At 38.5% G+C, this 537,383-nt stretch overlaps 9 protein-coding genes, 2 non-coding genes and 2 pseudogenes across 21 annotated transcripts; 7 read left to right on the forward strand and 6 right to left on the reverse strand.

Annotated features, from left to right (window-relative positions):
• Positions 1–17,195: 17,195 nt before the first annotated feature.
• TRNAE-CUC (transfer RNA glutamic acid (anticodon CUC)) lies at positions 17,196–17,268 on the reverse strand. Its single transcript has one exon. It is a non-coding gene; the product is annotated as a tRNA-Glu (tRNA).
• A 30,840-nt stretch (positions 17,269–48,108) lies between these two features.
• Positions 48,109–115,047, forward strand: SMIM14 (small integral membrane protein 14). The gene is made up of 5 exons (XM_059067110.2): positions 48,109–48,694; positions 75,792–75,901; positions 99,063–99,111; positions 109,459–109,601; positions 111,881–115,047. The coding sequence occupies exons 2-5, from the start codon at positions 75,827–75,829 to the stop codon at positions 111,911–111,913; spliced, it is 300 nt and encodes a 99-aa protein (XP_058923093.1). The 5' UTR covers positions 48,109–48,694; positions 75,792–75,826; the 3' UTR covers positions 111,914–115,047.
• Positions 115,048–129,194: 14,147 nt separating this feature from the next.
• UGDH (UDP-glucose 6-dehydrogenase) lies at positions 129,195–160,336 on the forward strand. Of its 2 annotated transcripts, XM_067036273.1 has the most exons (13): positions 129,284–130,027; positions 130,402–130,635; positions 137,035–137,203; positions 146,810–146,911; positions 149,678–149,878; positions 149,990–150,187; positions 150,654–150,801; positions 153,453–153,547; positions 155,024–155,154; positions 155,656–155,789; positions 156,209–156,300; positions 156,415–156,525; positions 159,003–160,336. In XM_067036273.1, exons 2-13 carry the CDS (start codon positions 130,577–130,579, stop codon positions 159,111–159,113), a joined length of 1,551 nt encoding a protein of 516 aa, XP_066892374.1. In that variant the 5' UTR covers positions 129,284–130,027; positions 130,402–130,576; the 3' UTR covers positions 159,114–160,336. The 2 variants fall into 2 exon arrangements, with proteins under 2 accessions (XP_058923062.1, XP_066892374.1); XM_059067079.2 differs by lacking the exon at positions 130,402–130,635 and having other exon boundaries at positions 129,195–130,027.
• A 7,638-nt stretch (positions 160,337–167,974) lies between these two features.
• LIAS (lipoic acid synthetase) lies at positions 167,975–182,476 on the reverse strand. 2 transcript variants are annotated; one of them, XM_059067089.2, is made up of 11 exons: positions 182,297–182,476; positions 181,009–181,181; positions 179,947–180,040; positions 178,932–179,012; positions 177,603–177,759; positions 177,459–177,516; positions 175,136–175,264; positions 172,922–173,067; positions 172,195–172,265; positions 171,358–171,469; positions 167,975–168,609 (listed from the first exon to the last, which is right to left on the reverse strand). In XM_059067089.2, exons 1-11 carry the CDS (start codon positions 182,339–182,341, stop codon positions 168,557–168,559), a joined length of 1,119 nt encoding a protein of 372 aa, XP_058923072.1. In that variant the 5' UTR covers positions 182,342–182,476; the 3' UTR covers positions 167,975–168,556. The 2 variants fall into 2 exon arrangements, with proteins under 2 accessions (XP_058923072.1, XP_058923073.1); XM_059067090.2 differs by lacking the exons at positions 177,459–177,516; positions 177,603–177,759; positions 179,947–180,040 and having other exon boundaries at positions 182,297–182,451.
• RPL9 (ribosomal protein L9) lies at positions 182,361–187,001 on the forward strand. Its single transcript, XM_059067103.2, has 8 exons — positions 182,361–182,588; positions 183,039–183,085; positions 183,175–183,290; positions 183,876–183,971; positions 184,946–185,078; positions 185,936–186,016; positions 186,539–186,650; positions 186,924–187,001. The coding sequence occupies exons 2-7, from the start codon at positions 183,040–183,042 to the stop codon at positions 186,640–186,642; spliced, it is 576 nt and encodes a 191-aa protein (XP_058923086.1). The 5' UTR covers positions 182,361–182,588; position 183,039; the 3' UTR covers positions 186,643–186,650; positions 186,924–187,001.
• Positions 187,002–189,046: 2,045 nt separating this feature from the next.
• Positions 189,047–227,928, reverse strand: KLB (klotho beta). Its single transcript, XM_059067044.2, is given in 5 exon segments — positions 189,047–192,196; positions 195,528–196,671; positions 202,992–203,260; positions 206,322–206,832; positions 227,104–227,928. Coding segments are annotated over 5 exon segments (3,132 nt in total). The 3' UTR covers positions 189,047–191,813.
• Positions 215,563–215,702, forward strand: LOC131759025 (U4 spliceosomal RNA). Its single transcript, XR_009336360.1, has one exon. It is a non-coding gene; the product is annotated as a U4 spliceosomal RNA (small nuclear RNA).
• A 1,821-nt stretch (positions 227,929–229,749) lies between the features above and the next one.
• On the reverse strand, positions 229,750–230,125 carry LOC131758178 (small ribosomal subunit protein eS24 pseudogene; annotated as a pseudogene).
• Positions 230,126–235,851: 5,726 nt separating this feature from the next.
• LOC131758689 (bifunctional methylenetetrahydrofolate dehydrogenase/cyclohydrolase, mitochondrial-like) lies at positions 235,852–237,767 on the forward strand (annotated as a pseudogene).
• A 14,517-nt stretch (positions 237,768–252,284) lies between these two features.
• Positions 252,285–337,428, forward strand: RFC1 (replication factor C subunit 1). 2 transcript variants are annotated; one of them, XM_059067040.2, is made up of 25 exons: positions 252,285–252,557; positions 276,327–276,455; positions 280,850–280,925; positions 284,248–284,370; positions 304,213–304,454; positions 305,296–305,373; positions 308,447–308,524; positions 309,687–309,774; positions 310,652–310,926; positions 311,650–311,757; positions 312,827–313,006; positions 314,166–314,270; positions 316,362–316,761; positions 318,350–318,462; positions 319,960–320,074; positions 321,353–321,444; positions 321,660–321,797; positions 327,633–327,728; positions 327,851–327,949; positions 329,151–329,305; positions 329,432–329,549; positions 331,787–331,932; positions 333,257–333,470; positions 334,832–335,023; positions 336,036–337,428. In XM_059067040.2, exons 1-25 carry the CDS (start codon positions 252,555–252,557, stop codon positions 336,111–336,113), a joined length of 3,441 nt encoding a protein of 1,146 aa, XP_058923023.1. In that variant the 5' UTR covers positions 252,285–252,554; the 3' UTR covers positions 336,114–337,428. The 2 variants fall into 2 exon arrangements, with proteins under 2 accessions (XP_058923023.1, XP_066892373.1); XM_067036272.1 differs by having other exon boundaries at positions 252,307–252,557; positions 318,353–318,462.
• Positions 337,429–338,768: 1,340 nt separating this feature from the next.
• On the reverse strand, positions 338,769–425,112 carry WDR19 (WD repeat domain 19). Of its 7 annotated transcripts, none has more exons than XM_059067034.2 (37): positions 425,017–425,112; positions 422,698–422,789; positions 422,342–422,407; positions 419,290–419,415; positions 414,620–414,735; positions 411,037–411,152; positions 407,462–407,542; positions 406,181–406,293; positions 405,732–405,905; positions 397,212–397,282; positions 396,575–396,747; positions 396,377–396,491; positions 395,405–395,511; positions 394,136–394,258; positions 385,289–385,438; positions 381,114–381,261; positions 380,780–380,984; positions 378,052–378,211; positions 377,748–377,858; positions 373,831–373,940; positions 370,422–370,479; positions 368,108–368,248; positions 367,945–368,027; positions 367,385–367,468; positions 365,974–366,120; positions 365,517–365,641; positions 364,413–364,525; positions 362,575–362,643; positions 357,989–358,066; positions 356,335–356,431; positions 355,532–355,656; positions 352,761–352,842; positions 350,870–351,020; positions 349,089–349,212; positions 348,260–348,336; positions 347,813–347,937; positions 338,769–339,083 (listed from the first exon to the last, which is right to left on the reverse strand). In XM_059067034.2, exons 1-36 carry the CDS (start codon positions 425,020–425,022, stop codon positions 347,826–347,828), a joined length of 4,029 nt encoding a protein of 1,342 aa, XP_058923017.1. In that variant the 5' UTR covers positions 425,023–425,112; the 3' UTR covers positions 338,769–339,083; positions 347,813–347,825. The 7 variants fall into 7 exon arrangements, with proteins under 7 accessions (XP_058923017.1, XP_066892367.1, XP_066892370.1 ...); XM_067036266.1 differs by having other exon boundaries at positions 424,925–425,060; XM_067036269.1 differs by lacking the exon at positions 414,620–414,735 and adding an exon at positions 424,347–424,612 and having other exon boundaries at positions 425,017–425,058.
• Positions 425,113–432,726: 7,614 nt separating this feature from the next.
• On the forward strand, positions 432,727–433,221 carry LOC131758701 (developmental pluripotency-associated protein 3-like). The gene has a single exon (XM_059067108.1). The coding sequence runs from the start codon at positions 432,727–432,729 to the stop codon at positions 433,219–433,221; it is 495 nt and encodes a 164-aa protein (XP_058923091.1).
• A 15,382-nt stretch (positions 433,222–448,603) lies between these two features.
• On the reverse strand, positions 448,604–526,322 carry KLHL5 (kelch like family member 5). 2 transcript variants are annotated; one of them, XM_059067069.2, is made up of 11 exons: positions 525,969–526,322; positions 496,957–497,139; positions 494,020–494,156; positions 493,291–493,487; positions 483,366–483,578; positions 474,389–474,575; positions 467,046–467,270; positions 463,134–463,296; positions 456,887–457,099; positions 455,291–455,462; positions 448,604–449,725 (listed from the first exon to the last, which is right to left on the reverse strand). In XM_059067069.2, the coding sequence occupies exons 2-11, from the start codon at positions 497,097–497,099 to the stop codon at positions 449,669–449,671; spliced, it is 1,707 nt and encodes a 568-aa protein (XP_058923052.1). In that variant the 5' UTR covers positions 497,100–497,139; positions 525,969–526,322; the 3' UTR covers positions 448,604–449,668. The 2 variants fall into 2 exon arrangements, with proteins under 2 accessions (XP_058923052.1, XP_066892376.1); XM_067036275.1 differs by lacking the exon at positions 525,969–526,322 and adding an exon at positions 510,292–511,119.
• Positions 526,323–537,383: the final 11,061 nt, after the last annotated feature.

Genomic DNA, 537,383 nt, shown 5'->3' on the forward strand with positions numbered 1-537,383 from the left:
GCAGAGCACAGGCTTTAGGCGTGCGGGTTTCAGTAGTTGTGGCATGTGGGCTCAGTAGTTGTGGCTTGCGGGCCCTAGAGCACAGGCTCAGTAGTTGTGGTGCAAGGGCTTAGTTGCTCCATGGCATGTGGAATCTTCCTGTGCCAGGGATCAAACCTATGTCCCCTGCATTGGCAAGCAGATTCCTAACCACTGTGCCACCAGGAAAGCCCTACTCTTACCCATTTTTAAGTGTACTGTCCAGTGGCATTAAATACATTCACATTGTGTAACCATCACCACCATACATCTCTGGAACTTTTTCATCATCCCAAATTGAAACTATACATCCATTAAAAAATAACTCTCCATTCCTCCCTTCGTTCAGTCCCCAGTAACCGTTATCCTACTTTCTGTATCTATGAACTTGACTATTCTAGGTATCTCATGTAAGTAGAATCAAATAATATTTGTCCTTTTGTGTCTGTCTTATTTCACTTAACAATGTTTCCAGAGTTCATCCACTCTGTAGCATGTATAAGGCTTTCCTTCCTTTTTAAGACTGAAAAATTTAAGATTCCATTGTACATATATGCCACATTTTGTTTATTCGTTCATCATCCATCAAAGGACAACTGGGTTTTTTTCATCTTTTAGCTACTGTGAATAATGCTGCTATGAACATGGGTGTGCCAATTCTCTCTTTGAGACCCTGCTTCAGATCTTTTGAATATATACCAGGAAGTAAAATTGGTGGATCGTTTGGTAATTCTATTTAATTTTTTCAGGAACTACCATACCATTATCTACAGTGGCTGTGCCATTTTACATTCCCACCAGCAGTTCACAGGGGTTCAGGTTTTTCTACATCTTTGTCAATACTCATTACTTTCTGTTTTTTTGGTAATAGCAATCCTAATGGGTGTGAGGTGGTATCACATTGTGGTTTTTTAAAAAATAAATGTATTTATTTATGGCTGTATTGGGTCTTTGTTGCTGTGCGCGGGCTTTCTCTAGTTGCCACGAGCGGGGGCTGCTCTTAGTTGCAGTGTGCGGGCTTCTCATTGCAGTGGCTTCTCTTGTTGTGGAGCACAGGCTCTAGGCGTGCGAGCTCAGTAGTTGTGGCTTGTGGGCTCTAGAGCGCAGGCTCAGTAGCTGTGACACCTGGGCTTAGTTGCTCCCCGGCATGTGGGATCTTCCCAGACCAGGACTCGAACCTGTGCCCCCTGCACTGGCAGGCAGATTCCTAACCACTGAGCCACCAGGGAAGCCCCCACATTGTGGTTTTGATATGCATTTCCCTAGTGATTTGTGATGTTAAGCATCTTTTCATGTGCTTATTGACATTTGTATATCTTCTTTGGATAAGTATCTATGTATGTCCATTGCTTAGTTTTGAATCAGGTTGTTTGTTTTGTTGTTCTTGAGTTGTTGGAGGTTTTTAAACATATATATGTATTCTGGATATTAATCCCTTATTCAGATATATGATTTGCAAATATTTTCTCCTATGTTGTGGGTCAACTTTTCACTAACTTGATAGTGTCCTTTGATGTAAAAAGTTTTACATTTTGATGAAGTCCAATTTTTTTTTTTGTCACCCATGCTTTTGGTGTCATATCTAAAAAATCATTGTCAAATGCATTGTCATAAGATTTTCCCCTATGTTTTCTTCCAAGGCTTTTATAGTATTAGCTGGTTTATAGTTTTAGTTGTTTCACTCTCTTTGATCCATTTTGAGTTAATTTTTGCATATGGTGTAAGGTAAGGGTCCCACTACATTCTTTTGCATGTGGATATCCAGTTTTCCCAGTATCATTTGTTGAAGAGACTGTCATTTCCCTGTTGAAGGGTCTTGGAGTTGTCAAAAATCATCTCAAGCTTTTAACCACAGAAGGTTATTCTTATCTTTCTTCCCAGGCAAAGCCATATATTTGAAGAAATGCCACTATAATTATCAGTATTTATGGATGCTCAAGTAACTATGACACAAGGGGTACATGGAGAAATAAGATACGGACCCTGGTCCTGAAACTATCAATTTGTTGGGGAAGTTAGAATATCTCATTAAAAGACAACTACAAATACAGGATAGCACATGCTAATTTTAAAATAAATGGCACAGAAATTACATGTCTTGAGAGTTCAGAGGTTGTGGTTTTAGGAATGGATTTTAAATATGAAGTTACCAGTATGTACACAAATGTTCATAGCAGCATTTTTCATATCAACCAATAAAAGTAGAAGCAATGCAAATGTCCATCAGCTGATGGATAAAGAATATGTGGATATATATATACACACAATGAAATAGTATTCAGCAATTAAAAGGAAGAAAGTACTGACACATGGTGTAACATGGATGAACCTTAATAACATTACACTAAGTGGAAGAAACCAGTCACAATGGAACACATATTGTTTTATTCCATTTTTATGAAATGTCAAGAATAGGGAAATCCATACAAACAAAGTAAATTACTGGTTACCTAGGTCTGGAGGGTAGTGGAGGAACAGAAGGGAGGAATGGAAAGTGACTGCTAATGGGCATGGCATTTGTTTTGGGGGTTATGAGAATATTCTGAAACTGATTATGATGGTGATTGTAGGTTGAATAGTGTGGTATGCAAATTGTATCCCAATAAAGATGTTATTTTAAAAATAAACACAAATAAAAAACCTCATCAACCCCGTCTCTCTAGGAAAAAATAAGAATTTTATCATATGAGATCATATACATCTCAATAAATCAGTTAATAAAAAACAAAAGATAGCAATCAGTAATCCAGAAAGAACTATAGTCTGGGCCAGATGACCTGTTTCTCTTAAGTTTATATAATCCAGATGACCTGTTTCTCTTAGGTTTATATAATCCTATCAGAAACAATGCAAAAGAGTGTGAATTTTTAATATCTCAGGCAATGAGTAATTATTGAAAGTTTTTGATTAAGGTAATGATATACTAAAACTGTGTTTTAGGAAGATTGATACTGGCAGCTCTCAGTAGACTGGACTGGAATGGAGAGGAATGGAAGAGGGAAGCCTGCTTGGGTAGCTGTTAAAATATTCTAGAATGGTAGTTTCCAAATTCTGTCCAACAGTGTCCGTATGACCTAGAAACTTGTTAAAAATGCAAATTCTTGGTTCCCACCTCTGAGCTAGAATCAGAAACTCTAGATTAGGGTCCAGCAATCTGTATTTTAATAAATCTTCCTGGTGATTCTGATGCAGGAAAATACTGAGAATATTTCTGCTCTAGGAGAAAAGTAATGAGTATCTGAAAGAAAGTGGTAATAATGTGAATGAAGAAAAGCTTATGATGTGTAGGTAATATATTTCCAGCCAGCTATTTGAAAATAAAGGCGAAGGAAGGAAGCAAAGAAAATTCACAGATTTCCTTTGGTATCATTAACAGAAATAAGGAGGAGAAGAAGAGGTGCAGGTATAGGAAGAAGACAAGGAGTTCAAATGTTTACATTCTGAGCTGATTTATGAAGCGGACACTGTCAATTGCCTATCCAAATTTGTTTCCCCTCACCTGCCCCATCCTCCTTCTTAGCCAAGTCCCTTTTTCTTCAAGTGTTCATCCTCCATGCAGCCATGTGCTCAAGGGAGTCTAGGTCCCTTCTAAGACCTAAAAAGCGATCCTTGATTGACCTAATAGTCATGGTCGTCTTAATTAGATTAGGCATGAGCATGTGCCATAATTCTAGCCAGTGAGCAATGAAGGGAAATCTGTGAGGGGGGGTCTGAGATAGGAGAAGGAGTTTTCTTCAAAAGGACTTAAAGCAGTGTCATTCCTTTCCCCTGCCTCTGGGTTATAACACTGACGTGGAACTCATGACTGTGAGGGTACTATTTAACAGTGATCTGGAAGCTCTAAACAGTTCAAAATTCCGAGGAATAAAAGGAACACTTTGAGTGCTTAGTTAGCATTAGGCGTGCTTCAGGTACTTTACACATGTGACTATGTTATTAAAACATAAATTAACTTTTGTGTTTGTTTTTTTTTTTTTGCGGTACGCGGGCCTCTCACTGTTGTGGCCTCTCTCGTTGTGGAGCACAGGCTCCGGATGCGCAGGCTCAGCGGCCATCGCTCACGGGCCCAGCCGCTCCGCGGGATGTGGGATCTTCCCGGGCCGGGGCACGAACCCTCATCCCCTGCATTGCCAGGCGGACTCTCAACCACTGGGCCACCAGGGAAGCCAGTAAATTAACTTTTAATCTTAGAATAACCTCATTTTGCAGATGAGGAAACTGAAACATGGCAATTAAGTAACTTGCCCAACACAAAGTTGAATACTAGGAAGTGAAAAAGACAGGATTCCCATAGGTCTTTGACTCCAGAGCCTACACCCTTAACTTCAATGCTCAAATTACAGTGATCAGAAAACAAGGGACAAGATTATAATTATTTGTAGATGCTCTGACTGTTTACAAAAGAAAGAAAAAAAATATCAACGGAAAACTTTTTAGAAATATTGAATTCAATACATGTAAAAAATTAATTAGTGTAAATCTCAACTAAATAGAACTGGGAGATCAGAATAGGGAACTCTCATGCCCTGCAGTGATAACAGAACCCAACAGGAAGGAGAAAGACTCCTTTTTTTTCCTGGCAATGACTCAGCCAGTGAAAAGCTGTGGACTCTCTGTTTACTACAACCCTCCCTAATCCTTTTGTACCCTATAAAAGTGTTCTCCTTCCCTTACCATGAGGGGGACTGCATATGGTTGCAAACCCCAAATTTCAATCCTCTGCTGATCCCAAATAAACCCATATTTGCTGAAGAGATATCTGGCAGAGTACTTGTTTTAGGTCAACATTTTGGTGGCCCATATAGGGACCAGAGAAGACCCCAGAAGACTCTAGGACTGGTGAGCAAACAGGTGCAGTTCCTACAAATTGAGCCCATTGTCACACACTGCTTTTCTCACGGACCCTGAAGCTTGGAGGTACATCTTTCTCCTGGATCCAAGCTCACACCCTTTTTGCATTTTGAAGGTCTCCAGGTTTTTAAGGTTTTTTTCTTCCACGTTAAGTCCTGGTTCTGTATTCGACTGCTTGTTTGGCACTTCGTTCTGATTTTTATTTTTATTTTTATTTTATTTTATTTTATTTTTTTGTGGTACGCAGGCCTCTCACTGTTGTGGCCTCTCCCATTGCGGAGCGCAGGCTCCGGACGCACAGGCTCAGCGGCCATGGCTCACAGGCCCAGCCGCTCTGCGGCATGTAGGATCTTCCCGGACCGGGGCACGAACCCGTGTCCCCTGCATCGGCAGGCGGATTCTCAACCACTGCGCCACCAGGGAAGCCCCGTTCTGATTTTTAGATCAGACTGTTTGAATCAAAGGTGGCTGACAATGCCTTCAGCCCATTCCTTTGGAAACGGGCTGCTTCATGGAAACTGTGCCAGGTTTTTCAGCTGGAAACTGGCTTTAAAAAGCCTTTGGTCTGGCTCCTCCAGGACCAAGCTGTTTCCTTAGAATTGACTGTGATTAACTTGCAAACAGTTTGAATTGGGCTGTTTGAACTGTAAGGTGTTTGAGCTGTTTTTGTTTTGTTTTGTTTTGTTTTAGTGGTACGCGGGCCTCTCACTGTTGTGGTCTCTCCCGTTCTGGAGCACAGGCTCCAGACGCGCAGGCTCAGCAGCCATGGCTCACAGGCCCAGCCGCTCTGCGGCATGTGGGATCCTCCCAGACCAGGGCATGAACCCGTGTCCCCTGCATCAGCAGGCGGACTCTCAACCACTGCGCCACCAGGGAAGCCCCTGAGCTGTTTTTAAATTATTCTTTAGGGACTTCCCTGGTGGCGCAGTGGATAAGACTCCACAGTCCCAATGCAGGGGGCCCAGGTTCAATCCCTGTTCAGGGAACTAGATCCCGCATGCACTCTGCAACTAAGGAGCTGGTGAGCTGCAACTAAAGAGCCCACCTGGCACAACCAAATAAATAATTTTAAACAATTTTTTAATAAATTAAAAAATAAATAAAATTATTCTTTAGAGAAAAACCTCTGAGAATTGAAATCCAAGTTACCTAAATATTTTGAGGGTGCTCCCTCCACAGGGTTCCAGCTGATTTTTTTTTAAAATAGTGATCTTGGGGTCTTCTTATTTATTTGTTTTAATTTTATTTATTTTTGGCTGTGTTGGGTCTTCATTTCTGTGCAAGGGCTTTCTCTAGTTGTGGCAAGCGGGGGCCACTCTTTATCGCGGCATGCAGGCCTCTCACTATCGCAGCCTCTCTTGTTGTGGAGCACAGGCTCCAGATGCACAGGCTCAGTAGTTGTGGCTCATAGGCCTAGTTGCTCCACGGCATGTGGGATCCTCCCAGACCAGGGCTCGAACCCGTGTCCCCTGCATTAGCAGGCAGATTCTCAACCACTGCACCACCAGGGAAGCCCCCAGCTGATTTTATGTTTAAGAACAATGGTCCTTGCCATGCTCATTTCTAACTAAATGGACTGACCTGACCAAAGGCAATTTAGAATATCAATGGCCATTATGGGGAGCTCTTGAAATCCTCAAACTTAACTTCCTTAAAACCAAATTTAATTAAAATAGCTCAAAATTTTCCAGAATTGAGTGGAATGGTTATTTCATCTGGTATTTTGAGGCTTCCCAACATTATCAGGAGTCTAAATTTGCCTCTGTAAAATAAAATTTTAAGATGAAATGAGGCAAACAAAGACAAAATGACTCCCAAAGCTTCAGGCTCTTCTTCCTTGGCTTCTTTATTTTAGGCTCTGCCTCCAGTGCCATCTTGTCTCTCTCCTTCTGCTCCACCTCTGGTGCCATCTTCCCACTTCCTTTCTATGCCACCTATACCTCCTCTATACCCTCAAATTTCCCCACACAAATTCTGTCACCAAACTTCCTCTTTTCTCTGAAACTCTTCCAACTCCCTTTTCCTCTGAACTTGTCAGAACCTATCCTTTAAAATTAAGCCTTCTGAGGATCCAAATGCCAAATCCTTCATTTCTTGTATTCCCTAGACTAAAACTGAACTGCAAGCCATAGTCAAATATTTTACCAAAGTAACTGAAGATCCTCACAGATTTGCTGAGGATTTAATATAGTCATTCAAACTTATTGACCTGGTTTTTCTGACTTATATCAGCTAGTTCATATGCTTATTGGTGAGGGACAGGCCCAGCAATTAGATGAAAACTGCTAATTGGGAAAACCCTGAAAGTTCTTTAGAATTACAACCAGGAGACCAGTCTGCTAACTTATTATATAATCAGGTTTGGGCAATTGCTAGGCAACTTCACCAGGCAGTTCCTAGAACTTTTCCAAAGCCCATTGATTGGAACAAAATTCAGGCTTGCACACAAAAGTCTGATGAATCTGTTCATGTCTATTACAATTGATTTCAGATTATTTTTAAAAATCTGGTCTTCCATCAGATGTTGATTCCACCTGGGTAGCTTTTTTTTTTTTTTTTTTTTTTTTTTGCGGTACGCGGGCCTCTCACTGTCGTGGCCTCTCCCGATGAGGAGCACAGGCTCCGGACGCGCAGGCTCAGCGGCCACGGCTCACGGGCCCAGCCGCTCCGCGGCATGTGGGATCTTCCCGGACCTGGGCACGAATCCGTGTCCCCTACGTCGGCAGGCGGACTCTCAACCACTGCGCCACCAGGGAAGCCCAACACCTGGGTAGCTTTTAATTCTATGTTTATTAATTGGCCAAACCAGGACCTTTCCCCCTAGTAAAAAGGACCAGGATGGAATGGGAAACTATATCCACTCCATATTTAGTTAATCTGTCAAATCAGCTCTCTCACACTCTAGATGAGTCACCTGAAAGGAAGACCACCAAAAATCTTAATCTTCAACTGCAGCAGATTAATGCTTCTAAATGAAACCAAAACCCTCCTAGTTTCTGCTATTATTGCAAAGAGCCAGGACATTGGAAAAGAGAGTGTTACAAATGGTAAGCACTTTAAGTGGCTTCAGTCCTCTAACCAGCCTTTCCAGCATCCTCCCAATTCTCAATGACAAGGTTCTGAGGAACTACAAGGGCTCTTCCCAATTCTCCCTTTTAATTAGCTTGGAGAACCATTTCTCCAGATTGGGGATTAATCTCTTTCAGTTCTATCTGACACTGGAGCCACACTCTTGATGCTTGACCCCACTGCTGTAAAACAGCCCCTGCCTCAGAGTACTAAAACAGTTCAAATAGTGGGGATCACTAATGAACCTCAAGAGGTACCTGTCTCTGAACCTGTTCCCATTTGTTTAGGCCCTTTGAGAGAGACATACCCTTTTCTCCTAATTTCTCCACCCTTACCCATTTATTAGGCTTGAGACTTCTTAGAGAAATATAGTGCCAGAATTTCTCTCTCCCAAAAGTGTGAAATAATTCTAGAATTTGACAGTAGTTATCAAAATAACCCACCAGGTAAATTAAATGATCCTTTGACATTTTTACATTTTTAATTTGTTCTATCTCTGACAGTACTAGAACAGATTCTGGAAGCACCTTCCTAATGGACAAAATTTCCAACTGATGTTGGCAGGATTCATAGCTCACCTCCCATCACGATTCAAATAGATCCCTCAAAACCTCTTCACAGAATTAATTAATACTCTGTGTGTAAAGGAGCCCTTCAAGGCATACAGCCCATAATAGAAGATTTTAAGGCTCACAGCCACTGTAACAACTCCCAGTTTACCAGTGAGAAAACCTAAGGGCTGAGGGTACAGGTTTGTCCAGGACCTCCAAGCAATAAACAACGCAGTTATCAACACCCTGTTTTTCACAACCTTGATACTTTACTAACTTCCATTCCCACGGGATGTAAATTCTCTGCTGTAATTGATTTATGCAGTGCATTCTTTAGTATTTCAGTTGATGAAGCTAGCCAATATCTTTTTGCCTTTGCTTGGGAAGAAAAACAATTCACTTGGACAGTGATGACTCAGGGTTTTACTGAGAATACTTATCTCTTGAAAATCATGAAGGCTGATTTGGATGACATAAAGTTCCCTAGAGGCCCTACTTCATTGCAGTATGTGAATAATTTGCTCTCCTTCTCAAGCCTCCTCACAGGAAGGCAGCATTCATTTACTAAAGTTTTTAGCCTTAAAAAAAACAAAAAAAATTTTTAGCTTTAAAGGGACATAAGATAGCCAAAGAAAAATTATAGTTTGCCCAAACCCAGGTTTGATACTGAGGGCATCAGAAATCAAAACAAGGGCTCCACTTAGATCCAGATAGATTTCATGGTGTTCTAAGTGTCCCCAAACCCAAAACTAAATGCCAACCACAAGGTTTTCTTGAGCTATTTGGTTATTGCTGAAATTGGATTCCAAACTTTTCTCTTAGGGCAAAACCTCTATTTTACTAAACAATAACAACCTCGACCCAATTTTATGGGAAGAATGGGACCACAGGCCTTAAAGGAGAGTTTGATGAACCCACCTGCCCTGGGCATCCCAATGATCAGATTCCCCTTTTCCTTTTTGTATATGAAAAGTAGGGACTTCCCTGGTGGCACAGTGGTTAAGAATCCGCCTCCCAGTGCAGGGGACACAGGTTTGAGCTCTGGTCCGGGAAGATCCCACATGCCTGGGAGCAACTAAGCCCACGAGCCATAACTACTGAGCCTTCATGCTGCAACTACTGAAGCCTGCGGTCCTAGAGCCCATGCTCCACAACAAGAGAAGCCACTGTAATGAAAAGCCCACGCACTGCAATGAATAGTAGCCCTGCTCGCCACAACTAGAGAAAGCCTGTGTGCAGCAACAAAGACCCAACCCAGCCAAAAATAAATAAATAAATAAATAAAATATTAAATTACTTTTTAAAAAAAGAAAGAAAAATAAAGTAATGCCCTTGGGGTACTCACCCAAAAATACAGGGACCACCATCAACCCGTAGAGTATTATAGCCAGCCATAGGGAACACATGTATACCTCCCGCATTGCCTTAGAACAATTACAGCCACCGCCCTTTTGATTAAGACCAAGAAAATCATTGTGGGATCCCTTTTAATCATTTTTATACCTTATGAAATAGAAATTCTCCTGAATTCTTAGCACACTCAACATTTCTCATCAACCACATTACCTCCTATGAGGTCCTTTTGTTAACTGCTCCTCACAAAGCTCTTTTACAATGTAGTGACCTTAACCCTGCTACTGTTTTCCCCTTTGTCACTGATGAAGTCCTTCACAGCTGCTTAATGCTGATGGATCACCTCCTGACTCCTCATAATGATCTACAAGAAACTCTTGTAGGTAATTCTGACTTTTTATAGTTCACTGATGGTTCTTATTTAAAAGGTCAAATGATGGCAAATGTTGTGCTGGGTATACCACTGCAACTCCTTTGATGTTGCTGAGGCAGCATTTTTACCTAAGGCTACTTCAGCCCAACATGCTGAATTATATGCTCTTACATGCGCTTGTATTTTAGCCAAGCATAAAACTGCCTGTATGCATACTTATAGTAGATATGTTTTCAGAGTAACTCATGATTTTGGAATGCTGTGGAAGCAATGTGGCTTCCTTCCTTACAAAAATAAAAATGCCCCCTAAGTTCAGGAATTATTAGATGCAATACTTTTACTTGCCCCTTTAGCTATTAATTACTAACATTTCAGGGAATTCTAAACTTGACTCTTTGGAAGCTAAGGGAAATCACCTTGCTGATATTTCCACAAGGAATGCTGCCCTTAAAGGGACCAACAGCAGCCAAACCTCTGTCACTGTCCATAGGGATATTACCCCAAATGATAACCTCAAAAAACTGGCTAGAAAAGGCCAGCAATTGGCCTCAGAAAAAGAAAAACAAGATTGGAAATTCAACAATTGTTGGTTAGATAAAAAAGAAAAAGCTCTGGTTTGGACTAAATAACAACCCAGTCCTATCAGAGACTCTAAAATTTCCACTCCTCACCACTGGACATGAATTAAACCATTGGTCTACTGACAAAATGACAGCCTTCTTGAATCACCATTGATGGGAAAACATTAACAGGGCCACAAAAAGTGCCTGACTCACTTGTCCCATTTATCTGAAGTACAACCCAGTGAAGTCTGTTTGTACTGCTCCCAGACATTTTAAACTACCCAATGGACCATTCAAGTTCTGGCAAATGGATTTCATACAACTTCCTCCTTTTCATGGGTATAAATATATTTGTAGTGATGGTCTATATGTTTTCACACTGAACTGAAGCCACCATTACAGTATCATACAGAATAGTTTCACTGGCCTAAAATATCCTCTGTGAATGAAGTGACGAATAAATGAATGGCTGTCATAAGCCCATGTGGTCATTGGCTCTGAAACAAAATTACCTCAGTTTGAATCTCATCTCCCCACTTACTAGCTGTGTGATCTTGGACAAAATGACTTAACCTTTCTGTATTTCAGCTCCCTCATCTGAAATGGCTATAATTGTTACCTTATAGGATTGTTATGAAGATTTAAAATCTAGCACAGACTTCTCCTTCCTGGGAGAAATGGAGCAGATGTACTTTTCCCTATTTCTTCCACTAAATGCAACTAAATCCCTGGATATTCTATATAAAACAAAATATAAGGATACTCTAAGAAGTATAGAGGGAAAGCAGACCAGCTATAGATGTCAGGACCCAAGGAAGAATATAGTGGTGAGTTCCTTGGGTTTTCTTTTCACCAAATATATTCCAGTCTGGATACTGGAGAAGCCAGCAGCCTGGAAACACCAATGGTTGCAGACAGAAAAAAAAGCCCCAAGAGAAACCTGCTCTCTCCAGCCAAAGGACCAGGAAAGGGGTAGTCTAGCAAGACAGAAAACCTTTAAACAGTAACTGCTTTACTTTAGGCAAACATCACAGAAAAGAACTGAGGCTCCACCCACACAATCTCCCATAAAGGCCCAGTGGGGAGCCAAGACTTCCACTCTTTCCAGGCTGTAATGAGTCATCCCAAACCCCGTGCCAGGGTAAACAGAGGAAGCCAAATGGAGAGCCATGACTTTCCTCTCTGCTTGGTGGTAAAGAGCACCAGATCCTCCCCACCCCAGCTGCCAGTGGAGACCATATGGGGAGCCTGGACTTTCATCGGCACCCAAGGCACCCATCCGCCTCCTTGCCCAGTGATGTCAGAGTAAGCCTAGTAGAGAGCCAGGACTTTCACCATCTCTCAGTGGTAACAATGCCATATGCACCTCCACGGAGTTGGCAGAGGCCACAGAGGGAGCCAGAACTCCCACCCCCACTCAGCAGTAATGAAATGCCCCTTCCTCCACCGAGGGTATCACAGAGGGGAGCCAAAACTTCTTCTCACACCTGGCAGTGATGAGGTAGCAACCCCCTTTACCCACCAGAGCAGTGTCAGAGGAGGCTTGCTAAAACACAAGCTCTAAATAAGATCTAGAGTCTTATTAGAACATCCCAAATGCCCAGGTTTCAGTAAAAAAAATCACTCATCATACCAAAACCCAAGAAAATCTCAAAGCGAATGAGAAAAAGACGATTAACAAATGCCAACACCAAAGTGACACAGATGTTAGAATTACTTAACAAGGATTTTAAAGTGGCCATCAATTGCAATTATAAGCATACTTGAAACAAATGAAAAAATAGAAAGTTTCAGCAAAGAAATAGAAAGTCTTAGAAAAGAAATAGGTTATAAAGGAGACCCAAACGGAAATTTAGAACTAAAATATACAATAACCCAAATAAAAATCTTGATGGATGGGCTCAACAGAAGAATGGAAATTAGAAAGAAATTACCTAGCCTGAACAACAGAGAGAATGGATTTTTTAAAAAATTAACAGATAGGGCTTCCCTGGTGGTGCAGGGGTTGAGAGTCCGCCTGCCAATGCAGGGGACACGGGTTCGTGCCCCGGTCCGTGGGCCTGTGACCCATGGCCACTGAACCTGTGTGTCTGGAGCCTGTGCTCCACAACAGGAGAGGCCACAACAGTGAGAGGCCTGCGTACCACACACACAAAAAAAAGATGAAACCTGGGGATATATGTATACATATAGCTGATTCACCTTGTTATACAGCAGAAACTAACACAACACTGTAAAGCAGTTATACTCCAATAAAGATGTAAAAATGAAAAACAACAACAACAAAAATTAACAGAATCTTGAGGACCTGTGAGACTATAACAAAAAATCTAATATTCATACCATCAGAGTCCTGAAGGAGAGGAGGAAGAGAATAGGGCTTAAAAAGCATTTGAAGAAATAATGGCTGAAAATCTTTCAAATCTGGCAAAAAAACATAAACATGCAGTTTATGACTATATGACTGAACTCCAAACAGGATACTTAAAGAAATTATGTCAAGGTACATCATAATCAATCTTCTGAAAACTGAAGACAAAGAAAAATCTTGAAAGCAGTCAGAAATGAAACATTACCTACAGAGGAGAACAATTGGAATAATAGCAAATTTCTCATCAGAAACCACAGAGGCCAAAAAGAAGTCACACAAAACTTTTGAAGTGCTGAAAGAGAAGAACTGTCAACCCAGAATTCTGTATCCAGAGACAATATCCTTCAGAAATGAAGGATCAATTAAGACAACCTCAGATGAAGGAAAACCAATAGAATATGACACCAAATTCACCAAATTAGACCTACCCTAAGACAATGGTCAAGGGAAGTTCTCTTCTAAACAGAAAAAAAAATGATAAAAGAAAAAATCTTGGAACATCAAGAAGGAAAAAAGGGCTTCCCTGGTGGAGCAGTTGTTAAGAATCCACCTGCCAATGCAGGGGACACGGGTTTGAGCCCTGGTCCAGGAAGATCCCTCAAGCCACGGAGCAACTAAGCCCATGCGCCACAACTACTGAGCCTGCACTCTAGAGCCCACGAGCCACAACTACTGAGTCCATGCGCCACAACTACTGAAGCCCTCGCACTGTAGAGCCGGTGCTCTGCAACAGGAGAAGCCACCGCAATGAGAAGCCTCCACGCTGCAACAAAGAGTAGCCCCCGCTCACCGCAACTAGAGAAAGCCCATGCACAGCAACGAAGACCCAATGCAGCCAAAAATAAATAAATAAAGTAAATAAATTTATTTTTAAAAAAGAAGGAAAAAAGAACACTGAAAGAGCAAAAATATAGGTAAATACAGTAGACTTTCCTTGTCTTGGGTTTTCAAAGTTATGTTGGGCAGTTGAAGCAAAAATTATAACACTGTCTAATGTCATTCTCAATGTATGTAGAAGAAATCATTAAGGCAATTATATCATAAACGGAGGAGAATAAAGGTACATAAAGGGAGGTAAGGTAAAATGTCAACACCAATAAATTTTCTCCATATGTGAGAAGATGACATATAACTATACACACACATTGTACTGATGTCAAATTCCTGGTTTTGTTGTTGTTCAATAATTATATGAGGTAACCATTGGGAAAAACTGGGTGAAGCATATGTGGGACTTCTCTGTAATGCAACTTCCTGTGAATCTACAATTATTTCAGAATTAAAAGCTATTAAAAAGTTAACATACAGGGACTTCCCTGGTAGTCCAGAGGTCAAGACTCCGCACTCCCAGTGCAGGGGGCCCGGGTTTCATCCCTGGTCGGGGAACTAGATCCTGCATGCAATGGAAAGAATATCTTTTAAAAGATATTTGTATAGTGAACAGCCTTGGAAGAAAGAGATAGTGTCTTCCTCTGGGGCAGAGGGCAGATTTGTTTCCTCTGCAGTATAATCAGACAGTAATATGATACTGTCACTCTCCAAGGCAAAGGTTGGGCAGATTTGCTTGCAGCCCCTTATAAAAGATTGGGAGGGTTTTTTGTTTTTTGTTTTCTGTTTTGGCAGGGGCAGGGGGGGGTACAAAATGAGCTGTATGAACAAGAAGCTTATGCAGCCTGCTATGCTGTGAGTAATAAAATCCTCTATCTGTAACCTGGGAGTCTCATGTCTTCTGCTAGATCCATGAACTGTGGCAAACTTTTAAGTGGGCAAAATCTGAGACTCTATAGTTCATAACACTATGCACAGAGGTGAATTCTGGGAAATGTAGTTCCAGCTTAGCTAAATTGACAACACAAATCCAATGCAGAAGGCCAGAAGGAGAGAGGAGGAGGAGGAGGAGAGACAGAAATGTGGCAAAAAGTTAGCACATGGTGCATCCAGAGGAAAGCTATGTCAGTATAAATGGTACTAGTCTTTCAACTGAAATGTACAAAATGGAAAAATCACTCAGACTGCTATGTGAGACAGTAGAGTGGGAAGAGTTGAAGCAGGGGTATTAGTTAGGAAGTCTCAAACAGCTATCCAAATCACAAACCAGAAATCTAGTACCAATACTTCGGTTAGGACCTAGACTAATAATCTCCTAAATGGTGATCCTGCCTTGAATCAAGCTCTCTACAAGTCATCCTTCATCTTGCTGCCAGGATAATTTTCAGAGATCTTTCTCTGACCAGTCATTTCCCCACTCAAAACCCTCTCATCCAGGGCAAGGTTCAAATTCGTGTACATGGCATATATGGCATCACAATCTGTACCTCACACTTCATTTATACACTGCACTAGAACATTGGTCATATTTGTTTCTACACACATCATGTTCTTTACATGGCGTGTCTGCTGTCTGGAACATCCTTTCCACCTTGACTTCTTGCTGCATGTGTATTCACTCTTTCATATCTGTGACTGCAACATTCACTGGTGTTCCGTGACACTTTCCTGAACCTCGCAATGAGAATATCCTCTTTTGCACTATTTCACTCCCTTACACATGCTTCACTTGTTTCACACATCACACACTGTTGTATTTTTCATTGACAAGGCTATATTCCCATCTAGGCTTTGAGTGCCTTAAAGACAGAGACTGACTCATTGTTATAATCCGATGCAAAGGACAGGCAATATGTGTGGCAGCTGTTCTAGAAAAGTTCATTGATGTGAACTGAAAATCCTGCCACATTAAGAGAATTTAGGAAAAGCAGAGAAGACATAAAATGCTGAACCTAAACTTTGCAGTGGCTGAATCCTAAGATGCCCACCCAAAGAGTCAGCTCTGAGTCACCTCTTTTGAGTTTCAAAATCACATAAATGAAGCAACTGAACGTAGAATCTAACCACTTACTTTGAAGAGGGTTTCTTGCTAGCTATTTGGGGAAATACAAAATTATGTAAATATATTTTTAAAATAGAAAACCTGTGGATATTCAAATCAACTATTAAATTGCAAGGCTAGCTTACCTCTCCAGAGAGAATAAATAACTTGCAAGGGGGGAAAATGGTCTAAACAAGATTTCTATTATTAATATACAATAGTATTTCTTATTTTTCTTATTTTCCTGCATTATCATTTTGTACTTTCTGAGAGATGGAACTCAATTTCTATTTCTACCATTTAAACGGGCTTCCATTTAAATCTAAAAAAGCCGAATGCAGAGGAACAGAGAGAAGAGTGGTGGTTACCAGGGACTGGGGGATATGGGAAATGGGGAGGTAGTGGTCAAAGGGTACAGACTTCCAGTTATAAGATTAACAGGTTCTGGGGATCTAATATAAAGCACGGTGATTATAGCTAATAATACCATATTATGTACTTGAAAGTTGCTAAGAGAGTTGATCTTAAGTGTTCTCACCAGAAAAAAGAAATGGCAATTATGGCACAGGATGGAGGTGGTAGCTAACACTATGGTGATTATCATTTTGCAATATATAAATGTATCAAATCATCAGGCTTGTACACCTTAAACTTATACAGTGTTCTATGTCAATTATATCTCAATAAAGCTGGGGAAAAAAGGCCTCAATTTTAACAATAAAGTTGTTGAATTACTGTCTGATACTCTATGTTTTAGAGGAAATGTTGTAAATAGAATACTTTGTAGTTATTATTTCATAAAAGAACAGCTATAAAAATGCTTTGGAATAGGTAAAATATTTTTAAAAGCAAGGTTTTGTACTAAGCTGCCTATGATGTATTTTAATAAATTAATCCCAAAATACTAACTTGTAATAATAGTGTTTAACAGCACTAATACATAAAGGCAGTGTTAGGAAAACTGACGTTCTGAGCAAGAAGAACAAGGAACAGAAGTTGTAATGATAACAGACGACAGAAGAAAAAGCAGAATTTATCAACTCCTACTTTGCTTTCATTTTCCATCACTGAGAACTATCCTCAAATTGGAAAGGGTAGGACCTACATGGGAAAGAGGGAATTTTTTTTTTTTTTTTTTTTTTTTTTTGGTGGCACCATGCAACTTGTGGGATCTTAGTTCCCCAACCAGGGATTGAACCTGGGCCCTCTACAGTGAGAATGCAGAATCCTAACCACTGGACCACCAGGGAATTCCCCTCATTTTCTAAAAAAAAAGAAACTGTAAGCCTGTGAGCACATTTTTCCTTGGCAAAATTCTGGAACGGATAATTAAGCAAATGGTTTTTGAATCTTTAGAAAAGCGGTAAAAACAAGGCCCAGCTTGAATTCACTAAGAAATAGGTGGGGGCTTCCCTGGTGGCGCAGTGGTTGGGAGTCCGCCTGCCGATGCAGGGGACGCGGGTTCGTGCCCCGGTCCGGGAGGATCCCCCGTGCCGCGGAGCGGCTGGGCCCGTGGGCCATGGCCGCTGGGCCTGCGCGTCCGGGGCCTGTGCTCCGCAACGGGAGAGGCCACAACGGTGGGGCCCGCATACCACAAAAAAAAAAAAAAAAGAAATAGGTGGATGTTGCTGATAGGTTTCCTACTCTCCCTCGTCTGACCCCTGCATAGTCGTACAAGGGAAGAAAGTGGGCCTTGGAGTGGAATGAGGCTGAATTTCCAAACACAGCTCCACCACTTACCAAAAGTGAGGCTTGGACACAACTTCTCTGAGCCTGTCATGTAACCCAAATGTAATGGAGCTTCTTTGGGCTAACTCTGCTCTCATCCAGGGCCTTCTTGGAGACAATCTCACACACATGGTCTTACCACAAAACAACAACAATCCAAACTTTGAAAGCATTGATAAATAATGGAGATTATATTATATATCAAAAGCTTCATAAAAATCCCCTTATCTAACCTGACCCTTTCCCTAAAGTTCTTCCCCTAGGGAATCTACATCATCTCCTTCACTTTTAACTCCCTCAAAAGAACAGCAAAGATACTCCACAGCTTCTCCACTTATACTTCTGCTTTCCCACCAGTCAGTAAAGCAACAATACTTAGAAAAATATGTGGTTAGCCAAAACCAAACTACATCCATGTATGCGCTAGGGAGCCTGAATTATTCTGCCGTAGCAAAAATTAAAATAATAATGCCTACTTCACAGAGTTTTTGAGAGGACTATATTTAAAATAATATATGAAAAAGGCTTAGACTGGTCACTCAGTAAGTATTCATCACTATTGTTTTTCATCACTACTCTCACTACTGTGGTAGATCAAGAAAATGGTGTGAACCTTGAATTTTGAGGCATTTGACAAATCTTCACAAATAAGGAGGGCTGGATGATAGCACAGTTTGTTGGAAGTTCAAATGATTTCTACAAGGGTGAAATAGAAGTGTCCAGCAGTTTGTCAAAGCCCTCCATAGCCCCATCCTGTTAAACATCTTCATGAATCACTTAATATGAATGAGTATACTGGAAGCTCATTATCAAGTTTGCAGATAGTACAAAATGGGGGGTGTTTAATAGGTGATAAGCTAAATGACAGAATGAAGAATCCAGAAGATCTATAAAGGCTGATCCAAAAGGTAATTTAATACGGGTTAATGTAAAACTGAGTTGTGTGTTTAAAAAAATACCCTGCTGCTTAAAAACAGAATGGTGAGGCTTGGATTTACTTGTATATCAAGTGGGAAAAAAAAGAAACCAGGAAAGTCTTCTTGACTACAAGATCAAAATGAGCATTCAGTATTGTATGAAAGTTAAACAGCAACTACAGCCCTACAAATAGAATGCAAAGAGAGGTGTCTGGTTTTGAGTTACATTCCCACTTCCTGTAGCATAGGGTAATGGTGTCATAGCCTCAAGATTCCAGCTTCTAGTCTTGGCTCCGAGCAGTCATTACCTGTGTGACTTTGGCAAGTTGGTGAACCTTTCTGGGAGCTCCTTATTCTTGAAATTCAAGAGAAGTAAGGAGGAAAGTTTGGACTAAATTATTTCTTCTTTTTTTAAAAAAATTTATTTATTTATGGCTGTGTTGGGTCTTCGTTGCTGTGTGCGGGCTTCTTATTGTGGTGGCTTCTCGTTGCAGAGCACGGGCTCTAGGCATGTGGGCTTCAGTAGTTGTGGCACACAGGCTCCGTAGTCGTGGCTTATGGGCTCTAGAGCGCAGGCTCAGTAGTTGTGGTGCACGGGCTTTGTTGCTCTGTAGCATGTGGGATCTTCCCGGACCAGGGCTTGAACCCGTGTTCCCTGCATTGGGAGGTGGATTCTTAACCACTGTTCCACCAGGGAAGCCCCCTGGACTAAATTATTTCTGAAGGAGCTCTGGCCATGAAGTTCAATTTCAATTATTTAATTCAAGTAGTTTAAGTAATTTAAACTAATTTACCTTAGGAGATTAACTAACTGCCACTTTAGATTTGAGGGATATATTAGTGGTTATAAGTGATATAAACCCAACTCAAATTATTTTAGGTGAAATGGAAGTATATAGGCTCTCCGAATGTGAAGAATGGTTCATGAAATCATGAGAATAACAGAGAAGCTGGACTTCAGGAACACTGATGTCCACACAAAGAGAATTTGGTTCTGAGGGAAGTAAGGTTTGAAACTGGTTAGCTGATGTAGATGGGAAAGTCAGCCTGGAGTGATAATTTAGGGAAAAAGGGAGAGGCAACAGGAACTAAGCTTTGGTGAATGTCTACTATGCGTCAGGTTCTGTGCTAATCTATTTCAAGTATGCGATCTTCTTTAATCCTTACTTTTATAGAAACTGAAATTCAGAGTGGTTTAAGAAACTTGCCTGAAGTTAAGTAGTAGAACCAAAGAAATGGCAATGGCCAATGCAGTTTTTAGTGGTGTGGCCTAAAGATGCTTGACTAATAATGTGCTTGTAGATGTTGCTTAATAATGCTAGCATAGGGAATTCCCTGACAGTCCAGTGGTCGGGACTCCAAGCTCTCCCTGCCGAGGGCCTGGGTTCCATCCCTGGTTGGGGAACTAAGATCCCACAAGCTGTGTGGCAAGGCCAAAAATAAATAAATAAATTAATTAATTTAAAAAATAATGGTAGCACATTTATAGTGCTTACTGTGTAACAATAACTATTCTAAGTGCTTTATGTACGTTAACTTTTAAAAAAATATTTATTTATTTATTTGGCTGCGCCTGGTCTTAGTTGCAGCACTCGGGATCTTCATTGCACTATGTGATATTCTTCACTATGACCAGAAGGGGAAGTCAAATACAGCAACATTTCAAAAATGATTTTCTCTTTCTCTTAGTTATGGAATAACAAGCTTCTTATTTTTTATTTTTTTACTTTTCAGTTTTTTTCAGTTTACTTCAATGAAAAAGTTTTCCCTGTATTCAGGAAAAACCTACAGCTTTAAATATATTTATATTTCTTTTTTACACTTAAAATTGTCTTGCTTCTACCCTGGGGTGGACACACTCTACTTTGAAGGTCAACATTGCATTCTGGGATTAAGTTGAAAAGGTCATTAACTAGGAGAACAGTAGAAAACAAACACTGCACCAAGGAATTGGGACATAATGCTTCTCTCTTAACATCATGCATGCATTCTAGATAGGAATAAGGGTAAAGGTGAAAAGCAAAAGGAAGTGTGAATGCCAAATGAGTTTATCCCTATTCTATTGTTAAGAAAGAATAGGTTAATTGACATTGGGTAGACAATTTGAAATCTTTGCCTAGCTATTGAGACCTAAGAAATTATCTAGTTCATACTCTTTTGCAAATGAGAAAACTGAGTTCTGGAAAAGTTAGTTTGCCTCCAGTCATATAGCTTATTAATTATAACAAGTTGGAGTAGAAAGAGCATGGGCTTCTAGAGTCATATTCTGGTTCCACCACTCCCTAATTGTGCACATTTTGGGTCAAGGTATTTAACTTCTCAGAGTCTCAGTTTCTTCATTTTCAAAACGATAGTAATCTTACCTATTGCAATTGATTGTTGTGAGAATTAAATGTATAAGTACATAGCTAATCCCAAATAGACAGTTGGTGTTCAATAAATTTTATCTTCAAATTCCTTCTAGTTATTTGCAAAGCAAGGTCACCATCTATAACTCGTAGAGATTGTACAGTATACTGCTTTGAATAAAGGAATTTGTAAGACTCAAATATTGAAATGATACACTTGTTATAAAACTGGTTCTGGAAACATTTTAAAGAGTATGCAGGACAAAGAATTAAACATATTTTTTAAAAGTTTTAAATTATTCTTATTTTTAAAATATTTATTTATTTATTTAGGCTGCTCTGGGTCTTCATTGCAGCATGTGGGATCTTCGTGGCAACCTGCGGGATCCCTCAGCGGCAGCATGCGGACTTCTTAGTTGTGGCATGTGAACTCCTAGTTGCGTCATGCATGTGGGATGCAGTTCCCCCACCAGGGATCGAACCTGGGCCCCCCTCATTGGGAGCGTGGAGTCCCACCCACTGGACCACCAGGGAAGTCCCCATATTTTAATTTATATATATTGATAATACCTATGATGGTTAATTTTATGTATCTATTTGACTGGGCCACGGGGTGCCCAGATATTAGGTCAAACATTATTCTAGTTGGGTATGTGAGGGTGTTTCTGGAAGAGATTAACGTACAAATCAGTAGACTAAATAAAGCAGATTTCCCCCTAATTTAGAGAGTGGGCCTTATTTAATCAGTTGAAGGCCTGAATAGAGAAAAAAGAGTGACCTTCCCTCAAGTAAGTGAGAATTTTTCCTGCCTACACAGTCAAACTGAAACATCAACTCTTCCTGGGTCTCTAGCCTGCCAGCCTTTGGACTGGAACTGAAACATTGACTCTCCTGGTTCTCAGGCCTTTGCACGTGGACTGGAAGTACACCAGCTCTCCTGGACTTCCAGTTTAACTACTCACCCACCCTCCTGATCTTGGGACTTGTCAGCTCCCATGATTACATGAGCCAATGCCTTGTAATAAGTCTCTTTATAATTATAAATAATTATACACACACACATCCTAACGGTTCTGTTTCTCAGCAGAACACTTAATACCATACCAGAGGTATACACGTGCACATACCTATTCCTCATGTTTTCATAATAGTCAACAAGTAAGTATGCATTTCAAGGAATGCTTATGCAAATCCACAAGAAGTTGGGAAATACTGGGCAACAGTTAACGTCTCACATCTGATAAACCTCTTAAGAATATATCCGCCTCTCTGAGAGCGCTGCTTTTCTCCAGAAGAACATGGCTAGTTCCAGGAGAAGTAGAGGTGACTTAGGAGCAGCAGAACCAAAGAATACATGTCAATCAACTCACTCCTAAGAGGGTTACCTTGAGGGATAGAAAGTTTGAGCAACTCTTTTGTCACCTTTCCTATTCGTGGTGCCCTCAAGCAGCCAGCTTTTGCAGTGCTGTATCTATGGCATTCTTTTTAGTGGACTTGGCAATATCATGAATCATATTTTCATGATCTGTCTCGTCACTGGTTGGTGACTGGTGGCAGATGGATGGGGAATCCATTAAATAGAATACATTTTTCTAATCCTTTCATATGTTTGGTGTAAGTGCTATCATCAATTCAACATTAAATAAATGTTTTATGATTCTGGCTTTTAAATCGCTAAAATAGGGAAAATAATGCCATCTATATATTTTTAAGTATGGTAGGAAAATTATAAAAAGTAAAAGCATTATAAAGTATTATAAGTTAATACTTTTACTTTTCAGATATGTTGAAATGGTGCAAACACAAAATATTGCAGACACTAGAAGGCACTATTTCTCTACTTAGGCAGAAAATGTTCTACCACAAATTTCTTGTGTCCTAAACTCCTCCTCTTGCCCATTTCCTCTTCAAGAACAAAAAGTGCAGTATGAGAAACTTTAAAATATACATTTCTACAATGTACTAAGCAGTGTAAAGAAAAGGGAAAAGGAGGACTAGTGATACAAAGGACACAAAGAAAAATTGTAAATCCAATAAAAAGAAGACAGAAACAAAAAAGCTGCAAAAGACGATAAAGGGGAAGACGGATAATGAGAAGAGAATGAGGTCAAAGCAAGTTTCTTTTATACAATATAATATATGGGAACTGTTTTCCATGTCATAACCCTTTGTCATGTTATATTTAAAACCCCTAATTTATAATTAATCAGTGGCTCTCTAGGTCTGTGCTGTTTTCCCTTTCCAATCTTCTCACCCATCCTATTTCTCTCAACTGCACCTTGCAGAGAGGATACTGGGAATGCATCGGAATCTATAATGAAGACAAGAGTGACTGAGGGGTTTGGAATTAACCGTGGAAGTGCAAGTGCTGTTTTGATAGTACTGGCTCGTAGGAAGGAAAGTAGACAAATGTCCTACTTATCCCTCCCTAAAAAAATTGTGTCTGAACAATTGGTTGAGACTTACAAAAAAATTGAGGGGATTGTGAATAATGGAAAACTAAACAGTCCTGGACTATTTGTTTAGAGGCTTTTTAAAAAATTTCACTTTGGGGACTTAAGGTTTCACAATAGCTTGAGGTTCATTTGTTGGTGGTGGTGGTGGTGGTTTTATTTTTCTCTCTTCCTCTGAAAGGATGCCTTCTTCACCTTTTAATTGTTTTTTAAAAGATATTTATTTTGGCTGCACTGGGTCTTCGTTGCGGCATGCGAGATCCTTAGTTGTTGCATGCAGACTTCTTAGTTGCAGCATGCATGCGGGATCTAGTTCCCCAACCCGGCTCCCTGCATTGGGATTGCAGTTTTAGCCACTGGACCACCAGGGAAATCCCCACCTTTTAATTCTTGACAATTAAAGGAATCCAGGAGGAGGCAGCACAGAGCTGCCTGGCTGCTGAGGATCTGACCTAGTTTTAAAGAGTGATCTTGAGGTTGGCTTCTACTAATCTATCTTTAAAATCAACTTAGAAAAGTAAACAGGAACTGAAAGTCACATTTGTCAAATCAAATATTGTACATTTAAGGGCGAAGGTGATCATGTTTGATTGAGACTCAGGAAATTTTACTAACTGTGCTTTGAGAACAAGGAAATTGAAGTGCCTCATTTAAGACATTTAGATTGGAGGTTAAAACACCTGGCCAAACAATTTCTCAGCAATAAATACTCTATTAAACTATGAGCTCTCAGAGAATCATGTCTTACATCTTATACACCTCAACTTGTCTTTGTACCCACAAAGCCTAGTATATATCAGGCACTCAATAAATGGTAGTTGAATGAATGAACATGAAAACATTCTCCTGGAGTTAGGCATTCAGGCTATCAACTATTTTGTTTTGCTTTGTTTTCCTCTGATCTTTTTTGTCCTTGCTTTCATTGAATCATGCTCTTATATTGGAAAGTAATTAATTAACAATCTCTTTCTCACCTCTTATCAGGAAGAGTGTCTGAGTCCAAAGAACATAATTGAGACTGGTGCCAATCTCTGAGTTAGAGGGAGAGAGGAGACTTTAATAGCCAGTAAGTAAATTTGTGGTGCCCTCAAGTTCCTTGGAGGAGTAGGAAAAAAAATTGGGAAGTTATTAACTCAACTGGGGGTCTTGATGACAGAGGACACATTCTTTCTTCAGTATGAATTTAGACTTTGATGCCTTCAAGAAAAATCATTAATGCAAGTCCTTGGGAGATAGTCTCACTTCATATATGACCAAGGGACTGGCAGTGTTAATGCCCACCTAGTTGAAGTTCAGAAAGTTCTTGTCCAGCAAGAGAAAATTAGTATTGATGTGCAATGTAGTCAGCCTTCTTGTAGTGATTTGTGCTGCCTTTCTTCTGCTCTTGTAGTCCCTCTTTGAGACCATAGGGCTAGACTAGGGAATATTAAGGGAGAAGGGTCTAGGGGATGAATCTCTTCCTATGGAATGAACAAGAGCAGTTTTTTTCCCCCCCAGGAATAGGGTGGGGTTTGTAGGACTGAGTGTCTTAAAGAGGGGGTACTTTGGGTAGGGGAAGGGGCAGAGCCTGGAATTTCCTGTTAGGAATGGAGGGGAGGGCCCAAAGAGGATTCCCTCCTAATGAAATCTTTGGGTGCTTTCCCTTTTGGAATGCAAGGGAAAGTTGAAGTTAGTTGATATGTTAACTCTTGCCTCTTCTATAGTATGATTTTCTATATAAATAATTAATTACTATTCCAGCAGAGTCTGTTGTATTTATATGTGGAGGCTGAAAGGACAGGGTAGTGAGGAGGAATGGGCTCTTCTACCACATTCTATTTAAGCACTCCAGTAGAGACAGGGTATAAGCCCAGCAGGTGGACTGTGGCTGTTGACTGGAGACCTCAAATCTTTGCCAAGTGGACCTCTTCTCATGATATGAGTGATCCAAGAAAGACCAACACAGAAGTGAGCCTTCATGACCTAACCTTGAAGTGGCATACCATCACTTCTGCCGTGGTCACATAGACCAACCCTGATGCATTGTGGGAAAGCACTACAGAAGGGAGTAAATACCAAGAGACAAGGATCATTGGGGACTAGCCTGGAATTTGGCTACCACAGATGAAATTCCTAAAGTTATTTGATCATAACAACTTTTTTGAAAATAATAATTTCCTGGGGCTATTGTTCTATGGAACACATTTTAGGAAATGTTTTTATAGGTAATGGGAATCCATTAGAGTTTCTACAAGATTGTGACATGAATCTATGTATGTTTTGGAAGATTGCTGGCAGAAACATGCTGAGTGAATCTAAGGAAGAGGAAAGAGTAGAGAGATTCCAGTTAGGAGGTTTTGCAGTGTTGTAGATGAGAGGTGATGGAAGTGGGGAATGGGAATTGGGGAGGAAAAGAGGAACCAAGGTGAGATACATTGTGGAGGCAGAAATAACAGAACAATGTGATTGCGAAAGAGGGAGGCATCCAAAATGACTTGGATTTCTGGCTTAAGTGATTAGGACCATGGTAAGTCCATTAACTAACATTGGAAATACAGAATGAGGATCAGGTTTGGGAGAAGCTTTGATGAACTCAGTTCTAGATATTTTGAAAATTTGTGTAAGTAAGCCTATTTACAGTAAGGAGCCTATTTACATGAATACATCAATTAACACATTTTGAGCCACAAACAACAAAAACCCCTATTCAAAATGGCTGAAATGATAAAGACAGTATTTGGCTCACAAATTGGAAATCCAGAGGTGGGATTGGCTTTAGGGTTGACCTGAAGTGTCTCCAGTTCCATTTCCCAGTGATTCTCTGGGCTCTGCTCTCTTCCCTATGGTAGCTTCTTCCTTAGGCTGTTTTTTAAGAAAACCACAACTATTCTGGCCTCACACCTGCACATGACTATACTGGAGAAAAAAGGGCCATCTCTCCCCCTGAATTGGTCTTTCCTCATTTGTCAAAGCCAAGATTGAATCTCATGCCCAGCATTAATCAGTCCCTAAGGCCAGAAGAATGCTTTGTGCTCATGTAAACCAATTACTGGCAAGGTGGTTGGATAGGATTCTTAGACCACAGAATCATTCTTAGGCCAATGAAACCTGCCTCTGGAACTAGGGTGTAATGGATATAGAAGAGATAAAGTCCACTGGAATGAGTCCAGTAGGCAATTGGAAATGTGATTCCAGAGCACAAAGAGTTGCAGATTTGGGAATCATTTGCACTGATGTTAATTTGAAGACTTGGCAGAATTTGAGATCATGTAGGGTGACATTGTATGGTAAGAAGAACAAGAGATCGTTGAGGAACAGTTACATTAAAGGGTCAATGCTTAGTGATGGCAGACAGCAAAAAAAAGTGAGGCGTGGCCAGAGAGGCAGGTATTTGTGGAACCAGGGTAGTAACAGCGTCTCTGTAGCCATGAGAGAGGCAAAAGAGTTTATTTTTCATTTGTTTTTTCTTACCTCTCCAACTCAGTAGTTCTTCATAGGCAAATGCCATGTCATTTATTTCCTTTCCTCTCTCACAATGTCCTTCAAAGGCTTATATATATGGCGAATGCTCAGTAATTATCTGTTGATTGATTTTTTTTTATGGTGGGAACTTTGGCTAAGAAAGCACATTTTATGAATGTATAGGGAAAAGTGTAACCAAAAGCAAGAACATTTGAAGAACTCTGGATCTTAAACTCAAACATTGGTGTCATATTTTTTAAAGTTTTTTTGAAACTAAAAGTTATTTTTGTGCTAGTAAAACCACTAGGAAGCATCTCCTGAGTATACTGTTGTCTTCAGAAACATTGTTTGAAACATTTAATAAAAATATGACAAAATTGTTTAAAATGTAAAAGTTTGCATTTGGAAAAAAGTCTACCTTATGTAATGTGAATTTAGTGGTTCTTTTGTTGCTTTTCTCCTCTCAGAATATGAGTTGAAATGTATACATTTTGCATATAAGTAAGATAAGGGCAAAGAAGCACCTCTTTATCAGACAGTTCAGCCTCTGTTTTAAAAACTTTTATTTTGCATTATCTAATTTTATCATGCAATGCCTTCTCAAAATTTGTGTAGGCAGGGATTGTTTTGCTTTATTGAAGGGAATGGGCACCTGATAAAATCCCCAGCACACTAGGAAGCATCAGGAATCACACTGGGAATTAATGAAACTTTTGATTTATTGACTGATTGATTCTAGCATCTATGCCATGCACAGTTTACAATTAACACTGGATGATGATGATGAAGAAACTATTTTATAAAAGTAGAAATTTAATTGGTGCTGTGACATAAATTATGCACAACTTATATAAAAAAAAGATGTAGGATAAATTCTTTATGATGAATTCTGCATTTGAAGTAATCACTTTTGGGTAACTAAAGTCTAGTAAGCTGCTTTATTTTCAGAAATTCTTTCTCCATTGTTGCCCCTAGCCACTCAGCACAGGTCATGAAACAATGGCCTGAAACAATGTAGAGACAGAGTTTTAGAGAACAGAGATTAAAAGCTCTGGCTCTGAAGTCAGAAAGTTGGAGTGGAAGTTTTAAATTCCAGTTTTAAATTTCTCAGTTTCCTCATCTGTAAAAAGGTAATAATGTTATCTATTGCATTATTGTGAGAATTACACATAGCATGAAAGCCGGACATCAAAAATGCTCAGCTATTGCTGGCTGGTGACTGTTAGGTTTTATTTATGACTGTCCCTGATGATCTATCTACTCTGTTTGCAAGTAATTCATGGACATAGTCATCCATAATTTAATGGCAGTTGCTGCTTATGTGATTTCCAGTGTTTGGGTGGAGAACTATTTATCAAAGCCAAGAACTCTGTGTTCTGTTTCTGTGTCATATTTATTCAGTCATTAAGTAACCACAGTGTCTTGTCTTTGGCCCTATATTACTCAGTATCTATGATTTAATTGTTGAAAATGATATCTGGACCCAAATTATGTTTGTAAGTCAGGTCAGTCTTCCAGTAGAGAAAGCAGGCCTCCACCCATATAGATCGTCTGCTCAGAAAACTGCATCCTAGATTTTGTTCCTGGTTCAAATACAAATACCTTGGTTTTTATAGTTTTAGAGTAAAACTTCTTTGTTCTTATACTGTACTTTCAAACTATTGCCAATATAATCACTTTTTCATTCTTGTCATTTGGATCTAACTGATCTTGTGCTGTCTCAAAACTTTTGCCCTAGCCCTAGATAACTTACATTCAAGAACTGAAAGTTCTGTGGGAGGTATCTGTTTCCAACTTCTTCCCATTTCAATTCATGTTGGATGCTACAAAGTATTTCATCAGACATACCAATTTATTCATGAATACCTCTCCTTAAACTTCCCCGGAGTCTCATTTAATTAAATTTATTTATTTATTTATCTTTGGTGACACCATGCAGCTTGTGGGATCTTAGTTCCCTGACCAGGGATTGAACCCAGGCCCTCAGCAGTGAAAGCGCAGAGTCCTAACCAATGGACTGCCAGGGAATTCCAATCAGAGTCTCATTTTAGACATAAACCATGGTGCCCTTAGCTCGGAGTTAGGGGAGACTGTAGGATTATATGTTTTAAATATCATAAAATCATTTGTTGGAATCTGACCATACTCTTGGCTAACCACACTGTGATATCATAGCAGTTGAAAGTTTAGCCAAGTATTTTAATTTCAAATAAACTTCTATGTGTTGAAGATGGTTCTGACTGGAATTGGAGCAGCCAGTGTTGACTCTCCTCTTACGTAGTGGCGGGTCTAGAGTTGAAATAGCCTGCCTATTATTTTTTTTCTCCTAATTAGGTAATATTATATCCTTTTGTCATCCTTTCTTATCCTTTAAACAGAGCCCCTGATAATAACCTAACCTGTATGGGCTTATTGTCTTAGAATACTTTATTTAATGTGTAATATCTATACATGCACTAACAGTAGAAGTTAAATAGAGTTTTATTACTAAAGAAGATTCAAAGGACTCAAAATGACAATGTTTGTAAATTTACACTTTAAGGACTTCCCTGGTTGGTCCAGTGGTTAAGATTCCATGCTCCCAATGCAGGGAGCCCAGGTTTGATCCCTGGTCAGGGAACTAGATCCACATGCCACAACAAAGATCCTGCATGCCTCAATGAAGACCCAGCACACCCAAATAAATAAATATATTTTTAAAAAATTTACAGTTTATTACAGGAAAAGGATATATCAATGGCATTAAAGTAAGGATTGCATCCCTGCAAATGCTGACTCACTGTAAGGAGCCCAGAGAGGCCAGGTCGGGCTGCTTTGTTCACCCTCTGTAAGAGTTGAGGTCAGATGCAGCGGTTGGGAACCACTGATGTGAACACAGAATACCATGAAAGCAGAAAGCCCCAAATGGAGTCTTAGGTGGAATTTTTTGTATTTTCTGGTCACATAGACAAATTCCTGCCAAATAACCAGTCTCAACAGCAGAGCTGAGACCAGGTATAAAACACTGATCTCACTGATATTAATAATCAATGTTGACAAAGTGGTACAAACCGCAACTACCCTGAAACTCCTCTGACCCATGGTTACAAAACAACACTGTTAATGAATATGTTTCATGCCTTGACCAGGGTCAGTGCCACGCAGGAACTTTAGCAAAACAGTTCAGGCTGATTCCTGACCTGTTGGAATTAACTGTCACAGTAAGGTTCACCACCCTAATTTGTGGTCAAGAGCTTTCTACGACAAAACAATTATCCTTAGTTTGACAGAAGTTAACTTGCCTTGCAATCAGAATGCACACACAGATTCTAAACATTTGCAATAATCAGTGAGGAGTTGGTACAGATTTAAACAGAAACGAAACCATTCAATAAGAACAGCATAACTTTTTTCACACTTTTATAATGATTTTTTAATTCTTTTGCCTCCCTGATCTATAGCTATCTGAACTTTAAGGTATACATCTGCTGAATGATTAAGAACCATGATCAATCTACCATTAATTAAGTTAACATCTTCCTTAGGCTGATTCTTCTCCATAAGAATAATGTCCTATGAAACAAAAATCAAAAGACATAGCCACATTAGTATTTTTCTATGTAGTCATAGTTAGAGATCTCCTTTTTTCATTCATTTTGAGAATGTAGACTACTTCTGGATGTTTGTTTTTCATTCAGCTCACTTCTTGGCTCTTCAAAAGGGAAAAGGTTTTTTCAGGGTCTTTCTCCCCAACAGGCATTGAAGTCCAAGCTAAGACAGAATATTATTCTTTTGTTTTAAGCCTCATCAGAATTGCTGGATTTTCCCTTTTGTAAAACACATTTATTGGCTCCTTTCCTCTCAGCAATAATTTCACCTCTCTTTCATTAATCATTAATTTAAATCCAAACCTTTCCTCCCTGAAATAGATCCCTGTGGTTCAACCACTGGGCTAGTCCATTTGATTTGTAGCAAGATGAGACATGGCTGGATTTCCCTTTCAGTCCATACCTAATTGTAGGGGGTCAGATTAGGTAAGTAGAGAAAATGGAGCTATCCTGCCCACCAGCAACAAAACATTGGTACAGTTAGCCCCAATGTGGCAAAGTGGGGGAAGGGATAATCTATCCTACCAATCTCTTTGGAATTCTTGCATTAGGTTCAAATTAATAGGAACAGTATCTTGTTTTACATTATCAGCCTCTGGAGCCTTAATTACACACCTAGTCTAGAGACTATGAATTTGGCATTTGTTATGGACTGAATTTTGTGTAACCCCCCAAATGAATATGTTAAACCCTACTCCCAATGTGATGGTTTTAGGAGGTGAGGTCTTGGGGAGGTAATTAGGATTAAATGAGGTTGTAAGGGCAGAGTTCTCATGAAGGGAGTTAGTGCCCTTATAAGAGTCATGAGGGAGCTTGCTGCTCTCTGCTTTCTGCCTTGTAAGGATATAAGCAGGTGCAGTTTGCAACCTGGAGGAGGGTCCTCACCAGAATCTGACCATGCCAGCACCGTGATCTCCAACTGCCAGCCTCCAGAACTGTTGTTCATAAAGCATCCAGCCTATGGCACTTTGTTATAGCAGTGCAAACAGACTAAGACAGCACTGAAAAAGAAAATTATGGAGGACTTGTATTTAAATTCCTGCATCATTTCTCATTCTTTTTTCCCTACTTCCACTGTAAAAGCATAACAATTTTTCAAATGGAGACATGACGTTAGTCAACTTTGTGTTAAGTTGCAAAATACAAACTATAGGTTTGTAGACCAATCCTTCAATCTATCATCACCCCTACATCTTTTTAAGCAGCTGTGCTTAGTTCAATTGTCTATTAATCTACCACTTTGAGGGTGATAAAGAATATGATAAGTCCAGTCCATTGAACGTGATGTTTCTTTGCCCATTTTAGTACCATGTGGGCAGAGAAGTGAGTGTCTTGATCCGAGGAAATGTGACTAGGAGGGCCAAACTGGTACAAGATTTTTGTTCTAACATTTTTTTTTTTTTGGCTGCACCACGTGGCATGTGGAACTTCTCTGACCAGAGGTTGAACCCATGCCACCTGCAGTAGAATTGCAGAATCTTAACCACTGGACCACCAGGGAAGCCCTATTCTAATTTTTTGATTATATTAAAAACATTGGCTTCAGTCACTGGGTATGCAAAGCCAAACCCAGAATATGAATCAGGTTCTGTTAATATCCATCTAAGTTCCCCTAGGGCAATAGATAAAGGGTCAATATTACCTACTTGCCAGCTATGAACTGGACATTCTCCCTTGGGAATACTTCCCAGGGCTAATTGCAAACACTGCTTTTCTGATGGCAAACAGAATAATTATTATTAATGGTTTAAGCTTCAGTAAGGGCCACTGGTATATTTGTCATTTGGTCCATTGATGCATGGTTTGAATTCCCCCATGTCAACTCATTTCATGGACCCAGGTTGCCACTTCAAGTGGTCAAGCTAAGTCATCAACTTGTTGATTCCCTGCCTAAGGCTTCTTTGCTGAGCATTCACATGTCCCACTTTGGTTTGCTCTTAGAATTTGCATAAAGATTTCCAGGGGCTTCCCTGGTGGCGCAGTGGTTGAGAGTCCACCTGCCGATGCAGGGGACACAGGTTTGTGCCCCGGTCCGGGAAGATCCCACAGGCCGCGGAGCAGCTGGGCCTGTGAGCCATGGCCGCTGAGCCTGCGCATCCGGGGCCTGTGCTCCGCAATGGGAGAGACCACAACAGTGAGAGGCCCACGTACTGCCAAAAAAAAAAAAAAGATTTCCAAAGAGTAGTACCCCTTTTATCATCCAGTTATCTATGGCCCACTTGCCAGACCAAATTGCATATCCATTGGTCAAGAGTCAGTATACACTCAAAAAGTAGGACATTTACTTGTATCTAATTCTATCACTGACAGGAATACATCCTATAACTTAGCTCCCTGGACCAAGTTGTTCTTATCTTCCCTCATGAGAATTTTACTATCTGCTGGACACCAAATCACAGCTTTCCTTACTGAACCATGACCTTCAATTCTGGAACATCTATCTGCAAACCAGGCAAATTGCCTAATATCCTTGAAAAATTGGTGGAAGTGAGGGACCCAATTCCACAACAGCAGCAGGCAAAGCCAGTCTTAGGTTACTCTAAAGGCTCCCATTTTGCATGTTCAACTAGTGTTGGCCAAAAGGTCGATGGATGTATCATTCCTTTTAAAATTTTACCTAATAGAGGAGAAATTTCCATTCAAACATACCTATATCAATTATACATTCAGGTAGAGGTAATACTTTCACATAAATTTGAAAAAATCTATGTTCTAAATTTCTTTTTCTTTTTGGCCATACCACACGGCATGTGGGATCTTAGTTCCCTAACCAGGGATCGAACCCGTGCCCCCTGCATTGGGAGTGCAGAGTCTTAACCACTGGACCACTAGGGAAGTCCCATACATTCTAAATTTTAAACATATTTTAATTTTCATTCCTTTTACAGTAGCATGCCATATCCCTTAAATTAATTCTATCACCCTAAGGGGTTGATTAGCAAGCCTAACCAGTATTGTACATTGTGCACATATATTCAATGGATCTAAAAGTTTATTCTTTACTCCCAAGCCATTTTATATAATCTTGGTGTTCAACTGATATATCAAATTATCATCTTGAGCTGAATACTGTAAGAAACAAGAGCTCATAAATCAGTGGCTGGATAAAATACCCTATAGACAAACATTTTAAAATAGGGGTGGAGGTTGCATACGCCACTTGACTCCATTAATTATACCTTTGGATTTCTTTCTTTTTTCTTTTTTTTTTTTTTTTTTGTGGTACGCGGGCCTCTCACTGTTGTGGCCTCTCCCGTTGCGGAGCACAGGTCCCAGACGCGCAGCCTCAGCAGCCATGGCTCACGGGCCCAGCCGCTCCGCGGCATGCGGGATCTCCCCGGACCAGAGAACAAACCCGCGTCCCCTGCATCGGCAGGCGGACTCTCAACCACTGCGCCACCAGGGAAGCCCTGGATTTCTTATTGATAGAAAGGATTCTCAAAGATAGCGAGTATGTAAAGCTGTAATAGGATTTGATCAGAGAAATAGTACCACTGGGAATAATATAGTATGTTTTATAGAGATTTGACCTTACACAATTGTGGAAACTGGTTAGATAGTTTATGTATGGCTTTTGCTTCTATGTCTGGTGCCGGACCTGATGCTAGCATGGCAGGAAGTCAAGAAGGAAAGATGGACATGAAGTGGGGAAGAACAAAGACAAGGTGGAACCTGCCTTGTTCCCTTACCACCTCTAAGCTTCTAACCTTAGTGATTCAGATGACCTGCAATAGAAGCTAGTATCCTTCATTATGAAGCTAAATGTACAGTAAACCCAGGAGGAGAGTTGGAGAAACTGAAGAAGGAGATCCAGCAGGAAATGGATTGCTGTGGATCCAGCGGATGCCTCACATCTCCAAAGTGAGTCAAAAAATCAGTGACAACCTGTGTGAGCTACAACAGTACCTGATACGCTGCACTGACCCTCTGAGTGTAAAAAGATGACGACAATGGTGAGTTGTATGGTATGCGAATTATGTCTCAAAAAAGCTGTTTTTTGGTTTTGTTTTGTTTTTTTATATAGCTGCTGTTTTACTGCTGCCTTCTTAAATCTCACACAAAACGTCTTCTATCGTCCAGGCTAACCTGTAAGTATGTAGGGGAGGGAATTTCTGGGAATCATAGCTCAGCTTAAATAAGTTACCACTAGGGCTTGGCTTCCCTGGTGGCGCAGTGGTTGAGAATCCGCCTGCAGAGGCAGGGGACACGGGTTCGTGCCCCGGTCCGGGAAGATCCCACGTGCCGCGGAGCGGCTGGGCCCGTGAGCCATGGCCGCTGAGCCTGCGCGTCCGCAGCCTGTGCTCCGCAACGGGAGAGGCCACAACAGTGAGAGGCCCGCGTACCAAAAAAAAAAAAAAGTTACTACTCTATAAACCTGCCGCAAATGTTTTCTGTTCGGTTATATAAATTTTTAAATTTAATTAATTAATTTATTTTGCTGCGCTGGGTCTTTGTTGCTGCATGCGGGCTTTCTCTATTTGCAGCGAGTGGGGGCTACTCTTACTTGCGGTGCGCGGGCTTCTCATTGTGGTGGTTTCTCTTGTTGCAGAGCACCGGCTCTAGGCGCGCAGGCTTCAGTAGTTGCAGCTCGCGGGCTCAGTGGTTATGGCTCACAGGCTCTAGAGAGCAGGCTAAGTAGTTGTGGCACACGGGTTTAGTTAGTCCATGGCATGTGCGATATTCCCGGACCAGGGTTTGAACCTGTGTCCCCTGCATTGGCAGATGGATTCTTAACCACTGTGCCAAAGTCCCAGATTATATAAATTGTGTTTAAAAATGTAAACTTTGAAGTTAGATGGAGAATCCATGCTCTAATTCTAATAAAGTCATCATTGGATATCAGTAAAAGGTTCTCTATCAATATCTTTGCACTTTAAAAATGGTGTGCTTGGACTTCCCTGGTGGCACAGTGGTTGAGAGTCCACCTGCCGATGCAGGGGACACGGGTTCGTTCCCCGGTCCGGGAAGATCCCACATGCCGTGGAGCGGCTGGGCCCGTGAGCCATGGCCACTGAGCCTGCATGTCCGGAGCCTGTGCTCCACAACGGGAGAGACCATAACAGTTGGGAAAGCGTTAACTAGTACTAAAAGTTACGTTTGTAAATAGTTACACTTTTTTTGTCCCTAAGAATAATACAAGCTATCTATTATTGTACCAGGAATCATTATTTTTCAAAAAGCAAATACACGGCTTCCCTGGTGGCGCAGTGGTTGAGAGTCTGCCTGCCAATGTAGGGGACATGGGTTCGTGTCCCAGTCCAGGAATATCCCACATGCCGCGGAGCAGCTGGGCCGGTGAGCCATGGCCGCTGAGCCTGCGCGTCTGGAACCTGTGCTCCAGAACGGGAGAGGCCACAACAGTGAGAGGCCCGCGTACCGGAAGAAAAAAAGCAAATACAGTTTACATCTTGGAGATCTTTAAGAAGCCAAAGCAAACTAAAACTATTAAAATTATTAAAAAGATGGGGAGAAATAGTCTTTTCAACAAATGGTACTAGGACAGCTGGGTCTCCACATGCAAAGGAATTAACTAGGATCCCTAACTCACATCATATAAAAATTAATTCAAATGGATCATAAACCTAAGTATAAGAGCTAAAGCTATAAAACTCAGAAAAAAAATATAGGGGCAGGGACTTCCCTGGTGGTGCAGTCGTTAAGACTCCGTACTCCCAATGCAGGGGGCACAGGTTTGATCCCTGGTTAGGGAACTAGATCCCACATGCGTGCCACAACTAAGAGTTTGCATGCCACAACTAAGGACCCCACATGCCGCAATTAAGGAGCCCACCCGTTGCAACTAAGTAGCCCACCCATTGCAACTAAGACCCATGGCAACCAAATAAATAAATAAATAAAATATTTTTAAAAATATAGTGGCGGGCTTCCCTGGTGGTGCAGTGGTTGAGAGTCCGCCTGCCGATGCAGGGGATACAGGTTCGTGCCCCAGTCCAGGAAGATCCCACATGCCGTGGAGCGGCTGGGCCCTTGAGCCACGGCCGCTCCGCAACGGGAGAGGCCACAACAGTGAGAGGCCTGCGTACCACAAAAAAATATATATATATATAGTGGCAAATCATCATGACCTCAGATTAGGCAATAGTTTATTAGATATGACACCAAAAGCAAAAAAAAAAAAAAAGGATAAACTGGATTTCATCAAAATTAAAAACCTTTGTGCTCCAAAGGGCACTATCAAGAAAGTAAAAACACAACCCCACTGAAGAGAAAATATTTGCAAATCATATACTTGATAAGGGATATTTTATCCAGAATATATAAAGAACTCTTACAACTCAACAATAAAAAGACAATTTGATTAAGAAGTGGGTGAAAGATATGAATATTTCTCCAAATAAGATATGCAAATGGCCACTAAGCACATGCAAAGATGTCCCACATAATTAGTCATTAGGGAAATGCAAATCAAAACCACATTGAGATACCTCTTCATATGCAATAAGGGGGTTAAAATTTTTTTAAAACAAGTGTCAGTGAGAATGCAGAGAAATTGGAACTCTCATACATTACCGATGGGATGTAAAATGGTATAGCCACTTTGGAAAACAGTTTGATTGCTACTTAGAATGTTGAATTTAGAGTTACCATATGCCCCAGAAATTCTCCTGCTACATCAGAATAGGCAAATCCACAGAAATAGAAAGCACATTAGTGGTTGCCAGTGGATGGAAGGAGGAGGTAAATGGGAAGTGATTCTTAATGATTATGGGGGTTCTTTTTGGAGTGATGAAAATGTTTTTTTGTTGTTTGTTTGTTTTTGCGGTACACGGGCCTCTCACTGTTGTGGCCTCTCCTGTTGCGGAGCACAGGCTCCGGACGCGCAGGCTCCGGACGCGCAGGCTCAGCGGCCATGGCTCACCGGCCCAGCTGCTCCGCGGCATGTGGGATATTCCTGGACTGGGACACGAACCCATGTCCCCTACATTGGCAGGCGGACTCTCAACCACTGCGCCACCAGGGAAGCCCCAAAGTAACATTTTTAAGCATCAAGGAAGTTCTTTATGCAGAGAATTCTTTTGAATTAAAAAATTTACATACAAAATCGTGTGTATGTGTGAGTGTGTGGGTACATTTCTAGGAGATTTTATACACTCATAAGTTCTTGTAGCTACCACCACAGACAGTCTAGAAAACAGTTGAGCACCTGAATGAATTCCCTCCTGCTGCCCCTTTGTATTTACATCATTTTCCACACCGTCTTGCTCTACCACTGACCTGTGTGCATTATATCTGTTCCTGTATTTTAGCTTTTTTCAGAATGTCATATAAAATGGAAACATACAGCATGTAATCTTTTGATATTGGGTTCTTTCGCTTAGCATAATGCATTTGAGATTCATCCATGTTGTTGTATGTACCAGTAATCCATTTCTGTTTATTGTTGAGTAGTATTCCATTGTGTGGATGAACTACAGTTTATCCATTTATCTATTGAAGAACAAGTGGATAGTTTCCAGTTTGGGACACTTATGTATAATAATGCTTATATAGAGAATCACCTTACAAATTAAAAACTCTTTACAGTGTAAATAATCGTTATTTTCTCTAATACGTTTGTAAAATTTAGCCTTTAGTGTATCAAAGTTCCTTCAAGAGGGGCACCTTTTTTTTTTTTTTTTTTCTTTTGGCTGCGTTGGGTCTTCGTTGCTGCCCACGGGCTTTCTCTATGGTAGCGAGCGAGGGCTACTCTTGTTGCGGGGCACGGGCTTTAGGTGCGCAGGCTTCAGTAGTTGAGGTGAATGGGCTCAGTAGTTGTGGTGCACCAACTTAGTAGCTCCCCGGCATGTGGGATCTTCCTGAACCCATGTCCCCTGCATTGGCAGGCGGATTCTTAACCACTGCGCCACCAGGGAAGCCCTGGAATCTGTATATCTTTTATATCTTGACCTGGGTGGCAGTTACATGAGTATTTACATATGTAAAAATTCAAGTTGTATACTTAAGATTTTTAACGTGGATTCCAAGTTGTCCCAGCACCAGCACAGAACTCCACACAATTATTTGCTCATAGAAGGTACTCAATTTAATTGAACTGAACCAAGACTGCAACAGCAAGATCTGTCCTTCTATAAGCACTCAATAGGTGTTTGTTATCATTGCTGACTGTGATGACTATTTGTGGACTGTGAACCTTCTTCCTGGTCCAAGAAACATTTGCCTGGAAGTCAGTTACATAATGATTAACTAAAGCTACAGTTATTCCAAGTTAGTACTTTCTCTTTTTCTCCTTGAGATTTTTAACTCAAAATGGAAGATTTGGGCAGGAAATGGAACATGTTTTCTTTTTACAATGGGTCATGTTCATGATTTTGGTTTTATCAAAATATTGGTTGTAGATAACTGTGCTATGATGTCTCTCATTTCCTATCCACCCTTTCTCTGCTTTAAATTAGCTTGTCTGTGCCTCTTCCTCCAAGAGTTTGCTCACACGTGATATTACCTTTTCAGCCCCCAGCCCCCAGGAGTAAACTAAGCTAGGCCAATTGGCTTTTCTCTACCCAAAATTTGTAATTGGGATTTAGAAACCCCAGAAGTCTCTTTGGCTGCTTGAAATGGGTAATAGAAGGCTGGTATGGGTATGCATTGCATATGCATTTGTGCATATATGTGGTAATTGACCACTGTCTAGACCATTGCTATACCACGCAGTACCACTTGACTCTTGGGAATCTTTTCACCATTCCGAACAGTAGAAATAAAGAGTGCCCCACCACTCTGACACCTCCCTCTCTCAGCTTTCCCTACTCTCTGTTGCTTTTTCTATTCCCTAGCAGCACCAGGACAATGGTTTGGCAATTTTTAGTCCAGAGGCTATCACCAATCTCAACTCATTGAAGCTGATAATGGTTCAGAGGGTTCAAGCACCCCTACTTTATTAGTGATTTTTTTGGTGACTCCCTCCCCAGTCTTAGACAAGGGGAAAAAATCTCTATCCTCTTTCACAATATAAGAAGAGAGAATAACCTCACTTAGAACACTGCATTCCCTGCCAAAAGGCAACCTTCACTTGTTCTGTCTTCCCCTTATATGAGGAAGGGGATAGTGGTGTGGGTAGTGATGATTTTCTTAACTGGTACCTCTCGCTGGGCCCAGTGGGGAAGGGATAGACTCCAAAAGCTGATGGTTCTTCAAACATAGAATAGGTAGCATTGTGTATTCTTAGCTTTGGGCTCAAAAACAGGATCTAATTTCACTTAAAATGAAAAAAATCCCTGACATAGACAATGATATGAGTTGGACTCCTTTCCAATGCTGTTTCATATAATTAGCAGCATAAGTGAATCATTTCTGGTAGTGACTTGCAAATATGTGCATAAGACAAATTTTACAAGTTTCAGTACTAGCTGTTTTTTTTAATAGTCTAGTTCATTACTGTTTACAAAGCATTTTCACATATATTGTGCTATTTAATTAAGTGTCTGGGCTGTCACTGATCCACAACCCTATCCAGAGATTACATTGGAACCTTCCAGAGCACCCCTGATATCCTAGTTTACTTTCCAATTACCTTTCCTCCTCAAGGTGCATAGCCTCCTTTCCAGATCCAAAAGAATTCTAGTCAGATCTGATCATAGATTAAAGCCTGTCTCAGGAAAGAACATCTTTTCATCAGTTTTATTCTTCCATTAATTTGGCATTTGGACTCCATTTCAGGATTTTTGTACTGTCTGCATATCTACCTTTATTTATCTTTGTTACAATATAAGAAAAATCACAAGGCCCTGTAGAATTCCTGGACTTCTTGACCTCTCCATGATTCTATTTCCTCTTTTTTTAAAAATGTTTATTTATTTATTTGGCTGCACTGGGTCTTAGTTGCGGCACGCGGGATCCTCCATTGCGGCATGTGGGATCTAGTCCCCTGATCAGGGATTGAACCTGGGCCCCCTGTGTTGGGAGCATGGAGCCTTAACCACTAGACCACCAGGAAAGCCCTATTTCCTGCTCTTTTTATCTCTTACACCTTTGCTAGTATGCCATTTGGATTGTGGCTGAAGCTAAAAGTCTGTGGATTTAATCACATAAAGAGATAATATAATGGTTAGGAAGAGGCATTTAAAATCCTCCTGTAATACTTGGGGGTCCTTCAAGATTTACAATCCTAAATATCACATTAGGAGAAAAAATATCCTGATAGCAGAAGGTGATATCCTTTTAAACTTTAGGGAAAAAGACTGAAATACCTTTGTGACAGATTAGATGGAGATTGGGGAATAAAAATAGACATAACTTAATGAATTCCAGAACTCAATTATCTTTGTGTGTGTGTGTGGGGTGTGGGTAGGTGTGTGTTTAACATGCTTCAGAGGATGAAATAAGTAATATTTCTAAAAAGAAGAAATGTTGAAGCGCAGTTGGCAACAATACTGAAGCTATCACATCTGCTTCTCCACACTTATTATTAAACATTATCCCCAGGGTCAGAGCACAAATAGTTTGCCTTTTATTTATTTCATCCTAAATGTCTTTCTTTCTTCCCATAAAATTTCTGAAGTCTTCCTTATTTTCCTTCAGTAGGCCCCCTTCTCCAATTTTTTATTACACAAAATCTTGAAAAATCATTCTATTACTTTCTTAAAAATTGGTACATAGGATATTGTCAATATATCAATTACTACATAGCAAAAAGTGAATATATAAAATCTTGTTTGCCTTTGAAGTTTTAAATTATGAAAATACAACTCATGTTCTCTATCTTCAGGAAATAGTAAGATAGCAATGAAATGTCAAACTTTTCAAAATATAGGAGTAATTTGATTTATTCCTATGACTATAAAAGTGAACATACTTTTTCAAGATCTATTTCTACTGAATTTAAGTTGTATAACTACCTTCAACAGTGAAGGTCTTATACCGAACAATAAAACAGCTCTACTGTGAATTTGAACTGCCTCATTAACTTTATTGGAGTAGCATTTTTAATCAAAATTAATTCCAAATAAATTAAGAGTTTAAATATAATAAATAATTGAGAAGTTAGAAGACATTTGAACTAAATATTTATTAAATGTTTGGATCTGAATGTTCTTTGTTGGACTCAGGATTTTCATATTCATAAATGTGCCCCTAGTGCCCAACACACAGTAGGTATTCAACAAATACCTACTGAAATGAAGATAACCTTCTAGCTCAGAAGTAAAAACCAAACAAACAAACAAGAATCTCAAAGGAAAATAGGAAACAATTGACTAAATTTTTCAAATTTAATCTTAGTACATTAAAATTATAATGAATAAAATGAAAAAGAAGATAGTGAACTGTAAGAGTATTTGAAGCAAATCTGAGAGATGAAAAGTAGAAATCTTTATTTAAAAAATTCTATTTATAATAGCATCAGAAAGAATAAAATATTTAGGAATAAACTTAACCAAGGAGGTGAAAAACGAATACACTGAAAACTAGAAAACATTGCTGCGGGCTTCCCTGGTGGCGCAGTGATGGAGAATCTGCCTGCCGATGCAGGGGACACGGGTTCATGCCCTGGTCCGGGAAGATCCCATATGCCACAGAGCGGCTAGGGCCATGAGCCATGGCCGCTGACCCTGGGCATCTGGAGCCTGTGCTCCACAACAGTGAGAGGCCCGTGTACCGCAAAAAAAAAAAAAAAAAAAAAAAATTGCTGAAAGAAATTAAATACACAAATAAATGGAAAGACATTCTGTGTTCACAGATTGGAAGATTTTATATTACTAAGATATTGATACTATAGATCAATGCAATCCCTATCAAAATCCCAATGACACTTTTTTTGCAGAAATAGAAAAATTTATCCTAGAATTCAGATGGAATCACAAGAGACCCTGAATAGCCAAACCAATCTTAAAAATAAAAAGAACAAAGTTGAAAATCTCACATTTCCTGACTTCAAAACTTACTGTAGAGCCATGGTAATCAAAATAATGTGGTACTGGCATAAAGATGGATATATATAAACACAAATGTAATAGAATAGAGAACCTAGGAGAAAAACACTCACATACATAATAAAATGATTTTTGACAAGGGTACTAAGATCACTCAATGGGGAAAGAATAGTCTTTTTTAACAAATGCTGGGAAAAATGAATATCCAAATGCAAAAGAATGAAGTTGGACCCTTACCTTACACCATATATAAAAATTAGCTGAAAATTGATTAAAGACCTAATGTAATAGCTAAAACTATAAAAATCTTAGAAGAAAACAGGGGAAAAGCTTCATGGCTTTGGATTTGGCAATAATTTCTTGGAGATTATACCAAAAACACAGGCAACAAAAGAAAAAATAAATTAAATTGGACTTCATCAAAATAAAGGATAAATAGAACTTCATCAAAATTAAAAACTTTTGTGGACATTATCAACAGAGTGAAAAGGCAGCTCACAGAATAAGAGAAAATATTTGCAAATCATGTATCTGATAAGGGATTAATATCCAGAATACATAAAGAACTCATACAACTTAACAACAACAAAAAACCCCAACCAATTAAAAAATGGGCAAAAGGGACTTCCCTGGTGGCACAGTGGTTAATCCTCCTGCCAATGCAAGGGACATGAGTTCAATCCCTGGTCCAGGAAGATGCCATATGCTGTGGAACAACTAAGCCCGTGTGCCACAACTACTGAGCCCACACACCACAACTACTGAGCCCACCCACCGCAACTACTGAGCCTGTGTGCTGCAACTACTGAGCCCGCATGCCTAGAGCCCATGCTCTACAACAAGAGAAGCCACTGCAATGAGAAGCCGGCACACCACAATGAAGAGTAGACCCTGCTCGCCACAACTAGAAAAAGCCTGCACACAGCAACAAAGACCCAGTGCAGCCAAAAAAAAAAGAAAGAAAGAAAAAATGGGCAAAGGACTTGAATAGATCGTTCTCTGAAGAAGGTATACAAATTGACAATTAGCATGTGAAAACATACTATCAGGAAATACAAATCAAAACCACAATGAAATACCAACTCACACCCATTAGGATGGCTAATATTAAAAAACAAAAACAAAGTAACAAGTGTTGGTGAGGATGTGGAGAAATTGGAACCCTCATGCACTGCTGGTGGGAATGTTAAATGGTGCAGGCACTGTGAAACAGTATGATTATTCCTCAGAAAATTAAATACAGAATAACCATATGATCCAATAATTTCCCTCTGGTTATATACCCAAAAGAATTGAAATCAGGGGCTTGAACAGATATTTGTACAGCCATGTTCATAATCGTGTTATACACAGTAGCCGAAAGGTGGAAGCAAGCCAAGTTTTAATCAACGGATGAATGAATAAACAAAATATGGTGTGTGCGTGTGTGTGTGTATATATATATATGTAACGTGGATGACCTTAAATTATGCTAAGTGAAATAAGTCAGTCATAAAAGGATAAATATTGTACAAGTCCCCTTATATGAAGTACCATAAGTAGATTTACGGAGACAGTAAATAGAATGGTGGTTTCCAGGGACTAGGAGGAAGGGAGACTGGGGAGTTACAGTATAATAGGCACAGAGTTTTAATTGGTAAAGATGAAAATGTTCTGGAGATAGATGTTGGTGACAACAAATGAATGTATTTAAAGCCACAGAACTGTACACTTAAAAATGGTTAAGATGGTAAATTTTATGTTATATATATTTAACAAGTTAATGGACTGACTTGTGTCCACCCAAGTTAATATGTTGAAGCCCTAACCCCCATTGTGACTATTTGGAGATAGGGACTTTAAGGGTGTAAGTAAAGTTAAATGAGGTCATAAGGGTAAGCCCTAATCCAGTAGGAATAGTGTCCTTATAAGAGAAAGAGAAACCAGCAGTGCCTTTGCACGGAAGAAAGGCCATGTGAGGACAAAGTGAGATGGTGGTCATCTGCAAGCCAGGAAGAGAGGTCTCACCAAAAATTAACCCTGCCTTGATCTTGGGGATTTCCTGCCTCCAGAACTTCAAGAAAATAAATATCTGCTTTTTTAAAAAAATAAATTTACTTATTTTTGGCTGTGTTGGGTCTTTGTTGCTGCGTGCAGGCTTTCTCTAGTTGCGGCAAGCTGGGGCTACTCCGTTGTGTTGTGCGGGCTTCTCATCGCGGTGGCTCCTCTTGTTGCGGAGCACGGGATCTAGTCGCATGTACTTCAGTAGTTATGGCACGTGGGCTCAGTAGTTATGGCTCGTGGGTTCTAGAGCTCAGGCTCAGTAGCTGTGGCGCATGGGCTTGGTTGCTCTGCAGCATGTGGGATCTTCTCAGACCAGGGCTTGAACCTGTGTCTCCTGCATTGGCAGGCAGATTCTTAACCACTGCACCACCAGGGAAGCCCCTAAATATCTATTGTTTAAGACATCCAGTCTGTGCTATTCTGTTATGGCAGCCTGAGCAGACTAATACAACCGCAATTTTTTTAAGTTAAAAAAATTATTGGGCTTCCCTGGTGGCGCAGTGGTTGGGAGTCCGCCTGCCGATACAGGGGACACGGGTTCGTGCCCCGGTCCGGGAGGATCCCACATGCCACGGAGCGGCTGGTCCCGTGAGCCATGGCTGCTGAGCCTGCACATCCGGAGCCTGTGCTCCGCAACGGGAGAGGCCGCAACAGTGAGAGGCCCGCGTACCGCAAAAAAAAAAAAAAAATTATTAATGATATTTTGAATTGTAAAAATAATGCATTGATATGAAAAAATTCAAATCATACAAAGGGTAAAAAATCATAAGGAAGCCTCTCACCCCATCCCCAGAGTAACCAATGCCAATAGTTATAAGAATATCTTCCAGAATGCTTTTATGAGTATATAAAACATATATTTATATTATAAACATTTTCTTCTTCTAAAGCAAGAATCAAAGTAGGATCTGGTTCAGAAAGGGAAGATACCTTCAAGTTTGTTAATGCCTAAAACATAGTTTAACATATTCATCCATTCCATCCATTGTATATTTAGATTATTTCTAGATTTATTTTCCTCCGTTATAAAATGTGATTAACTTCCTTATAATCACTTAAAATTATTTCTATTCTCGAGTTTTTTAGATCCTAACATACAATGCAACATTTAGCCTTTCCATTACCATTGTTTACGTAGGTTATTTCCCTATTTTTCTCCCATCATATAAATGTAATTCATATCTCTACAGTGTTACTCTTTTAAATTATTTCATTAAGTTTCTAGTAATGAAAATTGGTCAACAGATGTGGTATTTTTATGGAACTTGGTATATATTGCCAAACTGATTACCTGCCAACTTACATTTCTACAGCAGTGCTAACAGTACCAATATTAGATACTCCTCTTTAAAAATATCTCCCTCTCTGCTAAAAAAGAAAAAAAACACAACTCCCTAAAGTAGTAGTTAAAAAAGGAAATCTTAATTTGCATTTTTGATTACTACTGAGATTGAAGATTTTCAAATATCTATTAGTCATTAGTATCTCCTTTCTGTGTGTAAACCATCAACTCATACTCTTTACTCATACATGTATTAGAGGCATTAATATCTTCTTATTGATTTGTATGAGTCCTTCATACATTACTCTAAATATTTCCCAGTTGGTTTCTGTCTTTTAATTTTATGTGTCCATTCAACAAATATTCACTATCTACTATGTTCCAGGTACTATGGTGGGAATTCTACATTATTTTCTAAATTACTTTATATAGAGAATTACACACATACTTTTTCATTCTTCCATTGTTTAAAGTTTTGAAAGGTTGAACTTAGATCAGGGCAAAAACCCACATATGATCCTGTATCACTGTCTGCGTGTCAGAGCTGGGCCTTTCTATCTCTCATGAGATTGCAAGCAGATGTTGGGCAAGGAGTCATCGAATGCTTGATTGGGGTTGCAGGATGAGCCCATTTAAGGTAGTTCACTCACATGAGGATAAAGTGGTGAAGCTGTTGGTGGAGGCTTTTGTTCCTCTCCACGTGGGCTTCTTCATACACAGGTCTGCTTGAGTGGAGTTTCATGGAGCCCAGCTTCCTCCAGAGCAAGCAATCCAAGAGAATAGGGTGGAAAGCTGCAATCAGTGCCTTTATGACCTAGCCTCAGAAGTCACACACCTTCAGCTGTATTCTACAGGTCAGAGTAGCCTTCATTCAAAGGGCTGGAGGAGTATATATTTCCAGAGTGGAGAATCACTGGGGGTTATCTTGGAAGCTGGCTACCAAAGATCCTAACACCTTGATTTTCCTGTAATTTACTTTATAAAGCAAATACTGATAATTTTGCAATATTGTGTACCAGTCCAATTTTGCAGCATACAGTTCTTTTAAACACAGCTGTGTTTTCAAACACATATGTGCGCATGGGTGCACCCAAATATTTGAGACTTTGTTACACAATTAAGGTTCCACAGATTAAAGACCCTCTGTTACAAGGTCAGCCTATGAACTTCATTAGGGCACTAGATTCCACTTCAAATTCTGAATTTGAGTAAACAGAGTTCAAGAGTGCAAAGTAACAGCCAAGTAGCTGGACTTCTATCTACTTGTAATCTGTTAATTAACTAGGAAACACTTTTGAGTCTTACCAGAAATTTTCATTTTCTAGAAAATTTTACCTGCTTTAATTAAAAAGCTCTTCTCTTTGTTTACCTACCTTTATCTAGAACAGGATTTTCTAAGTCCATGTGGCATTTTATGAATATTTTATTTTAAAAGCACAGCAATTATTCCTACGTAGGTTATTCTAAAAGAACTCAGAGCACAAGGAGACTTGGCAAAATAAGCAGCCAGACATCCCCAAAAGATTGTCCTCAGGTCTTGCCTCCAGCTTAGTCCCAGGTCCCCTCCTGGATGCCTGTTAGCTCATATGCTCTAGAGCTGTTTTGTCTCATATGGTGGTCACCAGCCACACCCAGCACTTGCAATATTCAAAGTCTAAACTGAGCCTTGCCCAAAGTGTAAAATACACACCCGATTTTGAAGATTTAGTATGAGGTAAACATTAGTATCTCATTAATAATTTTTATATTGATTATATGTTGAAACTAATATTTTGGATAATTAGGTTAAAGTGTACTATTAAAATTTTTTTAAAAAGCTCTTGCAGATGATACTGATTTGCTGAAGGTGATTCAGCTAGTTGAGGTGATTAACCAAATACTGAGGTAGAAGTCCAGGTTCAGGTTAGGTGAAAAGGTCAACTCCGAGTAAGGAAGACAGTTTCTTACAACTATCCTTCACCTCTCTTGCAGGACAGGCAAGTAGGCACCTTCGTGAAATCTTTGTTTGGAACTCACACTTTCATTTCACCACTAGTCCCCCTTTAAAGTCTGTCAATTCATGGACCCAAGAAAACAACAGAGTAGAAATCTCTTGGGTCCCAGTTGTTTAGCGGGGAAACTGAGAAGGTTAGAATGGAGAGTAGGAAGCACCAACTTAGTTTACAAAGAAATGAGGTTCTTACACCACAAGTATTATCCTTATTTCAATCCCTAAGGTCAAAGCAACAAAGGTTTGAGCTGACTGCCTCCCAGTTCCCCACTATCTCTCGATCAGCCTTTAATACTCCTCTTGAACTGATTTTTAGTCATCTTTCTGGATGCACTGTTAGGGAGGGTACAGGGGAATAACTGCCAAGTCTGACGTACTGTTGTACATATAAGACTAAATCCCGATCCTCAATTTTCACCTGGGCCTGAGTGATCGAAAACAATCTCTACATGTCTCAGAAGACATCAACTTGCGCCCACGTCTACCGCTGCCCCCGCTATTCTAAAGACTCCGGCCGAGGAAAGTCATCAGCTCAGGCAAAGAGAGACACACTGCAGAGGACACACAGGCCACTTCAACAGGCGCCGTGCCCTTCCCTCTCCATATCGGAGCGGTTGTCTCCACCCCTCCCAACCGGAACTACAACCCCCGCGCTGCACGCCCGCACGAACCGCGTGACGCTCACGCCCGCCCCGCCTACCCGGACCTACTGGGCAGGCGCAGGGCGCGCGCAAGCTCGGCAAGCCGCCTGCTGAGGGTCTCGGGCCGTTGCAATCTGTTGCGCCGCCGCCCGCGGAAGCCGGCAGATCCGGGTCTTGTGGCTGAGAGTGACGTGGTCAGTCGAATCAAAACAGAGGAGGGGAGGAAGCAGCGGTCAGGAGCGGCGGCGGCGGCAGCGACGACTGGAGCAGCTGCAGCGTTCCGGAAGCTTCAGGCGGTCTTTCTGCCGAGGCTTGGTCCCGGCCCCCATCTTCCCCGCCCTATCGGTTGTTGTCTGGGCGGGTGAGTGTCTGCCCCTTCTCCCACCGCCGTTTGCCGGCCCACCTTCCCCTCACCCCGGTTTTTCCTGGTGGCTCCTCAGGCTCTGGCGGACTGCGGCGGCTGTGGCAGAGCGGGGCTGCTTCTCGGGCTCGGTGAGTCCCCGGCTGGGCTGGCGACTCTGCACCTGGAGAAGCCCGCTGCTGCCGAGCCCGCGTCCCCCGGCGAAGAGCGAGGCGGAGAGCCTGAAATTTGGCTTTCTCTGCAGGAAACCAGAGTCGGGACTTGGCAGGGGAAGTGGATGGTAGCCAGGGATGGTTTCATTTTTAGGGCAAGCAGTAAACTCGGGTGGAGGCGTATAATGGAGTAAAAAGAAGAGAGAGTCGTAGCTGGAAGGAAAACCCCACAAACCTTGAAATTCACACTATATCATTTACCTCTGTTCCTCAGCCTTTGCCGGATTTGATGAAGTCAGTAGGATACGTCCTTTGTTGTGATTAATGAGACTAGAAAGCTGCCGTCCAGAAAGCTGGAGCTTTTAGCCCTTACTGTGCTGTGAATTTGAAGGATTCCATTTTTTTTGTTTGAGTAAGTGGAACCAGAGCCGACAGTAAAGAGGTAGCACCCTTTATTGGAACAGATAAAGTGCGATAAACTGGTTACCAGAGTACCTGAAGTCTCATGTTGCCATTTAAAGCCAGTTTTCCAAAGTGGCTGTTTCTGTGTGTTTTTTTAGCCAAGATGATGTTTGTTAGCCGTAGAGAATCAGTAGGATGTTTTCAGTTGTCCTAGTTTGCAAAATCGAAGATGTGGCCTTACGAGAATGTCTTGGCTTTTTATAAAGTCGGATGAGCTCCCTGCACGTAATACCTGTGTTTAAAGAGATCTTCCAGTTTTTGTGTTACTGTCAGAAACCATTGGCAGCTGTATGTAGAATAACTTGGATGGCGTAAGACCTTTCAGACGTAGTCTCGAGACCCTTAGGAGGCGTTCTCGTTGCCCAGTCTATGGACCTTGCAGAAGGCTTGTGTTCCCTTCCACTTTAGATGACCGGCCACGCAGATTGCTCTAGTGTAGCCTGCTTCGAGCCCTGCCGCTCTCCGCACTTTTCCACCGCAAGAACGAGACCGGAAGAGCAGACCTCCCTTTTGTCCTAACTTAGTTTTAAAAAATAGAATGTTTTACCCCAGAGAACTCATTAATTGAGGTGTTTCTTTAGCAAACGGCAGGAAAGAAAAACAGAGCTATGTGCGAAATTGATTGTCACTTATCAAATCCAGGTCTTAGGAATTTAGACTACTCCCTTGAAGGGTATGTCCTTGTGTGGCATAACATGGACCTTTCCTAACAAATTTCTTCTTCCGTGTGTGCAACTGGGATCTTTTTTTCTTAACACCACAGTTGGAATTCAGCTGATTTACACACAAACGAAATTATGTTTTCTTGAAGTTCTTTTTTTTTTTTTTTACCTTTTATGCTAACGTATAACTGAATATTTTTGTTTATATGAAATAATTAGTGATAATTGGAGACAATGTTGATTAAAGCAGATAAGCAAAAAAAAAAGAAGAAAATAAGTCATCAATATTCTTGCCATCCAGAGATCACCAGAATGTCAGCAGTGGTTTTATATCCTTCCAAACTTTTTTGCATTTATGTATTTTATACAAAAGTGGTATCATACTGCATATGCTTTTCTGTAACCTGCTTTTCCACATAGTAGTACTTCATTTTTGAGTAACAGAGTTTAAATTTTTGCAGATAGGGACTTGTAGACCTTAACTTTTAGGGAATATTCACTGTATGTTTGCCACACCATAATGATTAAAATCGTGGTTCTAAAAGATTTCCTTTCAAATCTCTTATGATGCTATTGTAAGATTTATGGAATTAATATGCACTGTGTGACAAGGCTCTGCTTGTTTAACTCTTGAGAGAGCAGGCACAGAATAGCCTGAGATGACAATATGGAAGTTTAAAAAGTTTTTGTTCATTTAGTGATCTGATTCAGGTAAAGGTTTAGTTCTATTCCATAGCTGCTATATACTCCAAATACTGACCTGCTGTCCAGGCTTCTGGGAGTAAGATCCTAAAAGATTTTTCTTTACTTTACACACTTAATATTCTTTATTAACATTGAGTCTTGGATGTGTGCCCATTTAGTCCAGTGCTTTATCAGTGGTGCCAAAAGAGAAGAAAGTTTCCTCTTCACCTCAACATCAAAGGATAAGTACATACTACAAAGTATCCTAAACATGCTAATAATGTATTGGGGTCTGTTAGTCATAAACTTAGCTAAATTTGCCTTAAGTTACAGTGTTCAATATATATTCTAGATTTGTCCACTTCTTCCCATCCCTGCTGCTACCACCTTTGCCAGCTAACCATCTCTCACCTGGCTTACTGCAGCAACCTCCTGGTCTCCCTGCTTCCACTTTGGCTGTCCCCTTGCCACAGCCTAAGGGATCCTTTAAAATGTAAATCAGATTGTGTCACGCCTTTGTTGAAAAGCCTCTCATCACATTCGGAATGAAATCCAAACTCTTTACCAAGGTTTGCCAGGCAGTACATGTTTTGGCACTGCCTTCCTCTCTTATCTTGTATCCGAATGCCTAGATTAGTTCCCAGGAGCCTGGTCATGTCAGTTTCTTCCTGTGTCCAGGGGCAGTAGCATTGTCCCAGGAACTTGCCAGGCTTGTTCTTGCCTCAGGGCATTTGCACTTGCTGTACCCTGTGGCTTCCATCTTTTCCCAGATCTTCCCATGGCTGATGGAGATCTTTTCCCAGATCTTCCCATGGCTGATTCCATCGTGTCATTCAGGTCTCAGTTCAGCTGTTGTCCCTTCACGTAAATTGCCCCCACAATTATCTCACCGTTCTCTCTTATTTTCTTTATTCCATTGCTGTCTGGAATTTCCTTATTTTTTGTATTCTATCTCCTCTACTAGAAGTTAAACTCTGGGAAGATGGGGACCTTGTCTGTCCTTTTCACTGCAAAGTAAGTGCTCAATGCATGTTGGTTGAATGAATAAACATGAACACATCTGTATCACTCTTGAACGTACTATTTTAAACCAGTTCTTTCTATGGAAAAACCCTAATTTTCAGCTTCTTTTTGTAAGATTGTACCTTGATTCTCCAACTTCAATAGTTCTTGATGTTTGGGCCAGAGAACAGTCACATTCTACTTTAGACCTATAGAATTAATCCCTGGGAGGAATTGGTCCCAGGTATCTGAATTTTCAACAAGCCCTTTAGGTGATTTGAATGCGTGTCAAAGTTTGAGAATGTGTTAATATTTTATTGGCTTTTCTCTGGGAGATTTCTTCTTGCTTTATAGTAGTAATGATAGCTGTCATTTTGGGGAACACGCTGTGTCAGGTACTATGCTAAAAACTCTTAGCATGTTTTTCATTTAACTGTAGAGCATTCAGATGTAGGCATTCCAGCTCCCACTTTACAGATGAAAGAACTGAGACATAGTAAGTAGCAGAAAGTTGGATTTGATCCCATGTCTGTTTTCTTAATCATTGTACCCTACTGCCTCTGAACTACAGTGTTTAGAACTGTACACAGTACTTTGGTTTTGATAGGCCATGTTTTTGTTAAGGCCAAAGTAATGTTTTCTGTCCCGTTTCCAGTCGTGTCCTTAATGAAGTCCATTGTTCTGTTGGTCTTTTTGCCTGAGGTTGCATAGCTGTTAGATGACCTCAAGAAACATTCTGCAAAGGTCTTCTTGCTTTGTTGTATTGAATTTTCAGAGCCTACCAGGTTTAAAGTAAATTTGGAGTATTTTCTCCTTCCTATGCATTACCTTGCATTCCACACACCAGAAATCCATCTATCACTTTTTACCTGCTGGTATAGTCATTTGAATTCTTCCTACATTTTAAAAATTGATTTGGGTGTTTTAATATTTGGACAGCCATTGGATCATCATAAACTGAATAGATTTCTCACTGCAAGACCTCTTTCCAAATGAGTAAAAAAAAAAAATTTGAATTGATTGATACATTAATTTGGAGCTGTTAATCCAGAGAAATACCAGTTGTCTTTACTCTCTTCCTAGTCTTGAAGCCTAACTATGTTTATCTGTCGAAGCTCAGGTCATACATGACCTTTAGCAGAGCTCTATCCTAATCCACCTCAGGATTCTGTAAAGAGCCCTTTGTGGCTCCCATCACTTCACCTTCCATATTATCAGTAAATTGTCTGTGGCTCTCTGGCCTATTCGATTGGGAGGCCCATGAGGTCAGGGAGAACCAATTAAGCAATCTGTAGGCTTGCTAATGGAATAAATAAATGAAGAAAAATCACAACTTTACCTGTATCTGTAAAAAGCAGTACAATGCTAAAAGGAAGTACAGTATTTGTAATAATCTTTCCCCATATAATGTAATAAGACTTAGAACAAAAACTTCAGTAAGACACTAAATTGTCTAAATTGATAATTAATAGTGATATATTAGTATACGAGTTGTAAAGACTTTGAAGAAAATTAGACTCCCGACTGTTACATTGTGGCTTATATTAGGATTTTTTTTTTAATTAATTAATTTATTTATTTTTGGCTGTGTTGGGTCTTCGTTTCTGAGTGAGGGCTTTCTCTAGTTGCGGCGAGTGGGGGCCACTCTTCATCGCGGTGCGCGGGCCTCTCACTGTTACAGCCTCTGTTGTTGCGGAGCACAGGCTCCAGATGCGCAGGCTCAGTAGTTGTGACTCATGGGCCTAGTTGCTCCATGGCATGTGGGATCTTCCCAGACTAGGGCTCGAACCCGTGTCCCCTGCATTGGCAAGCAGATTCTCAACCACTGCGCCACCAGGGAAGCCCTAGGATTTTTTTAAGATTGTAAAACTCCTTAGACAAATACTACTACAGACTTGTGAGTAAAGGTATTCTTTTGGTGTGTGTTTATGTGCATATTCATATTTTGGCCTATACAAAAAGTGCTAATCATCTGAAATGGTTGGGCATATGTCAGTAGATCCTAACATAGGTAAAGAAAAGCTTGGGCACTTCAAAGGCATTTTAAAAGAGGGCTGAAAATTATTTGAGTCTGAAATTTAAAAAAAATTACCTGTCTGAATATCAATAACAATGGCATTTACAATTCATGGAGTATATATGCCAGCCTCTTTACTTTCTTTACATACTTCATGTTTAGCTTACACATCGGCCTTCCAAGTCAGATATTGTTACCCCTAATTTACACTGGAGGAAGCAGGCTCTGGTTAGGTAAGTTGCTCAAGGAAAAGCCACTGGAACTGTTGGGATTCAAACCCAATTTTCTTTGACCCAAAATTCATATACTTTATATTACAACAGTGTTGACCAGTCTTTTTGTCTTACAGAATCATGGAAGTTATAACAAGTAAACCTACTTGTTCTGGCTGTCAAAATATGCTATTAGAACTGTGATCATGAGTAGTTTTGTTCTATTTAAACCTAAATTGGATATGCATTTCTAGTAGTCCCTCTTTTTTTTTTTTTCTAAACATAAAACATGCTTGTTACTGAAAAGCTGCAAAGGATAGTAATATATAGTCAGCAACAAAGGCTATAATCCTGTCATTCAGAAGTCATCTCTGTACATGTATTTCCTTCCAGTCTTTTAAAATTCATCTTTGGTACAAATGAGATGTAATACATAAGCTTGTATTCTTTTTCAGGGGTTGTGGAGGGGGTTAACATAGGGAGCTCTTTACTGTGGCCTTAGAAAATTTCTAAACTTGATTTTAACTGGCTGCATTTTATAAGATGTTTTGAATAAACTGGTTTACTCGAAGTTTTCATTTTATGTTGGACATGAATGTAGTTTCCAGTTTTCACCATTATAAATAATGTTGTGGTGAACCATGGCTTTAAATAGTCAACCAACCAGTCTGATTATTTAAAAAGTCATAATTATGACATTTAAATGATTTGAAATGTGATTCAATCATAGTTCAGCAAGTATATATAGCATACGTATACGTGCAGTCCGGTAAAATTTACATGAGAGTTTTTAATAGAGGTTGCCTCTGAGGAGAAGAGAGTACCTTTTACTTTTGCTTTTTTTCCCCAACTTTCTGTATTTGAATTTTAAAATGTGATTGCTTTCAAAATTAAAAAAAATGTTTAACTCCTTGGAAAAGTGTATATTTTTCTATACTAAAACCAGTTTTTAGGTGTGTAGTAGGGCTTATATTTTGTTTATAACATTTTAAACTTCATTGGTTTTGTTTTGAAGAAAGTTACCTTCTTGTTGCTTATTTTCATATTGAATTTTCATTTCCTTTTAAATTTAGGTTAAGAACAGATGTGAGTCTCAGTTTTGTAAAAATACAGAATAAAGCTGGGTTTTGCTTGACTGCACTCTGACAAGTATTTCAGGTGCAGCATTTTCAAATTTTAACAGCTAATAAAGATGCTTCAAATCAAGTTATGGATATAGTAAGCATCTTCTTCGTAAACGAATACTTAGAGGACAGTGTTCTGGTTGCTATCTTGTTTTAGCTTATACTTTTAAAAAACAGTAATTTTTTTCAAATAGTATGTATTTTGTTGCTTTGTACTCTGGGCAAAGGTAATGTAGAAGAAACTGACTTGCTTGAAATTTAGAAGACTTTTTTTCCTGTGGTGCTTACTCAAGTTTCATTTTTTTTTTTAGTAACATTGCTTTCTTTATCACAGAGGTTCTAAGCAGTTTTCCTGTCATCATGAATGGCAGTGACGTGCATCTACGTGCAGATATGTCATCTAGGCTATAGCATGGGTGAGAGAAGCTGTGAGTTACCTGAGTTGGGAGAGCAGTAGCCATAACTCCTCTCTGCTTCCAAAAATCATATAGGCAAGGAAGTGAATGGGAGTGATACTGAGAAAAAGTCTTGATTCTGCTGTAGCTTATTTGAATGGTGTAAATCATTCACAGATTTGTAACATCACTTGTGATATACCTCAGAATTTCAGAACATACTAGTATTTTGTAATACAGCTATTGAAAGCTGGTTTTTTAACATTTGTAAGTAATTTATATCCACTATGACTTGGGGTCACAGAATATGGAATTTTTATATCATCTGTTGAATTTTTCTGTTTCTAACTTATAAAACACAGCCATTTTTCCTGAGTTTAAAAATTTTTATTCAGAATATGATTAAGTAGGGGCTTCCGGGGTGGCGCAGTGGTTGAGAGTCGGCCTGCCGATGCAGGGGACACGGGTTCTTTCCCTGGTCCAGGAAGATCTCATATGGTGCAGAGCGGCTGGGCCCGTGAGCCATGGCCGCTGAGCCTCAATGTCCCGAGCCTGTGCTCTGCAACAGGAGAGGCCCGCATACCACCAAAAAAAAAAAAAAAAAAAAAAAATGACTAAGTAGTACTCGAGTAGAAATTTCAGAAAATACTTTTAGAAGATGAAACTTTGGGTTAAAATATTGAATATAAACAAAAATGATTCAGTTGGAAAGTTTTCCTTTGTTTGACCATTTATAATAAATTTTACCCCTGGATCTTGAGAGAATCTATGAGATTGTTTAAGAGCAAATAACAGCTAGGGAAGGACAGGAAATTTGTAGGTGAGGGACCAAGGTTCAGAACAGAAGACTTCTTTCTTCCCTTTCACTTTATGCAGAAGAGTGATAGCTGAGCCCCAGGAGAATACAAACACCCCAAAGCAGTATACAGAGAACTTGGGCTGAAGGTTGAAGGTACATTTCAAATCTAAGGGCTTAAGAGTTATTGGCTCAGAGCATTTTACAGTTTATAAAGCACTCTTACAAATTCTCACTTGATGAACAACGCTTTAAAATAATAGTTTCAATTATCACTCTTGTTTTATAGATAATCTGAAGTCACAGGCTAATTTATCCATTTCTCTGTAGTGCCGTAACTTAAGTCATTTATCTGAGATATATTCTTTCTGCTATCCCATGCTGTTTTTAGCAAGTGTTGCCTAAGGTGATTCCTAGAATACAATCAAATACAGGTAAGGGAAAAAAGGGTCGCAGAGGAAAGTAAAGGTAATGTCTAAGATGTAAGAAAATAGGGTCACATTAATGGGGAATTTCCAGAAAAGTGGTGGCAGCCCTGGGGTGGACCTTTAACAGAGTCCTGTTCTGCAGAGACATCAAGGAATTGAGGTGAGTAAATTCTAAATAATCTTGAAGAGTTCAGCTTTTAATAAAAATGGGATAGAAATTAAGTTAGTGAAGTAGTTCTCCTTTTGATCTTTCTCCAGAGAGATTATCACAGAAGTCATTTGTCTGTGACATTTATTTTGGCCATTAATTATGTACTGGTGTGTGATTACATCATTATATGAATGAATTATAATTAATAATTAACTTGACTGCAAGCTCTTGGAGGTGGGGCATGCCTTTTATTTCTTCTGTATCCTCCTCTGAACTCTTCTGCTAGTTACCTAGTCCCCTGGGGACTTGTTAGATACATCCTTTTCAGGAAAGGAGAAATGAGAGAAGACATGGGTTTGAAGCCCACCTCTACTGTGTGACTTTGGGTAAGTCACTGACACCCTCTGGGCCTCAGTTCTTTCCTCTTTAAATGAGTGGATGAGAACTGGTGCATCCCCAGAGTTTTAAGTAACACTTGTAAAGTTTTGGTTTGTTGAATATAAATAAAGACTTAGCATCCTCTAATCTGTACCTTATCTATACAGTGATATCTTGTACAGGCCTCCTGGTCATACTGACCTTGTTTCTTCTATAAATTCCCATTCCCATTCTATGAAAAATGAACATTTTGTTGTCATTCTTTCTAGCCTGCTCCAGTCTCTTCCTTTGGAATAGTATGCCCCCTGAAAGATGTATCTATAAGTTTTTTGTTATCCTGTAAAAATGTTTTATGGTATGTTTTTCAGAGGTGGTTTTTATTGTAGTTTTCTCTTGTAAATAGCTAATTCTAGATGGGCCTGTTGACTTGAAAAAAATGTACAACATAAGAGCTGTGAGTTTAGTTTATTCAGTGTCTTACTGAGGACTATAGCATGGGAGACAGCCTCTCAGGTAGCTCTGAGGAACCGTTTCAACAAGGTAAGGGAGAAGCTAGTGGGTGTGTGTGTGTGTTTATATATATATATATATATATATATATATATATGCAGTCAAGTGAAAGGTTACTGCTAGTCGCAAGGATCAGATATCTCAATTTTAGTGCTTTTCTGTGCATGGGAAGATGCAAGAATCTGGGTTCATTGGAATTCTTCCTTAGATATGCATTTTTGACTATCTAGGGGCCCATAAATCCAAAACACAGAATGCTCATCCTAAATTCTTTCAGTGTGTACTTATAGGTCAGCAGTGGTTGTGGCTAATGATTTGATCCTTATAGAACTGGAATGATAGGCAACATTTGTTTACAAACAATATATGGTCACCCTATTGGATCAATTTAAGAGCATTATAAGGAATTTGTAAGTGTAATTGCTTGGCTATTAATGTGAATTTTAAAAATTTGTTATGATAGGGACTTCCCTGGTGGCACAGTGGTTAAGAATCCACCTGCCAATGCAGGGGACACGGGTTCGAGCCCTGGTCCAGGAAGATCCCACATGCCATGGAGCAACTAAGCCATGTGCCACAACTGCTGAGCCTGCACTGTAGAGCCCACGAGCCACAACTACTGAGCCCACGCGCCACAAGTACTGAAGCCTGCGTGCCTAGAGCCTGTGCTCCACAGCAAGAGAATCCACCGCAGTGAGAAGCACGTGCACTGCAACGAAGAGTAGCCCCTGTTTGCTGCAGCTAGAGAAAGCCTGCGTGCAGCAACAAAGACCCAAAGCAGCTTAAAAAAATAAATAAATAAATAAAAATTTGTCATGATAGAATTCAAGAAGTCTTAACTCCTAAGCATAGAGAATTATGGTATTTAAGGTACATAATGGTGTTTATTTCAACATTTAAATTTTTTAAATGACTTTAACTTCCCAGGCATAGCTTTAGCGGTTTTTAACAAATAAGCAGTTGACTGATTTGAATTTGAGTCTGCATCCTTTCCTTGCCCTCTCCCCATCAGAGAATCAGAGATGCAAATGTAGTTTAAGAGAAAAGTATGTCACTAATAAGTATTAGGAAGTTAGTTGATGGTTATCTCATTTCTATACTGCTCTAAAGTTGTGTTTATAAGAGTGAAACAAGTATAACTAGCATGATTGGTCATATGTGACAGATGTGGAATGAGTCTTGGTCAGGAATTTACATTGTGGCTTTCTGTCCAAGATCTGGCTCATACTGGATGGATGTGTGATCATGGTCAAATTGCTAGCTTATCGAAACCTATTGTTAAGATATGAAAGTAGTTAGATAGCTACAGGCTATGGCTATGTTTGATTGAGGTCCATTTCTGTTAAAAAGAATAAAGCAAATGAATATGTTACAAAGAAGTATTGGATATGAGTGAATTTGAACACCTTATTGCATTGAGATGTTGAGTCATTTGATAAAAGTAATCCCAACAACTAATTACAGCATGTTAGTACATAGTACAGTAATGATAGTTTACTGAAATTGATAGGCAAATATTTTGTTCTCCCTGTTTAATATGAAAGGTAGCCAGAGTTTTGGGATAGCTCTGCTCATTTGGTTAAGTTTTCTAATTGGCTACTGGGTAAAAACTTGGGATCAGAAAGCTATTTATAGAAAAAATATATTTTTTAGAGGTGAGTAATTACCCCTTTGATATAATTGGGAATAAGGTTAAAAATAGACAGCAAACTCAAGTATAGTCTCCCTGAATGTCTGGGGGGCAGTTCCAGCAATTTCTGGCACATATATTTCACTTTCTTGGTTTTATAACTTTGGAGCTTTAATCAATAGCACTGACGCTTTTTAGATAAACATGCATAGAATGCTTCTTCAGAGTTCCCCATTTCACTGACTAGCATCTCTATTTTCTGTCTTATAAAAACAAATTGTATGCATTCTAAATTATTACTCTGTATTTTGCCCTTGCTCTGGGTTTTTAATTTTTATTATTTTTTAAGATTTTTGTTTTTGATGTGGACTATTTTTAAAGTCTTTATTAAATTTTGTTACAATATTGCTTCTGTTTCATGCTTTGGTTTTTTTCCCCTGAGGCATGTGGGATTGTAGCTCCCCGACCAGTGATCGAACCCACACCACCCCCTGCACTGGAAGGCGAAGTCCTAACCACTGCATCACCAGGGAAGTCCCTGTTTTTAATTTTTAAATGGGAAGAGTTTTGATACTGTTCTTGATCACTGTAAAGATTTGGCTATTTTGAAGAGTGATTTTATCATAAATCACCTTTTTAAAATTACGGTAGAAAGATAGTTTTCATCCTCTGACCTTGAGTTAGGTTTGGTTATCCCTACTTTCTCAAGAAGAGCCCTATGTTTGCGTGGGGAGGAAGAAGAGTTTTTGTGGGGAGGAAGAAGAGTTTTTGTTTTGTTTGTCTATAAAAATGTATTTCTAAAAAACTTAGGTATGTTTGAAATTTTTGGTACTAAAAGGTAGAATAGTATGCATCCGTATGTACCCATCAACTGGCTTCAACAATTATTCAGCTTATGGCTGTTTTATTTCATCCATACCACCCCCTTTGGACGATGATTTTCAACTGGATTCCAGGCATAAAATCTCTTTTAACTGGAAATACATAGTGAGATCTCTCAGAGATAATGACTCTTTTCAGATGTGTCAGTTGACTTTGTAGTTATGTTAAAAAAAATTAGTAATTCCTAAATGACATTTAATCCAGTCAGTGTTCAAAGTTCCTGGTTGTTTCATAATTGTCCTTTTGCTAGGTTAGTTTGAATCAGCATTCAGACAAGGTCTCTACGTGGCATTTGATTGTTATAATCTCTTAAATTTCTTCAACTGTAAGCGTATCCCTGCCATCTCTTAAAAGTTTTGTCTAGGGCTTCCCTGGTGGTGCAGTGGTTGGGAGTCCGCCTGCCGATGCAGGGGACGCAGGTTCGTGCCCCGGTCCGGGAAGATCCCACGTGCCGCGGAGCGGGTGGGCCCGTGAGCCGTGGCCGCTGGGCCTGCGCGTCCGGAGCCTGTGCTTCGCAACGGGAGAGGCCACAACAGTGAGAGGCCCGCATATCACAAAAAAAAAAAAAAAAAAAAAAAAAGAAGTTTTGTCTATTTACTTTTTACCACTATTTATTGAAAAATCTGAGTTAGTTTTCCTTAGTTTTGCTGCATCCAGCATTTTTCCTGATTTACAAGAGTTAATATATAATCATTATATGATATTGAAAGATAAAATATACAAAATGAAAACTAAAATCCTGTCACCCAGAGATACCTCAATGATAGTTTTGGTATGTTTTCTTTCAACTTTTTTGAGTGTGGTTTTTTTTGTGCTTTTTAAATATGCGCATGTGCTTTGCTTATTTTTATATCCTATTTAATATACTTTTGTGTTGTGTTTATTTCCCCATGTCATTATGGAGGAAAATGAAACATTTGGCTGCATAATACTTCACAGTATGTGTCATAATTTAAATATTTCCTTTTAGCCAGAAATTTAGATTGTCCCAATTTTTCACTATGATAAAGCTATGATAACCATGTTAGTACATAAATCTTTGTATTTCAGATTTTTAAAAATTTTTAAATTTTTGGTCGTGCCACACAGCATGCGGGATCTTAGTTCCCTGACCAGGGATCCATCCCGCACCCGCTGCAGTGGAAGTGTGAGTCTTAACCACTGGACTGCCAGGGAAGTCCCTTAGACTTTTTTTAAATGATAGAACCTTAGAAGTGGAACTATTCACAGGACATGAACATTTTTTGACTTCTGGATTCGTATTGCCATAAAAGTTATAGCTTGTAATCTCAAATGCAGTCTCCACTTTAAGAATCTGTTTGTATATGCTCCATGTTATTAAGATGTCTTTGCTTGTCGTATTAATAGAATGTGGTTTTTTAAAAATTCTTTGGCTCTTTTAATTATATTTGAGAATTTTTTTATGCACACATTTTTATGTTGTAAGTTTGTTGATATTTTTCATTGTGTGTATCTTTAGGAAATTCTTCCACTAGAGGTCATAAATATTCACCTAAATTGTCTTCTGGAATCACTGATGGGTGTTTTTTCCTTCTTAATTGCTAGCAGATTTTCATAGGGACCATTTATTAAAATGTTGATCCCGTCCTCATTTATTTGTAATTCAAGTTTTGATATATAAATATATATATGGTTGGTATGTTCAGAAAATTCGAGAAAAAAGAATTGATTTCCTATTTACTGGGTTGTAATATTATCTCTTATCTCTCTCCTCCCTCCACCTTCTTTTTTCTGCCTTCCAGCTAAGTATGTATCCAGCTGTCTTTGATTCTGAATGTGCCTTGGGAAAAAACCTGAAAGAAAACTAGTCTCATCTTCATCTGTTTTATTTTCCTTGTTTTATGTGTATTTTTTAAATGAATTTTAATATGAATTCCCATTTGCTTTTATTTAAAACTCAATTTACCAAACATTACCAAAACATTATACCAACATTAGTAGTTTGTGATATATACTCTGTTGTTTCAGTATTTTGATTCTCTTAATTGTTAAAGCTTCCACCAGAGAATGAGTAGAGGAAGGGAAAGGTAAAACATTGAAAACTGATTTTACAAAGAATGATTACCCAGATTTAGGGCAAAGGTTGACTTTAGAGGTATCCATTGTATGGTCTGTTTATATACTTGGTCATTTCTCACTGATAATGGGATTTGGTTTATTTTGTAACACATTCACTTACAGAGTTTAGAATACCTTTTTTTATATATTAATTCTAACCAAGAAATTCAGTGATTATGGAAGGTCAAATAGAGGGTTAAAATAATTTAGCATGTTCAGTTCAAGAGAAAAATTGAAATGTACTTATTTGTCCCTAGAGCTAATGCTTCTGGTATGGGAAGAACAAGACGCTTACTCTAAGGTTATTCTTTTTAAAAGTTAATATTTTTTGAGTAATTCAGAAGACACAAAGCAGTATATAGTGAAAAGTTTCTTTACTACTTCTGTCCCCTAAATGCTTAGGCCCTCTTTGAGAGGCAACCAGTTATATAATTATTTTTTAATACTAAATTCTTATGGTTTTAAACCATTTGCAAGCATCCATAGAAGAAAATTTATCTGTGAATTACTAATGCAAGGAAGTTCGGCATCAATCTTTAGTATTTATTTTGGATAGAATCTTTTGTTTACATGTATATGTAAATGTTTACATATGCGTACAAATTTATGTGCCCATATGTAAATATGTGATTTGATTTAAAAAGTAAAATATAGAAAAGTAGGAAAAGAAGAAGAAAAAACATCTGATAACCTTAACAGAATCAAGTATAATCAATTTAATGTAGAATACTTCTTCCCTAGGTTTAAGTTCTAGACACACAGTAATTTTACATACTTTTTTCCCATAACTACAAGAATTTCACATTGAGCCTACTGGGTTTCTGACTCATTTCTTATGAGGGATATGAATTTCTTAGTTATATTGCTCTTGGAAGCTGGAGCAGGGAACTAACCCTTATTGAAGACAAGAGGATATGAGAGGTTGGCAAGAGTAGGGAGGTTAAATAAGGGTACATATTTTTATAATTCAACCTTGAGAAAAATAAAGGAAAAATCAAGCTGCAGTATTTCTGGGTTCTTAGAACTGATTGCTCTTCTTGTTTTGATTTTTTTTTTTTTTTTTTTTTTTTTTTTTTTTTTTTTTTTTTTTAGGGAGGATTGGATCTGAGATGTGTAGAGGATAAGCTGACATTTTATTGTTTTGAATGCTTGTGTGGAAAAACAAAAATGCCTAATACACAGCACTCTGCCTCTAATCAAAATTAATTTATAAACTTTTTGGTAGAATTTCTTTGAGGGCGATCCCCTAAAGTTTCTGGAAAACAACGAATGTTTGTGGAATTAATAGTACCTTACCCAGGACTTGGCGGTTCAGTGGTTAAGTCTCCACGCTTCCACTGCAGAGGGCGCAGGTTCGATCCCTGGTTGGCGAACTACGATCCTGCATCCTATGCGGCATGGCTAAAACAAAAAACAAAAAAACAAAAATAGTACATTACCCAGTATTACTAACTTAAGTAAAATGTCAGTGCTGATCTTTTTTTTTTTTTTGCGTGCTGTGCTGCACGTGGGATCTTAGTTCCCCAAACTGGTGCCCCCTGCATTGGAAGTGCAAACTCTTAACCACTGGACCACCAGGGAATTCCTAATCTATTTCTTTTTATCATTTATAAGGACTTTCCTAGGATCACCTGGAAGTAGTGGTAGTCTGTTTTGTCTCCTCTGCTTTGTAGGCTTTTCTTGGTTTTTTTTGTTGTTGTTGTTTTGTTTTTTTAATGTCCTTGACAGTTTTGAGGTGTATTGGTTAGATATTTTGTAGAATTCCCCTCAGTTTGGGTTTGGTTTTTCTCATGATGAGATTTGGTATTATGGTTTGGGGGAAGAATACCACAGAGGTGAAATGCCCTTCTCATCACATCATGTCAAAGGGTATGTGATATCAACATGACATATTAACATGATGTTTGCCTTGATCTTTTGGTTAAGATAGAGTTTGCTAGGTTTCTCTACTATAAAGTTACCTTCTCCTTCTGAATTCTATTCTTTAGAAGTGAGTTACTAAGTCTAGTCCACGTTCAAGGGTGAGTGAGGGTTAAGCTTCACCTCCTAGAGGGTGATAAATCTACTAATATTAATTGGAATTCTATAAGGAAGATTTGTCCCTTTCGCTCCTGCTTTCCCCTCCCTCTGTGGGAGTATTTTGAAGCAAACCACAGATAACACACATCATTAATAACGTATTTATAGTTCTTGATACATATTGCCAAATCCCTGAAGGGTTGTAGATGTTAACTGTAGGACTAGCAATGTATGACTGAATTTTCATGGTACTTTTTTGGTGTTTTTCTTTTAGGTGAAAGGTTACATTTTTTTTTAGAAGTGAATTTTTTAAAAAATTTATTCATTTTTGTCTGCTCTGGGTCTTCACTGAGGCGCACAGGCTCTTTGTTGTGGTGAGCAGACTTCTCTAGTTGTGGCACACGGGCTCTGGAGTACATGGGCATAGTAGTTGTGGCTCGTGGGCTTAGTTGCGGTATGGTGTCTTAGTTCCCTGACCAGGGATCGAACCTGGGCCCCTTGCATGGGGAGCATGGAATCTTAACCACTGGACTGGACCACCAGGGGAGCCCCAAAAGTTTACATTTTAATTTGCATTTATTTGATTTACTTAGGGTGACCTTTTAAAATGTTTGTTAATTAGCTGTAGCACCTCTTTTTTTTTTTTCCCCCTCTCACTGCCGGGGCCTCTCCCACCGCAGAGCACAGGCTCCGGATGCACAAGCTCAAGCTCAGCGGCCATGGCTCACAGGCCCAGCCGCTTCGCGGCATGTGGGATCTTCCCGGACTGGGGCACGAACCCATGTCCCCTGCATCGGCAGGCAGACTCTCAACCACTGTGCCACCAGGGAAGCCCCTGTAGCACCTCTTTTGGGAATTATCTTTTCCGTTGGTCTTTACCTATTTTAAATATTTTTTAGAGACTTTCTTGGCTATTTTAACACTTTTGTCTCTTAGACTTAATTATTTACTTACCATTTTCCTTACTGGCCCTTCTTTTTTTTTTTTTTTTTTTTTTTTTTGCGGTACGCGGGCCTCTCACTGTTGTGGCCTCTCCCATTGCAGAGCACAGGCTCCGGACGTGAAGGCTTAGTGGCCATGGCTCACAGGCCCAGCTGCTTCGCGGCATGTGGGATCTTCCCGGACCGGGGCATGAACCCGTGTCCCCTGCATCGGCAGGCGGACTCTCAACCACTGCACCACTAGGGAAGCCCGGCCCTTCATTTTTAATCATCTTCAGGGTTTTGTCTTTTATTCAGATCTCATGACCACATCATTCATGGTCCTGTTGTATTCTTTTAAAATTTTTGTTTTGTTTATGTTTTTTGTGTAGTACGCGGACCTCTCACTGTTGTGGCCTCTCCCGTTGTGGAGCACAGGCTCCGGATGCACAGGCCCAGCGGCCATGGCTCACGAGCCCAGCCGCTCCGCGGCATGTGGGATCTTCCCGGACCGGGGCACGAACCCGTGTCCCCTGCATCGGCAGGCGGATTCTCAACCACTGCGCCACCAGGGAAGCCCTCTTTTAAAATTTTTATATCTTTCTGTTATATTTACCTACGTATATAATAAGGAAATTTGCTAGCTATTGGTAAAGCAAGAAGTAAACAAGTAAGGCTCTTTTAGGTAAAAGTCATGTAATGGTAGTTCCATTCCAAATTAATGTGAGAACTATTGTGGGTTAATCTAGCATAATCTAGCAATAATCTAGGATTATTAGCTTTAAAAATTCATGACCGAGTCTCCCAAGCATTTTATGTTAAAAGTACTTTTAAAATATTTACTATTTTGCAGTGTGTTACAAAAAAACCATTTCAGGGCTTCCCTGGTGGCGCAGTGGTTGAGAATCCGCCTGCCGATGCAGGGGACACGGGTTCGTGTCCCGGTCCAAGAAGATCCCACATGCCGCCGAGCGGCTGGGCCCGTGAGCCATGGCCGCTGAGCCTGTGCGTCCGGAGCCTGTGCCCGGCAATGGGAGAGGCCACAACAGTGAGAGGCCCACCTAGCACCAAAAAAAAAAAAAAAAAAAAAAAAAAAAAACCATTTCAACCCATTAGAAAATTACTTTTATAATTTTGAAACCTATGTTGACATTATATTTTGGGAATTTTTGTTACCCCTAGGTATTCGTAAAATACTTTCTTTTAAGAAAGAATAATTTATTTTAAAAAAGAAACTTAGGAGATAACAGCTTCTTACAAAGATGTATCCCAAACCAAATATTTACTTCTGTAAGAAGAACCAAGATGAACTTGCACACACACATACAAATGTATTAATGCTTTCCCTCCTAAATCTTTAATGCCTGGAAGACTTCTTTTTTTAACTTCATGTTAGTGCTTAACACCTATGGCAACAACAAATAGCTCTAAAATAAAAGCTGAAGTAAAATTGTCAAAAGAAAAGTCCAGGGTTTATGTTTATCCTTCAGTTCTAGCTTGTCCTTGGGAGAAGTTAGTAAGTTAAAGCATTAAAGAAAATGAAAATACTCTCCAGTTAATATTTCACATTGTCATTGGGTATTATTTCCAGTTGCTCTCTTGTGATTTTAGATCTATTTTTCTGTGATTTGCAGCTCTGTTAACTTTTTAGCTAATAGTCTGATAGATATTTAAATAGAAAAATTTGTCAAAATAGACCCTTATAAATCTGGCTTTGGAGCCATCTAGAAGAAAGGGAAACAAATAATGTATAACAAGTTCTCAATCTTACTATGACATAATGGACTAATAATAATATAAAGAGCTCCTAAAATCAACTAGACAAAAAAAGAGTTTGAAAAAGAAGACATATAGATGCCAATAAACTTGAAAAGATGTACAGCCTCATTAGATAGAAAATAAAAGCAATGAGACATATTTTGGGGGTCTGACGTTCTGGCAAAAATTTTTTTTAACGTTATAGCCATACATTATTGTACTATTAGTGATAGTAATGTATGTAATTACTATGCTATGCAATTAGTGATATGTACTATGTGCTATTGATAGAATTAAAATTGGTAAAGGCCTTTTGTGAATGCCCTTGGACCTAGAGATTTCATTTTTTTGTACTTAGTCCTACAAAAATATGGGCACAAAGATGTTTGTTGCAACATTATGTTAACAAAAATGTTGGAAAGGCCCTAAGTTATCTCTACTAAAGGAATGCTAAAATTGTATGTTTGTGTTTTGGACTGTTATGTAACCATTAAAAGGAATGAAGTAGAGCTTTATATATTGGAAGGTCTCCAAGACTTTTTATGTTATAAAAAAGCAAGTTGCAGAACATGTATAGTAAGATCTCATAAAACCTACCAAAATGATGGGTATAAATACATATAAAAAGACCTGAAAGTATTCACACCTGGCTGTTAACTATGGTACCTCTTGGGAAAGGGAGTAGAATTGGGGAGAGAGGAATGGGAAGGTTGGCATTCGTCATTTTACTCTCTGTGCTTCTAGGGGTACCACTGATACTCAATATAACTGGTAATGTTGCTGTTTTACAAATATTTGCTACTAAGAATATTTGGCCTAATCAAGAACCACTTTTGAGAAGTTTATTTCCCAAGGAATCAATCCTGTATGTAATAAGCATGCAGTTCCATGGCATAATCCTAGAAAACACAGTAGTAGAACTACAGTATCTACTTTTCCACTTTTTCCAAAGTTATAAACAGGCAGTTAAGTTTGACTCCCCAAAGATGAAATAAGGTAGGTTAAACCTACCCAGCATGAGCTGGAGAGTTTAAGGTTCTACCGGCAGATAATAAATTGGTTAACAGCACTGGAAAATTCCTTCAGCACATACAGAAACAGGATGACTCAACTGACTTATTACAGCTGAACTCTACCAGGAAAGTTTTGTTAGTTGTAGTTGAAGGAAGAAATAACCTGGATCTGAGGGATATGAGGAATTAATTGCATTTGCCCTCCCAAGATACAGAATGGATTATTTTACTGCTTTCCTGTGCTAAGAGTTGTTTAGGAGTGGATGGTTTGAGAGCTTTAGATGTATTTTGTCCTTTATGCTGCATACTGTAAACTCTTGCTTAATCTACTCCCAGAGTCAGATTGCTATGACAAATATTCATTATACTGGGAAAATACTGATAAGTTAAATACTTATTATGGTAAATCTTAAAATAGAAAAAAGTAGAAATGTATAAAAGCTCTCCAGTACCTGTCACTCAACTTCAATAATTATCAATTCATGGCCAGTTTTATTTCTTCTATGCCCATATTTACTTCCCTCTCTCCTCTCCAGGATTATTTTGAACTTTTTCAGTGCACTATTCTTATTTTTATGACTTAGGCCTTTTGTGACCAATTGGAGTAAAGCTGGTTGTCTTCAAGTGTCAGACCCACGTCTTTGACATTATTTAGCATTGTTCTCACATTAGGGATATATATCGAGGAGGTGAGTAACTCCTCTGAAACATGAAAAGCAAAAGCATTGTTTTAAGTTACTTTCTATCAAAAGCCTCTTCTAGGGTTTCCCTGGTGGTGCAGTGGTTGAGAGTCCGCCTGCCAATGCAGGGGACGCGGGTTCGGGCCCCGGTCCGGGAAGATCCCACGTGCCGCGGAGCGGCTGGGCTCGTGAGCCATGGCCGCTGGGCCTGTGCGTCTGGAGCCTGTGCTCCGCGGCGGGAGAGGCCACAGCAGTGAGAGGCCCGCGTACCACACACACACACACACACACACGCACGCGCACACAAAATAAAGCCTCTTCTAGGCTGATTTACGAGAATTCTGACTCAGTAACCCAGTTTTGTCTTACTCAGGATAGAGCAGTTTCTTAATGTCTCTGGACACCAAGGGATTTAAATGTGGGGTGGGATTGGGTGAGTTTTTTGCTCTAGTGCTTAGCTGGTGATGTGCATTGACACTTGCTCTGAGGTCCTAGCCAAAAGAGGACTTTCCGTTCTGTTTTTTTAAAAAGTAATTTTAAAGTAGAAACTATTAACTGAAAACTGTATAGTACGTAAAATAGCTCAAGTTTACATGCAGAAAGTTCCACAGAAGCATACCACTATTGAGCAATGTCCTGTTTATAAATGCGTTTTCTCATTTTACTGGAGACTAATTAAGACCAACAGATACTTTAAATTCTAGCTGATATACATGTTCCTGGCATATATAGATAAAGAGAAAATAAACATTGTTCAAAATTCAAAAATATTTATTCATTGCTATGGCTTAAGCAATGAGGGAGGTGTTTAGAGACAGAGTGATGACTAAAATAGGTTCCTGCCTCCAAGCTGTGTTTTTTTTTTTGGGGGGGGTGGTTGTGGTGGAATCTAATTTTGTAAGTCAAATGGATTAAAAAGAGACTAAAACAGCTGTTTTACAATTTTTATGGGTGATAAAAAGAAGTCTCCTTTTATAAAAGTCGGTTTGTTAGTACTTTGCATTTCTGTGTTCAGGGGCTGTAGAACTGGATAGACATTGGGCATTTTAGTACTTGAATTTTATTTTTAAAAAACTTAGGACTGTATCTTTTAATTTCAACCAACATCTTATTGGCTTGGCAAGGCATTGAGAGGGAGGAAGGACCAGTATTTGTAAGTGGACACCTGCATATGTCCACACCCAGCACAGTCTGAGCCTTTGTTTCCTTATGGACAGTTTGAAAAAACAATTGAGAAAGACTTTCAGGGGTGAACTTAATCTACATATAAGAGTAGATTATATATTTTTTCAGGGTTTTCTGTGTTGGATATGTACAGTCAGTTGTCTAACATGAAGGCTAATCAATTTTTAAAAAGTGTGGACACAGAGTGGCCTCAGACAAAACTGTGAAGTAGTCAGAGTTTGTGTTTGGTATTTCCTACCTTCTGGAGAGTAAAACTCTTCAGCTTAGGTTGCCTGCAACTCCGCTTCCTTCCCCTTCCAATCCCACCTGCCCTTAACTCAAGCAAAAAGATATTAAATGGGAAGTAGGATTTCCCTGACTGTTCTGCAACTAGATTTCACCTCAGTGTATCTTGGATGTTTCCCCAAATCATCACATAGAAATTTGACTCATTCTTTTCAACAGCTGTATAGGATTTCAGGTACTCATACTATTATTTATTTAATTAGAGCTACATAAATAACACTTAGAATTACCATTTTTGGCTCTTATAAAAAGTGTTTCAGTGACCATTCTTATACAAAAATTTTGCATGCTTATTTGGATATGGATATCTAAGTTATCTACATAAATTTTCCAATTTTCTGATAAAAGTGATGTTTAGATTTGTACTTCTTCCATTTTGTATTTGCTTATTGGCTCTGTTTTCCTGTGAACATGCTCTTTGCTCCTTATTTTGTTAGATTGCAGTTTTCATATTGATTTTTCAGTTATCTGTAAATTAAGGAAATTAACCCTGATATGTGTTGAAGTTTTTTTTTTTTTTTTTAAGTTCTTTGTTGTTTTATTTTACAGTATATTTTTGGCTTATAGAAACTGGATATCATTTTTGGCTGTCAAAATTATTGATCCTTTATAGGTTCTTGGATTTATGTTCTTCTACATGTATCCCAGTGGCCTTCTTGTAGTTATACATTTGTGACTTTTTAAATTAAATTTTTTCCATATTTTAAAAGTTTCAATATATAAGTACATAGTCATTATAAGCAGTGTTTAAAAATTGACAAAATGAATGACTGTCCCCCAAATTATATTCCCTCCCCCAGAGCTAACCACTCATTAATTTTTTTTTTTGGCGGTACACGGGCCTCTCGCTGTTGTGGCCTCTCCCTTCGCGGAGCACAGGCTCCGGACGTGCAGGCCCAGCGGCCATGGCTGACAGGCCCAGCCGCTTCGCGGCATGTGGGATCTTCCCGGAGCGGGGCACGAACCCGTATCCCCTGTATCAGCAGGCGGACTCGCAACCACTGCACCACCAGGGAAGGCCCCACTCATTAAGTTTGATGTATTTTCTTCCAGTCCTTTTGTATGCATCATACTTTAATTTAAAAAAATAGACAACTATTCCACCATTTCTGAATAGTTCATGGTTTAAGATGGCACCTTCATCATATTCTAAATTCTAAATAGTCCATGGTTTAAAATAGCACCATTTTAGAAACATAGCTGAAGATTTTAGCTCTGATTTTTACTAAGAAATTTCAGACAGTAAACTAGGACATTTTTCAGAGTGACAATATGTATAAAATCAAACCTTTGGATATGTAATCTCTCACAGAAAACTATATTTCAGATTATTACACCTGTGCCATATGTACAACATAGTAGTGCTTTGAAGTTCCTGTTTTCTGGAATAAATGACTTTAATTTTCTTGTCCATAAATAACAAATAAGTAATTCTTGCTTAAAAGATTCAAATAACAAAGGAACATATAATGATTCCATTTATATGAATTGTTTGTAATAGGCAAATTCATGGAGACAGAAAGCAGGATAGTGGTTTACTAGGGCTGGGAGGAAGAGAGGGAAGTGAGGAGTGATTGCTAATTGGGTATAGGTCTTGTTTTGGAGTGATGAAATGTTCTAAAATTGTGGTGATGGTTGCACAGTTCTGTGAATATACTAAATATTGAATAGTACACTTTCAGTGTCTGAACTGTATAGTATGTGATTTATCTCAAAGAAGTTGTTATAAAAAATAAATCTAAGTAAGACATATGTATATAGATATAACAATAGTAAATATTTGAAGATTAACTTTTATAAATATTCTAAAAATAAATAACCAAAAACAGCACCTTTACACATTCTACATTCTGGTAAAATCATGGGGTCAGTTTGTCAGCATTCTTTTCTGATCCATTGCTCTAGTTGACTATTTCTGTGTGTGGCCTCATTTTAAAAAATCACTCATACATCTAGAATTTGTTTTGGTATAAGGAATGAGGGTAAGGAGTCAGCTTTCCCCAATACCATTTATGGAATAACTTGTCTCCCCCCCCCCCCCGCCCCAGGGATTTGATATGCTCTCCTCAGCCTATAAATTTCTATAATGGATGTCATCGTCACTGACCTATTGAAGGAGCATTTTGACTAGGCTCCCTATGTTGACTTTAGCTTCTTTACTGTCAGTTTTCCATAGTGCAACCAGGGTGATCTTTTAAAAACACACAGGCGTTAAACCTTATGGACTTCACATTGATCTTTGGATGAGGCCCTAATCTTGAACATCCCTGGAAAGCTCTGTGTGGCCTGGCCTATTGACCTCTCTGGTGTCATTTCAGACCACTCTTCTTGTTGTCTGGATTGCTATCTGAATTCCAGCACGTTGCGGCTTTCTTTCAGTTCCTTCATCAGGTTATACTCTTACTCACTACAGGGTCTTGCACTGCTCTTTACTTTGTGTCTAGAATGCCTCCAGCCCTAGATCGCCATACCTTCCACTTCCACCTCACCCTGTTGTATTCCAGTGCATCCTTCCACTTTCATCTCAGCATTAACTTATTTAGTAAAATCTTCCTAACTCCCTAGATAAATTTAGAACCTGTATATACTCTATAGGCACCTTTTATCTTTTTTTTTTAAGTAACAGCTTTATTGAGATATTCACATACCACACAGTGCACCGTTTAAAGTGTACAGTGGTTTTTAGTACATTCATGGAGTTGTGTGACCATCAACCATAATCAATTTTAGAACATTTTCTTCACTCGAGAAGAAAGCCTGTACCAATTAGCAGTCACTCCGCATTTCTCCTCAAGCCCCTCAGTCCTGGACAACCACAAAGTTTTTTTTTTAAGTGTGATAAAACATACATAAATTTCACCATTTTAACCATTTTTTAAAGTCTGTAATTTAGTGGCTTTACATTCACAGCATTGTACAACTATCTCCACTGTTTCTAAAACTTTATCACACCAAACTCTTAAGTTATTACTTGTTAAGCAATAACTCCCCATTCTGCTCTCCTCCAGGTCCTGGCAACCACAGTTCTACTTTGTCTATATGAATTTGCCTGTTCTAGATATTTCATATAAGTGGGATTATATGAGTCCTTTTGTGTCTGCTTATTTCACTTAGCATAATGTTTTTAAGGCTCATCTGTGTATCAGAACTTCATTAATTTTTATGACTGAATAATATTCCATTGTATGTATATACTGCATTTTGTTTATCCATTCATCAGTTAATGGACGTGAGTTTCTACTTTTTGGCTATTGTGAATAATGCTGTTATGAACACTTAGCATACAAGTATCTGTTTGAATCCCTGTTTTCAAATCTTTGGAGATAAATACCTAGAAGTGGAATTGTTGGGTCATTGATCATTCTTATGCTTAACTTCAGGACCCATCAAACTGTTTTCCTGAAAGGCCATTTAGGAGGTTTCTAATTTCTCCACATTATTTATTTCATTTTTTAAAATTAAAGTCACCCTAATAGGTGTCAAGTGGTATCTCATTGTGTTTTGTTTTGTTTTAAATTATTTATTTATGGCTGTGTTGGGTCTTCGTTGGCTGCGCCCGGGCTTTCTCTAGTTGTGGCTAGTGGGGGCTACTGCTGTTCGTTGCAGTGCACGGGCTTCTCATTGCAGTGGCTTCTCTTGTTGCAGAGCACGGGCTCTACGTGTGCGGGCTTCAGTAGTTGTGGTGCATGAGCTCAGCAGTTGGAGCTCATGGGCTCTAAAGTGCAGGCTCAGTAGTTGTGGCACACAGGCTTAGTTGCTCTGTGGCATGTGGGATCTTCCTGGAACAGGGCTTGAACCCGTGTCCCCTGCATTGGCAGGCGGATTCTTAACCACTGCACCACCAGGGAAGCCCTGCATTGTGTCTTCGTTGCTGTGCGTGGTCATTCTCTAGTTTTGGCGAGCAGGGGCTACTACTCTTCAATGCGGTGCGTGAGCTTCTTATTGCAGTGGCTTCTTGTTGTGGATCACGGGCTCTAGGTGCACGGGCTTCAGTAGTTGTGTTTTATGGGCTCAGTAGTTGTGGCTTGCAGGCTCTAGAGCACAAGCTCAGTAGTTGTAGCCCACGGGCTTACTTGCTCCGTGGCATGTGGGATCTTCCTGGACCAGGGCTTGAACCCGTGTCCCCTGCATTGGCAGGCAGATTCTCAACCACTGCACCACCAGGGAAGCCCCCTTTGTCCATTTTTAAATTGAGTTGCTTTTGTTATTGAGTTAGAGGGGTTCTTTTTGTAGTCTGGACATTAAGTCATTGTCAGATATATGATTTGCAAATATTTTCTCTCATTCTTTGTGTTATTTTTTTCCAGTCTTTTGGTCCATTTATCTTTTATAACATTTACAAGTTTGCATTTATAATTTTTAAAATATTTAGATTAATATCTGTCTCCACTATTAGAATGTGAGCACCCTTAGGGTAAGGACTGTATCAGTTTTTGCTCACTTTTATATTGTTAATGCCTAGCACAGGTGCTAAATATTTTTTGAATGAATGAAGGTCTTTTAAGTTAATTTACGAGTTCCATTGATTGCCTATTCCATCTTAAATATCTATAGTACTCCATCTTGTTACTCTTATTTTTCAAAATCTTCCCAGCTATTTCCTGGCTTTTATCATGTTCATTCATGTTAATTTATGCCCCTCCTGCCCCCCACATTGGTATCATTTTAGATAACTCATTTTTTTCTTTCAGAGGGCTTTCTTGGTAGGATAAAGGCTGCAAAATTGCCATAGTCAGCTTAGGCTGTTATAGTAAAATAGCACAGACTGAGTGGCCTAAACCAGCTGTCCCCAACCTTTTTGCACCAGGGACCAATTTCACAGAAGATAAGTTTTCCACGGCAGGTGGGGAGGGATGGTTCAGGCGGTAATGTGAGCCATGGGGAGCGGCAGATGAAGCTTAGCTCACTCACCGGCCACTCACCTCCTGCCATGCGGCCTTGTTCCTAACAGGGTGTGGACCAATAGCCGTCTGCAGCCTGGGGGTTGCAGACCTCTGGCTTAAACAACAAACATTTATTTCTCACAGTTCTGGATTCTGGGAGGCCTGTGATCAAGGTGTTAGCAGATTCGGTGTCTGGTGAGGAATCTCTTCCTACTTTGTAGATGGATGCCTTCTTGCTGTATCTTCACATGTTGAAGAGAGAGATATATAAGTCTCTTCTTTAAGGGCACTAATCACATTTATAAGGGCTGCACTCTCATGACCTCATTACCTCCCAAAGGCCCTACCTCCAAATACCATCCCCTTGGAGATTAAGGCTTCAACATATGAATTTTAGCGGGGACACATTCAGTCCATAGCAGTACTGGGGCTAACAAAGTTAAAGGATTTGGTAATTAAGCAGAGTAGGGCTCTAGTATCATCTAGTATCATCTAGTAGCATCATCATCATCTAGTATCATCACCCCTTCACAGATGGGGCCAGTATAGAGTATCTGAAGACATTTGCATTTACAGGAAACCAGTCTGATGGTAAAGTGGTAGCCAATCATTTGTATAGATTCATAATTCATATAAGGTTAGTAATAAATTCATAGATTTAAGTCATTAATAAATATGAACTATACTTAAAGAAAACTATTATGAATCTATACATACATGAATTTTTCATAGTTCAAGAGAAAGAGTAACTCTGAAGAGTAGTCTTATGATATTTTTTCCTTCCTCCTAGATTTAAACAGTCAAGTTAAATCAAGCTGGGTAATCATGGCAGAAGGTGGATTCGATCCCTGTGAATGTGTTTGCTCTCATGAACATGCGATGAGAAGGCTGATCAATCTGGTGAGATGAACAGGACAGTCCTATTCAGAACTGAACTGTACTGCTCTGTCTTGTTTTGGGGAGCATGTTGTTTATTGGAAGATTTTCATCTGATGGGCACTAAAAATTATTTCATAATTGAAATTCCACAGTGGTTTAAGTCATAATGGTTAAAATGCTTGCCAGCAGTTCTTTTATTAGAGATAAAAACAGATTGCTGTCTTTATTTATGGTAGATTTTTGTTGGCGAAATTCACCATCATGGGTGGGAAACACACATTTGTGTTGACGCTTTTCTGTTTTTTTTTTTTGGCCACACCATGTGGCACGTGGGATCTTAGTTCCCTGACCAGGGATCGAACCAATGCTCCCTGCATTGAAGCACGAAGTCTTAACCACTGGACGGCCAGGGAAATCCTCTGTTCTGTATTAATGCATATAATTTTTGGCTATACGGAGCTTGTTTACCTGATAAACTGCTGTGAAGTCACACTTCCTCTTACAATATAGTTCAAATCCTACTCCAACAAATGGCATGACAATAAAAATCTCTATATAGTTTATTTCCAGATCCAAATCAGTTATTTGACAGAGGCAGATTTCGGAACAACAGGCTTTGAGTGTAGTGAGATTTCAATTGTAGGTTTTTATAGACTTTTTTTTTTTTTTTTTTTTTTTTCGGTACGCGGGCCTCGCACTGTTGTGGCCTCTCCCGTTGTGGAGCACAGGCTCCGGACGCGCAGGCTCAGCAGCCATGGCTCACGGGCCTAGCCGCTCTGCGGCATGTGGGATCTTCCTTGACTGGGGCATGAACCCGTGTCCCCTGCATCAGCAGGCGGACTCTCAACCACTGCGCCACCAGGGAAGCCCTTTATAGACTTTTAAAGCTTAAATACAGGGCTGTTTATGTACTATACTTTATACTTTTTATATACAAAGGAAAAATTTGACCATTATTAACAATGAAGTACAATTGACCCTTGAACAGCATAGGTTTGCACTCTGAGGGTCCACTTACATGCGGATTTTTTTCAATAGTAAATACTGCAGTACTACACCATCTGCAGTTGGTTGAATCCAAGGATGTAGAACTGCATATTTGGAGAAATTGCGTATACTGAGGGCTGACTATAAGTTACATGCAGATTTTCAACTGTATAGCGGGTTAGTGTCCCTAAACCCTTCGTTGTTCAAGGGTCAACTGTATATTATTATTATGTTATACATTATACAACATTTTACTGTTTTAAAATATTCTTGTACCGGTGTATATTATTATAGGCCAGTTAATAAAGGCAGGTTCAAACATTTGCTGGAATACTTGAATAAGCAAGTTTTCTGCTCACTCATTGTCTATGTACAGTGATCAGAAGTGCATTGATTGTGAATGATGTTCCTTTGAGAATTAGCATATACTAGGACTTATGATCCTTAAAAATGCCTTAGAGGGATAAAAATAAACTAAGAACTTATAAATTAAATCAGACTCTTGTGAGTATAGAAATAAAATGGCAATGTCATCTCTGATAATTGATGTAAAAATAGATTAATCTGAGAAGAGTTTAAAAAATATTTTCTGTTTATTTATGAAGTTTGAGCTGATAGTTTTTAATGTCTTAATTCAATCAAACATTAGGCAGATTTTTTTCAAATTACTCTGATATTAGGAACAAAAAATAGACTTGTAATTTAATTGTGGTAAAATTTCCCAGGAGATTAGTTTTAATAAGGACTACTACCTATTTTTATTTCTTAGTATTTTTTATTTTTAACATGCTTTATTCTATTAGCTCTGCTGCTTTTTAAGAGATGACTAAAACTAAGCCCTACTTTTTTAGGATTCCCTGTACACTTTACTTTAGTAGATTGTCAAGGAAGCCATGGTTAGCTTTTTTTTTCTTTTTTTAATGGGCACATTAATTCATGCTTGATGGGACGTTACTTATAGCATTCTTGGTTTGAAATACTTTGTAATTATGTGAAAATAGATTTTAGATTTTTACAGATCTTTTAAAAGCCCACATTTTTTAGTGTATGATGGATATTTTCACACAATATAAATTACTGATGGATGATTCCCTTATGTATAACACGCTGAGAGCAGTATTGAAGATTCCAGAGGGAGGAGAAACTCATTTGATTCATTAAGGAAACTTGCTGGCAAGGTTTGATAGATGTTTGTTTGAATTGAATTGTGCTTTTAAATTTTTATTTCATGTGTATTTCTTCTTTTATTTAAATTCAGAATCAAGCAGCATTTTTGGATCATATCTATATTGTTGATATTTAAGTGCTTTCTAAACATTCTTCCTAAGAAGTATTGTTAGAAATATGGTCTCTAAATTCAGAAATTCAAAGATTTATGAATAATACTATTTATTGTAGCATTATTTATAGTAATAAAAAGTTATAAGCAACCTTAATGTTGACTAGTAGGACAGTGGTTATATCATGGAAATTCATACGGTAAAATCTTGTTTAAAATAGTTGTCTTTGAAAAATATTTAAAAACAAGGGAGATGTGTGTGTTATATGAAATGAAAAAAAATGTACAAATGGCGTTTAGTAGATCTTTTGTGTACACATACATATACACCCACACACCCATTCATTTCACCTACATGTGTGCATAGGAAGAAAGACTAGAAGAGAATGCACCGAAATGTTAAAAGTGGTTATCTATGGATTCTGGAATATGGGCTGAGACTTCTCTTTTATACTTTCTTGTATTTTCTGTGATAATAAATCTTATAATCAAAAAAAGGTTATCTAACAAAAACTATCAATATTTTCATTTAAACGTCATTGTATTCTTTTGTAGTATATCACTACTAGACTTTTCTACCTCTCATGCATCCATTATCTTCTACTCATACCTTATAGTACCTTTTTTTCCCCAGTTTCTGTTATCTTATTACCCTGTGGAACTCTAACTCTACAGCCTATATTTAATTTAATTTAATTTATTTATTTATATAAATTTATTTTATTTTATTTATTTATTTTTGGCTGCTTTGGGTCTTCGTTGCTGCGTGTGGTCTTTCTTTAGTTGATTTGAGCGGGGGCTACTCTTCGTTGCGGTGCGTGGGCTTCTCATTGCAGTGGCTTCTCTAGTTGTGGAGCATGGGCTCTAGGTGCACGGGCTTCAGTAGTTGTAGCACGCAGGCTCAGTAGTTGTGGCTCACAGGCTCTAGAGCACAGGCTCAGTAGTTGTGGCACACAGGCTTAGTTGCTCTGCGGCATGTGGGATCTTCCTGGACCAGGGGTCGAACCCGTGTCCCCTGCATTGGCAGGCGGATTCTTAACCACTGCACCACCAGGGAAGCCCCAACCTATCTTTTAAAAGCAATTTATCTGTGGGTATAATTTTTCTATATTAGTTATAACTACCAGAATTTAGATGTCTGCATGCTTAGTAAGCTCATAGATATAATAGTACTGTGTTATAGTATGATAACAGTGCAGAGATTTATTCTCATTTTTTTAAAAATGGACATCTAATTCATCTTTGTAATAGCGTACCATCTCATTAATTTCAAGTTCTAATTTGGAATTTTTATTATTTTTGACCTTATGTAATAAAATTGGATTTTCTTGTGTATGATGGATATTTTCACATAATATAAATTATTGATGGATGATCCCCTTATGTATAACATGCTGATAGCATTATTGAAGATTCCAGAGAGAAGAGAAACTCATTGGGGGAAACTTGAGAATTTTAATGATTTTTTTATGGTTAGCTCATTAGTTGTATGTTGGGTTGCAGTTTTTGTTTTGCCTATTCTGTGGAAATAGATGGGCTTTGCCAAGGGATATATCAGCTTAGAAGCAGTTAAGATTTTACCGTTAGTTCCTTTCCATTTTAGTAAAGTTCTATTCATTCACAATTTAAAACTAATTTATTTTCCTAATTTAGTAATGATTTCAGTTAAGGTTCTTCACTGTAAGTAATAGAAGTTTTAGATGATTTAAGCAGAAAAGGACATATTAAAAAGTATTATGTGGCTCACATTGGATAACCTGGCATGGAAAATGAATAGGATCAAAGGGAATGTAAATGCCAAAACGAGCCCATGCTCCAAAATAACCCAGCCAAAAAGCTGCTGCTCCTGAATTCCAGACTTTTGTGTATCCAACTGTTGATGCAACATCTCCATTTGGACAAATAGTAGGTATTTTATACTTGATGTGTGCATAACTGAACTTTTCTTGTCCCCAACCTTATACTTCTGTCTTCTCTATTATTTTTTTTTTTCTTTTGGCCACGCCATGAGACTTAGTTCCCCGACGAGGGATTGAACTGGGCCACGGCAGTGAAAGCACCGATTCCTAATCACTGGACCGCCAGGGAATTCCCTGTCTTCTCTATTCACCCCATTATTCTGGTTGCTCAGGCAACAGCTTTTGTGTCATCTTTTACTCTGTTCTTTCAACCGCATGGCTAATGCAGAACCAAATCCCTTTGGCTCACCCTTAAAAATATATATCCAGAATCCAGCCATTTCTCACAACTCCAGTGAAACACTCTGGTCTAACCTACCATCATCTCTTGCGTAGATTATTGAAATTAGCCTCCTTGTTGGTCTCCTTGCTTCTGCCCTCTTGCCATCTCCATTTTCTTCAACTTTAGTCTCACTACAGGAGTTGAAATGATCTATTTCTGGTAAGTCAGGTAATGTTCCTCCTTTCCTCAAAATTCTGCAGTAGGTTCCCCATGACACTCATGGTGAAAAAAAAAACAATTTATGTGGCCCTATGTGATCTGTCCCCCTTCACTCCACTGGTTCCCGTTTGCTCACTTTGTTCTACTGTTTCTGGCTGCTTTGCCATTCCTGAAAATACAGGTCACATACAAAGGATCAAGTGTCTAAATGACGTTTAGACTTTTCAACAGCAAAACTGGAATGCATTAGCACAGTGACTTTAAGTTCTGAAGGGAAATTTTTACCAATCCATCATTCTATATCCAACCAGACTATCAAATAGGAGGAGAGTCTTCAAAAATTTTACCTTATATACCTTTTCTTAGCTGGTTACTAGAGGATGAACTGTTTTTCACCAAGATATAGGCATAAACCAAGAAAGAAGAGATTTCGAGTGTAGAAAGCAGGAGATCCAGCATATGAGAGAGGCAAAAGTAATTTCCAGGGTGATGGTGAATGGAGATCCCAGGATAATGGTGAAGGGACATTCCAGGGTTATAGCTACCCACATGCTTTCTTGATAAGGGAAGCTGTTTGTATACCCTAACTGCTCACCCAGCCTAGTCCTTCATTAATAAATATGAACAGCAAAACAAGCAAAGAGTTGAAGAAAATAAAAGGACTACAATGTGGTCACAGGTACAGCTACATTAGAAGACAAGATGAAATAGTTAGATCCTTCTAATATGAAAAGTCATTATGAATGCTATAAATGCAGACCCATACAAGTATGTTATGCTGGCCTTAAGTACCACCAGCAGCATGATTTTTTTGAAATGGTAAAGTTTCAAAGTCACCAAATTCTTCGTAGAATCATACACAAAACTAAGTATAGTCTTCCCTTGATTTAAATGTGAAAGTCCAGTTAAGTTCCTCGATAATTCTGTGTCAAGTATAACCATCCAAAAAATACTTTGTGTTTTTCTTTGAAATGGACTTAGATTATATTATAGGCTCAAGTTTTTCACTTAGTGAATGTGTGGCAGGACCTTTGAAAGTTAGGGGGGATGCAAGCCAGTCAGAACAACCAAAGAACTGCCTTTCAGATATCCGGATGCCCTAGTACTGACACATTTGAGAACCTTTGAATAGCGGGGAGAATTAGGGTTTATTTTAAAAAAAAAAAAAAAGGAAAAAGGAAACCCAAATAAGCTGAAGGCAGGCAGGAAGAAAGAAGAGAAGCATAGTTAATAGCATAAAGTAAAATGTTATGTGTGATTTTTTTTTTTTTTTTTTTTGCGGTATGCAGGCCTCTCACTGTTGTGGCCTCTCCCGTTGCGGAGCACAGGCTCCGGACGCACAGGCTCAGCAGCCATGGCTCACGGGCCCAGCCGCTCCGCGGCATGTGGGATCTTCCCGGACCGGGGCACGAACCCGTATCCCCTGCATTGGCAGGCAGACTCTCAACCACTGCACCACCAGGGAAGCCCTGGGTTGGAGTTTTTAAATGCTGTTATTTATCAAGGGAGACAGACACTGAAAACATAATCTCATAGATAAGTGCTAAAAGTAGCGGGGGTGTAGGAGAAGCTGTCCCCAAAGAATGTGATACTCTTAATCTCAGACAAAATTAATTCAAAGCCAAAACATTGAACACAGGAATAATACTGACAAAAGAGAGAATCCATCACGTCTGGGACAAGCTATTTATGTCCCAAACAACAGAGAATGCAAAAACAATTAGAAATAAAAGAAGAAACATATTTTAGAAGTATCTGAGAAATGTTAGTGAAAGCCACAGAGATGCCTTTGCAGGTTAAGGTTAGAGTATGTGTAGGTCAGGATAATGTTTGTAAATGCATAGAAGAGGTTCCAAGGAATATATCTCAGATTCATAACAATGGTTATATTGGGGAGAGTTTGAAGGGAATGTAGGCACTATTTTAAACCCACAGGAATCCTCTGATGTCGATCCTCCTTTTACAAATGAGGACACTGAGGTTTTCCCAGGTATTGGAGCCTACCAGAGAGTGGCAGAGGCACATTTGAGCTTGGCATTAGCTCCAGGCCCTGTGCTGTTTCTTCGGTACCATGATCTGCTCTGCTTCCTGTCGGTTTCCTTCAGGTACCTTAAAAAAAAAAGCACTTGGGCTTCCCTGCTGGCGCAGTGGTTGAGAGTCCGCCTGCCAATGCAGGGGATACGGGTTCGTGCCCCGGTCCGGGAAGATCCCACATGCCGTGGAGCGGCTAGGCCCGTGAACCATGGCCACTGAGCCTGCACGTCCGGAGCCTGTGCTCCGCAACAGGAGAGGCCACAACAGTGAGAGGCCCGCATACTGAAAAAAAAAAAAAAAAAAAGCACTATATATGCAGTCAAGGAGGCATAGGAGAAAACTGTCGGAGAGAGACTCTTCGCTGCATTTTTAACTTTGAAAACTATGAGCGTACATTACCTATTCAAATATTAACTTAAAAATAAAACTTTGTAAGCATCTTCAGAGGTATGATAAGCAGGACAGTTCTATAGAAAAACTAGTAATCACAGACTTTTTCCACTGAAGAATAAAATTTTTGAATGCACTGTTATGTGATTTGCAAAGAAAATATATTCTACCATTTTTAGCTTTTTAATAATTTTAATAAGACTGTATTCTCATCTTACCTTTGTTGATTTCTAAATTGGTACAATGTTTTCTCATGTTAAAAATATATATATAAAATAGAAAAGACTTGTATGTCTTCTAAGGTTAAATGGACATAAACAGCAATTGAAACTCTTTACTATTGCCTCACCAGTTCTATGTACGTTTTGATTATTTAACTCCTAAGCTGTACTAGTACAAAGAATATAAATCTGATTTTCATGCATTTTATTGTATTGGGTTGACCAAAAAGTGCCTTTGGTTTTTAAGTAAAAATAAGAGACACGTTTTTCATTTTCACCAAGAACTTTATTGAACAATGTATTCACCCTTTTGTTCCACTACCTTCTGTCATTTTTCAGCCAACTTCATACTTACATCTTCCCAAAACTTTTTTTAAAAATAAATTTATTTATTTATTTTTGGCTGTGTTGGGTCTTCATTGCTGTGGGCAGGCTTTCTCTAGTTGCAGCGAGTGGGGGTTACTCTTCATTGCAGTGCACAGGCTTCTCATTGCGGTGGCTTCTCCTGTTGCAGAGCACGGGCTCTAGGCGTGTGGGCTTCAGTCGTTGTGGAGCGTGGGCTCAGTAGTTGGGCCCACAGGCTTAGTTGCTCTGTGGCATGTGGAATCTTCCTGGACCAGGGCTTGAACCCACGTCTCCTGCATTGGCAGGCGGATTCTTAACTATTGCACCACCAGGGAAGTCCATCCCCCAAAACTTGTTATCTTTTTGAGCAAAGAACTGTTCCAGGTGCCTTTTACGGTCTTCCAGGGAGTGGAAATTTTTTTCTATTATGAGAATTTTGTAAAGACTGAAATAAATGGAAATTCGAAGGTTCAATGTGTGGTGAATACGGCAGATGAATCAGAAGTTCCCAGCCAAGCTGTAACAATTTTTGCCTGGTCATCAAAGAAACATGTGGCCTTGTGTTATTCTGATAGAATATTATGTATTTTCTGTTGACTAATTCTGGATGCTTTTCGTCAAGTGCTGCTTTCAGTTGGTCTAATTTGGAGCAGTAGTTGTTGGAATTAAGTGTTTGGTTTTCTGGAAGGAGCTTATAATAGAGGACTCCCTTGCAATCCCACCATATACACAATCCAACCTTCTTTGGATGATAACTGGCCTTTGGTGTGGTTGGTTGGTGGTTCATTTCACTTGCCCCACCATCTCTTCCATTCCACATTATTGTATATTATCCACTTTTCCTCACCCGTCACAATTTGTTTTAAAAACAGAACGTTTTCATTACGTTTCAAATGCAGAAATATGTTCAGGAAGGTTTTTTTCTGCTTGACTTACGTGGAACCCAAACATCAAAGCGATTAACATAACCAAGCTGGTGCAGATGATTTTCAATGCTTGATTTAGATATTTTGAGTATGTTGGCTGTCTCCCACGTGATATAACGTTGATTGTTCTCAATTATTGTTTCGATTTGATCACTATCAACTTCAACTGGTCTACCCGACCGTGGAGCAGCGTCCAGTGAGAAATCTCCAGCACAAAACTTCACAAACCACTTTTGACATGTTTGATCAGTCACAGCACCTTCTCCATACACTGCACAAAATCTTTTTTTGCATTTCAGTCGTTTTTACCTTTCTTGAAATAATAAAGCATAATATGCCGAAAATGTTGCTTTTTTTCTTCCATCTTCTATATTAAAATGGCTACACAGAAGTTTACCAGTTTTGATAAGTCTTTTTTTAAATGCACGCTGATATGAGAGCTGTCAGATACAATCTAAAAAAATTGTTTCGAATGAAGTTAAAGACAACTAAGTGCTACTAGAGCCATCTTAACAGAAAAGAATGAACGAACTTTTTGGCCAAGCCACTATATCTGCAATATGGACTATTAAAGCAAATGACTGTATCACTGTATTCTTATAGGAGTGTTTTAAATGATACATTATAAACAGTATTTCACTTCAAGGTTGGTAAGACTGCAGTACAAAGAATGCCCATTTTGGGGTGCTCATGACAGGTAAAGCTTTTACTTATTCTATTGGCATGTTTCCTTCCTATGATTTAATTACATCCTTGGGTTACACAGGTATTAGACTGTTTTTAATGCAGTTGTATTTTGCCAGGTAAGTGTTTTGCCAGGATTTGTTTGCCAGGATCTGTTTGTCTCAGGAATGTTCAGAAACATTAAAAAATGGAGGTATAATCTGACATTACAGGCATTTTTCTGTCCTAATCTAATACTATAATTAGAACTTTAATGTTTTACTCATTAAATACTGGCTAAGAAGACTTAAAGAGGTGGATAAGAATATACAGTGAGTCCCTTTCAATTAAAATCAGGTATCTTTATCATGTTACATACAGTTCTGTGTTTCATTACTTGTTAACATGGGAATATGCCTATTGATAAATATGGGTTTTTATTGATGTAGTAGTAGAATACTACTAGATATGTAGAAAGATGCCAACACAAAATCATAGCCTAATTATAAATCATTCTTTTAAGTTGTAGGTTTTTTGCTGTGTGTCTCCTCTGAGGTTAGTTTTGTTTTTAAGGAGGTATTTCCTTATAACTGATATATCTAATTGTTTGGGTTTTTTAAAAATCACTTATATTTCCTTACAACCATAAAGATGGCCTGGCGAGAGACTTTTTCAGTTCCCCATTTGCAGAATTATTCTGTTTTTATCCTCTTCTGCTCTCTTGCCACCTCCTTCTCCTGTTCGCCTTGACTGGTTGTCTCTTGGTATACAGTTTCTTCTATTAATGATAGGCGTTCCAGAAGGAGAACAGATGGATTTAGAAATGTGAATTTAGGTTATGCTTTGTGTTTTTCCTCCTTTCTGTTGTAACCTAAGGTTTGGAATGCAGAATGCAGATAATCCCCCTTTTGTTTGTTTGTTGAGCTCTGTATTTCAGCTCTAATCTAAACCGTGTAACTGAAACTTCTGCATCTCTAATTTACTTACATTTGTTTCCGTATTAAAGTACTGTAAGCATGTGATCTGGGAGATCATTGGTCAGATTCCCCTTACAAGCCTGAAGGCCTTGTAAATTGTGACTAATGTCCACTGTACTTAAATAAGTCACGTTAAGTAAGACCTATTATTGGCCTTTTCCTGGCAGATGTATGCCTGAAAAGTTTCTTGAGAAACTTCTCTACCCAGCAAATATATCTACTACTAGTATCTTTTGCTATTAATTTATATTTTTGTAAAGTGTTTATTAATATGAATAATATACTAATGTTTTTTCACAAAATCAATACATTAAAAGTAAGACCAAACTTCTCACTCACTCCTCTATATCTGGCATGTTCCTACTTCCCTAGATGAATTTGGTATGCACCTTCCTGGATCTTTCCCACAAATAAACATTTAGATACTATGGTATATATATTTTATCCCCAATTTAATATTATTTAGCAAGTCCAAGGAACAAAGGAGAGGGACATTATTTTATAGAGAAAAAGGAGTAAGTTGGGAAGGGTTGTTTTGAACAAAAGCCCATTGGAGAAAAGTGAGAGCTCAGGGTGATGATGGCTTCTCATTGGCTGAGTTGCTGGGGTAGTCAGTTTCTTGTAGGAGACGCAGTGTACATCTTTTCTTGTTGGGGCCTGTGATTGATGATCTTCTGTTGCGGTCTGTAATTGACAATTATTCTTGTAATTGACGTCAGGTTGTGCTGTGTGAGGGGACCCCCTTCTGGCCTCCTTCACAGAAGTGAGGTTATGTTTTATTTAAAAGATAAAATAGCTAGTGCATGTCCTCATGGCACAAAATTCAAGCAGTACTGAGTGCAGAAATGGAAAAGTAAAAATCTCCCTATGTTCCCCAGCCTCTCATTGCCACTTTACTGATTTTAAGCTATTTACAGTTTCTCTTATATTCCCATTATTATGGCTGTATAACAAATTACCCTAAAACTCAGTGGCATAAGAAAAACCTTTTAATTAAGTTAACAAACTGTGTGTGTAGAGTTCATACAGAGCACAGTGGAGACGGCTTGTCTGCTGCATAATGTCTGGGTTCTTAGCTGGAGGACTGAGAGGCTGGGAGTGGGAATGGCATCTGGAGGCTTGCTCACTCACTGTCTGGCAGTTGATGCTGGCTGGTGGCTGAAACCCTACCTAGTACTGTCAGCCAGAACACCTACATACGGCCTTTTCATGTGGCTGCTTGGCTTCCTCACAGCACAGTGGCTTGGTTCCAAGGGCAAGAAGCATCCATCCCAAGAGAGGATGGGGGAGGGAAAGAACCATGCAGCCTGGATACTTTTTATAGCCTAGCCTAAGAAGTCACATACAACACTTCTATTATACTTCTGGTTGTAGCAGTCCTGAGCCTGCTCAGCTTCAAGAGGAGGGGGAATAGACTTCACCTCTTTTTTAAATTGAGGTACAACTGACAAATAACATTAGTTTCAGGTGTGCGACTTGTATATATTGGGAAATGATGGTCACAGTAAGTCTAGTTAACACTTGTTACCATACACGGTTACAATTTTTTTTTTCTTGTGATGAGAACTATTAAGATCTACTCTCAGCAACTTTCAAATATGCAATATGTTATTACTAACTATAGTCACTATGCTGTACATTACATCCCCATAACTTAAATTATTTTGTAACTGGAAGTTTGTACGTTTTGACCCCCTTCACCTATTTCACTCACCTCCCAACACCCCCACCTCTGGCAACCACCAATCTGTTCTCTATATCTTTGAGCCTGATCTTTTGTTGTTTTAAATTCCTCATATAAGTGAGACCTTATGGTATTTGTCTTTCTCTGACTTATTTCACTTAACATAATTCCCTCAAGGTCCATCCATGTTGTCGCAAAAGGCAAGATTTTGTTCCTTTTTAAGGCTGAATAACAATTCCCTTATACTGATATATATATATGATGGATATATGTGAGGTGATACCTCATTGTGGATTTCATTTGCATTTCCCTGATGATTAGTGATATTGAGCATCTCTTCATGTACCTGTTGGCCATCTTTATGTCATTTTTTGGGAAAATGTATATTGAGATCCTCTGCCTATTTTTTACGGTTTTTTGTTTTTTGGTTTTTTTGGGGGTTACGCGGGCCTCTCACTGCTGTGGCCTCTCCCGCCGCAGAGCACAGGCCCCGGACGCACAGGCCCAGCGGCCATGGCTCACAGGCCCAGCTGCTCTGCGGCATGTGGGATCTTCCCAGACCGGGGCACGAACCCGTGTCCCCTGCATCAGCAGGCGGACTCCCAACCACTGTGCCACCAGGGAAGCCCCCTCTGCCTATTTTTTAATCAGATTGTTTATTTGCCTATTGAATTATATGAGTTCTTTATATATTTTGGATATTGAACCCCTTATCTGATATATGATGTGCAAATATCTCCTCCCATTCAATAAGTTGTCTTTTTATTTTGATGATGGTTTCCTTTGCTATGCAACAGCTTTTTAGTTTGATGTAGTCTCACTTATTTGTTTTAGCATTTGTTTCCTTGGCTTTTGGAGTCAGATCCAAAAACTTATCACCAAGACTGATGTCAGGGCGCTTACCACCTATGTTTTCTTCTGGGATTTTTATGGTTTCAGGTGTTACATTCCGGTCTTTAATATATTTTGAGGTAATTTTAAACCATTTTTGAGTTAGGAGACTCCACCTCTTGATGGGGAGTGGTAAGATTCTGGAAGAGCGTGTGTGGTTAGAAATACTGCTATGACCGTTTTTAGAAAATAAGTCTGCTATATATCTCTTTCTAGAAATTTGTTTTCACATAGAAGGGATCATAGTATATTTACGTTTCGGCAACTTGTTTTTTTTTTCACTTCATATATCTTTTCATATAAGCAAATTTCTTAGTTCGGGTTTCTATAACAATACTGTAGACTGGGTGGCTTATAAAACAACAGAAATTCATTTCTCACAGTTCTGGAGGCTGGATGTCCAAGATCAGGGTGCTAGCATGGTTGGGTTCTGGTGAGAGCCCGTCATCCAGGTTGCAGATCTTGTATCCTAATATAGTGAAGAGAGAGCAAGAAAGCATTCTGGGGTCTCTTTTATGAGAACACTAATCCCACTCATGTGGGCTCCACCCTCGTAACCTAATCACCTCTGAAAGGCCCCACCTCCTAATACCATCACATTGGGGATTAGGATTTCAAAATATGAATTTTGAGGAGACTCAAACATTCAGTCCATAACAGCAAATCAGAGTCAGCCTCATTTTCAAGTATCATGGTATTGGAATTTTCTTTCCTTTTAATGATACTTGTAATATGTGAATATCTAAATTACGGACACTTGAAATAGTGTAGAAACACAGAGCAAAATGTCAGAGTTCCCCTTCCTCTTACCCCCCACTCACGTATCCCATTTCATGACATTTATTGCTCTCTTGGCCAGAGGTTGCATTGAGCTCATGGACAGTCATGTATTTATATCTGTATCTTTGTATATAATCAAAATAGACTGTACCAGAAAGGTATAGCATATAAGTTATGTTGTTGTCTTGTCAGTGGCCATAAATTACATGATGACTTTTGGTTCAATAAATTAATTAAACTCAAATTTAGAAGGTATTTTTTAGGATTTGGGAAAGTATATGCATTTCATTTGGGCAACCTATTAGTGTTAGACATTCAAAAATTATTTTCAGAATACTCAGACTTGCCTTTAGCCTGATTATTTGAAGTCTTCAGGCTTAAATGTACGTGCATTATTGTGGTCCTTCCAAGTTATTGAATATTTTTGTTAATATTGTAGGAAAATATGTAGAGTTGCTACTTAGTCATTAAGAACTAAATGTGATCAAACAACCCAATCGAAAAATGGGCAAAAGACCTAAATAGACACTTCTCCAAAGAACACACACAGATGGTCAAAAGGCACATGAAAAGATGCTCAGCATTGCTAATTATTAGAGAAATGCAAATCAAAACTACAATGAGGTACCACCTCACACGGGTCAGAATGGCCATCTTAAAAAGCCTTCAAGGAATTCCCTGGTGGTTCAGTGTTTGATACTCCGAGCTTTCACCAAGGGCCTGGGTTCGATCCCAGGTTGGGGAACTAAGATCCCACAAGCCATGTGGCATGGCCAAATAAATAAATAAATAAGAAGAAAAAAAACCTTCAAATAACAAATGCTGGGCGAGGGGGTGGAGAAAAGGGAACCCTCCTACGCTGTTGGTGGGAATGTAAATTGGTGCAGCCACTATGGAAAACACACAGTAGGGAGGTTCCTCAAACAACTAAAAATAGAGTTGCCATATGATCCTACAACCCCACTCCTGGGCATATATCCAGGCAAAACTATAATTGGAAAAGATACATGCACCCCAGTGTTCATTGCAGCACTGTTTACAATAGCCAAGACATGGAAACAACCTAAATGTCCATCGACAGATGAATGGATGAAGAAGATGTGGTACATATATACAATGGAATACTATCCAACCATGAAAAGGATGAAATATTGCCATTTGCAGCAACGTGAATGGATCTAGAGATTATCATACTAAGTGAAGTAAGTCAGAAAGAGAAAGATACCATATGATGCCACTTATATGTGGAATCTAAAATATGACACAAATGAATTTACCTACAAAACAGAAACAGGCTCTCAGGCATAGAGGACAGACGTGTGGTTGCCAAGGGGGAGGAAGGGATAGGGGGAGAAAGGATCAGGAATTTGGGATTAGCAGATGCAGACTATTGTGTATTGAATGGATAAACAACAAGGTCCTACTGTATAGCACAGGGAACTATCTATATTCAATATCCTGTGATAAATGATAATGGAAAAGAATGTGAAAAAGAATGTATATATATGGATAACTGAATCACTTTGCTGTACAGTAGAAATTAACACAACATTGTAAATCAGCTATACTTCAGTAACATAAATTTTTAAAAAAAGAACTAAATGTGATCAGATATAGTTAGGTTTTAGCTGTCTCCCAGTTGAAACACTGGGCTTCCTCAGTGGTATGATTATGCAGGAATAATTGAATTGAATGTACTTTGTATTTTGTCATTTCTTTAAAATTCCCCTCCTGTAATTTGGCAATGTATATCAAAACTTGAAGTGTACATACCTTCATTATAGCAACTCTGCTCCATATTCTAAAGAGATTAATCAAGTGTGTAAGAATGTATTTATACGAACATTCACCACAACATTGTTTTTCATATACAAATTTGGAAATGATGCAATTAAATGGAATGCTGTGCGGTATTAAAAGTTAGGGGGAGCTGGGTTTTGGCAGTCTAAGGTTATTTCAAGCTAACCTGTTACTGTGAGCTGTGTGAGGTCTGGTCCGAGAACATTGACCAACTGTTTAACCCCTGATTTGAAAGTACTTTTTTGTTGTTGGTTTTGGAATTTCACTTTTTGAAAAAATAGTAGTGATAAATATGAGTAGGCTTATTTGTACAAACAGGCAGCCCTTTCCTGCATATTGCTGTAATCCGAAAGCATTCTGTGGGCCATGACCTGAGTTTTTATATACATGTTATATTTAATTTTATATAATATTTAATTATGTCATTTAATCCTCACAATGACACTAAGGTTGATAACAGATTGTATTTATCTCTTCTATAGTTTGAAACTCTGCCTAAGAAAGTTACAGACACAGAATTTGAAACCAGATACCTCTGACTTTAAAGCTTCTCTTTTGAACCACTGTTCTGTACCACACTGTTTACCAGTCCACAGGTAGACCTGGTGCATGGGAAAGAAGAGCACCTCCAATATGCATGAGGTTCTTGAGCAGACATAGAAAAACAGCAGATAAGTTCTTGTTTAGGTACTGTCTTAGTTTGCTCGGGCTGCTCTGGAAAAATACCACAGACTGGGCAGCTTAGACAACAAATAATTATTTCTCACTGTTCTGGAGGCACTGGTAAGTCCAAGATCAAGATGTTGCCAGATTTGCCAGGGTGATTTGGCTCTTTTTTTGGTTTTCAGACAGCCACCTTGCTGTACCCTCACATGGCACAGAGAGAATGACGGCTCTGGTCTCACCCTCTTCCTATATGGGCACTAATTCCATCATGGTGGCTCCACTCTCATGACCTCATCTAAACCTAATCACCTCCCAAAGGCCCCCACCCCCAAATTCCATCACTTTTGGAATTAGGGCTTCAACATATGAATTTGGAGTGGTGGGGGAAACACAAACATCCATAGCAGGTACCTTTTGATAACTCCAAAGAGAGACTTTCTTTTTTTTGTAATTTTCTTCAAAGAATTTCTCCAAGGTAAGATTCCTCATAGAAGTTCCATTTATCTGCTTTTTGTCATTAGAGTCTTCTTTTTGATCTACGTTTTTTTCCATCAGCCTCTGACAGCCAAGGTTCTATATGAGGCTTCCTGGATATCCTAAGAGACTATTTTAGGTTCTACATTTTCCCTAGCAGGAAATCTCTGTGCCGAGACTCTTGTATTCTTTAAATCTCTGTTTTCTGCCTTTTTCCCCGAGGAAGAAAAACATTTCTTCTAATCATACTATGTTGTCTCTTCAATTTCGAAGCTAACTCATCTAAGGAACTTTACATGGCCATCCTGGTTAGGTGGGGAAGATCCCAGATCTTCCCTGGGATCCTGGGATCAGTGTTAGCATGAAGGTTTACCTAGGCAGCAACAATTGGCTGTAGATAGTCCACATGTGGTTCCCACCACTCCACTGTAATACAGAAAATACTTGAAGTTTATGGCTCCATCCTGTAGATACTGCCATGCCTGTTTCCTTCATTTATTATCCTTGGTTTTCTTTTTTTTTTTAATTGAAGTATATATAGTTAATTTACAGTGTAGTGTTAATTTCTGCTGTATAGCAGTGATTCAGTTCTCTCTCTCTCTCTCTCTCTCTCTCTCTCTCTCTCTATATATATATATATATATATATATATATATATATATATGTTCTTTTTCATATTCTTTTCCATTATGGTTGATTACAGGATTTTGAATGTAGTTTTGAAAACAGTAGGACCTTGTTTATTGGTTTTCTTTTAGTTATGTTTGCTTTCATAAATGGTTTCCTTTTGGAGTAGCCAAAATCAGTATCAGTAGTCCCACTGTATTCAAATAAGTCAAGAGAAAACTGAGATGCACTGTAAGTTAGGTCTCTCTGTTTAAAGAGTTCCATCAAAAGACTCTCGTTTTACTAAATGTGTTTTTTTAATTCTTTAAAGACTATAATTTACCCATCATAAGTGTTTGAATCTGACATACTGAATATATATTCCAATACGCTGGTTTGGGGAAAACACTAAGTCCTGGACTAGAAATGTGGTCATGATACTTTGGCACCTCATTATTCAGAGCCTGCAGCATCATCTGCTTGTGAACATGTAGAGTGTAGCCAGGAACCCATAGGAGATCAGCCAGAAGAGCAGGATCCAGCTCCAGCTCTTGGTGGAATGTCCCAAAGATTCACTGCAGCTTGGGCTAGAGATGGAGTGCTTCAGTCAGCCAGGCTCCCAGTGAATAATTTCTCATTCTTGGTCTTGTGTGTGTGTGCGTATGCGTGTGTGTGTATGCATGTGTGAAGGCACTTTTTAACAGTTTTCTTAAAGCTGAAGGGGCTTCTGCCTGCATGGCATGAGTTATAATTTGACCTACTCAAAGTTGTAATTTGATCTCCCACTCTGTGGTTCCCCTTACCTAGAAAAAAATCATTTATGAACCAACACAGCTACCACATAAAGCTGACATCATTTCTATATTTACCAATTGTATGTGAGTGAATTAGTTTTCTAGAAACTTGTATAGCAGGACAAATTGTACATTACCGTTTTTTATCATAGTCCCAAAGGGAAGCCTACTCCTTCTGGTGACACCTAAAGGAAAAGAGATCTCTTTTAGTGCTGAAAGAAAACATTGGCTGTGTTAAACTTAGAGGCTATTAGGTAATTACATCTATGGTCATTTTCACTTTACTCTGAATTTGCTTCAGTTCAGTTTTATATCAGTTGTATATCAACTCACTGGAATATTCTCTAACCATTCAAAATTGTGGTTGGTTACACAGTGTTTCATGCTAATGATATGTTAACTAAAATTATGATACAAAATTTTGTATGTTGTAAGGTAGAATGGAATTGAGATTAAAAATTTAGACTCTGGAGTTAGTACTGGATATGTTAGCCAACCTCTCCCAAACACGTTTCTTCATCCATAAAGTAGGAATTATAGCACCTGCCTCCTGCCATTGAATGTGAGGATTAAATAAATTAAAGTTCCTAGTATAGTCCCTACCACATAAAAGTTCCCAGTAAATATTTGTTATTATAATGATTGTAATTATATGAAAGTTTGTATATTTTAATGCTAGAAAACATAATAATGATAATTGTACTAAGTCAGTGAATTAATCCACATTAATTTCTTAAGTATTCTGTAATTTTATTTTTATTGTAATATAAATAAATTATTTAAATTATAATTTAAAGTAATGTAATTTATAAACTTATCATTAAAATATATTTGTATTTAGTTGTATTTCTAATATGATAATAAGAAGGTACCCCTATTCCACATTGATAAAACATATAGGTATCTGTTATATGTCTTAGAATTGGAGGCAGTCAGACTAATGCCATTAACAGAAAACTGTGTTGATTTGTGCATATCTAGACAGCATTAGGTTCTGAAGTTGACTAAATACAGCAGCTAAGTAATACTGCTTACATGCCCCCGCCACAGTGGCCTTGTGGTTCCTCAACACCAGTTCGCAGGCACCTTTTCATCTAGGGGCCTTTCCTAGTTGTTTACTCTGTCTGGAATTCCTGAATGCTCATCTCCTTGATCTTTTACTGCTATTATTGTGTAGATAGTCCCTTAAGTGTTACTACCTCTGTCTGCCTAATTTAAAGTGGCTACTGGACTGCCACTGCATGCCATCCTACTTTCATTCTCTGTGTGGCTCTCTGACATTTTTATAATATACTTGTTAATTGTCTGATTTCCCCCACAAGACAATGATCCATAAGACTGGAAACTTGGTCCTTTTCACACCATATCCTCAGTACCTGGAACTGTACTTGGCATGTAGTAGGCATTCAGTAAGCATTTTAAATGAATAAGTAAATAAATGATTGTTGCATTATAACTAGACATAATTAATGAGCATCTCACATTTCTAAATGAACATTTTTATATAGCTACACAAAAATACTTGTTTTTCCTCGTATTTCATGGGTATTTCCTAGGTGTTTTTAGCTGGTTGTCATTATCGGTAGTGTTGAGTAATTTAAGGGCCAGATAGTAAATATTTTAGGCTTGGAGTCTCTATGGCAACTACTAAACTCAGCTGTTGTAGTGAGAGCAGCCATAGACAATATGTAAACAAATGGGTGTGGCTACGTTTCAGTAAAACTATTTATAAAAATAGGCCTCCAGCCTACAGGTTTTAGTTTGGTGACCCTGGCTATAGACTACAAACCCACTGCAAGGGTGTGGGGTGAAACCCAGACCTGCCAGCGTCACAGGGAGGTCAAAAACGAACACAGTGAGCATCCTATCTGGTAGACCCACATTGAGAAAGGAGGATGAGACTGATGGAAGCATGAAGAAGAAGACTAGAGCTGGTGGTGTGGCCCTCCATGGAAGTAGATTTGTGAGGAAATGGATATATAAAGACTTGGGGGCTTTTCACATGGAAATCATGTCATTTGTAGATTTCATTGAGCTACAGACAGCCAGCAAGTCAGACCTGAAGACAAGGGCATCAGTTCAAGTAGAGCTATAGCCAAAAGCCAGGGCTGGGACTTGAGTTACATAATGTACAATGAACTGATAATTCATTGGTCATTTCGATCACAGCTGTAGATTTTGGGATATGCTATGTGATTGCTAAATACTAAACCCAAGAAAGTTATTTTTACTCCATATTTGATGTCTTAAGTAATTAGATAGTACTTGTTCAATCCAAAGACCTAAAAAATCTTTTTGTTTTACATTCGCTGCAATGCTACTTAGAGGTGGAGGAGTAATGGGAAAAGATACATATGCTTATAAAAATGTAAGGACATCTCTGGAGAGATTCACAAAAAAACCTGAGTGCTGTGGAGGCTGAAGGACAGAAGAGAGCAAGAGATTTACCTTGCATAGAGTATCCTTTTGTACTTTTGAATTTTGAACTGTGTATACGTATTACTTACTGGGAAAAAAATTAATAAAACTTAAAGTATATGTAAAGTAGGAGGTTCATTAGGTCTGATTTGTGACCCAAGGGTCTAGTAATCTTTTTTTCAATTTCTTTAGAATGTGTAATTTTTTACAATATTATTAGCTATAGTCACCATGCTGTACATTACATTCTTATAACTTATTCATTTTTTAACTGGAAATTTGTACCTTTAGACCCCCCCTTCACCCATTTTGCCCACCCTCCTCCCCCCTGCCTCAGGCTACCACCAATCTCTTCTCTATATCCATGAGATCTTTGTTTTTAGATTCTACATATAAGTGGATCGTACAGTATTTATCTTTTTCTGTCTGACTTATTTCACTTAGCATAATGTCCTTGGGGTCCATCCATTGTTGTTGCAAATGGCAAGATTTCATTCTTTTTTTTTTTTTTTTTTTGCGGTATGCGGGCCTTTCACTGTTGTGGCCTCTCCCGCTGCGGAGCACAGGCTCCGGACGTGCAGGCTCAGTGGCCATGGCTCACGGGCCCAGCCCCTCCGCGGCATGTGGGATCTTCCTGGACCAGGGCACGAACCCGTGTCCCCTGCATCGTTAGGCGGACTCTCAACCACTGCGCCACCAGGGAAGCCCGATTTCATTCTTTTTTATGGCTGAATAATACTCCTCTGTGTGTGTGTGTGTGTGTGTGTGTGTGTGTGTGTGTGTGTCTCTGTGTATCCACTCATCCATCAGTGGACACTTAGGTTATTTCCATGTCTTGGCTATTGGAAATAATGCTACAGAAAACATGGGGCTGCATTTATCTTTTCAAATTAAGTGTTTTTGTTTTCTTTGGGTAAATACCCAGAAGTGGAATTGCTGGATCATATGATAACGCTGTTTTTAATCTTTTGAGGAACCTCCACACTGTTTTCCATAGTGGCTGTGACCAATTTATATTCCCACCGACAGTGCACAAAGGTTCCCTTTTTCCCACATCCTTACCAACACTTGTTATTTATAGTCTTTTTGATAATAGCTGTAGAATACATAAATTTTTAAAGAGGTTTTGGATTGATCCTTTTCATATTTAGGAAGGTTTAAGGTACCCAGCATATTTTTACATTAATTAAGATCTGTTTTCGCATTCTAATTCAAGTAGAACTACTTTGGGGACTTCCCTGGTAGCCCAGTGGCCAAGATTCCACGCTTCCAATGCAGGGGGCCCGGGTTCGATCCCTGGTCAGGGAACTAGATCCCACGTGCCACAGCTAAGAGTTTTCATGCTGCAACTAAAGACCCCGCATGCCACAACTAAGACCTGGCACAGCCAGATAAATAAATAAATATTTAAAAAACAAAAACAAATAGAATACTTTTAGTGGTATACACCAAAGCAAGCCTGATCATCTTAGAGAACAACTTACAAGATGATTTGTTCTGTTAATTCCAATAATTGTTTTAGATGAGGTCCTAATTTGTTTGGCACAGTAATAATAATAGCTAACGTTTCTTCTTTCTTGGGTTGTTACGACATTTCATATGCACTGTGTATTTTAATTCTCACTTGTACTCAGATATAGGTAATATCATCCCCATTTTACCAGATGAGGAAACTAAAGCTTAGAGATGTTAAAGAATTCACCCAAGGTCTTGAAACTCTAGAAAGTTGCGGAGCCTGACTTTAAATCAAGATCTGCCTTTTTGCAGAGCCCATGCTTAACCAGCTAAGCACGACTGCTCTGTAGTTGCTTCCCCAAACAATTGCAGGTTATGCATTAACTGCTTTAATGGAGAGGGGGTGTCATTTATAAAATAATGAGGCTGAATTGAAAAGTTGCATGTTCATTCAGTTTACTGTGTATCATCTCTTTTAAGATTTATGAGATTATCATTTCTAAACATCCTAAAAGCCCTCAGCATAGGGTGAACATTCATAAAAGGATGATATATGTTTATTGATAGATGGGTTTTTACTTTTCACTTATCTTTTTAAAATTCATAATCATATGGTTCCAAAATTAAATTGTATACAAAGATAGACATTGAAAACTTCAGATCCCGTCTCATCAGAGCCTACTCCATTCCTTCATCCCACCCCCACCCAACTCCTGTGGTATCATTTTTATTCGTTTCTTCCTTGTCTAACCACTATTTATGCAGATGTAAGCAAAAAGGAAAAAAAAAATTCCTTCCTTTCAAAGGTGCATTTTCTACAAAGGGAACCTATTTTTTCTATTAGAAGCAGAGGCTTCTAATTTTCAGGGAGAAAAAAAACCTTATTAACGAAGTTTACTCTTTTTCTAGTAGCTCTTCTCTACAGTTAAGTGTTTTTCCTTTGGGAAGTCTAATAACATATGGCAGCAGGAGTTTTCTGTCACAGGTGACTTTTTTTTTTCCTGAATTTTAAATTTTATTTTATTTATTTATTTTTTATACAGCAGGTTCTCATTAGTTATCTATTTTATACATATTAGTGTATATATGTCAATCCCAATCTCCTAATTCATCACACCACCACCACCCATCCACAGGTGACTTTTAAAAATTCCTAATTTAAATAGGTGAATTGCACTAGATCACAGTATATTTGAATATTATGTTGAGGAGAAAATAATCCCCCCAAACTGAACAGCCCCTCAATATATTCTTTGTTTTTATCTAATTTTGAAGGTATGATATATACTGTAGTAGCATTCATTAAAAAGCAAAACATGATCTTTCTAATAAATAGTATCCATTTTTGGTTAAGTCCAGTGGCTAACTTTCCTTTCTTCTTATTCATTGTAGTTGAGGCAGTCCCAGTCCTACTGCACAGACACAGAATGTCTTCAGGAATGTAAGTAATGATGGGGCAGAAGGAGGCTTGGCATTGGGGGCAGAATTAGAGACCAGAATAAGACTGAATTTTTTGCCAGAAATTATTCTTACAGTTTGCCCTTTAAGGAACTGGTTCTTAGTAATGTATTTCCTACTTAAATATTTAATTTTTTAACTTAAAAAATTGTGTTTATTGGTCCTGCCACAAAAACAAAACCTGTTCATTGAATAAAATTATAAAATCACAGAGAAGAAAAAAAAGAAAAGGAAAAACTTTCAGAATAATAAAAGATGACCACTGTTAACAACTTGGTGTAAACCCTTCCAAGACCCTTTTTTGGGCAAATACACGTGGAACAGGGCACTTCTGGCTCGTTGAACTGAACACCGAGGCTGCTAGCACAAACCCCTCACTCTTTCCCTGCCATCCATTTGCATCCATTGGCAACTTTGAGAATTTGTGAGTGAAGGAAGGGGAGGCCATTTTTTCCCAAGGTTTTGGAAGCTTTGGGGGACATTGGAGTCCTTCCTTTGGCTCTGACATTAGCATTCTCAAGATGGTAAGGGCAGTAGGGAGATTTTCTCCATGGCTTTATGGGCAGTGGTGATGGTAAAGTGAGAATCAGTGCAGGAAGATGGATTCCGCATGGTGAATGTAGCTGGCAGACTTATAATATGAGGCATCTTTTTTTCAGGACAGAAATAACTTGAGGGATACTTTGAGGGGAAATAATAGCCGAACCAGTCTTATACCATAATAATTTGACTGTAAGAATGGAAGTATGACGTTTATAGGATGATGAAGCCTGGCACAATTCGATTTCATATATACTTACAAATATGGGATCACTTTGTATGTGTTGTTTTTCACTGCTGTATTATGAGTATATCAGCATGTATTTACCTTAAAAATATTTACTGACTAAATAATAATTCATTATGGGGATGCACCAGTGTTCAAATAATTCCCTTTTGTTGGAATCTTAGGTTGCTAATATATTTTTGCTGTTATAAATAATGCTTGAACAAACATCCTTTTGTATATTTTAAGGCTTTTGACATATTGCCAAATTGCATTTATTAATAGGTAGGTTGCTTATATTTCACATCTCTGAAGCTGAGCACCACTTTATTATGTATGTGAAACTAAAACAAAACACAGTAAGGTATCATTATAAAGGAACTTGTTAGTACCTTATTAATTACTGGTATTACTGTGTGAACTGGGTATCCCATCAAATTCTATAAATGTAACAACTTAGAGAAATAGGAGCTAGTACAGTGCCTGGCCCAAGGTAGAAACTTTGTCAGAATGTAGTCCTTTGGTGCAGCAGGGTAATAATTATATGCCTCTGGGCAAGAAAGTAATGGGGAGACTTGCGTTAGGCTTTGGGGATGATGGGTGGTGTTTCCCCAACTCCAAATTTCTTTATGTTGTCTCTTCAGTAGCGTTCATTAATCTGCAGTGTGCCCTCTGATAGGCATCATAAATTTTTGCCTCAGCAGTGAAGCTAAAACGTGTTCTTCTAGTTGAAAATAATCTTATTGAACTCCTTATGGGAAAACAAGTGTTGATTATATTTGGGGTATTTGTGACCCTTGAGCCAGTCCCACCTGTAAATCAAGTATTCTGTGGGTGAAATTTCACTTCTTTAATCCAAGTATAAAGGCACAACTCTAGAGCTTGAGTATTAATTCAGTTATCTTGGCCAGTCGTTCCACCCCACCCCAGTTCTTTTAGCATTTGGTGGAAATCCTTTCTAACAACCATGTCTTTAAATGGTTTAAGCAGTTGTTTCCTCTGAGCGATATAATTACTTTTCTGTGTATTCTAAATTTTCGCAAATGAGCTTATGCTGTTTTCATAAAATATATATTAATCGGGGGTCCCCGCAACCCTTTCTTCTGTTTCAATAATTTGTGAGAATGGCTTACAGAAGGCAGGAAAACAGTTTAATTACTATTACCAGTTTATTACAAAAGATGCAACTCGGGAACAGCCAAATGGAAGAGATGCCTAGAACAAGGTATGAGGAGAAGGGGTACAGAGCTTCTGTCTTCTCTGGGTGCACCACCCTCCCAGCTCCTCCATGTGTTCACCAACCGGGAAGCTCTGTGAACCCCGTTGTTTAGGGGTTTTTTGGAGGTTCCATTCCATAGGCATGAATGAGTAAATCATTGGCCATTGGTGAATAATTTGGAAGATGGAAGTTCCAATCCTCTAATCACTTGGTCAGACTCCCAGTGAGTCCCCATCCTGAAGCTTTCTGGGGGCCCACTAAGAGTCACCTCATTAACATCAACTCAGGTATGGTTGAAAGGGGTTTATTATGAATAAGAAAAGACATTCCTCTCACCCTTATCACTCAGGAAATTCCAAGGATTTTAGCAGCTTTCTGACAGGAACCAGAATGAAGACCAAATATGTATTTCTTATTATATCATAATATCACAGTATCCATTGTGCCTGCCATGATGTGCTACATGTATTTGAGATGATTTAATAGAATATGAAGCTCATTACTTCATGTGGTAGCAGAATCTAGTTGCAATCTGTGAGTATATCTAGTTGCTGCATGATTCTTTATATTGAGCTACATTCCACTTCATCGTGATATTTACCCACAGGTTTTGTTTGTTTGTTTGTTTTTTCCGGTACGCGGGCCTCCCACTGCTCCCGTTGCGGAGCACAGGCTCCAGACGCATGGGCCCAGCAGCCATGGCTCACAGGCCCAGCCGCTCCGTGGCATGTGGGATCCTCCTGGACGGGGGCATGAACCCGTGTCCCCTGCATCAGCAGGTGGACACTCAACCACTGCGCCACCAGGGAAGCCCTACCCACAGTTTTGTTCTCTAGAGCTGCATAGAATGAGTCTGCCCACTCTTCTGAAAGACTGTCTTTCAGATAAAGAGTTGTAGAAACCAGCTCTATTGCTAATTTAATTTTGGAGTAAATCAAAAGATGGGTAGATGTTCTGAGGATATTGTAATTAGCGCATACAACTCCAAAGTCACAGGGTTAAAGCCTGCTGGTGCACTGTCCACTTTCACTGCTGTTCTGTTTCTGCTTTTCCCACTGGAAACCTATATATGTTTATAGAAATAATCCCTCAGGATCTGCCAGCTCTTAGAGCCTCCCTCTCTTTCATCTTCCTGGTGTCCAGCTAAGTTAATAGCTTCATTGTGAATGTTCTATTTGACATCTTATTTGTAATACTTTTTCTTGTAACCAATGACTTACTAACCCTTGAGCAAAATGGAACCCTGTATTTTGGTGTACAAAGTCCTTTTACATTTTTATGATTTGACATTTTTCTAGACCACAGAGTAAAAAGTATTTACCCTCTTAAGGCAATTAATTCCTAGGCAGTGAGGGGAACAGACTTTATATCCCGCATGTGATTGTGCTTCTTAATATCTAGATTACTTGGCACTACATTAATATTTAGATTTTTTTTTTTTTTTTTTTTTGCGGTACACGGGCCTCTCACTGTTGTGGCCTCTCCCATTGCAGAGCACAGGCTCCGGATGTGCAGGCTCAGCGGCCATGGCTCACGGGCCCAGCCGCTCCGCAGCATGTGGGATCTTCCCGGACCAGGGCACGAACCCATGTCCCCTGCATCAGCAGGCGGACTCTCAACCACTGCACCACCAGGGAAGCCCAATATTTAGAATATTTAGTGCCAAACAGTTGTCCCAATAAAAACCATAGTGGCCAGCTCACTCAAAGGCCCTTTCAGCTCTCTGTGTTGACTTTAAAATAGCTACTCCTGGTATTTGTTTGTATTAGCCGCATGCTGTGTTGGGGAGTTTTGAGTAGCATGCCTGTTCTGAGACTTCACGAAGAAGTAGATCTTGTCATAAGGGACTGTGAATAATCACAGAAAGCCTGTAGTGACCCCATTCATCCCTATTCCTGGATATTTCAAAAAGTCTAAGTCACTTCAGATACCCAGTGTCTCCAATCCCAAGACATTTTAGGTTTACTGTTTTTGCTTCATGAAATTCAATGTTTTTATATGTAGTTCAAAAATCAAGAAATTAATTAGTGTATAGTGAAAAGGTGTCTTCCTACTCATATTCTCCCATCTAACCACGTCCTGTCTCTAGGTATTATTGCCCTTCTATGTCACTTTCCAGAATTTCTTTATGCATGTACAGGCAAAATATTTATTATTTGCCCCCCTTTCTTAGTACACACTGTTTTTCACCTGCTTTTTTTCTCTGTCAAAAAATAGCATATCAGGCTTCCCTGGTGGTGCAGTGGTTGAGAGTCCGCCTGCCGATGCAGGGGACACGGGTTCGTGCCCCGGTCCGAGAAGATCCCACATGCCGCGGAGCGGCTGGGCCTGTGAGCCGTGGCCGCTGAGCCTGCACGTCCGGAGCCTGTGCTCCGCAACGGGAGAGGCCACAACAGTGAGAGCCCCGTGTACCACAAAAAAAAAAAAAAAAAAAAAAAGCACATCTCATGGAGACTTCCCTCAACATTGTTTTGTAGTTTCATAGTATTCCATTTTACAGATATACCATAATTTTTTTTTTTTTTGAGAATTACGTTTTATTTGATAGACTTGCTGAGGACTTAATAAGCCTGGAAGACAGCCTCTCAGATGACTCTGAGGGACTGCTCTGAAGAGGTAAGGGAGGAGCCAGGATATATAGGAGTTTTTGCAAGAAACCAGGTAGTAGGAACATCAAAAGATTATTGTTAATTAAAGTAAAACAGGGACTTCCCTGGTGGTCCAGTGGTGAAGACTCCAGGCTTCCACTGCAGGGGTTGTGGGTTCGATCCATGGTTGGGGAACCAAGATCCCGCATGCTGTGTGGCACAGCAAAAAAGAAAGAAAAAAAAAAGAAAAACAGACATCTCAAGTTAATGAAGTCAGTGCTTTTCTTTGTATGGGAAGATGCAAGAGCCTGAGTTCATTTAAATCATTCCTTGAATATGCGCCTTATCAATGAAAAAAAATGTTGCCTGCCAATTCAGTAAACAAAGTATGTTGCAGCCATCAAGCCATCACGTTACAGCTTCCTGAGGGTGAGCCCTGAGGGAACTCAGCATAGAAATAGGATGCCTGCCATCAGACACTGCAGCCACCAGCAGTCCCCCATAGTGCACCCTGAGGAGACATGAGGAAACACAGGAGAGAGATATACCATAATTTCTTAATCAGACACTCTTGGCAGACGTTTAGGTCTGTTTCCAGTTTTTTGTTAACAACCTTGCACAGTATGTCCGTGTGAAAGTACATTCTAGAGCCAATCTTAAGTTTGTGCTACTACTGTAAACAGAAAAACATTGACTGTGATCAAGAGGTTTGACTATAATTGGTTCAGCTATTGTCCGTTATTCTGAGATGGGCCTTAAGTTATTAGAGAATAAGAGAAATGCTCTTATCAAACCTGGGAGATCAGGTCAAACCTGGGAAGTCAGGTCAAACCTGCATCCATTTGGCCTTTTAAGTGGAGAATTCTGCATACTACCACCCTGCAGAAATTTTAGAGGCACCCTTACTTTTTCTTCCTCCTCCTACTGTAACCAGTCCAGGCAGTAGACAAGTGTTGTGCTTCTTTCATCCTGTTACCGTTTGTGTCTGACCCTTTTTCATTCTCACTTCACCATCTTATCCAGCCTAGCTATTCACACAAGGAATTTTCTGCACTCTGTCTTTTCTGTGCTCTAGTTGATCCTAATACTGATTTTAACTAGAGCACAGATTGATAATGGTTGATGTTTATTGAATACCTACTGTGTACCAGGCACTGTGCTGCTTTCCATGTACTGACCATTTCTCTCTTCTGTCTTTCTAACTACCCTGTGAGGTGATTGTAATATTTCCATGTCACAGGTAAGGAAATCGAGGCACAAAGATTATATATCTAAGAGGTGGAGGAGTCAAACAGCTATGAGATGGTCTCAGTTCTTAAAAAGTTAATGACCTAATTAGGAGAAGTAGGAAACCATTCCTTCAAACTAGAAGTGCTACACTAGTCTAGAGAAGAAAGGAAAGAGTGGGCAGAGAAAACGGAGATTTTTTTACAGACGAGAGAGGGGTGTAGTTAAATGGGATAAGTTGTAATATCATGCCAGATGGGGAAAAATAATCAGTCCCCAGAAAGACTGAGTGCAAAGTTGGCAAGTGCTGTTAGCCAAACTAGCATTGAACTGTTGCATCAGATTCATTTGGAAAGCTCTAAAAATATTGTTGATTCCTGACTCCACCCCTGAGCTGCTCCTGAATTAGATGATGTGAGGCAGGGCCTTGGAAACTCTGGCATTGGTATCATCACGGGCTATTCTGATGGGCAGGCAGGCCAGGGAACCACTGGCTAAAGAAGGAAGAAAGAATGGGGTTGACTAGAGCAGGGGATGCTTTTTCTGAGAAATGGTAAGAGGTAATATTGATGAGTAGGGCCACATCTGATGAGGAAAGGCCAGGCTGAAGAGTTCAGAGTTAAAGCAGTAGCAGTGGAAAGTGAGTCACTGGGTTAGCCAGCAGAGATGTGTTAAGAGCAGTGTTTTTTAAGCAGACTTTTTTTGGCAGCAGTATGCAGGAAGGAAAGGCTGAAATAGGAACCAAGCTAGGAGACAGTTATGGGGAACTAGGAGTCGTATTATCACTATGAGAGTCTTAAAATGGAGTGGGCATTTTGTCAGGGTTGCTTTGTCTAGAAATAGGCATTAGTAAATTTGTGATCTGCGGTTTAACTCTCTGAAGCTTCACCATCTTTTACCTGTGAAGAGTATCAAAAAGTAAGGGACCCATTTTCCAAATTGAATAACGTAAGAATTGGTGTTGGGCTTACACTTCTGGTCTGTACAATTAATCTAACATTTTACTTCTGAGAGGGCACTATAAGAAGTGATCATGGGCTTCCCTGGTGGCGCAGTGGTTGAGAATCCGCCTGCCGATGCAGGGGTCACGGGTTCGTGCCCTGGTCCGGGAAGATCCCACATGCCGCGGAGCAACTAAGCCCGTGAGCCATGGCCGCTGAGCCTGCGCGTCCGGAGCCTGTGCTCCGCAACGGGAGAGGCCACAGCAGTGAGAGGCCCACATACAGCAAAAAAAAAAAAAAAAAAAAAAAAAAAAAAAAAAAAAAAAGAAGTGATCATGTATAGAAGGCACAGTTATCTTTCTCTGACTACCTTTAAATAATCTAGTTTTACCTAACAGCTTGTTATAAGTTTATTTATCAAAATTATATTAAAATCTGTATTTTCCAATTTTTATTTTTTTAATTTAATTTTATTTTTTGGCTGCGTTGGGTCTTCGTTGCTCTCATGGGCTTTCTCTAGTTGCGGTGCATGGGCTTCTCATTGCAGTGGCTTCTCTTGTTGCGGAGCACGGGCTCTAGGTGCATGGGCTCAGTAGTTGTGGCACGCGAGCCCTAGAGCATGTGGGCTTCAGTAGTTGTGGCACTCGGACTCAGTAGTTGTGGTGCATGGGCTTAGTTGCTCCGTGGCATGTGGGATCTTCCCGGACCGGGGCTCGAACCTTTGTCCCCTGCATTGGCAGGCAGATTCTTAACCACTGTGCCACCAGGGAAGTCCCTGTATTTTCCAACTTTACTATCCATAGGAGTAATAATTTTCAGGGATCTGTCTTCTAATGGGATATTGTCAGAGATTATGACATAGCAAAGAGGTTAAGAGCACAGTCTATGGAATGAGACCACTGTATTTAAATCCCAGCTTTGCCACATGCCAACTGTATGACATTGGGATTTAACCCCCACATTTCCTCAGTTTCCTCATTTATAAAATGAAGATATGATAGTACCGACCATAAAATAAGATTGTTTAGGAACTCCCTGGTGGTCCAGTGGTTAGGACTCGGCGCTTTCACTGCGGTGTCTGGGGTTCAATCCCTGGTTGGGGAACTAAGATCCCGCAAGCCTCCAGGTGTGGCCAAAAAAAAAAAAAAAAATTGTTAAAAGGGATTAAGAGAGAATGCCTGGTTCAAAGTAACCACTCAACTTTTAGCTCTTATTTAGTAATAAAAATAATAGTATTTGATTTTTTAAAAATACCATTCTTGGAGCAGCTTAAAGGATAGAATTAGAGGAGGCAAGAGTAGGTATGGGGAGATCAGTTAAGAGACCGAACAAGAAGTGATGGTAGCTTGAGCAAGTGTGGGCACGGAGCTAAAAGTGGACAGACTTGAGTGATATTTAGGAAGTAAATATTTACTTCCTAAATATCACTCGACAGAAACTTCATGATGGGTTAAATAGAGGGTCATTGAGGGAATAAAAGGTGTTTTCATAGGTTTCTGGCCTAGGCAGTTGGATGGCTAGAAATCCAATTTGGTAGGGCATGGAGGATGGGGCAGGGGAGATGCTCGTGATTTTAGTTTGGGATATTGAGCATGTTAAGTGCGAGGTGGGATTCAGGTACATTTTTAAGAAGCATTGGCTCTACAGTACACCACAGTTTAGGAACTACTGATATGAAGATTAAAAAGAAATAGAGAACTACTGATGTAGATAGATAATTGGATACTGGGTTTGAAGTTCAGGGAAGTTGGGGCTGAATATAAATTTAGGTGTGGTCTGCATACAGAAGGTAAGTGAAGCCACAGGTGAGGATGATAGTATGCAGAGAAAGAAGAGAAGGGAACCTAAGACTGACCATGAGGAATTCCAAAATGTAAAAGCCAGGAAGAGGAAAATGAGCATGTAAAGGAGTGGCTAAGTGTTAGAAAGAAAATCTGGCAGTGGTAATGACACAGAATACAAAGGAAGAAAGTGTTTTAAGGAGAGCATGGTCATGGAAAATGAGGACTGAAATTACCCATTAGGCTTAGCAGCCTGCAAGTGTCATAGGTGACCTTTCAAAGAGTTGTTTGAATGTTGATGGAGGTAGATGCCAACCTAAGGAGTGAATGGGAGGTAGTGAAGTGTAGATGTAAATATAGACCACTCTCAAGAGGTTAGCTTTGATAGCTGGACAGAGAAAGAGGTTGAGGGAGGGATATATATATTTTTTAAATATGGGAGAAACTTTATCATGTTTAAGGATGGCTGCAGTGGAGAAGAGGGTGTTGAATAATTCACAAGAGAGAGGATAATGTATAAATTTCTGCAAGAGTGATGGGATCCAAAACTTAAGTGGAGAAATTGGTTTTTAGTTATGAAGGGAGGCACATATAATAGGAGGGAACAAGGAAAGGAATGAATATGGATATGAAGGGGGGAAATACTGATTCATTGTGTGATAAGCATTGCAAATTGATGACCCCTGAGTACTGTGTTACTTGTTCCTGGAGAAGTGATTGGATGGAACGGAGACTAGGTTCCTCTCCAGTCTGCTCTTGGGATAGCTCAGCTCTTTGCTTGACTTTGTCCCCTTTGGCCTCAGCAGTTCCACCTCGGCCCTGGGCCCGTGGACCTCAATGTAATGCATAATGCATCTGCTTAGTTTCAGAATCTTGTCTGGATTTCTTATACTTTTTCCTGAGGTAGTGAGACCAAAACCAAACATTTATACATAGTCTTGACAGGCTATTTAAATCTAATCTTCTAGAATTTTCACTTTTGATACTTTGAGTTCTGTAATATACATTTCATTAGAAATTTGTTAAGTTCTTACCATGAACTAGGCACTATGCTAGGTACTTGTTATTCTGAAATAAATATTTAAGATGTGGCTGCTTTAATGAGCTGGAAAGACTGATACCTACACAGAAACCTGACTTTTTTCTCTTGATAAAGGCATAGACTATAATATCTAGATCTGAATCCAAATTCTTTTTGCAAAAAAGAATGCCAAATTAATATCTATTTGTTTGAGAATGTCATAAAGGGATATTAATTCATATATTATACAGCATGGATGTCCCTTTTTCCTTAAGCTGTTATTTTTTCATGCTACTTCTGTAATTAAAATGCATAATCTCCTTACCCCTAGAGTGTCTTAACTGTGTATCATGTGGTCTTAACCTGAGCTCTGTAGATCTCAGTATATCTATGGATTGGTGGCTTTGTGGGTCCATGAATCTTCTGCAGTTATACGCAAAATTATTGAATGTGTATACATGGATTCTTACAGTGGAAAGAGAGTCCTTTTTTATCAAATTCTCAAAGGATTCTATTGCCCTAAAATATTAAGAACTACTATACTATTAAAAATATTTAATAGGCTCTGGCTTATGAGTATTTTACACCATTTACCATTTAGATTTCCTCACAGGAGGAAAGGGAAATTGAAGCTGTAATATTCAATAATTCTTAAAATTACTAATGCATTTTTTATATAATTTTTGAAGTTGCTATTTAAACATTAGGATTTGTTTTTACATTTATCTAACAATATTATAATTTTTCTACAGTTTTTGTTGCAAATACATTTTCTGTTTGTCTTTAGTACCAGGACCCCCTAGTGATAATGGCATCAGTATTACCATGATCTTGATGGCCTGGATGGTTATTGCAGTGATATTGTTTCTACTGAGACCTCCTAATCTAAGAGGATCCAACCTAACTGGAAAACCAACCAGTCCTCATAATGTAAGTGTTGTGGATTAGAAATGTTTTGGGGTGGGGGGATGGGTGTGACCTGGGAAAGGGGAGGCATTTGTTTTGATGGAAATATCTGAGTTAGCAAAAGGAAGATTTAGCTCACGGAGTAAGTTCTTCCTATGTAGTCCTAGTAAATCTTGAAACCTCAAATGGCTTAGTCTTCGTGGAGTTACATTTAGAGAGAAGTACAGACCAGTAGCCCCCAAATCATTTTAAGGTGAATTCCAATCTTTACTCGTGAGAAACATAAAAAATGATCCAGTTCGTAATAATCCACAGCAGTATTTCTCAAATCTCAGTCTTCCACTACCCAGTTCTATCCACTTCACAGTTGATCCCTTACCTCGTATGCTTCCAGCTCCCCAAATTCTCTTACTAGCTACAGTTCAAATGTTTCTACACACACACATTCTTCATATTCTCCCCTTCTGTCCTCACTATCAAATACAACAGAGACACTGAGCCTATCTGGCTAAACCTGTTTTCCCATCGTATTTCTCTCAACTTCATTCTTCCAGTTCTGCATCACAGTAGGTCAACTGAGCTGGCAAAAGTAGAGGTAGGAATCATTCATGTTGATAAATCTTGACAGTCATGAGTACAGCCATTTTTAGAACCTAACTGAAATTATGATAAAGTGACCCAACAGGGAGTTTTTGATAGAGCCTCCATTAAAGGATTCCTTTAATCATTTTCAGAACCAGTGTTTATATTTTTTTCTTTCCCATTTGATTTGGATATTACCTCTAAAAGTATTTCCATGATGGATTTACTTGTTGAACACCAAATTATCCCACTAATTCCCTTCTCCAACCTAAAATAATTGCTTCTTTTCCCCAGTCATTCGTTGTTACTATTAAAAAGAAGTTTGGTTAGACCAATTGCTTATACAGGAGAAAGCAAATGTGCAGTGTTAACTGGTCAGTGCTTTGGGTTTTTTTAGGATTAAAACATTTATACATGTAGCATGCTGACTTTAGTTAAGAAAGAAGGCATCATTAACACTATATAAAATGCCTTAAATTTATTTTAGGGTTTTCTTGGAGAGGAGGGTATCCATAAAACAGCTTGTATATTGTCTTGATAACGTGCTTTCTCCTAAGCCTTTTTTCTTACTTTCTGTGCACAGTTTTATTACTTTGATATCAAAGAGCAACATCCTCAATGTTTGGAACTAAAGAAACCCAACTCAATTAGAAGCCATTCAAAAGTGACAGTCCCCTGAACCTTAGTTCATTGTAGACCAGCAGTTCTAAAAATAATAGTCCCACAGCTCTAGGAATAAGCAGGAAAACATATTGACTAATTCCAAGTAGAAAAATTCATTATCCTCAACTAGGGCCTCATATAGCATGTCAGAGTAAATAAATGGAATCTTCCTGAAGAGTCCTAAAAGGTCTGCTCTTTCCTTTACAGTTCAGAAGCTTTCTATTACAAGTAACAAAAATCTGTTCAGCCTGGTTGAAGTAATTGGCTTTATTGGTTTACACATTAAAAAAATCCGGAGGTAGGATCAATGTTTAGAAAGTTTAACAGCGTCATCAAAAACCTGGGTTCTTTCCTCAGACCATTAGCTTTATTCCAAGGTGGGCTCCCTTTCTGGTCCCTATAGGGCATCTGCCAGTTGCAACTGGTGCCATATACTTCCTCATTGACTAACACTCTGTAGTGAGAAATGTAAGTCTTTAGCTTCACTTTGATTGTACTGTACTCAGTCACCTTACCAAGAGGAATGAGACTACCTTGATCGGTTTAAGTATCACCTCTGGAGCTGTCAGGGAGAGCACTTTTACCTAAGTCAATATCACTGTTACAAAATTTTCCTTTCTTCCATTCTACAAGGAAGAAAGAGACAAACATCGGTGAATCACAGTGTTAATCTAGTGCTCCCGGGGCTTCCCTGGTGGCGCAGTGGTTGAGAGTCCGCCTGCCGATGCAGGAGACCCGGGTTCGTGCCCCGGTCCGGGAAGATCCCACATGCCGCGGAGCGGCTGGGCCCGTGAGCCATGGCCGCTGAGCCTGCGCGTCCGGAGCCTGTGCTCCACAGCGGAAGAGACCGCAGTAGTGAGAGGCCCGCGTACCTGAAAAAAAAAAAAAAAAAATCTAGTGCTCCCTAGTGCAAAAACATACAAGAGATCCAAATAAGTATATGATTTGGGATGGGAAGGTGAGGGGCATTGCTGCTCAGTTCTTACTGTATGTGTTAGACTGGTTGCACTGGGAGATTTAAGAAGTCAATTTCATAATTTCTCTCTCTTTAATGCCAGGGACAGGATCCACCAGCCCCACCTGTGGACTAACTTTGTGGATATGGGAAGTAAAAATAGTTAACACCTTGCACGACCAAATGAACGAAGATGACCAGAGTACTCTTAACCCCATTAGAACTGTTTTTTCTTTTGCATCTGCAATATGGGATGGTATTGTTTTCATGAGCTTCTAGAAATTTCACTTGCAAGCTTATTTTTGCTTCCTGTGTTATATCACCTTTCCTATATTTGAGTAAATGATACATTAAAAAGTTACATGGGGCTTTTTTGGTTATCCTAAATGTAAACATTCCATTCATTCTGTTTGTAACTGTGATCATACTTTTTGTGATAATTTCTGGCCTGATTGAAGGAAATTTGAGATCTCTACATTTAAATATTTTAAATAGTTTTGATGGGTTTAAAGATTTTTTTTAATAAGGTATTTATAAAGTTATTTGGGGTTATCTGAGATTGTATGAAAGAAAATTAGAACCACATTGTATTTACACTTAACTTTGGTAGTTTATTTGTGGATGGCAGTTTTTTCTAGTTCTTGGGACTGTGACAGCCTTTGGAATATTTTACAAGTTACAGCTGAAATCTGTATCATCCACTACAGCTGGCTTATGTGGCAAAGAAAAGGAGGAAAGAAGAAATGAACTAATTGTTTACTAAGTTTTTATTCCCATAAACATGTCTAATATAAGAAAACTTAAACATGATTTAAATATGGTGGATGATTTACAGTCCATTATATGAAATTTGTAAGCCACTGTACACTAGCCTTACACAGTTCATGAAAGGAGGAAAAAATTTAATTCTTTCTGCATTTGTCAGGTGTAATCTATACAGTAATAATTTAAGCTATAATTTATTTTTGAAGTGGGTGCCTCTCAGGAAGCTGCTTTTCTGTTGTAAAACTTCCCTGTTAAATGAAACTATCTTAAAGCTGTATTGGGGGCCTGTTTGGTTACTGATATTTGAATGCTGTTTACTTATTTACTCTATTGTTTTCTTTGAAGAAAAAAGTTTGAGTCTTGTTATCTTTCTGACTTTAAACAATATTTAATGAATTCTTGATTTACTCCAAGGGAAAAGGAGGAAAATGAGAAACAATCAAGGATCTTTTTTTTTCTCAACCTCTGTCTCATTCTTGTTTGGTAATAGAATGGATTGGGGTGGGGAGGAGCATTAATATAAGTAAAAATTTGAAATGTGTAAAAATGTAAAAGGTTGCATTGTTTTTTTTTTTCAGTTTGATAGAAAATGAATACAAATGGCATAAAAAAATTCTGCATGACCTGTGTGGTTATGGAATTTTTTCCTAGCAAGTGATTGCAGATGATTTATGGGGGCTAGAAGATATTTTGCTATCAATGTAAGGATTTTCCCCCACTAGATCAGTTTAGCTTTTCACTGTATAAATCTGAGAAATTACTTGTATGAATTGAATAAACTTCTCTGTATCATTGTACTGTTTAATAGAGACTCTGATACAATTATGTGATGCTCATAGGGTATTTTTTCCCCTTTATTATGATTATATTCTAGGCTATAAACACTGTAAGGGCTTCATTTCATTATATAATCCATTATTGACTGCTTGCATTCCTCCTGTGCATCTTGGCTTTGTCCTCAACTTCTTGAAATAATACAACCTACTCTTAATTACTTGTGTGAATTGAGGGGTATTGTAACACAGGTAAGTCAAATCCTGGATAAATGAACACCATAGATTTAAGGTTTTTTCTCTCAATATGGCCTATTGGAAGCCTTCCCAGCTCTACAGCTCTTAAAGCATTTAAAGCAGAGAGGCAGGAATGGCTTAAGATGGAGCTAAATCCCTATAAGCATTCCTTTTTCTGTCCTTGCGCCTGAACTTTGAAGGCTAGCACATATCTCCTAACAATCTGCTCTCTAAGCTGCTAGAAGGCTAGTCTCTGGATAAGATACTGATGTGTTCACTGAATCTGTGGCTCACAAATAATTAAGAATTGACTTTGGTTGAAGAAGTGGCTATGACATGGGAACAGAATGTCTAGTGTTAGCTAGAGACCTAGAAATCTGGGTTCTTGTTCCTAGTTCTTCATTTCTGTCACATATACTTAATTGACATTACATTAGCATATTAACCTTTTCCTATATGGACCATCTATTTAATTAGTAACAAAAGCTTTTACTGAAATATTAAGTCTTGGTTTTTTTGCTTGTAAAATTTCTCTGCACTTCTGACAAAGACAGTGTGCAATAGCACATAAAGTATTTCTATTAACCTAACTAGTAATTCATATTATTCTCTTTAATTCCTAAAGCTTCTACATGTGGCCTTTTTATTGAGCACACTCTTACTCATTACTTGGCTTGTAAACATTCACCTGAACTGTGGCTACCGTCATTTTTAAATAATCTGGAAAAAAGAAAGATAAAGCTTCACATTTTAATCACTTTTGGCTCTTAAACATTCCACAGATGCCATTAAGAGTTTATTTTGTTTTAGAGTTATTTAATGTTCTTTTATGCAAAATAATGGTTTTTTGCTTTCCACGTGGAAAAAGTTAACATTGGAACTGTGTATAGTAAAAGATTTTATCATGTATTTATCCAAGCACTATCCCATGATCAGCAAGTCATATTTTAAACTACTTGGAGAAAGTTTCAGAAGTAACTATTAAATACAGCTCTTCCATGGTTACTTTCAGTGTCTTTGTGGTATGCGATATTACAGTGTTTATAGAATTATCTAGATCTTACATCTTCAAAGGAACTTCAGAAGTCTCTCACCCTGAATCAAAGTCTGTCACTCTAAATGAGTATGTGCTAAAATTTGACCAGCTCAGTTTAAGACACAGAACAGCAACTTGAAGGAGAAATGGAGAGAGTTTAAGTTCATGGGTTAAATTTTTGTTGTTGCAATAGTAGGTTTAGTCTTAACATTATAATATTTCTAAATGAAAAGTCATATGTATTTGTTACCATGTCTGATGATTACTTTGTTAAGAGCAAAGGTGGTCATGTGATGTACCAAATGTTAATTGCTGTTTTTAAATGTTTAAATCATGCCAAACAAATCGTGTCTGTGCCATCCAGGGTTTATTGTAATCTTTTACTGAGTACTTGGATTGGGATAAAGGGCTTGTACTATGCACTTTTTATTAATGAATAAATAGAAAACATTAGTAACACTCACTGTTTTCTGTTTGGCTTTTGTGGGAAGAGAAGTGAGCATCTCTTGCTTAGTAAAATGTTAACATCCTTTATTAAACAGCTTCTTTGTAAGATTTTTTACCCCTAACTAAAAATTCCTAAGATGAACTTTGAGTTACAAGAAGAATATTTATGTAATAACAGTATGGGGCCAGTATTTAAAAGTAAGGATTCTAAGAATCTCTAGGAAATTAGGTTGCAATTACATTTCTTTTGTTATTCTTTTTTATTTCTTCCTAGAATACAGGTTCAGTAGACATTTGCTTTGAGGGTATAATGCCCAATCGTGTTAATTATTTGAGTGGACATATGTTACTCAAAAGGAGCTAGATATGTAACTGTACTGAAAACACACAAAACTGAAAGTTTGCGTTTGCTCTATGACCTGGAATGCATCCAGATACTAAAGATCAGGGACTTACCTGGTGGTCCAGTGGGTGAGACTGCACTCCCAGTGCAGGGGGCCCAGGTTTGATCCCTGGTCGGGGAACTAGATCCCACACTCATGCCGCAGCCAAAGAACCCACATGCCACAACTAAACATGCCGCAACAAAGATCCCACATGCCGCAACTAAGACCCAGTGCAGCCAAAATAAAGAAATATTTTTTTAAAAAAGATCATTGATAACCATACACATAAAAATAGTATAGTTTTTCTGGTATGATTATGGTGTCAGTGATACTTCAGTGTTAAAATAGCAAAATTTGTGAAATATATAACTTCCTGGAGATAGTGACAGAGTCTCAATCTAAACTTTGTCACTGTATGTCAGTGCATATCTGAATCCCTAGCAAAACTGTTTTCATTAAATGGCTCTGCAATACTAGTTTTCCACCCAGAAAATGGAATTCTAATAAAATAAGTTTTTGATCCCTGCCATTTCATCTGATAGTTTTCTCAACTCAGAATCTCAATTTATGAAATTGGTTCTCCCCCACCCCTCAAAATGTTTTGTAAACACCAACCATTATTATCTCCCATGTTTAGGTTTTTTAAAAACAAGTTATCAATGTGATTTTTCCTCACAAGGAACTTAACCCTGCATATCTTTTCTCAAACAAATTGATTACGTTAAATAAACATTTCAACAAGTGTTTATTTTTATTGCTTAACTGTTTATGCTTTAAAATGGGTGTTATTCAGGACTAGATTATAGAAACCATTTTAAGCCATCAGATGCTAAATTGAGATGTCTGTTGATAGGAAGGAGGGGAGATGTTTGGAGGCAGGGAAAATGTAGGGGTGCAGAACAATACATGTTTTTTTGTTTTTTTCCAGTACGCGGGCCTCTCGCTGTTGTGGCCTCTCCCGCTGCGGAGCACAGGCTCTGGACGCGCAGGCTCAGCAGCCACAGCTCACGGGCCCAGCCGCTCAGCGGCATGTGGGATCTTCCCGGACCGGGGCACGAACCCGTGTCCCCTGCCTCGGCAGGCAGACTCTCAACCACTGCGCCACCAGGGAAGCTCTCAACATTTTGTAAAGACTGGATTTCACCCTGTTCTATCTCACACTGCTGCTTTGACAACATCCTCTTACCTTTCCAGAATTTCACTAACAAATGCCTGTTGAAAGTTGGCAGTGTCAGGCTTCAAACATGATTCTGCTAACCAGAACTAAATCAGAAAATAGAAGGCTTAAGGAAATCTTGGGCTAAATAAAGTAATACTGAAAATTATAGTTTCTCCAGTAAAGGATGAGTGGGGCTTATAATTTTCTCCCTCCACAACATCTAAGGAATTTTTTCATCGTGTCACAATAGTTTGAGAATTCAGAGTCACACAGATGGACGTAAATTGGCAACAAGTAAGTTTGAATAACTTGTGCTCTCTTGTATTAATAGTTTCTGATGCCAATCTCTGAAAGCATCAAAGATATTCAAAGGGTATTTCTGTTGAAGAAAGATACCTGACTTTGACCTTCTTTCTTTTTTTTTTGAAGAATCAATTTTATTTATTTATTTATTGTTGGTTGCGTTGGGTCTTCATTGCTAAGCTCAGGCTTTCTTTAGTTGTGGCCAGCGGGGGCTAAGATACTCTTCGTTGCAGTGTGTGGGCTTCTCATTGCGGTGGCTTCTCTTGTTGCAGAGAACGGGTTCTAGAGCACAGGCTCAGTAGTTGTGGCTCATGGACTTAGTTGCTCCGCAGCATGTGGTATCTTCCCAGACCAGGGCTTGAACCCACGTCCCGTGCATTGGCAGGCGGATTCTTAACCACTGTGCCACCAGGGAAGTCCTACATTGATCTTCTTCATCACATGTTTGCATCCAGTTCTCAAACTTCTATTTTCATTGTAGCAATCTTCTTATGTACAATAAAAATATTTAGTATTGTTGATAGTGTTTAGACTTGGGGAAAAATGCTAAACAAGCTAGCTTTGTGTGAACCGGGCATGTTAAACAATTTATTCAGACTTTTAGTTTTTCTCACAACTAAAAAAAAATACGCCAGAGGCCAAAGTATATAGTGATAGCTTGTAGAGATTCTCAAACTTTCTGGTTTGGGGACCCCAAAGAGGTTTTGTTTATATGGGTTATATCTATCAATACATACTATGTCTAAAATTAAAACTGAGAACACGGGCTTCCCTGGTGGCGCAGTGGTTGAGAATCCGCCTGCCGATGCAGGAGACACGGGTTCGTGCCCTGGTCCGGGAAGATCCCACATGCCGCGGAGCAACTAAGCCCGTGAGCCATGGCCGCTAGGCTTGCGCGTCCAGAGCCTGTGCTCTGCAACGGGAGAGGCCACAACAGTGAGAGGCCCGCGTACCGCAAAAAAAAAAAAAAAAAAAAAAAAACTGAGAACACTTAAAAGTATTAAGTATTTTAAAACAACAATACACCCAATACATGTTAAAATATTGTCAAAACCATTTTCTGCAATGAAAATTTAATGAAAAAAGTGGCACTGTTTTACAATTTTGCAAATCTCTTTAACGGCTGGCTTAATAGAAGAAAGCTGGGTTATCATTTCTACTTCTGCATTCAATCTGTTGCAATAAGTTCCCTTCTTATGAAACTATATATGTTAGCTTTCAGTAACTAAAAGACTAATTAATGGCATTTTTTAAAGCAGCCTGTGCCTTGACTAAGGAAAACAACCTGTGTGACCCTTGGGCAGCCTACTTAATTTGGAGCATCACTTTCCTCGTTTATTTATCAGATATAATACTACTTTATACCAAACTGACGTGAGAAATGAAATGTGTGTAAAAATGCTTTGTAAAGCCTTAAATATTGTTATGTAAGGGCCTTCACCATCCCAACACACACACATACACACAACTCTTACTTTTCAAAACCTTTGTATGGAAACTATGGATTTCAGACACTTCCACTGAATTTCCATTGGAAGAAATTCACCCTACTAGGGCTAAACAATGGCATCTTTACAAATATGGAATGTGAAAAACAGTAAATATTAAATATAATATCACAGTTTCCAATCAACAGTTTAAAATCCTTGGAAGATAAACTGGAAAGCAGATTTTGACTAATAAGTGAACAAATCCATTGCAAGAAAAGCTAAAGAGCAAACTATTAGAGCAGTAGTTCTCAACTTTGGCTGCACACTGCATTCACCTGGAGAGCATTAAAAACCACTGACGCCTTGACCTCAGAGATTCTAGAATGGGGTTAATTGGTATGAAGTTTGGCCTAAGCATCTACAAGTGATTCCAATGGCAGCTAAGAGTGAGAACCACTGACCATAAAGAATGTTAAACCTTGTGCTTAGTTCTAGAGATGAAAAACAAAATAGAAACAAAAGTGAAAAGTAATCATTTCCTTCATTCTAATTGATTTCTATGTATGGGCAGGGAATTCACTGAAACCCTGAATTCCACTGCAGTAGAATTGTATTTTATAGTGATATTTAACAGTTTTTCCTGATGCCTAAAAATAATGCTTTTTTATTTTGTCAATATTTCTTTTCATGGGGGTGAGGAAGGGAGATGTCATCCTTCATGGATGGCCATAACAGAGGCCTGTTCAGTTAATGTGAAGATTCTGTGTTTTTTGTTTTTAAAAAGCCATGAAACAGAAACACCACTGTCATAAAAAGGAATAAAGGTAGGATTATTACTTTGTAAGGAGTTGGGTCAAAATTATGTTAATACGGTAAATAATTCATTCTTCACATAACTAGAATTTGTGATCTTCAGAAAAAATGAATTCTTATGGTGGTAAGATCATTTGGTTTTAGTCCCTGTCATCAAGAAGTTTATACTCTATTTACAGGGGGCGGACAAATACAAAAGCTAACAATATTATTTCAAGGACTGCTAATTGCTAAAGGGAAGTTAAAATACAATCAAGGTGGGCTTCCCTGGTGGCGCAGTGGTTGAGAATCCGCCTGCCAATGCAGGGGACACGGGTTCGATCACTGGCCCGGGAAGATCCCACAGGCCACAGAGCAACTAAGCTCGTGTGCCACAACTACCGAGCCTGTGCTCTAGAGCCTATGAGCCACAACTACTGAGCCCACGTGCCACAACTACTGAAGCCCGCGCGCCTAGAGCCCGTGCTCCACAATGAGGGAAGCCACTGCAATGAGAAGCCCACGCACCGCAGCGAAGAGTAGCCCCCGCTTGCCACAACTAGAGAAAGCCCGCGTGCAGCAACGAAGACCCAACACAGCCATAAATAAATAATTTTTTTAAAAAAAATACAATCAAGGTAAAGAACTTTCTGAAGAGATGATATTTGAGTTGAGAACTGAATGATGCAGCTATGAGAAGATCTGGGCAGTCTTCCAAGAGAAACAACAAGTACAAAGGCCCTGAGACTGAAACAGACGTGACATTTTCAAGGGACCAGAGTAAGGCCAAATGACTGGTACAGCATGAGATCAGAAGTAAGGTCTACATCTTGTAGGATCTTGGAATCCAAAACTTCGGGGAATTTGCTGTCAGTCCGGTGGTTAGGACTCCATGCTTTCGCTACTGGGAGCAGGGTACAGTCCCTAGGTGAGGAACTGGGATTGCACAAGCCACGTGACACAGCCAAAAAAAAAAAAAAACAACTCAAAACAAACTGAGGACTTTGGATTTTATTATGAGTATAAAAGCCATTAGGGCAGGGGGGGGGGATAAATGATCTGATTTATGACTTATAATCTCACCCTGGCTGCTGTGTGGAAGATTAACTGTGCATCAAGAATGAGGCAGGAAGCCACTGGAGTCCAGATAAGAGATGCTAGTGGCTTTGAGTAAGGTTGTGGCAGTGCAATTATAAGAAAGGATCAGATTCGGGATATATTTTGGAGGTAGAGCCCGTAGGTCACAGTGATGGCCAGCAATGAATAGGAGGGAAGAGAGAAAACAAAGAATGGCATCTAGTTTGGGGGCTTGAGCAACTGGGTGATTGATGATAACAGATTGAGATGAGAAAGGTTTATGGTAAGGGAAATGAAGGGTGAGAAGGAACAGATTGGAAGCAAATATTAGTTTGGATACAGGTTAACTTGCTGGAATAAAGAGACTCCAGTGGCTTAAACCAGGTAGACTTAAGTTGTCTTTCATGTAACAGCTCAAAGATATAAGCAATCTAGGGCTGATGTATATGCTTCAGGTATTCAGAACTCAGACTCTTTCTATCTGGTTGCTCCACTGACCTCCAGAGCAGTGGAGCTTCTCAAACTCCTGGTCTGTAGTCCACCCAATGTTGTCCTTCTCTGCATGGTCGAAGATAGTTCCAAAACAACACCCATTGGGGCAGTGCTCCAGCCAGAGGGAAGGAGGGGAAGGAAATATGGAGGGCCTGCCTATTTAAGGGTTTGTCCTGAATGTTGTACATATCCCTTCTGCTCGTATCCCCTTAGCCAGAACTTCATCATATGACCATACCCAAAGCAGGCTAGACAATGTAGTCTTCATTATGGGAAATATCTGCCTAGCTAAAATTTGGGAATTCTGTTACTAAATAAGAAAAGTGTGGCTATTGGGGGTCAGCTGGCAGTCACTGCCACAGAGGAAAAACACTTCAGTGTTGGCTATGATGATTTTGAGTGCTAGACATTCAAGTGGAGATCTTGAGTAGGTAGTTGGATAGAGATGTGTGGAGCTAAGTTTCCATAATAAAGGGAGATATATTAAAAGCCAACGAAATACAGATAGTATTTGAGTCTTTGGGACTGGATAAAATCACCTAAAGAGACAATAAAGACAAGAGACGAGAAAAATGGATCAATGGAACAGGATAGAAAGCCCAGAAGTAAACCCATGCTTATATGGTCAATTAATCTACAGCAAAGGAGGCAAGAATACACAATGGTGAAAAACCTCTTCAAAAAATGGTGTTGGGAAAACTGGATAGCTAAATGCAAAAGAATCAAACTGAATTGCTTTCTCACACCATATACAAAAATTAACTCAAAATGGATTAAAGACTTAAATGTAAGATCTGAAACTATAAAACTCCTAGAAGAGGGCTTCCCTGGTGGCGCAGTGGTTGAGAGTCTGCCTGCCGATGCAGGGGACGGGAGTTCGTTCCCCGGTCCGGGAAGATCCCACGTGCCGCGGAGCGGCTGGGCCCGTGAGCCATGGCTGCTGAGCCTGCGCGTCCGGAGCCTGTGCTCTGCAACGGGTGAGGCCACAGCAGTGAGAGGCCCGCGACGGGAGAGGCCACAACAGTGAGAGGCCCGCGTACCACACACACACACACACACACACACACACACACACACACACACACACAAAACTCCTAAAAGAAAACATAGGCAGAAAACATAGGCAATATGATCTTTGACATTGGTCTCAGCAAAATTTTTTTGGATCTGTTTTCTCAGGCAGGGGAAACAAAAGCAAGAATAAATTGGACTACATCAAATTTTCCAAGCTTTTGGAAAATTAGGAAACTACCAAAAGGGCAGCCTGCTGAATGGGAGAAGACATTTGCAAAATATATTTGTGATAAGGGATTAATATCCAAATTATACAAAGAATTCATACAAGTCAATATCAAAAAAACCCCAAACAACCCAATTAAAAAATGGACAGAGGACCCGAATAGATATTTTTCCAAAGACATACAGATGGCCAACAGGCACATGAAGATGCTCAGTATCACTAGACATCAGGGAAATGCAATTCAAAACCACAATGAGATACCACCTCACACCCCTCAGAATTACTATCATCAAAAGGCAAGAAATAACAAGTGTTGGCAAGGATGTGGAGAAAAGGGAACCCTCATGCGCTGTTGGTGGGATTGTAGATTGGTGCAGCCACTATGGAAAACAGTACGGAGGTTCCTCAAAAAACTTAGAACTGCCATATGATCCAGCAATTTCACTTCTAGGTATTTACCCGAAGAAAACAAAACACTAATTTGAAAAGATATATGCACACCAATGTTCATTGTAGCATTATTTTCAGTAGTCAAGATATGCAAGCAACCTCAGTGTCCATTGATAGATGAATGGATAAAGAAGATGTGGTATACATACAATAGAATTTTACTCAGTCATTAAAAGAAACAAAAGGGAATCTTGCCATTTGTGACATGGATGAATCTAGAGGTTATTATGCTAAGTGAAATGAATGAGTCAGAGAGACAAATACATAGGATCTCATTGATATGTGAAATATAAATAACAAAACAAAACAAAATGAAAATAGACTTACAGATACACAGAACAAATGGGTGGTTGCCAGAAAGGAGAGAGTGGGGTGGGGGCAGGGAGGGGAATCAGGGGGAGCAAAATAGGTGAAAGAGATGTAGAGGCACAGATCTCCAGGTATAAATAAGCCACCGGGATGTCATATACAGCATAAGAACTATGGTCAATAATATTTTAATAACTTTGTATGGGAATAGATGGTTACTAGACTTGTGATCATTTCATAATGTATGTAAATGTCAAGTCATTATGTAGTACACCTGAAACTAACATAATGTTGTATGTCAACTATATTTCAATTTAAAAAGAAAAAAAGAAAGAGAAGAGAAGAAATCCCAGGACTGGGACTTGAAGTACTGCAATATTTAGAGCTCTGGTCGAGAAAGAGGAGCTGGCAAAGTAGACTGAGAAGGAGCACCCAGTGAAAGAAGAAGAAAACCCTGTGAGTATAAATGTCTTGGAAGCCTGAAAAGAAAGTAAATCTCTAGAGGGTGGAGGGCTCAATGGTGTCAAATTCCACTGAGAAAAAACATGGGATGGAGAATTGAACATTTTGACAGAAAGGATTCATGGTGAACTTGACAAAAGATGTCTTGTTGGGGTGATGATGATGGAAACCCAGCTGGAGTAGTTAAGGAAAGAAATGGGAGTAAAGAAGGAGAGAAAAAGTATAAGCAACTCTTTGGAGGGGGTTTACAATTGATGGGAACAGAGAAATGCGGTAGTGACTAGAGTGGGATAAGGGTCTAGGGAGAGAGGGAGAGATTTTTACTGTTGCTTTAAGATGGAAGATAAGAGTATGAGCAGAGTTGTCAGGGGATACCCACAGAGCCCCCTCCACAGTGATATCCCCCCTTTATAGGCCTCAGCACCAATATCATCATGTCTGACAGGAAGACCCACTGAGATCTACATGTTTTTGCCAAGGCTCCCTCAGGCCTACCTTCCTACTCTCTCCCTGTACTCATGGCCTGGCTGTGACAATTGGTCTTAGAGACCATCTTCACTAATCCTATCATGTCCTATACCCCTGATTGTATTGGTATCTATAAGTCCAAGACTCCCAGGCCATCACTCAGCCATTCCCCCTCAGCTGATTCAATCTCATACCCTTCCTCATGCCCCAAAACTCCTAAACTCAAGGGTCATCATCAGCAAAAGCTCCATATCCTCAACCTTTTCTCTGAACATTCCCTTCACCAAAACATGGCATCTCCTAGGGGCATTGACTTTCCCGTGGCCCTCTCAAATAGGAGCTGTTTTCTTTTCCAGACTATATAACCAAAGAATGTAGATGTAGAATGAAATTTTTCCCATTTCCTCGTTTTGGCTGACAGGTTGTCACCCTCTCCTCCCTAAAACTCACCAACTCTTTCGAAGCTCATGTTGTCAGAGTATTCCACTTGATAACCTATCTTTCATAGTCATTTATAGACCGCTGGATTACTCCTCATTCCTTGAAGATTTTAGCACTGGACTTTCTGCTTGTCTTTTTGACACTCTTCCTATGGTGATTCTGATATCAATATCCAAGTAAACAACTCATCCAATACTCAGTCCCATAATGTCTCCTCTAGTAATCTTGTTTTCCACACAACTAGAGCCATCCACTCCCACTGACAAATCCTAGACCTATAATTTCTAACTTTATTGCTTGTATATTCCTAAGAGAACTTTGAAAAATGTCATACTATCTTAAACTTTTTTTCCCTTTTAGAAGTGCAATGAAAAGCAATCTTGATGCTCTCCCTTAACATAGGTTCATATGTGTCCCTCCCACTTCAATAACCATGCTGTTGATGGCATTTAATTCTTTTTTCTCTATTTGGCCAAAATACACACAGAGGCAGAAGGGCATCTAAGCCTTGATTTGTACCTTTTCACCTAAACTTACTTGGTCCCTTCTGTGAGCAAACCAAACAGAACCTCTACTCCAGATTCAAAACTATCTTCCATTTATTTTAATACAATTGTTGGGTAAAGCCACTAGTAACAGCAAGATTATAATGCAAAAGCTACAGAGATTTTGTAAGACTTGCAGACAAAAATGGATGGCTTCAAAGGGTTAAGCAAACTATAATTCCAGCTGGTGTCCTAGTGCCAGAATCAGTGTGATTAAACACCTTCGAAATTTTGGAGAATGGCTCTGATTTTGGTCAATGCTAGCACATTTTAAATTTTATCTATGTCAATTTTATCCAGTATCTCTTGAAAATTTTTGTAGCCCTGCAAAATACTTAAATTTCTTTTAAAATAATCAAGGTCACAAATTTATATGGCACCTTCTGTTTGGAATTCAGAAAATGTCCAAAGTGTCCTGTTTCTAACTCCAAACTTCAGCCTTAACAAAAATAAATATAAAATGAGGAAAGAGATTTGAAGTGTCTTGATTAATCACTATAAGAGACTTCCCCCAAATCAGAACTCACTTCATCCCTTTGTTTGGCACCCAGAATTTTACCCTGGAAAATGAATCATAGTAAGTTTTGTCTGAGTAAAAGATAAGTCTTTCTTTTGTAAAATGGACTGTTCTTGGGCAGATCAATTTTGGGAAAGAATACCTGTGGAAGTTGAGCTAGAAATTGATTCCCTTAAATATATCTGTGCAAGGTAAAACTAACCTTTACTGTCAAGCCAAGATAGTGTCACCCTTGGTGTGAGATGAGAGGGATTGGTGAGGGGTATAACTTTTATTCTCTGATCATCTCTTGAGTCTGTTCTTTGCTCTAAATCTCCATGACTACTACCCTGGACATGCTGCTTCTAATTCTTGATGATTGTAATTAGCTCTGAATTGCTCTCCCTACATTCATCCTTTTTATTCCTCTAACCACCCTCTTTGTTTCCTCTAGTTAATACCTATGTTTCCTTTAGGAGCTTAATTATCAAAACTTGAAGAAGCATCCCTGACCTACTATGTTAGACTCTTCTATTGTGTATTCCCACAAGACTATGTGTCTCTCCTTAATAAAGTTATAATTTTACATGTTGCTGTGTGATTGATGTTCCCCATAGAGAGTAAAATTTACGAAGGCAGGAAATATATCGTTCTTTTTTTTTTAAAGCTTTTCCCTTAAAAAAATTATTTATTTATTTGTTTGTTTGTTTGTTTTTGGCTGTGTTGGGTCTTCGTTGCTGCCCACGGGCTTTCTCTAGTTGTGGCGAGCGGGGGCTACTCTTTGTTGTGGTGCAGAGGCTTCTCATTGCGGTGGCTTCTCTTGTTGCGGAGCACAGGCTCTAGGCGCGCGGGCTTCAGTAGTTGTGGCTCGTGGGCTCTAGAGCTCAGGCTCAGTAGTTGTGCCGCAAGGGCTTAGTTGCTCCACAGCATGTGGGATCTTCCCGGACCAGGGCTCAAACCCGTGTCCCCTGTATTGGCAGGCGGATTCTTAACCATTGAGTCACCAGGCAAATCCCAGAATGTATCATTATTTTATTTTTAAAAATTCATTTATTTAATTTATTTATTTTTGGCTGCGTTGGGTCTTCGTTGCTGCCCACGGGCTTTCTCTAGTTGTGGCGAGCGGGGGCTACTCTTTGTTGTGGTGCAGAGGCTTCTCATTGCAGTGGCTTCTCTTGTTGCGGAGCACGGGCTCTAGGTGCACGGGCTTCAGCAGTTGTGACAGGTGGGCTCAGTAGTTGTGGTTCGCGGGCTTAGTTGCTCCACGGCATGTTGGATCTTCCCGGACTGGGGCTTGAACCCGTGTCCCCTGCATTGGCGGGTGGATTCTTAACCACTGCGTCACAAGGCAAATCCCAGAATGTATCATTCTTTACTCACAATTATATTCCTAGTGACTAGCATAGTCCTATCACATAATAAACACTTGGAGGAAATTTTTATTGAATGACTGGATCAATGGTTTTTAAATTTTAAGAGGAACCTGTTTACAAATCGAAATTCTACTTGAAATTTTTATATATAAAGCATATAAACAGATAAAAGTAGAACTGCTCTGATGTGGAGAAGGAAGTAGGAGACCCAGAGCCTTGTCTGTTTTAATCTTCCACTCATTCTCTTTCTCACAGACTCTGACATACTACCAGGGAGACTTAGAGCTCCACAAAACATAATCTGAAAATAATTGGCCTACCTCAAGCAGTTCTCTAACTTTTTGCTCTCAGGACTCCTTTACATGCTTAAAACTTGAAGACCCCAAAAGTTTTGTTCATGTTGATTATATCTAATGGTATTTACTGTATTAGAAATGAAATCTGATAAATCATGAAAATTATGTCAATTTCTTAAACTTAACAGTAAGTCCATTACATGTTAACATAAATAGCATATTTTTTAGGAAAAATTACTTCTAAGTAAAAAATTAGTAAGAAGATTGGCATTGTGAGACTTCCCTGGCGGTCCAGTGGTTAAGACTCAGTTCTTCCACTGCAGAGGGTGTGGGTTCGATCTCTGGTCCAGGAACTAAGGTCCTGCATGCCCCATGGTATGGCCAAAAAAAAAAAAAAAAGATTGTCATTGCTTTACATTTTTTTAAATCTATAATATTGTCATTGTTTTACATTTTTGTAAATCTATAATATCTGCATTGAACTGTTAAAATATCACATGTCATAAAGCTTCTGGAAAATTGCACTGTATGCTTGTGAGAGAATAAGTGAAAAAACCAAAGGACATATTATCATATATCATATCGTATTATCATAAAAATGTTTTAACCTTCTGGATTCCCTGAAAGGGTCTCAGAAACTGTCAGCACATTTTGAGAACTGTTGTCTTATATCCAAAGGTCCATTCTAGCTAATATTGATATTCTGATTTAATTTCTAAGGTCCTATTGACTGTTTTGAAGATTATGATTACTTTCAAAATATTAACAAAGAACGTGAAGTGAATATTCAGTAGAAAAATGTTGAATTCAAAATAAAGGGAAGAATAATAGAAAAGTGGTTTCTATTAGAAAGCCAATTGTAATAGAAAACTTAAATCTATGTATGCACCAAGTTAAAAAAAAGATACCTCTATTAAAGCACTTGTCACATGCATTGCAATTACTTGTTCATTTATCTCTCCCACTACCCTGTGAACTTTGGAAGAAGGAATTGGGTCTTGATCTATCTCTGGTTTCTAGGATAATGTCTAACACAACAGGCACTAAACATTTATTGGATGAATGAATTTAACTGCATAGAATGTACAATGCCTACATATCCTATCACATTTTCTACAATCCACAACAAACTGTGTTTAATCAACATTCAACAGCTTTCTTAAAGTTGACATCATGCTCCTATCAGAAATCTGTCACCTATATGGTTAATACGCCTTTATAAACTTCTAACCACTTTCCTCATGACATATTTCAAAATGGTCTTTGACTTCAGGGATAGATTATGTCACTTGCTGTAATTTTTTTAAATTTTTAATCATTTATTTATTTTTTGGCTTTGTTGGGTCTTCATTGCTGCACGCAGGCTTTCTCTAGTTGCGGCGAGTGGGGGCTGCTCTTCGTTGAGGTGCGTGGGTTTCTCATTGTGGTGGCCTCTCTTGTTGCGGAGCACGGGCTCTATTCAGTAGTTGTGGCACACAGGTGCAGTAGTTGTGGCTCGCGGGCCCTAGAGGGCAGGCTCAGTAGTTGTGGCGCACAGGCTTAGTTGCTCCACGGCATGTGGCATCTTCCCGGACCAGGGCTGGAACCTGTGTCCACTGCACTGGCAGGCGGATTCTTAACCACTGTGCCACCAGGGAAGTCCCTGTAATTGTTTTATTTTTTAATTTTTTATTTAAGTATAGTTGATTTACAATGTTGTTAGTTTCAAGTGTATAGCAAAGTGATTCAGTTATTCATATATATATATAAATTTTCAGATTCTTTTCCATTATAGGTTATTACAAGATCTTGAGTATAGTTCCCTGTGCTATACAGTAGGTCCTTGTCGGTCATTTACATTATATACATTTGTGTGTATATGTTAATCCCAAACTCCTAATTTATCCCTCCCCTCCCCTTTCCCCTTTGGTAACCGTAAGTTTGTTCTCTATGTGTGCGAGTCTACTTCTATTTTTAAAATAAGTTCATTTGTATCATTTTTGTTTTAGATTCCACATATAAGCAATATCATATATTTGTCTGATTTACTTCACTTGGCATGATAATCTGGAGGTCCATCTAGATGATGTAATTCTTAATCTAATGAGAGGAAATAAAAAGTCATGACTGTGCTTTTCTTTAAATTTGACGTTTAAGATGACCTTGGAGTGGGGAAACAGGAACAGAACTGCTCTCACTAAAAGTGGGAGGCTCCATACGTTAATTTCACTTCCTCTTAGGCGGCACTTACATCTTGCATGCTCTCTGCTATATATCATGCACAGACATCTCAAATCCTGAATTTGGCAGGAGTATTTGGAAAATGTGCCTGGAGGGCTGTCCCACTTCTCTACCCAGGGATCAGGACGGGGATCACTAACTGGTCCAGTCATGACGGGACTCAGCATCCTTTTGACGTGAGGCGCCTCCTTCCCAGAAGCGGCGGGTCGGAGGTAATCTGACTAAACCCTGGGCCGCGGGCCCGGAGGGTGCGGCGGACCCATGGGCCCGGAAGGCGTGGGAGTGGAGTAAGCCGCTGGCCACGTCTGATCCACAGGGTCTAGGGTGCTGAAAGACGAGGCAGGCCCTCTAGGCTGCTGGGGAGACCGGAAAGGGCGCCTGGACCTTCCGGTCCCCCTGGGCCGCAGCCCCAGAGTATGGCTGACCCGGCGCGTACGCGGCACCACCTCAGCGCTGTGAGGCAGGATTGGGACACAAGGAGGGAAGCGGGGACCAGACGGCAAGAGCAGGCTTTGGACTACCGGAAAACTAGAACCTGACCTAGGCGTAACCGGGAGCTTAACCCTCGGTCCTTGGCCGGCCTGGGGCGCACGCAGCTCTGCCCAGCGCCGCTCGCGGCAGGGGCGGGGCCGCTGAGCTGGCCCGAGCGGATTTGTCTAGGCTCGGCCGGGGGGTGGGGTCTGCCTCTCCCAGCGACGACTAGTCACGGCCCCGTATTCACCGCCCCTGGGCCCCGCAGGAAATAGGGGCGGGCCCCGGCCTACAGTGGCGGGAGGGGGAGCAGGGATGCAGCGGAGAGCAAAGTCCGGGAGGGCTTGGCTGCGGGGGAATGAAGCCTCCGCCTTCTCTGGTGGAAATCTTTAAATACGGGCTCGGGCCCGGGAGTTGGGGTGCGGCGCTTGGCAGCCCGAGAGGGGTGTGCGGTGAGGGGAGACCAGACGGAGCAGAGCGCGAGTGCTGAAGCTGCGGCTGCGCGGCCCAGAGCGAGGAGCTGTCCGAGCTGTCCGAGCGGTCGGGGTTGGAGCTGTTACCGCTGTCTGTGCCTGGAAGTGGGTAAGCGCCTTTTCCGGGCTGGCTCCGCCACCCCGTGGGGATGCTCCCGGGTCCCGGAGGGATGTGGAAGGAGCCGGGCGGGGTGTGCTCACTGCGCTCGGTCCCAGGCTCCCAGTGTTACGACACCCCGTCTCCTCTTTCGGGTTCTGGGCGGGAATAGTCTTTTGGATCTGCTGCTCTGGAAGAGGGAGAGCTTGGGCTTTTAATTCAAGACTCGCGAGTCTTCCAACCGCGTCTCTTTCTGCTTTTCCCCGCTTTCCGACTTAAATGAGATTTCCCTGGCGCCTCTGAAAGCCGAACGTCCACCAAAGGAAGTGGTCCTCTGGTCAGGGACCCCATTTTGGTCTCAGAATCAGTCTTTTGTTTGTGTTTAGAATCTGCTCACATGGAGGGCTGCTGATTTCCTCACGTCGCTGGTCTCCCTTCTTAAGAAACTAAAGAGAAAACGAACCAGAGAGCCCTTCTGAAGGCGAAATCCTAAGACATTCATTCTGTCGTGACATCTCTGTGGACTGTCCTGGAATCCATTGCTGGCCGCCACACTATATTATGGCTTTATTTCATATTAGGGAAGGCCTTTCTTCGGTGCTTCAGGAGATTGCGTTTGTGTGAGACCTTGAAAAATCATGCCTCTTTATATATAGGAAAATAATTGAGTAAGGTCGAGAATTCTGGCATATAGAAAAAAGGGATTCACTGGTAGGGAACTTTTCAGGGATATACAGAGGAGTAGCTGTTCATTGACTGCCTGCCCTCAAAGACACAGTGAGTCTTTGAGTTTCTTCAAATCCCCTATGAAATGGACAACAGTAGTCTGGTCTGTTTCTTGGGGGATGTGGGGAGCAGGGGGTGGCTCTGGAAATGAAAGAGGTTACTGTCTGCTCTGATATGTGCTTGTTAGTGCCCAGCATCTAGTTTAAGGTAAAGGATAGACAACCCTGGTTGAAAGGATCTCATTTCTTCTCCTATTGCTGTACTACTCCTTTCTCCAACATAAAACCTGTAACCAGTAAGCATACTCCATCTTCTCTCTTGCTATTTCCACAGCTTTACATGATACCCTTTAGATATGAGGTTAACAGTCTTTCTCACTGATTAAATATTTTTCCCGGGTCAGGCATGTGTTATCATTTAATTTTTGGAAATGTCTAAGGTGATGTGTGAAGTTGATGTATCCAGCTAGAACGTCCATTGCCTTAGATACTGGGTAATTAAACAGGGTATACTGAAGAGGGGTGGAGGTGGAGAGAGTATATTCAGTTTAGATTGTAATAGGAGCGTCGCTATTTGTTAGCCACATCTTTTAGGCTGAGATATTGATCTGAATTTGTAAAATTTTAGATGAAAAGTAGTTTTGGAATGGCCTGGTTTGCTGTGACTTTCCCAAAATACAGAGGTAAAAACTCATTTCAAACGGACTCATTCAGTAAGCAAACATTCTCATTTCCCTGACAGCACTGTAGAGGGTCAGAAGGTAAATAAAAGTAGAAATAGAAAATGGAATCAGAAGATATCTGTGTCAGGAAAAGTATATCACTAACACTGTATCAAGCTCCGTATTAAAGCTTATTGAGGATTTTGTTGAAACTTCCAAGTGGTCAGCGGCCATGGCTCATGGGCCCAGCCTCTCCGCGGCATGTGGGATCTTCCCGGACCGGGGCACGAACCCGTGTCCCCTGCATCGGCAGGCGGACTCTCAACCACTGCACCACCAGGGAAGCCCTCAACCAGGGATGCCCTCAACCAGGGAAGCCCTCAGAGCTACTTCTTATCTCCTTCGTTGCCACGCCATATTCAGCTTGCCTTTCAGGCGGCAGCTGGGGTAAACTATTGATGGCAGGTGGGTCTGTATTATAGAACTGCATGTGTTTTAGGGTATCCCTGCGGAGCCTGCACTCCACGACAGGAGAGGCCACAACAGTGAGAGGCCCGCGTACCGCCCCCCCCCCCAAAAAAAGAAGTAGCTCTGAGAAGACATGCTGAAGTTCTACCTAAAGAAGAAAGATTGATAAGATTGTGGACAATCCACAAAAATACTCTGATCGAGCATCTGAGATAAAGATATTGAAATACCAGTCTTCATCTCGAAAAAATAGGCCCTTATTGAGTTACTCATTCAATTAATATTTATTGAGAGCCTATTGTTCTAGGTGCTGAACTGAACAGCAGCAGAGAGGTGTTACCCTGAGAGTACCTTATAAAACTCTTGAGCCCAAGAGTTCATCATGGGCTCAACCCATGTTTTGGTTCACCCATGTTCTGTTGAGACTGAGGGCATAGGCTGGCCTTATAACCTCTTGGCTATGGATTAAGTGGTAACACCACAAGATCCTCTGGTCCAAAAATCCTTTGAGATTTCACTTTTTAGGTATTCCAGATATACTGGTTTTGATTAGAGAGGCCACCTATCCAGGAAGGGGTTACTGTGAGTGGTAGTCCAGGTTCATCACAGTTTAGGACTTGATCTTCAGCCTTGCAGATCTGGAAGGATTTTTTTTTTTTTTTTTTCCTCCCACAAACCTAAGGGTTAATGAGGCTTTAGGTAACTTATGATGACTAAGCTCATAAGAGACTGATGGATACTCTAGAATAGAAACTTGCTATTACAGTAGGGAAACTTTATTCCAGTGTCTAGAATACTTATATCTCAAATCCAGGCCATCCCTTTCTAGTATTATGATTCCTGGCAATCTGAACTCATAAGGCATAGTGGAATCAGAGCAAAGAATTTGGGGGGAAGATGCTATCCAAGCATTAGGAAAGCTTTTTTCTTGCCCCACCTCTCTGAAACCAGAACACTTCTGACTTCCAGATTCTGTGTCACTCTTTAGAAGCGCTGAAATAAACACTGTGTCATTCTTATTCATATTCTTTTTTTAAAATTAATTAATTTATTTTTGGCTGCATTGGGTCTTTGTTGCTGTGCGTGGGCTTTCTCTAGTTGCGGCGAGCAGGGGCTACTCTTTCATTGAGGTGTCTTCTCTTGTTGTGGAGCACGGGCTCTAGGCATATGGGCTTCAGTAGTTATGGCACGGGGCTCAGTAGTTGTGGCTCATGGGCTCTAGAGCGCAGGTTCAGTAGTTGTGGTGCACGGGCTTAGTTGCTCCGCGGCATGTGGCATCTTCCCAGACCAGGGCTCAAACCCGTGTCTCCTGCATTGGCTGGTGGATTCTTAACCACTGTGCCACCAGGGAAGCCCATCATTCTTATTCTTTTTTTTTTTTTGGTGGTACGCGGGCCTCTCACTGTTGAGGCCTCTCCCGTTGTGGAGCACAGGCTCTCCGGATGCGCAGGCTCAGCAGCCATGGCTCACGGGCCCAGCCACTCTGCGGCATGTGGGATCTTCCCGGACCGGGGCACGAACCCGTGTCCCCTGCATCGGCAGGAGGATTCTCAACCACTGTGCCACCAGGGAAGCCCCATCCTTATTCTTAATGCCCCTTTTCCAGGCTCCAAGCTTATCATTCCCTTTGCCCCCTCCCCCTTTTTTCCTTCAGTGGAGTTTATTAGATTTTAGCTAATATATTAATGCCTTGATTGTTATGGTTACTTTCAGCTGTGTTACCTTAAATTATTAAATTATAGCCTCATGGATTTTTATGGTCATGCTTTCCTGAAAGGGGCATTCAAGACCCACTTCCAATTCATTTCCACCCTGAGACAATTATTACCTCTCACTAGTTCTTAACACCCACGTTTTTGTGCAACTAGGCAGATCTCACTTCTTTGGACTCATTTCTCTTTTTAAAAAACTTATTTATTTTAATTTTGGCTGTGTTGGGTCTTCGTTGCTGTATGCGGGCTTTTCTCTAGTTGCGGCGAGCGGGGGCTACTCTTTGTTGTGGTGCACGGGCTTCAGTAGTTGTGGCATCTGGGCTTAGTATTTGTGGCTCACGGGCTCTAGAGTGCAGGCTCAGTAGTTGTGGCATACGGACTTAGTTGCTCCATGGCATGTGGGATCTTCCCGGACCAGGGCTTGAACCTGTGTCCCTTGCATTGGCAGGCGGATTCTTAACCACTGCGCCACCAGGGAAGCCCTGGACTCATTTCTGTATATAAGTCCTTATTTATTTATTTTCTGTCATCTGGAATGCCCTCCCCACTTATCTTTCCTTTTAAATCCTACTCATTCTTTAGGCCAAGCTTAGATTTTACATTTGCCTTGATATAGATACTTTCTTATTTTGATTTTTCCCCCCTCTGGACTTTAACCCTCATTTTGTCATTTAATTGATTATACTGCCTTGTGTAATTTAACCATGTTATCTGGATGCAACTAACTCCATTTTATTTTTTAAGTCAGTTTAAAAGTCACCTTCTCAGAGAGTCCTTCTTTAACTACCCTAACTAAAATAGTCCTTTCCCCACATACAATCTTTCTCTTTTAGCTACATGTTTATTTCCTTTATGAGGAATTTACCACAACTGCCATTATTTTGTTTGTGTGCTTTCCTACTAGAATATAACTGTAAAGGTAGGAGCTGTATCTGTCATGTTCATTATTGTATCTGTAATACTTAGAACAATAGTGGCTGTTACATAGTGGGGTCTTTAATAAACATTTTTCAATTGAATTATTTGCCAAATAAATTGTTAAGTACTTGAGTGTCAGGACCTAAATTATTCTATGGCCAAATTCTCTGCTGTGCCCACACAGTAAATCCTTAAATTGGGAATATTAATTTTTCATGAATGAGAAGAAGGGAATAAGCCTGAAGCAAGTTGAAGCAATTTTCTGAAACCAGATGCCAAGACTTTTCTGCTGTAGAGGTAGGGACAGCAGCAGTGAATGCTGGAGACACATCTTTGGTAAGTCTCCTCCGGGCGAGCTGTCCCTCCCACAGGTGGGAGCTTTTCAGAACATCTGGCTCAGTCTTAGCCACTTAGCAATCCCAGTGCAGTCTATCTCCCCATGCATTCTCCTCATTTATAGGGCACTTGAGGCCTGGAGATTGTGAAGGGCAGAATTGAAAAGCAGAAGAAGGGTGAAGAAAGATATATGGTTGCTAAACGTAAATTTTTCTAGGCTCAGTGTTTTTGCTAAGGTGAATCTTGGAATACTAATAAAGAGGTTGCTTGTAGAAGCAAAGTAGAGGGTAGCAAAGTAGATGTGGATGGAATAGGTGTGTGGCTTCTGAGTGTTATTGTTATACAGATTTAATGAATTTTTTTTTTTTTTTTGGCCGCATGGCCTGGCTTGTGGGATCTTAATTCCTTGACCAGGTCTCGAACCCAGGCCCATGGCAGTGAAAGCGCCGAGTCTTAACCACTGAACCGCCAGGGAATTCCTCAGATTTAATGTTTGAATCATATGAATTATTACCTATTCAAAATAAAAATACATTTAAAATATTTCTTGGTATGTATATTGCTAAGAATATTTCTTTCTTTTGGGGAATCATTAGATTCCAAATTCTGTTCATATTTACTGGTTTACTAAAATTCCATTTCTTTTAGGTTATTAAAAAGTCATTAGAGGGAATTCCCTGGCGGTCCAGTGATTAAGACTCTGCTATTCCACTGCCGGTGGGGGTGGGGTGGGGAGGAGGGACTGGTTTTCGACTCCTGATCTCGATCCCTAATTGTGGACCTAGAATCCCACAAGCCATGCGGCCAAAAAAAAAAAAGTCATTAGAGATCAGACTCTATGAGTTGGTATCTAATAATCTTATAACTACTAAAGATCAATTTATAAGGCAGATTACTTGCTTATTAACACAGACCAGGATACTTGTTTGGGTTGTCAACTCATTCTCTTCCAGTTGGGAAGTCTACCCAGAGAACCAATGAAGATTAGAGCATTGTTTTATTAATACAGATTCAGACCAAAGGGAATTGGATCATCTTAATTATGTGCTTTGTGTATCTTTTTTTCATAATAGGGATTTACTTGCCAGGCATTGTAATTAGATCAGCCTTCCAGAGTACCTTCTCTGATCCATGCAGGAATATACTAACAAATGCTTAAACTCTCTAGGACACAAATTCTAAGAATCTTATCAGTTTGGCTGTTCTCATTCTCATTTCTGAATAAACTGACATTCTTACATATAACTCAGTCCCTTGTCATTTTGATTCGAGTGAATCAATTCACTGGTTTTTGAAAAACCCATCAAAATCTGTGTAACAGCTTTGCTAGCTACAGAAATTACTTTCTTTAACCATCTCCTGGTTTCTGATTAAAGTTGAAATAGAGTTTAAGATCATTGTCCAGTACCTAAAAATGAATTGCTGAAACCAAATTGTGCAGGGAATATAATCTCAGAGACCAATTCTGGATTTAGGAACTAATCTTAATATCTGTCATTTTAGTCTAAACCTGTTGTAAAGCTGACCTTTGTATACCAGCATTTAGTTAAGCAAGAATTACACTGGTGTGTTCACCCCTGAATTTTCCCTCAGCAATCAAAGTTACCTAGACTGTTAGAAGATTAAGTAAGGTTTTATTTTGTTTCTTGACTTTCTATATTAGGTCATTATAATCTTTGTGACACTTCTTTAGTAATATCAGTTACTATAATTTTTTCCATGTTTCATGCTGGTACATGACTGAGAACAGACTAGGTCATCCAGTTGGAACGTTATTTTTTTATTATCATTGTTTTCATAATTCTTTTTTTTTTTTTTTTTTTTTTTTTTTTTTTTTTTTTTTTTTTTTTTTTTTTTTGCGGTATGCGGGCCTCTCACTGTTGTGGCCTCTCCCGTTGTGGAGCACAGGCTCCGGACGCACAGGCTCAGCAGCCATGGCTCACGGGCTTAGTTGCTCCGCGGCATGTGGGATCTTCCCGGACCAGGGCACGAACCCGTGTCTCCTGCATCGGCAGGCGGATTCTCAACCACTGCGCCACCAGGGAAGCCCTTTCATAATTCTTAATGAGTGTGAATGTAGGAAATCTTTCCAGTATCTGTTACTTTGACAGTTTTTATAAAGGGTGATGAATGTGCAGTGTGATTTCTTTAAATTTTCTGTTCTCAATAGTTGGACGGTCTTACTGTTTCCCTTCTAGTACAATCATGTTTGAAATTAAGAAGATCTGCTGCATCGGTGCAGGCTATGTTGGAGGACCCACATGTAGTGTCATTGCTCATATGTGCCCTGAAATCAGGGTAACAGTTGTTGATGTCAATGAATCAAGAATCAATGCATGGAACTCTCCTACACTTCCTATTTATGAGGTAAACCATATGAAACAATGCTTTGTTCTTATGCTCTTTGTTTTCTTACTCTTTTTGCTAAGTAATTTACTTTTAATATAAAATTCTATACTTCAACTGATAAGAAATTAAATGAAAAAACATAAATACACAATGTTATGGACATTACAATTATAATTATGTCAAATATGCCTAGGGAAAATGCCTAGAAAAAAGTATATTGAGTATTAATAATGGTTATATTAGTGGAGTGAGATTATGGGTAATTTTCTTATCTTCTCTATTTTCTAATTTTGTTTGTTAGTATGGTTACCATATGGTAATAGTACAATTAAAAAGTGACATCTGTAAAAATTAAAAAACTGTGGATGTTTATAATATTAATTCATGTAAGTATTATATTTTTGGGTGATTGTATTTATATCAGGTAAACCTTGGATGAATAAATGGTGTCTTTCATATTCAGTGTTTTGTATCACAAATTTGTTTAAATTGGAATTTCAAAATTTCTGTGAATTTAGAGAACTCATAGTTAGGAAAATATGCCTCTATTTTATTAAGCAGTGTTCCATTTTTAAAAATTTTTGCTGTAAAATGAGTTCATGATATTATGCTTTTGACATAGAGAGAAGCACTTGAAAATTTGAGGGTAGCATTTTCTCTCCAACATTAATATATTCTTTTCTTTTTTTTTTCTGAAAAGTTTTATTATTTATAAGACTCTTATCAACTATAGTCTTTAAGTGATCTTTAGAAGGGGAAGTCTCTGTAAGATAAATCTGCCTGCTATTTATAGACCTATGAATAGAAATCCATGTAGCCACTTAACATCACAGATTAACCAATATCTGAATCAGACTTAGAATTAAAAAAAAAAAAAGCCCTCTGTGTGTGTGGTAGCTTCTGTTTGTGCTTTACCCTTTCTTCCTCTACCAGATTAACTTCCCATAATAGTTATTTAAATACCTCAGTGTTATAGCATTTCTTTTCCTGTTACATAAACATAACATTACTACTATATTAGGTCTTGGGGAATTTTAAAAAACATTTTGGAAAGATAACTTGATTAAGAGTTTTATAATTCTGATATCCATAAAAGTCATCTGAAACCTTGTGAGCCATATTTATATCCAGTCATTCAGTAATTAATTATGCCAGCAGTATACTCTACTTTTCAAACACAAAATGTACCAGAACGGCTAAAATTATCACTACTGATAATACCAAGTGCTGACAAGGATTTAGGGCAACTGGAATTTTATACACTGCTGGTCAGAACGTAAATTGGTACAGCCATTTTGCAAAACTGTGCAGCAGTATTTACTAAAGCTGAAAATATGCATATCTGACCCAGAAATTCCACCTGTAGGTGTATATCCAACAGAAAGGCATACATTTATGTGCCAAAAGACAGGTATTAACACTGCAATTCATAATGATCCCAGATGGGAAACAACCTAGATGTTAATTAGCAATAGAATGGATACATAAATTGTAGTATAATCCTGCAGTAAAATACTATACTGTATTTAAAATCTGTGAAACTACTCCTGCATGCAAGCATATGTTTAAATTCTCACAAAAGTAATGTGTTGTCAGACACAAAGTAGTCCATGCTGTATAATCCCATTTGTATAAAGTTCAAATATAGGCAAACTAATTTCTGGTGATAGTATTCAACATGATGGTAGTTTGAGGGGTTGTAGAGACTAGGAGAGGGCATACTGCAGGCTCTGATTTACTATTTTTGTTTTTTTTGAGTTTTTTTGGCTATGCTGCACAGCTTGTGGGATCTCAGTTCCCCAACCAGGGATTGAATCCAGGCCTTGACAGTGAAAGCCCAGAATTTTAACCACTAGCCAGCAGGGAACTCCCTGTTAATGTTGTTTTAATTCTTGTATGGATAATGGTTACACACGTGTGTTCACATGTGAAAATTGAGCTATACACTTTTCTATACTAAAATATATACACTTTTCTGTATTTTTGTTTTACTTCAATAAAAATTTTACATAAAAACAAAATACAAAGGTTATTTTGAGCTAGAAAAAAGTATAAACTATCTATAATATATTGGATTTAGACATTTTTCTTGGAGAAAACAAAAAAATTAGTTGGCCAGGCACATTCCCTGGCCAGATTCTTATTAGTAGTACTATTTCTATTATTTGAAATCTGAGACTCTTTTTCCTAAGACTTCAGTGCTTTAAATTAAAAATAGTATGTTTGGACTTCCCTGGTGGCACAGTGGTTAAGGATCTCCCTGCCACTGCAGCGGACATGGGTTTGAGCCCTGATCTGGGAAGATCCCACATGCTGCGGAGCAACTAAGCCCGTGTACCACAACTACTGAGCCTGCACTCTAGAGCCTGAGAGCCACAACTACTGAAGCCCACATGCCACAACTACTGAGCCCATGTGCCACAACTACTGAAGCCCGTGAGCCTAGAGCCCGTGCTCCACAACAAGAGAAGCCACCACAATAAGAAGCCCGCGCACTGCAGCGAAGAGTAGCCCCTGCTCAAGGCAATTCGAGAAAGCCTGCACGCAGCAACAAAGACCCAACGTAGCCATAAATTAATAAATAAATGGGGAAAAAAATAAAAATAGTGTGTTCTACAGATATAGAAAACAAACCTGTGGCTACTGAAGGGGAGAGGGAAGGGAGGAGGGACAAATTAGGGGTAAGGGGTTAACAGGTACAAACTACTGTATATAAAATAGATAAGCAACAAGGATATACTGTATAGCACAGGGAATTTTACCCATCATCTTGTAATAACCTATAATGGAATACAGTCTGCAAAAATACTGAGTCACTTTGCTATAGACCTGAAACTAACACAATGTTGTAAATCAACTATACTTCAAAAAATATATATAAATAACAACCAAAAAACACCAAATAAAAACAACAGTAAGCCACAAAATAAGTGAGAGGATGATCTGAATTTGCCATGTTATACTCTTGTTACTTTTTTAAAAATTAAAAGTTAAATTCCTCCAAAAAAAAAAATAGTGTGTTCTACATTGATATTGAATCCAGTTGGGATATATAGTTAGACTAAAAGAGTTAAGATCTAAGATGATTTTTTTCCACATCTTACTTGTTTTTCTCAATAACCTAGCTTTTATAAACAAAGAAACAAAAGTATTTCTTGTTGTTTCACAGTTTTATTTCATAAATAAATTTTTTCTTCTTTAAATCTCTTTAAATAGAATATAAAAGATTTCAAAGTCTAGCTAGCACTGTGCTCATTAGAAGCAACTTCTGAGTTCTCAGAACTCTAATGTCCCATAATTGTATTGGCTTTATTTAATGGTTGTAATTATCTGGTCTTTAAAGTCTTATTTTTATCTCATTTTTAATCTGTCTACTCCACAAAATTAGATGATGACAACCGAAGCAGCTATTTTAGTTCTGCATTATTTAGTTGTAGCCTGCAAAGGAAATGGAATCTTTAAAAAAAAAAACAACCCAGCTGACTTTGGAGGTTAAAAACATGGCACTGCTACTTTAAAATTCTAGAAGGAATCTTCTTAACAAGTAGAATGATTCTCCTCTTAGCAAGTAAATGACTTCAGGCTTATAATTTTCATGTGTCTTTCTTACACATCAGTTGTTAAAAGACACCTGCTTAAGAAATTTATAAATCAGAAGAAAATAAATGATTTCTGTAGTGTGTATTTAAAAAGACAAAACAAAACAAAACTTGTGGAAATGAACTGCATGTCCCAATTATCCATTTTCAAAGATATGTTAGGCCTTTGTTCCATTTTTTGTTTATTTTATGTTGTAAAACTAACTATTCCTGCACATTTCCTTGGCCATATAGGAGATGTAGAATGTTATGTGAAATGTCAAACAGAAAGAACTATAAAAGAAGAAAAACAAATGGCAGGTTTAACCAGAATTCATGCTGCTTTCTGAATTCCTTTATTGAGTAGCTTATAGATATTGTTACTGCTTGTGATTTTATACTGATCTACCTGGACAAGGCAAAGAAATATTTTTATTTCCAGAGAAACCTTAGATACCTTTACAGTTAACCTCCTCCTTAAATTTGTATTCTATCATGCATTAAAAAACACACAGCTTTAGGAGGTACGAGACGGCTTCTGGGACGGTGCCAGGCATGGGTGCCAGGCATGAATGCAGTGTGGTTTTTGATGGCTTCTGGTGGACAGGTGTGTACCAAAGGGATGAGAACCGCTGCTGGGGTCTTAAAGCACAAGCTTAATGCTGTATCCATGGGCAAACGGGCACTATGCAGGAAGTTAAGCACTATGTAGGCACTAAGCTGAAAATTGAAGGAGTGGACTTGAATCCTTGACCTGTCCGGGCCAACTTTTTGATCCTGGGTACACGTTTTTATCCATGGATGGCTTGCTTGGGGTGCAAATTTTGGAGATCTTTTATATAAAGGTGTCAAGAGAGGTACTGGCTACAACGCAGGGAGCAAGAAGTTTTAAGTAAAGGCAAATGTGTTACCCTGAAGATTTCAAGGGCATTTATGACAGCAGTCATGCATCTTAACAGTTGACAGGCAGCTGGATGGATGCTCATGGGATAGGAGAGGAAACAACTTTCAGTTTTTTTTCAAGCCTATTATATTTATTGGCCATGCTGCACAGCATGTAGGATCTTAGTTCCACCACCAGGGATTGAACCCGTGCCCCTTGCAGTAGAAGCACAGAGCCCTAACCACTGGACCACCAGGGAATTCTCCAACTTTGAATTTTAATAAATATTTATGAACCATCAAAAAATAAAAAAACACACAAACAAGGGACTTCCCTGGTGGTGCAGTGGTTAAGAATCCGCCTGCCAATGCAGGGGATACGGGTTCGAGTCCTGGTCCAGGAAGATCCCACATGCCGGGGAGCAACTAAGCCCATGTGCCACAACTACCGAGCCTGTGGAGCCTGTGAGCCACAACTACGGAAGGCCGCGTGCCACAACTACTAAAGCCCGTGCGCCTAGAGCCCGTGCTCTACAACAAGAGAAGCCACTGCAGTGAGAAGCCTGAGCACTGCAACAAAGAGTAGCCCCCGCTCGCCGCAACTAGAGAAAGTCAGCAAGCAGCAATGAAGACCCAACACAGCCAAATAAATACATACATACATACATAAAATTTTTAAAAAATACACAACCAAGCAGATATTTGTTTTCAATGATATTATAAAAATCTATGGCATTGGGCTTCCCTGGTGATTCAGTGGTTGAGAATCCGCCTGCCGATGCAGGGGACACGGGTTCGTGCCCCAGTCCGGGAAGATCCCACGTGCCGCAGAGCAGCTGGGCCCGTGAGCCGTGGCCGCTGAGCCTGTGCGTCCGGAGCCTGTGCTCCGCAACGGGAGAGGCCACAACAGTGAGAGGCCCGCGTACCGCAAAAAAAAAAAAAAAAAAAAAAAAAAAAAAAATCTATGGCATTGATTTTTCATTGTAAATACCAATTTTTCATATCAGAGAGTCTCTTTTGGTGACTAATGTTTAACTCCTGGTCACTGATAAAGAAAAGATAACTAATATGTAATTATAATATTTAATGAACTCTTTTGAGTACACAGCCTCCTTGATAGTTGTTCCACCCTCACTCCATTTACTCCGAAACTCACTAGACTAATTGGAGAAATTTTTTCTTTGACCTTACCCTGTGGCTTCTGGTATATGACCAAGGAATTCCCAAGAGAAATATTTAGAAGGAAAAATGATCAGACTTGATTGTTGATTCAGGAAGGATGAAGTAGAGGAAGGAATCGAGAATGATATTCAAGAATTCAGGGCTGGGGAATTCCCTGGCAGTCCAGTGGTTAGGACTTAGCACTTTCACTGCCATGGCCTGGCTTCAGACCCTGGTCAGGGAACTAAGATCCCACAAGCCGTGCAGCATGGCCAAAAAAAAAGGAAATTCAGGGCTGAAGATGTAAATTTAAGATTATGCAGGAAGTTAAAAAAATAAATTATGCAGACAGTAGTTAAAGTCAGAGTAGTTGAGCTCTCCCAAGAAGAGCCTGTAGAGAGAACAGAGCATGGGGTCAAAATGCTAATGTTTGATGAGGGGTGGAGGAAGAAATGCCTTAGAGAAGCACTGAAGAGTAGTTCAGTGAAGGTGAACCAAAAACCAGAAGAATTTCAGTAGCGCAAGCTCCATAAAGATATATATATCTTGATTATGAGTGATGAACACAGTGACCAGTACTTAGTAAGTAATCAACGAATATCAATATTTGCTGAATGAATGAGTAAGCTGTCAATTCTGCCAAACACAGGAGAAATAAGAACAGAGACATACTCATGAAATTCGGTATTATGGGGGCCATTGTTTAACTTTTACAAGAACAATTACAAAAGGTAGGAGATTGAAGAAGTGAGAGAGTGTAGAAAAGTAGTAAGACTCTTCTTTTAAAAGGTTTAATTAGAAGGAAATAAAAGGTGTGGTCACCGGAGAGGGACACAGGGTAAAAGCAGTGATTTTTAAAAAAAATTTAGTTTTGGTTGCGTTGGGTCTTCGTTGCAGTGCGCTGGCTTCTCATTGTGGTGGCTTCTCTTGTTGCGGAGCACAGGCTCTAGGCGCACGGGCTCAGTAGTTGTGGCTCGTGGCTCTAGAGCTCAGGCTCAGTAGTTGTGGCACATGGGCATAGTTGCTCCATGGCATGTGGGATCTTCCCAGACCAGGGCTCAAACCCATGTCCCCTGCATTGGCAGGCAGATTCTTAACCACTGTGCCACCGGAGAAGTGCAAAAGCAGTGATTTTTAAAAATTATATTTTTTCCTATGGTTGATAATAAACTAAGGTAGACAAATCACGTAGAGAAGGAAAGGTCAAAAGTATAAGAAGAAAGGGGCTAATTGATGGAATAAAGTCTAGAAAAATAGCAAAGATGATAGGATCAAAAACACAAGAAGAGGAATTGGCCTTGCAAGCCTCTTTCTCAGAGACTGGAGGGAAGTAAACAAGGGTGGATGAAGATACTGTTTTGTTGGTGGGAACAGGAAATGAAAGTGAAACGTTGGTCATCTCCATTTTCTGAAAGTGGGAGGCCAGCTACTCTGAAGAAGATGTGGTGGAGGTTGGAGCAGTAATCTCAGAATGAGAGGACAAGTAAAAAGATTACCAGGCTACATTGAAAAATCCCAGCTAAATGTACTTAGGGTCTATGAATTTATATGTTCATTGTGGTTCTTTCTAGTCTTATAGGCTTATTTTATGGGTCAAAACTATGTTAATAAAAAAGTAGTCATTTTTACCACCTGAGAAGTAAATAGTAATGACTATCAGATGAAATATGGTAGTAAGATATGCAAGTTTTTACTCTGGGAACAGCATAATAGAAACTCTTAATATTTAACAATGAAGGGAATTCCCTGGTGGTCCAGTGGTTAGGACTCTGCACTTTCACTGCCAAGGGCACGGGTTCAATCCCTGGTTGGGGAACTAAGATCCCACAAGCTGCACAGTGTGGCCAAAAAAACCAACCAAACAAAAAAGCCAATGAAAACATTCTGTTTTGTGTTGCCATATTTATTGAATAGTCATTGCTTTTTTTGTTAACTTTGTTCATTAAAAAAACAATGTAATAACTACTTCTAAAAAGCTAAAATGGATACTTTGCTTTTTCGGAGTAAAATGAAAGCTAATTTTATCCTGTGAAAGGATTTTTCTTCCATAAAAAGTGCCATATAAATTCTAAATACTAGTTATGAAAATTACATAATGAATCTAATAAGAGGTAGAACCTATATTATCAACTGCTTCTGCATCCATTTTGGATATCTACAAATATCCCATTGATTTTAACGGAATAATGTAGTTGTTCATTTTGAGGTCTTATTAAGACTTAGTATAAATTCTCCATTGCTCTGATTTTAGGTTACTTTAATTTAAATGTTAGGAGATTATATAGGATTGAATTAAATCTTCTCTGTAAAATTCCAACTCCATAACCTTTTACTCTTATTTTCTAGAACCTAGTCAAAATAACTAAGGAACCAGTTGCCATAATTAGTGACACTATATTCATGGTGCAGTGGTTCATATATTTTGCTGGTCCTGTTATACATTTTAGCCAAACTAATAGAAATTTTGAATTTACATTTTACACTTTCTCTGATTGCTTATGTTAAAAGTCCACAGAACCATGAAGAAAAGTGAATTACCTCGGGATATAATTCTAGACTTATGCCCCTGAATTGACTTTTTACTTTGCTATATAGTTTCTATACATCCATAATATTTTGGATATTATTTGAAGCTTCTCTCCCAGGAGAGAAGAAGGTCTGTTTTGCTTTGGTTTTTAAGAATTCTTAAACATGTCCTTCCCCTCCATGGTTTATTTGAATCAGAATCCAAGTAAGAGCCGTATATTACAATAGATTTGTATCACTTAAGCATCTTTTAAGATCACTATATATATATATAATATATATAATATATATATAATATATATTATATATATTATATATATTATATATATATATATATTTTTTGGCCTCACTGCACAACATGTGGGATCTTAGTTCCCTGGCCAGGGATCAAACCTGTGCCCCCTGCAGTGGAAACACAGAGTCCTAACCACTTGACTGCCAGGGAATTCCCTAAGACCACAATATATATTTTTAAAAATTTATTTATTTGGTCGTGCCGGGTCTTAGTTGCAGCACGTGGGCTCCATAGTTGTGGCTCCAGGGCTCCTTAGTTGTGGCTCAAAGGCTCCTTAGTTGTGTCTCCCTGGCACCTTAGTTGCGGCATGCAAAGTTTTAGTTGAGGTCGGCATGCGTGTGGGATCTAGTTCCCTGACCAGGGATTGAACCCAGGCCCCCTGCATTGAGAGTGTGGAGTCTTATCCACTGTGCCACCAGGGAAGTCCCAAGACCACAATATTTTAATCTCTCTTTTTCTCTCTTTGTTTTTCTCTTCAGTTTGTTTATTGAAGAAACCAGGTTGTTTATCCTGTAGATAAACAGATTTTGCTGATTGGACTGGTCTGATCACATTTAGACCTGATTTTTTTGGGGGGTGGAGGCAAGAATACTTGTTAGGTGGTGTTGTACAGCTCAAGATTCTTAATTATATCTCCTGTTAAATTGTATGGGAAAAGTAACAAATTTTTTAATAGAAGTGTTTTTTATAATGGGACTTAGAAAAAATATATATTCATATATGTGTAGAGTAAAGACTGTTTCATAACCACTCTGAATGGCCTGTATTCTATGGCCTGAATTCTTGGGAGTAAAAACCTGTATTCTAGTGACAATGCAAAGTCAAATGTTTGCTTGAAACCACAAAGACTTTTGACTTTTCTGATGATTGTGTTGATACTTGGAGTTAATTGTTAACTCTTATGAAGTAGTCTGGAACATGTAAAGAATGACATGCATTAAATTAATCTGCTGCTTTAATTGTGGCAAGTTCAGGTTTGCTTTATTTGTTACATAATGTACACCTGATGGCCTTCGGTACCAGTATAATCTTTGATTTTTCTACAGAGGTGTTATTTGAGAGCAAATCTAGACCTTTAAATTACACATGACCTTCCCCTTAATGAATATAATTCTGTACTGCTGGGTTATCTCATATGACTGGTAAAATGTATGTACAACTTCTTTTCTTTTTTCTTTTTAGCCAGGACTAAAAGAAGTGGTAGAATCCTGTCGAGGAAAAAATCTATTTTTTTCTACCAATATTGATGATGCCATTAAAGAAGCTGATCTTGTATTTATTTCTGTAAGTATTTTCCTTTGCTGTGTGAGTTTTAATGTATTCTTGTCTATATAGAAGTTTCATTGTATTTTAATAGTAAAGCCATTGGTATTAAGCCAGAGCATTACTTAGTATAGAGTTGTCCAGTTGAATTTTGATTATCACTAACTTTATCCAACACTTCACCAAACTCTATAATCACCTGATCATTTCAGATCATTGAACAAATAAGTTCAGAGAAAGTTTCTAATATGAGATCTAGAATTAGGAAGTGCTGGTAACATGCGAGCATGTGTGAGCACATATGGTGATAGTATATGTATTTCATCATTTCTTATTTCCACTGCATGGTGGAAGTGAGATTAAAAAGAATCAGGTAAAGTTTGCTGCAAACTTACAGCCATCTCCTATTTAGATGAGTTTATGTTCCAAAAGTCATTTTAAATTAATTGTTTAGAACTTGGCATATGTTTGTTAGGTTATTAGTCTAGTCCACAGACACCTTCAGCTCATAATAGGGCTTAACTGTTGTACCTTTGTAATGAAACAAGTAGAATGAATGCTTGGGAATACACTCTGGTAATTCAATATTTGAACCAAGGTAACTTTTTTCTTGCTGTCCTGGTAACCATCTACTCAAGTATTCTGTGTGTGATGGTATAGTTATCACCAATTGGTGGCTGAGCTAAGGTGTTATATGACTCAAGACCTGTACAGATTTAAGGAATAAAGGGAAAGCCAGTGGTGTGAACTTTGACTGGGTTCCATGAGATAAACACTGTGGGGTCCATAGAGCAGAGATGATGTTGAATTGATTGTGTGTTGAGACAAAAGCAGTACTGTGAAGAAATAGGAACTCCAGAAGAAAGTAGTAATGAAACCCTTGGTAAAACTGTGTTATGAATTCAGTCTCTCTTTTTTAAAATTACTTCAGAGAAATTGGTTCCACTTCTATGACTCACCTACCCAATCTTCTACTTAAGCTTGCAGGAGGTTAGGGTAGAGGCATAGAAAAGGAGAAATTATTTTGGAGTAGCTAGATGCTTGGAGAAAATCAAGAAGTTACCTTAGGCCAACATTTGGATAACCATAGCCTGGAATAGGAATAGGGGACTTTTCTATACGAAAAAAAATTTTTTAAAGTACCTATTCTTAAGGCAATAGAGTTCACCTTAGTGTGGTCTGGCACAGATAGCTGATTTTACGCTTGCTTCTCTGCCGATCTAGCCTCAGCTGCCTTAAATCTTTCCAAGCTATTACTCTGTGTGCCTGTTAGGGTAATTTATTGTAGTATAACTCCTACCTAGTTCCCATTATTCTCTGCATCAGTTTTTTTTTTTTAATGTGCTTGTTGTATACTTTTCATTGTGGAAAACACCAAACTTATACAAAAAGTGAAACCAACAATATAGTGAACCCCATTGTCAACAGTTTTCATGGCTGATCTTGATTTATTTACTACTTCTCTCCCTTTCCTCCCACCCCAGATTACCCAGATTATTTTTAGGCAAATTCCAGGTAGAAATAGTTTTATACTATGGAATCAGTTTTCAACTGTTATCTTCAGAGCTCCTTTCCCAGGGAAGCTGTCTGATCATCCTCATCTCTGGCATGTTTCACATTATCCCATTAACCATTTTTGCCCTTCTGTGTTCCACTGCACCCTTACTTCCACGTCTAGGTCTTTTCCTAAGTTGTTCCATGCATATAAACAACTTTTTCCTCCTGCTTTTTACACCTCAACCCAATCTTCACGTTTTGATTTATTTTGGCTTGATTCCTCTATTTAGTCTCCCATTAAGTTATAAGCTTGTCAAGAGAAGACAGTTGTTGCTACTTACTGGTTCAAAAATTATTCCTACATAGAATTTTAGACTTTTCAGAGTACTTTCATTTTTCTGAGAGTGTTATAAAACTTGTGTGTTAGATTTTAGAGAGTGTGTTATTCTCATTTTCCAATGAGGTCATTGAGACAAAGGCAGCCACACTTCTCCAAGTTTACATGATACAGCTAAGCCAAAACTAAATGCCTAGACTCTGGACTCACGATTTATTTTTCTTTCTGTATGATAGTCTTTGTCCACATAGTATTCTGTATCCTGAAGACGCTGGATAATTTCTAGCTCTAATGAGCCAAGAAAGCATTTGTGAATGATACTGCAGACATTTAAAAAAACCTATTGATATAGGTCTATTAAAAAGGAGAGGGCTTCCCTAGTGGCGCAGTGGTTGAGAGTCCGCCTGCCAATGCAGGGGACATGCGTTTCTGCCCCGGACTGGGAAGATCCCACATGCCGCGGAGCGGCTGGGCCCGTGAGCCATGGCCGCTGAGCCTGTGCGTCCGGAATCTGTGCTCCGCAACAGGAGAGGCCACAGCAGTGAGAGGCCCCCGTACCGCAAAAAAAAAAAAAAAGGAAAATAAAAAGGAGTTTAAAGTTTAGTTTTAAAGACCAGGATAATATATTACATACCATCAAGAGAGGAAGAAAGAGAAAACTTACATTTCACTCCAGACTGTGAACTCCTTTTGGAGTCTCTTTCATCTTTATATCTGCAGGCTTAGCTTGGAATCTGCCTGCCCTGATTCTGACCCATATATAGTAGGTTCTCAACAGGAATGTACTGAATGAGTTCTCATAAAGTATTATTTCCATGGAACTAAAAGAGGGTGAAACCAGGGCTCCTAATGATGTTAACTTCCCAGTTGACTAGTCAGTTGATGGTCCAGGGCATATCTTGAAATCAGTGAATATCTCATACTCTGTTCTTAATCCTGTATACTTTCATCAGGTGAACACTCCAACCAAAACCTACGGAATGGGGAAAGGCCGTGCAGCAGATCTGAAGTACATTGAAGCTTGTGCTAGACGCATCGTGCAAAACTCATACGGGTACAAAATTGTGACTGAGAAAAGCACAGTCCCAGTGCGGGCAGCAGAGAGTATTCGTCGAATATTTGATGCAAACACAAAACCCAACTTGAATTTACAGGTATAAAAAAAGGAAGCATTAGAATCTGGCTCTTCTTGTGTAAATATCTATGCTTTAAAGTTGTCCGTAATTAATTCTAGCTTAAAACTTTCCTTTGCGTTGGGAGTCTAGGTGCTGTCCAACCCTGAGTTCTTGGCAGAAGGAACGGCCATCAAGGACCTGAAGAACCCAGACAGAGTACTGATTGGAGGGGATGAAACCCCAGAGGGTCAGAGAGCTGTGCAGGCACTGTGTGCTGTGTATGAGCACTGGGTTCCCAGAGAAAAGATCCTCACCACTAATACTTGGTCTTCAGAACTTTCCAAACTGGTTGGTACACAGCATTCAACTCTCTATTAAATGTAAAGCCAAGGACTTATTTCTCTTAACCCTGATAAGCTACGCAGGTACTTTCTTAATATTAATAAAAAGATATGCTTTTGAAGATAATATTCTTGTATATTATGAAATAATATTCACAAGGGGATCAAATATTTGGGTATAAAATATTCTGGAATATGTAAAAGAAAATAGTAATTATATTACTATTAATATAATTAATTATAATAGTTATTTTAAAAATCACTCTTTCCCTTCTTTTACCCTTTCTTCATCATCTTTCTTCTCTAATTTAAAACATTTTCCCTTACCAACCCACCCATTGCCTCCGCAAATTGAGCCCATCAGTAACTTTTATATCTCCCTCAGTAATTTGGATCAACTCAATGAAATATAATACGGATATATAAAATTTTTATTTTAGCTCATCGTATTCTTCCTTTTTTTTTCTTTTAAGGCAGCAAATGCTTTTCTAGCACAGAGAATCAGCAGCATTAACTCTATAAGTGCCCTCTGTGAAGCAACAGGAGCTGATATAGAAGAGGTGGCAACAGCCATTGGAATGGACCAGAGAATTGGAAATAAGTTTCTGAAAGCCAGTGTTGGTAAGTTGAAATTTTTCTGTACATAAAGTAGGTTCATTTAGCTAGGTCTCTAGCTTTAAGGAAGTCTTTGCTTAACTTAAATGCCCTTAAAATAATGATTCCATTATACATGTAGGCTTCAGCCTATCAGGGACTTTCTAAGTGAGGCAACTGTTACTTATATTGTTTACTAATTACTGACTGATTGGTAGATAAACATAGTTCAATGTTTTAGGAGGAATATATTAGTATTTTGTTAGAACATTTAGGTAGAATAAGTTTGGGAGACCACAGAGGAAATCATGTAACACCTTATTGAAGCAAATAGGAAAAAATTCCTTATCATTTGCTTTTCCTACTAATACAATTATGGAAATGTGACCTCGGGGAACTACAGTCAGTCCTCATTATTTGTGGATTCCATATTTGTGAATTAGCCTACTTGATAAAATATATTTGTAACCCAACATCAATACTCATGTGGTCATTTGCAGACATGAGCAGAGTAGCAAAAAATTTGAGTTACCCAACACATATATTCCCAGCTGAAGTTGAATAGGGCAATAATCATACCTTCTTGTTTTAGCTCTCATACTGCAAATATGTGGTCTATTTAGTGCTGCATTTTTGTGCTTTTTTCCCTGTGATTTCACCGTTTGAAATGGCCCCCAAGCATATTGCTGAAGTTTTGTCTAGTGTTCCAAAGCATCAGCAAGCTATGATGTGCCTTACAGAGAAAATACATGTGGTTTGATAAGCTTCATTCATTCAGGCATGAGTTATAGTGCTATTGGCTGTGAATTCAATGTTAATGAATAACAGTATTTTGAAATAAGGTGTCTTTAAACAGAAATACACATAAAACAAGATTATGTTGATCAGTTGGCAAAAATGTGACCAGAAGCTCACAGGAACCTAATGCTGTATTTTGCCTAGGAGCAGTGCTTCAGTATTTGCTAATTCAGTGTTTGTGGCAAATCTGTAGAACATAATTACTGAGTTTAACAAGAACTGACAATGTTTCTTTTGCATATAAGTTAATAAGATTGATGTAAAGGTAAATAGAGTCTTTTACAGATTGGGCCATAGACAGTCTTTCCTGTATTTCTGGGGCTTTATGCCATTTCTCAGTACTGATTTCCCTGGCCTTTTGTATCTTTTTGATATTTTCTCCTAGTGGCTATTTAATAAAAATAGCTCCTATTTACTGAAGGCGTATTATGCACCAAGTTCTGAACTTTATATATCTTAATTATTAATCCTTATAACCGGGACTTCCCTGGTGGCACAGTGGTTAAGAATCCACCTGCCTTTGTTATACAGCAAAAACTAACACGACACTATAAAGCAATTATACTCCAATAAAGATGTTTAAAAAAAGAAAAAAAGAATCCGCTTGCCAGTGCAGGGGACATGAGTTTGATCCCTGGTCTGGGAAGATCCCACATGCCATGGAGCAGCTAAGCCCGTGAGCCACAACTATTGAAGTCTAGACGCCCTAGTGCCTGCGCGCCAGGACTGCTGAGCCTGCACCCTCTAGGGCCTGCATGCCGCAACTACTGAGCCCGCATGCTGCAACTACTGAAGCCCTCGCGCCTAGAGCCTGTGCTTAGCGACAAGGAAGCCACTGCAATAAGAAGCTCATGCACCGCAACGAAGAGTAGCCCCTGCTTGCCGCAACTAGGGAAAGCCCGCGCGCAGCAACGAAGACCCAACACAGCCAAAAAAAAAAAAAAAAAATCCTTATAACCTTTTACAAAGGTGTTGGTATTTCTAGAGATGATTAAGGATCAGGGGAATTTTTGTAACTTGCTCAAAGTCATAAAACTAATGACTGGCTAGATGTTTCTGACTCCAAAGCCCACGCCAGCCCTCACTGTATACCGCATTGCACTAGAACAGGGGTGGGCAAACTACAGCCCCCAGGCCAAAATGCGGCCCACAGCTTGTTTTTTTTTTTTTTTTGCGATACGCGGGCCTCTCACTGTTGTGGCCTCTCCCGTTGCGGAGCACAGGCTCCGGACGCACAGGCTCAGCGGCCATGGCTCACGGGCCCAGCCGCTCCGCGGCATGTGGGATCTTCCCGGACCGGGGCACGAACCCGTGTTCCCTGCATCAGCAGGCGGACTCTCAACCACTGCGCCACCAGGGAAGCCCCCACAGCTTGTTTTTGTAAATAAGTTTTATTGGAAAATAGCTATGCCCATTTGATTATATATTATCTATGACTGCTTTTGAGCTACAAAGGCAGAGTTGAATAGTTGTGCCAGAGACTGTATGGCCCACAAATGGTAAAATATTTTTTACCTGGCCTGTAAAAGTTTGCCAGCTCTATGTTAGAGTTAGAGATGCAAGGCAGTGATACCAGCTGAATGAGGGGAAAAAATAGAAAATATAGCCACAATAAAACTTAAGCTAGAAAGTGATTTATAATTATTTATAATTATTTAAGATTATTTATAATTATTAGGAAATTATTTATAGAGTTGATTAGTTGCTTGCAAATTTCATACAGGTTATAAACCCATTAATTTTCCAACATTCAAATTTTATTATTAAAAATCCAAGCATAGGCCCTCTGATTTGTATGACAAAGAAATTTGTAATATGATTTAGTTGTTTGTTTCCTAAATGAAAATATTATCTTTTTATTTATTTTTTTCTTTCTTCAGGTTTTGGTGGGAGTTGCTTTCAAAAGGATGTTCTGAATTTGGTTTATCTCTGTGAGGCTCTAAATTTGCCTGAAGTAGCTCGTTATTGGCAGCAGGTATTAATCTTTATAGTCAACAGGTTATGATTAACTTCTAATTAAAACATGTCACCCTTTCCTGTCAAATGTTTTTGATAGGATTAATTTTTTCCAGGAACTCAATTATTATTATATTCAATATGTTCATTTTAGGTTTATTTGTTGGGCTTCTGTGTTTATAATTTGTCTTTTTTGGTAATCATCTATGATGGAAGTTTATGATAAACCAGTATTCCTTCTAATTTTAATAACTAAATTTGCTCCCTGAGTAAAGCAAGAAATACTACTTTTAATTATAATTCTTCTCTATCTTGAAAGGCGTAAGATAAAAGTAAAGGCAAACGAACCTCTATTGTCATGCTTCCAAGTGGTTTGCATATGTTGATATTTGTTTTGTCCCTTTGAGATTCACAGAGCTAAAATTAGAGACCCCTCTCAAACTGGAAATAGAGTTAACATTTATTGCATGGTTACTCTGTGCCAGGCACTCTTTTAAGCACTTTACATGTAGTATCTTAGTCCTCATCGTTAATATTATCCCTCATATATAGATGAGGAAGCTGAGGCTTAGCAATGTTAAGTCATTTGTTCAAGATACCAGCCAGTGTATGTACCTTTCCCAAATATTTTTTCCCCAAGCTTACAGTTTTTCAGATTTCAGCAGTGAGTAGGAGTGGAAGGAAATTAACATTTTTAGGGAAATGTACACTTTTAGGTTCATTTCACTCAATCCAGTATGATGGCTTTATCTTACTGTCCATTGTGGGGAAAATGCAGATACAGGCTTGATTTTCCAAAACTTTTGGCTCATTTCCCAAGCTCTCAGGCTCTGAGATGGCTTCTAGAAGCTTAGAGCCTTAAAAAAAAAGTATTTCCTTATATCCATCTGGTCACCAATATGATGTCTTGTTTGTAAATTCTTAGGAGAGTAACAGATTAGGTCATCAGGGACTATGTTATGTTTTACTCGTAACATTAAAATTTTGCCAGATGTTTGTGCTGTTATGGTTCATCCAGAGGCAGCTATATCTCTGTACATAGTTTGACTGTTCTCTGTCCACTTTCTACTCACACTCAGTTTTGGTGAGGGGTCGGGGGTAAGCATATGAAGGAGTACTTTGGGGTTTAATTGCTTCCATAGGGTTTGGAGAAGTTGGCTATGTGCTTTTTTTAGGTGGCCTCATGGCTGGACCTCAAATGGGGTTGAAATTTAGCTGTGTTCCCCACCTTAACATCCATCCCAGCCCGATGCATGGAAAGTTAAGCCAAATGAAAATGAAAATTTTCAGGCTGGCTATAAGGAGTGGGGGGTGGGTAATTCTTTCTTTATTTTTTTCAGTTTGTAGATACTAAAGAGGTTGTTAATCTTTGCCTCCTGTTAATTTATAAGGCTTGTATTCATACAAGAGTACTCACCATAAAGCTGTGAGCAGTTTATGGTACAGGCTGCACCTCTTGTAACTGATCCTTGCATAATTGTCCTTGTCATTTCAGGTCATAGACATGAATGACTACCAGAGAAGGAGGTTTGCTTCCCGGATTATAGACAGTCTGTTTAATACAGTGACTGATAAGAAGATAGCTATTTTGGGGTTTGCATTCAAAAAGGACACTGGCGATACGAGGTACCAGTTCTTTAAAATATTTCAACCTTTTTGAGAATGTTAACTCCTCATCCTCTCCTGATTTTTTTTTTTTTTTTTTTTTTTTAGGTAAGAAGTAGATTTATTTAGAGAGAAACACACTCCACAGACAGAGTGTCGGCCATCTCAGAAAGCGAGAAAGGCCTTATCCTGATTTTTTGATGGTGGTTGTGTATGTGAAATACATGTATGTATATAGTATAAAGAATAAAAATAAAGTGGACATCAATAGCTTCACAAGAAATAGAATCTCACCTGTATATCAAACCCCTTAGGTATTAGAATATATGCCATTTATGGGACTTCCCTGGCGGTCCAGTGGTTAAGACTCTGCCAATGCAGGGGCCGTGCGTTCGATCCCTGGTCGGGGAACTAGGATCCCACCTGCCATGCGGCATGGCCAAAAAAAAAAAATAATTAAAAAAAAATTTAGAATATATGCCATTTAAAAGTGCAGCAATACTGATTTCTTTTTTCCTTCAGAGAGTCGTCTAGTATATATATTAGCAAATATTTGATGGATGAAGGCGCACACCTCCATATATATGATCCAAAAGTACCAAGGGAACAAATAGTTGTGGATCTTTCTCATCCAGGAGTTTCAGAGGATGACCAAGGTAAGTAGGCTTCGAGTTTCATGTATCACTTTGAGTTTGGGCCCCCAGACTTTGTTCTCTAGAAACCTTTGGTTGTTCAGTATTTATCATTTATATCATTGGTAGGCCCCTCTTTTCAACCTTATTTCTCTAAAATTAAACTCTCAAACATTGCTTCATCAACTTTGATTTGAAGTAATCAGCTGTGGGTTAGTCTAGTGATTTTTCCAACATATTCTAAAAAGTCCCAGAGATTCGAAGGAGTTGCTTCTGGGGCAAAATTGGGAGTACTCCAGGCCCCCCACCGTTACCCCTACTCACACTTCAACCAGACCATTGCACTTCTGTCAGACCCTCAACTCCTCCAGCAATCTTAGTGTTAAAATGCATAATTTCAAATCACTCCTTTCTTATTCTAACTTTCTGTTGGGTTGTTATAGTGGCCCGGCTCGTGACCATTTCCAAGGACCCCTATGAAGCATGTGATGGTGCCCATGCTGTTGTGATTTGCACTGAATGGGACATGTTTAAGGTGAGGTGACAGTAGTGAGATTAAGGAAAATTTTAGAGGTGTTCTAGTACCATTTGGGGTTGAGTATGTGTTCCCATATATGCTCTACTTGTTTCTTTGGTTCTGTCTTTACAGGAACTGGACTATGAACGCATTCATAAAAAAATGCTGAAGCCAGCCTTTATCTTTGATGGACGACGTGTCCTGGATGGGCTCCACAATGAACTACAAACCATTGGCTTCCAGGTAAGCATGATCCTGGATTGGTTTTGTTTCATTTGTTTGGTTATTTCCTTTTTAAAGGCTTTGAGTTTTAATATTTTTTCATTTAGCAATAGCATAACTCTGGGCAACATGTCAGTCAGTTCTCTGGGAAGTTCTGTGGTATTTGTGAAGTACTCCACTCCCTCCTTAAAACTGTGATCTAAAGGTCATTCAGTGTTGGTCTCTCTTACATAATATCAGTTGCCTATCATAAGGGGCTAAGATATGCCCTGCCTTACCTCATATAAACATCAAGTAAGAAAATATACACATAAAAAAAATTTTTTTTTTCCTGGAGGCTCCAAAGCTACTCTGCTGCACTGTCTGCATCACACTGACCCGCTCTGAGGCCAGGTCACTTATTCCTATATGAATGTTTTGAAAACTGCAATATGCAATATAGTTGTCACATGTTGGTATAGGATCCTATGCCTTTGGGTGCTCAGCACTGTGCTGGTGCTGTGAGAGGTCTGAATGAAAAGTATGGGAGATGCAGTGGTGCTGGCCCTCTTTTAATTCAGAGTTTGTCAGTTAATTATGGAACGTTTAGAGAGCTGACAGAAACCTGCACAGTACATTTTATGTTGCATCCATTTCAGTTCTACCAGGGGCCCCAAAAGTATTAATAAGAGGGAGCTACTTTCTATTTCCTCAGAGCAGAAATGGAGTGGGAGGCTTCGGGGGCAGTTGGGAGGATAAAGAAATCTTCCAGGAGATTGCTGTCAGCATAGTTCTGAAGCAGGGCAGAGTGCAGCAGTGTTTAGAGCTGGCTATGTGTGTCTGCTCAGCACTAGCTGTCTTGGAGAGGTACTGATAAGTCTTCATCCGCTGTTGAAAATATCTGACCTGGTTCTCTTAACCTGTCACTGACTTGTTGAAGATCCTTCTTATTTAGAATTCAGTGCCCATGTCTCATTCATGAGAGATTAACTTGCAAGAAAAATCAGATGACATCCTTGTCTGTTCACACTCCATCAAAGACCCTACGGACCCTTTTTTTAAAAAAAAATTTATTTATTTATTTATTTATGGCTGCATTGGGTCTTCGTTGCTGCACGTGGGCTTTCTCTAGTTGTGGTGAGCGGGGGCTACTCTTTGTTGTGGTGTGCAGGCTTCTCATTGCGGTGGCTTCTCTTGTTGCGGAGCACGGGCTCTAGGTATGTGGGCTTCAGTAGTTGTGGCACGTGGGCTCAGTAGCTGTGGCACATGGGCTCAGTAGTTGTGGCACATGGGCTTAGTTGCTCCCTTCCTGGACCAGGGATCGAACCCGTGTTCCCTACATTGGCAGGCGGATTCTTAACCACTCTGCCACCAGGGAAGTCCCCCTGGGGACCCTTTTATCCTACCCCTCCTTAGTGAGTAATGTGACTGTTTTTCGCAGTCATGACTGAAACTCAGCAATGTTATTTTTTAAAGATTATCTGCAGGCACAGACACATTTTCTCTCATTCCTGTTTTACTCATCTAAAGGAGAAGATATGTAGAGGTATATATATTTAAAATGAGTTTGAGTTCTTATAAAATTAACTTTTCCAAGTAAGGATTAAAAAAACAATTACACTGGAATTACTAAATAAAGGGAATTTATAAGCCACTAAATAAGACAACTGATGAATATAAAGCAGAAGCCCTTTGTGGTATGAGTCAGCATTAAATATTAATTTTTAATTAAAAAGACATTTATGAAGATTGTTTAGTATATTTATCTGTGCTGTGTAGAGAGGAGATAAACTTATGACTATTAAAGAAGCAGTGTCTTTAAAGATAAGATTGATTATTTTGGATAGAGGGGAAAATTTTTTAATGTAATATGCAAAATGAAAATTGACTACCATTGATTTATTGAAGGTTGGCTCGCATGCCAGATACTGTGCTGAGCACTTTATCTAATTGAATCCTTACCACAACTCTTTGAGGTACATGGGTAACACCACTTACGACGAGGAAGAAAGACCTTGGAGGATTTAGGTAACAGCACTTAGTCAGGATTCCAGCTGGAGCCTTTCAGACTCTGAAGCCTGAACTTCTAAAAAGCTATGCTGTTATAGCTTATGCAAGGTTTTTAGAATGAGGGAAACAGACATTAGAATAGAGTTTGAAAGAATGTGAATTAACTGGAATCCGGTCTGTTTATTGCTTTCACATGTGCTACTGAAACAATCGTGGCAGGTGGTTCCCTATTCTGTTTGAGGGGGTCTGGTGTTGTGAATGACAGGAGTCAGTGTGCCTTGTTATGAATATGAAAAGGGGAGTGCAGACTGACTCTAGAAATATAAACAGTGTGGAAGGAACCAAAGATCTTTCATAGCAGCCCACACGACTTGAGAAACTTTTTCTACCTTTAAAAAGAAAAAAAGCATCTAGGTTTTAGCCCTTATTATACTACGTTACAGAGTTTTTACATTTAAGTATTGTAATTGTTAATAATTTACTTTTGAAAATCTTTTTTTCCCCTCTAGATTGAAACAATTGGCAAAAAGGTGTCTTCAAAGAGAATTCCATATGCTCCTTCTGGTGAAATTCCAAAGTTTAGTCTTCAGGATCTACCCAACAAGAAACCCAGAGTATAGACATTGCCATTTTTATTTGTAATTTTTTTGGTACTTCAGGATAGCAAATATCTATCTGATATTAAACGGTAAATGAATCAAGTGCTTTTAAGGAAACAAAACTATTTTTTTAATAATCAAATTTATACTAGCTGTATGGAAATTAGCATATCTGGTAATTATGAAACTAGAATATTTTTTACATATTTTTATAATATTGTTACCTCAGTGTTTGGATGCATAGCAAATAATTGTGTTGGTTTTAATGGTGTCAATTTTTGTAAACTTAAACTTCAAACACTTTTTACTTTATAAAATGTCTTTAGGCAGCACTTTAACATCACATTGTAATGGGAATGGCACGCTTCAATTTTTCTGATCATTGGTTTATCTACTTGTCCTTAAGTATGTATTTTAAACCATGAAATGGCCATGCTAAATACTGGGCTAAACCTGTTAACCTTTCCAAAAGTGTCATGGAAGTTTAGAGGTTTCTGGATTAAATGGGTAAGATGTTTTCCATGCCATTTCTTGTCTCTCTGAACTGAGGAGGATGCAATGGACAGAATGTGGCCTTTGAGCTTTTTTTCCCTATGCTTCCATGTTAGAAGTAACCCTGCAAGTATGGTTTGGTTATTGTTCTTTTGCTCCTTTTGTTTTAATGAGCTGTGTTGTTGGTTTTCTAGTCCAAAAAGATCATCACTGCCCATTTCCAATCAATCCAAATAAGACTAAAAGGTAATACTTTTTTAACATGAAGAGAAAATCAGTGTAGTGAAATGAAAATCTATTTCACTCCACTTCTTGTTTTTCCTCACTGATCACTATGTTTTTTTAGTCCAATATTTGTTATTTTTACTTTGCATTTTCTTCCTGTAACTCATTACAATTTGTCCCTTTTTCTTTAAGTAATAAAACCAGTATAATCTCATATATAAACTTAAAGAAGTAGATTTTACAAGTTATTTATAGCATAATCCTAAAATAAGGAATTTTGTGTCTTCAACTACTTTTTTTCTTATGTCTCTTTGACTTATATTTGATTTTCTCTTGTGTTTATCATTATTGAAATATGTCAGATGTCCATTTGATGCTTGTGCTCTGCTGAGAGTATACAAATTGAGTTAAACAGGTACAAGTCTCATCCTTTAGGAATTTTGTGGTTCAATAAGGATACAGAGACAAAGATGAGGACAGAGACACCTATACAGATATCAAATACATAAATAAAATATTCTGCATAAGCCACTGTGTGGGTTATTTTTTGTCTAGTGCAAGTAACTAATAAGTCATGACAGTGTGACATTAGACAGGAAAACAACACTCCTTACTTTTTTGAGAAAGGGGAATTATATTGTTCTTTCAAATGATGCAAGCAAGTGAGGGAATTTAGCAAATAGACCAGGTATCGGTAAACTAAATCCCATTGGCCAAATCTGGCCAGCCACCTGTGAGCTAATAATATCTTTTACATTTTACATGATTACATTTTAAATGGTTATATAAATTGCTATCTGGTCCTTTAAGAAAAAGTTTGCAGACCAGAGTGAAAGAAACAAAACACCAAAAAGAGATAAATGCCAGAGTATTTGAACATAAGATGATCCTTTGCTCATAAGACTTTGAAGTGAGGATGAGCTTATTAATTAGAATTTGCTTTACATTTCTGCTTGAAAATATTTTTGTATTGTGCTTAATAATCTTATATTCTAGTAAAGGGATTATAACCCAAAGATGTCTTGCTAAAACATATAGAATTAGGCACTGGTTTCAAGTTGCAGGATGCTTCAATGCCTAGGATTGATAAGTAAATTGATAAGTAAACATATAAAATATAGTTACTGATTAGAAGGTAGGAGAACTGGTAAGTGGAAGAAAATACAAAAGACAGTTCAGAGCCATGTAAACTGGCTCTTTGTAATGGGGAAAAATCCCCCAGTGACTGGGCAGGTAACTTACAGCTATTTGAGGCCTTCGTGTGAAAAGTTTGAAGAAGATGTTTAGCCTTCTCCCCTATTAAGAAAATTAAAGACCATGTGTATTTTAAAAACTGATACAAGATTTCTATTTTTAGGTGAATTCCCTGGTGGCCTAGTGGTTAGGATTCCAGGATTTTGCTGCTGTGGCCCGGGTTCAATCCCTGGTTGGGGAACTGAGAGCCCACAAGCTGCACAGGTGTGGTAAAAAAAAAAAAAAAAGATTTCTATTTTTATTAGCTAATACTTTATGTGAGATTATTAACTAGTAATTAAAATTGAAAATAATACATGGACATGATTTTTAAAAATTCAAATAGATACAAAAGAATATATAAAAAAGTAAAATCTGTCTCCCACAATATGTCCTCCAGAAATCATGTGTTATTCCATTTACTACTTCCAGCTTTAAATCCTGACTGCATTACTTTCTGCATTATTTTCCTCATCCGTAAAGTAGAGATAATTCATCTCTAACTCAGAGCTGTTATGCAGATTACATGAGATCAGTGTCTACACAGAGATCTTACTGGCAGTGGCCCGGGGGGGGCACTCCTGTTAGGCCCACTGACCCAGAGCCACGTGTAGGCTCTGGAATCACTAAGAGTACAGTAATTAACAGCCTTACAAGCCAGGCACTACACTGAGTGCTTTAGGTGCATTTTCTCTTCTATTCCTCATGTAAGGCCTTTGAGATAAGCTCCATCCCATTTTCAGACTGAGGGCAGAAGGCTAGAAAGATTAAGTAACTTGCTCACAGTCCCAACCATTTGAATAGGAACTTTTCTTACTTGAAGTTGAAAGCATCCTCATTTCAGAGGTCTTATTATTAAGAGTGGGCACTTGTGGCCTTAAGCAGACTGATGGGATAGCATCCCAAGGGAAGAAACAGATGATGGATAGGGCAAAACAGCATGAGCGGCAGCAGAGAAGGATGTAAATACTTGCCTTTCCCCCTCCCAGGGACTCCCAACTACTAGCAAAGGGTCTGAGGTTCTGTGGGGGGGTAGGGATGGGGAAGAGCAGGGAGGTTCAGTAAGACAAACTATTGAAGTTAAGGTCTCACTTTCTATGTATTTTCAAGTTCATTTGTACTCACCTTTGAGTAATCCTATTTCAACTATTTCAGACTGGGTGTCTGTGTACCCACTATAAGGCAGATGCTGTGAGGTGCTAAGAAATGGAGGGCACAGATGAATGAGAGCAATTTTGTGGAGAAGCTAAGACACATGCAGAAATAACTGACCAAATATGAAAATAGCCATAAATGATAAAAACAAAATGCTGTTTGGGCACTTGAAGTGGGCCTTAACAGACAAACATGATCTTGATAGGGAAAGTGGGTCAAATGAGCACGTCAGTGGCAAAAGCAATGGGAGCAGAAAGATGCCTGCAGGAAAATTCAGACTGGTTCTAGCGAAAGCAAGTTGCTTTTTGTTTGGGGTTGAAGGGAGCTTGAAGAGGAATAGCTGGAGAAGACTGGAAGTTTAGACTAAGGACAGATTGTAGAAAGCCTTGAACTTCAGGCTGAGTTTGGGCTTCACTTAATGGTCAAAATGGAGACACCAGTGGTTACACAACATTGTGAATGTACTTAATGCCACTGAAGTGTAAACTTTAGAATTGTTAAAATGATAAATGGAAGACTTCCCTGGTGGTCCAGTGGTTAAGAATCCGCCTTCCTAATGCAGGGGACGTGGGTTCGATCCCCGGTCAGGAAACTAAGATCCCACATGCCGTGGGGCAACTAAGTCTGTGCCACAGCTACTGAGCCTGTGCCACAACTAGAGAGCCCGTGTGCCGCAACTACTGAGCCCGTGTGCTCTAGAGCCTGTGTGCCACAACTAGAGAGAAGCCTGCACGCCACAACGAAGCTCCTGCGTGCCGCAACTAAGACCTAACGCAGCCAAATAAATAAACAAATATTTTTTTAAAATGATAAATGAATCACCGAAGGTTTTTTAAAAATTCAGTCATAGGGCTTCCTTGGTGGCGCAGTGGTTAAGAGTCCGCCTGCCGATGCAGGGGACGTGGGTTTGTGCCCCGGTCCGGGAGGATCCCGCGGCTGGGCCCGAGAGCCGTGGCCGCTGAGCCTGCGTGTCCGGAGCCTGTGCTCCGCAATGGGAGAGGCCACAGCAGTGACAGGCCCAAGTAACGCAAAAAAAAAAAAAAAAAAAAAAAGCAGTCATTTTCTTAAAAAAAAAATATTTGTTAGTCACACTAAAGGACAGACTCAAACTTGCTTTCCAGAGTTGCAGCCCCAAACTAGATGTTACCATCTAGTTTATTCATACATTGACAGTGTATTAAAGTTTTAGACCAAAACCCAGGCATGAATATATCATTAGTGCCAGACTTCAGAGGATAAGTTGGATACAGTGACCTCTTGCTGTCTTCCTCCCTTCCTTTTCCTGCATATAGTCCAAAAGATCACTCATAGTAGATCTGCATTTTACAATATACCACTAGTAACAAGGCAGATTATTTTAGGTGAACATACATTTTTCTTAATTTTAATAGGCATTTATTTTAAAGGCATTAGAATAAACATGACTTACAAATTATATTAGTATATAAACTTGACTGCTCTAACAGAGACCAAAAATGATAGTGTCTTAAACAGAAGGGAAACATATTTCTCTCAGACATGGAAGTCCAGGTCAGTGGTCCAGGGCTGGCAGAGCACTTCCATAGCCATCAGAGGCTCAGACTTCTTTACCTGGGCTCTGCCACCCTTTACACAAGTCTCCTATCTCATGGTTCAAGATGGCTGCTCCAGCTACAACATCATGTTCTCATTCCAGCCAGCAGGGAAGGGGAAAGAGAAGGGAAAAGTAGGACCCACCCTTTAACAACACATTCAGAAGCAGCACAAATCATTTATGCTCACATACCATCGGTCCCAACTTAGTCACATATCCACAACCGGCTGCAAAGGACTCTGGGAAATATAATTTTTAGCAGGATAATCAACCATGCGCCAGCTAAATATTCTACATGAAGTTTCATTTTAAAGGAATTTAAGTTTAGAAATGTAGTCAATTGTAAAAAAAAAAATTAATATATAATACTATAGTTCCCATCCAGATAGGGCAAAAATTTGTGACGGTTTTACATGAATGACTGGAGTTTAGGAAACAGTGGTAGGTGATGTATTTTAATTTGTAACACTAAACATAGTGTTTGTTAGTTTTTCTAACACTACTGAGCAAGCATACATAATGGCAAATATACAGATGTAAAGTGAATATTAAATGTTACTTGTTCTCTACCAATGATTTTCAAACCACGAGCGACCCAAGCATCTCTATAGAGATGCTTCAGGGATTCAGCAAATGATTGATTTAAATATAAACGTAAATACATATACACACACATAGATAATTATATATGTAAAATTATCTACAAAGTTACTATTAAAAAGACAGCCAGCAGAGTTCTTGGTCAACATGGCAAACTGAGCACACATTTATATCCTCTCCCTTCTAAGGACACCATTAAAATTACAGTAAGAGGGGGGAAAGGCATAATCCAATAAAGCAAAGAGAATAGGAGGGGGCCATCCATGGTCAAGAGATTTAAAGAAATTTCTGGAAAGCCTTTAGTGGATAGATGTATATGGACTAAAGAGAAGAGTTGCTTCCTGGAATATTGATGTGAGGGCCAGAGAAGGAGGCCCTGCCCAGCAGAACAGCAGAGGCTCTACCCAAAAGGAGGTGGGAGAGAGAGGGGCACCCACCAGTGCCTTAACTGTACATCTTTAACTTGAACAGTCAACCTCATCTCATCCACCTCTAGAGGCACAATGACAGGCAGCCTGGCAATTACACCCATGTGATTACATCTTCCAGCCCCCAGGGTCAAGGGGGAAAAAAAAAAAGGTAGGTGTGGGCAGGGGAAGTTTCTTCTCTAAAGAAATTGATTCTCGACTGCCTGGGGAGAACTATAACAATGAGTACTGTTCTCCACCAGAACAAACCCTAAGTCCAATACCAGCTGCCTGCAAGTTTGCCCTAAAGCAAAGCCAGCAAGTCAAAGCACTGTCTGGACTTTGGGTTACATGCGTTGAATTAACCACATGCACTATCTTCATTCTCTCCTGAAATCTCACTAAAACGGCAGTAAAGAAATAGGAAAGCTGTAAATAGATAAGGACAAAGAATGAGAAAGGAGGCACCAGTAGATGAGAGATGTCAAACAATTTTTAGAAGGTGGACCACGGGAGGCTAAGTAACTTACTATAAAGAACAAGCAGAAACTTCAATGCCCACATAAGGGACTGCCTTCTAGATGTAGGTAACTGGTCCCTTAGAAGATCACAAGAATTAAAGGCACCACATACCACAACAGGTGGGGCTAAAAGCAGGGGACTTTGATGGAAGGCTGTATAAGGAAGAGTTGACTGCACCCCAGTCTCTACCCTACCCACACCAAGAAACTCCCTTTCCCACACCTTACTCTCATGGGATATTAGAGGTTTATTTTCAGGAGGAATAGAAATAGAAAGTTTCAGCCTTGGGGAGGGTGTTAATGAGTTGCCAGACTGGAAATGAGGAAACTAAATAAAAGCCTGCCTATGGAACAGAGACCCACGGCTCCCCTAACCAGCTTGCTTTTACTCATCTGGCTCTGAGTAAGCAGGCAGCCAAGTTTATAACCCTCAAGGCAGGAGACTTGAGGATTATAATTATAATTTTCAATCCTGACATTTGGGAGTCACTCATTGAGAAATCTAGCTTATGCCCCAAACACGCTCCAGTGGAGCTCTATCAATTAGATAGCCCCCTCCACCCCAGCTTCCAAATAGCTTTAGAGTGGCTCATCACTTAGTATGTCTGTACAGCCAAGGAGATGAAGGAGAGCCTTTAACACAAAAGGCAGAGACCAAAACAAACAAAGGAAACAGAGACAATGCTCAATACAGAGAACGACACTATCCTCAGAAAAATGGAAGAACTTGTAGCTAGGAAACAAGAACAGAATGCTATTTAAACGGGGAAAAAAAAATCAGAGACGTGCTCTTGAAAATTAAAATGTGGTGGCCAAAATTTTAGCAAGAGAATCATCATCAAATGAAATTTTCATGGAAATCCAATACAAAATAGATTAAATGGTATTTTATTAGCACAAATGTATGTTAAAATGTATGTGTGGCTTCTGAGTAGCTGGGAGTCCCCACAAAGATGAAGGGCATGTACTCAAATCTCTCTCAGCGGCTGCTCCTGCTGTTTTGCTCTACTCATACTCTGAATCTTTCATTGGGGTATTATTCGCATTTTTCTGCCTAAGTCCACTGGAGCTCATGCTTCTTAATGCAGTAATACAAATAATATCTCTAAAGTGAAAATGTTTTCAGGGAATTCCCTGGCGGTCCAGTGGTTAGGACTCGGCACTTTCACTGCTGCGGCCTGGGTTCTATCCCTGGTTAGGGAACAAAGATTCCCCCAAGCGGCATGGTATGGTCAAAAATAATAATGATAATAAAGATATCTCACCAAACAGGAATTGGGTTTCAGGGTTGGCTGATTCAGTGGCTGGAAAGGGGACAGTGACCCCTGTACTAATTGATTTCTTAAAAACCATGTGCATTTGTCACTTTCACTTTCTTAAAAATACTATTGGTGCTACAGAAAGAAAAAGATAAGACATACTGAAATGGGCACATACCAGATTTTAACACATTGGAGACCACTGATGCATTAACTTGTGCTGTGCGATCAAGAAATTTTGTATAGGCCACCTGCCATGTCTGTGCATTTAAATACACTTCTTTTTAATGCATCATCGTTTAGGAAGGTCAAAGCTCTGCCTTGGCCTTTTAAAATTCAAGCCTGTCCATTCTTGTACATTTATGCAAGGGACTACACCTCTATAGCACCCACTCTCTACACTCAAATGTCCAGCAAGATCCAGGCATTTGGTCACATATTCTAATGAGTGAATGAATAACAAATTCAGAATATACTATTTGTGATTCCACTTTGAAACAAACATTTCCTGCTAATCATCTTTCAGGTTTTTGGATTAAATTTAACTGCAGAGTATGCTGAGATTGCAAGATGTTTTAAATTTTTAAAATAATTTATCATTTTTAGCTGTATCAGTCAGGATTTTTCTCAATACTATATAACAAAAATAAAACAAAGGAGTAAGTAGACTGTTGAGGTCTGACAAAGACTGCAAATGTCATCCATGACTTCGAATTTCACATATGTATCAAAACAGCTTCATCTTATCATTCACTGTTTTTATGTGTAGTTGTTCCAAATCTAAAACCTTAAGATACATTTGTGCTAATAAAATGCCATTTTAATTATTTTACATTGCGATACCAAAAATTTCATTTGACAAAATGACTCTTCTGCTAAAATGTTTCATTACCAAACTGCCTACACTGTGCAAAATTAGGAAACATCAGATTATGTTACAAAATCAGAGTCTGAAAAGTAATCCATTTTTCCGGTGAAATAATAGATTTTGAAGGAGGGTAGTTGCCAGAGATGTTAAAATGGAAAGTTGATGGGGTTAATTTTACACAACAAAATTTGTTAGGATCTATAAGGAGAGTCAAAGTATATATGGCTCCCTGAGTTAAATTAAAATGTAACTAATTTTCAAAGTTATGCATTTTATAAAAAAAAATTAGTTCACATATTTAAAACTTCAAAACAGAATTGGCTATCCAAATTACATATTTTACAATATTGCCATCTAAGTACTTTCTTTGTGAGATGTAGTAGAAAAACAGGATTCAGAGTCAAAAGATGAATTTGAGTTCTAGTACTTAGGAAAGAAATTCCTCATTCAGGTCATTACTATGACAGAACACAGCCACCTCACCAGAGTGGTGTGGGGAATGAAAGGAACAAATGGATAGTGCATGTGATGTAGCAAACTATTATAAAATGAGAGTTAATATTTTATTTTTAGGTTATATTTCCCCATCTTGGACAACATCGTGGTCTTGGTTTAATAGAGGTCCTAAACAAGCAATCAGCATAAAACTCTTCTGTAGGTCTAAAGTAGTCATATCAATGTGAAGAGTCAACACTGAAACTCTTGTCTTTCTACATTATTCCAACGATGTTATGCTATTATGCAAAGGACATATGCTACTTATAAGTAAACAGATATAATCTCAATCTATTTTGACTGTTTCATCACAGTATGTCATTTTTCAGAAATGAAACGTGACAATGATGTATAGAGGCTTAAATTAAAAGATTTTCTAGAAGTTTTTAATGTATTGTTTAAACTACACTATTAACAGTAAACTCTTACAAAGATGTTTTATGATTACATCATAACAAGCAATTATTTACTGGGACAAAGAAGATATGCTAAAAGACAAATGAATTATTATAATTAAATATGCACAGCTTATTGATATTTTTCGTAAAACAAAAAGACTGGGATATATCCACTGAAGTCTAGGCATTCTGCCATCACTTCTATTACCAACTGTAATCTTGAATGTCTTGTTAAGTGTTAGAGGGCTTTTGTTTTTCTTTTAGCCACTAGATTTTTCAGGAAAAATTCACCTATTTAGGAAAAATAAAAATACAGTAATAGCAAATTAAAGTAAATTTCAGAATAATTATACTTCAGTGTTTCCCTTTAAAGACGACTTTTGTATTTATTGGTGTTTTTCTCTTCTCAAATCTCAATGGCAATAATTTTCTAACCTCACACAGCCCCCATATCTTTGGTCCTTTCCTCAACCATAATGCTTAGTCATTATTCATTTTCTTTTAAAATAGCTTTTTTTTCCATAAATTTATTTATTATTCGTTTTTGGCTGCATTGGGTCTTCGTTGCTGCGCGCGGGCTTTCTCTAGTTGCGGTGAGTGGGGGCTACTCTTCGTTGTGGTGCGCAGGCTTCTCATTGCGGTGACTTCTCTTGTTGTGAAGCATGGGCTCTAGGTGCATGGGCTTCAGCAGTCGCAGCATGCGGGCTCAGTAGTCGTGACACATGGGCTTAGCTGCTCTGCGGCATGTGGGATCTTCCCAGACCAGGGCTCAAACCTGCGACCCCTGCATCGGCAGGTGGATTCTTTTTTTAAAAATTATTTATTTAATTTACTTATTTTTGGCTGTGCTGGGTCTTTGTGGCTGCGCACAGGCTTTCTCTAGTTGCAGTGAGTGGGGGCTACTCTTCATTGTGGTGAGACAGCTTCTCATTGCAGTGGCTTCTCTTGTTGTGGAGCACGGGCTCTAGGCACCCGGGCTTCAGGAATTGTGGCTTGCAGGCTCTGGAGCACAGGCGCAGTAGTTGTGATGCATGGGCTTAGTTGCTCCGCAGCATGTGGGATCTTTCTGGACCAGGGCTTGAACCCATGTCCCCTGCATTGGGAGGAGGATTCTTAACCACTGCGCCACCACGGAAGTCCCTAGTGATTATTCTTAAAAAACTTTTTCTATCACTACAATTTTTACCATTACTCTTTCTAGTAAAGAAATATTATAAAGGGTAACCCTATCATATCTGTGGGCTGCTTCTATGCATTTATTCCACTTCATGTGCACCATCTATTCCTCATCACCAACAAAATACTGCTGTTGGCACAATTCATTTCAGAGAGCAATTCTGCTACATTATTAGCCTGGATCTGATGTATATGAAACCTGCTGCAGTTGAGCAGATTCATTTGATGGCATCTCTTTAGCTTATTCCCCTCTAGGGAAGCAAGAGCTCTCATCTATAATGGGCTTGCTTTCTCTCCACCCCCTACGATGTGCCTGTGCACTAAGTTAGCTGCTTAGAGGGGGCACTTTCACTTTTCAGGTCTTTAGGGTTCCATTTAGTCTATCACTGTTATAGCACGGCTCAAAGCTTATTGGCAGAGTTCAGCACTACAGGCCCAACTTTATGAGGAGTCTGATGAATTTTTCTGTCATCTTAATACATGAGTAGAATTGTGATGATTGTATCTGTACACAATCACCAAGAATCCTAAGACTCATAACTTTGCCAAGTAATGGAGAGAATAATCCGTGCTGCCCCATGCCTCATCTAAATCTGGTAAGAGTAGAACCATATTATCAGATCCTAATCCATCATCTGAATCTAAGACTTTGACCTTTTACTGGTAATTTTAAAGGAATTAAAAAGTTTATAATTCACTTCCTAATTGTTACAAATTTTCCTTACCAAAAATAAAAACAGACAAAACAAAAAAAACCCAAACCAACAAAATAAAAAGTCCTTTCAAATGACATTATTCTACTTTGACCACCCTGGAAGCTGATGTGGGTCCTTTATATATATTTTTAGCTTGCCAGTAGTGCTCCTTAAAGAATAAATCAGTTATTATTGGTTTCCAAAATTCCCACATCCTGTCAGTCAGTGTTGAAGCAAATTCTTGGGTTTTATAACTAAGATAAGCTGTTGTTAGTTCATTAAAATGTCTTCGGTTTCTTTACAGGAACACACTGAATATTACTAACATCTGAACATTAATTTTTACAAATAGAATTTATGCCTAATTTTAACATATCTAGTATTTAGACTCCACTATGTAACAGTCATTTAAAAGATCATTAATAATATAACATGGTTTGGACATACCCCCAAAATAACTAGATGTTTATTCTTGTAATGGCCATTACCACATGACTTTATCTCTTGAAAAAGGCTTTTAGGACGTCCCTGGTGGCGCAGCGGTTAAGAATCCGCCTGCCAATGCAGGGGACACAGGTTTGATCCCTGGTCCTGGAAGATCCCAAATGCTGAGGAGCAACTAAGCCCATGCACCACAGCTACTGAGCCTGTGCTCTAGAGCCCATGAGCCACAACTGCTGAGTCTGTGCTCTAGAGCCCGCGTGCCACACTACTGAAGCCTGTGCACCTAGAGCCCGTGCTCCACAACGAGAGAAACAACAGCAGTAAGAAGCCCATGCACCGCAAGGAAGAGTAGCCTCCACTCGCTGCAACTAGAGAAAGCCCGTGTGCAGCAACGAAGACTCAATGCAGCCAAAAATAAATAAATAAATTAATAAGTTAAAATAAATAATTGCACTGTAGATAGTAAAATTACACTAAACATTTCCATAGGGAAAATAACCTTATGGATTTTTTTTCCTGTTGCTTCTGGGAGGAAAAACGCAAAGATATTAATGCAAGCAGCAATGTTGTCAAATAGATACTTACCCTTATGGAGCAAAGTTCCTAAAGATATTTCAGAAAAAAAAAATTTTTTTTTCTTCCCCACAAAAGACAACCACAGCTGTTATCATTTTAATGTGGAAAATTACAGACTAAATAGAATCATGCTCTGCACTCTACTTACCTGCTTTATATGAAGAACGCACCAGAGGGCCACTTGCAGTATAATGAAATCCAAGTTCATTTCCTACTTTTTCCCAGTATTTGAACTTTTCAGGAGTAATGTATTCTTCAACCTAGATTTAAAGAATTAATTCTAGATTCTAGAATTTTCCTAAATCATTTCAGTTCTATACAAAAATCTACTTGTGGACTATTTGGTCAGAATGTAATTATAGTGAAATTAGAGAGGAGGGGAAACATATCAATTTGGAATTATATTAGCTGTTCCAAAAGGGAAAGAAAATGAGATTATTTGTAGAGATTATATATCTGTATCATTCCTTTATTGACCAACAGGTACAATCAAAAATTAATCACACCTATTTCTATAAGATTCCTGACAGAAAAAAAAAAAAATTCCTTTAGGACAAGACTGTGTTACTCGTCTTCTATCTTCTGCTCGGCACCATGTCTGGCACATGGTCACTACTCAAGAAATGTTTTTTGAATGAATGAATAAATGTCCAATATAGAAACAGGGAGACCTACTTTTCTTTCTTACTTCACCTCTGGCTCTCATATAATTCTAAAACAAATCACAAGATCACCAAGTGTGAATGAACACAACTTCCCAATTAAAAATTTTTTTTCCTGTAGGTCACTTAAGTTATACAATTTTGGGGGCAGCAAATAAGTGCCAGTGTAGCTGCTTTATGCAGATAATAAAATGGAAACTGGAACTTAGAAATATACATGGAACACTACACTAAAAAGCCAGTAGCTTCTTAATTTTACCTAAAGAAAATAAAGATTTAATGCAAATTACCATTAAACATTTGGCAATTTATGGTAGTTGTACCTTAAGGTGGCGCCTTGTTGGCTGCATATATTGTCCTAAAGTCAAACAGTCCACATCTGCTTCACGAAGTACTACAGGAAAAAAAGCACATGTTACATTAGCAGATGTTTTTACAATGCTAACTGTATGCATTGTTGTAAGGAGCAGCTTTTAATTATTATTTGAACTTATTACTCTTTGAACCAATAAATAACTGTAAGTTAGTCAAGGATCTTCAGGTAAGATAAAAGCTTTTATATTTTAAAATTTAAGAAGCGGAAGAATCACAAAGCAAATGGGTTTAATGGACTAAGGTTCAGCGAAGTCCAAAGCACACCATGTTATGTAACAATTCTATAAGTAGGCACTTCCTTAAAGGCCTGAATTCATCCTAGTCATCTTTGGATTGTCAGTGCTTGACAGAGCTCCTGGTACCTGGCTGGACTCAAAAACTGTCTAATGAGTGAATAAGAAAGTAGACAAAGTCATGTTTTTAGTTGATGAAAGGGTGAGAAATAAAATGGGATGCAAATTTCATATCCTGAGCATCCTGTACATCATTTCATAAAGTTTTAAGAAAACATACTTCCTTTCCTTTCTATGCTGCTGTTTATAACATATACTATATGTTTGTTCTCACTGGCACTTTCACTGAGACTATGGAGAAAGCATAACAGGTCCTTCAAAGTGGGATTCCTGCTATCACTCAAATTAAATGGAAAAGAGTTTTCATTTTCAATTTCTTTACCTTTCATCATTGCATATACTTGCTCGTCATTCTCACCTAAACCCAACATTATAGATGTTTTAGAAATAACATCAGGTCGAACTTCCTTGGCATGTTTCAGTATGCGTAGAGACTGGTCAAAATTGGCCCGGGGATCACGAACCTTCCTTGAAAACAGCAAAGCTGCTGTCAGCAAGAATAACCACAAGCTCAACTAAGTACATAATTATGCAAGCTACCTGAAAGACCAGAAAAGTACATTCTGGACATCATGCTACATCATATGGTTCAATGTTAGGATTTTTGCACAAATGTCTAAGTGCTACTTTAGGAAAGAAAATCAAGCTTCACTAGGCCCCCAACTCTTGACTTTTCAGGCCTTTCAAGCCTGGGGCAGAGAAAATGAGAATGGAAGTAATGAATGAAGCAATTCCGAAGCTGAGACTAAGTGATTAGAAGAGTAGTCAAGAGAGAAGGGGAAAAAAGTGGAAGAAAATCTCGATACTGAACAAAGAAAAAACTATTTAACCTGAGCCATTTCAGAGGAATGAAACTTTTATATTCATTTCTAAAGATTAAGCTGCCCTCTGCTGGTAAGTATATAGCCTGACATCTCTTAGGTAAAAAAATACATGATTCTGGAATTTTCACTGCAAAGGATAATGTTTTTTACTTATTATATTTTAAAATTAATTAATTAATTTAATTTTTGGCTGTGTTGAGTCTTCGTTGCTGCGAGTGGGCTTTCTCTAGTTGTGGTGAGCGGGGGCTACTCTTTGTTGCAGAGCACAGGCTCTAGAGCACAGGCTCAGTAGTTGTGGCACACGGGCTTAGTTGCTCCACAGCCATGTCGTATCTTCTGGAACCAGGGCTTTAACGCGTGTCCCCTGCATTGGTAGGTGGATTCTTAACCACTGTACCACCAGGAAGTCCCGGATGTTTTTTAAATGAAAACAGAGAAACTGGCACCCACTGGTGGTGGTATCATGAGATATGACAGGGTTGGAACAGGCTGTGTGCTAGACTTCAACAGGGACCAAACCACCATGGCTTAAATGGATAAGGCCCAAAGGACACAAAGTTGGTGATGTTTAATGAGCCTTCATTTGAATTCTAATGTACCTTTATTTTGTGTAATTGATTTGTTGTTATGGTTGTTATTTTTAATCAGAGACCAGTTCACAGGGAAGAGAGGAAACAAATTAATGAATTTAAAAATAATCACAGTGACTTCTCTGGTGGTCCAATGGGTAGGACTCCATGCTCCCAATGCAGGGGGTCCAAGTTTGATCCCCGGTCGGGGAACTAGATCCCACATGCATGCTGCAATGAAGATCCCTCATGCAGCAACTAAGACCAGGCACAGCCAAGATAAATAAATAAATATTAACACACACACACAATTGATAAAAAGGAAATTACTTTTTGGAAGTTATTTCTCCACTGAATTCAAGTCATGCTCCCTAATATATTTATGATTTAGTGGAAATTCTGGTTATTGTTTATCCTACTTCTTTAACACAGAATAATGTGTAGAACCTAATAAAATCACTATCAAATGCTTTACTAAAATAATGAAAATGAATTATTAATCTTGCCCCAAATTTTTCATTTTTCTGAAATATGAATGTACTTATTGATATAGAATAACAATCTGTAACTATTCCTAACTACTAAAATTATTAGGAAGAGTAAGACAGCATAGTATCTACTTTTTAAAAGAGATCTGAAATACATCTGAGTGTACTAGGTTTTTCTTCAGCATCATTTACTGCATATATTATTGCCGAGTGGATGGTTAAAAGTCTTTTTTTAAAACTACAATCAAAGCAATTGCTCTTGAGTAAGTTTTTCTTTTTGAAAACTGTTCTTTGAAAAAAACAGCTCATTGACACCTGCAATGATACTTTACAAAAAAAAGAAAGGAAAAAAAAGATGCTCATTATTTGTGTGTATACCAAAACATATATGCACATGTATAAATATATAAGTATATATATTACACTTAGATGTTAGTAATTGATACTACTAGGTGGAAATATTATGGGTGTTGTTTATACTCTTTTTGTTGGCTACATTTTTTTATTTTTCTGCAATAGATGTATGTTGTTTTTGTTTAAAAACAGAGTTCACTTTATAAAAGCGAATTACAAAGTTCTCCCCTGAAACAAGTGAGAAAATATAGAAGATTCTAACTTTCCAAACTTCCCAACATTACTCTGTATATGAAATCACCTCTGTAATTCTGGAACTGTTTCTACGTTATGTGCATATACATCTAATCCTGACAGAGCAACTTTTTCTACTGCTTTAAGATCTCCTCGGAAATCAGGGGTGAGACATTCCACAAGGATTTTCGGATTCCTAGGGTGAAAAAGAGGCAAGTATCAAACTGAGGAAAAGAATTGACATAACTGTTGCTCAAAATAGAAGTCACCAGTACTCATTCAGTATCAGTTTCAACACGGTAAGCTTTAGAACCTTGTCAAGAATAGCATGAACACACAAATTATATATGAGCTGTTAAATGAAAAACAAACAAAAAACCCCCAAAACCAAACAAACCTATAACATCAAATAATATGCATACTGTGGTTAAAACACATCTGCATGTAAATAATGATCAGAATAAATTTGGGGATTATACAGAATTTTAAACTTTATTAAGTAGGTATTAAAAAATTGTTTAAAGGAATTAAAATACAAATATAAAACATTAAATATAAAATAACCTTTGTATTTTTTAAAAAAATAAATTGGGATATCTATTATGTGAATGCAAATATTAATTCCTCTAATTTTGCATTCTTTTAAAATTCATGAATAGTGTCCTCCTTCCGTCCTCTAGACAAATATTTCACAAGTGCTCTGACCTTTAAAAACTATCTTCTGAGTTGCTGAGTCATGAGCTTTGCTTAAATGAAATACAAGCTAAACATTAATCTTCCTATTTATATTCTGGCTATCTTTATGCATTCAAGCATTAAAATATGAACTAGGTCATAAAGCTGTTCCCTTTGACAAGTAGTAGAAATGACTGGGAAACTAAAACTTTTTCACAAACCCAACTGCAAAGTTTTTTTTGGAGCTGTTTCATGCGAGAACAGATGTAGAAAGGACCACATACACACCCTCCCATGGATACAAGAAATGCTCAAAGAACACACCTTATAACTCACTGTTTTGTTAACTGCAAGTTGAGACTCATTAGTAGTTTGTGAGATCAATTTTGTGGGTGGCAAACAAAACTTTTTTTAAATGAACTATAAAACAATAAAGTAGAAAATATTGGGGGAATCACTGAAAAAACATTTACTGAGGGTGCTAGACTAGTACTGAGCTGTGGAAAATAAGCACAGGGCTTCCCTGGTGGCGCAGTGGTTAAAAATCCGCCTGTCAATGCAGGGGACACAGGTTCGAGCCCTGGTCCAGGAAGATTCCACATGCCGTGGAGCAACTAAGCCCGTGCACCACAACTACTGAGCCTGCGCTCTAGAGGCCACAAGCCACAACTACTGAAGCCCGTGCACCGCAACTAGAGAAAGCCCATGCAGCAATGAAGACCCAATGCAGCCAAAAATAAATAAATAAATATTTTAAAAAGAAATAAACTCCTTTTAAAATGCCTTTTTTTTTTTTTTTTTTTTGCGGTACGCGGGCCTCTCACTGTTGTGGCCTCTCCCGTTGCGGAGCACAGGCTCCGGACGCGCAGGCCTAGCGGCCATGGCTCACGGGCTTAGTTGCTCCGCGGCATGTGGGATCTTCCCGGACCAGGGCACGAACCCGTGTCTCCTGCATCGGCAGGCGGATTCTCAACCACTGCGCCACCAGGGAAGCCCTAAAATGCTTTTTAAATACACAGAATTTACATGTCAATAAAATGTGAGTTATGGGTAAAATTCCCAGGGCATATCAATAGTGATAAAATTTATATCAAGATTACATAATTTGGGCTACCCTGGTGGCGCACTGGTTGAGAGTCCACTTGCCGATGCAGGGGACACAGGTTCGTGCCCTGGTCCGGGAAGATCCCACATGCTGTGGAGCAGCTGGGCCCATGAGCCATGGCCGCTGAGCCTGCACATCCGGAGCCTGTGCTCCGCAATGGGAGAGGCCACAACAGTGAGAGGCCCGCGTACCGCAAAAAAAAAAAAAAAGGAACATATTTTAACAATGTGGGAGTTTATCTCATCCTAACTTCTTCTAGATGATGGTTTATTTAAATCAGTGCTAGGAAGACTAGTTTTATACTTCTCATAAAATTACTCAAAGTTTAGACTGACACTCAAATATGAAGGAGGGGTTCTACGGACTAAAGGTCCATGAATAAGTTTGTGTCCCTACATCCCTAAAATTTCTGTGAATATGTATCTGTATGTTTGAACACGACTTTTCTGGAGAAAAGACCACATAATTTCCAGCAGATTATGAGACAGGTTTATAATCCCCACAAAAGGTTAATAACCACTGCTTTAAGGTAAAGACCTAAAATAAACTGAATTTACATAGATCAACAAAAGTCCTTAAATTACACAAGCAAATGCAAAAACAAGTGTACCTTTCCTTTAAGTAAGACACAGTCTTTGCAAAGTGCTCAGCTCCTCCATCAGGCATATCTAGAAACAAAACAGTCCATTGCTTAAGATGATGTCATAACTTAATAAGAGCCAATTTCTGGAAGAGGTAATGATGATGCACTAACCATCTCGATCCACAGACGTCAGGACTACATAATCCAGACCCCACTCTGCAATTGCCTTTGCAGTATTGTAGGGCTCATTGGCATCCAGTGGAGGTGGATTTCTTGCAGTCTTAACAGAACAAAATCTACAACCTCTTGTACATGTGTCACCCATCAACTAGAATAGAGATGTTACAATTTAAATCAAATAAACAGATGACTTAGAGAATGTAATGTTAAGGGACTAAAACTGCAATGAATGTAAAACTTTGATTCTGTTTTTAAGAAATTTAAAACATTCAAAGCTAAACAATACAGTTAAGGAATACGGACATATATGGTAAAACTAAAGAAAAGGAAAGGCAAGGGATAAAACCAGTGATTTCCATCATGGAGTATTAGAATCACTCCTTCCTTCAAGAATTGACATTGCATAACTTAGATAAGCTCTCTGGTTGGCTCTGTATTATTCCAGAAGGAGCTCTATCTCATAAGAATCCCCAGCTCGTCTAAATAGTCTCTTGCTGATATAACTCAACAGTTTATCAGACATTCCTCAGACAAGTATGAATTTTCAGTTGCACATAATTTATATTTAACCCAATACTTCAATCTCCAAACTCCTCTGTATAAATAATATGGTAGATTGCATTGCTAATCCTGTTTCTTACTCTATCATATTAAGATTATACATCTCACCCACTGCCATGTAACTTGCAGGGCCCACCTACTTGGGGAGGAAGTTATGTCTCTTCTCCCACTCAGGCTTGGCTTGGGCATGTGCCTTATTTTGGCCAATAGAATGATAGCAGCCATGACGGAGCAGAAGCCTCAAATGTGCATGGATGGTTGACTTGCCCTCTTGTGCTCCTTCCATCCTCCATGATAAGAATATGCCTTGGAGAGCCACCGGTCCATGAATAAAGCTCTCTAGAGCAGACCTGAACCCAACCTACTTCCTGGAGTCCAGCTTAGCCCAGTCAAGAACAGATGAACATGGGCCAACTGCAAGTCCCATGAGGGAGAAAAATAAATGCTTATTATTTAAGGGGCAAAATGAATAACAAGTTAAGCCAACATGAAGAACATTTCCAAAAATTAATAGAAGAGATATCTCAAGGCAGCACATGATTAACCATCAGGTAGATGGAAGAATCAATAATACATGTATTCAGAGAAGGGTGAGATCATAACAGGCTGGATTATTCTGTCGGGTTTTTTTCCCACGTTTATCATAAACTCATATGTAACAAGAAATCTGATCAGAGATTCATAATGTACATTTGTAGGAGAAAGAGACAAAACATTTCCTTTCAGTATCTAGACTTTAGAATTTGAGGCTGGCCTTACCATGATTGTGGCAGTGGCAGTGGCGTGTTCTCCGCCTCCCCAACACTCTCCAATATTGGGACATCGAGCTTCCTCACATACCTGTGGGTAAAAGGGAACTGAATACAGTCAGGTTGAAAATACTTACCAATTGAGCAAATTAGTCATCAGGCATGTTTACACTATCCATTCTTCATAGCATATTTATGAAGAAATTCACTATTCAAAAATGCTGTTAAAACTGTCGAAGTATATAGATATTAGGATTCCATTTTTAAATTAAAAATTATATGAAGGGACTTCCCTGGTGGCGCAGTGGTTAAGAATCCACCTGCCAATGCGGGGGACACGGGTTCGAGCCCTGGTCTGGAAAGATCCCACATGCCACAGAGCAACCATGTGGCCCGTGCACCACAACCACTGAGCCTGGGCACCTAGAGCCCTGAACCCCGCCACTGCAATGAGAAGCCTGTGCACCACAACAAAGAGTAGCCCCCACTTGCCACAAGTAGAGAAAGCCCACACGTAGAAACAGAGACCCAACGCAGCCAAAAATAAATAAATAAATAAATAAGTAAATTTTAAAAAACAACAACAACAAAAACTATATTAATGTATGTATTTTACATGTGCAAATAAAAAGGTCTGCAAGGGTATATGTTGAACAGTTAAAGTGGTATAACAATTAAACATTTGAGATTGCATATAGGATGCTTCACATTTAATATACCCTTTCCAACAAGCATGTACTTAATTTGTAACATAAAACACACAAAAACCCTCATTCCCGAAATTGCAGAAAAAAATTTTTTTGTACTATTAAATGAAAGGTTAAAAAATACAATTACTTTTTCTTCTTTTGCAGGGAAAATAATCTTTAAATGTATTTCCATTACTGACAGTAATATATCACTAAACATCTTTATTTACTTTCCTTGCTATTTTTGATATGTATTTTATTAATTTTTAAGTTACATATATATGGAAAAATTACGGCTTCTGGTAAAGAGGGATATTTAACCCTCTGATAACTTACTGTATGAAGATTTAAATTCCGCAATGTATTTTTCAGTTTATTGTAATTTTTCCCCATGGGAATCTCTGTCTTTAGCCATGGAGGTAGTCTTAACCTGAGGAAAGCCAAATATAACTATACATTAACAAGTATGTTCCCAAATAATCACACAGCTTTGAAGTTACTCTGCTCTATTACAATTCCTAGTTAGGAATTTTCCCCCCATAATCCTGGATTAACTCTTTTAATTTCTGCCATAGGAGTAATAACAGAGAATGAAATTTAGATTTACTCAAACCACTTTAGAAAACACCTATAACTATGTCTAGCAGGGCACTGTGCTCATGTCTACTTTTGCAAAGGCACAGAGTAACACCATCCCAATAAAAAAATGAAGAAGTTTTTGAACATCTCATTCCCTAAAAAATAATACTGACAAAAAGTTCTATATTTGTTCAGATTAAGGAGAGATCCCACAAGTGAACTTTCTGCTCTACATTCTGATTTTGATAGTTATTAAGTGGAAAAAAATCTAAAATTTGGAGTGAAGACTACATTTCCTCAGGTTCCCTTTGACTTCCACCCACTTGTGATCTAGAAGTTGCTAGGTAAGGTATCTCCCAATACAATTTGCTCTCTGCACTAAATTCCCTTACAATTCTTTTAAACTAGGGCATGCTATCCATAGATCACATGTACATTGACTAGGCGAAGCAACAAGTTAGATAACCGACACCCAGTAACAATGAAAAACTTATTAAAGTGTCATAGACTAGTAACAAGGTGATAATCTTTGCTCTCTGAAGAAATTTGTTGCTGGATGGAAAATGGGAGATGGTGGTGTAGGATGGCTAGGAACCTCCTAGGAAGGTTGAAGAAAAACTGTCAGAGGGCAGAGAGAAAAGAAACAGATTCCAACAATCTCACCTATTCACCTATTCTCTGTTTGTTATCACTTCTTTCTAATGATTTTTAGCTAAATTTAACAAGCTGATTAAAAATATACCATAGGGCTTGGTTATATCTGAAAATGATGCACTATGAAGAAATGGGACATAAAAATTACCTCAAAATTTCAATTACCTTTCTCCTTTCTGGCGTTTTAAGTCTCCTTTATATTCGTCCCAGGTGCTCTTGTCTGCTAGATCACCAGATACAAAATCTTGAAGGTCTGGTCCATTCTGTAAAAATTTCTTTTTTTCATCTGGTAAGGAACTTATTTCTCTGACTGGACTGCATAAATATCTTCCAAATACCTAAACAAAGGGTTCATTATGACATTTATTTAGTGGGGTTTGGAATAACTTAGTTTTAACCTATTTTAATACCTAAAAGGAAGGGTAAAGCCCAGAGAACTGATTCAGAAATTATGTCAAACTATTTACAAGCTCTGTGTAGGAGCTGAGAATCTAAGATTAAGGAGGACCCAAGGGGAACAAACCAAACCTAAAGGAAAACGGGAGCTGACCATTTCCTGCTGGATTTAGAATAGATTTGGAAACCGTTGGAACTGGCTAACATGCCACACTCTTCATGTAACCCATTTAGGTACTAAAAGTCTGTTTTTCAAGTTTAAATTTCAATAAGGGAGAAGACGCTACAGCTTTGAATTTTCTATTCCTGACTTGAGTCAAGGACGTTTAAATGAAATTTGAAGTAAATCTCTCTGCTTTGGACTTTGTATAAGCATACGTGTTAAAACGTAGAGGTAAGTGCTCAACTAGTTTCACAGAACTTGAAGAAGGGAAACCAAACCTAACGTTTTAATTCTCTAGGTTACATTCTGTGTTTAAAGAAGGAAGTCACTCAATATGTATTTGTTGACTGTAAGAAGTCATTGGCTTCTAGATCTGAACACACACGGACAAGACAGCCAAAACACTACAAAATTCAAGAGTCAGTACTTATAAAGCAAAAGAACCTTCAAGAATTAAAAAAAAAAAATACAGTGCCTATTAATGCTGCACGATTGCTATTGTACTTGCCCAGGTCTCCCGCTCGAGTCTAGAGCATAGATTTGGGTTCTAATTGCCCAAACTGGTGTCTAGTACACAAGAAGAGCTCAAAGTAGTAATACGGAGTGCTCACCGCAATGCTCCTATTACGCTCCAATAAATACAGAGTACAAATCACTGATAAGCAGAAAAAAAAAGCTCTCAGCGCCAGCCAGAGAGACCTACAAACAAACCAGTACCAGAGACGTAACCTCGTGGGGGTGTCGGAAGAATTAAATGAGATACCACAAGAAAGATGTTTAGAACAGTACCTGGCTCGAAGTAAACACTCAGTAAGCGCTGGCATTATTGGGCGCTCTAAAGGGATGGGAGCTCCCTCCACCCCACGCCCGCAACCTGCTCGCCCCGCAGCTCACCCGGGGGCCCACGGTGAGGACCGCGCCCCCGCAGCGTAGAGACATCCCTCTCTTTTTTTTCTAGCAGGGCCGAACGATCACTAATTCCCGGGAAAAGAAAGATGGAACCACCGTCACTCGATTCACGACCGACAACCTGAGCCACACCTGACCTTGCGGAACCTGCGCTGCTCTGCGATTGGCTGCTTTAGCCTAGTAGCGTCGCGCGCTTATGACGCTATACGCAGGACTCCTACGGCCTATAAGAACGTGATGACGAAAGACGCTCTCTCTTTGCCGCATCTACTGTGAGGTGAGGTTGGCAACTGTAGTCGGTGGGCCTTGGGAATCTGAAGCCATCGGCTTAGGGAAAGCCAGCGGCGCGAGTCTGGCCCTCGGAAACCCTATCTTGGTTGTCTCCCCACGCGGCGAACGCCGTATGAATTTGGTTGCGATGGGATTCGAGCCCTGTCCTGGGCTTTTAGGCCTACCCCCGCTCCTCAGCCTTGCCGGGATGGCGCCGGCTTGATGGGAGTCCCAGGGTTGCGCTGAGCGGGAGTTGGCCCGTTGGGCTTATAACACGCGCCGAGGAGCTGCTCCTTCCTGTCCAGGGCGTAGTGGGGGCCGCTCTCCGTGCTGGTCTTCTCGTATCCTTCCCGGGATTTTTGCCTGCGGTCTCTGGTAGGAGTGGAGCTCCGTGCATCGTAGTTTGGTCGAAAACAGGTCCTCTGCGGCCTTCTTACCCCAAGTGTTTGTGTTTCAGAATGAAGACCATTCTCAGCAATCAGACTGTCGACATTCCAGAAAATGGTAATAGACTTGGTGTTTGCATTTTTCTTACATCTTTACTACATGCTCTATACCTTGTTCTGAGGCCTCACGAATACGTTCTCTCCTAGTCGACATTACTCTGAAGGGACGCACAGTTATTGTGAAGGGCCCCAGGGGCACCCTGCGGAGGGACTTCAATCACATCAATGTAGAACTCAGTCTCCTTGGGAAGAAAAAGAAGAGGGTGAGTTTTTGTTTTTTGACACTTCAGTTGCTTGTTTGGAAGGTTGTGATTTAAGAGCATCAAATTGGGTTGCTTTTAAAATTACGGAATTGAGGTTCCATGTTTTAACTTAAAATTTGGTGTCCAGAAGCGTAATTAGTTTCGGTGTTGTTGCTTCAGTGAAATTGGAAAAACAGATTCTGAACAGAGTGGATTATAAAAGATCAGTACTAGTAGTTGTCATTCGTGTCAGGTCTTAATGCTGTTACAAGTTTATTTTTCATCTGGTTGTTTTGTAAGAATCTTAGGAACTCAGCAGTAGGTCTTTTAAACCCGGTATTTTAGTTTCCCAGGAGTGAAGTTTGGTGCAGCTTGTACAAAACTTGTGTTCTGGGTTGTCATTCCTTTGTGAAGTAGTAGTGTACCTGTAATGTACAGTAACAAAAATGTTAATTGAGGGCTTTGTGGTTTAATTTTTCCTTGAAAATCATGTGTTTTAATTTGGGCAAATACTAGAATCTAGATTACTTACTGCGAATGAATGGACTTTTTTCCAAGCCTACTTACTACTGGAAAGAATTTTCTAAAGTTTTTGTTCTGTTACAGCTCCGGGTTGACAAATGGTGGGGGAATAGAAAGGAACTGGCCACTGTTCGCACTATCTGTAGTCATGTACAGAACATGATCAAGGGTGTTACACTGGTAAGCAGGTTAACCAGACTACTTTGTTTTGGAAGGGGAGGTTTCTCAGCTGTGATTTATGTATGCAACATAAATGTCTGTTGTAGAGAATAGATTATGCATGTAATTTAGTGAGTTATATGTACTTATTAAGTACTTGGGAAAAAGTGATCTTGGCAAATGTGTATAATAGGCATTCCTGGGTCTTAGGATTAAGTGATGTGAGTAAAGATTGAGTGATAAATAAAAGTAAAAACCAGATGGTCTTAATAGTATGCTGATGGTGTTTTTTCCACACAAAATAGGACTCACCTTCAGGGTGCATTTTTTTATATATATAAAAAATGTAACATACAGGGTAGGCTTTGGTTTCTTGTTTTATGTCTGTCGCCACCAGGACCTCTTGTAGGGATAGAAAAAGGTGGATCTAATTTCTGAGCTCCCTGTCCATTTCCTTAAAAACATACCAGGTTAGGTTCCTTGAGGGCGGGGGGCCTGTCTTGGTGTCAGTTTTTGTGATCTGGCGTACCTTAGTAACTCAGTATGTTAGCTTACTGTCCCAGATGAAGGGCTTTGGGCTTCTCCTTTAAATGGGAAACTAGCATTGTTTACTGTGGGCATAGCAGGTGGTAAAATACATGCTTCCTTAAGGAGCTTCACAGTCCAGTGAGGAGACACAGAAACACATGTTTGTGTGTAAAATTGTTGTAAGGCTTGGTGTAGGTGATACATTTTACAAAACCTTGACAATGAGTGCTGCGTGAGAACTGTTTCAGTTTCCTTTGTCAGGAAGGAGGAAATTTTCCCCTAAAGTCTCCATTGATAATTTCTAGAGATTTGGTCATCCTTTTCTAGGTGTAGGGAGGGAGACAGCCCTGACAAGTATGTAAATGTTCCCTATAAAAGGGTAACTCCTACTTGGTTTTCAGAGAAAAACTGGAAATCCTATCTTTCAAGTTTCTCAGCATTACTAATAGTTTGTCTGTTTAACCTAGGGCTTCCGATACAAGATGAGGTCTGTGTATGCTCACTTCCCCATCAACGTTGTTATTCAGGAGAATGGTTCTCTTGTTGAAATCCGAAATTTTTTGGGTGAAAAATACATCCGCAGGGTTCGGATGAGGCCAGGTATGGTTTAGAAATTTTCTTTCTATTTGTGAAGGCTGGTATTTTGGTTTAGCTATAAATAAGACCAGATTTATTTCAGAATTATCCAGTTTGATTATGGCTTTGTATCATATTTATACCATTTGTGGTTCCTGAAGGCTTACACTTGGGGTAGTTTGCAGGCCATGGGAGCTGTGATTGGTTTTGCAAACTGAAATCCAAAAAAAGACCATTTGAATAGAGGTTATTAATACCTAGATTTCCTATCAAGTCTCAGCTCTCACTGTCAGCCTTGGGCAGATTACCTCTATGTAGCTCATTTTACTCATCTGTAAAATTGGGAACATCTCATGATTAAATGACTTGAAATTGAAATGCTTTTTAAAAATAGTTCTTGTCTGATGCATAGTTAACACGGAAGCATTAGAAAGTTTTAAAACTTAGTGCTCGATGCTTTTTGATTCTGTTGAATTGGTGTATGAAGAAGGGATTGTACCAATTAATGGCTCTACAAAAATATTACATGATAGTTGCTATGGTCAGCAATACTTAATGAGAACCCTTAGGTGAAAAATGAGCTTTGAGGGATACCAAATATACAGTAGAAGTAATACTGGATACAGATCTTTGTACAGCTAAATCCTACTAGCTGAATACCTTTTTCTCATACTCCTTAATTGAATCCTAGTCTGTAATCAGTCTGGGACAGATTCATTCAAGCAGGAATACAAGATTGGCCCAGATAATACAGATTCTGTTACAAAACAATTTGTTTGGTGTGTGGAATTTTAAATGGAATAAATTGCTACTTAATTTAAATATTTTAAATATGCTACAGATCTTATGTTGACACTATGCATATGCTCTTACCTTTTTAGGTGTTGCTTGTTCAGTATCTCAGGCCCAGAAAGATGAGTTGATTCTTGAAGGAAATGACATTGAACTTGTGTCAAATTCAGGTTTGTATGTTTACTGTGCCTGATTATGCCCATAAAATCTTACCTAAATCTTGTAGTTGAATACATGGTATACGTTCTTTTAGTGGGCTTTTTTCTTTTTTTTCATCCGTTTATTTTACTTACAGTGTTCCATGGGGAGTTTGTAAAGACACTGGTCAGTCAGTTAAAAACGGACCTAGGAACTCTTTGTACAGAAAAATAATTAGACTTGTGAAGGCACAAAAGAAAAGACTCTTAAGTACATTGGATATTAATAGGGACAAAAGGACTCAGGTTTACTTTGTTATACCTCTAATATAGCAATCAAACATAAGTAACTGTAAATAAAAAAATTGGGGGGAAGGAGAGAGAAAGCAGAACAATGAGATCAACAAAAAGATTGGTGAGTTTTTTTTAATTGTGGGACTCTAATCTATCCTGAAGATATTTAGGTTTTAAGTATATATATAGCATGTAATAAAATACTTGCTTATGATGGGTTTGGCTGATAAAATAATTGCCTTATCTTTTTCACTCTTACAGCTGCTTTGATTCAGCAAGCCACAACAGTTAAAAACAAGGATATCAGAAAATTTTTGGATGGTATCTATGTTTCTGAAAAAGGAACAGTTCAGGCTGATGAATAAGATCTGAGGTAGGTTCTTGTAATGTCCATATAAATTTTATTAACTGCTTTAGTTGGGGGTCTTAATTAAGAGACTTAAACTGGAGGTGTAGCAAAGGTAGAAAATGGAGAGCTGCATTCTGGAACACAGTAAATTTGGCAGAATAAGAGATAGAATTGACACATTTTTACTATGAACCAGTAAGTCATAATCTTAAAGTATGGTTTAGATGATTCAGAGTAGAACTTTTCTGGGCAAGGATATTGATGGAGATTTACTGACATTTTCATTTCTTTTTACAGTGATCCAGTTACAGAAACTGCAAGAGGCCAGGCTCATGTGATATTTTTAAAATGAATAAAAGCTCTTTTGACTTGGGACTTTTTCTTAAATTGATTATCCTTTCCAACTATTTGGCCAGTAAGCAGCTAAGTAAATTCTAGTGTGCTAAGAACAATAACAGAAGGAATAGGAGGGGTTATTTTAGTAAGACTTAATGGGAGAAGTGGTTTGAAGGAATAGCAAGAGTATTTCAGGCAAGAGGAATATGGGTACCAGTGACAGGCGACACTGTGGTTGTTCATTATTGGATGAAGAACTTTGGGAGATGTCCTGAAGGTATATGTAATTTTGCAGAGGCACAAATTTGAATATTTGTGAGGGTAAGTGTCTGAGTCACAGTAACTGTGTGAAAAAGCAGCTGAGAAGTGATACAGTCTTAGTAAGAATTAGAAGATGGAGTTAATTTATATTCATGATAAACATGGTTGCGGTGTCCCAAGGTTCTCCGTTTTAGCGTAATTTCAGCCATTTACTCCTATGTCCTAGTCCTTGATATAAAAAAAACTTCTAACCCTTCCATAGTCTCTCCATTCCATGTGTCATGCTTTAGATACACTACCATACTAGACTATCTTAACTCAATAGGATTGCCTCTAAATCTCTTCCTTGATAGAAACTCCAACTTGATGATTTCTCAGGCAAAACTTAACATTCATGTTTGATTTCTCTAACATCCTGTGTCTAGTCTGTTAGAAAAATCTGTGGGCTGTGCCTTCAAAGTAAGGTATGTTCAGGGACTAAGCAAGAAAAAATAAAACCCATTTGGAACATAAGGATCTTAAAAGATTTTCATTTAGATAAATTAAATTTTTATATTGAGTTAATAATCTTTGGTTTGATAACAATGGTTAAGTAAGAAATGGGTGAAATTGTAAATGCAAGTTTTGCTTTGAAATATTTTAGATGAGGTTTGAGGTAGGCATTGGATGGCGTTCTAGATCTAGGGTTTCAATACATTGATATTTGTTGAAGCTGAATGATGGGGATTCATTATACTATTCCTATTTGCATGAAGTTTTGAAATTTTTCACAATTAGAAGATGAAGCCAAAACCCTTTAAACTGATCTACCCTTGCTCCTCCCTCTCCCATCTGTTCTCAGCAGTAACCAGAATGCATTTTTCAAACTCCCTCATAACCTTTCTGACTACACTGACTGAGTTGACCTTCCTGCTCAATACCACTGCCTTAAAGCCTTCAAGTTGTCTTTCCCTTTGGAGTGACAGGTTATCTTCAAGTCTATAGTCCAGTGTTTTCAGTGAAGCCTACGTTGACCATCCTATTAATTGGGCTCATTCCTCATGCCCATCCTAGCATACCCTTACCCTGCTTCACTTGTTTTTGTCCATGGTATTTATAATGTAGTATTAATAGTTTACTTTGTTGTGTATTGATTGTATTTTTTTTTTTCCTGCTAGAGTCTGACCTTCATGAGGATGTGGTCTTTTCTACACTGGAATATTCCAAGTAAAGAACCTGGAAAAATGTCTTGCATTTAGCTGTTTGCTGAGTGAATGGTTCCCAGATTGCCAGGGAGATTCAAGTTATGCAGATTCAGTAATAGTAATGGGGCTAGAAAGATGTTTTGGAAGGTGTTGACAGAATTTGAGGGTTGAGGAAGTAATTTCCAAGTGGCAATATTGCAGAGGGATAGAGAGGTGTAACTGTTGAAGAGTGTCAGCATATAGGCGGTAGTAGCAGCTGTGGGAGTAAGTGTGATGCTCTCCAAGAGTGAAGTGGGTGGTGTGAGACCTTCACAGCATAACTATTGCAGTCTGGTTGTAGCTAAGGAGTCATTTCCATTCAGTAACTTGGATGTGGTAAATGAAAGTCTAGTTCTCCCCAGGGAAGAATTCCACGTTTTCTGTTTACTATGGATAAGCACGTGTGTGTTTTTTCAATTTTGAGGTGTAGGAGTCCACGTTGTATAATCAGAAAACATACTCAGGAGTAAGTTACCCAGTTGGCACACAGTTTGGGCGGATGGGGGAGGCAGTGTTGGGGCAGAACCCAGTTACAACACCAAACCCATTCACGTTCCACAGTTCTTAAAACTGACCAGATTGTTAGTTGAATATAAATAATCAGTATAAACCGGTTTATTTGGAATAAATTACATCAAGAATTAAACACCTAGTCACAATGTACTGACCTCATTTTCCAGAGGCTCTTTAAAACACCATAGTTGTGATATTTCCATATATATCAGACTTAGTGAACAGTTTGTTACATTGAATACAACAGTAATGTAACAATATACAAAGTAACACAAGCTACATTTTAAGATGATTTTCTTCCAAGTCTCAGAAAAGCTTAAATTTAAAGATCACCTTGTCAAAAGCTATCAACAATTCCTAATTGACCCTTTATGATTTTAAAATGAGTTTAAGGAAAACCTGAATAGTAAATATAATTGATCAAGAGCCAGATTTAAATGTTTACCTAGGGACTCTCCTACGATGATGGCTTAAACCAGTGGCTAAGACTGCACTTCCACTTCAGGGGCCTGTGGGTTTGATCCCTGGTTGGGGAACTAAGATTCCCATATGGTGTGGCCAAAAAATAAGTTTAAAAAGAAAAAAAAAAAGTAGTTCCCAACTGGCAAAAAAAAGGGAAGAAGGTAGGCATTGGGTTAGGGACTTTACTATTTGCAAGAATTTATGGCAAGGCAACAAATTTTAAAAAGGGGTCATAAGTCTTAAGCACTAAATGTAAAGACATTAAATAATGCTGTTTAGTGGAGTTACAATGAATGCAAGATACTTTAGTCAAAACACAAAGAGACTATAAAAGCAAAATCTTAATTCTAAAGGTTTGTTATTCCTATGACTGAATATGCATTTCTTTTCAAAACCTTGGACGTTAGAGGTTAAAGAGTTGATGAGTTTCTCAACTGATAATCCCTAAAATTAAACAGTTATTGTAATTGTGTATAGCCTCAAGCCCAATAACTTAAGTGTTTCTCAAAAAAAAATTACAAAAATTTTCTTGGGAAGCATAACCTAAAATCTAAGTTTGAAGGAGGGGTGTAGTTAGAACCAGGAAAATAGAAGAACACATCTGCCAAATTTTACTATTTGAATTTGGCCAGCCAGATAGCAAATTGATGTCTCATCACTTGCATTTGTTTGAATTGACCAGTTGTGTTATCTGTATCTTTGAAACTTAATTCTATTATCAGTTAGTATCTCAGTTATGTAGGAAATAAGAGCTTTCCTTTGACTTTTTTTAGATTTATTTATTTATATTTACTTATTTTGGGTTGCGTTTGGTTTTTTTTAATGAGTGTTTGCTTATTTTTTAAAAATTAATTTTTTGGCTGAGTTGGGTCTTTGTTGTGCATGGGCTTTCTCTAGTTGCGGCGAGTGGGGGCTACTCTTCATTGTGCTTGGGCTTCTCATTGTAGTGGCTTCTCGTTGCGGAACACGGGCTCTAGGTGTGCAGTCTTTAGAAGGCAGGGTCAGTAGTTGTGGCATACGGGCTTAGTTGCTCTGCAGCATGTGGGATCTTACCAGACCAGGGCTTGAGCCTGTGTCCCCTGCATTGGCAGGTGGATTCTTCACCCCTGCACCACCAGGGAGGTCCCTCCTTTGACTCTTAAAGTCAAAATTCCAGGAGAGTAGACAATGGTTAGTTATTTAAATACTGACTCACCTAAAGAAAGAATGTATATAAATGAGTTTAGATTCAGGTTTTCTTCCAACATTGAGAATACAGTGAATGAATATTAAGCATAGAGTTCAAGAAAGTCAAACTGCAAATTCAGGTTTAAGAATTTACTAGGATTTAGTTTCCAAAGTTGCAATGTAAGAATAGTTTCAACTCATGCAGACCACCAACGTTCTGAATTGTGTCCTAAGAGACACAGTTGAGAGGTCCAGATATGGCAGCAGTCTACACCTTGAGAGGTCTCTGTGTGCATGTGTCAGAACAGTGAAGCACTTCAGGGGAGAGATCAAGTCTTATGGGATAAATGGTCCTTTGGTAACTTGATAATTAAAAACTTTTCGTCGTTTTAGAATGTTTTAATTTTCCTAAGTATGCTACATCTTGTCACCTCAGAAAATTCAAGTGAGGAATAAGGTCAACTTGTCTAAAGAAGTTGCTGTACATGTACGGTGAGGTCGAGTGACTTCCCTGTCATCACAGGCAGTTGGGTCTAGCTCTCTTTAATCTTAGTCATCTGATCTTTAACATGAGATGAGGTTTGGAAATTAAATGTTATTTTTAAAAAATCATGTGGAAAAAGACCTCACAGAATTAGATGTTTTGTGAGTGCTTAATAATTTTAATTTTTATTGAGAAAAACTAAGGGATTGATGTGCTACAGTCTATACTGTAACTAGCTATAGACAAGCACTACTTACCCTATTTTTTCTTTCATTTGAGAAACCCTGACCAAAGGGGAAAGTACCTTGTTAGAAGTGACAGAATTTATCACTGACTATCCCGTGTTAAATCTCTGCTATGGAGTCTTAACAAAACAAAGTTGCACTTTTTTCAAAACAGTTTCTTTTATCATAAGTAGCTATTGGTATTCGTAGGAAAAAGCTAGAATAATGATAGGATACAGCTCATCAAACTCCATGAAACAATGTATCATACCTTACCGTCTAGGGAAGCTTTTCCCTTAGATCCAAGAACTGAATTCACTGATGTTAACACATACGGGAAAATTTGAACCACACAGCAGAGACATCTGTTGTCATTACCTTGGCTATCACTAATATCTCAAAACTGTCATTTTTCTACAATATAGGTGTATCTTCTGTAAGTTACCAGTATATGGAACTGGAGTGAATTTTTAAACTTTTCCATCATGCAGACAGAAATATTGTAGGATCAGCTTAGCTAAGAACTCTCATGGCCTTTCTTTAATGGTATGTGTTGTAAGTTCTTTGCTTTCCAAAATTTTCTTCTCTTTCTCTTATGAAAAACGGTAATTGATAAAAGTAGAACCAGGGTGGAGAAGAAACAACATCCAAAGAATATCAGCGGTTTCTCCTGCACAAGAAGTAAGCAGACAATACACTCTGTGTTTTTTTGAGTCTGACTGCATCTAGGACTACTGTTCTCAGAAAGGAAGCCATTGTTGCTCATCAGTTCGTTGTAAAACTGGATTGAGGATTTAGCTTTGAAATCAGATGTGAAGAATCCAAATCTGGGTCTAGATTTTTCTTCAGTCAGTTTGAATACATAATAGCCTTTGATTTTGATTTTATCAATTAAGTATGCTGAAAAATATCAGAAATGAATATTATTAATCACAAGTGGACTATAAAATATCTTTGAATAAGAATTTAGTTTTCATTGAAACAAACTCGTGTCCATAAAATGTGATTTTCATTAAAGGTTTTTTTTTTACATTCTTTTATGATCTTAAGAAGATGAAAATATGCGTAATGCTATAACTTTAAAAAGAAATTTGGGGCTTCCCTGGTGGCGCAGTGGTTGAGAATCCGCCTGCTGATGCAGGGGTCATGGGTTCGTGCCCCGGTCCAGGAAGATCCCACATGCCGCGGAGCAGCTGGGCCCGTGAGCCATGGCCGGTGAACCTGCACGTCCGGAGCCTGTGCTCCGCAACGGGAGAGGCCACGACAGTGAGAGGCCCGCGTACCACAAAAAAAAAAAAAGAAAAAAAGAAATTTGAAGTAAAGCTTTGATCCAAAATAATACAGAAACACCTAGAGGAAAAGCAGATTTAAGAATTGGAGCCATGAAGCTCAAAGGACTTACTGTCACTTTTGTTCCTAGTGTCAAAAGCAGAAAAATCTTGCCTATTTGGCCTGATTTTAAATCTCAGATGTACCCTTTGTGCTGCCCAATAACTACACTTGGTTTCCCCAGCCACTCACTCTAGCTCTCCTCAACTTTTTAAAAAAAATAAATTTATTTATTTTTATTTTTGGCTGTGTTGGGTCTCCTTTGCTGTGCACGGGCTTTCTCTAGTTGTGGCGAGTGGGGGCTACTCTTCGTTGCAGTGCCTGTGCTCATTGTGGTGGCTTCTCTTGAGCACAAGCTCTAGGCACGCAGGCTTCAGTAGTTGTGGCTCATGGGCTCTAGAGCGCAGGCGCAGTAGTTGTGGCACACGGGCTTAGTTGGTCCGCGGCATGTGGGGTCTTCCCGGACCAGGGCTTGTACCCGTCTCCTGCATTGGCAGGCGGATTCTTAACCACTGCACCACCAGGGAAGCCCTCAACTTTTTCACACCTTTCTGTCCTCAAACTGATAGACCCTACTCTGTCATCCTTGCTTTGAAGTGATGATCTTCTTCCCTACTTCTGCTGAACTAAAGCTCTCAGAGGAGAACTTCAGTCTCCTATAATCACATCTACCCACCTACTGGAATCTGCACTGGTATTCTGCTTTCTTGCCTGTTACTGTGGATGGACCTATTCATGCTCCTGGAGGAAGCTGACTTCTCCACTTATACATTCACTAAGTTTATTCTCATCTACTCAAGGACATCGCTCCATTGTTCTCTTTTCTCATGTATTTTCCCTCACTATTGGATCATTTCCATATATATATGCTATAACTGGTATCTTAAGCAGAAACAACAACCTCCCTTGATTGCACATCCTCCTTTTGTTATCTTTTACAGCATTGGCTCCTGTTCAGTCTTTTTTTTTTTTTTTTTTACTGGTTTCTCAGGGCTCTGCCCTCTTATCTATGCTGGCTTTCTTAGTGATCTCCTTCAGCTTTATTGTTTTAAATACATCCATTTGCTCTTTGTTTGTTTGTTTTGTTTGTTTTGTTTTGTGGTACGTGGGCCTCTCACTGTTGTGGCCTCTCCCATTAAGGAGCACAGGCTCCGGACGCGCAGGCTCAGCGGCCATGGCACACGGGTCCAGCCGCTCCACGGCACGTGGGATCTTCCCAGACCGGGGCACGAACCCGTGTCCCCTGCATCGGCAGGCGGACTCTCAACCACTGCGCCACCTGGGAAGCCCCATCCATTTGCTCTTGATTCCCAAATTTGTCTCAGCCCCAGACCTCTCCTGAACCTGAGGTTCATATCTGTTAGCCTACTTGACATCTCTAATTGGACGTCTAAGAGACATCTCAAACTTAACCTGTGCACAACAAACGGCTCATCTCCAAAAACCTGTTCCCCAACCTGATAAATGGCCACTCATCCTTTTAGTTACTCAAGCCAAAATGTTGGAATCATCTTTCTTCTCTCATACCCACATCCAATCCTGTTTGACTACCTTCAAAATACATCCAGAACCTGGCCACTTCTCACCATTTCCCCTCTTAATAGCCTGATCCAATCCACTGTTATCCATACCCAGACCAGTGCAATTCTCCCTGTTTCAATTCTTGCTCCTTTACAGTGTATTCGCAAAGAGTAACCAGAGTAATTCTTTTAAAGTGTGAGTTGGAGCATGTCACCTTTATGTTTAAAATCTCCTAGAATCTTCCTATTTCACTCAAAGAGCCACAGTTCTTACAATGGCCTACTAAGCCCTACCTGATTTGCCTCTTCCCTTACCTCCTTGACCTCATCTTCAATTACTTTCCCCCTTGCTTATTCTTTTCTAACTATCCTGACCTCTTTCCTGATCTTCAAATATGCCAGGCATGCTCCAACATCAGGGCTTTTGCATTTGCTCTTCTTACCTGGAACACTTCTTTAAGTAACTATAGGTTTGCTGCCTCACTTCTCTTTGAGGATCTTTGAGGTTCCCTAGCCCCTCTATTTAGAATTGTAACCACTCTCCTGTCTCCCACCCTGAGGCACCCTCTTCTCTGCTGTTTTTTCTCCACAGACCTTTTCACCCCTGACATGCTATATCTTATACTTGTTTGTTGACTCTTATTCCAGAAAAATATTGGCTCCATAAAGGACAGTAATCTTTATTTTTGCTCAGGGGTGGCATAGTGCCCAGAACAGTTTTTGCCCATACTAGGTACTCAGTAAATATTTGTCAAATAAATGAATAAATTTCTAGCAACTTTTTGCAGCTTCAACAAACTGATCATGAACATTAAAAAATTTTTTTAAAATGTGATATTAACCAATGCTGGGGAGAGTATGTGAGATAAGCACTCTCAAACACTGCTGTTTATAATACATCCAATAATTCCATGTTGGAGAATGCATCCCAAGGAGTTCATTAGAAATGAAGACAAAAATTTATATACAAAGATACGTATTTTTTTAGTAGTTAAAAAAATACCTAAGTATCAAACATTAGATGGGTGGCTAAGTACATTTGAGATATGTCCCTATAATGAGATATTAAGCAACCATTAAAATAATGTTAACAAGGAACTTTTAATGGTATAGAACACATTTATAATGTGATATTAAGAAAAAAGTTGGCTACGAGATTATAGTATGAGCTCAGTTGTATTAATGATATCTAGTCAGCACGAGTCTAGGCACTTTTTTCGGGGTTGTAAGATTTCAGGTTTTTAAAAATATTTTTCTATACTTGCCAAATTTCCCATAATGAGCTGACACTGTCATTAATGAGCCTGTTCCCCTCATTCTTCTGTTCATACTATCTGGGAATGTCATACTTCACTGTATCTGAAATAGCCCCCAAACCTCACCTTTCAAAGCTTCCTGAATGTATTTCTCTAAGTAGTATTTTCGGAGTTCATCATTTTCCAGAGACTGGTCGTCGATGCCACTGGCCGTGATGTAAACATCCACGTCTCCATAGTTGCTCCGGATCCACTTCAGCACCTTGCGCTCTCCCCAGGGTATCACGGCCAGGCGGGTGGGGGAGCTCAGGCAGGTGATGTCGTGCAGAAACTGGATGTCCCTGTCCGCGTTGTAGTTGCTGCCGTTCTGCCGCTCGTGCATCACGAACCTGGTGGTGAAGTGGTTCAGGGCGTAGAAGTCTGCAGTGCCCTTGACCAGCCTCCTTTCCTCCTCGGTGAACTGAGGCAGTGCGGAGCGCGTGAGCCCTTGCCTATTCTTGGAGGTGATGTACTCCCTCATGGCCAACGGGTAGTCCCCGGTCTTGAAGAGGGGTTCTGCGAACCAGGCGATTTCGAACTGGAGGAAGCGCTCGGCCGCCTTCCAGTGCGAGTCTGCATAGGGATTGGCGGGTTCGGCCCAGTCCGAGTGCAGAGACAGCGACACAACCCCGCGCTGCACAGGCCTGTACTGCTGGTCGTAGAGGTGCCAGGCCAGGGCATGGGCGATCATCAGGTGGTGGGCTGCCCAGTAGGTGTCGTTACTAGAGCGGTCGTAGATGTCACTCAGCCGGTTAGGCTCGTTGATGGTGATCCAGAGCTTCACGAGGTCCCCCAGCTCCTGGAAGCACAGGTTGGCATAGTCCTGGAAGGCCTTGGTCGTTGACCGGTTCAGCCACCCTCCGCTGTGCAGCAGAGGCGCGGGGAGGCCTAAGTGGGCGTGGGTTGGATAGTACAACGTGACCATTGAGGAGATGTTGAGCTTCAGTCCCTCACTGACCACACACCTGTAGTACCTCAGAGCCTGTCGGTTAACCGTGGACAGGTTGCCAGTGGGAAGGATTGAGGGCCAGTCCAGAGCAAACCTGTAGTGGGTGACTTTCATTCTTGCCAACATCTCAAGCTGTCTTTTGACACTGACAAAATCCGTGCATTGAGCTGGTCGTGTTTTCAGCCTCACTCCTTCCACTCGGTGCAACAGTCTGTTGCCCGTCACATTCCACACATACAGGTGAGGATCGCTGAACTGTGGGGAGGAAGCCACCGACTCTGGCTGTGAAAAACAAGCACATTCAGGTAAAGCACACACTGGCAGACAGACTCGGTATACATCCTCTGAGAAGAAGAAGAGCCTGATCTTATTTTGCCTCTCACTGACAATAGAGAAAATAAATGATGCACATGTCCTGCTATTCTGGCGATGTCAGAAAAAAGGCCTGATGGGTTATCCTCCCTCTCAGCCCTTGAAATTTACTGGGGAGACCAGAAAATGTAGAGAAGGAACTACACCCAGGGCTTGGCTTGGAAAACAAGTTGTCTTTCAGAAAACACTGAGAATGGACTTTGCTGGTGGCACAGAGGTTAAGAATCTGCCTGCCAAGGCAGGGGACATGGGTTCGAGCCCTGGCCTGGGAAGATCCCACATGCTGTGGAGCAACTTAGCCCGCACGCCACAACTACTGGGCCTGCGCTCTAGAGCCCGCGAGCCACAACTACTGAGCCTGCTCACCTAGAGCCTGTGCTCTGCAATAAGAGAAGCCACCGCAATGAGAATCCCACGCACCGAAACGAAGGGTAGCCCCCGCTCTCCACAACTAGAGAAAGCCAGTGTGCAGCAACAGACCCAACACAGCCAAAATTAATTAATTAATTAATTTTAAAAAAGAAAACACTGAGAAGCTTGTTTTCCAGTTCGTCGGTCCTAAAAACCCAGTAATGTAGTGGGGGTCTCTCATATGATTCTGTTCAAATGCATCAGGAAATTGGTTTAGTCCTCTCAGTTAAAAGGAGTCACAAAAGATGGACCTTCCAAACCCTGCCATAAATTGAAGGCAAAGTTAACATTCCAGTTGTTGAGGATTTCATTGAAATAGGCACTTGGGGCTAGAGGGGTCTGGTTGACCCCAGCCACGGTTCCTAAAAGAAGACAGTGGGACAGGGTAGGGAATGACCCCTTGCGTTTGCTGAAGGCATCTCTCTAACCTTATTTGAAAAGTCCAAGTGATATCACATGTGCATCATTCTGTTTCTCCCCCACCCATGTGCCTGTGAGAACAAAGCATTTATTCATTTAATGGGAGAATACTCAACACCCTCCTTACATAAGGTACTTGAACTATGAAAAGAAAAGACCCTAAAATAACCTTCAGAAACTCCCAAGTTGACTCTTGGATCTGATGGCGTCCCATTCCCTGCCCCTCCACTAGGGAGAGAGCCCTGGATTCCTGTTCTAATTCTGTCCCTTTAAAACTCAAGGCTTGGCAACTCTGTATAGTGACAGAGCAATCTCACGCACCTCACAGGTGTGCTGTGAGAAGTCTGTGATCTGGGCAACTGCTCTGTCAACTCTAAAGCACTCTACAAACATAAGGTACTTATAACTTGGGTTTAGTTTTCCTTGCAATAATTGCTAGGCCCTTGAGTCTAAATTAAAACAGAAAAGGGCTTCAGAAAAACATATCCAAATTCAAGCTTAATTTTAAAAAAGTAAAAGTTCTGAACTTGTTTTAAAGTGCTTTTTCTTCCCATGACTGAATTTAAATACACCTGGAATAAATGGGTAATTAACCTTTGGTAAATATTTTCCCTCTAATTGTTTTCTCGTGTGACATCTTTCATAGTCTAATTACAAAATCATATCATTCCCACTTGCCATCTGCCAGCCAGTTATCTAGAACATTAAACTGAGAGAACATTGATCATGTGAGCATTAAGGTAAATCTGTATATAATTATTTGAGTAAAACCCTCCTAGCCTATATGGTCAGTTTCAGTGTTTTGAAATCTCAGAGCATCATGATATTGAAAAGGTATTTACAAAGGGAAATCTTGCCATAAGGTAAGGCAAGATCAAATGAAAAATCTCTTAATTTTTCTTTTTTTTTTTTGGCCGAGGCGCGGTTTGTAGGATCTTAGTTCCCTGACCTGGGATTGAACCGGGCCACGGCAGTGAAAGCGCCGACTCCTAACCACTGGACTGCCAGGGAATTCCCCAAATCTGTCGTACTTTAAAAAGCTCCAGAAAGCATTAGTCTTAGCCAGTGTGTGATTAATCTGCCAATAGATATAGTTAAAGTATTGCATCCTGATCTCAACCCTGGCTCCCAGAGCTTGGTTCTAAAGTTCTATTTTCCACTAAAAGGATCCTGAGGTTTTTGGAGTAATGGCTTTTTCCAGGTCTGGGGCAGGAAAAGAATGAAGTGATGCTGGTACATCTTGTGTCAGAAAAATAAAGAAGTGCTTAAAACCTGAAAGGGAAATGTCAAAAAGACACAGGAGCAGCTTGAAAGAGTCCCATTGGCCAAATTTGAGAAAATTTGAGTATCAAAAGGCCCAAGGAAACAATGACAACAATGAATTATAACACATTGAATTTAAAAGAATTCACCTAATAAATATAGAAGGAATAATCTAATTAGAAATTCACCATTTTGCAATCTACAAAGTAATCATTAATTCAGGCAAGGTTATTGTATCAATGTTAAGACCATTGGTTAAATGTTGGGGACCAGGATATTTATACAGTCTCAAAGTATCACCATCAGATTAATTCTTAATTATAAATGGAAAAGGTACTTTTCAGTTAAGAGATCTGGCACATGCCACCTTAACCAAGGAATCTGGTGACTATTACTTCAACTAATGTCTTCAGTAATGAAACAAACTGATTTTATGTGCCTCCTAATTTGATGTATGGGAAATACACAACATCATCTATATAGTATTATTTCCAGAAATGGTTAACTGATCTAATAAAGAAACAGAGAAATCCATGAAACACTCTACAAGCATCTGGCCTGAACTCTTCAAAAATGTCAATACCAAGAGATTGGGGGATTGCTCTGAATTAAAAGGCTAAAAATACACAACAACAAATATGTGGTCCTTGTTCATGATTTTTTAAAAAGTTTTTTTTTAATCTATAAAGGACATTTTTGGGACATTTAGGAAAATTTGAAATATGGATTGTATGTTGAATGATATTGAATAAATATTAAATTTCCTGAGTATGATAATAGTATGAGATAGGAGAATGTCACTGTTCCTAGAAGACACATGCTGAAATATTTTGGGGTAAAGTATAATGATGTCTGCAACTTTTTAATGGTTCTAAAAGAGAGAGAGATAAACCAAACATGGCAACATGTTAACAATCAGCCAATCTTGATGAAGGGAATATGGGTGTTTATTGTACTAGTTTGAAATTTTTCAAAACAAAATGTTGGAGAAGAATATTGAAGGAAAAAAAGGTTGGAGGAAAATAAGATGTGTGTGGGTAGGCATAGCAATATTTTTAACGTGTTACTTTCACTTTATTACTCTTCCTATAGGGAACATCTACTCTTTTGCTTACCCATCATCTATTCATACATCATCTGGCTGAGTTTTCAAAACGCACCCTAATTTTTCTTGGCAAACCACTCATCCTCACTCCTGGTTTAAGTTCAAGGGACGCTGACTCCTTGATGGGCTCCAGGTGTGAGCAAGAAACCCAGGCCTGATTTATCACAGAATTACTTTCCTCTGACCCAAGTGATCGGCTATTGCTCTGAGTAATAGGAGTAGGGTCCTCAGAGGGGTCAGACATTCACAGTGTCAAACACTGGGAACAGATGGGTCTTCAGAGGAAGCAGGAACTTACAGGTTGCATCATGTACAGGCTGGAACTCTTGTCTCCCCTGGGGCCTCTCTTTGCTGGGTACGAAATTTTGGAAAATATAAACCTACTTGAAGTGGTATGGAAAAGATGGCCTGCCTGTGCCATGTGGAGGAGGAGATAGACACTGGGTAAGTAGGTGGCTCTCCAGGAGACACAAACTGAAGGTGAGTCACTGTGTTTATATTACTCTCTGTATCTTTCTCCCTTTTATCACCTCTGAGCCTTTACTAAAGTCTTATTTAAATATCGATAGGGGGGCTTCCCTGGTGGCGCAGTGGTTGCGAGTCCGCCTGCCGATGCAGGGGACACGGGTTCGTGCCCCGGTCCGGGAAGATCCCACATGCCGCGGAGCGGCTGGGCCCGTGAGCCATGGCCGCTGAGCCTGCGCGTCCGGAGCCTGTGCTCAGCAACGCGAGAGGCCACAACAGTGACAGGCCTGCGTTCCGCACAAAGAAAAAAAATAAATTAAAAAATATATATATCAATAGGGGTTGAGATTCATAACTTTGCCCACTCATGGTTTGGACCCTTTTGTCTGCTCGTATCACTTGCACATCTTGTTTTTCCATATGCTTCTAGAATACAGGTAATAGTGTGGTATTGTGGGGTCTTATAAAATAATGGTCAGGAGACAGACAAATCTGGGTAACCCGGACAAGTTATGTAACCTCCCTAAACTTCAGTTTCTTTGCCTATAAAATGAGGTTTGGTTTTTTTTTTTGAATTTTATTTTATTTATTTTTTATACAGCAGATTCTTATTAGTTATGTATTTTATATGTATTAGTGTATACATGTCAATCCCAATCTCCCAATTCATCCCATCTCCATCAACCCCCGTGCCACTTTCCTCCGTTGGTGTCCATACGTTTGTTCTCTACATCTGTGTCTCTTAAAATGAGGGTTTTAAGATTAAGTAGACAGGGACTTCCCTGGTGGTGCAGTGGTTAAGAATCTGCCTGCCAATGCAAGGGACATGGGTTGGAGCCCTGGTCCAGGGTTGGAGCCCTGGTCCAGGAAGATCCCACATGCCGCGGAGCAACTAAGCCCCTGCGCCACAACTACTGAGCCTGCACGCCTAGAGCCTGTGTTTTGAAACAAAGAGAAGCCACTGCAGTGAGAAGCCCTCGCAGAACAATGAAGAGTAGTTCCCTCTCACTGCAACTAGAGAAAGCCTGCACGCAGCAACGAAGACACAACAAAGCCAAAAATAAATAAATAAAAATTTAAAAAAAAGATAAAGTAGACAATGCACATACATAAAGCAGTTTATTGCTTGGTACATAGTAGGAGCTTCAAAAAATAGTTATTATTTTGGAAAGAGCATTGTGCATCTGGAGGCTTGAAGTTTGCCTGCTACAGTTCTGCCACTATTTGTGTTACCTTGGGCAAGTCACTTAGGTCTCAATTGTTAATTGATGGGTCTTACTTTCCTCAGCTATAAAATGAAGGATTTGGAGTAAGAGGTTTCGAAGGGCTCACTTGGCTCTAAAAGTTGACCTTATTCATGCACTATGCATTGAGCACCTGCCATGTGCCTGACATTGCTCTAGTAAGGCACACAGCAGGCAGCAAAGCCTCAAACCTCTCCACCCTCTTGCGGAGAAAGTTTGCATTCTAGTAGGGGAAGACAGGTGATCAGTAAGAAATGTGTAAAGTGGTTATCAGGGGCTGGGGGTGGGGGAAATGGGGAGATGCCGGTTGAAGGGCACAAACTTCCAGTTATAAGATTAACATGTTCTGGGGGTCTGCTGTACAGCATGGTGACTATAGTTAATAATATACTGTATTATATACTTGAAAGTTGCTAAGAGAGTAGACCTTAAATTTTCTCACCACAAAAAAAGAAATGGGAATTGCGTGTGATGGTATGGAAGTGATAGCTAATGCCATAGTGGTAACGATTTTGTAATATATAAACGTATCAAATCAACACATCATACTCCTCAAATTTACACAATATTGTATGTCAATTGTATCTCAGTAAAGCTGGAGAAAAAAGGGAAATGTGTAATGTACATATTATGCTAGAGAGTGATGAATGCTATATAGGAAAATAGAGCAGGAAGGGGGAATGTGCACTGATAGTGATGGAGTTATGCTTTTTGGAGTGGAGGGAAGCCTTATTGAGAAGGTGACATCTGAGTAAACATCTGAAGAAGGTGAGGAATGAGACAAGTCAGGAGGCCCCACTGGGATATAAAGACTTCGTAAGGCAAATAACCCAAACTTATCAAATAAGAGGAATCACTTAAATAAAAGGCCACTAACAATTTGCTTTTGACAAAACAAAAATCTAGGGAATTTCTGGCGTTCCAGTGGTTAGGACTCCATGCTTTCACTGCTGAGGGCATGGGTTCAGTCCCTGGACTAAAATCCTGCAAGCTGTGCAGCTCAGCCAAAAAATTTTTTTTAAAAATCTATAAAATTATTTTCTTTTAATTTTGACACTACTAACAAGTGCCTCTCACAAAAATGACTGTAAGTTCACTCTAGACTGTATACAACTTGAGGGCAGTATGAAAAGCTCTCAGTAAGCATGAATTCTTCTCTTCCTCTTCCTTCCTCTTTCCCCATCTTCCCCTCATAACCTCCAGGTGATCATGGTATTTGATATTGTCTGACAGCTGTCTCCTAGATGTCAGTGAGTAAAGTGAAAGAAAATATTGTGTACTATTTGCACCACTTTATAGTTAATTTGTAAGTAGCCACTTACCTTAAGGACAGATTCAGTGACGCCCCAGGAGAAATCACAGGGAAACTGACCCTGCATATCTGGTGTGGACTCTTTCAAAGTGAAACCATTTTCTTGTATGATCTGTTTATAGTAACGTGCTGAAGACTTGGGCTTTCTTTCTTTTTGTTTACTATTAAAATCCACATAAAATAATCCTCGGCGAGTGGTGTAAGCATCCTGCCATTCAAAGCCATCCAGGAGGGACCAGGCAGTGTAACCAAACACTCGTATTTCATCAAACTTGATTGCTGCACAGAAGGAAAAAAGCAGAGATGTTCAGAGGACTACACACTCTGGTTCATGTTTACGACTTCACTAATGACATGCCAGGGGCAGTATATTGTGAAACCAACCTTTTTCCTAAATTCGCAGGCCCAATATATCAAATAGAAAATTTATTTTTATATTTGAAAAGGGGCAATTATCTTCATCTAGAGTGGTCTCCCCGGGGCTTCCCTGGTGGCGCAGTGGTTGAGAATCCGCCTGCCGATGCAGGAGACACGGGTTCGTGCCCTGGTCCGGGAAGATCCCACATGCCGCGGAGCAACTAAGCCCGTGAGCCATGGCCGCCAGGCCTGCGTGTCCGGAGCCTGTGCTCCGCAACGGGAGAAGGCCACAACAGTGAGAGGCCCGCATACCGCAAAAAAAAAAAAAAAAAAAAAAAAAAAAAAAAAAAAAAAAAAAAATAGAGTGGTCTCCCCAAGTGAATGGCACAGTTAAAGGATAAAAGTTAAAATATTCCTGAGGCTTAGTGTGCAAATCTGTGTCAGAGGACTTCCCTGGTGGCACAGTGGTTAAGAATCTGCCTGCCAATGCAGGGGACGTGGGTTTGATCCCTGGTCTGGGAAGATCCCACATGCTGTGGAGCAACTAAGCCTGTGCACCACAACTACTGAGCCTGGGCTCTAGAGCCTGCAAGCCACAACTGCTGAAGCCCATGTGCCTAGAGCCTGTGCTCTGCAACAAGAGAAGTCACCACAGTGAGAAGCCTGTACACCACAAAGAAGAGTAGCCCCCGCTCTCAGCAACTAGAAAAAGCCTGCGCGCAGCAACAAAGGCCCAACGCAGCCAAAAATAAATAAATAAATAGCAGTTGAGGATTTATAAGAAGAAAAAAAAAAGTAAAATACTGAATTAAAATAGTTAAAAAAAAATCTGTGTCAGAGGGCATGATAATTTCCAGAACCCTTTGGGACCAATGTAGATGTCTGCTCATGCAAGAGTTTCTCATTTCAACCTTGGGTTGGTTCCCATTTGTGGACAAACTATCTTCTGTGAAACAATCCTCAGGGACTGAAATATCAACTTTGAGAATGAGCATATGTGAATGTAGATTTAAGGAGGAGAAAGAAGCACAGTGATGTAAGAGAACAAGAACTGACTGGGCCAAGGGGCAGGAGGGGAGAGGGCTTGCTCTACTGTGATCCTGGGACGGAGCTATTGGGCAAGTTTCTTGATCTCTGTTTCCTCATTTGTAAATAGAGAAGTTTGGAAAAGATGATCTCTCAGGAACTTTCTATCTTTAAATTCAGTAACTTTTAGGAACTAGATAAAAATGAAATATGCAATAAAAACAACAAATACCCCAATCAATCATAAGCCATTTTTCTTTTCTTAAAAGCTTTCATTTTCCCATGGTACTGTCTCATTTCTGCACTTTGGGGGTTTTATCACTGATATTCTTTTCCTAAAAGGTGGAGTCAATGTCAAGGGAATTGATGTAAAGTGATTCTGATGTGGGACTTCCCTGGTGGTCCAGTGGTTGCGACTCTGTGCTTCCACTGCAGGGAGTGTGGGTTCCATCCCTGGCTGGGGAATTGGGGTCCTGTATGTGGCATGGCATGGCCAAAGAAAAGGGGTTCCGATGAAATAAGTATGTTTCAGCAGGCCCTGGTTCTAGTCTCTCTGGTGTCGTAGGGTCCTGAGGAGTGGTGGAATAGTAACGCCTGGGGAATGACACCACTTTTGCCAAAGTGCTTGGCATGTGGCCAGGCCCTGTGGGCAAGAGTCCTCTGCTCTGGAGGCCCCCAGGTGCATGTGCCCTGTGGCTGAGCAAGGCTCTGTTCCATGTGTTCCTCCTGCAAGTTGGGACAGCACGTCTTGCTGTCCCTGAGGACCCTCCCTGAACACTCTATTCTGCAGAACCAGGGATTTTTCTCCAAGCTTGTGACATTTTTTTTTTTTTCTTTTGGCCATGCTGTGCCACTTTTGGGATCTTAGTTCCCCGACCAGGGATAGAACCTGGGCCCTCAGCAGTGAAAGCCACGAGTCCTAACCACTGGACCTCCAGGGAATTCACTCCAAGCTTGTGACTTCTAAAGAGAGCTACAGAGTTGTAGAGAGATCCACTGAGATTTCCTTTATATAGGAGAGAAATGGAGCCCAACTCTGTAGGGGACAAAACATCATAATTCAAGCTTGTCCTCTGCTCCATTATTTCAGTCAGCCACCTGCAGATGTCACTACCTGAGTAAAGGAAAAGGAATGAGGGGATGGGCAGGGATTAGAGAAATATCCAAGAACAATAGAAGTTGCTCAGCTTAGCCATTCATGGCTCATTCTTTGTCTTCAGACTTTTCGTCATTAAGTCATGTAGTAGAGTGAAAGGAGCACAATCAAAAAAAGCTTTCAGTGTCTTAGACTAAAGTACTACTGTTAGAAAACTTTTGACATGTCTCCTTTAGCATTATGTCCTTTTAAAAGGAATGAAACAGCATCTTGTTGCCAATTAAGGATGTATCTACAGTCTAAAATTATTGTTTTCAAACCTTTATTTAAAAGGACACGAGAGTGGGACTTCTCCGGGGGCGCAGTGGTTAAGAATTCGCCTGCCAATGCAGGGAACGTGGGTTTGATCCCTGGTCCGGGAGGATCCCACATGCCAGAGAGCAACTAAGCCCGTGCGCCACAGCTACTGAGCCTGCGCTCTAGAGCCTGCGAGCCACAACTATTGAGCCCACGTGCCACCGTGCCACAACTACTGAAGTCCTCACACCTAGAGCCCATGCTCCACAACAAGAGAAGCCACCGCAATGAGAAGCCCGCGCACCGCAACGAGGAGTAGCCCCTGCTCACCACAACTAGAGAAAGCCTGCATGCAGCAACGACCCAACACAGCCAAAAATAAATAAATAAATACATTTATAAAGAAAAAAGGATGAGAGTAACGTTAAAAAATTCTGTCACCATTGGTAAATAGAGAAGTCCAACAATGACCATAATAGCAATAATCATATATTCAAAGGTGACTTTAAATACCCTATAGCATAAGTATTCAAGACAGCTGTTTTGAGCTAATGTGCAACCAACCTTGGAGAACCTGGTTGAGGAAGTTCTTCATCATGTAGATGGCTGTGGTATCCTCTGTTTTCACATGACTGTCTGTGAACCAGCCATTCTCAGTGATCAGGATTTGGGGATCGCCATATTCCAGTTTAATCCAGTTCAGCACGTCTCTTAAATTGAGGGACACATTTTGTCCCATTTTAGCCATGGTGTTGTAGGGCTTGAAATTGTTGGGTCCAAAGGAAAAGGCAAAGAAGTCAGCTGTGCCCCTCACCTCATTCTTCTCCGCTTCAGAGAAAAGGGGTAGAACGGAGAACAACTTCTTTTTCATCACCTCTGGATAGTTACCATCCCCGTGGATAGGGTTGGCAAACCAGCCGAGCACAGAAACCATGGATTGTTGGCACTTGAGTATATCCATTGTGTTTTCTGATCTGTTTGGTTCAATCCAATGGGATCCCAAAGTGATTGATAACCGACCCTTCTGATGTGGGCGGAAATTTCTATTGTAGTTATGCCAAACTTTCGAATGAGCCTAAGAACAAGAAAATATTGTTAGTCTTTACTGTCCTTACTCACAGGGTTGTGACTTGGCTGATAGAAGGTCTTCTCATGGACAAATTAGTGAAGCGTCGGGTGCTGCAGGGGAAAGCTGCCAGGGAACCCTGATGACCGCAAAGTTTGCTCTCTGTTCACTTCCCCTGTGCTTCCAACCTAAAGGCTCCCCTATAGGATTACCGAGAGGCAGGCAGAGAGCTCTTGTCCCAGCTCCATCTTCCTTCTCCTCTCCCTGGCTCCCTTCCGGGCTCACTAGGGGCTGGGTACAGGTGAGACACTATGTGGATTATAGGGTTTCTTCCTCTACATAGAAAGACTCAGAGCAGTGCTCTTTAATTGTTCTACAGAGTCTTCTTTTGGCCCTAACTTAGAAGTCCAGGATAATACAATTTCTATATTCTGTAAATGGATAGTAATAGAGCTCACCTCCTAGGCTTGTTGTAAGGATTGAATGAATTAAGGCACTCTAGAATAGTGGCTGCCACATAGTATAGCTCTATATAAGCCTTAGCTATTATTACTATTATTATAAAAGGGTGGCAGGCATGGCACAACGCAGAAAACCAGTGGAAATAGTGTAGGATTTGGGGTCAGCACAGTTGGGCTTGAAGTTCAGGTACTAACTATAGTAGCCTTAGATAAGGCACTTAACCTGTCTGAAATCTCTTTGTATCCTCAGCTGTAAAATGAAGTTAAAAATAATAATACCCTTTGTAAAGTTGTTGTTACATGTAGAGCTAATGTACATAATAAATATGTAACATAGAATAGAGCACCTAGGAGCTACTGCCTAAAGATGGATGTTATTATTATTGGTCCCCCTGGAATTTACACTTCCTGTTGCGTTCACTTAAAACAGAGCCTCACGATCAGTTTCCAGTCTATTTAATAGATACTTACTGAGTGCTGACTCAACGCCTGTCTTGCCCTGCCCTGAGAGGCTGAAATAAGTGGTGCAGGGATTTGCTCTCAGGAGCCAATAATCTTAATGGGGAAATAAGACTAAAATGTATGAAAGAGAAACATATAAAACTGAATAAAATAAGACACTAAATTAAGGCAGAGGCATGGTCCAATAAAGAACCATGAGCTGTATGGTTCTTAACTTGAGGACTCCAGTTAAGGACCCAAGGCCAGTTAAATGCACAAGGTCTCCTTCCTGCCTGGCCAGCCAGAGCTTGCTCCTTTATGTATCCACCTCTCCTCTCAGCACCTGACTTGCTTGTCTCTTAATGGCTCTTCCCAGGTCTGCCAATTTCTCCTCTAATTGGGTGTTTCTAAAACAAGGGCACAAACCCTTACTATTTGTAACCCACAAAGTCTGCTTTCAGTCTTGTTCTTTAGCTTTCCTTTTGCTCATTGGAGATGTTTTATATTGGGCTGAATTATCCAAAAGTGCCTTTTTTGAAGGTCAAAAACAAAAAAAATACGAGCAATGGCTCAAACCTAATAGATCCTGTGGACATTAAAAATGTTCCATAGGGCTTCCCTGGTGGCGCAGTGGTTGAGAATCCGCCTGCCGATGCAGGGGACACGGGTTCATGCCCTGATCCGGGAAGATCCCACATGCCGCGGAGCGGCTGGGCCCGTGAGCCATGGCTGCTGAGCCTGCGTGTCCGGAGCCTGTGCTCCGCAATGGGAGAGGCCACAACAGTGAGAGGCCCGCGTACTGAAAAAAAAAAAAAAAAAAAAAGTTCCATAAACTCTGTTAGGTGGGGAAAGATAGACATTAACATAAGGGCTGAGGATTCCAAAACTGGTGTCTCCTTGCTTTATGCAAGAATAGCTAATTTAAATAATTCCATGAAAGATTTTCTGAAGAAGTAGATGCCTCAAGGTACTACCTCTACCTACCTGTTCTTACTCCCTTTTCATTGGAAGATCCTGGAACCACTTAGCACCCAAATGTTCCCAAAGATCCTTAAGAATGGCCTTCTCAGAAAAGTGTTCAGGCTGTAGCCTCCTCCCCTGCCTCCACCCCTAGGTTCCAGCTTCTGAAAGGAATCTCAGGGCAGCCCAGGGCAGATTCCACCTTAAGTGGTCTCAGCAGCTCTTTCTGGACTTTTCTGGGGCTGGAATCACAGCAGAAAGTCTTTTTTTTTTTTTTTTTTTTTTTTTTAACACATTTATTAGGGTATAATTACTTTACAATGGTGTGTTAGTTTCTGCTGTATAACAAAGTGAATCAGCTATACATATACATATATCCCCATATCCCCTCCCTCTTGTGTCTCCCTCCCACCCTCCTTATCCCACCCCTCTAGGTGGTCACAAAGCACCGAGCTGATCTCCCTGTGCTATGTGGCTGCTTCCCACTAGCTATCTATTTTACGTTTGGTAGTGTATACACAGCAGAAACTCTTAACTGCATTTTTCCTGATTTGAAACAAAAGCAATCATACATTACTAGAATTCACAGGGAGGCATTCTTTGCTTTATTCTAAGCGGTCACTTAATCCTTTGGTAGCGTCAGCGCTTTAAACCATAAAAGCCGCAGTGAGTGATCGGTACGCCTCTTTAGGGCGGGTGTGCACTTCTTATGTGTAAACTGTGAAGCACTAAACACACGTAAGATTCTGAGCCATAAACTAGCTGCCTTGTGAATTTGATGCCATCAGACACTAAAGGGAGAGTGAGATGAAGTTAGTATAAATGTATTAAACCAGTCCTAATAGCAGTTAACCGGTTCTAATAGGGAAAAAAAGGAGGGCGGCTTTTCTTTGAAATAGATATCCTATTGCATATTTCTGTAACTATATGAAAGATGACCTAAGCTGTGATGACAGACATGTACCTTTGCAATAGCTTTCCAAGAGAGTTTTCTGGAGATATATATCTCTCCATATATCTATATATACATGTGTTGTTGTGCCCCAAGTTGACCTTGGTGTTTCACAGTGTCTCTTTCACCTTTGCTGCTATTTGCATAGGCTATCAAGGTATCTAGGGTTATCTTTGTTCTGGGCTGAAGACAGCCTCTCCATCCTCATGTGGAGAATGTGGGGGAGGTTCTTTGTGCAGCACTTGTAGTTCTAACCTGATCCTGTTCGCCAGGTAACAAGGTAAAAACTATTGCTCTGAGGCAGTGAGTTTGACATAACTCCTGATGAAACTGGGGTATCTATGCATGTGCTTTGGTCCAACGCTCATAAAGGAGGTCTGTTGGGGAAACTGAACTGGGGTTGGTGGGGGAGTGCAACCTGGGCCCTGCAACCTTGCACAACAGTCATTCTGTGATTTTCCAAGGTTACCCTCTATCTTGTACAAGGCCGTCTACCTTTGGAATGATTGATTTAAGGGAGCTTCAACCTTTGTTCTTTAGATTCAGTAGCTTAAAGGGGAAGTCAGCTTTTTCTTTTTGAGGCAGATAGCAGGACCTAATGTCATTGAGAGACAGCCAGGGGCCTAATATCTCATTCTGTTCCCTCCTCTAATCTAACGTAGCAGCTCTTTGATGCCCCTGGAAGTCCAGACTCAGATAAGTTCTGTGGATGATAGGAGGCAAATAAGATAGCTGGACAACTTTAGAAACAAAGATGAAGAAGGGGTCAGAGGTCAGGGAGACATGGTGGAAGGGACACGGGTGGAAGGCAGCGCTTTGGAAGGCGTGCGTTGAAGAAACCTAGCGCATCACACGTGTCTGTATTTAAGGAACACACAATCATTTATCAAAAATTAAATTTTTGTTAAATTTTCAAATCTGTGCATTAATTTAGCCACATTTTGGCTGAAATATTTTCATGTGAACTATAAACTTGTTTATTGTTAAAGCTATTTAATAAAGTATTAAATGAAAGGCATTAAAGAAAATATACTTTAAAACTCCACAGAGCAAACTGTTTTCATATTTCTGTGTTCCCCCCAACTTTTCCAAATATATTTCCCAGCTAAAGTCACTCTAACATTTTCCATGTTAGTTTTAGTTTTCATAATAATCTTAGTATAACAATTCATCAATCTGATGAAATATGATATACTTAGTCATCTCCCTCTTTTGATAAAAATTAGCTTGTTTTTCTTTTCCTGCCATCTTTCCTTCCTTCTCTCCCTTTACTTGCCTTCCCTCCCTCCCTCCTTCCTCTCTTTTTCTCTCTCTTCATGCCTTCCTTCCTGTCATAAATAATGTAGTAACTAACTTTGGTCATATAGCTTTTAATTTGTTTGAATCCTTTCCTTTTTTTAATCCCAGGAATGAGCTACCTATTTTTTTTTCATTCTTTTTTATTTTATTTTATTTTTTAATTTTTTCGGTACGCGGGTCTCTCACTGTTGTGACCTCTCCCGTTGCGGAGCACAGGCTCCGAACGTGCAGGCTCAGCGGCCATGGCTCACGGGCCCAGCCGCTCCGCGGCACGTGGGATCCTCCCGGACCGGGGCACGAACCCGTGTCCCCTGCATCGGCAGGTGGACTCTCAACCACTGCGCCACCAGGGAAGCCCTGAGCTACCTATTTTTTGAATTTTTTTTTATGTTTCCAGATTGATTTCCATACATTTTGTCCTTCACTGTGAGTGTTTTCTGACCACCTGCTTGGAATCATTGACTGCTCTTTTGGGGGATAACTGGCCATCAGGAATTATATAAAAGTGCTACTCACCTACTTGGTACCAAAGGGGACAGGACCCGGGTCTTGAAAGCAGGACACCCAGGCTCTAGTACTGGCCCTGCTACTAATTAGCTTTACGGTCTTGGATCAGTCAATACCCTCTTAGCAGCCTCAGTTCCCTCCTTCATTATACTGAGCTAAAAATAAACACTCTGGAGAATCGTTGTGAAGACGGAATGAGATAATACATGTAAAGACCCTATGAAAACCACATGAACCTAAATTTGAATGACTTTGAAAGAGCGAGCTGAAAATTATTTAACCTGCTGTGCAGAACTGTGGGGAGTTGTGTAGGTGTGAGGGGTGCTCACAGATGGCTCTCCCTGACCTCTCAAGGCTCGCAGCTGACTGCTTTGTCCTCATTTATTTTTTTGCTGCTGATCAGAATTATTCATTGTTCATCTGGGCTAGGATTCATTTCAGTTTGATTTATTATTTAATTTACTCAGCACTTCTTTATATTAAGTATCAAGTTTTCTACTAGTTACAATTGCTGCTCTTCCAGATTATTTAACATCCATTCATTCCACAAATATTTATTGGGTGCTTAAGATATGTGAACTTTATTGTTCATTGCTAAAAAAAATTATGTGATTGTCATTTTCTTATTAATTTTTTGACAATCTTGAAACTCTCTTAGAAACAGTATCTTACCCTCATTATTCTTAGGAGAGAATTTAAATATTAGCAAAAGTTACCACCTTTCATAAAGAAAATATTTACCCATTCTAATTTTAATGGTTCGAATTAATATTTTCTATGGTTGGACTAACGCAGTAATGATCATATTAAAATTCGTTTTCCTCCTATTTTCAATCATTATATTTTCAACTTATTCTAACAAATCATTGATTGTTATCAATTTGCCTAGTGTCAGGAGTTCCACATAGAAACCATGTAAAAACTAAACTCTAATATATTTGTTCCTTAAAAAAGTCCTATTATTGTTATAGAATTCTAATTTCAATTATAATATTACTGAACTAAACCAATGCCTGAGCCAGAATCTAAACCTGGTAACACAAAGGGAGAAAGGTGTAGAATAAAGTTCATAATTTATTAAATGAAGCATCTGTGGGTTTCCCCAGATATTAGAAGGGCACTTAGAAGAAATCAATATGAGTAAATTGGTACCTTACTGAAGTTCAGTTTCCTTGCCCAAGGAGAACATTTGCATCCCAACTTTGCAGAAGGTGAAATGACATTTTAAGCTATCTGTTAGTACTAAATTAACAATAGTGATCCTATTAGTAATTTTTTTAATGCAAAAAGACTGTATCTCCAAGTATAATTGAAGCTAAAATGGCCTGGGTTGGAGACTTAAAGCCTTTCCTTAGGATTTAGGAATGAAAAGTTAAAGATAGTCAATATAGAAACCACTCTGAAAATTACAAATAATATAATTTGTACAAAAACAAAAATAAGACCTACCATTTTGGGGCCTGCAACAAAGGCAGACTGACCATGAACCTAAGGAAGCTGAAACTTCAGTACTCCTCACTCACCTGAGTCCCCATGAAATGTGCTGGGAGGGTGGGGAACCAGGTAGTGATTGGAAATATTTCTAAGTAAGTATCAACATTTCTGATAAATTCCTTGAAGAGACCTCAGAAAATAAGGAATCTGAATCTCCAAGACCACAGTAATTTGTTGTAATATTTTTCTCATTCTAAATAGATGTTTACTTTTGTACCAACTTCTGTGTCCATAATTTTGAATTTTTTCCTTATGTAAGTCTCAGGCCCATGCAACATAGATCCACTCCTGGCCTATGAGCTTCTTGAGTGCAGGGACTGTATCTCTTTTGTTCACAGTTATACCTACAGATGTCCAGGGAAGAGCCTGGCATAGAATACTTGTTGAATAAATGCCCACTATGGATCAGCTAGTTTGTTGGTGACCTGACATACATTGTTGATAATACAGCCTCTGCAAAGCAGGTTTTATTTTTCCCATTTTAGAGAAGACACTGAAGTTCACAGAGACTAGGTAGTCGTGGAGCCAGGATGTGAATCCAGGCCTCTCTGATCACTATACTAAACCATCGTGCTTTCTGTATGTCCCACCAGTTCTAAATTTTGAATGTTGGGGAAAGGCCATTTGACATGAACCACAGCATACTGTCTTAAAATTATATTTTCTTTTGGCTGTACTTGGTTATTAAAAGAACTAAACAGTCCTAGAATGAGGGTCCCACTCTCACCTGTTGAGAATAAAATATCTATACGTGTCTGGAATTTAGGATCACTTAGAAAGTTCATGGAGGACCTGCCAACAAATTTGAGGTATTCAGAAAACTGTGTAGTTGTCCAAGTGTCTAGTACATCATGTAAAATTTATGGGTAATTCCCTGTACCTCTTTCCTAGAACCAGAGATGTTGACATTGGATGTTGTCCTTACTGGTGTCAGAGGCTAAATGAGTCCCTTAGGAATCATTTCTACACTTGACTGTCTTGACCAAGGATGGTGATCATTACACCATTGTCAATGTTAGACTGAAAGGGCAGGAATGCTGTGGTTGCATAGCAGTTAGCCCAACCTCACCTTTGAACAAATCATAATTAAATGGTCCTTAAAGATGAGTGACTTTCATGATCAAATATAACAGAATTGTGGTTAAATTACAGAACCATAGAAAATTTACAATATAAACAGTAATAAGAATGAACATATATTTAATGCTAAATGTACTGAGCACTTTCCATGTACTATCTCATTTAATCCTCATTTAAATCTTGAGAGGTAGGTACTGTTATTATTCCCATTTTATAGGACAGGGAAGAGAGGTTAGGTAGCTTGTTCATAAGCTAAGTCAAGCCCAGGCTGTATTGCTCCAAGTTCTGTGTTCTTGCCTGCTAATTAGAGGTAGAAGATGGACTTTAGAGATCATTTGGTCCAACTCTTAAGAACTCTCTATTAGAGATAAGATGCTGAAGGAAAAGAAATAAGTGACTTGGGAATTCCCTGGCGGTCCAGTGGTTGGGACTCTGCGCTTCCACTGCAGGGTCCTGGGGTTTGATCCCTGGTCAGGGAACTTAGATCCCACAAACTGCATGGTGTGGCCAAAAAAAAAAAAGAAGAAGTGACTTGCCCAAGGTCTCAGTTAGTGCAAAGCCAGAATTAGAACTGAATCCTTCAGCCTCTAGATCACTGTGATTTCTGGACATGATGCAAATTAAATTATGAACTTTTGAAACACACTTTTACATCTTAGACTCAAAGGTGATTGAACAGGCTGTGCAAATGCAAGGGTATGTAACAGACATGGCACAAAAACAAGGGCCAGTACATTGAGAAAGCCATCTGACAGTGTTTGGGTGCCAGGAATACTCTAAGAGACAATCTGAGAGTCATGGTTTTGATTATGCCGTCATCCAACCCCCTCAGTTCCCAGTCAAACAGTTCATCAGCATTACCTTCTGTTCTGCTGAATTATTTTTCCCCTTCAAGAAATTATACACATCAGCAAAATCAAGTTTAGAGAAATCATTTTTACTTATCTCTTTCCTTCCACCCATGGCTATTTAAAAAAAAAATAAATTTATTTATTTATTTTTGTCTGCGTTGGGTCTTCTTTGCTGCACGTGGGCTTTCTCTAGTTGTGGCGAGCCGGGGCTACTCTTTGTTGCGGTGCCTTCTCTTGCTTTAGAGGACAGGCTCTAGGTGCGTGGGCTTCAGTAGTTGTGGCACACAGGCTCAGTAGTTGTGGCACATGAGCTCAGTAGTTGGGGCTCACGGGCTCTAGAGCTCAGGCTCAGTAGTTGTGGTGCACAGACTCAGTAGTTGGGGCTCGCTGGCTCTAGAGCTCAGGCTCAGTAGTTGTGGTGCATGGGCTCAGTAGTTGGGGCTTGTGGGCTCTAGAGCTCAGGCTCAGTAGTTGTGGCACACGAGCTTAGTTGCTCTGCAGCATGTGGGATCTTCCCGGACCAGGGCTTGAACCCACACCCCCTGCATTGGCAGGCAGATTCTTAACCACTGTACCACCAGGGAAGGCCTCAACCCATGACTATTATTTTATCCTTTTCTTCACTCTTCATTCATTTATGTTGATTGATTGCTTAAATTCAAGTCTATAAACACTTATTTAACAAATACGAGGCAGCTTTGTGAAGTGGCAGTATCATAGCCAATGAGGTTTATCCGAGGCATGATTATTGCTGATTGAAAAATTTCCCAATACCCCACCATGAAGACTTGAAATATAGTTGGCATTGGCAATTTTTGAGAGTCTCTATGGAGACTGCTTAAAAAAAATGCAAGTCACTTTAGTAGGCATTTAGAAAAAATATTAACAAGATAGCTCCTGCCTTCAGATGAATTCTGACCTCTAGTAGGAGAGAGAAGTATAGAAATAAGTAGAAGAAAAACAGTATACGTCTACATTTCAATTAACTAGAAATAATAACAAAAGCTTAATGTAGTAATATGATTCAAATTTGTAAAAAAATGACTATGTATATGCTTTAATATACATAGAAAAATATTTGGACATTGAGCAAGCTGCTAGCAGTTGTTACTTCTAGGGTATGGGATTAGGGAGTAAGAAAGGAGGAGAGCTTTCCTTTTTACTTTATGTCTTTCTGTATTGTTTGAATGTTTTGCAGTAAAAATGCATTATCTTTGAAATTTTAAAAAGTCACGAGAATTGGTTGAAACGGATGGTTTCTGTCAGTGAATTTAATTGCTCTATGGTATCACTCTTCACTTTCTCTGAAGTTCCAAAAATCTCAAAGGAAAAAAAAAGAAACTTAAATTAAAAGTTCTGTTATTCTGGATTTCATTATATATTTTTACTCCGGAATAATACATTGATATTCAAAGGTAAAAGGAGGAGGTGTACAATACACATGTGTTTAACATGGAAGAAGAACTGATAACAGTAAACCCAGCTCTTTATTTAAGATTCAGTCACATAATCTCTGGTCAAGATATGATGCTATAAAGAACCAATGAATGGAACCCTCCAAATACTAAAAGATCCTGGTTTTCACCAGCTTTAAGGCTCCCCGAAACAAGTAGCACTATTAGATCACCCAGGAAATCACTTTAATTACTTCTGTGATTCACTGTTTATTGGTTAGTAAGTTAGAAGGTTCTGATCTATTGTGAGCATCCCTCTACTTTTCAGCAAGAGAATTGCTGTTAATGTTCAATAATTTTAATTACTCCTTTTTAGCATAGACTATTTTCTTTCTTTTTTTTTTTTTTGCAGTACGCGGGCCTCTCACTGTTGTGGCCTCTCCCGTTGCGGAGCACAGGCTCCGGACGCGCAGGCTCAGCGGCCGTGGCTCACGGGCCCAGCCGCTCCGCGGCACGTGGTGTCCTCCCGGACCGGGGCACAAACCCATGTCCCCTGCATCGGCAGGCGGACTCTCAACCACTGCGCCACCAGGGAAGCCCTAGACTATTTTCTAATATTGAGTTTTCTCAGTAAGATTTTTTACATACAATTAAATGACACATGTATTATATTATAAACGAGTGTGAAGTTTCCCTCAGTTCACTGTTTCCACTACTTACAATATGTTCTGTTCTCCAGTTGGGCCTAATTTTCCATGTATGACAGTGTTCATATCAAATTAAGCTGTTTAAATATGATCATAATGTTATTCTCTGAACATTTATAATTACATTTATTTAAACCTGTTAATCATTCACTGAAGTATAACTTTTTCTACTTAATGATTAGAAAAGGTAAATACTGCTCTCTTGAAGGTTATAAAACACCAGTTGCCATCTACAAATAGTTTTTTTTTACATGACTCTTCTGTCTAACAATGGTATTCTGGTTATTGAAACTTTTTAGCAGTTCTTATCCGAAAGCTGTTTTTACCTTTTATTCAAATTTGATTAGGAACATCTATAAGAATACTAGTTTTAACTTGTTTGATCATTATTTCCTATATTTTGTTAGAGATGTCTTAGGTCCTAATGAAGATGAGTTGGGATAATAGGTACTACGGGGAGTTCCCTGGTAGCCTAGTGGTTAGGATTCTGGACTTTCACAGTTGTGGCCCGGGTTCAATCCCTGGTCAGGGAACTGAGATCCCATAAGCCACGTGGAGTGGCAAAAAATAAAATAAAATAAGTATATATATATATATATATATATATGTACTATGCATTAGCTAATTAAATGAATGATTGTTTTAACATTTTTAAACTTTAGATGGTATTGCCGAGGGCACACGTATGTGATTTAACAGCACTTTAATGTGACACTAAAGTTTTTTTTTTTTTTTTTGCAGTATGCGGGCCTCTCACTGCTGTGGCCTCTCCCGTTGCGGAGCACAGGCTCCGGACGCGCAGGCCCAGCGGCCATGGCTCACGGGCCCAGTCGCTCCGCGGCATGTGGGATCCTCCCGGACCAGGGCACGAACCCGTGTCCCCTGCATCGGCAGGCGGACTCCCAACCACTGCGCCACCAGGGAAGCCCGACACTAAAGTTTTGAGCAAATAAAATGTAAAATCATGGGTACAAAGGAAAAAACTAATGGTTAATGTATGGGTCAGTGATAAACTGTTCATAGGTTTTGTGGACAAATAAAACATGTAGATAGATTTTTTAAAATAGATCTTTATTGGAGTATAGTTGCTTCACAGTACTGTGTTAGTTTCTGCTGTATAACAAAGCAAATCAGCTATGTGCATACATATGTCTCCATATCCCCTCCCTCTTGCGTCTCCCTCCCACCCTCCCTATGCCAGCCCTCTAGGTCATCGCAAGGCACCGAGATGATCTCCCTGTGCTATGCAGCTGCTTCCCACTAGCTAGCTATTTGACATTTGGTAGTTATATATGTAGATGCTACTCTCGCTTCACCCCAGCTTTCCCCTCCCTCCCCGTGTCCTCAAGTCCATTCTCTATGTCTATGTCTTTATTCCTGCCCTGCCCCCAGGTTCATCAGTATCATTTTTTTTTAAGATTCCGTATATATGCATTAGCATACAGTATTCGTTTTTCTCTTTCTGACTTACTTCACTCTCTATGACAGACTCCAGGTCTATCCACCTCACTACAAATAACTCAATTTCGTTTCTTTTTATGGCTGAGTAATATTCCATCATATATATGTGCTACAACTACCATATGACCCAGCAATCCCACTACTGGGCATATATCTTGAGAAAACCATAATTCAAAAAGAGATGTACCACACTGTTCACTTCAGCACTATTTACAATAGACAGGACATGGAAGCAACCTAAATGTCCATTGACAGATGAATGGATATACGTAGATTGTTTTGGTCTTTAAATAGGGAATATGAGTCAAATATCTATTGAGTCTGCATCAACACAGGTGGCTGCAATGGAGTTGTAGGCTGTAAATCGTTTTTCACTGAGGCTAGGTAGCTGATTCATGTCATTAAACCTTGCTAGCTTGGATTCGGACAGATGAAATTTAAATTTTGGATCTGACACTTATTATGAGTAAAAACCCCACACTTGTACAGCTTTGTAACCTCAGGCAAATTTCTGTGGGCTTCGGTTTCATCAACTATAAAGTGCCTATAAGAATATCTACCTGGGCTTCCCTGGTGGCACAGTGGTTGAGAGTCCGCCTGCCGATGCAGGGGACGCCAGTTCGTGCCCCGGTCTGGGAAGATCCCACATGCCGTGAAGCATCTAGGCCCATGAGCCATGGCCACTGAGCCTGCGCGTCCGGAGCCCGTGCTCCTCAACAGGAGAGACCACAACAGTGAGAGGCCCGCGTACCGCAAAAAAAAAAAAAAAAAAAAAGACTATCTACCTGGCAGGGTTGATGTGAGAATTGAATGAGCTAACATATGAAAAGTACCTAGTACAGTTTCTGACAATACATTAGGTGTGTGAAAAAAAATTCTGCTTGTAATAATAGTTATTAAGAATAGTATGATAGAATGTCAAAAAGTTATCTGTAATAATTGTCTCAAGTCTCCATTTTAAGACTTAAGACCAATCTCTGTCCTTTGTGCTCCCCATTTCTGTGTTCTTTTTTGTTTGTTTGCTTGTTTTTGGTGTTGGCGGGGACGTGGTGGAAGGTAGCAAGTAAGTTTTTTTTTTAACCTTCTCACTGACAGAAAAGCTTGGGCTAGTTTTTTAGCTACAAGATTTAGCAAAAATTAATTTTAAAATGTTACTGTCTTGCAACCCAACTTTAATAAGGGAGTTTTTAAAAATTCCTTTTTTTTTCATGGAAAAAAAAACGTTTCAAACGATCCTTGGAGATTTTGCTTCTGTTTAACCAAGGCAAGCTAAAAATGCTCCAACTAGAAACTCCATTTCAAAATATTACACTTAGTCTTCAAGATATTGGTAGGAGGGTTGGGCCAAAGAGGTTTAAAAATGACACTTTAATCTATTTAAATGTGCCTGTGAAACACTGCAGCCTTCTTGTTCAAGAAAGCAGGGACGGGCTTCCCTGGTGGCGTAGTGGTTGGGGGTCCGCCTGCCGGTGCAGGAGGCACGGGTTCGTGCCCCAGTCCAGGAGGATCCTGCATGCCGCGGACCGGCTGGGTCCGTGGGCCGTGGCCGCTGAGCCTGCGCGTCCAGAGCCTGTGCTCCGCAACGGGAAGAGACCACAGCAGTGAGAGACCCGCGTAACGCAAAAAAAAAAAAAAAGAAAGAAAAGAAAAGAAAGCAGGGACTTCCCTGGTGGTGTAGTGGTTAAGAATCTGCCTGCCAATGCAGGGAACAAGGGTTCGAGCCCTGGTCTGGGAAGATCCCACATGACGTGGAGCGACTAAGCCTCTGAGCCACAACTACTGAGCCCATGTGCCACAACTACTGAAGCCCACGCACCTAGAGCCCGTGCTCCACAACAGGAGAAGCCACCGCAATGAGAAGTCCCTGCACCGCAATGAAGAGTAACCCTCCATGGCTGCAGCTAGAGAAAGCCCACGTGCAGCAATGAAGACCCAATGCGGCCAAAAAATAAGTAAATAAAAAATAAATAAATTTATAAAAAAGAAAGCAGTTGCAGCTGTCTGTTGCCAAAGAAGGCTTAGCTATAAATCATGTGAATGGTGGCTTTTTCACAGCTGTTCTTTCAGTTTTAGCACTAAATTTTGGTTAAGAATTTCGACAAGTCCTTAAGAAGTGTACTATATAAAGATGATTGTTTTCTTTTCTTTTAAAAATACAAAATTCTCTTTACTTTCTTATCTTATATATTTTTTGCTTTTGTCACAACACGTAAAAATAGAAAGAGTAGTATGATGACCCCTCAAAACACATCTCTCAGCTTTGAGGATCATCAACATTCTGCACCTTATTTCGAGATGGGCTTTCAATGTAAACTTTTTAATAGAAGCTGGTATACACAGAAATTGATTTGCATGTTCTGAAAAGACTATATGTTTATGCCAGTATCTGGGTTGGTGTGCGAGCGTGTGTGTGTGTGTGTGTGTGTCTGAAGTCCACTTAAAAAAATTTTTTTTAAAAAAAATTATTTATTTATTTTTGGCTGTGTTGGGTGTTCATTTCTGTGCGAGGGCTTTCTCTAGTTGTGGCAAGCGGGGGCCACTCTTCATCGCAGTGCACGGGCCTCTCACTATGGCGGCCTCTCTTGTTGCGGAGCACAGGCTCCAGATGCGCAGGCTCAGTAGTTGTGGCACACGGCCTAGTTGCTCCGCGGCACGTGGGATCCTCCCAGACCAGGGCTCGAGCCCGTGTCCCCTGCATTAGCAGGCAGATTCTCAACCACTGCGCCACCAGGGAAGCCCCCTGAAGTCCACTTTTATTCAATTAAAATTTTAAATACTTTCTGGAGCAAGGCAGATCTCCCTTAAATAGAAAATAATTAATATTATTTATTGAACACCTAATACATATGCAGCCTCATGTGACCTTCTCTGAGGGAATGACGCCAATACATGCTAAGACAGAGTTCCTCAAAGAGGTGGAAAAATAGGGAATAAATCAAGTCTTATTCTAGGCTCAGGCACAAATGGGTGAGGCCTTGACCTAGAGTAGTTTCCCAACATTTCTTGTCCTGAAACCCTCTTTCACAGTATTAAGCAATCTCTTGAGCCCCTGAGGAATTTAAAAAATCATTTCATTATTTGTGTGTGGAATACAAACAAGTGTTGACATATATTTTATTTTATATAAGTTTATTTCTTTAAAGATTGTACTGAAAAGTTTATTTCAAAGAAGTTTAAAAAATTCAGAAAATAAAATACTCATATATAAAAACTCATATACAAAAACAAGTATTGGCATTTTCCCATTTAATAAATAATTTTACATTTTAAAAATTATTTTAACTACATAAGAAAAGGCATTTTATGACACATTTTAAAATGACACAATGTGTTTGGTTTTACGACTGAATATATACTAAAATGCAGAATAAAATTGATATATTCAGTGGTCTTTTGCAAGGCTGGTACACCTTTCTCTTTTTGTATGGGATATGACATTGGGCATAACAAAGATGAACTTTAAAAATTTTAAATGTTACATATTTATTTTAAGGATATTAGAAAATACTGGTATTTCGTGTATAATAGGATATAAAATTTCCTTTCAGAATAAACATTTTTTTTTTTTTTGGCCACACGGTCTGTGGGTTCCCTGACCAGGGATTGAACCCCGGGCCACAGAAATGAAAGCACTGAATCCTAACTACTAGACCAACAGGGAACTCCCCTCAAAATAAACATTTTTAAAGAAAAATGTTTTAATAAATAATAGTGCATGTGGTACTTGGATATACAAACAAACAAAAAAGCCAGCAAAAAAGCCAGCATGAAGTGATGCACAAAATACCCAAACTTTGTGAAACACAGTGTTATGGCATCAAAAATGGATAAATATTTATATATTTATAATATTGTTTCTATAACATTCTTTTTGAATTCTTGAATTTTGCTCTTAAAAAAGTACAAGCTTTCAAAAAGTAAGTTTACGGTTTTGTTCATAAATAACTATATAAGAGAAATAGAAATATTTAGTTTGGGGCAACTCTTTATTTAGAAATAGTTTGGGGCAACTCTTTCAAGTATTTTGCAAATGACACAAAGTTAGTAGGAACAGTCTTTATTCCCAAAGTGTGAAAAGCCAAATTAGATACAATCATCAACATCATTTCCTCATTTAGCATTTTTTAAAGAATCGTTTGTTCTCTGAAAACATCCTGATATGACATAAATTAGAGTCTATGTATGCGACTAACAGGTGTGGTGAAAATCTCCTTGAGGCAATTTTGTAAAACTGAGACAGTTTTATGTCCCTCATACTGATTCTGTTTCAAACTTCTTGATTTTATGCTTCATGTCTTTAACCAGTTGCCAAGTGATAGGTTTAAGTCAGTGGTTTTCATGGGAGGGAAGGGGGAGAAATTTTGTCCTGCCCCCCGCCCCCAACTCCAGGGGACATTTGGCAACGTCTGGAGACAATTTTGGTTGTTGTAACCCTGTGGAGGAGGGTGCCACTGTCATCTAGGGGGTAGAGGCCAGGGATGCTGCTAAACGCCCTGTAATGCACAGGACAACTCGACAAGACAACTCGACAACAGCGACAAGAAAGAATTATTCGGCCCAATATGTCAATACTGCCCAGGTTGAGAAATCCTGGTACTATGTAAACAGTTCACATCTATGAAAGATAATAATGTAAAGCCATGAAGTGGTCAGAACTATCATGGAAACTGGCAGTATTTAGTGGAGTAATAAACTGAATGAGTTACCATCTTATGAGCAATCTCATATCCCCCAACCTCCCTGCATATTTACTCAGAGGCTCTCAGATATTTCACTTTAAGGAGGAGGGGATGGAATCTGTAAATTTCAGTTATTATGTATATTTACTGCTTTAAAAATAGAATGAAAACCGACACCATTACTGCCTTTACTAACGTGAAAACCTGTGGCTCTGCTGCTCTGAGGCATGAGTGCATAGGCCAAACAGGCTAGAATCTGTCTCTGGGGTTTTAAAAACTGAAGTTGGGAGAGAGAACTCTCCCCTACAAAGGAGAGAATGAGGAGAACCCACAAGAAGGAATGGATGTGAGAGACTGAGATAAAGGGCTTCTGAGAGTGTTCTGGTTACTGGGCCCATCCATCCCTGTGATCTGTTTACAGGAAAATGCTCATTTTTGCTTAAGCCAACTTGAATTAAGTTTCTGTCTCTTGCAACCAAGAGTCCTAACTTATAAACACACCACTGGATTAATATAAGCAATATTTCACGAATTAGCAGGAATGCAATAAAATATGAATTTTGAACTTGAGATTGGTTCTTTGATCACAAGGTTTAAGACAGAAATCCTAAACCACTCATTACACAAACTTAATACCTATCATGTACCTAATATTCTGTGCTAGGTGCTGGAAACATAAAACACATGAAAAATAGTCTCTTCTTGAAAAGAATTCTCAGGCTAGTTGGGGGAGATGGAAAAGTACCATATGAAAAGACTGCTATGATAAAAGCAAGCACATTTTATTATGGGAGCCCTCAGGAGGGACACTAACCCTAACAAGTCAAGGAGAACTTAGAGCTGGTGACCGCCTAAATTGAGTTTTGAAGGACATTAGATGGATAAAGCAGGGAGTAAGAAGGATGTTCTAGCTGGATAGAGAGTTGGTAGAGGCTGAGTGGAGAGGAATAGTAAGGTAAAATTAAGGCACTCCTAGTAGTGCATTATTGTGGAGTGTAGGGTACAAGGGGTCGACACTGGTGATGGGGATGGGAGAGGGCTGGGGATGGCCTGAAAGGAGGGAATGGAGGCTGGGGTTGTGTCTTGAAGATATTGATGAAAACTTGAGACTTTATCCCTAAAACTTTGGGAAGCCACTAATGGATTTTATGCAAGGGAGTGACATGATGCTTGGTGGAAATGTCACTCTGTAAATGAAGATAATAATAGGTACCTGGCAAGGTTGTTGTAAAGATTATAGATAATATATAAAGCTATGATTACAGTGCTTAGAGATGGTTAAGGCCAAAAAAGTCACCCTCTCTCTGTTCCAAATATTGTAAAAAACTCAGAGTGGAGCATTTAGTAGTAGGAGTGATTATGGTAAGTTTCTACCTGAGAGACTTGCTCTAGATGCCACCAACTTCGCATAAAGTGGAGTCTAGATTCTGGGTCAGTCTCAGGACTGCCTAGACCATTTAGGTTTCCTGCAAACCAGGACATTTCAGACTGAGATGGCGTTTTCAGCATCGTCCTGGAACTAGAAACATTGCAATAGCCGCTGTGAAATCTTTTCAATATCTGAGGATTGGGGAATAAAGTGGTCTATAAACCACCCATGAATTTAGTTTTATATTAGGTTTTTTAACTCCATAAATATTCTTGGACAAAAAACTAGTCCTAAAGAATGCTTCTTCTGGGTCACAAGGTGGCATAATAAGGAAGAAATACTTCATTTCAACATAAAATATCAAATTAATCTTTTCTATGTTAAAAGAGGACAGAGAGGGAGCAAGTGAGAAAATCTGGTTCACCTAAGGCGCCAGACTATTGCAAGATTTCTCTCTGGTGCTATAAACTCTGCTGGGTTATGCAGCAGAGTTCACTTTCTGACTAATTACAAGGGACCCCTCATGCTCCTTATGTAGGTTTGTGATTTAGAAACTTTAAAGGGATGAAATAAATTATTTGGAAAACATAATAATTTAAAAATGTAATCCATCAATTTAAAACTATAAAATTTATCTTACTATCAGAGAGTGTTAATTTTGTGTTAGAGGCAGAGTTTATCTTAAATTAGAGGAAAATGAAAAACATCTGAAAATATAGCTTTGATAGGATAGGTTTGGAAGCAGTATCTATTTGTTAGTTATAACTTTTTCTTGTGTATTTTTATCAGTCAGTTTTTAAGGCTTTAAATGAACCACTGAAACATATTCTTCATGATAATTCTAACTGTTAACATTTTTCCAGGTAACCAAAAACTTTTTAACAATTTAGAATATTTTTCTTTACACAAAAGTTGAATAAGCATATATGTGCATGTATTTGCATAGACAACTGTAAAAAGACTATATAAAATACTACTAATACTAGTTTTCTTGAGGTTGGGATTATCAGGTAGAGAGGGAGGGAGAAATTTAAACTTTTCATTGTGTACCCTTTGGTACAATCTGATGTTTCTCAGTTTACACAAGCATGTATTGTTTTAATAATTGAAAGAACTAAATAAAAGGAATATTTTTTCTAAAATATATATCATAATCTTCATAGCTAATAGCTATAATTTTTCTCCCCTTGAGGCCTATTTGCCAAATCACAGTATACCCACATATTAATAATATGTTCTATATACAACTATATTCAAAGTTATGTAAATGACCTTGAGATTGTAATGCAAGCTGTTAACTGCAAGGGCAGATGTGACTGAACCATAGTGCAATGCACACGTATAATAATCCAGAAAGTTCAAAAAGAAAAGAGGATTAACATATTTTGTATGTGCAAATTTAGACATGGAGTAATTTTATGTTCCTATACATTTTTCTGTTTATATATATTTAACATTTGATTATTAAAAAATCAAATTACGTCTCGTAGCACATTATGAAACCCTACTAGTAAAGCTTTTTTCATTTTCAAAAGGTAGCAGGTGTCCAGTGTAATTTATTTTTCCCAAGCAAACTATTTAGCTCAAAAAGTGAAGTCTGATTCTAGATATTAGCCTCAATGTGAGATGAAATCTCTTGAAAATTCCTGAAAGACTGCTCTTTTAAAAATATTCTTAATAGAGGCGTCCAATGTTTACTAATGTTGTAATTTATATATTCCATGTTGACAACAGCTCATTTTACCCTGTAAACTTGGGCAAGTTATTTAATCTCACTAAGCTTCAGTTTGCTCATCTTTAAAATGGGGATAATAATAGGACCCAGTTCATAAGGTTATCATAAGGATTAAATGTGATAATGCATGTAATATGCTTAATGTCATCTGTGGTAAATAGTAAGCACTCAATAAATATTAGCTATTATTTTGCTAACATTTTCACTATTTTTTAATCATTTTAGCATTTCCTAACATAAACTCTAGCTTTTGAAATATGCTCCTTTAAAACACTTAAAGCATATTCTTCCCAGTTTTTATGCTACTAGTTTAATTTTAGCTCCTAGAGCAAATAATCTCATCTTTCCTGCCATGTAATACAAATAAAACCAACTGTGAAATACATTTATTTCAATTCCTGCATTTAATATGTATCATCAATTAGCTAACATTTATTTAGCTCACTATTTCTAAATATCACTAAGAATAGCAAGACTAACAACAAATACATATTTGAAATGGTCATGCCTTAACATAAAATTCTGAAATTGTTGCATGTGGTCAGAAAAGGGTTTCAGCAATTAAATTTATAAAGGACTGGTTTTCCACAGAATGAAAATAAACTCACATTCTCATGCTCTGATGTACAACACTAGATTTAAATATAGTTAATTTAAAAAGTGCAATATTTAAGGAAAATAATTGGATTAATACATTAATAATAGCTTAGATAGATAAAACATACACTAAGAATGAAATTTGAGGATAGAACTTGTGAATTAGACTAAAATTAATTGAGTTGATTTCAATAAAAGGAGTTATTTTAATGGAAAATACATTTCTTAGAGTTTCTTTTAAACTCCTGCTTTTTATACTCTGAATCTATAATAAGAAGTCAGCTGTACAGTACCTTAATCAGGTTGTGTCCCACGGTGTAGACAGCTGCTAAATTTCCCTTCTCTCCAGGTGCATGGATACCTGTCCCATACCCATGCCAAGCGACCAGATACGGGTTGTGAATTGTAATCCAGTATTTGACTCGGTCCCCAAACGTCTGGAAGCAGTATGTGGCATAGTCATTGAAGATATCTATTATGGTTTCATTTTTCCACCCCCCATATTTTTCTTGCAGCGCCAAAGGCAAATCCCAATGGTATAAAGTAACTATAGGTTCAACGTTTCTAAGTACCAGAGCGTTGAGAAGAGTATTATAGTACTGGAGACCTTTTGCGTTAGCAGCTGATACTGTTCCATCGGGGAAAAGCCTTGGCCAGGAAATTGAAAATTGATAAAAAGAAACGCCTAAAAAATCCAGGGCTGATAAGTCTTTTTCCAGAAAAATGTAACTGTCACTGGAACTATTTGTGCCGTTGACATTTTTAAGGTGTGTATGGATGAAATGATCCCATATAGAGGGTCCTTTTCCGTCTGTCTTCCAATTCCCTTCCACTTGAAATGCTCCAGTCCCAACGCCCCAGAAAAAGTTTTTAGGAAAAGTGTCATAGAGAAACAGCTGGCTTTCATTTACCGGACTAAAATTAGGATTTTTAGACCATATAGCTCTTCCGTCTCCAGAGAATCCAGTAACAGCTTGAAGGAGAATAAATGCTGACAGGATGACAGATCTTTGCAGTCCCCCGCTGGACATTGTTTTCCTATAGTGTATGTTTCTTTCATCGGTGCTGAAGAAAATCCATTCATTCCCTGGAGATCATGCCGCACAGCCTGGCTTCATTTGCCACTAGCTGCTCGACTGTCTTATCAACGCTTCAGTAAAAAAGCTTGTGATTGTAAAGCTCTGTCAATGATTAGCTTGAACTGTGAGACTTAGGATGGGTCATGGAGAGCAACGTAATTTGAGGGAGGGGGCTCTATTACACTCACCAACACGTCACCTTCTCTCTTATTATTGGAAAAATTAGATGGAAATGCATGTGACAATAGTTCCAATGTGTTAACAAACACACATCAACAGTGAATAAAATGCCATAGTTTCTTTGTAGCCTTTCATATGGATCCAAATCTTTTCTGACTGTTTTGGACATTATTGAGCAAAATGTATACCTTTTCTATTTTTATAGTTTTTGAGTGGTAATTTTATTTTTCACATTTCAGGAAAAACAATCTTATGGACAAATAAATAGCATTCCTATATGCCAAAAATAAAGAATTAAAAAACATAAGATATTACACTTCCACGAAAATTACAACACATCTAAGAATAATCTTATTAAATGCTACCTATTTTAAGAAAACTATAAAAGCATCTTTATAAATTAAAAAAAAAAGATGAATGAAGAAATATATAACATTGAAACACTGGATAAGTGTTTGGGTGGAAACATTGAGTCATTTCCAATTTAATTTATACATTTAATGCACTTTTAACCAAAGTCCTCTAATCCCAAATTTTAGGTCAACAAAATTATTGTGGAAGTTCACTTAAAGAATAAATAGGCAATCATTAAAAAAAAACTGAAAAAGAAAATAGTGAAGCTCTTTACTACCTTCAGATATAAAAACAATTTAAAGAGCATTGTCTGGGGCTTCCCTGGTGGCGCAGTGGTTGAGAATCCGCCTGCCGATGCAGGAGACACGGGTTCGTGCCCCGGTCCGGGAAGATCACACATGCCGCGGAGCGGCTGGGCCCGTGAGCCATGGCCGCTAGGCCTGCGCGTCCGGAGCCTGTGCTCCGCAACGGGAGAGGCCACAACAGTGAGAGGCCCGCATACCGCAAAAAAAAAAAAAATAAATAAATAAAGAGCATTGTCTGCAAAAAGAATAAATAAAAAGAAATATTACAGAAGCTATAGCCTCCAAATAACCTTGAAAAAAGTTAAAGTTTTAAATATTTGAAGCATCACATACTAATAAGAGGAAGAGTGGTTAATAGTTTGGCCCCTGGAATTAGACTGCCAGTCATACAGCTGTGTGACTGGGGACAAGTTCTTTCACTTTTCTGCCCCTCAGTTTCCTCTCATGTAAGATAAGGCATAATAATAGTATCAACTGCCTGAAGTATTGTGAGGATTAAATGAGTTAATACATGTGAAGCACTTTGAGCAGATACTGACACATACATAGTAAGTGCTCGGTGAACATTACTTATTTTTATGTGAAAGGTAAGGATTATTCAGGAAGTGACGCTAGGATTTAGCATAAGAGACACTAAGTTCTGGCTCCTGCCTACATTTTTAGCTTCATTTCTCATCCGTTAACCACAAGTAACCCCCTTCTCTGCAGCCATAACAAATAACTTCTAAATAGCTGTGCACACGTTAATCAGCCCCATCCCTGTGCCTTGGTACATGTGCTCTCTGCTCTCTGCATAGGATGTGTTCTCCGCCCTTCAACCAGCTCATGTCTACCTGTTTTTCAAAACTTCAGTACCTCCTCTGGAAAGCCTTTTTGACTCCCCAGTTTGATTTTATTTATTTTTAAATTTAGATTTGAAAAAGTTTTTAGTTTATCAATCCGCTTGTGAAAAATCTTCACAATCGCTGCAGATAAAGTCACTGCAGAATATACTCCACCTGTGTCCAATCTCCAGCTCACGTTATGCCAGCGTTAACGTTGGCCTTACAGTCCCCTGACCTTTCTTCATTCTGTTCTTGCATTCCTTGTGCTGCTTGCTTGAGGTATGCTTCTTCTCACACAGGCCACGTCTTGCAAGTCTATGTCTGGGTTCATTTTTTGGGGTGTAATCTAAGGAACTGTAAATCAGCTGTCTTGTTACCACCAAAATAGGTTCTGAATCCAAATACAGAGATGACATCTGGTGTGGTCTTGTACATTTTAGCTAGTTTTTCTCGAATTTCTGTCTTAGGTACTGTTGTGTTCCCAGGAAGAAGGATGTCAGTGACCAGTTGTTTCTGCTGAAGTAGTCATTTGGTTATGAACTTCCTGGTCCAGATAGTTACAGTGTCATTCATGATGGCAGTTGATCCTCAGGCAGCCAGGGAGTGAAAAAAGCCAGTTTGATATGATTTAGATGGATATTCTCTGTGTCCCCATGGCAACCCATGCTTTTGCTGTTTTGACACTTAACATACAATACATTTATTTGTATCCTCTGTTTGACTGTCATCTCTCTCTCTTTTAAAAATAAAGACCGTTACTGTTTGGTTCCCTGTTGAATAACTGGGGCCTAAAGTATATGCTGAATGAAGGAATGTACCTATGGTATACTATGTATACCTCTATCACTGTATTTATCACATAATCCAGGAATTGTTTGTCTCCCTTACTAGACTGTAAGAATATATCTCTTATCTAAATTTTTATCATTGCTTATCAGAGTAAATGCTTAATCACTGTCTGTTAAGTGAATGGAATTGATGCAGTTAATTCCCTATTTTAAAATAAAAATCTTCCAGGTTTGGGACTTCCCTGGTGGTCCAGTGGCTTAGACTCCATGCATCCACTACAGGGGGTGCAGATTTGATCCCTGGTCGGGGGACTAAGATCTTGCATGCTGTGTGGCGTGCCAAAAAAAACCACTTCTAGGTTTATTGAGATTTAATTGATGTATGAAATCATTTTAGTTTAAGGTATACAACATAATGATTTGATATATATGTATGTATTATGAAATGATTATTAAAAATAAAATTTAATGTAATAATTTGCACCCTCACAAATATATTTATTTCAAAAATATATAGCCACAGACATTTAAGATGGTAAATTTTATGTAATGTGTATTTTACCACAATTTAAAAAAAGTATATATATAGGGAATTCCTTGGCAGTCCGGTGGTTAGGACTCTGTACTTTCACTGCTGAGGGCCCAGGTTCAATCCCTGGATGGGGAAATAAGATCCCACAAGCCACGTGGCACAGCCAAAAAAAAAAAAAAAAATATATATATATATATATAGAGAGAGAGAGAGAGACAGAGAGAGACAGAGAGAGAAAGAGAGAGCCACAGAACTCTAGAAGAAAACAGAAATAAATATGAAATTATATAAATATATATTTTGTATGATCTTATGTATATATGATCACATATAATTTATAATTAAAATATTTGAAAAAATAAAAATTGGAAGACTAATAACAAACTTGAAAAATGAGCAGATATAGAAAGAAAATGGCTAACTTTTTGTTATATAAGTATTTCATTTCAAACCAATAAGAAAAATACTCTAAATCAAATAAATGGACAAACAACATGAGTGAAAAATATACAAAGAGGACTGTGTAGCTAACGAAATAAATTTAAATGACCAGTAACTAAAAACACATACAAAAATAACTATATAATATTTTCTTTTATACAATTAGCAAAACTAAATATAAGTAATGAAAATCAGTGTTGATGAGCTTGTAGGACATTGCTGATTAGAAAATAAATTTGTACAATACTCATGGAAAACAATTTTTCAATATAACATGAACCTTAGATTTTTGTCTTTTTTTTTTGTGTGTGTGGTATGCGGGCCTCTCACTGTTGTGGCCTCTCCTGTTGAGAAGCACAGGCTCCGGATGCGCAGGCTCAGTGGCCATGGCTCACGGGCCTAGCCGCTCCATGGCATGTGGAATCTTCCCGGACCGGGGCACGAACCTCTGTCCCCTGCACTGGCAGGCGGACTCTCAACCACTGTGCCACCAGGGAAGCCCTGTCATATCTTTTAATCTAATAACTACAGAAAAATATCACAAGTTATTACAAATATATAAAATGCTATATGTGCAAATATTTTTATAGCATCATTATTTATAACAGGAGGAAATTAAAAATAATGTAAGGATTCATTCATAAGAGAATAATTACCTAAAGCATGAAATATTTATTTGGTGAAATGTTGTAGAGTCATTAACATTTTCAAAGAATATATAGTAACATTAAAATGTTGAAGATAAAAAACTAACTGAAAAAATCCAGACAATAAATTGAATAATAGTATGATTATAATGATGTAATAAAAGCTATAACCAATACATAGAATTATAAGAAAATACCCACATTTTACCATATTGTGTTTGGATGGTGAAAAATAGGTTATAATTATTTCCTTTATTTTATATATTAAAAATTTTTACTTTTAATAACAAAAATGAACATAAAAAAGTCAATATTAGGTATAAAATTTTATTGATGAGAAATTAGATAGTTTCCTGCTAAGATTAGGAACAAGGCAAGGATTTCTACTCTCACCACTTCTGTTCAACATCACACCAGAAGTCCTAGTTAATGTAATAAGACAAGAAAAGGAAATAAAAATTATTATTTTTATAGATCAGGAAGCAAGAAATAAGACTGTCTTTGTAGATGATTATCATTGTCAGTGTAGGAAATCCCAAAGAGTTAACCAAAAAAAAAAAAAAATTCTGGAACTAGTGAGCAACTATATCAAAGTTATAAAGTACAGTTTAATATACAAAAATCAATTGTTTTCTTATTTACCAGCAGTGGACAATTGGAATTTGAAATTAAAAAGATAATACCATTTACATTAGCACCCAATAAAGTTAAATACTTAGGTATAAATCTAACAAAATATGTGCAAGATCTATATGAGGAAAATTACAAAACTCTGATGAAAGAAATCAGAAAGATCTAAATAAATGGAGAGAGATTCCATGTACATGGATAGGAAAATTAAATATTATCAAGATGTGAGTTCTCTGTAACTTGATCTATAGATTCAATGCAATCCCTAAAAATCCCAGCCAGTTATTTTTATGGATATTGACAAATTGATCCTAAAGTTTATATAGAAAGGCAAAAGACCCAGAATCGCCAACATAATATTGAAGGACAATTCAAGGACTGATGATACTTGACTTTACGACTTTCTCTAGGGACTTCCCTGGTGGTCCAGTGAGTAAGACTCTGCGCTGCCAATGCAGGGGGCCTGAATTTGATCCCTGGTCAGAGAACTAGTTCCCACATGCCTGCCACAACTGAGAGTTTGCATGCCACAGCTAAAGGTCCCACATGCCCCAATGAGGATCCTGTGTGCCACAACTAAGACCTGGCACAGCCAAAATAAATAAATAAATATTTTAAAAAGACTTTCTCTTAAGCTACAGCAATCAAGACAGTGTGGTATTAGCAAAAGACACACAGAGAAATGGTACAAAATAGAGAGCCCAGAAATACACCCCCATAAATATGGTCAGTTGATCTTTGACAGAGGAGCAAAAGCAATTCAATGGAGTAAGGATAGCCTTTTCAACAAATATGCTGGAATAACTGGACACCCACTTGCAAAAAAATGAATCTAGTTAAAGACCTTACACACTTCACAAAAATTAACTCAAAGTGAATCACAGACCTAAATATAAAGTGAAAAACTGTAGAACTTCTAGAAGATAACATAGAAGAAAATCTAGGAGACCTTGGGTTTGACAATGACTTGTTAGATATAACACCAAAAACATGACCCAACAAAGAAAAAAATTGACAAGTTAAATTTCATTTAAAACAAAACAAAACAAAACAAACAAAAACCCAAAAAGCCAAAAGCTTCTGCTCTGCAAAAGACATTATTAAGAGGATGAAAAGATTATCCACACATTAGGAGAAAATCTGTGCAAAACAGATAAACATCATTAAAGCACTAGTATCCAAAATGTACAAAGAATGCTAAAACTCTACAAAAACAATAATAAAAAATCCAATTAAAAGGATGCAAAAAAATCTGAACAAACATCTCAGCAAAGAAAATACACAGATGGCAAATAAGTATATGAAAAAAGATACTCCACATTATATGTCATTAGGGAATTGCAAATTAAAACAATGAGATACTGGTACATACCTATTAGAATGGTCAAAATCCAAAACACTGAAAACACCAAATGCTGGCAAGGTTGTGGAGCAACAGAAACTATTATTTATTGTTGGTGGGAATGCAAAAACTTATGGACCATTTGGAAGGCAACTTGGAAATTTTTTACAAAACTACTTATAAGTTTCTTACAAAACATACTCTTATCACACTATCCAGCAATCATACTCCTTGGTATTTCCCCAAATGAACTGAAAATTTATGTCCACACAAAAACCTGCACATGAATGTGTGTAGAAGCTTTATTCATAATTGCCAAAACTTGGAAGCAACCAACATGTCACTTAATAGGTGAGTGGATAAACAAAGCTGTGTCATATCCATATAATGGAATATTATTCAGTGATAAGAAGAAATGAGGTATTAAGCTAGGAAAAGACATGGAGGAGCCTTAAATGTACATTACTAAGTGAAAGAAACCAATCTGAAAAAGCTACATATTGTATGATTCGAACTATAATATATGTTAAGCTGTAAAAAGATCAGTGGTCCCCAAGTACTGGGGAGAGGAAGGGATGAATAGGTGGATCACAGGGGATTTTTAGGGCAGTGAAAGGAATATTTTCTAGGGTACTGTAATGTTGGACCCATTAATCAAAACCCTTAGAATGTACAACAAAAAGAGTGAACGCTGGGACTTCCCTGGTGGCACAATGGTTAAGAATCCACCTGCCAATACAGGGGACATGGGTTCGAGCCCTGGTTCAGGAAGATCCCTCACGCCACAGAGCAACTAAGCCCATGTGCCACAACTACTGAGCCTGCGCTCTAGAGTCTGTGAGCCACAACTACTGAGCCTGCATGCCACAACTAAGCCCATGTGCCTAGAGCCCATGCTCCACAACAAGAGAAGCCACCACAATGAGAAGACCGTGCACTACAATGAAGAGTAACCACCGCTCAACACTAGAGATAACCCGCGTGCAGCAACAAAGACCCAACGCAACCAAAATAAATTAATTAATAAATTAATTTTTAGAAAAGAGTGAACCCTAATGTAAACTATGAACTTTAATTAGTAATATATCAATATTGGCTTACCAATTATAACAAATATACCACACTAATGCAAGATGTTAAAAATAAGGGAAATGTGGGGAGAGGGAGTGATGGAGTGTATGGAAGCTATATAAAAGCTCAATAAAGCTCAATAAAAGTCTTTTAATTTAAAAAAGTTAATTTACAAAGGCTAAGTTTTGAAATATGTACTGAGTATTTTTTAAAATTTATTTTTATTTAACTATAGTTGATTTACAATATTGTGTTAGTTTCAGGTGTACAGCTTCAAATTCTTTTCCATTATAGATTGTTACAAGATATTGAATATAGTTTCCTGTGCTGAAAAGTAAATCTTTGTTGTTTATCTATTTTATATATAGTGATATGTATCTGTTAATCCCTTACTCCTAATTTATCCCACCTCTTCCCCTTTCCCTTTGGTAACCATAGATTTGTTTTCTATGTCTGTGAGTCTGTTTCTACTTTGTAAATAAGTTCATGTGTCATATTTTAGACTCCACAAATAGGTGATATCATATGGTATTTGTCTTTTTCTTTCTGACTTACTTTACTTAGCATGATAATCTCTAGGTCCATCTATGTTTCTGCAAATGGTAGGGTTTCATTCCTTTTCTTATGGCTGAGTAATATTCCATTATATATGTACTATAGTATATATTACTATATATATTATACATACTATATACATAGTATGTAATATATACATTATATATATAATGGAATATATATATCACATCTTCTTTATTCATTCATCTGTTGATGGGGCACTTAGGTTGCTTCAATGTCTTGGCTTTTTTTCTTTTTTTTTTTTTTAAAGAATTAAAGAGAGGGTGCTGGCCATGGCTGCAGCGTCCCTTGTATCCGCTTTGGCCACCCTGCTGCTTTGGCCTGGTGCAGAGCTGTTGCCTCCACCATCGTCCCTTCCACCTCACGGCACTCTGAAATGAAGGCGTTGTCATTTCTGGGAAGGAAACTTGCCAAGCAGATCAAGCAGGAAGTGCAGCAGGAGGTGGAAGTGAGGGTGGCGTCAAGGCAACAAAAGACCGCACCTGAGCGTGGTTCTGGTTGGCAAGAATACCGCAAGTCCCTCCTGTGTCCTCCACAAAACCAGAGCAGCTGCCGATGTGCCAATCAACCGTGAGACAACTGTGAAACCAGCTTCAATTTCGGAGGAAGAACTGTTGAATTTAATCAATAAACGAAATAATGATGATAACGTAGATGGCTCCTCGTTCAGCTGCCTCTTCCAGAGCACATTGATGAGAGAAAGATCTGCAATGCTGTTTCTCCAGACAAAGATGGTGATGGCTTTAATGTAGTTAACATAGGGCAAATGTGTTTGGACCAGAATTCCATGTTACCAGCTACTCCATGGGGTGTGTAGGAAATAATTAAGCAAATTGGCATTCCAACCCTAGGGAAGAATGTGGGTGTGGGTGTGGTTGGAAGGTCAAAATATGTTGGAGTGAGGGCTTCCCTGGTGGCGCAGTGGTTGAGAGTCCACCTGCCGATGCAGGGGACACGGGTTCACGCCCCGGTCCGGGAAGATCCCACATGCCTCCGAACGGCTGGGCCCGTGAGCCGTGGCCGCTGAGCCTGAGCTTCCGGAGCCTGTGCTCCGCAACGCGAGAGGCCACAACGGTGAGAGGCCCGCGTACCGCCAAAAAAAAAAAAAAAAAAAATGTTGGAGTGCCCATTGCAGTGTTACTACACACCGATGGCATGCACGAACATCCTGGAGGGGATGTCGCTGTCACAATTTCTCATCCATACACTCCCAAGGAACAGCTGAAGAAACATACAGCTCTTGCAGATATTGTGGTCTCCGTTGGAGGCATTCCAAATCTGATCACAGCCAATATGATTAAGGAAGGAGCAGCTGTCATTGATGTGGGAATAAATAGAATTCGAGATCCCATAACTGCTAAACCCAAGTTGGTTGGAGATGCGGATTTTTATGTGTGTGTGTGTGTGGTACGTGGGCCTCTCACGTTGTGGCCTCTCCCGTTGCGGAGCACAGGCTCCGGACGCGCAGGCTCAGCGGCCACGGCTCACAGGCCCAGCCGCTCTGCGGCATGTGGGATCTTCCCGGACCGGGGCATGAACCCGTGTCCCCTAGCATCGGCAGGCGGACTCTCAACCCCTGCACCACCAGGGAAGCCCGGAGATGTGGATTTTGAAGGAGTTGGGAAGAAAGCTGGTTACATCACCCCAGTCCCTGGTGGGTGTTGGTCCCATGACAGTGGCAATGCTAATGAAGAATACCATTACTGCTGCAAAAAAAGTGCTGAGGCTTGAAGAGCGGGAAGTGCTGAAGTCTAAGGAGCTTGGAGTAGCAAGTAATTAACTATTGTGTCTTCTGTGTCACGCACAGCACTCCAAGCTAGTTCACGAGGAAAACCAGGCCGATAGAAATGCAATATTTATTCTACTTAAATGGTTTAAAACAGTGCTTTGTATTTATTTGTAAGCTTAAATGGGCAGGTGTTTGCACACATAGCTCTGCAGTTACCCACCAGGGAGCACACCACTATCGTGCGGGGTCATGCGATCCAGCCAAGAGAAGCCATTAACCTACTGATTAACAGGCGGACACTGTCACACTGAGAATGGCTGCCTAACTTTGTCAAGCCACTTCAGTTAAAATTTGTCTTTTTTAGGAGGGCAGCTATGCTCACCACTGTACCACCAATGCTGCACAAATTTGTCTTTTCTACGATTGCATTTCCCAAGTGCTATTCCAATAATGAGTTGATGCTCACTTTAGGTTCCAAACCTTTTGAGTCAACTGGTCAAGCCAAAGGAAAAATGTTGCAAGAGAAAATTAGGGAAAAGGTAAAAAGAAAGAAATGATGGTAATTGAGTAGAAAAAAAATTACCCTAATTTAATATATGTATTGATTGATAGCCAGAAGAAAAACTACATGTTAATAGTCTCCTAAGCTGTCATTTTGTAGCTTAGTCATTGGGAAAATGTTTGGAGTTGTTTCATTTGCTATTAGCCCTCGTTTTATGTTCATTACCGTTCCTGAGTTCTCCCCATTTTAGTTTTCTAGGATTGATAGTCTTATTTAATAAATTATTCATGTGTGTTGTCATAATTGACTTTCCTACATCCTTCAACTTCATTGTCAAATTTTTATACTGGTAGGGGTGTCTGTATGGTTTCTTTAGTGTATCTTGAAACCTGTATTTGAACAACATAACTTGGCTTGATGGTCATTAGGGCAGCTTGTATAAGTATGCAACTTACTTTTCCATCAAATAACTGTCAACAGCTACCAGCTTTTCTCTGATGCACCTGTTGGCTTTCCTCGATTGATTTCTGAGAACTTGAGTTAATACTGAATTTAATCAGACTTTCTGATTAAAGGACTTTTTTGCTTCATTTTGTTTTTTTAAATAAAACACTGACTGGTATAGAATGAAAAAAAAAGAAGGAAAGAAAAAACACATATGAAGAAATTTTATGATGACAATGACTTAATACTGAGATTAAAAATTTCTAAATATTTATGAAAACAGACTATGAATTCATGAAGTATTTATCATGACTTAGTGAATCAGGATAGGGCATCATCTTTCCTAAACAATTATCAAACATTTATTCAATATTTTACTCATAAAATGACCCATCTTAGGTCCTAGGAGAACTATATATATGTCCCTGCCCTCAAAGAGTATACAGTTTAGTCAAGGAAAAAGCATAATAAAAACCATAAAATGTCTAAGAATATAAATAGCATCTGCCAAGTACCAGGTAAGTGGGACAGATATAAACACTTTAGGAATTCTACATTCAAAACATCACTTTAGGGCTTCCCTGGTGGCGCAGTGGTTGAGAGTCCGCCTGCCGATGCAGGGGACGTGGGTTCGTGCCCCGGTCCGGGAAGATCTCACATGCCGCAGAACGGCTGGGCCCGTGAGCCATGGCCACTGGGCCTGCGCGTCCGGAGCCTGTGGTCCACAACGGGAGAGGCCACAACAGTGGGAGGCCCGCATACAGCAAACAAAAAAAACCCCCAAAAAACACATCACTTCACAATGCTTTGTACAAATGACAGAATTTTACAGCTGGAAGGGTCTTTAGAGGTCATCTAGGTCAGCCCTTTATTTTATAGATGAGCGTTTTGAGACCAAGATATTAGAGGCCAGAATTCATCATTTAATCATTCATCTGTTCATTCAACAAATCTTTGTTGACTATTTCCTGTGGATCAAGCACTTTGCTGGGGGCTGGAATTTAAAACTGAAGATGTCACAGTATTCATAAATCTTATAGATTTGTGGCCACCTGTAGAGGAAAGGCTGGCTGGACACTCTATTCTTTACTCTATATTCAATGCTGTGGAAGGGAGAGCACACATTTTGGTGTTTAGCTAGCATCCTCTGCCACAGGAGAGTGCCCTGATCAGATCTGCACTCTAGGAGAATCACTCTGGCAGGGAGTGGGTAATCCTGGGGGCAGGGAGATTGTTTAAGAGGCTCTTCTGTTAATCTGAGTGAAAAATGATTTGGCTTGAACAAAGGTAGTAGTAGTGTAGGTGGCGAGAAAGAGACAAGTTCACGAACTAGTTAGAAGGGCTTCCCTGGTGGCGCAGTGGTTAAGAATCTGCCTGCCAATGCAGGGGAAACGGGTTCGAACCCTGGTCCGTGAAGATCCCACATGCCATGGAGCGACTGGACCCGTGAGCCACAAATACTGAGCCTGCGCTCTAGAGCCTGTGAGCCACAACTACTATGCCCGAGTGCCACAACTACTGAAGCCCACGAGCCTGGAGCCCATGCTTCGCAACAGGAGAGGCCACCTCAATGAGAAGCCTGAGCACTGAAGAGTAGCCCCTGCTCGCCGCAACTAGAGAAAGCCCGCGAGCAGCCACGAAAACCCAACGCAGCCGAAGATAATATCAACAGGCCTCAATAATCAATTGGATGTTGAGACTGAGTTTAGGAGAAGAAGGAGCCAATGATGACCCAGAGTTCTGATTTGGGCAACTGGGTAAAACAGAATACAGAAGACTTCGGAAAGAAGATGGTGTTTTAAACATTTTGAGTTTGAGGTATGAGATATCTGATGACCAGGTAGTATTTGAGACTGAAGTTTGAGGAAATATTTTTTCTGAAGGTATAGATGTGCGCATTATCAGTATATAGACAATAGTTGAAGCTTTAGAAATAAATGGAGATGCATCACACAAGAAGAAGTGAAAAAGTAGTTTTTCTCAAGTCTTTAAAAACATTTTTATTGTGGTAAAATCTACGTAACATGACATTTACCATTTTAACCATTTTTAAATGTACAGTTCAGTGGCCTTAAGTGCGTTCATATTGTTGTGCCACCATCACCATCATCCATCTCCAGAATTCGGTCATCTTCCCAAACTGAAACTGTGTACACATTCAACAATAACCCCCCAATTTCCCCTCCCCTGAGCCTCCAGCAATCAACAATCTACTTTCTGCATCTATATGAATTTGGCTTCTCCAGGTATCTCACATAAATAGAATCACACAATACCTGTCCTTTTGTGTGTGTCTTATTTCACTTAGCATTATGTTTTCATAATGGTTCATCCATTTGTAACATGTGTCAGAATTTAATTCTCTTCTAAGGCTGAACAGTATTCAATTGTGTGGCTATACCACATATTGTTTATCCATTCATCCATTGATGAACATTTGGGTTGTTTCTAGCTTTTGCTTATTGTGAATAACGCTGCTATGAATATGAGTATATAAATACCAGTTAGAGTCCCCGCTTTCAATTCTTTGGAATGTATACCCAGAAGTGGAACTGCTGGATCATATGGAAATTCTATGTTTAATTTTTTGAGGAATTTCTGTACTGTTTTCCACATTCTCAATTTTTGCTATGCATCAGAATCACCTCTTGAGTTTTAAAAAATACATACGCTCAATCTCCACCCCGGAGACTGATTCAGAAGATCTGAATAGATACCTGACTTCCGTTTCTTTTTAGAATTCAAATTCCTTAAAATACTAGAAACAAATTATTAAGAGGTGATTTTAAAAGAGTAAAAATAAAAGAATATGGAGCAAAAAGCTAAAGTCCCCCTGTTAACATTTGGAGTCTATCTTTACACACACACACACACACACACACACACACACACACACACACACACACATACACACACACTTTTTGTACTTTTAAAAACCATAAATATGAACACACACCATACACGGTATACTACAACATGCTCTATTTTCTTTTTCTTTTTTCTTAAAATAAATTTATTTATTTTATTTTATTTATTTTTGGCTGAGTTGTGTCTTCGTTACTGTGTGTGTGCTTTCTCTAGTTGCAGAGAGCGGGGTCTACCCCTTGCTGTGGTGCGCGGGCTTCCCACTGTGGTGGCCTCTCCCGCTGCGGCGCACGGGCTCTAAGCGTGCAGCCTTCATCAGTTGTGGCTTGCGGGCTCTAGAGCGCAGGCTCAGTAGTTGTGGCGCATGGGCTTAGTTGCTCCGCGACATGTGGGATCTTCCCAGGCCAGTGCTCGAACCCTGTCCTCTTCATTGGCAGGTGGATTCTCAACCACTGCGCCACCAGGGAAGCCGTCTGTTTTCTTAATAATTTATTATGAAGCTCTTTCTATGTCAGTACACATGAATCTAGCTCAATGGTTTTCAACAGATGCATAATATTCCATGGCATGTATGCACCTATATATTTTATTTATTTAACTGTTTACAAACTGGTAAACATTTAAGTTTTCCCATTTTTTCTATTACAAACAATTCTGCAGTTAATAACCTTGAATCCATAACTTTGCATATGTGGGAGATACAAGAGATTGATAAAACTGGAATTGTTGGGTTAAAGAGTATGTACATTTTCTATGTTCAGGGATATTTCCCAACTGCCTTCAGAAAGGCAGTAGATACTTTCAAGCTCCTACCATTAGTGCATGAGGGCCATTTTCCCTATTTTCCTCAGTATTGGGTATTATCAATAGCTCTCTTTTTTGTCAATATGGTAAGAAAATGTCATTTCATTTTTGTATTCATTTGGGTTTCTCTGATTACTAATATTTTCATATTTTTATTGGTCCTTTGAATTTCTTATTCTGTGTTACCTTTTCATCTCCTTTGTTTACTTTCTTATTTTTTCTTTTTCTAAAGAATTAGAGGAGGAAGCTCATTATATATAAAGTATTAAATCCCTTGTCTGATGTATATGTTGCAAATATTTTCTCCCAATGATCTAAGTCTTTTTAAAAACAGCTTTATTGAGATATAAAAAAAATCCCCATACCATACAATTCATCCACTAAAAATATACAATTCTACAATTTTTAGTATATTCAGAGTTGTGCAACCATTACCACAATCGATTTCAGAATATTACTGAACTTTGCTTTAAAATATTTACATGTGCAAAAGGCTTTCACTTTGTACAATCAAATTATTCATTTCCTTTTGGCTTTCTGGACTAGGAAAGCAGTCCCCACTCCAAAATTGTAAAGGTATTCTCCTATATATTGTTTTTAGTCCTTTTATAGTTTTGATTTTCATGTGTGATCTTCTTAAAATTAATTTTTATTTTTATTAAGGTATTTACTCCCCCGTCCCCTCCCCCAGTTTCAACTCTGTAGCTGTTTGTCTAGAATTTGTACATCACCACATTTGTATTTTGCATAATACTCAGGTACTGCTATCATTCAATTCATTAATTTTAGACTATCTATTGATGTCCTTTCATGGTAGATAAAGATTTAGGTTTCTGGTATCACCATTTTCTGTTGGTTAAAAAAATTACCTTTTTGTTAAATTGATATCTAGAGTTTACATTATTTTTTACATAAATATTATTCATTGCTGAGTACTGTAGTATACTATGATTATGTTCTCTCTTTTTCTTTTTGTTTTTCTTATAGGTTAATAATTGCCTTGCTTTTCATTTGCTTAGTTGTCTGTACCTATTGCCAAGTTCCCACACCTGCCAATAGCTCTTAGTACAAGGTCAATCTCTTCTATTATTAGTTTCAATCTTTTTTCTTGGAGTTACTCCTCCTGCAGACCTTTGTTCCCCTCTGTCTACTGATGCTCTGGGCCTGCTCCATTCTGCCTATTTGTCATTTTGGGACTTCCCTTTGCTGACAACTTAGGAATTCCTTTACCTTTTCCTAGTTTGGATTCCATTACATGAATCTCATTCTTTCATTTTTCCTGGTTTGTTCCCTCCTTGTCATGGAGTAAATGTCCCAGTAGCTTTGTCCAGAGGGCACAGTGATGACAGCCCTTGCTACGCTTGTCTCCTAAGTGACACTGCTGCAGTCCGGACCACTTGCCCTCTCTCTGCACCTGGGGCACACCTGGGGATTCCCCTCTCTTTTCTTTTTCTGTGCTACATTGCCTTTTTCTTTGCCCCCTCTTTTTTTTTTTTTTTTTTTTTTTTTTTTGCGGTACGCGGGCCTCTCACTGTTGTGGCCTCTCTCGCTGCGGAGCACAGGCTCCGGACGCGCAGGCTCAGCGGCCCAGCCGCTCCGCGGCACGTGGGATCTTCCCGGACCGGGGCACGAACCAGTGTTCCCTGCATCGGCAGGCGGACTCTCAACCACTGCGCCACCAGGGAAGCCCACCCCCTCATTTTGACGGAGCACATTTTCTAGTAGTTTCCTGAAAAAAAAAGATACAGAGGGAATACATTTTGGAGGGCGGGAGAGGGGATTACATGTCTTTCCACCCCCCACATTTGTTTGGTTGTTTGGCTGGTTTTAGACTTCTAGGTTGGGGATCATTTTCACGTAAACTTTCGAAAGGAGGCAGAGGTGATGCTTCCTGTGGTCGTAGAAGCTGATGGGCCATTTCTAGTACCACTAGTAGTTGAAGCAGCCAGCTCCACGTTCCCGGGACTGACTCCAAATTCCTAAGAGTGGGAGGCCTTGGCAGTGGCAGTGGTCGTGAAAGCAGCAAGAGTAGTTGTAGTTTCCAAGTGTGACCTTAAAGCCAAAAGTCTAGTGATGAAGCCAAAAGTCTAGCCATGGTCTCTGGCTTCATTTCTTAAACCCCTGCCTCTCCAACATATTAAGTACTAAATTCCCGTAAAAAACCAAAACAATACTCTTTTCTGAATGAAATATCCAGAGTGATTTCTGCTTCCTACACTGTTGGTCAATAGATGAAATGTTCCTCTCTGTGATTATGTCTGTAAATACTCCATACATAGCTGTTCTGTATTCTGAATTGCTAGTCATCGGGAACCTAAATCTGTTTTTTGTTGTTTTTTGCTGACTCTCACTCATGGTGCTGGTGTTTGGTCATCTTTGATTGTGAGTAGAGGCTTTGCTGTGGTGAGGGGGTGAACTATTCAGATAGTTGAGGGAAGAGCACTCTACAGAGAGTGAGTAGAGAGTGAAAAGTCCTTGAAGCAGAAGCATGTCTGGCACCTTCAAGAAATAAGGAAGAGGTCAGTGTGGCTGAGGTGGAATGACCGAGAGTAGTAGGCAGTATGTATAGAGAGGTAATAGGGCCAGATGGTGCAGGGGAACAGGGAGGAATTTGTCTTATACTCTTAATGAGAAGAAGAGCACTAGAGAGTTTTCAGCAGAGAGTGACACAATCTAACTCACACTTGAAAAGAATCAGTGTGGATGCTGGGTTCAGAGTGTAATGTGAGGGGAAGAAAAGCTGAATCAGGGCAACCAGTCAAGAGATGATAACCAGGAGAGAGCTGATGGTGGCTTGGGCCTGCATGGTACTGGTAGACGTAGTGAGATTCGTTAGGTTCTGGTTATGTTTTGAAGGTAGTACCAACAGAATTTGCTGATGGCTTGGATATGAGTGTGTGTGTGTGTGTGTGTGTGTGTGTGTGTGTGTGTGTGTGTGAGAGAGAGAGAGAGAGAGAGAGAGAGACAGAGAGAGAGACAGAGACAGACAGAGACAGACAGAGAGAGACAGACAGACAGAGAGACAGAGAGACAAAGTAGGATTGCTTCAAAAAGTTTTGACCTGAGCAAATGGTAGGATGCTATCAGTTGAGATGCAGGTTTGTGAGGGAAGATTAGGGGTTTAGTTTTGGACAGAGTAACTTTGATATGTCTATTAGACAGCCAAGTGGAGATGTAAAGTTGGAAAATGGATATATAAATCTGAAGTTTACAGGAAAAATCAGCGGTTGATAGAAATTTGGAAGGGTCAGTATTTATATAGTATGTAAGTCTATGAGATTGGATGAAATCACCAGGCAGTGAGTATAGAAACAAGCCCTAATCAAATATTAGGAGGACAGAAAATTAGGAGCAATGAACATAAGAGTCTGAGGGCTGACTATCGAAGAAAGAAGAAAACTAGGAGACTACAGATGTACTTGAAACAAAGTGAAGAAAGTATTTCATCAAGAAATACTTCTCATGAAGAAATGTTTTGTTGAAATCATAAATATTTAAGTTCCAAGTTATTAATAGTTTATTAATTATACTTTCAATTTTTTTTAAAACAAATGATCTTCTTAAAAATTTCATTAAGCTTCATAGCCATGTTATACATTGTTTGGACATAAATACAAATTTTCTAATTTCTTTGTTCATGACTGTTTCTTTCATTCCAAGTCTAAAAGACATCTCAGATTTAACATGTCCAAAAATAAAATTCTTGTTTCCTACCTCCAATCCTGTTTGTTTAACAGCACAGCCATCTACTTTGGGGTCATCTTTTTTTAAAAATTAAAAATAGTTATAGGAAAGTTGCAAAAAGAGTACAGAGAGTTCACACACATCCTTCACTCAGTTTTGCTTCATATTAACTTATTATAATCACTTGAAGTGATCAAAACTGAGATACTATGCTATGCTACTATTTACTAAAGTACGGATCTTATTCAAATTTTACCTTATTTCCTTCTAATGTCCTCTCTGTCCAGGAAGCCACATTGCATTTAGTTACTGTATATTTTTAGTCCTCTCCAATCTGTGACAGTTCCTCCATCTTTCATGACCTTGCTTTCATGACCCTTCATGACTGTTGCTGAATCCTGGTCAGTTAATTTGTAGATCTCTCAGTTTTGGTCTGTTTGATGTTTTCTCATGATCAGATTTAGATTATGCACCCATGGTGCAAGAAGGGAAAAGAGGTGAAATTCAACTACAGTAATGGTTTCAACATACAGTAATGTTAGGTTTTTGCAAATCATACTCTTAGACTAAAATAAGCATTTTCTGAAAAATGTCTAGGGAATTCCAGGTATTAGTGATAATGCTGTATTTGCTTTACCAGTTATAACGCTTCCCACCATCCCAGAGCTAATGATAATATTTATATAAAGGCATCAAACCAGGTATAATATTTTAAAATATAGAGTCCAAAGCACTTGACTTTGTCTTAAAGCAAGGTTAGCTCTTCCTATAGGAAGTACCAATTTAAATGCATATGTTAAAAGTATTGTTTATATCCTTTTTGTGGCAATGAATCATTCTTCATATGAATAAGATTTTGCTGTATATTTTATGGAAGATGAGAATTTATGGGAATTCCTTTTTCACGCATCTTTTCTATTCTGACTTGTGCTCATTTACAAGATTTCTTTTACCTCTAATATACACTACTCTGTATAAACAGTGATTACATTCAATTCTGTTTAAACTGCATGTTGAGAAAGATGACCCATGAGATTTCCATGGAAGTTCAAAAATGTTTTTATTGCAAACTTTGTTGAAATATGAATAACAATTCTAGGTGTATCTTATTATAGAAGCTCAGATTCTCAAGAGTCTTAGAGGTCTATAATATCCAAGTATGTGGTCATTTTTACTATAGCAGCAGTTCTCAAATAACTTATTGTAGTTTCTTTTATTTGTATGCCTCACATTATTCCTGTGAAACAACAAAAATATTCTAGAATTACTTTGATTTGTAGGACTTGGAGAATGAAAAATTATCCTAATCGTAAAATCTACCATCGCTACAAAATACTGTTGGCATTCCTGTTACTCTGTCTATAAACACCTTTAAAATTGCCAATGAATATTTTAGGGAATTAATTCACAATTTGAGATACATTACATATATAATCAAATGTGTATGTCAATAGTAAAGTTATATGCTTTTTGTTAAATTTACTTTTTTAAATGTAAATGTTTCTTCTCACTTAAGTGAAGAGACTGATTTATTAATGTAACAAACTTTATTATTTGTAAAATATCATCAGTCAAGTTTATATAAATTTAGATTACTCAAGCATAATCATATTAATGATTGATCATATTAATATGATTAATATGATAATCTTAACTCATCCAAGAATTAAGATAAATGACATAGTGCCTAATTTCTTAAGTCCACTTTAATGGTGACAGATTATGACTTAATGATTATGTTCATAAATGGATTACAAGGTCAGCGTCATTGTTCTGGATCTTTGCAGGTATCACAAACACAGAAAAGGACAAGCTGCCTAACTGATTGTTTTCTATAAGGAAAATGTTCCAATAAACCCTGACAAAGCAGGACATGCTAATATTTATCCAGAGGGCAGAAAGTCACATTTGTTGTTGCACAGTGAAAATTCAATTGATTTCTGCTGATTTATAAAAGTCTATGTGAAAGACAATGTAACTATTGTGCTCTTGAAAAGCATTTCCAAGTGACTCCAAGTAAAGAGTTATTCCCATCACACAGATAAGCTAACTAAGGCACAGGCATTAACGCTGAGAATTTATACTGCCCTTTGCAATTGTTTTTCACTTATGTATGGTAGTAGTCAGATTATAAAGAATGACCAAAATTCAAGTCATGCACTTTCTAACACACAGCTTTTGAGTCATTTTGGGGAGGGCAATGATTTAACTCCCTGTATATGTTATAGAAAGAGAACCAATTATTATTCGCTTAATCCAACTAGTCACACGTTTAGAAACATACTAGTAGAGATGTCACTGTCAATATTCTAACTTTTCAGGTAAAGAGTTCTTCAGGGAATGTCAACAATTCTTCTACCAGTGATATATCCCTAAGTGGAGGAGGGAAAGAGATCCCTAACTTTCACAAAATTGGCTTTGTTGACAGTTTTGCTTGAAGCTCTTTCTTTTAAGGATTAAGAGAAGGCCAGTGAGCATCAGGTGATCAGATCTAATACATAATATATCCCTTAAGATGGGTCTTCTCCGTGAGAGGTCTCAAACCATTATTAAAAGAAAAACATGTTTAAAAAATATTTTAGGCTTTTAAAGATGCCCTTAATTCTGGAAACTGCAGTATTTATTCAATTGCTGTGTTATCTGTTACCAGTGTTACTCTACAAATGAATTATTGGTCTTATTTATTCATCAGCTGGTTTCAGAAACATTTATACCAAGAAGAGCTGAACTAAGGAAAGCATGACTAAGGAAAACATGAGCAGACAGTTTTTATGAAAATACTTTCAAGAAAACATGCAAGGAATCTTTTTTAGCTAATGTTTTACATCACTGATAAATGACTTTCTGAGCCTCTCTAAAAAAACTATCTAAAAATCAACAGCCCTAGTTTGTTGTATTCTTTCTTTGTGTATCCTCAGTTTCTTAGAGATGCATTATTGTAGTCTTTCAGTTAATAGTGAGAGATGGGAGACTTCCCTGGTGGTCCAGTGGTTAAGACTCTGCACTTCCATTTCAGAGGGCACGGGTTCCATCGCTGGTCGGGGAATTAATACCGCTTGGCGCAGCCAAAAATAAAACCCCTGAGAGATGGGAGTAGTTATGACCTATTATCATTTTATTCTCATTGTCGAAGAAAGGCCACGCAGAGATGGAAGGGGCACACAGGCTGGTCTTTTGCCTGGAATAAATTCAAACTAGACACTGTTATAGACTAGTGCCCTGTAAAGGTTAAAATCCAGATGCAGTTATTATGCAGAAACAAACCTAACAGGAGACTCTGCTGCTCTCCTACAGACAAATTAAAAATAAATCATGTTTGGTAATCTTTTTAGCACTCTTCAAATTTCTCTGCCATGGGAAACAAATGAGTATCATATTTTGCCACAAAACACATAGCAATCTTTTTTTTCTTTTTTTGGCCATAAAATACAAAGTGTAAAATGATGGGATCATAGCAATCTTTTGGCATAAAGTCTTATGAAGCCTTTCTTTATAGCACTTACCCTTATCTGAAAGTACAGAATTTATTTTTGTCTACTTACTTATTTTTCTCTTTTCCTCAAAAATATGAACTTTAGGGAAGCTGGGACTGTCTGTCTTGTTTACTATGGTTTCCCAGCAAGCACATAAAAAAGTGCCGACACACAGCAGATGTTCAATAAATATTTGTTGAATGATGCATCAAAATCACCACAGTGGAGAAAATAAGCATGAATATTCTGTTCCTGCTTATTTTCGGTTACACTTTGGGTTCTTTAAAACATTTCTGTTTACCTCTTACTTTACAACAATCTACCCCGCACTTAGTACCTTAAAAGAACAGTAATTTTATTATTCTCACACTACTGTGAGTCAGAGAATTTAGGCAAGCCTTGACTAGGTGATTTTTCTGCTCTACGTAGTGCTGACTGGGGTCACTTAGTGGAATTCCACTAGCATCTGGTATGGTGGGTCCAAGATAGTTTCACTTACAAGCCTGGTACCTGGTGGAGATGGCTGTAAGCCTGGGCTCAACTGGCATCTTCTCCTGCTTTACATGGTGGCTCAGAGTTTCAAGAGAGCAAGACGAGAGTTGCTGGTCCTCTTAAAGCTTACATTTGGAACCGTCATAGCATCATTTCCACCATATTCTTAGATCAAATCAGTCACAGGCCAGCCCACGTTTTGGGAGAAGTATCAAAGCATATACAGCCATTTAAAATCTGGAACATTAAAAAAAAATTTTTATTTTATTTATTTATTTATGGCTGTCTTGGGTCTTTGCTGCTGTGCATGGATTTTCTCTAGTTGCAGCGAGTGGGGGCTACTCCTCACTGCTGTGCGCAGCCCTCTCACTGCAGCAGCCCCGCCTGTCGTGGAGCGTGGGCTCCAGGCACCCGGGCCCCAGCAGTTGTGGCACACGGGCTCAGTAGTTGTGGCACACGGGCTCAGTAGTTGTGGTGCACAAGCCTACTCTCTCCGCGGCATGTGGGATCCTCCCAGACCAGGGCTTGAACCCATGTTCCTTGCATTGGCAGGCGGATTCCTAACCACTGCGCCACCAGGGAAGTTTTGGTACATTTTTGAGACAGAATATTTCCAAGTAAATGTTCCTAAAGAAAACAATCCAATGCCACGGAGCAACTAAGCCCATGTGCCACAATTACTGAGCCTGTGCTTTAGAGCCTGCGCGCCACAACTACCGAAGCCTGTGGGCCTAGAACCCGTGCTCTGCAACAAGAGAAGCCACCGCAATGAGAAGCCTGTTCACTGCAGTGAAGAGTAGTCCCTGCTCACTGCAACTAGAGAAAACCCTTGTGCAGCAACAAAGACCCAATGCAGCCAAAAATAAATAAATAAATAAACACACAAATAAATAAATAAATTTATTGAGGAAAAAAAGAAAACAATCCAACAAATTCAGTTCAGTATCTTTCTGGAAGTTACAGTCTTCTGACTTAATTCTCACCTGAATTCAAGGAAGGCTTCAAAATACTAAAAAAGGAATGCAAAAGTTTAGTCTAATGTAAAGATATGTAAAACATTTAATATACATCTTATTTGCTTATTTATAACACAATGAACATTGTAAATTAGTTTAGGTTCTCTGAAGTTATAGGCAAAAATTTATGTGATGTGTCTGCTATGTACAGTTTTCTGGGGAGTAGCTTCATAGTTTATTGATTTCTCAAAGGATCTAATGACTCCCCTCCTCCTCAATCAAGTATTTCCCTGAGTAAAATTATGGTGTAGATAAGTTCATTTTTGGAAACATCTCCCTTGATAATACCTAGCCTTGTGTAATAATAATGATAATAGCTGACTTTAAAAAAGATTATTATCTGCTTATGTGCCCAGGAACAGTTTCATAACCTTATGAAGAACATAGTACTATTATCCTTGTTTTACAGTTGAGGAAACTGAGGCATAGTAACTTGCCCATGGTTACACAATTAGCATGTGGTGGGGCTAGGAACCCTAGCATATTGGCTTCAGAGTGTCCCAGGCAATGAGGCCCTGCTCATGAGCTATAATTTACTCCTTTGTAAATTTGGATAATAATAGTAGCCAGTGTCATTGTGGGTATTAGATGAGTTAAACTGGGATAGTCCATAGCTGCATGCCTGGCACATACTACAGTGGGCAGTTAATAAATAGGAGCTCTCCATGCTTAGCCTCTGTTTTATTCCTGAAGTCTTTGCTATCTTTCACTGTAGATACATGGGTGTGATAAAATGCAAGACAGAACAGGGGGTGGGTGGATAAGGATTTGAAAGTCTAGGGCCAAAGCTGGAGATACTGCTCTTCCCATTAAACTCCTTAAGCCCTCATGTTTTCTCTTAAAATTGTATGCAAATGTCACATGCTATTCAACAGCTCAATTGCTTCTCTATTACTATAAAACTTGTTTACTCCAAAGCTTTCGGGATCATTGTTCTACGGAGAAGATGTACCTTGTTTGTGCCTTGGTTTCACACACACCCCTTTGAGGCACTCAGCCACCAGGTTTGGGAATTTGGAGGCCTAGATTCCCAGCTAGGACCCTTAGCTTGTTTGGGCCTTATATTTTTCATTTATAAAATGGTGTGGGGTGTCCTCCCTGGGGGCGCAGTGGTTGAGAGTCCGCCTGCCGATGAAGGGGACACGGGTTCGTGCCCCGGTCCGGGAAGATCCCACATGCCGCGGAGCGGCTGGGCCCGTGAGCCGTGGCCGCTGAGTCTGTGCGTCCGGAGCCTGTGCTCCGCAACGGGAGAGGCCACAACAGTGAGAGGCCCGCGTACAGCAAAAAAAAAAAAAAAAAAAAAAAAAAAAAAAAAAAAAAAAATGGTGTGGGTAGTAAGGACTATTTTACCAAAGTCCTTTTTGCCCTGGAATTACACAACATAAAATTGTCCTAAAAGTGTTTTCAAACTGTGGGTCTCCACTTAAAAGTAGGCGAAAAGACCAATTCGAGTGGTCAAACATTAAAAAAAAAATCAGGGTAAGTACCGTTTGGTGAAATTTTTGTTTCAGAATAGATATTAAAATGTAATATGTGAAACGTACACCTAAAAGGTGTCTTACTGCGGCTGGTAATGGAAACATTTTAAAGCTACATTTAAAGGAGGTCAATGCATCCTCTAAACGTGCCCGCCCTCGGGAGAAATCAATCTCCGAACCTCCCCACCTGAGAGCCCCCTAGAGAAGCGGAAGACGCAAATCTGGGCGCGGTTCGGGGCCCCGCCTCTCCTCGCGATTGCTGCGGCCCGCGGGTCTCTGGGGCTGCACCTGGGCCCACGTGGCATCTCCCGCCTCCCGGCCTGGGCCCACAGGAAGCTGCGCACCTCCTGACGTCATCACAGGGCGCCGCTGCCTCGACCTACTTCCACTTCGCGGGAGAAGTTGTTGGCGCGAATGGATCCCGAGCCGCGGTAACGGATACCCCAGCCGGCCGGCCTGCCCGCCCGCGCCTTCATCCGTGGGCTGCAATGGTGAGCCCCCGGGGGAGGCTATGCAGCCAGGGGGCTGGGGAGGGTTTGCAGGCTGGGCGTGGACTTGACATTCCTGGCATGGAGGGTCGAGGAGGACCGCGATGCGTGGCTTCGGAGGGGAGGGAAGGCAAGAAAGGGGCCACTAACTGGGCACTGGTCTCACAGCTTTCCTTGCACCGCGGGCTTCAGCTCGCAGCCGCAGCCAGCGCGCAGGCCTCTTGGTGCTGCGCAGCAGTTTTAACTTTTTTCCGCTCTTGGGGGAAGGGAGAAAGGAAGGGAGTAATAAAGGTGATTTTGGGGGCTCAGCGGTACAGTTGCTTTTCCTGTTCAGTGTTGCCTCGAACCTCGGTTTGAATCCTGCCTAAAGCGTTGATTTCAGGCTTTGGGTCTCGAAGGAGAAGAATGTAACAGACTTTCCTTTCTAATGAAAAAGTTGTCTTAGGCCTTCAACTTTCATCATTAACAGCTCTGCGAAATGCTCATCACAGAGCCGTTTTGAAATCGATGGCATGGGAAGGATGTTTTATTTTGTTTAGATGAGTTCATAGAAATCAAAGGGATAACACGGTTTACCAGGAAGAAACAAAACAAAAAACCTGGTAGAAACAGCTGTAATACATTTGACAGCTGTCATCGCTTATCACCTGATGTTAAAAATAATCTTAAAAAAACCCCCTCAGTGCATAATTCTGCATAAATCCTTTAAATAGATAGTGAAATAATTATGCAGCCGTCAAAACAGACATTTATACTGGAATGGCAATAGATACAAGTATGTGTTTGAAATATTTTAATTTAAAGGACAATTTATGATGGTCCATTAAGCCAGAATCTACTTAATAATCAGACATAATTTTTTCAGTCATTTTATCTTCAATCAGCTTATTTGTCTGTCACAATGCCAACATTCTGAGCTGTGTGTGTGGAATTTTATGCCAAATTGGGAAACCTTACAGCCCTTCATGTTTCTTCTCAGAGAAGGATAAAATGATGATAATAGCCACCTTGTAACAAGTATCTTCAGGTGAATATGCGGGCAGTTTGTTTTACATACCTTTTTTCATTTAAACCTCACAGCAATCCAGTTTTACAGATGGCAAAGGAGGCTTTTAGAGTTTGAACAATTTGTGATATAACTAATAAATGGTTGAGCTAGAATTAGAACCTAGGTTTTTCTGACCACTACATTATACCACCTCCCTATTATGATCATAATTGCATTTTGGATTTCAGGCACTATGGTAATTGTATAAAGTTCATGAGATTTGGAGTCTTGAAGGTGAGAGTGAGGCATTGTTATGGTCTTGCTCTGCCATTTAATGGTTAAGTGGTTTTGATTAAGTAAATATCTTAACTTTAACCTCTTAAATCCTGTTTCCTTACCTGTAAAAGGGGGGAAATATAGTTGCCTTAAGTGATTGTCTTGAGGATTAAACAAGATAATAAATGTAAAGCTTCTATTCTGTTGCCTGGCATGTGGTAGGAAATATACAACTACATTACTAATCTAATTTTCTCAGGAAGGACTCTATGGATCATTACAAAGAGTTTAAGGGACATCAAAGATGCCTCTGATGTTGTCAGTTATGGTGAACAACAGCTTATATAGTCAACTTTTGATTATTCAGTTACTTTAAATGATTGGTTCTTTTCCCTCTTCGTACTCCTGTTCATAGTGCATGTGAAAAATAAAGCCCTTCTCAGAAAAGAAGTGGGGAAAAGGTTCTATAAAGTACATAAGAGTTTTGGATTATATTAGTGTTTAATTTAGTCCTTCTGCCTTGTAGTACAAAAATTAGTAGAATCCTAGACCAGAATTCTGTTCAACCCTATGTTTATTGAACACCTATGAACAAGTTATATTGTACAGTAGTTCTTAACTTTTGCTTGGGTCACAGCTTTCTTTGATGTTGTGGTGAATGGTATGCAAGTTTTCTGCCCACAGAAATACATATGGATACATACACACCATTTTAGGGGATTCACATATCTTCTGAAGCCCTTCTACAGGTGCAGGGCTAGCAACTCTTGCCCTGGGAGCTGCATCATTTTCTCACATCTTTTCCAATTAAAGTTATCAGAGGAATAAAATTCTATCTATCTATCTACCTATGTATCTATCTATATACATACATACAAAATGGAATACTATGCAACCATTAAAAAAGAGAAAACTTTATGCCCTGATGTGAAACAGTTGTCAAGATAAGTGAAAAAAGAAGGTGCAGGACAATATGTAAAGTATGCTACCACTTTATGTAGAAAAGGAGAGAAAAGAATATGCATATTTTACTTGAAGATGTGAAGGATACACAAGAAACTAACTGATAACATTTGTTGCCTCCAAAGATGGGAAATGTGTGTCTGAGAGGCATGGTGGGAGGGAGACGTTTTACCCTTTGGAATTTTTTTTTTTTTTTTTGCAGTACACGGGCCTCTCACTGTTGTGGCCTCTCCCGTTGTGGAGCACAGGCTCTTGACGCGCAGGCTCAGTGGCCATGGCTCACGGGCCTAGCCGCTCCGCGGCATGTGGGATCTTCCTGGACTGGGGCACGAACCCGTGTACCCTGCATCAGCAGGCGGACTCTCAATCACTGCGCCACCAGGGAAGCCCCAAGATGCCGTTTTCAAAGAAATCAACATATATAATTCATTGGCTGGCATAGTTATTTATTGAAAATATGCATAAGTTTGAATTAAACATGCATGAGACTTAAGAGAAAGCCTTTTTGAAGAGCTGTCAAAGAGAGTCTGATTACATCTAAGGTGCTTCATTGCAGCATTCTGGGGGAGACCTTTCACATTGTAGTTTACTATGCGAATGCTCTCCTGGAGCAGTGTTGTTACCCTTTTATAATGTGTTGGGTTTTTGTTGATGCGTGCCGGCTTTCTCTAGGTGTGGCGAGCGGGGGCTACTCTTCGTTGCGGTGCATGGGATTCTCATTGCAGTGGCTTCTTTTGTTGGGGAGTACGGGCTCTAGGTGCGCGGGCTTCAATAGTTGTGGCACCTGGACTCAGTAGCTGTGGCTTGCGGGCTCTAGAGCGCTAGCTCAGTAGTTGTGGTGAACGGGCTTAGTTGCTCTGTGGCATGTGGGATCTTCCTGGACCAGCGCTCGAACCCATGTCCCCTGCATTGGCATGCAGATTCTTAACCACTGTGCCACCAGGGAAGTCCTGGAATTGTTTTCTTAATTTCACTTCTGTATTGTTCATTGCAAAAGTATAGAAATATAATTGGTTTTAGTATATTGATCTCGTATCATGCAACCTTGGTGAACTCATTTCGTAGTTCTAATAGTTTTTTAGTGAATTCCGTAGGATTTTCTCCATTTAAGATCATTTTATTGGCAAATAAATATAATTCTTCTTCTTCCTCTCCAATCTAGGTGCCCCTTTTATAATTTATTTTTTGCCTAATTAGTTTTTTTTTTTTTGCCACAGTGTTGAATAGGAGTGGCAAGAAGGATCTGTCTTCTTTCTGACCTTAAGGGACTACATTTCAACAACTTACCTGTTGTTTTTCAAGTATAATATAATTTAAACTATTTTTAAATTATTTCATTTCATTTGTCTCTTCTGTGCTGCTATCAATATACAATATTAGTCAGATGTATAATTTTGCATTTAAGTGGTTTTAAAGATAAAAGATTTTTACATTTGGATAGGTTTTGTGAAGTGTGTTGGTGATAATCAATTTCTGCTTGTGGATTTGGTGGAGAACTTAAAAATATTAATCAGAAATATTTATATTTCTTTACTTTCAAAATAGAGAAGTAAAGCCAAAATGTAATATTTTGGCAGCTACCCCACAGAGCACTGCAGTAGTTACTTTGCATAAAATCCCATACTCTTCAAAGTAAGTGAACATGGTGGCATGATTTGCTTTCTCTTTGCATTTTTCTTTAACATCTTTATTGGAGTATGATTGCTTTACAGTGGTGTGTTAGTTTCTGCTTTATAACAAAGTGAATCAGTTATACATATACACATGTTTCCATATCTCTTCCCTCTTGTGTCTCCCTCCCTCCCACCCTTCCTATCCCACCCCTCTAGGTGGTCACAAAGCACTGAGCTGATCTCCCTGTGCTATGCGGCTGCTTCCTACTAGCTATGTATTTTACGTTTGGTAGTGTATATATGTCCATGCCACTCTCTCACTTTGTCGCAGCCTACCCTTTGCCCTCCCCACATCCTCAAGTCCATTCTCTAGTAGGTGTGTGTCTCCATTCCCGTCTTACCCCTAGGTTCTTCATGACCCTTTTTTTTCTTAGATTCCATATATATGTGTTAGCATACGGTATTTGTTTTTCTCTTTCTGACTTACTTCACTCTGTATGACAGATGCTAGGTCCATTCATCTCACTACAAATAACTCAATTTCGTTTCTTTTTATGGCTGAGTAATATTCCATTGTATATATATGCCACATCTTCCTTATCCATTCATCTGATGATGGACACTTAGGTTGCTTCCATCTCTGGGCTATTGTAAATAGAGCTGCAGTGAACATTTTGGTACATGACTCTTTGAATTATGGTTTTCTCAGGGTATATGCCCAGTAGTGGGATTGCTGGGTCATATGGTAGTTCTATTTGTAGTTTTTTAAGGGACCTCCATACTGTTCTCCATAGTGGCTGTATCAATTTACATTCCCACCAGCAGTGCAAGAGTGTTTCCTTTTCTCCACACCCTCTCCAGCATTTATTGTTTCTAGATTTTTTTCATGATGGCCATTCTGACTGGTGTGAGATGATATCTCATTGTAGTTTTGATTTGCATTTCTCTAATGATGTTGAGCATTCTTTCATGTGTTTGTTGGCAATCTGTATATCTTCTTTGGAGAAATGTCTATTTAGTTCTTCTGCCCATTTTTGGATTGGGTTGTTTTTTTGATACTGAGCTGCATGAGCTGCTTGTAAATTTTGGAGATTAATCATTTGTCAGTTGCTTCATTTGCAACTATTTTCTCCCATTCTGAGGGTTGTCTTTTGGTCTTGTTTATGGTTTCCTTTGCTGTGCAAAAGCTTTTAAGTTTCATTAGGTCCCATTTGTTTATTTTTATTCTTATTTCCATTGCTCTAGGAGGTGCGTCAAAAAGGATCTTGCTGTGATTTATGTCATAGAGTGTTCTGCCTATGTTTTCCTCTAAGAGTTTGATAGTTTCTGGCCTTAAATTTAGGTCTTTAATCCTATTTTTTTTTTTTTTTTTTGCGGTACGCGGGCCTCTCACTGTCGTGGACTCTCACGTTGTGGAGCACAAGCTCTGGACACAGGCTCAGCGGCCATGGCTCATGGGCCTAACCGCTCCACAGCATGTGGGATCTTCCTGGACTGGGGCACTAACCCGTGTCCCCTGCATCTGCAGGCATACTCACAACCACTGCGCCACCAGGGAAGCCCTTTAATCCATTTTGAGCTTATTTTTGTGTATGGTGTTAGGGAGTGTTCTAATCTCATACTTTTACATGTACCTGTCCAGTTTTCCCAGTACCACTTTTTGAAGAGACTGTCTTTTCTCCACTGTATATTCTTGCCTCCTATATCAAAGATAAGGTGACCATATGTGCATGGGTTTATCTCTGGACTTTCTATCCTGTTCCATTGATCTATATTTCTGTTTTTCTGCCAGTACTGTACTGTCTTGATTACTGTAGCTTTGTAGTATAGTCTGAAGTCAGGGATCCTGATTCCTCCAGCTCCATTTTTCGTTCTCAAGATTGCTTTGGCTATTCGGGGTCTTTTGTGTTTCCATACAAATTGTGAAATTTTTTGTTCTAGTTCTGTGAAAAATGCCAGTGGTCGTTTGATAGGGATTGCATTGAATCTGTAGATTGCTTTGGGGAGTAGAGTCATTTTCTTCCAACCTAAGAACATGTTATATCTCTTCATCTATTTGTATCATCTTTAATTTCTTTCACCAGTGTCTTATAATTTTCTGCATACAGGTCTTTTGTCTCCTTAGGTAGGTTTATTCCTAGATATTTTATTCTTTTTGTTGCAGTGGTAAATGGGAGTGTTTTCTTAATTTCCCTCTCAGATTTTTCATCATTAGTGTATGAGAATGCCAGAGATTTCTGTGCATTAATTTTGTATACTGCTACTTTGCCAAATTCATTGATTAGTTCTAGTAGTTTTCTGGTAGCATCCTTAGTATTCTCTATGTATAGTATCATGTCATCTGCAAACAGTGACAGCTTTACTTCTTCTTTTCCTATTTGGATTCCTTTTATTTCTTTATTTTCTCTAATTGCTGTGGCTAGAACTTCCAAAACTATGTTGAATAAGAGTGGTGAGAGTGGGCAACCTTGTCTTGTTCCTGATCTTAGTGGAAATGGTTTCAGTTTTTCACCATTGAGAACAATGTTGGCTGTGGGTTTGTCATATATGGCCTTTATTATGTTGAGGAAAGTTCCCTCTATGCCTACTTTCTGCAGTGTTTTTATCATAAATGGGTATTGAATTTTGTCGAAAGCTTTCTCTGCATCTGTTGAGATGATCATATGGTTTTTCTTCTTCAGTTTGTTAATATGGTGTATCACGTTGATTGATTTGCGTATATTGAAGAATCCTTGCATTCTTGGAATAAACCCCACTTGATCATGGTGTATGATCCTTTTAATGTGCTGTTGGATTCTGTTTGCTAGTATTTTGTTGAGGATTTTTGCATCTGTGTTCATCAGTGGTATTGGCCTGTAGTTTTCTTTCTTTGTGGCATCTTTGTCTGGTTTTGGTATCAGAGTGATGGTGGCCTCATAGAATGAGTTTGGGAGTGTTCCTCCCTCTGCTATCTTTTGGAAGAGTTTGAGAAGGATAGGTGTTAGTTCTTCTCTAAATGTTTGATAGAATTCACCCATGAAGACTTCTGGTCCTGGGCTTTTGTTTGTTGGAAGATTTTTAATCACAGTTTCAATTTCAGTGCTTGTGATTGGTCTGTTCATATTTTCTATTTCTTCCTCATTCAGTCTTGGCAGGTTGTGCATTTCTAAGAATTTGTCCATTTCTTCCAGGTTTTCCATTTTATTGGCATAGAGTTGCTTGTAGTAATCTCTCATGATCTTTTGTATTCCTGCAGTGTCAGTTGTTACTTCTCCTTTTTCATTTCTAATTCTATTGATTTGGTTCTTCTCCCTTTTTTTCTTGATGAGTCTGGCTAATGGTTTATCAATTTTGTTTATCTTCTCAAAGAACCAGCTTTTAGTTTTATTGATCTTTGCTATTGTTTCCTTCATTTCTTTTTCATTTATTTCTGATCTGATCTTTATGATTTCTTTCCTTCTGCTAACTTTGGGTTTTTTTTAATTCTTTCTCCAATTGCTTTAGGTGCAACATTAGGTTGTTTATTCTAGATGTTTCCTGTTTCTTAAGGTAGGATTGTATTGCTATAAACTTCCCTTTTAGAACTGCTTTTGCTGCATCACATAGGTTTTGGGTTGTCATGTCTCCATTGTCATTTGTTTCTAGGTATTTTTTGATTTCCTCTTTGATTTCTTCAGTGATCACTTCGTTATTATGTAGTGTATTGTTTAGCCTACATGTGTTTTTTTTTTTTTTTTTTTTTTTTTACAGATCTTTTCCTGTAATTGATATCTAGTCTCATAGCATTGTGGTTGGAAAAGATAGTTGATAAAATTTCAATTTTCTTAAGTTTACCAAGGCTTGATTTGTGACCCAAGATATGATCTATCTTGGAGAATATTCCATGAGCACTTGAGAAAAATGTGTGTTCTGTTGTTTTTGGATGGAATGTCCTATAAATATCAAGTAAATCCATCTTGTTTATGTATCATTTAAAGCTTGTGTTTCCTTATTTATTTTAATTTTGAATGATCTGTCTATTGGTGAAAGTGGGGTGTTAAAGTCCACTACTATGAATGTGTTACTGTCGATTTCCCCTTTTATGGCTATTAGTATTTGCCTTATGTATTGAGGTGCTCCTATGTTGGGTGCATAAATATTTAAAATTGTTTTATCTTCTTCTTGGATTGACCCCTTGAGCATTATGTAGTGTCCTTCTTTGTGTCTTGTAATAGTCTTTATTTTAAAGTCTATTTTGTCTGATATGAGACTTGCTACTCCAGCTTTCTTCTGATTTCCATTTGTATGGAATATCTTTTTCCATCCCCTCACTTTCAGTCTGTATGTGTCTCTAGGTTGGAAGTGGCTCTCTTGTAGACAGCATATATATGGGTCTTGTTTTTGTATCCATTCGGCCAGTCTGTGTCTTTTGGTGGGAGCATTTAATCCATTTACATTTAAGGTAATTATCGATATGTATGGTCCTATTCCCATTTTCTTAATTGTTTTGCATTTGTTATTGTAGGTCTTTTCCTTCTCTTGTGTTTCTTGCCTAGAGAAGTTCCTTTAGCATTTGTTGTAAAGCTGGTTTGGTGTTGCTAAACTCTCAGCTTTTGCTTGTCTGTAAAGGTTTTAATTTCTCCATCAAATCTGAATGAGATCCTTGCTGGGTAGAGTAATCTTGGTTGTAGATTTTTCTCCTTCATCACTTTAAATATGTTCTGCCACTCCCTTCTGGCTTGCAGAGTTTCTGCTGAAAGATCAGCTGTTAACCTTATGGGGATTCCCTTGTGTGTTATTTGTTGTTTTTCCCTTGCTGCTTTTAATATGTTTTCTTTGTGTTTAATTTTTGACAGTTTGATTAATATGTGTCTTGGCGTGTTTCTCCTTGGATTTTTCCTGTATGGGACTCTCTCTGCTTCTTGGACTTGATTAACTATTTCCTTTCACATATTAGGGAAGTTTTCACCTATAATCTCTTCAAATATTTTCTCAGTCCCTTTCTTTTTCTCTTCTTCTTCTGGGACCCCTATAATTCGAATGTTGGTGCATTTAATGTTGTCCCAGAGGTCTCTGAGACTGCCCTCAGTTCTTTTCATTCTTTTTTCTTTATTCTGCTCTGCAGTAGTTATTTCCACTATTTTATCTTCCAGGTCACTTATCTGTTCTTCTGCCTCAGTTATTCTGCTATTGATCCCATCTAGAGTATTTTTAATTTCATTTATTGTGTTGTTTATTGTTGCTTGTTTTCTCTTTAGTTCTTCTAGGTCCTTGATAAATGTTTCTTGCATTTTCTGTATTCTATTTCCAAGATTTTGGATCATCTTTACTATCATTATTCTGAATTCTTTTTTAGGTAGACTGCCTATTTCTTCTTCATTTGTTAGGTCAGGTGGGTTTTTATCTTGCTCCTTCATCTGCTGTGTGTTTTTCTGTCTTCTCATTTTGCTTATCTTACTGTTTTTGTGCTTATTTTACTTTTTGCAGGCTGCAGGTTTGTAGTTCCCTTTGTTTTTGGTGTCTGTCCCCAGTGGCTGAAGTTGGTTCAGTGGGTTGTGTAGGCTTCCTGGTGGAGGGGACTAGTGCCTGTGTTCTGGTGGATGAGGCTGGATCTTGTCTTTTTGGTGGGCAGGTCCACGTCTGGTGGTGTGTTTTGGGGTGTCTGTGGCCTTATTATGTTTTTAGGCAGCCTCTCTGCTAATGGGTGGGGTTGTGTTACTGTCTTGCTAGTTGTTTGTCATAGGGTGTCTAGCAGTGTAGCTTGCTGGTCATTGAGTGAAGCTGGGTGTTGGTGTTGAGATGGAGATCTCTGGGAGATTTTCGCCATTTGATATTACATGGAGCTGGGAGGGCTCTTGTGGACCAGTGTCGTGAAGTTGGCTCTCCCACCTCAGAGGCACAGCCCTGACTCCTGGCTGCAGCACCAAGATCCTTTCATCCACACGGCTCAGAATAAAAGGGAGGAAAAATAGCAAGAAATAAAGAAAGAAAGGGAGGGAGGGAGGGAGGGAGGGAGGAGATAAAATAAAATAAAATAAAGTTAATAAATTAAAAAATAATTATTAAGAAAAAAAATTTTTTTAAAGTATAACAAAAAACAAAAACGGACAGACAGAACCTTGGGACAAATGGTGAAAGCAAAGCTATACAGACAAAATCTCACACAGCAGCATACACATACACACTCACAAAAAGAGGAAAAGGGGAAAAAATAATATATCTTGCTCTCAAAGTCCACCTCCTCAATTTGGGGTGATTCGTTGGCTGTTCAGGTTTTCCATGGATGCAGGGTACATCATGTTGATTGTGGAGCTTTAATCCGCTGCTCCTAAGGCTGCTGGGAGAAATTTCCCTTTCTCTTCTTTGTTCGCCCAGTTCCCGGGGTTCAGCTTTGGATTTGGCCCCGCCTCTGTGTGTGGGTCGCCACAGGGTGTCAGTTCTTCGCTCAGACAGGACGGGGTTAAAGGAGCCACTGATTCGGGGGCTCTGGCTCACTCAGGCCCGGGGAAGGGAGGGGTACGGATGCGGGGCGAGCCTGCGGCGGCAGAGGCCAGTGTGACGTTGCACCAGCCTGAGGTGCACCGTGCGTTCTCCTGGGGAAGTTGTCCCTGGATCCCAGGACCCTGGCAGTGGTGGGCTGCATGGGCTCCCAGGAGGGGAGGTGTGGACAGTGACCTGTGTTTGCTCACAGGCTTCTTGGTGGCGGCAGCAGCATCCTTAGCGTCTCATGCCCGTCTCTGGGGTCCGCGCTGATAGCCGTGGATCGCGCCCGTCTCTGGAGCTCCTTTAAGCGGCGCTCTTAATCCCCTCTCCTCTTGCACCAGGAAACAAAGAGGGAAGAAAACATCCCTTGCCTCTTCGGCAGCTCCAGACTTCTCCCGGACTCCCTCCCGGCTAGCCGTGGTGCACTAACCTCTTCAGGCTGTGTTCACGGCCGCCAGCCCCAGTCCTCTCCCTGGGATCCGACCGAAGCCCGAGCCTCAGCTCCCAGCCCCCGCCCACCCCGGCGGGTGAGCAGACAAGCCTCTCCGGCTGGTGAGTGCTGGTCAGCACTGATCCTTCGTGCGGGAGTCTCTCCACTTTGCCCTCTGCACCCCTGTTGCTGTGCTCTCTTCCGTGGCTCTGAAGCTTACCTCCCGCCACCAGCAGTCTCCGCCTGCAAAGGGGCTTCTTGTGTGTGGAAACCTTTCCTCCTTCACAGCTCCCTCCCACTGGTTCAGGTCCTGTCCCTATTCTTTTGTCTCTGCTTTTCCTTTTTTCTTTTGCCCTACCCAGGTACGTGGGGAGTTTTTTGCCTTTTGGGAGGTCTGAGGTCTTCTGCCAGCATTCAGGAGGTGTTCTGTAGGAGTTGTTCCACATGTAGATGTATTTCTGATGTATTTGTGGGGAGGAAGGTGATCTCTGCATCTTACTCTTCTGCCATCTTGAAGCTCCTCCCCCACAAGTGGTAAAATATTATCTTTTCCTTGAATCTTTTAAAATTTCACTTGTCACAAAGAAGTTGAATTATAATTGTATTATTGTGTTTAATGAAGTCATATCTGACGGCATCCCATCATCAACAAAAATGACTGTAGGTTAGAGGCCTCAGTTCCTTGCCACATGGATTTCTCCTTAGGGCTGCTTGAGTGTCCTCATGACATGGCAGCTGGCTTACCCCAGGATGAGTGATCCGGCCTGCCATCGCCACTACTGCCTGTCGCGGCTTCAGGGCCCCTCCACAGCCGGCAGCCTCAGTGAGGCAGCCCTCCCCTCGGGCTCTGGGGCAGTTCTGTCTCTCTTTGCATTTTTGGTAGGCACATATAACTTGTTGGTTGGTTGAGCCCATCAGCAGTGGAAAAAAGTTATTAGAGCTGTTTGGTTATACTTCAAAGTAGATATATATCAGCTTTTGTACTTTGACTTTTTAAAGTTAAAAGGTCATTACGATGGCTTACTTTATGCAGGTTTAGGAGTATTTATTGCAAAAAATTTTTTTTTCATCTCTGTTAATAGATTTATAATCAACCAAGTTAGAAAATTCTAAAAAATGCATGATTGTTTTGAGTACCAGCAAGGTCTGGTACTTTGTCTTGACTTATGCATATTAAAATTGCATTTGGTTTGCCTGATAGGCAATGCTTCTCTTTAATAGTGTTGTAGAATTGTTAGTTACACCTTTAGGGTAGGAGAGTGCAATAAATCTTTTTTTTTTTTTTTGCTTACACTTAAGAGCATTTAAATTTCAAAACTTTTACTAGAAAATGCCTTGTCATTCACAGTTTTTTCATCTGTGAATTAAAGTTAAAGAATGTCATAGATTTTTTTCTGTGGATTAAATTAATTTTTTTAAGTGTTTAAATCATTGTCTGGCGCAGAGGAAGTCCTATTTAAGGGTTTGTTAAAAAAGTAAATGAAGCCCTAAATCAGGGCACTGGCAACAGAAATAGAGGAAAGAAGACAGCAGTATTTGGGAGATTAGGTTGGGTTGGTTGATTAGGTGGAGGGTTAGAATGAGGAGGAAAAACAGTGCTCATTTTTCTGTTTTTCGTGAATGGTGGTGCTATGCATTGAGGTGGGAAATAAAGAGAGAGAAGCAAGCCTCCAAAATATGGGCTTAGTTTTGGACATTATGAGTTGGAGGCACCTTTGGGGCATTTGGTAGAGGTGGAGATGACAGACTATTGGCTACGTGGATATGGAGCTCACAGGTCTTGAGTCGAGACAAGATTTAGGAGGTAGCAGTTGTTTTTAAGTGGTACTGACATTGAGATGGATGTGAGTTAGCTTGTGCAGTGTGGATATGTGAATCAGAAGTTTTTACCTTAGGGTTCATGGAGAGCCATTAATAGGCTTCAGGAAAAAACCCTGAAGAAGAGGAAGTATTATACTAAAAGTGAAAGTGTTTTGCTTTTTGTAGCCACAATATTGTAATATGACAAGAGAGTACCATATGATAGAAGTAATAATACACAATAAGTGTTAATTTAATACCCACTTAAAGTTTCTTAAAACAAAGTGCAATAGGTAAAGTGATGGCAAAAAATTAATCTCAAGTAAAGATTATTTTAATACAGAATCTTTAAAACAAATTTACCATGAGTTTCATTTTATATAATTAAGAACTTCTCTTTCTGAGCCCAGGTGTGAAGGTCAGTGACCTTAGGAATAACCACTCATGTGTTCAACCATTATTAATTAAGCATCTGCTTGTCTGAGGTGCTGGCCCTGTACTTGAGATACAGAGGTGAGTAAGCTAGACAGGCCTGCTGTATGGAACTTACAGCAATGTTTTCAACCTCAGATTTCTATGACTATCAAAAGTATCTCCTATTAATTATTTTGGGACCCATTTCAGGGGTTGCTTCTTTTGGTAAACTGTCCCTGAGGCTCTCTGCGTTAGGTGCTCCTGGTGCTCTTACAGTTTTGTGATTTAGCTCTGTCTTAGCACTGTTTTGTATTTAATTCTTTATATACTAATTTGTCTCCCAGGTAGCCTCATGAGGGGTATTTTCCTGTTTGTGTCCTAAGTGCCTGCCTGTAATCACACAAGGATCAAATGTATCAGGAATAATGAGAATGGAAAGGCCATATTGCTAGTTGTGGATTATGGCTACTTTTGCATAGATCCTTAGAATTATGGTAAAACTATGAGGGGGCAGTCATGGTCAAGTAGAGAACTATGAAAGGGATTTGGAATCAGAGGACCAGGTTCCACTCTGTTGTGCCGTCTCTTCTGATCCCCACAGGAATCCTGTGGAGTAAGTGGCATTATGAGGAAACTAAGGGCCAGAGAAGTTAAGTAATTCATCCCAAGTGTCTGGAAGTAAGTGGCAAAACTGACAAAAAGCTTTTTTTTGTCTGACTTAATTCCACTTACTTACCTATAAAATGGAGATAAATCATTCTATTTGCCTTTATACCTCACAGAATCATCAGAAGAGATAAATCTATGTCCAGTAGCTGTAAGTAAAAGTGTGAAAAACTTACTTGTTACTATTAGCTGTGTGTGCTAAAATTTGTTTTAATTTTTATGTGATTTTTGCCTAAATCTTTTGCGTTATTTGAACTGACCTGTTCAATTAGTAACTATTAAAAAAGAAAGTAAGAAGAGTGAATTACTACTCTCTTTTGGTTCCTGAAATAAAACTATTTCTTTTACCATTTCCTTTAGAAATGAAATTACTGGGACAAAGGGTATGCACATTTAAAATTTTGATAGATATTGTTGGATTGTCTTGGGAAGGTTATACCAATTTTTTCTTTTATTAGCAGTGTAGTATGTGAGCATGTTTCCCCACAACTTTGACATATCTGGACATTATCAGTCTTTCAACACTTAGGGAAATATAATCAAGTTCTAATTTATCTGTTTATTATTTGTGAAGTTGAGCATCTTTTGTTATGTTGTTTGGTTATTTGCATTTCTTTATAATTTGTCTACTGGTAGCTTTTACTCATTTTTCTACTGGGTTATTTTTTATTGATTTGTGGGAGCCCTCTTATATATAACATGTTGTAGATATTTTCATGTTAGTTGCTTATATTTTAACTTTGTTTATGGCATCTTTTGTTTTATTTTTATGCAGTCAAATCTGTCTTTTTTTATGGGTGGTTTCTAGCCATGATGTTCTGCTTGGAAGGACTTCCCTTTGCTAAGATTATAAAAGTAAACTTAAAAATTTGTTCCTTTTTCTACTTATATACTTAGCAAGAATTATTCCATGCAGGTAAGAGTGATGTCTAGATCCATTATTTGGGAGTTCGATTAGTCACTAGTCTTCGAAGACCAGGAATACCAGACAGGGAATGTTAATTAAGAGTAAGGTGAAGTCACACTATAAATTAAAGTCAAATTGGTGACCTTTGGCTCCTAAATGTTCATACACCAGATGGCTGCTCACACTGGAGATAATCCCTAAAGAGGTGTGAGTAGAATCACCTTCATTCTGATGTAAATTCTTTTCCGAAAGTTTAGATTTTTAATATATATTGAGTTAGATCAGGATGCTGTAATTTAATTTTTCAGCTGCCATCAGAGTATAAGGGTATGGGGAATGGGAGAGTAGGGTAGAATAAAGGGAAAGGAAAAGAAAGGGATTGTGAATAGGAAGAATTACTCAGGGAGGAAAGGTTACAATAATGCTGAGGATTGGCAGTATGGAACAGACAAAAATCAGAGAGCTCAATGTTACCAACAATTCCATTTACTGAATTATATTTTGTTTTCTTTCTCTTGCTTTTTTAAGTATTTGTGGTTCCAACACAGATGGAAAACCATCATTGACTTTAAGCTGATTATTAATATTTAGTTTTGATATTTCCATGGTGCATGTGTGCTGTGTGTATGTGTGTGTGTGTATGTGTTTGTATGTGTTTAAAAAATCACCACTGTTTGCATGAAGACTCACTTGGTAATTTCAAAAGTGAAACTCCAATGTGAAACTCTCACTTCCTCCAGAAGCAATAAAGTAAGTAGTTGTTAGCCTCAAACTCAATTCTTTGCAAATTATACAGAAGACTGTGGCTTTCTGGCTTTCTTATTCGTCTATCTTTTCTTTAGCACCTGGCACAAATGTCTCAGTTTCATAATTGAGGTATCCATTCTGCAAACAGTATTTTTTAGATTTTATTAGGATGGATTTGTGACTTTTTTATATTAAGAAATTTATAAAAGAGGGTATATGAAACTAGGGAAGTCTGTAACCTTTCAAAAAAAATTTAACATGTCTGTGTACCTCATTTATCTTTTTTCTTTATTGCCTTAACCACAAAGCTGTGTGTGTGTGTCTTTGTGTAACACACTTGTTTGGGATTTTTGACATTTTAAGGGTTTGACAATTACTGCCAGGATTTAGGAGAAAAGTTGTTACCTTTCTTACACTTGGTAAAGTACTTTTAACAGGCACTTTCCTCACTACAATAGAGATGGGTTGGAACAGATAAAAAGAATTGAAGACTCAGGCTTATGACCATTAAGGATAGGAATAGGGAAAACAATACAACAGGCTCTTGAGCCTATCCTTTGGAATTCAGATCCTAAATTCTCATTATACTTTGTTCCTTATACCCTTGCCTGTGAGCAGAGACAACTGTAAATGGAGATGTTTCAGTGACATGAAGGGATAATAGTTCATAAATGAGGGAGAAGGGAAGCTTTTTACTGAGCCAATATTGTGATAGATGCATGATTAATCCTCATAAAGTGTAGGGAGTATTAGTCTCGCTTTACTGTTGAGAAAACAGATAAAAGTAACTTGCTCAGGGTCACCCAGCTAGAAAGCACTAGAGCAGAGATTCATACCAGAGGTTTCTCATTCTAAGGTCTATTCCCTGTTTTCTGTACCACAGTTTCTTCAAAGCTAAAATCTAAAAGGGTAGGGAAGAATACGCAAAGGATAAGAAAGGTGAGTGATATTAATTGTAAATTACATTGTAAATGTTTCAGTATGATTAATTTGATTCTGTTGTTTAACATGGGGTAGAGTAATTGAAGAAAGTATTGTAGTCAAAATTTTTTCTTCAGAATTTGGAAAAATCATGTAAAGGAAAATAATTTCAAGGTTCTTAGTTATTAAGGTCTTAAATGATCAGGGATCTGAGAGTTATTCTTCTCTCAAACTGGAGTATAAATCCCATAGGCGGGACTTCCCTGGTGGCACAGTGGATAAGACTCCGCGCTCCCAGTGCAGGGGGCCTGGGTTTGATCCCTGGTCAGGGAACTAGATCCCACATGCATGCCATAACTAAGGAGCCCTGGAGGTGCAACTAAGGAGCCTGCCTGCCGCAACTAAGACCCAGTGTAACCAAATAAATAAATAAATATTAAAAACAAAATCCCATAGGCAAGGATTATGTTCTTCAACTCCTTGTCTTTTCACCTGCTATGCCTGAGATGATGGGGTATGTGCATGCATGATCAATAAATGCTTGTTTCTTGCCTCTTTAGTAGTTGTGCTGTGGTTAGGAAAAATTTCCTTTGTTTATTTTTGCCCTGTTTTTGGCCAGATTCTGGGAATTAATATTACTTTTCATTAGGCACATTATTTTTTAAATCTTTTTTTGGGGGGAGGGGGGATGCACACCACATAGCTTGCGGGATCTTAGTTCCCCAACCAGGGATTGAACGTGGGCCCTCAGCAGTGAAAGTGAGGAGTCCTAACCACTGGACCACCAGGGAAGTCCCCAGGCACATTTTTTTAAACTGACGTAATTTTATCAGTTAACTTTTTTTTTTTAACATCTTTATTTGAGTATAACTGTTTTACAATAGTGTGTTAGTTTCTCCTTTACAACAAAGTGAAGCAGTTATACATATACATATGTTCCCATAACTCTTCCCTCTTGTGTCACCGTCCCTCCCACCCTCCGTATCCCACCCCTCTAGGTGGTCACAAAGCACAGAGGTGAACTCCCTGTGCTATGCTGCAGCTTCCCACTAGCTTTCTAATTTACATTTGGTAGTGTGTATATGTCCCTGCCACTCTCTCACATCGTCACAGCTTACCCTTCCCCCTCCCCATATCCTCAAGTCCATGCTCTAGTAAGTCTGTGTTTTATTCCCATCCTACCACTAATCTCTTCATGACATTTTTTTTTTTTTTAGATTCCATATATATGTGTTAGCATACGGTATTTGTTTTTATCCTTCTGACTTACTTCACTCTGTATGACAGATTCCAGGTCTATCCACCTCATTACAAATAACTCAGTTTCATTTCTTTTTATGGCTGAGTAATATTCCATTGTATATATGTGCCACATCTTCCTTATCCATTCATCTGTTGATGGACACTTAGGTTGCTTCCATGTCCTGGCTATTGTAAATAGAGCTGCAATAAACATTTTGGTACATGACTCTTTTTGAATTATGGTTTTCTCAGGGTATATGCCCAGTAGTGGGATTGCTGGGTCATATGGTAGTTCTATTTGTAGTTTTTTAAGGAACCTCAGTACTGTTCTCCATAGTGGCTATATCATTTTACATTCCCACCAACAGTGCAAGAGTGTTCCCTTTTCTCCACACCCTCTCCAGCATTTATTGTTTCTAGAGTTTTTTTTTTTTTTTTTTTGTGGTATGCGGGCCTCTCACTATTGTGGCCTCTCCCATTGCGGAGCACAGGCTGCGGACGCGCAGGCTCAGTGGCCATGGTTCACAGGCCCAGCCGCTCCACGGCATGTGGGATCTTCCCGGACCAGGGCACGAACCCGTGTCTCCTGCATCGGCAGGCGGATTCTCAACCACTGCGCCACCAGGGAAGCCCTCTAGAGTTTTTGATGATGGCCAATCTGGCCGGTGTGAGATAATATCTCATTGTAGTTTTGATTTGCATTTCTCTAATGATTAATGATGTTGAGCATTCTTTCATGTGTTTGTTGGCTATCTGTATATCTTCTTTGGAGAAATGTCTATTTAGTTCTTCTGCCCATTTTTGGATTGGGTTGTTTGTTTTTTTGTTATTGAGCTGCATGAGTTGCTTATAAATTTTGGATATTAATCCTTTGTCAGTTGCTTCATTTGCAACTATTTTCTCCCATTCTGAGGGTTGTCTTTTGGTCTTGTTTATGGTATTCTTTGCTGTGCAAAAGCTTTTAAGTTTCATTAGATCCCATTTGCTTATTTTTGTTTTTATTTCCATTTCTCTAGGAGATGGGTCAAAAAGGATCTTGCTGTGATTGATGTCATAGAGTGTTCTGCCTATGTTTTCCTCTAAGAGTTTGATAGTGTCTGGCCTTACATTTAGGTCTTTAACCCATTTTGAGTTTATTTTTGTGTATGGTGTTAGGGAGTGTTCTAATTTCATACTTCTACAGGTAGCTGTCCAGTTTTCCCAGCACCACTTATTGAAGAGGCTGTCTTTTCTCCACTGTGTTTCCTTCCCTCCTTTATCAAAGATAAGGTGACCATATGTGTGTGGGTTTATCTCTGGGCTTTCTATCCTGTTCCATTTATCTATATTTCTGTTTTTGTGCCAGTACCATACTGTCTTGATTACTGTGGCCTTGTAGTATAGTCTGAAGTCAGGGACCCTGATTCCTCCAGCTCCATTTTTCGTTCTCAAGATTGCTTTGGCTATTCGGGGTCTTTTGTGTTTCCATACAAATTGTGAAATTCTTTGTTCTAGTTCTGTAAAAAATGCCAGTGGTAATTTGGTAGGGATTGCATTGAATCTGTAGATTGCTTTGGGTAATAGAGTCATTTTCACTATGTTGATTCTTCCAATCCAAGAACATGGTATATTTCTCCACCTATTTGTATCATCTTTAATTTCTTTCACCAGTGTCTTATAATTTTCTGCATACAGGTCTTTTGTCTCCTTAGGTAGATTTATTCCTAGATATTTTATTCTTTTTGTTGTAATGGTAAATGGGAGTGTTTTCTTAATTTCATTCTCAGTTTTTTCATCATTAGTGTATAAGAATGCCAGAGATTTCTGTGCATTAATTTTGTATCTTACTACTCTACCAAATTCATTGATTAGCTCTAGTAGTTTTCTGGTAGCATCGTTAGGGTTCTCTCTATATAGTATCATGTCATCTGCAAACAGTGACAGCTTTACTTCTTCTTTTCCTATTTGGATTCCTTTTATTTCTTTATTTTCTCTAATTGCTGTGGCTAGAACTTCCAAAACTCTGTTGAATAAGAGTGGTGAGAGTGGGCAACCTTGTCTTGTTCCTGATCTTAGTGGAAATGGTTTCAGTTTTTCACCATTGAGAACAATGCTGGCTGTGGGTTTGTCATATATTGCCTTTATTATATTGAGGAAAGTTCCCTCTATGCCTACTTTCTGCAGGGTTTTTATCATAAATGGGTGTTGAATTTTGTCAAAAGCTTTCTCTGCATCTATAGAGATGATCATATGGTTTTTCTCCTTCAATTTGTTGATATGGTGTATCACGTTGATTGATTTGTGTATATTGAAGAATCCTTGCATTCCTGGGATAAACCCCACTTGATCATGGTGTATGATCCTTTTAATGTGCTGTTGGATTCTGTTTGCTAGTATTTTGTTGAGGATTTTTGCATCTATGTTCATCAGTGATATTGGCCTATAGTTTTCTTTCTTTGTGACGTCTTTGTCTGGTTTTGGTATCTGGGTGATGGTGGCCTCATAGAATGAGTTTGGGAGTGTTCCTCCCTCTGCTATCTTTTGGAAGAGTTTGAGAAGGATAGGTGTTAGCTCTTCTCTAAATGTTTGATAGAATTCGCCTTTGAGGCCATCTGGTCCTGGGCTTTTGTTTGTTGGAAGATTTTTAATCACAGTTTCAATTTCAGTGCTTGTGATTGGTCTGTTCATATTTTCTATTTCTTCCTGGTTCAGTCTTGGCAGGTTGTGCATTTCTAAGAATTTGTCCATTTCTTCCAGGTTGTCCATTTTATTGGCATAGAGTTGCTTTTAGTAATCTCTAATAATCTTTTGTATTTCTGCAGAGTCAGTTACATCTCCTTTTTCATTTCTAATTCTATTGATTTGAGTCTTCTCCCTTTTTTTCTTGGTGAGTCTGGCTAATGGTTTATCAATTTTGTTTATCTTCTCAAAGAACCAGCTTTTAGTTTTATTGATCTTTGCTATTTCCTTCATTTCTTTTTCATTTATTTCTGATCTGATCTTTATGATTTCTTTCCTTCTGCTAAATTTGGGGGTTTTTTGTTCTTCCTTATCTAATTGCTTTAGGTGCATAGTTAAGTTGTTTATTCGAGATGCTTCCTGTTTCTTAAGGTATGATTGTATTGCTATAAACTTCCCTTTTAGAACTGCTTTTGCTGCATCACATAGGTTTTGGGTCATCGTGTCTCCATTGTCATTTGTTTCTAAGTACTTTTTGATTTCCTCTTTGATTTCTTCAGTGATCACTTCGTTATTAAGTAGTATATTGTTTAGCCTCCATGTGTTTGTATTTTTTACAGATCTTTTCTTATAATTGATATCTAGTCTCATAGCGTTGTGGTCAGAAAAGATACTTGATACGATTTCAATTTTCTTAAATTTGCCAAGGCTAGATTTGTGACCCAAGATATGATCTATCCTGGAAAATGTTCCATGGGCACTTGAGAAAAATGTGTATTCTGTTGTTTTTGGATGGAATGTCCTATAAATATCAAGTAAATCCATCTTGTATAATGTATCATTTAAAGCTTGTGTTTCCTTATTTATTTTCATTTTGGATGATCTGTCCATTGGGGAAAGTGGGGTGTTAAAGTCCCCTACTATGATTGTGCTACTGTCGATTTCCCCTTTTATGGCTGTTAGTATTTGCCTTATGTATTGAGGTGCGCCTATGTTGGGTGCATAAATATTTACAATTGTTATATCTTCTTCATGGATCGATCCCTTGATCATTATGTAGTGTCCTTCTTTGTCTCTTGTAATAGTTTTTATTTTAAAGTCTATTTTGTCTGATATGAGAATTGCTACTCCAGCTTTCTTCTGATTTCCATTTGCATGGAATATCTTTTTCCATCCCCTCACTTTCAGCCTGTAAGTGTCCCTAGGTCTGAAGTGGGTCTCTTGTAGACAGCATATATATGGGTCCTGTTTTTGTATCCATTCAGCCAGTCTGTGTCTTTTGGTGGGAGCATTTAATCCATTTACATTTAAGGTAATTATTGATATGTGCATTCCTATTACCATTTACTTAATTGTTTTGGGTTGTTCTTGTAGGTCTTTTCCTTCTCTTATGTTTCTTGCTTAGAGAAGTTCCTTTAGCATTTGTTGTAAAGCTGGTTTGGTGGTGCTGAACTCTCTCAGCTTTTGCTTGTCTGTAAAGGTTTTAATTTCTCCATCAAATCTGAATGAGATCCTTGCTGGGTAGAGTAATCTTGGTTGTAGGTTTTTTTCCTTCATCACTTTAAATATGTCCTGCCACTCCCTTCTGGCTTGTAGAGTTTCTGCTGAAAGATCAGATGTTAGCCTTATGGGGATTCCCTTGTGTGTTATTTGTTGTTTTTCCCTTGCTGCTTTTAATATGTTTTCTTTGTATTTAATTTTTGACAGTTTGATTATTATGTGTCTCGGCGTGTTTATCCTTGGGTTTATCCTGTATGGGACTCCCTGTGCTTCCTGGACTTGGTTGACTATTTCCTTTCCTATATTAGGGAAGTTTTCAACTATAATCTCTTCAAATATTTTCTCAGTCCCTTTCTTTTTCTCTTCTTCTGGGACCCCTATGATTCGAATGTTGGTGTGTTTAATGTTGTCCCAGAGATCTCTGAGACTGTCCTCAGTTCTTTTTTTTTTTTTTTTTTTTTTTTTGCGGTATGCGGGCCTCTCACTGTTGTGGCCTCTCCCGTTGCGGAGCACAAGCTCCGGACGCACAGGCTCAGTGGCCATGGCCCACGGGCCCAGCCGCTCCGCGGCATGTGGGATCTTCCCGGACCAGGGCACGAACCCGTGTCTCCTGCATCGGCAGGCGGACTCTCAACCACTGCGCCACCAGGGAAGCCCTGTCCTCAGTTCTTTTCATTCTTTTTTCTTTCTTCTGCTCTGCAGTAGTTATTTCCACTACGTTATCTTCCAGGTCACTTATCCGTCCTTCTGCCTCAGTTATTCTGCTACTGATCCCGTCTAGAGTATTTTTCATTTCATTTATTGTGTTGCTCATCATTACTTGCTTCCTCTTTATTTCTTCTAGGTCCTTGTTAACTGTTTCTTGCAATTTGTCTATTCTATTTCCAAGATTTTGCATCATCTTCACCATCATTATTCTAAATTCTCTTTCAGGTAGATTGGCTATTACCTCTTCATTTGTTAGGTCTGGTGTGTTTTTATCTTGTTCCTTCATCTGCTGTGTGTTTTTCTGTCTTCTCATTTTGCTTATCTTACTGTGTTTGGGGTCTCCCTTTTGCAGGCTGCAGGTTCGTAGTTCTATCTATTTTTGGTGGCTGTCCCCAGTGGCTGAGGTTGGTTCAGTGGGTTGAGCAGGTTTCCTGGTTGGGGGACCATTGCCCCTGTTCTGGTGGATGAGGCTGGATCCCGTCTCCCTGGTGGGCAGGTCCACGTCTGGTGGCGTGTATGGGGATGTCGGTAGCCTTACTGTGATTCTAGGCAGCCTCTCTGCTAATGTATGGGGCTGTAGACCTGTCTTGCTCTTTGTTGGGTATAGGGTGTCCAGCACTGTTCGTTGCTGGTCCTTGAGTGAAGCTGGGTCTTGGCGTTGAGATGGAGATCTCTGGGAGATTTTCGCCGTTTGATATTACGTGGAGCTGAGAGGTCTCTTGTGGACCAGTGTCCTGAGGTTTGTCCTCCCACCTCAGAGACACAGCCTTGACACCTGGCTGGAGTGCCAAGAGCCTTTAATCCACACGGCCCTTCAGGCTGTTTTCACTCTGCCAACTCCAGACCTTTCCCTGGGATCCGCCCGAGGCTTAGTTCCCAGCCCCGCCCGCCGTGGCGGGTGAGCAGACAAGCCTCTCGGGCTGGTGAGTGCTGATCGGCACTGATCCTCTGCGGAATCTCTCCGCTTTGCCCTCCGCACCTTGTTGCTGTGCTCTCTTCTGCGGCCCCGAAGCTTCCCCCTCCGCCACCCGCAGTCTCCGCCCGAGAAGGGGCTTCTAGTGTGTGGGAACCTTTCCTCCTTCACGGCTCCCTCCCACTGGTGCAGGTCCCGTCCCTATTCTTTTGTCTCTGTTTATTCTTTTTTCTTTTGCCCTACCCAGGTACGTGGGGGAGTTTCTTGCCTTTTGGGAGGTCTGAGGTCTTCTGCCAGCGTTCGGTGGGTGTTCTATAGGAGAAGTTCCACGTGTAGATGTATTTCTGATGTATCTGTGAGGAGGAAGGTGATCCCCGCGTCTTACTCTTCCGCCATCTTCTCGCCTACCCTCTATCAGTTAACTTTTACATGTAGAAGGAATGCTGCTGCACACATGGAGCTATCTCATTATGAAGAAATTACTGAGAGTAAACCAGTGTGTGTGGAGAGTTGTTCCTTTTTACAATTGAAATTAGAATTTTGTGCAGTTAATGTTTGTTTATGATTCTCCTTTTTTGCTTCTAGGATATTCGAAAATTCTTTGGGGTTATACCAAGTGGAAAGAAAGTTGTAAGTGAAACAGCAAAGAAGAATGAGAAAACGAAGTCTGCTGAAGAAACTATAAAAGCAAAGAAAGGAATAAAGGAAATCAAGGTCAGTTTTCCAGATACAATATTGAATTGTATAAAATAAACTCAATTCTGAGATTTGATATATTTGGAGCCTTGAGTAAATATAGATTTCAACTCATTTAGCAGAGGAAGAAGAAAAGTAATAAGGTATTATTTATTTCTGGTTAATATATCTTACTGCATTCATAGCTTGGTGTTTTCCTTCACTAGACATGGAACCCTTTTTAGTTGTTAAAACTTTGTGTTTTAAGACCAAAATTTGCTCATAAAGACAGGAGTGCCAGGTGAATGGTATTGGGCTTCTGGTGAGGGAAGGCTTTGGAGGAAAGCTTTATTCTTTTTCCTGTCCTCCTTGGGCCTCAGAGAAGTTAAGATATAATGTCACTATGAAAAGCAGGCGATGACTACAATAGTGTATTTGAGTTAATATTGATCCACTTTGTGTAAAATGTAAGAATTCTGCAACTTTACAGGTCTGTTTATCACCACCCCATCCTTTATGCCCTAGTTGGCATATGTATTATATTGACATACATTAATACCCCACATTCAGTGTAATAATTATTGCTGTAAACTGACATTATTTTGAAGAAATTAAAAGGGAAATTGATTCGTAACCATGTGTGGTGATGGATGTTAATGACTTATCATGATCATTTTGCAATATATACAAATATCAAATCTTCATGTTATATACCTGAAACTAATATAATGTTTCATGTCAATTATTTCTCAATAAAAACTTACCTTAAATTAATAAGATAAGCAAAATTAAAATTTTTTAAATATGTAAGATTAAAATTATAAACAAATACATATAATAATTTAAAATAAGCAAACCATCAAAATCATCAGTAAATTATAATTTAAACACATATTTTTTTTTATTTCTTAGGTGAGACTAAAATACAAACCTCAGTTTTCTGCTCTGCAAAAAAAAAAAAAAAAAGGAGAATTGATCTTTTTTACTTAACTATGTATTTGCTTCTTCTAGTGCTTTTTATTTCTTATTGAAGATCTGAATTTCCATCTAATATCCTTTTCTTTAAACCTGAATAATTTTTTTAAGCATTTCTTGTAGAGTAGGTCTGTTGGCAGTGAATCCTGTAAGTTTTTGTTTATCTAAAAATGTCTTTATTTTGCCTTCATTTTTGAAGGATATTTTTGCTGGATATAGAGTTTTGGATTGACAGTTTGTTTCATCACTTAAAAATGTCCCATTCTTTTTTTGGCCTCCATTTTTTCTGGTGAGATGTTAGCAGTCATGTTGTATTCTCTTGTATGTAATGTATTATTTTCCTCATGCTGCTTTAAAAGATTTTCTCTTTATCTTTGCGTTTCAGCTTTGCCCATGGTGTACCTGTGTGTGATTTTCTTGTGTTTATACTGTTTAGGGTCTCTGAGCTTCTTGACTCTGTAAATTTATATGTTTCTTCAAATTTGGGAACTTTTGCCATTATTTCTTCAAATATATTTCTGCCTCATTCTCTCTCTCCTCTTCTTATGGGATTCCAATTATATACACATTAGAATTTTGGAATTGCGGGACTTCCCTGGTGGTTCAGTGGATAAGACTCCATGCTCCCAGTGCAGGGGGCCTGGGTAGATCCCTGGTCCGGGAACTAGATCCTGCATGCATGCCACAACTAAGAGTTTGCATGCTGTAACTAAGAAATCCTCATGCCGCAACTAAAGATCCCGTGTGCCGTAGCTAAGACCTGGTGCAGCCTAAATAAATAAATAAATATGTAAAAAAAAAAAAAAGAATTTTGGAATTGTGTCACAGATCATTGCAGCTTATTCATTTTTATTCTTTTTTTCTCTGTACTTCAGATTGGATAATTTCTCTATTACTGTCCTCAAGTTCTTTGACTCTTCTGTCATCTCCAATTTGCTATTAAGCCTATGCAGTGAATATTTTGTTTTAAGTATGGTATTTTTCAGTTCTAGCATTGCCTACTAATTCTAGCATCTGGATTCATCTCAGTTTAGTGCCTTTTATCTTGAGTCTGTGGGTCATGTATTAGTCAGTTTGGGATACCATAAAATACCATAGACTGGCTGACTTAAAACAACAGGAATTTATTTTCTTACAGTTCTGGAAGCTAGAAGTCTATGATTAAGGTTCCAGTCAATTCAGTTTCTCTCGAGAACTCTCTTTCTGGTTTGCAGATGGCTCCCTTCTTGCTGAGTCTTCACATAGCCTTTCCTTGGTGTGAGCACATGGGGAGAGAGGTTGAGAGACAGAGTGAGTGAGTGTATGCACGTGAGTTGTCTGGTTTCTCTTCTTATAAGGACACTAACTTGTCAGATCAGGGCTCTACCCTTATGACTTCATTTAACCTTAATTACCTCCTTAGAGACTCCATCTCCAAACACAGCCATACTGGGGGTTAGGAATTCAATGTATGAATTTTGGGGGGATACAAGCTTTCATTCCATATTATTCTGCCAATGGTCACCCAAAATTCATGTCATTTTTGCATGCAAAATACATTTATTCCATTCTAAAGCCCCCCAAAGTCTTAATTCAGTGCATCACCAGTTCTAAAGTCTGAAGTCCAAAGGCTTATCTAAATATCATCTAAATCATATATGGGTGAGACTTGAGGTATGATGCATCCTGAGACAAAATTCTTCTCCAGCTGTGAACCTGTGAAACCAGGGGAAGTATGTGCTTCCAAAATATAATAATAAGGCATAGAATACATATTCCCATTTCAAAAGGGAGAAATCAGAAGAAAGAAGGGGTGACAGGTGCCAAGCAAGTCTAAAACCTAGCAAGGCAAATTCTGTTTGATCTTGTTTGATGAAATATCTGGGTACCTTGTGGCCCAGTCAAGTTGACAGATAAAAGTAACCATCACAGGTCACATTTCCTATTTCTTTGTACATTTGGTTATTTTGGATTTGCCTTGCATAGTGTGAATTTTACAATGTAGGAACTTTGGATTCTGTTATTTCCTCCAAAGGGTGTTAATTCTTTTAGTTTAACAGACAGTTAACTTGCCTGAACTCAAACTCCAAACTCTTGTCCACTCTGTAATGGGAAGCATCTGAAATCTTTGTTCAATTTTTTTTAACCTTAGCTGGGCACTTCGAGTTTTTCTGTGCATATATAGTTCAGGAGACAGCCACAGATTTGGGCTAAGTTTATTGACAGAATTTGGAACACCCCTTTTGTGGCTCTCTCCCTCCTGGGATACCCCTTTCTCTCACTTTTGAGTTATTGTCCTTGTTTCTAACCCTGTCCTCTAGTCTGGTGCTGTATTTGAATTACAGTGGTTTATTCATCTCATTTTCTTCCAAGCTAGTTGATTGTGCTTAAGTTTTTGAAGTTTTATTATAATGGATAGAAACATATTTCTACCTTGTAATTGACTATAGTCGTTTTTTTTGCTGTCTACTTTCTTGATTTTTTTGGGGAAAATTTGAATGTGTTAGAAATGTGATGTATAACTACAAAATATTAGTAATACCTTATGAATATGTTAGAAATGTGTATATAACTAAAAAATATAAATATTAATACCCTTTGCCTTGGTTTTATTTAGTTTTCCACCAGGCAATGAGTAGTGATAGGCCCACAACTCCTTAGCTTTTATTTCTGTCTCAATTTTTCATTTTCAGGAAGCACTTGCCTTGTAATATGTGATATCCTTTTACTCTTTGTTATACATAGGTTAGTGTTGAAAGTGGAAATAAATAATAATATAGCCTTTTCTACAATCCTGCCTTTGCCATCTGATGCAATTATTATCTGGCTTATTCTCTCCCCTGCTCCCGCCCCCCAAGTTTTATTGAGAAATAATTGACATACACCACTGTATAAGTTTGAGGTGTACAGCATGATGGTTTGACTTACATATATTATGAAATGATTACCACAGTGATTACCACATGTGGGTGCAGATACCTTTTCAAGTTAGTGTTTTTGTTTCCTTTGGTTACATTCTCAGAAGTGGAATTGCTGGGTCGTATGGTAGTTAGTTCTATTTTAAATTTTTTGAGGAACCTCCATACTGTTTTCTGTAGTGGCTGCACTGATTACAGTCCCACCAATGATGCACAAGGGTTCCCTTTTCTCCACACCCACACCAGCATTTGTCATCTCTTATCTTTTTGATGATGGGTCTGGCCTGTTCTTTAGCCTAATATGGGCATTACTGACATTTGGGGCAGGATAATTCTTCGTTGTGGAGGACTGTCCTGTGCATTGCAGGATGTTTAGTAGTATCCCTAGTCTACCCACTATATGCCAGTAACACCCTCACCCCAGTTATGACAAGCAGAAATGTTTCCTGGGGTGGGGCAGCGTTCCTCTAGTTGTGAACTATTGAGCCCAAATCTAATGAGGAAAAAACAGCTAAGTTATATGGGCTTCTCTGTGTTCTAATTATACTGTGATGTTTATAGGTAAATAGTTCTTGTAAAGAAGATGACTTCAAGCAGAAGCAACCAAACAAGAAAAAGAGGATCATCTATGATTCAGGTAATATTTCTTTTGAGGAGCTTTCAAGTTTAAAAACTATTTTATATCTGTTAGAATAGTGTTTTCCAGACTGACGTTCTGAGACACACAGCTCTCCATGATGTTAACAGGTGCTGTGAGAAGAGGGCTCTATGTTCAAGTAAAGTTGAAAACAACTTTATTATGCTACAGAATTTATCAGAGCTGAAATATGTTAATATATTAAAGTTTTGTTTGGGAGGGGAGATAGTATATACAGTGTGTCTGAAACTTACTTTGAATATGGTATATTTATTTTTTAAAATATTCATATTAGCTTCTCTTTCAGTTGAAGTTCTTAGAAGCTGAATTTGAAAAAATAGTGCCATAAAATGTTGCTTTAGAAACAAAGATCTAAAATATAATTTGTGTGCTTTTGATCTGGTCCTTTTTTGTTGCAGTTAAAAAGGAACAAACACAAAAACTTTGAATATACAGTTGACTCTTGAATAATGCAAGGGTTGGGGCTTCAACCCCCCTTGTAGTTGAAAATCTGCATATAACTTTTGACTACCTGCAAAACTTAAGTACTAATAGCCTACTGCTGATCAGAAGCCTTGTCAATAACATAAAAAGTCAATTAATACATATTTTGTATGTTATATATAGTTTTTACTATATTCTTACAATAAGTAAGCTAGAGAAAAGAAAGTTATTAAGAGAATCTTAAGGCGAGAAAATACCTTTACAGTACTGTGCTGTATTTATTGATACTGTAAGTTTATGTCATCTGTTTACAAGATGAATCATCTCTCAGTATTGTCTAATATGATACAAAAGACTGTAGATGTTATATGTATTACTAACACTAGACATCAAAAATGAAAGGGTAATGTGAAAAGGAAGTTCGTATTTATTTACAGATATAACACTTCATGCATTGATAATGAAGAAGCAGTAGTATGATTACTTTATGGTAGCCTAGTGTTGTTGATACAATTGCTTCATGATAGCCTAGCCTATGCGCTAATGAATGAATCTGTTATAAAATTTTGGCATACAGTATTACAGTCATATTCATAATACAGTATTGGAAACATTGTTACATTAAAAAAAACTCACCTGTGATGATAGATAGGCTGATATGCAGTTTCTCTAGTTACAGAGAGGCATACTGTATAGTAATGTAATTCTTTGAAAGCAAAGTTATAAAACAAAACTTACACATTAATTTTATATTAAAAATCACCTTATACCTATGTGTAGGGAGAGACTAGTATCTACATATATTTTATGCATTCATAACATACTTTTTACTTAACTTTTTCGATATTTCTAGGCTACGTGGTTTGTCTCTTTTTTCAAATTGTTGCAAATCTCCAAAAGTTTTTCCAACGTATTTATTGAAAAAAATTTGTGTATATGTAGACATGTGCAATTCAAACCCGTGTTCAAGGATCAACTGTACTTTTAAGATTGGGAACATACACTTTTTTTTTTTTTTTTTTTTTTTTGTGGTACGCGGGCCTCTCACTGTTGTGGCCTCCCCCGTTGCGGGGCACAGGCTCCGGACGCGCAGGCTCAGCGGCCATGGCTCACGGGCCCAGCCGCTCCGCGGCATGTGGGATCCTCCCGGACCGGGGCACGAACCCATATCCCCTGCATCGGCAGGCGGACTCTCAACCACTGCGCCACCAGGGAAGCCCGGGAACATACACTTTTATGCATGCCTTTTGATATGTTAAAATAATGGTAGAACTCAGGAAGTTTTAGGTTTTGCTTTTTTTTGAGAAGATCTATTTGGTGTGAATTCTTTTTTTTTTTTTTTTGCTATACACGGGCCTCTCACTGTTGTGGCCTCTCCCGTTGTGGAGCACTGGCTCCGGACGCGCAGGCTCAGTGGCCATGGCTCACGGGGCCTAGCTGCTCCGCGGCACGTGGGATCTTCCCAGACCGGGGCACGAACTCGTGTCCCCTGCATTGGCAGGCGGACTCTCAACCACTGCGCCACCAGCGAAGCCCGGTGTGAATTCTTAAAAATTAGAAATGTAACCTAAGGAAGCATTTATAGATTGTCAGGATTTTGACAGTGGTCGCAAAGATTCTGACTCATTTTCTAAAAGTACTTGGGTGTTTATTGTGAGTCTTTTACTGCTGTATAGAATTGTAAAGAATTTGAAATAAGTACATATCACCATTCCCCAGGAGTTTCCATCTTTTGGGAAAGTGGAAATTTAATTGTTTGATACATTTTAGAACAGTATGAGACAGGATTTAAAAATGCATGGTGAGAGGAAGAGGAAGAACACTAAAGTTTCTGAAACCCCTCTATTGTGTACCAGACATATACTAGGTATTTATACTTTGTCTTGATTTATATTTAAGTGCTCTGGGTGATTAGATTTGTGGTAGACAGAATAATGGCCCCCAAAGATGTCCACACCCTAGTTACTAGAACCTGTGTATATGTTAGGTTACGTGGCAAAAGGGAATTAAAATTGTAGGTGACATTAAGGTTGATAATCAGATGACCTTAAAGTAGGGAGGTTATCTGGATGGGCCCAGTGTGGTCACAAAGAAGAGGAAGGCAGAAGAAGAGATTTAGAGAGAGATTGACTGTGGAAGAAGGTTAGAGAATTAGAGAGATGGCAGCATGAGAAGGACTTTGCCTAATGTTGCAGGCTTTGAAGATAGAGGAAGTGGGGGCCATGAGCTAAGGAATGCTAGCAGTCACTAGAAACTAGAAAGGTGAGGAAATGTATTCTTCCCTATAGTATCCAGAAAGGATCACAGCCATCCTGATGCTTGGTTTTAGCCCAGTGAGACCCAAATTGGATTTCCAACCTCCAGAACTGTGAGATAATACATTTGTGTTGGTTTGTTGTTTTTTTTTGGCTGCTTCATGCGGCATGCAAGAGCTTAGTTCCCTGACCAGGAATAGAACCCGTGACCCCTGCAGTGGAAGCACAGAGTCCTAACCACTGGACCGCTGGGGAATTCCCCATTTGTGTTGTTTTAAGCCACTAAGTTTGTGGTGATTTGTCACAGCAGCAACAGAAAAGTAATACAAAGGCTTAACACTGGATAGAAGGCAACCTATGAGAATTTATAAAGGAGATTTGCCTTGAAAGGGGTCTTGAGGAATTGGTTAATAATAACCGCTTTAAGGGAATTCCGTGGTGGTCCAGTGATTAGGACTTGGTGTTTTTACTTCTGTGGGCCCGGGTTTGATCCCTGGTCAGAGAACTAAGATCCCAAAAGATGCATGGCACAGCCAAAAAACAAACAAAACAAAAAATCCCACTTTAAAAACACACTATATTATACTATCTTTTTTCAAAGTTTTAATTTTCCTCTCATTTAGATTCAGAATCAGAGGAGACAGTGCAGGTAAAAAACTCCAAAAAGCGACCAGAAAAATTGCCACTGTCTTCTAAACCTGCTAAAATTCGACACCAGGATCCTGTTACATACATTTCAGAAACAGGTAAGGGTACCGAATATGTTTACTGTTTTAGAAAAAAGCATAGTGTGTGTTATGTTCTTGAGCTTCTCGTTGGTATCTAAATGTACCTCCTTCACTTTGAACTGAATTTCTGTTGCCTTTTTTGGTTTGTTGAATTATATTTACCAGGGGAAGGTTGTAATTATCTTTGGCATTTTCTGTGAGTTAAGGGCCAGTTATAGGGGAATTCGTTCTTAGAATTTTTTTTAAAGTGCTGTATATTGAAGCATATATGTTGAAGCTCTGTCTTGAATCATATATTCAAATATTATTGGGTTGTTTTAAAACTTTTTAATGTAAGTTTTTTTATCTTGGGTGTTAAAGTCATAACAATCTAAGTATATAATGACTTCATATTTGTGCTTTATAATCTAGCACAGATGTGACCTAAATTCCTTATATTCTCTGGTGACACAAAAGATTTTAGCATTTAAAAAGGATTTTAGCTTTTAAAAAAATGATTGTTATTGTATTTTATTTGAGCTGTTTTGAGTGGTCAAAAAATAAGACATTTATAAATGTACACTAATCTTAAGATTTCATAGTATAAATAATTGTTTCATAGATAGTATTCTTTTATGGTGAGGAGCCCTGAATTATATTGTCATCTTAGGAAAAAAACTTAGATGGGTTCATTATAAAGTCATTTAGATTTTAGCATTGTTAACTCCTAGAGGAGACCATCTTCAAATTCACAGAACCTGTTTTATCAGTTCCTATGTAGAAATGCTTAAAGGGGCCATGAGAGCATCTGATACCTTATTAGTTTGTTCATTAAGGAAGACCTCTGACACCATTATTTTTAGCACCCTGCTACTTGTATTGCTAGTGAAGTGAATACACCTGGTTTGAAGAGACAGGGTAAAAACCACAATTATTTTGACATAGCATGTTACAACTTATATTCAACAGACATTTATTGATTGTCTTTTCCTACCTAGATACTAGGTGCTGGGGATACAAAGATGATTAAAGACTCTTAAATACTATAGGAATTGCCTGAGGCTGCAATATACAATAGTTAGGGAGAGGGCTTGATGGAGAGGGTAAGATTTGATCTAACCCTTGACAGATGAGCCTGTGATGGAGGGAAAGAACATGTCTGGTTAATAAGATGGGATTATTTAAAGCACCGCATCCAGCACAAGGCTTGATGTATTCGCAGGACACTGAAGAGATTGCTTGCTCACATGATGAGGAATAATGAGAGGTAATGAAGCCAGTTTAGGGAAGATCTTGAAAGCTAGGCAGAGGAATTCCACATAGCAGGGAAAAGGGAACCATTAAAGTTTTTGAACAGTTATAGAATGATGAATATAGTATTTAAGAGTGATTGCTAGTATTTAAGGTGGGAAGGAGAATAGAAAAATCGTAATTGGGGAGGCCGAGGCATTTATGGTAATCTACGAGTGAAGTAATGAGAGTCTTAAAAGTTAGCAATAGTTAGGGACTGATCTATAAACATTTTTGGGAGATGAGTTATAGGTTAGGTTTTTGGATTACCTATGGGCTTCATTCAGCCATGCTATCTATGGTTTACTATTAGGATAATTGGAGAGCTGATGTTATTAGCATGCTTACATATAAAATTTTATTTTTTAACATCAGCTTTATTGAGATATAATTCACATACCATACAATTCACCTTTAATGGTTTTTTAAATATAATTTTTTAAAATTGATTTTATTTATTTTTGACTGCATTGGGTCTTTGTTGCTACGTGTGGGCTTTCTCTAGTTGTGGCGAGCGGGGGCTACCCTTTGTTGTGGTGCACTGGCTTCTCATTGCAGTGGCTTCTCTTGTTGCAAAGCACGGGCTCTAGGTACGCGGCATAAGTAGTTGTGGCACATGGGATCAATAGTGGCTCGCGGGCTCTAGAGCACAGGCTCAGTAGTTGTGGCACACAGGCTTAGTTGCTCCGCGGCATGTGGGATCTTCCCAGACCAGGGCTCAAACCTCTGTCGCCTGCAGATTCTTAACCACTGAGCCACCAGGGAAGCCCCACCTTTAATGTTTTAATGTTATTAGAATTTGCTTACACGTATGGGCTGTTACTTGAGAGTATGAAGGTACTCAAGGTAGATAAATTGGTCAGTAAGTAGGGAATGAAACAGGAAAGAAGTCCTTGTGTTGTAGAAGGAAGCTGAGACTGAAAGGTCTGAAGCCCTGCCTGGAGGGTACATCCTTGGTTCTCAACTAACAGCTGTGTGACTGGGCTAAAGGGCAGTGAGTCTGTCTCCCTTTCTGTAAAGCAGAAACGCTAATTGAATAGGCTAGTTGGGAAAACTTAATGGGATGATGCATATGAAAGGGCCAGACCCAGTGCCTGAAACCTATAAATAACAGGCTGTCAAAAGGAAAAAATAAAAATGAAAGAAGCCCACAGGTGAAGCCTTGTAGGCTCTCTGAAACATTTACATAATTGATAAAGTTGTTCAAATGACCAAAGAGAAAATCTAAGTGACATGAACATATTTTCTGTAAAATTTTTGGTAAGCTGAGATAAATTTCTTCATTATGGCCTGTGGCAGATTGACTCTTGAACCTTTCTGTTCTGTTGCTAAATATCTGCTCAGACGCATTGTGCAAATGCGCTTTTCTATTAAAAGGCTCCCTCTTACATCTGGCCACCTTTGTCAAGTTTTGAATATGTGGGAGGGATACTAAAAACCAGTATGGTGATAGGTTTATTATGTAACCGAAGGTGGTGTGATCAAGCTTTCCAGTGACACTCTGAAAACGTCAAAGTTAGTGTGCAGACAGTGATGGCCTTCAACTGTGGATCAAGGCTATCGTTATCTTGTGATTTTAGGTACACAGAAGGGTCAAACAATTTAAGCTCTGATCACAGGTTTTCTTGAACACGGGACTGTTTATTTCAGACCAGGTATTTTCGAATGTTATTTTCTGAAGAGATAACTGTCATCTTATCTGAAATTTTTATGACCATTAGACAGTATTTATATCATGCTGCCAAGGGTATGTACATGTGAAAGTGAATGTTGTCATCTTAGCAAAAAATCTTGGGATACAGTATATCTATCTCATATGATATTCAGTATTACATAGTATTCTGCTTTTTCCTGGCTTTGAGATACAGGAAAGAAGTTAGCTGTTTTTTTGCCATACTTTTTTATGCCTTGGAATGATAGGTGAATGGGAGAAAAGCCCTTTCCTTCCCATCATAAAAGAGAATGAGACTGTTAAAAAGAAGTCTGCAATAAAATTAGCATAATAAAATCAGAAATATAATGAGTTTCAAAAAAAGAAAAGTGCAGCTTCTTGAAATAAACTAACTAGAAATTTTTTGACCATAAATTAATTCTTTTATTCTTTTTTTTAAGCTAAAACTACATACAAATTCTCAATACTGGTTATGAATAAGTATTCATATTGTAGAAATAAATATTTATCAGTATATTGGGACTTGCCTGACAGTCCAGTGGTTAAGACTTCATGCTTCCAATTCTGGGGGCATGGGTTTGATCCCTGGTCAGGGAACTAAGATCCCACATGCCACGTGGCCAAAAAAAACCCAAAACAACAACAACAACAATTTATCAGTATAAGGTTAAATAAAATATTTGTGGTACTAAAATTGTACTTTTTTTTTTTGGAGTTTGGAGCTTCTTGTGGAAAAGGATTATATGATATGATTCAGTTTTAAAAGCCTGTTAATACCAAAAGAAACAATTTTCTTTACTATTCCATATTTTATCTTTTATAAACCAACTTTTTTTTTCCTTACAGCATAGCATGTGTAGTGTTTAAGAGCATGAGCTCTTGAGTAAAACCTCCTGCCTGGGTTAAACCTTCATTTACCTTCCCTGTGTCTTAGTTTCCTTGTTTGTAAAATGGGGGTATTACTAGTGCCTACATCAGAGGCCTTTGTGCTTGATCAAATGAGATAATGCTTGAAAAGCAATTAAAATAGGGTCTGGCACATTACTGAAATGCTCAGTAAGTATTAACTGTTATTATATTTTGACCTGATCGTATATCTACATCTGCCTTTAAGATTATGCTAAAGACATTGGCTTTTGCATAGATACTTAGGGCTTTTTTTGATTATATAACTGTGCTTTAGAAACTAAGAAATTGTGTCTGACCCATTTATGTTATAGATGTTCTTTGTCCAGTATGGGAACTACTACATGTGGCTATTGAGCACTTGAAACCCAAATTGAGAATGTTTTACTTGTGAAGTATAGATTTCAAAGACTTACTACAAATAAAAGGATAAATTATCTTATTAATAATTTTTTAGCATTGATTACATGTTGAAATAATAATCTGAATATGTTGGGATAAATGAAATATATCATTAAAATTAATTTCATCTTTCTTTTTCCTTTTTAAAAATGTGGCATGCATTTTATTCCCGTTGCACAGTGCTTTTTTTTTTTTTGGCTGTACGCAGGCCTGTCACTGTTGTGGCCTCGCCCATTGCGGAGCACAGGCTCCGGACGCGCAGGCTCAGCAGCCATGACTCACGGGCCTAGCCGCTCTGCGACATGTGGGATCTTCCCGGACCGGGGCACAAAGCCATGTCCCCTGCATCGGCAGGCGGACTCTCAACCACTGCGCCACCAGGGAAGCCCTGCACAGTGCTTTATAAACAATGAGAAACATACTTAGGAAATAACCTTTCTTTATTTATTTTTAAATATTTATTTATTTATTTACTTTGGGTGTACTGGGTCTTAGTTTCTCCATGCGGGCTCTTAGTTGTGGCCTGCGGACTTCTTAGTTGTGGCATGCATGTGGGATCTAGTTCCCCGACCAGGGGTTGAACCTGGGCACCCTGTGTTGGGAGTGCAGAGTCTTACCCACTGGACCACCAAGGAAGTCTTGGAAATAACCTTACTTTAGAAAATAACCTACTAAGCAGCTATACTCCAATAAAAATTAATTTAAAAAAAAGGTTAAAAAAGAAAAGAAAATAACCTATTTAACCTACTTCAGGTGCTTTTGTTTGTACTATTACACAATTCTTTAGGCTATATTATTATACAGATCTTTAAGCTTATCATTTAGCTCCATGACACACTTTTCATCGTCACTTTGTTTGATTAAATTTGTCTTCTATTGCGTATTGATTTTTTTCAAGTTTCTTTTTGATGCGGACTATTTTTAAAGTTTTTATTGAATTTGTTAAAGTATTGCTTCTGTTTTATGTTTTGGTTTTTTGACCTCGAGGCATGTGAGATCTTAGCTCCCCAACCAGGGATAGAACCTGCACCCCCTGCATTGGAAGGCAAAGTCTTAACCACTGGACTGCCAGGGAAGTCCCTTATTGATTTTTAAAGTACTTTAACTACATTAGTTTCCCATATTACAGGAAAAGGAAAAAAATTGCTTATACATATCTTTATAGCTAACCATTGACGGTAGTAAAATGTTCTTGTAGGTTGGTAAAAATCCAAATACTTGTTGTACTGGGTAAATATGTTTACTTTTAGTTGTTTAATGAAGTGAGAGACCTTGAGTTTTGTTTGACACAGATGACCTTTTATTATGCAGTTTCATCAGGGGCTGCTTGTGTTTGGTTGAAAATGGTGGGGGTTTTCCCAATCTTGAGAATTGTTTATGAGGGGTAGTTTTAAAAAAATTTTTATTGGAGTATAGTTGATTTACAATGTTGTGTTAGTTTCACGTGTACAGCAAAGTGAATATATGTGCATATATATATATATATCTCCACTCATTTTTAGATTCTTTTCCCATATAGGTCATAACAGAGTATTGAGTTGAGTTCCCTGTGCTATACAGTAGGTCCTTATTAGTTATCTCTTTTTTTTTTTTTTTTTTTTTTTTTACGGTACGTGGGCCTCTCACTGTTGTGGCCTCTCCTGCTGCACAGCACAGGCTCCGGACGTGCAGGCTCAGTGACCATGGCTCACGGGCCCAGCCGCTTCGTGGCATGTGGGATCTTCCCGGACCAGGGCACGAACCTGTATCCCCTGCATCGGCAGGCGGACTCTCAACCACTGTGCCACCAGGGAAGCTCAGTTATCTCTTTTATACATAGTAGTGTGTATATGTCAATCCCAATCTCCCAATTTGTCCCCTCCCCACTTCCTCCCTGGGTAACCATGTTTGTTTTCTACATCTGTGACTCTTTTTCTGTTTTGTAAATAAGTTCATCTGTACCATTTTTTTGGATTCCACATATAAGCAATATCATGTGATATTTGTCTTTGTCTGACTTACTTCACTCAGTATGACAATCTCTGGGTCCATCCGTGTTGCAGCAAATGGCATTATTTCATTCTTTTTTATGGCTGCATAGTATTCCACCATATATATATATATATGTACCACGTCTTTTTATCCACTCCTCTGTCAATGGACATTTAGGTTGCTTCCATGTCTTGGCTATTGTAAATAATGCTGCAGCGAACATTCGGGTGCATGTATCTTTTCAAATTATGGTTTTCTTCACATATATGCCCAGGAGCGGGATTGCCAGATCATATGGTAGTTTTATTTGGCCACATGGCTTGTGGGGTCTTTTTATCTTTTTTTTTTCGGTACACGGGCCTCTCACTGTTGTGGCCTCTCCTGTTGTGGAGCACAGGCTCCGAACGCGCAGGCTCAGCAGCCATGGCTCACAGGCCCAGCCGCTCCAAGGCATGTGGGATCTTCCTGGACCGGGGCATGAACCCGCGTCCCCTGCATCGGCAGGCGGACTCTCAACCACTGCGCCACCAGGGAAGCCCGCATATGGTAGTTTTATATGTAATTTTTTAAGGAACCTCCATACTGTTCTCCATAATGGTTGTACCAGTTTACATTCCCACCAACAGTGTAGGAGGGTTTCCTCTTCTCCACACCCTCTCCATCTCTCTACCCCCTCTTCAGCATTTGTTATTTATAGACTTTTTAATGATGGCCATTCTGACTGGTGTGAGGTGATAACCTCATTGTAGTTTTGATTTGCATTTCTCTAGTAATTAGTGATGTTGAGCATCTTTTCATGTGATTTTTGGCCCTCTGTATGTCTTCTTTGGAGAAATGTCTATTTAGATCTTCTGCCGATGTTCTGATTGGGTTGTTTGGGTTTTTTTAAAATATTGTATTAAGAAATGTACAAACAGGAGCTGTTTGTATATTTTGGAGATTAATCCCTTGTTCGTTGCTTCATTTAAAAATATTTTCTCCCATTCTGTGGGTTGTTATGACTGGTAATTTTTATTGAGCATATAATTTCAGAGGCTGATAGTGTTCCTGAAGTTATAATTATTTTGGGGACATTAAGTGGGAAAATATTGGGAATGTGGTATTCTCTAGGTTACCATGTAATATCAGTGACTTGTGACTCGGGGAAAATAGCAGCAGAAAATATTATTGGGGAATGTGTGTGCTAATTTTTAGTGACATATAGCTTTGTGTACCAGATAAATAGGAATAGATTTCTGTAGAGGATAAAGAACTTCTCTTAGATATTTTCAGGGAAACCCAGTGTGACTGAGATAGAGAATTTCCTTGAAGTGAGAGGAAACCTAAGAACTGTGTATTATATTTCTTTCATTATACTTGTTCAAAAATTAATATGGATTTAAAATCAATATTAAAAAATTAATAATACTGTTAATATTTATAGTCTTTATAAGACTATAAAAGAAACTAAGTTTAGATTTTTGAAGATGAGTATTTAGATTAATATTAAGTAACACATTCTCACTGATAAAGAAACAATTCACATAAAAAATGTTCCATTCTTTCATCCATCCCTTTTGCCTTACATAGCTATATAAATTTTTTAAAAAAATATATATACACACATATATTTACATATATACACGTATTTGAGAGTGGCATCTTGTAACATTTCTGCAGCTTGCTTTTTCATAACTTAATGTCTCCTTCCCTTCTTCCTTCTCGCCTTTTCTCCCCTCCCTCCCTCCCCACCCCTCAGGCTCTCTCAATACAGAAAGATTCCTATCTCATTATTTTAAATGTCTGCATAGTAAATTTTAATAGTATGCATTTAATTTTTCTCATATTCTTATTTTGGATATTGGATTATTGATGTGAACATACTTGTTTATGCTTCATTGTAATAGAACATATTTACACGGACAGTTCACAATGAAGAATATTATCACTTAAAAGAGAATAGAATTTCTTGAGGTTAAGTGGCATTTGTTCTAAGGGTGTAGTTTATTCACCTATATTATGAAGAATAGAAGGGGGTTCCACTTTGTGCTTCTCAGGTCCAGAAAAGGGACTTTGTTTATCCTTACTATATTATTTTTCTGAAAATTTTTTTCTGAAACTCTTATGTTTTTATCTTGTTAGATTCCAGGCTTCTGTATTCTGATTCTGTCATCTTTTTAAAAATTTTACATTTGAATACTTTCATTTAACAATATTAAATTCTCACTGATTTATTTATTTAACAAACATGATTTTTCACTGTTTGTGCCCAACAGTGTACTGGACAATCTATGAAATATATAAGAGAATAAAGCTCAGCCCTGTCTTCAAGGGCTTAAACTCTACTGGGGAGATAAGCCTTTTACATAAAAATTGTAATACAAGGAAACAATTAACAGTGATAAAAATATCTTCCCAGGATATTTGGGCATGAGAGAGGTAACTTTTATTTTGGAAGTTCAGGAAACATTTCCTGGTAGAGAGAGAAATTTGAGATAAACGTCAAAGGTTTTGGTAGGATTTAACATGGAGATTTAGGTACTGTGTATACTAGAAAGGAGAATAATGTGAAGTTTGGAAATCAGTAGTGCTATTTCATGTGCATTATTCACTACTTTCTAACTTATAGAAAGAGAAAATTTACTTTAAAAAATTCAATTTATAAACTTTCACAGATTTACTTACACCAGATTAATACTACTTAGTATTGTATCGTACCTTGTATTTTCTTAATTACAGTATCATGTGTAGGAATCTCTTACTTTACTTGAAACCTCTGTGTACATGTGAAAGGCAGGGAGAATTCGACCTTAAATTTTGTCTTGTATCCTATTATAAATTTTTTTCAAAACACTTTTATAATGACTTCATGGAATGGAATAACATTATTTATTTTATGGCTTATATTTCCTATCTGTCTCATTTGATCTTCAAAACTACCTAATATTAGGGCTGACTTGCTTTAAGAAAACTTACTCTCAAAGAATCAAGTTTCAATCTAAGGTTGCACAAAGCTTCAGTGTGAAAGAATCCTGTAGTTCTTTGGATGCCCATCATCCACTTATTTTTTATATAATCTGATTTCATATCTTTTACAAATTTGATAAACCTATCTATGTATTTCTCTCTGAATCATTAGTAAAATTGTTTAGTATTAAGGGACATGTAAAGAAACCTTTTTCAAAATTGACATTATCGAATATCAGCATCCTGGATACAGCTTTTCAGTTTCTTCTGAAGAGCTTTTCAATTATTTATGAATCTCAGAAACCACTGTTACGTATCTTGTATTTCTCCATCTTGCCATAAATCAGTGCTTCTTAATCAAGGGTGATTTTGCCTTCCAGCAAAAAATCTGGCATATCTGGAGTGCTATTTTTGGTCATCACAACTGGCTGATGCTGTGGCATCTAGTTGGTAGAGGCCAGAGTTGCTACTAAACATCCTACAATGCACCAGAGAGCCCCCTACAACAATTATTTGGCTCAAAATGTCAATAATGCAGAGGTTAAAAACCCTGCCATAGCCTATCAGAAGACAATTTGGTAGATGCTTTGTTACAGTCCAGACATCCCTGTTTCTAATATTCATCTCATCTACTAGTCCTATAACTCAAATAATAAATGATGGCTCAGGCCAGCATAGTTTAATCTCAGTGAATCTCTGTCTGCTTCTGTGAAAATACTCTCTTTTTGGTTTTTGTTTGTTTGTTTTTTATTTTAATTTTTTATTCAAGTATAGTTGATTTATAATGTGTTAATTTCTGCTATACAGCAAAGTAATTCAGTTATACATATATTTACATTTTTTTTCATATTCTTTTTCATTATGGTTTATCACAGGATACTGAATATAGCTTACTGTGCTATACAGTAGGACCTTGTTGTTTATCTATTCTATATATAATAGTTTGCATCTGCTAACCACAAACTCCCGCTCCATCCCTCCCTCACCCCCCTCCCCCTTGGCAACAACAAGTCTGTTCTCTATGTCTGTGAGTCTGTTTCTGTTGTGTAGATGAGTTCATTTGTGTCATTTTAGATTCCACATATAAGTGGTATCATATGGTATTCATCTTTCTCTTTCTGACTTCAGTTAGTATGATAATCTCTAGTTGAATCCATGTTGCTGCAAATGGCATTATTTCATTCTTTTTTATGGCTGAGTAGTATTCCATTGTGTATATGTACCACATCTTTATCCATTCATCTGTTGATGGACATTTAGGTTGTTTCCATGTCTTGGCTATTGTGAGTAGTGCTGCTGTGAACATTGGGGTGCATGTATCTTTTTGAATTATAGTTTTGTCTAGATATATGCCCAGTAGTGGGATTGCTGGTTCATACGGTAGTTCTATTTTTAGTTTTCTGAGGAACCTCCATACTGTTTTCCATAGTGGTTGCACCAACTTACATTCCCACCAATAGTGTAGGAGGGTTCCCTTTTCTCCACCCCCTCTTAAACATTTGTTATTTGTTGACTTTTTAATGATGGCCATTCTGACTGGTGTGAGGTGATATCTCATTGTAGTTTTGATTTGCATTTCTCTAGTAATTAGCCATGTTGAGCATCTTTTCTTGTGACTGTTGGCCATCTGTAAATATTCTCTTTTTGCCCTGCTCTTGATATTGTTGTGTAGAATTGTTACCAAACCTTTCTCCTTCTGTATTTCTTTTTTTTTTCTCCTTCTATATTTCTGTAGTTGGGAATCTGCCTTTCTCTTTTTGACAATTAGGACTCCATTTCTTCTCTTTACTCTTTAGAGACTTCTTCCATTTTATATGATGATTCAAGGTCACTGATATCCTTTAGCAATTTCATTCCCAAATTCATTTTGACTAAAGCATCATTATAAGAGCTAGATGCTTTCTTATAGTCTTTTTTCCCTAGTTTGCTCTTCAGTCCCCTTTCAGTAGTGCATATTATGAGACCTGAAAAAAAATTCAGTGGCATATGAAGTGGGAGAACTGAAAAGGACATAGTGAATAATGAAGCCCTAGAGTATCTGGAATGATTATTGAGTGTCTGAAACATCTTTGAAAATGAACAGGCTGTTGTTTTCTGGTGACACATATTTTATTGTCAGGTACTTGTGAAAGTATGAGAGATACAGGATTGTATTCCAGAATGCTAAGGAAGTAGGATTATATTATGAAAATGTCATTAAGCACTAATAAAACAATATACAGGTGATTTATACTTGGTCTTAGCATAGAAACCAGCATTGTTATGTACTCTCATGTGCAGGGAAGTGGAATGTGAATGGAAGTGGAGAATCGCATTGCTGAACCACTCCCTTAACTCTTCCGGTCAGTCAAGTTTTCCTTCTGTTGCCCTTCATGCTTTAGAGTTGTAAGAAGCTCTGGGTAATGTACCTGTGGCTAGTTGTCTAAGCCCTCCCTCCCCTAACCCTGAACCTCCTTTTTCTTTTCTTATGAGATGCAGTGGAGACGGAGGAAGGAGGTGAGTAAGTAGTAAAATGTTCCACTTTCTTCTCCTGCGTTGTTTTCTTAGTAATTGAAACCAGCTGTGACTTTCCATGGACTGTTATTCCTGCTCTGGGGATAAATGGTAGGTAACATCACAGCACAAGCCAGTATTTTTTCTCTTAATGATAAATATCATTACTTAGCTACCTCACTAGACCTCACGAATTATTAAATAATTTTATTCTTAAAATATAACTTGGGCTTCCCTGGTGGTGCAGTGGTTGAGAGTCCGCCTGCCGATGCAGGGGACACAGGTTCGTGCCCCGGTCTGGGAGGATCCCACATGCCGCGGAGCGGCTGGGCCCGTGAGCCACGGCCGCTGAGCCTACGCATCTGGAGCCTGTGCCCTGCAATGGGAGAGGCCACAACAGTGAGAGGCCCATGTACCAAAAATAAATAAATAAATAAAAAGTGTATATATATATATATATATATAAATAAATAAAACTGACTCCATTTGATTCTAAGAGGATTTATTAGTAAAGAATCATGATATCTCTAAATTTCTTGATTAAGGATGAGCAGTATCAGTTTTATTTCATTATACTGAAATATATCTGACTCACCACATAAATCATTCAGTGATTCACCCCAGAATGTCTGATTCTCACACCCCATAAGCGGTGTAAAGATGATATGTGTAGTTTCTCTTCCATCCACTTAATTAACAAATATTTATTGAAGACTTGGAATATGCATGAACCTTTCTCTTATGTCCATAACCAAAATGACAGTTTGGATTTTTGACTCAAGGAAGTATTGAAAAGAAACTTAGTAGAAAAAGACTCTAAAGACTCAGATTCCCTTTTTAGTTTTTGACTTGTTGCAAAATAAATTATTTTAAATCTCTGTAACCAGATTCTCTAGGATGTTCTCCATTAATATGGTTTCTGTGTATTTCACACTGAAGGAAAAAAATCAGAATCCCAAACTCTCAGCAGTAGGAACTTCAGAATTAGATTTTTTTAGAGACCTGCACATTATTTTCTTGCTCTTTCATTTGTTATCCTTTTAAATAAATGAATGTATCTAACTCAGAGTGGCAAAGCAATCTTCTCTTCTAGGCAATTCCTCTGCTGTATGTTGGATAATGCTAGTTTATGTGGTGATTCTTACCACATTTGAGGTTATGTTGTATATAAATAAAAATAAATGATGTTTTTATAAGGAGTCAGATATCCTGGGGGGAGATTCTAAGTGTTCAGTTGCCCATGATTTTCAACTAGGTCACAGAAATTTGACTTAGATCTATTTATCATTATTTTAAGTTAATGCGAAGAAAACACAGTTTTGCCTTTGGCTTCTGACAAGGCAGAACAAATTTAGGCTCATTAGAAAACAAGAACAAATGTTAAAAAAGAAAAACAACCATAACTTTATTTGGGATGTTTCATCTCTACACACTGTGTAGAATCGTAAAATATTTATTTTACATAAGGATGGTCACGGACTTATAGTTACAGGTCCATGTAACTATAAGAACTATGGAGAAGTTCACAAATCACAGGGCACTAAATAAGCATTAAATCAAGCAAGTCAATATTTTTTTTTCCTTTTTGCATAGCTGTATTTCACTAGAATTGCTCCTGCTTTCCAAGGGGACTTGGAGAACCATTTATTTTGTGGTTATTAGAGAACAAAGGACCTTGTATACAATTTTTGCTTAGTACAGTGAAAACATACTTGAAATTTCATGCAGAATATTTCCATATTTTTTGTTGAAAATTACATTTTTACTCAGTATTTATGAAAATGTTTATAAAATTACGTCTGCGTTTAGATGTAGTATATTTTTGGGATCTGTAGCTTGAAGACATTGTTAACTTTAAACCCACTGTAAAAAGATCTCTAGTAGAGAAGGCTATGGAAAGAAGCTCTCCTTTAGGAATGATGTTTAAGGCTAACCTAAAGAACAAAGTGATGCATTTTTGTTTTTTTGCCAGCTTAATTTTACTGTTTTCATAAATTTTTTTTGAGCTTTGAAATTTGGATTTCATAGTGTTTATATTAGTACAGACTTAACACATTCTCACCAGTATTGAGTATAATAGCTACAAAATCTATGTGACTATCCACAGATTTTTCAGAATTATAGAAGGGAAAATCTTAAAAGAGTTTATCTGGTCCAACATTTTGCAGAGGACAATGAATCCCAGATAATTAATTAAAATAACAATAGAAAGCCGAAGTCAGGTTAGCATTTTAGTTTTCTGGACTTCTGGTTCATTATTGTTTTCACCAGAGAATATTGCTTTATTGTTTATTGAATGTTTATTATAACATGGCGAGGTACTATACTGGGCACTTTGATTTTTAAAAATCTAATCTTTCCAATAACCCAGATGGTTAGTGGTTTGAAACTTTACCATTTGTAGGGAAGATGAACTAAAGAATAGAACGAAGGCAGTCTTTAAACACTGAATATGAAAAAAGATTAATTAGGGAAAATAGGTGGAATTCACAGGGAAGTGTTTTGGCTTAATATAAGGAAGAACTTTTCTAAAGAGTACAGTAGTGCTGTTCACCAAAGAAAGAGGAGGTCACGTTGAATTACACTGCTCCATTTTGAAAGTATTTAAGCCCAGTCTGCGTTTGCCAGGAATGTGGAAAATGGAATCCATGTATGGAATAAGAGAACTAGTTGACTAAAGATAATGCAGTATAAAGAATGTGGTAGAGTACCTGGCATGGAGTTTAATGCTCAATAATGATAACTATTATAAACTAATTATTTCATAAATTAGATAAAAAGATACCATGAAGTCCCTGAAGCTAGTGACAGAATAAGCAGAGATGCTAATAAATAATGAAAGACGTAAGCGAAGAAAAATGGAGAGGAGGGAGAAACTAAAGCCAAACCTTTTCTGTCTCAGAAAGCCAAGGGGACGGAGAGTTTCTAGGAGATAGTCAATTTGTTGTAAAATATTAGATGTAGGTTAAAAAGAAAGAGAAATGTGTAATATACAGATAAAAAAGATACGATGAAAGAAATAAAAAATCACCCACAGTCCCCTATGCAGAGATAAAAGTTGGTAACATTTTATTCTTTTCAGATCTTTGAACGTGAATTTAAAAGCATATCTAAATATATAGTGGGTTGATTTAGATATATCACTAAACATCTTGCAATATCTTTTATCACTTAATACACATATGAATGTCTTGATGTCAGTAAATATGGATATGCATTATAATTTTCTGTTGCTGCATAATTCATTACATGGTTGAACATAATAGTAGGTGTTCAGGTTATTTGTTTTCTCACTTTATAAGCAATGTTCACTTATCTCTATCTTTGGTGCAACTGTCATAGTTGAGGCTGTCTTTTTTGCCTAAACTGTATTAGTCCCTTAATTTTTCCTTCATCTTTTCTTGCCCTCTTGCAGTCTGTTCTACATACTTTTGAATGGACAAATGCCATGATAAGCATTTTTGTACATATATCTTTGTGTACGTGTTCATTTGTTTTGGTTTTTTTTGGCCTTGGTGTGCAGCATGTGGAATCTTCTTTCCCAGACCAGGGATCGAACCTGCGCCCCCTGCAGTGGAACCGTGGGGTCTTACCCACTGGACCACCATGGAAGTCCCTGTTTTTATTTATTTATTTATTTTAAATTTTATTAGTTTAATTTATTTATTTTTGGCTGCATTGGGTCTTCGTTGTGGTGCACGGGCTTCTTACTGCGGTGGCTTCTCTTTCTGCAGAGCCCAGGCTTTAAGCCCATGGGCTTCAGTAGTGGTGGCTCGTGGGCTCTAGAGCGCAGGCTCATTAGTTGTGGTGCACAGGCTTAGTTGCCCCGTGGCATGTGGGATCTTCCTGGACCAGCGCTTGAACCCGTGTCCCCTGTATTAGCAGGTGGATTCCTAACCACTGCACCACCAGGGAAGACCCCCCCCTATTTTGTTTTTAGACTAATTAGTTAGAAGTGGAATTGCTGGGACTTTCCTGGTGGTCCAGTGGGTAAGACTCTGTGCTTCCAATGCAGGGGGCCCAGGTTGGATCCCTGGTCAAGGAACTAGATGCCACATGCATGCTGCAACTAAAGATCCCGCATGCCGCCATGAAGATCCTGCATGTAGCAACTAAGACCCGGTGTGGCCAAAATAAAAAATTAAAAAAAGAAGTGGAATTGCTGGGTCCAACTAATGGGTATGCATATGTGAAGTTTTTTTTTTTTTTTTTTTTGCGGTATGCGGGCCTCTCACTGTTGTGGCCTCTCCCGTTGCGGAGCACAGGCTCCGGGCACACAGGCCTAGCGGCCATGGCTCACGGGCTTAGTTGCTCCGCGGCATGTGGGATCTTCCCGGACCAGGGCACGAACCCGTGTCTCCTGCATCGGCAGGCGGATTCTCAACCACTGCGCCACCAGGGAAGCCCGCATATGTGAAGTTTTGATACATGTTGCAAGATTGCCCCCATAAAGATTTTTTTAAATTTACTATTTAAAAATACTGTTGCCTATTGTGTATGTAAAGGTCCCATTTCCCTTCACCCTTGCCAACAATCTTTTTAATCTGATAGTCTTAGAAATTCTTTATCTCACTAGATTTCATGCTCATCTGTTACCTGTGAATATTTATGAGATTACTGGAGAAAGCTTTAAGCTAGGGATTGCAAATATTTACAATACCATTGTTTCCCTTTCTGAGTCTATACCAGATATCAGTGATTGATCTTGTTTGAGTTAATTACTTAAGGACAGTTACAATATTTTATATACTAAGGAAGTAGGGGAAGAACTATAACAGAAAAACATAGTGTTTGACTTGGTCCATTCAGTTCTGGGATTTTCTGTCATACTGCTTGTACACATGGCTAGGGGTAGTGGAAATGGAATGTTACTGCTTTTGGCATTTTTAAAATGAGGGAAAAACTAATAGAAGACTGTCATTTTGCAGATACAATTTAATTTTGGTCTTTCTCCATTAAGGAAATCCTCCCCAGAAGTACAGTTGTTGAATTCAAAACAAACCAAGTAAAAATTATAAAATATAATAAGCTCTCAGATAAGATTGGAAGTCTTGTCTTGTATACACTAGATATGCTTTTAACTTTGTACTTACTGCCTAGGGAGATATATTGGATATCTATACTTAGGAGGTTCCAGTTTTGTGGCTTTCTTATTTTATTTTATTTTTATTAAAGCCAGGATATCAGCAATGTTATTATTATTTTTTAAGTAAATAAATAAATTTATTTATTTATTTATTTATTTATTTTTGGCTCCATTGGGTCTTCGTTGCTGCACGTGGGCTTTCTCTTTGCGGCGAGCGGGGGTACTCTTCGTTGCGGTGTGCGGGCTTCTCGTTGCAGAGCACGAGCTCTAGGCATGCGGGCTCAGTAGTTGTGGCTCGCGGGCTCTAGAGCGCAGGCTTAGTAGTTGTAGCGTGCGGACTTAGTAGCTCCGTGGCATGTGGGATCTTCCCGGACCAGGGATTGAACCTGTGTCCCCTACGTTGGCAGGAGGATTCTTTTTTTTGGGGGGGGCAGGAGGATTCTTAACCAGTGCACCACCAGGGAAGTCCCAGCAATGTTAATTTTGTTTTGAATCTTCTTTTAAGGGCATTTCGTATAATTTGTTTTGACTGCTAAGGTAGAATAGTTTGTTGTTGAATGCTACTGGTTTGGTTATGCTAGAGCTTAACTGTGTCTAGGGATTTAAAATAGACAAACCTTAAATTATAAAAAATTGGATTTCAATAATATAACAATTCATTATGTTGTTATCTTAGAGAAGAGGGAAGGAGTTTCAGATTATATTCTCAGTGGTTACTAGGACTGTTATGAGTGATTTGCATGGCTGTTGTACTAAGTGGAATGGGGATAATGTCACCTAGCCTTTGCGGAACCATCTGAATCAGATGGCAGAGGCAGAGAAGGACTGGTTGTCATGTAGGAAGAACAGATATATGAGTGACTAAACTTAGTCTGTTGACTCTTGTCAATACATGGATTGAGATCTGGTAAGTGTATCAAGCCTTGGATGTGCTTAGAAGGATTGATGAATGAATTTTTAATTTAATCTTGAAGGTAGATTGGCCATAGTTGAAGATAAGAAAACAAGTATGCTTTAACTAAAATCTTTGGTTGCAGGTTAAGAAGAAAACCTAGCTTGTTGTAAGCAAAATGGAATTTATTAGAAGGCTATTGTTGAATGTCATTGAATGCAAAAATAAACCTTTAGCACCTTAGTTTAAACACATTAGTTCAGCAAACTGATCAAGGGTAAGATTCACCCCACCTTGTTCAGGTGCTCTCTCCTGGTCCAGTTTGTGATGGCAAGGAATATGGAACCATCTAATAAATATATCTGTGGTTATTGGAGGCCCTTGGAGGGTGGAGTGGGGTGTAAGTCCTTAGGGAAAGTAGGCTTATAGTGAACTGTGTGGACATCCTCAGAGGTGTCTACTCTGCTCTTGCTTTAAATAGTGGATTACTTTTTACATTTAGTACTCAGAAACTTGTAAGAGTTATTCATGCTTTGTAAAGTTTACAGTTTAATTTTAATATAAATTTAATAATTAGTAAGACTAAATCCTTTTTGATTTTTACATATCTTGGATACTTTTTTGTTTGAGAAGGCAGCACCTAGGAATAGCACAGTGTTTGGCACGTATGACCCTTAGTAAATACTAGTAGTTGAATGAGTACTTGAGAGGAGGTAAGACCCATTCATATGTGGCCTTGAACACCAAACTTATAAAGTGAACCCTCCCTTCCCTACAGTGACCTGACCTAGTCTTCACAGCTGTCTTTTAGATTTTTCTTTATATTGGATTTCTTTTGTTGTTAGGCCAAAGTAAAAAGCTTTTTATCTTGCGAATCACTGAATCAAACAAAAAAGTTTACTGAGGCCCTTTTGAGGTGCATTTTTGGGGTCTTTAATTATCTATGCATTGTCAGGAATGCTTAGAAAGACTTTTGTATCTTTTTTTTTTTTTTTTTTTTTTTTTTTTTTTGCGGTAGGCGGGCCTCTCACTGTTGTGGCCTCTCCCGTTGCGGAGCACAGGCTCCGGACGCGCAGGCTCAGCGGCCATGGCTCACGGGCCCAGCCGCTCCGCGGCATGTGGGATCTTCCCGGACCGGGGCACGAACCCTCGTCCCCTGAATCGACAGGCGGACTCTCAACCACTGCGCCACCAGGGAAGCCCAGAAAGACTTTTAAAACCAGATGTTCAATGGAAACTTTTTGGAAAGAAAATGTTACAAGACAAAGTGTTTATAAAGTCTTCAAGGTTAGATATTGCTAGATAGTCCACCTTTGATGTATAGCTAGACTCTGACAACTTTTTAACACCTCTACAAATACCACCCTAGTCCAAGGCTTCAGCATTTCTTCTGGAACTGTGTAGAATAGCTTCCTAAATGGTCTCCCTGCATTTGCTTTTATCCCTTGACAGTGTGTTCTCCAAAGGACGTGACTTAAGTTGGATTACGCACAACTCTGCTGAAAATTCTCTGGTGGATTCCCATTCTAAAATAAAACCTAAAATTCCTTCTGTGATCTACAAAGTTCTATGGGATTTGGCCTCTACATCTCTCACCTCAACTCTTGTGGTGTACCCCCTTCATTCTGCTGCAGTCACAGGGACCTCCAAGCACACTCAGTTTAAGGCTTTTGCACTTGTACTTTTCATTGCCTGAACATTCTTGCCTGAGGTAACTTCATTTCAGGGCTCTGTTCAAATGTGGCTTACCAAAGAAGCTATCCCTGACTACCCTATCTAAAAGAGCACCCTTCATCACTCTCTAATTCTTTCATTCTGTCTTACTTTTCTTCATAGCACTTATAACTTGACAGTATATATTTATTTCTGTATCTGTTTCCTCTTCTATGTTCCAAGCTCCACGAGGGCAGGGATTTTGTCTTTTTTATTCACTGCTGTATCCTCAGTGCCTAGCACATAATGGATGCTCAGTAATTATTTGTTGAATACATGAGTAAATATACACGTTTGTGTACTCTAGGTAGTAATTGGGGGAGATGGTGTATTACAGACCTGGCACTGGTAAATGTGAGGATAACTGTTTAATTTAGGAGATAGGAAGAAAGGAAAATCATTAGCATCCCATAGCACTTGTATATTTTTTTATAAAGTTGGTGGAAGTGGTTGCTTTTGTAATTAGAATTGATATTTTATCAAGCCATATTTGGTCATATTTCATTTAAGATGAAGAAGATGACTGTGTGTGTAAGAAGGCAGCCTCTAAATCAAAAGAGAATGGAGGATCTCCAAATAGTTATCTTGGAGCATCAAACATGAAAAAGAATGAAGAAAACACTAAGACACTAAACACTAAGAATAAACCTTTGTCACCAATGAAACTTACCCCCACATCAGTGCTTGATTATTTTGGCACTGCAAGTGTCCAAAGATCGGATAAGAAGATGGTGTCAAGCAAAAGAAAAGAGGTGAGTGTTCTACAGGCAAACAAGAATGTTCAGGATTTGTACCCATTCAGTTATTAATAAGAGGTGAAATTGGATTTTATGAATAGACCAACATTTTATTGATGACATTAATTTTCCTATGATTATGGGTAAAATGTATTGCTATTATGTTGGAAGACGACCAAGTTAGAATATCACACATTTAAGTTTTTAATATTTGAAAGTGAGAAAAGATCATTTAAATCATAAGAATAAATTGTGATTCTTAGAATTAAATACTCAAAATGCAAACTCATTTTATTCTTGACCTCAGACAATATAATTTTTCCCAGATGAGGTCATGAACACATAACTTAGAATAGAGCCTCCCTGTGCTGTACTTGTGACCGTCTCTATTTTGGCTGATGTTGGATTCATCTTTTCCTGGACATTCAGGAAACAAATACAGATAAGTTAGTGAAAGTAGTTCCCTGTGTGGAAGCCTGCCGAGCAGTGTGTGTGTTGATTTCTTTAGTACCTCCATTAGACAATGTAATCTTTCTCATGTATTGGTGTGCCAATGTTCTGGACTACTTCTGAAGCCAAGACGTTAGTCTCTAGGGTTTTTTTGGGTACTTCTTTTGAACATTTCAATAGAATTAAGTGAGAATTATCTGTCTGTAGGATATTTGCTTGTTAAGAAATTGGATGTGGTCACGGAGTAGCCATGAACATAATTTTTTGGCTGGTGTGCATTGAGTCTGTTTCATAACTGATACATTTATCTGTCATTGGTGTATTTATTCAGCTACAGCTAAGAAAAAGCACCTTACTTTGAACTTAAGGTTTATGCTGATCTTGCTTGATTTTCCTTGAAATATAGCCTTCACAAAATGCAGATGATTCCAGATTAAATGATGAAGCCATCGCCAAGCAATTGCAACTTGATGAAGATGCAGAGGTATTAGCATTTTCTTTAGATATCATTAGCACCTTGATGTTGTCACTTGCCATTTAGTCTACCCAGGCAGACAATTAAGATAGTTCTAGTTTCATTTTGGATTGAGCCTCATTGTAAGAGTTATGTGTAAAATAAGTGAAAATCTAATACTATATGAAAATCTAAGTTTATATAAAAGATAAATGATGAGAGCAGAGGATAACTAAAGATTTATTATTAGATTTCTTTGAATGGAAGCCTCCTTTAGAATAGTTACAATTATTTAACTTGGTCATATCTCTTCTCTTTGCCCTCTGGGCAATCTCATCTACTCCTGTGGCTTTAAGTACTATGCATATGCTGGTGATCTCTAAATCTATCTTCAGTTCAGAGTGCCCTTTGTAGTGAACCTGTTATATTCATCCAGTAAGTATTTATCGAGCACTTACTGAGTGCGTGGCACACTTCTAGGTGTTAAGGATACCGAAATTAAAAAAAAAAAAGTCAGATCATTATACATGCTATGAGGAAAAGTAAAGGAATAGATATGTTTGGTGTGATCAGTGGGGTTGTGAGTGTTCTATTTGAAATACAGAGATTAGGAAAACCCCTCTGAGGAAGTGACATTGGGGCATATAATTCATGATAATGGTGAGCCATGGGGCTTCCTTCTACCTGGAGGAAGATTTCCTCTAAACGTAGAGATAGCAGGTGTAAGCATCCTGAGGTAGAAATGTTTGTTTGGAAGAAATGGCCAGCAGCAAATCCTGTTATGTCATGACTGGTCTTTGGTACCTACCAGAAGGACTTGGGATGGTAAGGAGTTTGGATTTTAGTCTCTGTGAGATGAGAAGCCATTGGAGTATTGAATAGAGAAATGACATGACTTTTGATGGCTCTTAAAAGAAAATTATTCTGGCTGCTGGGAAGCTAAAGAAACCATGGTGGGCAAGAACAAAAGCAGATCATTTTGGAGACTGTTAGGGTAGGGGACGTGAGAGAAGATGTTGGCTTGTACCAGGATGGGGGTAATGGAAGAGGTAGTGAGAAGTGGTCATCATCTGTATATGCTTTGAAGGTGCAACCTTCACGTTGTTGCAGATAGACTGGACGTAAGGTATGAGGGAAAGAGAAGATTCAAAGGTGACTCCATGTTTTTCGGCTTGAGCAACTGGGTGAATGGTGATATCATTTATTAAGACTGGGACACTGGTACAGGAAAATCAAGAATTCTGTTTTGCACATAAGTTTGAGATGCCTAATAGTCTTCTAAATGGATATGCAGAGTGGGTAGTTGGGTAGAGGAATCTGGAGCTCAGGGGAGAGGTCTAAGCTGAAGAAGGTGTTTATTTGGGATCATTAACGTTTGAATGGTATTAAAACCAGTGTAACTAGATGAGATCATGGGGAGAGAATGTAAACGGAAAAGAAGTCTCAGGATTGAGCTCTGGGGCACTGTTAACAATGAGAGGTCAGGAAGAGAAGGATGATCCAGCAGAGGAGATTTAAAGAAAGTGGCTAGTGAAGTAGGACAATCTGGAAAGCTTGGTATTTTATGTAAGCCAAGTGAAGAAGGTATTTCAAGGGGGAGTGTTCGTCTCTGTCAGAGGCTCCAGACCTTGGTACCTGCTGTTTGAACCTCCTTCCTGTTTATTAGCTTAAGTGTCACTTTCTCATATTCCTTAAACTATGTTAGAAATCCCTTCTGTATGCCCTGTAGCTACTATTAACGTTTATTTGTGCCTTCTTAAATTGCTATTTCAGTGTCTTCCTGTATGTAGACTTTAAACTCTACCTACCAGGGCTGTTTATGTCTTAACTATTGTGACATCAGTGTTCTTATTGCTTGGCAAAGAAGAGGCTCTTTTTTTTTTTTAAACATCTTTATTGGAGTATAATTGCTTTACAATGGTGTGTTAGTTTCTGCTTTATAACAAAGTGAATCAGCTATACATATACGAAGAAGAGGCTCTTGATAACAATTGTTTTGAGAGAACAGTATTCTAGTCTTCTGAAATATATTGACTATTCACGTTTTATTAATTTGGCAGTTTATAGTTTGTGTTTTTAAAATCTTTTTCCATCTTATTGATGACACTGAATTGTATAAACTACTTACAGATATCCACATGACTCAGGGTAGGACAGATGACCTAGGTAAAATCATGAAGTGATTTTTTTAGGGACCTGACTTCTTATCTGTCTGAAATACTGGAGGCTTACCCTATCCTTTCCAAACCAGGTGTGGCACTTTGTATCACAATCCTCTGTTTTCCCATTTCTATCACATTCTTTCAGAATCCTGTTTGGGTCCTGTTTCTCATATAATGAGAAATATATTCTACTTCCACACGTTCTCTTCTGGAAGAGCTCCATTTTACTGAAAGTAAAAATATTTGGAAATAACAGCGAGGTGAATGTCTGTGTGTTATATTAGATTTTAGGAAAACTTCTGATATAATGACTTAAATTTTCAAAGGTCAGAACAGATAAATTACTACTGTGTTGTACCCCTGAAGCTAATATACTATTGTTAAGTCTACTATACTTCAATTAAAAAAATATCAAAACAGATACATTTGAATTAGTAATTGAAAATAGAAGTTTGATGATATTAGTGATAGTTGCATTAATATGTATCTTACTGTGTGTGCAAAGAAGGTATATAATTTTCTTGGTTTATAGATTCAGTTCTATGTGTGCTGCGCGCCCCCCCCCCCCCCCGCCATCCCCACAAGGCTGTTGTTTTTCTGTTAGGATAATGATTCTCTTCTGAACTCTTTTTAGAGTTTAAAATAAATAAAGATGAGAGATCTTTAAGTGTTGCATTGGGACCATTAAGAAAAAGCTAAAGACCTGGAGCTTTATGCTCAATTTATCTATCATGCCTGCAAAACTAGAAATATATGTTCTGCAGTCTCATTTGGCTTAGCAAAACAACCTTGTGATACTCAGCTATTAAGTGAAAAAATGTCCTAGTTACTTTCTGGAAAATGTTTTTCCAGTTTCTTTTAAGTATCATGAACCACACATTTTAAAACTTTTCATTTACAAAAAGAAAAAAAACAGCTCACTGTGTTGACATTTTTTACAGCTAGAGAGACAACTGCATGAAGATGAAGAGTTTGCCAGAACATTAGCCATGTTGGATGAAGAACCCAAGACCAAAAAGGTGGTGTTTTACCAGGCTGTTTGCACTCTGAATATACAGTACAGATCAGTGTTCCCTTTCAGACCTTTGTAGTCTAGGCTCTGGAGATATAACCATGAATAACTCTCTAGAGAGAAGCTAAATTATTTTCATTTATAAAAATGTTTTTGGAGAAGCTCATTGAGAAACTTCTTCTTCCTAAAGGAAGGTTGATAGAGCCAAAGCCAACCAAAACCCTTCCTCACAAAACAACAAGTTGTAACTTTTACCTACTCTCTGTCACGAAGGGGTTCTCATGTACTTGTTCAGAGAATAACACTTATAAAGATTCCGATGGAATCTAAAGTTTAATAACTTTAATATTAATTACTGTCTTTTTAAAAACATAATTTTGCTGTTAGTTAGCTAACTTTAAGAACTGTATTAGGACAGTCTCAAATAATAATGAGTATATTTTGGGGAATCTCTAAAAGCATCAAGATTTTTTTCTTTAAGCAGTTGATCTCCAAAAAATTAGTCTTATTTCTGTTGAATCACATTCTGTTAATATTGTCATTATCAATATCTGACTATTTTAAAAGATTTTACAGCAGGCAGGTGTAAGACAATAGGGTATGGTGGGGACTTTGTCATTTGAAAAGCTTTACTTCATCTAAAGGCATTTAAATTAGAATTATTTTTTTAAAATGCTGTGTCATGCACCCCAATTTGTGACCTCTTTGTAAAATGCAGAGTTTTGAAGGAGCAGTGAAGAGAATGGACATTTTTTTCTCTTGAGAAAATACTCTTTATTTTTCTTTTTATCTTTAGATTGTTTTTAATTTAGTCTTTTGGGTTTCGATTTTAGTTTTTAAACTGCATAATGCTAACAATTTGAGAATGGAGATGAAATCAGCAGAAACAAGGCTTTCATTTTCAGACGCACAAGTGGGGAACAACTAGCATAATTTTTTATAGATGTATTTTTTGTGCCCTTTCATCTATTTCCTCATCTGTAAAATTAAAAGTAATAAAACATGTTTCATTTGCCCCAGAAATTTTGTGTATAAATGAATGAAACTTTATTGTATTGTTCCTCTACTTTGGAAGATGACCCTTAATCTTTGGTTGATTTTAACAACATATTTTGTGGTAATAGTTTTCCTGTTATTTGTCGCATTTGACACTTTTTACATTTTCTTAGGCTCAGAAGGACCCAGGAGAGAGAGAGATGTTTTCATCTGTACAAGCCAGTTTATGTAAAACAGAAAAACCTAAATATCCTCATAAAGGTAAAACTAGAAGAAAAAAGTAAGCTGGAACATTTATCTTTATTGAAGAAAATTCATGTAACCACTTTTAAATGTTCTGTCCAGTAATTGCCTGGTATTCTTAGATAGATATTTCATAGAGGTACTGGAGCGTGTTCTACTTAGATACCTGGAAAGCTGTTTGGATATTAGTTGGTGTAGAATGCCTGTCTGCTCTGATTGCGAGAAATGTATCATAGCTCTTGGCTTCATGTTTATTTCCAAGTGTAGTGCAACTGTGTGGACTTCGATTACATGAAGACAAAGGACTAGATGTTTCAAGCTCATAGGGTTGGCTCATAGTTGTCCAGGTCATCTGAAGCTCTTCTGCTGGTTGTCTGTAGGTTTTAGTCTTTTTTTTAGTGGTCCTGATATCTAACCATCTGTTAATATAGATGGGCTTAATCTTATAAGTATATCTGTTCATATAATTTTAGTCTTGAAATCCCAAGATTCTTTCAGACTTTATCACAAACAGAATTTTCTATGTGACATATTTTAATTAGCAACTTTTCTCTGTGTGAATTTCAGGTCATTGACATTTATCTGTGGAATAAAGTCCATGTTCTCAGATGTAGTTTACCATATTATTTCAATTAGTGAGTAATTTATATTTAAAAAAGCAGATCCCTTCATCTGAACTGGTTATACAAAGAAGTAATATACAGATGTTTAATTTTTAAAAATGTTCTGTATAAACTGAAGAACTAAAATCTTAATGTGCATGTTATGAAGTCACCATATGACATTGTGTCCTACTAAGATTATTCAGTTGAAAAATGAAAAAATAATCTTGATATTGGGTATCATATTCCAAAAACAACAATCATAATCTTTTCTTTCTTCCTAATAAAAACAGAACAATTTTCAGATGACAGAAAGAACTGCAGTCCTAAGAAGCAAACTAAATGTGAAAGTTCAAAAGAATCTCAGAAACATTCCAGGTCATCCACTCATAAAATAGGAGAAACTTCTTCTCCAAAAACCAGTCCCAAGCTGGCATTTTTGAAAAAAAAAGAAGAAAGTTCTAGTAAAGAAACAGAGCCTGTGGCCTCAAAAAGAAAAGAAAATGCCATTGAGTTAAAAGAGACAAGAACTCCTAAGAAAATCAAAAGTTCTCCAGCTAAAAAAGAGGTATAAATTTTCTAAAAGCATATCATTTGGGGGCTGAGTGTTGATCTTGGTTTGATTGTTTTCAAGTTTTATTTCTAACTTTATAAGTTATTATCGTACTTTTAAAAAAAATAATAAATTTATTTATTTATTTTTGGCTGCGTTGGGTCTTCGTTGCTGTGCGCAGGCTTTCTTTAGTTGTGGCGAGCAGGGGCTACTTTCCATTGTGGTGCGCGGGCTTCTCATTGTGGTGGCTTCTCTTGTTGTGGAGCATGGGCTCTAGGTGCACAGGCTTCAGTAGTTGTGGCATGTGGGCTCAGTAGTTGTGGCTCGTGGGCTCTAGAGCGCTGGCTCAGTAGTTGCGGTGCATGGGCTTAGTTGCTCCGCGGCATGTGGGATCTTCCCGGACCAGGGCTTGAACCCGTTTCCCCTGCATTGGCAGGTGGATTCTTAACCACTGTGCCACCAGGGAAGTCCCCCTTTTTGTTTTTTTTTGCTTGGGGCTAGCAACTTGGCTTACACACCCAGTCTACCCTGAGGTATGTGCCTTTAGAGAGAGTCAAAAGGTTTGAGAAGGACTGATGGCAGAGATGTTTATAAGCCAGGCACATGTAAATTGTAGCTAAAATTGTTAATATCAGGACCAAACACTGAAATGACTTAATGTTTATTTATTGATATGTATTTTTAATTTTATATTAAATTTGCATGACTTTATTCAATTTCCTCTCCCTCTCCCCAAAGTCTGTAAGTCCTGAAGATTCTGAAAAGAGACGCATTAATTATCAAGCTTATCGAAGCTACTTAAATCGAGAAGGTCCCAAAGCTCTGGGCTCCAAAGAGATACCAAAGGTAAGAGTACTGAGAGGATATGTCATGGCCTCTGGCCTATGGGTCCATGAATGTATTTACTATGTTTACAGTAGCAGAGAATTAATAATTAAAAATAAACAGAAAAGCTTGAGTCACCATCTTTACGAATTAGGAGATAGGCTATGGCAGTCACAAGATTAATACTCTTTGCCTTCATGGTGCTTATGGTCTAACTCAGGAAAGAGACATTAAGTAAATTATTATTTAATTATAATTGTGATATGTGCCATAAGGGAAAAATCCGAGATTCTTTTAGGGGGTGTAACAGAGGAACCTGGCCCTAAGAGGAGTTGTAAGTGGGGGAAAAGTATGACCAGATTTGCATTTCAAGGAGAGCACTCTGGCTGCTGAATATAGAGTGCAGTGGAGGGGGAGGAATAAATATAGGGAGATCAATTAGGAGAGATAGTGAGAAATAATAGTGACTTGTCTAGGCTAGTAGCAGTGAAAGGGCTGAGAAGTGAAGTAGCTTCAATGGAAAAGGCAAAATCTGTAGGACTTGGCTCTCTTTGGTGCATGTCTTTTGTATTATCAAGACAACTTTCCAATCAAGAGATTATGTGCTGTTGCCTCTAAGCTCGCAGATTGTTAGATTTACTATCATAGGGTAAACAGCCAGAGAGAAGGGCAGGAGCTCAAACTTGTTTAGTTTTTTCAGAATTGAAACTTTCATTTTTTAACAATAGCAAGATATTCTGTAGGTGCATTGCATCTGGTTGTTAAAGTTTTACAAGTTAACTAGTAGTTTAAATATTTAAAAAAATGAGAATAGTATGAATGGATAATTTTAATACACTTTCCTAACCACATTGGACATATATTTTTTATTGCTGGTTTTATAAGTTTATTAAATGTTAACCTGCATAAGAATTTCTCAGGGTTTAATTTGTTCCTGCTTATTTGCTGTAAATTTCCTGTAAATTTTTTCATGCTGAGATTATTTATGATGTCGAATGAGAAAAATCAACTTCCTGCAGCTTTGATGCCAAATGTTTCTTTGGAAAGCTGCCATGTAATTTCCTCTCTGCTTGAACACTTTGGTTTTTAGGGAGCTGAAAATTGCTTGGAAGGCCTTACATTTGTAATCACAGGAGTGCTGGAATCCATTGAACGAGATGAGGCCAAGTCTCTAATTGAGCGTTATGGGGGAAAAGTAACAGGAAATGTCAGCAAGAAAACAAACTACCTTGTCATGGGTCGTGATAGTGGTCAGTCCAAGAGTGATAAGGTGGGTACTGCTGTGTTCTCAGCACAGTGAAGTAGCCTGCTTGCCTTGGCAGGCTCTTCATGTGACCATATGTAGTAATGTCCTTTACATGGAGTGAGGTGAAGGAAAAAAATGGAAAAGTAATTTCTTCACTACAGTATTACTACAGTATTTCTTCTCCACAGAAATGTTGTTTGGCTTTGACCCTGGGATTTTGGTTTTCCAGTTGAAGGCACAGTTCCTATTTACTTGGCTTTCTTAGTGTAGTATTCTGGTCAAAATCTTTTTTTGAAGATAGAAGCAAATGCAGTTTTCCTCTTTTTCTAGTCCTAAGTATTCCTATATATGCTGCTGTGGACTCCATCTTAAGTTTTTTAACTGGAAGATCTTTTTATTGGAAGGTCTGTTGGGTAGTATTGCATTTAGTTCCAAGTAATAGAATACCTGACTAACTGTGGTTTTGACAAATAGCTGCTTATTTCCTTACCTTATGAGAATTCCAGAGGCAGGCAGTTGCGTGGGATGGTTCAGCACCTTGGTGATGTAGCTAGACTTAGTGCCATCCTCCACTTCTGTCTTCATGCACATTGCCTTGTGTTGCAAGGTAGCTGCCACTCTCAAGTTCACATGTAAGGCAGGAAATAGGGAGCAGTGACAAGATGTTATACTAGCTGTGACTGATCTTATAAGAGTTTTCCTGGAAACACCTCTTATAGAATTCCCCTTAAGTCTCATTGGCCGGAGCTGTCACATGGCCATTCACAGCTACACGAGAGGTTGGGGAGGATGAGGACTTTTCTGATTCTCAGACCAATCCTAAGTCATCACTTGGAGATGGACACATTGGAGTTCTGTTAGCAGGGATAAGGTAGAGGAGAATGTCTGCCAGCTGATATGGCTTTGACCCTAGTGGCTTTGATCTTTGTAGGGCAGAGAGGGAAAGGTAAAGCAATCCACAGAAGTGACAGTGTGATACCTCAGGTGCCAACCCACAACTCTTAGAGGAGGTATCTTATTTTCTTTCTTTTTAATGATACTTTTTCATGAACATGGTTTTAGAAAATATTCCAGTGTTATCTAATTTACAAATGTGGTTTTTCACCTTCTGACAAGCCTGAGAATCGTATTTTTTTTTTTACAGAAAGTAATGGTTTCAATGATTTGCATTTTTAATTACTAGGCAGCAGCCTTGGGAACAAAAATTATTGATGAAGATGGCCTATTGAATCTGATTCGAACTATGCCAGGCAAGAAGTCCAAGTATGAAATAGCAGCTGAAGCTGAGGTTTGTATACAATGAACTTGACTTATTTAAGTTGGTGTATAGCAACTTCCCTGTTTCATAGAGACATTTCTTGGGTGGATGCAGGTCTGTGGGCTAAAAAATTAACTTTTCCTTCTACCACAAATGAACTTACCTTATTTCTTTTTGAGTGGTGGGTGGACTGTGCTGTACGCTGTTGTCTTTGATGTGTTTCCTTACCTTTCCCAAAGGAGTATGAAGAGGGAGAGGGGACCTTGTATTGCACTTACCATATCTACTTAAACTGTCCATATTTTCCATATTCTTGCAATAAAATTGTGCAAAGGTTCTTGCTTAAGAGTTCTTTGACGGATATACTATAGGTATCAGCATGATAATATTTTCATTTAGAACTATATTAGGACATTTCCAGTTGTGACAGAAACCAAGCCGATATTAGCTTTAGCAAAAAGGGAAAAATTTTGACTCACATAACTAAACTCTGGGCAGTCGGTTGTAGGAACTACTGCATGTACAGACTGCAGTGCTTTTAGGACCCTTTCAGTTTCTGTCTCTCCACTTCTCCTAGTGTTAGCTTTATTCATTTCCACTATATACAGGTCTTTTCCATGTGTAGGACACAGGGGTGCCAGCAGCCCAAGTTTAATGTCCCCAGCTCTGTCACCCAAGTGGTGAGGTGGTCTTCTGATTTATTCCAGTTAGAAAAATCTTAGGGAATGATTTGGATTAGCCTGTCATCAGTGTCCCCTAATGTTGACAGCTTACATAGCCATAATATAGTAATCAAACCCAGGAGGTTAACATTGATGCCATGCTGTTAACTTCACAATTCCCCCCCATTATCCTTAGGATCCCACACTGCACTGAGTTGTGTCTTCTTAGTCTCCTCCAATCTATGATAGTTCCTCAAGTCTTTCCTTGTCTTTTTATGACCTTGATTTGATGAGTTCTAGTCAGTTGTTTTGTAGAATGTCTCTCAGTTTGGGTTGTTGATGTTTTCTCATGGTTAGATTGAGGTTATGCATTATTGGCAAAGAAGACCACATAAGTCATACTCTGTCCTCCTCAGTGCATCGTATCAGCTGTGCATGATGTCGATATGTCTTATTACTGGTGATGTTAACCTTTATTACTTGGTTAAGATGATTTCTGCCTGGTTTTCCCACCAGTGAAGTGACAGTTTTTCCCCATTGTAATTGATAAATATCTTGGGGAGATACTTTAATACCTTGTTCCTCAAACATTCACCCACTAATTTTAGCACCCACTCACTGGTAAAGAGGCACTTTAAAAAAAAATTGAGACATTATTCACACATCATAAAATTCACCCTTTTAAAATGTATGTTAGTGGTTTTTAGTATATTCACAAGACTGTACAGCTGTCACCACTGTCTATTCCAGAACATTTTCATCACTCCCCACAGAAACGCTACACTCATTAGCAGTCACTCTTCATACCCACCCCTGGCAACCACTACTCTACTTTCTGTCTATGGATTTGCCTGTTCTGGAAATTTTCTATAAAGGGAAACATGTAATATGTGGTCTTTTTTTCTGGCTTTTTTCACTTAACATCGTATTTTCAAGGTTCAACTATGTTGAAGTATAAATCAGTGCTTCACTCCTTTTTATTGCTGATTAGTATTCCATTGTGTGGATATACCATATTTTGTTTATTTGTTCATCTGTTGATGGCCATTTTGGGTCGTTTCCATTTTTTTGGCTATAATAATATAATTATTTGTATATATAAAATACAATGTTGCTATGAACATTTGTGTACGAGTTTTTGTGGAGGAATTAAATATTAACTAGTCAGAAAACAAATTCTTAATCCTTTACCTTTTTTTAAACTGATTTTATAATACTTATTACTTTCAAAAAACTAATATGTTCTAATTTTAAAAATTGTATTTGGGTGCTTTTTGGTGTGCTCTTAATTTTTTTAAAGTTTGGAAGGTGGGGATTTCCACAAATAGGGTCCATTGTGAAAAGACAGAACCAGGTTGGGTAGCTCATTTGGATATCTCAGATTGCCCTCTAGAGTACATTTAGAAGGATAGAAATTCTCTATATCTCATCAGGTTTCTTTTTTCCTCCAATTTTTAAGATGAAGAAAGAAAAATCCAAATTGGAAAGAACACCCCAAAAAAATGGCCAAGGAAAAAGAAAAATTAGTCCAACTAAGAAGGAATCAGAATCTAAAAAGTGCAAACTGACTCCCAAAAAGGAAAGCTCTATAAAGTCAATAAAAAAGGAGACAAGTATGTTTCAGAGAGGCCTGGACTTCAAGGAGCAGGTGGCTGAGGAAACAAATGGTGACAGCTGGGCGAGGAATTTGGCTGATGACAGCAGTGAAAACAAAGTGGAAAATTTGCTCTGGGTGGATAAATATAAGCCAGCCTCGCTCAAGACCATAATTGGACAGCAAGGTGACCAGAGCTGTGCCAACAAACTCCTACGCTGGCTCCGAAACTGGCACAAGAGTCCATCCGAAGATAAGAAACACGGTGATTTTACAGCTTCATTCATTTTTCTGTGTGTCTGTCACCATGTCATTGCTCAGTGACACATGTGTTAGGAAGTGTAGTAGTTGGTTTGTTGATCTCTCAGCAAGCATTTATTGAGAGCCTGCTCTGAGCCTAGGTGCTGTATAATACCCCAGGAGTGCTATTGTGAACAAAATACAGTCCCCTTTAAGGCACTCCCGGTCAGTGAGGGAGACGTAGATAAACCAGTAATTAAAATGTATTGTGCTAAGTACTGTTACAGGGTTAAGTATAGGGTCCTCAGCGGGTGGAAGTGTGTGGTCAGGGATTTCCATCCCTAGAGGAAGAGATATCTAAGCTAAGACTTGGAAACTAAGAAGCAGTTAGCTAAGTGAAGGGAGGGGAGTGTCAGGTGGGAGAGCATAAATGTACCAGGGTCTGAGACATGTGAGAGCAAGACCCCTGAGAGGGCCAGAGAGACTTGGGAGGAAAGGTGCAAATAAAAAGCTGAGGCACGCTTACAGAGTAGGCAGCCTGAAAATCCCAGTAGCATGTTTGCTTTTGGTAGGCATGGAAAATGAACAGTCACAATATATATTTAATGTCCAAAGTATTTATTATTGGAACTGAAGTTTCCAGTCACAGATGTTAGTAGTATTGTCTTGAGCTCCAACCACAGACAGCCCTGGGCTATACTGTGTGAGAAGTAAGGAGGAAAAATTTAGTGAGCATCATAGTGAATTCCCAAAGTAATGACTGGTTTATTAATGTCTAGGTGGTCACTAGGCATTGGCCAACAATGCCAGTTTATTTTATTTATAACAGTTAGATAATATAATTGTAATAATACAGGGTTAAACTTAAGCTGACCCCTTTTCTCTTTCCAAAACCAAATAAAAGGTGGTATAAGTGCTTTATGTACCTGGAGAAGACTTTTTAAGGCTTCAGGTGAACCATAGTCCGTTTTCCCGTGCCTGAAGTAGGTTTAACCATCTTTCTCTCAGTCCTTGTATATGAATTGAGAACCCGTTATGCGCCGGGTCCCCATGTGATAAGGGGAGGAGTTGAGCTGGGCAGGATAGTTGCAGATACAGCATCTTCAATTCATTCTTTTTGTGATCATGTAGGTGACTGTGCTTGTTAGTATTTACTGAGACATGCCAGACTCTGTGCTCAGCATGTCCATCCTCACAACATGCCCACTAGATGCATTCCTATTGTTACCCTCATTTTACAAAGGAGGAAACAGATACAGAGGGCTTAAGTCACTTCTGAAGTTCTCCTAGCTGGTGAGCGGTAGATTTAGGATCAGAGCCCAGGTGGTGTGCTCCATGACCTGTGCTTTTGTAGGAAAGGAAACTCATAAGATTATTGTTTCAGATCAGGGTTTTAAAGTTAGTTTTCATGTTTTATTTTGAGTGGAGGTGAGGTGGGGAGTAGAATTTCACTAAATGCTCTGGAAACTTGTTTATACTTTGTAAAAAATATTCTGCAAATTTCGAACTAAACTGGAGGTGCTCCTGATGCTAACTTTATGCAGTTATTCCTGCCATTCCTGCATTTCTGTTAGGTAGTAGAGGTTAACATTCTGGAACTTCTTTTTTCCCAGCAGCCAAGTTTGGTAAATTTGCTGGCAAAGATGATGGCTCCAGTTTTAAAGCTGCATTGCTCTCAGGCCCTCCTGGTGTTGGCAAAACAACCACAGCTTCTCTGGTTTGTCAGGTGGGTATTCTGTCATTACTTTTCTAAAATCAAACCTCTAGAATTTCCTTTGGTTCTGGGCATATTTGTCATTTTCACCCTTTTTTAAATATTGGTAATTATAATAATAGGTGATATTCACTTGTGTGCCAGTGTGCAAATAAGCCCTTGAGTGTATAATCTTATAGATAATATGTCTTACAGACTCTTATAGATACAGATATCTTATATACCCTTGTAGGAAGAATTCTGTGTACTCAATATAGGTACTATTGCCATCCTCATGTGACAAATGAAACAGGCTTATATAGAGGAGGGTGGTGGCACAGTGTGAACCCAGGTAGTCTAACTCTTCACTGCTATGGGATCCTGCCTTTGCTCTTGTTGTCTCTACAGCTGCCATATCTCTGGACAATGAGAGGACGAGGCACTAGAGCCAACCAGGGCTCATGTATCAGGATGGTATGAAATGATACATGAAATAGTATCAGCATAATAAAATGAGAGGTTTTAAACTTACTTTAAATTTATTGCTGGATTGGGACTTCCCTGGTGGCACAGTGGTTAAGACTCCATGCTCCCAATGCATGGGGCCAGGGTTCAATCCCTGGTTAGGTAACTAGATCCCACATACATGCCACAACTAAAGAGTTCACATGCCACAACTAAGGAGCTTGCGTGCTGCAACTAAGACCTGGTGCAACCCAATAAATAAATAAATAAATAAATATTTAAAAAATTTATTGCTGGATTTCCCAACCCTTTGTTGAATAGGCTGGTGGTTTCATTTAGTCTTTGTTGTATGGACCAGACCATAAATTTTTAGTTGGTGTAATAACTATATATTTTCTACTCTATTATTTAACATTTAAAAAAACAAAAAATTTTTTCCCTAGTCTTTACAATTGTGAATGGCTCTTTTTTTCCCTTTATTATTATCATTACTTTTTTTGGGAATTGAATTACGGTCTTTCATAATGCCTTATGATCAACATAATGATCAATTTTGGGAAATAAGTCCAAATTACTTTTCACAATTTGAGAGGAAGATTGTGTATCGGGATAGTTTGACAAAGAATGATTTAACTCTATAGTTTATCTTGAAGAGTCAATAATTACTTTTTGGTATCTTAATAAAGATTAATTCTAGATCTACTATTGAAATTTTAGGATGGTTATATTTAATTCTTTTGGGGACTTTAAGAAGCAAACTTCTTAAAATTGCTTGTGTTCAAATATACTCTTCCAGATTAGTGATATGTCAGCTAAGGTTTTAAGACCAAATTTGTGTGTTTACATGTGTGTGGTATGTTATGTATATGATATTTTAAAAAAATCTCTTAATAATGTGAGGCATATTATAGTTAATCTTATTGTCTGTTAGTATCCTACTTTATCTTTTCACCCGTGGTTACTTATGTGACTTCTCTACCCTCTTTCTTCCTTAATTGCCTTATTTTTGGGGGGTGAGTTATTAATTTGCATTGTGATAGTAATTGTGTCCAACATTTTGATTAGGAATTGGGATATAGCTATGTGGAACTGAATGCAAGTGACACTCGGAGTAAGAACAGTTTGAAGGAGATTGTTGCTGAATCGCTGAATAATACCAGCATCAAAGGCTTTTATTCAAGTATGTGGATTTTTAAACTGGTTTTTTTTGGTGTGTGGGGGAGAGGTTATGTAAGAAAAACAGGTTAATTTCAATGTTCAGTAACCAGTATTGAACATTACTATGTGCCAGGCACCCTTCTAAGTCCTAGGGCTAATGAGAGAATAAGAAAAGCCTCTGACATAATTCTGAGAGGGACAGTAGTTAACTTTTTTTTTGGTCAGGTTGTAGTGGTTTCTGAGAATGTGATAAAAATGTATATGTGGACATATTTATGCAGATTTTAGAGGATTCAAAAGTGAATCCTGTGAAGAGAGGAAGTTGATAAATAATACAGTGCGATGAGAGAGGAGATAAAGGCTGTAGGTGAAGGAATGATTCTATTTGAGACATTGGGGAAAACTACCAGTAAAAGGGTGACGTTTGTTCAAAGGGGCTTGAAGAATGAGAAAGAGAATAGTTCGTGGGTGGGAGAGGTTATTTCAGGCAAAGGTGGTAGAGGAGGAGAAAGGACATAGTGTGAAAGTGCCACTGTGTTTCAGGTTGTAGCTAGTGGTCGGGTGTGGCCAGAGTTTATGTGGAAAATAAGATACCCAAATTACAGACTATACTGCATATTTAGAATCTGTGGTATATTGCATGGTCACCTGAACGATAAGAATTTGCTCAGGAAACATCACTGTTATACATGATTGGTGGGAGTATAAATCAGTACAACTCTGGAGAACAATCTGACAGTATTGCTCAAAGTTAAATTATACATATCCTTTAACTCAGAAAATCCAATTCCTGGAATATAGCAACCACTAAACTTGTATATATGCAAAATGACAGATATATATAGGGGTATTCATTGCACACGATTCATAATAGCAAAAGATTGGAGGCATTTCATATTTTATCAGTGGAAAGTAGTTAATTATGATGTATGTGTAAAATGGAATATTTAAATAGCCTTTAATAAATGAGGTGTTCTGTATGTGCAGATAAGGAACAGATCACGAAAACATATTAAATGATAAAACCAAGGTGTATATTTTTATGTACACATGTTTTTAATATGTATAGAATGTCTCTGAAGGGATATACGTACAGGAGACTGTTCCCATTGTTTGCCTCTAGAAATTGCATATCCTAGGGGACGGAGGTGGGAAAGAATTTCTTTTCACTGCTTACTCTTGTGCCTTTTGAATTTCACGCCATGGACCTGTGTTACATAGATATATTTTTAAAGCAGCCATGTTTGAACAATTGTGATTTTGTTTGTGTCCCGTCCCATTGCTTCTCAACATGGGGCAGGCAGAGCAGCCCATTCAGTAGGCACGAAACATGCTCTCATCATGGATGAAGTAGATGGCATGGCCGGCAATGAGGACAGGGGAGGAATTCAGGTAATGAAAGCACCGTATTTTTGAAGTTTTACTGTTGATTTTTATTTAAAAAAAAAAAAAAATATATATATATTTTTAAAGAACTTATTATCATGCTGTGATATTTATGGCAATTCAGGCATGTTACTGAGGAGGTTTTAAAACCTAAAATACATACGTTGTGTGGTATTTTGTTCTTTTATAAATTGTTTTTATGTTGCAAATTTGCCTTTCAGGAATTAATTGGCCTGATAAAACATACAAAAATTCCCATTATTTGTATGTGCAATGATAGAAATCATCCCAAGATTCGATCTTTGGTTCATTATTGTTTTGATCTTCGTTTTCAAAGACCTCGGGTTGAACAAATTAAGGTATGATAATTGGAATATTTTTCTCCATCACACTATCTGTATTTTTGGGTCAGTTTTTAATTTTTTTATTTTTAAATCTTGACAATATATTGTGTTGTCTAGGGTATGGGAAAGGGTATTTTCATATGTTAATGACAGATGTATAAATGAGTACAATTTGGGGAGGAACTATAGCTATTACAGTTTTAACATGAACGTAACTTTTGAACCAGTGCTTCAAATTCTGAGCTTTATCATAGCATAGACACAGAGAAAATATGATTTCTTTTTTTATTTGTTTGTTTTTTTATACTGCACGTTCTTATTAGTCATCAGTTTTATATACATGAGTGTATACATGTCAGTCCCAATCGCGCAATTCATCACACCACCATCCCCACCCCACTGTGGTTTTGCCCTCTTGGTGTCCATACGTTTGTTCTCTACATCTGTGTCTCAACTTCTGCCCTGCAAACCAGTTCATCTGTACCATTTTTCTAGGTTCCACATATGTGCGTTAATATACGATATTTGTTTTTCTCTTTCTGACTTACTCCACTCTGTATGACAGTCTCTAGATCCATCCACGTCTCAACAAATGACCCAATTTCGTTCCTTTTTAGGGCTGAGTAATATTCCATTGTATATAGGTACCACAACTTCTTTATCCATTCATCTGTCGATGGGCATTTAGGTTGCTTCCATGACCTGGCTATTGTAAATAGTGCTGCAGTGAACATTGGGGTGCATGTGTCTGTATGAATTATGGTTTTCTGTGGGTATATGCCCAGTAGTGGGATTGCTGGATCATATGGTAATTCTGTTTTTAGTTTTTTAAGGAACCTCCATACTGTTCTCCATAGTGGCTGTATCAATTTACATTCCCACCAACAGTGCAAGAGGATTCCCTTTTCTCCACACCCTCTCCAGCATTTGTTGTTTGTAGATTTTCTGATGATGCCCATTCTAACTGGTGTGAGGTGATACCTCATTGTAGTTTTGATTTGCACTTCTCTAATAATTAGTGATGTTGAGCAGCTTTTCATGTGCTTCTTGGCCATCTGTATGTCTTCTTTGGTGAAATGTCTATTTAGGTCTTCTGCCTATTTTTGAATTGGGTTGTTTCTTTCTTTAACAGTGAGCTGCATGAGCTGTTTATATATTTTGGAGATTAATCCTTAGTCCGTTGATTCATTTGCAAATATTTTCTCCCATTCTGAGGGTTGTCTTTTCGTCTTGTTTATGGTTTCCTTTGTTGTGCAAATGCTTTGAAGTTTCATTAGGTCCCATTTGTTTATTTTTGTTTTTATTTCCATTACTCTAGGAGGTGGATCAAAAAAGATCTTGCTGTGATTTATGTCAGAGAGTGTTCTTCCTATGTTTTCTTCTAAAAGTTTTATAGTGTCAGGTCTTACATTTAGGTCTCAAATCCATTTTGAATTTATTTTTGTGTATGGTGTTAGGGAGTGTTCTAATTTCATTCTTTTACATGTAGCTGTCCAGTTTTCCCAGCACCACTTATTGAAGAGAGTCTTTTCTCCATTGTATATCCTAGCCTCCTTTGTCATAGATTAGTTGACCATAGGTGTGTGGGTTTATCTCTGGGCTTTCTATCTTGTTCCATTGATCTATGTTTCTGTTTTTGTGCCACTACCATATTTTCTTGATTACTGTAGCTTTGTAGTATAGTCTGAAGTCAGGGAGTCTGATTCCTCCAGCTCAGTTTTTTCTCCTCAAGACTGCTTGGGCTTTTTGGGGTCTTTTGTGTCTCCATACACATTTTAAGATTTTTTGTTCTAGTTTGTAAAAAAAAATGCCATTGGTAATTTGATAGGGATTGCATTCAATCTGGAGATTGCTTTGGGTAGTATAGTCATTTTCACAATATTGATTCTTCCAATCCAAGAAACATGGTATATCTGTCCATCTGTTGGTATCTTTAATTTCTTTCATCAGTGTCTTATAGTTTTCTGCATACAGGTCTTTTGTCTCCGTAGGTAGGTTTATTCCTAGGTATTTTATTCTTTTTGTTGCAGTGGTAAATGGGAGTGTTTCCTTAATTTCTCTTTCAGATTTTTCACCATTAGTGTATAGGAATGCAAGAGATTTCTGTGCATTAATTTTGTATCCTGCAACTTTACTAAATTCATTGATTAGCTCTAGTAGTTTTCTGGTGGCATCTTTAGGGTTCTCTATGTATAGTATCATGTCATCTGCAAACAGTGACAGTTTTACTTCTTATTTTCCAATTTGTATTCCTTTTATTTCTTTTTCTTCTCTGATTGCCGTGGCTTCGAAAACTGTTGATTAATGGTGGTGAGAGTGGGCAGCCTTGTCTCATTCCTGATCTTAGAGGAAATGCTTTCAGTTTTTCACCATTGAGAATGATGTTTGCTGTGGGTTTGTCGTATATGGCCTTTATTATGTTGAGGTAGGTTCCCTCTATGCCCACTTTCTGGAGAGTTTTTATCATAAATGGGTGTTGAATTTTGTCAAAAGCTTTTTCTTCATCTATTGAGATGATCATATGGTTTTTATTCTTCAATTTGTTAATATGGTGTATCACATTGATTGATTTGCGTATACTAAAGAATCCTTGTATCCCTGAGATAAATCCCACCTGATCGCAGTGTATGATCCTTTTAATGTGTTGTTATATTCTGTTCGCTAGTATTTTGTTGAGGATTTTTGCATCTATATTCATCAGTGATATTGGTCTGTAATTTTCTTTTTTTGTAGTATCTTTCTCTGGTTTTGGTATCAGGGTGATGGCCTCATAGAATGAGTTTGGGAGTGTTCCTTCATCTGCAATTTTTGGAAGAGTTTAAGAAGGATGGGTGTTAGCTGTTCTCTAAATGTATGATAGAATTCACCTGTGAAGCCATCTGGTCCTGGACTTTTGTTTGTTGGAAGATTTTTAATCACAGTTTCAATTTCCTTACTTGTGATTGGTTTGTTCATATTTTCTGTTTCTTCCTGGTTCAGTCTTGGAAGGTTATACCTTTCTAAGAATTTGTCCATTTCTTCCAGGTTGTCCATTTTATTGGCATAGAGTTGCTTGTAGTAGTCTCTTAGGATGCTTTGTATTTCTGTGGTGTCTGTTGTAACTTCTCCTTTTTCATTTCTGATTTTATTGATTTGAGTCCTCTCCCTCTTTTTCTTGATGAGTCTGGCTAAAGGTTTAGCAGTTTTGTTTATCTTCTCAAAAAACCAGCTTTTAGTTTTATTGATCTTTGCTATTGTTTTCTTTGTTTCTATTTCATTTATTTCTGCTCCGATCTTTATGATTTCTTTCCTTCTGCTAACTTTGGGTTTTGTTTGTTCTTCTTTCTCTACTTCTTTGAGGTGTAAGGTTAGATTGTTTATTTGAGATTTTTCTTGTTTCTTGAGGTAGGCTTGTATAGCTATAAACTTCCCTCTTAGAACTGCTTTTGCTGCATCCCATAGGTTTTGGATCATCATGTTTTCATTGTCATTTGTCTCTAGGTATTTTTTGATTTTGTCTTTGATTTCTTCAGTGATCTCTTGGTTATTTAGTAACGTATTGTTTAGCCTCTGTGTTTGTGTTTTTTACGTTTTTTTCCCTGTAATTGATTTCTAGTCTCATAGCATTGTGGTCAGAAAAGATGCTTGATATGATTTCAATTTTCTTAAATTTACTGAGGCTTAATTTGTTACCCAAGATGTGGTCTATTCTGGACAATGTTCCGTGCGCACTTGAGAAGAAAGTGTTATCTGCTGTTTTTGGATGGAATGTCCTATAAATATCAATTAAATCTATCTGGTCTGTTGTGTCATTTAAAGCTTCTGTTCCCTTATTTATTTTCATTTTCGATGATCTTTTTATTGGTGTAAGTGAGGTGTTAAAGTCCCCCACTATTATTGTGTTACTGTCGATTTCCTCTTTTATAGCTGTTAGCAGTTGCCTTATGTATGGAGGTGCTCCTATGTTGGGTGCATATATATTTACAATTGTTATATCTTCTTCTTGGATTGATCCCTTGATCATTATGTAGTGTCCTTCCTTGTCTCTTGTAACATTCTTTAAAGTCTATTTTATCTGATATGAGTATAGCTCCTCCAGCTTTCTTTTGATTTCTATTTGCATGGAATATCTTTTTCCATCCCCTCACTTTCAGTCTGTATATGTCCGTAGATTTGAAGTGGGTCTCTTGTAGACAGCATATATATGGGTCTTATTTTTGGATCCATTCAGCAAGCCTGTGTCTTTTGGTTGGAGCATTTAATCCATTAACGTTTAAGGTAATTATCTATATGTATGTTCCTATGACCATTTTCTTTATTGTTTTGGGTTTGTTTTTGTAGGTCCTTTTCTTCTCTTGTGTTTCCCATTTAGAGAAGTTCCTTTAGCATTTGTTGTAGAGCTGGGTTGGTGGTGCTGAATTCTCTTAGCTTTTGCTTGTCTGTAAACTTGTGATTTCTCCATCGAATCTGAATGAGATCCTTGTTGGGTAGAGTAATCTTGATTGTAGGTTCTTCCCTTTCATCACTTTCAGTATATCATGCCACTCCCTCTGGCTTGTAGTTTCTGCTGAGAAATCAGCTGTTAACCTTATAGGAGTTCCCTTGTATGTTATTTGTCGTTTTTCCCTGCTGCTTTCAATAATTTTTCTTTGTCTTTAATTTTTGCCAGTTTGATTACTATGTGTCTCGTCATGTTTCTCCTTGGGTTTATACTGTATGGGACTTGCTGCGTTTCCTGGACTTGGGTGGCTATTTCCTTTCCCATGTTAGGGAAGTTTTCAACTATAATCTCTTCAGATATTTTCCCTGGTCCTTTCTCTCTCTCTTCTCCTTCTCGGACCCCTATAATGTGAATGTTGTTGCATTTAATGTTGTCCCAGAGGTCTCTTAGGCTGTCTTCATTTCTGGTGGTTTTTTTTTTTTTTTTTTTTTTGCGGTACTTGGGCCTCTCACTGCTGTGGCTCTCCCATTGCGGAGCACGGGCTCTGGATGCGCAGGCTCAGCGGCCACGGCTCACGGGCGCAGCCTCTACACGGCATGTGGGATCTTCCTGGACCGGGGCATGAATCCGTGTCTCCTGCATTGGCAGGTGGACTCTCAACCACTGTGCCACCAGGAAAGCCCTGGCTGTCTTCATTTCTTTTCATTCTTTTCTCTTTGTTCCACAGCAGTGAATTCCACCATTCTGTCTTCCAGGTCACTTATCCATTCTTCTGCCTCAGTTATTCTGCTATTGGTTCCTTCTAGTGTAGTTTTTATTTCAGTTATTGTATTGTTCATCTTTATTTGTTTGTTCTTTAATTCTTCTAGATCTTTGTTAAACATTTCTTGCATCTTCTCGATCTTTGCCTCTATTCTTTTTCTGAGGTCCTGGATCATCTTCACTATCATTATTCTGGATTGTTTTTCTGGAAGATTGCCTATGTCCACTTCATTTAGTTTTTTTCTGTGGTTTTATCTTGTTCCTTCATCTCGTATATAGCCCTCTGCCTTTTCATCTTGTCTATCTTTCTGTGAGTGAGAATATGATTTCTGGGATATATGAGGCTTGGGAAAGGTAATATCCAAGATCCACAATGGCTCTTCAGTTCCACAATTCTACAAGCTCCTAGAAGATTGGAAGTGTGGGCAGAACTTCATCATAAAGAGGAAATCTTTTCAGATGAAAGCTTTGTAGAAAAATGCCCCATAAGATCTCCAGTCTTCAAAGCCTGGAGAGTGAAACTTATAATATTCTTTGGGAAAGTGTCATTTTATTTTTTAAGTGTTTTCTGGGTCAGTTTTTAAAAGTACCTGATAAATATTGTTTTAAAATCTGATTATATGAATTAAAAAAATCATTGAAGATTCATTCCCCTTTGTCAATTTCAGGGTGCTATGATGTCTATTGCATTTAAAGAGGGTTTAAAGATCCCCCCTCCAGCTATGAATGAAATAATTTTGGGAGCCAATCAAGATATCAGACAGGTAAATGAGATACATATTATATAACATTGATGATTATTTTGAATGGATGCCTTCAGTGTTTTGGGGATGGGGAGTGACAGTATTTTCCTGTCTTAATAGTGTCTTACTTGTGATTCTTTCAGGTTTTACACAATCTGAGTATGTGGTGTGCACGAAGTAAAGCACTAACCTATGACCAGGCTAAGGCTGATTCTCATAGAGCCAAAAAGGATATCAAATTGGTAAAGTAAATTTCCACTTCTTAAGTGCCAAAGCACTTCTTTTCCTGTTAGTATTAATTTAATTGAAATAGTTATTATAGTTCCTTGAGACTCCTATGGAACCTATGGATATTTATAGTAAGAGATATAGACAGCTGCTAAAAATGTTTCTAATTCAAATGAATTTTTCCTTAAGGACTGTCAATGTAATTGTAAATTTTGAGAAAGGGAAGTTTTATGCCTCAGTTGTTATGAAATGGCCTTTCCAGAGTCCCTTATTTATGGATTTCATGTTTTGAATGGTTTTGGAACTGTTCAGGATAATCTTGTTTCAGTTGGCTTATAGTTTAAATGACCTCTCTGAAACTAGAGGTCTGTATCACTTATCTCTGTTGTTTCACCTAGTCACCAGTCAGAATTTATTATTACAGTTAGAGCAATGATTAAACAGTATTTTCCCCCTCTCTTCCTCTTTTTAAAAAATCAGTAAACATTTTCAGAGCCATTTTAGGTTCACAGCAAAATCGAGATTGCCTGCATATCCATCCCCCTGTATAATATCCCCCCACTGTCAACACCCACCACCAGAGCGGCACATTTGTTACAATTGATGACCTACACTGACACACCATTATCACCCACAGTCCACAGTTAACATTAGGGTTTGCTCTTGGTGGTGTACATTCTATGGGTTTTGACAAATACGTAGTGGCCTTTATCCACCATTGTAGTATCATACAGAATACTTTCACTGCCCTAAAAATCCTCTTTGCTTTGCCTGTTCATCCCTCCCTTCTCCCAGCCCCTGGTAACCACTAATCTTTTTACTGTCTCCATAGTTTCACCTTTATCAGAATGTCATATAGTTGGAGTCGTATAGTATGTCATCTTTTCAGATTGGCTTCTTTCACTTAGTAATATACGTTTAAGGTTTCTCCATATCTTTTCATGGCTTTGTAAGTCATTTCTTTTTATATGGATATGTTTTCAGTTCACTTGGGTATTTAGGTCCACCAAGGAGTGGAGTTGCTGGATGGTATGTTAAGGATATATTTAGTTTTATAAGAAACTACCGATCTGTCTTCCAAAGTGACTGTACCATCTTGCACTCCTACCAGCAGTGAAAGAGAGTTTCTGTTTCTCCACATCTTAGCTAGCATTTGGCGTTGTCAGTGTTTTGGGTATTGGTCATTCTACTAGGTATGTCCCTCTCTCTTTTTAGGGCCCATTTGATGTTGCCCGGAAAGTGTTTGTAACTGGAGAGGAGACTGCTCATATGTCACTTGTGGACAAATTAGATCTCTTTTTTCATGATTATTCAATAGCACCCCTCTTTGTCCAGGAGAACTACATACATGTGAAGCCTGTAGCCGCAGGGTGAGTGTTCAGAGCTAGTGAGGGGTAGAATTAGTACCCCTCCCAGCCCTACGAAGGCCAGATACCTGGGAGGGAGGGGTGTGGAGTGTGGACAGTGATGTAATTCAGACTGGTTTATTCCTGCAGGGGTGACATGAAAAAGCACTTGATGCTTTTAAGCAGAGCAGCAGACAGCATATCTGATGGTGACATAGTGGACCGTCAGATCCGGAATAAGCAAAACTGGAGTCTTCTGCCCACACAGGTAAGCATAGGGCTTTCCTTAAAGCGCAGACAGACCCTGCTTTAGTTAGAACAAAATAGCTTTTAGCTCCTGTAATTATTTGAAATACTAGATAAACATTACGGCTCTTAATGGCAAAAAATATAATCTGTTATCGATTAAAGTACCTTGTGGTCACTATTGTCTATTTCTTAATCTACGCTTATTTTTCAATGTTTTTAATGTAAATGGACATACGGAAATAGGAATGTCAGATTTTGGTCATAACTAAGATGTGAGTCAGAAGTTTCATTTGCTCTCTTTTACCTTAAGAATCCATTTCTTTTTTGTCATTCTTGGCTCTCCCAGATTGTTCCTAAGTAGCTCATCCCTGAAGAAATGCAACCAGGGCAGGTCTGCAGCCATTTTTCTGATATATGAATTCTGATTTTCTTTATTCTTCCTTGCTACAGAGGCAGCTTTGTATTGGGTACTTTATTTAGGTTGATATCTTTTACTCAAAACAGTTTTGCAAACTTTCATAATTAAGACTGGTTTTTTATTCTTGAGTTTTGCATGTTTATGTGATATTGACCTAACAAGCAAGGGACTTCTGGAGGTCTACTCTTCTTTTAAAGATTCCTTTCTCTTGTTTTAAAAGTGTTCATTTTTTTATACCTAATAATTATACCTATGAGAATTTATCCTGAAGAAATAATGTTAAACACAGGAAGAGCTTAATGTGCAAAAATACTTCCTAAAGCAGGGGTCCCCAACCTTTTTGTCACCAGGGACCAGTTTCATGGAAGACAAGTTTTTCCACGGATGGTGGGGGGGGGGGTGGTTTTGGGATGATTCAAACACATTACATTTATTGTGTACTTTATTTCTATTATTATTACATTGCAATATATAATAGAACAATTATACAACTCACCATAATGCAGAATCAGTGGGAGCCCTGAGCTTGTTTTCCTGCAACTAGATGGTCCCATCTGGGGGTGATGGGACCGCCTCAGCTCCACCTCAGATCACCAGGCATCAGATTCTCACAAGGAGTGAGCAACCTAGATCCCTCGCATGCGCAGTTCACAGTAGGATTCACGCTCCTACGAGAATCTAATGCCACCACTGATATGACAGGAAGTGGAGCTTAGGTGGTAATGCGAGTGATGGGGAGCGGCTGTAAATACAGATGCAGCTTCTCTCAGTTGCCCACCGCTCACCTCCTGCTGTGCAGCCCGGTTCCTACTGATACTGGTGCATGGCTTGGGGGTTGGGGACCCCTGCCCTAAAGCATTAATTTTTTTTTTTAACTTTATTTTATTTTTGGCTGCATTGGGTCTTTATTGCTGTGTGCGGGCTTTCTCTAGGTGCTATGAATGGGGGCTACTCTTTGTTGCTGTGCACGGGCTTCTCATTGCCATGGCTTCTCTTGCTGTGGAGCAAGGGCTCTAGGTGTGCAGGCTTCGAGCCCTGGTCCGGAAAGATACCACATTACATGGAGGAACTAAGCCTGTTCGCCACAACTATTGAGCCTGTGCTCTAGAGCCCATGAGCCACAACTACTGAGCCTGAGTGCCACAACTACTGAAGCCCGCACACCTACAGGCCATGCTCCACAACAAGAGAAGCCACTGCAATGAGAAGCCCGTGCACTGCAATGAAGAGCAGCCCACGCTCCACAACAAGAGAAGCCACTGCAATGAGAAGCCCGCGCACCACAATGAAGAGTAGCCCATGCTCACTGCAACTAGAGAAAGTCCACAACGAAGACCTAACACAGCCAAAAATAAATAAATTTATTTTTTTTTAAAAAAGGTAAAAACCCTGGATATAGAAGATATCTAAGGATGCCTTTAAAAAAAACTTCTCAAGTGCCAGTTTACTTGATTCTGTAATTATTAGATTTTCCATGCTTTGATCCACCTGGTTTATTGATACCTTATGTTGAAGACAGTCATATTCCTCTTAAAACAGTTTTTTCTATAACACTGGCATTGTGAGGTAACTGGTGTATGCTGAGGAGTCTGGGTTGGCTAGATGATCTGTGGGGGCCATAACATGTTTTGGACCAAGGCATTTACTGCAATTAATTGTTTTCTCAAGTTGAAGTTTCCCATACCAACAGATGAGAGAGAGAGGGCCTATCTTGGAATTAGGTACCGGGGGCAATGTTACTGCATTTTTCCGAAGACTGCTTGGAAGCCAACAGCTGCTAAAGAAGCAACTTAACTCAGTACTGAATTTAATTTGTGGACTGCAATTAATTTTTTCAGGCCATTTATGCCAGTGTTCTTCCTGGAGAGTTAATGAAGGGGTACATGACCCAGTTTCCTACCTTCCCAAGTTGGTTGGGGAAGCACTCATCTATGGGCAAACATGATCGTATTGTTCAGGACCTAGCATTGCATATGAGTCTCAGGTAAGCAGGGTATATTACTCTATGTGTGGCATTTTATCAAGGTAGTATATTTAGCCTTTAATAAGGATAGCATGAGTCACAAAGATTTGTGTTTTAGTTTTGATTTCATTACTAACTAGATAAGTGAACATGCATAAGTTCATGGCCCCGAGTTTTATTATCTGTAATTAGTATGACACTCGTTTTATCACTTAAAAGGATACTTTGGAGAATAAAGCCAGAAGGTAGATGTGACATAATGTTAAGATAAGTTTTAAAGCTATATAAATCTGAGGTAGTACTATTATTTATTGTTATTGTGACTATGCCTATTACTAGTAGGCATACATAATATCTTGGCCTCCAAATAAATTAATAGGAGAAGGAACTATTTAGATAAATGAACTAGTTTTTGCCTCCTATCCTACTAGTAAACTGACCTAGTCATTTGGGACAGGGGGATACAGTTTAGTGTATTACAGAAGGTGGATTTGAAAACCAATGTCCTTGGAGAAGTTTAAGGAAGTTCAAAAATTCTTATTATTTGGTTAAATTTTTACAGTTTAGAAACTTAGAAATGTGTTTGCACACAAATATTAAGTGAACTTTAGGGATTCATTTTTTAACCATGAAGCACTACTTAAGCAATCTTATTCTCCTTTCTAGTCCCTGGAGAGAAATACTAATATTAGTCTAACCTTAACTTTTGTTTAAATCTGAACTGAGATGTTCCTTTCTTCTGTTCCTGTACAATTCTACTTCCTATGTGATTCCTCTTTGTAGCCTATGGTGTGGGTCTTTTTTGCCACCCCATGTTAGTTTTCTATTGCTGCTACAGCAAATTACCAAAACTTACTGGCTTAAAACAACACAAATTTATTCCCATCTTGAGATGGGAAGATTACCCTGGATTATCTGGATGGGCCCAATGTGATCATAAGTGTTTTTACCAAAAAAAAAGGAGTGGTGGAGGTAGGCAGCAGCATCAGTCCGAGAGGTGTGAAGATGCTGCACTCCCACTGCTGGCTTTGAAGATGGACAAAGGGACCATGAGCCAAGAGATACAGGCGCCTCTGGAAGCTTGAAAGGGCTCTTGCCCCTGCTCTTCTCATTGCTCAAGCTGAAGGCCTGCCTTTCAGCTCCTTTCCTATTCCCTGCCCACCACTTTTTCAAGGTGACATATCACTTTGTCCTGGGGTGCGCCTCTTCGATGCTTCCACTATATTTGTCTAGATACATTGTGTGGATACATTAACATTATTAAAAGTGGATTAAACTCCAGCAAACTATGAGTTGGTGGTAGTTTGCCACTGATTACAGTGTATCTCTTTTGTTTTGGTTTAAGAACTCACTCCAGCAAAAGGACTGTAAACGTGGATTATCTGTCACATGTAAGGGATGCACTTGTACAGCCCTTGACCTCACAAGGGATAGAAGGAGTACAGGATGTTGTTGCTCTTATGGACACGTATTATTTGATGAAAGAAGACTTTGAGAATATCATGGAAATTAGCAGCTGGGGAGACAGACCTAGTCCCTTCTCCAAGCTGGATCCCAAGGTAAATTGTGTACCCCACTGGTTCTCCATCACTTTGTAATTACCATGTAACAGGAGTACTTCAGAGATGTTTTAGATGCTTTAAAAGTTTAATTTCTTTTCTTAAATGCTTTTTGCTTATGGTCTGTGCTTTCCAAAGATACTATTTGAGTACAATATTAAGAGTAGACTTTGGGATTTGACTTTTTTTTTTTTTTTTTTTTTTTTCGTTACGCGGGCCTCTCTGTTGTGGCCTCTCCCGTTGCGGAGCGCAGGCTCCGGACGCACAGGCTCAGCGGCCATGGCTCACGGGCCCAGCCGCTCCGCGGCACGTGGGATCTTCCCGGACCGGGGCACGAACCCATGTCCCCTGCATCGGCAGGCGGATTCTCAACCACTGCGCCACCAGGGAAGCCCAGGGATTTGACTTTTATAATTTATAGTTTTATCTTTGCCTTATCCTGCATGGAAAAGCAAGGTGTGAAATCTGAGGAGCAAATGTAGATGCATTCCTTACAAGGACAGGCAGATGAACCTGGGGAAGTAAAAGGGAGGTGGTGGTGATGCATCATGAAAAGAAGTGTTTACTGGCTGAGCATTTGTAGACTTTTTCTTAGTCTGCCTAATCTGTGTTTCAGTGAATTTATTACAGTTGGACAACCTATTATGTAATGATGTATCCCCTACTTTATATAGTGAACATGAAAAAACTAAAGTGATATAACATGAGTTTGTGATATCTAATATGTCACCCTTGGGCTTGTTTACTTGGTGCTGTTCTAGAAGACATGTTCTCTGTGGCTTGTCTTCTCTAGAGTTTTGACCTGACTACGGGTGTGACTATAGGTAAATTCTCCCAAGAGACATCCATTGTTAGAATTTGTGGACTAATTCTACAGTTAGGTTTAGAAGCTTGAGGTTAAGGCTTTTCAAGTTACTTAGTATTTTGAAATAGCCTATTTTTGTGGTAAAGGTAATTTAGATATTTTGTGGTAATTAAAGGACAACTTTAATGTGTACTTTATTGTAAACCTTTTTTGATTTATTGGTTCACTGACTAACTTTGCTTGTCACTTTGTAGAACTGCAGAGGATGCTGAATAGAAAAAATTGATGACTTAAAGTGACTTTTAAAAATCTGCCTGATGTTCCCAAATACTGATTCTTATTTTTTGAGTCATGGCTCTATTAAGAATTCATGAAAAATATGGAACTTCTCCATAGGAAAATGCATATAGATATACTTACATGTACATGCATACATATTTTACAAACAATTTCAAGGGGCTCCTAGGGTCTCTCAGAGCCTCTAGGCTGACAGAGTTTAAAGGGTTTGTTTGGCAGTTAAGAGTTTTAAAAACCTCCCTCTATTCCTTTTGTGTAGGTGAAAGCAGCCTTCACAAGAGCTTACAATAAGGAAGTCCACCTTATTCCGTATTCACTCCAGGCAGTAAAGACACACAGACACAGCACAGGCCCAGCGCTGGATTCTGAATACAATGAAGAGTTACATGAAGATGACTCTCAGTCTGATGAGAAAGACCAGGACACTTTGGAAGCTGATGCTATGATCAAGGTAGTCTTTTCATCTGCAAATAGGAGAAGCTATGATACTCCCTCAAAATAGCTTAATATCTTGCCTTTTGAAATTATTCAGAGCCTGTTTAGCAAGTAACAGAGGAAGCTGAAAATACTTTTTTTGTTGTTCGTAACAGTTCCGAGGGTGAAGGAGGTGTAGATTTCATTTTTATAAACAGTCAGCTTCTTATAACAGTGGAAGAGCCAGACAAGCAAAAAAATAGGCTATCATATTGATGGTCATATGCTCTGTTGGAAAAAGGACTTTTTTTATTTGCCATTGGTGTGTGCTTTACCCACACATTTTCATAGAATAATCAAGAAAAGCATTTTTAATGAAACCATTTCTCCTTTCTGTTATTTATTTTTTGCTATAGCTGTTGAACTGCCCATAGAAGTTTCCCAGAGCAAAAACATCCTCATCTTTTGCTAGGAAAGATTAAAATCATTTATGGTATCAGCCCCCTGTTTACCATTGGCTGAGGCAAAGAAATCTAGTTTGTATCCTCTTCTGTCCTTACTGTGTGTGCATTTATCATTCTTGCCCCTCGATTCTGTTTTGTTATGTGCAGGGGTGGGAATAGTGGCCTTCTCCAGTGTGGCTCGCTCTAGTCTTGTGTAGACATAAGAAGTCTACTCCCTCCCCTGCTCAAACTGAGTGTGATTGGATCTCTAATCTGAAACTGAAAGAAAAGGAAATTCTTCATGAAAACATTACCATGTGTGTAAATTATATCTTGCTTATTTTGTCTTTCCTAAATATATCGGTGTTCTGGGGAACATATCCTAGTTCTAGAGTCTAAATAGCTTTTCAGTAGTTCAAAGCTACAGCTAGCCAGTTGTTATTAGTAAGCTCATCGAGGGGAGCTATAGTTCAAGATCTAGGTGTTTGCAACCTTTCTTCTTTATTAAGTTGCAGGTAAAGATTTGATTTATTGTAGAGATGAACTTATTTCATTTACTCATAAACACAGCTACTAACTATTTTGTGCATCTTTCCCTCCCAACAGAAAAAGACAAAATCTTCAAAGCCTTCAAAATCAGAAAAAGAGTCCAGAAAAGGAAAAGGAAAAAGTTCAAAGAAATAAAACCATTTTTCACTGCTGACCGCTACTTTTTACTCAACCTGCTGACCAGTCTAGCTGGTCTTAGAGAATGCCTTGTTTTTCCAAAGGAACCATGTTTTAGTGTAATGGGGCAACCTCATGGTCCCATTACAAATAAACGGTGGTACAGCTAGAAGGATGTAAACAGTAGGCTGATGTACACCTCTTATAGAGGTTGATAGGACTGCTTGGGCCCTCCACTGTCCCCTGTCAATCTAATGAGATCGTACTTCAAAATGACAGTATATTCAGAATTAGAAACTACATGTGGGCTTTGGAGTCAGATTTTTAGTTAACAGTAATATGTCTGGGAACAGAGGTACTAAGGCGGCTTTTGTAGGCTTAAGAATTTATCCTAATGGCCATTATAGGACCAATGCCGATTTTTTAAAAAGAGGTAGTTAGTTACTATTATGTGGAGAAATTTTGTAAATAAATCAAAATACAAAACAGTCACCACCTAGAACTGGGTATTCTTTGTACATTGTCAAATATCTCGCAAAATAGAAATTAGAAATAAAAGTTTCACATGATACATGTACAAATTCTGAAGATTGTCATCTTGTACAGTAAGATACTATGTTGGTATATTTTTTCCTTATTAATTTGCAAATGATTGGATACAAAAGCTAACTATATTGCTACTAACCTGTTCTGTGAAACATAACTTTGGCAGTTGAAGAGTCAGAACTCTAATTCCCAAGTTCATTACCCCTAATGAGTGTCAACCACACCTCTGCTGTGAATAGAATTTCGTGGAGGGCTCTTTGTTATTATTAGAGGGTATTGTGGCTGCAGAAAGATTGTCAGACATTCCTAGCCTTCCAGAGTTTCAACTCATTAGTTTAAAACCAGTAGGGCCTAGGCTGAGTCAAACTCTTATCCTCACTCTGGTTTGGGACTAAGTGAACACTGGCTTCTGTTTACTTTGTCCCTGAGGGATCCAGTTCTGTCCTGACAGATTCCACAAACCCTGCTGGAACTTTAGATTGTACCTGTAACTCTGCTTGTTGAGGGGCCTGAGGCTGTGGAACTAGTCTGGAATTTGGGTGTCTAGCAATTTTTAAATCTTGTCAGTAAATGCTCAAGGGTATGTGCCACTTCTGCGAGGTATGTGCTAAAAGGAATGTAAAATCAGGATTCTGTTCCCTGCCTTTAAGGAACTGGTAGTCTTGTGTGGGAGGCCAGATGAAGTTCTTGAGACATTTAAAATGTATTTACCAGTGTGAAAAATGTCTTTCATGTAGATTAAGTTCATTATGGGAATAAAATGTTGCCTTAAGCCTTTGCCTACTAAGCCATGTCCCTCTCTTTGTTAAAAGCCCTGTTTGAAACTTCTGCTTCGGTGAAGATTTTCTTGATTGACGACTGCCTCACCTCACCAGTGGGGTGAGCATAAATTTCTTCTGTGTATTTTTCCATTTCTATTGCTTTTTGATATGCAAGTCATATCTGCCTACTTGCTCTGTGCTTCCCAGGAAAGGGACTGTAATCTCCTTGCAGCCAGAACAACAGATAGTGTCCTTTACTTGTTCATTATGATTTGGAGCAACCAGTAAATCCTTATTGGAGCCACTGGATGCCACACATCATCCATGCAGCATAAAACTGTATACTTGCTTTCTTTGCGATCCATTGAGTCTTGGCCATTTGGTAGTCTATAACAAACTACTACTTTATTACTAATACTACTTCATCCTTCATTTTTTAAGTTTTGTCCATGTATTGTTTACAGCAACATTATTGCGCCTCTTGAAGTTATTAGTAAGGAGCACATAGTTATGTGTACTAGGAGGAGTATTCTTAAATAAGTTCTGGTACAGTTATGCTCATTAGTGAATGTCTAAGGTCCATAACTAACTCCTGAAATATAATGTGCTTACCCTTACAGGTCCCAAGTGCCTATGGCTCTTATTATTCCTGTAACCTTACAACATCCCTCAAGTGATAACAAAACAAAGGGACCACAGGGACCATGGGTGGGTTTAATGATAATGACTTGTATCACTTAGGAAGGCCAGGGCCTCTAGCCAGCCTTTGAGAAGGAAAAACGTAAAGCTGGAGGCATGCATATGGATACCTGGATGCTGTAAAACTTTATTGGCACTTTGGGTTCTACCCTAGGCTCGTAGGTACCTCTGTAATGCTCAGAATGCTGGTGGCTATACTGTAAAATCATATCATCTGATACATTCAGAGTTAGGCTACTTGATTCTGTCAGCTACTCTGATACTTTGGCTTTGAATGGCAAGGAAGCATATACTGATATGTATAGTATTGGGTGTGTGTGACATGGGAAAGGAATCCACCACCCACCTTGGGGGAGATTCTGAATAATGTACGTCTTCAGTGGAAGTCAAATGACTTAATTTTGTGACAGGAATTCCATACTATGTAGTATAATGACTCAAGAAACATAAGCTTATAGTTTCATTCTTTAAAAATGCTGATTTTTACTGATTTTTGATGTTTTTATTCTCAGACTGATTCTGCTAAATAGCCTTGATTTGTGTAAGCCTCTCACTTCAAACTTTTTAACACTGTTAATATCTGTGCTGCCCAAACTTCACAGTATGGTTTAAAGCTACCTTCCTTCATTTCTTTTTCTGTCTTTTAAATCTGGGAAAACATTACAAATATCTAATCAATAAGTTTATTTTAAAGGAGGTATTGCAAAAGAGAAAAGGTATCAAAAAGCTGAATATTTACAGTTATGTCATAGGTTACTATCAACAGTATAGAGCATAGAATATGTAGGACTCAGAAGAGGAAATACACAAAGTATAAACAGCATGTTCTATGTCACTGTTTCCCACTCTACAGAAGCTGAAAGTGGTGACCTGGAGAGGTGACCTTGTTTTTTCTGTATTCAGGAAGGACCATCTTGAAATCTGCCAGGGGTAGAAACACAGCCTCCTGTGGAGAAATGGTATCTTCTCAGGACCATAATACCTAGAAAGGACAAAGAAACAAACACCCATATGCTTTTAGAAGGGTTTCAAGTAACTACTAGCATTTAGTAATAAAGCCAAGCATAATAAAGAAGATTTTTTTGCTCATTTCTGGAATGTGGAGCAGGATCACTACATTCAAGTAAGAAATTTCCAGTCTGTAACTGAGTTTCAGTCTTGGCTTTTCAACTGACTAAAACTGGGCAAGCTGTTGAACCTCTGTTATAAAGTGAGGATGATGATAACAGCCACCTTACTGAGAAGAATGAGAAAGTGCAAAGTTAGTTAGTGCTCAGCAACTCAACCCAAAAAGGCCCATACCAAGACAAGTTATAATTAAACTGCCAGAAGTTAAAGACAAGAAGACAATCTTAAAAGCAGCAAAAGAAAACAACTTGTTATGTACAGGGGAACCGGCCCCCCCCTCCATAAGACTGTCAGCAGATTCTTTTGGCAGAAACTCTGCAGGCTAGAAGAGAGTGGCCTGCTATAGTCAAAGTGCTGAAAGAATAAAACTGCCAACCAAGAATATTCTACCTGGGAAAGCCATCCTTCAAAATTGAAGGAGAGGGGAAGTTTTCCGGGCAAGGAAAAGCTAAGGAGGTTCATCACCACTAGACTGGCCTTACAAGAAATGTTAAAGGGACTTCTTTAAGCTGAAACACAAGGGCGCTAATTAATAATATGAAAATATATGAAATTGTAAATCTCAAAGGTAAAGATATAAATTCAGAATAATCTAATGTTGTAATGGTAGGTACTTATAAACCTAGTGTGAAAGTTAAAAGACAAAATAGTAAAAATAACTGTAATAATTTGTTAATAGATACACAAGATAAAAATATAAATTTTGACATCACAATGTGGATGGTGAGTAAAAATGCATTTGAACTTAAGTTATCAACTTCAAACAGACTGTTGTATTTTATGTAAGTCTCATGGTATCCACAACGTGAAACTATGGTAGACAAAAAAGAAAGGAATCTAAGCATATGACTACAGAAAATTGTCAGATCACAAAAGGAGAAAAAGGAGCAAGAAAAGAAGAAAGGAACAAAGGAATTACAAAACAGCCAGAAAACAATGAACAAAATGGCAGCAAGTCCCTATTTATTAATAACTACTTTAAATATAATTATAAATTCTCTGATCAAAAGACAGAATGGATAAAAACCAAGATCCAGCTATATGCTGCCTGCAAGAGACTCACTCAGCTTTAAGGACACACACTGAAAGTGAAGGAATGGAAAAAGATATTCCATGCTAATGGAAACCAAAAGAAAGCTGGAGTAGCTATACTTAGACAAAATAGACTTTAAAACAAAGACTGTAAGAGGGGACAAAGAAGGCCATTATATAATGATAAAGGCATCAATCCACAAGAGGATATAACATTTGTATATATTTATTATTTACATTAGCAGCACCTAAATATAAGCAAATATTAACATATCTAAAGGGAGAAAGAGCAATACAATAATAGAAGGGGACTTTATTACCCCACTTTCATCAGTGAATAGATTTTCATTTGACAGAAAACCAATAAGGAAACATTGGTGTTAAATGACATGTTAGACCAGATGGACTTAATGCATTTACAGAACATTCCATCCCAAAGCAGGAGAATACACATTCTTCTCAAGCACACATGGAACATTTCTCCAGGATAGATCATATGTAAGGCCACAAAACAAGTCTTAATAAATTTAGAAGACTGAAATCATATCAAGCATCTTTTCTGACCACAAAAGTATGAAACTACCAATCAAGTACAAGAAGAAAACTGGAAAATTCACAAATACATGGAGATTCAAACATGCTGCTCAAAAACCGCTGGGTCAAAGAAGAAATCAAAAGAGAAATTTAAAAAATACCTGAGACATAAAAATGGAAATAGAGTTGGCCCTCCATATCTGTGGGTTCCATATCCACAGATCCAACCAACCATGGATCAAAAGATTCAGGAAAAAAAAAAAAGGACCAGGAAGTTCCAAAAAGCAAAACTTGAATTTGCTACATGCTGGCAACTATTTACATAGCATTTACATTGTATTAGGTAATATAAGTAATCTAGAGATGATTTAAAGTAAACGGGAAGCTATGCATAGGTTATATTCAAATACTACACCATTATATATGAGACTTGAGCATCCGTGGATGTTGGTGTCCACTAGGGATCCTGGAACCAATCCCCCATGAATACTGAGGGACAGCTATACAGCATACCAAATCTTATGGGATGCAACAAAAACAGTTTCTAAGAAGGAAGCTCATAACAATAAACACCTGCACTAAGAAACAAGAAAGATCTCAAACAGCCTAACTTCACACCTTAAGGAACTAGAAAAAGAACAAGTTAAGCCCAAAGTTAGTGGAAGGAAGGAAATCTCAAAGAGCAGAAATAAATGAAATGGAGACTAAAAAGACAGTAGAAAAGTTCAGTGAAACTAATAGCTATTTTTTTTTCGCCCAAAAGATAGATAAATAGACAAACCTTTAGCTAGAATCACCAAGAAAAAAAGGGGACTCAAAATCAGAAATAAAGGAGGAGATATTACATTCGATACCACAGAAATACAAAAGAGACTACTATGAAATACTATAATGCCAGCAAAATGGACAACCTAGAAGAAATGGATAAATTCCTAGAAACGTACAACCTTCTAATACTGAATCATGAAGAAACAGAAAGTTAGACCAATTACTATCAAGGAGATTGAATCAGTAATCAAAAACAACCTGACAAACAAAAATCCAGGACCAGATGGCTTCACTGGTTAATTCTACCAAACACTTAGAGAAGAATTAATACCAATCCTTCTCAAACTTTTCCAAAAAACAGAAGAGGAAACACTTCCAAACTCATTCCATGAGGTCAGCATTACTCTGATACCAAAACCAGACAAAGAAACTACAAGAAAGAAAATTACAGGCCAATATCTCTGATGAACATAGTTGCAAAAACCCTCAACAAAATATTAGCAAACTGAATTCAATAATACATTAAAGGAATCACACACCACAATCAAGTGGGATTTATTGGAGGAATGCAAGGATAGTCCAACATCCATAAATCAATCAAGATGATACACCACATTAACAAAATGAAGGATAAAAATCATATGATCATCTTGATATAGTAAAAGCATTGGACAAAATTCGACATCTGCTCATGATAAAAACTTTCACAAAAGTGGGTATAGAGGGAACATACCTCAACATCATAAAGGCCATATAGGACAAGCCCACAGCTATCATACTCAATGGTGAAAAGCTGAAAGCTTTTCCTTGAAGATCAGGAATAAGACAAGGATGTCACTCTTGCCTTTAGGCAAGAAAAAGAAATAAAAGGCATTCAGATAGGAAAGGAATAAGTTAAACTGTCACTATTTGCAGATGACATTATACATAGGGAACCCTGAAGACCACCAAAAAAGCTGTTAGAACTAATAAATTCAGCAAAATTGCAGCATACAAAATCAATATACAAAAATCTGTTGTATCTAATAATGAACTATCAGACAGAGAAACTAAGAAAACAGTCTTATTTACAATTGTATCAAAAAAGAATACAGGGCTTCCCTGGTGGCGCAGTGGTTGAGAGTCCGCCTGCCTATGCAGGGGACATGGGTTCATGGCCCGGTCCGGGAAGATCCCACATGCCGTGGAGCGGCTGGGCCCATGAGCCATGGCCACTGAGCCTGCGTGTCTGGAGCCTGTGTTCCGCAACGGGAGAGGCCACAACAGTGAGAGGCCCGAGTACCAAAAAAAAAAAAAAAAAAAAAAAAAGAATACCTAGGAATGAATTTAACCAGGGAGGTGAAAGACCTGTGCACTGAAAAACTATAAGACACTGATGAAAGAAACTGAAGATATAAATAAATGGGAAGATTTTCTATGCTTATGGATTGGAAGAATTAATACTGTTAAAGTGTCCACACTACCCAAAGCAATCTACAGATTCAACACAATTCCTATCAATTTCCAATGGCATTTTTCACAGAAATAGAACAAACAATCCTAATATTTGTATGGAATGACAAAGACACTGAACAGCCAAAAAACAATGTTGAGAAAGAACAAAGCTGGAAGCACCACACTTTCTGATTTCAAACTGTATTATGCAGCTATAGTAATTGAAACAGTATGGTACCGGTGTAAAAACAGACACACAGATTAATGGAACAGAATAGAGAGCCCAGAAATAAACCTGTGCATATATGGTCAATTTATGACAAAGAAGCCAAGAATATACAATGGGGAAAGGCACTCTCTTAAATAAATGGTGTTGGGGAAACTTGACAGCCACATGCAAAAGAATGAAACTGGATTACTGTCTTACACCATACACAAAAATTAACTCAAAATGGATTAAAGTCTTGAACATAAGGCCTGACAACATAAAAGTCTTAGACGAAACCGTAGGGAGTAAGCTCCTTGACATTGGTCTTGGCAATGTATGTTTGTAGGTGACACCAAAAGCACAGGCAACAAAGCAGATATAAACAAGGCTACATCAATCTAAAAAGTTTCCATCAACAAAATGAAAAGGCAACCTATGGAATGGGAGAAATATTTGCAAATCATATATCTGATAATTTGGGTTAATATACAAAATATATAATAAACTCATACAACTCAATAGAAAAAAAATCCAATTAAAAAAAAATGGGCAAAGGCTCTGAATAGACATTTTTCCAAAGAAAACATACATATGGTCAATACGTACATGAAAAGGTGCTCAGCATCACTAATCTGGGAAATGCAAATCAAAACAATGATGAGATATCACCTCACACCTGTCAGAATGGCTATTGTCAAAATGACAAGAAATAAAAAGTCTTGGCAAGGATATGGAGAAAAGGTATCCATCGTGCACTGTTGGTGGGCATGTAAATTGATGCAGCCATTATGGAAAACACTATAGAGATTCCTCAAAAAGTTAAAAATAGAACTACCATATGTTCCAGCAATTCTACTTCTGTGTGTTTATCTGAAGGAAACAAAATCACTATCTTGAAAAGGTATCTGCACCCCAGTGTTCATTACAGCATTATTTACAATAGACAAGACATGGAAATGACCTAAGTGTCCACTAATACTGTATAAAGAAAATGGCACTGGATAAAGAATATGTGGTATATATGTATACATGTGTATATACATATAAAGAAGAAGGAAACACTGCCATTTGCAACAACATGGATGGACCTTGAGGACATTATGCTAAATGAAATAAGAGAAAGACAGATACTGTATGATCTCACTTACATGTTTAATTAAAAAAACAACCCCACTGAACTCATAGATACAGAATAATTTGTTGGTTGCCAGAGGGTGGGGGTGGGCAGAATGAAGGTGGTCGAAAGGTATAAAATTCCAGTTACGGTTGAGTCCTGGGGATATAATATACAGCATGGCGATCACAGTTAACAACACTGTATACTTGGAAGTTGCTAAGAGAATAGGTGTTAAAAGTGCTCAATTAAAAAAAAATTGTAACTGTGTGGTGATGGATGTTAACTAAATTACTGTGGTAATCATTTCACAGTACAAACATATATCAAATCATTATGTTGTACACCTAAAACTAATACAAGGTGATAATTATACCTCAAAAAAAGTTGTGAAATATTAAATGTATATTGTTTTAAGATGCTAAATATGTGATGTTATGTGGCAACAGAAAAATAAACATATCCCAATCATAATTTGAGCAAGATTTTAAAAGAGAATTTGACAAGCTGATTCTAAAATTTTAGAGAGAAATGGAGAGAAGAAAGAGTAGTCAAAACAGTCTTGGAAAAAAATGACAAAGTTGTAGGATCCACAATACCTGGCTTTAAGATGTACTATAATGTCACAGTAATGAAGACAGTATAGTATAAAAATAGGGGACAAATAGAGCAATGGAAAAGAAGAGAGGGTCCAGAAGTAGACCCATATTTAAAACCCAGCTGATTTTCAACAAAGGCATGCAAGCAGTTCAATGGGGAAAGGAAAGCTTTTCAACAAGTGGTGTTGGAAGACTGGATATCTACTTGAGGAGGAAAAGGTTCTCAATCTCCACCTCATACTATAAACAAAAATAACTTCAAGATGGATCACAAACCCAGAGCTTCTAGATGAAAACATAGGCAACTATGCTTCTGACTTTTGAGTAGGCAAAAATTTTCTTAGATGCAGAAAGTAATAAAATAATAAAATGAAACACTGATAAATTTTAACTCATCAGAATCAAAATCTGCTCATCAGGGCTTCCCTGGTGGTGCAGTGGTTGAGAGTCTGCCTGCCAATGCAGGGGACACGGGTTCAAGCCCTGGTGTGGGAAGATCCCACATGCCACAGAGCAACTAGGCCCGTGAGCCACAGCTACTGAGGCTGCTCGTCTGGAGCTTGTGCTCCACAACAGTGAGAGGCCCGCGCACCGCGATGAAGAGTGGCCCCTGCTCACCGCAACTAGAGAAAGCCCATGCACAGAAACGAAGACCCAACACAGACAAAAAAAAAAAATATGTATATATAAATAGAAATCTATTCCCAATGGGCAGCATCAGAAGAATCTGAAGACTGTAACAAACTTAGCATACATAATTTACACTATAGTAACAACTCAAATTAACTGAATTTTCTGGTTAGGAAAAAAAAAAATCTGCTCATCAAAAGACCATTAAGATATATGTATGGGCTTCCCTGGTGGCGCAGTGGTTGAGAGTCCGCCTGCCAATGCAGGGGACACGGGTTTGTGCCCGAGTCCGGGAAGATCCTACATGCCGCAGAGCGGCTGGGCCCGTGAGCCATGGCCACTGAGCCTGCGCGTCCGGAGCCTGTGCTCCACAACGGGAGAGGCCACAACAGTGAGAGGCCCGTGTACCACCAAAAAAAAAAAAAAAAAAAAAAAAAAGATATATGTATAACTGATTCACTTTGCTGTACACCTGAAACTAACACAACATTGTATTGATAAATCAACTATATTCCCCCCCCCAAAAAAAAGACCATTAAGAAAAAGAAGTGGGAAGCCAGAGTGGGAGAAAATATCGTCAAAATAAATATAAGATTTAGATCTAGAATATACAAATAAAGAACCTTTATAACAATAATAATAAGACAATACCCAGTAATAATAGGAAAGGAACAGTCTTTTCAACAAATGGTGCTGAGACACCTGTTCATCCACACACAAAAGGAAATTGGGACCACACCTCACACCATACACAAAAATTAAATGGATCAAAGACATTAAGTATAAGAGCAGCAACTATAGAACTCTTAGAATGAAACATAAGTGTCAATCTTTGTGACGCTGGGATAAGCAGTGGTTTCTTAGACATGACACCAAGAACACAAGCAGCCAAAGGAAAAAAAATAAATTGGACTTCATCAAAATAATAAAAACTTTTGTACATCAAAGGATGCTATGAAGAAAGAAAAAATACTTCCACAGAATAGGATATTTGCACGTCATGCATCTGATAGAGGACTTGTACCTAGAATATATTAAGGATTCTTACAACTCTATAAAAAGACAAAATACCCAGTTTAAAAAAATGGGTAAAGGACTTGAAGACAGTTCTCTAAAGAAGATATACAAATGGCCGACAAGCACGTGAAATGATGCTCAACATCGTTATCATTAGGGAAATGCACATCAAAACCACAATGCGAGACTACTTCACACCTACTAGGATGGTTATAATCAAGCATGCAGACAACAGCAAGTGTTGGTGAGGATATGGGAAAACTAGAACCCTTGGGTGCTGCTGGCAGGAATGTGAGAGACTGCAGGTGCTACAGAAAGCAGTTTGGAGTCCAAGGAACAGCCAAGAGGCCAGTGGGGCTGCAGCGTAGTGAGCAGAGGAGGAGGCTGGGCCCGTTCATGTCGAGTCTTTTAGGCTCTTTTATTTTTGCAGGTGCAATAAAAAGTCCCCCTGAGGAAGGGAACCAGATACACTGGAGGGGGACTGAGAGGACTTGCCTATGGACTGGGGGATGGGTGGTGTCCACATTTCCATCCTGATCCGCTGGTAGGATGGAGCTGCTGTTTACTGATGGAGTGAAGAGTGTGAGAACAGGTTTCGTGTGAAAACCTAGGGTTCCGTTTTAACTATGTTTAGTGCTGTGTCAGGGACTAATCTTACTTTTTCCTTTTAATTAAAGAATCTTAAAGAGTTTTTGGCAGGGGCGTTTGGCTTTCCACCTGGAGACTACGTTTCCCTGCCTCCCCTTGCAGTATGTGTGGCCCTATGAGTAAATTCTTGCCAATGGAGTGAGAGTGGAAGGGGTATTGTGCTGCTTCCATGCAACAAAAATGACACTTGGACAGAAAAAGAAATGGGGATTTTTCAAGCCTCTGGAAGCAAAAATTTTTACAATATATTCTCCTGAATTATAGAACTCAAAAACCCCACTGTTAATAGCTAGCTAGCTACAGTTTTAATGGACTGGTTAAAAAGAAGCCCATGTGATTTGATAATATACGTTTTGGTTGGAATCCATGATGCTGCTTGGTCAAATAACCTTTGTCACCATGGAGACTATACAACCTGCGTTCTAGCTTTTTTAAAAAGTACATCAAAGGTTTGTTTCAAATCTGACAAGTTTTGTTTGTTCAAATCTGACAAGTTACGTGATGCACAAAAAGGAGCCAATGGCAAAACACACTGTAAAGCTGTGTCCACCCCGTGGATCTCGTGCCCTGGGAAGGTAAGTGGAGGGTCTGGCACTTACCTGCACATGCCACTCACTGCTCCACTTCTGTCCGCAGGTACTGGCTACAGTCTGAGGTTTTTTTCAGCTGAGCAAAGTTTAGTCTTTCTGAACACATAGGACATGTGCTTTCAGTGTTTAACATGCTGTTTGGAGAGGGAAAGACAGAGTAGATTAAATATTCCTTTACTTTTGGGTTATTGTGATATGAAAACCAACTATTCCTTTCTACGTCTTAGTACATGTTCATCATGAGACTTAAGAATTAGGAATATTCAGTCTCATGCGAAACCCCCTTTAAGGAAAATGTTCGCAAAGATCACAGAAGGTTCTTCCAAGAAGACAATTTGAGTCTTTAGAGATTTTTAAGAACATGAACAAATAAAGAGACCTCAGTATAAAAGTGGTTGAATAAAAGGCCTGTTATTTGATAAATCTGTATGGCTGAGTGAAATGATGTGCACTTACATCTTGAATTCTGAATACAGTGCAGGGAAGTCGCAATGTGGACACACCGTCCAATCATCCTTTAACATATGTCGACCCTGGAAACAGTACGTTGAAGAATAAAATTCATCTTTATTTTTAAAACTCCCCCCATTATTCAATTATAATACATGGTTACAGTTAAAAGCCAGACAGACCTCTAAATTATGAAATTATTGATATTTCACATAGGTGGGTAATTAGAAAGAAATGGCATCAAAAGGACTAAAGCCAAATTTATCAGATTCACGTATAAAGAGAATAATCTTCAATATTGTGACATTACCTAGATTTTCCTTTAAAATAAAGCTTACGTTAGCCTAGTGATGAACAAATAATCTGATATTTAAAAATTTTCTAATAATAGGTCTTAATATTAAAGTGTACAATAAAAGCCATCACTTATTAAGTGCTACAGCATGCCGGGAATCGTATTAAGGCTTCAAACATGTCCTCTCGTCAACCTGCAGTTTACCTCAGTAGGCAGATACCGTTAACCGATGGACCTAGCGAGGTAAAAGCCAATCGCACCAGGTTATGTAACCAGTAAGTGGCAGAAAGACGATCTAAGCCTGGGACCATCTGATGCCCAAGTGTGTGCCACAGTGCCCTCCTGATACTCACGTAGGTTGTTATGTGCCTTGAATATAACTTTCAACTTTGTTGACCATGAAATTGTATGCTAAATGTTGCAGGAAATTGAAGGGATAAGATTATTTCAGAAGTGAAGAAAGTATTGACACACAACAAATATTCAAATGGGCTATAGATATATATGCAAAGAAAGGGAAATGATGATAAAGAAACTTACTGTTGCAATGCAATATGGGATGTTATTTTTACATCCAGGACAGAGGAGTTCACACTCTGGGAGAAGAAATTCGCAGAATGGACATGGGGTTGTGGCCTCTTCTGTCTCGGATGTATCAGGTCTCCTGCGAGGAAGAATCACATGCAATGCACCTACTTCTTCACAGTCAGACTCTGAGACTAGAGGTACATGCTCCGGCCCACGGAGGAGGGAGAGGAATGAGGACTGCTCAGACTAGCATTCCATGGCCAGCTCTGGGAGCTGGAGTTCACAGCACATTATGTGGGAGAAAACACGGATGGGTCTGGCTGTCTCGGGTCTTCCTTGCCACTGGAGTAGTGAGCTTGCTACTTCTGTCTTTCCCTTTGTGTACTGAAGTTGTAAAGGCTGTCCAGGGCTGTGCAGCACAACTTTCCGTGACAATGGCACTGTTCTAATTCTTCGCTCTCCAATACGGTAGCCATGAGCCACATGGAGCTCAGAGCACTTGATATATGGATACTGTGAGGAACTAAGTTTTACATTTTATTCACTTTTAATTAATTTAAATTTAAATAGCCACATGCAGCCAGCAGATACCATATTAGACCTCATAGCTAAGAGTACTCTTGCACGGGGAGAGAATAACCAGCACCTCTTCAAGCTGGCATCTAGGCTGGTGTGGCACGAAACTGGGGGATAAATGTGCTCTAGCTTTTTCTCCCCACCTCACTCTCCCTGACGTCAGGTATGTTGGGTCAGACTGATTTGGTCTGAAGCTACTTAGGCTTATCAGCTTTGAAAAAAAAAAAAAAAAAAAAAAAAAGGGAGTGTTCCATGTAGCCCCTTTCCAGGTTAGAGTTCTCTGCCATGAGCCCAGCTAACAACAAGTAGTATTTGCTTCTCTTCGCCATTACGGGTATAGCCTTCTCCGTTGGCTGAGATGAGAGAGTTCTGGGTCAAGATTCAGGTACACCTGAGTTCCCTGGTCAAAATGGGACTAACAGGTACCCCAGATGTCATTGCTATGAACAAGTGGTAGTACAGAACTACTACAGGATTGCAGTTAATTTTTCCTTTTGTAAAGATGAGTGCTACTTTCTCCTAGTTTTCCTGTTGAAAACCAGGCTTTCTGAAGTGAGGATATGCCTTATGTGCCTTGGAGCTACATAGGATTTCGAACTGAAGTCTCTTTTGGCAATAGGCGGTATAATTACCAAGTTTCTTACACTGAGAAATATCCACTCTTTGTCTGTGGCAGACACGCTGTTTGCTGCCTCCCTAATAGCTGTCTTTTCCTTCTTCCTTGCCAACAGAACTTGGTTTTTACTCAGCAGTATGCTTTTCAGCTAGAGGTAGCCACGCGGCTGAGCAGTGAGATGTAAATGCAAGTCCTGGGGGTGGTGTCCTTCCTAACTAAAAAGGCAAAAAACCTTTTCATCTTTTAATTTCCCTCCTTCTTTCTGCATTGAATGGGGTACATGATATCATCCCACCATGACAACCACCACTGTGCAAGCCATGAGGAGGAAACCTCTGTGCTCTGGATGGTAAAGCCAAAAGGCAGAGGTCCTTGGTGACACTGGGACACGGCACCACCAGCCCTGGACTACGATGCCTTGTGCATGAGTCAAATAAATCAGATAAAGCCGTCGTTGGGTTTCCAGGTGCTGGTAGCTGAGTACAATCCTAATTGCTACCCCCAATCTTTGTTCTTGTTGAGCCCACATAATAGCAGCTACGTTCTGAAAGATACACTTGTGAAAGGCGATTAGATGGTAGAAACAGCTGTCGCCGCCTACCTGACCATTGCCTCAATCTTCTTTTTGTATTTGGCATCTATCTTGTTGCGGTACTCGGGCCTCATCAACATGGCTGCAAAGCTGAAGGCAGAGTTCTTCAGGCCGGCCCTGTGACACTCGATCACGGTAGACGTCAGGATCGGCACGATGTCTGCAACGCAAATGGAGGGGCGGAAAGAGCGCGTTGCCTCTACTGGCGTGATGCCAGGGTTGCACCTCTCTAAATTTGCTTTTTCTGACAAAGAACCAGAAGTGGACTATTTAACAAGGAAAGGGCGCAGCAGTGGAGTCAGGTAACTGCTCACCACAATGTCTTTCCCCTGATTATACTGTGTTTTGCCTGTAACACAAGGACCCACACTCCCTTGAGGTAACCTTTTGCGTGCGTCCTTCCCCGCCTCTGAGAGAGTTTTGCATTTGACAGGACTGCTGATGAATGGGTGGGGAGATTAACAATTTCATGCACTAACCTCTCTGCGTGCACCTGCTTCTTCAGGACAGATACCTAAAAGTCAGATTACTGGCTCAAAGAACGTGACTTTAAAGAAAAAATACTCCTAGCACAAATTGCCAAACTGCTTTCTAGAAAGGCCACAACGATGTCCATTCCATCCCACTAGCAGTCATGAGAATGCCTGTCCTATCACACCCTTTGCCAGCATGGTGTCCAATTATTTTAGTCTTTCTTATGTAACAAAAGAGAACACATTTAGAGAACAGGGGTTGGTGAATTATGACCTGTGAGCTAAATCTGGCCCTCTGTTTCTGTATGGCCCATTTGTGTATCACCCATTGGTGGTGATCAAAAGGAGAAGAATATTTTGTGACATGTGAAAGGTTTATGAGGTTCAAATTTTAGTGTCCAAAAGAATAAAGTTCTGTTGGAACACAGCCATGCTCATCCATTTATGTATGGGCCACGCCGAAACGGCAGAGTTGAATAGTTGCAACAGAGACCACGTTGCCCACAAAGGGCCCTGAACATTCGACATCTGACCCTTTACAGAAAACGTTTGTTGACCCCGTCATGGAATGTGACAAAATCTAATCATTGAAAAATGTTATAATGACAAGTCTTTTAGAATACTGGGACCTTTTCCAGAGGCAATGGTCTACAGTGGTTGAGAACACAGAGTCAGACTTACTGGCTGACAGTATGGTCTTGGGCAAGTGTTACCTCACTTCTTTTGCCCCAGTTTGCTTATGTGTAAAATAGGGAAAATAACAATAGGCCACTTGCGTGCAGTCTTGAGACTGTTCCTTAGAAGGATCTGCCTGAAACTGGGATCTGGGAACTTGGATTTGGGGAGAGTTCCCGCCATTTCCAGAACTGAGAAGAGTGGCTGCCTGTGCCTGGCTTTTTTGTACAAACAATAGGGTTTATGTGGAGCACGTGCTTTCTGGGAGTCAGACAGTTTGGTACATGCCAAGCAGGGGTGCTGACGTGGCCAGCTCCCCAAGACCACCCCTGGGCACCGAGTCTCTCACAAGCACCCTGGTAGACGCCACCTTCCATGTGCTGCCCGGAGGTGCTGAGTGTGTCCAGTGCGACTTCACTCGGGGGGCGTGGTGGCAGGGGGGCTGTGGACACTTGCCCCTGACCTCCGGGCCCCCCGCACCTTTCCCCTCTGCCGATTTTGCTTTTTATTCTTTCCCCGTAATAAATCTTAGCTTTAGCACTACTATATGTTATGTGAGTCCCCCTCGTGAATTATCACACCTGGGGGTGGTCTTGGGGACGGACGCCAGTTACACCACTTCATGGGGTTGTTGTGAGGATTAAATGAGTTACTACGTGCAGAGAACAGCGGCTGGCAGAGTCCATGAGGATGATCTTGGCATGCTACAGTCAGGCAGAAATGGGCACAACCAGGCTCCTCTCAGTACTCACGTGACGGAAATTTGCTGATGTTGTTGGCCACGCGGATAAGCATACGTGCCCCTTTCATATGATCTCCATTTTTAACGTGAATCTGAAATAAATGATAAATTTTACTCTTAGAGACTTTGATTAACCCTAATCCATGTTTCATTCACCCAAATAACTCCTTGATTGTGACCCTGAACAGGTGGTCACGGGCTCCTTGCAGTCTTACTTTAATGCCACTTGGGGTTTCTCCCTTACTTATCCTCCTTCCAGCAGCTGCTATCTGGCCCCCTGGCCTCACCGGCCTCACCCCTACTCTACACTCAGCTTTTTACTTTGCCTGAGACCACTTGACATGAGTTCAAATCCTTGGTCCATCTCTTACTGGCCATTATGGGGGACTAACAAGTTGTTGTGAGACCTGAAAGCTGAGTTATGAGTTAGGCAGGAGGAGAGAGGATGAGTTGTTATAGGAAGAGGGCGCTGCCTGTGTAGGGGAAGGGGCAACGATGGCTGGAGGGGCCTGAGTTTAGGTAAGTACGAGTGGGATCTGTGATGAAAGGAGGGGGTCCACTTAGGATGACATGAGACTGGGGGGTCGGCAGGGCCGGACCACAATGTCACTGCTGTCGTCCAGTGAGAGGAGGCTGTCCACAGAGGGCAGGCAGTGGGGATGGAGAGAAGTAGACAGACGAGGAGTCAGAACTGATGATATCTGGTGAGAAGGTGAAGAGTGAGTACAGAATAACTCCCAGGCATAACATCCATCCGGTCTAAGCACGTGGATGATGGTATAATTTACTGAGCACTGCAACGTAATTCATAAATATTAACTGAATCTAAAGTCACCCTCCACTGACTCCCTGGGCCTCAGACTGCCTGGCTCAGCCACCCATGTGCAAAGGCCCCAGGCTGTCCTTCAGCCAAAGTCCCCGTCTCAGCTTTAGGGAGAAGCATCCGCCAAAGCCAAGTCTCCATTTCCCCTGAAATGTGGCTGACTTTCTCCAGTCCTTTGTGTCAAAGAAGGCTGTGACATTTTTACATCAATTCTTATTTGATAAGTTCTAATAGTTTCCCTTTTGATACCATGAGCAGTTAAAAATCTTGAAAATATCTGGTGCTTGCATAAGAGACTAGAGCAGAGGGGAAAAGTCACACGGGTGCTCTTCAGTGAAAGGGGAAGAGGATGTCTGGTCCAGTGGAAGTGATGGGCCAGCTCTTAGGGCTGGAGGAAAAGAAAAAGACTCGAGAACCATCCCTATGGCTTTTGGTGGAAGAAAGCCCTGGTCCTGGAGGGCTTCTTACAGCAATCCCTATTTTTGTTCCCATCTTCCACTAGTTTCTATCCTCCCCTCCACCCCTAAAGGCTGGATTCTGTGCCCCCAGCACATTGGCACCAGCACTGATGTCTGAAGCTGAGAAAGTCCTCCCCCTTTCTATTCCTTTCTGTACGAGAGAAGGGACCCCATGCAGCTCCGAAGGGAAATGCACTCCTGGTAGTTGCAAGTTGGAATTTTAAGTTTTCTCTTACAATCAGGACTATAGACCTATGGGGCCTAAAATGGTAGCCACTAGTCACATGTGGCTAGTTAAATAAAAATTAAGATTATATAAAATTTAAAGTTTAGTTTATCAGTTGCATTATCTGTATTTCAAGTGCTCCACAGCCAGGCTAGTGGATACAGAACACTTCTAGCACTGCAGAAAGTTCTATTGGGCAGTGCTGTTATGGACCATAATAAGGATCTAAACCATTCATAACATGATTGCTGTAACCTAGAAAGCTTCAAAATTGCATAAGCTCTCGTGGTCTGGCCTGAAAACCGACTTAGCATTACTATGGGAAGATGTACTTTGACATAAATGAAAATTTGGAAAAGTATGTTAAGTTCGCATCTATCTGTATTTTTACAAAGATATGTGTCTGTATATAAATATGTGTGTGTGTGTGTGTGTATATATATGTGTGTGTGTGTATATATATATATATACACACACATACAACATTTATGTAAATTATAAATAGAAGTATTTCAGGTTTGCATGTTCTATTTTGTTTTTATTGAAAATCACTGATTAAAAAATATAGTGATTTTTATGGACATAAACATATTCCTAATGTAAAAAAAAGGGTGCACACATGTATTTTAGAAATATGGAGGATATATATACAGCACAGTGTTAACAATTGTTATATCTGGTGATGGATTTAAAGGGGCCAAGTTATCTTTTCATTATACTTTTCTATATTCTCTAAGTTTTCTCATTGAATATCTATTTTATATTCGGGTGAAAACTAAATAGTATTAAAACACAGTGGAACGGTATAAAATCCACTATCCTAGAATTCATAAACTTAGGAAGCTCTGGTTAAACAAAAATGTTTTCCGTAAACCTTTTTTTGACCGAGTAATACATTTATATGCTTCAAAATCAAAACAGTATAAAAAGTATACTATATGGAGAAACCTGTTCTTCCTCTTCTCCCCTGACTGGGTTTGGTGCCACGCCTCCTCTGCCCCATGCCTTGATCCCTTTAGGAAACTATTTTTCCTAGGTTTTTTTTAAAAGTATATTTCTAATTTTATTTGCAATGAAAAATATATATATATTTCTGCCTTTTGGTACACAAAAGGCAGCATATTGTATAATTATTCTGTATCTTGCTTTTTTGGTTAACACTACAGAGATCTAGGAAATGGCTCTAATCCAATGGAGAGGTGCCCAGAAGGAAAGCCCTTCAAGTGATCAGTGCACCTGGCAGATTGTGTCCCAAGTCACTCAGAGGGCCTCACCTTCACTAGTATGTAACTGTGCAGAATCATGAGGTTGGTGGCCATCTCGGAGGGAATTTTGATCTTCTGAGATTTAAGTTCTGCATACATGCTGAAGAGAACGTCATGTGCATTCCGATAGTTTCCTTGAAAAGAGGTGGTAAGATGACATTACTGCAAAGGATGAAATCTGAGGACTTTCTATGGGCCACCATTTTACAGGTGGATCTTGTTAATCATCTTATTAAGTTACTAAGTAATAAAGAATGACATTTAATTCCATATTTTCCAAAACTGTATTCTATATTTATGAACATCTAAAAGAATCAGCTTGCAAAAATTAGTGAAGATGTCAGACTAATTCTACTTTTTCAATGAGTATTTACAGAGCATAGACGTGAACAGAACCATTCTAGAGATTCTATCAACAGTCCTTGCGTGTTATAAAGAACGAGGTCAATAAGAATACCACATCGTCCTCCACCTTGTAATATGTTTTATATTGTGAAGGCCAAATACCTGGGATGGAAAGAAAGTGTGGTGAAAGTGCAGGGGGGTCTGTGGGCTGGAGAGGTCGGAGGAGCCGTCATCCAGGAGACAAAACTGTGAGGAGGAGACGAACTAGCACCGAACATGAGAAGGCTTCAGGGGGCTGTTCTGTGATGGTGAATGATGTTGCTTCCCGTTTTGTGGATGACCAGAAATGGTCATCCGCCTAGCCTTTTGGGTTCAAAGCAATCCTAGATTAGAAATGCACAGAGAAGGGACTGGAGCTGGCTTCTACTACTTGTTTGGGGAGAAAAGCATGCCTACCGGGGACCTACCTGCTGACTGCTCTTCCCTGGCAATGATGATGGCAGTCCGGGCGGCTTCTCGGTACTGCTTCAGGGCCATGTACAAGCGGAACAGGTACTTGGCATCCTGACATACAAGCCGTTAGAGAAACATCACTTTTTGCATTTGCTAAGGGGAGAAACATCTAAAATGTTGCATTTCCGTTAGAATCACATTCACTTTCCAGTAACTGAGGGTTGAAATTGTTTTTTTTTTTAAAGCCAACAAATAAAGAACTATTTATCAAATATTTATTCAGGGTTTAATATGTGCCAGGTAAGTATTCTAAGTATTCTTAGAAGTAATAACTTGGTTAAATCCTCATACCCTCCCTGGGAGGAAGGTGCGATTTTGTACTAATTTCACTGATGAGAAAGTGAAACACAACAGCACCTCTCCAGAGCCAGGATCTCAAGCACAGTGGTCTGGCTTCAGAGTCTGCGTGCTAACCCCAGTCCATAGAGTTCTCTCTCGTGTGCTTCAGATGGAAAGGTGCTCTTATACAATGTACCAACTTTGCAAGATTTCAAAAATTTTTACACCTATATAAATTTCTCTGGCCTATAAAATTTTCTTTGGCCCATTTTCCATTCCTATGTTAACTCTAAACAATTTCACATACTTGATGCTGGTTTGCTGATTATTAGAATAAGTGGACATGAGGTGATTCAGCACAGTTTAAGGGCCTGTGCCCTTTGGCAGATTAACTTAGCCTCCCTGGGTCTCAGTGTTTTTATCTGTAAAATACAGAAAATGAACTCAGGGATCAGGATGGCTACAATCCTCTCCAGCTATGACATTCCAGCACCTTGCATCCAAATCACTTACAACTGACCCTTGAACAATGCTGGGTTTAGGGGACGCCAACCTCCACGCAGTTGAAAATCAGTGTTTAATTTATAGTCACCCTTCTGTATCTGCAGTTCCTCTGTATCCTCGGATTCAACCAACCTGAGATCGGGTAGTACTATAGTATTTACTGTTGAAAAAAATCTGTGTACAAGCGGACCTGTGCAGTTCACACCCATGTCGTTCAAGGGTCAACTGTACTCGAGTTTCCTTCACAAGCAGATCCCCTTAAAACACCAAAGCAAAAGTGAAAAAAAAGGCTCTAGGGGCATTCTGAAAGTAGTCTGTCCTCCTTAGGACTGAGAGAAGACCAACTTCTGCACAAAATCCAAGAGTCACCTATTTCAAAAACATGTTCTTAATGATTTATTTCTATTTTATATTTTCAGTGAGTTACTTTTACAGTAAATAGGATTTTTATTAAGCCCCCAAATTTCTGAAATATGAACAAAGTACACTGTTTTTTAGGGATTAGTGCTAACTCATGGTTTTAATAATCATTTTCATAGTTCCTAAAATAAATAAAACTCTATAACATTTGAGAAAAATTGTGGGTGGTGACGATTGTTACCCAGAAGGGCGTGGCTATTTCACAGGGGGCAATGCCAGTTTCAAAGAGTGAATGTACACAATATCTAAAATGCAGGGTCTGTCTAGATGACCTAAAGCTGCACCCAGAAAGAAAATTTTTTACATCTATGATGCAAAAGTCATAACAGATAAAAACAGGGCAGAATAAAGTAAAACCGTAACTAAGATACTTGAGAATCTCAGTGGCAAAAACACTTTTAGTACCTTAGGCATGCCATCACTCTCCCCCATAAGGTGGTCTATCAGTTGACTGGTCAGCAGTTCATCTTTGGCCTGACCGACCTGTTTAGGAAGAGAAAGAAACAATAAGTCCAGCATCTTAAACTGAGGAAGGGGTGGTCATGGACGGCGGGGTGGGGAGGACAAATAATCTACTGAGGAGACGGAATTTAAAAATTGTGTAAAAATACCTATAGTCAAGTGTCTGAAACATAATGTAAGCTCAGGGAACGTCTTCATTCATTTGTAGAGTCTCCATTAATAAAAATCCATCCTTAGAAGCTACAGCTTTTCTAAGTTTCCGTATCAAAATACTGTGGTATTTTTTTTTACACACAGAGAGAATGTACTTCTTGGATGTTTCAATAAAAACTTTCTTAAGATTAAGTGACTGTGACATGGAGAGAATGCCATCTTGAGCACAGGAGCTGGGCCTTATACAACAATATACCTGCAAGCGCCTCATCTCCAGCAGCGCCCCGAGAAAAGGCGCTCGCATATGGCTACGTGTAATTTAAAGTAGAAATAAAAGTACAGCCAGAGGGTCCCAGGAGAGGGCAGGCAGCTGGAAATGTGGGGTGGAGTTCTGGAGAGGACTTTGGCCTGGAAATATGGATTTGAGAGTCATCTCCATAAAGCTCAGACTTAAATCACTGCCGTGTTGGGTGGTGTTGATCAGGAAAATTATTTATCAAATTGGCGGACGGAAATGTATTAGATTTAGATAGTAGGACTAGTTACTGACAAGATTAGGAGGCTTCAGAGTCTTGTGTCTGTAAAAAAGAGGTGAGCCAAGAACCCAACTGGAGATCAGCCAAGGAGAAGGAACATTGAACAGCACAGTCACATTAGCGATACAGTGAGAAAAGCTACCGGAAAAGAAAGGAAACTCCTTAGGGACAGAGCAACATGTGGCCTAGCTTGCCACCCCTCCGGGAAAGTGTAAGGAAAAGTTCAGAAGTTCTTTGTGCAGGAGGGGGAGGATGAGATCAGTAGACTTGAGCACAGAAGAGGTCGCCGTGAACCTGTGGGGGACAGAGGCTCTCGGGCTGCAGAATTTCTACACGCTTCACTGACCGTGGTCGTCACTGGTGTAGGAAAGCTAAGCTTTGACCAATCTGTTGCCTCTGCTCTCGCCACTGCTCTAAGGAAGGAAGAGAAGGTAGAGCTCATCACCTCGATGGCTTTTGTGTGTGGCTTTGGGTGAATAAGCCCATATGGAGAAATGGTTAAAGCAAGGGCTTTGGGGTCAGCCTGCCTGAGGTCAAAAGATAACCTGTGTGATCCAGAGCAGGTCACTCGTCCTGGGACCTCAAAGAGGATAAAAATAATACCTAACTCACAGAATTGTTGTAGGGATTAAATAAGTTAATACACATAAAGGGCTTGGACTGGTGCCAAACAGGCAGTGTTGCCAGATAAAGCAAACAAAAAATAATAAGATGCCCAGTTACGTTTGAATTTCAGGGACTTGAGCACACCCAAGATATTAGGATAGATGGGAAGGGGAGCCAGCAGGGAACAGATGTGGCCACTCAGAATTAAAGTTAAAAGAAGGGTGGAGGGCTTCCCTGGTGGCGCAGTGGTTGAGAATCTGCCTGCAGATGCAGGGGACACAGGTTCGTGCCCCGGTCCGGGAAGATCCCACATGCCGCGGAGCGGCTGGGCCCATGAGCCATGGCCATTGGGCCTGTGCATCCGGAGCCTGTGCTCCGCAACAGGAGAGGCCACAACAGTGAGAGGCCCGCGTAACGCAAAAAAAAAAAAAAAAAAAAAAGCATGGAGACAGAATGCTGAGGACACTTCCAGTGACGGGCCGAGGAGCCAGAGAAGAAGGCTGAGAAGGGACTGTCTGAGGCGTACCTGGAGAACAGGAGAAGCAGTGTTCTGAGGGAGTAAAAAGCTTGAGAAAGATGCGCTGTAATAGCGTAAAATGCTGCCATAACATGGGGCAGGGTGCAGGCTGAGAAGGGACGTCCGTATTTAGCAAGGACGAGATCAGTGGGGACCTTTTAGAGCAGGTTTACGGAGTGGTGAAGGCAGAAGCTGACTGCCAGGAGGTGAGCAGGCCCCCCACAAAGCTAACGGTCAGATGCTGCACAGACCCATCTTTCCCATCCCTATCGTGGGTTCCCTCAGGTGATGAGTCCCAACTCAGGGTCTCTTACTGCCCCCCTTCTCCAACACACACACCAAGGAGGTATTTCAGAACTCTGAGGTGTAGAGGATGGGGGTGGGGGTGAGTGAAGCATGAACATTTTAAAGATGTTCTCAAATGATTAAGGGCTATGCCTTCTGGTTGAGAATCAGCAGGTACCAGTGCACAGGTTGTGAGAAAATGCATGTCACAAGTAAAGGTGATTTTTTTTTTTTTCAGGGGAGGGGTCTCAAGGTGGAGGGAAGATAAAGGGATAAAGGAATGGGAAGGAAACTAATATCACCTACATAGTAGTTTCAATAAATATTTATTGAGTGTCCACAACACTCTTTATAGAGTGTTGTGGACACTCAATAAATATTTATTGAAACTACTCTATAAACACTCTATAAATGACTATAAACTACCCTATAAACACTCTATAAAGAGATGGGCTTTTGACCTTGAGGAACTACTAATCTGAAGGGGGTTAACTGTAGTAGTAAGGTTCCGAGTACTGACAGGACTCTAAGGAGGGTGAAATTTCACCCAGAGGACAGGTCAGGAAAACTTTACAGGGAGTGGCGTGTGGAGTGGGTCCTGCATGTTGGGTAGGAGGCAGGGGTGCAGGAGGGAGGGCGCCCTAGGTGTGGGTAACAGCAAGAGCGAAGGAGCAATATCAAGAAATTATTGTTGGAGAAACTGGAACCCCAATACATTGTTGCTGGGAATGTAAAACGGTGTAGCTGCTTTGGGAAACAGTTTAGCAGTTACTCAAAATGTTAAACACAGACTTAACATATGGCCTAGTGGTTCTGCTCCTAGGTATATACCCAAGAGAAATGAAAACACATGTCCACACAAAAACTTGTACACAAATGCTCACAGCAGCATTATTCATAATAGCCCCAAAGTGGAAACAACCCAAATGTGTATCAACTGATGAATGGATAAATGCAGTGTGTACACATTCAATTAAATATTATTAGGCTTGGGCTTCCCTGGTGGCGCAGTGGTTGAGAATCCGCCTGCCGATGCAGGGGACACGGGTTCGTGCCCCGGTCCGGGAAGATCCCACATGCCGCGGAGCGGCTGGGCCCGTGAGCCATGGCCGCTGAGCCTGCGCGTCCGGAGCCTGTGCTCCGCAACGGGAGAGGCCACAACAGTGAGGGGCCCGCGTACCACAAAAACCAAAAAAAAAAAAAAAAAAAAAAAAAAAAAAAAAAAAAAATATTATTAGGCTTTAAGAGGAATAAAGTACTGATACATGTTACAACAATGCATCTATCTGATGAAACGAGCTGTATCCAGAATATATAATACAGTCCTACAAATCAGTAAGAATGAGATGATACAATTAAAAATTAGAAAAACGATTTGAACAGAACTTCATAAAAGAGGATATTTGAATGGCTAATGAACACATGAAAAAATGCTCACTTTCATTATTCTTTAGAAAAATGAACTAAAACCATACGAGATACCACTGCACATCTGTCAGAACAGTTACAATGAAATAGACTGATAAGTGCTGGTGAGGATGGGAAGCAACTACATTCTTTTACATTGTTGGTAGAGTGAAACTGGTACAACTGCTTTGAAAAAAATGTTTGGCAGTACCTACGACTGCTGAAGATATATATACTCTGTGACCTAATAATTCTATTCATGGATATATACCCAATAAAACTGAGGGCTTATGTACACAAAAAGGCATGAACAGCATTATGGCAACTTTATTCATAATATGCCCAAACTGAGACAACCTAAATGTCCATTAACAATAATGGGTAAAGAAATTGTGACAGTCATATGGTGGAATACTACACAGCAACGAATAAGAATGAACTATTGCTACACATGATAACATAGATGCTTTCACAGACTTAATGTTGACTGAAAGAAATTGTACACAAAAGAGAACATATGTATGATTTCATTTACATGAAATCTGTAAACATGTAAAACCAATCTATAAGAATAGAAGTCAGAATTGTGGTTACCCCTGGTGGGGAACACTGATTAGGAGGCAGCAGTGGGTCTTCTGGGGAGCTTGATCTGGATGGGGGTTACACAGGTGTACACAGATTTCGTTTGAAAAAACTAATTGCATTGCATATTTAAGATTCGTGCATTTTACTGTATGTAAGTTACACCTAAAAGAAAATGCAAAGTTTCTTATCTTTTAGAGGTAGATTTTGTATCCACAAATGAAATGATATGATGTCTGTGATTTGCTTTAAAATAATATAGGGAAAGAGGATGGAGGTATGAATAAAATATGACTGGCCATGTGCAGATAGCTGTTGAAATGAGACGAGGGTATCTGGGGGTTTGTTATGCTGTTTGGTCTACTTTTGTGTTTGGAAATTTCCTCAAAAAGTTAAAAAAAATAATTAGCATTCATGAAAGTTTCATTCCAGAGTTAACTTACAGTTTCAATTGCCATTTCTATCGCTGCATTGTCTTCTGAGCTGGGACATTTCAGCAAATGTTTAAGTGCCTGAAATGAGAATTGTATAGAAATTAAAAATTTTCAGACTGCTTTCACATTGGGAAAAACAAAGTTTTCACACAAACAAAGTAATCACAGTCTGTGAAAGTATCTTCATCTCAACCAGGAACTTGCACAGTGCTGAGCCTTAAAATATATACTTAAAAGGCTGAGTGTAGTTTAAAAAGTGGAAGGATCCAGTTGACCCTTTGAAGAATCTAGTTCTGATTTCAAATGAAATCAGAATGAAAAATGTGCCCTCTTTCAGTAGGAAGCTTTAATTATTTTCATTCATTTATTCACTCAACAAATATTTACTGACAACTCGCTGCTCTGTATATGAGACTGTGCTAGATGCTATGGAAAATACCAGGCCATCTTTTTTTACCATGTACAATCTAATTGGAGAGATCTATGTGATGTGGTGAAAATATAATTATTATAATCAATTTTTTTTTTTTTTTTTTGTGGTACGTGGGCCTCTCACTGTTGTGGCTTCTCCCATTGTGGAGCACAGGCTCCGGACGTGCAGGCTCAGCAGCCATGGCTCACGGGCCCAGCCGCTCCGCGGCATGTGGGATCCTCCCGGAGCGGGGCACGAACCCGCGTCGCCTGCATCGGCAGGCAGACTCTCAACCACTGCACCACCAGGGAAGCCCCTAAAATCAAATATTTTAAGCCATAGTTGTCTAACTCCTGAACACCACACCACCACACCTATGAAGACGTTCAAAGTTATAAAAGTTTCAGAGACAAATGGGCAGTATTGCCAGTTGGCTTCATAGGTGGTCTGAAGAAGAAAAGATGATTAGACATGAGGATGATCTTGAAGATAACACAGAGGAAAAGGACTTGAAGATGAACAGGTCTGTGGAAGGTGGGGAACAGGGCAGAGAGGAACCCAGGTGGAGAACAGAGACGGGAGAAGGCTAGTGGGAATGTAGGATTCTTCAATGGAAAAAGCTAGATGCCAGATTGGGAAGTTCAGGCTGGTTGGTCAATTGTGGACATTCTCTTGAGTGCCAGCTAAGGAGTTTAGACTCAGTAACTAAGAGGTCAGAACAGCAAATTGATGGTCTGAATGCTGAATTCACACACAGACGTGTTTCTTTGGCCAGCGAGATGTTATACAAATATCTGGGCCTATATTTTAATATTGACCCAGACTTGTGTTTCTTGTGAAAAAATCCTACGATCTGAGCTAGTAGGCCCAAACTCCTGAATGGCAACACTTTTTTTGGAGGTGAGCAGCAGCTGTTCCCTTCAGACAAAACGCATCCTATCCAGCAGTCCCTATACCCTGTCACTCAGTGAACGCACAGCCTGACCCTGCAGCTTCACTTGTTTACGTCCCTTGCTTGAACACCATAACCCCTGTTTTAGGGGCTCTTTGTCAGTCAAAGTGAGTACCATTTGGGGAACAAAATGAAGGATGAGTTATAGACAGAGAAGCTAAAAGCGAGGAAAACAGGAAACCACTGCCATAATCTAAAATGAGGTGACCCAGGTTTGGATTACATGGATGGTAGTTAGAACGAAAAAGAGAGAGATGTGAGAGAGGTTACGAAGGCAGAAGGTGACTGGATGTGGGAGGGAGGAGAAGAGTTTAAGGCTGACTCTGAGATTTCAAATCTGGGTGTCTGGGAGCGTAATATATTTTAAGATATTACTTAAAATAATATCGTTATTTTAATGATTATCATTATTTTAATATCATTATTTATTTTATCTGATCATTCCTGTGGAGTCCAACGTATGTTTTCTTGGCAGATACTCACTCGTGAATACTGGCCACACAGCAAGAAGAATTTTCCAGCCTGAAAATGTCTTTTTTCTCCTTCGAAATATAAGGCAATGCTTTGATAGTCCTCATTAGTAGTGTCTTCAGAACCTACAACAGAAATTCATTGAGTAAAATATCTGAGCAAAACTTGTTTAACTCTTATTGCTAATCTAAAAATAGGATCTAAAAACAGGTGATCTAAAAAGAGGTGATGAAAACCTTTTAACAGCAAATATTATTATTATTATTATTTTTTTTTTTTGTGGTACGCGGGCCTCTCACTGCTGTGGCCTCTCCCGTTGCGGAGCACAGGCTCCGGATGCGCAGGCTCAGCGGCCATGGCTCACGGGCCCAGCTGGTCCGCGGCATGTGGGATCTTCCCGGACCGGGGCACGAACCCGTGTCCCCTGCATCGGCAGGCGGACTCTCAACCACTGCGCCACCAGGGAAGCCCCATATATTCTTAATTTATAACTCCATTTTTAAAATTTATGAAAACAGTTACTTTTTCAAAAATCATTCTTCATTTCCTATTACCTTCATCTTGGAACCTTGCTTTACCAGGTTCCTTGAGCAGTAGCAGGATTTGGGAAATCTGGCCTCACGCAGAAATCACCCAAAACACCTTAATTTTTGAAAATGGTCTTATAATTCCATCTTATCTTTTTTTTTTAATAAATTTATTTTATTTATTTTTATTTTCGGCTGCATTGGGTTTTCGTTGTGGTGCACGGGCTTCTCATTGCAGTGGCTTCTCTCATTGCGGAGCATGGCACATGGGCTTCAGTAGTTGTGGCGCACGGGCTTAGTTGCTCCGTGGCATGTGGGATCTGCCCGGGCCAGGGCTCGAACCCGTGTCCCCTGCACTGGCAGCGTATTCTTAACCACTGCGCCACCAGGGAAGCCCCCATCTCATCTTTAAGGTATAGTAGGGATCTTGAAGTCTAACAAGTAACATATAGCTGGTGTGTGTGTCTGTGTGTAAATGATGTGTGTGCATGTCCTTGTGGATATACAAATCTGATCATTAGACAATAAGAGTCAAAGTTTTCCTTTGATAAAGTCTTTAAGAGAAATTAGGGAAAACAACGATATTTACCAATAATGTCCGCATAGATTTCCATTTTGTTGTGCTGCTGAGCCAGTGTGAAAGCTTCATTATTACATTTGGACATAACAAGAAACTGGATGGCAGACCCGTAGTCACCTAGCTGTAGAAAAAACCTGAAACAAAGTACTTTAATGAACTTGACTCATTTAAAAGAAGTTTGTCATTTATAAAATAAGATCTTTTTCAACCTGGAGAAACCATTTAAAAGTAAAAATGTATTTGGTAAACTGAAGTTCTATACCATATGTTTATATTTGGAAAACATACTCTCATACGTTGACCACAACAAACAGCCTTTGAATTTAAACACTTAGATATAATTTTAAAAAACCCCCCAAAACAGAATAAGTGTTCCATTTGAACTGATTTATTTGATAAGAGGAAGCGGGGGCTCTCTTTTAAGGTTCGTTTTTGGAAGTCCAAAAATATTAATGCGTTATGTTACCGGGCTACCATCTTGGCTCCATCCAGGGACTGGGTTTCTCTGACAATACTGACAGCCTTTTCTGGATTGTTGAGGTGGTCCAGGTAGATGCGGATCACGCTGTTCCACTGTTTTGCATTCTCATAAGCCACAACAGCTTCTTTGTATCTATAAGAGATACTTATTTCAGACAAACTTTCCTAACACTGTCACATTTGGGGAAAAAATGTCAATAAATGTTTGGGACATTTTTTTATTGACGGTGGTTGCTTATTTTTCTTGAACTTCTTCATTTTTTATCAGAAAGAATACCAGGAACTATTTCACTAAAATATGTTCTTTCCAGAGGTTTGATAAACTAACAGTAAAATACCAATTTTACTGTTTTCTCATCTGAACCATATATATACAATTTTTTACATTTTATTGTTTTTGTTAGAGTGGAAAGATTATAATAGTAATACAGGCTTATTTTAGAAAACAGAAAATAAGGAATTTTTCACAATTAAAGACATAGTTTAAACAGTGATATATAAAATCATTGTGTGTTGACCTCTAGATGGAGCTCAAGACTTCTGTGCAGTCCCCATGAGCTCTCTAGCTCTTTCCGTTTTAACAAGACATTTAGTGTATATCTCTTTCTTAAGGTTACTTTTCTAAAAGTAGAAGGAAGTAACCTTTAAAAATCTCTTAATACATATTGCTAAATAACTTCCTAAAGGCTTTAGAAATTTAGTCTCATCAGTCATGTAAAACAAGTGCTTTTTGACAGTATGGTTATTAGTTTAAAATAAATCTTTTCCCAGTATGATAAGTTAAAATGATATACTGTTTGCTTTAATTTAACTACTGTTAGTGAGATAGAACTTTTTCACGTTCGCATAAAATATAATTTCATAACTATTTCTTCCTTGTCTTTAGCCCATTTCCTCCTAGTGCCTTTGAGTTTCTTGTATAAAAGTTCCAGGAAAAAAAAAAAAAAAAAAAAGTTCCAGGAAATATTTGTACATTTAGGATACCATCTATCCATTGCTATATTTTAATACTATTTTGTGGCTTAAACAGTGCAGCCATAGGTATGAACTTCATGTTTCTTCACTTTTCTTTTCCTCTGCATCTGTAAGTTATTGTCCTTAATAAACTGACTATTGCCTAACTTCATTTTCATGCCATATTATATAAAAATTTCAACTTCTAATATTTAACCCTCAAGTAAAACTGAGATTTTAGTCCATATATGAATACATAAAGGATTGACTGACGTATATAAAAGTGTGGAAAAAATTTAATAGTCTGGCACTTCAAGCCAGGTGAGGAGTAAAGATATTTTCTGTCTTTCTGTGCTTTGCCTTTCTTAGAGGGTTGCAAATATCAATAGTTAATTTATAAAACATTCTTTTAAATTTGTATAAAATTGAGAAATTGTACAAACCTTCCATCTGCTTCTTTAGCTTTGGCATACTGCAAGTGAATCTTTGGAGAAGAAACATGAGGAAGAAGTTCACCAACTTTTGCCCTAGAAAGGTTAGGTTTAGGAAAATAATATCAGCACTACATTTGCTCTAAAAGTAGCTTCCTACAATCAGATATTAGTTTTTAGGATTCAAAAAACAGTTATCGTGATCTTTAAAAAATCTTGGCCTCCTATAGGTAGAAGATTTAAATGCTCTTTCTCCGGCCCCCAACCCCACTAGCCTACCCTCTGTGGGAAAATGAAGGTTAGTTCATTAACTCTTTGGGGACAATAGGGCATTTTTATTCTAGCAATTTATCTGATCAGGTATTTCCCCATATTAAACCAAGAAAATGTGCTGTTCTTTGGAAAAGGAACTAGTAATGTGAACTCATCTAAAAAGAAAAAGAGATGGAAGGAAGGCCCAGATAGAGGCAATAGCTGTACAGCTGGGAGGAGCCGCAAGAAAACCTGTGGGGAGATCATCGACACATATTCATTTCCACACCTGCTCAGAACAAATTTTAGCAAATTCTTACCAATTCTTACAGCGGATGTAGACAGATGCTGCTTTGTCATAGTAGAGACCTTTTTCATAGAGTTGAGCTGCTTCTGAAAATTGCTAAAATAATATAAGATTATCAAAATACTAAATTTATTATGCATGAGACCACATGAATATTTATTCACAGAAAAGTCTACCTTCATATTCTCCAATATGGCTCCACAGTCTCTTTTAAGGACCCTGCTGGGGTGCTTGAGGGCTAGGCTAACCCCTCGGCGGATGTCTCCCATTCTTATGGACATCTGGGCCACGCCAGCCAGACATACCTCATCATGTTCCTGAAATTAGAAGGCAAATAACTAATGAATCAGACCCTAACTTAAAATGATGTATTCTAGCCAAACAATTTAAATCTAAAATGAGCCCAAAGGTTATGGTTTACTTTCATTAATCTTTTTCTGGCAAATCTCAAGATTTTGAAATAACATTGAGTCTTTTAAAAAAAAATCATGGGCTTCCCTGGTGGCGCAGTGGTTGAGAATCCGCCTGCCGATGCAGGGGACACGGGTTCGTGCCCCGGTCCGGGAAGATCCCACATGCTGCGGAGCGGCTGGGCCCGTGAGCCATGGCCGCTGAGCCTGCGCGTCCGGAGCCTGTGCTTCGCGACGGGAGAGGCCACAACAGTGAGAGGCCCGCATATCACAAAAAAAAAAAAAAAAAAAAAAAAAAAAATCATGTGTTGTAAAGCTATATTTTTTTCTTTAGAAGTCTAGACCTTTTGTGCTCAAGACCAAATTTTTACTGCCCCTTTGTTGTAATACCTTGCATTTCTTTGTATGTCTTCTTGGTATAAAATTTTATGTGAGAGGAAATATACTGGGCACATAGCATAAATGCTATGTATGAATAACATTAAGAGAGAAAATATTTATCAAACTGAAAATTTCTCTACTAGGCCTGATGAAACATAAAACCTTTATTTATTTATTTATTGTGACAGAGGAACTGAATTTTATATTTTATTTAATTTTAAATAACTTAAATGGCCACATGTGACTAGTGGTGACTGTCTTTAATAACACAATTAAGGATGAACTTAAACAGATACAGCCAAACAAAGAAAATGTCAAAACCCCAAGAGATAAATGAAGAAAGGATATAATCAGGCAATTCATAAAAAACCATACAATTGGCCAATAAATAAATAAAACATGCTTGACTTCACTAATAATCAAACACACACAAAGTAAAATGAAATACCTTTTTTTTTGGCTGATCAAATTGGTAGAGATTGGTAGTGTTGACAATGTGAGGGAAACAGACACTTTCCTACACAACTAACAGCTGGGTGAATTACTACAAGTTCTTTTGGAGAGCAATCTAGCAGTATAAAAAATTAAAAGCACACATTTTATGACCTAGAATCCCACCTGTAAGAATATATCCTGCAGAAATACTATTTTAAGTAGCTAAAGATATATATAGTAGGTAGAATATTCACTGTGGTATTTTTGATAGAAACAAAACCCCAAACAACTACAATATAATCAATAAGGGAGTGGATGAAAAAACCATGGTACATCCAAACAATGAAATTTTAGAAGCTCTTAAAAAATTAAAACATTCATAATGTATTGATTTGGAAAGACCATAAAGCAAAATGCTGCTTTTCACAGAATGGATTCTCAGTTGATCCTTGCTGAATGAATGGAAGTGAATGATTTCATTTTTAGTAAAAATCCCTATTATATACATATCTGTATGCTTAGCAGAGATTCTGGATGGAAATATATAAAATCATGAACAGTGGTTACCAGAGTGTGGATGGAGGAGAGAACGTTGGACTCTCACTTTGCAGGTTAACATACTTTGGTGATTTTTCAAATTGACTATACTGAAATTGTATTACTTTTGTAATAAAATGATAGATATAATATAGAAAAGAAAAAGATTTACAATCTTGACATCACCTAACTTAAAAACATCAGTTTTTATCGTAAAATTTAGCTTCTTGAGCTAAAATTCTGGGATCGTCTGGGATGGGAGAATGGACTGGAATGGTGGGTGAAGTGCATGCTTACCAGGTTCATCATAAAAGATACAGCATAAGGAATGAAATGGCAGAACAAACTTTTATGGACTGGGAATTCACTTTCAATGGTTATTGAAACTTTTTAAGAGTAAAAGAAACAGCTTTATGAAAATCATAGCTAGCCTGTAACTGGGAAGGGATAAAAATCATACTCCCAACCTTAATATGAAGCTCATAATTAGGGTGTAATGGAAAACATAGCTTTTTCAGACTGATAAAAATATTGTCAACTTCAGTTTTTAAGAGTTCAAAGTGTTTAAAAATGATTTAACCATATCCTTGCAAAGCTGTTAATAAACTGAAAAAAGGCTCACCTGCTATATACGGAATAAATACAATGCAAATAAGATTAGTTTTTAAAGGAAACTAACAACTAACCCAAAGATAATTATGCATATCTTATCTTTATTCAAGGTTACCTTATTATCACCTGTTATTCCTTTCTCATAATGAGCCAAAGCATTTACATAATCACCCCTGAAAAAAAAAATGTGAATTTTAATACACATTTAAGTATCTTATTTACATATACAAGATTTAAAAGATCATCTGTCACTGAACTGCTTAAGCACATAAAAGGTGTGATATACAACATTTATACATGCATTCTTTCAAGTGCAGTCCATTATTTTGCTACTTTAAAAATAATTATTAAGCTAGATTATGCTAAGACTGTAAGGTACTAACTTTGCAGTATGCTAGGCATTTTGGGGAGATACATTAAATTTTATGGGTCACTTTTGCTTAATTATCTCCTTTGGGGCACTAAAGACAATCATGTGACCATAAAAAAGAATGTTTTTTCCAAACACCCAATATTTATAAGTACAGTATGTACTGAGAGAATCTGGGTAGAAATGAAGGAAAACACTGGGGATGACAGTATTAAGGGCCCTGGTTCTTATTCTGATAAGAAGTATTATACATGAAATAAATAATACCACTCCCTATTCCCATGACCAATGCTAACATGGATTTGCATATCTAGAAGTCATATTTATTACCTCAATTCATTTTCATTGCTTGGAACAGAATGGATCAGTGATTTGCTTAAGATCAATTTGGAGATCCATTGTCCTCTGACAAATCATCTCCTCCATAATAAATTAATCAGCTCTGAAAATGGCATTATTTGAGCTCTACCTTATCAGCTTAGACCAGTTATTCAACCTCTCTCAGCCTCATTCAGTTTCCTCATCTGTTGGTTACAAGGAATTTTCTGGAAGAGAAGCTGATTGAGAACTTTGTTTTGGACAGCCCAGGGCTTCATAGTCAGCAGTGTTCCTAAGTGCGAATTTCTAATATTTGGACCCAATTACATCAACACAGCTAGAGATGTCTCCTGATCATTCCTCCTTCAGGAACCTGAGGTTTTCCTTGGGCAAACCCAGTTAGGAGATGCTAAATTAAGACTTTGGAATTCTCACTTTATTTTTATGGTATTTTAGTTCACTCACTTTATTATTATTTTATTTTGGAACTCTCATGTGGATCTAGCTCATTATTCTAGTGCCAAATTGGAGAGCTAAATCCCTCCCACAGGTGACAGACTGGTCCTGCTTTGATCTAATCAATGTCTTGGATGCAGATTAAAACAGACTGATGAAACTGAGCACAGGCCTAGGGCCTTAGCATCAAAATCAGCAGCTGGTGGCTACTAGGATATTGGATGATGATGAGATATACTTAGTTCATTACTATTATCACAAGGGAAAGTCTCCTGATTTGGGGGACTTGGGTGTGTATCTAGATCAGGGTACAGGGGTCAGCACAGAAATAGCAGTGAAAGTTTTGGGAATTGGTGGCTTCATGGTGAAGTGTTGAGCAGAAAGGGTTAAAAAATATCAACAACATCACAGGCTTTCAACTGGATCAGCTCATCTGACTATAATGAGACAGTTTTTGAGGGTCTGCTAAAAAAACTTTGATTCTCCTGAAAGAAGAGACAATGGAAGTTTTCTGGATGGTTCCAGGGATTTCTTTGGTGTTTGTGCTCTGACAGGAGATGGTGGGTCATCTCCCAATGTAATGACCCTTTTCTCTTTACTCAAAGACCCAGTCACTCTCAGGACAAACACGGAGGGCCTTGTCCATTGTGTTACGTACTAAGATTCCTATTTGACCTTTTCAACGTATGGATTAACTGTATAAGAGGCAGAAATGTGCCAAATTTAGATCAAGGTTGACTAAGAAGAAATAAAAACTCCAATAAGTTTTTATTTGCAAAATGGAAAATTTTAAATAAGGTATCTTGGTTAGAAATGAAAGAATACTTTTTTTTTTTTGGCGGTACGCGGGCCTCCCACTGTTGTGGCCTCTCCCGTTGCGGAGCACAGGCTCCAGACATGCAGCCTCAGTGGCCGTGGCTCTGGGGCTTAGCCGCTCCACGGCATGTGGGATCTTCCTGGACTGGGGCACGAACCTGTGTCCCCTGCATCGGCAGGTGGGCTCTTAACCACTGCGCCACCAGGGAAGCCCCCTTTTATTTTTATTTATTTATATTTTTTGAAAGAATACTTTTGATGGAATAATTTCTACAACTATTATCTGTCAACATTCTCAATGAATCTAAAGTCTATAGAAAACAAAGTGGAACTATATAAAAATGTTTTTTTAAATGCTAGAACCATATTTTCTTTGTTCAAAAAGCAGTATTTTTCCCATTTTATAGTTTTTGAAATTGGAATGTATCCTATAATAAATGTCAAAAGAAACTGTCCAGTTGTGATGTAACTGCCATTGCACATATACCTGTGAACTTATATTTGCAAATGAATTATTCATTTTTTGTCTCTGTAGCTATCTGCATTAGTGGCATTAACCATGGCTGAAGGTAACCTTACAAATGGATCTTGAATGCCTCTAAACTTACACTTTTATACAGCACTTAAACAAAAATGTATAGCCTGTCAATTAAGACTACTGACAGTTAAGACCATCTAGCAATTAATAGCACTAGAAAATTCTAAATCTCTCAGAATAGATTATGGCATTTTCAAAGGTAGGAAAGATCTGTGAAGCCTATTCATCAAGCATCATGAAGGATTATTACTCTAGCACTACATATCCACCTGTGAAAAGTTTCTGGCTTGATTTTCAACATTAACTGTTGAATTTTTATCTATGTGCAATTCAATTTAAAAAAGAAAAAGTACAAATTTAAGCAAATAGAAGTTATAGAACAAAGCCTGGTATTTTTCACTGTGCCTTGAAATCACACTGCAAATCCTCAAAGTGTTCAAAGAGGTCAAGGTCATGTGCGTAGGTTAAGAAAAGCAGAGTCACCCCAATGATTATGTGTAACTGTTGTTGGCGGAATGTGATTCAAAATAATATTTAGACTCTAAATATAGAAAAGGCTTAAACCCAAACTTAGACTTTGATGCTGAAAATGCAAGTGGATAAATACATGGATAAGACATCATTAGTTAGAATAAAACATGTATGTATAATTAACATGGATGTATAATTAATATGGCTTTTTCCACCTAAGAAGCAATTATTAAATCAATGGATTTAATTATTAAATAAATGGCCTTATAATGAACAGCAGTTTAGAATTGAAGATATTCAATAATTAGATCCTGACTGAAACATATAAAGACAAGTACTGGGCTTCCCTGGTGGCACAGTGGTTGAGGGTCTGCCTGCCGATGCAGGGGACACGGGTTCGTGCCCCAGTCCGGGAAGATCCCACATGCCGCAGAGCGGCTGGGCCTGTGAGCCATGGCTGCTGAGCCTGCGCTCCGCAACGGGAGAGGCCACAACAGTGAGAGGCCCCCGTACCACAAAAAAACAAACAAACAAAAAATAAAGACAAGTACTTACGTGAATTCAAGCTGAATAGCATATTCTTTTGATATAAACGGTATTTGGTCTGGGGCTAAACGCTTTGCCAGTTGTAGAGCACTGTCCCAGTGCTGTAAATCCCTTCTCATCTATTAGGAAGAGAGAGATATTAATTTCAAATAGCAAATTATTCTGCACAGTCACCATATAGTTTTTAATAAAAGTGATTACAGATACTTTTTGTTTAAAAAATGAAACTTGGTCTTTCCAAAGACAAATCACTGTAGCATACATTCTCAATGCAGGTGACATAGCCTCCAAAAGGGTGAAAATTGGTTCTTGGGGACCAAAAACATCTTGGCTATTACAATGGTTTGTGGCTCTCCAAAACTCAATCCTAAACAAAATCTTATTCCCTTTAGTATTTAATTTTTCTCCACAGGAAAAAATTAAATTGAATTAAAATTAATTCAATCAGCTAAATTAAAATTAATATTTCTTCTTAGAGGGGAGATAATAAAGAAAAAGTTGACAAATACTTTACTATAGGAATTGATGTTATTTTCTGAGAAAATCTGAACCTATATCATGAGACGAATAGTAAAAAACACAAATAAAACGTGAACGTGTCTTTCTCTCTGGCTCCCAAGGTCTTTTATCTGTGTCTGGTACACAATTCCACATATAAACTAACCATTAAAGATTAAACCATTAATTTTTTAGAGTTCATTCCTCACTTTATTCACTCTTTGTAAGGAATTAATAATGGCTAACATTTTGTAAGTGCTATTTTCTGCCAGGTACTGTTTTAGGACATTAGCCTATTTACTTTTCACAACTAGGCTTTTTGTAATGAGCTGCTCTTGTGCCCATTTTAGGGATCTAGAAACTGAGGCAAAGAGAGGCTAGTTTTGCACACAAAGTCTCATTGTTAGTGTGTGGCAGGGCTGGGCAGTAGGGCTTTGCTTCCAACCTCTTTACTTAGCTAAACTATCAGTCTTCAAAGTGAGGTTAAAGGAACAATGGGGTACAATCACCTCTTTCCATTGTGAAGCCATCACCTTAAATCCTTTACAAATCCAGCAGCACACAAGTGTCCACAGCTAATGCAGAAAAGCTGGGATGACATCATTGTCCTCACTCAGTGCAGCCATGTTCCTACTTCAGTGCTTACCAATACGAGTTCTGAAAATTTCTCAGGGTGCCCCCAGTGAGCTCAAATAATGTTGTAAAATTATCTGATTTTTTCTTAAAACAAAAGTAATTTAGTTCACTTAAAATTTAAAAATGAAAATTTGCTATAGAACAATTTGAAAAGAGAAGTTGTGAAATCAACAGCAAATATGCTTCCCTCTATGTGGTTATAGAAATGCTGGCTGGGGTGAAATAATGTGAGTGTCAGCAGTCACCATCTCTGTCTTTACAGCCTGTCAGGCACTGTTCCAAAAGATCTAATCTCATTATTAAATCTTTACAACACCCTGTGGGCTAGATATTGTTATCCCTCCTTTAAATGGGATCTAGGGCACAGAGAGATGAAATAACTTGTCCAAGGTTACACAGAGCTGGGATCTGAACTCAGCCACATCCAACTCTCTAAAGTCCACGTTCTTAACCGCTACTCTACACAGCCACAGCTCTCTCCTTCCTTGCGTTGAACTAGGTCCTTCACTCCCTTTTGATCCTTCCTCTGCAACACTCACCTCTGGGAAACTAGTGATGATACACAAGCCTTAACCCCCTCTTCATACACAAGAGAATTTCACATAATAAATACAAGACAAATGCGCCTCAATTTTCCCATTTGGAAAATAGAGAAAATAACAGTATTATCTCACAGGACTATTGTGAAGGTTAAATGAATTAAAATATGTCAATGCTTAAAAAAGTGCCTGGCACATGTGAGCATTCAATAAATGGTGGCTGTTCAGAGATAAACCCATGCACCTATGGTCACCTTATCTTTGTAAAGGAGGCAAGAATACACAATGGAGAAAAGACAGCCTCTTCAATAAGTGGTGCTGGGAAAACTGGACAGCTACATGTAAAAGAATGAAATTAGAACACTCCCTAACACCATACACAAAAATAAACTCAAAATGGGTTAAAGACCTAAATGTAAGGCCAGACACTATCAAACTCTTAGAGGAAAACATAGGAAGAACACTCTTTGACATCAATAACAGCAAGATCCTTTTTGACCCATCTCCTAGAGAAATAGAAATAAAAACAAAAATAAACAAATGGGGCCTAATGAAACTTAAAAGCTTTTGCACAGCAAAGGAAAAACATAAATAAGACGAGAAGACAACCCTGAGAATGGGAGAAAATATTTGCAAATGAAGCAACTGACAAAGGATTAATCCCCCAAATTTATAAGCAGTTCATGCAGCTCAATATCAAAAACAGAAACAACCCAATCCAGAAATGGGCAGAAGACCTAAATTAACATTTCTCCAAAGAAGATATAGAGATTACCAACAAACACATGAAAGGATGCTCAACATCACTAATCATTAGAGAAATGCAAATCAAAACTACAATGAGGTATCACCTCACACCAGTCAGAATGGCCATCATCAAAAAATCTACAAACAATAAATGCTGGAGAGGGTGTAGAGAAAAGGGAACCCTCTTGCACTGTTGGTGGGAATGTAAATTGATACAGCCACTATGGAGAACAGTATGGAGGTTCCTTAAAAAACTTAAAATAGAACTACCATATGACCCAGCAATCTCACTACTGGCCACATACCGTGAGAAAACCATAATTCAAAAGGAGTCATGTACCAAAATGTTCATTGCAGCTCTATTTACAATAGCCAGGACATGGAACCAACCTAAGTGTCCATCGACAGATGAATGGATAAAGAAGATGTGGCACATATATACAATGGAATATTACTCAGCCATAAAAAGAAATGAAATTGAGTTATTTGTAGTGAGGTGGATGGACCTAGAGTCTGTCATACAGAGTGAAGTAAGTCAGAAAGAGAAAAACAAATACCGTATGCTAACACATATATATGGAATCTAAAAAAAAAATGGTTCTGAAGAACCTAGGGGCAGGACAGGAATAGACACAGACATAGAGTATGGACTTGAGGACACGGGGAGAGGGAAAGGTAAGCTGCCATTAAGTGAGAGAGTGGCATGGACATATACACACTACCAAATGAAAATAGATAGTTAGTGGGAAGCAGCCGCATGGCACAGGGAGATCAACTACGTGGTTTGTGACCACCTTAGAGGGGTGGGATAGGGAGGGTGAGAGGGAGGGAGACACAAGAGGGAATAGATATGGGAACATATGTATATGTATAGCTGATTCACTTTGTTACAAAGCGGAAACTAACACACCATTGTAAAGCAATTATACTCTAATAAAGATGTTAAAAGAAACAAAAACAACACTCTTTTTTTTTTTTTTTTTTGTGGTATGCGGGCCTCACTGTTGTGGCCTCTCCCGTAGCGGAGAACAGGCTCCGGACGCGCAGGCTCAGCGGCCATGTCTCATGGGCCCAGCCGCTCCGCGGCATGTGGGATCTTCCCAGACCGGGGCACGAACCCGTGTCCCCTGCATCGGCAGGCGGATTCTCAACCACTGCGCCACCAGGGAAGCCCAACACTCTTAAAATAAACATCTCTGTCTATAAAATAAAGAAAGAAATGGTGGCTGTTTTTATTTGTGTGCGTTTTTGTAAGTTACCGAATCTGTCCTCTCTGGACACAGTCTGACTTTAAATTATTTGGTAATGCTACAATACCATGCCTTTTATGGCTCCACAGAATACAGAATGAAAATATTTCTAAAGTTAATGAATACTCAGGAATTCTTAAAGCTGAAGTCTGAATTCTAGGAGGGGGAAGGCATGTGGTATCTGGTGCTGAGAGATTTTAACTCTACAAAAGGTGAGAGCCTCTTTACACATTTTTCCCCTCATTTGCTGCCATACCTCCAGGGCAGCAATGGGACAGCTGGATGCCAGGTACAGGTCCTGAGCCAGGTTGAAATCATTAGTAAACATGGCAAGATGTCCTGCCAGAAGACTGTAGTCCTCTATTCCCTATAAATAAAAGCAGTTTTAATGAGAAGAAATACAAGGGTTTTTAATTTATGGACTGTACTTAGGAGGAAGTGGTAGTAGTCTATCAATTAATTTGTTTATGAGTTAGGTAAGATTAACTGCAGAAATTTTAAATGTTTGACTAAACACCATTTAAATGCTAATCTGATAATTCCCATAAGATGCTGTTTACCTTTATTTGTTCCAGGGACATCACCATGCCAACGTTTCCAATTGTCCGATAAACACGGATTGCAAACTCCACTTCCATGTGGTGTAGACAAGCTCTGGCCAACTCATTCCAGGCAGCATTATCATTCAGAATCTTGCACATTTCCCAAGCATCAGAAAACCTAGCAGTTGAGTACATAAGCTTAATCAGGGAGCTCTATTTGCCCCCTATTAGGCAGTTTTCAGATTGTATATAATTTAATGTTATGCCCTAGATAAATTTTGCAGAAACATTTCTTAATCTTTAATCATTTTCAAGTTATGAAAAGCTATATAAACTTTTCTTCCAGTTTTATGCAGATTTTTAAAAAATTTCTTGAATTAATCTGAATCTACTCTGTATAACCACCGTCCCTCATCAACAACTAATTCTGTTTATTTTTGGTTTACTTCACACACAGATGAAAATTATTTTTGTTCTCACATAAGTCTAATAAAATTAGTACTCTATTCCTATAAACTGGGAACTTTAAAACAGGGGTCAGCACACTATGGCCCACAGCTGCCTGTTTTGGAGAATGAAGTGTGAGTGGAACACAGACACTCACCCGCCCGCTCTTTAAGGACTGTCTTGGCTGCGCTTGCACTGCAACAGCTGACCTGAGTAGGTGTGACAGACCCTATGGCCCTTAACGCCTGAAATAGTTACCATCTGGACCATAACAGAAAAAGCTTGCTGACATCTGGTATAAAACTTAACCATAAATGCCAGTGAGACTTTTTGTGGAGCCCCTACATTAATGAATATGTTACGCCTGCCCCTCTATTCACTGATGCATTTTTCCATCCAACACACATTCACTGAGCACCGTTATGTGCCAGGAACCAAGACGTAAGGCTCAAATGCAGATCACTGTCCTTTAGGCAGTCATACTTGGGGAAGGTGGAAGAGCCAGGTAAGAAAACAGATGACTATGACACAGTATGACAAAGCTACTGGAGTGCCTACAATATGTGAATCTTTGTACTAAGTGCTTTGTATAAATTCTCTTGCTGGATCACCCTAACGACCCTATCCACTATGTATTTTTATTATTTCACCTTTAGAGACGAGGAAAGTGAGGCTTAGAGGCCTTAAAAATCCAGCCCAGGTCACACAGTGGTAAGGGATAACATGTGCTAAACCACTCTGCACACCGGATCCTGGCTCTGAGGCAACACATCAGAAAGGCCCTGACCTAGACTGCCAGTGGTCGGGGCTTCTGGGAAGGCTTCCTGGAGGAGAGGGCTCCACTGTATGCTGAAGAATGAGCAGTTACTATCTATAGCGACAGGGAGGGGCAGCCCAGGATGAGAAAGCGGCTTGTGCCAAGGCAAGAAATCATGAAAAATACTGAATCTAAGCAGTCAGTGCACAGAGAGGAGTGGGGACAGATGAGGCTAGTATTAAATCATCATAAGCCTAGCGTGTCATGCTGAGGTCCCCGAGAAGCAGGGGTTTCTTCCTAAAGGCAACAGGAAGTCACTGGAAGATCTTCACCAGGGAAATGAGAGGATCAGATTCACATTTTCCAAACTGTGTAGAGAACAGATTAGATTGTCATGAGGCTACCAACATAGAGAGAAGTCAGGAAGTGGTTCTACTATACATTACTCCGTGTGAGGGCCTGAGTTAAGGTGGGGGAATAGCAGAGGACAAAAGGACCTGGGGTATGTGTGTGTGTGTGTGTGTTTGTGTGTGTGTGTGAGGGTATGTGTGTTTGTGTGTGTGTGTGTTTGTGTGTGTGAGGTGTGTGTATGTGTGAGGGTGTATGTGTGAGGGTGTGTGTCTTTGTGTGTGTGTTTGTGTGTGTGAGGGTTGTGTGTGAGGTTGTGTGTGTGTTTGTGTGTGAGGTGTGTGTGTGTCTGTGTAGGGGTATTTGTGTGAGGGTGTGTGTGTATGTGTGTGAGGGAGTGTGTGTGTTTGTGGGTGTGAGGGTCTGTGTGTGTGAGGGTGTGTGTGTGAGGGTGTGTGTGTGCATGAGAGGGTGTGTTTGTGTGTGTGCATGAGTGGGTGTGGGTGGGTGGAAGGGCATGTGCACAATGTGATTAGGGCAGGGGTAGAAGAGGAGGCTGGGGAAGATGATGAGGCAAGTTTGAGGAACTCATGGACTCCCAACTACATATGACTGGGAGGCAGTGGTAAACACAGGTTTAAGTCAAGGATGCACATTTTGGAGTCAGTGTCGTACAGATGGTACTGAAACCATCTTTGAGGAGATTCACTCTGGAAGAATAATTAGAGTGAGAAGAGAAGAAAGGAGCTCAAGGGACCCTGAGGAAGAGCAACATTTAAGTGATGGTGAGAAGAATCAGAACTACAAAGGAATTCACAGTGGCCCTAAGAGGTGAGAGGAAAAAGCAGGAAAAGGAAATCTCAAGTAAGGTAAAATCAAACTTTGTTATGATGAAATTAGGAGTGTTGAAATAATTACATTTATTAGAATTTCACAATAACTGTGCTATTTGGGTATGAGAAACCTTTTTGTTCTGAAGGGCTTTTCTTGGAATAAAGCACCGATAGTATTGTAGAAAAGTACTTCCCTTAGAATTTATATACATTCTCATATCCATCATCTTATCTGAGCCTCACAATAATCCTGTGAAGTAAACGAGGTAAATACTATTACCTCTAACTATTTTAATAGAAGTTGACCTTTAAAATCACAAAAGCAAATAAGAGGCCCCATGAGAAGTGTTTAAAACCATACCTCTTTAGCATTAAAGTCTGTGTCAGCATCTGCCTCAGATCATTAAGCCCCACATCTTTTAAACTGTGGAGGAAGCTGTGGGTGCTAAGGTAGATGTTGTTTATTTTTCCACTCTGTGTCTGGCAGGTCAACTCTCCGTTATATAACAGCAAAGGTTTATGACAGAAGGGAACTTTGGTGCCACCAGCCAAAATGACCTTGGATCCTATATTATAAAACAGACATCTTAATGCTGAAAGCTAATACTCAGCACACACATCAGAAAGGAATGTTTTAATTTCACTGCAATGGAAATGTATTTCGCAGTAAATGTACAAAAAAAGTGATTAAGTACCTTGTATAGTGTTCTTGTGAAAGACATAAGTGTACACCTTATCATCATCGTAGGCAATAAACACACCTTTATCCATTGGCCAGTTTTCCCAAAGAACACCTTTAATGGTTGGTGAAAAATCTGGAATCTCATAGGTAGCATCATTAACCTACAAAATAAGGATTTACAGATTTGCCCCAAGTCTGTACTTAAACCATTATCATTTGCCTTCGTAGGAAGGAGTCTGTCTACAGCCTTAGCTGGCAAAGCTTGCCAACCCACATTCAACTCAGCAACATCCCAAGATAAAGGAAGAAAAGTTTCTTTTCTCATTCCTATAGGTCTGGCTTGAATAAAAAATGCTGTTATATGGAAAATCAAGGAAAATTTGGTGAATTTGCAGGAGAAACTACAAGTCTGGACACAAAACTTCAGGTTAAGAAAAAAAAAGCTGAAGTTGCTCAAGATGACAGAAATTTAAACTATGAACACACTTGTGCTTAGAAAATTTTCAATAGTACTGGGTACAGAAATGCTCCAACTAAAGAAGAAACAAATTAATTTGTATATGATTTGAGATTTAAATAAATTACACTGGGTATGTTTTATTTCAAAAAATCTCTACAGTGCAATTCCAACAAACATAAACTGTAGTTACAGTAATATAAGTTATTAAAAAAAATCAGTCCACATATTCCGATTCCACATATTCCTCAGGCAGATAGGCTTATATATATCCTCAATGTGGAGCTAAGAAACACCTGCCTCCTCTCTAATCTATCTTCCTCTCAAAATAAGAACGAAATATAAAATTCCTATAAATAATAATAACTAATATTATACAGCCATACAATACAGTATGGCCACTATTTAATATCCACATGTGGCTCTTAAGCACTGAAATGTGTCTAATCCAAATTGAGATGTGGGTAAGTGTAAACTACCCACCAGATCTCAAGGAGTTAGTATGAAAAAAAGAGTGTAAAACATCTCATTAATAATTTTTATGTTGATTACATACTGAAATGATAATATTGGGTTAAATTAAAAACATTATTAAAATTAATTTCACCTGTTCTTTTTTACCTTTTAAAAAAATGTGACTAGTAGAAAATTTAAAATTATATATGTAGTTCAAATTACATTTCTATTGGATAGTGTTGCTTACCAAGTAGTGTACTTATATTTAATTATACTTATTGTACTTATATTTACTTAATTTACCTTATAAATTACTTTTTGTAAATTATACTTACTGAATTTAATACATAGAATTACTTTAAGATACGTAAGTATATATATAATTTAACAGATTATAATTTAATATATTGAATTCTAATCTCTTACTCTGTAAGACATATTCTATTCTGCCCATTTTGCAGATGAAGAAACTGAGGCACAGAGAAATCTGCCCAAAGTCACACAGCTAATATGTTGAAGAGTCAGGATTTGAACCAGGCAGTCTGGCTCCACAGTCTATGCTTCTAGCCACTATGTCATACTGACCCTCAGTTTGTAAGGATGAGCACACCAGTGCTGGATGGTAGAAATGTTTTAAAGGGGGTAACCATTTGTTAAATGCTTACTATGTGGTAGATGCTGTACTGAAAGCTTTATGTGCATTATCCCATTTAATTTTTATACAATCTACAAAGTAGGTACTGGAAACATTTTCATTTTATAGATGGGGAAACTGGGAATCCAATCAAAGTGAGAGGCCTGGAGGAAGCCGGCCTAGTCTCACACCACTGATACCATGTGCTGACTGTGTGACCTTGGATAAGTGACTTACCTTTTCTATGCCTTAATTTCTCCACCTGTAAAATGGCAAGATAGGAGTATTTATCTCTGGGGCTGCTGTAAGGATTAAAGGAAATCCCTGATATATGTACAGCATACTCAGCATGGAAATATTAGTTGTCATTATTACTAATCTCAAATCCAGGGTCTGTCTGCCCATGCACTAAACTACTATACTCTACTGCCTGTTTATGAACTTGCTACAGTATATCACAAGTCATCCTTTATGGGTATATAGGGAGTGACGGGGTGCACGGTCTTCATTAGGGCACATGTAAGAAAAAGGCCATCTCTCCCAATTCTGATGTATGATGGGAGTCACTTCCTTGCCATCCACACAGTGAGGAAAAAGAGGTTGAATAAATGTACATATGAAGAGAAACTGCGAGTATATATGAGAATTTTAAAGAAGAATAGTTTTAGTTTGAATTATTATATACTTTCGTATACGTACATCACAGAAGCAATGTTTTTCTCACTTTGAAGTTGGATGAAGTAAGCTGCAATAGTAGCACACTATGACAGGGTGAGTGTTAAAAAAAAAAAAATGCACAGCACTCTGGTCAAGAGTCCAAGGGCCTTAGCATAGCTTCCTCTTGTGTCTGAGGTGTGGGGAGGCTCTGCACCCCAAGCTCTCCTTTCCCTTCCCTGCCAGGCTGGCTTTACTCCTAGGCAAGACTGGGTATTATTTAAAAGAGGGACTGCTCCTGTGGGTACCACACACCCCTCGGATATCTTGTCCAACAACCTAAAATTCTAACCTACCAATGAGACCCTAACTTGGAAAGAAGTTCACACCCAACCCCATGTTGGGTTAGGGAGGGGCAGTGCCCTTGTGGAGTCATTCTTTGGTGTGGATTTGTTTCACCAGGGTTTTTCTTTTTAACTTAACTGAGTTGCAGGTTAGACTTGGAAAAGGGATTGGGGATGAGCAGCAACAGGTGACAAAATTCTAGAATGTGAGGGTTTTAAGTTGTGATAAAGAGGTAAAGAGGGCAGAGCTTTAACTAACCCCTGCTAAATAGCTACCCTATGCCTGATAATATGTTTGGAAAAATCAGCTCACTGAAACCTCATCCCAACCCCAGGAAGGAGGTCACACTAGCCTCTTTGACAGAAATTATCAAGGAAAGGAGAACTGTAAAAGGAGAAAGACAAAAGCATCAACTTGTTCGGGACGGGTCTTACCCCTGGCCCTTCTCCGAGCCGTCAGACCCCACTTCTCACTCTCAGTCCTGTCAGATGCCCACTGCACCCTGCTACCCTCTTGTGCACCCTGTCTAAACATCAGACTCCACCTGGGGTGAACCCACACAGGAAGCAAGGCAGCTTAACTTTCTTATACCCTGTTCCAGAAAGGAAATCTCTACAGATTGAATTTCCTTATTAAGTAGAGGGAATGCAAGGTCATCTTTTTATTTAGGTCACTTTCCCTCATTTGTTTTGTGATTGAGAAATGGGTTGAATAAGAACTAGAATATTAGGAATTTGGCATAAATAATTCAGACACCCATGGAAACCTGTTACATTTGTCAAAGAAAGAAAAGAAAAAGAAAAAAAATGAAGGGAAGATAAAGAAAGGAAGGGAGGAGAGGGAGAGAGAGAGAGAGACAGAAATGGAAGCAAGGAAGTCTTTATATCTAGGAGAGTGTATTGTGAGGGGAGAGCTGTCTTCATTGAATCATGTCTTCACTGTGGTGAAGCACAGACGCCTAGGGAACAGTGATTAAGGGTGGGTCCAAGAGCAGCTGTAGGCCGTGTGAACTGTGACCAACAACATACAAAGCATTAACTGGATATCGAAAATAAATGAAAAATTCAAGTATAGTAGATGATGTAAAAACACACATTTCCTTTATCTAAACCTATTCTCAAAAAAGTTAAGGATGTTTAAAAATAAGAGTAACTAAGTCTAAAAATGGGTTCATCTGTTTACAATCACCTAATACAAAAATACCTTTCCTTTATGTTCAGGATCTTTAAGGGAAGAGGGAAATAAACTGAGGTGGGCAGAAAGGACAGAGAACAGTCCCTGCCCTCTGAAGCTACTGCATTTCTAGAGAGAAAACTCATGTACTTGAAGATACACTGTAATACTGTGCAGTAAATAAGGTTAAAAATGGTGCAGAATATAACAACTATTCTTTCCACTAAAAAATCTCTCTGAAGATTTTTAACACTGAAAAATGGCAAAATAATAGAAAAACTTTTCTTGATGTAAATAGTCATGAAAACAGATCACAAACATGATATCAGAAACATGATAACAAAGTACTACAATCCTTGGCAAGGTTTAAGAGAAAATGATCTTATATATGGAATATATTTTAAAAACACTTTTTTCTTCATATGTTGCATTTTTAAAAACAAGCATTTGAAAACTTTTCTCAACTTACTGGACAGTAGACATATCCATCACTTTTTTCATCAATGAAAACTAATCTGGTCCCATTTGGGTCAGGAAAAATCTTTTTCACACTGACAGGATGTCGATAATCATTAACAAATTGCCAATCTTCAATGTAGAAATACTGAATGACACCAGTCTAAAAATATACAGTCATAGAAATAAAAGGTTGTCAAGAAAATACAGACTTTCAGCATTTATGTTAAACATATTTCCTAACTTAAAGAAAAAAATGTCATATTTTTGATCAAGGAAGAATCTAAGAATAATATCTACTATATGAGCAAAGTACAGACCCAAGAAAATAAGTAAAATGAAAATGCACATGTGATTCAACAGTCTATTAATTCTAACATTCTTAGTGATATTAAAGCTTAATTTATATTTCAGATTTTCCACTTACAAGAAATACCCTTATTGTTTAAGAGTGACTTTCAAGTCATGTTACTTTAAATATTTTTGCTGTTAATTAACAGATAAATTAGAAAATTAAGTTTAAAATAAAAAATAAACAAAAACCCACCAGATACAATCAATTGTAGTTCTATATGTTAGCAAAGAATATGTAGACATCAAAATTTAAAAATATATCATTTACAATCACTCAAAAAAATTAAATGCTTAGGTGTAAATTCAACAAAGCATGCATAGGATTTGTGTGCTGAAAACTAAAGAACACTAATGAAAGAATTAAAGAACATCTGAATAAATGGAGAGGTGTACTGTATTCATGGATTGGTGTCATAGTAAACATGTTACTTCTCCTGAACTTATATACAGGTTTAATATAATTCCAACAAAAATCTCAACACGATTTTTTTTGTAGACACAGACAAGATTATTCTAAAATTTATATGGACTGGCAAAGGAACTACAATAGCTAAAACAGTTTTGAAAAAATATAGTGGGAAAATTAGTCTATTAAATTTCAAGACTTTTTTTTACAGCTACAGCCATCAAGATTCTGCAGTATTGGTGGAGGGATAGACACATAAATCACTGGAATACACCAGAAAAGCCAGATTATTTGTTACCAGGGATTAAGGATGAGGTGAAGGAAGGAGGAAAGTGAATGTGGAGATAAAACAGCAACATGAAGGGTCCTTGTAGTGACAGAATTGTTCTGTATCTTGACTATTAATGTCAATACCCTGGTTGTGATATGCAATGTAATATTACCATTGGGGGAAACTAGGAAAAGGGTTTATTAGGATCCCTCTGTATTGTTTCTTCCAACTTCATGTGAATCTACAATGATCTCAAAATAAAAAGTTTAAATGAAATAAAAATACATGATAATATCTTAGATTTCTATTCAGGCCAAGATGGAATAACAAATGTGATTTAACTTTCCCACCCAAAATGACCAAAAATAACAGACAAAATACATGAAAAACAGTTTTTAAGATACTGGAATATGGCAACAAAGGACAATGATCTCTGAGAGATGGGAAACAAACAAGGTAAGTCCCGTGAATGCTCCAGCTTTCTTTCACCTTGAGAAAGTTTTCAAGCCATGGCCAAGGGAAGGAAAATGCAGGTGGAGCATGATTCCCTGAGGTGAGGAGATAGAGCTGAGAATCCAGTGGGGGCAGGGAAGGAGGTGGCTAGACTTTGCAGGGTATAGTACCAGAGAAGAGAAAGTTGCACTGAGAGAGAACCTTGGAGATCTTCAGAGGGTCTACCCTGAGTCTTCAGCAGAGAACTAATCACTGCATAAATATGAGAAAACTGCTGAAGCCAGGAAAAAGAACCATCCAAAAGGATTAGAGTGAACAGTGACTGGCATTCACAGAGGACTGGGAAGAGTGACTGTTCCCAATAGCCAGATTGGAAAACATAATTCATGGGATATTGGGTAGAGTATTCAGGAAGATCTTGCCTCAAAAGTGGGAAGTAATTAGCTGTAGACTAAGCAGTGTTTCACGCCTACCTAACAAATCACAAAAGCAGACTCAAAAGGGTCAAACTGTTTGCAAGCAAATTAACTGCATCCCAGAACAAAGCTCAAGAGTATTTTTAGGAATACAAAAACATCCAGCACCCCAAAAGATAAAAGTACCATGAGTGCAAAAAAGTAGGAAAACATAACCCATATTAAGGAGAATAACTGATCAATCAAAACTGACGCAGATATTAGAATTAGCAGACAATATAACTAAAACAGTTAATATCACTGCATGGCATATGTTTAAAAAGGTAACTGGAGACATGGAAGATACAAAAACAGGCTCTAATATATCTTCTGCAGGTGAGCTACCATGTCTGAAATGAAAAATATGATGGATGAAACTACTGGCAGATTAAACATGACAGAAAAAAAGGCTAGTGACCTTGAAATACAGCAGTAGAAATTATCCAAAATGAAACTGAGAAAAAAAAAATAAAAAAATTGAAAGAGCATCAACTGTGGGATAATTTAAAGTGGTTTAATATATGTATAATTGGAGTTTCTGAAATTGGAATGCAAACAGAGGGAGAAAAAAATATTTGAAGAAATAATGGCTGAAAATGTTCCAAATTTTATTAAAACTATAAACCCTTGGATTCAACAACCTCAAGCATAAGAAATATGAAGAAAATTACATCAAGACAGATCACAATCAAATTACTCAAGACCAGTGATAAAGTATGCCTAGAGCCAGTGCTCTGCAACAAGAGAAGCCACTGCAATGAGAAGCCCACACACCGCAACGAAGAGTAGCTCCCGCTCGCTGCAGATAGAGAAAGCCCGCGTGCAGCAATGAAGGCCCACACACCGCAACGAAGAGTAGCTCCCGCTCGCTGCAGATAGAGAAAGCCCGCGTGCAGCAATGAAGACCCAACACAACCAAAAATAAATAAATAAATAAATTTATAAAAAAATAAAAAGAATAAACACTGTAATTAAAAGGCAGAGTTTGTCAAATTGTGAGAATTAATATGGTGCCTACAAGAAAAATATTTTACAGATAAAGACACAAATGGTTAAAAATAAAAGAATGGAAAAATATATACCAGGGTAACATTCTAAAAAACTAGAATGGCTATATTAATATCAGGCAAAATCAATTCCAGAGCAAAGACTATTATTGCCAGGGATAAAAGAGTCATTTCAAAAATGATAAAGGGGCTAATTTATGAAGAGAACATAACCACCCTAAATGGTTATGTACCTAATAACAGAGCTTCAATACACATAAATCAAAAAAAAAAAAAAAAAAACTGACAGAACTGCAAAGAGAAATAGACAAATCCACAATTGTAATCTGAGTTTTCAATACCATTTTCTCAATAATTGACAGAACAAGTATATATAAAGTTGCAGAAGTCTTGAACATTATCAACCACCTTGATCTGACATTCTAGAACATCATATTCTTTCCAAATACACAAGAACATTTACCAAGATAGATCACACTCTGTACCATAAAGTAAGTCTCACAAATTTAAAAGGATTCAAGTCATACAAAGTATGTTCACTGACCATAACAGAACTAAATCAGAAATCAATAACAGAAAGATCTCTGTAAAATCTCGATTGTTTGAAAACCGAACACCAGACTTCTAAGTAACCCATGAATCAGAGAAGAAATTAAAAGAGAAATTGTAAAACATTTTGAACGGAATAAAAATAAAACACAACATATCAGAATTTGCGGGATGTTGCTAAGATAGTACTTAGGGGAAAATGTCTAGCACTAAGGGAGTATATCAGAAAAGAATAGTCTCAACTCAATGAACTCAGCTTCCATCTTAAGAAACTAGAAAAAGAACAAATTAAAGCCAAAATAAGCAGGAGAAAGGAAATAAAGATCAGAGCAGAAATCAATGAAACAGAAAACAACAGAGAAAAATCAATGAAACAAAAAAGTTGTATTCTTTTAGATTGATAAAACAAAACTGATAAACCTCCAGGCAGACCAATCAGGAAAAATGACACAAATTACCCAAATCAGGAAAGGAACAGGTGATATTATTACAGATTCTACAAATATTTAAAAGGATAATAAGGAATATTATGAATAATTTTATGCCTATACATTTGATAATTTAGATAAATGGACAAATTCCTTGAAAAACACAAGCTACCAAAGCTCACTCATGAAAAAAACAGATAATCCAAATATTTTGATATTGATTATAGGAATTAAATTTATAGTTTAAAACCTTCCCATAAAAATACTCCAGGCCCAGAAGGCTTCATAGGAAAACAGATCCATCATGGCACCTGGCTACTTTGCAATGCCACAGAGTCAAGGCTCAACTGTAGTCTGACCCATGTCTTGGCAGAATCCTCTGTTATCTTACAAGGAACATGGTGAGATGGGCACTCCTGTGAAAATCTGTCACCGAGTCATTTCTCATCCACCTGTCTGTCTTGTGGGAGACTTCCATAAGGAATTTTTCAGCTGCTTCCCTGGTTCCAATGATGTCCAATTAATCTTGGATTGTCCAATTCATCTTCCTTAGTGTATAGCTGCAGAGTATAAACTGCTTAGTTGTAGCAGAGTTGAGTCCTCCACCACAGAGTACATAGAAGAGCATCTGACCCCTTCGGTTTGGTATTATCCTGTGGCACTAAGGATGTGGGGAGCTCTAATAACATGATCTTGCCTTTGCTGTATATATCTATACAGCTATTTGGGACTGCTTCCTCCTTACCAGCTGAATCTATGGAAGTACAGCAAGCCAACCTAGCAGGTACTACTCAGCTGGTGCTAGGAACTGCTTGATCATCCAATAGGCTTCACTGGCACATTCTTTCAAACATTTAAGCAAAAAACAAACCAAAACCAAAACAAAACACTAATTCTAATCAACTCTTCCAGAAAACTAAAGATGACTAACTCATTCTATGATCATTACCCTGATACTAAAATCAAAGGCATCATAGGAAAAGAAAACAGCAGACCAATATCCCTCATGTACGTAGATACAAAGATTTGAAATAAAACTTTAGCAAATGAATTCAACAATGTGTAAAAAGAAGAATACATCATGATCAAGCGGGGGTTATCCCAGGAATGCTGGGTTGGCTTAGAAAATTAATGACTATAATCCACAAATTATAAACAAACTAACTAATTATAAACAAACTAAAAAAGAAAACCCATGTGATCATTTCAATAGATGGAGAAAAAGCATTTGATAAAATCCAACATCCACAGAAATTCTTAGTAAACTAGGAGTAGAAGAAAACTTCTTCAACCTGATAACAGGAATCTGTAAAAGACCTACAGCTAACATCATACTTAATGGTCAAGAACAAGACGAAGACATCTACTCTCATCACTTCTATCCAACAGTGTATTGGAATAAAAGGCAGACTGAAAGGGAAGAAGTAAAACTATCTTTATCAACAGATGACATGATCATCTATATAGAAAATCCAATGGAATCTACCAAAGAAATGCTACTAGAACTAGTGAGTTTAGCTAGGTTTCAGGATACAAGATGAATATACAAAAGTCAGTTGCATGTCTATATGCTAGAAATGAATAATCAGAAATCGAAATAAAAAAGCAATACCATGTATAGGAGTACCCAAAATACGAAATACTTAGATATAAATCTGAAACAAGATGTGAAAGACCTGTACACAGAAAACTCCAAAACATTGCTAAGAGAAATTAAAGAAAATCTAAATAAATGAAGATATATATCTTGTTCCTCAGTGGGAAGACTCAATATTGTTAAGATGGCAGTTGATCTGTAAGATCAACAATGATCCCAATAAAATTCCCAGCAGGCTTTTTGTAAAACTGGACAAGCTTATTGTAAAATTTAACTGGGAATACAAAAAAACTGAGGATAGCCAAAACAACTTTGAAAAGGAAACACAAAAGTTAGAGGGCTAACACTACCTGATTTCAAGACTTATTATAAAGCTACAGTAATCAAAACAGTGTGATACTGACGTAAAGACAGATAAACAGATCAAGAGAATGAACAAAGAGTCCAGAAAAAGATCTGTGCATTTATGGACAACTGATTTTTGACAAAAGTACAAAATCGACTCAACAGAATAATAGTGTTTTCAACAAATGTTGCTGGAACAACTGAATAGCTATATGCAGGGAAAAACCCCACAATACTTGATCCATATCTCACAGCATAAACAAAAATTAACTCAAAATGGATCACAGACCTCAATATAAAACATAAAAGTTGAAAGCTTCTAGAAGAAAACATAAGAGAAAAACTTTGTGACCTTGGGTTAGGCAAAAATTTCTTCGATATGACACCCAAAGCACAACCTATAAAAAAGTTGATAAACTGGACCTGGTCAAAATTTTTAAAATTCTCCTCTTTGAAAGACACTGTTAAGAGACTGAAAAGACAACTCACGCACTGGGTGGAAAATACTTGCGAAGCATATATCCGATAAAGGACTTGAATCCAAAATGTGTGAAGAATCGTCAAAGCTCAATAAGAAAACAAACAATCCAATTAAGAAATGGTCAAGTGCTTCCCTGGTGGCACAGTGGTTAAGAATTCGCCTGCCAATGCAGGGGACACAGTTTCAAGCCCTGGTCTGAGAAGATCCCACATGCCATGGAGCAACTAAGCCCATGCGCCATAACTACCGAGCCTGCGCTCTAGAGCCCGCAAACCACAACTACTGACCCACATGCAACAACTACTGAAGCCCACGCGCCTAGAGCCTGTGCTCTGCAACGAGAAGCCCGTGCACCACAACGAAGAGTAGCCCCTGCTCGCTGCAACTAGAGAAAGCCCGCGCACAGCAACGAAGACCCAATGCAGCCAAAAATATATACATAAAATAAGTAAATTTAAAAAAGAAATGGTCATAAAACTTGGACACTTCACCAAAGATATATAGCTAGCAAATAAGCATATGAAAAGATGTTCTACATCATTAGTCCGTTAGTGAAATGCAAATTAAAATCATAATGAGGTATCACGACACACTTATTAGAGTGGCTAAAATGTAAAAGACCGATCATATCAAGTGTTAGTAAGGATGTAGAGGAATTGGAGCACTCATACACTGTCGATGGGAATGTAACATGGTACAACCAATTAATTTAGAAAAGAGTCTGTCAGTTTCTTAAAAGGTTAAACATACACTTGCTATATGACATATCATTATACTTCTAGGCATTTATCCAAGAGAAAAGAAAGCATATGTCTAATACAAAGACTTTAACACAAATTTGTTTATAGCAGCTTTATTTGTAAATACTCCAAACTGGAAGTAACACCAATGTCCATCCATAAGTTCATGGATAAGCAAATTATGATATATGCATACTGTGGAATACTACCCAGCAAGAAAAAGGAATGAACGATTGACACACACACCAACATGGAAGAATCTCAAAATAACTATACTGAGCCAGACAAAAGGAGTGCCTACTATACGATTCCATTTATATACAACTCTAGAAAAGACAAACTCATTTATAGTGATGGAAAGCCCTCAGTGGGGAGGACAGGAAGAAGGAATCATAAAGGGTCATGAGAAAACTTTTGGGGGTGATGAATATGTTCACTATTTTGATTAAGTTGATGGTGTTTTCACAGATATACATATGTCAAAACTTACCAAGTTATAGACTGTCAATAGTGTGGTTTATTGTATAACAATTATACTTCAATAAAGCTGCTAAAAAACCCCAATATTTTCAGAACCACTCAAGAATGAGATATTTTATAAGAAAAAAAGATTTTGTAACTGTGTGTGGTGATGGATGTTAACTAGAGGGTTACCATTTTGCAATATGTACAAATACTGAATCATTATGCTGCACACCTGAAACTAATATGTCAATTATACCTCAATAAAAAAAAAGAAACTGAGATAGAGATAAATGCTACGTTATTGGCAGATTACTACACTTTGAGTTCTTACTTCACAATGCTGTGTGGCACAGGGGGAAGAGCAGATTTTCCATCAGAAAATCTTGCTTGTTAAGTCCACCTCTACTACAAACTTACTAACTTCTCAATCTTCAGTATCCTTATCTCTAAAACTTTTCTGCTTATATATTTATGACTATATTTACTACTTATTTACCATATCATTTACCACTTTACCTGATACATGAAACCTACCCTACTTGTGTATATAGCTCCAAGACTCATTTTAGGTCAAACTTAAATTTAAAAAGTCTCTCTTCTGGCAATAAGCACGTTTTAAAATATGCTCGGTTTAAAAAACAGTATGAGAAAATGGAACCTTTGAAACAGTGAATAATTGTTTTCTAATGTGGAAAACAATGCCTTTTTTTTTTTTAACCAACTTTACTGAATTCTTCTAGAGGCTAAGCAAGGTAGGAGGTATGATATGCTTTGAAAAACTCTTGAAAATTTTTTACAAATATAAGATGCTATTACTAAACTATGTTTTATGTATACGTGGCTAATGTAATATTTAGGAGTACAGGGTAGTGGTGGTTCAAAAGACAAAAAATTGAAGTGGGATTCTCAATATTCAATTAATTTTAATTAAATGCGCATTAAATGTAGGCACTGGAGAGCTAAAGTTGAATGACGTGTCTTACATTTGTCATCAAATTAAATCCTTAAAGCATCTAGATAAGGAAAATGAGGCTGGGAGGCGTCAAGCAGGAAGTAGCAAGTAAGAGAGCTAGTATATGAGCCCAGATTGTCCAGACTCCAAAGCCATTGTGCCATCAAAATTGCTTATAGTTACAAAAGCACTTGACACTGGCAAATCACGCTACCTATGTGCTCTACATAAGTATATAATGTTTATAATTGCACATATGATATCTATATATGTATATCAACATATATATAATAAACAAATTACAAAGTAAAAATGAGAAATTCCCCCATGTCCTATATTAAGGAAGACAATACGTACATCTGTGCCATAGATGAGGAAATCACCAGTTAAGGCATGACATAAAATACGGCACTTATCATCCACTGCTGGGAAAAGTCGAGTCTCACGTTCTTCTTGAGCATCCAACATTTCACTTTCTATCTAAAACATAAAGAATAATAGTGGATCACAGATTTATCTGAATAAACCTGCTTTGTAACATCTAAGGGGTAGAGGAGAGTCTTTTTCTTAAGTTCAGCTAAACATTCAGACTCACCAAACTATCACAGACCAGTTTACTCAGAAAGACATCAGGAAGGAACCCAGCTTGCCAGCAGGGCACATTAAACATCCCTTTTAATGGGAAAAGTCTCCGCAGCAGGCTCTGCAGTTGGCTAGTAGCTAGTCTCTTTGGCTTCCCAGAAGCAAAGAGACAAGAAACAGATGTGGGAGATGCCCTGGTTGAGAAGCCCCATATTTCAGGGGCCAGTATCTCTTGAGCAACTCAACAGGCATAGTTTCAAGATCCCCACAAGTGACATGCCCAAATACACGGGTCAGTGCATTCCAGGAAGCCAGACATATGGCATTCCCATCAGTTTTTACAATTTATTTATAGTTCCTCCTAAATGCAGTTTACACAGTCATTTTTACCATAAGCAATGTTGTGAGTAGCACAGCTGAAACTCTGTCAGGTTTCATGGGAACAGAGCTTGGGAGTTAACTGAACAGCTTGTGCAGAAGGGTAAGGAGTTCTGTTAATCCTTTATCCACATCTGGCTTTCTAGCTAGTCTGTCATATGGTTGCTTCTTTATTTTTTTTATTTTTAAAAAATAAATCTTTATTTTAGAATGCTTTTAGATTTTCAGAAAAGGTGTGAAGATAGTAGACTTCTTATATACCCCACACCCCGTTTCCCCTATCATTGACACATTACATGAGTATGGTACGTTTATCACAAATAATAACCAATATTGATACATCATTTATAACATAACTCTATACTTTATTCAGATTTCCTAGTTTTTACCCTAATGCTGTTTGTTTGTTTTTTTAACATCTTTGTTGAGTATCATTGCTTTACAATGGTGTGTTAGTTTCTGCTGTATAACAAAGTGAATCAGCTGCATATGTACATTTATCCCCATATCTCCTCCCTCTTGTGTCTCCCTCCCACCCTCCCTATCCCACCCCTCTAGGTGGTCACAAAGCATATGGTCGCTTCTTGACCAAAGTTCTTGAAAATAAAACATTAGTCTGTTCATCACTTACCTGAGCAGGCCTCAGGACATCAAAATTATACTTACCAAATGTAACTGGACTTTGCCTTCAAAAAGTGCAGCTGCATAGTCAGAATGAAGGCAAACGCTGGTTACTGTCCCCAGATACTCCACATCTTTCAATTTTTTAACAGCTGCAGCAATTAAAACAAAACCAAACACATTAAAATATAAATAAAATGATCTAATTAATGATTTGCAGATAAGTTTTAAACGTGTGCCTTTGCAAGAATATTCTGAACCTAAAATTTTTATTTTAGCCATTCTAAAGAAAATCTTAGTTGCCATATAAATTTGCCTTCAGGAATTTCATAGTGGTTCACATGAACCAAAGTAATGTAAAATAAAATCACATGCAAAAAACCCAAAAATTAAACCTTAGTGACAATAAGCTTAATAGAACATCTAAGGATAACTCTCAGGTTGGCTCTGTTCCTGAAGGATATCTGACATCCAGTGGGGAAAGGGGTGGAGATGAGGAAGGAGGGGAAGAAAAATCAAGGCTCCCTTCAGATGCTAATGGTCATTTTTCAAAGAATAAAGCGGGGGAGGGAATCAACATTTATTAAGTACCCACCAGACCAAGAAGTGGCTAAGAAAGACCGTGTGCGAAAGCAGATCACACATTTTATTTCATTTAATTTTCCTCATAAGTAGAAAAATCCTCACTTTCCAAATGAGTAAACAAAGGCTCAGAGGGGTAAAGAATTTGTCTACAGGCACCCAGCTAAAAGGGGCAGAAGGGAATTTGAACCCAGGGCCCAATTCTAAGGATCACACTCTGCCCCAATATACCATGGTGTCTTCACAACAAAGGTAAAGAATAAAACCTTTCCAAAAATTATGCAAATTTTTAGAAGATTTACAAAACCATTTAAGCTAAGAAAGAGATGTCTGAAGAAAAAGAGTGAAAGACTTGGTCTTAAAAGAAACTATCAGTGTTTCCCAAATAAAAACAAATTATATGCTAGACAAGAAAACAACTGGATTTAGACTTGCCGTTCTCTCCAAGGACATAAAACCAAGCTCGATTATTCATTCCCACAGCCATATGATAAAGCCCTACGGCTACAAAGTTGGGTTCCACATCCACAGAAACTGTGACTGGTAGCTCCTATAATAGAGAAAAATAACAGTAGTTAACTGCTGAAACTGTTTTGATTTTATTAATAAATAAAAGCAACACCATTTTCATACTCCTTCAACAGGATTGGCTATGGTGACTTCAAGGAGGGAGGTGAGATATGCAATCCTGGTGCTGCAGGCATCCCCGAGGATAGGGAGCTTGGTCAGGAAAACATGGAGCGATCCCCTCTGGGTAGACAGTGCCAGCAACTGACCATCATCTGTCCAGGACAAGGTGCCCAACCCTGAAATAATGGACATAATAAAGGATTATTCAAAAACAGAGATACTGTTACAGGCAAACAAGCAACTCTTTTCACTTAAGCTGCCAGAGGCATAAAAATCTTCAAATTTAAAAAATAGTTTAAGTAGTCTTTATTTAGACTAGGACATTCATCATGGATTGGATTATGAACATGAGCCCTGATTCATTCAACACTGGCTCAAAGGGCAGGTATGTAAGAATTTAGATTTTGCAACTGGATTTGGGATAAAACGCACCAGAAATCTTTGAATCAAAGTGTACTTATATGTTTCTAGTCAAGGAGTATGACTCAACATAATTACTGAAATAAGGAGGCTATCTTAGGGAACTCTAGTGAAAGGTGTTAATTTTATTCCTCCTATAATTAATGCAAACCACACAGTAACATATTACTCTCTGTAATTGAAACGATAAAATGTCAATCTGCTACAGAAAAATCAATACCTTTATTTTCATCATCCAGGTTGATTATAGCGTACATGTCTTTTAATTCTGCCAAGTCATGGATTTTAATGCTGAAAAATAAAAAAAAATGTCCTTTAAATATGACCGCTAAGTTAAATTGTTTTTCTTCACAAACAATTATAAGCTATGGAACAGGTCAGTGTTCTTCAAAAAAAGGAGGATCCACTGGGTTAAGGTAAGAAAATATTAAATTTTCTATATTTAATTATATTTTATCCTTTAAATTTTTGTTTGTTTGTTGAGTTGTGGGGTAGGGTTGTGCCTTTAGTTCTCTAATCTACAGCTTCAGGAACAAGGAGGTTTAAGTTATCCTGAAGAAAAGTTTGAGTAGGAAAACATTCCCCTGAGCAGTATTGATTATTGCAAGCGGAAACAGGTTTCTCTTTGCAATGTGTCCTCCCCACCGCCCCACCCGCCCCAAGAGTTCTTTCCTACAAAAAGAAGTGACGTATAATAGAAAGAGCATTCAATTTGGAATCACAAGGCCCAGGTGGAAAGCTCTGAAAAATGCAGGCATAATGTTACTTCATGGGGTTATTGGGAAGAGTAAGTGGGCTAATGAGAATGAAAGCTGCAAGCAGGATGTCTGGACCTAACGGCTGCAACATTTCTTTCTTCCTGTCTCCCTTCCCCTCTCCTTCCTTCCTCCCTTCTCCCTCCCACTGTTTCCCACTTATATATTTTTCCTTTCATTTAAAACATTAAATGTTTTCATTTAAACTTTTAATTTTGATATAATTATAGGTCCACATGTGGTTGTAAGAAGTAACAGAGATTCTGTGTAACTTTTACCTTTTTCCCCAATGGTAACACCTTGAAAAACTATAGTATAATATCATAATCAGGATGTTGACATTGATAAAATCCCTGAATCTTATTCAGATGTCCCTGGTCTTACTTGTACTCTGTGTGTGTGTGTGTTTAGTTCTATGAGATTTTATCACACAGGAGGTTCCTGAGAGCCACAACCACAGCCAGGATACAGGAGAGTTCCCATCACCACAACGATCCCTTGTATGTCCCTTTTTATAAACACACTTACCTCCTTCCTCCCCACCACACCCCAGAGCTATCCTTAGCCTCCGGCCACCATTAGTCTGTTCTGCTTCTATAACTTTATCATTTCAAGAATATTATGTAAATGAAATCATACAGTATGCAACCTATGGGGATTGCCTTTATTCAATCATAGTTCTCTGGAGATTCATCCAAATTGTTGCGTGCATCAATAGTTTGTTCCTTTTTATTGCTGAGTAGTATTTCACACTATGGAATACCAGGTTGTTTAACCATTCACCCACTGAAAGATATCTGGATTGTTTCTAGTTTTCAACTATTACAAATAAAGCTGCTATAAACATTCATATTCAGATTTTTCTGTGAACATGTTTTCGTTTCTCTGGGGAAAACGGCCAGGAGTGTAACTGCATGTTTAGTTTTTTAAAGAAACTGCCAAACTGTTTTCCAGAGTAGCTGTACCAATTTACATTCCTACCAGCAATGTATGAATGATCCAGTTTCTCCTCACCCTCACCGGCATTTGGTGTTATCCACTACATATTTTAAATTACAGCCATTCCTTTTTAAAAAAAAAAAAAATTATTTATTTATTTATTTTTGGCTGCATTGGGTCTTCATTGTTGTGTGCGGGCTTTCTCTAGTTGTGGAGAGTGGTGGTTGCTCAGCAGTTGTGGCGCAGGGGCTTAGCTGCTCCACAGCATGTGGGATCTTCCTGGGCCAGGGCTTGAACCTGTGTCCCCTGCATTGGCAGGCAGATTCCCACCCACTGCACCACCAGGGAAGTCCCATAGCCACTCTTTTAAAAAAATATTTGTTTATTTATTTTTGGCTGTGTTGGGTCTTAGTTGTGGCAGGTGGGATCTTCTGTTGCGGCGCACGGGCTCTTTGTTGTGGTGCTCAGGCTTCTCTGTAGTTGTGGCATGCAGGCTCTCTAGTTGTGGCTCGAATGCTCAGTAGTTGCAGTGCACGAACTTAGTTGCCCTGCAGCACATGCGATGTTGGTTCCCCGACCAGGGATTGAACCCATGTCCCCTGCACTGGAAGGTGGATTCTTAACCACTGGACCACCAGGGAAGTTCCTAATTATAGCCATTCTTATACACGTGTAGTGATATCTCACTGTGGTTTTAGTTGGCATTTCCCTAATAGTTAATGATGTTGAACATCTGTTCATGTGTTTATCTACTGTCTGTATAGCCTCTTTGCTGAAATGTATGTCTTTTACCCATTTCTACTTGGATTGTTGGGTTTTTTACTTTTGAGTTTTGAAAGAGCCCTTTATGTATTCTAGACACTAGTCCTCTGTTGGATACGTGGTTTGCAAAATATCTTTTCTCATTTTGCTGCTTATCTTTTCATTCTCTTAATAGAATCTTCCACTGAGCAAAAGTTTTTAATTTTGATGAAACCTAATTTAGCAATTTCTCCTTATATAGATCATGTTTTGGGTTTCAAATCTAAGAACTGCTTGCCTAGCCCTAGATCCAAAAGATTTCCTGTTTTACACAGTTTTACATTTAAGTCCATGATGCATTGAGTTAAGTTTTGATTAAGGTGTGAGGTTTAGGTTCAGGTTAATTTTTTTGGTGTATGGATCTCCAACTGCTCTAGCACCATTTGTTGAAAAGGCTATTTGAATTCTATTTAATTACTTTTGCATTTTTGTCAAGAATCAGTTGTGCCTATTTGTGTGGGTTTATTTCTGGCTTCTCTATTCTGTTCCCATTAATCTATGGCCTTGATTACTCTAGCTACATACTAAGCTTTAATATCAGATAAAATTTTATTGTTCTTTTTAAAAGACTGCTGTTAGCTATTTTAGGGCCTATGATTTTGCATATATATTTTCGAATAAGCTTTCTCTTATCTACAAAAAACCATGCTGGGGTTCAGATATGAATTTCATTAAATCTATAGATCGATTTGGAGAGAATTGGAATCTTTATTGTGTTGAGTCTCCCACTCTTTGAACACAGTATGTCTCTCCATTTACTTGCATCTTCTTTGATTTCTCTCAGCAGCATTTTGTAATCTTCAGCATACAGACCTTGTACATATTTTGTGAAGTGTGTATCTAAGTATTTTATTTTCTTTGGATTGATTAAAAATTGTAGATTTTAAATTTGGTTTCCACATGTTCATTGTTAGTACACAGACATGCAATTGATTGTGTGTTGATCTTATATCTTGCCACCCTGCTGAACTCACTTATTAGTTTTAGTTCTAAGAGTTTGTTTGTAGATTCCTTGGGATTTCCTACATAGACCGTCATGTCACCTGCAAATAAAAATAGTTATACTTCTCCCATTCCAATCTGGATGTGGTTTATTTCTTTTTCTTGCCTTACTGCAGTGACTAGAATGTCTAATATTAGATTGAGTTAGAGTAATGAAAGTGGATATCCTTGCCTTGTTCCCAATCTCAGGGGGCTAGCATTCAGTCTTTCACTGTAGAATATAATGTTATCTATAAGTGTTTTTGTAGATGTTCTTTATCAAGTTGAGGTAATTCCCCTCTATTCCTAATTTGCTGAGAGTTTTTATTATGAATAGGTGTTAATTTAGTGAAATTTTGTGTGTCTGTGTGTCAACTGATGTGATCATATGATTCTTCTTCTTTGACTGATGATATGGTAATTACATTGATTTTTGAATGTTAAGCCAGCTTTGCATACTTGGAATAAATCCCACTTGGTCATGAGGTACAATTATTTTTTACATTGCTGGATTCAGTTTGCTCAATTTTGTTGAGGATTTTTGTGTCTAAGTTCATGAGAGACAGTGGTCTCTAGTTTTCTTTCTTTCTTTTTTTAATACTATCTTTATTTGCTTTGGTATAGTGTAATACTAGCCTTGTAGAATAAGTTGAGAAGTGTTTCCTCCTCTTTCTGAAGAGATTTTGTAAAATGGCGTTAATTCTTTTTTAAATATTTGGTAGAATTCTCCAGTGAAATCATCTGGATGTGAAGATTTATTTTTCAGAAGCTTTAAAATTATTATTCAATGTCTTTAATCGTTACAGAGCTAATTCAGATTATCTATTTCATCTGGGTTGAGTTTTGGTAGTTAGTGGCTTTTGAAAAACTGCTTCTTTTTTTTTTGAATACAGTTGATTTATAATATTGTGTTAGTTTCAGGTACACAGAAAGGTGAATCAGTTATACATATACATATATCCAGTCTTTTTTAGGTTCTTTTCCCATATAGGTCATTACAGAATATTGAGTCAAGTTCCCTGTGCTATACAGTTAAGTCCTTATTAGTTATCTATTTTATATATAGTAGTATGTATATGTCAATCCCAATCTCCCAGTTTTTCCCTTCCTTCCCTTCCCCCCTGTTAACCATAGGTTTGTTTTCTACATCTGTGACTCTATTTCTGTTTTGTAAATAAGTTTATTTGTACCATTTTTTTTTAGTTTCTACATATAAGCGATATCATATGATATTTGTCTTTCTCTGTCTGACTTATTCACTCAATATGACAATCTCTAGGTCCATCCATATTGCTGCAAATGGCATTATTTTGTTCTTTTTTATGGCTGAGTAATATTCTATTGTATATATGCACCACATCTTCTTTATCCACTCCTCTGTCGATGGACATTTGGGTTGCTTCCATGTCTTGGCCATTGTAAATAATGCTGCAATGAACATTGGGGTGCACGTATCTTTTCAACCAACAGTGTAGGAGGGTCCCCTTTTCTCCACACCCTCTCCAACATTTATTGTTTATAGATTTTTTTGATGATGGCCATTCTGACTGGTATGCAGTGATACCCCATTATAGTTTTTTTTTTTTTGCAGTACGCGGGCCTCTCACTGCTGTGGCCTCTCCCATTGCGGAGCACAGGCTCCAGACACGCAGGCTCAGTGGCCATGGCTCACGGACCCAGCCGCTCCGTGGCATGTGGGATCTTCCCGGACTGGGGCACGAACCTGTGTCCCCTGCATCAGCAGGCAGACTCTCAACCACTGCGCCACCAGGGAAGCCCCCCATTATAGTTTTGATTTGCATTTCTCTAATAATTAATGATGTTGAGCATCTTTTCATGTGCTTTTTGGCCCTCTGTATGTCTTCTTTAGAGAAATGTTTATTTAGATCTTCTGCCCATTTTTTGATTGGGTTGTTTTCCCTATCTTCTAAGTTGTCAAATTTCTGAGTATAAAGTTGTTTGTAGTATTCCTTTCTCCTTTTAATGGTTTTCAGATCTGTAGTGATACCTCTATTTCACTCCTAATATTGGTGATTTGTGTCTTCTCTCTATTTTGTCATCCTTGCTAGAGATTTATCAATTTTTTTCAAAAATTCCAGCTTTTTAATTAATTTTTTTCCTATTTTAAAATTTTCAATTTCTGCTCTTTATTATTTTCTTCCTTCTGTTCTGGGCCTCTTTTGCTCTTCTTTTTCTAGTTTCTTGAGGTAGGAACTTAGCTAATTGATTTGAAATCTTTTCTTTCATGTGTATGAATTTATACTATAAATTTTCTTCTCAGAAATGCTTTAGCTGCCTCTCATATATTTTGATATGTTGCATTTCCATTTTCACTAAGTTCTATGTATTTTTAAATTTGCTTTGAGATTTACTCTTTGACCCATGAGTTATTTGGAAGTAGGCTGTCTACTTTCCAAGTGTTTAGAGAATTTCTTGCTGTCTTTCTGCTACTGATTTCAAGCATGATTACATGATAGTTAGAGAACACATTTTGTATGATTTCAATTTCAATTTGCTGAAGTTTGTTTCATGGTCCAGGATATGGTCTACCTTGGTGAATGCTTGGAAAAAATGTGTATTCTGTTGTTGTTGGGTGGAGTGTTCTGTAGATGTCTGCTAGGTCTGGTTGGTTTACAGCATGGTCCAAGTCTGTTGAGAGTTTAGCTAAGCTACACCATGATGTAGCTGCCTTGACATCTACTTTGGCCAAGTGGCTTGCAGGGACCTTAAACTAACACTAGTCCTTCCTGCACACACATGCCCTACACAGCAGCCCACAGTCACAAGCAAATGTTAAGTTCCTTATGTGACTTCACCAACAGCCCTTGTGACCAACAGTCTCCCCTGCCTCCACCTTACCTACCCAGCTATTTACCATTACTGTTGCTTTTCTTTTATTCTTGATGTTCCAAATTTCCTTCTGTCATCTGTTTTCTTCTATCTGAAGAACTTCCTTCAGCAATTCTTTTAGAGGAGGTCCACTGGCAGTAAATTCTCTTCATTCTCCTTCATCTGAGAATGTTTTTATTTCACCTTCATTACTGATGGATATTTTTACTGGCTATAGATAGAGGTTTGGTTAACAATTCTTTCAGCACTTTAAGAATGTTGTGAGTTTCCTTCTGACCTCTAAGTTTTATGGTGAGAAATCTGCTGTCATTCAAAATGTTCTCTGGCTGCTTTCAAAATCTTTTCTTTGCCTTCAGTTTTTAGCAGTTTGATTATGATGTGTCTGGGCCTAGATTTCTTCGGATTTACCCTTTTGGGGTTTGCTGAGCTTCTATAATATATAGGTTTATGTCTTTTGCCAAATGTGAGAGTTTCCGGCCATTACTTCTGAGATTCTTAAGACACAAATGTTAGACCTTCGGTAGTTTCACAGGTCCCTGAGGCTCTGCTCATTTTATTTTTTTTCCAATCTTTTTTTCCTCTGGGTCTGAATGGATATTTCTATTGCTCTACCTTCAACTTCACCAACTCTTTTACTCTGTGATTTCCATTCTGGTGTTACATACACTGCATTAATATTATTTTTTCAGTCCCAGAATTTCCATTTGGTTCTTCTTTATAGGCTCTATTTCTTTTCTGAGACTGTTCCCATCTGCTTTGAGAATGCTAGCCCTTACTTCTTGGAGCATTTTTATAACAGTTGCTATTTGCATCATCTTGGCATTGCTGTCTTTTGATTGCCATTTCTCAAGTGAGTTGAAATTTTCCTGATTCTTCATATAAGTAATTTGGGGTTATATTCTGGACATTTTGAATATTATGTTATGAGACTCTGTCTTGTTTAAATCCCACAGAGAAGGGTAATTTCTTTTTTCTTTTTTTAAGCAGGCAATCAGCCCAGTTGGGTTCAGGCCACACATTTTTTTTTTTTTTTTTCTTTTTTCGGTACATGGGCCTCTCACTGTTGTTGCCTCTCCCATTGCAGAGCACAGGCTCTGGGCACGCAGGCTCAGCGGCCATGGCTCACGGGCCCAGCCGCTCTGCAGCATGTGGGATCTTCCTGGACCGGGGCACAAACCCGTGTCCCCTATATCGGCAGGCGGACTCTCAACCACTGCGCCACCAGGGAAGCCTCAGGCCACACATTTTAACCAGCCTTCTGTGGGTTATGATTTCAATGTCAGTTCCACTTCCAAAGCCTTTGCAGTGGTACTCGGATATGTCCCTGTATGCCCTACTCTTTGGCCAGTATAGGACATGGGCTATGATCTATCCCTTATTTCAGTTCTCAAAGTCTTTGGTGTGTGTTTAGGATGTGATACACACACACAGCTCAGGGATGAACCTGGGAGTTCATACATATCTTTATAGGGTTGCTTTCCAGAGTCTCTCCTTCTCCAGGACCTCCCTGGTATATTCTGGTTCCCTGGGGCTCTCCTTTTTGGTCTTCCAGCAGGAGAGCTGGGGCTCTAGTTGCTCTGCTCTGCCTTATACCTCCTACAACTGTGCCTACAGCCAAGTAGTGAGAGGACAGAGAGAAAAATAAAGAACAAGGGTATGCCCCACCTTCTCGGGACCACATCTCCTCCAATTGGAGAGGAAGGTTACCCTCCCTCAGAGTTTTAGGTGCCTGTGGGTCCTTGTTGTCACTGCCATGATTGGACTGCTTGGTGGCTGGGGCATGAGAGAACAAAGAAAGAAAAATAAGAAAATTGGGGGATTTCCCCAACTTTCTCTGAGTGTTAGGAGTTCTCTTTCCTGCAACTTGAGCCAGAACTAAAGGGCTTCTCTCAGAGTTCTCTCTCTCTCTGCCCCGGTGCTTACATCCAGAGTCCAGGTTTCAGGCTGCCTTGAGTCCTGGCTGAGAGAGACCAGAAGACAAATGGGAGACTCACCGCTGGCTCAGTGATACTTCAAACTCCGGCCTTCTTCTCCAATCTGCCTGCTACTATTTACTTTTCAGAGTCCTTAAATAGCTGTTCCATGGATTCTGCTCAGGTTTTACGGCTGTATTCAGTGAGAGTGACAGGGTGGAGTGTGCTTACTCCATGTTACCCAGAAGTGCCTATTTTATTTTTAAGATTGATTTCCAAGCATACTCCATTTTAGGTTTTGTATTTAGTACGCATTTAGTATTTTAGGTATTACCCCGAGTGTGAAAGGCAGAGGTAAAGGCATGTTAGGAATTTTCAATTGCAAACATATTCTAACAACGCAACAATGGTTGATAGATTCACATTAGTTAACAATGTCTTGTTGAATCTCTTAAATATTCCTTATATAAGTTTTCCAGGGAATATGTGAATATAACTTACCAGTTATCACCACATGTAGCAGCTTTGTTAAGGGTCTGTGATATTGCAATACTGGTTAGACTATCTTTATGGTCACGAGCCTGAAATATCTCTTGACCGATCTCTCGAATATGAGTGGAAATGACCACAAAAATTCCACGTGAAAAACCAATCAAGATGTAGCCATCACCATACCTATAGTAACGAAGGCAATAATACAGTAAAAAGGGGGATTAACTATCATTTGCAATACAGTAAATAAGCAAATACCTTAAAACTAAGGAATTAGAGAATATAATTTATCAAGGGCCTATTTGCCAGATAATATGCTAGGTAGTTCCACATAATAAATCATAGACTATAATCCAGAAAATGTTACATAGAGAAGTGAAAATGCTACAGACAAAAATTAAATATAATTAGTAAGGGAAAACATGGGGTATCCTTCTGTAATGAGCTTTTGTACATACCAACTATAGCAGACAATGTTGCCGTAGCGCTGCTGAAACTCCAGATCAATTGGGCTGTCTGGTTCATTCAGATTAAAAAGAAACAAAGTTTTCTTGCCAACCACTACACTTATCTGCCAGAAAAGAAAAGAGATTATGAAATGAATTACTCAGCACTTCATGAAAAGACTAATAAGCAAATCTAAAGAGCATAAACCTAATTTAGAAAAACAATGAGCCAAATTTAGGGTGTTAAATGTTATAATTAGTAGGGTAACAATGTGACTAACTCAAAACATTTGCAACATTTTACTAATATACAGTCTGGAAAGGATCCTTGGCTTCACATATATGCAATACACCCTTGGAAGTACACCAAAATAACTCGATGGAATAACCTTTAAAAATTCTCTGTACCTCTAATATGAGTCCTGTGCAGTACAAGAAGGTAGGTCTGACATAGTTCCATTGAAACTAAATTCATATCTGGAGTATAGAGAGTCTTCTATCCTAAGGCCGTCTGATTTTGATTTTAGGCTATCTGGGATTACAGGTCCACACCTGTGTGGATAATCTAGCTTGGCTTTTTATATCATCACTCTTCCCATCACCTGCAGGGCACTGGTCAGTGTGGCTAGACTACTATCCCACTGTTACAAGTTGGTACTTAACTATAATTCTCAGTTGAGGGTCTAACTGTGTTGGGGAAAGAAAAGAGTGCATTACTTATTTGGGCTCATTAGGGTAATGGATATATATATGTAAAGAGAAACACTTTGATATATTTCCTTGATTCTAAGATGCTACCAGTTAGGAGTTATTATCACTTTAATAATAGCTTTTTGAGAAATAAAGGAACATTACTTCATTAAATATATTCTTGTTGATTGTGAAAATCATCTGGATTTCAGAATGTCAAAATGTGGCAGGGAAAACAATCTAAGGTATTAAAAAAATAAAACTATAGTTTCCAGAGCTCTGGTTCCCACATCTGATAGAGTGAAAATTTAAAAAAACATAGAGAAATCAATACTCTTGCTTTTCAAGGTGCCCCCACTGTTTTTGCTACCATAACAATAAGAAGAGCAGTAAGTGTAACAGGAAACGGTCCTCACTTGCTGTGATATTAGGTGGCAGCAGAAAAAACATTTAGGCCTGAGAAACTGGGGCCTACATTGGTTTAATGTGAAGGACTATAATTTATTTATCACTATAGATTCTGAACCATACTAGAAAAGGAGACAGAATATCCTAAAAAATTACCAAAATAATTTGGGCCTAGATTTGATTTAGAACTCTTACTGTGCTTTCAGCAGTGGAGGTTCGGTCATCAGTCTTCATCATGGAAAACTGCATGTCACCAGGCTCTGATCTCACTGGTGTCTGCAAGGGTGAAAATACTATCACTATGAATAAACCCCAAACTCAAATTCATCCTATTACTAAAACAGGTAACTTGCTTTCATTTCTGTTACAGGTTGGACTAACAACCTGAAAATCTCACTGCTACAAACTTCTAGAAATTCTGGATGAAACTGAACACATATCTTATTAAATGGCTAAGATAAGCTTGAAAGAAGGTTAGGAAGATTTCCAGGGACCGTAAGCAAAGATCAAATTGAAAACCAAAGTGTGTGCAGAAACTGATGCTGCAGATATCCAGAGCAGCAGCTGGTAAAGGGAGACAATAAGGAAGCCCATTTGGCTCAAGCTGGGCTTTGGGTCAGAAAAAATTCTTTTAAAATCAAAGACTTTCCCTTCTATGCTCATTGTGGTCTAAGGTCCAAACTTATACTTTGAGTGGTCTAGAAACTCCCTGCAGTGTTTGGCCAAAACGAATCTAAAGCCCCTTCAAAGGCTGCAAAAAACTTCCACAGTCAAGCTCTGCTGGAGATGAGCTCACAATTCAAAATGAGAAAACTCAGAAACAAACAATGGATCAAGAGGTAGAGTCACCAGATCTAAAAAGAACAGAATTATCAGAAAGAGAGCATAAAATAAATACATTTAAAATGGCTAAAAACATAAAAGGACTCATAAATATAAGAAAAGACACCACTTTCTTTAAAAGTCGAGGCAGATTTTAAAAAGAACTACAAAGTACTTTCTACAAATAAAAAGTAGAGCCATTAAAATAAAGACTCAATGGGATGGACAGAAGATTAGACAAATTTGAAGAAAGAATAAGTTAACTGATTTGAGGAAATTATCCTGAAGATTGCAAAGAGTGACAAAAAGAAACTGAAAGAGAGATCAACAGATATAAGAAGATCCAACATATGTATAACAGTTGCTCTGGAAAGACAGAATAGAAAGGGCAAGAGGTGAATTTCAAGAGATAATGACTAAGAACTTTTCAGGATTGATGAAAGACAGCAATCTTCAGATTCAGGAAGCAAGACAAGTCCTCAGCAGGATAAATAAAGATAAATCCACACAAGTTACAATGGAGTGCTTTGCAGAATAGCCAAGTCAAAGCAATGCAGAGAAAATACCAGACAAAACAATACTTATATGTTTTGTTTACTGCATCATAACTTAAGTAGTATGTCAAATTCTGGAAGCATACTCCTTGGGGATTAAAAATGGGAAATAGTTGTCTTGTATGTTAATAATGGCTCAGTGGTAGTGGCTTCCTTGGATGTTATGTGTGGAAAAGTATTCTAAGGTCTTGATTCAGTGAAGGAAAAAAATGCCAATATCTACTGATGATGTGTGATATGGATACAAGAGGGGGGACCTGTAGCATTCTAATTCTAAAGGACATCAATATAGATGGATCAAAATTACAAGGTTTCTAGAAACTATTTTTTATAGTAATGCTATATATATATATATATATATTTTTTTTTTAACATCTTTATTGTAATGCCATATTAACCTTCCTTAAGAACCACTGTAATCATGCTATGGTCTGCTCAACATGATTGAGTTACTTCTATCTCACTTTCAAAGCTTTCCAGATACAAGAACCAACTTTATTCTTCAGACTTATCTTCTATAAATTCTCAATCAAAGTCCAAATCTTCAGTCAGTCGAGTCTGGAATAAGCCATGAACAAGCTGTAATAAGTTTTTCCTCTTATCTTTGTTCTGTTCTGCTTGGAGTGAATGACAGCGACTGCTAAATGTCTTACAAAACCCATTAAAACAAGTTTTAGCAGGGCACATGATCACCTAGGCAGACTAAATTTGCAGCTTCCTTGGCAGCAGCAAGGTGTGACCATATAACTAGGTTCTGGTCATATGATATGAATGGAAGTTATGATTGCATCTTCCAGATTAGGTCGTTCACAAATTTCTTGCACTCCATTTCTCTTTTTCCCTTGCCTGAAGCTGAAATGAGGTGCTGGTATGCTTGCTTTAACCATGTACATGAGGGCAAAACACCCTAGAAAATGGCAGAACAAAAAGATGGAAGGAAGGGAGGGAAAGGAAGGAAAGGGGACTTTTTACAACCTTGAGATGCAGAGATACATAGATGACATGCTTATCCCTCTCTGTTTTATGAGAAAAAGAAAGTGGAAAAACCACCCAAACTACCATATTCTTAGAGTCCTTGTAATTTGGGGTCTCATTGTTACAATAGTTTAGCCTATACCCTGACTGATTTAGATCATCTTTTCTCTTACAGATTCACCATCCAACTTTCATCTATCTCCTCTATCTCACAAATGTTATAGGACTTGTAAGCTATATCACACAACTTGATAATCATATTAGACGATATATGTTTTATCATGATTAGTTTTCTCTTCTTGAGAGTAGGGGGCCTAAGGTGGGCAGCCTCTAAGATGGTCTGGAACGATCCTCACCTCCTGGTGTTCATGCCTTTGTGTAATCCCCATCCTGGCCCCTCAGTGTAGGCTGGGCCTAGTGACTCACCTCTAGAGAACAGAATACAGCAAAAATAATTTTGAGATCAGGTTATTTATTAATGATTGCAGCTTAAGTCTTGAATGACTATTCTCACTCTCTTGCCAGCTGCTTTGTTGTGGTCCCCAGTCAAGCCTTCAGATAAGACTGAAGTTCAGACTGATAAAATGATTGCAGCCTCATGAGAGACCCTGAGGCAGAAGCACCCAGCTTAGCTGCACCTGGATTCCTCATCCACAGAAACTGCAAAGCAATGTTTGTTGTTTTAAACTGCTAAGTTTTGGGGGTAATTTATTATGCAGCAACAGTTAGTTAACATAGGGCCATATTTCTTATGTCTTCTGTAGTCATATTTCATATTTCTTCTGTAGTACATAGCACAGTGCCATGTAACTAGCAGGTATTCAAAGAATGTCAATATTGCTCTAGAAGTAATAAATCATAAGCCAAGTCATCCGAAGTGAAATTTTGCCACTGGTGAGCTTCTATAGCTATGGGTAATACAAATTCCCTGAGAGGAGCCTCTGAAGATCTAATCAATCTTGGGAAATTTGAACATCAGTAAAATTTAATCCTAAAACTAAATTTAATTAGAATTAGTTTGGAAGCAAGTTAACATATCAGCTAAAGGAGTGGGCTTTAGAATCAGGCAGTTGATTACATTACCTGACTCTGAGTCCAGTTGTTAACATTTATGTCGTAAATATACATATATAAAATAAGAGTTATTTCACAAATATACTGTTTGACTATAACGACAAAGCTGATAATCCATGCTAATACTAGCCAATGGGAAATGTACAAAGGAGGATATTTGGATAAAGTATTCATATTAAAGAAAAATGTCCTAATACATTAAAAAAAATTGATGTTTAGAATGTGAAGTTATTGTATACATATCTCACATAGAGATTTTAAAATTTTATAGATCAGTTTGATAGACAAACTTTGTTTTGGAAGAAAATTTGAATACAGCAGACCAAAGAGATGTTACCGTATTACCTGTCTTATCGTGTCACCTTCCTGATTACTAACTGTAATCATTTTATCTTCACCACCTAAAGCAAGCATGTTTTCTGCATTCCAACAGCCACATGTGATTCTCTTAGTATGTTTTCCTGAAAAAGAGATGATTTTTGTACATATTGATTTCTCAAAAAAAATTTTAGATATCTGTGATGTTAATCTGAAAGTTTAGGTAATATACTATGGAAATTAAACAGACAAGAAATATAAAATCTCATCAAAGCAGTTAGTGTCTAAGCAATCTTATTTAAAACAGTTTATTACCAAGTTGTAAATCAAGATAAAGGCATATGAGGCCAATCCTGTTTTCCAATTTTTTATGTGCATATGAACATACGTCATAACATAAAAAGATATTCCACCACTTGACAAGTTTGTTTGTTTACCATATAACCAAACCTATCACAATAATGTCTTAAGCACAAAATGTGCTTAAATCTCAAAGCACTGAAGCTATCTCACTATATTCAGCTTCACAGTGTGGGAGATCCTTGGCATAAGCAGATTCAACATCACAGTTTTGACTATTCGTATATAACTAAAGTACATACAATGATTCATGATAACACTGAGGTACAAATCTGAATGCACCTTAGTGAGACTTGCGTTAAGAATTGACTCATTTAGCTAGTGAGGGATATTAGATAGCCACTAAGTATCAGGACTTTTTTCATTAAGCAATCTAGACAGTGCAAAAAACCACATTTTGGGGTTGAAATTGCATGCTTGACACTGAGGGCATTTGTTGAAGGTCCTGGGATAGATAAATACTCAAGAGCCCCAAGGTTAATTAAGTATACAGATTCTGCAGGCAGACTGCCTATTTTGAATAAGTGGCTCCACTACTTACTGCAAAACCATGGGTAAGTGACTTAACCTTTCTATTCCTTAGTCACGTCATCCAAAAATTGGGGATAATAGTAGGAGCTCTCTCATAGGGGTTGAGGATCAAACGAGTTAAAGCACTTCGAAGAGTGCCAGGCATATAGGAAATGCCATATACATGTTAGCTATTTTAGCTGTTATTGAGACAGAGATCATGTTTATTTTATTCATGTACCCCTTACAGAACCTAATACAGTATGTGTGCAGAAGGCAGGCTCTAAATAAATAGTCATTAAGTGAGCAGACCCTGAGGTCAGAGTGTGCCAAGTGCATTAGAGGCTCAGGTAGGAGAAGAGTATAGTTGTGAAGTCCCAGAAGATGGGTAAGAGATGAAGTCAGAGAGTCGCCAAGGGCCAGGTCACAGAGGGCTTGGCTGGCCACAGTGAGGGCTTTGACCCTGGGTGACATGGAGAGCCACTGGAGAGTTCCAAGCAGAAGGGTCACTGTGGCCTCCGGGTTGAGGATATTCTATAGCAGGGCAAGATCTGAAGCAGGGAGATCAGTTAAGATATTCCAGAAATTCAGGTCAAAGACGTCTGAGCCCCACACCATGGTGGCAGCAGTAGAGGTGATGAGAACAGTCTTGATTCTGGAGATATCTGGAGATAGATCCTACCAGATTTTCTGGCAAATTAGGTATGGAACGTAGAAGAAAGATAAGGGTCAAGGATGATGATAAGGTTTGGCTTAAATATCTAAAAGGATGGAATGCCATCAATGATGAGAGGGAAAACTACTGGTTTTGGTGATATTAAATTTGAAGTGTTTACTAGAAATCTCATTGGAGATGTTGAGTGAGCAGCTGGATGTATGAGTCTGGAGTTTGGAAGAGATAAATATGAGACTATAGAGGTAGTATTTCAAATTAGAAGACCAGAGCACAAAAGTGAAGGGAACATTCAGAGAAGAGACTGGGATATAGGAGATTTTGCTGATCATAGATTAAGTGGCTTAAGTGGTACACTGGAACTGGGTGTCCAAAGTAATGGGTGTTAGAAGGGAAAAAAGGAGTACATGAAGAGAGGTGGAAAGATGCGAAAGACAAACTTCTTTCTATACCCAAGAAAGGGAGAAGAAAATCTCTCCTTTTCTTCTAGAGCTCAGAATTCAGGTTAACCTTAACTTCACTGATAACAGTTAACATGTTTTGTGTGCTTACTTAACATTGTTCTGGGCACTTTACATGTATTGACTCATTTAATTAGTATTAACTTACAGTTACCATACTATGGCCACTGAAATGTAAATCATGTTATTGGGAGACTGGCAATATTAGGTACACTGTGAACAATGAAATTCATGCATGTTAGAAGCATACAAAGTGAGAACTGCCTATATCTAGTCTAGTTCAAGGAAATAAATCAGAGCATGACAAAACAAGGTAACAGACATTAGCTACTGTAAAAACCATGCATTTGTGCAGCTGCTATTGGAAGTGAAATGCCTTGGTTTCAGGAAAGTAAATTATTTCAAAGGAAAAAAAGCAGAGCCACAAATCACAACTAACTCTGAAAGAGGCAGCTAAAGGACCTAAAATATATAATTAGCCTGAATCTTTTCCATTTTACACAGTGAAATAAATTAGCTGAGATTAGAATCAATATTCATATTAAATACAAAGATCACATATAAAATCATGTATATATGACAGATACTGACACAAAATAATCATGCTTTGACAAATTATTTTCTTATACCTCAAGTGTCAAATTTTCTAGGGCTTATAAAGTTAACTGGTAGAATATACCTGTAAATGAAGCGGGATATAGAAAATGCCTACTTAAGTCAAACAAATTAATTTATATGGTGAAAGCAGAGTTTTGTTAACTCAAAAGTTTTTAGTTTAATTTTTCAGATGGATCAATGACATAACTGTTTAGCTAGAGCACTAAAAATATTCCTATGAAAGATATACATATATGTGAAAATAATTTGAAATGAACAAGTGTCCTTAATTGAAAGGCACTTTCTCAAGTATTCTGTGGGCACTATTATCTCCAGGATTTAATTCTTTCATTAGTGGTAAATTATACTGGCCACCTGTATGTAATTAAGCCCACTGTTTCACCATTCATCAGCATGATGTTACAATAATTGAAAAGAATCGATACTGTTTCCTCCTGGGGAGTCCCAGGGCAGATGCTAGGTGACCAGAGGCTGGGGGAATCAAAGAGACTGAACCAAGAAGGTCAAAGGATTAAACACACATACCCTCCAGTCATATACCCTGAGGGAAATATAACTCGAAGTCCACTCCTAGACTAAATTGGTGTTTGGAGAGAGTGAGGGGTCAGAATTAGGAATCTGGATATACTCTGTCCAAGAAGCCACCAAATGTTTTAGCCCATCTACTAATGTGTTGATACATATCTGAGCTATTCCATGCCAGAGGCACAATCTGGGTGAGAAAGGGACAGATGGAAGCCATGCTATTAAGGTACTGGTGTCCAAAGGCACAGGCTCACCCTAGGGCAACCTGTTATATAGCCTGGGAAATTCTTAGTAGGTAGTGAAGATGGATCTTCTAGTTTAGATAGATGTATGGCTTGACCGGGTAAGTCTTAATTTTAAACTACAAAATTTCTCTTGCAATATCAGGGAAATCTGAGGTGGTAAAATTTCCATTTATGTAAAGCATCTCAAATATTTAGCAGTGTTTCCAGCTACGACCTACCAAGGACAGGAATCTTTCGAGATGTCTGACGATTATAAATAAGCAAATTTCCTTTAACAGTTCCAACAGCCAGGAAACTTCCAAATTTTGACCAAAGAAGGAAAGACAATTGATCCCTGTAACATTAAGATACAAATTACTAAACAATTCACAATTATAACCCCCTAAGTAGTCCTTTTAAAAAGTACTTCATGAATAGTTTTAACATCTACTTAGAAGCTAAAGTACAAAATTACAACTTAATGCTTTAGGACAACGAAGAAGTGCTAAAGACATTCTGAGACATTATAAAATGATCTTAGGTGAGTGAGACTTAAAATACAAATGTATTGGGCTTCCCTGGTGGCGCAGTGGTTGAGAATCCGCCTGCCGATGCAGGGGATACGGGTTCGTGCCCCGGTCCGGGAAGATCCCACGTGCCGCGGAGCGGCTGGGCCCGTGAGCCATGGCCGCTGGGCCTGCGCATCCGGAGCCTGTGCCCCGCAACGGGAGAGGCCACAACAGTGAGAGGCCCGCATACCACAAAAAAAAAAAAAAAAAAAAAAAAAAAAAAAATACAAATGTATTGATGAATATAGGATTCAATTCAGTCATGATGGAATCTCAAATTTCATCAGATGACTCATGATGAGATACTTATTAATTTGCCTACTAATGATAGTTGTAACTCTAATTGTGGTAAAAATCTTCATGGATGATAACATCTCATGCTTTTAAAAAAAGTAGGGTCCAACTATATGATATACTAAACTGGAAAAATCATTGGGAATTCATGATTCATGAAAAAGGACATACATTTTCCAGCTCTGTTAAGAGTAGCTCAGAAGGAGGTAGAAGGCACGTTTGCCTACCACCAGTTCTTACTGTGCATTCTAGGATCCACAGGTTGAACTTTTATACAATCCCCTACTAAAGGCAATCAAGACTCCTTGGAGAGTAGCTCATTTATATATTGAGGAAAGAAATCACAATGGATCTAGAAAAGTGGTTATGAAAATACAATCCCAGGACCAGCATCATCACCTGGGAACTTCAGAAATGCTAGTTCCCAAATCCCATCCCTGTCCTACTGCATGAGACACTGGGGGTGGTGCCCAGCTGTCTGTGTTCGCATAAGCTCTCCAGGTGATTCTGATGCAGCTAAACTTTGTGAGTCACTGATAGATCAAGCTACTGTTTTCAGAAAGCAACACAGCTTTCAAGAATGTTGAGGGCAGTAATAAAAGCACAAAAGTCAGCTTAAAGGGGACTCCTCTGGCTAAATTAGGGGAGTTTGAGCATTAAAAATTACATATTTAATTGAAACAAGTTGAGTTTGTGAAAGGCCATAAAACCTAATGATACTTGGAAGACAAAAATTCACTTAAAGCATACGAAAAGTTAGTTGTAATAATAAGTGAATGTAATAAAATGGTTAGCTAAAAATTAATTTTAATAAGAAGTATTAATATACCAGGCTGCTAGCTTTCTTCAATTGAGTATATATTTACAATTATTGAATATATTAAGTATACAGTATACTTTATAAAAGATATTAAGTACATATTTTATAAAACATAAATATGCATTTGTCTCCCAGTTTAAGTAGGTACAGCAGCCCTGAGAATATGCCTCTCAGATCTCCAACTATATGAAGTGTAACCGACCAAAGCCCCCAGATGCTAGGCACTGGAATCCATCACCTCAACATGCTGGGACCACACCTTCCCACGGGCTGCTCCCAGACAATGACTGTGCATGGCAGGGGTCCTGCTGAGGCCCATTCCTGGGAGACACAGGACTCCTTTGATGGTAACCTTGGCTCAGACTGGGCCTAGCTGAACTTTTTAGAACTGTGCTGCGGTCCCAGATGTTTCTACCCCCCTTTCTTTCTTCCCTCTCTCCTTTACAAGGGTCAGACATGCACTGTGGTCTGACAGCTCTTCTAACCTCTTCTCCCTCTCTGTTCCCTCACAGATATTTCCTGTGATAAACACCTTACACATTTAATCCCATTTTGGAGTCTGCTGCTCAGAAAACATGAATTAAAAAAACTGGAGTGAGCTAAATAGTACCAGAGAAAAGAGAAACTATATGACAAGAACAAGGTCTGATTAGCAACTGTGGTCACATATAGTAAGAGTAGTGTAACAATATTAGTCCAGTCAATAGCTGATCAGTACTAACAGTCACACAACAACCAACTAGAAAGAGGGTTAAATAGTGTATTCCAAGAAGATCAAGTAATCAAATGTCTTCAAAAGAAGAGTTAACTGAATGGGTTTTATCTTTCCTCTCTTAGGAGATAAGACCTCTAGAAGTTCCTACAAAGTACGGTAAGATCCCAAGACATACATATGTTTCCAATTATGCTAACCGATCAGGCCAACATATAATAATCACACATATTTCTGGCCAAGAAAAATGTAATGAATATATTATTTTAGGAAAATGCACCTGGCTACAAAAAAAAAGGCAACCTATGTGAAAGGCACAGGTTTGTAAAATTCTGGCTGATATTACAGTTGAAGGTCAATTAGAAAAGAAGCTGAGTAGGATGACCAGTACTCAGGTGTGAATGGCCTTGGGAAAAGCAACCATGTCCCATGATCCAACCAAGAATCAACTGGTTGATGAACCATATGTTGTACTCAGAGTTTCTCTGAAAAGATTGCTGTATCCCAGGTAAAAAACTAAATGATTACTGCTGTAGGCCTAGGTAGGATCAGGGTAAGTACCACTATAATCTTAAAAAGGTATAAAAAACACATTTAGTAAAAATGATGAAATAAATTCAACCCATTGTGCTAACCTAATAATTTAAGATAGTTAAGTGGCATTGCAGCAAGTTTTGTAATAATTATATTTGATGCTTTGTGAATTAGTTGTTTGAAGTGCACAGAAGAATCTAATCAGATTAAATTTGTAAATGAAATTTTAATTGTTTAAAGGAAACTTAAGTTTGCAAAATATTTAAGAAAATTTTGCAAACTTGATATTCAAAATTGTTAACTATCATGATGTATTAGATTGATCATTAACAAAAAACAAATAGTAGTAGGTATACCTTTCTATAGCCAAAGGCCTTTAGACATTAAATATTAATAGCAGCAGTAAAACACCCTTAATTTTACCTTATTGATAATTACAATAACATCTAATTACAATAACATCTACAGTTCTTATTTTGGTGCCTGGCCACTGCATACAATTAACTATCACAACAATCCTGAGATGATGTGAGAAAATGGAAGTGGGGGAAGATAAGACAGTGGAAGGCAGAGCTGCCAATTCGAAACACCTGGGACTAATTATGCATTTTTCTCTGGGTCAGGATGTGGCCTCACTGATGCTCAATTTGGTTCAAGAAGCAGTACTTGATGTTTATAAACATCCTCTTGAATGGAAGCACACAGGGTGTGTAAAATCCTTCTGGAAAGTGATGTACAGAAGTGTTAAAGGACAGAGCAAGAAATGAAGGTTCTCAGACCTAGCAAGACTTGATGTTAGTCAGACACTATTGCCTATGGATGCATGTCTCATGCGTCACTTTGGAGGGTCAAGAGAACCTGCGCTAAGGTGATGTTTGGTCCTGCTCTGTTATTCCTTGGTAAGTAAGTTGGAAAGGTATAGTCTAATCTTATGGTATGTGTGTAATCTCTTCCTGCCCACCTGCAGGCCACATGATGCCATGAAGCAGATTATTATTACTATACACTCTTTACATATATGAAGAAATTGAGGCTTAAAGAGAGGTTAAGCAACTTGTCCAAGGTCAAAATTGCAGTTTTAGTTGTAAATACTGATAGGTTTTTCTTTTCCATATGGAAAAATGGTTTCCATTTTAGCAGAGACCTGCAATTTATTCTGCCTGCCCAGGATTTTTCCCACTTGTGAACTGCCCCATCCTTACTCCACTCTTCACTGGGTAGGATTATTAACCCCATGGCCCTGCCTACCTTATTCAGAGACCTTCTGAAGAAATGAGTGGACACTAGTAATGTGATAGGGGCATGCTCTTTCCTCTGGCATAACTTGCTGTGAAGAATGGTATAAGCTGATACCTGCCAGTAGCCATCAAAAGAGTCTGACTTACATATATAGGATGGATAAACAACAAGGTCCTATTGTATAGCACAGGGAACTATATTCAATATCTTGTGATAAACCATAATGGAAAAGAATATGAAGAATAATATATATATATGTTTAACTTTATCAGTTTGCTGTACAGCAGAAATTAACACATTATAAATCAACTACACTTCAATAAAATTTAAAAAAGAGAGAGTCTGACTTAGAAGAAGTCAATACAGAGAAAGGAAGAGCCGAGAGATGGAGACAGTCTTGACTGCATCATTAGAACCTCTAGATGCACCCATGCCTGCAGTCAATCCCATTTCCAGATTTTCCCATATACGTTTTCTCTCTTCTTTGGACATTTTAGTCTGTTCCATTGAAAGCAACTTTTTAAGAAGTCATATTTTATAATCATAACAACTTTATTCTAATTAACTGAACAAAATTAATAAGATTATATATAACAATTAAAAAAGAAATGAACTTTTTCCTTTATAAGAAAATAACTCATCAATGCATCTTTATAATGAAAGTAGTATTTGTAGCATCAAATCTGCAAATAATGATATTTCTAAGTGAAGATTTAAAATAGAAAAAAAAATTATCCTTACCTCATGCCACTGTCTAACTGGCTGGTTTTGTTTGTGTTGGCATCCCACAGATAAATGCAACTGGATTTCTCAGCAATCACTGCTAGGATATCTCCATCCTTATCCCAATCCATAGCAACACAGTTACTTTTTAAAAAGAGAGCAAAACATCACTATGCATTTTGTTTAAGTAGGGAAAGAAATTTAAACACTCAACTATTTGTGATTTTTGTCTATAACAAGACCATTTAATCTATTATTGAATAAGTCATAAACTTTCTAAAGTGAGAAATATAACGCACCATTCAGTGCCTGGATAAAACTAACACCAATTATGTCGTTGTTGAGGGAATGGAAACATTTTAAATTCTATTTTAAATATCATTTTCATATACTATATTAAATATAATTATACCTAATAAGTTAGCAGATTTCCTCAACATCTATAAAGAGCCTGGTGCTTTGGTAAAACAAACTCATCAAGCACCTCTGGAAAGGAATCACATCTGGAATCAAGAGGAAATTTGTATGATCAACTTTCAAAAGGTTATTTCAGATTTACAGAGGGAAAAAGTAGGTACTGATAAGAAATGATGTTATATCTAGATAAATTGTGTATTGAACAGATCAAGGCTGTGTAGACGCTGGACTGCAAACAACAAGAAAGACTGAATTCTGAAATAGTAAGAAAGTTTATTTCATTTCATATCTTAATAGAATAAGAGTGATTCAATTAAGATAACAAAATAGTTGTAAACAGGAAATGCTCTATTTAACATGTTTTTTACTGTTTAAAATTACTCCAAATGTTTATTAAAATTTACGAACTTCCTTGAAGATTTAACCCTTCCTTCTCTGATGCTATATTTCATTTGGAGACCCTTTGTTCTTGGGTATTGGCTAAGCCATACTCAGCTTTACATTTAAGATAGCTGGGCATTACTTATTTTATTCTTCGAACTGTTAAAATATGTTTTGGGGGACTTCCCTGGCAGTCCCGTGGTTAAGACTCCGTGCTCCCAATGTAGGGGGCATGGGTTCGATCCCTGGTCAGGGAACTAAGATCCCACATGCCACACTGTGTGGCCCAAAATAAAAAAAGTTAAAAATAAATAAATAAAATATGTTTGGGGATCTCAATTTTCTATAATATTTTCAGGATTTTGAGAGAGTGGAAGAGGGAGGCTTTCAAATTGTTGATAAAATCATCTGCCAATTAAAGACAATATATAATGGCATTTTATTTATATGGAGCTCTTTTGTCAGTCTAATTCAACTATGATGAATACAGCAAAAGAATTCATAAGTAAAAAAATAAGGCCATTGTGTAACCAAAATAGATGTCACAGAGATTATGCAATAAAGCTCATACAATTTACTCAAAGAAGTTTTTTTACTAAGTGCCTTCTTACTTTATTTTAGACATAATTATAACTAGCTTGCCCCCTGTTTCCTAGAATAGAGAAACCAGAAGCAACAGTTAAGAGAGCAGTGGGATACAGATGGCCAACAAACATATGAAAAGACGCTCAACATCACTAATTATTAGAATCAAATCAAAACTACAATGAGGTATCACCTCACACCGGTTAGAATGGGCATCATCAGAAAATCTACAAACAACAAATGCTGGAGAGGGTGTGGAGAAAAAGGAACCCTCCTACACTGTTGGTGGGAATGTAAACTGATACAGTCACTATGGAGAAGAGTATGGAGGTTCCCTAAAAAACTAAAAATATAATTAACATATGACCCAGCAATACCATTCCTGGGCATATACCAGGAGAAAACCATAATTCAAAAGATACATGCACCCCAATGTTCACTGCAGCACTAGTTACAATAGCCAGGACATGGAAGCACCTAAATGTCCATCAGCAGAGGAATGGATAAAGATGTAGTACATATATACAATGGAATATTACTCAGCTATAAAAAGGAATGAAATTGTGCCATTTGCAGAGAAGTGGGTGGACCTAAAGACTGTCATACAGAGTGAAGTAAGTCAGAGAAAAACAAGTATCATTTAATATCGCTTATATGTGGAATCTAGAAAAATGATACAGATGAACTTATTTGCAAAGCAGAAATAGAAACACAAGACGTACAGAACAAACGTATGGATACCAAGGGCAGTGAGGGGGTGGGATGAACTGGGAGATCGGGATTGACATATACACACTACTATGTATAAAATAGATAACTAATGAGAACCTACTGTATAGTACAGGGAACTCTACTCAATGCTCTGTGGTGACCTAAATGGGATGGAAATCCAAAAAAGAGGGGATATATGTATACGTATAGCTGATTCACTTTGCTGTACAGCAGAAACTAACACAACATTATAAAACAACTATACTCCAATAAAAATTAATAATAATAATAAAAAAGAGAGCAATGGGAAATGCTAAAATGCTGGCATTAGGTGGGTGGGAGAGAAGTAAAGCAACCTGATTTGCAAAGATGGTGGCGATAAGCTATAGAATGCTGATGTGAATTTAAAAAGCCTGGCAGCATAAGACCATTTAGGTGAGGGACTCTACACATCATAATAACCACTAAGTCTATCAGTAAAATAACTAATACAGGGAATGATCACAGTGAATCATTAAAAATGCTTATGTTATGCTTACTGTAATCTAGAATAACTTCCTTAAAATAGATAAAATAAGGTCTTTGTCCTTTAAGAAGTATGCAGAAAGTAACTATTAGAGAGGAAATACTACAGCCATATGGGCTTATCTGCATATATACACACACTAAAGCTTGTTTATAATTAAATAAGAATTCTTTCACATGGACTCATTTATAATTCTGTCTTACAGCTTATCTGTGAATGTATGAGTGTTTATAAATGTTAAATTCTAATTCATATGCTATATATATACATATTTCATTAACTGTTATTGGTATAAAAAACCAAATCTCTTTGAAAATGAAGAAGGCAAAATAGGAGATACAGGTTAGATATAAGTTATAAAATTCTATTTGATTCTAGTTTTAAGACAATGTTTTTTTATTTTTTAGGCCACAAAGCTTGAAAAAGTTTTTGATCTACCACTGTACTTACCCAGATAAGTTGATTTCACTTCTTTTTTGACCATGGCGATCAAAGATTTTCACAATATGATCAGCTCTAAAACCAATCAGAACACAAAGATACAATTTAAATGTTTCTTCTTATTTCTCTAAAGAGTTTTTTTACACACCCAACTGATTTTATTTTCTCATGATAGTTTCATAATTTATATGTAAAAAGTTATTACTAGGGAAAAGGTTCTATGAATTGTGATGTTAATGGAAATATATTACTTTTCCCACCATTCAGTCATCACCCAAGAATTTCTACTGAACGGATAGTGTAGTCAGGTGGGCACACAACCATTTGGAGTCAGGATGATTTACCAACATTCACTGATTTCTTACCCTGTTACTGCAAGGTAGTTTCCTGATGTTTTCTGCCAGGTAAACTTTATTGGTGTGCCAAGCCAAGTCTTTTCTAGCAGTGAGAAAACACGCTAAAAAACACAATACAATTTCTATATTTTCAAAACATACAATTAAGCGTTGGTCAGAAAAGATGTCAAAACATGATAATGAAAACAGTAGGATTCAGGACTGTGAAGGCTTGTGCTAGAGCTTACCCAAAAGAAGTCAACAATGTAACAAACAAAATGACCAATCAACCGACCAACTAAATAACCACAATCTGGTTGGTAAAGTATGGACCTCGATATATATGGGAGAATTTACTATAAAACGTTTTTGCTTTTGAATGTTTTAGAATATTAATTTTATAAAAATGTATGGCTTTAGTGTTTTATAGCTATTAAAAATTTAAAAAATTTAAACTTGAACTTAGCTAATTATTAATAGCATAGATTTGGGGAAATTAAATTTAACAAAATTGCTATTAAAAAATATTAACCCTGATAGAAATACAAAATGTCTATACTTTCTTCAAAATTATTATTTTCCTTTCCCCATCAGTTACATTTACTTTATCATTAAGTGTTTAATTTGGCTATTGGGCGGACACTTTTTCAACTGAAAAATCATTCTTTTCACTTAGACAATAAAGAACTGTGTATCCAGTATGGAAGCCACAAGCCACATGTGAACTTGGAATTTTATTGAGGACTTGAAATGTGGGCAGTACAAATTTAGATGTGCTGTAAATATAAACTACACATGGGGTTTCAAAGACTGTAAAGGAGAGAATGCAAACTATCTTCACTGATAATTTTCATACTGATTACATGTTGAAATGATCATATTTTGGATATATTGGGTAGAATAAAATATATTATGAAAAGTAATCTTACCTGTTTCTTTAAAAACATTTTAATTTGGCCACTAAGATTGTTAAATTACATTGGCTCACATTATATCAAAACAGAGCTGATCTAGAACATCTAGGAACTTAAGAGTTTGGATGAATAAATGTAGATTTTAACATTAGGTTAAATTACAGGTTAAACAATGATGCCTATATCTAGGCATGTGAAGTTTAGAGACTACTGCAGGTGGCTTGACAGACTGAATAGCAACACAAGACTCTTCCAATGGTCAAAATAGAACACCAATCATAGGCATTTACTATGTTAAAGATTAAATCCACCTCTACTGAAAACAGAAGTGCGCTAAAATCACAGGTGCATCCAAGTTTTGTGGAGCATGTGAAGACACCCTTAAAGAAAAAGAGTATAAAAGCATCCTACTTTTGCAATTTTATGACCACATTGCCCTGGAACCCCTGCATGCAAGTGAGGGGTCCCTAAACTTGAATTTTACCAGCTTCATGGTAGACCTCCTCTGGCTGTGATCTTATAAACTATTTTTCTTCAAAGGAGGTTTACAGACGCTCCATACACATACAATGGACCGGAAAAGGTGCTAGCTTCACAACCAGAAAACCAACGTTTATATTTGGCTTATTTATTAGCTGTAGGGCTTAATGCAGGTCGATTAAATTGCCTCAAACACAGAATTCTCAACTGTAAACCAGGAATAATATCTCGTTACTTCTGGTACTTCATAAATTGTGAAGAGCTTTAGAAATGAGTTAAGATTACCAGTCTGTCAACTCCAATCTCCACATTAATAGCCACCAGAACTTATAAAAATTAAGCTTTCCATTTCTTTGCCAGATCAGGGAAGAGGGGTGTGACGCTCTAGAGCTTGAGAGCTGCGTGTGCAGATTTCACCATGAATAATGTACATCGTCACCAGGTGATCTGTAAATTGCACCAGTCACAGGCAATACAATTTGAGGTTATTTTCCGCAGGCTTTTCCCTCGTTTAAGGCGCTGAGCAGTCGCGCGGCTTGCCAGGTGTTTAGCTGCAAGAAATGAGGCAGCTCCTGACACCCGAACGAGTCAACTTCACCGCGGCCCTCCAAGCGCTTTCACACAACTCGTTCTTTCCACCGTGCGAAGTTCGGGTTCTCTTCAGATCCACTCTGCTCATTTCCAGCCGCGGCGGGGTTCCCTCTTCCCGCAAAGCACCAACCCCATCCGCGGTCCCAGAAATGAGAGGCCTCCCTCCCCGCCTTCTCCTCTTCAATTTTCCTTCCTATTCCCTTGTTCCTTCAACTTCTCCCCTGCTCTCCCCCTCCCTGGTCGCCCCGCTCCCTTCCCCACTTCTCACGCACTAGGGAGGACGAAGGGAGGTCACAAGCTCCTATCCTCAAAGCGACTCTTGGCGGGCTTCTTCCCGCTCCCCCGGGGTTCGTAAGTTATTTACCTTCATCTCAAAGCTCTAGCAGCCGCGCGATCTAGCAAGTGCGCAGGCGCACTCAGTCTCCTCCAAGAAGGATACCGCGTTCCCGTTACCCAGGAGACCGCGCGAGCAATGGCCAATCAGCGAGCGCCAGCTGAAGGACCGTGCCTAGCGGCGACCTGCGCGAGGAAGAGCGGGAGGCGTGGACTGAGATCACGTGATGCCCGCGAAGCAAGGCCCAGAGATGTTGAACCTCGCGAGGGCTTGCTGCGCCCTTGCTTTCTGGCTGGGCCCTGATTGGATGCGACCCAGGGCAGGCTGACTCCGTGAGACGTTGGAAGGCGCCTGCGTAAATTTCGGCCCCGGCTGCTAAAAAGTCAATAGTAGCCAGAGGAGGGCGCTGAAAATTTCAAGAAAAGAAAGGAGCTGAGTGTGGATAAAAGGAGGAGGGAGTTGGTTCATGGGGCAATACTCTTAAGCAATCCACGCAAAGAGATCACTCTGAAGCTATTCAAGGGATGTTAAAGTTGAAGACTGATTTCTGCTGGGGATATATTTGTATCTTCAGATGTTTAAATTTGGGTGCAAGACCTGCACATTTAAACGGAGATTTTTTTTTAAATTTATTTATTTATTTTTGGCTGTGCTGGGTCTTCGTTACTGTGCGAGGGCTTTCTCCAGTTGCGGCGAGTGGGGGCCACTCTTCATCGCGGTGCGCGGGCCTCTCACTATCGTGGCCTCTCGTTGCGGAGCACAGGCTCCAGACGCGCAGGCTCAGTAGTTGTGGCTCACGGGCTTAGTTCCATGTGGTATCTTCCCAGACCAGGGCTCGAACCTGTGTCCCCTGCATTGGCAGGCAGATTCCCAACCACTGCACCACCAGGGAAGCCCCGGAGATGTTTTTAATAGGTGATTGAGTGAAGGAGGAAAAGGCTAGAGAAGTAGAAATTCAGAAATTGTCCATGTAGTATTTAAAACAGAGTGAATGGGACTTCTTTAGATTTAGGGAATGAGACAAAATTTTACTTTTACCTTTAGGGCCTGAGAATTAAACTGACGTAAGACCAATTAACAGGCGAAAAGCGTACAAATTTCTATGTATTATGTTTACCTGATATGGGAGAATTAGCTAAAAAGAAAGAAAACAAAAATCCCACATCAACATATTAATTTGGGGGGGTATATTTCCCTCTATTGTTTGCCCCTATGTATACCAATTTTATTATGTATTTATAATTATGGTATATATGTATGTATTTAACACATTTATTTAGGTCAAATAATATAACACATTTATTAGGGTGCTTAGTACTGAGCAATAGAAAAGCATACAATCCTAATAAAAGTTTTTAGTTTCCCCATACCAAGAAAATCAACTTTTTCAACTCCTTCCACTGCTTCTGAGGCTAAATCATTTAGAAAAATTGGTTCTCTAACTTTACTGTGTATCTGGTAGGTTTAGTGGGTGTCAGACTCACCTAGAGGGCCTGCTGAAACACAGATTGGTTCCATCTGGAGTCTCTCATTTAGTCCTTCTGGGGTTGATGTGGAGAATTTGCATTTCTAAGACATTTTCAGGTGAAAATTATGCCCATCTGTGGATAACACTTTGAGGCCACTATTCTCTCCATATTTGTTTCCTAAAGCCTCTCCACTTTTTTGTCATACGTGATATACTAAAAACAGTCTGTATTCCTTTTTATGTTGATTAAATTTACAAAGCAACAAATCTTTTCGAAGTATATGCCTCTGAAAGTCACTTTTCAATTTATTATTTTTAAGCTGCAAGGAGCATTTGGTATTATTACTTACAGATAAAACAGGGATCCTAATTAATGCCTAGGGTTTTTTTTATTACTCTTTTTCTCATTAGGCTAACAGAATAGGCAGGATTTCAATAGGTGGATAAAAAAGAAAGGATACTTAGAGGTAATGAGGTACAAGGTGGAAGATGCAGACAAACTGATTTGAACCCAGTAACAACCAGTTAGTAACAGATTATGTACTTAACTTTCTCAGCTTCATTTTTTTAAAAATTGAAACATATTTGACATATAGCGTGGTATAGATTTAAGGTGTACAACATGTTAATTTGACACATTTATATACTGTAATATGATTGCCATTGTAGCAATAATTATCAGCTTCACTTTTCTTTCTTTTTTTTTTCTGGCTGCACCTTGGCTTGCAGAATCCTACTTCCCCAACCAGGGATTGAACCTGGGCCATGGCAGTGAAAGTGCCAAGTCCTAACCACTGGACTGCCAGGGAACTCCCTCTAAGCTTCACTTTTCTTATCTATAATGGAATTTGAAAATTGATAAAAATATTTTTAGTTGTGGTATTCTTCTGGAAGTTTTTGTATAACTTGGAAATATGTGTATCCTTACCTGAATACAAAATTTTATGTAAAATATTTGGGAAAGAAGAGAAATACAGCTTCCCATTCTAAAATTTAAGAACCAGGAACATGATTAAACCTGTATATCTGGGAAAGGATCTGGTGTCCATTTGTTGGGAGAGATTCACTGAAGAGTTAGCCAATCTGTTATACAATCTATGGGAAGGGGTAATTCTAGAGTTCACAGAGCTTTTTTTTTTTTTTTTTTTTTTGCGGTACGCGGGCCTCTCACTGTTGTGGTCTCTCCCGTTGCGGAGCGCAGGCTCCGGACGCGCAGGCTCAGCGGCCATGGCTGACGGGCCCAGCCGCTCCGCGGCACGTGGGATCTTCCCGGACCGGGGCACGAACCCGTGTCCCCTGCATCTGCAGGCAGAGTCTCAACCACTGCGCCACCAGGGAAGCCCCAGAGCTATTTTTTAAAATAAACTATACAACTTAAAATTGATTCCTTATCTAAGTATAAATAAATATAGTAATCAGGAACCTCTAATTTATCTGGAAAAGTATGGCATTATGAGAAAGTATTTGTCAGAATCTGCTATAAAAGCTGGTAAAAATGGTATGAAGCTTCTCAAAAGGATACTGAGAAAAATGAATAACATAACTTGTTATAATATCAGAAAAATGTTTTTCCAAAGAGAGAAAGAGGATGGCTTCCCAGGTGAAGAGAAAGAGGGATAGCATGGGATTGGGGATGGAAAATAATGACATTTAACACTACGTACAGATAAAGAAACTAAGAAATTTAGGTGGAATTCAGATTTTAAAGATAAATAGATATAAATTCAGAAAGTTTTTATTGCATACTACACGTCCAGGAAATGCCAATATTGTTTGATCATCTTATAATTTGCCTCCAGTTTATCATTTACACTTCCAAACTTTAAAATGATAGCCATTTGAGGAAATAATTTCCTAGCAATATTATATAGAGGGCTTCCCCTGTGGCGCAGTGGCTGAGAATCTGCCTGCCAATGCATGGGACACGGGTTCAAGCCCTGGTCTGGGAAGATCCCATATGCCGCAGAGCAACTAGGCCCGTGAGCCACAACTACTGAGCCTGCGCGTCTGGAGCTTGTGCTCTGCAACAACAGAGGCCGCGACAGTGAGAGGCCCATGCACTAAGATAAAGGGTGGCTCCCGCTTTCCACAACTAGAGAAAGCCCTCGCACAGAAATGAAGACCCAACACAGCCAAAAATAAATAAATAAATAAATTTAAAAAAATTATATAGAAAGGAAGTCTAATAAGCCTAACAATAACTAGAAAAAGAGTGTATTCAAAAATAATATCTGGGGCTTCCCTGGTGGTGCAGTGGTTAAGAATCCACCTGCCAGGGCTTTCCAGGTTGCACAGTGGTTGAGAGTTCGCCTGCCAATGCAGCGGACGCGGGTTTGTGCCCCGGTCCGGGAGGATCTCACATGCCGCGGAGCGGCTGGGCCCGTGAGCCATGGCTGCTGAGCCTGTGCGTCCAGAGCCTGTGCTCCGCAACGGGAGAGACCACAACAGTGAGAGGCCCCGTACCACCAAACAAACAAACAAACAAACAAAAAAAACATCCACCTGCCAACGCAGGGGACACGGGTTTGAGCCCTGGTCCAGGAAGATCCCACATGCCACAGAGCAACAAAGCCCATGTGCCACAACTACTGAGCATGTGCTTTGGAGCCTGCGAGCCACAAGTACTGAAGCCCACATGCCTAGAGCCTGTGCTCTGCAACAAGGGAAGCCACTGCAATGAGAAGCCCACACACGACAACAGAGTAGCCCCTGCTCGCCGCAACTAGAGAAAATCTGTGCACAGCAACAAAGACCCAACAGCAGCCAAAAATAAATAAATAAATAAATAAATATATAATTGAATATTCAAAATTAAACCAATTATTTTTGTCCAGTTCTGTGCCAAGCATGATTCTAGTTGCAGATACATGGCTATGAATCAAATAGCCAAGGAAATTAAGAAATTAAAATTAGTTCTGGGAGGCAGAGTCAAGATGGCAGTGTAGGAAGACACGGAGTTAGCGTCTCCCCATAACTAAGGCACCTGCCAGCCACTGGTGGGGGACTCTGCTGCCCAAGGAGATGGGAGGAACCCCAAAGTGAACCAGTGGGATGTAGGGAGACTGAAGGGGTAGGAGAAGTGGAGTCCAGGCGGGATTGGCGCCCCTGAGACCAGGGAGGTCAGCAGAGGCAGGTGGGAGGGACTCTCTGGGAAGAGGGAGAGAGGAGTAGAGGGTGATCGCCTGGCCCATCAGGCCAGGGAGACTGCTGAGCTACCAAGCCAGTACTCCCCGCTCCAAAGCCCCATACAGTCCATGTGGGTCCTGGGGGCAATAGGAGGGAGGCTGGGAAGATGAGGAGAGGCAGGCGGGAGGAGCCCTCCAGGAGGAGTGGGAGAGGAGCAGAGGGTGCTAGCCCTGTCCACTCGGCCCGGGAAGCCTGCTTGGCTCCCAGGTGAGGTCCCTGCCCTCTGAGACCAGGGGAAGGGCACACCTGGGCCCCTTCTGTTCTTTGAGCCTAAGCCCCAACCCCACATCCCCCAGGGCCTTTTCCAGCCCTGTGGGTCCTAAACATTGGCCCTGCCCACCACTCAAACCTCACCCTTGCTTAGGCCCCACCCTCCACAGCCAAGGTCTCCCCCCACCCCGCCTTTTTTTTTTCTTTTCCCTCCTCCTCTTTTTTACTATTGTGGTACTGATGTACCTTCTGGTTGTTGATTCATCTCTTTTTTTTTTTGTGGTATGCGGGCCTCTCACTGTTGTGGCCTCTCCCGTTGTGGAGCGCAGGCTCCGGACACGCAGGCTCAGTGGCCATGGCTCAGGGGCCTAGCCGCTCTGAGGCATGTGGGATCTTCCCAGACCAGGGCATGAACCCGTGTCCCCTGCATTGGCAGGCAGACTCTCAACCACTGTGCCACCAGGGAAGCCCAATTCATCTCTATTTTAATTTTTATATTCTTCCTAACATATCTGTTAGTTTCCTAGTGTAATTTTATTTTTTACTTTGTTATTGTTCTTTTTTTTTTTTTTTTCGCCGCCACAGGCAGCTTGCAGGATCTAGGTTCATGAGCCCAGGGTTGGGCCAAAGCTCCTGCGGTGGGAGCTCCAAGTCCAAACCACTGGACTAACAGAGAACCTCAGACCCCAGGGAATATTCATTGGAGTGAGGTCTCACAGAGGTCCTGATCTCAGTACCAAGATCCAGCTCTACCCAATAGCCTACAAACTCCAGTGTTGAAAGCCTCAGGCCAAACAATCGGTAAAACAGGAACACAATCCCACTCATTAAAAAAAAAAAAAAAAAAAAAAAAAAAAAACCAGAGACGGCAAAAAAATACATCACAGATGAAGGAGCAAGGTAAAAACCCACAAGACCAAATAAATGAAGAGGAAATAGGCAATGTACCTGAAAAAGAATTCAGAGTATGATAGTAAAGATGATCCAGAACCTTGGAAATAAAATGGAGGCATGGGCCGAGAAAATATAAGAAATGTTAACAAAGATACAGAAGAACTAAAGAACAAACAGAGATGAATAACACAATAACTGAAACGAAAAATACACTAGAAGGAATCAATAACAGAATAATTGAGGCAGAAGAATGAATAAGTGAGCTGGAAGACAAAATAGTGGAAATAACTGCTGAGAAGCAGAATAAAGAAAAAAGAATGAAAAGAATTGAAGACAATATCAGAGACCTCTGGGACAACCCTAAATGCACCAACATTCAAATTATAGGGGTCCCAGAAGAAGAGAAAAAGAAAGGGTCTGAGAAAATATTTGAAGAGATTATAGTTGAAAACTTCCCTAACATGGGAAAGGAAATAGTCACCCAAGTCCAGGAAGCACAGAGAGTCCCATATAGGATAAACCCTAGGAAAAACACACCAAGACACATATTAATCAAACTAACAAAAATTAAATTCAAGGAAAAAATATTAAAAGCAGCAAGGGAAAAACAAAAAAATAACATATAAAGGAATCCCCAAAAGGTTATCAGCTGATTTTTCAGCAGAAACTCTGCAGGCCAGAAGGGAATGGCAGGTTATACTTAAAGTGGTGAAAGAGAAAAACCTACAACCAAGATTATTCTACCCAGCAAGGATCTCATTCAGATTCAACGGCAAAGTCAAAAGCTTTTCAGACAAGCAAAAGCTAAGATAATTCAGCACCACCAAACCAGCTTTACAACAAATGCTAAAGAAACTTCTCTAAGTGGGAAACACAAGAGAAGAAGGAGACCCACAAAAACAAACCCAAAACAATTAAGAAAATGGTAATAGGAACATACATATCGATAATAACCTTGAATGTAAATGGATTAAATGCCCCAACCAAAAGACACAGACTGGCTGAATGGATAAAAAAACAAGACCCATATATATGCTGTCTACAAGCGACCCACTTCAGACCTAGGGACACATACAGACTGAAAGTGAAGGGATGGAAAAAGATATTCCATGCAAATGGAAATCAAAAGAAAGCTGGAATAGCAATACTCATATCAGATAAAATAGATTTCAAAATAAAGACTGTTACAAGAGATAAGGAGGGACACTACATAATGATCAAAGGACCCAAGAAGAAGATATAACAATTGTAAATATTTATGCACCCAACATAAGAGCACCTCAATACACAAGGCAAATGCTAACAACCATGAAAGGGGAAATTGACAGTAACACAATAATAGTAGGGGACTTCAACACCCCACTTACACCAATGGACAGATAATCCAAACAGAATAAGGAAACACCAGCTTTAAATGACACAAAGGACCAGAGAGATCTAACTGATATTTATAGAACATTCCCCCCAAAGTGGCAGAAAACACTTTTCTCAAGAGCACACGGAACATTCTCCAGGATAGATCACATCTTGGGTCAAAAATCAAGTCTCAGAAAGTTTAAGAAAATTGAAATCATATTAAGGATCTTTTCTGACCACAATGTTATGAGATTGGAAATCAATTACAGGGAAAAAAAAACTGTAAAAACCACAAATACATGGAGGCTAAACAGTGCACTACTAAATAACCAAGAGATCACTGAAGAAATCAAAGAAGAAATTAAAAAATACATAGAAACAAATGACAATGAAAACACAACTACCCAAAACCTATGGGACACAGCAAAAGTAGTTCTAAGAGGGAAGTTTATAGCAATACAATCTCACCTCAAGAAACAAGAAAAGGTGTTAGCTGGGATTTTTCTCCCTCTTTCTTAGCTCTATAGTTCTTCCAGGCTACTTTGTAGCAATTTGAGTCTAAAGCATCACCTTCCACTGGGAACCCAAAGGTCTAGGAGAAGCTTCAAGCTGTGACAAGACTCCCAATGGATTCATCTGAGGTTAACCCAACTTGGACCCTGGAGTCTCCTCAAATGTCCATCGATGAAAATTCCCAGGCAATTCCAGTTGCCTCTGAACCTATGTCTGAAGTGTTCATAAAGAACCTCAGTAAACTGACACTCAACCCTGGTATCAAATTGCCATTCATTCTACCAGAATGTCTACCTCAACCAACTGGGCGGTTACTTGGTGAAAACATACCCTATAGGAGAGGGGTGAGGACCGTGTTAACTGATCGGAGAGATAAGATGGAACGGCTGATTCAGTCCATTAAAAAACGCTACGGCAAAGGAGTTCCTCGGTCTGACTCTGAAAGAGGACCATGGCAGAATGATGTTGAGACTCAGTCAAGAGGGCAAAGATTTAGATGTAGCTGTCGTTTTTGCCGGTTTCATAGAGATCCTTCTGAGGATAATTATGAGAATTATTACAACAATAAGTATTACAGTAATTATGACACGGAGTCGAAGGAACCATAAACCTTATTCTTGTGCTACTTTTTCTCCCTGGTAGTTTTAGGATCATTATGAAGCTTGGGAAAGATTGCGTACCAATATTTTGATAACCTATATTATAAGTTCTGTGTTGTCTTTTTTTCTTGCATCTCTTTTCCCCCTTAATACAGTAACTTATGAGGAATCTATGTAGCTTGCATTTGAATGACTTGAATATATTTTAGTTCCACTTTGTGAGACAAATTAACTTGTGTGGAAGGAAAGTGAAGACCACCACACCACGTTGGGTGGCTTGGCCACAGCATTGTTAGAACAGCGTGTTGAATTACAATAAAAATTTTTGATGTGCTGTTTCAGTTTTCAGTAGCAAATAAATGTGTTTATAGAGGAAAAAAAAAAAAGAAACAAGAAAAATCTCAAATAAACAATCTAACCCTACACTTAAAACAACTAGAGAGGGCTTCCCTGGTGGCGCAGTGGTTGAGAGTCTGCCTGCCGATGCAGGGGACACGGGTTCGTGCCCCGGTCCGGGAGGATCCCACGTGCTGCGGAGCGGCTGGGCCCGTGGGCCATGGCCGCTGAGCCTGCGCGTCCGGAGCCGGTGCTCCGCAACGGGAGTGGCCGCAACAGTGAGAGGCCCGCGTACAGCAAAAAAAAAAAAAAAAAAAAAAAAAAAAAAAAACAACTAGAGAAAGAAGAACAAAGAAAATCCAAAGTCATTAGAAGGAAAGAAATCATAAAGATCAGAGCAGAAATAAATGAAATAGAAATGAAGAAAACAATAGCAAAGATCAATAAAACTAAAAGCTGATTCTTTGAGAAGGTAAACAAAATGGATAAACCCTTAGCCAGACTCATCAAGAAAAAAAAGGGAGAGGATGTAAATCAATAAAATGAGAAATGGAAAAGAAGAAATCACAACTGACACTGCAGAAATACAAAGGATTATAAGAGACTACTACAAACGACTATATGCCAGTAAAATGGACAACCACGAAGAAATGGACAAATTCTTCGAAAGGTACAATTTTCCAAGACTGAACCTGGAAGAATTAGAAAATATAAACAGACCTATCACAAGTAATAAAATTGAAACTGTAATTAAAAAGCTTCCAACAAACAAGAGTCCAAGACCAGATGGCTTCACAGGCGAATTCTATCAAACATTTAGAGAATAGCTAACACCCATCCTTCTCGAACTCTTCCAAAAAATTGCAGAGGGAGAAACACTCCCAAATTCATTCTACAAAGCCACCATCACCCTGATACCCAAACCAGAAAAAGATATCACAAAAAAAGAAAATTACAGACCAATATCACTGATGAACATAGATGCAAAAATCCTGAACAGGGCTTCTCTGGTGGCGCAGTGGTTGAGAGTCTGCCTGCTGATGCAGGGGTTGCGGGTTCGTGCCCCAGTCCAGGAGGATCCCACATGCCACAAAGTGGCTGGGCCCGTGGGCCATGGCCGCTGGGCCTGCGTGTCCGGAGCCTGTGCTCCGCAACGGGAGAGGCCACAGCAGTGAGAGGCCCGCGTACCGCAAAAAAAAAAAAAAAAAAAAAAAAAAAAAATCCCAAACAAAATACTAGCAAACAGAATCCAACAACACATTAAAAGGATTGTACACTATGATCATGTGGGATTTATCCCAGGGATGCAAGGATTCTTCAATATACGCAAATCTATCAATGTGATACACCACATTAACAAATTAAGGAATAAAAACCATATGATCATCTCAGTAGATGCAGAAAAAGCTTTTGACAAAATTCAACACCCATTTATGATAAAAACTCTCCAAAAAATGGGCATAGAGGGAACCTACCAACATAATAAAGGCTATATATGACAAACCCACAGCAAGCATCATACTCAATGGTGAAAAACTGAAAGCATTTCCACTAAGATCAGGAACAAGACAAGAATGTCCACTCTTGCCACTCTTATTCAACATAGCTTTGGAAGTCCTAGTCATGGCAATCAAAGAGGAAAAAGAAATAAAAGGAATACAAATTGGAAAAGAAGAAGTAAAACTGTCACTGTTTGCCGATGACATGATAGTAAAAATAGAAAATCCTAAAGATGCCACCAGAAAACTACTAGAACTAATCAGTGAATTTGGTAAGGTTGCAGGATACAAAATTAACACACAGAAATCTCTGGCATTCCTATACACCAACAATGAAAAATAAGAAAGAGAAATTAAGGAAATGCTCCCATTTACCATTGCAACAAAAAGAATAAAATACCTAGGAATAAACCTGCCTAAGGAGGTGAAAGACTTGTACTCAGAAAACTATAAAACACTGATGAAAGAAATCAAAGATGACACAAACAGATGGAAAAATATACCATGTTCTTGGATTGGAAGAATCAGTATTGTGAAAATGACTATACTACCCAAAGCAATCTACAGATTCAGTGCAATCCTTATTAAACTACCAATGGCATTCTTCACAGAATTAGTACAAAAAATTTTACAATTCGTATGGAAACACAAAAGACCCCAAATAACCAAAGCAATCTTGAGAAAGAAAAACGGAACTGGATGAATCAGGCTCCCCGACTTCAAACTATCCCACAAAGCTACAGTAATCAAGACAGTATAATACTGGCACAAAAAACAGAAATATAGATCAATGGTACAGGATAGAATGCCCAGAGATAAACCCATGCACATATGGGCACCTAATTTATGACAAAGGAGGCAAGAACATACAATGGAGAAAAGGCAGCCTCTTCAATAAGTGGTGCTGGGAAAACTGGACAGCTACATGTAAAAGAATGAAATTAGAACACTACTTAACACCATACACAAAAAATAAACTCCAAATGGATTAAAGACTTAAGGGTAAGGTCAGACACTATAAAACTCTTTGAGGAAAACACAGGAAAAACACTCTTTGACATAAACCACAGCAAGATCTTATATGACCCACCTCCTAGAGTAATGGAAATAAAAACAAAAATAAACAAATGGGACTTCATTAAACTTAAAAGCTTTTGCACAGCAAAGGAAACCATAAACAAGACAAAAAAAAACAACCCTCAGAATGGGAAAAAATATTTGCAAATTAAACAGCAGACAAAGGATTAATCTCCAAAATATACAAACAGCTCATGGAGCTCAATATAAAAACAACAAACAATCCAGTTAAAAAATGGGCGGAAGACCCAAATAGACATTTCACCAGGGAAGACATACAGATGGCCAAGAAGTGCATGAAAAGATGCTCAACATCACTAATTATTAGAGAAATGCAAATCAAAACTACAGTGAGGTATCACCTCATGCTGGTCAGAATGGTCATTATAAAAAAATCTAGAAACAATAAATGCTGTAAAGAGTGTGGTGCAAAGGGAACCCTCCTGCACTGTTGGTGGGAATGTAAATTGATACAGCCACTATGGAAACAGTATGGAGGTTCCTTAAAAAACTAAAAATAGAACTACCATATGACCTGGCTATCCTACTACTGGGTACATACCCTGAGAAAACCATAAATCAAAGAGTCATGTACCACAATGTTCATTGCAGCACTATTTACAATAGCCAGGACATGGAACCAACCTAAATGTCCATCAACAGATGAATGGATGAAGAAGATGTAGCACATATATACAATGGAATATTACTCAGCCATAAAAAGGAACAAAACTGAGTTTTTTGTAGTGAGGTGGATGGACCTAGAGTCTGTCATACAGAGTGAAGTCAGTCAGAAAGAGAAAAATAAATAACATATGCTAACGCATATATGTGGAATCTAAAAAAAAAAATGGTACTGATGAACCTAGTTGCAGGGCAGGAATAAAGAGGCAGACAAAGAAAATGGACTTGAGGACATGGGGTAGGGGGGCGAAGCTGGGGTGAAGTGAGAGTAGCATCGACATATATACACTACCAAATGTAAAACAGTTGACTGGTGGGAAGCAGCAGCATAGCACAGGGAGATTGGCTCAGTGCTTTGCGATGACCTAGTGGGGTGGGATACGGAGGGTGGGAAGGAGGCTCAAGAGGGAGGGGATATGGGGACATGTATGCATATGGCTGATTCACTTTGTTGTGCAACAGAAACTAAACCAGTATTGTGAAGCAATTATACTCCAATGCAGAGATATAAAAAGAAAAAAACAAACCAAGCCAAAGCAAACAAACAAAAATTAGCTCTGGGTCCATGACAATTTAATGATTCCTATTCTCTAGGGAAAATTTTTTGTATTACTCCCCCGGGTTCATATTGTAGTTCTTAATCCTAACTGCTATTAGAATGACTTGGGGGTCACTTGGGGTGGCTCACGCTCAACCCAGATTTATTGAAACAGAATTTCTAGAGATGAAGCCTATCTTTTATTTCTTTCCTGCTTTGTCTCTCTCTCTCTCTCTCTCTAATTCTGTGGTGTACAGAGGTGAGAACCATTCGTTTATTCTAGAGTATGCCAAATGTAAAACAGCAGATGGAATGCCTGTTTTGTTTCTGAAAGTGGAGAGCTAATTCTGGTAAAAACCTATGCTCACTAATGTAAAATGGCTCAGTTGCTCTGGAAACCAGTTTGACAGTTCCTTTAAAAGTTAAACATAGGGCTTCCCTGGTGGCGCAGTGGTTGAGAATCCGCCTGCCGATGCAGGGGATACGGGTTCGTGCCCCGGTCCGGGAAGATCCCACATGCCGCGGAGCGGCTGGGCCCGTGAGCCATGGCCGCTGAGCCTGCGCATCTGGAGCCTGTGCTCCTCAACGGAAGAGGCCACAACAGTGAGAGGCCCGCATACCACAAAAAAAAAAAAAAAAAAAAAGTTAAACATAGAATTAATTATATGAATCAGCAATCCCACTCCTAGGTATATGCCTCAAAGAATTAAAAACAGGGATCCAAACAAATACTTGTACACGTATGTTCATAGCAGCACTATTCACATTAGCCAAAAGGTAGAAACAACCTAAATGTCCATGAATGGATAACCAAATTTTGGTATACACATACAATGGAATATTGTTCCAAAATAAAAAGGAATGAAGTGTTGCTACATTTCATGGTACAAAATGGAGGAATCTTGAAAATATGCTAAGTGAAAGAAGCCTGACATAAAGTCACATATTGTATTATTCTACATGAAATACCCAGAATAGGTAAATGCATAGAGATGGGATGCAGATTGGTGGTTGCCAGAAGCTGGGGAAAGGAGGGATGGGAGGTTACTTCCTAGCGGCTACAGGGTTTTCTTTTGGGCTTATGAAAATGTTTTGGAACTAGATATATACTAAATACTACTGAATTGTTCACTTTAAAATGGATAATGTTATATGAATTTTGACTTAATTTTTAAAAAGCCTATGCACAAACATTGAATCTTTACATTTAATGTGATTTTCTTGATAAACAAAACTAGCTTTTCTGAAAATCAGATTAAACCTTGTCATAAAACAACTATTGAATCTACCTAATCACACGATCCAGGCTTTTTGTTTGTTTCATAAAGAGCCTTAGGTAGAAGCTCTGACTTACCTATATTCTGAATATACCTAAGAAAATACTGTATCTGGGGATTTGAATTTTTTTTAAACTGGGTGTTTAGGTCCTCAATGAGGAGCATGCAGTGACCAAAGGGTATCCCTTGTCTCAATTATTAGTGATTTAAAAAAATATATTATGTCTTTATTTTTTTTAATTTTTATATTATTTATTTTTTGGCTGCGTTGGGTCTTTGTTGCTGCGTGCAGGTTTTCTCCAGTTGCAGAGAGTGGGGGCTACTCTTCGTTGCGTTGTGTGGGCTTCTCACTGAGGTGGCTTCTCTTGTTGTGGAGCACGGGCTCTAGGTGCGCGGGCTCAGTAGTTGTGGCTCACGGGCTCTAGAGCACAGGCTTAGTAGTTGTGGCACACAGGCTTAGTTGCTCCATGGCATGTGGGATCTTCCTGGACCAGGGATGGAACCCGTGTACCCTGCATTGGCAGGTAGATTCTTAACCACTGCACCACCAGTGAAGTCCCTTAGTGTTAGTGATTTTAAAACTTCTGGATGGACCTGTCCTCCAACGGTAAATGATTGAAAATAATGCTTTCTCTAAAAGGGCAGAGGAGAAGCATGCCAAAGGGAAGGAAAGAAATTAAGGAAAATAAAAAGAATAGGAAAAATCAGAGTAGTAGGGTTGAGAAATGTGAATATTGTCTTAAGTAGCTGCAGACTTCAAGATTTTTCTTGAAAACACACCAGAAATGTGAATTTTTCTTAAAAAAAAGAAAAAGATATCCTATGGTATTTAAAAGTGCCAAGCAGATGGGATATATTTGGAACCAAGGGAAAAGTTACTATTTGAGAGTGAAAAGTTACTATTCTGAAAGAGTGAAAATAATGGATCAGTAATGTAACTGTTACACTGCAACATTCTATAATAAACACACAGGATCAGACTTACAGGGCAGAAGTGGTCAGGGACCTGAGACCTGCCCTTAGATTTCTTCTAGCTGATACTTCTATCTATAGGAGGACCACTACTATAACACAGAGTTAAGGCCCTAACAAACTCTGGTTACATCAGGTCTTTCAAACCCTAAGGCTATCCCTGAATATAAAACACCTTTTTATCTTCCTAGTTAATGTGTAAAATATATGCTACTCATTTCAAAGGTTTCAGCATTTCTTCCCATGCCTTCACTCACTTTATCTAATCTCTTCCATAGGGAAGGGTATCAATTTGCTTCTAAGAATTTCTTGGAGGGAAGAAATGGAAAACTGAATTTTGTCTGCTTCATTTGCAATATGGATCATTTTCATAAAATCGATCTCATATTGATGGAGTTATATGCGGAGAAGCTATCATTGGCAAATCTGAGATCAGATGTGCAGTTTTCAATAATCAATTACTTGTAGATGATTTGCAACTCCACTAATGTTTCCTATACATCTGAGGAAGGCAAAAAATTTGCTTTGTGGAAAACTGGAAGGAGGAGGCCTAGAACGCAGTGAACATGTGTTAAGCCTAAAATGGGCCTACTTTTTAAAAACCACTTTTTCAAATTTTGAAACAATCAGAGTTACAGAAAAGTAACGCCCCCCCCGCCCCGACTCCTGCCCCGAATTGTTTGAGAGTAGGTTGCCAGCATGATGGCCCATCACCCCAGAATACATTGTATTTCCTACAAAGACAGTTATCTACAAAACCACAATACAACCATAAAAATCAAGAAGTTAACATTGATACATTACTATCATCTAGTTCACAGAACTATTCAACTTTTGACAGTTGTCTCTATAATGTTGCTTATAGTGAAAGAATTCAATGCAGGATCATGCATTGCATTTAATTGCCATTTTTCTTTAGTCTTCAATCTGGTATAGCTACTCAATCCTAACTTTCATGCCTCAACATGTTTGAAAATTCCAGGCTAGTTGTTTTGTAGAATGACCCTCAATTTTACTTTGTCTGATATTTTCTCATGATTAGATTCATGTTATGCATTTTTGGCAGGAGTATCACAGAAGTAATGCTGTGTTCTTCTCATCCCATTCTATCATGTGGCATAAGAGTTTGCTTTGTCCCATTACTGATGATTTTGTTTGATCACTTGATTAAAGTGGTATCTGCCAGGCTTCTTACCTGTAAAGTTATCCTTTGCCCTTTGTAATAAATGAATATTTTGGGGGGAAGATATCTTAGAACCATGTAAGTATCTTGTTCCTCATCAAACTTTCAGTCTGTGTGTTTATTTATACCTGTATGGATTTGTGTTATTCAAAGGGATATAATTCATTATTCTCACTTATTTTTATGCTTAAATTGGCTCCAGTTTGGCCAGTGGAAGCCCCTCAAAGCTGACTTCTGTGTACTTTTGCTATGTCCCCAACATTCTTTGAGCACAGCCTTGTTTACTGGCACTATAAGATGTTCCAGGTTCACCATGTATTTTCCCTGCCTCAACTCTGGAACCAGCCATTTTCCCAAGGATCTGTCATTCCTTTTGGTAGAAAGTGATGTTTAGAAGTCAAGATCTGGGTACAAGATGTGATCACTGCTATTCCCAGACTCTCTGTGGACGGAGCTAGGGAATATATCTATTTATCTATTTATTATCTATCTATCTAAATCTGTCTTGAAAACTGAGTTCATACTAATATGCCCAATTCCAATTCAACACTACAGTGTTCATTCTATTTTTTTTTCCTTTTCTGTATTCATAATTCTCTTTTCCAACAGTGAGAATCTGGTCTTTCATTATCCTTAATATAATCACTAACTTGATTAATCCCCTTTAATAGTTCTGGGACCAATTCCAATGTCTGCAGGGTTTTTTCACACCACCAAGCAATTCTCTGATACCAGCTGGGTGTCCTATATGCAACTCAAGTCTGACACTACCTGGAAATATCCCGGCAGATCCCACAGGTTAAGGGCTCAGTCCTTAGACTGTTACCCCCTACTCACCCACCCTCACACTCCTGACACCAATCTCAAGCCCAGGTTTCACCTATGATTCTGACCAACCAGCTATAGATTGGAGGTTTCAACAATCTCCTCCTTGGGTTCCATCCATTTGCTAGAGCCGCTCACAGAAACATTTTATTTACCAGTTTATAAAAGGATATAACGCAGGAACAGCCAGGTGGAAGAGGTGCATAGGGCAAGGTATGGAGAAAGGGTTCAGAGCTTCCAGTCCTTGCTGAGCATTCCATTCCTCGAATCTCCACGTGTTCACAAACCCAGAAGTTCTCCATCCTTTTGGGTCTTTATGGAGGTTTCATTACAAAGCACGATTGGTTAAATCATTGGCCATTGGTGATTGATTCAACTTCTAGCCTCTCTCCCCTCCCCTGAGGTAAAGGAGGTGGGACTGAAAATTCCAATCCTCTAATCACTAAGTTGGTTCTCCTGGCAACAGACCTCCATCCTTAGGTGCTTTCGGAAAGTTACCTCATTAACACACAAAAGACACCTTGATCGCCCTCAGCTCAGGAAATTCCAAAGGTTTTAGGAGGCTGCCAGAGACTGGAAGACAAATAATGATACATATTTCTTATTATAAATCACAACATCACACCCTTGTATGCAAACACTCTCTAATCCCTGCCCCCATTCCCTCTCTGCCCAGATGCCCATGCCTCCCTGCTGGGCTCTAAGTCCTCTTTCCAGACTTTCGTTATGTGTCATCCTCCCCACACACACCTTCCTCACTGCTCAGGCTCTGACTTCCTAATGCCAGGCTGCCCCCTGTGTGGTTACCCTCCTTACCTTGCTTGGGGTCTGACACCCTACCCCAGGCCATCCCTCTCCTCTGTAGGACGCCCTCTTCACCCCACTTGGACTCCAATACCCCACATGGGGCTACCATGACGTCCCTCAACACCACTGCAGGTGCCATCCTTGTCATATTCCACCTAATGGCTTTAGATAGCATTATTAGCATAGGAAAATGCTCTTTTAAAATGAAATTTAACTTATTTACTTTTTTAAAATTTTTTAAAAATTTTATTTATTTTTTATTTTGGCTGAGCTGGGTCTTTGTTGCAGTGCACGGGCTCTCTAGTTGTGGTGTGCATGCTTAGTTGCCCCGAGGCATGTGGGATCTAAGTTCCCCTGACCAGGGATTGAACCCATGTCCCCTGCATTGGAAGGTGGATTCTTAACCACTGGACCACCAAAGAAGTGCCTAGTATGTTTTTATTTGAATTAGATTCATTTTACAGTCAGTCATTCTGATTCTCTTACCTACTTTTAAATTGGCTTGGCAACAAAATCAGATGGTACTTTAGGTTGAAATTACTGGTAAACAGTATACATTTTTCAAGGGCTGTTGTTTTTACTTTCAAAAGCCTTGTAAATCTTGATAGTTTGTTCCCTATTCTTTATTTCCCCCTTCTCTGTTCAACTTCATAATATTCCCTGTAAACCATTTTTTCCCCATTGCCATGTTCTATTTCTTTCTTTTTTCTTCTATTATTTAGTCACTCATTTTCTTTTCTTTTCTTTTCTTTTTCATTTCTCCAAGGAAGGATCCATAGGCTGATATGACACAGTCTAAGATGGCAACAATAGATTTTGTTGTTATTGTTAGTTCATGCAAAAAAGGAAAAGAAAGTCCTTTATTGCTCTCTCAATTGATGTTTAGGTAGAACATGAGATGTACCTCCATGTCTCTGCTGAACTTCTGAATTTGAAGTTTAATTGGGGCTGGACAAGGGAATCAGATCATGGAAGGAATATTAGATGTTACACATTAATTTTAAAATTTGACACATAGTTTAAATTCAGGGTTGCCTACCATTTACTACAAAAGCAGTGGATTCCCCAAGTCGGGGAATTTTCTACCTGGGATCTTCCACGTTGCTCATGTGGGACTTGGGAGGCAAGGGGAACTAACCCAAAGATGACAGTCATACTGCTTTCTACACCTTGAGTAATAAAGTCCTTTTTCTCTGATCCAGGAGTTTTGTGTCTTCGGCCAGCATCCATGAAACAATAACAGGCTAATTTACTAGCTTGTAAATAGGGCAGAATCAAATTCCAAATCTTAATAACCAGCCAATCCTTTGTGAGTTCAGTCCTCTATTATAGTACTTAATTCTTTATATCAAATCACCCCTGTTCAAATTATTGTGTGGTTTCTGTCTCCTGATTGGTCCCTGACTAATACATCATAACTACAGAATCATCTTCCTCATATCCTTAGAATTTTTAAGCATTTGTCTCTCTTAAATTATACTAAACTTCTAATAATGGATTCATGACTTTCTACTAATGGCTCATCTTCTCATTTCCACTCATTACTGCTCTACTCAGCATCCCTGCCCTTCACTCTATTGACAGCACCAATTCTTCTCTGTACCCAGGACATTAAATATGCCATCCTTACTAAAATGCCCTGCTTTTGTCCTCTCACCACAGAAAGGTACTTAGTAAGGATCAGTTTCTGTGTGTGTGTGTGTGTGTGTGTGTGTGTGTGTATGCACTCATGAACATAATAGGCAGAACTATCCAGCCTGTTTCTACTCATTAAAAGCTTAAAATGTAGCACAGATGTGATGATGGCACTATCACAATATCTAACCTTGGCATCAAATAGGTATCATCATCCTATGTAATCAGAACAGCCAGAACTCACCTTCATGTGGCAATCTTGCATAGATTTTTGTTAAAGGCTCTAAGGTCATACACATCTGGTTGGTTTTTAAATTTGGCTGTTATTTGGCTCTGTTAGTTTCTACATCATTAAGTGGGAATAATCATATCTACTTCATAGGGCTACTGTAAAGATTAAATGTATGAACATATACATGATGTACTCAGCACACAGTATCTGCCACGTAATCAAGTTGACTCAACCTCCCTATATTTCAGTAAACAAATGACCAAGTCTGAGGCAATTTAATAAAATATGAGCTTTTAGCCCAATTTCATTTAAATGCTTCAACACCTAAGAGGCTCTGCTTGTCTTCAGGCCCAGAGACTCGGTGGGGAGACCTGACATACTGAGTTCAAGGCCTCATTCCTCAGTCTTCCATCTTCTTTCAATCACTTTCTTGATGTTGGAAGCTCCACCTTGCTTTACCATTTTCTTTGTTATGTAATTTCTCCACATCCTCTCCAACACTTATTTTCTGTTTTTAAAATTATAGTCATCCGGGCTTCCCTGGTGGCGCAGTGGTTGAGAATCCGCCTGCCGATGTAGGGGACACGGGTTCGTGCCCCGGTCCGGGAAGATCCCACATGCCGCGGAGCGGCTGGGCCCGTGAGCCATGGCCGCTGAGCCTGTGCATCCAGAGCCTGTGCTCCGCAATGGGAGAGGCCACAACAGTGAGAGGCCCGCGTACCACAAAAAAAAAAAAAAAAAAAAAAAATTATAGTCATCCTAGTGGATGTGAAGTGGTATCTTATTGTTGTTTGGATTTGCATTTCCCTAACAACTAATGATGTTGAGAATCTATTCATATGCTTGATGGCCATTTGTATATATCTTCATTGGAGAAATGCCTATTCAAGTCATTTGCTCATTTTAAAATTAGATTTTTTTTTGTTGAGTGTAGGAGTTCCTTATATATTCTGGATACTAGACTTTTATCAGATATATGATTTGCAAATATTTTCTCCCACTGTGTGGGTTGTTTTTTCACTTTGATAGTATCCTTTGTTACAGAGGCTTTTAATTTTGATGAAGTCCAATTTATCCATTTTTTCTTTTGTTGCTTGTGCTTTTGATGTCATATTTAAGAAATCATTGCCAAATCAAAGGTCATGAGGATTTATGCCTATGTTTTCTTCTCAGAGTTTTATGGTTTTAGCTCTTATATTTAGGTCTTTAATATTTATTTATGTTGTAAAGTAAGGACCAAATTCATTCTTCTGAACATGAATATCCCTGAAGAGACTATTTTCTCCATTGAATGGCTTTGGCACCCTTGTTGAACATCAATTGACCATAATATGTTGACCACAGTTTATTTCTGGACTTTCTATTTTATGCTTTTGGTCTATACGTTTATCCCTACACCAGTACCACATTGTTTTGATTGCTGTAGCTTTGTAATAAATTTTGAAATAAGGAAATGTGAGTCCTTCAACTTTGTTCTTCTTTTTCAAGATTGTTTTGGCTCTTTTGGGTCCTTTGAAATTTTACACAAATTTTAGGATCAGCTTTTCCATTTCTGCAAAAAAAAAGGCCATTGGGCTTTTGACAGAGATTACATTGAATCTATAGACTAATTTGTGGAGTATTGCCATCTTAAGTCTTCCAAACCATGAACATGAGATGTCTTCCATTTATTTAGGTCTTATTTAATTTCTTTCAGCAATGTTTAGTACTTTTCAATGTGTAAGCCTTGCACCTCCTTGGTTAGATTTATTTTCAAGTATTGTAATTGGAACAGTTTTCTTAATTTCCATCTTAGCTTTGTTTTTTTTTGGGGGGGAGGCCTGTGTATAGGAATCAACTAAAAATTGTGTTGATCTTGTATCCGGCAACATTAATGAATTGCTTATTAGTTCTAATAGTTTGTGTGTATATTCTTTAGGATTTTTAATATATAGGATCATGTCAGCTACAAATGGAGTCTTACTTTTTCCTTTCCAATTGGGATTCCTTTTATTTATTTATTTATTTTCTTGCCTAATTGCTCTGGCTAGGACTTCTGGTACAATGTTGACTATCAGTGGTGGGAGTGAACATTTTCCTGATCTTAGAGGGAAACCTTTCAATCTTTCACCATTTAGTATGCTATTAGCTGTGGGTTTTTCATGAATGCCTTTTAACAGGTTGAGGAAATTCCATTCTCTTCCTAGTTTGCTGAGTGCCATGAAAGGGTATTGATTTTTGTCAAATGCTTTTTCTTATCAGCTGAGATGATAATGTTGTTTATGTTCCCTTCATTCTATTTTTTTAAACAAAAAAGAGCTTTATTTTCATGTCACTGTTCTAGTTTCTTCTAGCTGAGTTCTCTGCATTCTATTATGTGGTATACCACATTGATTGATTTTTATATGTTGAACCATCCCCATATTCTTGAAATAAATCTTAGTTTGTCATGGTATATAATCTGTCTTTGTCTGGCTTAGATATCAAGGTAATGCTGGTCTTATAGAAGGAATTAGGAAGTGTTAACCCCTAATCTATGTTTTTGTAAGAGTTTAAGAAGAATTCCTGTTAACTCTCCTTTTAATGTTTGGTAGACTTCACCAGCGATTTCTACTAAATTCTGGTTCTGTACTTTCTTTGTTGAGGGGTTTTTGATTATTGATTCAATCTCTGTTATAGATGTGTTTAGATTTTTTACTTCTTCTTGAGTCAGTTTCGGTGATTTGTATGTTCCTAGGAATTTGTCCATTTCATCTAGGTTATCTATTTTGTTGGCAATAAAGCTTATTTTTGATGAATAAATTTGTTTATGGTTCAGCCATCCAAAATACCATGCAATTTATCTAATATTTATAAAACCTGAAATGTATGTTTCCTTGCATTTACTCTTCTAAAGCAAAATGTATATAAAATTCCATAAGAGAATTAAACAAAATTTTCCCCCCAATAGTAAGAAACAAAAATCTTCTGATAAGAGTGTGACTGATAAATTTCATTTCTAAAAAGCATAAGCCTTCTTCACTTTTCTTTTTATTAAAGTAAATGATTTATCACATAAAAGGAAACTTCTTTTTCTACCTAGAAACAGGAGTGATGACAGAATGGACTCCTGAGCCACTGCCTGTGTTTGAATCCCTGCTCTGCCACTTATTTGCTATATAGAATCTTGGAGTTAAACTCTTCCTGACCCGGATTCCTCATCTGTAAAAAGGAGAATAATAACAGAACATACCTCATAAGGTTGCTGTGAAGATTAAGTGCATTAATACATGCAAAAACTTGGTTCCTAGTTCGTAATAAACATTCAATAATTATAAGAAATATTATTTTTCATAAGGTGGTCATTAATTGGGGTTAAAATTAAGAGCAGCTAGACATCTCAGTGCAGAAGCTAACAGTAAAAGTCAAGGCAGCAATGTTAGATGATGCACACAAGGAAGGGCCATATTTTCCTCTATATTTATAAGATCCCAGACTAGGAGAAGAATGAATGCTTTGGTGAGTGCTCTGTCACTAGAAAAGAAATAGTTTTCTTCACTAGTACCCAGAAGAGCAGAGCCTATTGATGACAAAACTGCATTAGAGAGGCCCCTTCAATGGGATAAAAAATCAAAGGGACTGTTCTATGAATCCCATAAAGGAAAGGAAGATCCTCAGAGAAAAGAATCAGTTCCTTTACTTTAAGGTGAGTCTGACTCCATTGTGGGCACAGGGAACAAGAGATTGGATGATGAGTGGAGATGAGAAATGATCACAAGTGTAAGTACTTTCCTTCCAAATCACAGGTCTAAGCCTCTACAAGAAGGGATGATGTACTGACACATTTCTGCTTTTGAAATTTTTGCTTTGTTTCTTATAGCTTTTTCTCTTCTTCTCTCCCTTACCCTAAATACATAAATATACTCTACCACTGATCCCTCTTTGTCAGGAAAGTAACTGAATTCATATTCACATTATAATGAATACATGAAATATTAATGTATTTGTCACTATCACTGCTATTTTCTTAGTGGCCACACCAGTAAAATGCCCATGGAATTTGTTTTGTGAACAGATGTACTAAGTTTCCTGGTTTCCTGTGTAGAAACATTTCACAAGCATTCAAAATCAGCTAAAAAAAAAAAAAAAGTTTCTTTTAACTTTTAAAGGAATCAACTAAAATAAAGGCTACCCTGATATAAAGTGTAAAAACACATTAACCACAATATGGACTTTTAAAAGGTGGGAATTTAGTTTATACTCATTTTATATTAAGATATAAGTTAATGACTTATACCTTAAAGGATTTATCATAAAATGTTACTGCCCAGTGCATTTTTGCAAACAATAAATAATTCACTGAGAATATTAACATTCACATGTGTAATTAAGAGTCAAATGTACAAAACTTTGGGTAATAAACATTTTAAACTTATTTTTCAAACATTCAATAAGCCCCTTCCCCCCAAACTGTTTGATTAAAAAGAAGCACAAAGGATTAACTAACTCTGGCAAAAGATTTCAAACAAGGCAGGGGAGGCAAATAGAGATCTGAGAACATAAGAATATCCAAACATTTCTGTCAATATAAAAAGACAAAATCAAAACATTTTTAATGATATAAAAGAAAGCAAATTCACATGATTAAATGCTAATTAGGTGAAAGAACATTAGAGGGTATATAACATTTATTTTCTCCACAAAATTTGCATATCTTAAATTTAATGCAAAACACCATGTTTCAATTCTAATTTAAGAATATCAATAACATGGAGTTCTTGGTGAATCTAGATGGAATGAATATTTAAATAGATCCCAAAGGTCATATCAAGGTTTTATTTGGTCTTTGTTGTTCTAACTTTTTAATATTTTTATTTAATCATTGGACTAAGCCGATTTTAGAAATATATCCACAAGCAAAGCATATATAATGCAGCTATTTCTGAAAAGAACTAAATGCATAGTCTTTAGTAGTATCATTAAAACAGTGGTTGTGGTTAAGTAAACAAATGAATAAAAATTACCATAATTCATGTATGATAAAGTTACAAAGCAAAACGTTAGAAGTTTTATCTGGGGTATTTGTACTGTAATAAAAGAAATGTGGATAATATGAGCAAAATGTGCTTGATTATTAAAAGAAATGAAATTCCCGGTTAACACTGGATTGTGTCAGGAGCAGTGCATTTGTCCTCATATTTTATATCAGGAGCATACTTCACAATCCACCAGCTGCACTTTTGATTTGCTAAGAAATAAAAGTATTTAATCCTGGTTCTTCCTTGTTTTAACATCTTCCTTTAGAGACCAGGCACTTCATGCCCCGGAATGTGGCCTTGCAAATTTACTAAAAACGTACCCATTGATAGTAGAACAATTATACTAAATTCATAAAGGAAGAGAATATCTTCATTTAGAAAACAAAGCACTAAGTTATAACTTTACAGTCACAACGCAAGCCCCAGCTCTTCCTAGGCACAGTGGAGCAACCTAAAAAAAAAAAAAAAAAAAGACACGTGTTGGGTTTGTGGGTAAAAACGTTGATAAAATCCAAAAATGGGCAGAAGGCCTAAATAGACATTTCTCCAAAGAAGATATACAGATTGCCAACAAACACATGAAAGAATGCTCAACATCATTAATCATTAGAGAAATGCAAATCAAAACTACAATGAGATATCATCTCACACCAGTCAGAATGGCCATCATCAAAAAATCTAGAAACAATAAATGCTTGAGAGGGTGTGGAGAAAAGGGAACCCTCTTGCACTGTTGGTGGGAATGTAAATTGATACAGTCATCATGGAGAACAGTATGGAGGTTCCTTAAAAAACTACAAATAGAACTACCATACGACCCAGCAATCCCACTACTGGGCATATACCCTGAGAAAACCATAATTCAAAAAGAGTCATACACCAAAATGTTCATTGCAGCTCTATTTACAATAGCCAGGAGATGGAAGCAACCTAAGTGTCCATCACCGGATGAATGGATAAAGAAGATGTGGCACGTATATACTATGGAATATTACTCAGCCATAAAAAGAAACAAAATTGAGTTATTTGTAGTGAGGTGGATGGACCTAGAGTCTGTCATACAGAGTGAAGTAAGACAGAAAGAGAAAAACAAATACTGTATGCTAACACATATATATGGAATCTAAGAAAAAAAAAAAAGGTCATGAAGAACCTAGGGGTAAGACGGGAATGGAGATGCAGATCTACTAGAGAATGGACTTGAGGATATGGGGAGGGGGAAGGGTGGGCTGTGATGGGGTTGGGGTGTGGCATGGACATGTATACACTACCAGGTGTGGAGTGGATAGCTGGTGGGAGGCAGCCGCGTGGCACGGGGGGATTGGCTCGGTGCTTTGTGACCACCTAGAGGGGTGGGATGGGGAGGGTGGGAGGGAGGGAGGCGTGGGAGGGAGGAGATGTGGGAGCATGTGTACGTGTATGGCTGATTCACTCTGTTGTAGAGCGGAAACTGACACACCATTGTGGAGCAATTGTACTCCAATAAAGATGTTAAAAAATAAAACAAAACAAAAAAATGTTGATAATACCACACCAGTCGGTGAAATACTGAAATAGTTCATACTTGTTGGCAAAGAGCTGCTGCCCGAACCCTAAGCTGGCCCAGGTCTTAAACAAGACTCTTCCTCCTGATGCCAAAGCTTCATAGACTAAATTGTTTTGTGTATATAACATAATTATGTAGTATTTACTTCTCTTTAAAGGTGATTTTTAAAGATAGCACAGGAATTGTTCTACATGAAACACTATCTTGGCCAACATGATGCACAATATGGATGTGAGGAAATGCTGAACACTTAGAGTAACTTTGTGACTAATATGGAGAAAATACCAAGTATTATCCTGAGAGGCCATGCAACGGAAGTGCTATCTCAGAGAACATACCACATGCCCCAGGTCTGCCGGGGTCTGCCGACTCCAGAGGAACCACTAACTTCACATTCACTGATGGCCTTCTCAGCGTGGCTGAAGAGTCTAAACCCATTGTATTGCTTTTTACCAGAGTGAATAAATAATAAATACTACCGATTGAACTCCTCAGGAGTGGAAACAAACCTGGTGAATAAACTCCATGACAGTGAGATAGAAGTATGAGGTACTACGGGAAAAGTATAATCTTGACTTATGCATTAGGAACAATTCTTAAATCTTTCACTTCTTGTCTTTTTTTTTTTTTTTGAAGTACTCTAGACACTGGGCAATTCATAGCAGAGATAAGTGTGGACAAGGATAGTTTTAAAAGAAGGACTACTTGGAGCCCAGTAAGAATCTATGCATTTGAGCTAACAGAATTAAGACATTAGCATTTGGGAAGGGGTGACTAATATAAAGTACTAAGAAAGTCTGTTTTGTACTTATGTATGTGGGTGTATGTTATAAAGTATTTTTGTCAAATACATGATATCAAAGTGACTTTCTAGTCATTTTGACTCCTCCTCCCAGATCAATGAGTGGATTTTAAGAATACATCTGACTTCAATTTTAAGAGAATTCTTGGTTGTTCTCCATCTGAATCAGTTGTTTTGATCACTGTTATATCTTCTTGAACAAATAACCTATTTTAAAACCATATTTACTTACAGTATTCTAGAAGTAACCTCTATGTCATTTAAATCAAAATGTCTGTAATTAGCAGCTTTTCTCAAAATACTCAAGACACTAAGTCTCTACATGGTGAATAGCTGATGTTGTCACGACAACCAGCTAGAAAGTTTAGCTTAGAGAATTTATTAAATACAATGCAGTCACCTCCTACTTTGGGTCAAGGCTGGTAGTGGGGTGGGTGATGGCTTAAGACTTAGTAATCACATTTCATTCCCTGTACAAATAAATGTCCTCTTGTCCATTTGTAGAAACATTGAATGGAAAACATTTATTTTTCAGATACTATGGTTGTAAATTCACATTTAGGAGCTTTAAAATCACTTATATGTAGAATCTAAAAAATACAACAAACTAGCAAATATAACAAAAAAGAAACAAATTCACAGATATAGAGAACAAATTATTGGTTACCAGTGGGGAGAGGGAAGGGGGAGGGGCAAAATAGGGCTAGGGGATTAAGTGGTACAAACTATTATGTGTAAAATAAGCTACAAAGACATATTGTACAACACAGGGAATATAGTCAATATTTTATAATATCTATAAATGGAGCATAACCTTTAAAATCGTGAATCACTATATTGTATACCTGTAACTTATAATGTTGTACATTGACTGTACATCAATTTAAAAAAATTAACAAAAAAGTAATGGAGATGGCATGTAAACCAAAGAGTTATGTGGTCACAGATTATTAATTTTGATACAGGGTGATTCAGCATTAAGGTATTAATTATCTGTAACAGCAAGTCTGAAATACTGGCTAATAGGTTTCCTTATAACTGGCCTAAGGGCTTAAATAAAATACATCTCAGGAAAAGAGATTCTTCTATCTCTTCTTGGATTCCTTGGTTATCATTCACAATTACTTCTGCCATGGTAGGCGGCTGATGGTAGGTAGTCTCATAATTTCTATGAAATCCCGAAGCTCTAACTCAAGCTCTCAAATTATGCCTTCTCGCCTTCACCAAGTGATCTCACTTACTTAAGAAACAAGATCAAGGTCATACAATCTAACACTCTTTTTCTATCCTTCTCTTCACTTGAAAACACTTTGTATCTTTCTACACTGATATTCTCATTTTTCCCTCCAGCTTTGGAGGATAAGATCTTTCCTCCAGTCTAAGGAGGACCTGCCTTTGCTCTCAATTCTCTTCCTGTCCTTCTTTCAGAAAAGTGTCCAATTTTGCTTTCTCCTTCTAGCATCTGGAATCCTGTTCAACTCTCTTGTCTTCATCTCTATTGTGAAAAAGATCCTAGGCTCAAATTCTAACTCTGCCATTTATCTGCTGTGTGACGTTGGGTCAGCTATTTAACCTCTCTGTCTCAGACTCCTTCATCCAACATAGTGAGGAAATAATAGTACTTTCCTTATAGGGTTGTTGGGAAGATTCTTTAATGTAAAGTACTTAGACCAGAGTCGGGTACATAAAATGTATTCAGTGAGTATTAACTTTCTATCATCATCATTTTAAAATTGTATGCCCCTCTAGCTCCCACATTTACTTTTACTCTTCTCTTTATTTTTTACACTGTGTGGTGGCTTCTGCTTCTATCATATTCTCAAAGGTCCTGACAACTTCATGAATAACAAATCTTCTTCATTCTTCCTTATGCTGTTGAAATTCCCCTCTCCTTTTTTTTTTTTTAAAACATTTTTTTTTTGGCTGCACTATGCATCATGTGGGATCTTAGTTCCTCCACCAGGGATTGAACCTGTGCTCCCTGCATTGGGAGCGCAGAATCTTAACCACTGGACTGCCAGGGAAGCACCCCTCCCACCGCCTTTCTTTTAATGCTCTATTTCATTATCTACTAAGATACTCTCTGATCATTCTTTTGCTGTTTCCTTCAGAAGCTGCACCTCTCTATACAACCTAGTAAGTGTATAAATTAAAAATAAACAGGACTTGGTAATATTTCTTGGATCCATCTGTATATTTAACACCTCAAGCCTTATAACTGAAGTAACTTTATAAATGTTTTCCTTTCACCCAGGCTTCACTTACCCTGCCCCTAACCCAACTTACCCTGTCCCCAGCTGCTGACATGTGGACTTTCTATTACTACATTGCTCTCTTGGTTAAAAGTCTCCACTGGTTTCTCATTACCAAACTCTTTAGGTTGACCATTGCGGACCTCCATCCTGACCCCAACCTTCCTCTCCAATAATAACTCCTACTCTTCTCAAGCATGGAGCCTTATAACCCACCACACTTCCTTAATAGAGCCTGCATATTTCTGCTTTAGTGACATTTCTTTCATGTTTTCTCACACAATTTTCTTTTTCCTCCTACCTTTTATTTTTTGGCCATACTGTGAGGCATGTGGGATCTTAGTTCCCTGACTAGGGAGTGAACCCTTGCCCCCTGCAGTGGAAACAAGGAGTCTTAACCATTGGACCACCAGGGAAGCCCTTTTCTTCTATCTTTTTGAATTGGATCAATTCATTAAGGCTTAGATTAAATCCCACTTCTTCCTTACTGAAGCCCTCTCAACAGCCATTTTCTCTCTTCTCTTTGATTTCCTAGGCCACTCACTGCCTATACCATGGGACACTTCATACCAACTGCTCCACACTGTGGATCCTCCCTTTACACGAGCAGATCTCACCTACCTAAGTAGTTAAGCTCTGTGACGGCAGGGATTCTCATAAGTATTGTTTTCTTGACAGTACTTACCACTGCTCCTTGTATGTAGGAAAACCTTGGCTCAATTAAACATTTGAGTGCCTTTTATGTACCATATACTGAATTGGATGTCAGAGGCAGAAAATTCCTGGTTCTGTTCTGGGTGATGATGGAAACAAAGATCTCAAAAGATCATTCTTAGAAGCACTAGGCCCTCTCAGAAATAGACAAAGAGGGAATTTTTTCTGTTAATTTTGTCAGGTCAGGTTTCTTACTTGTTAATGTAACTAGGATTGCCATCTTTACTAGGTTATAACCAGACATTTGATCTGCTCCCAAATATCTGTGGCTTGAGTATTTAAAAATTATTGCTCACGTATGGGTAAGTGGTTCATTTGTTCCTGACTACTATCTTTGTTTTTAATTTTCCACAATCTCCCTCCCTTTATTACAGCCCTCTTGTGGTCCTATCAGCTCTATCAATGCTAGAACATCTCATCAATTCTCAGCAAGTAAATGGTGGCAGTTAATAATAATAATAATAACCAACTAATAAGAATTTCTCTGAGTACTAACTTATATTTTAAAGGTAATTTAGGATTTTAACTATACTATAAAATTAAACATTCCCTCTGTTTTCTTATATTTAGTTAAAAGATGACTTTATCATGTTTATGTTATATATTTTGATATTGGACATAATTGAGAGGATCTGTTTTACCAAAACAATTGTTTGTAACAAAAACAGAGTAAGTGTAATAATGAAAAATGAAATGCCATACCTGGGTCCACTCATTTGTCTGGGGATCATAAGCCTCCACTGTATTAAGGTAAGTCTGTCCATCATACCCTCCGACAGCATATAATTTATCACCAAGTAAACAGACTCCCACGGCATCTCTGCTGATGCTCATAGATGCCACTGCAGTCCACATATCCGTTTTAGGATCATATCTGAAAGAAAATTTTATTAGAACTGGAGCTGATATTGTTCTCACAATATTTTACATAAAAATAGTTTCGTCCTTTAATCTTATATCTTATCTGTTATATAAAATACATTTAAACATATTTTAGAGAAAATATCAATATTTTCCTGAAAACTTAATTTACAACATAATAGAGTTATTTTGCAGATGCATAACACTTAAACTGGTCAAAAGAGCTAATGTAAATGTTGAAAACTGCTTTAAGGTTTCAGGTTGCCTACTGAAAATTTGAGGAAATCAATTCATGAAGCTCTATATAAGATAACTTACAGCCTCAATCATTGCTAACTGCCCATTTTTGGAGCTTCTTGTTCCTTTCATGAAGTATGTTAATTAGAACTGCCCCAAATTGTCTATCTAAGAGCAGATACATCATGCTAAGATGACTTATATTGCTTCCAATACTTCTTGTATCAATGAACAATTTTTCACTGGGTGCAGTCCTATAGTGGGCCTGTAATTTATGAGGCAAAGTATATAAAGACTTCTATATCCCTTTCCTGGATTATAACATGTAACAAGTATAGTCTGAATTATTTTCTCCCCAATACAGGTGAAATGCAGGTGTAACTATCATGCTCTCTCAAAAAACACCAACGAACTCTGCTTATTATTTCATAGAAAGCACTTCCCATTGCTCTTTAAAATCCAAAGTTTTTAATAAGGCCTCAAGACTCTGCATGATCTGTCCCAATGTCCCCCCACCCCTTCTTTGTTCTCCAATGACAGTGGCCAGCTTCCAGTTTTCTGAATGAAACATATTCCTTCCTGCTTTGGAGTGTTCATACATACTCCTATTGACTCTACCTCCTAAAGCCCTTCAATTCTCCCCATTCCACTGACCATAGCAGATGGGAGCCTAAGACACTGTCCAGAGCTTCCACTGACGTCGGGCTCTTTACCTAGGTCCATATTTGAGTTTCGAACAAGGATGACTTGATCAAGCTTTCAAGCCTTACTAGCCCTTTATTTTCTTTTAGTATTTCATACTACTTCATTTTATATCAAAATATGTCAGGAATGTCTCTCTCCTTTTTGCTTCTTATTTGGCCTCCAGCCCGTACTTAATTCTCTGTGAAATTTGTCAAACCCCTTTTCTTATTAGGTACAATATCCAGTACAAAATAGGTACACAATAAAATAAATGTTTGTCATATGATTCAATTAATAAACTGTATAATCAATTCTAAGGTCAGATTGAGAGAAGACTGAGTAGGCTCTTGGTGACAGACTGAGAGATGGCCTGAGCAGACCAACCAGTGTTTACAGAGCTCCTAAGGAACTGCCTTGCACATGGTGGATGCTCAATAAAGAGTTATCAATTCGTGTGGAAGTGTCAGAGGCTTAGGTTTGATTTTTTATTCCTAGCTTTCCTTCACAGGAAATTACCTCTCCACACAGTCTGAGAGTCTGGAAGTCAAGTTGGATGCAGGTGCGTCGTGGCCTCCGATGGCGTACAGCAATCCATTCCAGGTAGTGACTCCTACTCCCCCCCTCCTTTTTGACATTTGTGCACAGAGTGTCCATTTATTAGTATGAGGGTCAAAACATTCTACTGACTTGAGACAAGAACTGCCATCACGACCACCAACTGCATAAAGTCTGTAAAAACAACAAATGGGATGATAAATAAGAGATGGTGCTATTATTATGCATAAGACAGAGGTTATTCTTATGGTATTTCATTGAATTCAAGGTGCCATCAACGATAAGAAATACTGTCAATTTATGCGCCATTAAGAAAGAAGATGGGAATTCCCTGGTGGTGCAGTGGTTAAGAATCTGCCTGCCAATGCAGGGGACATGGGTTCAATCCCTTCCAGGGAGATCCCACATGCCGCGGAGCAACTAAGCTGGTATGCCACAACTACTGAGCCTGTGCTCTAGAGCCCGCGAGCTAGAGCTACTGAGCCCATGTGCCACAACTACTGAAGCCCACGTGCCTAGAGCCCATGCTCTGCAACAAGAGAAGCCACTGCAATGAGAAGTCCGAGCACCACAACAAAGAGTAGCCCCCACTCGCCGCAACTAGAGAAAGCCCGCACACAGCAACGAAGACCCAATTCAGCCAAAAATAAACAAATAAATAAATTTATAAAAAAAGAAAGATGTGCTACCAATTAAATGGCACATGTATATATCATATATTATTCTGTACATATATAAAAAAGAAAACATAAACTCACATGAAAACAATGACAACATTTTCACAGCTGCCATCAGTTTGACAAGTTACCATTGAGTGTAAAATGCATCACAATTTTAGAGAGGTTAAAGTATGTCTTAAAATAGATAAAATATTGTATATAAATATACCATGACATTTCTTAAATAGCTAATATAGGACTTGGTGATAAATGAAAGAAACTAACCTTCTCTGAGCACCTACCACAGGCGAGGCACTTTACATGTATTAATTTAATCATTATAATGATGCTATGACAAACCATTTGTATCCCTGTTGCACAGGTGAAGAAACTGGGGTTTATGGAGATTAAGAGACTTGTACATGGTCACTCAGGAAGAAGCAGAACAAGGACAATAGTTATATTAATGAGCAGTTGGACAGTCAAGAGTCATCTGGTATGTACTTGTAATAGTGAAATACGAGAATAAAACTATAGATTCAAATCTACTGATTTACTAGGCAACGTTTAGGACGTTAACATACCATATTTATATTTATTGGTAGGTTAACGTCCTAAACATTGCCTAGTAAACCATTTATTATCAATCAATATACTGCATTAATTTAAGTCTTTTTACTCTGAACTTAAAATATATATAAAATATTTTAAATATTTAAACATTTGAATATTCTTTATTAAGCACAAAATCTTCTTACACTTACTATTCACTTAGGAAGCTCTTTGTAGATATTTTTTCTATCATTAAAAAAAATAATAATAAATTCAGTTCACTGCTTATTCAAAAGCTCACACATTTTGAATTTATGGATGCCTTAGTTAATATTTAGCTATTTTTAATTCTTGAGAAATAATATTTGAACTATATCAAATTTATGCCCATTAAAACTCTAAGTATTTATATTTGGGTAAATATACATATTTTAAAGACAAATTTCATAATTTTAATTCATAATTTAAAGTACCTATGCCACTCAAAGTGGTTCTTAAATAATAAGATGACCGTATCTTAAACAGCAAAACATGTTTGTAGCAGTGTCTTGTTCTAAACTTAAAATATATTAATAGTATGGAATTTGAAATTTATTTGAAACTTTAATCTGTTAAATATTTTATCTGTTAAAAACTATTTAAAAAAACAACTATTTTTTTGTGCTACTTTTCTTAATATTAAGCTGTCCTCATCTTTAACTAATACTTGGAAGAATAATTACCTAACTATGGATCATAGAATATTAGAAGGAATCAACAACTAGAAAATGTTAATAACTAAAAATATATGTACACACACACATACAGTATCATAGGCTTCCATCACCCTACCCTATTCACAGTGAATTCATGGGTCTTCCTTGTGAAAAGTGGTGTAGTACAGTGATTTAGAGCATGAACTCTGGAGCCAGACTCTCTGGGTTTGAATCCTGGTTCTACCACTTATCACTTACTAGCTGTGACTGTGGACAAGTTATTTAATCTCTGTCTGCCTGAACTTCATCATCCATAAAATCTAGAAGCCCTGCCTCACAGGATTATTGGTGATCAAATTTAAAGTACTCTGAATATTGCCTGGCACATGGTAAACATGGTATGTGTTAAAGGGGAAAAATAAATTCTGTCTCTATTTGCATTCTTTTAGAAAACGGTATTTTAGGAGATGTTAAATGTATAAACAACATTCACACTGAGATAATATTAAGGGCTAAAATGTATTGTAACACTTTCTGAAGAATCATATCTCACTCCATGGTTTGCAAACTGTATTCTGAGACCAGGACTCTGTGGAGGATGTTAGGGGGCCCCCAAAATGGTTCATTTAAAATTAAAGATTAAAAAGTAGTTTTAATTTTCAAAAATATCACCTGGCTCAATTAAACGTCATGCAAGATTCAGAACTCATCTTTCTTCCCCATGACAATATCTATTACAATAAAAAGAGAAATATTATGTCAATTTGCAATAGTATTGTACTACATATTTAAAAATAAGATTTAGGTCTCACCTGACTTCTAAAATTATGATCAAGAATACAAGTGGTTGGTAGATATTGTTTGAGATTCAGCTGAGAAAAAAAATGTCTACTACTTTCAAACTACTTGAGCAATTTAACTGAAGAATTTCCTGTGATTCCAATTAAATTGCTCTAGTAGTTAAAATAACTATTACCAATTTCAGCTTCTTATCTGTGAATCAGGATTTTCTTCATACTGGACAACCAAAACAAAACAGAAATAATCTGTGTTCTTTTTTTTTTTTTTTTTTTTTTATGCGGGCCTCTCACTGCTGTGGCCTCTCCCGTTGCGGAGCACAGGCTCCGGACGCGCAGGCCTAGCGGCCATGGCTCACGGGCTTAGTTGCTCCGCGGCATGTGGGATCTTCCCGGACCAGGGCACGAACCCGTGTCTCCTGCATCGGCAGGCGGATTCTCAACCACTGCGCCACCAGGGAAGCCCAATCTGTGTTCTTTAAGACAGACTTATTCTTCTACATTGATTTTTACAGTAAGTAAATATTATAAACTCAAACATAATAAATTTAAAATAAGCTTATTATAAACTTTAACCTCCATTTGCCTTAAGTATTGAGGTTTTTGTAAGATTTCACTTGAAAGAAAGATTCTATTACCAAAAGTATTTGCCAGCCAATGGCTTAAAAGTAGCCTGAGCAACTGGAAGTTTAGACAAAGCTTCTTTCTGTCAAACATGGCAGAAATAAAAATTTTAACACTTTCAAAATTTTAAGATACAGAGTGTAACTCATAAAACATCAAAAGAGTTCTTCCCTAAAGAAACGAACTATATTTTGCATCAGGAAGCATTGTAAAATAATTTAAAATAACAAAAACAGTATTTAACTGGGCTTTTCATTTTATAAATTTAAAAAATTGAGGCACAGGGAAATGATTTGTTTTAAATCACAAAGGACTGGTAGAGAGAAGATACATAATTAATTTTTTCAATAAACTGCATATTTAGAATATTAACAACATAATTTCTATTTTTTCCAGGTTCTGGATTTGTACCCCAAAATGGAAACTAACAAAATATTTTAAAACATTGCTACTTTATTTTAGTGCAAGCTTAGAAAAATGGTGGTTGATGGATTAACACATCCTCTTCTAGGGGTGATTAAGGCACTACTGCGTATAATTGGTACCAGGATATTCTTCACTAAGGTTGCACACTTCAGATTTATGTGCTGGATACTGTGCTAGGTGTAAGAAACAAGAAGTCAGATCAGGTCATTCAAGACCATAATCTGCTATAGGAAATGGACCAGTCAATAACTACAATAATAGAGTGGTACATGCTGCAATACAATTATATACAAATTATATACAGTAAAATTGCTGAGGATGGAATGGACAATCAGTGCAGGGGGAATGAAGAGATGAGAGTGGGGATTGGAGGTTTCCTGGGGGTAATTTTTTTGTGTGTGTGTGGTACGCGGGCCTCTCACGGTTGTGGCTTCTCCCGTTGCGGAGCACAGGCTCCGGACGCGCAGGCTCAGTGGCCATGGCTCACGGGCCCAGCCGCTCCGCGGCATGTGGGATCTTCCCGGACTGAGGCACGAACCCGTGTCCCCTGCATCTGTAGGCGGATTCTCAACCACTCCGCCACCAGGGAAGCCCTCCTGGAGGTAATTTTTAAGCAAGTTTCAAGGATGCTGAGTTTGCCAGGAAGGAAAGTGGGGGAAACAATATTCTAAGAAAGATGGTGTCGGTTAAAAGATAATAGGAATGTGAAACAAAACGTATTTTTCACAAATAGATTAGTTTTGCTGGAGTGTATTATGCATGGGTAGAGGAGAGAGAAGACGCTAGAGAGGTGGACAGAGGCAAGATCAAAAAGGAGGCTTGGGCTTCCCTGGTGGCGCAGTGGTTGAGAGTCCGCCTGCCGATGCAGGGGAAACGGGTTCGTGCCCTGGTCCGGGAAGATCCCACATGCTGCGGAGCGGCTGGGCCTCTGAGCCATGGCTGCTGGGCCTGTGCATTTGGAGCCTGTGCTCTGCAGCGGGAGAGGCCACAGCAGTGAGAGGCCCGCGAACAGCACAAAGAAAAAAAAAAAAAAGGAGGCTTGGTCAGATGAGCTACTGAAAGGTTTTAAGTAGGAAAGTGACATAGTCCTATTTGTGTTTTAGGCAGAACATTAGGTGAGTCTCTAAAATGAAGAATGAAAGGGAGAGAGTTAAGGTTAGGGACAAAGTGACCAGTCTACCCCAACAGACCAGTTAAAATCACAACATAGATATACGATACTTTCAAAATCAACTGTCTTACTACTTAGTAGATAAGAAGTCCTTAGCTTCTGATATTATTAGGTACTCTCAGAATTATACTCAATAAATTGTGCTTCAGGTAGGTTAAATACAGAAATATTTATTTCTCATTAGAGAGCAAGAAAAGGTAAGAAAGTAAGATACTTCTATGCCTAGAAGTCCAGGATACTGTAGGTCTGGAAATCAGGTTTTAGAGAAGGCATTTATTCTTACGTCTTCTATTAGAAATAAATATTTCTAGCCAGAAATAGTAATTTCTTTTTTTTTTCACTTTCTATACTCTTTGGTGGCTGACTCTTCTACCAAAGAAGTAGGAAAGAAACATAGTGATAAAATTTGAAGCTATTTCTTTAGCTAAAACAAATGAGGGGAGGTGTACTGAGATCAGATATATTTAAAAAATGGGTTTCTGTTTCTGTATCTTATTACTTGTAATCGTGCTAAAAATTAACAAAAAAAAGGACACAACTAACAGGTCCTGAGGAAACAAGACCTTAGGTCATAAAACATAAAAATATTACTAACATTTTCTCATTTTTTTGATAATCATTAACAATCCAACAAATAATTTTAAGTCTCTATGTTTTAACCTTGGTTCTTTCCTCTTCCTGGAAATGATGATAAAACATTTTAAGTGAGTAAAGGTATGCAACAAACAACTTTTATTTAATATCCATAAGGCCTTCATTTTATGGAAGAAAGGCCTGAAAAAGATACTACGTATTAGTATTTGAGTGGTGGCTCTATGCAAATCTTACTCTATTTAGAGCAGATAAGAAGCAAGAAAGCACCTCTTTCTAAATGCATTCTAGTTTTCAGCAGTTTACCAAGATAAGAAGGAAGTAAAAGTAAGGAAAAATCAGTAGAAGAAATGGAAAGAATTATTTAGGGAAACATGAGAGAGACCATACAACTTTTAAAAGACCATATACTTTAAAAGCTATATGAACCACCAGATTCTGACTACATTGAATATTCATATAAAATTTATTCACTCAAAATGATAACTAGAAATTTATAATATCTGCACATTAGAATAAAAGACTAACAATGTTGAGCCATTTATATTTAGAGCTATTATAAAAAGAGACTATTTTAAATGTTTGTTTACATCACTCAGAGTATTTCTCTCATGATTTCTATATATCTTTAAGTTGGACAAGATATAGCTTAATACATTTGTGTTTTAAGTGGAACCTTAAATATTTCCTTACTTTCCACTTAGTACTGCCACACCTACTGTGCTTCTTGGAGTGGACATAGTGGCAACAAAATTCCACTGGCGAGCCTGAGGGTCCCATCTTTCCACTGTATTCAGATAGCTCCAACCATCATGCCCTCCTACTGCATACATAGGACCTTCCAATACAGCCACACCTACAAGGAGACAGGAAAGAAGCAATGACTTAAAAATCTTTTAACTGAAGTGTAAGTACAATGAACCCTTAACATGCAAATTTAACGAGGCAAAAATTTATGATAAAGATATCTGGCTTCCTCATAGCTCTTCTTGGTAGACAGGTGGGTGGGTGAGGGGGAGCAATAGCACTGCAGCCCTTGAAAGTTTCAGAGGCAGTATTTTGAGGTCCAACAGGGGAAAGGTATTTTAAAAAAATACAAGATGCACACATTGCCATATTTAAAACATTTTTCAATCATTTGGATTTATAATATATTAGAAAACAGCAATTTTATTCTTTTCTCCCTTTAATTCAAATTCATGAGATTTTGCTGTAGATTTGATACCACAATCTATTGGTGTGTTTCATCGCGAGGGAACCAAGCCAAATTTCATTTGTTCATTTATTCAACAGAGCTATTGAACTTCTACTAAGTGTCAGGCACTTAGTAGAACATAATAGATAAAGGCTCTGCCCTGATGGACCTAATATTTTATTTTATTTTAATCATTTATTTATTTATTTTTGGCTGCTTTGGGTCTTCGTTACTGCACGCAGGCTTCCTCTAGTTGCGGAGAGTGGGGGCCACTCCTCTTTGCAGTGCACGGTCCTCTCACTGTGGTGGCCTCTCTTGCTGTGGAGCACAGGCTCCAGGTATGCGGGCTTCAGCAGCTCTGGCTTGCGGGCTCCAGAGCACAGGCTCAGCAGTTGTGGTGCACAGGCCTAGCTGCTCCGTGGCATGTGGGTTCTTCCTGGGCCAGGGCTCGAACCCATGTCCCCCACACTGGCAGGCAGATTCTTAACCACTGCGCCACCAGGGAAGCCCCGACCTACCATTTTAGTTAGGAAACAGATACAATGTATATCTCAGGCACTGATAAGTGCTAACAAGAAAAAAAAGTAGCGGGACTTCCCTGGTGGCGCAGTGGTTAAGAATCTGCCTGCCAATGCGGGGCAGAAGCCACCATAATGGGAAGCCACTGTAATGGGAAGCCCGTTCACCACAACGAAGAGTAGCCCCCACTTGCCATAACTAGAGAAAGCCCTCGTGCAGCAACAAAGACCCAACAGACAAATAAATAAATATATCTTTAAAAAAATTTTTAAAAAGAAAAAAAAAGGAGCAAAGTAAAAGAGTAGAGAGGATCAAGGGAGACCTCTCAGATAAAGTGACATTTGAACAAAAATGTGAATGAAGTTAGGAAACCAGACATGAAGGTATCTGGGGGAGAAGAAGGTGAGATAAAGAGAACAGTATGTACAAAGGCCCTGAGGCATGCTTAGTGTGTCTGTGGTACATACAGCGAGGAGGCCAGTTGGCTGTGGAGGGTGAGTAAGGGGGAGGGCATAGGAGATGAGAGGAAGGGTGGAGTCAAATCACATGGTGGTCGGGACTATTGTATGGACTTTGCATTTTATTCTAAATGAGATGGAAAGCCAGCAGAGGGTTTTGAGAAGAGGTATGACATGATCATAGTCAGGTGAGATATAAATATGTATCACTTGAAGGCCAAAACACAAATATTGTGATACGAAGACATTTACTTTTGTGAAATCATGGCCAGATGACACAAATAGTCACCATTCATGTATGACCAAAACCAACATATCATTCCACTCATTTGTGTCCTGCCAGTACTGGCTATAGGAGATCTACCTATCTATCTATCTATCTATCTATCTATCTATCTATCTATCTATCTATTCCAATTATATATAATACATATTCAATTATATATATGTGTGAGTGTAATTAAGTAATTTAAAATTTACTTAAGTAAAGATTTCTTTTATAAGTTCAAATTTAAAACATTATTTATTATAAGGTAAATTAGTTACAATAAAGCTGTTTTGAATGACACAAAAATGGAAATAAAGGCTTAAAGAAGACACTTTGAGTGATATGATCATTCTCCTCTGAACTTGCTGCAGTTCAATAAAGTCTTTTGTATGGTACCTAGAACTAATGATAGTATTCCATGCACAGTCTCATCTGCACAAGACATAGCTGGATCATGGGCATTCTCATTCTATGTAATACTATATCTATAAGATTTACCTTAAGTTAGAATTGATTTTCTTTTCCCCATAGTAGGGGAAACTTTGCAGTTGAACCACACTTTTGACCCTGTATTTTATGGTCAACACAAATTTGTTAAGTCCTGTTCATGTTGCTTTTAAGATGTATCTTCCCATTCTGTGCCTACGTAATAGTTGACTTTATGGACTCAAGAGTAATGTATTATGGTTTTCTTTGTTAAATTTCATATAGTTAATTTTAAGCTCTTCTCTCAGTACCTTAGCCCCAACTGTCTGGTTTTACTCACTTACCTAACTTGAAATTTAAGATCATCTTTCATTGAAACCTAAATGCAACCAGTAGAATCCCTACCTCTTTGGTTTTTTGCTGTACCCACTACCATACCAATCTTCATGCCTAGATATTTTTCATTGGCCTTTTGGGCAACTTCTACTGTGGTGCTCAGTATTAATAAATTGAGTATAGTAGAAACCTATGCTATGCAAACTCAACTATCCTTTCACTGCTACTCATTCATCTTTTAATTCATCTTTTATGATAACCTATCAAATTCTTTATTGCGACTATTTTAAACATTTTCCAAATTGTGATAAATTGACGATATGGTCACATATTCTTCCTTTCCCAGAATACATGCTTATTTTCAATGTGATTCTTGTAGGTCCTCCCATCAAGAGGAGGAGGCTATTTCTCTATCCTTTGAATCTGGGCTTGGCCATGTGACTTGTTTTGGCCAATGGGATGTTAGCAAACATGAGGCAAGCAGAAGCTTGAAAAGTGTTTGTGCATTGGAGCATGCCTTCTCTTCCTGCTTTTGAAACCCTGTAACTGCCACCATGTGCAGAAGCCTGGGCTAGCCTGAATGATTAGCATCATATAGCCCAGTTGCCTCTGCTGCCCAGGCTGACAGCCTGTCTACCAGTACACACGTGAGTGAGGCCATTCTAGATCAACTAGCCAACCAGCCTGCCTGCCCAACCTAGATTCATGAGAAAACCCAGCAGAAATCTTCTAAGACAGTCCAGACCAGAAGAACTTCCCAGCTGATACACAGATCCATGAGCCAAATAAATGGTTCTTGGTTTAAGCCTCCAAGTTTTGAAGTGGCTTGTTATGCAGCAAAATCTGGATGATACACATACACTGCAAGCCTCATCTTCCTCATCTTTGTATATCTACAGAACACAGAGCATGGCATATAGCACACACTAATCAATATCTGCTCAGTGAATTATTGAATTAAAGAATAAAAAGCCTCTATCATTACATTCTCTGTGCCACCTCAAAATTTTTCTGTGTCATACTCATTTCTGCTTAAAAACTAAGGGATATAGATGAAAAACAATAATGCTAAAGGTTTTTAAATAAGTATGCATTTCAATTAGGTTAGATAACACTAATTGTCAACATAGAACCCACATGTCAAAAGGTGGCTTGTCAGTCCATCGTGGTATACCACAATAAATATTCACGTTTTCACTTGTGTTGGTTGCACAATATACATTTATGTACAGGCTTGTTTTCTCTGCTTCTGCTTCTCAGATGACAGGGAGCATGTGCAGGAACGCTTGGTGACTGCTGTTGGCCCAGCAGCTGCCACACTGCTCTTCTGCCTGGTAAAGAATATGAAAATGCCATGCAAGCCTAAGGTATGACCTTATGAACGAATCTGCAGTTATGCTTACCAAGGCCATGCCTATGTGTAGACATAGGAGGCATCACACTCCAAGTTTTTGTTTTGGGGTTGTAGCATTCTACAGTATTCAAAGTCTTCAGTCCATCTCTTCCTCCAACCACATACAGTTTGTCATCTAACACCGCAACGCCGAACTGCAGCCTCCTCCCATTCATATTGGCTACAGGAGTCCACATATTCGTACGGAGATCATATTTTTCAATGCTTGTTGCTCCTTAATAGTGATAGATAGAAGTTAGGCAAATAAAAAGCTCACCATGCTGGAGTGTTTTATGAAATTAGACATACAAAAGTATATTATTAGCAGTGACAGTAATACATTTAATATATTATAATAAGCCCCTGCATGAGCTCATCCTTGCTTGTACCTCTGTCCTCATCTCCTATTATTCTCTAGTACCAGAGTACACCTGGCTCTGGTACTAAGAGGTCAAATGAGGAAGGATTATCTGTCAAAGGGGGCTGAGTAGCAACAGCCAGAAGTGGGAGGAAAGCAGGGTAGTTTAGCACCATAGAAGCCAAAGTAAAAAAGTGTATAGCTGGGCTTCCCTGGTGGCGCAGTGGTTGAGAATCCGCCTGCCGATGCAGGGGATACGGGTTCGTGCCCCGTCCGGGAGGATCCCACGTGCCGCGGAGCGGCTGGGCCCGTAAGCCATGGCCGCTGGGCCTGCGCATCCGGAGCCTGTGCCCCGCAACGGGAGAGGCCACGGCAGTGAGAGGCCCGCATACCACCAAAAAAAAAAAAAAAAAAAAAAAAAAAAGTGTATAGCTGCTGAGAGTATCAAGTAAGATGAAGACTAAAAAGTACGAGTGGTTTTAGCTGCATGGAGGTCACTGATGACTTTAGGCAGGGTCCCTTTCTTGAGCAGTTAAGACATGATTGGCAGGTGAGGAAATGGAGAGAGTGAGCATAGATTATTCCTCTAAGAAGTTTGGCTACAAAAAGGAAGAGAGAGATAAGAATTACTCAGTGGGTTGAGGGAGGTTTCGTTTTGTTTTGCTTTTAAAAGTGGAAAAACTTGAGTCAATGGGAAGGATCTAGTTGTGGGGAAGGAAGCTGAAAATACAGGAGATGAAGGGATCCTCATTAATGGTGGGAGGTTCCTTACGGGGCAGGAAAGGGCAGTATCAGGGCACAGGGGAGGGGCTTTCATAGGAGGAGGAGAGGATACACACTCTACTGCAACCAGGAAGGACAAGAGCATAAGTGTGCATCAAGTGCTTTGGGAGCTATGAGAGTGGAAAGTTTAGGGAATAACTGCTGGACAGTGTCTACATATTTTTAAGAATTAGAAGAGCCAAGGAACTCTTTTGTTTTCTTTATGAGGTAAGAATAGTGGAATTAAGAAAAAAAAGACCCACTCCTCTAAAACAAACACACACCCAACCCCCAGGTATGAAGAGTTCAATCAGTATCTACTTTACTTCTCTCTTCTAAGCCTCTAATACAACATGCTATAAGTGCTATTCTTATAAAATTACAATCAAGACAGACATTTATTCTAAAGTATTTGCTACAATTAGGTCACCAGAGCACAGACACTATTGATATCTCCTAAAATTTAGAAATAGTTTTGCCATATATATATATGGCAAGAAACCTTTGAAGGTTTATATATATGTGTGTGTGTATATATATGCATATATATAAAATATATTTTTCTTATATATTTGAGTTTTATTATTTTTTATTTACTTTACAAAAATCTTAAGTTATTTGCAATAAATAGCAAGTCTCTTTCCATCTTTGCATTCTCAGTGGCATATAATAGACTCCAGAAGCTGTTCAAAAATATTTTTGAGGACTTCCCTGGTGCCGCAGTGGTTAAGAATCCGCCTGCCAATGCAGGGGACATGGGTTCGAGCCCTGGTCCGGGAAGATCCCACATGCGGTGGAGCAACTAAGCCCGCATGCCACAACTACGGAGCCTGCGCTCTAGAGCCCATGAGACACAACTAGTGAGCCTGCGTGCTGCGACTACGGAAGCCCGTGTGCCTAGAGCCTGTGCTCTGAAACAAGAGAAGCCACCGCAACGAGGAGCCTGCGCACCACAACGAAGAACGCCCGTGCACGGCAACGAAGACCCAACACAGCCAAAAATAAATAAATAAGTAAATTTAAATATATATATATATTTGAATTTGAATAACATTCTTTGTAATTTTTAGCTTTAATGAGATTTTACTCATACACTCAGATTATTTTATGTAATAGTATACTTGAATCATCACTCTAAACTTGAACTTAAAAACTTCTTCCTTCCTCAAATAAAAAGGCATTGCTAATCATCTCTCTTCACTAATGAATTTAAAGATTTTTAATTTGAATTTTAAATTATTCCTTTTAGATCTAGTTCACTAAGCAGTATCGTAGTCTTATGAACTAGTAACTAAAAATTCTTTTGCTAATATCAAACATAATTCTTAAAAACATAAGATTTTAAAATACAGTCTAAAACATATATCTTAAAAAATATATCTCCAAGTAACAAAATATTAGTAATTGCAAAATCCTATGTAAAAGCTTAGAACTTCCCTAATTTACACTGAAGGATTAACCTTTAAAAAAAGTAACCACAGGGCTTCCCTTCCCTGGTGGCGCAGTGGTTTAGAGTCCGCCTGCCAATGCAGGGGACACGGATTCGTGACCCGGTCTGGGAGGATCCCACATGCCGCGGAGCGACTGGGCCCGTGAGCCATGGCCGCTGAGCTGGCGCGTCCGGAGCCTGTGCTCCGCAACGGGAGAGGCCACAACAGTGAGAGGCCCGCGTACCGCAAAAAAAAAAAAAAAAAGTAACCATAAATACATTCTGACATTTTTTTAGTGATTATTTAGAACCATTACTGGCTTATTTGCTGGAGTCTATACTAATCAGATATATGAAGGGACCAAGAACCCAATAATCAGACTCCCATCCAACTGATGCAAATTGCTCTTCATTATGAAGATGCTGGGATTAAGATAAATTAAGGCCTGGGAAGATAGCTTGAATAGGATAGAACCTCAGTATTTGATGATTAAGAAAGACTTAGAAATAAAGTTGGTCAAGTAGCAAAGGTCAGATAACAGAAAGTCTTGAAACCTAGAAAGAGGAATTTATAACTTATTAGTAAGAAATAAAGATTGCTGGAGTTTCTGAGCAGAGTAATGGCATGTTAACAAAAAAGTTAACATGAGAGTTAAGTAGTCAAAATGCCTGTCTGAATCCTGATTCCACCACTAATTAGCTGTGTGATCCTAGGAAAGTTATTTAACTTCTCTAAGTCTCAGTATCCTCCTCTGTAAAAGAGGGCAATAATAACATTCAGCTTTGAGAGTTGCTAGGAAGATGAAATGAAATAATGTCGGTCAAGTGCTTAGCATAATGCCTGGCATCTATTAACAATATAATGAATGCTATTCCCACAAAATAAACATGATCAAAATTTGTGGGCTGATAGAAGGCTAACTGGAATTAGCAAGACAGCAGTGGAAATTTGGAAGAATAAGAGTCATTTGAAAGAAGTCACTTGGTGACTGTCAGAGTTGAAATTTGAGAGAGAGAAAGGGAGAGAGGAGATATGTATTGTTTACTTGGCTACTTAGTATATGAGTTTCCTTCCCATGTTTGGGGAATTTTCCACTGTATGCATGACCTTGATGGGAGGCAGAAGCCTATCTTCCAGAAAACTAAGAAGACAGATATTCTCTTTGTCCTTGGAATTTTAGGGCCCAGGACTCACCTAAAGCTAGTCAAATGGATGCCTGCACCAGAATTTAAAATCTAAAGCAGGAATTATAAAGAAGCAGGGACAATGGATGTAGTCCTACCCATTTCTCAATAGCCTTCCAAAAAATTCCCTATTTGCTTAAATGAGCTAGAGTTGATGTCCACCAAGAGCACCGAACTATGATCCCAAGTTCTCAAGTCTGGGAGACATGGTCATAGAAGACTTGGATACATGAAGCTTGAGGTGAAAGCCAAACATCAAATAGATATTTTACACAAGTTGGAAACATGATAATAAAATCAAAGTGCAAAACTTATATGTAGAATTTAAAATATGACACAAATGAGCTTATCTGTGCAACAGAAACAGACTCACAGATGTAGAGAACAGACCTGTGGTTGCCAAGGGAGGGGAGGTGGGGGAGGGATGGATTGGGAGTTTGGGATTAGCAGATGCAAACTATTATATATAGAATGGATAAAAACAAGGTCCTACTATAGCACAGGGAACTGTATTCAATATCCTGTGATAAACCATCATGGAAAAGAATATGGAAAAGGATGTATATATATGTATAACTGAATCACTGCTGTACAGCAAAAATTAATACAACACTGTAAATCAACCTACTTCAGTAAAATAAATTTAAAAAAAATCAAAGTGCGAGACTATAATTAATACAGAGATAACAGTTACAGCCTTGAAAAAGAGAGGGGAAGATAGAGGGGAAGTGGAAGTGCTAGTAATGACTACAAAGCCAAGCACCAGTTCCAGGCACATAGTGGATACTTAATAAGTATTTGCAGATCGATTATCTGGACAGTGGAGATCTCCAAAAATGTTCAAATACTTAAACTATAACTCCAATCAGTTATTTTACTTTGCCTATCTCTGTAACATTCAGTCATCAAGCCTATATTTAGAACTTAAGCATCTATACGTACATAGTACTATGTTATATGCTATGTGCGATAATAGCTATATTTATATCTGTATCTGTTTCTGTGAACCTAAAAGTTAAATAACAATGTAAGATTTTCAATGAGAGCTCATATTTTTATATTCTTTTGAGATGTCACATAGAAGAGAAACCTTTAGATGTGATCACTGCATCAAGTGCTTTAGTCATACAAGTAATACAAGAGATGGCAGAGGACAATCTTCCTTCATTTGACCAATACTTACTGATGCCGTCTATGTACGAGGCACTGTTCTGTAAATATATTAGTGAACAAAAAAAATCCGTGCTTTCCTGGAGCTTATTTGAGGGAAGGAGGTAGACAGACCATAAACAAATGTAAGAGGTGCCATGAAGAAACATGAAGTAGACTAAGGAGAAACTGATAAGCAAGATTAGAAAGTGATGGGCAAGAGGCTGCTATTGAATGGTCATGGAAATCCTCTTTGGTAAACTGGCGTTTGAGAGGAGATCTGAGTGAAGAATTTCTGCTAGGCATTCTGATATCAGGGCATAGAGCATCCTAGTGAGAGGAAACAGCTAATGCAACACCCCTGATATGGGAGACCGAACAGGGAGGCAAATACGGCTGAAACAGAAGGATGGAGGGGAGAAGTAGAATGAGCTGAGTGAGATCAGAGAGGTAGCCAGAAGTCAGAGGTTTTGTCAAGGGATAGCAGATTATTAGTACTAGGAATTCAGAGGAAGAGGAGATCAATGTATATTGAGAAATAATACACAGAAACCTCTTAGCACAATACCTGGCACTGAGTAGGCACTGTGTATAGTGTTTGTTGCTATTATTGCTATGAGTAACAAATGCTGCAAGAAGAGTACAAAGAATTTCCAGATACTCTTGATCCAGATCTCGCACATATTTATAATTTACATTTGCTTTCTATGTAAGTATACATGTATGCATGTATATAAGTTTTATGTATGTATGAGTTTTTTTCTGAACTATTTCAGAGTAAGTTGCCCAAAAGATGCCTCTGTACCCGTAGATATTTCAGTGTATCTTTCTTCTTTTGTAAGAAATCCTCTTACAAAACCACAATACAATCATCAAAATTTGGAAATTAACATTTATACAATGCTGTTACCTAATCTACTGACCTTACTTGGATTTTATCATTTGTCTCAATTATGTCCTTCATAGCAAAAGAAAATCCAAGATGATGTATTATAATAGCTGTCATGCCTCTTTAGTCTCTTGTAATCTGAGACAATTCCTAAATCTGTTTGTATTTCGTGATGTTGACATTTTGGAATACTTCAGACAAGTTATTTTGTAGACTGTCTCTCAACCTGAATTTGTCTTTTTCTCATGATTAAGTCCAGATTATATACTTTTGGCAAGAATGCCACAGATGTGCAGCTGAGTTCTCAGTGCATCATATAAGCACAGGCTGCTAGTCAGTCTCATTACTGGCAATACAACTTTTGATTATTTGGTTAAGGTGCTGTGTGTCAGGTTTCTCCACTGTAAAGACACCATTTTATGCTTAACTAGTAAGTAAATGGTTGGGAGATACTTTGAGACTAAAGATCCTGCTCTTAGACTTTCGCCTACTAGTCTTACAGAATTAATGGTTATTGACTGAATTACTTATAAAAATGATGATTGCCAAATGATGAGTTTTCTAATCCCATCTTTGCTTCTATGTTTTAATTAGTTGGCACTCTACTGTAAGGAAAAGCATTCCTTCTCCCTCCTTTGTTTGTATCAGTATGAATTCATGAATACTTATTTATAATCTTTTACTATCATTGTTTATTTTGATGCTGAAATTATCCCAGGTTTGGACAGTGGTAGCCCCTACAAATTGCCTCCTGTATCTCTTGACCTGTCTCCATTATTCTTTGAGCACTTCCTTACTTTCTGGCACTACAAGTTGTTCTAGGCTATCTTGTACTTTTCCTACCCCAGGGCTAGAACCAGCCATTTCTCCAAGGAGCTCTTTGGCCATATTTACTAATAAATAAAATTCATTTTGTTCTGTACTTTTTGTAACGATACATGCACCCCAGTGTTCAATGCAGCACTATTTACAATAGCTAAGACATGGAAGCAACCTAAACGTCCATCAAAAGATGAATGGATAAAGATGATGTGGTACATATATACAATGGAATACTACTCAGCCATAAAAAAGAACAAAATAATGCCATTTGCAGCAACATGGATGGACCTAGAGATTGTCATACTGAGTAAAGTCAGTCAGATAGAGAAAGACAAATATTGTATGACATCACTTATATGTGGAATCTTAAAAAAATGGTACAAATGAACTTACTTACAAAACAGAAATAGAGTTACAAATGTAGAAAACAATCTTATGGTTAACAGAGTGAAAAGGGGAGAGGGATAAATTGGGAGACTGAGATTGATATATACACACTACTATATATAAAATAGATAACTAATAAGGACCTACCTACTGTATAGCACAGGGAACTCTACTCAATACTCTGTAATGACTATTATTCTTTTCTCTATATGGGAAAAGAATCAATAAAAAGAGTGGATATATGTATATGTATAGGTGAATCACTCTGCTGTATACCTGAAACTAACATAACATTGTAAATCAACTATACTTCAATAAAAAATTTTAAAATATTCATTTTTCCATTCCTTCAAATAAAAGATTATTTAATACCTTTCGTTGAATCCATTCCTCCAACTGCAAATAATGTACCAACAGTTGACTTCCTAGGTTTTGTCCGAGGACTCTGTAACATGGGCCGTCTCTCTGGTAGTAGGTGATACTTCATTGCTTCCATAATTAGTTTCTGACATTCTATATCATCTCGAAAAAGTGCATTATTTTCCATGTCTGCTAGGAACTAGAAGAAATAGTGAGTATGTGTATTGAATGACCAAGAAAATAGTAAGGTTGAAGGAATAAACTAGTTCACAAATGGAAATGATCTCATTAAAAAAAAAAATCCAAGGGACTTTCCTGGTGGTCCAGTGGTAGAGAATCTGTCTTCCAATGTAGGGAACGTGGGTTCTATTCCTGGTCAGGGAACTAAGATCCCACATGCCGTGGGGCAACTAAGCCCGCGTGCTACAACTACTGAGCTTGCGTGAGCCTCAACTAGAGAGTCTGCATGCTGCAAACTACAGAGCCCACATACCCTGGAGCCTGTGCAACACAACTAGAGAGAAGCCTGCACACCACAAGGAAAGATCCTGCATGCCTCAACGAAGATCCTGTGTGCCGCAACTAAGACCCAATGCAGCCAAAAAAATTAAAATAAATAAATTTAAAAAAATTTTTTTAAAAGATAAAGAGAAAAGTTTAAAAAAAAATCCAAGTCTGGACATCTATTTTTAACTAAAATATTCAACATTTACAAAATTTACATTTCATTGAAAAACAGAAACTGAGGAGAAGTGGTATGCTTTAAAATCTTAATAGTGCTTATATCTGGGTAGTGGGGAAACTGGTGTTTTAAATAATCTTTCTTTGTATGTTTCTATACTTTCCAGATTTTCTAAAATAAATCATTTTACTCTTTAAGTTAGAAATAGTTTTAACTGAAGAATAATAAGTAGGAGTTGACTACTTAGACTGACCTCTCTAAAGAATGTTCAACCAGCAACCAACAGCAAAAATAAAACTTTCCAATTTTTTTAAGGGGCAAAGAACTCCAAATGGTGATTTATTCTAAATGAATTAAAATTCCTTGTACTTCACTGAATCCTATTTTTTTAACCTATGTAATTTTATGTAAATGCATAAATATGGTCATACCCTGCCTTTTAAAAAATTATTATTTTTTCTTTTTGTACTTGGTTCTCCATCCCCCTCCCTGCCCCTTTATTGCCTTATTTCTTTCATTTAGGATATTGATCCATATGAAATTAATTTTTAAACAGAAGATGAGTTGAGAAATATTTTTTCTTCCAAATGAATAGCTAGTTCTGTACCGGCACCATTTACTAAATAATTCCCTCCATTTCCAACTGAATTGAACCTTGGTCATAAATGGTCTCAGGATTTCTGAGATCTGCTCTTTGATCCTCTAATCTACTTGTCTATTCCTTTTCTAATACTATATTTTATTACAGCATCTTTATGGCATTTCCTGCTTATATGATATAAATCTACCCTCACTATTCATTTTCACAGTTTTCTTGGCTATTTTTGAGTCTTTACTTTCCATATAAACTTAAGACAGATTTATCTAATTCCCCTTCGCCATCTTGATCCTCTTGGCATTCTATTATGAACTGCATTCAATTTATTAATTTTGGGAGAATTTAAATTTCTACGATGCTAAGTCTTTATATTCAAGAAGCCTTTCCACTGTTTATAGCTTTCTTTATATAGGTACTATTATACCTTTTAAAATTAAATATACTAATTTTATATTAAATGTATTAAATAATATATTAAATATATTTTTAAAATTATTTTTATTGCTACTGGAAATGGATTTTTGAATTTCCACTTTACATATCTTTTGTCATTGTATACCTGTATCATAAACTACTACTTTACCACATTCCCTTATCAAACTCTAGCTATTAGGCATATAATCATAATAATCACCAAATAGGGATAGTTACATCTTTTTCTAATATGTATGCCAATTATTTCACTTTTATTTTATTATTGTAGCTGCTAAAACCTTCAAAGTAATGTTAAATAATTATGGTGATATACAGTATCCATTTTTCTGGTTTAAATTGATATGTTTTTAGTGTTTCACTATTTAAGATAATAGTTACTATAGCATTTAGTAATCCATCTTTATTATAGATAGGTTTTTTCTTCTCTCCCTATGTTACTTTAGAGTTTTAAAATTAAGAATGGTTGCTAATTTTTTCCAGTATCTTTTATACATTAATATGATCATATGGCTTTTTCTCCTTGAAGTTACTGATATAATTACCTTGACAGATTTCCTAATACTCAACCATTCTTGTATTCCTAGAAAAGACCTTCCTGGTCATAGTGTATTATCCTTTTGATACACTGTAGGACTGTATTTGATAATATAAGGTACATTTTATATATTTTATAATTCACCATTTCAAGTATACAATTCAATGATTTTTAGTAAATTTACCAAGTTGTGCAACCATTATCATAAAACAGTTTTGGAACATTTTCATTACCCTGATTAGATCCCGCATGTCTGTTTACTGTTAATCTCTGTTCCTATCTCCTGTTCCAAGCACTAATCTGTCTCTGTAGATTTGCCCTTAGGTGTTTTGTATAAAGAGAATCATACAATATGGGGTCTCTTGTATCTTGCTTTTTTCATTTAGCATGTTTTTGAGGTTAATCAATATGTAGCATGTATCACTACTTCATTTCTTTTTACTGTTGAATAATAATTCATTGTATGGATACACATTTTGTCTATACATTCACCAGTTGATGGACAGTTATGTTGTTTCCAGTTTTGCTATTAGTAATAAAGCTGCTAAGAACATTTGTGTGCAAGTCTTTATGTGGATATATGTTTTCATTTCTCTTGGGTATATCCCTAGGAGTAGAATTGCTGGGTCATGTCATAAACTTATGTTAACTTTTTAAGAAAGTGTCAAACTGTTTTCCAAAGTGGCTGCACTATTTATATTCACACCAGCAATCTATGAGGGTTCCTGTTTCTCCAAATTCTCATTATTACTATCTTCTCTTTTTAGCCATTTGAGTGGGTGGGAAATGCAGTTTTACTTTGCAATGCCTTAATGGCTAATAATGTTGAGAGTATGTTCATTTTTTGATAATGGAAGAGAAGGAAGAGTCTCTAACAAAAGTCACTGTAAAATAGTTTGTGGCATTTGGAAACTGAGAACAGCATGCTAAAGGCAAAAAAGCCAAATTAAGACATAAGTCTCAGGACCTATGCCAGAGTATAAATTCTGGTATTAATTATTCTATATTATTCTGTGCACATAAAATATAGTTATACTTGCTAGAGAAGCCATTAATGAATATGCATTGAGTTGGTTCATTTAGATTTATCTTAGTGTTTATATTACTTCTGTTATATATAATTGCTTTAGTCCTTTGTAAAAAAAAATAAATGTGAAAAAAATTATAGAAAGTAAAGTCTTGGAAGACTCAATAGTTACTGCAATATGAAGTAAAATATATTTCTTAGCATGCTGACATTATGTATAATTTTTGAACAAATGGGATTAATTATATTTAAGTAGAGAGATGAAAATAATGGAAGGAAATATGAATCCATTAATCTAAGTATCAGATTAATCAAATGGAAGGTACCAGATATCATTTGGAAAATCATTCAGAAGGCACTATAAAGCACTACAAAATACAGACTCTCATATACTCTTCATTTTAGGTGAATACTATGTACCTTCTCTGCCATAAAAGAATGGCAAATTATTAAAATGGAAACATTTAGAAAATAGAAGAAACATTTTCCATTTGTAAATTTTTATCTTCACTCACATACTTGTTCACTAAATGAATATTTCACTAAAACTGTCCCTTCAACTACTACTAAGAGTGAAAAACAGAATGTGAATGATTTATGAACTCTACAGCCTTTAAAAAGAGTTTTGGTATCCAAAACTTTGTAAAATAAAATACTAAATGTAAAATACTGACTCATTTTACATTTCTGAATTTTAGTAAAAAACAATAATGAGAATTGAGAACAGAATAGTGGAGACCAAGATATTTGTAATACAGGGTAACCATTGGGAACATTAAGAATTTAGGTGTCAAAATCTTTAAAATAATGTCCTAATGCAGTTGACCCTTGAACAACGTGGATACAAAACTCACAGGTCCACTTATACACAGATATTTTTCAGTAGTAAATACCATGGTATTACACAGTCCACTGGTTGAATCCACAGATATAGAGGAACCTCAGATATGGAGGTTATACGTTATACACAGATTAATCCCCATGCTGTTCGAGGGCCAACTGTATTTCTATCACATTATTTAAAATGGGATCAAACAGAAAAGTCTGAAATGCTTTCGAAGGTAAAATAAAACTGCACACACACTTGTCTTCTGGATTATTCAGAATTTTTAAAAAAGCCACACTAAAATGATCGTTTGGATGAGGATTACAATGATATATATGATTTCCTATATCATTTTAAGGAGATACTACAATAAAATTACTACATGTCAGTTGAACTCTTTCTAGTTAGGGTAAATAGAATGTTTCTTATCAATGGAGTAGGGTAAAACCTCATTGAAAAAGGAATTATTTCACAAAAGTAAATTCAGTAACTGGATCTAATGTCAATTAAAAAAATATTAGTCACTTATTTGATAGGCACTAGACTTTTATTTTCATTTTTCATTTTTGTTTTTTATTGAAATATAATTGACAGAGAACATATTAGTTTCAGGTGTACAACATAATGATTTGATATATATATATATATATATATATATATATACACACATATATGAAAATGATCACCACAATAAGTCTAGTTAACATCCACCCCCACAGAGTTACAATTTTTTGGTGTGTGATGAGAACTTTTAAGATCTTAGCAACTTCATCCTTTTCCTATCTTTTAAAATAAAACATTCAGAATACAATCCAACATTTTCTTGATGATTTTAGAGTCTACTTCAATACTTCATCACTTGACAACTCTAAGTCTGCAAACTTGCCCTTTACTTTTAGCAAGGGGAAAAAAAAAAACCCTGCTAGTATCTCTAAATACCATAATGGTGCAATAGAGTATTACCACTGCAGAAAAGAAAAACAGTGCTCCAAGAGGTGTTATTGACTTGTTTAAATTATACAGAGCAGGGGGCTTCCCTGGTGGTGCAGTGGTTGAGAGCCTGCCTGCCGATGCAGGGAACACTGGTTCGTGCCCTGGTCCAGGAAGATCCCACATGCCGCGGAGCGGCTGGGCCCGTGAGCCATAGCTGCTGAGCCTGTGCATCCGGAGCCTGTGCTCCACAACGGGAGAGGCCACAACAGTGAGAGGCCCGCGTAACACACACACACACACACACACACACACACACACACACACACACACACACACACACACACACACACACACAAAAATTATACAGAGCAATGTGGCTTTCATCACTGCTACTCATCAAGCTAAGACAATGGTTCTCAAACTTGAGTGGACATCAGATGCACCTGAGGGCTTATTAAAACACAGCTGGCTTGTGTTTTAATAACCAACCCCAGAGTTTCAGATTCAGTAGGTGTAGACTGGGGGCCTAATAATTTTCATTTTAAACAATTACCCATGTGGTGCTGATCCTATAGTTGGGGATCACACTTTGAGAACCATTGGGCTAATCCAGTGGTTTCTCCATCCTTATCTGTCTTCTCTGTAGCATCTGATGATGTTAAAATTTCCTCCTTCCCTGGTGACACAGTGGTTAAGAATCCTCCTGTCAATGCAGGGGACACGGGTTCGATCCCTGGTCCGGGAAAATCCCACATGTCATGGAACAACTAAGCCTGTGCGCCACAACTACTGAGCCTGTGCTCTAGAGCCTGCGAGCCACAACTACTGAAGCCCATCCGCCTAGAGCCCGTGCTCTGCAACAAGAGAAGCCACCACAATGAGAAGCCCATACACTACAACGAAGAGTAGCTCCCTCTCGCCGCAACTAAAGAAAGCCCACACGGCAACGGAGACCCAATGCAGGCCCCCCCCCAAAAAAATTTCCTCCTTCTAGAACTTGCAATCTCTTTTTAATGGTACTACAAGTATTTAGGCAGGTTTGGGACTACCACTAAATATTAGTAATTCTTAGGGTTCCACCCCTAGTACCCTCATGTTCTCTTTGATCAGTGTCACTCTCTTCCCCTTGGCTTCAACAATAAATAAGTAGTTTTCAAAACTTCCTAGACTCTAAGAGGATTAAAGGTGTCGAGAAGCTCTGGGAACATGGTTCTTCTACTTTCTTCCCCACCTTCAAAATCAGCTCTTCATCCTGTATTCTGTCTTAATCAACAACCTAGTTGCACAAATCAGAATTATTCTGGACCCTTCTTTTTTTTTTTTTTTTTACCCCGCACCATTCAGAGTTGGTCATTAAGTTGCATCAGTTCTACCTTCTAAATAGCTCTTGATTCTGGTAATTAATTTCTCTACCTCCACTTCCAGAAAGTGATTAATTCACTGGTCTGAATCCAATAGCCTTCCTAGTGTATTTCTACTTTGACTCCTCCAATCCATTCTCTGCAATGCAGTTATAGGATCTTTCTAAACTAAAAGGACAATTATGCCATTCCCTACTTAAAACTCTTTAGTGCTTCCTCACTGCTTTTAGGATTAAATCCAAACTCCTTGGCATGACTGAGTTCCTTCATGATCTGGTCTGTTTACCTCTCCAGCCTCATCTCTCAACATTGCCCTTTTATTTCTGTACTCTAGCCATGCAAGCTATCTTCAAATTCCAGAACACGATATATTTGCTCATGGCTCTATAACTAGAAGCCCTTCTTCCCTGGGCTATTATGCCCATTCTTTTGGGTGGCGAACTCAGCCTGCAAACTGACTGACACTTCAGAGGTTCTCCTAGCTTCCCCACCGTCGGCCACTCCAATTATTTTCATAATACCATATTTATGTATAGATCACAGCCTTCATCTCATTATATTGTAATTACTGATTTATTTTTTAATCTATTTCTTCCTCCACCTGATGTCCCTCCCCCCACCTCGCAAATTTGCACAAAGTACATTCAAAAGGCAGAATAGTTCAGTGGAAAAGGCACAGAACTTTATTTGGGTTCAAGTCCTACCTCTGTCTCATAACACTAACATATGACGTTAGCCAAGTAACAAAGCCAAAGAAAACTACAACGCAGAAGGGATTTATGCAATCACTCTGCGATTCTGCGCATATGGTTTTACTTTTTTGGTCTGTTACTTCATTTGTACAACAGGTGTTAGACTAAATGTTCTCCAAAGTGCCTTTCAACTCTAAGATCTTATGGCTACGATTATCAGCAGTATCCTGGATAAAAGAAATTTTAAAGATCTCTTAGAGTCATGCAAATATAGTATTATAAATATTTGAAGCTACAGTACTGAAGTAAATTGTCAGGTTACTTAATTGCACCGATTCTTTTCATTGTCAGGTTACTTAATTGCACAGATTCTTTTCAAAGTCCACTAGGATTTTTCAGATTTTATTTCTTTCATTTAGAAAAGGATAAGAAAAACATTCTGTTGGATATCAGCAAAAATAGTCCTCTCATCTTTAAATCTGATTTTAAGAGAAATGTTTTATGATGTTATTGTTCCTGAATTGTCATCAGTTCATGTAGTTTCACTCCTATAAATTCATACAATATTCTATCTGTGAAGAGTGGTCTTTCTTATGAAGCATCAGCACTGATTTTTGTTTCTATAAGGTAGAGAACAAACAGTAACTTTTGCTCACAACAGATGGAAATAATATATAATGCTCAAGATAAATACAAATAAAATAAAACTCATGGCACTTTAAACAACAACAACAAAAAATCTGATCTCAAGCAGTAACAGCTCATTCTTTCTTTACTTTCAAGGACTCTATTTAAGGCCTCAAAATAAGTAGCAAAGTATGCAGAGGAAATTTTTGTATATTCCAGCTGAAATTGTAAAAAGGGGAAACCATGCATGTAAATATGTTACTGATTGCTTTGAATATACCAACTAGATATCTCTCAATTCTAAAATAATGATAATAATGATACTAATATTATTTATAAGACATTTTATTTCACAGAGCACTTTTCTGATGCCCATAAAAATCCTGTGAGACAGAAAGGATGTTATCTCCATTTGACAGATGAAGAAACTGAGGTATGTGAATTTCCCAAGTCACAGAGTTTTAGGATGTCAGAGCCAGAACTATTAACATGTTGTTAATTTATACACCACCAGAATCCAGCATTTAGTGAATACTTAATAACTGTGTGGCAAATGAATTAATCTAAATTTTCTGGTTCCTAGAGTCCAGTGTTTCTTTCATTAGCAGCTTTATTAATTATTCAGTTGCTAGGATAGGTCTGCAGCTGAGTCAAATAAAATTACAACCTCAAAGCAACAATGTTACTTAATGGATGCAATTTAGATAGTCAGACCTTCTGGGTTGAAAACAAACAGAATTTTTTTTTGCTATCTTTTCACCTTAACATTTCATAGGGATATATATATAAAATAATCATATTGAATAGAGTAAATAAGCTCATATTAATGTAATTAATAGATAAGCTCATATTAGTGTAATTAGCATAAAGTGAATACAGTAGTCCCTCAGTATTCTGGGGACAGGTGGTTGGTTCCAGGATTTGTGTGGATACAACATTTCACCTCAAATATGTAGTATTTGCAGATAACCTCTGCAGTCTCCTGTATACTTTAAATCATCTCTGGATTACCTACAATATCAAATACAATGCAAACGCTATGTAAATAGTTGTAAATGCAACGTAAACGTTATGTAATAGTTGCTGGTACAGGACAGCTTCAAGTTTTGCATTTTGGAATTTTCTGGAATTTTTTAAAAAAATATTTTCAATCTACGCTTTCCTGAACTTGAGATGCGGAGCCCACAGATGTGGAAGGCTGACTACACAAAGTCGCAGCAACTACTGTTGTTGAAATTATGACATTGATTTTAAATAATCAAAAATAGTTTACCTGTGGCGCAAGGAGAGGTAGCCTAATATAAGCCAAAAGTTTACTAAGATCTTTCCGTCTCTGTTCCAAATCATGACGGACCCAAGTAAGAAGTGCATTCAATATTGTCTCCTCACTAGGAATGTTCATGTCATCACTGGCCAAGAGCTTTGCAATTTCACTGGCTGGTAATAACACAAATTCCTGGTTTCGAATTACTTCCATGAAATGTTCCTAGAGGGAAAAAGTGCATATAATTGATATTGTTTCTTCTGTCCATCATAGTTTAAAAGAAACTAAACATTTTTTAATTAGATGCCAAAACAGAGTTTATACTTCAGCCCTTCCTTACAATGTATTATTGCTTGCAAGGGAAAAAACACAGCAGAAAATAACATTTAAACTGTAATTATGTTGTTAAAATTCTTATTTCTATATAAGTAGAATTAAAGCGTTGTATCACTTATTACAATTAAAAGATAAATTTGGGACTTTTAGGTATTGCTTTGCTCAAGTTAGGGAATAGTTTTGGCAAGTCTTTCAAAGGAAGATAGAAAAAATGACATAGACACTTTGTATGATTAACATCAAAAGCGAGTTTAGATTTGTGGTGCAGAAGATTTTGGCCAAGAGGGGAGCGAAATACCTGGGTGAGAATGAAGTTATTTCTCTTACCCAGAAATGGCCTCTAGGGTGGCTAAATTTCCCAAGACCATTCTGAACCACAGAAGTCTTCTCAGACTCTGCCTGGGAAGAGAATGTGTCCTTAGAGCTATCCGTGAGCCAAACTGGCCTTTAAAAGTATTTTAATATTACTTATAAGACTTGTTAGGTCTGATTTGAAAAGGATTTTAGGTCTGATTTGAAAACTTTAATCTCTTATTACCTGATTTACATACAAAGCTCTTTTGGTCTCATAGGAAAAATAGCCAAAACAAAAATGTTGACCTACAGTACACTGGGACTCCAGGGCCTTAGACTGAAGATGACTCAGTTCTGGCCACATTCTAGAATCAGCCTCTTTATAATTTGAAATGGAAGATAAAAATGCCCTTAGATAACTTTTACTAGGCTATTATGCTAAACAATCTAAAGAGAAAAGAAATAGTCTTCTGTTGTAAAAGGTTACAAGTCTTAATGCATGGGCTGCTTACATAGTTATAATACAAATGCAAATGCTAGAAGTATTGTTCCTTAATGTTTTTCTTGGCCGTCTCAGCATACAGTTTTAATTTAAAAAGCTAAGGCTGTTTAAATCAGAGCTATTTAAAAATAGCTCAAGCTATTTAAATTAGAGCTAGAGATAAGGACTATCAACAATTAACTTCTATATTAAGATAAGAATTGTATTTTCCATATAGCCTCCAGTAACCTAAGTTAGGTACTGATCTAAGATATATCTTGGGTTGACATTTCACTCCTTTCCAAGAAATTCTTAAGAGGAAAACCATACATGAATAATTAACTACATTCAATTGCCTCAATTCATCATGATTTGTTAAAGATGCCCAAATGAATCTATTTTAAAATGATTATCATTTTTCAGAAAAAAATATATATATATATTTAGAAATATATTTTAATAAAACCTCAGGGCTGGAATGGCTTCAAGCAAATTGTACTACACAATTGTATACTGACGTTATAAAATGATTTGGTAACACACAGCAAGAGCTATAAAAATGTTGAAGCTCTCAACTCGTAGTTATACCACAAGTAGTTTAATCCTCAATAAATAATTCACAAGAGGAGGAAGAAAAAGTTGATGCTTCTCTGATGGTGCTTCTTTGTATTATTATTTATAATAGTAAAAAAATGGGAAATAGCCTAAATGTCCAGCTCTAGGGGGTTGCAACTCAATTGACTATTATTCAGGCATTAAAAATTTTAGGGACAAAGACCACATAGATAAATGGAAAGATATTTATTATATAATGTTAGATGAGATTCTGAAGAAATCAAAATAATATAATTTCTAATTGTTCAAAAGTACAGTGTATAGTACAGTCAACAGTTATACAACACTGAAGTAACTACTGCCATACTTTCAAACGGAATTAATTGCATTTTATCAATGAGAAAAAGATTATATAAATATTCATTTAATTAATAGTTTATTTGTTGATATATCTATTTCAGAACAATGCCCATTCCATTCTGGTATAATTTGTATTAAGTGAAAATGGAGTTTTTCAATACCTTATAGAAATACTACTGAACTCAAGGTTAAACACAAAGTGCTTTTCAAAAGTATTAATTTGGTTTTGAAGCAAGTATTTTAGCAAAATTCAATGTTTTTTATAGGTTTTCTAGATCAAGAAACAAAATTTTAAATTATAAAATAAAATGTTTGTATTTATTTTATAAATCTACAATGACATTCAATATTTGTAATGATATAACCAGTCTTAGATTTTTTTTTTTGTAGAGGTTACATGATGTCTCACGTTCAGTGGCAGCCAGAACAAGAACAAAAGTTTCCAGATTTCAGGATTACAAGAAGGAACTTTTCATCCTTTTCTATTTGTATTCATGCAGGATGCATGAACATGTTCACATGCAGTGAACATCCCAAGTACATGCACTATTTGCTAATTGTGACAGTTGATTTCACTCTGTGGCATTGTGCTTACTTCATATTTTAAATCCATTTTACGATACAAACAGCTATCATGCTACCAAACACTTGCTAGCATTATGCTCTTTCCTCCTTTGGAATAGTTTTCAAGCACATGAAATTACTGAGATTTATTTAAATTGAAGATTGAATTTTGCTATACATTTTGATTCAGTTCCCACAGCAACAACTAAAATCACACAACCTGCCTCTAAATTACTTATTGTTATTAGAATTCAATTTCATGTCTCTGTTGAAACTGAATAATGTCAAATACTGGCCTTGGGGAGAAAAAACTACCACAACTAATTGGCTACGAAAATAGCTTTATAAACATCGAGCTAATTTAAATTTAATTTATATCTAAGCCTTAAAGGAGCAACTGTGCCTCTACTGTAAAGAAGAGCAATGACCTAAATGCATACAAATGTTTGCATGTGAATAAAACTCCTTCTTAGGTAAGAGATATTTACATAAATTATGGAATGATTACAAAGGAAAAAAAATCCAGCTTTATTTTATTTATATTTATCTTATTCTAAAAAATATTTGAACCTGAGCTGTAAAAGTTAAACTAAGAAATCTACAGGGAAGAATAAAGACTGGGGGGGAAGATAACCTCAACCACCAGAGGGCAGACAGCAGAAGCAAGAAGAACTACAATCTTGCAGCCTGTGGAATGAAAACAACATTCACAGAAAAACAGACAAAATGAAAAGGCAGAGAACTGTGTACCAGATGAAGGAACAAGAAAAAACCCCAGAAAAACAACTAAAATAAGTGAAGATAGGCAAGCTTCCAGAAAAAGAATTCAGAATAATGATACTGAAGATGATCCAGGACCTCGGAAAAAGAATGGAGGCAAAGATCGAAAAGATGCAAGGAATGTTTAACAAAGACCTAGAAGAATTAAAGAACAAACACCTAGAAGAATTAAACAACAAACAAACAGAGATGAACAATACAATAACTGAAATGAAAAATACACTAGAAGGAATCAATAGCAAATAACTGAGGCAGAAGAACGTATAAGTGACCTGGAAGACAGAATGGTGGAATTCACTGCCATGGAACAGAATAAACAGAAAAGAATGAAAAGAAATGAAGACAGCCTAAGAGACCTCTGGGACAATATTAAACACACCAACATTCACATTATAGGGGTCCCAGAAGGAGAAGAGAGAGAGAAAGGACCAGAGAAAATATCTGAAGAGATTATAGTCAAAAACTTCCCTAACATGGGCAAGGAAATAGCCACCCAAGTCCAGGAAGTGCAGAGTCCCAGGCAGGATAAACCCAAGGAGAAACACGGTGAGACACATAGTAACCAAGCTGACAGAAATTAAAAACAAAGAAAAATTATTAAAAGCAGAAAGGGAAAAACAACAAATAACATACAAGGGAACTCCCATAAGGTTAACAGCTGATTTCTCAGCAGAAACTCTATAAGCCAAAAGGGAGTGGCATGATATACTGAAAGTGATGAAAGGGAAGAACCTACAACCAAGATTACTCTACCCAGCAAGGATCTCATTCAGATTCAACAGAGAAATCAAAAGCTTTACAGACAAGCAAAAGCTAAGAGAATTCAGCACCACCAAACCATCTCTACAACAAATGCTAAAGGAATTTCTCTAAGTGGGAGACACAAGAGAAGAAAAGGACCTACAAAAACAAACCCAAAACAATAAAGAAAATGGTCATAGGAACATACATATAATTACCTTAAATGTGAATGGATTAAATGCTCCAACCAAAAGACACAGGCTCGCTGATTGGATACAAAAAGAGACCCATATATATGCTATCTACAAGAGACCCACTTCAGACACATACAGATTGAAAGTGACGGGATGGAAAAAGATATTCTATGCAAATGGAAATCAAAAGAAAGCTGGAGTAGCAATACTCATATCAGATAAAATAGACTTTAAAATAAAGAATGTTACAAGAGACAAGGAAGGCACTACATAGTGATCAACGGATCAATTCAGGAAGAAGATATAACAATTATAACATATATGCACCCAACATAGGAGCACCTCAATACATAACGCAACTGCCAACAGCTATAAAAGAGGAAATAGACAGTAACACAATAATACTGGGGGACTTTAACACCTCACTTACACCAATGGACAGATCATCCAGACAGAAAACTAATAAGGAAACAAAAGCTTTAAATGACATAACAGACCAGATATATAAGGTACTTATAGGACATTCCATCCAAAAACATCAGATTACACTTTCTTTTCAAGTGCACATGTAACATTCTCCAGGACAGATCACATCTTGGGTCACAAATCAAGCCCCAGTAAATTTTAAAAAACTGAAATCATATCAAGCATCTTTTCCAACCACAATGCTATGAGATTAAAAACAAATCACCGGGAAAAAAATGTAAAAAACACTAACACATGGAAGCTAAACAATACATAACTAAATAACCAAGAGATCACTGAAAAAATCAAAGAGGAAATCAAAAAATAACTACAGACAAATGACAAAAAAAACCATGACAACCCAAAACCTATGGGATGCAGCAAAAGCAGGTCTAAGAGGGAAGTATATAGCAACACAATCCTATCTCAAAAAAAAAACAAGAAAAATCTCAAATAAACAATCTAAACTTACACCTAAAGGAACTAGAGAAAGAAGAACAAACAAACCCAAAGTTAGTAGAAGGAAAGAAATCATAAAGATCAGAGCAGAAATAAATGAAATAGAAACAAAGAAAACAATAGCAAAGATCAATAAAACTAAAAGCTGGTTCTTTGAGAAGATAAACAAAATTGATAAATCTTTAGCCAGACTCATCAAGAAAAAGAGGGAGGGGACTCAAATCAACAAAATTAGAAGTGAAAAAGGAGAGGTTACAACGGACATCACAGAAATACAAGGCATCCTAAGAGATTACTACATGCAACTCTATGCCAATAAAATGGACAACCTGGAAGAAATGGACAAATTCTTAGAAAGGTACAACCTTCCAAGACTGAACCAGGAAGAAATAGAAAATATGAACAGACTAATCACAAGTAATGAAATTCAAACTGTGATTAAAAATCTTCCAGGGCTTCCCTGGTGGCGCAGTGGTTGAGAATCCGCCTGCCGATGCAGGGGACACGGGTTCGTGCCCTGGTCCGGGAAGATCCCACATGCCGCGGCTGGGCCCGTGAGCCGTGGCCGCTGGGCCTGCGCGTCTGGAGCCTGTGCTCCGCAATGGGAGAGGCCACAACAGTGAGAGGCCCACATACCGCAAAAAAAAAAAAAAATCTTCCAACAAACAAAAGTCCAGGACCAGAAAGCTTCACAGGTGAATTATATCAAACATTTAGAGAACAGCTAACACCTATCCTTCTCAAACTCTTCCAAAAAATTGCAGAGGAAGGAACACTCCCAAACTCATTCCACAAGGCCACCATCACCCTGATACCAAAACCAGACAAAGATACTACAAAAAAAGAAAATTACAAATATCACTGATGAATATAGATGAAAAATTCTCAACAAAATACTAGCAAACAGAATCCAACAACACATTAAAAGGATCATACACCACGATCAAGTGGGATTTATCCCAGGGATGCAAGCATTCTTCAATATATGCAAATCAATCAGGATTATACACCATATTAACAAATTGAAGAATAAAAACCATATGATCATCTCAATAGAGGCAGAAAAAGCTTTTGACAAAATTCAACACCCATTTATGATAAAAACTCTCCAGAAAGTGGGCATAGAGGGAACCTACCTCAACATAATAAAGGCCGTATATGACAAACCCACAGTCAACATCGTTTGCAGTGGTGAAAAACTGAAACCATTTCTTCTAAGATCAGGAAAAAGAAAAGGTTGCCCACTCTCACTGCTATTATTCAACATAGTTTTGGTAGTTTTAGCCACAGCAATTAGAGAAGAAAAAGAAATAAAAGGAATCCTAATCGGAAAAGAAGTAAAACTGTCATTGCAGATGACATGATACTATACATAGAGAATCATAAAGATGCCACCAGAAAACTACTAGAGTTAATCAATGAATCTGGTAAAGTAGCAGGATATGAAACTAATGCCCAGAAATCTCTTGCATTCCTATACACTAACAATGAAAGATCAGAAAGAGAAATTAAGGAAACAATCTCATTCACTATTGCAACAAAAGAATAAAAGACCTAGGAATTAACCTATCTAAGGAGGTACAAGACCTGTACTCAGAAAATTACAAGACACTGATGAAAAAAATCAAAGATGACACACACAGATGGAGAGATATACCATGTTCTTGGTTTGGAAGAATCAATATTATGAAAATGACTATACTACCCAAAGCAATCTACAGATTCAATGCAATCCCTATCAAATTACCAATGGCATTCTTTACAGAACTAGAACAAAAAAATCTTAAAATTTGTATGGAGACACAAAAGACCCCGAATAGCCAAAGCGACCTTGAGGGAAAAAAACGGAGCTGGAGGAATCAGACTCCCTGACTTCAGACTATACTACAAAGCTACAGTCATCAAGACAATATGGTACTGGCACAAAAACAGAAACATAGATCAATGGAACAAGATAGAAAGCCCAGAGATAGACCCACGCACCTATGGTCAACTAATCTATGACAAAGGAGGCAAGGATATACAATGGAGAAAAGACAGTCTCTTCAACAAGTGGTGCTGGGAAAACTGGACAGCTACACGTAAAAGAATGAAATTAGAACACTCCCTAACACCATACACAAAAAAAAACTGAAAATGTATTAAAGACCTAAATGTAAGACCAGAAACTATAAAACTCTTAGAGGAAAACACAGGAAGAACACTCTTTGACATAATTCACAGCTAGATCTTTTCTGACCGACCTCCCAGAGAAATGGAAATAAAAACAAAAATAAACAAATGGGACCTAATGAAACTTAAAAGCTTTTGCACAGCAAAAGAAACTATAAACAAGACGAAAAGACAACCCTCAGAATGGGAGAAAATATTTGCAAATGAATCAACAGACAATGGATTAATCTCCAAAATATATAGACAGCTCATGCATCTCAATATTAAAAAAACAAACAACCCAATCCAAAAATGGGCAGAAGACCTAAATAGACATTTCTCCAAAGAAGACATACAGATGGTCAAGAGGCACATGAAAAGCTGCTCAACTTCACTAATTATTAGAGGAATGCAAATCAAAACTACAATGAGGTATCACCTCTCACCATTAGAATGTGAGTCATCAGAAAATCTACAAACAACAAATGCTGGAGAGGGTGTGGAAAAAAGGGAACCCTCTTGCACTTGAAATTCTGATGGGAATGTAAACTGATACAGCCACTATGGAGAACAGTATGGAGGTTCCTTAAAAAACTAAAAATAGAATTACCATATGACCAAGCTATCCCACTACTGGGCATACACCCTGAGAAAACCATAATTCAAAAAGACACATGCACCCCAATGTTCACTTCAGCACTATTTACAATAGCCAGGTCATGGAAGCAACCTAAATGCCCATCGACAGACAAATGGATAAAGAAGAAGTGGTACATATATACAATGGAATATTACTCAGCCATAAAAAGGAAGGAAATTGGGTCATTTGTGGAGACATGGATGGACCTAAAGACTGTCATACAGAGTGAAGTAAGTCAGAAAGAGAAAAACAAATATCGTATAGTAACACATATATGTGGAGTCTAGAAAAATGGTACAGATGAACTGGTTTGCAAGGCAGAAAGAGACACAGATGTAGAGAACAAAAATATGGACACCAGGGAGGGAAAGTGGGTGGTGGTGGGATGAATTAGGAGATTGGGATTGACATATATACACTAATATGTATAAAACAGATAAGTAATAAGAACCTGTTGTATAAAAAATAAATAAATAAAATTCAAAAAACAACAAACAAAAATTTAAGGAGGGTGCCAGTCTCCTTAAAAAAAAAAAAAAAGAAAGGCTTGGGGCAGTGGAAATATTTCAAAGGACTTAATTTAAAAGATGTTAAGCTGATGGTGGGTTTGTACAGTACTGCCCTGTCACACAATCTCTATTTTGTCACTTGAAACACTTTGACATCATAAATAAGAAACATTTCTAAGAAGCGATTACACCACGGGGAGAATAAAGGTTCTGCTTTTGCCTGAGTGCTTCTGCTCACTCACATAGATCCCTACTGTGTTGAACAGAGTAAATCTAAATAACGATGAGGATTATGATATCATTTATTGATTGGGTATACTATGTATCAATTGCTGTTTTAAGTGCTAAACTTCTGTTAACTCATTTAATCCTCACATTAAGCTCATGAAGTAAGTAAAATTAATCTTCCTAATAGTTACAAATATCTATTCTTATAATTTTTTCCAAATCTCTATTTCTCTAGTAGAAGATTCCTAAAGTACTGTTCAATCCCTTCACCTACAAACCAATTCAATGGAAGGAAGGGGGATGGAGGAGACGGTAGACCAAAAAAATATCTCCTAAATGTTGACTAAATCAGTAACATGGATAATGATACATGTGTATGTGAATGTTCACATTCTTTCTTCTCTCAGAAGCTGTATTGCCCTAAATGAAGTATTTAAAGCAAAAATTTCAATCACTGCCCAGGTGTGAAGACCCACGTGTAGCAAGATGGTCATTCCTTAAAAATCCACACACCTCCATTCCCCAAATCCCTCTGCTATTAAGATGGTGGAGGCTGGTCCCAACAGTATGCCCCCAACATGCCCTTTATTTTCTTGCTGTCCTAGATCAATCTATATCCATTATCCTCCAGGCTTCTGCATGAGAACCCCCTGTGTTTTATTTTGAGCACATAATTTGCTACAATTAATAAGAACATTTTTCTATGTAGTTAAAGATACTTCTAACATATAGTCAGATTTATCCTTAATAAAAAGTCTCCCTTTCATCCTCCTATCTTCTGTACCAGTACTGCACCAATACACTATAATCACTATCACCAACTTCCATCAGTATGTGGACAATTCTGAAATTCATCCATGTGCTACAAAATAAACTATCTGGGGGAAATCCTGCTTTAAAAAGCAGCAGATCTGAAAATCTTGAATGGAATAGTCCTAGGCTACTGCTCTGCTTCTTAGTGGCTATAATAACTTAAGGCTTGACTCATAAATCCAGGAGAAATATTACTTGGTGTTTTTTCCTCATAACTCAATGAAAATATGACACACTACACAGTGAGCCTGAACCTCAAGACATATGGCAGAGCCATGGGAAGACAGCAACATGTAGATAAGCCTGCAACAATAAGGAATAAGGCAAAGAGCATATACCTTCCTGCTTTTCAAAAAACACATACCATAGTATAATTGTGAGCCACTTTATGCAAATCTGTACAACCTTGAGCATCAGCAAAAGAACGGATTCCAAGACAGTTGGATGGGTGAAGCTGTTTCATTAAAAACTTACAGCATGCTTCCACAACCTGTGAAAGCTGAAGAAGGCAAGCTGTAGATAACAGGCACTCAATATTATCTTCTTTTAATTCAAGGCGGCCTTAATGATAAAAAGAAATCCTATTAACTATGGAATTATATTAACTTTAGTTTATAAGGTAATTGGTGTTAACAGTAATAATTCTAAACAAGAGCTCATTACATGCATTCCAGACATAGATGATTTAAGACATTCCAAAAAAAAAAGTACTAAACATGAAAAAAAACTATTAGCACTTTGTGACTTCTACTAAAATTTAAAAATTAATAGCTTGTTTCCATGATTTTTAAAAAATGATTTAATTAGTAATGTATCTATTACATATAACTAAAATTTTAAATGCAATAAAAAACATAACTCATCAAATTATTACATTAACATATAAAAATATCATTCAATAGCTTAATTATGATAACCATTTTAAAGGTTCTAATATAGAGATTTTAACCTATATACATACCACCAGGGGTGGTGATTATAACAGCAGAATTAACTGTTAGCTGTGGCAGGCTTTATTAAAAGCAGAAATCTGAAATCTAGTAATACAATTTAAATCTACAAAGTTTTAAATTCATATTTTCAGATTTATTACCTGTATATGCATACTGAATCAAGGACCATAGTGAATTCGGTTCTACACCTTCCATTTTTATTTCTTCTTGCCTTGCTTCCCTGACATCATTAGTAAACATGGCAGCAAAATAATCTGAGACAGAAGAGAGCACCAACCTAAGAACATATTAGAAGAAAAACAAATCAGTGACAACATCAAAGCTGATGTTCATTAGTAAATGCTGCTGCTTTCTTTTTCCTTATTTTTCTTTTCCTTTTTAAAAAACATTTTGTTACCCATAGAAAGTGTTTGGTACTGAGAAATGCATTTTAAGTTTGACAAATTGCTTTATGCTCTAGCTCCTTCCTTTGAGCAACAAATTACCATTACTGAAAATTTTCTGCTGACATAAATGATTTACTAATTCACTACTTAAATATCCCTTCTTAACATCCTGAATAAAAGCTACAAGCTCACAGCATTAAACTGATGATATAAAAAATGGGGGGAAAATGTAAAGGTTCTTCTTTTTATCACTTTTGAAAATAACCTAAGTTTTTTTTTAATTGTAGAGGTAGTCAATATATGGAAGACATTTGAGACTGGTTTTAGGTTATTTTTTAAAAAATATTTATTTATGTATTTGGCTGCACCAGGTCTTCATTGCCACATGTGGGATCTTTTAGTTGTTAGGCATGCAAACTCTTAGTTGCAGCATGTGGGATCTAGTTCCCTGACCAGGGATCGAATCCGGGCCCCTTGCATTGGGAGCATGGAGTCTTAGCCACTGGACCACCAGGGAAGTCCCTAGCAGGTTAGTTTTAAACTTCATGATTTTTAAATTATTATAGTATATTATAATATTTGTATTTTGTTATAAAATTACATCGTTATCACAATACAAAACTATACTTTGTATTTTGTTATAATACATTATTATATATTAGGTATGTCTCTTTCCAAATTATTGATAGTCACATATAAGCAAAAATAGGTTATAAATATATGTATTTGAAACGTGCATTTTTCATTTGATAATATGTCTTGAAGATATTTTCCATATCAGCACACTTACACAGATTTACTTTATTCATTTGTTAAAGAAGTAGAAATTATGATACAGATAATAGTTGAAGCGCTCTCTGTGCTCCTCTCTAATTCCCTTCACCTCTCTCCCCAGGAGGGCACTGCTGAATCCTATGGTTTGCCAAACTGCTCTCCAAAGAGCTGTGCCAGTTTAGTCTAGCACCAGCACTGCACAAGAGTTAACCTTTCCCCACAATATTGTCGATGTCAAAATTTTGGCCACCTGCAAGGTGTTAAATGGTATCTCATTGTTGTTTTAATTTTCATTCACCTGATGGTTAGTGAGGTTGAAGGTGCTTTCAAATGTTTTTTGGCCATTCAGGTTTCTTCTTCTGAGAACTGCCCATTCATTCAGTTATTCACTGAACAAATAATAATGCACACCTAATAAATACTGGGCACTGTTCTAAATACTTGAGATGTATTAATACCTTCTCTTATGGAGTCTTATATTCTACAGGGAGAAAAACAATACCCAGCAGAAGTAAATTCTATAGTACATCAAAAAGTGATAAGCGCCATGGGGAAAAAAGCAGGGTAAGGACAAATGGGAAGTGGGTTTAAATAGGTGGTCTCATGGGAAGGTGACACTTGAGAAAAGACTTGAAGGAGGTGCAGGAATTAGTCACACAGGCATTTGGGAACAGCATTCACGCAGAGTAGCAGCCAGTGCAAAAATCCAAAGGCAGAAGCTGCATGCCTGCCACATGCAAGAGACCACAAGGGGGTCAGTGTGGTTCAAGCAGAGTGAGAAAGGAGGGCAGAACGGTAAAGAGGTAATGGCAGTCTGGGTCACATAAGCCACTGTGAGGACATGGGCTTTCACACTGTGACATGAGGGGACACTGGAAAGTTTGATCAGAGAAGCAACCAGATCTAAGTTCCATTTTAAAGGATCACTCGGGAGCTGTGTAGAAAACAGAATGTAGGGGGAAAAAGTGCAAACAGGGAGACTAGTTAGGAGTTTCTTGCACTGGTAATCCAGGTGAGATGGTGATGGCTTTCACAAGCGTTGCAGATAAGGTAATGAGTTTTGTTTTGGAAACAGGGAATTTGAGATGCCTGTATGAAATTCAGGTTGGGATATCTTTCTAATAAACCCATGCTCACAACATGGACTTTCTGTCACAATATATAGTAGTATCTCAATAAATGTATGCTGAACTGAGTAACTGAAAACTTTAAGACCAAGCCCATTTTTTCTAATTTTACTTTCCCTTTGAAGGGTTTAACAAAACTTTTGGGACACAGTATTAATTAGTTTTGAAAGGTATTATAAAAAAAACCTTTGGGATCATAATGGTGATTAACACTGAACAATTAAATATGTAATTATTAGGAGAAAAATAATGAATTGTTATTTATTTAACAGCTTCCATTTCCTTTTCTTACATCAAGAAGTAATACTTCATTTCTGTTAAAGGCTTTTATTCCCTAGCACCACTGCTTTTCGTATTTCTTGGAGGCAGGCAAACAGAAGTTGGAATAGATGTGGCTATTTAAAAACTCAACAGTTTTGCCACTCCATTCCACCTGCCTTTTTGTTTCTAAATACTCAAAGCTCTAATTTCTACTGAGTTTACTGAAAGTTATTTAATAGGTAGAATTAGGTGGAGTGCTGCTCATAGTAGCTGAAATCTATACCAAACAATACTAATTTCAGGGTGGTATGTTTTGTTTTTATGCTTCTACAGAGGGAAAGTGATCCTTTTGGGGTCATTTAATGTGTAATAATTTCATATGCACTGTCTTCTTTGCAGAAACTCCATGAAATATACCACTTTACCAAAAGAGTCCATTGCATAATCAATTAGAACAAGTTATCTCAACATACATAACTAAATGATCAAGGAAATATTTCACACATATAGAAATTTAGAAAACAATTACCTATGAGCTGGAATTCTGCGATCACCAGCAACTAGAATTACATCACATAACTGTTTGTGTCTCAAATAGTTTTCCATCTTTTTGAATGTTTGTTCAGCATGATTAAGGGCTTGGAAGAATTCATCTGATGAACATGGCTCCATAGTATGGCAGGATGATAATGTCTGACTGCTATTGGAAGTCCTGAAAAGAAAGAAAACACACGTTTCGAAAAGTCGCTAACACATTAAAAATATCTTTCCTATTAAGTCCTTTTAAATCCTTCAAATGTAATAGAAGCAATGCTATCAGTCTATATTAATGAACAATCGTTCATCATTTTTGCCTTTGAAAATCAAATGATGGCTCAAATCATATGTGTGTCTTGCAGACACTGTGAATGTGATACCTTCTAGTTAATAGCTACATATATTCTTTGCCTGTTCCTGAGGTCTCTTCTCTGGTCAATACGACATGTCGGCTGAAAAAGAGCCAAATTATATTCATATTGATAGTCATAGCTCCAACATTATATTTAAGGGCATAAGAGATCATTTTTTGAAGGCAGAAAGGGAATTAAACTCTTTGGAGATATAAACCCAAGCCATCCTTTATTTAAAAATAGGTTATGTTCACAGTTCATTTATAACTGTTTAGAATACAAAATATATTATCATAAAATTTAAATAAATTATAATTATAAATAATTATTAATAGATTATAAATAAATCATTATAAATTATAAATAAATCATTTGATTCTCTGACTAGTCTTCAATAGCCCAGGTAACCTATAACTTAGATTATAGCTTAAAAGAATTTGATGGCCTAACCCAAGTATCTAAAAATTATTTGAAATTTCCAAATTATAATTTGAGGAGTATGAGTTCTATATTTTCATTATGATTCATTGATGGAAATGGTGAAAAAGTGAAAAGACTGGGACTAAGAATGAAATCCTAAACCCACCCCTCTCCCCTAGATCCCTTCTCCAAGATCGCTTGAATCAAGTAATCAACATCCCTTGGTTATGCAATTAACTACAAAACCACCGACTATGCCATAACTTAGTTATCATTTCTCATCAGATCTACTTTTAAGCATATAATGATTCTGATAAATGCTTTGTTGAATTAAGCCTCACTGTATCTTAAGAGAATTTTCTTAATATAAATATCTAATAATCTTATCAAAAAGTCTTTGGATCTTTTAAAATAAAGGGAACTGAAGCCAAGGAGATTAAGTGTTTTGCCAAAAGCCAGAGAGTTTGTTCATGGCAGAAATAGGGCTTTCGTAGAGAATGCTATGTGTTCACCAACACCTTTTTTTCTTTTTCTCCTGGGAATATAGCTAGACTACATTTCCCAGCCTCTCTCGCAGATAGGTGTGGTCTTATGATCGAAATGAACTGTGTCAACTCCAGGCTAGAGTGGCTAAGAGCAGGTGTGTATCTCCCATTCTTTCTTTCTAAGTCCATGTGGACTGAGGACTTATATGGAGGAAGAGGTAAAATATACACAGGAGTGTTCTTAATTGAGAAGACTGTATACACAGACTATAGTCACAAGGACTCTCATGTTGATTGAGATGTATCAGTTTCGAAAGTTAGGAGTGCCTCGACTAATAAATATCTCTACCTAAATCCTCCCAGCCCGTTGCATTTTCAACGCCATACAAATATGGGTCCTAAAATATGTTCTTGGGGGATAACTGTCAATAATGATAACAGAAGCAAAATATATATTATCTAGAAGGTATATATTGCACACTATGAATATTATTGGTGTAATGACTTGGGAAATCCGGTATAAAACGCTCAACTTTACATTTAAGATCATTAGTATAAAAATATATTGAGTAATGTGTAACTATATGCTGCTTATATAAATAAATGAGAATTAGAAACTATTTTAAAATCTAGGAAAAATGTAACATAAGCAAAAACAAATAATGTTGATCTTGATGAATACCAATTTGAAATTCAAAACATTTCTCAATAAAATGAAGTTTTATATTCTCAAAATACTGACAAATAATTGAGTATTAGTGATCTAAGGATGAAGGAAGATTAGAACACCTGATTTTTATAAGCCCAAATTCTTTCAAGAGCAAGAAAATATGAGGTAAATAAATCAAGTACTTTTTTTTAGGGCTCCTATATTTTGTATTACATTTCTTATACTATATAATAAATTCTCAGTAATGACTAGACAATGAGTTAGTTGAATGTTTTTGAGTGATGAATTGCCATCATCCAAACATAAATGTTAATCAATGTTAAATTTTGAAAGAACAATAGAACTTCATAACACCAACATCACTAAGTTATTACAGGCTAGCTTTGATGTTGGTATAAGCCCAATTAATAAAGAGACCATCTCTTTTCTTGTCAAGAACTTTCAGAATGTTTAGTTCTTCAGTCTATGACATGAATCAGGATAATCTGGGAAGCATTTCAGCATTTGTGTTCAAGGTCTCATTCCTTAAGACTGATTCAGTAGGTCTGTGAGACCTGAACATCATATTTTTTAAAGCCCTACATGTGATCCTAACACATTACAGGCTGAAGACCATCAGTACACTTCAGGCAAGAGATGGATACATTACACAAATCAACATGTGTTCGACTTACAGATTCAAAACATTGATATACACAATAGATACTTTACTTCAGACTTGTAAACTGAATTTCTTTGAATATTTTAAATGCACTAGTAAAACTTAATAGAATATTTGTTACATTCAAAATGAGCATAAAGGTAAAACATCCAAATTGTTTATATACATATACATTAACAAAACTATTTATGATTCTAAAATAATATTTCAAACTTTTTTAAAGAGATGTTTAATTTTTATTGCATCATCTAACCCTTCTGAGAATCTGTTGAAGCTTTTCCCAAATAAATGCACAGTTGCCTTACACAATTTTGCATACAATTTCCAAGGAGATTTTAGAGCCCCCTGAAGCCTATTCACTAATCTACAAGTTAACAACCATATCCCTAAAGAGATAGAAGGACCTGTCTGAAGGCATCCAAACACCTAAAAAGAGGTCATATCAAGTGGAGGAACAGGATCTGGAGGTTCTGGAAGGCCTTATGGGCAGGCCCGTCCAAGGGCTGTCAGAGAGACAGTCTCGGCTCCAGGACTTAAGACTGGCTCCTCTGGGCCCACACCCCCTTGTGGCAACTCTGGGTTGGATTCGGGCAGGTCCTAGAAAAGGGGGACCAGCTGTCCTCTTGACCACCAACCTTACCCTCTTTGCTGACTTGTATTAGCTCTCTGGCTCCTAGGAATTCAAATTTTCTACTCCTATTTACACTCTCTGCTGAACATTTCGAACTTCTTGATTTGCTTTCAAGGCTTCAGTTCCTATCACATGTTAAATAAACATGTTACTTCAATGTGACAATTAATTCAGAGATTTCTGGGTATAGCAATCACTCCCACTGCTCCAAATGAAGGATCAAAAGAAGTGCAGGCTTCTGATTTGTAGTCTATGGAAAAGCGAAGCCATCCATTCACAAAAGGAACATGAAAGAGGTAGGAACAGAGCTACTCAGGCTCAAAGAGCTGCACAGCTTTCTAGCATTTCTTGTTCTAAGAAATTTGGGACCTTGCACATATAATTTTAATAATGGAAGAATTTACGTAAAAAAAGAATTTACTGCATATCCATACAACTGTAGAACCTAGGTATCAGAACCATTATACACAGAATTTTTACATCTAGAAGGAACCTATGTAGTCATTTAATTCAACTCCCTTATTTTGCATATGAGAAAATTTTGAGGCCCCAAATGGCTCAAAGTGATCAACCAAGGACATATAGGCAGCTGGATACAAAACCAGGGATCAGGAGGCATTCAGAATGTTGGTCAAATCACTCACAAAGGAATGGAAATTTTTGCTTACCTTTACCCTAAGGCATCCGTGAGTGCAAGGACCAAGGGTATGAAGGGAGAATGACAGTACAATATGAATGAGGATAATTTAACAATAACAACAACAACAACAAAAGAGATGAGAATTCAGGATCCTAGACAAAAGTCTACTGCTCTGTTACTGCCCCTTAGCTAGGGTTAAGACAGCAAGAGTCCCTTAGGTTTCCATGGGGCAGAGATAACATCTCTATCTCTGGCTAATCAAATGTTTTTAATACTCTGGCTCTGTGTAATTTATAATGTCAGTACTTTCTTACTATTTCTTTTCCTATTATGTGTTTTGGTTTGGAAGCTTGAATTGGAGAGGTATGGGGTAGTGATTAAGAGCATTTTAGGAAGGTTCTAGAGCTGTGCTGTCCAATATAGTAGCTACTAGCCCCCATGTGGCTATTTTAATTAAAATAAAATAAAATAAAAAAGTTCTTTAGTTGAACTAGTCATATTTCAAATGCTCAAGTAGCCCCATGGGGTTAGTGGCTGCCAGATTGGATGGTGCAGATATAGAACATTTCCATCATTGCATAAAGTTCTATTGCATAGCGCTAATTCAACTCTGTCCCTATGTATCTGGACGAGTTATTTAACTTCTCTAAGTCTTACCTCGAATAGCAATACAGGAATAAGTAATACACAGTACTTTCTTTTAGAGGATCCTTCATGGGAGAATTATTAAATGAATGTATAACCCTAGCACAGAATAAGTACACAATCAAGCTAAATAAACTCCTATTAGTAGATCCTTGCTTTTCAAAGGCCAATGGGAAGGCCTGTAATCTCAGTCTTTTGTCTTATACAATGTTGTTTGTTTGGTTGTCTTCCTAAAAAATGATTGCCAACATTATCAATTTTTATAACTAAATTTCCTGATTCCTAATTAAAATGGCCTTTAACAAACCCAGTAGACATCCTAACCCACAATATAAACATCTGGGAATAGGCCATTTATGGAGCATTTAAAACACATTTCTCTGTGATTTCTACTAGATCTTTACATGGTAACAGAGGAAATATATCTAACATTTCTGCTTAGTTTTATTTCTTTGATGTTACTAAGATGGTAAGTCATATTTCAAAGAATTGCATCATGAGATCATTCAAATCTTTTGTCAGACGTTCACTGTAATGAACTCTACATTGCTTGATATTTCCAGGCTACCGGGAAACATTTAATTTTTAGCTTATTGTCCCTCTGCAGTAGGCTATGAATTTGTAAGTCAGAAAATGCCTAAACATAGAAAAGAGGCAAGTATCAAACAAATCAAGTCACCAACTATTTATAGAGTAACTCCTGAGATGCAGCATTGCACCAGTTGTTAGAAACTGGGGATGCAAAGAAGGTATGATTTTTTTTTTTAGTGAAGGGACTTAGAATTTGAAGACTTAAGTTTTATAAAGTGGAAAAAAGTAAACAGCAACACTAATACTTGCAATTCTTCAGATTTCACACATCTGTGCGTACACAATATGCACCATGGCCAATAATATCTTTTTATTAGAAACTATTTAGATTTCCTCACTATCATCACCAGAACTTGCATTAGGCTTTCTTAATGGAGTAATTTTTCAAAAAGAAGTTTTAAAAATCACTTCACAAGAATTATACTGTATATGATTTTCAGTAGGAAACAAGGCTATACTGAAACTCTAAGTGGTCTGTTTGGCTCACTCCCCAGGTAAATGATAAGCTGCCTCATAGCTCTGGCATTCAGAATTCATGCTTTTGCCAAAGTGCAGATTACTATATCATGAATCTTTTGACATCTTTTACACATATTCAAAGTCACAAATGTAAAATAAGAATGTAAATTGCTTAGTATACGCTAGCAGTCTCTAAAAAAAATTTTACGCATATCCTTTTCAGTATACTTTTAAGCATGTGCCCCAATACATGGATATTTATGAGTTTATAAAAGATATACATATATCATTGTACAATTATTATTTACATTATAAAACAGAAAAAAATAGAGATTTAAAAAATAAAATGTAAATAAACATCCTAGTATATATACATATAATTACCATTTCTCCAACAGATCATCTTGTACATCCCCAACTGGAACGTAACTGCGATCAGAATTTACAGAAAGGAAAGATCAGTATGGGCTGGTGTTCGGAAAGGCAACAAGCAGCCGGTGAGATTTGAAATACATCTTAAGGTTTAGATGAGCAAGGAGGAAGAGGAGTTGGGGTTGTCTCTTTTAAGGAGAAGACAAGGCAGGTGCATAAAGAGAAATGGCAAGAGGCAAAGAAAAAGAATACCTTCACCTCTTCCCTTCTCAAGAGAAATATTTTTTCATTTTGGAATTTAAGGAGTTCTCTGCTGGTCCTGCAGTCAGAGTATCTGTGGTGAAAAGAGTCAAATGTTGTTTATATAAGAATCAGATTTTCTTAAACAATAACCAGTGTGAAGGAGAAGGGCCAGTGGGCCCTCTCATACAATGCTGCTGAGAATTAAAAGAGGAGTAATATTCCTGAGATAACTTTGAGAATACAGATCAAAAACCCTAAAAATGTGCACACCCTTGGGACTTTATTCAGAGGAAATGGTCATCTGTATGTAGAGATCTAACTATGGGGAGGAGGTTATCACAGGTTGTTTCTAACAAGAAAATATTAGAAACAATCTAAATTCCAAAAAAGTTAGAATATTGGTTAAATAACCAAAAGGTATGTCTGTGCAAGGGAGAACGATGCAGCCATTCAAAAAGATACAGGAGAACATTTAATGACATAGCAAGCTGTTTTACTGGACACTGCTTTTGCCTATCCAGGATTCTTACTATGGTAACAGACCCATCTCGACCTTTTGGGAAACCACACATACCCTACCTCAGTTCACAGGGCTTGGGCAGAGTTGAGTCTTCCCCCTGGGCAGAGGTGAACAAGGGACTGAGGCCTGGCCAACAAGAGTATCATATCTTCTGGTTATAATGATTGATTTGGGTGGACATAAGATCCAAACAAGACCAATTAGAGTCCATTTCAAGATATTTGTTACTCTTGGAAAAGAGTCACTCTCTTTCCATTGAGGAAGTTAAGCTGATAAAAAGTAAACTTGGAGCTGCTAGTGGCTTTTTGCTACCAAAAAGAAAGCCTGCCTAAGGAAATGCCATCACAAAGGAAAACAGATTCTAAAGAGGGGGAAAAAAAAGGATTTCTGGTGTTATTTGAGTATCTGGATTCATCATGTCTAAAGTTGTTTGAGTTTTTACTTACTTATGTGAATCAAAATGTTCTAGTTTTTGCTTGTCAGTTTGAGCTGGGCTTCTGCCTTTTTTGACCAAAAGAGTCTTAATTTTATGTTTACATTAGGGCAAAAAAGGTTACAAAATAGTATGTACAGTAAGATTCAGATTTTTATCCTAAAAACATAATTTTATTCTATACTTACCTAAAATATACTGGAAGGATACTTCCTCAAATTGTTAATGGTTATTATTTTGGGGTGGCAGGGTAATTTGTAATTTTTGTTTTTCAATTTTTGCTTATCTCTATTTGCTCACATCTCAGTGGTAAAAATAGTAAATAATACAGGAACAAACTCATTAAAAAATTAGATCCGAAGATTCTGAAGAGTTCTATCCAGCTGTCCTCACTTCTTGCACCCTGTTGATTATAACCTCCAAACCATTCTTCACATCTCCCACAGTAATGAGTTTTAGCTGGACACATGGTTACCCAGGCAGAGACCACAGCTACGCCTCCTTTGCTACTAGTTGGGGCCATGTGACTAGGTTTTCAACAATGACACGTGAGCAAAACTGATATATGCAACTTGTGTTATTTGCTTCATGTCCTCCCTTTTCTTTCTTTGGTCCTTCCCATAGGCTAGAATGCAGAGGGGGAGCTGAGGAAGCTTTGACCATAAAGAAATAATAACACCCTACAGGATGGAGAAACAATATGGAAGGAATCTGGGTCTCTGAGGGAACTTGCGTAGCAGAGCTACCTGTCTGCCCTGGGCCACTTCCCCATTTGTTAGGTGATAGAGAAATAAACTTCTATTTTATTTGAGCCACTATATTTCTAAATCTCTTTGTTATATTATCTTAGCCTATTCTCTATTAATATATTCCCTAAAGTTAAATGGTCAAATTATATGGTTCTGTGCATATGCGTGATTATGTGGGATGTGTATGTGTGTGCATGTGTATCATTGTTTTCATACTTAATATATCTTATTCTAAAAATGTGAAATTCACTATCCAGTTCCAACTAGATGAAAATAAAATATAAGCAATAAGTGTCATAAAAGGTTCTTTTGCCTTAAAAATCTGGACTTATAAAGACCAGTTGTGCAACTGTAATGCTCAACCTTTTTCCTAAGTTGATTCTTCCTAGGAACTAATATGATTCCAATAAATTCCTATTCTGTTTAAACCAGTCCATTTCAGTTGCTTAAAACTAAGAACACTGATTGATACAGTGTACAGACAGGCTTTAGAGGGTTCATGAATTCCTTGAACCCCATATGAAATATTTAACACACACATGTGCACATATGCACATGTATGTGCACACACACATACAGACAGTTTTCTGGGGAGAAGTTCCACGGCTTATGCCAAGGGAATCCATGATATGACTTGGGCATACATGTGTGGGGGAGGACAATGCAATACATCTTTCCCAGATACAAGTACAATATAGTTGAACTTCTTTGCCATCTCTGGAAGCAAAATTTTTTTCATGTGGAAACATAAGATTTTAATTTTAAAGTGAACCAGAATAGAATGGTTCAAACAAGGAGGTGTAGAGACAACCTAAAGAGGGTCAAGAAAAAGGAGACAGCACTTGAGAAATGGTATATTATGAATATAACCCCTTGTTGGGAGAGGACAAGGACCTAAATGCCTTCAAGATGAGTCAAAGAATAGCAAATCAACTGACAAGGTATAGAAGAGTTCAAGGGTATCTGCAGTTGAAACACAGAGTAGCAAACAACGGATAAGACATAAGACGTATCGGATGACTGTGGGTAAAGGGTTGTGGGTGTGTCGAGAGATTATACCTGTATGCCATCCAGGGTTGGCTTTTTCAAGAACCAGGCTGAGAAAATTAGTTGAGGAGAGAAAGTGAAACTGGATAGATTGAATCATTAACTGTTATGTTGATCTAAGTTGAACTCAGTGATTAAATGAATAGTCACAGAGAACTGCTTACTGGTATGTGTGCATGAAAGCTACATGTTAATCGTTTGGGTTCAAAGTGCAGCTATTTCCAAGTGATCAAGGTCAATATCAACAATGATAAGTTAGATTGATGATATGTATCATTGATATGATATGCTGAAAATGGTACTTTACCTTTGTGGTCTTCCTCCCTAAAGCTCATTATCTCCCACCTAAGCATGAGAAAAATATCAGACAAATCCCAACTGAGTAAGACATTCTACAAAACACCTGACCACTATTCCGCAAACTGCTAAGGTCACCAAAAACAAGCAAAGTTTGAGAAACTGTCACAGCCCAGAGGAGCCTAAGGATATGATGATTAAATGTAGCTGTAATCCTGGACTGTAACAGAAAAAAGGACGTTAGGACATTTTCTGTAACAGAAAAAAGGAAGTTAAGGAAATCTGAATAAAGTATGGGCTTTAGTTAATAATAATGTATCATAATGGTTCAACAGTAACAGATATACCATATTAATATAAGATGTTAGTAATAGGGAAAACTGGGTGTGGGATATAAGGAACTCACTATACTATCTTTGAAATTTTCCTGTAAATCTAAAACTATTGTAAAAATATAAACTTTAGTTTTTTAAATGTGGTTTCATTTTACTTACTAATCTTGAGCAAGTTACTTACCCTTTCTAGTGCCTCATTGGCCTCATCTCTACAATTAGAATGATAATAATAGCAATCTAACTCAGAAATTTGTGAAGACTAAGTGAGGTAATATAGTACTAAAATGCTTAGAACAGTGTCTCACAGATAGCAAGCACCCGATCAATATTAGCTATTATAATTTTTGGATATTTGTATAGAAGTATTTTATACATATTGACTAAAAATAGTCTGATATATAAAATATTAAACCCTAACTTTATAAACAAAGGTTGAAATAATGAAAATTTCTCCAATATGTCAATATTACATAATTTCAAAACTGGCAAATCCAGTAAAGTGTAAACCGTGTTTAAGCTATGGTCACATGGTGAGCCACTATGTAAACCTGGCTGGCCCTGGTGAAAATTCATCCTGAGTTAAAGTCATTGGAACCTACTGCTCACATAGGTCACAACTGTTACTTAGGGTCTAAAATTCCTCATGGTATAAAAAACAAAGTTTGTATTTTAATAACAAAGTAATGACTTAGAGATGATTCCATAGACAAAGAGTGGCTAGGCTATAGACCCAAGATCAAAGTTAAAAGATAAGAAACTTTCAAGTCACTTAGATGTGTGACAGCAGAAATTACCATAAGTCAAAGGCTCAGGCAGACGTATCTCCTACTCAGAATACACTGGTCAAACAAATTAGAAACATATGCTGCCTCTTAACTTCTTTTTCCCCGCGGTATGTGGGCCTCTCACTGTTGTGGCCTCTCCCATTGCGGAGCACAGGCTCCGGACGCAGGCTCAGCGGCCATGGCCCATGGGACCAGCAGCTCCGCGGCATGTGGGATCTTCCCGGACCGGGGCACGAACCCTTGGACCCTGCATCGGCAGGCGGACTCTCAACCACTGCGCCACCAGGGAAGTCCTTAACTTCTGCTTTAACTTGTCTGGACCCACCGTAGAGGTTATGATTCGGTGTATGTAAAACCACGAAGTTGTCTTCCCTTTTTTCTAATAACTCAAAATTTCAATCAAAGTTCTGAGGTCTATGCAAGTATTATGACTGCTTAAATGAGAAATTCTTCGTATATTATATGTATTTCCCCACCATGTGATATCAATCTATAGTATACTCAAATAAAATGTATACTATATATTTTATTTTTGCAAATATTATATAATGAAAATAACTATTTCCAAGTTATATACAAAATCTGATGAATGTCAGTGTAGCTTCTTTTGACATTAACAGTGATAGTTTTTAATTTGTTTACAGTAGAAGGGCAAACACCTAGAGAGACTGCTTACTTAATCAAAAAGCTGGGGGCAAATAAATTTATCCTCATAACGAAGATCAAAGACTCAGAGCTGGAGGACTGAAGGAGGATGTGAGAATTAGATGTATTTAATCTAGGAAAAAAATGGAAAAGTAGAAGGATACACACAAATGATGTTTCTAAAATCTAGAATGCCTTTTACTTTTTTGCAATAAGATGTTGGGATAGAAATTTTAAACCACCAGGAATATTAAATTTCTTTGACAGATTTCCCCTCTTATATCTAAAAATCAAAGATATGTTCTCTAAGTATAAGTACATTTTATTTTTGAAATAATATTTTAGAAATAGTTTGGTCACTGCAGATGTGAACTGTTTACTTGCATCTTATTATTTACTTTCTCAATCTTCTTGATTAGCATTTTAAAAATAACTACATTTATTTTAAATTTTAAAACATAACTTTCTTATTTTTGTAACTCCTACAACTAAAAATGACAATTGTATTTTCTTGAAGTATGCACATAGCTACCTCAGTAAAAAAAAAAAAATCTTTTTCTGCCATAATGAATATCCCATCAAGATGACACTTTAATATGGATACTAAAGAATAGATTAACTTAATTTCAGTAATCATTAGCTATGCAAACTACTTCTGTTAAAGGAAGTAAATTATAGTGACCTATGTGTGTACAACATTTCTAAGGTTATACATGTATATAAATTTTATACTCACATACACATAATCTCTCCAGGTAGTAGATACATGTTAAGATTTTCATAACTAATGCTGGTAAATGAATGAATGTTTTTTTTTTCTAATTTTGTTAGAATATTCTTGATACATTGCATTGGTTTCAAATAAAAAGATGATTACTCTTTGGTTTCCCACCATGTGGGAATGGTTTTATCCCCAAAATGATAAACCCTGAACCTTTTAATATATACTTTATTCTTTTTATGGCAACAAGTATCCAAAGAAAATACAAAACAATGAAACCATATTAATTCAAATGATCTCCAATTAAAATTATTCGTGGCTTCTATTCCCTTAAAATAATGCTAAATCATGAACTAATTAAATTTTAAAAAATTAAATACACTAGTTACCTATGTAAAGATATTCCCCTCTCTCCATTACACAAACGATTATAGAGGATTGTTCTATATTTGTTATTATTCCAGCATCACAGTTCAGAATTCCATATTCTGAAGATTAGAAGAGAAGGCGGTAAATATCCCCAAGTAAAAGATATTTGAATATACGAACTCATTTTGTCTCCATCTCTTATGATGCCTATATTATAACCAATATACAAATTACAAGTGTTATCAAAACTGTAAAGAAATTTTAAAAGAAAAAGGATCCAGTAATTCATCTAGAAAAATATAAGCCTTTAAATATTTTTGAATGAAGATGAATCAGAGAGATGACTTTCAGGCCCTAACTTGTTACATAATATGCTATAGTATTTATAGTTTAATCTGATTATGAAGAAAATTCATTTCAGAGGTAAAGCCTGGTTCCACGGGTAAAGGTGGATAAAGTCATTATGAAATTACCAATTTTTAATTTTCTCTCCTCAAACTCATTTCCCCTCCTTTTTGCCCCCTTTTCACCAGCTGACCACATCTAGCTCCTCTATGTTCCCTTACAGCCTCCTGAAGGAATGTCCTTCATTTCCCTAAACAGCACAATTTTCAGAGAAGTGAAGGCAACAGGAATTAGTAGGTGTCATCTTAGAAAGAGACATGTTACTGTATTCTCTGAATTAGTCTGGAGGGCTGCAACATAGGACAAAGAGAAATAACCATAAGAAAAATATTATTGACAACTATAATGGTGCAAAAATTATTGGCAACTACAATCTGCCTCTCCTCATAAAACCTTCCATTTTCATAAAAATTTAAAAATGACTCTATAATTTGTTGCAAACTAAAATGTCATAAAAATTTTTATACTATAGAAATGTCTTCTATAGTTTTGCTATGAATATAGAAGATAAACGAATGAAGCAAAATGCAAGGCAATGATGCATAAAATTGCTACCATGTATTATTTTCAAGGCAGAGCCAGTTCTATATAGGGAACACAAGATATTTCAAAATGAAAGCTATTTGTTGTCTTTATAATTTTACAGAATTAAAATCAATATTAGAACATTTTTAAAAATCCCAGCAAAAGTACCACATATACATACCAAGATATTACGTATGTGAATATATGTAGAGGTATATATATATATATATAAAATCATAGATTTTAAATAATAATACTAAATTATTTTAAACAGTATATAGAATATACCCCCACACCCCATTTCCATCAGTAAGAAAATAATCAACCTGCATGAACTGGAATCAGATTCATTTTCTTCTTCACTAGTGCCATCATCCACTTCTGGTCTATCCAGCCAGTGTGCACCGCCACAATCTTCTGCTGTAAACTCAAACGCAGGGACTTCAGAGGTGGATGCCATTGGCCAAGAAGGTGAATTCTGAAAATCCAGTTGGCTGGACCTTCGGTAACCAATTGAAGCCAAAGGCAATTGTAGGCTACACGGATCTAAAAACTTTCTCCCACCGTTTGCTCCCGTCTGTCCTCGATTCCAAAATTCTCCCTGCTGGCTGCCAACTGTAGAATTGGGAGATGATGCTTGATGGCTAAACCACCTCCATCTGATTTTCAAAATCTGCTTCACATCAAACTCTTTACGAGAACCAGACATCCTCAGAGAAACCAAGTGATCGTCTAGGCAACGGGCAAAAAGCACTGCACAGAGATTTGTGCATCCAACCAAGACAAGAGAAGTATATGCCCTGTTGTACACAATAAACAAACTGAAAGGAAAATAAATCACATTCACATATATATCTACATTTACTTTTATACCAATATATCAGATTATAGAGAACAAAGGACAATGAAAAGATGAAACACGGTGGAACATTCCATTCAATCAGAGCAAACTCTCATCCACCTATCCTGAAACAGCTAGACCACTGTCCCCTACTCTCCTTTCCCTTACTGACCATTAGCTCTCACAAACACTGACAGCATTCATTAAAGTCCTTTTAAACGCAGAACACCACCCCCTTTTCTTAAACCACAAATGACAGAGACAGAAAGCACTATCCCGTTGCAGTGTCTCAGTCTCTGCTGCTTAGTATATTAACTCTTTTATTGCTGAAACAAGAAATGTATTCCACAGCATTTTCCTTTGTATTTAAAAAATCACTGTAAAACTAAAATGTTTCTATTTTTATACTAAGTTCCTAAATGAGATATCACAGAACAACAGGTTGTTTTAAAGTTTTTTAAAATTAGATGAGTTATAGTGATTTTCAAGCTGGCTCTTTGGATGCGGGTCAGGAAGAAGGAGGAGTACAAAGGTGGAGTTCCCGTTCACTGCCCTCCACTTCTATCTTCTCCCTTCAGGAAAGGAGTGTGTTTCATTAATATAGTAAGATCTGGGTAAGACTTCATCTGCGCAAAGAATATTGAGAAGACTAAGAAGAAAGAAAAAGTCTGAAAACTACAAAGGAACAAAACATGACAGTACTTATTCTTTGTCAAATAAATGACCTGAAGTCCATATTGCTCTATAATTAGGATTGAGCCACTCTAAAATACTACAATAGCCAAATTTCTATGACACTACTTAGGAAAAGGAAAGTGTGTCTCAAGAAAGCTACCTAGGACTGGGATAGGATTATTTCTTGGGTGTTTAAGTACTCTGATGGTGCCCTCTGTTGTTAGCAAAACAAAGCAATGGTCTGAACATGGTTACAGCTAAGGAGAATTGATAAAGCAAATAAAAATCTATCAAATGCAATCAAATTTTAAAATATTGAATGATTATTGTAAGCAAGACACTCTATAGGCATTATGGGGGAACAGATACATACATCTTGGTTCCTACCCTCAAAAATAATTAAATCGAGTTACTGAAACAACAAAATTGATAACTTAAGTATAAGAAATATTATGCTGCAGTATTAACATTTTGTCATCTACAAAAACAGAGTTTGAGTTTTCAGGGTGCTCAATATCTCATGCTATATCAAAATGACAAATAAATGACAAAAAAAGCTGCTTTGGAGGCTTACAAAAATATTGTGAGGCATATCTTAACCTTACACAGCTCTTTAGGAGAATAAAAATTATTCAGAGAAATAAGAATAATAGGCATGAAAAGCCATATATAATTTTGTGCCAAATACCGTAGGACAAACATAAATACTCTAAGAAAGAAAACGGAGATATCAGGATGGTGTGAGAAGGCTTCTAAGAATAGTAAGAAGTTTTACAGCCAGAATGATGAAAGATTTTATAAAGGAAGAAAGATATTAACAAAGCATGAAGTGAGCATACTGACAAAGAAAGAGGGGGGAATATCAGTTTGATCAGCCAACCAGAAATACCTAATTAATATTAAGGAGTAATAAGAGATAAATTTGGATGCATAAGATGACATAAAATGCCCTGAACACACATCAAAGGTGTAAAGGCTAGCAGGCAATGTTAAGTGGACTGTTGAAAGGGGCAATGTTTTAGAAAATTAATTTGGCAGTAGTATGCAGGATGCATTAGAGAGTGAAATGACACCATTCCCTCTCCTCTCACCTCTGTCAGACTCCTTTTATCAACACCCTCCTAACTCCACTCTACCTATCCAACTTTGTTTCTAACTATTTTCCAAACGGACACACTGCTTCATCAGTTAAGACAGAGCCTACTGTGTTTCCTGTTTTACATGCTGTTTGTGTCCCAATTTCTCTGGTTTTGAAATCCCACTCATCCCTCAAGGTTTAGCACAGATACTGCTGCCCTTAGAAAGGCTTCTCAAATTACTCTAGCCTTGTGGTTCTCAACAAAGGTAGCACCAACCCTCTGCTTCCACACCCGAGAAAGGCTTCTGGAAGTAGGGGGCATGGATTTTTAGTTGTTGGAATGACCAGAGAGGGCTATGGGCATTGAATGGGCAGGGGTCCGAGATGGTAAACATCTTGCAGTGCATGGTATAGACCCACACAATGAAGAAATGCCACTGTAGTAGTTCATAATGATCTAGCCATCACTGTCTTCATGCAAATAAGTATTTACCAAGCATTTACATGTTTAAGGCACCACAAGAGGTAGAAAAATAAATAACAAAGATCTTTCTTTATAGAGGGCTATACTCTGGTAGAGAAAAGGATAATTAAATGAACATTACAAATAAATAATACATTTTAATATATATAATTTTATATAAATATAATTTCAAATTTTAAATTCAATCTGCCAATATGAGAACAATTACCAGAGAGTCCATTTACACTGTGCCAGCTCCAAAAGCTAATTTTAATTGTTTTGCTGTTTGGTTGATTGGGTGGAGCCTGAACACAAGAATGGACTTCATTAAAGACCACTGAGATGGGCTTCCCTGGTAGCGCAATACATAAGAATCCTCCTGCCAATGCAAGGGACACAGGTTCGAGCCCTGGTCTGGGAAGATCCCACATGCTGTGGAGCAACTAAGCCCATGCGCCACAACTACTGAGCCTGCGCTCTAGAGCCCGCATGCCACAACTACTGAAGCCCACATGCCTAGAGCTTGTGCTCCGCAACAAGAGAAGCCACCACAGTGAGAAGCCCGTGTACCACAAAGAGGAGTAGCCCCTGCTTGCCCCAACTAGAGAAAGCCCACATGCAGCAATGAAGACCCAATGCAGCCAAAAATAAATAAAGTTTAAAAAATTTATTTAAAAAGACCATTGATATGCAAGACATTTCCTGATATAGAGAAGAAATCCAAAGACGATGTGAATTTTAAAATGTTGTACCATGCCTCCACTCCCAAGAGGGGCCAAAGACCCTCTTCACCAAGATAGTGAGATATACATTAAATAAATACCTCTTTAATGTAGTAGCTCTTCTGAGTAGGCTAGAGATGCAGGTAGGAGATTAGCCACTGAAATAGGCTTTCTGATTTTAAAGGGATACTAGGATCTTGGGTTGACAAAGGCCAAGTAGCAGCCTTTAACCACTCCTGTAATAGTCATGGGTTTGGTTACATGCATACATACATACATAACGCATGTATATACAAAAGCTCTCCGCCACCCCAACCTTTTGTATCGGTGGACTCATACTGCATGCTTTCTTCACTGAGACACTTATTTTGTCAATCTTCCTCCTTCTTCCTGGTAATCAATGTTGACAGCTTGGTGTAGAGCCTTTCACACCTTTCTCTTTGTTTATTAAAACTCATATCCAAACTTATATACACATATATAGGAGTTTTTGTTATTGTTTTATAAAAGAGATCATGCTGTATACATATTTTTGGCATTTTGCTTTTCCCACCAAAATTATATACATGGAAATATAAACTAATAATGATCTTTTTAATAGTTGCATAATATTCCATAATTGTAAAACGCAATTTATTAAACTACTTCCTTACTAGTGGGCATGCAGCTTGATTTCAGGTTTTTTGTTTTATGCTGTTAAGATAACGTTGAAATAAACATCCTTGTGAGACTTTTGTGTCTCTGGAATTTATTCACAGGAGTGGAACTGCTGGGTTGCAAGTATGTGCATTTTAAATTTGAAAAGATAGTTTACTTTCCTGAAATTTATATTTTCAAAAGTAAAGTGGCTGTATCCTTCTCATTCATTTTTACAGGCCCACCAGTCAACAATAAGTATTATAATTCTTTATATTTCTAATATGAGTCCTCTATTATCAACATCATTTTGATATAAACCACCCTTTCCCCACTGAATTGAGGTATTATTTTTGTTATGAATTTTAACAATTCACGATGCTAATTCTGTTGCACCATTTGTCTATTTTTATGCCAATATAAGTGTTTTAATTACAGTACACTTTAATTACAGTACACTTACTGTAATTACACTTACTGAAATGTTTATTATTTGTTAAAGCAAGTTCCTATCTCCACATGTTTTCTTTTACAATAAATTTTAAACTAATTTTGAGTATGTACTCTTCTATATATACTTTAAAATAATATTACCCAATCCTCTCAACAAAAATCTCCGACCCTAGGGACTTCCCTGGTGGTCCAGTGGCTAAGACTCCATGCTCCCAGTGCAGGGGGCCCAGGTTTGATCCCACATGCCGCAACTAAAAGATCCTGCACACGACTGGCACAGCCAAATAAATAAATTAAAAAAAATTTTTTTTTAAATCCAACCCTATTGAGATTCTAATTGTAATTGCATTAAATTTGTGTATTAATTTTAAGATGGTTGGCATTTTATGATATCAAGGCTTCACATCCAAGCATATGTTTTTTAGTTTGTTCAGATCTTATGCTCATTAATAAGATTTTTAAATCTTTTAACTATAGGTCCTGTGCCTTTCTTATTAAAATTTTTATCATGTTCTTTTATTTTCTCTTTTTTCACTGTTGTAAATGCAATAAATTTTTTCTAGCGTTTCCACATAGCTATTTTCATTATAATAAAAGTATTAAGTACATTTATCTTATATCCAGTCCTTTTATCATACTTTCTCATTAGCTGTGATATTTTTAAAATTAGCGTTCATTTCTTGATAAGTTAGAGGCAACTTTGAGACATCTAGGTGGAGATGTCAGGTAGTTGGATAAATGTTCCTGGAGCTCAGATCCAAGCTCCAAGGAACTCTAACAGATAAGGGCAAAGGACACTAAGAAGGAACAACCAATGAAGTAGAGGAAAATCAGCAGCCTATGGTGTTAGGCAAGTCAAGGGATAAAGGAGTTTCAACGCAAAAGCCATGGTCACAATGTCACATGAGAGGTTAGGTACCATGTGCAAAGAAAAATGTCCACTGGAATTGGCAACATAAAAATCAGATAGGAGCAGTTTCAGTAAAGGGTTGGGGACCAAAGCCAGACTGCAGTAGGTTGAAGAGTTAACGGAAGATGAGAAATAAGAGAGAGCATGTACAGACAACTCCTTCAGAAAATTCTGCTCAGTAGTGAGGCTGTGGAATGAGATTACAGCTGGAAGAGTTGAGGAATCAAGGCAATGGATTTGTTTTGCCTGCTTGTTTATTTGTTGATTTAAAAAAACACAGAACATATTAGAATGATGAGAATGATCCAACAGGAAGGTGAGATTGATGATTGCAGGCGGAAGCACTGGAGCAAAAAAAGTGAAGACTGATAAAAGAAAAAGGAACGGCACCTAAGCACAGTGGATGGCTTGGATAATCATTGTAGGTGGGATACTTCCTCTATTGTAAGATTTATGACTTTCTAAATGCATTGATTATTTAAAAAGGAAAGAAAAGACATGCACTAGTCAGTCTATTCAAGTTAAAAACCAAATAAGCCCTCTAAAAGGAGTCATGAAATAATAAAGATTAGAGGAGAAACTAAAGAATTAAGAAATGAAATGACAGAATTAGAGATCTAGCTCTTTAAAAATTTGCTGGTACTGATGAATTGGGAGACTGGGATTGACGTATATACACTCATATGTATAAAATGGATAACTAATGAGAACCTGCTGTATAAAAAAAAAAAAAGAATCCACCCTCCAATGCAGGGGATATGGGTTCGATCCCTGGTCGGGGAACTAAGATCCCACACGCTGTGGGGCAACTAAGCCCACACACCTCGACCACTGAGCCCGTGTGCTCTAGAGCTCATGCACCAAAAAAAAAAAAAAAATTTGCTGGTATCTTCTCTTACCTCCTAGCAAGTTCAATCAAAGAAAAAACAAATTAGAACTTAGAACGAGGATAACATGACCATTAAAATAGAATATTTAAATTAAAGACTTAAAAAATAAAAGATCACTATTGCAACAAAAATTTTAAATGTCATATTGAATAATGGAAATGATGACAAAAGGAGAGAATTTAGGCAAGCAAAGTTGGAAAATACTCCTCAAAGACAGAATTTGCTCAAAATCTTTTATAGCTAGGTCTCTAACAATTTTCGCCTAAGCTTAAGCCTGTCTAAGCATAGGTATTTGGGGGGAAATCTTTAACAAAATACATTAAAAAATGATCTATTGATAAAGTAGCTTGTTATAGCCCCCCGATAGAAAGGGGTTTACAGAAATACTTCCCAGCTTTAACTGAATTCTTGGGCCAAATACTTTATGAAAAATATGTAGTAAACTTAAGCATTAAGGTTTTCATGGCATGGAATTCAGCATTTATTTAAATAACACTTTTTCTTCTGTCCCATCAACTTCCACTATACAATATAATATTGTTTCGCTCAAAAATTTATGCATTTCTGATGAGAAGTCCTTCTTAGGGTAATTATTTATGAAAGAGCAATACATACTAAAAGGCATTACATTGTTAAATTATCAAAATGGTTTGCACAGGCTACTCTATATAAATTAGATCCCTCATCATTCTCTATCCCCTTGATCCTCTTTTTTTTTCACAGCACTTTTCACTCCCTGGCATATTAGATGCTATTTATTCCCTTATTATTACCTTTGCCCTCACCACAAAGTTAGCTGCAGTACAGCTTTGTTTGACTCACTGCTGTAGCCCTAGCACTTAAAACAGTACCTGAAAGACAGGTGCTGAATAAATATTTCTCTAATGAATGAATGAATCCAATAACTATAAGAGCAATAATAAAAGATATATACTTATTATGTACCTTTTTGAAATTATAAAATAAACTTAAGAACCAAATGTTAAAAGAATATTAGAAAACATTTACCTCTGGTGACAAAACCTTTTTAGTATTTTTTCAACTTAAGAAAAAAATCACAATATATTACTCAAAGAATTTCTCTTTTCTATTTCATTCTTTAGGCATAAAATTTGTATCACTTTGAAATCTACTGGCTAAACAGCAGATATCTTTTCAGACCAACATTTCTTTCTTCAAACTGATTATCAAATTATACTCTGTACCTCTTTCTTGTTTTAATAACTTTGCTTTACTTAAATTTGAGATACAAAAGCTCATACAATCTTTAAAATAGGTGTCAATTATGAATACATTTTAAAAAATGTAATTAAGGAATCCACATGCAATTTCTGCTTCAAAACTTCTCAAATGTTAGTTTGTGAATTTAAAAGATGACATTATTCAATATGACAATAGCAACACTGAGATGTCATTAAGATAGACTGCAGATGAGCTCACTTCAACAATATGGCTTTTAAAGCTATGGCTTCACTCAACAATTTAAATTACAACCATTTAGTAACTGGTTTATATGTGTAATCATTATTATACAAACCTCTCTTCACACAGAGTTTTTAAGAAAACAGTATTTGTTTTATGAGTAATCAATTTTAATGAACCTATTCCTATAGTCTTAAGTGTGTACTACATATTGCATAAAACACATCAAGAATTAATTTTACTGTACTAACTTAGCAGCACTTCATCTCCCCAATTTTCCCCTCAACTATAAAAAGAATAAGTTACAACACATGATTTCAAAGAACCGTTTAAAGTTTGATAATTCCAGGACACTTTTAAAGCTCTGTCAAATTAGGTCTTTTATGAGAATTTGGCTTATTTTAAAAATTTGAAGACTGATATAATTCCACTAACATTTAAAAATGTATGACAGCAGAAAATGTCAGTCAAGTATTTACCCGGGTTAGGAAAGATATGAGATTTAATTTTAACTTTAATTCCAGAAATAGATATTCTGTACCTCTTCCCCAAACTCATTAAAAGCAAACATTATAAATGTAAAAAAAATCCTGTATTTATATAAACTTAACAAATTTTGCTATAAGCAGAAAGAACTCAAAGATGAGAAAATAGACAGTAAAATCCATCAGGGCAGGGGCCACTATATCTGTAACAACCTGGATAGTGCACAACATTCAAACTTTCATTGAATTTAAACCAAAGAATAAATGAATAAATTAATGGCACAGACCTTGAAAGATCTTAAAATGTAGCAGAAGAGGGTTTTGAATAAAACCCTTACTAATTATCAAGAGGTAGGTATGTCCTTTATTTGGGAGAGGATGAGGTCCTTGAGTTAAGAATTTTGAGGTATACCTCAAAAAAATTAATTTGGTAAGTGAAGAATGGATTTGTGAGGGAAGATGCCATTGGTAGGAAAATCAGAAAGCTCTCTGAGGTGAGAGGATAGTAACCTTGGCAGGAAGCAATGAGATCTGAAACGGGGGTGGCTGTTAAAGATACTACAAAAACAGGCCTGATAAAATGTCTGTGGCAAATGGACAGCATTTTCAAATGTGGGTGGCTGCAAGAATGGTATTAACATAAATAAGGAAGTAAGAAGGATACAGTTTCAGGGGGACTGAGTGTAGCCTCAGACAAACTTAGCTTTATTTATTTAGCAACAAAATAGCTAGGAATATGGTGTCTAGAGCCATATTTAGCTTATAGTTAAAAATCAATCTACAATCTATTTAAGAAATCAGAAACTTAAAGTGTGGATAGATGAATCCTGGGCTGTTAACATTGGTTATCTTTGCATTCTTTCCACTCGTTACTACAAACACATGTCATCAAAATCTCTTTTGTAATAAAAACAAGCTTAGAAACACACTCTGAAATCCAAAACTAAATTTCTAGCACAATGTTAAATCTTTCACTCTGTCAAAAATATCTGGGAAATATTTCTGATTAAACAGTAAATGAAAATTAAAAATAAGTATTGAATTTAAATTCAGCTGTAACAAACTAAGAGATTTAGTTTAGCTTTGTAAGTTACATGGTAGATTGAAAACAGCAGTTGAGAACTCTCCTATACACTGAAAATTGAAGACTAATTTCATGGTAATAGCCATCTAATACAAGGATTTTATTTCTTTGTGTATGTACCCTAAAAGTATTGTGATATATACTTATACGAGATAAGGGTGAAAACAAAATGAGTGGGGTAAATTTTAACCTTTAAACTAAATTATGTCTCCTTGCTATATGGTCACATAACATTCCAAACTACTTGCTCAGATAATTCAATAATCTCATTGAAATTATTTACTTAATGTCTGCCTTATTCCCTAGACTGGAAACTCTATGAAGGTTACAGAAAGGAGTACGGCTTTTGAACTGACATTCAATTTTAAAACTGCAATACAGCATGGTAAAAATATAGAGGGGCAAGCACAGGATGCTAAGATAGCTGCAGAGGTCAAAGTTATTTGAGTTATTTGTAATGAGGTGGATAGACCTGGAGTCTGTCATACAGAGTGAAGTAAGTCAGAAGGAGAAAAACAAATACTGTATGCTAACACATATATATGGACTCTAAGAAAAAGAAAATGTCATGAAGAGATTAGTGGTAGGACGGGAATAAAACACAGACTTACTAGCATGGACTTGAGGATATGGGGAGGGGGAAGGGTAAGCTGTGACGAAGTGAGAGAGTGGCAGGGACATATATACACTACCAAATGTAAATTAGATAGCTAGTGGGAAGCTGCCGCATAGCACAGGGAGATCACCTCTGTGCTTTGTGACCACCTAGAGGGGAGGGATAGGGAGGGTGGGAGGGAGGGTGATGCAAGAGGGAAGAGATATGGGAACATATGTATATGTATAACTGATTCACTTTGTTGTAAAGGAAAAACTAACACACTATTGTAAAACAGTTATACTCCAATAAAGATGTTTAAAAAAAAAAAAAGGCAAATATTTACTAGAAATGAACCAACCAGCCTCAAATTTAAATCTCCTCTAATTTGCTCTTCACACTATAGCCAAAGTTAACCTTCCAAAGTATAATTCTTGACATCATTCTTACTTAAAACTTTTTTTTTTCCCTGATCACCTACAAGATAAATAAAAGCCAAGGTCTTTAGTATGGAATTCAGTGTTTTTGACAACCTAGTAGTCCTTGCCTACCTTTCCAGTCTTCCCTTTCTCTCAAGCCCTCTATTTCACACTTTCTGTCACGAAGAGTTAAAACACACTACATTAACATAAGCAAAATGAATATTATTGAGTACTTCCCAAATGAAAAGGACTATAGAAGACACTGTGGATAATGACAAGTGTGGGTAAAATCTTTTCCCCTTCTACTACTAACCTTCAGTTAACTCTCTTGGCTCTATTCCCCTGGCAATCTGATGGAAGTGGGTATGTCAACTGTGTTACCTGGCAACATTGCTTAGAGTAAAAATGATCCCCCGATTAGTAAATTTGCATCTGGATTCAGAGGAATGATAAATGAACTATAAATACCTCTTAAGAAGCCATAGCTTTGACTTTCCTGAGTGTGGTGGCTCTTGTAATTGGCACATTCCCTGTGGGGACCCTGGAAGCCAAGTCTATGAAATCCTGTGAGAGAACTGTCTCCTGTGGGACAGGAGAACTAACCAAGATGTGGCACTTAGAAAAAAAGTAGTTCTTTTGGAATTGCTAAAGGCTCTAGTTAGTTTCCTTTGAGTGTGTGAACTCTTGGGTTAAACTCACCCATTTAACAGCAGAATAGAGAAAACCAGTCAACAGAGAAAAAGAGGAATGAAGTATATGTGCAGAGAGAGGCACTGGCAAGAAATCATATAGACCTGCAAGAAATCAAGCACCCCAGGTCCTAACTTTCTGTTATTAATGCCAGTTGCCTCTGAGACTCAGCTGCACTTCTTGCCCTTGGATTCTTTGACATAAAGCTATATCCCTTTTCTAACAAAACACTCTTTTTGCTTAAATTAGTTTAAATAATTTTCTATAACTTGTCATCAAATAATCCTTAAGACCAAAAAAGATGGTTAGATGCAAAGTGTAACAATGTATAAATACATAATCAGGTTTTATCATATTGAAAGATTCTGTTAACTTTTTTTTTTTTTTTTTTGCGGTACACGGGCCTCTCACTGTTGTGGCCTCTCCCGTTGCGGAGCACAGGCTCCGGACGCGCAGGCTCAACAGCGGCCCAGCCGCTCCGCGGCACGTGGGATCCTCCCTGACCGGGGCACGAACCCGTGTCCCCTGCATCGGGAGGCGGGCTTTCAACCACTGTGCCACCAGGGAAGCCCCCATGTTAACTTTTTTTTTTAATGTTGTTTTAAAGAGAAAGGGAAAGAGAGAGAACTCAATTATAATTATTTTCTGTTGGGGTATAAACTTCCCATTCATCTTTTTATCCTCACGGTATCTAACATCCTGCCTCATACACACCACATTTAACAAATGTTTATTGAATGGACATATAATTAAAAAATAATGAAATCCACTTGGCCAAACAGTTTGTCTAATTGGGAGTTTTCAAAAGCATTTCAGTTCCAATTAATAAAATACGTTCTTTAAATTCTCATTAGCATAATTCTATGATTATATATATATACACAAAGAAATGCTGTTTTCTATTCTCTAAATAGAATACTGAAAAACAATCTGGATTTGATTTATTCAGATTTTGTATTAATTTGTGGTACTATAAAGTCTGCTTAGATTGTTCTTAAGACTATTCCCGTTCTCCTCCTTCTGGGCGCGAGATGGAATTGCAGTTCTCCACTTCCTTGAAGTTGGGTTGCAGTCATATGACTTGTTTGGCCAATGAAATGGCAGTAGCAGTTACTGTGTCACTTTCATGTAGAGCCTTTAAGAGCCAATGTGCAATTTATCACATCTTCTCCCCTCCCTAACAAATGTGGAAGCAGGTGTTGAGATGGAGCCTCTGACAACCTGGAGCTCTAAATGATTACTCCAACAGAGCTCTCCTGCTGACCCTAACTGGATAAGTAGCCTGACTGAGCAACAAACCTTTGTTGTTTTAAACCACTAAGATGTGAGGGCTTTTGTTATTTACCCTACCTGATATACTCTGCAAACCCCTCTCATTGTCTTCAGAACGGTAACATTTTGCACAGAACTGCATCATTTATAGAATACTTTCTTATAGAAGTATCGCTCATTATTCAAACTCTCAAAATCCAAACACAACTGGATGGAGTCAAATAAATTTTTGGACTAATCCCTCATTCTCTCAACCCCTCACTACTTGCTATCTGAAACTCAGAGGCCAAATATATTTGGATAGGATGATATTCCTTGCTGTTCAAACTCTTGCCATCTACACTCAAGAACATAAAAAATTTGGACAGTAAAGGATTCCTGATACATTATTTCATTTGTGCCCTTAAAGCTGTTTTTCTACTACCCAGTACCTACTAGACTCTCAACATCTATTGAATGAATTGTGTGCTGTCATCATTCTAATCTTACAAATAAGGAAAGAGATTCAGAGAGGTTCATAAACTTACTGGAAACAACCCTGCACATTAGTGGCAAAATCCCAGACTTTCTGGCTCCAAACCCCTTTCCATTATGTACTATGCTTTCCAAGAAGATCTCTTACAGCTACAGAATTCTAGGATTTGATAGTAATAGTACCAACAGTGTTTAGGATAAAAAGTAAATGTTAATGACATATTTACATCCAAGAATAATAAAAGTCAACCTTTAAGGAGTTCTACTTGCCCAAACCTAGTTTAGTTGAAGACCCTGAGTACCCTGAAGCACCGAACAGGAAAAAGTTCTCGAGATCATTTGGCGATTTGCAGAACAACAAGGAACTATAAAAGAACTCCGGGGAAAAGTAGCCTTTTCCTTTGATATATAGTATTTTAAAATTCTGACTTTTAGGGACTTCCCTGGAGGTCCAGTGGTCAAGACTCTGCACGTCCAACACAGGGGTCGAGGGTTTGATCCCTGGTCAGGGAACTAAGATCTCACATGCCACACAGCCAAAAAAAAAAAAAAATTCTGACTTTTAGATTATCTTCAGTTTGGCTCTTAATAAACTGGCTAACCTCAAACCCTTTGCTCTCTAATTCTTATCAAACCTCAGCTGTAAGAAATATTCACAAAGAATCACCTGAAGGGAGTTTTCCCTGGGGGCATAGTGGTTAAGAATCTGCCTGCCATCGAAGGTGACAGGGGTTTGAGCCCTGGTCCGGGAAGATCCCACATGCCGCAGAGCAACTAAGCCCATGCACCACAAGTACTGAGCCTGCACTCTAGAGCTCATGAGCCACAACTACTGAACCCATGTGCCACAACTACTGAAGCTCACCAGCGCCTAGAGCTGGTGCTCTGCAACAAGAGAAGCCACCACAATGAGAAGCCTGCGCACCGCAACGAAGAGTAGCCCCTGCTCGCCGCAACTGGAGAACACGCGGGCACAGCAACGAAGACCCAACGCAGCCAAAAATAAATTAATTAAAAAAAAAAAAAGAATCACCTGAAGGATAGGCAATCCACTCATTTCTACAGGTTCAGTGGTTCTCAATTTGTGTTCCATAGTCAAATAATTTTGGAAAAGGTCACACAATACATCCTCCTTTAAGACAGTAAACTTGAACATTAGCCAAGAAATTGAGGGGAAAAAAGTATTGAAATTTGTCTAACCCAGTTATCTCAAACTTATTTGAGCTCAGAATCTTATTTTAAGGAATAAACTACTAATTTCTAATGCCTAAGAACACAGTTTGGGAAATTCTGTTCTAGGTAATTCTAAACATTATGAATGGATCAAGTTAAGCCTTCAGAGAACTCATCTTTAGAGTCTTAACATTGTCCTATACTGAAGAACACTGTTATCCAAAATTCATTAGTTTCTGTAGGGATATTTTAAAGCTGTTGTCAACTGCATCACAACAATCTTCCTTTTTATTAGGGCCCATGAGAAAATGTTCCTCTCAGGCCTCATTACTAGAAAATGTCGTGCTTATGCAGGAGAACTGGTTTGTTTTTATCTTGGAATTAGAAACACACTGAAACTTATTTTATTCCACTCTCTCTCTTTTTTCCACCTGGCTGCTAGGGAAGCCCAGAGCCAAAACTGTGACTCACCTCTAGTACAGGATCTTATGCACTTGGTATTATCTTACACTTGACTTTGTAGTCTTTATTTCCCCTGCTCTGCCTCAATTTTTCTCATTAGTTTTGTTTTACCCTACAATACCATATGGACACTAAGTTGCTTCAAATCATTTTTGAAACTATCTATTGTATATACTAAGTCCTATTTTCTTACAATTTCATATTGATATCTCCCTACCTGTCCCATTACCCCAAAATATCAGTGCCACCTTTGTGTAAAAGTATCCACATAGTTATGACAAGCCAACAGAACATACACATTCACAATATAATCAAATTCGTAACGCTTAAACCAGAAGAAAAGTTACTACTGGTTTTTCAGCGGTCTAATACCAAAAAGACTTATTAAACTCTTTTCTGAACGGAAGGACAACTACCATTTATTGGGCACCAGTAATTGCTATGCACTTAACACACAACAGTTTCACTTTATTATTTTTTTTAATGAAGCAAGGACATTGGCATATACGTGATCCCTGGAAAAATGCACAAGAAACTGGTAATATTGGTGGGTGGGACGAGAGACTTTGTATATCTCTTTTGTACCGTTTGAATTTTATGAATCTATCAATTACTCAAAAATTTTTAAAAAAAAAACGTTATAATAAAGACGGCAGAAATGCTTTACTCTTTGATTCAATAAACTTTCTTCGTCACCTTTTGATCCCTGCGTATGCACTGAAACGCCTAAACGAAAAAGTTTCAACCAGACACGCCGCTTTTTATTGAAAAAAAGTCTCTTTCTGATTCTCCACACTCCAGGGGTGAAGCAATTATATACTTAAAAACTTAGATTATGATCGCCTGCGGGTAACAATGAAAAAAAAATTCGATATGGTTTCCACTTTGTTTTACTGGTAGAAGAGGACGAGGAGGAAGCACTGATTCTGGACAGCAGCCCACACCGCAGCAGGCCTGTGACAAACGCCGCGTCCAGAACTTTGCACAACTCGAGGGCTGCCCAGACGCCGCTCCGGACTCTTGGCTGCGAGGCGGGAGACAGGGCTGGGGTTCGACCCCCGGGCGCTGCTCGGGGAAATCCCCGACTGGCCCACCCCTCCGGACCGAGACGCCCCGGGGCCGCCTCCCCGAGGGCCCGGCCGGAGTCGGGCCGCCGCGGCCGGGCGGGAGGCTCGCGCGGAGACGGGAACGGGCCTCGGCGCGCGGCCGGCCCGCTGCGGCCCCATCCCCGACGCCGAGGAGGAAGTCGCACTTACCGCGTCGGGCTCTGGAGGCGCCCGGTGGTCACGGCGGGGCGGGGCGGCCAGGCGGGAGGAGGAGGGCTGGCGGGGAACCGGGGCCGGCGGGCCGAGGAGAGGGATGCTCGGCCCCTCGGGCGCCCCCAGCCCCTTCCCGGCAGCCTCACCTCCGGCGCCGGCCGGCCCGGAGCGAGCCACTCCGCCTCCGTCAGGCCGCACTAGGCCAGTGGGGAGAGAAATTTGTCTGGCAGCCCCGAAGGGGGGCGAGCGAGCCGGCGGGTGGGGGTCGGGAACCGGCTCGCCCGTCAGTCGGGCGCGGCGCGAGCGGCTGCCCGCCCCTGCCCGCCCCGCCCCGCCCCCTCCAGCCAGGCTCCGCCCCTCCAGCCAGGCTCCGCCCCCTCCTCGCTGGTCCGCCGGCCCCGGGAGACAGCCGCAGCCACCCGGTTGGCGGTTTCCCCTGCCCCCGGAGTGGTGCGCGCCGACGGCCAGGGCCCGGGGAGGGAGAGGAGAAGGGGGTGGGGGCGGGGAGTAGAGGGGAGGCAAGGGCGCAGGCTGCGGGGAGGGAAGCTTGTGGGGGAGGGAGACGTCAGGCTGGGTGGGGCTCTGGGGGGAGGGGGCGTGGCGCGGAGGACCTGACAAAGATTCCGGTTGTTCCCCGCCCCTTGAAACTGGGATGAGGGGGAATTCCTGGGGGTGGAAGTTTAGGAAGAGTTCCCTCTGCAGGGCTGGAAGACGATCAGGGAGCTGGCCTGTGTTTTTTTGATTCCTTGGAGAACAGGACTATTGTCCTAGAGCTTTGGGGGAGCTCACCAAGAGTTGCCTCTCTTCTCCAGCCCCTGCAACCCTTCCCCTTGCAACACTCGGATAATTATTGTGCTTCAGGTACTGGGTTTGTGGGTATTGTGACATAGCAATTATGATCCTCAACTCTGGCCATAATCATTGGTTTCCAATGGTGGGATAATAAGAATTCCGCAAAAGTTGGTTCCTTATTTATTTCTCTAGCCAATGTATGTTAATGTATATATATATATGATAGATGCTGAGAATGTCAATGACTAGTTTATTCAGCGCCTATATGGCAAACACAAATCTAAAGCGCTTTATGTGTTAACTCAATCAGTCTTAAGCAAAACAGTTAAGGTCCCTCCCCCACAGGGCTCACGGTGGATAAGGGAGGGAAGGGGTTTCCTTAGTTTGTCTCAGACTGACGTGTAAAGGAAATGTCCACCTGCTTTTTTTTCTCAATGTAATGCATATGTTCATTATTTGCAGAGTCAGTGTACTCTGAGCCATCTCTATCTATCCTATCGGTGAGGGCTGCATGTGGTCTGTCGTCCAAAAATGACTTACTAAGGAGGTCTTCGGTACTTGTCCATAATGAAAACCCAATGGAAGCAAATGGTCCAGAAGACTGATGGGTCAAGTCATCAGCAAAACAACATAGCCAAATTGTGGCAACGGCCTGGGGTGCCTGGGAGATCTATTTAGGGATCTATTTTGTACACTCCCAAGCAACGTAATGTAAAACAATGAAGCATTGATATGCTAGTTCAAAGTGGAGTGGATGACCTGATTTTAAACTGTTAAAATCAGGAAGAGATACTTCACAAAATCTACCATTGAGGGCTCCAACTGCAAAGCTCAGGATCCATTTTTAATCAGAGCCACCTGGAAGAGACTCCCCACTCCCTCTGTGCAATCTCACCTACCATGCATAGATAAAAATTACTTCAATAGCATTGTCTTTAAGTACACAAGACAACTGTGTAAACCCACAGCCCGAATTTATAGAATTTGGTACTAATTTTAAGCTCTCATTTGATTTTTCAGTGTTAACATTTGTGCACATTAACAGCAAATGACATTCTTCTCATAGTTTTGTTTCCTCTCATAGTTATTTGTTCAGTTTTGGAAATTTAATTCAGTCCTTTTCATTTGGGTTTATAGTGAGGAAGGCTAAAAAAGCATTACAATCAAATCAGATTACAATTGCAGTAAAAAAGAAATAGGAATTCCTTCTCTCTCTTTTTTTTTCCCCCATGCTAAGTATATTGTTTGTTCGGTCCTGAAATCTATTCTCTTTGATTTACTAATCTGTTTTCAGTTTATTTGCTCCTCCACCCCAGTGAAAGCAAATCAAATAAAACATCCCTCGTGATGTGGCATCCTGCTGTTGGCCTCCGCTCGCACCATGCTTGCTCTCAGGCTGTTCCACACAGTGGACTCCTTTCACTCCTGCCAACAAACCAAGAATTTGTCAGTGAAGCCTTTGCATGTCTGTCTGTTTGGAAGGCTCTTAGCCATACACATGACTGTCTCCCTTTTTTTTTCATGTCACCTTTCCTATGTTATGTAAACCTGCAAACCGCCACCCCACCCCATCTCCTTTTTCTCAACACTTAGCACCACCTGACATATATTTGTTTCTCTACTCCCACGAGAATGTAAGCTCCATGAGAGCAGAATCCCGTCTGTTTAGTTCACTATACATATTCAGTGTCTTATTACTGTTGTCTGTCAAATAGTAGATACTCAGCAAATGTATATAATATATGTTTTAAATGAATGAATGACTTCACATAGGAAAGATAGCTTGTATCCCTTTTTATAATGGCCAAAGGGCTTTCATGAAATTTATCTTATAACTGAGTCATATGACTTAGACATATTTATAAGGTCTAAAATACAGCCTGGTTTTACCCTATTTAAAATTAGAATTTGAAAATGGCAGGTTTTAATCTCTTATTCTGGCAATACACTAAGAAACAGGAATTGAAGAAGCATTCACAGCTAAGAATTTATGCTGAGATCTTACAACTTGGCCCAAAATGGATCCACAGAATCAGAGAATAATGATAGATCGATAAATGTTGTCAAAGTCTTAATATTTTTCCCTGAGATGAAACAATATAGCAGTAATCAGAAGCAGAACAATTGAACCTAAAATGTGATTACTCTACTGATAACTTGATAAATGGTGCCAATACAATGTCCTTTGTGAGTGCTCAGATGATTTTAGTTGGTAATAATCATGATAGTGAGGTTAACAATTAATGTTTTAATCTAGTTAAAATGTAGCACTGATAGATAGCAAACAGAACTTAATCCTAGTGTATAGATGCCCTTAGTAAAGAGGTGTTTTGACTTTTCATTTTCTGCTCTGATTACCAGTTGTGTGAATGGGGAGAATTAAAGGCTTAAATATCATTATATAAAATCCCAGGAATGGGATCTTTTTTAGAGACTTTAGGATTACTTTTAACAGTATTGCTGCTATCCATGTTTTGACATGAAACAGTTTCCTATGACAATACAGAGCTTTAAAAAGTCTTACCAGATCATACCCCTGGAAGGAGAATCTCCAGGTTAGGAGAGATAGATGGCCAAGAAACCCAACCCAAAATGTGTCCCCTTGAAGTTCAGTTCAGATTCTTACTCTGGTTTCTCTTGGTTCCCCAGGGTCATTCATTTCCCTTTTTAACTGGGTTCAAATACCAAAATAAATTAAATTAAATTAAAGGTTTCCTTGGCTTTCTTTACCACAGCCAAGCCAATCTAGAATTTTCAAAATGAACTTTACTAAATTCTAAAGGAAAATAAAAATGAAATTATTATGGAAAATATAAGCAACACCCATAACTCCATTCATTTGTTCAGCTGCTCTTCTCCAGGATCAAATTTCCATCCCCGAAGGGCAGGTGTAAATTTGCAGGCAATCTACCTAGTTTCCTTCCCTCTTGACTTCCTTTCTTTCTCCACATGGTAGGGTCATTTTTTCTGTCTTTCACATGAGAGCCATCAGGCTTGTCCCAATCACTGCTATTGGACTTGTACACCTGTTCAATTCTTACTTCTGGTCAGAGGGCTATGGTATAGTCCCAGTCCAGTGCCAGGACTTTGGGGACTGACACAATGTGGGAGCTCCTTCTTCAGGTGGGACTCTCTTTATGGAGGAAAGGTCATTATAAGCCCACTGTCAGGTTACTCCTTTCCGTCCCCAGAGCATTCACATAAGAACTACCCTACAACAGAAAGACTCACAATTATGTCTGAGATAAGTTCTGTTCACAATAACAGGTGACCTAGATCTTAGGAATTAGAACGTTTAAGGACTCCCCTCTTGGGACAGGGGCCTGGCAGTGCCTGGCAGCAGAGACAACAAAGTCAGGCACTGACTGCCTGAGGGTTTCTTGCTGGAGGGCACCCCAGTTCTAAGAAGGGAACACCAGGGGCAAAGCCAGCCCTATGGCGAGAGACGCTCAGCAACAGACACACAGTGGCCTTCAAAGCACAAATCCATGGTCATAATTCAGCAGAGGTGGCAAACTTGGCACCTGTCTGAGTCATGAGGGGCTCCTAGGAGACATCACTGGCAGTGCCTATCGGGAAACACACTGACAGAGGGACAAGAAGTGACTTGTCTAAAGCTGCCCAGCAAGTCAGCGGCAGAACCAGGATGTGCCCAACAGGTCTGTCCTTCCACAGTGCAGGACATACCACCATATTACAGATGGCCGTATCAGACCCGGTCCTGAGCAGAGATCTGGCGTCTCCCCCGACACATGGTCTGCTCAGCAATCCCCCTCCCATGGGAACATTGTGGCCCCTGGCAGGCAGGGTAGTAGTCCTCAGGCTCAGGGGCTGTGAGTCGGAGGGCACTGGGCCTCGTGGGGGGGGGGGGGGCGCCTGCAGCGCCACCTGAAGCTTATAACCATTCAGCAGGGCCCCGCTAGGCTCAGGTTCATGCTCTGTGGTTAATGAGCACGGTGGGTGGATACCAGGCCCAGCTTCAGGGGGATTGCCACGGTGGTCGCCAAAATGGCATAACTGAAATAAGGTGAAAAAGTAACAAATAAAGCCAACTTTTTACCAAAAATTAAGAAAAGTAAACAACAACAACCACAAAAAAACTCAAGCCTCCCCACCCCCCCCAAACCTGCTGGGGACATTGGGAAAGAATGTGCATTCTCTCATGCACATATTTCCATCCACTCATTCATAAATAGGCCTTTTATAATCAGGCCGTGTTCTAACCAGAAAAAAAGGTTTTTTGTAAAACAAATTTAAACACTTCCTGCCAGTCTCCCTAACCTTGCTAAAACACAAACCTAATTCTGTTCATCCCCCAGGACCCTGCTTAACAAGCTTTAGTGACTCCATTGCCTTCAGGGTAAAGTTCAAACATCTTAGCATGGTTGTAAGATCCTTTATAACCTTACCCCTTTCTTACCTCTCCAGCCCTGTGCCCATTCTGAATGATTTGCAGTGTCCAGAATGTATCATTTCTTCTATAATTATACTTTTAAATATGTTTCCTCCATCTGGAATGTCCTACCTTTCCAATCTCTGCTTGCGTGAGTTCCTCAAGACTCATCTCAAGGGGCATCTCATCTGGCAATCTTTATCCTGAATCTTCCAGGCTGACCCTGTTCCTTCTCTGTGTTCCCATAATATCCTGCATACTCCTCTATCGTCACAGGTACTTAATGGGCTATGAACATTGGTTTACTTGTCTGCCTTCCTGACAAGCTGAGAAGTCTATGATGGCAGACACTCATAAATATTTGTTGAATGAGTGAATGAGTGAATGAAAATACTACTTGCCTATGAAGCCTTGAGAAATAGCAACTTATTAGGGTATGGCCATTTCTACCCTTTAGCATTATAACATATATGAATGGAAACTTTCCTCTAATTTATAGTGTTATACTACCAGTTTCATAAAACTTTAGAAGGTCCTTAATTTAGGATCCTATTAACTTATAAGGCAAGAGAATGAACACAGAGTACTTGTATTTATTTTCACGCATTAAAAAAATTCTTCCAGCATCTCGATATACTTGTTTTGCTTTTTAAAAATGAAAGTTGCAAGACTGCTAATTGATGTTGATTTCTCATGAGTTAAAAAATGTTCCTTGATGTATCTTCGTATTTGATATGTTACTTCCGGGTCCACTGCCTAACAGACAGGAACCACTCCTCTGGCTTCCATCTCTATGGTCTCAGAGAACAAGTTGATAACCACTACGCAGGGTTAAGCATTTAGGTTTGGCACTGTGCTGATGGTTTGCTCTTCGAATATTCATGCAGCAACACTTACCAGATGTGATGAAGAGGCCTACAGCACAGAAGACACGATGCTACTTGTTATGGGGGAAAGTATTAAACAAAGATGATTCAGACAGATATGTAAACTGAAAAGTTCTTATCAATCATTATGCTTCCTCTTCCTCCTCCATTTTGCTCATCTTTGTTTTAAAAGCACAAATCCCTCTTTGTTCACACCTGCATTCTATATTCAGTATCTATACTTAGCACAGAATTCTTGAGGAAAGATTCTGGTTGAGTAATAAGCAGCTGACCTGAGATATAAAAACAGTTGGTGACTAGAAAGTGGCATGTTCTATATGCATTCAAAGACAGTCTCAAAGTCAATGGTCTCAGCAAGACAGGGAAGTAAACATTTCATTCTCCTTGCCCAGTCCCTAAGAAAGTCAAGACATAGTATTACTTATAGATTACATGTATCAAGAGACGGAGAAGCACAATCAGAACATTCTTCATGATGCTAGAATATAACAACCTTTGACTCTTTAGGAAATAGAGTAAAATCAATCGCTCAGCATCTGAAAGTATTAGGTGCAATAGGTCCAGTCTCAGATATAAAGAATTTGCTGCAACAAGAGGGCATTTCAATGTCAAATTATGAATGCATTTCATACTCCTTCCCTCCATTCCCAAGAAAATCAAGAAATAGTGTTGCTTAGATTTAGAAGAGCCCTCCTATTGCAGCCAGTTCTTTTTATCTGAGTATGGACCTATTGGACCTAAACTTTGAGATGCTCAGCGATTGATTTTACTCTATTTCCTAAAGAGGCAAAAGTTGTTATATTCTAGCATCATGAAGAATGTTTCGGTTGTGCTTTTCTGTCTCTTGAGACATGTCATTAACATGATAATACATTTCAAGGTCAAATTAGTTGCCAAAAACTTTGTTCCCACAGGCTGAAATACTGCAGTTGTCCAAGGAATCCATTCCAGGGTGGCTTTCTGTCTAGCCTCCCCTCTCTGACTGTACTGTCTGGGCAGACAAGCCTGCCTCTTTCTTATTCCTTTTAAGGAAAGTGGTCCCGACAGGTTCCTTCCTGCACAGGCTGCTATCTCAGTTCAATGGGTTTTGTTAGTGAAAACAGACTCTGCTTTTCCTGACACAGGTGATGGGGTGGGGACAGGTTAGGGAAAGCAGCCATGTATGGGCCAGGCACATGAAGGCCTGACACCTCTGAGGAGGCCTGTGGGTGAAGACCTTAGATGAACTCTGCCTAGTCTTGAGAGTTCTAAACACAGCTGTGGCAGAGTAAACCAGAACTTCCCCAGAGGTGAGGTGAACAAAGAAAAGGCAGCTCAGTGAATTGTAGGCTGTGGTCTGAGCATCTTTTCTGGTTCTCTGAGGGGCCAAGTGTACATCCCAGGTTGGCCCGGCTCACCTGGCTGCTAACAGGTGACCTCCTGTGTGCTCACATGACCTCAGTTCTTTGCAGCAGCCTCTCTACAGCCACTGAAGGTAACATGGCAAGCAGGGGCAACACTGTGGTCTCCTGTCAGCCTGACCTGAGGCTTTCTCTGAATTTCTCTCCAATTAAGTTCAAGATCTGGCCCACACTCCCAGCCTCAGGAACAACATCCCAGCCTCTTTCTCAATAATCTTTGTTTCTAAAACAGTAAAAAGCCTATGTGGAGAGAGAGAGAGAATTATGTTTACTGTGTTACAATTTACATAAAGTAAAATCTACCCTTTTCAGTGTACAGTTCTAGAGTTTTTGCATACAGTTGTATAATAGCCGTCTTCATCAAGATATAATCAAGATATAATCAAGATATATAATATGTCCATCACCTTAAAAATTCCCTCATGTACCTTTGTAGTCAACCCCTCCCTCTACCTCCAGCCTCTGGCAACAACTGGCCTGTTTTCTGTCTCTGCACTTCTGCTTTTCCCTGGTGTCATATAAAAGAAATCATAGAAAGCCTTCTTTAACATCCTTATTTAAACCAAAGTGTACCTTGCCCAAATCTCTGTTAGCACATCATACTCTTATTTTTTTTGAGAACACTTAACATTATCTGAAAATGAACTATTGTCATTATTTTCTTGACTGTTGTCTGTCACTGGAATGTACACTCCCACCAGAATGTGAGTGCCAGGATTTTGCTTTATTTCCCACTTCATCTCCAGAGTTCAGAGCACTGCCTGACACTGTGTAGGTGTTCAATAAATATCTGCTGAATGAACTGCAAGATGAATGAGGACATTGGAGCTTCCCCAAAACCTCTCTATACTTAGGCAGGCCTCATTAATAAAAGATTATTTCCGCCCACAAAATGTGTTAATCCAAGCATTGCTGTGTTGCCAAAGTAGATGGTTTATCTGCAAGTAATACAATTAGAGGTAATTAGACTGATCCAGATTATGAATTGTCTTTTTAATTCACTTTATGGATGATTAGATTATCTAGAATAGAACTGGTCTGAAGTGGGTAGAATGGAAATAATGACAGTAACTATTTCATACAGTTGTTATTAGGATTAAATGACTTAATGTAAGTGAAGTTTTTAGCACAGTAGTCTCAACTGGGAGCTATTTGGCCCACCCCAGAGACATCTGGGATTGTCTGCAGACATTTTTTGTTGTTGTTGTCCAAACAGGGCTGAGGAGGGTTGCTACTGGTCTCTGCTGCTTAACATCCTACAATGCACAAGATAGTCCCCTACAAAGATTTATCCAGCCCCAAATGTTGGTAGTGCCACCTGTGAGAAACCCTCGACTAGAGCAATGTCTGGCACACAGAAAGGGCTATACAGTAAGTCCCCTACATACGAATGGGTTCCATTCTGAGAGCGCGTTCATAAGGCCAGTTTTGTTCCTAAGTCAAACAAAGTTAGCCTAGGTACCCAACTAACACGATCGGCTATATACTGCTGATATTACACTTGCTTCCGGACATTCTGGGCTTGAAATAAAGATCCTGTACTACTGTACTCTATACAGTACTGTACAGTAAAGTACACAAAAGCACAACCACTTGTAGAGGATGCACACATGTGACAGTAAACGCCAGACACGAGAACTAACTTACGTGATTGGACACGCAAACACATGTTCACATTTTTGAAAGTTTGCAACTTGAAAGTTCGTATGTAGGGGACTTACTGTATTTGTGTTTGCTATTATTATTATTTTATAAGAGATCCTTCTCTGACAGACAAATGTTCTCACACACTCTGTAACTGGGGGGATAGCACAGTGGTTGACAGCATTAAATCTACAGTCAGACTCTGTGGGTTTGAAGCTTAGCTTTACTGTTTATTAACAATGTGATTTTAAGCACATTACTTGACTTCTCTATGCCTCATATTCTTTGCCTATAAAATTGGAATAACAATAGAAACTCCCTCAGAAAGTTGCTGGGGATTGATGAAAATAATCCATATAAAACACTCAATAATGTTGTAAAAAATTAATCAACAGAAACCTTAATTAAATAGAGTTGGGAGACCAGAGCAGGGAGCTCCCATGCCCTACAACAATAGAAGAGCCTAATAATAAGAAGAAAGACTCCTCTTCTTGCCTGGCAAGAGCTCAACCAATGAGAGACTGTCACAACTCAGCCAATGAAAATCCATGGACTCTGTTTACTATAGTCCTCCCAATTTCCTTTCCCCTTCTATAAAAGAGTGCTCCTCTTCACTTTTGCTGGGGACTTGCTTGTGGCTTGCCATGATTGCAGACTCTGAATTGCAATTCTTTGCTGATCCTGAATAACAACCCCCCACTTTTGTTTTCCTGGAGAAATAATTGGCAGTCTACTTGTTTTAAGTCAACAATGTGTAATAGCACACAGTAGACATTTAATAAATGTCATTGATCATTGCTATTGTTTTTGTTGACCTCAAAAGATCTTTCCACAGAATATAGTGAAGGGATTGGGGGTAGTTTCAACAAAGAAAAAATAGAAAAAATATTGCTCATATAAAGTATTACAACAAGTGTATATTTCATATAATAAGAGATAATTACGCAGACTTTAAATCCAAACCATCACTTTTAAGACTATTATTTTTTAAAACTATGTTGCTCTTGCTTTCCTGGTAGAGCAGCTCCTTGAAATAAAGGATTCTCTCATTTAAAAAAGTTGTATCTAGCACACAACATACGATTATTTAATTAAGACTTTTTTCAATTAGAATTATAGATACACTAAAGTATTTCCAGAATCCAACTCTCAAATATGAAATATAAACTTAGGAATGTTAAACACTAGTACAATATCAACAGTCTCTTGTGTTTTAGATTTATTAAGGTCCTTCATTGAGATAGTAGAGAGAAGCCCACAGTGGGTAACTGCAGACTTGTAGTCATCCTCTTTTTATAATCTGATGTTTGTGAAGGTGCTTTGGAAATTGTCACAAAACGGAGGAGAAAAACCCCACCATATACAAAACAAAAGGGAACATGACAACCTGGGAAAAATGTTTGCAACATAAATAGCAAAAGATACATATTCCCAATAGAGAAAAGAGGCCTATAGAGCAACAACAAGGATATGAGTGCTCCCATAAAAGACATGAAGCGGCAATTCAAAAGAGAAGAAATTCAAATTGCCAGTAAATATGGAATATGTTCAGACCTACTGGCAATCAGAGAAACACAAATTAAAACAAGTTTTGGGTTTTTTTTTCCCTTTCAAATTGACAAAGGTTAAAAGAATAAAATGGCCAGTGTTGAAGTTTGGTGTACAAGGGCACCCTCATCGACTGTGGGTAGAGTATATGTTGACACAACTTTGCTGGGAGACAGTTATCTATATGAATTAAGAACTTCAAAAATCTTTATGCTGTTTGTCTTCATAATGCTACTCTATAATCAGACTTGCACAAAGATATATGCATGTGACTATTCACATTGTGGTGCTATATAAAAATTTTTAATGACAAATGGAGTATGCTTAAATTAATTTTGATCTATCTATGAACCATTAAAAAATCAAAGTCTTTATTTTATTTATTTTTTAACATCTTTATTGGAGTATAATTGCTTCACAATGGTGTGTTAGTTCCTGCTGTATAACAAAGTGAATCAGCTATACATATACATATATCCCCATATCCCCTCCCTCTTGCGTCTGCCTCCCACCCTCCCTGTCTCACCCCTCTAAGTGGTCACAAAGCACCGAGCTGATCTCCCTGTGCTATGCGGCTGCTTCCCACTAGCTATCTATTTTATATCAAATAGTCTTTAGAAATACCTTATTCTGTAGCGTTTTCATGTGTGGCTGACAGAGAGGTGATGGTACAGAAATATGAAAGAAAGGAGAGCACAGATGCAAGGGGGGACATCTAAAGAGGAGTGTCCTTTACCCTTACGCACTT

This window comes from Kogia breviceps, chromosome 6, assembly GCF_026419965.1.
Source record: "Kogia breviceps isolate mKogBre1 chromosome 6, mKogBre1 haplotype 1, whole genome shotgun sequence".
Taxonomy (NCBI): Eukaryota; Metazoa; Chordata; class Mammalia; order Artiodactyla; family Physeteridae; genus Kogia; species Kogia breviceps.

Coding starts and splice junctions, on each gene's coding strand:
- SMIM14 (XM_059067110.2), top strand. CDS start 75,827: ATGGCAGAAGGTGGATTCGATCCCTGTGAATGTGTTTGCTCTCATGAA. Junction 99,112..109,458: donor CACAGAATGTCTTCAGGAAT/GTAAGTAATGAT, acceptor GTTTGTCTTTAG/TACCAGGACCCCCTAGTGAT. Junction 109,602..111,880: donor AACCAACCAGTCCTCATAAT/GTAAGTGTTGTG, acceptor CTTTAATGCCAG/GGACAGGATCCACCAGCCCC.
- UGDH (XM_067036273.1), top strand. CDS start 130,577: ATGGCTTTATTTCATATTAGGGAAGGCCTTTCTTCGGTGCTTCAGGAG. Junction 146,912..149,677: donor CTGATCTTGTATTTATTTCT/GTAAGTATTTTC, acceptor TACTTTCATCAG/GTGAACACTCCAACCAAAAC. Junction 150,188..150,653: donor CTTCAGAACTTTCCAAACTG/GTTGGTACACAG, acceptor TTTTCTTTTAAG/GCAGCAAATGCTTTTCTAGC.
- LIAS (XM_059067089.2), bottom strand. CDS start 182,341: ATGTCTCTACGCTGCGGGGGCGCGGTCCTCACCGTGGGCCCCCGG. Junction 177,760..178,931: donor CTGCCACTGCCACAATCATG/GTAAGGCCAGCC, acceptor TCTCTATTCTAG/TTGATGGGTGACACATGTAC. Junction 173,068..175,135: donor ACAGTTCCAGAATTACAGAG/GTGATTTCATAT, acceptor GCTGTTTTCAAG/GAAGGTTCGTGATCCCCGGG.
- RPL9 (XM_059067103.2), top strand. CDS start 183,040: ATGAAGACCATTCTCAGCAATCAGACTGTCGACATTCCAGAAAATG. Junction 183,086..183,174: donor TGTCGACATTCCAGAAAATG/GTAATAGACTTG, acceptor GTTCTCTCCTAG/TCGACATTACTCTGAAGGGA. Junction 183,291..183,875: donor TTGGGAAGAAAAAGAAGAGG/GTGAGTTTTTGT, acceptor GTTCTGTTACAG/CTCCGGGTTGACAAATGGTG.
- RFC1 (XM_059067040.2), top strand. Junction 276,456..280,849: donor AAGGAATAAAGGAAATCAAG/GTCAGTTTTCCA, acceptor TGATGTTTATAG/GTAAATAGTTCTTGTAAAGA. Junction 321,445..321,659: donor AGGACAGGGGAGGAATTCAG/GTAATGAAAGCA, acceptor TTTGCCTTTCAG/GAATTAATTGGCCTGATAAA.
- WDR19 (XM_059067034.2), bottom strand. Junction 362,644..364,412: donor TGTGTGGCCAGTATTCACGA/GTGAGTATCTGC, acceptor TTCTCATTTCAG/GCACTTAAACATTTGCTGAA. Junction 347,938..348,259: donor CTGTATTCAGAATTCAAGAT/GTAAGTGCACAT, acceptor CTCTCCAAACAG/CATGTTAAACACTGAAAGCA.
- LOC131758701 (XM_059067108.1), top strand. CDS start 432,727: ATGGATTCATCTGAGGTTAACCCAACTTGGACCCTGGAGTCTCCTCAA.
- KLHL5 (XM_067036275.1), bottom strand. CDS start 510,674: ATGTCTGGTTCTCGTAAAGAGTTTGATGTGAAGCAGATTTTGAAAATC. Junction 483,579..493,290: donor TGGCTCACAATTATACTATG/GTATGTGTTTTT, acceptor TTTTCCCTCTAG/GAACATTTCATGGAAGTAAT. Junction 457,100..463,133: donor GTGGCAGTACTAAGTGGAAA/GTAAGGAAATAT, acceptor TTGTTTTTACAG/ACTTTATGCAGTTGGTGGTC.